Genomic DNA, 466,454 nt, shown 5'->3' on the forward strand with positions numbered 1-466,454 from the left:
TCCTGTTTCCCCAAACAAGAAAAAACAGACACAGCCTGCTCAAACTGTGCCGTCAATGCCCGTGAGCCAAAGACCGCGAGGAACACACAAGTTGGGTTCATTACTCGTGGCAACAAGGGAGAGTGCACACAATGTAAACTGTGAGGTGTCTCAGTCAGAGGGCGTCGCTGAGGACTTGTTATCGGATGAATTTCTGTTAGGTGATTTTCAGGAGGCTTCAGGAAGCAGGGCTTTGCTTTGGATTGGATGCTGTGAGGAAGGAGGAGTAATTTTATAATTAGGTTTCCTAATGGATTTTGTCTAGAAAGCAGGAGAACGAAGTGAAGTGAAAAGCTGTGATTGGCAAGGAAGGAGCAGTCACTTGTGTTAGCCGGCAAAAGATGTTCGATCGCTTGTGTGGTTTGGACAATGTTTACGTTGTTGTCTTTATTCAGACATCATCACAGGGTGATCTTATTTGTGTCTGGATCCACCATGATCACAGAGTGGCCTTGCCTGACATTGACATGTGAGAACAAACACCAGGGCAGCTCCTAGCAATACAAAGCCTAACTGATAGTGTCTGTCCAATTTCCAGCTGTCAGGGGCTTCTTTTCTCTTTCTCAGCCATAACAGCCACATAAACTCGGAGGAGTGAACTGACGTCACAGAAAGTGGTGACTGTAGCGGGAGGAAGGCCCCTCTACCTGTTCTCAAGGCCTTGGCCACGGGTTTTCACCCCCTCTTCCCTATATTCTCCTCCTTCACACTAAGCCCAATCCCAACTTTACCCGCTCTTGTTATATCTTATCCGTATTCCCTCCATTAAAAAAATATTTTTTTTCCTAGCATAGTTTGACATCATTGTGCAATTTTCCTCCCAGTTATTCCATAAGATTAAAATTTTAAATTTTCTGAATCAGAAATCAATGTTGGCTACCCCGGGAAACATTAAAGAAATTACCGATGTTTAACGCCCACTCCTAAAGAGAAGATTCTGATTTAATTGTTCTGAGGTGAAACTTGAACATTGGGATTTTTTAAAAAGCTCTCTGGATGTCTCTAATAGGCAGCTAAATTTGAAAAGCTCTGTAGCCTAATTGCTGCTGTTAGCTAATTTCTTAGTCCATCCTCAGGGAAGATGTACTACAGCTGGTCTGGTCTTATATCTGAAACTCCTTTTCAAAGACACTCTCAGCCTTCTCTTCTCCAAGATAAATAATCTGAAACCCTTTTATCTTTCCTAAGAGTTCTTCCTTCTCATCCCCACCCACTGTTTTCATTGCTCTCCTTTGGAAGCTCTCCAGGTTCTGAACATCCCTGTCAAGTACTGGTGTCCAAAGCTCCCTCACGGCCCCTTTCCGCTGCCTGCCTGCTGGCTGCAAGTGCTGCTTGCTTCCACAGCTCTGTAGTGTCAACTGAACCCTTGGTTTCCACCAATGGAGAAATTCAGCAACAGAGAGAGATCTACCTACACGTCAGACTAACAGGCAAAAGAAGCCTAAAGGTCCTGCAGCCCGACTGTTGGACCAGGGTGGCCTTCCATAGAGTTCTGCTAGGTGGACAATGGAGAAGGAAAACTAAAGAAGGGGCATAAATGGAGAATGAGTTAGAGCAAAGTTCAGTGTGATGAAAAAAAATGTACCTGGGAAGCAGAACTCCAAACTTCTAGTCCTGGATATGACCCGAATCAGCCACATAATCTTGGGCAATCCATTTTGCCTTTCTAGGACTCTGTTTTTCATGCATAAAACAAGAGAGTAAGACTGGGTCATCCCCAGGCTTCACTTCAGCTCTGGGTCTTCCACAGCTGATCTCAGGCTTGGAAAGAAAGAGACTGCTGGTCTGATCATCCCTCTTGTAACTGCTCTGGCCACAGTTCTTTCTATCCAGCAACTCGAGTTATTCCAAGAGTTCTTATATTCCCAACAGCCAATGACTATAGCCCAGACTAGCACCTCTAGTCTGTAAGCTTCTTGAAGACAGTAGAGTACCATCTGCCCCCTGAATATAGATAAGAGCCTAGGAGTGCTTAGCTCACTTGGCAGATACTTTAAACATTTCCTCAATCTCCAGGAATCAGAGCTCCAAACAATAATGACCAGAATAATCGATATTCACTTTTCTTTTCTTTTTTTTTTTTTTTTTTTGAGACGAAATTTCGCTCTTTGTTGCCCAGGCTGGAGTGCAGTGGCATGATCTTGGCTCACTGCAACGTCTGCCTCCCGGGTTCAAATGATTCTCCTGTCTCAGCTTCCCAAGTAGCTGGCACCCACCACCATGCCTGACTAATTTTTGTATTTTGTGCTAAATTTTGTACTAAATTTTGTATTTTTAGTAGAGGTTTCACCATGTTGGCCAGGCTGGCCTCGAATTCCTGACCTCGTGATCCACTCACCTCGGCCTCCCAAAGTGTTGGGATTACAGGTGTGAGCCACCGCGCCTGGCTGATATCCACTTTTCATCAACAATCATACTTACCAAAACTTAGCACCACATAAAGTCATCCAGATTAGCAGTCATGGCATGTACTAGGAACCTTCACATACATTCTCTCATTTAGTCTGTATTGACAAGCCAGAAAGACTGGCATTATCCCTATTTTATAGGTAAGAAATTGAGCTTCACAGACAGGAAAATTAAACTGCCCAAGATTCCAAAGCTAAGAAGTGACACACTTAGGATTTGGATGTCTGTCTGCCCCAGCTCCTTCTGCTCCACTCAAACAGATTCACCTCACAGTTAATTCAACGTAAGCTTCGGGACCCCCTTGCATGGGTGCCTTCCAATCCCCTGTACCTAGTTTTGAATTCTTAATTTTTTGCCATTTTCCGTAAAGGGGACCCTCCGCAAATTGTCTAAGCTTCAAGACCTACAAAATCTAGATCCGCCCCTGAACTCAGCTTTCCATGTAAACAGCAACACTACCATCTTGTTTAGTAATTTCAGCGTGAGGGTATTTTTCAAACATGAATTCAAGAGGAATCCTTGCCGGCTTTCTGCTCTGGGAACCTATGCCGGTTCTTTAAAGAAATGGTAGAGTATGGCCGTGGGTCACTCACTATTCCGTCTTCCCACTTACTCTGTGCCCATGGTTCTCTTCTCCCATGCCGGGCTGTGGATTTCCCCTCTCCCTCACAACAGGCCTTCCTGAGTCCGGCTTTAGCCTGTAGCATGCCCTTCCATGCTGGTTTTCATAAATCACTTTATTCTGTACTCAGTCTTTGGTAATGACTCTGTTCTACCCCTCCTGCTGCTTCTTTTGGTTTGCACTTTGGACCGGAGCCTGCTGCTGCTTTGGGATTGAGCCTCAGCTGCTTTCTGTAGCCAAAAAAGCAGTGCTGTTGTTCACTTGGAGAGGAGTGACTTGAAAAGGGGGGAAGAAGGGGGATTGTTGTCTACTTCAATTTTTGTTAGGTAGGCTCTAATATCGAAATTCACATTTCATTCCAGCTTCTTCTATAACATCTCATATTTACCCATCAAAATATTCTAACACTATTTATTATCTACTATTCCTTCCCTGTATCTTGACCTTAGTTATCAGATCTCTCTTCTTTAGATTTTATATGTATAAAATTTCCCTCTTTTGTCCCCTCTTTGCAAACCAGAGAAGGTGTAGATACAACTTTGGAAAAACACAGTTTAGCAAAGAAATAGCTTGGGAACTGAGGCTTTCAGGTGAACTCAGCACACCATTTCCTTCTCGCTCGGTCCTGTCCACTTGTCATCTCCTAGAGCTTTAATACCTCCCACTACAACCATCTGGCAAATGAGAAAAACCTTTGCTTGGTCACAACTTATCATACAATGGTAACTTAATTCATAATATTAGAAAAACCAGGACAGAACTAGGCAATTTATACATAATGTTTCCAAAATACATTTTTTGTGCAGGCCATCTTTTAGAAATGTGTAGATACTATCCTAGTGGTAACAGAAGCATAGAAAAGTTGACGTTAGGATACCTGAAAATCTTAGGGCTATGTAATTGTAAGACAGGACTTAAGATGTGTATGTATTAATCCACAGAACCTACAGCAGTTAGAATATTACACATTTTCCAAACAAGAACTGCAAAACACACACACACAGAGCCAGCACGGATCCATGCCCTTGCGGAGTTGTAAACAAGTCTGAAGAGTCACCTGTCAATAGCAGCGATGGCAATACCATTATCTTGGAAAGAAATCATTGTTTCCTAGGTGACAAACTTGGGATCAGATACTTTAAAACTCTCAATTCTGCTTTCAGTTTCTTCTCTTGCCTCCTATGTTTTCATACCACGCATACCACCAATTTACAAAACCCCCAATGTATCCATCCCTAGGAACAAAACAGAAATTCTTGTGAGGCACAGGAAAGGACAAATTTCAATGATGAGGAAATCCTCACATTTCCATTTCTCGATGGAAATTACAGCAATTTTTGCTGACAGCTTCCAAAAGCACAGGCTGTAGAAGAAATATGTATAGAGAGGAAACAAATTCATAAAGATACTTAACCATCCACACTGTGAATACTATAAATTTTAAAATTCAAGATCTGATTCCTTCAGACAGAATTGTAATTTGAAGACTAAAAGAATGCTTTGTATAGATACAAAAAGGGATATGAACCATTTGGAGGGTGTTCAGAGGAGAAATCAGTAGAGTTAAGGAACCCGGAACACAGTTGACAAGATTTGGAGATTTCTATTTTCCTAAGAAGTAAATTTGTTCTACTGAATGCAGGATATTGGCCAAAGGGCAGTTACAAATACTTCAAACTGCAGCAGCTTATAAAATGTTAGCCCAAGTGTAAAAAGTTACTGCATTTCTTCTCATGAACATTAAAAAAGACATTACACTTACCTTTTTTGATCTAACTTGAATAGGAAAGTATGGATAGAGTGAATTTTACAGGTTAGCGCAAAACTAACTGCGGTCTTTGCCACTGACCACAATACTTTTGCACCAGCCTATATTAAGCCGAAGGAAGTTAGCTTATGCTCTCAGGCACTTCAGTCTTTGTATGATGCAGCACATTCTGCGTGAGTATAGCAGACAAACTCAGAGGTGGCCTCCCGCAATCCCTGCCTCCCCTGGTGTTCACTTCCTTCTGTGATCGTCTCTTGGCATGGGCAGGACCTGGGACTTGCTTCTCACCAATAGAATAGGGCAATGGTGGCAGGATGTATGTGATTATACATACATGTTTACATTACATAAGATTGTAACCTAGTCTTGCTAGCTTTGAGAAAGCAAGTAGCCATGTTGGGAAAGCGCAGGGGCCAAGGAACTAAAGGTGACCTCTGGCCAGTGGCCAAACAAAATCTAAGGCCTTTATTCCGACGACCCAAAAGGAACTAAAGGCTGCCAACAACCACATGAGCTCAGAAGTAGATTCTTCCTCAAACTTCAGATATGACACAGCCTTAACCACCACCGTGATGACAGCCTTGTGAGACCCTGAAGCAGGGTACCAGCAAAGTTGTGCCCTGACTCCTGACACAGCAATTGTGAGGCAATAAATGTGTGTTGCTTTAAGCTGCTAAGTCTCTAGTAATACTGTTATGCAGCAGTAGGTAACAAATACAGTAAATACTGAATGTATACACATTTGTAAAGCTGTGTTTGCACATTAGAGGTTTTGGAATGACTATATGTACACATGCACAGACATGCAAACCATTTAAGAAACTTAAATGTAGTCAACAGAGCAATAAAGAAACTTGGCATTCTTCACACCAATCAATTCAAGATGTAACAAAGATTTAATATAAAGCATAAAAGTTTTAAGCAAAATCATGGAGGTATTTTTATTACCTTGTGGGGAAGGTCATTCTACGCACGTCGGGAAAACCAGGAATTATAAAATCAAAGAGATTAAGTTTACATCATAAAACTTAACTTTTATAACAAAAAAACTATAAATAAGGTTAAAAGACTAATAATAACATGGTAAAAAATTTGCAACACAAGACAAAGAAATAATGTCCTCAATATACATAGCTCTTAAACATCAAGATTCAGTATAATGCAAAACTATACAGCCATTAAAAACAATACAAATCTATATCTATGGTCATGTACAAATGTTCTCAGGATTAAGTGAAAGAAGCAAGTTACAAAGCAGTACATAGAGTGTGATCTCATCTATGCAAAGGTGTACATAGTTGTATATAAGCATATGTAAATATGCACAGAGTTGTCTGAAAGTAAATCTTAACTGGTCATTTTGGGGTAGATTATTTTTTATTTATTTTTTTAAAAATGTGCATGCACTATTTGTTTTTTTAAGAAAGAAATATATTTTCCAAAAAAAGTTTTAGAAATGTTTGTGTACCTATGAAGCAAAAGTCCATTTATTTGGCAGAGAAGTTAATCAGACAGCAAAACCTCTAGTGAAGAAACACCACTGTGAAAGATAAAGGAAAGTAACTTCAAGGATGGAATCAACACCAATACGTGCGATCATTACTGAAGACATCATCTCAGGGAGAATGCTCCTGAGATATCTTCCAGCACTATTCATTTATGAGCTAAAGGGGAAAAAAGCAAGACTGGAGATGTTTTAAAATAACTTGGGGACAGAATGGGAGGCCATTTTGAATATGATACTAAAATGTATAAAAGGAAAGAATGGTCTGTTAAGTTCCATTATCAAATTAATGATCTTTGTCTTACTGGTGATAGACGCATTCACTGTAAGGATGGGAGTCATAAATATGAAAATACGTAAAATATTATATATAATCTTTAAAAACCATTATTTCTCATAATGCATTTAGAATTATGGTTCTCAACTCTGGCTGCAGAAAAACAAAAACCTGATGTTTAGGTCTAGAAAAGACAAATCTAGAGATACTCAGATTAATGGCCACCTAGAGCTGGGAGTAGAAACAGGGAGTGACTAAATAGACATGAAGTTTCTTTTTGGGTGATGGAAACATTCTGGTTTGTATGATGTGGTAAGGGCTGCACAAGTCTTTAAATTTACTAAAATCATATATTAAAATAAGTGGATTTTATGGTATATAGATTATACCTCCATAAAGCTGTTCAAAAAAACATTGATACTTGGGCTCCCTGTGAGATACTTGCAATTAGATTGGTCTAGGATGGGAGCGACAGGGATGGTTTGTTTTTGAGGCAGAGTCTCCCTCTGTCACCTAGGCTGGAGTGCAGTGGCGCGATCTCGGCTCACTGCAACCTCCGCCTCTACCGGGTTCAATTGATTCTCATGCCTCAGCCTCCCAAGTAGCTAGGATTACAGGCGTATGCCACCATACCTGGCTGAATTTTGTATTTTTAGTAGAGACGGGGTTTCGTCATGTTGGCCAGACTGGTCTTGAACTCCTGACCTCAAGCAATCCGCCCACCTAGGAACACCTCCAACTGTACAAATGGAATTCTAACTATGTTCATTGTGAACTCTGTCTTGCTGGGGTGATTACAGACATGTATAGTTCCACCTTTCAGAATTGTAGGTTAAAAGCTAAAAGGATATTTTGAATATACACTTAAGATGGATATGAAGTAAGTTGGAATTGTCCAGGTAAGTCCAAGGAAGAAAGTGAAGGGATTCAAAGTTATAGCACATAAGAAAAAAAAGACATTAAACCAGAGGAGCTAGGGATGAGAGGTGGAGAAGTAGAGATAATCGCTATCCTCAAATGTTGTAAAGCTGCCTAACAGAGATGCAACTCAACTAGTTTTTCATATTCTCAACCAGGATTGATGAGGCTACAGGAAGATAGATTTCAGGTCGATCTTCACAATAATCCTGCTCTAGGCGTTGTGTCAGATCCTGGAGATATATTCTACAGTGACTATATTCTAGTGGTCCTCAAACTTTGTGTTCGTCACAGTCACCTGCAGGGCTTGTTAAAACGCAGGTTGTTGGCCCCACTCCCAGAGTTTCTGTTTCAGGAGGTCTAGGGTAGGGCCTCATAATTTGCATTTCTAATGAATTCCCAGATGACGGTGATGCTGTCCATGCAGAAACCTCACTCTGAGGACCAGTGTCTAGTCTAAACGCTATTAGAGCTCCAAGAAAGGACATCTTATTCAGATTAGATGGAGAGGAACAACCTGAAGGACTTCTCAGAGGAATTTGGGGATGAGCTGAATTTTGAAGAATGAGAAGGTAGTAAGGAGAAAAGGTAGATGAGGTTATGGCAGTCCAAACACAGAGAACATTAGGGGAGCAATAATGTATAGGAAGGAATGAAGGCATGAAACAGCATTCCTTCAGGTTATCTGTTGCATGTTTACTCTATGCATTGTATTGTTCCAGTTGCTGTGTATGGAGGGATAAAGGAAACAAAACCTCTGCTCTCATGGAACTTTTACACAAATATGCCATATATGGCAAAGTCCCCTAATGGAATAGAACAGGCCATTGCAAGAGAGAACATGGGGGCCTCTGAAGAGATAACATTTAAGCTGACATCTTAAGAATGAGCGAGCTGAGACTGTTGAGAGATGCTGGTGAAAATAACCAGGAAACCATGAGCCTCCAGCCTAGCTGTCAACCACCCACCCACCAATACCCAAGAAGTAATGAAGAGAAAGGCCCTGTCTCAACCTAGGTCCAGAAGCACTATCAAGGTTCCCAAGACAACCTTGAAAGGGAAGGGAGACCTCCAAGGGAGTTCCAGGGAAAAAAAAAAAAAAAAAAAGCCTCTACAAAAAAGACCACTGCCTCAAGAAAACCTGAGGAAGGGAGCAGGCCACACTATCCGGCCACTGCGACCAGCTGAATGAGGAACTCAATCAAAATGAGCCACAGGAGGACCCAAAGAGTGAGGAGCCTCCGCCATCTCCAGCATCTCCCTGAGAACCCAGTAATTTCAGGGCAAGGCCAGAGACCCATGAGCTATCTGAGAAGTCTCCAGAGGTCTAACTCTAGAGAAATAGCCAACAGAGTCTAGAGTACGTTTAACATCATCCCACAGGGTACGCCCACGGTGATGAAAATAAGACTAATACAATGGACTCTGGTGACTTGGGGGGAAGGGTGAAAGGGGGTGAGAGAGAGAAGACTACACATTGAATGCAGTGTACACTTCTTAGGTAATGGGTGCACCAAAATCTCAGAAATCACCACTAAATAACTTACCCATGTAACCAAACACGACGTCCCCCAAAAACCTATTGAAATAACATTTAATAGGTTAAAAAAATACAAGTGGAAATGTTTAACAGACAGTTGATTAAACAGCTCAGAAACAACCCGTGGGCAAGTGATACTTTTATTCAAATGAATAAAAGTAATTGGGAGTGGACTGGGGCACCCATGTTATATAGAGAAGAGCCCCCAATTACACCATTTCAAGGAGGCTGATTAAAGAGCAGCTAAAAAGAAGAAAAATTAGGAAACGGTAGTGGCCAAGAATCCAATGGAGGGGTTTTTTAAAAGAAGTGGACAACAATGTCATACTGAAGAGAGGTCAAATACAAATGACTTCTAGCAATATGGAGTTCACTGACTTCAATAGGGAAACTTTCAGTGAAATGAGGGTAGAATCCAGATTACAACTGGCTGAGGAGTGATTGAAACCTAAATACAGAGAAGAGGTAAGGCTTGGCTACAAAGAAGAAAAAGAGAACAGGAAACAGAGACAGGTTTAAGGGAAAATATGTAGTTGAGCACTCCTATTTAATACAGAGCTTGAAATTATATGCTAAATGAGAGATACTGAAGATAAAGGGCTGATTGATAGAACAAGGTCTCTAAGGAGTTACAATGGGATAGGATTCACTGATGTGCTCATTCACCTATACTCTCATAGTGTTGACCAGAGGACAGACACCTCTTCTGGGACAGATGAGGATGATGATATAGATAACTAAGGAAGAAGCTTAGAAGCTCTCCTATTAGGTTCAATTTACCCGTTAGGAGGGTAGGCTTCTGCTGAGGCAGCAGAGGTGACAGGCTGAGTATTTGACAAGAGGTGAAAATCTGAAATAGTCTTTAAGAACGGAAGAGGTTGGACCGCCAGGGCTGCTAAACTGCTTCAAGAGCCTGCCTACTTGAGTCAATCTGTGGTGCTACCAACCAATGGTATATACTCAGTAGCATGCAGCAGCCCATGAAATCAAAGAAGTCAGATGGCCAAACTGATCCACGGATAAGGTTCTGCAGAGCCAGAGTGACAGGCCAGAGTCTATGCTAAATGGGGAAGCGGTAAAGCCAGAGTAAACTGACAGAGGGGGGGGGGAAAAGGTTGGTTAAGGAATTGGAGGCTTCTTGAGGTCAAAGAGTAAGTATACTGAGAGGAAGAGATTAAAGGAAAAGACATTAAAATCATAGAATAAATTAGGCTGTACATTTCAGAAAATAAATTTCTGATGAGTCCGAAGTGTGGACTTAAAATTGGTTTGCTAAATGGAGTAAAAAATGACTAGTGGAGATGGAGGTCCAGAAATTGTTAAGGTCATCCATGACTAATGAAATTGCCCACAATGATGGCAGCACCAGGGAAAGAGATGCCCATCATCGAAGTCCCCTCCATAAATGACGAGTAGTAACCAGAGATGAGTGAGGAGGATAGATGGTGCAGCTCAACAGCAGAAGCCTCAAAATAGAAGAACAATGGTGTAGCAATGGCAATCAAGAATACAGGGGCAACAGACCCTGTAATCCATCCATTTACTAGCAGTAAAGTGAGAAAATGAACACTCTCCACTTCAAATAGTCCTAAGGTAAGTATGGCTGAGGGAGAGTCAATTTCCAGTTAATGAAAAACCAGAAAAGCATATTTACAAAGGAATAGGGAATGAAAATCTCCATAATGCGAAGAACTGGCAAGGACAGCAGCAAAGGTAAAATGAATTGAGGAAAGTAGGTAACAATTTGAGGCCTGGTGACTGGATGGGCTTCTGTTTCAGATGGCAGCAATGCATTATAGGGATGAGAAGCAAAGTGAATCAAACCAGTCTCTCAATGTTTCAACTGAACTCTGAAACGAGATGTTTCTATGACAAAACCAGTCCTGGGAAGTGACCAAGACGAGATGAGTTTGAATTGTTATTCAAGGTTCCAAAGAGAACATCAGTGATTTGCTGTTTTGCGTTGTCAATGAAGTTTAGCCCCAATTAGAGAGGATGGTAGGGCTAGGTCAGAAAGACTAAAGCTGCCAGTGCCCAGGTGGCCTACTGGTCTCAACAGAGCAGCATAATTTGCAGAGGGAAGGGGCCCATAGATGACTGAACGTCTAGGCTAGGTTTGTCAAAATGTGTCTAACACTCTCACCTTACCTCCATGGAGTTCAGCATTGAATGGAATAGAGATGCCGACTTGCTAGCCCCAGGGCATAAGTGAAAGTGCTTGAAAATGCTGCAAAATTCAGACCCCAGCAGAGGGAAGTCTATAGGCGAGTTCCAATACATGTTAGTGACCAATACTTAGATTTTTCCAAGAGATAGTCAGTACAGACACTGTATGTTCTGTCCTCAGGAGTGCCGAATCAATTTTTCGCTCATTAAATGGGGATTTGGACTATACAGCCTCTATTGTCGTCTTTAAATTCTGTAACCTTTTTAGGAAGAAACATCCTTAGAAATCATCTATGTCTTACCCTGTCAAGGGGAGGGTTGTAACTTTTTTCTTTGTCACTAACTTGCATGTGGTAGGAAGCCAAGGTCCACAACAGATAAGCAACTAACCTAAGGGGCCAAACATAGAAGCTAAAACCCCAATTCTCTTATTCCTAAATCCAGTGTTCTTTACGGGACGTAATTCTAAGATTCTCATCGGGGCTTCTGCAAACCTTTTTTGAAACTAAAGGACATTCTGATTTCATCCTACGTCCCTGACAACTTCAAAAGGGCTCCTCAATACAAGGTGGGCCACGGAGCCATTTCTAAAGCTTCTTCCTGTGGTGCCTTTTCCCCCTCCCCACTGACAAGATACACAACCTAGCTCCAGAGATCAGGCTAGGGAAAAGCTTTGCCTAATAAAGAAATTTCATGGAACTTTAAGGAAATATTAAATCAAGTCTTTCTTCCTACCAAAGTAGAAATACACTTTACAGAACATACAAGTGAGAAGGGGTGAAGAGAGTGAAATTCCAAAATCACTCTAGTTTATTCACATAATATAGTATTTGATTCCATTCTTTTGTACTGTTCCCTACTTTTACAATGTGTACAATGTTTCACCATGTTCCAATTAATGGTTGAGCTTTAAATGAAAATATTCTGGATCTTCCATTTATTGGTATCAACCACAATAGCAAGACCCCCAAGAAATACTTGATCTAAACTGGGAGGGTCCAACACAATTTTTTTTTTTAATGGACTTGCCACCTTAAGAAACTTCAAGTGTATCTTTTTGTTGGCAAGAAAATTATTTCCCAAGAGGTAATCAGATTCCCCTCCCTGCCCCCGCTCTTTCAACCAACCCTCCTCCTAACATACACATACAGAGTTACACATTTCATGAAACTGAGGCCAAGTCCACTGCAAGCAGAGTCTTAACATTTTCAGAAATGATCCGTCCTTCATATCTGCATAAGCTGGGATCCTTGGCAATGGGGAAAAGGTGCCATTTGCTTCTCTGAAGTAACTTGGGGTCTGAATTGGTTGTGAGCTTTAAGAAGCCAAAGAGAAAGGGAAAGCATTTCCTTGTTTTCCCTATTAATGGTTTGTTGCAAAGGGATAAACTTCTCAAGAACCAAAAGTGAGGAAATGTGTTGGTCATCACTGGATTCTTGCTGGAAACAGAAGGCAGGTGAAATCTTCAGGAATCACTTCACACTCCAAAAACACTATTCTCAGCAATGATAATAGGCTAATCACACCACTGATCAAATTATTTTGGCTCAGTTCTTTATTTTATAGTTAGCAAATGAAATTAGAAACTGCTTTGGCACAGGTCAAAGGTGGCTCCCATATACTCACTAGTTTTCCTCAGGATTATCAATACTCATTATCAAAATGTACTTTTGCTTGGTTACCATTTAAAGTTGCCACCAATGTAAATGACAGGGGTTAGGGTGGGTATGGGTGTGGGGAACCTGAGCATACACACAATTTTTTAAATCTTTTAGATGTAATGCAATTAACCATATCTAATATTCTTTTAGAAAACACAAGAAACACAAAACATGCTCAAAGATCAAGAAATCGAGTTATACTTTTCATAAGGCACCACCAATTACCCTGATAAATTGTAAATAAATATGTAAGGGAATAATCAATAGGGAGTCTTGAGGTTTTACAAGACATTCCTGTTTAGACCACTTGGAGTACTGCAAAAGAAAAAACAAACAAGATACAGCTTTCATAACCCATCATATCCTTGCCCAGTGCACATCATTTGTTGCATAGTGGTGACTGGATATGATCCAGGCCAAGACAAGACCAAAATTCAAAAAATACATTAACAGCCATTCTTCCTCATACTACAGTAGGAGATACCACTTGGGACATTCATATCCAAAGAAGTAATGGTATGACTTAAAAAAAAAGGAGGAATTTCAAAAGGAGTACTTAAGGACCTGCTATAAAAGCAACCTTCTACACACATATGGAGCTAATTCACATGTGAAGCTTTATTAAATCTGGTTATATGTGGGACTTCAACAGCTCAATTTTTCCACAATTTCCACTTTTCAAATCCCATGCCAAACTGTCACTTTTTCCCTTAAAAAGTGGATAAACCCATCTTTTGAAAGACAGGTCTTCTCAGTTTTTCTGTTCATCCTCCTACTGTAAGTACTGGCTGATATTCACACACATGTACTACAGAATTAAAATACTGACAAGCAAGTAGTTTCTTGGCGTGCACGAATTGCATCCAGAACCCAAAAATTAAGAAATTCAAAAAGACATTTTGTGGGCACCTGCTAGCACAGAAGCGCAGAAGCAAAGCCCAGGCAGAACCATGCTAACCTTACAGCTCAGCCTGCACAGAAGCGCAGAAGCAAAGCCCAGGCAGAACCATGCTAACCTTACAGCTCAGCCTGCACAGAAGCGCAGAAGCAAAGCCCAGGCAGAACCATGCTAACCTTACAGCTCAGCCTGCACAGAAGCACAGAAGCAAAGCCCAGGCAGAACCATGCTAACCTTACAGCTTAGCCTCTGTCCTTTAAAAAAAGAGAGAGACAGACAGACACATGGGGTCTCGCTGTTGACCAGGCGGGACTCAAACTCACAGGTTGAAGCAATCTTCCCACTTCAGCCTCCTGACCACAGGTGCACTCTACTGCACCTGGCTGCCATGTTTTTTATTATTAAAGTACATTATGGGTAATCACAGGTTTAATGTTTGCCGTTTCCATTATTCAAGGTATGACATGCAATAATTTATAATTTTACTGAGGCACAAATTTGAATCATGCAGGCAAAGCTGGTGTGCAGCAGCTTAGTGAGGAAGTCATGCATCTACACATCAACATGGCTTTGCTGCAGTACCTATCAGGAAGCAAAATAAACATCTGTGGAAGAAAAATCTCCTGTCTTCTCCCCCAGCTAGAAAGCTAACTACTGGTGCTGTATTTGTACTTTTAAACTTGGGGATCTGCATAGTTCTAATGACTTAGCTTTTAAGAATACCACAGGCCTACCATATTTCCATTTTTCTTTCTATAACCTTTGCCAGAGTTAAAATACTAATGATGAAGAATTGCAACTTCAGTTGCAGTTTAGAGGAGATAAGGGTAGAAAGACATTTTAAATCATGTCTTAATACAAAATATTACAATACAGAAGGGAGCAAGTAAGTAATTTTCTCTAAGTGAAAATAATGCTTTGTATTAGAACACCAACATTTCTTTAAATAGATGAATCTTGTTTCATTAATTCCAAAACCGCAGATTTGTGTATTTTTTGTTTTGCCATTAATTTCTCCCTTCTGTTCTTCTCAGCCTTGGTCTAAACCTGTGGTCAAGTCATACCAAATCCTCCATGACTGTCAAGTAAATACAGAAAATCCCACAGTATCAACGAAAAGACATATTTAAGTTTCAAAACGTCAGAAGGTGACAGGAAGCTATTCATACTTTCTCAGCATCCTCATGACTCTCCACTGATAGTGGAATAGTTAATGGATGATTAGGAAGGAAAAATAAAAATTTTAAATGTATTCCAGGCATCTGTCACTTAAAATTACATTCAATTTTTAACCCACAAATATCTGAAGACTGTTACAAAGAAGATCAACAGGCAAAAAATATTGTGCTTTCTTGTATAACATCAACCAGAGGAAATTCTTAATTGATAATCGTTAGCTTGGCAAAACGAAAACTTATGAAATCAGTTAATTAGTTACCTTGCAATATCCATTGAAATCTTCGATCATACACAAACTTACTTCAGATGAGACCTCAAGACATATGCACAGCAACACTAACAAACCTCTGAACAAGTCAAAACACTCAAAATGTTATACAGTATTAAGAATGAATAAAAAGTAGGTAGTATGAACTTCAGAGAAAACATTTACAGAAATTGGATTTTATAAGAAAACATCTTTTTTTTTGTAAGATTCCTTTTGAGTTAAATCTCATACCCACTCAAACTGTAACTGGACAGTACATTTCACTTCTAGTTACTAGAAGACAGTTCTTTAAAAGAGACTGGGGCAAAAAGGGAAGAGGAAACTATAAGCTGTTGCTAGGTCCACCCCAATCCCCCCTTTAAAAGGAAAACTGATGAATTTAAGTCAAACCACAGATTTTTTTAAACCAAAATAAAGACACCAGACAGTGATGACAAAACACTATTTTTAGTCATTTTTTTTTTTGTCCTTTAAAAAAAAATTAGTCCCCTTCTAATAAGAGTTTACATACAGCTTACCTAATACCTTAAGAAGAACAGAGAACACAACAGGAGGGAAGAGGACACAGCACCATAGTTTCAAACATTCACACACAAAAGAAAAAAGAGCCAGCACAGACTAGAGTGAGACCAAGTTTCCCAACAGACAGGGACAAGTCCCAACACACAAAGGACATATAATTATCTATATGAACAAAAGCAAAATGGAAGATCTGGTCAGGCTGGGATGGAGGAGGGAGTGCTAACTCCTTGTACTACAAAGAAGGAATGGGATTTTTTTTTTTAAAGCAAAAAAGAAAAAGCAAGCCCCCAAATGGATTTTTGATGTTGAAACTCTGTCATATGCTGCTGGTAACAGTAAATATATATATTTATATATTCATATATGTATATTAAAAAAGGAAAAATAATCTATGTATAGAACAGTCAGTAGTCAGAGACATTTAGAAAAAAGTAAAAACAAGTCCTTTTTTTTTTTTAAAAATGGATTTACTAAAACAACTTCATCACCCAGAGGTACTACAACCCCACATCCTCTGATGAAGCCATGGTGTTATTCAACAGCATCTGCTGTGGGCCGTAGTTAGAAATCACCAGTGTTGGAAACAGCAGACATTGGGGTCAGGGCTGCAAGGCAAAAAGCTGTTATTTGCTGGTCTTGCTCATGGCCATGCCTGAAGCCTGGTGTCTGGAATACTTGTGAATGAAGTTTTCCCCGAAAAGCATGCATCACTGTGGCTCAGTAAGATAGTACGACTGGTCATCATCGTCATCTTCTTCTCTTTTTTTTTTTGGCAGAAGCCTGGATCCATGTACCTGCTCTTCCCTAAAATGTAGACCCAAGACAGCAAGACTTTTCAAAGCCAAAAAACGGCTCCTTGCCTTGTAGTAGGTTCTTCTCCTCAGAATCCAATCTAGTCAGATTTCTGATCTAGATGATATCCTCATCTTACAAAGATAAGGTGACCTGCCCCAGCTTGTGAGAGGTTCTCCTATTTGGGATGTTCTTCTAGCACAAACAAGCACAAATCGCTGAGGTCAATAGACTGTGATACCATTCCTTGACGTCTAACAGAAATAACTTTGGCCCTGTTACTCCTAGTTGTATCTTTAGGGCATTAAGTACCAGGTAACAGTGGAAGGAAAGTGGTACTCCAATCCCTCTCCAACTATCCCAATGAAGGAGATCCAAGCAATTAGCACCTTCAGTTGGTGCTGCTCCTAAGTTGTAAGCCTCTAACTACTATCAGCTGGACAAAAGCCACATCCTATATGCCCTGTTAGCACACCAATGTATTAATACTAACCAGCCACCCTAGAGCTCAATTAAGCATCTGGCCTTAATGCAGTAAACCACACTCAAAGGAGACATGAAATATTGGCTGTTGTACCAAAGAAGACACCCTCTGCATAGATATGTTGATAGAGAATGTAACCCACAGAGTCCATGCAAAGAGGAAGCCAGCACTAAGGGGACTTTCTCTGAAGGCCATTCATCTTTGGAAGCAACATTCCAAGTGGATATAAACCACTCTACTTGATGACTAAGGTCTCAATGTGGTCCATGTCCCCCCATGTCCCAAACTAACCAAGCATCTGCTAACTGGTCTCTTTAAGATCCTCCATTGGTAGTTTGTAGCTCATTATGAAGGAAGGAGGTGGTGCTGGACCTGGGCTAACTGGCCCCTGCTTCTTTGCACAGTTTATACAGATGTAATCTTCATTTTCAGCCATTTCTGGAGATACACCCACACAAACTTGATGAAACCACTCATCACAGCCACCATCACATTGTACCCAGTCTACCTGTAGGAAACAAGATTGGGGAATGTTTAGGTTACATAAACATTAAGCCTAGAATAAAAGCAAACCAAAGAGCTTTCTTGGCTTAAACAATAGCAAACAACTGGGATGTCTAGATAGGCAATGACTTCTTATGGGGTTATTTTTTAAAGAAAGAAGCTGAGAAGTTAATACCCCAAAATTATATTTCACCATAGTGTGTCCACAAAATTAGGCCTCTTAGGTACTCCATTACCTCATGAATACCTGGGGCTCCTTGTGAGGCAGAAACATGTTTGAGAAAAATTTGACAAAAAGGGAACTTCTAATAGAGCAGCCAAGTAGTTTTAGCTAATATTAACAATTTCTAGGCTCTAAGACAATGCAATTATCAATCAAGAAAGGAAGAGTACAACAATGTGAAGGCAATCCTGTGTATTAGCTTTATTTCAAAGAGATAAGCCAAAGTACTAAGAGCATTAAATACCTTTTTAGAAAAGCAGTCACATAGGCCACTTTTAAAACTAATATTTTTTATTCTTCTCTTCTTCCGTTACAAATACAACTCCCTATAAAAAGTTAGCAAATATCAGATGTCAAATCTTACAAATTAACCAATTATAACAGTCAAAGACACAGGTCAATAGATCACTCTGGGGTTTAAAATTAAAATCTGAAAAACTGATAGGTCAGTGGCAGGTGTCAAACTTTGACCCTTCTGACAATACTGTGATTACAGGAGGCTAGGAAGGGATTGTAGTTTGGTGACTTTAAGCCTTGGACTTAAGAGTTAACAATAAAGTGACTTTTGGCTTTTATATTTGAAGGCTGATTGTGGTAGTTTTTACAGCTAATGTCATGGCAGACAAGAACATTTAAGATGAAAAGAGCTACTCTTCCTCACCTCAATACCAAGGTTGGTCATTTCATTGGTAACGTTAAGAAGCCACTTAAAACCATGAGCTTTACCAGATATCAAAGTAAGGAATAGAAAGGGATCCAAGAAGTACCTCTATACAACTTAAGAGAAAGAACAGATGAAGGAGGTTTTGGCTAGGTAAATGAGTTTCATTCATAGCAACTGAGTAGTTTTCAAAATTAGTTTCCATGTCCTATAAAAAACTGTCAAAACCACAGTAGTCACGTCAGTAGTTTTAGGCTTGTAATAAGGGGTGGGAAAAATAATTTGTCAAAATGATATTCTACTTGTTTTGTTCCTATGCTAAAGTTCTAGATCTTAAGAGACAATATTGTGTTAACATCAAGATTACTCAACTCAGAAGCTCTGAGTTCCAGTGTGTATCATTTCAGGCAAGTCATTTAACCTGAGTGACTCAATTTCCTCATCTGAAAATGGAGATGACATTAATTACAAGATTACCGAGAGGATCCAATGAAATAATGTATGGCAAAACACCTAATTCACTGCCCAGGATACTGGAGGCACTTTCCAGTCATGGTCTCATGGCTCTACTCATTACCCTACACTACACAAAACGTTCTGCACCTTGATACAACTGTCGGCAGCACTGCTTTTCAAAGTGTGTAGACCACTGGCATCAGAATCATCTATTGTGTTTGTTTAAAATGTAGCTGGGACCCATCACCCTATGAACTCAGAATATCTGGGGAGTACAAGCCAGAAGCTTACATTTTTAATCAGCTCCCAAGTGATTCTCATATATTCTAAATCCGATCATTGCTGGCCCTCTGTGATATCACTTCCTGTAAATTCAGAGCAACTTAACAATACCTTCCTAAACTGATTTTTGTTCTGTAATTGATTGTTTAGCTTCTGAAGTCTGTGCAATAAAAAAACTCACCAAAATGTTCCTATTGTAGCAAACTAATCAGAGACCAAAAAAAAAAAAAAGGGGGAAATAATGGCATCTGTGCAAAATGTAAAAATTAAAGTACTGCAAGCAGTAAAAACACAAAATGCTAGCTGTAGAGTACGTGCACTCAGAGTGAGTGTTTTGGCTGTTTGGGACTGGTAAAGGGAACTGGATAGATAAACTGTGGTTCTCTGTGCTGCCCAGGTTTGAGATACCATGCTTTTTATAATGGTACCTGTGAACCAACAGTTACCTTCACCCTTACACCTCCAACCCTCTTTCTTAATCCAGTCTAGTCCCCATTCATGCTAATCCATTGGATAAGAATGTTATTAATGTATCAGTATTTGCTACAAAGAAAAGTGTCCCATGTCTTTTTAAATCTAGTGTTTGCACTATACTCACTGGCTTACAATTTCCCAAAATTCTCTTACAAATAAGACAATACTTTCCCTTTTGTGATTTTGACTAAAGGTCCCTTCCTAAGCCCAGATCTTCTACCATTTCAAAAGAGTATATAACCTTCCTTGAGATACTGGTACACAAATTCTAACCTAGACTACAGGTTATATAACAATTTAGCCTGATAATAGAACAAGCAAAAAATAGTCCTTCTCTTTACCAATATCTTTTTTATCATGTTCATCTACTAACAATCAACTCTGAGTTCTACTTTTGTGTGAAAGGCCCACAGCAACATAAAGCAAACTAAAGTTTGGGATGTCAACTGAATCCACAGATGATTTTGACACAGGGGCAACAGACTATGTAGTATCCTGAAAACTCAAGAACACAGAATTTGGATAACTGTATAAATTGTCATTTCCCCCCCTTTCATTATTTCTAGGAGATGTATTTAGTGAATCACAAAAATAATTACTAAACTTCACAGCTATGAACTGTTCAAATATTAAATGATAGGAGATTTTACATTACAGTACAAATAGGTTACTATGTTTAGATCTGGGGGAAATGTCTGTTTCAAAAAGAAATATATTAAAAAGAGGAAATATTAGTTTAATATTCATGTTTTGCTGTATGGTTTCATATTCACACTTAATAAAAAATATTTGGCATAGTATATTTTGTTCATTTCTTAGAGAATAGTACTGCACTGGGAAAAAAGAAAATCTGGTAATTTAGTGATATTCTTAGCTTACTAATTAAACTGAGCTTTTGTTATTTTGGCATTTAATATCTTTTGCACCCCAAGTTTCCTAGCAAAAGCTGGATTTGAAAAAGGAAAACAATTCACTAAGTGAACTACAACATATGTTCAGAATCCTTGTGTATATTTTCTTGGTGCTCTCAATATTCAGTGACCAATCCTCCCAATTTGCCAAGGAATGACAGATTTCTCAGCATGTGGGAATTTCAGTGCCAAAACTGGGAAAGTCCCAGGGAAACTGGGACAGTTAGTCACTCTAGCTCAACATCATGCGCGTGCACGCGTGTGTGTGTGTATTACACACATTTAGGTAACTTAACCTTTGCTTATCTGTGCTAAAAGGAGATATGAACTAGTAAAGCCGCTGGAAATGCAAATACTTTGATTGAGGCAACACCCCCATGAAAATCTTAAATCAGAGTGGCTAATAAATAGTAAAAATGAGAGTTCATAGTCTCTTAATTTACCACACAAAACTTCTCATGGAAGTAGGAATGGGTAAAGGAAAAGGCCAACAATAAGAGGGTTAAAAAAAGTGAAGAGAAAAAGACTATTTTCATAAGTAAAATTATTAAATATTTATTCTAATACAGAAGAAAAATACTACTTAAATTAGTAGCCTGAGAGAATTTGATATTTTTTCTAGTTAACTTGTTTTATCTTTGGTACCAATAAGACTGAATAAAGAGTTCAGAGACAAAAAGATTCTGAACTTCAAAATTAATTTTTTAAAAAGTTTTGTTAATATTAATTTTAGCTTGACATTAATTTAATAATCAAAGGAAAAATTATTTTTTCAAAATCTTTTACATTATTCTGGTATTGTCTTCCTTTTTCTAAAACATCTTGAAACTGAGGCTAGGCACATTTAACTAGCCTCATTTAATCTTTCTTTTAATTTTTAAAAGAGCATTTCTCAAAAAAAGAGGTGGGCATAGTGGTGTGTGCCTGTAGTCCCAGCTATTCAGGAAGCTGTGGCAGGAGGACTGCTGGAGCCCAGGAGATCAAGGCTGCAGTGAGCTATGACCACACCACTGCACTCCAGCCTGGGCAACAGAGTAGGACCCTGTCTCAAAAAAAAAAAAAAAAAAAAATTTAATCTGCATATTTTGGGGGAAAAGTCCCAGTAATTATTAGTTAGAGAAATAATAGTAATTACTGGTCAGAGAATTCACCTAAAAACAAGTGAACCCTGGAAGTTATTTTTTGCTGCATGGTATCTTAAAGAACAAACTGGGCTAAAAAGCATGATTTTTTCTTTCTTTCTTTTTTTTTTTTTTTTTTTTTTTACATCATCTTGCCAATCTTTTTCTTTTTGAGACAGGGTCTCCTGTGTAGCCCAGACTGAAGTGCAGTGGGGCACTCACAGGTGCGATCATAGCACATTAACTATAGCCTTGAACTCCTGGACTCAGGCAATCCTCCTGTCTCAACCTTCTGAGTAGCTGGGACTACCAGGATGGGCCACTGCAGCTGGCAAAGGCATTCTTTTCTTATTTTGCTCTAAAGATGTGTGCTGTATATTAATTGTTTTCTCAGAGAAACACTAAACACTGAGAAAGTTTTAACATTCTTTACAGAAATTTTTATAGAACTGTAACTTTTATTTAGCAAAATCAATGTCAGGAACAAACATGTAGAACCATAAAAACTGCAAAACAGCAGTAACAGGCAAAATATCTATAATCTGAAATAACTTCTGCTTAAAACGAAACACGTTATAGAAATAAAACACTATTTTATATAAACTAACAACATAGGGTGGGGCACACGTTGCTCACCTTTACGTATCGTAACAGTTCAAAATAGACATTTTCTCTGAGCACTCAGCCAAATCTCCTTTTGCTCCATCAAAATGTAGATGATAACTCTAGATTTTGTTTAAAGATTTTGTTTAAAAAATACCTATAATATTAGGAGCAAATCTCACAGTTCCTTCAAAAATAATGATCACATCTTAGCACTTACGTTGCATTTTTTGGTTAACAAGTGCTTTCATAGAGATTGTTTTGTCTTATCATCATAACCCTTTGAATAGGCAGGGCACCTGTTAATTTGACAATTTCATAGCAAATGAAAAAAAAAACGGCCTAAGTGTTTATATTGCTATAAGAAGACAACAGGAATAATGGATGAACTGAATCCTATTTAAATGCTGAGCAGAAGGGAGGGGAAAGATTAAGTGATAAGGAGAAAGAGTATAAAAATAAGACGAAAGGCTCATGATAGATGTAAACATTATAGAAAGAATGTCAGGAAAGTTTAAAAAGGAAACATCCTACCTTGCTGCTAGTCTTTAAACTACCATAAAATTAAGGAAGAAAAGGGAGAAGGTTCTGCCAATAATGAACTGCTACACTTTGATACCCAAAGAGAAAGTTAACTCTTCATCAGCCTCTTTAACAAACAAACTCAGATGGAAATAAATTCAAAATTAAAGATAAAAATAATATGCACATATATATTAAAATGCTTTAAAATGTTTATAATATAGGAAGATGCTTATAAAATGAACAGATGCAAGTCAGTAAACAGTCTGACAATGATATAAAACAAACGCCATAGAAAAAAATTGGAAGGAAACACTAAAATATTTATAGCTGTCTGCCTTGGAAGATTAGACTATAGGATATATATTTTACTATGCACATTCCAAAAAATGAATAGAATACCCCTAATACATCTCATTTAAATATGTGTCATTTAGTTTTGGAATGTGTTTTTGTACTTACATCTCAATTATTGATGGGGTAAGGTGTTAGTGGAGAGAACCTGGTCTGACAGCCAAGATCTAGGGTTCTACTTTTGGTTTTGCTACTAACTAGCTCTGTAACTTTGGTCACATAATTACCTTCCCTGAGTCCTGGTTGCATCATCTGTAAAATGAGCAGCCTGAACAAAGTAACCTGTTGGTGCCTTCAAGCTCTAAAAAGGTTTAAGTATTTCATTGAAAAAGTGAGGGCATAACCTATAGGGAACAGTGATGCAGTTTTATTTACTGTTTATATTTTCAAACTGAGGCACTATTAGAATTCTAAATATCAAATAGTATAATGAGCATAATAAAATTAAAACTACAGATTTATCAATATTCTTGATAAGAGCCGTAACAGGTGCCTCCAATCATTTAAACAACTGGAATTTTTCATAAAGTCTGACTATTACTCTCAGAAGTTCATACTGTCAACATTATATTTAAAGAACGGCCATAAGAGAATTACTATACTTAAAATTTAGGGTTGGAAATTTTAAAACAATGCTTTTTTTTTTTTTTTTTTGAGACAGAGTTTTGCTCTTGTGGCCCAGGCTGGAGCACAATGGAGCCATCCTGGCTTACTCCAACCTCTGCCTCCTGGGTTCAAGCGATTCCCCTGCCACAACCTCCCAAGTAGCTGAGATTACAGGTGTCCGCCACCACACCCTGCTCATTTTTTGTATTTTTAGTAGAGATGGGGTTTTACCATGTTGGCTAGGCTGGTCTCGAACTCCTCACCTCAGGTGATCCGCCCACCTCGGCCTCCCAAAGTGCTGGGATTACAGGCGTGAGCCACACCTTGCCTGGCCTAAAATAATGCATTTATAGGTTTGAATTATTTGTTGCAAAAGATTTGAAGAAAATCATATTCCATTTAGGAGGGTGCCCACAGCTCTGAGTGTAAGATATGGACTAAAAGTTTCAAGTCTTTGGAATACCATCTTAATGCAATTTGCCACAGCTCTTACAATACTGGCCCAGGATTTTTTTCAGGCCATTGTGACTATCCGACAAGGTATTTAGTTCTCTGAGTCACCTTATAGGGAAGGCACAAGATTATTCTGAAACTTGTTATGCCCACTGCATATGAAATGCACTGTTTGCCAGGGAATGTCACATAGCTTCTCTCTGCTCCTGTCTCATTATGTTCATTAAGTATATGATTTTTGAAATACAACACTTCTACTAGGCACACTAAGAGCCTCATTATTCAAAACAGTTTATAGAAATTGTACAAAAGACATTATGTTGGAAGTCCAAATCCTAGAACCAAAAACATACTACACATTGATATCAAACATGTGTCTCCACAACTGTTGCTCCTTGACCTCTCATGCTTGACTATAAACAGTTGGAACTCACCTTGTCCTTGCAGGGCCTTTGGCAGTTCTGTGCTGCGCACACAGCATTCTCATCATCAGACTCCTCTGCTCCTGACCAGTCATACTTTGAGGGGATGTCCAGCACCTTTTTCTCTCTTTTCTTTTCAGTGCTCTCTTTCACAAGTTCAACTTTGGCTGCAGCAGCCTTCTCCTTCTTTTTCTTTCTCTCTTCTTCTTTTGCTAGTTTCTTGGCCAGTTTATTCAGCTCCTTTGATTTGTCTGCACCTAATTTTAATTTCTTCTTTCTAGGTTTGTCCATTTTCTTTAACTCCTTGGACTTCTGTTTTCCTTCTCCAAAAAGTTGCTCTACCTTTTCTAGCTTCCGTTTCCGTTTCTTCTCTGAAGAGTCCTTTCCTTTCACTTTTAGTGGTTTCTCTTCCATGCTGTCATCCTTCAAAAATATAAATTTAGGAACAATTTTAAAGCAAGACAGTTAAAAAACAGTATTACTCTCTTATATGAGGTACCTAGAATAGACACATTCGGAGAGACAGAAAGTCGAACAGAGGTTACCAGAGGCTGAAGGGAAGAAGAAATGGAGATTTGTTTAGTGGGTATAGTTTCTGTTGGGGATAACTAAAAAATTCAGGAAATGAATAGTGGTGACAGTTGCGTAACACTGTCAATCTACTTAATGTAACTGAATTGTCTACCTAAAAAGGGTTAAAATGGTAAACTTTATGTTATGTACATTATGCTACAATAAAAAAGATTTATGGGCCAGGCACAGTGGTTCAGGCCTGTAATCCCAGCACTCTGGGAGGCCGAGGCGGGTGGATCACTTGAGGTCAGGAGTTCAAGACCAGCCTGACCAACATGACGAAACCCCGACTCTACTAAAAATACAAAAATTAGCTGGGCGTGGTGGTGCATGCCTGTAGTCCCAGCTACTTGGGAGGCTGAGGCAGGAGAATGGCTTGATCCCGGGAGGCGGAGGTTGCAGTGAGCCGCAATCAATCCACTGCACTCCAGCCTGAGCAACAGAGCAAGACTCCATCTCAAAAAAAAAAGGGGGGGGGGGGGATTTATGTTATTCTAAAGATATTCAAAAGACATTTTAAGAAGGTAAGTATACTATTCAATGAAGATAACAGTAGAAGATCACAAGTCCGAAATGAAATATTTAACTTATACTAGCTTACTAGGAGAAAAAGGGCATATAAAAAAAAAATCAGTGTTAGCATAATATATTAACAGTCTGTAGCATCTCTGTTAGAGATGAAAACATACACAAAAAGCAAACTGTACTAAATTATGTTAATAACTTTTGGGATCTTCATAATAATAAAAGTATTGGTAGTTATTTTTAAAAAGTCAGAAAAACATAAAATTGTATCCATGATCTCATTACACAGAATATATAGTGACTTTGCCAAGGGCTAGAAAACAGTTCATGTGACAAAGCAAAAAAAATTGTCATTTTTGTTTTCAGCTTTTTAATATTGTTGCTAGTATGTGCCAATGTAATAAACATTTTAAATTTTAATGGTAAAAGTGTATCTAGTAACAGAAAGAACAGGAGGAGGAATAAGAGAAAGAAATACTGAAGAAACATAACATAAACCTAATAATTCCCTTGAGAACTCATTTTTCTACAGATCTGACACTTGAAAATCTTTGACAGGAACCTAAGAATCAGCAGAATCCAAAAGAACACTGGATTATAAGTGCCTTAAGTCTATTACATCTTGAACAAGATATTTAACCTCTTAATACTTTGTGCTTCCTTATCAGTAAAAGAAAAAGGATTGGGTAAGATAATGAATGTGAAGAAAATGCTTTGCAGACTGGAAAACACTATCTAAATTAGGCTACCTAGATCTGACTTTCAAAACAAAAACAAACTATAGCATATGCTAAATATATCTGTATCAACTGTTGGTGACATGGCACCATTCCATTACATGGAAAGAAGGAAACTAATGAAAAGAATACTCATGAAAATGAATGAAAAGAAAAGAGTCAAATGGCAGACTTAGAATCCAGATCTCTTTATTTTTTACTGGATGTGTGACCTTAATTTTCCACCTCTCATACTTACTTTCTTCATATGCAGAATGGGTAAAATACTTGCCCTCTAGCTCCCCTACCCATTCCTCTTCAAGACAGTGGTGAGGACCAAATGAGCTCATGGATATGGTACCATCATCTCATCAAATGAGCTCATGGAACTGCTATGTAAGTGTGATATATGAATGTGGACCTTCTCTCCCCCCCAGGCTTCTACTACTTAACCATCCCTGTGCTTCTTTTCATAGTCACTATATATTTTCCCCTATCTCTGAGCCCTCCAATAATGGGAGTCTGGGCTACAGAGGTTGTTCTAAACGGGATGGTTATCAATCTTGCCCTTCCCCGCTTCTTTTTAGCAGAAATGGCCTTTTTTTTTCAACTTAGATACTACCTAAAAGCTTAAAAGAAAGCCATAAATCAAATCTCTGGTGTCCTACAAGAAGAAAGGAAAGGAAAGGGGAAAGGAGAAAGGGGAAGGAAAAAGGAAAGGAAAGAAGAAAAAAGAAAAAGAAAGGAAAGGAGAAAAGAAAGAAAAAGAAAAAGAGAAAGAGAGAGAAAGAAAGAGAAAGAGAGAAAGAAAGAAAGAGGGAGGAAGGAGGGAGGGAGGCAGGGAGGCAGGCAAGCCAGCAAGCCATAAAGCCCAATTTCTTTGGCTGAAGTGGGAAAGTAGACCAGCCAGATTACTGCCCTCAGCCACCCCTTTGCCAACATTTATGATACCTCTAAGGAACCTAGGCATTCTAGTTTTTAACCACTGTTTAAATAAGTATTAAATCCACACCTCCATGATATGCAAGAATCTGTCTTCAGAGGGTGGGTGTGTGGCCTGCAAAATCCGCCATATGTGTTGAGTCTCGTCCAGAGATACTTCCAGGAGATCTCCAACCATCATAAGTTCTTCCAGTTGTGCCTTAGCTCCAGGTGACAACTCCAGCACTGGAGGTTCCAAACTTCGGGGCACCAAAGGGCTCTTCCGAGGTTGTTTCCTTGGGGTGCTAGAACCTTTCCCAAAAAATACCATAAAACAAAGCAAAAAAAATTAAAACTATGGAAAAAACATGTTTTCAAAGCAAATATTGAGACTAGCCCCCCATCCCCCAATACTAACTTCAGATATCTGGATTCATTATATCAGTATGAAAATGTAAACAGAATTAGAAACAAATACAGACCAAAAAGATGAACAATTCCAAGGCCCACTCTAAAAAAAATGGTTTGGGGTTATTAATAAAAAACAGTTCTTCCAGCCGGGTGTGGCGGCTCACCCTTGTAATCCCAACACTTTGGGAGGCTGAGGCGGGTGGATCACCTGAGGTCAGGAGTTCGAAACCAGCCTGACCAACATAGTGAAACCCCATCTCTACTAAAAATACAAAAAATTAGCCAAGCGTGGTGGCGCATGCCTATAAATCCCAGCTACTCGGGAGGCTGAGGGTAGGACAATCTCTTGAACTAGGCAGGGGGAGGTTGCAGTGAGCCAAGATCACGCCATTGCACTCCAGCCTGGGCAACAAGACAGAAACTCCATCTCAAAAAAAAAAAAAAAAAGTGGTTCTTTATCCTGAACATTAATCTCTACTGAGTCTTTATCGTGTGGCAAGGGGAGCGAGCAACCAGAATCTCTCCATTTTAGAGTATACCAAAAGATTAAGCATTTAATAAAGCATTTGGCTGCCTTATATAAATAACTGGTTGTCTTTCTAATGAACAGACAATAATACACAGTTCCATAAAATCCTGAATTTTATTATAAAGAGATAAACACCCTCCATCTTCCAGAGTTGTGACCTAAAGTAATGTGACTTGTTTTTGCTGAGGGACAGAAAAATTAACATCACAGAGAAAATCACCCTCCAAGGAAAGGAAGAACTTTCTAACAATTAAAGTTACCCAAAACCAGAATAAATATGCTTAAAAAGCAGCAGTTCCACAACACCTGATAATGACCACATAGAGGGTGAAGGACTACCTATCCGGAATTTTCTAGAACTGAGGCATGGGACTAGATGGCCCCTCAAGTTCTTCTAATTAGGACTCTAAAACTCTATGTAAGTTTTCAGGTTGTGATGACAGAAAATGCAAACAGGGATTGGCTTTTCCAAAAGAAAACAGCATTTTCAGGTTCCATTAGTATTTCATGGCCAACCATTGTACTCCACTCGAAATGGAGTCACAGTCTTGATTAACATAATGCTTTTTCTCATTGGTTTTCTGCTTATGTTCCCCACAGTTTTTTAAAGGAGTAATACCTTGAGAACAACTCTTAGAAGCAGAAGAATAAGCATGCTCTGCACAAAATGAAGGTGCTGTCCACATGTGGGTCACCACCTCCTCGGATTTGATGGGAATCTCTTCATCACAAAAAAGATTGGGTTCAAGACTACTAGAGGACTTCACACTGGCTGTGTCCTGAAGAAGAAACAAAGAGAAGTATTCAGAATTAGAGTCATTTAACTTATTTTATGACAAGGCCCAAAATGGAGGCTTTCAGGTTAAAGCTTCTAATATACTAAAAATATGAGATTAAAATTAAATATCTGATGTTAAATAAGATAGAAAATGTCCATTGGGGAGAAAAACTGTAATTGTGGCAGGCCAGGTCTCCATGAGCAACCAGAACAGTTTCTACTAACACATTACTATAATTCTGATGAATGTGTAAGTTAAACAGTAAATAACTGGAGAAACTACTGCCTTCGTACAAGGGCTGAAATGTGAAAACAAACCCATTAAGATTTTCACCCGGGTTTTCTAAGACCCTAAAGCCTGATAAAGTTATGAAGGCATTCTTACACACACCTTGTACCAGGGCCCACTTAAGATAAGGAAATTTTTCCAAGTCTCTAGAGAAAGCTTTCCAGACCCTGGACCCTACCTGAAGATTAGATACAGTTTGAATGAAACATTCTGGCTTGTAGGTGCACCTCCTACACACAGACATAGAATTTAGAATGAATACAAGCGTTGAAAAAAACTTGTAACTTTTAGTTGGTCTGGTGAGTTACTCCATAACCAGCTGCAGAAATTAACTCCCTTCTTTCCCAGTCAGTCTGCATCTCCTTATTGGACTGAGAGAAAAAGCAGCCAGACCTCGTTCTGTCCAGGAATATAATGACTACAGATTCAAGACAAAAGAGAGTGTTAAGGTCAAAAACAATCCACGGAGATAATAAACCTACAAAAAAATTACTATTGCTCTCTAGATTCCTCCTCTCTGGGCAGGGCATCTCTGAAAAAAAGGCAGCAGCCCCAGTCAGGGACTTATAGATAAAACCCCCAGCTCCCTGGGACAGAGCACCTGGGGGAAGGGGCGGCTGTGGGCGCAGCTTCAGCAGACTTAAATGTCCCTGCCTGACGGCTCTGAAGAGAGCAGCGGATCTCCCAGCACAGCATTCGAGCTCTGATAAGCAACAGAATGCCTCCTCAAGTGGGTCCCTGGCCCCCGTGCATCCTGACGGGGAGACACCTCCCAGCAGGGGTCAACAGACACATCATACAAGAGAACTCTGGCTGGCATCTGGCCAGTGCCCCTCTGGGATGAAGCTTCCAGAGGAAGGAACAAGCAGCAATCTTTGCTGTTCTGCAGCCTCTGCTGGCGATACCCAGGCAAACAAGAGTCTGGAGTGGACCTCCACCAAACTCCAGCACACCTGCAGCAGAGGGGCCTGACTGTTTGAAGGAAAACTAACAAACAGAAAGGAGTAGTGTCAACATCAACAAAAAGGACGTCCACTCAGAGACTCCACCCAAAGGTCACCAACATCAAAGACCAAAGGTAGATAAATCCACGAAGATGGGGAGAAACCAGTACAAAAAGGCTGAACATTCCAAAAACCAGAATGCCTCTTCTCCTCCAGAGGATCAAATCTCCTCGCCAGCAAAGGAACAAAACTGGATGGTGAATGAGTTTGATGAATTGACAGAAGTAGGCTTCAGAAGGTGGGTAATAACAAACTCCTCTGAGCTAAAGGACCATGTTCTAACCCAATACAAGGAAGCTAAGAACCTTCAGGAAAGGTTAGAGGAATTGCTAACTAGAATAACCAGTTTAGAAAAGAACATAAATGAACTGATGGAGCTGAAAAACACAGCACGAGAACTTCGTGAAGCATACACAAGTATCAATAGCCGAATCAATCAAGCAGAAGAAAGGATATCAGAGATTGAAGATCAATTCAATAAAATAAAGTGAGAGGACAAGATTAGAGGAAAAAGAGTGAAAAGAAACGAAAAAAGCCTCCAATGCATATGGGACTACGTGAAAAGACCAAATCTACATTTGATTGGTGTACCTGTGTGATGGAAGAATGGAACCAACTTGAAAAACACTCTTCAGGATATTATCCAGGAGAACTTCCCCAACCTAGCAAGGCAGGCCAACATTCAAATTCAGGAAATACAGAGAACACCACAAAGATACTCCTTGAGAAGAGCAAACCCAAGACACATAACTGTCAGATTCACCAATGTTGAAATGAAGGAAAAAGTGTTAAGGGCAGCCAGAGAGAAAGGTCAAGTTACCCACAAAGGGAAGCCCATCAGACTAACAGCGGATCTCTCGCAGAAACTCTACAAGCCAAAAGAGAGTGGGGGCCAATATTCAACATTCTTAAAGAAAAGAATTTTCAACTCAGAATTTCATATCCAGCCAAACTAAGCTTCGTAAGTGAAGGAGAAATAAAACCCTTTCCAGACAAGCAAGTGCTGAGAGATTTTCTCACCACCAGACCTGCCTTACAAGAGCTCCTGAAGAAAGCACTAAACATGGAAAGGAACAATCGGTACCAGTCACTGGAAAAAACATACCAAATCGTAAAGACCATCGACGCTATGAAGAAACTGCATCAACTAACAGGCAAAATAACCAGCTAACATCATAATGACAGGATCAAATTCACACATAACAATATTAAATGTAAATGGGCTAAATGCCCCAATTAAAAGACAAAGACTAGCCAATTGGATAAAGAGTCAAGACCCACCAGTGTGCTGTATTCAGGAGACCCATCTTACTCACAAAGACGCACATAGGCTCAAAATAAAGGGATGGAGGAAGATCTACCAAGCAAATGGAAAACAAAAAAAAAGCAGGAGTTGCAATCCCAGTCTCTGATAAAACAGATTTTAAACCAACAAAGATCAGAGACAAGGCCATTACATAATGGTAAAGGGATCAATGCAACAAGAAGAGCTAACTATCCTAAATATATATGCACCCAATACAGGAGCACCCAGATTCATAAAGCAAGTTCTTAGAGACCTACAAAGAGACTCAGACTCCCACACAATAATAGTGGGAGACTTTAACACCCCACTGTCCATATTAGATCAATGAGATGGAAAATTAACAAGGATATCCAGGAACTGAACTCAGCTCTGCACCAAGCAGACCTAATAGACACCTACAGAACTCTCCACCCCAAATCAGCAGAATACACATTCTGCTCAGCACCACATCATACTTATTCTAAAATTGACCCCATAATTGGAAGTAAAACACCCCTCAGCAAATGCAAAAGAATGGAAATAATAACAAACAGTCTCTCAGACCACAGTGCAATCATATTAGAACTCAGGATTAAGAAACTCACTCAAAACCACACAACTACACGGAAACTTAACAACCTGCTCCTGAATGACTACTGGGTACATAAAGAAATGAAGGCAGAAATAAAGACATTCTTTGAAACCAATGAGAACAAAGACACAACATACCAGAATCTCTGGGACACATTTAAAGCAGTGTGTAGAGGGAAATTTATAGCACTAAATGCCCACAAGAGAAAGGAAAGATCTAAAATCGACATCCTAACATCACAATTAAAAGAACCAGAGAAGCAAGAGCAAACAAATTCAAAAGCTAGCAGAAGGCAAGAAATAACTAAGATCAGAGCAGAACTGAAGGAGATAGAGACATGAAAAACCCTTCAAAACATCAATGAATCCAGGAGCTGGTTTTTTGAAAAGATCAACAAAATAGATAGACCGCTAGGCAGACTAAAAAGGAGAAAAGAGAGAAGATTCAAATAGATGCAATAAAAAATGATAAAGGGGGTATCACCATCAATCCCACAGAAATACAAACTACCAGCAGACAATACTATAAACATCTCTACCCAAATAAACTAGAAAATCTAGAAGAAATGGATAAATTCCTGGACACATACAGCCTCCCACGACTAAACCAGGAAGAAGTTGAATCCCTGAATAGACCAATCAAGTTCTGAAACTGAGGCAGTAATTAATAGCATACCAACCAAAAAAAGTCCAGGACCAGACAGATTCATAGCCGAATTCTACCAGAGGTACAAAGAGGATCTGGTACCATTCCTTCTGAAACTATTCCAAACAACAGAAAAAGAGGGAATCCTCCCTAACTCATTTCATGAGGCCAGGATCATCCTGATAACAAAACCCGGCAGAGACACAACAAAAAAAGAGAATTTCAGGCTAATATCCCTGATGAACATCGATGCAAAAATCCTCAATAAAATACTGGCAAACTGAATCCAGCAGTACATCAAAAAGCTTATCCACCACGATCAAGTCAGCTTCGTCCCCAGGATGCAAGGCTGGTTCAACATACGTGAATCAATAAACGTAATCCATCACATAAACAGAACCAATGATAAAAACCACATGATTATTATCTCGATAGATGCAGAAAAGGCCTTCAACAAAATTCAACAGCCTGTCATGCTAAAAACTCTCAATAAACTAGGTATTGATGGAATGTATCTCAAAATAATAAGAGCTACTTACAAACCCACAGCCAATATCATACTGAATGGGTAAAAACTGGAAGCATTCCCTTTGAAAACCAGCACAAGACAAGGATGCCCTCTCTCACCACTCCTATTCAACACAGTGTTGGAAGTTCTGGCCAGGGCAATCAGACAGGAGAAAGAAATAAAGGGTATTCAAATAGGAACAGAGGAAGTCAAACTGTCCCTGTTTGCAGATGACTGTATATTTAGAAAACCCCATCATCTCAGCCCAAAATCTCCTTAAGCTGATAAGCAACTTCAGCAGTCTCAGCATATAAAATCAATGTGCAAAAATCACAAGCACTCCTATATGCCATTCACACACAAACAGAGAGCCAAATCATGAGTGAACTCCCATTCACAATTGCTACAAAAAGAATAAAATACCTAGGAATACAACTTACAAAGGATGTGAAGGACCTCTTCAAGGAGAACTACAAACCACTGCTCAACGAAATAAAAGAGGATACAAACAAATGGAAGAACATTCCATGCTCATGGGTAGGAAGAATCAATATCATGAAAATGGCCATACTGCCCAAAGTAATTTACAGATTCAATGCTATTCCCATCAAGCTACCACTGACTTTCTTCACAGAACTGGAAAAAACTACTTTGAATTTCATATGGAACCAAAAAAGAGCCCGCATTGCCAAGGCAATCCTAAAGAAATAGAACAAGGCTGGAGGCATCACACTACCTGACTTCAAACTATACTACAAGGCTACAGTAACAAAAACAGCATGGTACTGGTACCAAAACAGATATACAGACCAATAGAACAGAACAGAGGCCTCAGAAATAACACCATACATCTACAACCATCTGATCTTTGACAAACCTGACAAAAAGAAATGGGGAAAGGACTCCCTATTTAATAAATGGTGTTGGGAAAACTGGCTTAGCCATATGCAGAAAGCTGAAACTGGATCCCTTCCTTACACCTCACACAAAAATTAACTCAAGATGGATTAAAGACTTAAAGGTAAGACCTAAAACCACAAAAACCCTAGAAGAAAACCTAGGCAACACCATTCAGGACATGGGCATGGGCAAAGACTTCATGACTACAACAACAAAAGCAATGGCAAAAAAGGCAAAATAGACAAATGGGATCTAATTAAACTAAAGAGCTTCTGCACAGCAAAAGAAACTATCAGCAGAGTGAACAGGCAACCTACGGAATGGGAGAAAATTTTTGCCATCTATCCATCTGACAAAGGGCTAATATCCAGAATCTACAAAGAACTTAAACAAATTTACAAGAAAAAAACCACCCCATCAAAAAGTAGGCGAAGAATATGAACAGACACTTCTCAAAAGAAGACATTTATGCAGCCAACAAACATATGAAAAAATGCTCATCATCACTGTCGCTAGAGAATTGCAAATCAAAACCACAATGAGATACCATCTCACACCAGCTAAAATGGCAATCATTAAAAAGTCAGGAAACAACAGATGCTACAGAGGATGTGGAGAAACACGAATGCTTTTACACTGTTGGTGGGAGTGTCAATTAGTTCAACCATTGTGGAAGACTCTGGCAATTCCTCAAGAATCTAGAACTAGAATTACCATTTGACCCAGCAATCCCATTACTGGGTATATACCCAAAGGATTATAAATCATTCTACTATAGACACATGCACACATATGTTTACTGCAGTGCTGTTCACAACAGCAAAGACTTGGAACCAGCCCAAATGCCCACCAATGATAGAATAGATGAAGAAAATGCAGCACATATATACCATGGAATACTACGTAGCCATAAAAAAAGATGAGTTCGTGTCCTTTGCAGAGACATGGATGAAGCTGGAAACCATCATTCTCAGCAAACTAACACAAGAACAGGAAACCAAACACTGCATGTTCTCACTCATAAGTGGGAGTTGAACAACGAGAACATATGGACACAGGGAGGGGAACATCACACAGCAGGGCCTGTCCAGGGGTGCAGGCCTAGGGGAGGCATAGCATTAGGAGAAATACCTAATGTGGTTGATGGGTGCAGCAAACCACCATGGCACGTGTATACCTATGTAGCAAACCTGTACGTTCTGCACATGTACCCCAGAACTTAAAGTATAATACAAAAAAAATTATGGTTAAGTAATCTACCTTCTATAGTCTACAACCTATAATAACTCCTATACCAACAAGTTAAGGAGGGGAAGATAAATTTAGATGTGACAGCCTAAGGACACAAACCATTTAATCCTCTCTACAGGTTTTCAAACCTAGAATCTTACCAATTGCTCTTAATACAAGTATATGTCTGACTGACAATATATAGATTACAGTAAGTCTTCATGTAATGTCATTGGTAGGTTCTTAGAAACTGCCTTTAAGCAAAAGGAAGTATAGTAGCAGGTCTTTGAATAAAGTTGTTTTCATTTCATTATAACAGTGATGAGGGGGAAAAATAAGTTCAGCTTGCAGATCAGCTTGGTACTGCCCATTAATCTCATTGTTACACTTAAAGTCCTTGCAATGTTAAGTGAGCTCTGATTAGGTCTATGATTCTCCTTGAAATTAGTTTCCACAAGCTCACCTACATAGACACAATCCCAAAAGATGCAGGACAGACTTTGCTTCATTAAATATGTACCTCGTAAGTAATGATTTTCTGGATGGTAACTAAGATAAAATGACTGATTTTATTTTACTAAATAATTACCTACCCCTCCTCCTAAACCAAGAGGGGGCTCTTCCTCAAGCAAGAATACTAAGTTCAAAGTATTTTAAGTTATGAATTTATGGTCACAACAGAGGACATCACACAAAGGAAAAAACCACCAGGTCAAATGCAAATAAACCGGCAAATAAAATTTTCATTATACAATTATCGCTTGCTCTGTGGGAAAATGCTCAAGAGTATAGGCTTTTTTTTTTTTTTTTTTTTCATTCAAAGATATCAACATCAAAGTAAATTGGCAGGGGTATATAGCTCAGTGGTAGAGCATCTGACTGCAAAGTAAATTTGAACTTGAATTACCATAAGTCTTGCCACCATTCTTCTCAGCTGTCAAATACATTGCTAACACTAGAAAATCCATAATCTTATTTTTCTACCCTGCCAATACCCACTACCAAAGAGACAGTAAGCTAAGATTCTCATATAAATTCCTCCACAAAAAGACTACTCCATCCAACCATATGAAACTGCAGTTGTGATCCCTAGTCCTGAAAATCATCAATACTTGTGATGTTTTCATAGGTTACCAGTCTGCTTTCAAGCAAAGCCCATCATGTTAAGCAATTCTAGAAGAGTGGCTGATAGCTAATGTGCTAGAAAGCAACCACCAAAAATATCAAAGGCCTCTAACTAGGGTAAACGGGTGATTCCAGTATTCAAGGAAAAAGCTAATTATACTTGGCATGGGTTGCATTTCTTTTCAGCTGCTCTTAGTCACCCTATATACAACTTCGTAAACAAAGATAGTCATTAACTTCTGGATAACAACGTGCTTAAGAATGTACCGCTGTGTGTGGTATAAGCTAGTGTACCTTTCAGCAGACTGCCAATGAATTCTTCATAATGGGATTTAGCAGTACACTAAGATGATATTCAAGAACTGTACGCAACTGTAATGCCTCTTTTCTTAATAATGGCCCTCAATCAGCCCTTGAAAATCAGTGCAACAAAACTTGGCCATCTGTTCACAAAACTTTCAAAACTGAAAAATAATAATCTACCATATAATAAGATATTTTAATATAAAAAAAGATTATTTGAACAGTCTAATTCAAGTTTCAACTGTTTTCAAGTCTTTAAGTCACATAACTGAAAATTCCCATTTCTATCTTGAGAAAAAATATTTCCCAGCAGAGGAATCTACGAGCGTCTATGATGGATGGTTTTAATTTTATATCCTAGGAGTTTTAATGCTGATGAGATTAATGAGCAGTACCATGCTGATCTGCAAGCTGAAAAGACAAATAAAAGATAGTGAAGGGGTAGGAACAGAATCTCCCCTTGTTCTCTGGAAGCAGCCTTTTGTATCAGAGTAGGAATTCCCAGGTTACAAGAATAGATTCTAAACAAAGCAACTAAGAATCATATAAAACAAGTCAATGGATTGACTGTAATCTGGCAGGGTCTCTGCCTAATCACATTGTTATTACTAGGTTAAAAAGCAAAGGGCTTGCACCTGACAAAAAGGGCTAACGAAAAGCCAACTGGATCCAACACAAAACAAACTTGTCAAAACCTTCTCTTCACCACCAGTAACGTGTCATTACCAAAATAATCACATTGATGGTAAATAATTTGTTGTATCTGCAACTGGAACTCAGCAAATTCTAACCTGGGCCCAAGTATTATATTACCCATCTCCGAATGTGACATTCTATCTAGCACCATCCAGACGAGAAAGCAGAGCAAAAGACTCTAGCAATGGAAGTGTTTTTTTTTTTTTTTTTTTTTTGAGACAAGGTCTTGTGCTGCCCAGGCTGGAGGGCAGTGGTGCAATCATGGCTCACTGCAGCCTCGACCTCCTAGGCTCAAAGCAATCCTCCCACTTCAGCCTCCCAAGTAGCTGGGACTACAGGTGTGTGCTACCACACCCAACTAATTTTTGTATTTTTTGTAGAGATGGGGGTCTCAATATGTTGCACAGGCTGGTCTCAAACTCCTGGGCTCAAGTGATCCTTCCACCTCAGTCTCCCCTAAATTGTTAGGTTTACAGGCATGAGCCACCACACCAAGCCTAGAATGGAATTCTTAAAACTTAACTGTATACAGACTTTCACAACTCAAAGAAAAAAATCTGAAAAACTGAAATTGGCCAAGAAAGCTTTACATATTGTTTTTCTAGTTCCTCTAAGCCATAAGGGATTATAAGATGAGTAAAACAAATACAGATTTTTTAATTCTATTTTTTAAAAATTGTTTCAGGCCTGGCGTGGTGGCTCAGGCCTGTTATCCCAGCACTTTGGGAGGCCGAGGCAGGCAGGTCACTTCAGGTCAGGAGTTCAAGACCAGCCTGGCCAACATGACGAAACCCCATCTCTACTAAAAACACAAAAATTAGCCAGGCAGAGTGGCATGCACCTGTAATTCCAGCAACTTGGGAGGCTGAGGCACAAGAATTGCTTGAACCCAGAAGGCAGAGGTTGCACTGAACAGAGATCGCGCCATTGCATTCCAGCCTGGGTGACAGAGCGAGACTCCATCTCCAAAAAAAAAAAAAAAAATTGTTTCAGCAACCTGTAATGTTTTGAGTTTTGAAAAAATGCTACGACTAAAAACTCAGAACAGATAAATGATTAGTTTTCTCTTTCACTTTCAGGCCTCAAACATCACTGTTCAATAGCTTTTTTTTTTTTTAAACAAACCCAATGATCAGGTATGTACCCACACAGCTTGTCCATGTAACTACCTTCATGTCGTAGCCATATGTCTCTCGAATGTCTTCATCAGAGTCTGTTTCTTCATCATCATAGTCCATTGTTTGTCGAGGAGAAGATGACACACTGCTCACCACCCGGTTAAAAGCAGACTGCTGGAAACTAGGTAAGTGTCCCTAAACAACAAATAATTCCAAGATGAACAGCAAGACATGCTAAACAGACAGGGTAATTAATGTGTGCTTAAGATCACCAAAATGTAATGAATAAGCAAAGTGGCTAACAGAGTTCTTCAACAGTTAGTAGAAATCAAATTATTTGATTATGATGCCAAAGTCCACCTGAATGATATTACCAAGAATATTTCACTAAGTACGTATCCAAAAAAAGTGCTATAGTGTATGTTGAAGGAGAATGCAATGGATAATTGCTGACAAGTTACTGTTATTTTCCTAATCAATTGGTAAGACAGACTCAATTTACTATTTATACACTGACATATCCCATGAAATAGAAAAAGAATGTAAATCCTAAACTTGCCTGTAAGTCTGGATTGGCAGCTGCTTTTTGGAGTTCTGCACTGATGATCTTTTCAGTTTTTTCTCGAGCCGCCTGTTCCACCATACGCTGGCTCAACACAGATAGTTTGGCCAGGGCAGAGGATAGTTCATCTGTGGCTAGAGCCTGCCGCGCTCTATCTTGCCAACTCATAGCACGTTCTGTCAAACACTGCAGGGCCTCTCCTTCAGGCAACCGTACGGGCAACTTCTGAAGGGATACCAGGAGTGACAGAATAGTCTCTAGCCTGGGCCTTCGAGACCGCATACAAAGAGGGCAAAGGAATTTTACTTCTTTAGCTTGCCAGCTGGATCCTTTTTTTTGGGAACTTGATTTAGGAAGAGGAACACAGCTGTTATGGAACCAGTCTTTGCAGAGCTCACACTGTAGCATAAACCCACTGGCTGTCTTGCGGCAAATGCAAAATTTTACTTCTTCTATGCGGTCCACCATTGTCATCTTGGCTAGGTTGGCTGCTCTGAGAGAATGCATGGCTTCAATCTCTTTTTGCTCCCGTTCTTTGAAAACTGCCACCTGTACAAGACAAACATTTAATTGAAAAGAGTCACTGCAATATACCCCCCAAAATACCAAATCCTCAAGGCTGTGGGATCTTTCTCCCAAGTTATCAGTTATAAACAGTTTCCTAAAATGTGGGGCCCCTGGCGGTTTCCATGCAAACATTCCTCAAGTGTGAAATGGGCAAAGTGCTATCATATTTGATCATGTACATCAGTACAGTACTTTGGCCTCTTCTGTAGGGTGCGGTACAAAGATGGCATGCCTTGAAATCAAGCAACCTGGGTACAAAGCCTGGCTCTTGTACTTTTAGACTGTTAATATGGGGTACAAGTTTCAGAACGTCCGTTTTCTGAAAAATGAGAATACTACCAACCGTATTTTGCTGTTTTACGGATTAAATAAGATAACATATGAAAGTGCCTAACCTGGTACCTTGCACAAGGTAAACACTCTTAAAGTATTAGTTTCCTATCACCTCGTAATTCATTCCCTGGGGCAAGTCCTACACAAATTAATTTACTTCTCTCTGGAAAGCCTCTTCATGTATAAGTAGAATAACAAAACTTGACGATCAGTTGTAACAACAGAGTTTTATGAAACTCATTTTAACAAAGTAAATAAAGGCAAACAAATTTAATTATCAATACTGTCAGTGCATTTTCTTGTTAAACTACTGGCAGCTTTGAAACAATTTTGAAATAATTTCCAGTCCTACTTGTCTAGCAAGATTGACTTGTTAGGCAGGCTCTCTAATCAGAGAATATTTTCACTGGCTTCAAAACAGAATCATTTGTAGGCAGAAAGAGCTATATCACATGCAATTCCCTACTTTTATTGTCCAGATTCGTATTTATTTTCCATTTCCTCAGGCTCCTAGTAATCTTAACACATTCCTCCTATCCTCCAAAAAAGCATAATTCTCATCAACTACAAATATTTTAACACTCATTAAGAGATGGAAATCTGTAGCCTGGTATAATTCCTTTGAAAAACACAATAGTAATAAGAGTCATAAAATGCTTATATTAAATTCTAACCCAGTAATTACATTCCTAAGAGTCAAGTCTAGGAAATTTAAAAGAAGGAAAAGGTTATAAAAGAAGTTCATTTTATTACTTACAATAAGAAACTTAGTAACAGGCAAAATGCTCAAAATTAGAAAACTACAGCAGGTCCTCAAATAACATCTTTACGTTCAGTGTAGTTTCATTATAACACTGATGAGAAAAAAATCAATTCCTGGCCAATGCCACTGTCACTCACTAATTTACCAAAAACTGGATAATTATTTCGTTTTTATTACTCTTTCTTAAATGTAGGTTTAGCTCGAATTTTCTCAGTGTTTAATATCAGAAGTGTTTGGGGTCTTTATTTTAAAAGTCTGATGATGTTTTTGTGACCAGAAATATGCTGCAGGAACTTAACTCTTGTTTATATCAGTCTGTAGTAAAAGTGGGTTCATTATACATTGCTTCGCTTAAAGTTGCAGTGCAAGAAGCTATTGATAAAATTAAGTGAGGACTTACTGTACTCAGCAAACTATGGACAACTTGATGGAACAGCAGACAACTATTAAAACAACAATAAAGAACAGAGGTATGGAAAAGACAATTTTGGGAAAAGAGCAGAATACTAAACTTTTTGTATATCTTGATTATAAATATTTACTTTTAATGTGAAATATGTATAATCATAAAGCCAAAGTATATGAAAATAAAAAGTTAAAAACATAAAAACTGTGAGTCTGCTAATATCTCTACAGAGTTTTGTATTCACCAAGCAAACTCAAGATGCTAGGTAATTTCTTACCACCATGGCTGTATCTCTGGTTTCCTCCAATCCTTCCTCCAGATCACTCAGAGGCTCCAGGTCCAGATCCTTTTCTTTTTCTTTTTCTATTAGTTCTTTTACTTTTTTCCTCCTATTTTTGCCACTCCCATATACACCAATGTCGGTCCGGGGGCTCAGCACCTACAAAAATAAAACCACCATTATAAACTCTGGTTTTGAAAATAATCTTAAAAGTAAAAATAATAAAGGAACCATTTGTTGACTGTTCAACCATGTCCCACGCACTTTCTTAAGGACTTTATACACATGATCTAATTCATTCCTCACAACAACCCTATGTAGTAGGTATTAATATCTACATTTTATAAACAAGAGAAACTGAGGCTCAGGAAGGAAATAACTTGCCCAAGGACACAGGGTTAGCAATTAAGGAGTCCACTCTCAAACCTGAAAGGATCTCATTCCAAAGCCTTTGCTCTTAACTACTATGTTCAACTGCTCAAGATGAAAGGGATGATGAATATACAAATTTGTGCTTCGGAGAAATACGATCTTTCAATGATAGGCTGGACGTGGTGGCTCACACCTGTAATCCCAGCACTTTGGAAGACTGAGGCGGGCGCATCACTTGAGCTCAAAGGAGTTCAAGACCAGCCCAGGCAACATGATGAAATCCCATCTCCACCAAAAATACAAAAAATTAGCCAGGCATGGTGTAGCATGCCTGTAGTCCCAGACACTTGGGAGGATGAGGTGAAAGGATCACTTGAGCCCAGGAGGCGACAGCTGCAGTGGGCCGAGACTGCACCACTGCACTCCAGTCTGGGCGACAGGGCAAGACCCTGTCTCAAAAAAACAGAACAAAACGATTTCAATGACTAGAGTCCAATAACAAGCCAAGGCCGACTGCTTTTTCTAGGGACAGCACAAGATTAACTGGAAATGAATCTGCCCAAGGTTCCAGATTTCAAGTCAACATCTGATATTACCTAGTAAGAATCACTTGTATAATGGTAATCAGATAAACTGAAAATAACCCTCACCAATACTATTACTACTTAAATTATCAGCTGCTTATGAGAGTGTTGAAGTTCAAGTACCTGTAACAATGTATGGCTAGAATTCTTCTTAAGAAACGTCCGCCCAGTCCGTTCTCTCCATGCCCGTGCTGCTGCTACCTGTGATTCCACTTGCGGCAGTGCTTCAAGACGCACAGGAATAGGGCGTCCTTTCGCAGACAAGCTCTCAAGCTGCTCCAAATAAGCGTAATTGCTGCCACTCTGAAAAACCAAAGTAGATTCTCACAATTTGAGTTCTCTTATGGGGTTTGGCAATATACTGTTGAAAGACCTTACAAAGTTTAGTGTTAGTTCTTTTATTAAATATTATTCTTTGAATGTAATTCCATCTCTTGAATTAATATAACTTCCAATGTCCTATTTTTTAAAGTTTGTGTAAATTATTTTTTTAATGAACATGTCATCAATGATTTTATTTATTAATTGAGAGTACCAGTAGATATAACAACCAGTTCAAAGGACAATCTAAAGCACAGACATATATAAACACAGTTAGCAGGCCAGGCGTGGTGGCTCACACCTGTAATCTCAGCACTTTGGGAGGCTGAGGCAGGCAGATCACCTGAGGTCAGGAGCTCGAGACCAGCCTGGCCAACATGGTGAAACCCCACCTGGTAGAGAGACAGCCCTTTGAAATTACAGAGGAAACACATGATAGTTACCTATACTTATTGACTTAGTCCTTCAATTCTAAATAAAACAGCCAATTAAAGATTCTCAGACATTCGAAGACAACAACTACTGCCTGAGCCAGGTCAAAAACGCATCAAACATAGAAGCTGTCCAGATAAAAACAGAAATAATTCAAAAAAACAGAAAAGAAACAGGGGCAGCTAAGCAGGTCCCAGAAAAACTCAACAGAAAAGAAAGTAAAAGAGAAGACACCCAGGCCAGGCGCGGTGGCTCACGCCTGTAATCCCAGCACTTTGGAAGGCCAAGACAGGCGGATCACCTGAGGTGAGGACTTCAAGACCAGCCTGGCCAACATGGTGAAACTCCGGCTCTACCAAAAATACAAAAATTAGCTAGGCGTGCTGGCATGCGCCTGTAGTCCCAGCTACTTGGGAAGCTGAGGCAGGAGAATTGCTTGAACCCAGGAGGCAGAGGTTGCAGTGAGCCAAGATCACACCACTGCACTCCAGCCAGGGCGACAGAGCAAGACTCTGTCTCAAAAAAAAAGAACTTGACACCCAGAATACGTTCCGTTTGGGGGCAGCAGTGTAGTGGAAGTTGGTTTTCTTTTTGAGTACAGTTCTATAATTAAGAGTATTTATATACTTAACACTGTAAGTGCTGCTTAACGGTTTTTATGATTCGAGTACACTTTTATCTCTATCTAGCACTTATTTCATTCTGTTTTAAATTACAGATGTGTAAAATACGTCTCTCCAACTAGAAAATATGTATTTGGAAGACTCTACTTTTATACCCTATTTTGTACCATAAGTCCTATTTTTATACCCTTCCCTTACATGCCTGCTCCCAAACATCTAGAATAGTAGCAAGAGTACTGTGGTGCTCAGTAAATGTTAATTTCATTTTATTTTTCTGCCTCTAATTTTAAAAGTAATTTATGCACATGGAAAAAAATTTGAAGAATACAGTAGGTAACAAATTCCCTACTGCTTAAGAGTTAAATAACTAATTCCATCATCTTTCATAGCAAGGAGTCAATAAAAACAAGTAATATTTAAGTAGGTAATAATTATTCTAAATTATAAAATCAGACGAAAGAGTAAGTGAACTTTACTAGAATTATTTTATAGATGCTCCTCAACTTACGACAGGGTTATGTCCCGTCGTAAGGTGAAAATATTGTAATTTGAAAATGCATTTAATAAAATTAACATACGAAACACAGCTTAGCCTAGCCTACCTTAAAGGTGCTCAGAACACTTACATCGGCATGACTGACTGGGAGCTGTGGCTCAGTGCTGCTGCCCGGCATTGTGAGAGAATGTCATACCACATATTGCTAGCCTGGCACAAGTTCAAAATTCAAATTTCGAAACACAGTTTCTACTCAATGCATATCACTTTCGCACCATCATAAAGTCTAAAAATCACAAATCGATCTAAGTTAGGGATCGTTTGTATTATGATTATTCTATTCTAAAGAATTAATAGTTTAAAAGATTAATCCATGAAACAGGCATTACCTGATAGGTGGGATAATCCAAAAGTCTTCTTACCTGAATAGCTTCCACTTTAGCGGTCCATTCTCGAGCCTTTTGTAAGGCTTCTTTCAAGGACAACACATTGGGTAGAAAGGCTGGAATGTTCTTGGCTTCATTCACAATGCTTTCTAAACTTGCCACACTGTGCCTCGGTCTAAAAGAACAATAAAAACAGAGTAGGATGCATGAGAAATCAACATTTAAGTAACATTTCAGAATGTTTAGAGAACTTTCATTTACATGATTTCACTGAATTCTTACCACAATCCTATAAGGGAGGCAAAGCAGCTAGTATCTTTCTTTTCCATCTTACAGATAAGAAAACTTCACAGATAAGAAAAGGTATAAACATAAGTTTATAATAAAATAAAATATAAATTTTTATGGATAAGAAAACTTTAACTCAAAGAAAAGTTATTTTCCCCGGTCATTTAGTGTAATAAAGGACACATCTGAAATACTGATTCAGAATGAGGGTCAGATCCATGATCCTTTCACTATACTAGACTGCCTCTACTCTACTTGTCTACAGTACCTGAAATTGTCAGAGATGCACATTGGATAGCAATATAGAAAACAATAGACTAGAAATCCATTAATGTTGACAATGTACATTTAAACTACATTCATTAACATTAGTTACACAAAGATGAATAAAGCATAGACCTTATCCTCAATGAATCACAATAGAAGATAAGAATTATGCTTCTACTGGGAACTAAAACCAAATTACTATAAACTCACTGTTATGGGAGGCAGTGATTAATTCTGCCCAGGAGAGTTGAGAAAGGCTTTGAAGTAGGCCTTATATTAGTATGATTCTGTCCAAACGAAAAGTTAAAGAAGTTAAAGAAACCAGGAATATAATGAACAAAGGCATGGAGAAACACTTGAAAAGCATTCATGGTTCAGTTTGCGATTAGGGGGTGATGTGGAGGGTTGGAGGCAGGGGCTGGGTGGAAAAAGAGTGGGGCAGGAAAAAGGAATCTGGCAGGAAGAAAGATGCAGAGTCTGAGAGCCATGGACTTCATCATGTAAAGCAATGGGAAGGTACTGAGGCTGAAATCGTTCATCATCCATGAATCCTACTACGTGTTAGGCACTGTTCTAGGTCCTGGAAATTGCTCATGAGCAAAAATGACAGTCCTTGCCTCATGAAACCTTTCATTTATTTCTTTTTTGAGTCTCGGGGTCACCCAGGCTGAAGTGCAGTGGCGCAATCTCAGCTCACTGCAACCGCTGCCTCCTAGGTTCAAACGATTCTCATGCCTCAGTCTCCCGAGTAGCTGGGAGTACAGGCATGCGCCACCACGCCCGGCTAATTTTTTGTATTTTTAGTAGAGACGGGGTTTCACTGTGTTAGCCAGGATGGTCTCCATCTCCTGACCTCGTGATTCTCCTGCCTCAGCCTCCCAAAGTGCTGGGATTACAGGCGTGAGCCACTGTGCCCAGCCTCACGAAACTTTTTAATCTTATGAAGATTATTCATAAGGAGTTTATGATGCTCTGTGGTAAGTGTAATGATAAATGAAAGTAAAAGTGCTATTGGAATACATACTAGGAGAACCTAATTGACTTGGCAGGGAAAGAAGACTTCCCAAAAGTGATGTCTAAGCTTTCCCATCCTTTCTGAACAAGACTTAATCTGGAAAGCTGGGGCCAGGGGCAGGGTAGGGTTGGTAGAGGTACACCACAGGAGATGGGCTGAAAATAAGAGTGCTCCACAGGAGAATAAAATAAACATGCACAAAGATGCAGAGAAAGAACACAGATGTTTGAGGAACTGAGAGGAAAAATCACAATGTTTGGAACATAGAATACAAGAGGAAGAATAGCAAGAGATAAGACTAGATATATAATTAAGCAAGAGGCTAGATGACAGATGGCCTTATAAATCAGGTTAGGGAATTTGGACTTCATCCTGAGGGCAACAGAAAACTAGAGAAGGATTTAAGTAAGGGAGTGAAAGTTACACCTGTATTTTAACAAAGTACTAGTGGCAGTATAGAGAATGAATTAGAGAGGGGTAAGACCAGACATTCTAGGCAAGCTTGTCTTGTCTAGGCAAGCTACGACAGCAGCCTGAGTGGAATGAGAGAAAAAGAAGGAATAATCCTACAAGCAGTCCAAGTGAAAAGATTCTTTTCAAAACAGCAGAGAGAATGATATATCCAAAGTACTAAGACAAAATAATTGTCAACCAGTAATTTTACACCTATCGCAAAAAAGTCCTTCAAGAATGAGGGTAAAAGGCTGGGCACAGTGGCTCATGCCTGTAATCCCAGCACTTTGGGAGGCGGAGGCAGGCAGATTGCTTGAGGTCAGGAGCTCAAGACAAGGCTGGCCAACATGGCGAAACCCCATCTCTGCAAAAAATAAAAAAATTAGCTGGGCATGGTGGCATGCACCTATAATCCCAGCTACTCGGAAGCCTGAGGCACGAGAATTGCTTGAGCCTTGGGCAGTGGACGTTGCCATGAGCCAAAATGGCACCATTGCACACCCCAGCCTGGGCAACAAAGCAAATCTCCATCTCAAAAAAAGGCAGGGTGGGGTGAAAAAGAATGAGTATAACATAAATCCACATGCAGACTTAAAAAAAAAAAATGAAAGAAAGTGAGAAGCACTGGGGAAATATAATCAGCATGACTGAGTTTGAGGATAAAGAAGAAGGGAAGAGTCAAAGCTAACTACCAAAGTACCTGCTTGTTCAAATGAGTGAAAGATGGTATAATTTAAAGAATAAAGAAACAAAGGAGGAGGCTATGAGAAGACATTAATGAGTCCAATTTTGGATACAGGGACTTTCAGGTATCTGTGGGACATCCGCCTGGAATCTAACAGGCGGATGATATTTATGAAAGAAATCTATATTATAAATGAAGATTTAGGAGTTACTCAGTATAAAGAAGGCAAACAGAGCCAAGAAATTAAATGAAATTTCCAGAGAGACTGTACAGAGTGAGAAAAGAAAGGCATCTATGCCAGAATCTCAAGGAAAACCATTATTTTAGAGGTAGAGAGAAGGCCAAAGGCAAAGGAAGAATCTCAAGAAAATAATGGTAAGTAGTTAATAACCAATACTAAGAGATCAAGAAGATTAAGGCTGTGTTTCAGAAAGATAATTCTGACAGAAGTTAGAAGAGTCTAACTCCCACTATTTCCACCAACCACATAATCCTCTATTTCTTTACCAGTTTTACTTTTTTCATGACACTAATTATTTGAAATTCATTCATTTATTTCTCTCTCTCTCTCTACTAGAACGGTAGCTCCATGAAAGCAGAGATCTTTGAGTGTCTTGTTCACTACTGTCTACATAGCATTTAGAAATAGCACCTGGCATGTAGCAGGTTCTCCATCAATACTTACCAAACTCAAATATCAAGGTAAAATATAAGAGGACTACAACTAGGTCAGTGACAATGAATTTGAAAGAGAGATATGAAAGACATGTTGGAGACAGAGTCATCAGAACCTGGTGACTGATTAAATATCAGAGACTGGGAAAACAAAGTTTTTAACTATTATTACCACGAAATTTCATTTGGTGGCCTACTACCAGGTGCGCCACGTTTATCAAAATCATAGTTTTACATTCCAAAGTTATTTAGCTTTGTCCACTTAATATGTTCCCACCTCCTGGAACTGTCATTCGTCTGAAGACACTGAGTAATATGAACAGTTCCAACAGGAAAAGCTATGAATAAATTTTAGTATGTATTCTGCATGGCATCTGGATAGCAAAATATCCAGTGTACACAGAGGCTTCTCAGAGCTGTGCTAATTAAATCACCTAAATATTTTCTTACCAAAATGCATCCAAAGTAAGTGGCTGGCAAAGTAGTTAAGTACACAGAGGTATTGAAATGAAGTGGAAGATACTTTAAATTTCAGTTGTGTCACTCAGTAACTATGTGATCTCTCCAGGCACCCCAGTTTCCTCATCCTCACAATAGAAATTATATAAATATTAATCTTAGCTGCTAGAGAAATGCTTTCACAAGGACCACCGTTAATTATCAGCCAAATTTGCTGACATACAGTCAGATATAAACACTTTATTTAAATCTCATTAAGTCCAATGGGGTGCTGATGCTAATACAGCCACTCAACATTCTCCTCCTGCCTGATTCTCATCTCCCAATACTTTTCGACATGAATCCTCCACTCCAGGGAAACCCACTTATTTTCTGTCACCTGAACACGCCCTAAATATTCCTTAAACTCAGTTTCTGAAATTTCTCTTACCTCCCTTCCACTTCAATCCTACTCATTCCTCAAGGCTCTACCTAAGTTCTTATTTTTCTCTGAAGCTTCTCTACTGACCACCCAAGCTCACCATGATCTTCCCCCTCTGAATCCCTGTAATATTTTTCCTTACCTTTCGGTTAACATTAATAAGGTACTACAATGAGCTTTATACTTCTTACTTCCTAACTATAGTATCACTAAGCATAGGCTCTAAACAAAATACTACTGTGTATAACATGAAGTACCTAACAAAGTACTCTGCACAATAGTTTGCACATATTTGAAACGGTCTACATGTAGCCCCATTTGATAACTTAGCGACTGGCCAGGGAAGGCACAAAACATTTAATTAAATATTTAATGTCATCACAGAAAACCAGTTGTCGGAGCCAGACCCAGGAGAACCCACTCTCCACTCTCTAGCAACGCTACCCCATGCGTGGGTCCAGACACAATGAGGTGCTCTGAGGGTTGAAGAAGGCATGGCCTGTGGGCATTCCTGCCCAGCAAGAAACTCTCCAGCTTGTCTGTACCCACTGCCACTGACCTGCACCTCTCCGGGAGCTGCACCTCTCCAGGAGCTGCCTGCCAAAGCAGGGAGAGAGGAGAATCTCCCGGTTTCCTTCAGGCCCTGGATCATCAGGAAATACCTTTCCCACCTACACAACTTAACTAATGCTACTTATACATTAAAATCCTAAACGCAAAAAAAAAAAAAGTCATTTAATGAAATAAGCTTTTAAGTTCCTTCTTCCCACTCTACCTTCTGACTTAGTTGTTAAAGAGGCAACTGTCACCAAAATGTGTTCACCTTGCCTGTAGGCAGACCTTAGCCTTTTCTTCCCATCGTTCAGAGACTGTAAGGAGCTCCTGTAGTTCAGCCATTGCTTTCTCCACAGCATGGTGGGGTGCCAACCCTACCCCAGAGTCTATCAGCTTCTTCATGACATCCAAAGTGACTTGTTGCGGATCTGATAAGGTCAGTCTTACTTCGTCCAACCACCGAGCCTGTTGTAGCTCTTGCTTCAGTCGTGGTAATTCAGGGAGTTCCACATAGAGACTAGAGCCCATATCTATCAACATCTGGAGTTTGGAAGAATCTGGGGTTTCATCCATCATGGCCTCCTGAGCACGTTCATGAAACTCTTCCACATCATCTAGCAGATTCTGAAAAGGTCAAAAGAAATAAAAATCAGAAAAACAAATTTAAAACATACAAAAGAGTATGAAATAGACATAGTCAAGGCAAACTATCAATTCTAGACTCTTATAATCTCACCATCATAACACCAAATATTCAGATATGACAGTTAAATTAATAAATATGCTTTTGTGTAATTACTTCTAGCTATTCTCCTACTTTTAAAATATAGTTGATTCATTCAATAAATATTTAATGACTGCTGACTTAGATGCAGGCACTTTTCTAGGCACACAGTATTAAAGAAGACATAAAATAGTCCTTGTCTTCAGAGAACATACATTCTAATGCAGATGACCAGACAGTGAACATAGGAATAAAATGTTTCAGTTAGTGTCAAGCGCTCTGAAAATAAAATAGGGCAGCACAACAGAGAATGACCAGAGTGGGGAAGGGCATATTACTTAGTAATGTCATTGGTAGTCACAGAAGACAAACTGAAACTAAATTGAGGGTTGGGGAGGAACTACAAGAGGATCTGAAGGAAGAACGGTTCGGGCAGGGCAAATAATAATTGCAAACGCTTTTAAAGAAGAATGAGCTTGGTGTGTTGCTACAAGTGGATGATGATGGAGAAATGTTGTTAAAAAATAAGCAGAGGTCAGACTACACAGTATCTTCTAGGTTACAATGAGTTTGAATTTCATTCAAATGGCTTTGGGGAACCACTGGAGAATTTTTACCATAGGGAAGTGATGTGATTTGATTTAAAATTTAGATTATCATTCTGGCTACCAAACAAAAAATAAAATGTCAGACGAGCAAAAGAAGGGAAAGCAGCTGAAAGGCTGTTGGGAGTAATCCAAGGGGCACATTCCAGTGGTGTAGAGCATAGTTTAGGCAACGGAGAGGACAATAAACGGTTTGCTTTGGGATATATTTTGGAGGTAATAGCAGCCAGCACTTGTTTAAATATTGAACACGGGGTATAAGGGAAATAAAGAAATCAAGGAGTTTGATTCACTTGGTTCATTAAAAGGCGTGGTGGCTCATGTCTGTAATTCCAGCACTTTGGGAGGCCAAAGCAAGTGGATCGCTTGAGCTCAGGAGTTTTGAGACCAGCCTGGGCAAAATGGCAAAAACTCGTCTCTACAAAACATACAAAAATTAGCCAGGCGTGGTGGTGTGCACCTATAGTGCACCAGCAACTTGGGAGGCTGAGGTGGGAGGATTGCTTGAGACTGGGAAGCAGAAGTTACAGTGAGCCGAGACCATACCACTGTACTGCAGCCTGGATGACAGAGCCAGACGCTGTCTCAAAAAGAAAAGAAAAGAAAAGAAAAAAAGCCTTTAAGATGCCTTTTAGTCCACCAAATGGAAATCCAGAGTATGCAGCTGGACATACAAGTCTGCAGGGAAAAAAGGCATCCAGGGCTGGAGATGTGGGATTGAATCAACAGGATATAGGTGATATTTAATGTCACTGGGCAAATAAGGTATCAGAAGTGGGGGCACCTGAAGAAAGGGCCGAGACTCCTAATATACTCCAACACTTAGAAGTCAAGTCGAAGAGAAAACAAGCAGCAAGGAAGACGTAAGAGAAGAAGAACTGCCAATGAGCTAAGAAAAAACCCAGAAAGTGTGGTGTCACAGGGGCTTAAAGAACAGCATTCAAGAAAGAGTAGTCAACTATCAAAATGCTCTTATGAAATGGAGTAAGACAAGAACACAACTGACCATAGATTCTACAAGTTGATAACCTTGATAAAAACTATTTTAGGCCGGGTGCGGTGGCTCATGCCTGTAATCCCAGCACTTTGGGAGGCCGAGGCGCGTGGACCACTTGAGGTCAGGAGTTTGAAACCAGCCTGCTAACATGGCGAAAACCCACCTCTACTAAAACTATAAAAATTAGCTGGGCATAGTGGCCCATTCCTCCAATCCCAGCTACTCGGGAGGCTGAGGCAGGAGAATCGCTTGAACCCAGGAGGCAGAGGTTGCAGTAAGCCGAGATCTCGCCACTGCACTCCAGCCTGGGCGACAGAGCGAGACTCCCATCTCAAAAACAAAAACAAAAATAAAAAACACTATTTTAGACACCCTACCCACCCCTCAAACACAAAAACACCCCAAACTATCAAAAGATCATTAACTATGGAGATTAATATATTTGATACATACTTTTAAGATTTTACATATTCATTAAGCGATCATTAAGCTTTTTAAAAGCTCACGTATTATTAACACTGATACATGCAGATTATTTTAACTAACTTCTTGCATTTCAATTACATCTATGTTAAATGGGGGTTCTGAACTAAAATTAATATAGAAAAAAATAATTTCATACCAGCCTTAGTTACAGAATTTTAAATGGGGAATAATGGCTAAGAACAAAACCAAAAAACTGCCTACTAAAGAACCTCAAATAGCAGCATATATGTGAGAGAAAAAAAAAATCAGAGCAAAAAACTAGTTTAGATATACCATTCTGTGAAACCCAGAACAGTGGACCATGTCACAAAGGACATTACCCAAAAAAAGGATGTAATACTCCACCTTTACTTGCCGAGCTTGGCTGATGACACACGGAAGACTAAAAAGTTGTTGGACAAAGGCCTTCAATTCTTCCACTGTCAGTTTGGTCCGAGTCCTCCCACTATCTGGGCTCTGTCTGATGTGAAATAATATTGAGATATAAGTAAGAAAAATTCAGTCATTCTGATATCAAAAGGGCTCCTAGTCTCTTCAGAATTCAAACCTAAGCAATCCTAGAATCCCAGTGTTTGAAGGATAACACCACAATGGTGACCACTTCAAAACAGTTGAGTTATTCAGTTAATGACTCAAAGATTCAACTCTCCAAGTTACAGTTCCTTCGATCTACAAGTATTAAACATTTCAAACATTACATAAATTCCTCATAGTTGGAATATTAAGTTCATTGATAAAACTTAATCCTGTATCTCAAGAAGGTTAAAATGTGAAAGAGCCTTTAACCTGCCTTAGGTGACAATGAACCCTCTGAAAGTGCTTCAAAATTTTGTGTGCACATGATTTTTCTAAGAGGGTTCCTAAACTTTTACTAGTTTCTCCAAGTGGGGTCACTGACCCAATGACAAGTTAAGAGCTGCTGATCAATGTCTCTAAGAAAAGTTATCTAACAAAATGGTAAATAAAAAATTTACAAAGTAATTTAAAAACCCAATGTGAACTGCTAGAGAAAAGCCATTCAGACAGAAGAAATGTGTTGGAATTACTACAACACATTTAAATACCACAGAAAATTTAATACTTATGAATTCTATTATATCAAGGGTCCTCTGCATCCATCAAGGTTACCCTTTGCTGCCACCTGCCTTCAGCCTAGAGTTTCTATTTGTTCATTTACAAATATTTATTGCACAACTGTGTGCCAGGCATTGTTCTAAGCACAAGAAATATGGCAATGAAAAAAAAATCCCTGATATTCTAGTCTTGTGTACATTCTAGTAGGGGATGGGGGAGAAAAGACAGATAATTAATAAAATAAGTAGATTAGTGTATCAGAAGGTGATAAAGCTAGGAGAAAAACAAAGCATCAAAGAAGGGTAAGAGGACTGCAATTTTATAAAGGCTTGTCAGAAAAGCCCTTGCCAACAAAGTGACATTTGAAAACAAAGGCTTCAAAGAGGTAGGTAAGGGAACAAGCCACCTGGATACGGTGGGAAGAGAACTCCAAGCAGAGTAAAGAGAGCATGAAGTCCTAAGCAAAAATGTGCCTGCTATGTATGAAGAACAGCAAGAGAAAGAACACTGCAGGCTGGAGCAAGAAAGAAGGGAGAATAGTAGGAGATAAAACTGGAGCATTACTGGGGAAGCAAGAGACATGGCAACAAGAGGTCAAAGATAATGTACGGCTTCACAGGCCGGATAAAATTTTGGTTTTTACTCTGAAAGAAACAGGAAAACACTGGAGAATTAAACTCTTCTTAGGTTTACCTGTGTTTCTGCTTTTTGCTCAGAAGCAGCTGAGCCACAGAAGCACAGGTCTCAGCTTCTTTTACAGCATCCCTGAGTTTTCGAAAGAGATCATTCTCTGGGTATTTCCTATCCTCAGCATCTTCCAGCATTACTCGCAATTCAATCAAATCTGTAAAAATTTAAATAAAGAGCCATATACAATAACCATAGACACAAAAAGCCATTCTAAAATCTTCACCAACCTCACTCAAGTGAGTCCCCAACCTACTTGTAGAAATATAATAATTAGTAGAAACAAACAGCTGTGAAAATCTCACCAACACAATAAAAGCTAACAACCAGGTGCTCATTTATAATCCCTATAGACAGTTTCTCTCAGGTAAATAAATTTCTCTTTCCAAAGAAGCCTTCAGTGTCAGTCTTACTGGTAATAGTGGGTTCCCAACATACATAATAAATTTACTGCAAGTCAGATGTCCGGCCCATTTTATGTCAGCTTTTTCATTTCAAACAAGATTCTCAAATAGAAAATTAAGTCTATATTCAATCAACCCATTAATCTCAAATCTCATAGGAAGCCTAGGATTTTTCTTTTACGGAAGGAAAAAACATAAAACTAAAACAAAGCCTCTTTTAAAGTGACAATCAATTCAGTATATGCATACAAAAGAAGGAAATTTAACCTTTTTTGTGGTTGAAGTTAGCAGACAATGCTTCTGTAACACGACTGACCCAAGTGTCATAGGACTGTGCCCTGACTTTTACACCATATAGCAGAGAAGGGAGGTCTTCTAATGGGTAGCGATATCTACAAAAAAAAAAAAAAAAAAAAAAAAAAAAAGAAAACAGAAATAAAAACCTCAAAAACCAACAATAACTTAAAAATAAAGTTTTAAATATAACCAGCTTAAGGAAAATACAATGGCCAAGGGAATGGGATCTTAGTTCACATAAAGAGAAAATCAAACCAGCCCACACTTCTTAATTCAGGGAGACAAGGAACATGTGAAATCAACTGATAAACTAATTTCAGCTGCCAGGTTTAGGGCCAACTTTAAGGGACTGGTCTTCAAGCCTAGAAGTAGACAGTGAAGTTTAGAAGTCCAGAGTAAAGGAGTAAAGTAAGGGAATAAGTAAAAATAACATTAAAACTTGGTTTTAAAAAAAGGTAATGGAAGTTTTACAAAATACTTTTGGATACCTAAGACATTTCTTCTGCATGGGGCAGGGGCACAGATCAGTTGGATGGTAGAGACATACAAGCCGCTCAGGATTACAGGAACATGTGAGAGCAGAGAGAAAACATGTGGTTCTGCATGCTGAACACTGCCGCTCATCATCAGGAACAAGTTCAAACACTTCTTCTTCTGACATCAGGACACCCTGAAATATAATTTATTTCACTAGATCAAGTCTTTCTAGTCTTTAAAGCATCAAAAAACTTAAGTTACTACATTTTTTTCTATAGACAAATCTCTGACTTAAAGGTATAAACATGAAAGGTACAATGGCACAACATCAAAATACTTCCTAAAAGTAATCATTGCTAAATTTTTTTCAATGGGCAAGATTAAAGTTTGGTATCTAAGGATGCACATTTGAGTGACAAAACTATAAAGAAACATGGGCTGGGTGCAGTGGCTCATGGCTATCATCCCAGCACTTTAGGAAGCTGAGGCGGAAGGATTGTTTGAAGCCAGGGATTTGAGACCAGCCGGGGCAACAAAGTGAGCATCCCTACAAAAAAATTTTTAAACATTACCCAGGCATGGTGGTGCATGCCTGTAGTCCCAGCTACTCAGGAGGCTAAGGAGGGAAGATCATTTGAGGCCAGGCTGTAGTAAGCTATGATAGTACTGCTGCACTCCAACCCCAGCCGACATAGCAAGACCCTGTCTCTAAAAAAAAAGAATGCGATTACCACAAAAGTCAAGACAGTTTTTTGAGAGAAGGGAAGAAAATTGTAATTGGGAGGCATTTTGGGGGTGGCCGGCTATACACCAAAAGTTCCTCCCAATTACATCCTTGAGCAAAATAAATCAGTAATCTATTATCCAAAAGTAACACTGACATATACAAACATATGTAAGGACAAAGAAGTATAAAGTAAATTGTGCAAATTAAAATATAATATCAGCATGACATCAAAAAGAAAGTTAAGACAAATTCAGTATGCCAAGAACGTAAGAGCAGGCAGGGTGCAGTGGGTCACACCTATAATCCCAGCACTTTGGGAGGCCGAGGTAGGCAGATCACCTGAGATCAGGAGTTCAAGACCAGCCTGGCCAATATGGCAAAACTTCATCTCTACTAAAAATACAAAAGTTAGCCGGGCGTGGTGATGCATGCCTGTAGTCCCAGCTACTCAGGAGGCTGAGACAGGAGAATCACTTGAGCCCGGGGGGTGAAGGTTGCAATGAGCTGAGATCACGCCACTGCACTCCAGCCTGGGTGACAGAGCGAGACTCCATCTCAAAAAGAAAAAAAAAAAAAGAATGTAAGAGCATATGAAGTGCATTTTACCAAACACCTCCATTTATTATATAACTTTACAGTTTCTGCTTACTTGATTGAGCAAGTTACTTGTAAACCCAATTCTGCAATAAGAGCAAACTCTCTTCATGTAAACAAGGTGGGAACCTGATAATTTATTCACTGGCAGGCACAATTCTGGTCTTTCATCATACACTGTTTTTGATATCAGTTTAATCTAGATGTCTGCTGGCCATATTCTCTTATCTTTCCATTTTCTTATACTGGCATTTAGTATTTTCTTTAAAAATTATTTTAACGTAAAAACAGTTTCAAAATGCATTGCACGTATTTCTTAGTTTATAAGAATTTACTCAGCTTCAGAACAACTGGCAAAGCTGTTCTCAAGGGAATGCTCATGTGGCAACTGAGACACTTCTGGCTGCTTCAAGAAATTTTATACCATTTCCCAAAGTGTACTCCAAGGATCGGATCCTAAAAGACACTCTGGAAAAAATATATTTTTTTTGTTCCAGGTGCCGTGGCTCACACCTGTAATCCCACCACTTTGGGAGGCCGAGGTGGGTAGATCACCTGAGGTCAGGAGTTCAAGACCAGCTTGATGGTGAAACTTTGTCATTACTAAAAATACAAAAATTACTGGGTGTGGTGGCACATGCTTGTAACCCTAACTACTCAGGAGGCTGACGCAGAATTGCTTGAACCTGAGAGGTGGAGACTGCAGGTGAGCCAAGATCGTGCCACTGCACTCCAACTCGGGCAACAGAGTGAGACCCTGTCTCAAATAAATAAATAAAACAAAACAAAAAACTAGGTAACATATAACTATGAAGGAAACGAGGCCAGGTGTGGTGGCTCACGCCTGTAATCCCAGCACTTTGGGAGGCCGAGGAGGGCAGATAACCTGAGGTCAGGAGTTCGAGATTAGCCCGGCTAACATGGTGAAACCCTGTCTCCACTAAAAACACAAAAATTAGCTGGGCAAGGTGGTGAACGCCTGTAATCCCAGCTACCCGGGAGGCTAAGGCAGGAGATTCACTTGAACCCAGGGGGCAGAGGTTGCAGTAAGCTGAGATCGTGCAACTGCACTCCAACCTGGGTGGCAGAGTGAGATTCCATCTCAAAAAAATAAAAAGGAAACGTATGAGTCAAGATCACGCTAAGTTTTTACACGATGGTCCTGGCGCTTACTAAGATGAGGCAATTAGGAAAGAAAAGTGGTTTGTGAAGGGTGGAGAGGAAGGAGATTTTCTATTTCAGATGCTGAAACTGAGATGATAAAAATCTAAATAGAAATGTGCAATACACATGTTGGAAACACAGATTACAAATGAGTGGCTGGACACAGCCTCTTTCACAGTGATAGTAATTCCTGTGTGTAATGTAATAGGAGGAAACTATAAGAAGTGAGAACTGAAACCACAAGGTAATAGCTGAAAGACTTAAGACCCTTAGATGAGAATTCCAAGATAAACAGCACAAAATAACAACAATAAACAGTCAAAGGCTGAACCCTGCACCCATTGTTGGGGATATAAGGAGAAAGAACTAGAAATGATGGCCAAATACAATCAAAGAGACTAAAAAAACAGTAGAGCAAATGTTAGGTAAAGAAACAACAGCAGCAATATATAGTGCAATAAAGAGGTCATGGGGATAGAAGACACAGAAAGAAACCACTGGATTTTGGCCGGGCACGGCGGCTCACGCCTGTAATCCCAGCACTTTGGGAGGCCGAGGTGGACGGATCACGAGGTCAGGAGATCGAGACCATCCTGGCTAACAAGGCAAAACCCCATCTCTACTAAAAATACAAAAAATTAGCCGGGCGTGGTGGCAGGCGCCTGTAGTCCCAGCTACTCGGGAGGCTGAGGTAGGTAGGAGAATGGCGTGGACCCGCAGGGCGGAGCTTGCAGTGAGCCAAGATCGCGCCACTGCACTCCAGCCTGGGTGACAGAGCTAGACTCTGTCTCAAAAAAAAAAAAAAAAAAAAAAAAAAAGAAAAGAAACCATTGGATTTTGAAATACAGTGTGTCACTGGTGAACTTTGAGACTTTCAAAAGTATGATGGGAACAGAATGACAATGATAATGAAGGGATAAAGAGGACATGAGACTGCTGACCACGGGAAAACCACTGAAGATTCTTAGTAAAGGTAAAATGAAAACTTTTCTTAAAATAGGAAAGACAAGTTCATAATGCAAAGAAAGGGCAGGGATAAGTAACTGGAACAAGGGCATAGGTGGAAGGTATGTTTAAAGAAGGGTCTATAGAGAAATTTGATCAAAGTAGCACAAAGAAACATGGTAGAGGATCAGGAGATGGGACATTCAAATTATCAAAGCACAAGGGAAATAATGTCCCATTCAGGTTAAATCTGAAATACTGAGGACATAGCACAAAATCGTATTTCATGAGTCTCCACCAATGTACTTAAAATTTCAAAATTCAAAAGAAAGACTCTAGGCAATGAGAAAAAGAATCCCATTTTAAATAAATATATAATCAAAATAAGAATTTTAAGAATACAAGTATAGGCCGGGCACAGTGGTTCACACCTGTAATCCCAACACTTTAGGAGGCCAAGGTGGGTGGATCACTTGAGGTCAGGAGCTTGAGACCAGCCTAGCCAACATAGTAAAACCCCATCTCTACTAAAAATACAAAACTGGCTGGTCAAGGTGGCGCATGCCTGTAATCCCAGCTACTTGGTAGGCTAAGGCAGGAGAATCGCTGAACCTGGGAGGCGGAGGTTGCAGTGAGCCAAGATCGTGCCACTGCACTCCAGCCTGAGCAACACAGTGAGACTCTGTCTCAAAAACAACAAAAAGAGAACACAGGCCAGGTGTGGTGGCTCATGCCTGTAATCCCAACACTTTGGGAGGCCAAGGCAGGAGGACTGCTTGAAGCCAGGAGTTTGAGACCAGCCTAGGTAACAAAGCAAGGCTCCACCACTACGAAAAATTTAAAAATTTAGACAGACATGGTAACACACACCTGCAGTCCTAACTACTCCAGAGGCTGAGGTGGGAAGATTGTTTGAGCCCAGAAGTTTGAGGCTGCAGTGAGCTACGACTGTGCCACTGCACTCCAGCCTGGGCGACAGAGAGAGAACCCATCTTTCAAAAAGGTGGTACAGAGCAAGAAGGAAGGACCATATAAGGGCATGAAAAAACTTTTAGGGGTGATAGATATATTCATTATCTTGACTGCAGCAATGGTTTCATGGGTATATACAGAGTCAAAACTTATCAAATTGTACACATTAAACACATGTAGTTTATTACACATCAATTATGCTTCAACAAAGCTGTTTTAAAAACAGAGCAGAATATCAGGCAGAGAGGGAGGAGGGACATGATACAAAAACAGGAGGAAGCACGGTGTAAACCTAATGAAGCTAGCTAGCTATGTAGGAAATATTAGAACAGGCCAAGATGATGCTGAAGATACACATTTTCTCATATATTACCCAGTTCAATGTGATGATGCTTAGCTTATTCTAAGTATTCTAAATCCCAGCCTTGGGGTTAGTCCATCCTTCCTATTCATCAAATTACTTAAAGGGGAGGGAAAAAGATTAATTCAAACTGACAGTCTGTAATTTCCAGAAACATAACTTATTCAACAGAAAGCTCAGAAAAAAAAAATGATTTAAATTTTCTTGTTTAAACAATACTGTATGTAGAAGATTTAAAATGTAAATATATACCTAAGAAATTCTGATAGGACTTGTTTTAAAAACCTAGAGATGACAAGATTCCTAAAACGTTTTTAATCTGGAGAAATCAATATGTCAATTATAAAAATATAAAATCTTCTCCAAATCAGTGATCTTTATGCTCAACTCCTAGGGGATAAGGGATGAAAATTCTACCTATAGGTTTATTTAGCATATCCCATAAGCAGTATCAAACATAGAAAATGTGCTCAGCAAACTCACCATCTGTACAACAGACTCTCTTAATCGTGTTTCTTCTTCAGTCATGAGAGTCAATTCTTTGCAGACCATGGCAGCCAGCCCCACATCTAAGCATTCTGGATCTGCTGCCATCTTGAAAATTAGTTCCTCGTGTGAAAAGACACAGTGGCGCCTTAGGCGTCGGTAATGATTTACACATTGACGTCCAATGGGCAACTGAAAATGAGATTTCCAAATTAAATAACTCGCTTATAACATATCCCAGCACAGAACCACTACTTACCCTCCAGGTCCTCCCTTTTATTAGAAAGAAGACAGAATACCAAATCCATTTAAATATAAAGAGGCAATATTCTATTAACTGTAAATATTAACCCTGTAAGACCCAGCCAGAGTTTCAAAGGCTTTCCCACAGAAAATTCCCATAATCTGAGATGCTAAATTTCTGGCCTAAACTGCTAATTTTCTATTTATTGTATATCAAGAAGGAGTTCTTTGGTATATAACTGAGGCAGCAAACTCTTTTAGACCAGTTTAACATGAGCCTGCCCTTACAAGAAAAAGAAAAATATTGTAAAAATAAATAATTAAATAAGTTCAGGCCAAAAAGGGTTAAGTGGAAGTATTCAGCACTCAAATTTCCATAGAACAAAAAGAACAGATGTTATTAGAAGAAAAAAAAAAGAAAAAAATAGGAAAGGGGAAAAAGTAATACTTAAGCAATCCACATTGGCTGACATTTAGTTTTTTTTGCAAAAACCAAAACAAAGGACAATTTAGATTTTAGCATCTAGAAATTATTTTAAAAACAAGTCTGGCAGAAAGATAATTCAAAGTGAAATTATAAAATTATATACTTTATTTCCCTAACAGTGAAATAAATAACTGATCACTTTTCATAAATGAACAGTTACAGTCTTTAAAATAAATTTTGAAAATTTCCATAATTATCAAGCTACAAACCAAATTACAACAATAGCTATGCCCTACACGTATATACGCACTCCAACTTCAACTTCTTTCCTATGCTCAGGCAGAAGAACTTGGATAAAGGAGTTTTGTTTGGATTTGTAATATAAAAGAGAAAAAATAAGAAAATGGACCTTTAAGAGCCTTTTAGAATTCATCTACAGTTTGAGAAAGGCAGAAAGGAATCAGAGAAAGCAAAGAAAATTTGAGGCTATCTCTGAATTATGCAGTGTTTCCATACTCTTCAAAGAAAAAACTTTCCAAAGGAAAAAGTGTGTGTGTGTGTGTGTGTGTGTGTGTGTGTATATATATATATCTTATGATTAGCAATTATTTTGTCTATTAACAACACACAACTCTTTCATATCTTAAATACGTACTCTTTAAAAATTTCTCAGAGCCTCAACACAAAAACAAGCAAAAGAAAAAAATCATACTGTGGGATTTGCAGTTCTTAACTATTATAATATGTGAGGAAGCCACATAAAATAGAAGTGATTATCCATTGTAACTTATAAACATTAGTCCCATTAATTTATTCCACAGATAAAACTGCTATAACTTTTAATTTATATCACACCCTTCTTCTAAAGAGTGTCAAGGGCTTCCACACATATCCTCTAACTTGTCTGAGGTTATTAAGTGAATCTATCAGCATCTTTACATACCAGCTAAAAAACTTAGGCCCAATGAAATTTTAAAAGCTGCCCAAGGTCAAATACCAATAACAGAGAGAATGGGAACAGCAGAAACTATCTCCAGCTCCTATCTAAATCCTCCCATTTTCTACCCTACACCTAGCCAATTACCATGTATCATAAACACTCAATAAATGCTGATTGAATGTTTAGAAACAGAGCTCAAGCCCAAGGCAAAATCCTAAGCCTAGTCTTGTTCTTGCTAAATTATGCTGTTTCCAAAGCCTAATAAGAAAAAAGTTCAAAATTACTGGAGCAAGTAAGACTATTCATTGTATCATTTTACTCATTAGCAAAGGAAACAAAAACAATCTCTATATGGTTAATCATGGAATTTAATAAATTAAGGTGCCAGCAGAAAACATTAAAGGATTTCCCCCAAAATGTTAACAGAAGCAACAAAAACAGCACCAATACAAGAAAATAAAGTCAGTGTGTATCATAAATATACTGTATAGTCTTCTCCCAAGCAACATAACAGCCACTAAATACTTTTTGATTATCTACTTCATACAAAAGCAAAATAGCAATTACCTAGCATTATCATTTACATAAAAGTATAGCGCAGAGATCTCAATATTATACTCTTTTAAAATTAAAAAAAGGAACAGAAAAAACATAAAATGACAAGACTAGTAAAATCACCTAGTTGTCTATCAGAAAAAAAAAATTAAGGAATTTGTAAAAATCACAGAGCTACGTATTTGAAAATATGGTAGAATACTTGAAATTATCTGTATAAGCCTGATCACCTTAATAAGTCCCAAAATGCTCAGAGAAAGCAAAGGCTAAAAAAACTACAGGTTGGTGCAAAATTAGCTGTGGGTTTAAAACTGCAATTACTTTTGCACCAACCTTTATCTTCAATGGCAAAAGCCACTATTACTTTTGCACCAACCTGTGTCTTCCCTTAGAAAAGAAGGATTCAGAAAGAATCGACTGACCATTTATAAGTTCAAACAGTCTCTCTCTTCTGAGCATCTGACCAGAAGGGAGGGAGTCAAAATAAAGGAAAGAAGGAAAGCAAAGGAGAGAAGGAAAGGAAGAAAAGAAGGAAATGGGGGAAGGGGAAAGTGAAGGAATAGAATGGAAGTGAAGGAAGCAAGTTCAAACAGAATGAGGAAAATAATAAATGGGTAAGAAGAACTATAAAATCTTCAAAATAAAAAATGTGATGGAAATCTACTTAGCTTTCTAAACTACAATAGCCACTCCAGTCTCCACTAAAATACTGATGAACCCGACCCTGAGCCCAGCTAAGCAAATATGGCAACTAAGCTGCTTTATATTTATAGGGGGGTTAGTAGACGTACAACAGCCACTTGCTATAGAACAGACCCAGTCAGCAGTACAGAAGTTCACAGCTTCAGCAAAGTTGTAGCCCTGGTTAAATCCAGAGTGATAGGCACGAGGAAATGTCACAACAAACTCGCCAGCACACTGATTGGTCCTGTACACCTAAATGCAAATTGGGAACAGGGATACAAAAATAAAAAATAAAAATAACAAACAGAGGAAGACAGATTTTATTAGATAATTTCAGATGCATTTTCTAAAACTGAAAACAATAAAGCATTAAGTTACACATATCAGAAAATGATATCAGAAATAGCCAGAATTCTACCTTCTTAAAATAGTCACTGATAATAGATTATAATTCATGACAAGAATTAGCAGCCAAAAGAAATTCTCAAAGAAAAAAACATTACTCTCAACGAGCTACGAGTTTCTTAAACTGATACAATTTTTACAATTTAGAGAATTTGTTTTATTCTTGTATCGTAAATAGTGGCAAAGAATAGAATTTCCTACTACTTTTGGATAATTTTTTGGAACTAACTAAATTAACTCACATGGCATATGAGACATCCCCAATGAGATGTCCCCAAAATCAGTTTTCCTGAAATCTCACTTTGTTTTACAATAATACTGTATGTCTCTTGAAAAGTCTCAGATTCTGGTATAAATTTATTATTTAAAAACAAAGTAACATTATAAATGTTAAACTACTTTCTCTTTAAGGTTATGATGAATATTTGATTATCTATAGTAAACTTGTTAAATTTATACTTTATCAGGCATTAGCTTGAATTTGAGAAACATCTTCAAACTTAGGTTGAAAAGTGAAAAAGGTATTTGCAGTATATTTTTATTTCATTATCTCATGTATTAAAAGCTAAGAAATCTTTACATGAGAAAATAAGGATAAGCAAACTTATTAGTGATTAGTTATTAGGATAAGCATCCTTATTAGTTGTTAGTTATTAGGATAAGCATCCTTATTGGTTATTAGTTATTAGGATAAGCATCCTTATTAGTGATTAGTTATTAGGATAAGCATCCTTATTAGTGATTAGAGCCACCACTTAAAATACCTGTGCTTTGGTTAAATAGAGATAACAAAGAATATGAGATTTTTGTTCAAAGTAGGATGTAATATTTACTGAAAATAGAAGGTTATATGAATAGGTAGCTGTACATAAAGAATGATTCATACTTTAACACTCCCCTTCTTAATCAGATAAAAGTTGTTCCCTGCAGAGTACGAATTCTAATTTGGCTAAAAGATGATATGACTCATTTCTAGTTACAAAACAAAGCATATGTTGTGATTCTATCTAATCAAAAGCTAAAATAACTTTAAATTAAAAATACTGGCTGGGTGCAGTGGCTCACACCTGTAATCCCAACACTTTGGGAGGCCGAGTTGGGAAGACTGCTTGAGCTCAGGAGTTCGAGACCAACCTGGGCAACACAATAAGGCTTCGTCTCTACAAAAAATACAACAATTAGCCGGGGGTGGTGGTGTGCTCCTATAGTCCCAGCTACTCATTAGGCTGAGGCAGGAGAACTGCTTGAGCTGAGCAGGCTGAGGCTGCAATGAGCAATCATCGTGCCGCTGCACTCCAGCCTGGGCAACAGAGCAAGACCCTGTTTCAAAAAAAAAGAAAAAAGAAAAAACAAACAAACAAACAAACAACTGAAGGAAGACACCAAAAGACTCACAGGCACACCATGCTCCATTAGCACGTTGGGGTTCATGATGGTAACTAACTGATGCAGAAGATCAGGCTGGGATTCAAATAACTCGGGGGCCAGCTCTCTCATCACCTCCTCCAGTTGCTCTGCAGCATGAGATGGCACACCATACCATGTCTTTGGCTCCCCCCTAGCAAAAGAAGTAACTGTTTAGCTAGGCAGAACATGGTACCAATGAGGCTAGGGTATCTGATTCCAATCCACCAAATTATAATTAACTTGTCTTATTCCATGGTCAGATTATATGCCCTGAATTCTGGCAACCATCTTATAAACCTGTGCTGTTGTTCACAATAGGAGGTAAGTAAATAGTAGTATGTATAGGCAGATACAAACTTATCACCACAATTAAAAAAGCAACTCAGCACATGAACTCTGTAAGGCGGATCAGTGAAAACACCTTCAAACGGGAAAGACACTATATGAAAAGTAAGCACTGTCCCAAAGGATGCTGACACATGACCTTGATTCAGAGGTCCATGTGAATAATGGACATTTCAATTATCCCCACAATGATCAAAATAAGTCAGTGCTCTCTAGGATACTTCTAAATAGCTTCACTGAGTTCAATTTTACTACCCAAAGAAATAGGCCAAGGCTAGAAATTATTGAAACCTTAAATATACTTCTGTCTATAAACCTTAAAGATCAAAAACCTAGCATCATTAATCCACTAGACTTTAGTAGAGTTCATGCATGCTGTATTTTAGACTGTACATACCAGTGCAAGTAGTTGATGGAATAACTCCAGTGATCCTCAATGTGCCAGCAAAAAGAAGAGAAGCACATTCCCACATAGAGCCACGGCACTTTCATACCAGAGATGTCCACATTAATATGTGCAAGAACAGACTGTTCCAGGACAGGCATGTTATTCAAATTCCAACCAGAAAGTGCATATTCCTATAAGAGAAGAAAAAACTGTAAATGAAAGATCAGAAATGAAAAGTGCTCAATAGAAATGCCAAGGGAGTCTTCCCAGAAAATTTTTTTATAATATTTATAATAGTCTAGTGCATACAATCTGTGCTCTTTGCTATCCACTACATGTAACTCATATAACTAAACATTTAATCCTACCTTCTGTCTATGTTCTATTTAGATTTCCCTTTATTTCAGATACCTCTGGTTTACTCCAAAGCACATGAGCAATTCTTGTTATTCTCCAGCCAATCAGGAAAACAGTATGAGACCCATCTTAATACAACATCACTATTTCTATTTTATAGCCAGTAGCATAATTTCCTAAAATGTTTACTACTATATTGATAGAATGGTGCTAGATACTGTAAAGACAAAATACAATATACATAATCTTGAACTTGTGACAACAATGAAGACTGACATGATGCAGAAAGTCACCGCCATCACTCCTAACCATTATACAAACACACCTAGAAATACCGGATAAATTATAACAATAAGACTGACAGGATGCAGAAAGTCACCACCATCACTCCTAACCATTATACAAACACACCTAGAAATACCGGATAAATTATAACAATAAGACTGACAGGATGCAGAAAGTCACCACCATCACTCCTAACCATTATACAAACACACCTAGAAATACTGGATAAATTATAACAATAACCAAAAAAACTTCATAGGTGAACCCAAAAGAAAAGGGAATTCCCAGTTTCTGGAAACAGAGTGGAAGCAAGCCATAATGAAAAAGGAAGCTGTTGCAAGAGTTTTCACAGGGGCTTCTACTTGGATATTGGCACCGGAGAAGGACTTTCAAACATCCATCTCTGCAGCCATATGAGGCTATGACTTAAAGTGCTTATCATCCTTATGGAGAACAGTTCTCAAAATGGGATCCAGAGGATCCACTAAGTCAAACTATTTTCACAATAATTCTAAGACATTATTTGTCTTTTTCACTTACATTTTTGCAGGAGTACAGTGTGAGTTTTCCAGGGGAAAGATGGTATGTGCTATCATAACAGATTGAATGCAGAAGCAGATATGAGAATCTGCTATTAAAAAGTTGATAACTGAATGTGGATGTCAGGAACTGGCAGGGGTGGGGGTAGGGTCATTATTGTGCTTACTGTTTAGAAGTTTCTATAATACAAGTTAAAAATAAAAAACCCTCAAGGTAAGAAGTTAAAGAGCCAATGACAAAGCTAAAGAGAATTTGTGAACTAGAAGACATGTTTGAGGAGATTATCTATAAGGCAGCACAGAAATATATAAACTATCAAACTGTAATTAAGAGTCACAGAGAGGCGGGCTGGGCACGGTGGCTCACATCTGTAATCCCAGCACTTTGGGAGGGTGAGGTGGGTAGATGACCTGAGGTCAGGAGTTTGAGACCAGCCTGGCCAACATAGTGAAACCCTGTCTCTACTAAAAATACAAAAAATTAGCTGGGCATGGTGGCGGGCACCTGTAATCCCAGCTACTGGGGAGGCTGAGGCAGGAGAATCACTTGAACCCGGGAGGCAGAGATTGCAGTGAGCCGAGATCGCGGCATTGCACTCCAGTCTGGGCAACAAGAGCGATACTTCATCTCAAAAAAAAAAAAAAAAAAAAAAAAATAGAGAGAAGCTGGGCATGGTGGCTCATGCCTGTAATCTCAGCACTTTGGGAGGTCATGGCAGGCAGATGACTTCAGCCCAGGAATTTGAGACCAGCCTGGTCAACATGGCGGGACCCCATCTCTACAAAAAATACAAAAATTAGTCAGGCGTGGTGGCGTGCGCCTGTAGTTCCAGCTACTAGGGATGCTGAGGTGGGAGGATCCCGTGAGCCCGGGAGATTGAAGCTGTGAGCCGAGATCATGCCACTGCACTCCAGCCTGAAAGACAGAGTGAGACCCTGTCTCACTAAAAAAAAAAAAAAAAAAAGTCACAGAGGATGGAATAACAAAGTCCAACACAGGTTTAACTAAGAATTCCAATAAGAAATGACAGATCTATTCCTAAAGTTCAACAGGCTAACAAAAAAGGAAATAAAAGAATCTCAACAGGTTATTACTCAATATGTTTTGTGATTGGTTGGTCAGCTGGCTGGCTGAAAAATAGTGAATTTCATTGAAGAGACAAGGTCTACAAACAAAAAGAACACTGGGAGGCCGAAGCTGGTGGATTACTTGAGGTCAGGAGTTCGAAACCAGACTGGCCAACACCGTGAAATCCCATCACTAGTAAAAATACAAAAATCAGCCAAGCGTGGTGGTGCATGCCTGTGGCCCCAGATACTCAGGAGGCTGAGGCAGTGCTTGAACCCAGGAGGTGGAGGTTGCAGTGAGTCAAGATTGCATCACTGCACTCCAGCCTGGGCAACAGAGCGAGACTCCATCTCAAAAAAAAAAAAAAAGTTACAATACAAGGTAACATATATAAAATTCCAAATACATATAGAAGAGAAAATACAGTTCTTCAGAGGACAATAAAACAGTGATCATCATGGGTTTGGATTGTGATATGGTTTGGATTTGTGTCTCTACCCAAATCTCATGTTGAATTGGAATCCCCAATGTTGGAGGAGGGACCTGGTGGAAGGTGACCGGATCATGTGGGCAGATTTCCCCCTTGCTGTTCTCACAATAGTGAGTTCTCACGAGATCTGGTTGTTTAAAAGTGTGGGGCAACTCCCGCTTCTCTCTCTTCCTCCTGCTCTGGCCATGTAAGACGTGCCTGCTTAGCCTTCACCTTCTGCCATAATTGAAAGTTTCCCGAAGCCTCCTCAGCCATGCTACCTGTTCAGCCTGTGGAACCTGTACAGCCTCTCTTCTTTATAAATTACCCAGCCTCGAGTATTTATTTATAGCAGTACAAGAATGGACTAATAAAGATTGTTAGGAAAACTTCACAGCAAGGAAGAAATTGTGTTGAGCTTTGAAGGATAGATAAGATTTGAATAAACATTCTAGGAGGAAGAGCTACAAGAATGTAAAAGGTAAATTACAGAGAGAATATACTAGTCTAGCTGGTGAAAAGGCAGAATGGAAGAGTCATACGCAAAAACACAGGAAATAACATTAGAAAAAAAGATGAGATCTTTAATCTTAAGTTTTGGACTGAGAATCTGAGATTTATCCTATATTCAAAAGGGAAACATAAGTTTTGAAAAACGAAACAATATGATAAACATAGAATCAAATATTTCTAAACTTTTTTTTTTTTTTTTGAGACAGAGTCTCACTGTTGCCAAGGCTGGAATGTAGTGGCACAATCTCAGCTCACTGCAACCTCCACCTCCTGGGTTCAAGCGATTCTCCTGCCTCAGCCTCCCGAGTAGCTGGGATTACAGGCACCTGCCACCATGCCCGGCTAATTTTTGTGTTCTCAGTAGAGATGGGGTTTCACCATGTTGGCCAGGCTGGTCTCAAACTGCTGACCTCAAGTGATCTGCCCGCCCTGACCTCCCAAAGTGCTGAGATTACAAGCATGAGCCACCGTGCCCAGCCTATTTCTAAACTTTTAATTATGTAAAATTTCAAATGTAAACAAAAGTAGACAAAATTGCATAATAAATTCCCACTGACCCATCAATCTTTAAATGTTAAGTGAAAGCAATATATTAGAGAGACTGCAGAGAGCAGCAGTATGCACAAAGGAGTTAAACACAGCAGGCCTGAGACTGGTGTCCTTTGAAAGGCCTACTAAAAGTTTGGCCCATGGCTGGCATCTAGACACTTGAATGGTAACAATTCCCTACACTAATATAAAACTTCCCCTAAATGATAAGAGTGGCTCACAATGCCCCAGACTATTTGTACAATGTGGTTTATGCCGAACTCCTGCTTTCCTTCTAGGAGTTTGGAATTTTGGTATGTGATTCACAAAGGGTGCCCATGTCACTAGGCCCCAATAACAGCCTTCGGCACTGAGTATCTAATGAACACACATGTAAAGCACTAAACACTTTACACGTGTTGCCATAATTTGTTACTGGTGTGATTAAGCACACCCTATGTAACCCACTGAGAGAATACCCTGGGAAGCCTGTGCCTGGTTTACTCTAGACTTTGCCCATGCACTGTTTCCCTTTGCTGATTTTGTTTGAATTATTTCACTGTAATAAATCATAAGCATGAGTCCTCCCTGAATATCACTGAACCTGGGAATGGTCTTGGAGACAGCCAATACAAGATGATACTGTAGTCATACAACATCGATATACAACCACAGTATCATCTCAACATGTGATAAGGACCTAAGCAAGAATGGCTGTAGTGGGAATGCAAAGAGTCCTATCCTATAGAAAGCTTTAAAAATGAATTAACAAAATTTAGTCAATGACAATACGGAACAAGGAGGACAAGCAGAAAAAAATCTTTCCAACATTTCAAGTCCTATACTTACTTTTACTTCTCAGAAGCCCTGTTGGTAGAGCACACTATATTCATAAGACACAACTTCCGGCAGGCGCAGTGGCTCACACCTATAATCCTAACACTTTGGGAGGCCAAGGAGGGCAGATCACCTGAGGTTGGGAGTTCGAGACCAGCCTGACCAACATGGAGAAACCCCATCTCTACTAAAATACATAAGTAGCCGGGCGTGGTGGTGCGTGCCTGTAATCCCAGCTACTCGGGAGGCTGAGGCAGGAGAAACGCCTGAACCCGGGAGGCAGAGGTTGTGGTGAGCCGAGATCACACCATTGCACTCCAGCCTGGGCAACAAGAGCGAAACCCCATCTCAAAAAAAAAAAAAAAAAGATACCAGAGAGGTGTGTTACCAGATACCAAAAGGGTAACTCATATCACAGAAGCTCAACACAAATGTATAATTCCCAGTGAAAAGCTGGTAGTTATCTGCTATTTTACCAGAGTAACTTTCAGAGAGTAATAAATTTATATAAAGTATAAAAAGTTTGAAAATTTCATACACTTTGTCTAATTAGTCCCTAAAATCCTTTTGTCATAAATGGGTTCTCTCCTATCATCTTATAACAAAAACAGAGTCCTGAGTAAAACATTTTTGCTTAGAGAATAAACAGCAAATCTGCAACCCAGTCAACAAAAAAGGCTTCACTGCCTGTCTCTTAATACTTTGGTTGATGTCTTTAATGCCTGGGAATCAATGTTTCGATCTATTTAAAACTAAAAAGAGAAAAGTTTTAAACTTAGGACATTTAGCAAAATAATTCCAACAAGTTAATCCAAAAACAATTACTTAACTCAAAGAGTCACAGTTGGAAGACAAATAAAAGTTATACTAGGCCAGCTGTGCAAACACCTATGTTACATAAAAAATAATACAGGCCGCCAGCCAATACACCCTCCAACACCAATGATTCTCATCTCCTGAAATTCAGAACCTTGTATAACCTCCACCTACACCAAAGGGGACTGACCTATGTAACCAATAAGATATTGCAGATATTAAGAAGTCTGATTTTTTTTTTTTTTTTTGAGACAGGATCTCACTCTGCCACCCAGGCTGGAGTGCAGTGGCATGATCACAGGTCACTGCAGCTTCAACCTCCCCAGGCTCAAGTGATCCTCCCACCTCAGCCTCACAAGCAGCTCCAACTACAGGCGTGTGCCACCACACCCAGCTAATTTTTGTATTTATTGTAGAGACAGGGTTTCACCATGTTGCTCCCAGGATATTCTGGACCTCCTAGACTCAAAAGATCCACCTGCCTCAGCCTCCCAAAGTGCTAGGATTATGGGTGTGAGCCACTGCACCTGGCCAAAAAGTCTGACTTTTGAAGTTGGGTTATAAAAGACATTGCGACTCCATCTGGCTCTCAAAAGCCCTATGTAGAGGCCTACATAGTTAGAATCTGAGGCCTCCTGGCAACAACCTGTGAGTGAGCCATTTTGAAAGCAAATCCATTAGCCCCAGCCAAGCCTTGAAGAGACTGTATCCCATGGCAACCTCATGTGAGACTCCAAGCTAGAAGTATCATTAAAAAACTATCATTATCAGTCGGGCACAGTGGCTCACGCCTGTAATCCCAGCACTTTGGGAGGCCAAGGCGGGCAAATCATGAGGTCAGTAGTTCGAGACCAGCCTGGCCAACATGGTGAAACCCTGTCTCTACTAAAAATACAAAAAATTAGCTGGGCATGGTGGTGGGTGCCTGTAATCCCAGCTACTAGGGAGGCTGATGCAAAAGAATCACTTGAACCCGGGAGGCAGAGGTTGCAGTGAGCTGAGATCGTGCCACTGCACTCTAGCCCAGGCAACAGTGCGAGACTCCATCACAAAAAAAAAAAAAAAAAAAAAAAAACCATTAGCACAAATGCTTGACCCACAGAAACTATGAGATAATGAATATTTGTTATTCAGCCACTAAGGTTAAAAGTAATATGTTACTCAACAACAGAAAACATCAAAGAGCCAGGAACAAAACATGCATAGACCATCCATCTAATAATCACTATCAAGGTCAAAAGCTGCTCCTATCTAACAAACACACGGTTATAAGCCTGCATGTCTCCACATTCTTACATGAAGTTGGAGTAAAAGCAGAAATAGATAAATGAGTATGTTTTCATAAAATTCATACAAAATTCAATAATGGAGGCAGGATTACTATTTACATTCTTAATATTAGTTACTTAGGGTTGATACAAAATAATCTTTAAAAATTCTGTGATCTGTAAAACCTCAGAAAATGTAAATATCTGCTCAAGAACAATTTAAAAATTCAGAACAGAAAATTCAGAAAAAGGCAAAAGCTAAAAAATGAAGTCTCTCTCTAATAATGAGATCACTACCTTCCATTTGCCAATGGAAGGGTGTGAAGACATTCAGGCTGATACATTTCTTTATAGATACTTATACAAACAGGTTTAAAATTCAGTGACATTAAACATGTATACATTCCAACATTGAACTGTTCCTATAAAAACCATCCCCATATAATCTAGGTTCTCCATCCTGTTATAATCATTCTCTTTCTCCCTTGGTAAATCCCAAAGTCTATTCTCTAATCAATATTATCCTAACTTTGTTATCCTAACTTGTGGTCTACCATGACAAGAGGGAAAAAAAAAATCAGTAACATGAGGATAGAACCAAATAACACTAAAAACTAAATCACAAACACACAGCCAAAAAAACCAGAATAATTAGATTGTTATAACTAAAAATAGCTAACACCAAAAGGCCATAATAGAGAAATGGAGGCTGGGTGTGGTGGTTTACATCTCTAATCCCAGCACTTTGGGAGGCCAAGGTGAGCGAATCACGAGGTCAGGAGCTCGAGACCAGCTGGGCCAACATGGTGAAACCTCATCTCTGCTAAAAATACAAAAATTAGCTGGGTGTGGTAGTGGGCACCTGTAATCCCAGCTACTCAGGAGACTGGGGTAGGAGAACTGCTTGAACCTGGGAGGTGGAGGCTGCAGTGAACCAAGATGGTGCCACTGTACTCCAGCCGGGCAACAGGGCAAGACTCTGTCTCCAAAAAAAAAAAAAGAGAGAGAGAGAAATGGGGGGAAAAAAAGACATGGGACACAGAAAACAGCAAAATGGGAGACATAAATCAACCATAGCAATAATTACATTAAACGTAAACAGACTAAACAATCAAAAAGCAACTGTCAGCTTAGGAAAAAAAGCAAGATCCAATTATATGCTATCTACAAGAGACACACTTCAGATTCTGAGACACAAACAGCTTCAAAATAAAAGAATGGAAAAAGATACACCAAGCAAACAGTAACCATAATAAAGCTACAGGGGCTATACTTTTATTTATATATCCTCTGTACTATGCAACTTTATCATGTGCAACTCTTTTAACAGGAGATAAATTATTGCCAATTATAGGGGGAAAGAAAAAGTGTCAAGAATCAAAGTAAAGAGAAAAGAAATGAATTACCATCTCAATTCAGCTTTACAAATACAGGTCATCTCCTACGTGATAGAACTGTATGTATATGTTACACTTTAAACACATATTTGACAATCTACCCACTCAGGTGTTGAAGGAAACTTATTTCTGGACCTACCAATAAAATGTGTTTTTTTTTTCCTCTTGGAGACAGAGTCTTGCTCTGTCGCCCAGGCTGGAGTGCAGTGGCATGATCTCGGCTCACTGCAACCTCCGCCTCCCACGTTCAAGTGATTCTCCTGCCTCAGCCTCCAGAGTAGCTGGGATTACAGGCAAGCGCCACCACGCCCAGCTAATTTTTGTATTTTTTTAGTAGAGACAGGGTTTCACCATGTTGGCCAGCCTGGTCTCTAACTACTGACCTCAAGTGATTCACCTGCCTCGGCCTCCCAAAGGGCTCGAATTACAGGCATGGGCCACCGTGCCTGGCCTAAAATGTGATTTAAAAAAAAAAAAAAAAAAACCTGGGGAGGGGCGTTCCAAGATGGCCAAATAGGAACAGCTCCGGCCTACAGCTTCCAGCGTGCTCAACGCAGAAGACGGGTGATTTCTGCATTTCCAACTGAGATACCTGGATCATTCACTGGGACTGCTTGGACAGTGGGTGCAGCCCACAGAGGGCTAGCTGAAGCAGGGCGTGCATCACCTCACCCTGGAAGAACAAGGGGTCAGAGGATTTCCCTTTCCTAGCCAAGGGAAGCCATGACAGACTACCTGGAAAAACGAGGCACTCCCGCCCAAATACTGCAATTTTCCCAAGGTCTTAGCAACTGGCAGACAAGGTGATTCTCTCCCATGCCTGGCTCCGCAGGTCCCACACCCACAGAGCCTTGCTCACTGCTAGCGCAGCAGTCTGAGATCAATCTGCTGAGGCAGCAGCCTGGCTGGGGGAGGGGCGTCCACCATTGCTGAGGCTTGAGTAGGTAGAAAAAGCACCCTGGAAGCTCAAACTGGGTGGAGCCCACGGCAGCTCAACAAGGCCTACTGCCTCTAGACTCCACCTCTCTGGGCAGGGCATGGCTGAACAAAAGGCAGCAGACAACTTCTGCAGACTTAAACATCCCTGTCTGACAGCTCTGAAGAGAGCACGGCATTTCACCTCTGAGAATGGACAGACTGCCTCCTCGAGTAGGTCCCTGACCCTCATGTAGCCTAACTGGGAGACACCCCTAGTAGGGGCCAACAGACACTTCATATAGACAGCTGCCACTCTGGGACGAAGCTTCCACAGGAAGCATCAAGCAGCAATATTTGCTGTTCTGCAGCCTCCACTGGTGATACCCAGGCAAACAGGGTCTGGAATGGACCTCCAACAAACTCCAACAGATCTGCAGCTGAGGGTCCTGACTGTTAGAAGGAAAACTAACAAACAGAAAGGAATAGTATCAACATCAACAAAAAGGTCATCTATACCAAAACCCCATCTGTAGATCACCAACATCAAAGACCAAAGGTAGATAAAACCACAAAGATGGGGAGAAACCAGAGCAGAAAAGCTGAAAATTCTAAAAATCAGAGTGCCTCTTCTCCTCCAAAGGATGGCAGCTCCTTGCCAGCAATGGAACAAAGCTGGATGGAGAATGACTGATGAGTTGACAGAAGTAGGGTTCAGAAGGTCAGTAAAAACAAACTTCTCCGAGCTAAAGGAGGATGTTCAAACCCATCGCAAGGAAGCTAAAAACCTTGAAAAAAGATTAGACAAATCGCTAACTAGAATAAACAGTGTAGAGAAGACCTTAAATGACCTGATGGAGCTGAAAACCATGGGACGAGAACTTCATTACACATGCACAAGCTTCAATAGCCAATTTGATCAAGTGGAAGAAAGGGTATCAGTGATTGAAGATCAAATTAATGAAATAAAGTGAGAGGACAAGGTTAGAGAAAAAAGAGTAAGAAGAAACAAACAAAGCCTCCAATAAATATGGGACTATGTGAAAAGACCAAATCTACATTTGATTGGTGTACCTTAAAGTGATGGGGAGGATGAAACCCAGTTGGAAAACACTCTTCAGGATATTATCCAGGAGAACTTCCCCAACCTAGCAAGGCAGGCCAACATTCAAATTCAGGAAATACAGAGAACACCACAAAAATACTCCTTGAGAAGAGCAAACCCAAGACACATAATTGTCAGATTCACCAACGCTGAAATGAAGGAAAAAGTGTTAAGGGCAGCCAGAGAGAAAGGTCAAGTTACCCACAAAGGGAAGCCCATCAGACTAACAGCGGATCTCTCGGCAGAAACCCTACAAGCCAGAAGAGAGTGGGGGCCAATATTCAACATTCTTAAAGAAAAGAATTTTCAACTCAGAATTTCATAGCCAGCCAAACTAAGCCTCATAAGTGAAGGAGAAATAAAATCCTTTACAGACAAGCAAATGCTGAGAGATTTTGTCACCACCAGGCCTGCCTTACAAGAGCTCCTGAAGGAAGCACTAAACATGGAAGGGAACAACTGGTACCAGCCACTGCAGAAACAAGCCAAATTGAAAAGACCATCAATGCTATGAAGAAACTGCATCAATTCATGGGCAAAATAACCAGCAAACATCATAATGACAGGATCAAATTCACACATAGCAACATTAACCTTAAATGTAAATGGGCTAAATGCCCCAATTAAAAGACATAGACTGGCAAATTGGAAAAAGAGTCAAGACCCATCAGTGTGCCGTATTCAGGAGACCCATCTCACGTGCAAAGACGCACACAGGCTCAAAATAAAGGGACGGAGGAAGATCTACCAAACAAATAGAAAGCAAAAAAAAAAGCACGGGTTGCAATCCCAGTCTCTGATAAAACAGACTTTGAACCAACAAAGATCTAAAGAGACAAGGAAGGCCATTACATAATGGTAAAGGGATGAATTCAACAAGAAGAGCTAACTATCCTAAATATATATGCACCCAATACAGGAGCACCCAGATTCCTAAAGCAAGTCCTTAGAGACCCACAAAGAGACTTAGACTCCCACACAATGATAATGGGAAACTTTAACAACCCACTGTCAATATTAGATAGATCAATGAGACACAGGTTAACAAGGATATCCAGGACCTGAATTCAGCTCTGCAAAAAGCAGACCTAATAGACATCTACAGAACTCTCCACCCCAAAGCAACAGAATATACATTCTGCTCAGCACATTGCACTTATTCTAAAATTGACCACATAATTGGAAGTAAAGCACTCCTCAGCAAATGAAAAAGAACAGAAATCATAACAAACTGTCTCTCAGACCACAGTGCAATCAAATTAGAACTCAGGATTAAGAAACTCAAATCAAAACCGCACAACTACATGGAAACTTAACAACCTGCTCCTGAATGACTACTGGGTAAATAACGAAATGAAGGCAGAAATAAAGATGTTCTTTGAAACAAATGAGAACAAAAACACAACATACCAGAATCTCTGGGACACATTTAAAGCAGTGTGTAGAGGGAAATTTATAGCACTAAATGCCCACAAGAGAAAGCAGGAAAGATCTAAAATGGACATCCTAACATCACAATTAAAAGAACTAGAGAAGCAAGAGCAAGCAAATTCAAAAGCTAGCAGAAGGCAAGAAATAACTAAGATCAGAGCAGAACTGAAAGACAGAGAGACACAAAAAACCTTCAAAACATCAATTAAATCCAGGACCTGGTTTTTTGAAAAGATCAACAAAATTGATAGACCACGAGCAAGACTAATAAAAAAGAAAGGAGAGAAGAATCAAATAGATGCAATAAAAAATGATAAAGGGGATATCACCACCAATCCCACAGAAATACAAACTACCATCAGAGAATACTATAAACACCTCTACACAAATAAACTAGAAAATCTAGAAGAAATGGATAAATTCCTGGACACATACACTCTCCCAAGACTAAACCAGGAAGAAGTTGAATCTCTGAACAGACCAATAGCAGGCTCTGAAATTGAGGCAATAATAGCCTACCAAACAAAAAAAGTCCAGGACCAGATGGATTCACAGCCAAATTCTACCAGAGGTACAAAGAGGAGCTGGTACCATTCCTTCTGAAACTATTCCAAGCAATAGAAAAAGACGGAATCCTCCCTAACTCATTTTATGAGGCCAACATCATCCTGATACCAAAGCCTGGCAGAGACACAACAAAAAAAGAGAATTTTAGACCAATATCCCTGATGAACATCGATGTGAAAATCCCCAATAAAATATTGGCAAACCGAATCCAGCAGCACGTCAAAAAGCTTATTATTCACCACAATCGAGTTGGCTTCATCCCCGGGATGCAAGGCTAGTTCAACATACTCAAATCGATAAACGTAATCCATCACATAAACAGAACCAATGACAAAAACTACATGATTATCTCAATAGATGCAGAAAAGGCCTTTGACAAAATTCAACAACCTTCATGCTAAAAACTCTCAATAAACGAGGTATTGATGGAATGTATCTCAAAATAATAAGAGCTATTTATGACAAACCCACAGCCAATATCATACTGAATGGGCAAAAGCTGGAAGCATTCCCTTTGAAAACCAGCACAAGAGAAGGATGTCTTCTCTCACCACTCCTATTCAACATAGTGTTGGAAGTTCTGGCCAGGGCAATCAGGCAAGAGAAAGAAATAAAGGGTATTCAATTAGGAAAAGAGGAAGTCAAATTGTCCCTGTTTGCAGATGACATGACTGTATATTTAGAAAATCCCATCATCTCAGCCCAAAATCTCCTTAAGCTGATAAGCAACTTCAGCAAAGTCTCAGCATACAAAATCAATGTGCAAAAATCACAAGCATTCTTATATATCATTAACAGACAAACAGCCAAATCATGAGTGAACTCCCATTCACAATTGCTACAAAGAGAATAAAACACCTAGGAATCCAACTTACAAGAGATATGAAGGACCTCTTCAAGGAGAACTACAAACCACTGCTCAACGAAATAAAAGAGGACACAGCAAATGGAAGAATATTCCATGCTCATGGATAGGAAGAATCAATATAGTGAAAATGGCCATATTGCCCAAAGTAATTTATCCATTCAACGCCATCCCCATCAAGCTACCAATGGACTTTCTTCACAGAATTGGAAAAAACTACTTTAAAGTTCATATGGAACCAAAAAAGAGCCCGCATTGCCAAGATAATCCTAAGCAAAAAGAACAAAGCTGGAGGCATCACACTACCTGACTTTAAACTATACTACAAGGCTACAGTAACCAAAACAGCATGGTACTGGTACCAAAACAGAGACATAGACCAATGGAACAGAACAGAGCCCTCAGAAATAACACCACATATCCACAACCATCTCATCTTTGACAAACCTGACAAAAACAAGAAATGGGGAAAGGATTCCCTATTTAATAAACGGTCCTGGGAAAACTGGCTAGCCACATGTAGAAAGCTGAAACTGGATCCCTTCCTTACACCTTATACAAAAATTAATTCAAGATGGATTAAAGACTTAAATGTTAGACTTAAAACCATAAAAACCCTAGAAGAAAACCTAGGCAATACCATTCAGGACACAGGCATGGGCAAGGACTTCATGACTAAAACACCAAAAGCAATGGCAACAAAAGCCAAAATAGACAAATGGGATCTAATTAAACTGAAGAGCTTCTGTACAGCAAAAGAAACTACCATCAGAGTAAACAAGCAACCTACAGAAGGGGAGAAAATTTTTGCAATCTATCCATCTGACAAAGGGCTAATATCCAGAATCTACAAAGAACTCAAACAAATTTACAAGAAAAAAACAAACAACCCCATCAAAAAGTGGGCAAAGGATATGAACAGACACTTCTCAAAAGAAGACATTTATGCAGCCAACAGACACATGAAAAAATGCTCATCATCACTGGCCATCAGAGAAATGCAAATCAAAACCACAATGAGATACCATCTCACACCAGTTAGAATGGCGATCATTAAAAAGTCAGGAAACAGGTGCTGGAGAGGATGTGGAGAAATAGGAACACTGTTACACTGTTGGTGGGACTGTACACTAGTTCAACCATTGTGGAAGTCAGTGTGGCGATTCCTTAAGGATCTAGAAGTAGAAATACCATTTGACCCAGCCATCCCATTACTGGGTATATACCCAAAGGATTACAAATCATGCTACTGTAAAGACACGTTCACACGTATGTTTATTGCGGCAGTATTCACAATAGCAAAGACTTGGAACCAACCCAAATGTCCATCAATGATAGACTGGATTAAGAAAACGTGGCACATATACACCATGGAATATTGTGCAGCCAGAAAAAACGATGAGTTCATGTCCTTTGCAGGGACATGGATGAAGCTGGAAACCATCATTCTCAGCAAACTATCACAGGGATAGAAAACCAAAAACCACGTGTTCTCACTCATAGGTGAGAAGTGAACAATGAGATCACTTGAACACAGGGCGGGGAACATCACACACTGGGGCCTGTCAGGGGGTGGGGGGCTGGAGGAGGGATAGCATTAGGAGAAATACCTAATGTAAATGAGCTGATGGGTGCAGCAAATCAACATGGCACATGTATACCTATGTATGAAACCTGCATGTTGTGCACATGTACCCTAGAACTTAAAGTGTAATAAAATAAAAAATTAAAAAAAAAAAACCTTATGGTGTCAAACTCGTTATAGGGGGAAAAAACACGCATTCAGTGAGGTGAGTTGAAGAAAAGAAAAAAAAAATCAGCTTCTAGACTTTTTTTTTTTTTTTTGAGATACTGTTTCACCCTCGTTGCCCAGGCTGGAGTGCAATGGCGCAATCTCGGCTCACTGCAACCTCTGCCTCCTGGATTCAAGTGATTATCCTGCCTTAGCCTCCCAAGTAGCTAGGATTACAGGCATGTGCCACCACGCCCAGTTAATTTTTTATATTTAGTAGAGACGGGGTTTCACCATGTTGGTCAGGCTGGTCTCAAAATCCTGACTTCAGGTGATCCACTGGCCTCGGCCTCCCAAAGTGCTGGGATTACAGGTGTGAGCCCCCGCGCCCAGCCATCTTCTAGACTTTTTTTTTTTTTTTTTTGAGACGGAGTCTCGCTCTGTCACCCAGGCTGGAGTGCAGTGGCATGATCTCAGCTCACTGCAACCTCCGCTTCCCAGGTTCAAGCAATTCTCTGCCTCAGCCTCCTGAGTAGCTGGGATTACAGGCGCCCACCACCATACTCGGCTAATTTTTGTATTTTTAGTAGAGACGTGGTTTCACCATCTTGGCCAGGCTGGTCTTGAACTCCTGACCTCGTGATCCACCCACCTCGGCCTCACAAAGTGCTGGGATTACAGGCGTGAGCCACCACGCCCATCCTGGATTTTATAACAGAAAGAACTAGGCAAAAATATTAAACTGGAGTTAAAATTTTGAACTAATTAAATTAGCTTTTTTTTTTTTCCTTTTTTTTAAGAGACAGGTTTTTCTTCTGTCACTCCTGGCTTCAGGCAACCTTTCCACCTTGGCCTCTCAAAGTTCTGGGATTACAGGTGTGAGTCATTGCACTCAGCTTAAATTAGTTTTAAAATGCAGAGCTGGCCGGGCGCAGTGACTCACGCCTGTAATCCCAGCACTCTGGGAGGCCGAGACAGGGGATCACCTGAGGTCGGGAGTTCGAGACCAGCCTGACCAACATGGAGAAACCCCATCTCTACTAAAAATACAAAATTAGCTGGGCGTGGTGGTGCATGCCTGTAATCCCAGCTACTTGGGAGGTTGAGGCAGGGGAATCGCTTGAACCCGGGAGGTGGAGGTTGCAGTGAGCCAAGATCGTGCCACTACACTCTAGCAGGGGCGACAGGAACAAAACTCCTCTCAAAGGAAAAAAAAAATGCTGAGTTAATGGCCAGGCACAGTGGCTCACGCCTGTAATCCCAGCACTTTGGGAAGCCGAGGCAGGCAGATCACCTGAGGTCAGGAGTTCAAGACCATCCTGTCCAACATGGTGAAACCCTGTCTCTACAAAAATACAAAAATTAGCCGGGCATAATAGCGGGTGCCTGTAATACCAGCTACTCGGAAGGCTGAGGCAAGAGAATTGCTTGAACCCAGGAGGTGGAGGTTGCGGTGAGCTAAGCTCGCGCTCCAGCCTAGGTGACAGAGTGAGATTCCTTCTCAAAAAAAAAAAAAAAAAAAGAGTTAAATAATTTTTCAAAGTATTCTGAATTCTTCGTTTTCAAAACTGAAGATTATTTATACTGCCAAATCCTACGTATTTAATATTTTAAGTTAATGTGATCCCTTAAGATAGTTTTCAATGCAAAAGCTAAATCAGCTTGGGGGTAAGCAAAAGTTTGGATAAATCTGCACCTCTTCTTCTGGCAGAATCTTTCTCCGCCCATCCTTCACCGGAAATCCACTTCCAAAGTCTTTTGAGGAGATATCTGCTCCATATTCCACAATAACATCTTCTTCAATGCTGCTTACCAGCCGCCAAAATTCCTTTTCTACTAGTTCTGTGGGAACCATCTACACAGGGAAAAAAAAGATGACAAATTATTAAACCACTATAACTATAACCCATATAACATAATACACAGGATCAAGTAAACACAAACCCATGATGAGATTAAAAATCTTCTGATTCCCTAGAGCAGTAAAGACCGAGATCCTAGCTTTTTCCAATGAGAACAGGGAAAAGCTGAGACAACTCGGACGTTCAGAAAAACATAATGAACTGTGCTGCCCTTTTCCGAAAGAAACTGTTTCCCAAGTACGGACAAAGATGAACTAGGAAATCAAGGAGGAACAAGGAAATGTAAACAGCAAGATTAAATTTTTTTAATAGCTTCTATTTTATGCCTTTTATGATTTTAACACAAAATTTCATTTTCTTTTTGTTTTTAATTATACTTTAAGTTCTACATTGGGTATTTCTCCTAATGCTATCCCTCCCCTAGCCCCCTACTCCCGGACAGGCCCCGGTGTGTGATGTTCCCCTTCCTGTGTCCGTGTGTTCTCATTGTTCACCTCCCACTTATGAGTGAGAACGTGGGGTGTTTAGTTTTCTGCTCCTGTGTTAGTTTGCTGGAAATGATGGTTTCCAGCTTCATCCATGTCCCTGCAAAGGACATGAACTTATCCTTTTTTATGACTGCATAGTATTCCATGGTATATATGTGCCACATTTTCTTCATCCAGTCTATCATTGATGGGCATCTGGGTTGGTTTCAAGTCTTTAAAGCAACACTAGATTTTAATAACTATAGCAAATTTTTTTGACAGGGACTAAAAAAGCCTAAGATATCCTAGGAAAAGAAGCAAACCCCACAGTAAAAATAACTAAAGAAAAGCAGCAACTGCCCAATACTTTACGCTTTTCTGTAAAGGATTACTCATACAGGGCTAAAATAACAATTCAAGCATCAAAATAGACAGCTGGGCGTGGTGGCTCACATCTGTAATCCCAACACTTTGGGAGGCCAAGGCAGGCAGATCACTTGAGGTCAGGAGATCGAGACCAGCCTGGGCGACAGAGTGAAATCCCGTCTCTATTAAAAATACAAAAATTGGCTGGGCGCAGTGGTTCATGGCTATAATCCCAGAACTTTGGGAGGCCGAGGCGAGTGGATAACCTGAGGTCAGGAGTTCAAGACCAGCCTGACCAATATGGTGAAACCCCATCTCTACTAAAAACACAAAAATTAGCTGGGTATGGTGGCAGGCGCCTGCAGTCCCAGCTACTCGGGAGGCTGAGGCAGGAGAATTACTTGAACCTGGGAGGCAGAGGTTGCAGTGAGCCGAGATTGTGCCACTGCACTCCAGCCTGGGCGACAAAGCAAGACTCCGTCTCAAAAAAAAAAAAAAAAAAAAAAAAAAAGAGGAAACTGAAGGCTTTGTACTCAGGTAAATCTTTGTACCTCCCCGGACCGACCTAAAAGATAGCTTACTCACATGGACTGGCATATTAAAATAATCAGACTTAAAATTATCTGCCATCTCTCCAAAGCTCTGAAGTGTATACTCTCGTACAGCTTGTTCAAATCCAAAGGCTTCTCGAGGTTTGCTACATTCCTGGAAAGAAAAAATATGTAAGATTAACTTACTGAAACTAAACTGAAGAAAGCTTTAAGGCTCTTAGTTACTAAATTCTTTGATCATTTCCCTAGGTAAAGTAAATCCAGTCAACCCTAGACAACAAAACAAATATCAGCTACTTACAATACCGTATCAGGAAGTTATTTTCTAGAGCCTCAACTTCACTGTCACAGCCTTCCAATAGGAAGGTAGTACTAAGATGGCTTTAGATCCAGAGGTAGCATTAAGTTCTGGCACTAAGACAAGCATCTAAAGGACTACTGACTTGGAATCATGCCTAGGGATGCCTAACATTCTTGGCATACCCAGTGGTTTTGGCCATGGAGGAAACAAATGTTCATGGAGGAAGGAAAGGTAATGGATAAGGGGATAGCCACTGGATTGTGAGGATATCAGACTAAGAGAATAGTTTGTTCACACTGCCAATCACTATGACCAATGTCTTAACACAAATACTCACTTAGAGTAGAACTGCCTCTGAATCTTTCAACCTGGAGAATAGTAAATAAGTGATAATTCAAAGGCCATAAAAGACCTTTGAATGCATTTACATACACCCAGCTAACTCCTTCTCTTTAATGTCCTATCACAGCATTTTGTTAAAATAAGTAAACAGACAAGGCATTTCACGACAATGACAACACTGTAAGCTTTCACTAAGAAAAATTTAGCACAGTCAAGTAAAAATTGGGGCAAGCTAAAAGATACCATCAGGGCCCGGCACAGTGGCTCGTGTCTGTAATCCCAGCACTTTGGAAGGTCAAGGCAGGTGGACCACTTGAGTCCAGGAGTTTAGACCAGCCTGGCCAACATGGTAAACCTTGTCTCTACAAAAAATACAAAAATTAGCTGGGCGTGGTGGCATACATCTGTAGGGAGGCTGAGCTGGGAGTATCACCTGAGCCCAGAAGCCAGAGGCTGCAGTGAGCTGAGACCGCGCCACTGCACTGCAGACTGAGCGAGAGGCTGTAGACCGTCTCAAAAAAGTAAATAAATAAATACTAAATAAATAAAAGATACCGTCAGTTTATTTAATAGCATGAAATTGGATGCATAAATCCCAAGTTCTACAGCTTCATGTCTAGTTATACTTTAATTAATAGAGAAAAAACTATGTTTTTCTTCATTTTTATTGTTGCCCAGCAATATTTATTCTAAGTCAAGTCTCATTATCTGCAGCAATAAACAGAATGACCTAACCAACAGTTAGAAAAAGAATCTTTGAAAGGCAAGCTACCACAATACAATTGTTACATTTCCATTCAATATAGATATTTTAAGTCCTGGAAATTGGCCAGGCATGGTGGCTCAAGCCTGTAATCCCAGCACTCTGGGAAGCCGAGACAGGCAGATTACGAGGTCAAGAGACCGAGACTATCCTGGCCAACATGGTGAAACCATGGTCTCTACTAAAAATACAAAAATTAGCTGGGCGTGGTGGCTCGCGCCTGTAGTCCCAGCTACTTCGGAGGCTGAGGCAGGAGAATCACTTGAACCCGGGAGGTGGAGGTTGCAGTGAGCTGAGATCACACCATTGCATTCCAGCCTGGCGACAGAGTGAGACACCATCTCAAAAAAAAAAAAAAAAGTCCTGGAAATTTTAAACACTACATAATGAAGACAGAATGACAAAAGGAAACATATTTGGGAATATGTTTATATGTAGGTGTATATGCATGTATTATTATTTTTAGTTAAAAAAGGATCCATAGAGGTTAGACGTGTACCTCGGCGACACATTTAGGACACCTCCAGTCTCCTTTGGGCACATCAGGTAGTGGAGGAATTAGACAAAATGTATGATAGCTGTCATCACATCCATCACACAAAAGCAATTTATCTTCATTGTTTCCCCGACCACAAAACATACAAACATAGAGATCAACCTGTTAAAAAAAAAATAAATGAAAGTCTATTTTCTATAATAAATAATAAATTTTTACCAGGAACTCCTTAGCTGAAATAAACAAAATAATGCAACTGAAAAGTAAACATAACTTAAATCCTGAATGTCTATTTCAAGTAATTGTATTTAAACAGCTTTTCATAAAACTCCCTAAATTTCCTTCCAGAGTTTTTACAAGCAAGTTAATAGCAAGTTAATAAAGGTGTATCAAGTTGTTAGAATAAAGACTACAGGCCAGGCACAGTGGCTCACGCCTGTAATCCCAGCACTTTGGGAGCCACAGTGGGCAGATCACGAGGTCAGGAGATTGAGACCATCCTGGCTAACACAGTGAAACCCCGTCTCTACTAAAAATACAAAAAATTAGCCAGGCATGGTGGCAGGTGCCTGTAGTCCCAGCTACTCGGGAGGCTGAGGCAGGAGAATGGCATGAGCCCGAGAGGTGGAGCTTGCAGTGAGCCGAGATCGCACCACTGCACTCCAGCCTGGGCAACAGCAAGACTCCGTCTCAAAAAAAAAAGGAAAGACTACAAATCTAGGGCATTTGAAAATCAATTTACATGTATTTTTAAAAATACCATGTCCTTCTTCCCATATACAAATCCTCTTTGATAGAGAATGAATACTGAGACTGTCTATAATAGAACTCAACGACTTACACAGATTCATTTTCATGCTCTCACTTGGTTCCCCATAAGGTGTATGACTTACAGGAAGCAGCCTACGTATGTAGGACAGAGCCAGGTTAACAACATAAACAAAAGCTGTAACTTCACAGATGTGCCATCAAGTCTTCTAACCAAACGAGCTAACTAAACACATACCATGATATATCAGGATAGAAAGTGCAAAACTATAATAAAAATAAATCCTTTCCCTCCTGACAGACCCCAAAACACTTACAAAGTTAACAGAGAGAGTGCCTTTCCGTTGTCTCATTTGCATGTTAAATGCGTCTGACCTGTTGGTAACTTTTCGTCTTCGGGTGACCTCATCTTGAAATAAAAAGTTACACAATAATAGTAAAAACCAATGTTGAGAGCTTACTATGGACCAGACACTATTTAAAATTATTTAAATTAGTTAAAATCTTACAACTGTTTATCTAGAGGTAGATATACTATTTATTATCTCTCACTGAAGATGAAGAACCTGAGGTACAGCAAAGTTAGTAACTTGCTCAAAATCATACAGCAAGGCAAATTTAAGATTCTAATCCAGTCACGTAAGATCCAGAGAGCTTACCCATTAATGTTGTATGTGTATGCAGTACGTACTACATACAACCTGCAGGTATTACTTGGAGGAACTCCCAAATTAGGGACTAATTTCTAAGACTGTTGACAGCCAATACTATAATTACAAGAGTAACAAAAATAAAGTACTTAATTCTTAAAAAGGAAATATTATTATTACAATGTATTTAGTAAGTCTTATTACATGGGATGTTTTAAGAGAGATGGAACAATATTATTTAATCTTCTAGAGTTCAGTCCACTATCTGAATTGTATGACTTTACACATCTAAGTACACAGTAATTAGTCTTTGTGACTGTAGCATTTCATTAAGTTCTCATATAGTCAAAACATATCCAGCCTAATCTTTGTTAAACAGTTTTATAATTGACATGTTACATAGAGAGAACAGTGGAACTTGATCTTTGCATGAGCAGTCCTACTGACAAAAAACTTCCAAACGTGAAGCCGAGAGTAACAGACTTACTAAAGAAAACAGTTTATTCAAATGAACTGACATAATATATCAAGGGCAATTACTTTAAAAATTAAAATTATGGTTAGAATTTTAAAATTCTAAACTTCTCCCAGTGTATGTCGATACTAAGAGTTACAAGCTTTAGCTCACGAGGTAAGAACCATTAATTCCATCATTCTCTCATAAACCAGCCTTCAGAAACTGCAATAAATTTGTGTGTCATATATTACACAGAGAAGGAAAATCCTCTCTTCCAAAATCATAAAAATTCAACATAACATTGCTCTTCACACCTGAAATTTAAGAGATCTGGCATTAAAAAAGGCGATTTGCCTAGGAACCACATTGCGATTTTACAATTCTTAAGAAATTCCCAGCACAGACTGCAATTCAAGTATCATTTGAGTTTTTTTACAATCATATTCTACCTTATCTCTTTTCATGATCAAACAACAAATTTTACCTTCTTTATCTTTTGTTCCCATTGCCAAGCCCACAACCTTGGGCCCAGCCCCAAAAATCTGAAGTTTCTTCAGTTCCGTGTTTCTACTCACATCTCCAGATTCTGACTAAAAAATAAGCAAAATTCACATTAGCATAATCATGCTGATTCATGCATTAATTTTTTTACCCAAGGAAAGTTTCAGAATCCTCTTCAACACGGAAGAACAAATTATTGGATTTCTTTTCTGTAAATCCACTCACTGCCTCATTACCACAGTTGAAAACGGTCACCAAAACACCATTCAACACCCAGATTCCTTTCCACAAAATAAAACTCGTGTATGACTCATAAAAGCATAGTTCTCAAGCTGTCTAAAGACAGACACTGCTGGTTATCACACAATAGAAATCCCCACTTCTAACTTCCTACCGGACACCTGTATTTGATTAGAGGGCATCTCAGGACATGAACTGTGACTGTCCTAAGCCAATCACACTAACCTCATTTTTCTTTGTTGGTGATGACATTAAAAAATTGTACTGGAAGCCCCTGGGAAAGACTGCCATCTTCTAATAAAAGGCGAATGGCCAGACACAATGGCTCACACCTGTAATCCCAACACATTGGAAGGCCAAGGCAGGTGATCATTTGAGCTCAGGAGTTACAGACCAGCCTGGACAACACAGGGGAGACCCCATCTCTACAAAAAGTACAAAAATTAGCCAGGCATGGTGGTGTGCATCTGTAGTCCCAGCTACTTGGGAGGCTGAGGCTGGAGATCACTTGAGTTTGAGAGGTTGAGGCAGTGAGGCGAGATCACGCTGCTGCACTCCACCCTGGGTGACAGACAAGCGAGACCCTGAATCAATCCATCAATGGGAAAGCTTCTCCCAGCCTGGGCAACATAGTGACCCCCGTTTCTACCAAAAAAAAAAAAATTAGCTGGGCATGTTGGCACACACCTGAAGTCCTAGCTACCCAGGAGACTGAGGCAGGAAGATCACTTGAAGCCCTGGAGTTCAAGGCTGCAGCAAGCCATGATTGTCCTACCACACCCCAGCCTGGGTGACACAAAAAGACCCTGTCTTTAAAAAAAAAAAGAGGAAAGCATCTTAAAGAATAAGTCCTTCTGGAGGCTGGGCACGGTGGCTCATGCCTGTAATCCCAGCACTTTGGGAGGCCGAGGCGGGCGGATCACAAGGTCAGGAGTTCTAAACCAGCCCGCCCAATATGGTGAAACCCCGTCTCTACTAAAAATACAAAAATTAGCCAGGCATGGTGGCGCACGCCTATAGTCCCAGCTACTTGGGAGGCTGAAGCAGAAGAATTACTTGAACCCAGGAGGTGGAGGTTGCAGTGAGCTGAGATTGCACCACTGCACTCCAGCCTGGGCGACAGAGCAAGACTCAGTCTCAAAAAAAAAAAAAAAAAAAAAAAAAAAGCCCTTTTGCCCCAATTCCCTTCCTTCCTGCTAAAGGACTCCGTCTGGTGAAAACATGGTGCTAGACTCTGCAACAGCCATACTACAACTGGGAGGAAATTTATCACCCACACACCGAAGAAAGCAAGGCAGAAAGATGGAAAGAGCCTGGGCCCTTCACCAATCCTAGAGCTACTTACCTCTGAAAATCTTATGTAAAAATGTGTGCTTATGTGAAAAATTTGTTATTAATGTTTAAGCTACTAATACTTGTTTAATGTTTAAGTTCTAATACTTGAAAGTGAGAGCATCCTGACAGATTCTGGTATTCAATCTTGAATTAAGATTAACCATATTCTCTGAATATAGACTAATAGCCAAAATTTATTTTAAATGTGTAAATAAAGAATAAGCATGAAAATAACCCAGGATAAAATACAGACTACTTTATAAGTCTGTGGTTACATAACAAATGATGTATGCAATCTAGACTAATAAAAGATCATATAAGTACAAAACCTAAATGCCATTTCAATATTTATCTTTAAACTTTTGTAGACTGATTTGGTTACACTAACCAACTTCTACTGTTAGTCGAACAATAAATATAACACTACACATTCTTTACCATTATTAAAGCAGAGTATATAACAATAAAGCTGATATATGTTGAGTAAATAGTATATGCCATATCTAAGTACTTTAATCAATTAGTCCTTACAACAACCTTTTCAGAAAAGCAATAAAGGTCCAAAAAGTAGAATAAAACAGCATTCTTTGATCTAAAACTCAAAATAACAAAATTAAAAAGGACCTTCCACCTGAACATTTTAACTCTCTACTTAAAAAATAACAAAGGCCAGGCATGATGACTCACACTTGTAAATCCCAGCACTTTGGGAGGCTGAGGCGGGTGGATCACAAGGTCCGTAATTCAAGACCAGCCTGGACAATATGGTGAAACCCTGCTTCTACTAAAAATACAAAAATTAGCCACACATGGTGGCAGGTGCCTATAACCCCAGCTACTCACAAGGCTGAGGCAGGGAACTGCTTGAACCCGGAAGGCAGACATTGCAGTGAGCTGAGATCATGCCACTGCACTCCAGCCTGGGCGACAGAGCAAGACTCCATCTCAAAAAAATAAATAAATAATAAAAAATAAAAAAAAACAATAAAAAGACTACATATTAGATCTCTAGAACAAATTAAAGCAGTGATCACAGGAAATTTTACAGTCTTAAACACTTCAATAAAAACAAAAGAATAAAATTAAACTCCCAACTCAGAACACTAGGAAAAAACTAGAAGATAAACCAAAAGAACTGTGGTGCTGGATTAGAGCTGGATTAGAGTGTGAATGCAAAATATCAAGTCATCACTTTTTAAAAATTTATTTTCTAGCCCTGACCATTTAAAAGAGCCTAGAAGCAATGACATCCCAGTGGGAACAAGCACACCGTGTGCTCACATCATGGTTTCTAAATACCATTTCAAATACATAAATGAACCAGGATCCCTAGGAAAAACTTCAGACATAATAGCAGCCAGCACTTGTTTAAAGATTGGACATGGCATATAGGGAAATAAAGAAATCAAGGAGTTTGATTCATTTGATTCATTCAAAGGCTTTTACAGCTGGGCACAGTGGCTCATGCCTGTAATCGCAGCACTTTGGGAGGCTAAGGCAGGCAGATCACTCGAGCCCAGAGACCAACCTGGGCAACATGGCAAAACCCTGTCTCTACAAACATACAAAAATTAGCTGAGTGGTGGTATGTACTTATGGTCCCAGCTACCTGGGAGGCTGAGGTGGGAGGATGGCTTTAGCCCAGGAGGCAGAGGTTGCGATTAACCAAGACTGCGCCACTGCACTCCAGCCTGGGTGACAGAGCCACACACTGCCTCAAAAAAAAAAAAAGGGTGGGGGGGAGTGGGAGGGAAGGAGGAAGGGATGAAGGGAAGAAGGGAGGGAGGGAGAAGGGAGGCAAGGAGGGAGGGAGGGAGGAAAGGAGGGAGGGAGGAAACAAGGAAGGAAGGAAGAGGTGATAATACATTATCTTTCAGATGTATTGAATTTGGCATAACCATGCTGTAGCCAATAAGGAGTACACATGTATACATACACACACCCCTGATGAAAAGAAAAGGATAGATTTGGGCCGGGTGTGATGGCTCACACCTATAATCCCAGCACTTTGGGAGGCTGAGGCAGGCAGATCACTTCAGGCCAGTTTGAGACCAGCCTGGCCAAAATGGTGAAACCCTGTCTCTACTAAAAATATAAAAAATGAGCCAGGCATAGTGGCATGTGCCTGTAATCCCAGCTACTCAGGAGGCTGGGGAAGGAGAATCGTTTGAACCCGGGAGGCAGAGGTCACAGTGAGCCAAGATCATGCCACTGCACTCCAGCCTGGGAGTTACAGCAAGACTCTGTCTTAAAAAAAAAAGACAAGATTTGAGAGTTCTGAGCATTACAGGCAGTACTTGAAATCACATGCAGATGAGACAGCTAAGGAGAGTGAAGATAGAAAAGGACCAAAGATACAAAATAAAGGGAAGAGAAAAGAGATAACAAAGATGACTAAGGAGTGGTCAGAATATAAGGAGGAAAACCAGAAGAGAAAGGTATCACACAAATGAAAGAAAAATCAAGTTAATCTCAATTTCAAGGACAGGAGTCACCAACCACATTAAACATATACATGACCAGAGATCAATTAAGATATGAAATGAAAAGGAGAATCTCAGAATTTGACAATTAAAAACTCAGTGGTAACTTGGACAGTGCAGTTTCAATAAAATTACTTAGCTCAAAGTTAGATTATAGAGTATAAAAACTAAACAGATGTTGAGGAAACTGAGACAATAAAGACTATTTGTCAAGAAACTTCTGTGTGAAAAGAGGCAAGGATAAGGCATCATGTAAGAAGAGGGCTTTTATGTTTAAGATGATAGAGACTTAAATACATATTGGGAGGAATGGAATTCAACAGACAGAGTAGGTGGGAGAGAAAGATTTCTCAGTATGCTGAAATCACTAAAGATGCCAGAAGGGATGGAAGAGGAGGGATTATCCTTGAAGAGAAAGGTACACTTTGCCCACAGAGATAGACAAAGACTAAGTATGAATACCAGTAGTTTTGTGTACGGGGCAAGAAGCTGAAGTTCTACCAGAAAGCCTTTATTTTCTTTCTGAAATAGAAAACTAGGAATGAACGACAGACATTCAACAGAATAATTAAGTACAAATTAGGAGTTGAAAAAATTCTTAATTTCAAATCCTGAAATAGTTTATCAACCAATCTGAATACAGTGACAACTATCACAAAGGGTAAAAGCATTCCATGCAGCACCCCCCTCCATTTTTTTTTTTCTGGAGACGGAGTCTTGCTCTGTCGCCCAGACTGGACTGCAGTGGCGAGATCCTGGCTCTCTGTAAGCTCCGCCTTCCAGGTTCATGCCATTCTCCTGCCTTAGCCTCCCGAGTAGCTGGGACTACAGGTGCCCACCACCACGCCCGGCTAATTTTTTGTATTTTTAGTAGAGACGGGATTTCACCGTGTTAGCCAGGATGGTCTTGATCTCCTGAACTCGTGATCTGCCCACCTCAGCCTCCCAAAGTGCTAGGATTACAGGCGTGAGCCACCATGCCCGGCCTGTAGTCCCCATTTTTATAATAAAGAAAAGCATTAGGAATAGGCAAGACATCTTCATGGTTTCAAGGTGAACATCAAAAAAAATTTCATCACAAGCTGGTGATTGGTTAGATGGACAGGAGCAATTGGGGCAACTCTTCAAAGCAGAATCACCATGTCAAAGGGACTAGCAATCAGTGTTTACCCAAATCACTGTATACCCAAAGATGATCAGAACTTCTGAGACCAATCACACTAATAAAAATGACTTAATGACTAAACCAGAGTTTACTAATTCATAATGAGGTTATCACTTTCCAATGAATTTCCATGAAAGTCACATTCCTATCCAGGATACCTACCTTTCTACTTTCAAAAGGTACCTAAGAAGCTGAGTATTCAGAAAACATAAACTCAGAAAAAGAAAGGCAGAAATGGCATAACGGAGAGATAGTCCCTGATCTGTAGAAAAGCAAGATGAAGTATTAATAGTCTGCCTCTCCAGACCTCTCCTCTACACAACCCCAGATTCAGTGTCTCTTGTTAACAGCAGTTTTATCCTGCTTCTCTGACACCCACTTTTGATGCTAATCATTCCCATCTCTATACTACATTGTTTCCTTAAACGTTAAAATCAATGATTAGGATTCCGTGAAGGTGCTTTTCCTGTCTATCTATATGTTAACGTACATGGATTAAATCTTAGGAGTTCTAAGGGCACCTCACTTTCTCAGTCTCCAAACTTGTCTTTACTAAAAAACTTAAAAGACCACAGAGAAAAGGAAACAGGGGTTTGAAAGAGAAGCAAAGCTTGGGGAAAAAAAAGAAAAGAAAGAAACAAAAGGAAGAAATAAACAGGGGAAGGGGGGAATCAGACAAAAAATAAATTAGGGCATTTTTCTTCTGATGTATTAGGCTTTGAAATTATTTTAGGTTACATGAACACTACAGTAGTTAAACTGGAATGGCTCAGACACTAAGAAATTTATACTCTGGTTTTTAAAGGAATGGCAGGTGAAAAATAAAACCTATTCATCTCACTTCTGCTAACCATAAAAATAAAATGCACTAGAATTCACCAGCATGTCTATAAAATTGGCACTACAGTATCCGGGGTCACCCTCTTATTTGTCATCCCTGTCAAAAACTACTAAAAAATTAACAAAGAACTTTCTAAATCAAATTACGCCACATTTCACAATTTATTCTCCATTCATCTCAAAGGTAAATGAAAAATATGGCTCAAGGTTTAAAGAACAACAGTATATGAGTGGCCTCCCGTGACCAGGTAACTGTTCCACACAGTTCATGCATTTAAAACTCCCACGAGAAATGGCCCATGAGCCAGGCACAGCAGCGCATACCAACCAGCAATACTCAAGAGGCGGAGGCAAGAGGATCACTTGAGCCAAGGAGTTCAAGGCTAGCCTGGGCAACATCAGGAGACTACATCTTTATTTAAAAATTTAAAAAAGCCCAAGACATTGATACCTGAGTCTTCACACGTCTTGTTCTCTTCGGCAGAATGTTCATCCTTGTGCCTGGCTCTGGGGAAGTTTGGGTATCAGTGCTGAGAACCTCAGGCTCCACTTTTTCTTTAAGATCTAAATTAGGCATCTGCACACCCTAAAAGATCAGAGCACAGAAAGAGAGCAGGTTCACTGATAAGAAATCATGCTGGAGAATCAGTGTAAAAGTAATAAATTGCCAATGAATCCCTAAAACTAGACCGCAATTATTTCTCAAACTGACATACAGCTATCCCTACCAAAATCCTGGCAGGCTTTTTGTTGTTGTTAAAATTGAAAGCCGACCCTAAAATTTATTTGGAAATATAAGTTGTTTAGAAATTTTGAAAAAAAGAACAAAAAACTTACACTACTGAATATCAACATTTACCATAAAGCTACAGTACTCAAGACAATGTAGTACTGGTTTTAGGGTAGACATATAAATCAGTGCAACAAAAACAGAGTTCAGAAATAAACCCACACATTTATGGTCAACTGATCTCCAACAATGGTGGTGAGCTAAATCAGTGGGAAAAGGATAGCCTTTTAAACAAATGGCGCTGGTACTACTCAATATTCATATACCCCCTTCCCCACCAAAAAATAAACTTACATCTTCACCTCATACTATACACACAAAAAAAGCCTCAAAATGCATCACTGACCAAAATATAAAAGCCGAAATTGTAAAATTTCTACATTAAAGCAAAGAAGAAAATCTTTGTGACCTTGGAAAAGATTTCTTAAATATGACACCAAAAGCACAATCCATAGAAGGAAAAAAGAAATAAAAAAATGGTTCTTCAAAAAGTGACCAGTACAAAAATGAAAAGATAACAGACTAGGAGAAAATATCTGCAAATCATTTACCTGATAAAGGAGTTGTACACAAACTGTATAACAAATTCACAAGTATAAGACAAACAACCCAATTAAAAAAAGATCTGAACAGACACTTCACCAAGATATACAAATGTTTAATATGAATATGAAAATAGGCACATCACTAGTCATTAGAGAAATGCAAATTAAAACCACAATAAGGTATCACTATACAACTAACTAGAATGGCTATAATTAAAAAAACTGACAATACCAAGTGTTGACCAGGATGTGGAAAAACTAGAAGCCTCTACATTACTGGTGGGAAAGTAAAATGATTCAGCCATTTTGGAAAACAACTTGGCAGTCCTTAAAAATTTACACAGGCCGGGTGCGGTGGCTCACGCCTATAATCTCAGCACTTTGGGTGGCCAAGGTGGGTGGACCACTTGAAGTCAGGAGTTCAAGACCAGCCTGGCCAACATGATGAAACCCTGTCTCTACTAAAAATACAAAAATTAGCTGGGGGTGGTGGCATGCACCTGTAGTCTCAACTACTCTACTCAGGAGGCTGAGGTAGGAGAATCACTTGAAACCGGGAGGCGGAGGCTGCAGTGAGCCGAGTTCACGCCACTGCACTCCAGCCTGGGCGACACAGCAAGATTCCACCTCAAAAAAAAAAAAAATTTACACATAAACGGCCGGGCGCAGTGGCTCACACCTGTAATCCCAGCACTTTGGGAGGCCGAGGTGAGTGGATCACGAGGTCAGGAGATCGAGACCATCCTGGCTAACACGGTGAAACTCCGTCTCTACTAAAAATACAAAAAATTCTGTGGGCGTGGTGGTGGGCACCTGTAGTCCCAGCTACTCGGGAGGCTGAGGCAGGAGAATGGCGTGAGCCCAGGAGGCGGAGCTTGCAGCAAGCCGAGATCGCGCCACTGCACTCCAGCCTGGGCGACGGAGTCTCATCTCAAAAAAAAAAAAAAAAACAAACAAACAAATTTACACATAAACTTACTATATAACCCAGCAATTCCACTCCCAAGTACCTACCCAAGAGAAATGAAAACATATGTCCACTCAAAGACTTGTCTATGAATATTCATAGCATTATTCATAATAGCCATAAACTGGAAACAATCTAAAACTCCATCAACTGGTAAATGGATAAACAAAATGTGGTATATCCATTCAATGGAATATTATTCAGCCATAAAAATAAAGTACTGACACATGCTATAGCATGGCTGAACTTTTTTTTTTGAGACAGGGTCTCACTCTGTCACCCAGGCTGGAGTGCAGTGGCAGGATCTCAGCTTACTGCAACCTCCATCTCCCAGGCTGAAGCAATCATCCTACCACAGTCTCTGGAGTAGCTGGGACCACTGGCGCACACCACCATACCTGGCTAATTTTTTGTATTTTTAGTAGAGACAGGGTTTCACCATGATGCCCAGGCTGGTCTCAAACTTCTGGCCTCAAACGATCCACCCACCTCAGCCTCCCACAGTGCTGAGATTACAGGCATTAGCCACCGCATCCAGCCAACATGGCTGAACTCTGAAAACATTAGGCTAAGTGAAAAAAGCCAGACACAAAATCATATTGTATGATTACATCTAGGTGAAAGTTCTAGAAAAGACAAACTACAGAGCCAGAAAGCGGGTCAGGAATTGCCTGTGTGTGGGGGTGGTACAGGAACCAACTACAAATGAACAAGAGAATTTTGGGGGCTAGTGGAAGTGCTCTAAAACTGGATCACAGTGATCGCTGCATAAATGTAGAAATGTATTAAAGCTTACCAACGGTGCACCCACAAAGGGTGAATTCTATGGTATATAAATCATAACTAATAAAGCTGTTTTAGAAAAATTCATGAAACAAACAGGACTTTTTCAAAAAGTTTCAGTCATAAAGGTTTATTTTAAATAAATAAGAAAACATTCTTCATTTCCATTATTCTTTATCTTGTAAACCATCAAAAACAGCTATGATTTTTACACTATGATATACACTTTGCTTCCCCAAATTTTGGTGCCTGCTAACTTGGGTTAAACACAGTCTAAAGTTTGTACTTGGGCAAACTGGATTTATCAACTTTTTCTAAAAAGAATAATGCATCTCACCATAAGGCTCACACCAGACTGGAAAAGCTCATATGGGTAGAGAATTCTTTCATAATGTGACTTCAAAAGAGACCCAGTTCCTTTTCCTGGCAGATATCCCAAGCGACTACCCACTTTAGACCATTTCTTCTCTTTGGTGACCATTTCAAAACCTCCTTTGCTGGCAACAATCTGAAAAGAAAGTAAAAGTTGCTTAGAGAAAAAAGGCAAATTCAAGCATCTTGACTCTTAAGTCTTGTCTACTAAATAGAAAAATTATTCAGGGCTTAAATTTCAAATTTCCTTTCAATGAGTATCTAACCAAACTGACACTTGTCAACATTTAGAGTAAGAAATAGAAACAATGCTTTTCAGAGGTTTAAAATGTAATTAACATTATGCCTACCTTCAAACCAAGCATTCAAAAATATTTAATGAATACTCTGTACAGTACGCACTGTGAGAAAACTAAACACATGTACAGACAGACTACCTACTTAAGGAACTCACAATATGAAATAAGAATAAAAACAGATAAAAAATAGATATGAAAATAAATGTTATATAATACAAAATAAACATAAATCCTGAAATTAGAAATAACCAAGTAACTTACAGAACTTAACAAAAACGTCAATCAAACCATGAATACAGAGGACAGTTGTGAAAAACAGGCTATAATTTTTCAAAAGGGCAAGAGTTTTATATGGAAGATCATAAAGGAACACTGAAAAAGATTAGGTTGCAGTAGATTTACCGATACGGAGTACAGAATATATTAAGGTAGAAAACGATGAGATAAATTGGCTAACTTGGCTGAATGGTCACATCAAGCCAGGCACTCTACAGAATACATATTTCAAAGCTCCTTAACGTCCAGGAGCTGTTACTATACATCTCTTAGGCTCTAAAATACAGTCATGCACTGCATAACATTTTGGTCAAATATAGACCGCATATATGACAGTGCTCCCATAAGATTATAATACCATATTCTTACTGAACCTTTGTGTTTAGATACATACACAAATACTTACCATTGTGTTACACTGCCTACAGTATTCAGTAGAGTAACAGGCTGTACACCTTTAGGTCTAGGAGCAACAGGTTATACCACATAGCCTAGGTATGCAGTAGGCCATACCATCTGGGTTTGTATAAGTACATTCTATGTTTGCACAATAATGAAATCCTCATGTTTTTCAGAACATATCCCTGTCATTAAGTGACACGATTGTACAGGCAGTTTTCAATTTCACTGAGAATAAAGGGGACTGTGACACAGTGTTCAAACTCAGTTTCTCCTATTTGATTGAGTATATACTACTGTATCTTACTACATAAAAAAAAAGTTAAAGCCAGGCATAGTGGCTCACATCTGTAATTCTAACACTTTGGGAGGCCAAGGCAGGAGGATCACTTGAGCCCAGGAGTTTCAAACCATGCTGGACAATATAGTGAGGCCCCCATCTCTACAAAAAAATTTAAAAATTAGCTGGGCAGGTTGGGCAGGGTGGCTTATGCCTGTAATCCCAGGACTTTGGGAGGCAGAGCTGGGCAAATAGCCTGAGCTCAGGAGTTCAAGAGCAGCCTGCGCAACATAGTGAAACCCCATCTCTTCTAAAAAAATATACAAAGAATTAGCCAGACGTGGTGGTGCACACCTATAATCCCAGCTACTCAGGAGGCTGAGGCCCAAGAATCACTTGAACCCAGGAGGCAAAGGTTGCAGTTAGCTGAGATTGTGCCACTGCACTCCAGCCTGGACAGTAGAGTGAGACTCCATCTCCGAAAAAAAAAAATTAACCAGGCAGGTGGTGTACCTGTAGTTCCCAGCTACCTGGGAGGCCAAGGCAGGAGGATCAGTTGAACCCAGGAGATCAAGGCTGCAGCGAGCCATGATCACACCCCTGCACTCTGGCCTGGCTGATCCTGTCTCAAGTGACCCTGTCTCAAAAAAAAAAAAAAGTTAAAAGTTAAACATAAAATTACCATATGATGCTGCAATTTCACTTCTAGATATATACTCAAAGAACTGAAAGGAGGGACTCAAACAGATTCTTGCACACCAATGTTCACAGCAGCAATACTCTTGAGAGTCAAAACAGAACCCAAAAGTTTATCAACAGATAAATGAATAAACGAAATGTAGTATAATAAAATACAATGGAATATTATTCTGCCTTAGAAAGTTCTGATACATCCCAAACATGAATGAATTTTGAAAATATAAAATAAGCCAGAGACAAAATGATGACTACTGCATAATTCCATTTATATAAGCTACATAGAGTAAGCAAATTCATAGAGACAGAAAGCATAATAGAAGTTGCCAGGAGTGGTGGAAGGGAGAAGTCCTGGAACTATATAGTGGTGATAACTGTACAACACTGTAAATGTACTTAATGCCACTCAACTGTGTATTTTTAAATGTTGATGCTACATATACAATTTTTTAAAAAAAGATGAAAAGAAGACTCGAGCCAGACTGCCAGTATTCAAATTTCAGTTCTGTCACTTACTAGTTATATGACCTTGGCCAGGCGTCGTGGCTCACATCTGTAATCCCAGCACTTTGGAGGCTGAGGCAGGCGGATCACCTGAGGTCAGCAGTTCGAGACCAGCCTGGCCAACATGGTGAAACTCCGTCTCAACTAAAAATACCAAAAATTAGCCAAGCATGGTGGTGCACACCTATCATCCCAGCTACTAGGGAGGCTGAGGAAGGAGAATCGCTTGAACCCGGGAGGAGGAGGTTGCAGTGAGCCAGATTGCACCACTGAACTCCAGCCTGGGCAAGAGCGAGACCCTGTCTCAAGGAAAAAACAAACAGACAAAACACAGTTACATGACCCTGGCAAAGTTACATACCTTGCAATTCAATTTCCTCACCATCATCAAAATAGTAACAACGGTGCCTACACCTCGTTATGAGGCTACTGTGAGGACAAATAAAATAAAATATGAAAAGCACCAGGATAAAGTACTATACCAATGTTGCTATATTACAAATGTCTATGAGTGTGGACAAATGGAGGAGAGGGTACACATACTAAAAATAAGTGAAGGAAATGTTTTCAACTCTTGTGCTTTATGATGTTATTATAAACAAAGATGAACCTATGGCCGAAGTACAATTTTCCTCTAGTGAATGATCTAAAAGCTTGGTAGAAACACAAATTCATATGCACAAGAGTTGAACACATCTCTTTAGTTCTTCAGCTCCTCCTATCACACCCTCAAAGAAGCCCTCTCTGTTCAAACAATCAATCAGGGGAAAATCATACAGAGACAAAAATTATTTTTCAAAGTACAGAGAAAGACACAATGAAAATGGTTTAGATAGAGGGCTGTCTGGAAGCAACTGGATGGATTAGAGTGCCTTTCATTCAACAGGTAACTTTCAGTGCTTCTATACTGCCAGCTACTATTCTAGGTACCTGGGATACATTTATGAATAAAACAAAGATCTTTGTCACATTTTATGAATAAAACAAAGATCTTTGTCCTCATGGAGCTTACATTCTAGTGGAGGAAGACAGACAATAAACAATGAACATAATATATAAATTTTGAAGGGATAAATATTGTAGAAGAAATTAAAAAGCAGTCAAGGGGCCTCCAGGTAACAGGGTAAAGATAATCTGAAGTATTAAACGATTGCAAAAAGCCTTATTATAAAGATGAAATCTAAGCAAAGACTTGAAAGGAGTGAAGTAGTTAACTAGCAGATATAAAGGGAACAGACAAAGCAAAGGCTCCAAGTCAGAAGCATGTCTAGAGTGTTTGAGGAAAATAAGGAAGCCAGTGTGGCTAAAGCAAAGTGAACAAGCAGGGAGAAGTAAAAGAACTCAGGGAGGCAACAGAAGCCCTCTTATCTTTACTATCCAATACAATAATCACTCTGACATAATAATCTGCTTTGTATTCAAAGCATTTCAAGCTAAATTTCCATTAGTTATGATACACCTGCATGGATCCAGTCATGATGTCCCACCCAGTTCTGGTGATTAGTAGCAGCCAGGATACGGCCATGACAAAGGAATAAACTATCTCACAAAGAAAACAAAACCATTACTTTGGCTCCACGCATACAATACTCTAACAATCTAACCAAAAAACACACAAAACCTAATACCTGTTTTTCTTTGGCTGGCAGATTCAAAGATTATCATACATAATTTAAAAATACAAACCAGGCCAGGCATAGTGGCTCATGCCTGTAATCCCAGTACTTTGGGAGGCCGAGGCAGGTGGATCACCTGAGGTCGAGAGTTCGAAACCAGCCTGGCCAACATGGTGAAACCCTGTCTCTACTAAAAATACAAAAATTAGCAGGGCGTGGTGGCAGGCACCTGTAATCCCAGTTACTTGGGAGGCTGAGGCAGGAGAATCACTTGAACCCAGGAGGCGGGGATTGCAGGGAGCTGGTTTCATGCCACCTCATTCCAGCCTGGGCAACACAGCGAGACTCTGTCTCAAAAATAAATAAAAATTAAAAATAAAATACAAACCATTTACTCCAAATATTTGCCATGTACTATATCACAACACTGTCCCCAGAAATATCACTATGAACCATGCTCTATAAAAAGATACATGGCATGCACTTGAATTGAACACAATGAAGACAAGCCGTTTATCAAAACTTGACCAAAAAGTAGTATCGCTCAAGACCAAAACAGCTGGGAACAGAGACTTTTTTTTTTTTTAATTATACTTTAAGTTCTAGGGTAGTACATGTGCACAACGTGCAGGTTTGTTACATATGTATACGTGTGCCACGTTGGTGTGCTGCACACATTAACTAATCACTTACATTAGGTATATCTCCTAATGCTATCCCTCCCCACTACCCCCACCCTACGACAGGCCCCGGTGTGTGATGTTCACCTTCCTGTGTCCAAGTGTTCTCATTGTTCAATTCCCACCTATCAGTGAGAACATGCGGTGTTTGGTTTTCTGTTCTTGTGACAGTTTGCTGAGAATGATGGTTTCCAGCTTCATCCATGTCCCTGGAAAGGGCATGATCTCATCCTTTTTTATGGCTGCATAGTATTCCATGGTGCATATGTGCCACATTTTCTTAATCCAGTCTATCATTGATGGACATTTGGGTTGGTTCCAAGTCTTTGCTATTGTGAATAGTGCCACAATAAACATATGTGTGCATGTGTCTTTATAACAGCATGATTTATAATCCTTTGGGTATATACCCAGTAATGGGATGGCTGGGTCAAATGGTATTTCTAGTTCAAGATCCTTGAGGAATCACCACACTGTTTTCCACAATGGTTGAACTAGTTTATAGTCCCACTAACAGTGTAAAATTGTTCCTATTTCTCCACATCCTCTCCAGCACCTGTTGTTTCCTGACTTTTTAATGATCACCACTCTAACTGGAGTGAGATGGTATCTCATTGTGGTTTTGATTTGCATTTCTCTGATGGCCAGTGATGAGCATTTTTTCATGTGTCTGTTGGCTGCATAGATGTCTGCTTTTGAGAAGCGTCTGTTCATATCCTTTGCCCACTTTATGATGGGGTTGTTTTTTTCTCGTAAATTTGAGTTCTTTGTAGATTCTGGATATTAGCCCTTTGTCAGATGAGTAGACTGCAAAAATTTTCTCCCCTTCTGTAGGTTGCTTGTTTACTCTGATGGTAGTTTCTTTTGTTGTGCAGAAGTTCTTTAGTTTAATTAGATCCCATTTGTCTATTTTGGCTTTTGTTGCCATTGCTTTTGGTGTTTTAGACATGAAGTCCTTGCCCATGCCTATGTCCTGAATGGTACTGCCTAGGTTTTCTAGGGTTTTTATGGTTTTAGGTCTAACATTTAAGTCTTTAATCCATCTTCAATTAATTTTTGTATAAGTTGTAAGGAAGGGATCCAGTTTCAGCTTTCTACATATGGCTAGCCAGTTTTCCCAGCACCATTAAATAGGGAATCCTTTCCCCATTTCTTGTTTTTGTCAGGTTTGTCAAAGATCAGACGGTTGCAGATGTATGGTATTATTTCTGAAGGCTCTGTTCTGTTCCATTGGTCTCTATCTCTGTTTTGGTACCAGTACCATGCTGTTTTGGTTACTGTAGCCTTGTAGTATAGTTTGAAGTCAGGAAGCATGATGCCTCCAGCTTTGTTCTTTTGGCTTAGGATTGACTTGGCAATGTGGGCTCTTTTTTGGTTCCGTATGAACTTTAAAGTAGTTTTTTCCAATTCTGTGAAGAAAGTCATTGGTAGCTTGATGGGGATGGCACTGAATCTATAAACTACCTTGGGCAGTATGGCCATTTTCACGATAATGATTCTTCCTATCCATGAGCATGGAATATTCTTCCATTTGTTTGTGTCCTCTTTTATTTCATTGAGCAGTGGTTTGTAGTTCTCCTTGAAGAGGTCCTTCACATCCCTTGTAAGTTGGATTCCTAGGTATTTTATTCTGTTTGAAGCAATTGTGAATGGGAGTTCACTCATGATTTGGCTCTCTGTTATTGGTGTATAAGAATGCTTGTGATTTTTGCACATTGATTTTGTATCCTGAGACTTTGCTGAAGTTGCTTTTCAGCTTTAGGAGATTTTGGGCTGAGATGATGGGGTTTTCTAAATATACAGTCATGTCATCTGCAAACAGGGACAACTTGACTTCCTCTTTTCCTGATTGAATACCCTTTATTTCTTTTTCCTGCCTGACTGCCCTGGCCAGAACTTCCAACACTATGTTGAATAGGAGTGGTGAGAGAGGGCATCCCTGTATTGTACTAGTTTTCAAAGGGAATGCTTCCAGTTTTTGCCCATCCAGTATGATATTGGCTGTGGGTTTGTCATAAATAGCTCTTATTATTTTGACATACGTCCCATCAATACCTAATTTATTGAGAGTTTTTAGCATGAAGCATTGTTGAATTTTGTCAAAGGCCTTTTCTGCATCTATTGAGATAATTGTGTGGTTTTTGTCTTTGGTTCTGTTTATATGCTGGATTACGTTTATTGATTTGCGTATATTGAACCAGTCTTGCATCCCAGGGATGAAGCCCATTTGATCATGGTGGATAAGCTTTTTGATGTGCTGCTGGATTTGGTTTGCCAGTATTTTATTGAAGATTTTCGCATCGATGTTCATCAGGGATATTGGTCTAAAATTCTCTTTTTTTGTTGGGTCTCTGCCAGGCTTTGGTATCAGGATGATGCTGGCCTCATAAAATGAGTTAGGGAGAATTCCCTCTTGTTCTATTGACTGGAATAGTTTCAGAAAGAATGGTACCAGCTCCTCCTTGTACATCTGGTAGAATTTGGCTGTGAATCTATCTGGTCCTGGACTGTTTTTGGTTGGTAGGCTATTAATTATTGCCTCAATTTCAGAGCCTGTTATTGGTCTATTCAGGGATTCAACTTCTTCCTGGTTTAGTCTTGGGAGGGTGTATGTCTCCAGGAATTTATCCATTTCTTCTAGATTTTCTAGTTTATTTGCATAGAGGTGTTTATTCTCTGATGGTAGTTTGTATTTCTGTGGGATTGGTGGTGATATCCCCTTTATCATTTTTTATTGCGTCTATTTGATTCTTCTTTCCTTTTTTGTCTTGCTAGTGGTCTATCAATTTTGTTGATCTTTTCAAAAAACCAGCTCCTGGATTCATTGATTTTTTGAAGGGTTTTTTGTGTCTCTATCTCCTTCAGTTCTGCTCTGATTTTAGTTATTTCTTGCCTTCTGCTAGCTTTTGAATGTGTTTGTACTTCCTTCTCTAGTTCTTTTAATTGTGATGTTAGGGTGTCAATTTTAGATCTTTCCTGCTTTCTCTTGTGGGCATTTAGTGCTATAAATTTCCCTCTACACACTGCTTTGAATGTGTCCCAGACATTCTGGTATGTTGTGTTTTTGTTCTCATTGGTTTCAAAGAACATCTTTATTTCTGCCTTCATTTCGTTATGTACCCAGTAGTCATTCAGGAGCAGGTTGTTCAGTTTCCATGTAGTTGAGTGGTTTTGAGTGAGTTTGTTAATCCTGAGTTCTAGTTTGATTGCACTGTGGTCTGAGAGACAGTTTGTTATAATTTCTGGTCTTTTTCATTTGCTGAGGAGGGCTTTACTTCCAACTATGTGGTCAAATTTTGGAATAAGTGTGATGCAGTGCTGAGAAGAATGCATATTCTGTTGCTTTGGGGTGGAGAGTTCTGTAGATGTCTATTAGATCTGCTTGGTGCAGAGCTGATTTCAATTCCTGGATATCCTTGTTAACTTTCTGTCTCGTTGATCTGTCTAATATTGACAGTAGGGTGTTAAAGTCTCCCATTATCATTGTGTGGGAGTCTAAGTCTCTTTGTGGGTCTCTAAGGACTTGCTTTAGGAATCTGGGTGCTCCTGTATTGGGTGCATATATATTTAGGATAGTTAGCTCTTCTTGTTGCATTGATCCCTTTACCATTATGTAATGGCCTTGTCTCTGATCTTTGTTGGTTTAAAATCTGTTTTATCAGAGACTAGGATTGCAACCCCTGCCTTTTTTGTTTTCCATTTGCTTGGTAGATCTTCCTCCATCCCTTTATTTTGAGCCTGTGTGTGTCTCTGCATGTGAGATGGGTCTCCTGAATAAAGCACACTGGTGGATCTTGACTCTTTATCCAATTTGCCAGTCTGTGTCTTTTAACTGGAGCATTTAGCCCATTTACATTTAAGGTTAATACTGTTATGTGTGAATTTGATCCTGTCATTATGATGTTAGCTGATTATTTTGCTCGTTAGTTGATGCAGTTTCTTCCTGGCATCGATGGTCTTTACAGTTTGGCATGTTTTTGCAGTGGCTGGTACCAGTTGTTCCTTTACATGTTTAGTGCTTCCTTCAGGAGCTCTTGTAGGGCAGGCCTGGTGGTGACAAAATCTCTCAGCATTTGCTTGTCTGTAAAGGATTATATTTCTCCTTCACTTATGAAGCTTAGTTTGGCTGGATATGAAATTATGGGTTGAAAATTCTTTTTTTTTTAAGAATGTTGAACATTGGCCCCCACTCTCTGCTGGCTTGCAGAGTTTCTGCCGAGAGATCCGCTGTTAGTCTGATGGGCTTCCCTTTGTGGGTAACCCGATCTTTCTCTCTGGCTGCCCTTAACATTTTTTCCTTCATTTCAACTTTGGTGAATCTGACAATTATGTGTCTTGGAGTTGCTCTTCTCCAGGAGTATCTTTGTGGCGTTCTCTGTATTTCCTGAATTTGAATGTCGGCCTGCCTTGCTAGGTTGGGGAAGTTCTCCTGGATAATATCCTGCAGAGTGTTTTCCAGCTTGGTTCCATTCTCCCCATCACTTTCAGGTACACCAATCAGACACAGACTTGGTCTTTTCACATAGTCCCACATTTCTTGGAGGCTTTGTTTCTTTTTACTCTTTTTTCTCTAAAGTTCTCTTCTCACTTCATTTCATTAATTTGATCTTCAATCACTGATACCCTTTCTTCCAAATGATCAAATTGGCTACTGAAGCTTGTGCATTCATCACGTAGTTGTTCTCGTGCCATGGTTTTCAGCTCCATCAGGTCATTTAAAGACTTCTCTACACTGGTTATTCTATTTAGCCATTTGTCTAATCTTTTTACAAGGTTTTTAGCTTCTTTGCGATGGGTTCGAACTTCCTCCTTTAGCTCGGAGAAGTCTGATCGTCTGAAGCCTTCTTCTCTCAACTCATCAAAGTCATTCTCTGTCCAGCTTTGTTCCGTTGCTGGCGAGAAGCTGTGTTCCTTTGGCGGGGGAGAGGTGCTCTGCTCTGATTTTTCTAATTTTCAGTTTTTCTGCTCTGCTTTTTCCCCATCTTTGTGGTTTTATCTATCTTTGGTCTTTGATGATGGTGATGTACAAATGGGATTTTGGTGTGGATGTCCTTTCTGTTTGTTAGTTTTCCTTCTAACAGTCAGGACCCTCAGCTGCAGGTCTGTTGGAGTTTGCTGGAGGTCCACTCCAGACCCTGTTTGCCTGTGTATCAGCAGCGGAGGCTGTAGAACAGCGAATGTTGCCGAACAGCAAATATTGCTGCCTGATCCTTCCTCTGGAAGCTTTGTCTCAGAGGGATACCCGGCCATGTGGGTGTCAAGGCTGCCCCTACGAGGCGGTGCCTCCCAGTTAGGCTACTTGGGGGTCAGGGACCCACATAAGGAGGCAGTCTGCCCGTTCTCAGATCTCAAACTCCATGCTGGGAGAACCACTGCTCTCTTCAAGGCTGTCAGACAGGGACATTTAAGTCTGCAGAGGTTTCTACTACCTTTTGTTTGGCCATGCCCTGCCCCCAGAGGTGGAGTCTACAGAGGAAGGCAGGCCTCCTTGAGCTGCGGTGGGCTCCACCCAGTTCGAGCTTCTGGGCTGCTTTGTTTACCTACTCAAGCCTCAGCAATTGTGGGCACCCATCCCCCAGGCTCGCTGCCACCTTGTAGTTCCATCTCAGACTGCTGTGCTAGCAATGAGCGAGGCTCCGTGGGCGTGGGACCCTCCAAGCCAGGTGCAGGATATAATCTCCTGGTGTGCCGTTTGCTAAGACCATTGGAAAAGCACAGTGTTACGGTGGGAGTGACCCAATTTTCCAGGTGCCATCTGTCACAGCTTCCCTTGGCTAGGAACGGGAATTCCCTGACCCCTTGCACTTCCCAGGTGAGACGATGCCTCGCCCTGCTTTGGCACACGCTCGGTGGGCTGCAGCCACTGTCCTGCACCCACTGTCCAACAAGCCCCAGTGAGATGAACCTGGTACCTCAGTTGGAAATGCAGAAATCACCCGTCTTCTGCGTCGCTCACGCTGGGAGCTGTAGACCGGAGCTGTTCCTATTCGGCCATCTTGGGAACATCTAGAGACAGTTTTAACATACCTAAAGAACAGTCTTCTACTTAAAAGCTCCCTCTAAAAAAATCCACTAAAAAGACAGGAAAGAAACAAAAAGGCATCCTCTCAAGAGGTCAAATAGACCAAGAAAGGAACCAAATACAAATGTAGACAATATTTTGAAGATAGTGATAAGCCAAAACAATAACAAAAACAGACAAACAAAAATTACAAGTTTAAGTGCCTTACAACAGAGGAAAGCCAGAGAAGCTTTTGCAACATAGAACCTGGAAAGGCTTCAGAGGAGTCCCCTTCCTCCCTTTTCTAAAACAAGGAAAAAAAAAAAGTCTTAAGAAGTAGCAGCAGTACCTCTAAAATTAGGGGTGGCAATGCAGCAGAGAACAGGATTGTGAAAACCTGTATAGAAGCACTTAGACCTCTTCCAGGCAACTATCCCTCTCCAACCCCAGCAGAAAACTGGAGATTTACTCTCAGCAGAGTTTGAAGAGAAGGGATGTTGAACTAAAAAAGCTATAGGTAAGTAAACTAAAGGACCAGCCTAACATGTCTAACATCTAACTAATAAAGAGTCAAAAAGAAGAGAAAAAATAAGTACACAAAATTATCAAAGAATACAGGAAAAATTAGAAGAATTGAAAGAAATGAGTTATCAGATTAGAAAGGTTATTGAGAGCCATAAAAACAGTGAATGAAAATAAACACATACCAATGCATATCACCGTGAAATTTCAAAGCCCTGGGAATAAAGATAAGATCCTAAATCTTCAAGAAAAAAAAAGTCACAAAAAAACAAGAATTAATATAGCATCGTTCTTCTCACCAACAAGACAATGGAGTAAAGCTTTCAAAATACTGAAGTAAAATGATTTACAATCTAGACTTTTAAACCCTACCAAACTACTAATAAAGTTTAAGAGCAGAACATTTGTACACAAGCAAAAGGTCCTAAAAAATGTATATCCCATTAACCATCTTTCTCATGAAATTAGCAGAAGAAATGTTTCACCAAAATGAGAGTAAACCAAGTAAAAGGAAGACTTACAACAAGGAAAAGAGGCCAAGGAATTCCCAGAATGATGGCAGTAAAAGGAATTTCCAGACTGACAGGTGACCTTAAAAAAACACCCAGTCAAGATTTGAGAGTAAAAAAGAATCCAGGAAGAATGGCTCCAAGAAAATAAAGCTGATAGATTATTTGATGGGTAGAAGCATACTGAGAGATGTATACTTCTACTGGAAAGTTTGAAAATATATTTTTCACAGTAATAATTTTAGATTAATAAAAATTAATGTAACTACACTAGAAGGGGATGACGGACATAAAGTATGGGAGGATTTACACCCATTCTCTTACACCCATTCTCCATCTTTAACAGTAGGAAATCAGTATATGATATTTAAAACTGAGAAATGAAGAAACAGCAATATGAGCATATTACTTGGAAATATGAAGATCAAAATCAGAAACAGCTAAAAGAACTGAAAGTGATTAGTTCTGAGGAGTAGGAATGGGGGTGGAGATGAAGGGAGATGCTGATTTTCATTTTAAGCCCCCTTTTTTTTTTAAAGACAGGGTCTTACTCTGTTGCCCAGGTGGTGCAATCAGAGGTCACTGTAGCCCCAAACACCTGGACTCAAATGATCCTCCAGCTTCAGCTTCTCAAGTGGCTGTGACTACAGGCGCATGCCACCACACCTAGCTAATCTTTTTAAATTTTTTGTAGAGACGGGGTCTCCCTATGTCTAGACCAGGAAGTTTATCTAGAACTCCTGGGCTCAAATGATCCTCCTGCCTCGGCCTCCCAAACTGCTGGGATTACAAGTATGAGCCCACTATACCCAGCCAAAGCCTTGTGTTTTAAAAGTGTACTACTTTAATAAAAATAAAAATGTTTTAACAAGAAGGGCTAGACTGAATGCTTCTTGCTGAAGTGGTTATAAAAACTGTAATTATTCAGCCAGGCACGGTGGCTCACGCCTGTAATCCCAGCACTTTGGGAGGCCAAGGCGGGCGGATCACGAGGTCAGGAGATTGAGACCATCCTGGCTAACAGGGTGAAACCCCGTCTCTACTAAAAAATACAAAAAATTAGCCGGGCGTGGTGGTGGGCGCCTGTAGTCCCAGCTACGCGGGAGGCTGAGGCGGGAGAATGTCATGAACCCAGGAGGCGGAGCTTAGAGTGAGCCAAAATCGTGCTGCTGCACTCCAGCCTGGGTGACAGAGTGAGACTCCATCTCAAAAAAAAAAAAAAAAAACTAATTATTCATATAGAAGTCTATTAAATTACAGGCATTCCAAGTAATACTTTTTATTATCAAAAATAATAGGGAGAAAGATGAAGTGATTTAATCAAAACAGGAAACCATCATGCTGATGACTTAATGACTCAGAAGACTGAAAATTTGCTTCCCATCAAAAAGCAATGGGAATCATAGTATTTTCAAATCATATATAAAAAAAAAACTTAATAGATGCCAACAAACTGTCAGCCAAAAATAATCTTTTTTTTAAAAAAGGGCACACCTAACCTTAAAACATCTCAACTCTCAGTATTTTCTGCAGTTTTCAGCCCAAGCCTCTTGCTAGAATAAAATGTCATGTTAATGAAATAAATAGTCACCCAATGATAAAGGTCAGAATAAATTACCTTTGTGAAGAAGTATTGACTGGAAAGGAGATGAAACAACCCACTAGAGTGCTATAAAAATGTTATATATCTTGATCTGCGTGATGGCTACAAAACAGGTGTACACATATGAAAATTTATTGAACTGTACGCTTGAAATTTGTGCATTACACTGTAAGTTACACCTCAATGTAAAAGAAAAAAGTTAACGTGAGAAGCAGCAATCTCACAATGACATTTAGGGAACAAAGTATTATAAACTAAAATAACTACAAATCAAAGTTTGTCTGCCTTTTAGCTTTAAATCTCAGTTTTGCAAACATTCTCACAGGTTGGGGAAAGAGATGTCCATGAGGACTTAAAAAAACCCACAAAGACAAGATTCCAATAAACCGTCAGATAAGCACACTTAACCTTTAATCATAACATATTTTCAATAAGTTTTCTGAATATTTAAACAAAGTGTACTTTATTAGTAGTATGAACCTTAAAAGGAAATCAGCTTCTCAAGATGGAGTTAAACACTCTGGATGACCGTTATAAGGAGAATTGTGAACAACTAAGTATTCAGACTAGGTTACCTCTAAAAGCCCCTTCCCTATTTTGAAATCCTATGACTTTAGAAAACCAGAAAAGTGCAGCCGGGCACGGTGGCTTGCACCTGTAATCCCACCATTTTGGGAGGCCAAGATGGGAGATCACTTGAGATCAGGAGTTCGTGACTAGCTTGGCCAACATGACGAAACCCCGTCTCTACTAAAAATACAAACATTAGCCAGGCGTGGTGGTGTGCGCCTGTAGTCCCAGCTGCTTCTGAGGCTGAGTGAGGGGAATCGCTTGAACCCAGGAGGTGGGAGGTTGCAGTGAGCCGAGATCACGCCTCTAGCCTGGGTGATGGGGGAGACTCCGTCTCCAAAAAAAAAAAAAAAATGCAATTTAACTTACCATCAGATTAAACCTAAGGTTTACCTTTTAAATGGAAAATCACTGACAGAGAAAGTTTCAATAGATTACTACTCATACTATTAATACTTACTCTAGCAAATTCCTTAGGGTATTTATGAAAATAAAATAGAGATAAAGATTGGCCGGGCACAGTGGCTCACACCTGTAATCCCTACACTTTGGGAGGCCAAGGTGGGCAGATCATTTCAGGTCAGGAGTTCAAGGCCAGCCTGGCCAACATGGTAAAAACCCCATCTTTACTAAAAATATAAAAATTAGCTGGGTGTGGTGGCACACACCTTTAATCCCAGTCCCAGCTACTCAGAAGGCTGAGGCATGAGAATCGGTTGAACCTGGGAGATGGAGGTAGCAGTGAGCCAAGATTGTGCCACTGCACTCCAGTCTGGGCAAAAGAGTGAGACTCTGTCTAAAAAAAAAAAGTAGAAAGAGCTTCATTAAAGAGTACTACAACATATTGCTATTAATGATAAAATAATTTTTGAAAAAAAAATTTTTTTTTCAGACACAGTTTCACTCTTGTTGCCCAGGCTGGAGTGCAGTGGTACTATCTCAACTCACTGCAACCTCTGCCTCCCGGTTTCAAGTGATTTCCTACCTCAGCCTCCTGAGCAGATGGAATTACAGGTGCCCACCACCACACCTGGCTAATTTTTTGCATAATTAGTAGAGATAGGTTTTATTTTATTTTTTTTTTTTAGACGGAGTTGTGCCGCTCTTATTGCCCAGGCTGAAGTGCAATGGCGTGATCTCAGCTCACCACAACCTCCACCTCCCGGGTTCAAGCAATTCTCCTGCCTCGGCCTCCCAAGTAGCTGAGATTACAGGCATGTGCCACCACGTCCGGCTAATTTTGTATTTTTAGTAGAGACGAGGTTTCTCCATGTTGGTTGGGTTGGTCTCGAACTCCCGACCTCAAGTGATCCTCCTGCCTCAGCCTCCCAAAGTGCTGGGATTACAGGCATGAGCCACCGTGCCCGGCTGAGACAGGTTTTCATCATGTTGGCCAGGCTGGTCTCAAAAACTCCTGACCTCAGGTGATCCATCCGCCTCAGCCTTCCAAAGTGCTGGGATTACAGGCATGAGCCACAGTGCCGAGCCAATTTTTGAAATTTTTTTTGTATTTTATTCATACTACAGTCAAACACATTCAGAATCTTAAACAGCATCATACAGCAAAACTTAGTAGGTAAGTTTTGATTGAATAAAAATTTCAAAAAAGCATTCTTAAGATGAATTTTTATCCTAATAGTTCCCTATAAGAAGAAACCCACCACCCAAATTTAGCATAATTTGTTCTTTAGTACCATAGGTTTTCATATAACTATACTAGACAATTCTTGACACAGTGCTTACTTACTAACATCATTACCTGACTGATTAAAAAAAGTCTCAAGCTGTATTTTAGCGTAAGACCGTACTTCCCAAATTTTTTAGTAAGAGAATTTTGACCTGACACTAATTTTAAAATGTATCATAAAAGATAATTTAAATATGGTTACTCTGTTTTTTTGGAAACAGGGTCTTGCTCTGTCACTCAAGCTGGAATGCAGTGGTGTGATGACAGCTCACCGCAGTCTTGACCTCCTGGGCTCAAGCAATCCTCCTGCCTCAGCCTCTTGATTAGCTGGGACTCCAGGAGTCCACCACCATGCCAGGATTATTTATTTTTTAATTTTTTGTAGAGATGGAGTCTCACTATGTTGCCTAGCCTGGTCTCGAACTCCTAGGTTCAAGCAATCCTTCCACCTCAGCCTCCCAAAGTGCTGGGATTATAGGTATGAGCCACCACATGCCACGAATTATTCTCATGTTTTTCCTTACAAGTGAAATCTTCCTGGCCACGCATGGTGGCTCACGCCTGTAATCCCAACACTCTGGGAGGCTGAGGCGGGTGGATCATCTGAGGTCAGGAGTTCGAGTCCAGCCTAACCAACATGGAGAAACCCTGTCTCTACTAACAATACAAAATTAGCCAGGTGTGGTGGCAGGCACCTGTAATCCCAGGTATTTGGGAGGCCAAGGCAGGAGAATCACTTGAACCCGGGAGGCTGAGGCAGAAGAATCACTTGAACCCGGGAGGTGGAGGCTGCAGTGAGCCGAGATGGCACCACTGCACTCCAGCCTGGGCAACAAGGGCGTGACTCCATTTCAAAAAAAAAAAAAAGTGAAATCTTCTAAAAGTAACTGCAATTTAAATAAGAATAAATTTTTATTTCAAAATAGTATATAAATTATAAGATATGAAAGGCCACAAGAAGAAGTTGTTTTACAAAATTCCCAGATAATTAAGCAATAATAAATTTGTATTATTGTAGTAACAAAACATATTTTAGCCGGGCGCGGTGGCTCACGCCTGTAATCTATAATCCCAGCACTTTGGGAGATCAAGGTGAGCGGATCACGAGGTCAGAAGTTCGAGACCAGCCTGACTAAGATAGTGAAACCCCATCTCTACTAAAAAATACAAAATTAGCCTGGTGTGTTGGCACATGCCTGTAATCCCAGCTACTCGGGAGGCTGAGGAAGGAGAATTGCTTGACCCTGGGAGGCAGAGGTTGCAGTGAGCCAAGATCAGGCCATTGCACTCCAGCCTGGACACAAGAGCAAAACTCCATCTCAAAAAAAAGAGAAAAAAACATATCTCAAGGTTATTATAATCTCAGCTTGCAGGTCAGTTAGTTTTTTTTTTTCACATTAGGGAATATAATGTTAAAAAATTAACACAATTTCAGCAAAAACTTGTCTAAACTCTTCACCCTTAAGTTTCTGAGCTGTTTGGTCATCCTACTGAATAATGATGGCCTCAGTCAGCCATTAACACTACATACACGTATTAACAAAACTAATATATACCACACATAAGAATGCTGAGAAACATGAGTTTCTTTAATATGCCAAATTTTCTCTTTTTTTTTTTTGAGACAGGGTCTAACTCCTGTGGCCAAGGCTGAGGTGCAGTGGCGCAATCACAGCTCACTGCAGCCTTGACTTTCCGGACTCATGTGATCCTCCCACCTTAGCCTCCTGAGTGGTTGAGACTACAGGTGTGCACCACCATGCCCAGTTAGCTTTTCTGTATTTTTAGTAGACATAGGGTTTCACCATGTTGCCTGGGCTAGTCTCTAACTCCTAGGCTCAAGTGATCCTCCCACCTCAACCTCCTAAAGTGCTGGGATTACAGGCATGAGCCACCGTGCCTGGCCCAAATTTTCAATTAAGTAACAAAAAAAAAGATGACAAGCTCAACACAGAACATTGTACACTCAGCACAAGATAACATTAGCAGGCTAGAGTAATTTATTTTGCATATTGTATATCACAGAGCCTGATAAATATTAATATTTAGTAATTAAATATTGATCTCAACAAATATAAAATAAGTTTTAAAGATAACTTTGAGAACTGTCATTTCCATTTATTCAAATGTGCATTTCATTGTCCTTTTTTTTTTTGAGACCGAGTTTTGCTCTTGTTGCCCAGGCTGTAGTACAATGGCGCGATCTCAGCTCACCACAACCTCCGCCTCCTGGGTTCAAGCAATTCTCCTGCCTCAACCTCCCGAGTAGCTGGGATTACAGGCATGCGCCACCATACCCAGCTAGTGCATTTCATTGTCAAACAAATCCTCTATTGGAAGCAATGTTTCCTACCAAATCTATTTGATATTCCTAAATTCACAAGCCTGTGCTCTAATTTCTAAACCAGTATGAGCCTCACCTTGCTCAAAGCATACAGATCCAGGATTTTTCTCTCTACCACAGGGATCTTCAGAGTAGATCCTTGAAGTTCCCAAAATTTTGCTAGTTGATCCAAGAAATCCAATCTCACTCTGGTCATTGCCTAAGATTATTAAAATACAGAAGAACTAAGTTATGATTGAAATGAATAAGAATAACAGAGCAGGGGTCCCCAAACCCCAGGATGTGGACCAGTACCCATCAGCGGCCTGTTAGGAACCCAGCCACACAGCAGGAGGTGAGCAGCGGCAGTGGGCAACCAACCGGGCAAGCATTACCACAAACCCTATTGTGAACTGCGTGTGAGGGATTTAGGTTGTGAGCACCTTTTGAGAATCTAAGTAATGCTTGATGATCTGAGGTGGAACAGTTTCATCCCAAAACCATCCTCCATACCCCCATCCATCCATGGATAAACTGTCTTCCATGAAACCAGTCCTTGGTGCCAAAAAGGTTTGGGACAGCTGTAATAGAGGTACTCATTTCTCTAAAGAAATTCAAAGACTTTTTTTCATTATTGCTTATTTCAACCCTGTAAAACTAGCCAATAGTAAAACTAGCCAATAATAAAGAGGCAAAAGACTTCTAATAAACTATATTTATTCAGGCAAAAAAGTTACTCTGATTTATGTAAAAAGTTGTCATATTAGCAACCAAAACAATTTTTGTAAGTTGGTTTAACTCTATGCTGATCAGAAAATTCAGTAGATCGGATTCTCTTCAGTCTCTAACGTTCTGTCATTTCATCCATATGTAACATGCACACTTTAGGTGCATCAACTCTATACCTCACTGATACTAATATGCTTTGTCAAGTATCTAATTACAAGAGACTAAAAAGAAAAAATATGCATTGCGGCCAGGCGCGGTAGCTCACGCCTGTAATCCCAGCACTTTGGGAGGCCAAGGCGGGCAGATCACCTGAGGTCAGGAGTTCCAGACCAGCCTGGCCAACACGGCAAAACTCCGTCTCTACTAAAAATACAAAAATTAGCTGGGCATGGTCGCTGTAATCCCAGCCACTAGGGAGGCTAAGGCAGGAGAATCGCTTGAACCCGGGAGGTAGAGGTTGCAGTGAGCCGAGATCGCACCACTGCACTCCAGCCTGGGTGACAGAGCAAGACTCTCTGGAAAAAAAAAAAAAAAAAAAGTATGTATTAAACTCTCAGAAATGTTTTGGGGAGAAAAGAAAAAAAACTTCAGAATGACATAATAAACCTTTGCTATCAATAATTTTCCTTCTGTACTCTAAAAGTTTTCATATCACAATGAAGAACCTTCTGAAAACCCATAAACAGAAAAAACAGCAAAACGTACACTTCCATTTAGAAAATTTAAGATAAATTAGTAATACTTAAAGTAATTAAAAAATAATACTTAAAGTAATTAAAAAGTAATACTTAAAATCTTAATAAATCAGATTAACACTCCTGGCAAAGTTCCATTAAAACCAAAACCAAAACCAAACCAAAACAAAACAAACTCTGAAAACTAGGGTTTTAAAATAGGATTTAAAAATCCATTTTCCAAGAACCGAGGGAGAAAGAAATCTTCCAAGATTAACAAAAATTTTAGTAGAGTAAGAAACACTAGAGAAAGTAGAATTTAAGAATTCTAAGTCTCTGAAGCTAAGCATTGAACATTTCTCAGTTAAATGGAAAAACCATAACAACTTTGCACAGTTTTTAAAAAATCATACTCTTCCTCCAAACATCAAGTAACTATTCCATTCAATACCAATTAACACAAACTCTAGGCTGTGGTACATGAGCTTCTCAAAGTTCTCTACCTACAGCCCTAATATAAAGAATGAATCAGGAAGCAGAAATAGTGACAAAACACTTACCTCAAGTTCATTCAGGCGCTGGACTCTTGGAGTGAAACGAAAGCTTTTTACTTCACAGGCAAATGGAGGCTGCCAGTCCTAAATAGAAAGATTTTTTTAAAAAAACACAGTGGTATGTAAACAAGGAATGCATTAATTATTCCCTTAAAGGGGGGTTTTGCCACAAATCATGGTGCTAATAGACTAACTTACAAGTCTTCTTTATTATAGAGACAGAATGAGCAATTCTTTTCGATAAAATAATTTTAATACAGGTTGAGTATCCCTCATCTGAAATGCTTGGAACCAGAAGTGTTTTGGATTTCAGATTTTTCCATATTTTGGAATATCTGCATATACATAATGAGATATCTTGGAGAAAGAACCAAGCCTAAATACAAAATTCTTTTGTTTCATATAAAGTTATACATAGGCTAAGGTAATTTTATGCAATATTTTTAATAATCTGGTGCATAACGCTTGTGTATACTGGACCGTCAGAAAAGAAAGGTGTCAGTAGCTCAGCCACCAGTGTGGACAATTTGTGGTTGTCTGGCATCACCATCATTCCTGACTGTGAATTTACATGCTACCAATAAACAATCATTTCCTTACACTTATTTCCACTTAAGTAGTTAACAGAAAAAATATACCATACCATTAATACAATGAAAAAAATAATCTGTTCAAGCTGGGTGCAGTAGCTCATACCTGTAATCCCAGCACATTGGGAGACTGAGGCAGGAGGATCGCTTGAGCCCAGGAGCTTAAGACCAGCCCAGGCAACAGAGCGAGACCCTATCTCTATAAAAGAAAAAGAAAAAGAATAATTCAGATTTTGGATGATTTCGGATTTGGAATTTTTAAAGTAGGGATGGATGCTCAACCTGTATTGCTCAGAGAAGCAATCCTCTTCAAACCAGTCCCACCGTTTACCTCCCACAATTATGCTTTCCCAAGTTACTCAAGTGGAATTCAATGAGGTCATGTACCACAAAACAGTATCTAGTAAACATTCAGGTTTACCAAGATCAAAAAAAAAAAACTTGTGTTTAAACTAAAAAGGGTAAAATTTAAGATTAAAAAGAAACTTTTAAGAACTTATTTATTTAAACGATTTTTTTTATGTTATGTGTAATGTGACAGAGCACTTTATGTTACACAAATGTTTTGTTCAAAGCCCAGCTTCTGGGAACCCAAATATTCAAAAAACACGCAGAACAAGGACAATTTCCAGACTGTGATATAACTAAAATTAGATAGCATATTTCAAGTGGGGTCTAAATAACATAGTTTGATTTGGCCTAAATAACAGAATAACAGTAAACCTATTTTAAAACGTTGAGTAGTCAAAAAAAAAAAAAAGTCTTACCTTGGAAACTGAAGAAATCTGCCAAAACTAAAATTAAATTCTGATTGTAAACAAGATTTATTTTCAATAATGTGACATAAAGAGAAAGCATTATTTCAGCATTTTTTTAAGTAAAAAAACTTTTTTTAATCAAAGTAACCGTGAATAGAATTTCTAATTAATAAATTCAAGAGTAGATAAAAATATGACTTAGGAAAACCTTCAATGCTTAAGATTTGTTAATATTAGGTAATTATGATAGAAAAAAGGGTTAAATGGAAGTTTTTGGAGGATGGCAATGCGTATCATCATAGCAATTATTTGTTAATCCTCTGCTTGAAATGAGTAGTCTATAACCTTAAACAAAGTCATTCAACATAGTGAGAGCATTACGTCTGTTTCAGAATCAGAAAAACTGATCTAGGTTCAAAATACACTTTGCCACTTGCCCAAGATCACACATTTGGTGTTTTAACTTATCCAGATTAGCCTCATCTGTAAAAGGCGGACTTTATTTACCTGTCAGGGCTTCAAAGATTAAAGCAAACAATCTATAGGTGTTAAATTAGTTCCTCCTCGCTGTCATTTAAGTTTTTAATACGCTGCGGTGCCTATCTCTGTGGTAGTCAGTGGTGACGGCAGATGCTTTTTAAAAAGCAACACTGGTTAACAGTGCTTAATATTTTATCATTACTAATACTAGACAAAACATAAAGCAAAATGCCTTTAACAAGCAACGACTAAAGCAATGGTTCGAAAACCTCAACTTACATGAGAATCATCTGAGACTAGTTGCTAGAAAAGCAGATTCCAGAACTTCCACAACAAGACTAGAGATCTGCATTTAAACAAGCATCCAGTTGACCCTGGTGCAAGTGGTCCAGCAACATCATTTAAAAAGCACTGGTCTAATGAGTAAAGAAAAACACCTTTGACCTTGAGTAATCACTCAACCTCTTGGGGCATTAATCCCCTCCACACAAGGGATAGTATCTGTTTTCCTTACCTCAAAGGTGAGATTATAATTAACCTTATAGGCAAACCTAGTTATCTGCAATAACTGTGATTCTAAAATCGTTGATCTTGAGTTCCCTACGTCAAGAGATTTCAACATTTCCTTCCACCTCCACTATAAACCAATTTTTCCTAAACCTCTAAATTTTAGAATTATTGCTGCTCCTTCTCTTTCCCCGCTAAGACTTTTTCACTGCGGCAATAATTAGTCTGGAGTTCTTGTCTAGTAATACCATCCGGTGAGACTAGAGCTCAGATAACCTTTTCAGAAACCCTAGCCCTGAGATGAGGCCTGCAAATATTTGATCCAACCAGGTCTTGAATAAAGAGATAGCCGACTATCAAACCATAATGAGGATACGTGAGGGAAGAATACGTCACGTCATAATACTGTACTTTAAACACCATATCGGCTAACGAAAGGCTTTAGGCCCACGGCTGAGAGAAAAGTATCAGTTCCCAAGTTCTAGGCGGAAGAGGCCCAAGAGACACCACTTTCTCGCTTTCAGACGTGTCTACATAAGACCACAAAAGAAACCGAGGCAAAAACATCCAGAAACAGGCTCCAGTTGTCTCAAAAGAGAGTACATATGAAACGAGACAAGGATCAGAAAAGTAAAGCTAAACCCAGTGTACGGACTCCCCCATTCTTCCTTCTCCCCCTCTCTCTTCACAGACTGAGGTACCTTGGGCGGCCGAATTTTGCAGATGCCGGTTTTCTCCGCCAAAGGCCGGATGCGGCCGATAAAGCTGAGCGGATCTGTGAACTCCTCCCAACTCGGCTCAAAGACGGGGCACTCTGGCGGTGGCACGAACTCCGCCGCGTAGCCCCCCGGCCCCACGCCCGCCATTGCAACGGCCGGGGGGGGGGGGGGGTCCCCGTGGGGAACCGGTGGAGAAAAGCTGGCTGAAGCCCACTAAGCCCGTTCAAGTCCCCTGACAGAGGCCGAAGCGCATCTTCGCGGACAAGAACCGTTCAACACAGAAACCCCAGAATCGCTTCCTCCTCCCGTTTGTTATTGTTTCTTGCAAGGCTTTTCCACTGAGGTTCAGGACTTTTCCGGAAGTTACCGTGCTGTCAAATCCCTCCGCCCCCTGCAGGAAACGGAATCCTTCCGCAGCTGCACGACGCCTGTGTGTCTGGCCTTTCCTTCTTCTTCTCTTCCCCGGCAGCACAGTGTGGCTGTTTGTCTCCTTGCCCGCCAAAGTTCTGCCCAGTCCAACGACTCCACGCAGCTCGCCCTTGGTAAGGGGTCGGGGAGGGGCACAAGCTCTTCTTTACTAGAGGTACGGATTGAGGGAAGCCGACGGGGCGAGGCGGGGCGAGGCGCAACGAGGCGGGGCGAGGCGCGACGCGACGTGACGCTTTCTTCCGGCGCGGAGGAATGTGTAATGCCCCAGAGGGCAGAGGTTGTGCTTCCGGTGAGGAGGGTCCCTTTCCCTTTTGTGTATCAGTGCACTCGAAAACACGCCGGGCTTAATCTTAAGCACCGCGCCTCACCGCCCGTGCTTCGTAATTTGTTTTAACCTACCCTGCTGCGTTTATAGCAAGTAGCCTTTCCAGCATTTCTCTTTTTTTAGCCCTTTGAATGCAGATATTTTACAGTAATCTCACTCTGCCACTTTATACCCGCCTCTTCTCCATCAAAACAAGTGCAGGTCTAACCCATCCCCTAAATCCTGCCAGCTGGCTTTAGCCACCATCCATGAATTGCTTTTCCTTTTACACAGGACGCAGCAGCTCTCCTGAATTACCAGCCAGTATCGTCTAGCTACCTGCAGGACATCTCACTTTGATAACTCAAAGTACTTTAATTGTTCACTGTTTCTTCAGTGTTCCTGGTTTCCATTAATGACTTCATCTATTCAGTTGCCTGAGCAAAAAAAAAAAAAAAAAAAAAAAATCAAGAAATAATCCTAATTCTTTCTGCTCTCACTTCCCATGTATAATCGTGTGTCTCTCCATCCCCGTTACCAGTATCCTAATTTAAATACTCTTACTGACAACAGCTGATTTCTCCTCTCAAATCCCTCTCCATCCACACGTTGGATTGCTTTGTCTAAAATCCAGAATTCATCTTGTCACTTTTCATCTCCAAACTCAACAACTCCAAACATCTTTTTTAATTGCTGATTTGCTGCTTTGCTCTCCAGCTTCATCTCTCCTGCTTCTCCATATGATCTACAGAAGTTTTTGTGGTGACTTTAGTACACCATGATTTTTCTCACCTCTGAGTAACAAATCAGGGGACTTTGAATAACGCAGATTGCCCTCCATAATGTGAGTAGGCCTTATCCAATCAACTGAAGGCCTGAATAGAACAAAAGACTGACCTTCCATGAGCAAGAAGGAATTTTGCCAGTAGATGGCTCTCAGACTTGAACTGTAGCATCACCTTTTCCCTGGCCTCCAGCCTGCCAACCCACCCTGCAGATTTTGGACTTGGAAGCTCTATAATCAAGTGAGTCAAGTCCTTAAAATAAATATCTTTATAAACACACACACACACACACACACACATCTTATTGGTTCTGTTTCTCTGGAGAACCGTGAATACATCTAGGGTTGGAGGGTTCAAGATGGCCTCACTTACGTGTCTGGCAGTTGGTGCTGGCTATTGGCTGGGAAGTCTTAGTTCTCCACATGGCTTCTCATCTTCTGGTAGATGGAGCTTTTCCACTGCATGGTGGTCTTAGCATTCTAAGAAGATGAGAGTGGAAGCAAAGACCTAAAGCCTAGACTCCAAAATGTACAAGATCACTCCATCATATTCTGTTGGTCAAAGCAAGTCATAAGACCATCCCAGATTCAAGAAGTGGGAAAATTCCAATTTTTTATGAGAAGAGTGACAATGTCACATTACAAAGGGGTGTAGACACAGGACGCTGTGATTCATAATAATTCCATACAATTATTATAATGATTTATGTCCAGGTGCAGTGGCTCACGCCTGTAATCCCAGCACTTTTTGAGGCCAAGGCGGGCAGATCACCTGAGGTCAGGAGTTTGAGACCAGCCTGGCCAACATGGTGAAATCCTGTCTCTATTAAAAATGTACAACAATTAGCCCAGGCGTGGTGGCAGGCGCCTGTAATCCCAGCTATCCAGGAGGCTGAGGCAGGAGAATTGCTTGAACCCAGGAGGTGGAAGTTGTAGTAAGCCGAGATCGTGCCACTGTACTCCAGCCTAGGCAAGAAGAGTGAGACTCTGTCTCCAAAAAAAAAAAAATTTACAACAAAGTCTTTGATTTTTACCACTTAAATCTGGAAAACTATATTATTCGGAAAAAGAAATAATGGAATTCCGAATAAAACAAGCCACTGATAATTCATTTTATTAAACATTCAATTAAATGTAATGGTTTTGCTTTCAAATTAACAGAGCGTGAGAACCTGATAGAACCTCAGTATAAGCACAAATCCTTAAAAGCTTTGATTGGTCCTATTTATTTCCTGTTATTTTCTTCAGATTATACTTACCTATTTTATTTTAAACTGTCTCTCTAGTAGAATAGAAAATGTATAATGATTCTCAATCATTTTTATTTGCCACAGTACTTCTGAGAAATCTGTAGTGGTTGCTTACAACAGCAGGAAGTCTGTAAGAGAAGACAGTGAATAGAAGGGCAGCAAATATTAACATCTCTGGTGCGAACAGAAGAAACTTCTGTAGTTACAACCACCTCACATTCTGATGCTTCCCTCAGGGGGGGCACATGAACCCCACTCCCACCTCTCATGCTTACCCCTTTGAAAATCACTGTTGTAAAAATCCAAATTGTGTTTCATCAGCTTCTATGAGGGCATTCTGCACACACAATGTTAAACTGAGTCAATAGTATTTGGGTTTCTGGTCAGAACAGTGGAGTATAACTGTAGTTTAAAAGGATCATTTGCATTACTTAAACAATCCTTGACAGTAACTTTTCAGAAAAAAAAAAATTAGAGTATTATTTATCTGAAATTTATTATCCTGAGTGTTAAAATAGACTAAAATGAATACTTAGATCTGATAATCATTTGGCTAGACCGTGGTCCCTGGATTTTTAAAAAATGCAATAAAACCTCACAAAATCAGATTAATTAGGGTTAGTTTCAGAGAGGGAAAAGTCAAAATTACTGAATTCTTAAACAAATGTCATTTTAATTCAAGAATAATTTCCACCAGTGATTCTCAAACTGTTTTGGTGTCAGGACGCCTTTACTCTTAAAAATTATTGAGGCCAGGCACGGTGGCTCATACCTGTAATCCCAGCACTTTGGGAGGCCGAGGCGGGCAGATCACTTGAGGTTAGGAGTTCGAGACCAGCCTGGCCAACATGGAGAAACCGCATCTCTACTAAAAAATACAAAACTTAGCCGGGCGTAGTGGTGGGCACCTGTAATCCCAGCTACTTAGGAGGCTGAGGCAGGAGAATCGCTTGAACCTGGGTGGCGGAGGTTGCAGTGAGCCAAGATGGTGCCACTGTACTCCAGCCTGGGCAACAGAGTAAGACTCTGTCTCACAAAAAAAAAAATTATTGAGAACCCCCAAAGTTCTTGTTTATATGCATAATACATATTGATGTTTACTATATTAGAAATTAAACCTAAGATGTTTAAAATATTTTATTCATTTCAATATAAAACTTTTATATTTAAATACATTTTAAAAATAATAACTATATTTTCCAAAACAAAAAAATCTGGTGAGAAGAGTGGCATTGGTTTACATTTTTTGTACTTTTTTTTTTAACATTTGGCTTAGCAGGATCGAGCTGGATTATCATATCTGTTTCTCCAACCCGTTACAATATGTTCTTTTGGTTGGAATATATGAAGAAAAACCAGCACCACACAAATATGTAGTTGGGAAAGGAAGAGCATTTTATTTATTTTTTAATTTTTATTTTCTTAGACACAGGGTGTCACTCCGTTGCCCAGTTGGAGTGCAGTGGCACAACCCCAGCTTACTCCAACTCTTGGGCTCAGGCAATCCTCCTGCCTCAGCCTCCCAAGTAGCTAGGACCACAGGTGTGCATCGTTATGCCCAGCTAATTAAAAAAAATTTTTTTGTAGACATGGGATCTTGCTATGTTGCCCAGACTGATCTCAAACTCCTGGGCTCAGGGATCCTCCCACCTCGGCCCCCCAAAGTGCTGCGATTACAGGCATGAGCCACCATACGTAGTGCAGAGAAGCATTTTAATAACCTTCTCAGATGACTGTAATTTCTTAAAGGCTAACAATTTGGAATCTAAAACTTTATCAGTTAACTTTTTTACACTGTTACATTAAAATGGTAGTCAATCTTGTCCTTTTTTTTTTTTTGAGACAGAGTCTCGCCCTTCCCCCAGGCTGGAGTGCAATGGTGCGATCTCAGCTCATTGCAACCTCTGCCTCCTGGGTTCAAGCAATTCTCCTGCCTCAGCCTCCTGAGTAGCTGCGATTACAGGCACCCACCACCACACTCAGCTAATTTTTGTATTTTTAGTAGAGACGGAGTTTTGCCATTTTGGCCAGGCTGGTCTCGAATTCCTGGCCTCAGGTGATCCACCTGCCTCGGCCTCCCAATGTGCTAGGATTACAGGCGTGAGCCACTGCGTCCAGCCAATCTTGTCCTTGAATGGACTTTTTTACCCAGTCATGCTTTTGTAACATCATGCATTGGTCATTTAGAAAATACTGGTTCACTGAGTTATACGGCTTTTCCTAATGTTGACATGTATTATTATATAATATCAAAAAAATTTACAAAAATATCACCATCAATTTATCAGGCAATTGGGAAGTTGTCAAACTCATGATGACAGAAACAAGTTTTCCAAAATTATAATTTTCACTTGAAAGCTCAAATTTTATTATTGCCAACAAATACCATTAGTTGTTTTCATTGAAGAGATTGACTCACTTTGTTCATTTTCAAGAAAAGATCTGCCGTATCTAAGTCTGAACAACCATAGTTTGTCTGTTAGTCCTTCTGGTGTTCTGTGAAAAAAGTGGCTAGTTGAGCTGGTATTATTTCCTCGAGAAAACCCTCTGTATGCAACTGAGTGCGTTATGTGTTCTTCTTACTTCATCGCACAGACAAAAGACATATTTAAAGGTCCAGATTTATCACAGTTAATAATTTTTACTCCTTTATGAAGGGCATTCTTAAATGACACTGGCTTTCCCCAGTGAAATCTATGTAATGAAGGCAAAGACTCCAAGTATGGTTTGGTGTCACTACCATGATTCATGCTGAGGGACCAGCGTTTTACCCACTGTTGCTTTTGTACCATCCATGCAAATGTCAAAGTGAACATGGCAAATAGCATCTTAGTATTACCACGGTCAATGCTGCTCTTGTTTAGGCCCTTTCTCTCATACGAATTTCCACTGTGGCATTCCAATGACCTTCAAGCATTGTTCTTGTTTGATCCTTTGCCACCAGTGTGATTTTTAAAAATTATCTATTTGATGTTGTGTGATTGCGAGAGAGTGATGAATTGGAGAATGACTCTTTGGCATTGTAATGAATGATGATGCATTAATTTAGATATAGAATGGAAGAAAAGCAATCTAATGGGGGGAGGCAGCACACCTGTAGGGAGGAGGATTATACATGCATTCAACATTTATTCCACATCTCTATGTGCCAGGCACTCTTCCAGATGCTGGATATATGACAGTGAACAACAAAAAAAGACAAAGTATCGGCTCTCATACAGCTCACTAGTAGAAAGGGAAGACAAAAGAATAAGCACAAGCTAATAAATATATACTATTTTAGTGATGATAAGATTTTTTTAAAGTGGAGAAAGTAAGGGGGCTTGGGTGATCATCAAAGGGCTCACAGATTGGTGACATTTGTTTTTTGTTCTTAGTTTTCTGAGGCACGGTTTCATTCTGTCTCACTTAGGTTGGAGTGCAATGGCATTATCTTGGCTCACTGTAACCTCAAACTTCTGGGCTGAAGCGATCCTCCTCCCTCAGCCTCCTGAGTAGCTAGGACTACAGGTGTGTGCCACCACGTCTGGGTAATTTTGTTTTATTTTTCTATTTTCTATAGAGAGAGGGTCTGGCTGTATTTCCCAGGTTGGTTTCAAACTACTAAGCTCAAGCAATCCTATTGCCTTGGCCTCCCGAAGTGCTGGAATTACAGGCATGAGCCACTGCACCCAGCCAGATTGGTGACATTTGAATAGAGGCTACTTTATAAAAATAAAAGGACAAATTGCTAAATGAATATCCAATCAGGAGGGATTACAGCTAGCCTTCCATATATGTGGGTTCCTCATTTAGAGAGTCCGTATCTACGAACCCAACCAACTACAGAAAATATTTGGAAAAAAAAACAATAAAAATAATAATAAATAATAAAAATAATACAGATTAAAAAACAGTACAGGCCGAGTGTGCTGGCTCACGCCTGTAATCCCAGAACTCTGGGAGGCCGAGGTGGGTAGATTGCTTGAGGTCAGGAGTTCGACACCAGAGTGGCCAACATGGCGAAGCCCCATCTCTACTAAAAATACAAAAATTGGCTGGGCGTCGTGGTGCATGCCTGTAGTCCCAGCCACTTGGGAGGCTAAGGCAAGAGAATCGCTTGAACTCAGAAGGCAGAGGTTGCAGTGGGCTGAGATCACACTACTGCACTCCAGCCTGGGCGACAGAGTGAGACTCTGTCTCAAAATAAATAAATAAATAAAAAATATAAAACAATACAGTAAATCAAGTGCAGTGGCATGCATCTGTAATCCCAGCTATTCAGGAGGTTGAGTCAGGAGGATTGCTTGAGCCCAGGGGTTTGAGTCCAGTCTGAGCAACACAGCAAGACCTTGTCTCTAAAAAATAAAAAATAAAAGAAAATAAATACATTTTGAAATTTAAAAAAGTCAATACACTGGCCAGGCGAGGTGGCTCACGCCTATAATCCCAGCACTTTGGGAGGCCAAGGCGGGCAGATCACCTGAGGTCAGGAGTTCGAGACCAGCCTGGCCAACATGGTGAAACCCCATCTCTACTAAAAATACAAAAATTAGCCAGGTGTGGTGGTGGGTGCCTGTAATCCCAGCTACTTGGGAGGCTGAGCCCAGAGAATCGCTTGAACCTGGGAGGCGGAGGTGGCAGTGAGCTGAGATTATGCCACTGCACTCCAGCCTGCGGGACAGAGCAAGACTCCCTCTTGAAAAAATAAATAAATAAAAAAGGAAAAGGAAGAAAAACAACTGTTTAAATTGTATTAGGTATTATAAGTAATCTATAGATGTTTTGAAGTATACGGGAGGGTGTGCATAGGTCATATGCAAATAATATGCCATTTATGTAAGGGACTTGAGCATCTATGCCTTTTGGTACCCAGGAATTGCCTGGCACCAATCCCTAGCAGATACTGAGCAAGGGACAACTGTATTTCCAATTAGGGAGATAAGTCAAGATTTTACAAAAGTGGTAGTATTTGAGTTGGCTCTCGTAAGAATTTTGAGTGAAGATGCACTGAAAGGGCCAATCCAGATAAAAGGAAGAGTGTGAACTGAAGCTGGAAAGTGCGTCCTGTGTTCAGGAGATGACCACATCAATTTCTTCTAATAGAGACAAATGGGGTCAGATAGCTGCAGTCTTTGAATGCCATACTACTGTCTGAACTTCATTCTCTAGTCTGTGGGGAGTCATCAAAGTTTATAAGCAGGAGTGTGACAGACCCGGAATTGAATTTTTTGGAGACAGAGTCTCGCTCTGTCACCCAGGCTGGAGTGCAACAGCGTGATCTCAGCTCACTGCAACCTCCACTTCCTGAGTTCAAGCAATTCGCCTGCCTCAGCCTCCTGAGTAGCTGGGATTACAGGCATGTGCCACATGTAACCACACCCAGCTAATTTTTGTATTTTTACTAGAGATGGGGCTCATGCCTGTAATCCCACCACTTTGGGAGGCTGAGGCGGGTGGATCACGAGGTCAGGAGTTCAAGACCAGCCTGGACAAAAATCACCTTTTATAGAATGGATTGGAGGCAAGAACACCCAGTTAGAAGCCTATGGTAATAGACCAAGTGAAAGGTAATAAGACACATAGTGGAAATAAATAGGAAGATATATATGAAGACAGGCTCACCATGACTTGATTTTTTAAAAATTGCAGGGGCTAAAAGAAAGGAAATAGACAAAAGATACCGAGCCGAGATGTTTGGGAAGATATTAATGTAATTAACAGAGAAAATCACAAGGGAGAAAAAAGCAGGTTTGGGAGTACAGGCATAACTTGGAGATATTGCAGGTTCAGTTCCAGACCACCATAATAAAGTGAATATCACCATAAAGCAAATTGCTCGAAATTTTCGGTTTCCTGGTACATAAAAAAAGCTATGTGTTTACACGATACTGTAGTCTAGTGCATTATTTCTAGTTTGCATTATTTCTTTAAAAAAATTTACATGCCTTAATTTAAAATGCTTTTTTTTTTTGAGACAGAGTCTTGCTCTGTCACCCAGGCTGGAGTGCAGTGGCGCGATCTCAGCTCACTGCAGCCTCTGCCTCCTGGGTTCAAGTGATTCTCCTGCCTCAGCCTCCCGAGCAGCTGGGACTACAGGCGCCCGCCACCACGCCCGGCTAATTTTTTGTATTTTTAGTAGAGATGGGGTTTCACTGTCTTAGCCAGGATGGTCTCCATCTCCTGACCTCGTGATCCGCCCGTCTCAGCCTCCTGCAGTGCTGGGATTACAGGCGTGAGCCACCGCGACTGGCCTTAAAATACTTTATTCTAAAAATGCTAATGATCGTCTAAGCCAAGTCATAATATTTTCACTGATGGAGGGTCTAGCCTTGATGTTGGGGGCTGCTGACTGATCATGGTGCTGATTGCTAAAGGCTGGGGTGGCTGTGGCAATTTCTTAAAATAAGACAACAATGAAGTTGTTTTCATTCTTCCTTTCATGATATTGATTGATTCTTCCTTTCATGAAAGATTTCTCTGTAGCATGCAATGCTGTTTGATAGCATTTTACCCATAGTAGAACTTCTTTCAAAGTTGAAGTCAATCCTCAAACCCTGCAACTGCTTTATCGACTAAGTTTATGGAATATTCTAAACCCTTTGTTGTCATTTTGGCAATGTTCACAGCATCTTCACCAGGAGTAGATTCCAGCTAAAGAAACCACTTTCTTTACTTATTCATAAGAAGCAACTCTTCATCCATAGTTTCATCATGAGATTGCAGCAATTCAGTCACATCTTCAGGTTCCACTTTTTTTTTTTTTTGAGACAGAATCTTGCTCTGTTGCCCAGGCTGGACTGCAGTGGCGCGATCTGGGCTCACTGCAACCTCTGCCTCCCGGGTTCAAGCGATTCTCCTGCCTCAGCCTCCCAAGGCTCCACTTCTAATTCTAGTTCTCTTGCTACTTCCACAGCATCTGCAGTTATTTCGTCCATGAAGTCTTGAACCCCCTCAAAGACATCCAAGAGGATTGGAATTAACTTCTTCCAAACTCCTGTTATTATTGATATTGACCTCCTCCCATAAGTCACAAATGTTCTTTTTAAAATTTTTTTATTAAATATATTTTTACTTTTTTTTTTTTGAGACACAGTCTTGCTCTGTCACTCAGGCTGGACTGCAGTGGCACAATCTCGGCTCACTGCAACCTTGGTCTCCCAGGCTCAAGCAATCCTCCCACCTCAGCCTCCCAAGTAGCCAGGTGCATGCCACCACTCCTGGCTAGTTTTTGTATTTTTTTATAGAGACAAGGTTTTCTATGTTGCCCAGGCTTGTCATGCACTCCTGAGCTTAAGTGATCCACCCACGTTGGCCTTCCAAAGTGCTGGGTTTACAGGTGTGAGACATCTCACCAAGCCAAGTCACAAATGATCTTAAGGACATCTAGAATGGTGGTGAGTCCTTTCCAGAAGGTTTTCGATTTACTTTGCCCAGATCCACCAGAGAAATCACTATGTCTGGCAGCTATAGCCTTATGAAATATTTTTTTTTTTTTGAGGCGGAGTTTCACTCTTGTTGCCCAAGCTGGAGTGCAATGGCACGATCTCAGTTCACTGAAACCTCCGCCTCCCAGGTTCAAGTGATTCTCCTGCCTCAGCCTCCTGAGTAGCTGGGATTACAGGCATGCGCCATCATGGCCAGCTAATTTTGTATTTCTAGTAGAAACGGGGGTTTCTCCATGTTGGCCAGGCTGGTCTCGATCTCCTGACCTGGTGATCCGCCCACCTCAGCCTCCCAAAGTGCTGGGATTACAGATGTGAGCCACCGTGCCCGGCCTGAAATATATTTCTTAATAAGACCTGAAAGTCAAAATGACTCCTTGATCCATGAGCTGCAGAATGTCTGTTGTGTTTGCAAGCATGAAAGCAACATTCATCTGTTTGCATACCTCCACCAGAGCTCTTGGGTGACCAGTTGCATTGTGAGTGAGAAGTAATATTTTGAAAGAAATCCTTTTTTTCCTGAGCAGTAGGACTTAAAATAAAACATACATAAAACGGTGAACTTAAAATACTCAGTTAACCATGCTATAAACATATATGCTGTCATCCAGGTTTTGTTGTTCCATTTATAGAGCACAGGCAGACTATATCTAACATAATTCTTAAGGGCTCTAGGATTTCAGGGATGTAAATGGGCACTGGCTTCAACTTAAAGTCACCAGTTGCATTAGCCCCTAACATGAGAGTCAGTCTGTTCTTAGAAGCTGTGAAGCCAGGTATTGACTTCTCTCTAGCTACAAAAGTACTACTTGGCATCTCCTTCCAATAAAAGGCTGGTTCATATATATCAAAAGTCTGTAGTTTAGTTTAGCCACCTTAATCAATTACCTTAGTTAGCTCTTCTGAATAACTTGCTGCGGCATCTACATCAGCACTTGCTGCTTCCACCTTGCACTTTTAAGTAACGGAAATAGCTCCTTTCCTTAAACCTCACGAACCAGCCTCCGCTATCTTCCACCTTTTCTTCTGCAGCTTCCTCACCTGTCTCAGCCTTCATTTTATTGAAGAGTTAGGACTTTGCTCCAGATTAGGCTTTGGCTTCAGGGAATGCTGTGGCTGGTTTGATCTTCTATCCAGACCACTCAAACTTTCTCTATATCAGCAATGTCTGTTTCACTTTCTTATCATTTTTGTGTTTACTGGAGTAGCACTTTTAATTTCCTTCAAAAACTTTTCCTTTGCATGCACAACTTGGCTAACTTTGGTGCAAGAAGACTGGCTTTCATCCTGTCTTGGCTTTCAACATGCCTTTTTCACTGAGCTTAATCATTTTCAGCTTTTTATTTAAAGTAAGAGATGTGTGACTCTTCCTTTCACTTGAACCCCCACTGTAGGATTGTTAATTGGTCTAATTTCAATATTGTTGTATCACAGGAATAAGGAGGCAAGAAGAGAGGGAGAAAGGCAGGGAGACTGCTGGTCTGTGGAGCAGTTAAAACATCCACAACATTTATGAATTAAGTTTGCCATCTTATATGGGCATGGTTCATGGTGCCCCTAAACAATTATAATAGTAATATAAAGGATAACAGATCAGCATAACATATACAATAATTATGAAAAAGTTTGAAATATTGTGAAAATTACCAAATGTGGTGCAGAGACACATAGTAAGCCTGTGCTGTAGGAAAAATGGCGCAGATAGATTTGGTTCCATGCAGAGTTGCCACAAACCTTACATTTGTAAAAACAGTTACCTGGGAAGCGCAATAAAGGAAAGTGCGAGCCTGTAGCAGATGCACGTTCCATTTAGACATCCTTAGGACTCACACCAGCGAAGGGCCCCAGCTTTTCCATACCAGTAGCTGTAATTCTGAGACGAAAGTGCTTTTCCCCCACCTTTACACCTTGCTTTCTGGAAAGATAAGACCATAATGGATTTTGAACTTGCTTTTATCATTAAAGCCCAGTGTCTTACATTTCTCCGGAAAAGGAAGCAGTGTTTGCTATGGAACAAATAGTAGAATTTTAATACATAGTCCCCTGACCGTAGAAACTGAACCTCAGGTCCTATCCTGGCTCTAGGCCACCCGGTCATGGAAGAAGAAACTTTTCTTAGAATCTTTATCTCTTGAGACAAGCTTGGAAATTACAACATATATGTACCATGAACGCGAAGTACCTGAGCTCAAAGCAGTTGAGCAATCTTAAGTGGGGGTGCCCGAAAGTGGTGCGTTCTGACCCCAAACGTCACACTACCCGTCCCTGGAGGAGCGGGTTGCAGCCCAGCTGCGTCGCCCCGCGCAGAGCTCCAGGCAGAAGAAAACTACATTTCCCAGAGACCTCTGCGCGGTCGGGAGCACCGCGAGGAGGGGCGAGATGGGGGCGGGCCTCTGTGTGAAGGCCCTTCCCATTGGTGCGCATTCCAAAGGGCCATGTAAACTTCTTCGCGATTGCACGGATTCAGGGACGCTCAGTGGCGCCGCGCCGCTCCTTGGTTTGACTTTTGTTTTTCAGTTGCGTTCCCTGACTCGGAGTCTTAGTGTGTCGTGAGTATAGAGTTTCGGGTTTGGGGTGAAGGGGTTAGGTAAGAAGCCTTGGGAAGAAAATCTGGTTAGGGAGAAGTAACTGCGGAAGCAGTGCGGAGGAGAGGACGTGAGCCTGAATGTGGTGTCCGTGGAGGGGCTGGGGACCGGAGGAGGAAAGCTCCAATGTGCAAAGGGAGAGACCTCAGGAGTGCTGGAGCGTTGGGACCTGGAGCAGTGAGGCGGTCGAGAATGGGATGAAGTGGGAAAAGGAGTACGGGATTCGGGCGCCCTGGAGATGCGTTCCGGTGTACTCTAACCCCACGCTGGTCTAGCTCTCAGTTTCCTCATTTGTGAAATAAGGGATAGTGAAAATACTGAACGGTTGTTGGGATAATAAATTGTACAGATTTGTCACGTGGCTAAAAGAAAAAAATTCAAAGTGCTACACAAATGTTAATTGTTAGTAGACAAGCTATAAGAATATATCTAAGCAAGGGTATTGGAGATAGGTGCAGAGACCCTAGCTGAAACCCGTTAATTTACCTATAAACAAAGGCATTGTTCCTTTGGAAGAGGCAATGAAGAGTAAGACGCGATTTCTGTCTGTAGGGAGCGCACGCTAGCATGGGAGAAACGATAGCAATAAAGCACTCTAATATGTTGACTTGTAGATAATTTCAAAGGCAGTTCTTTTGCACTTAGATCATTTTTGCTAAATCATTTTGGATGGGGAGACTCAGGAAAGAGAAAAAGGAGGTGGTATTTAAGATGAGTTTTCATGTACAGACTAGATTTTGTTAAGTGAAATTATGAGGGTTGTGGAGGGAGTTGTGTTCCAGCTAGAGGGAAGCTCATGAACAAAGGTATGGAGGCAGGAAAGTTATCTGGAAACGGTACATTTAGGAGAGTAGAGAGAAATAAGGCAGGAAAGTTAGGTTTGGCCCTTATGTAGAAAGCCATGAATTCTAGGCTAACAAATTGGATTTAATGCTTTAGGCTATGAGGTGCTACTGATGTATTTTATTAAAGAAAATGGTCCAGGAGACGCAAGGAGTAGGTAGAACCGTTAAGGTGTTGTAATGGTGTGGGTAAGAAGTATTGAGACTCTGAATTAACATGGTCATTGTGGAGATAAAATATACAAGATATTCATATGGTTAGACAGGAGGTTCAGAAGAATGAGTGATCAAATGATGAATTTAAGTTGCCAACTCCCGGTTGCTTGGAAACGCTGAATTAGTAACTAAAATAGGAAAGTCAGAAGGGGCATGTTTGGATAAAAAGATGATGTGTTAGGTTTAGGAAATGTTAGCTTTGAGATGCTAAAAAAATACCTAACTTGAGTGATTTCTTTTTTAAGTTAAACGTTTCAAGTGCCAGTGGGACTATGGGTGAAAATGTCCACTACATTTTTGTTAATTCAAATCAAGAGGTTGAAAGAGATGTCGTTTATTTATTCAACATGTAATTGTTACTTACTGTATGCCATGTAGTGTTTTAGATGACAGAGTTAATAATAAAAACAGGAGGAATAATGATGTTCCCAAAGAAATGGTTAGAGGAAATGATAAAGAAACTTGAAGACAGAACCTCTGAGCCAAGGGAGTAAAATTGTCAATAATAATAATAGTCCACATTTACTGAGTGCTTATATATGTGTCAAACACTGTCCCTCGGCCTTATATCCGTACACCAACCTATGACATAGAAGTAACTGAAATTTAGAGAGGATAACTTGCCTGAGGTACACAGCTAATAAGAGGCAGGGCTTTGACTCAAACCCAAGTCTGATATCAGAGCCCACATTCTCAACTACAAAGCAATATTTATTTTTATTATTATTTTTTCCAGGTAAGGTCTCACTCTGTCACCTAGGCTGGAGAGCAGTGGGGCAATCTCAGCTCAGTGCAGCCTCTGCCTCCCAAGCTCAAGCAATCCTCTGCCTCAGCCTCCTGAATAGCTGGGACTACAGGCACGTGCCACCACTCCCAGCTAATTCTGTAATTTTTGTAGAGACAGGGTTTCACCATGTTGCCCAGGCTGGTCTCAAACTCCTGACCTCCAGCAGTCCATTCACCTTGGCCTCCCAAAGTGCTGGCATTACAGGCATGAGCCACTGTGCCCAGCCTATTTTAATTGTTTTTTGAGACAGGGTCTTGCGCTGTTGTCCAGGCTAGAGTGCAGTGGCACGATCACTGCTCGCTGCAGCCTTGAACCCTCAGGCTGAAGTGATCCTCGCACCAAGCAGGTGGGACTACATTGCCACTGTGCCCAGCTAATTTTTAAAATTTTGGTAAAGACAGGGTCTTGCCATGGCCTGGCCATGCCAAGGTCCGGTCCCAAAGTGATATATTTTTAAAGGGTAGTTGGCACTACCAGGCACAGTGGCTCACGCCTGTAATCCCAACACTGGCAGGCAGAGGTGGGTGGATCATCTGAGGTCAGGAGTTCGAGACCAGCCTGGCCAACATGGCGAAACCCTGTCTTTACTAAAAATACAAAAAAAATTAGCCACAGTGGCAGGTGCCTGTAATCCCAGCCACTGGGGAGGCTGAGGCAGGAGAATCACTTGAACCCAGGAGGTGGAGGTTGCAGTGAGCCAAGATCGTGCCACTGCACTCCAGCCTGGGCTGAACAGAGTGAGACTCTGTCTCAAAAAATAAATAAATAAATAGGTAGTTGGCACTATCTAATTAAGAATACAAGTGAAGGAGTAACTATTGGATGGAGGAGGATAGAAACAGAAAAGAGCAATTGAATTTATTAATTTGGATGTCTGCTGACCAATAAGAGCTTGGTTAGATGTCATAGTAGAAGCCCGAGGCCTGGCTCAGTGGCTCATGCCTGTAATCTCAGCACTTTGGAAGGCCAAGGGAGGAGGATTGTTTGAGTCCGGGAGTTCAAGGCCAGCCTGGGCAACATAGCAAGGCCCCGTCTTGCAGCCAGAGAGGTGAGTGTAGACAACTTTTCGTAGACATGTGCAACAGTGAGGACAGTCACTATGAAGGAGAAGAGGGATTGCAGGTTGTTAGAAGGGTCTTTCAAAGCTTCAAATTACTTTTTTTTTTTTTTTTTTGAGACGGAGTTTCGCTCTTGTTGCCCAGGCTGGAGTGTAATGGCGCGATCTTGGCTCACCACAACCTCCGCCTCCCAGGTTCAAGCAATTCTCCTGCCTCAGTCTCCTGAGTAGGTGGGATTATAGGGATGCACCACCATGCCCAGCTAACTTTGTATTTTTAGTAGAGATGGGGTTTCTCCAGGTTGGTCAGGCTGGTCTTGAATTCCTGACCTCAGGTGATCCGCCTTCCTCGGCCTCCCAAAGTGCTGGGATTACAGGCAGGAGCCACTGTGCCCAGCCGCTTCAAATTACTCTTAAATGGCTTTGAAACAGTGAAATTTAACTTTAAGTTGTCACCCATATCCGTACAATGGAATTTTATTCAGCCACAAAAAGGAATGAAGTACTGATACATGGTACCACATAGGTGAACCTTGAAAACATTATGCTAAGTGAAACAAGACAGTCACAAAAGACCATATACTATGTGATTCCATTTATAGGAAAGTCCAGAATAGGGAAATCTGTAGAGACAGTAGGTTAGTGGTTGCTTAGGACTGGGAGACAGGGATAATAGCTGAAGGACACAGGGTTTTTTTCTTGAAGTGACGAAACTTCTAGAATGGACTGTGCTGATAGGTACACGTATCTGTGAATATACTAAAAATCATTGAATTTACACTTTGAATGAGTTTAATGGTGTACACAAATTACATTCCATAAAGCTGCTTTTTTAAAAAAATGTTACCCATAATCCTTCCATGCCAATCCAATAACTTTATTTTCTAGGTTATTTGGACAAGAGGCACATTGACCCAATTTGGAGACGTATTTTGGAAGGAGGTGAGTTTGGAGGAGGAGAGTAGTCTTTTAAAGGAGAGAATTAGAAGAAAGATGGCGTATTTGAAGGGTTGGCTGTAGAAGAAAACAAATGGGATGAGAGAAGCAGAAACAGATTTTTAAATCTAGATTGAATAGACTGGCCAGCAGAAGAAAAGGATGTTTAACAGTCTTTCAAATTCATATTGAGAGTTGTATATATATACATATACACTTAGTATGAGCCAGGCACTGTTTATGTTACTAGGGATACAGCAGTGAACATAATAGATAAAAACCCGCTGCCTTTAGTGAGTTTGCATATTCCAGTGTGGAGAGACAGACATTAAATATTAGATGGTTATAAGTGTTCAACTTTTTTTTTTTTTTTTTTTTAAGAGAGGGTCTCACTCTGTCACCCCAGCTGGACTGCAATGGCGTGATCATGGCTCACTGCAGCCTTGATCCCCCGGTGCAGGCGATCCTCCTACCTCGGCCTCCTGTTTAACTAGGACTACAGACATGTGCCACCACATCTGGCTAATTTTTTGTAGAGACAGGGTTTTGCCATGTTGCCCAGGCTGGTCTCAAACTCCTGGACTCAAGCAGTCTATCCGCCTTGGCCTCCCAAAGTGCTGAGATTACAGGCGTGAGCCACTTCAACTAGCCAAGGTTGTAAGTGTTAATGGAGAAAAGTAAAACAGAGAAGAGGGATGAGGTTGGTAGAGTGGTCAGGGAAGACTTCATCAAGAAAGTGACATTTTAGCCCTGAAGGAGGAGAGGGAGTAAGCCACATAGATAAATGGGGAAAGAACATCATAGCAAAGAGAACTGTAGGTACGGGGACTCTGAAGTAGAAGTGTGCCTGGCACGTTTGAAGAACAGCCAAGAGGCCGGTGTTTTTACCGCAGTGAACAAGGATAAGAGTAGTAGGTGAGGTCACAGAAGTAATGAGGTTGGCCAGATCATACAGGACCTTGTCGGCAATTTTAAAGACCTTGACCCTCTGAGTAAGATGAAAAGTCATTGGAGGCTTTTGGGCAGAGGAGTTTTGTGTTTTGACACATATATATTAATGTGTTGAGAATACATTATAAGGGATGAGGTTGAAAATGGAACAGGGGGACCAGGCGTGGTGACTCATGCCTGTAATCCCAGCACTTTGGGAGGCCAAGGCAGGTGGATCACCTGAGGTCAGGAGTTCAAGACCAGCCTGGCCAACATGGTGAAACCCCGTCTCTACTAAAAATACAAAAATTAGCCAGGCTTGGTGGTATGTGCCTGTCTTCCCAGCCACTCGGGAGGCTGAGACAGGAGAATCACTTGAATCCTGGAGGCAGAGGTTGCAGTGAGCCGAGATTGCGCCATCGCACTCCAGCTTGGATGACACAGCAAGACTTTGTCTCACACACACAAAAGTGGAACGAGGAGACCAGTTAAGAGACCGTTGTCGTCATCTGGGCAACAGATAGCAGTGGGTTGGAAGCCAAGCGCAGTGACTCATGCCTATAATCCTATTACTTGTGTGGCTGAGGGGAGAGGATTGAGTGAAGCCAGGAGTTTGAGACAAGCCTAGGCAGCAAAGCAAGACCCTGTATCTAAAACAACAAAAGCAAAAACAGTGGACTGGACCAGGGCAATGAGGGCATAGGTGATAAGTAGTTGTCAGATTCTAGATATTTGGATGAGCTAGCCAGTAGGATTTGCTAATGGGTCGTGTGTGGCATGTAAGACAAAGAGAGGAGTAAAATTTCTTAAACCAAGTTTGTCTGTTTGTCATAAACAACTGGCAGCATAGAATTAGTATTTATTGGAATGTAGAATTCTGAGAGAAGAGCAGGTTTTTGTGGTGGGAGGTATGTATCAGGAGCTCAGTTTTATATTTGGCGAGCTTGGGAGACCTGCTGGACATCCCCATGGAGAGACGGGGTAGGCAGTTAGATGTGTGAGTCTAGAGTGGAGGGCAGAGTAAGGACTGAGGCATCAATTTGAAAACTACTAATGTGCACATGCTATTTAAAACTGTGAGACTTCAGGAGATCACCAAGGCAATGAGTAATGACCAGTAAGAAAAGGGGACAACCAGGAAGAGGTGTCCTGGAAGCCAAACAAAGAAAGCTTTGACGGAGTCAGGGAGAGAGGCACTGTGGGGTTCTGAGCAGGAAAATGGTATATGGAAGTAACAGTGGTGATTATCTCTTTTCATACTTTTACACAAAATTCTTTCCCAAAGGACTGAAGATTTTTTTTTTTTTTTTTTTTTTTGAGACGGAGTCTCGCTCTGTTGCCCAGGCTGGAGTGCAATGGCGCAATCTCGGCTCACTGCGACCTCCACCTCCCAGGTTCACGCCACTCTCCTGCCTCAGCCTCCCGAGTAGCTGGGACTACGGGTGCCTGCCACGACACCCGGCTAATTTTTTGCATTTTTAGTAGAGATGGGGTTTCACCGTGTTAGCCAGGATGGTCTCAATCTCCTGACCTTGTGATACACCCACCTCGGCCTCCCAAAGTGCTGGGATTACAGGCATGAGCCACCGCACCCGGCCACAGGACTGAAGATTTTAAATAGATTATACCAGGTAGAAGGACATAACAGAACATCATCTGACTTGCTCAGAATCAGAGTGGATTGACAGCGAATGCTTGATAAGAAAGTTTTCACCAAAGCAATAAAAAAATCAGCCTCTCTCCCTCTCTCCTTCTGTCTCTGTCAATCATATAACATGGTATGGCATTCCCTTTCCAGCCATGAGGTTTATCTTCATGAAAATTTCTATAATAAGGTTGCTTAAAGTACAGGAGCTCAAGATCTTGGGTTATCAATTGAGATGGAGATTATGAAGAGCCTTTTAAAGTTTATAAGTAATTTTTTTTCTTTTGCTTAAGATAATAGAGAAAGTACGCGAAATAAAGATAGCATCAGTGGCTTTATATTCATTTTAAATTTGATATAGTGGGTACTCTGCCTTAATTTCTATTTACTACTTCTGCTTTTGGAGAGGGGAGTGGGGGCAGGGGAAGTCAATATGTTGGTGAGGCTGGCCTTGAACTCCTGGGCTCAAGGGATCCTCCCTCCTCAGCCTCCTGAGTAGCAGGGACTATAGGTACGGGCCACTGCACCTCGCTCTATGTACTGTTTCTTGCTTATTAGAGACTTTTCTGCATCTTCTCCTCCTATCCTATAACTTCAAGGAAAAGATTGTAGATTTGTTTTTGTGTTGTTGCAGATAACAAGGAGACTTTTCTACTTTGTGTGCTTATCCATTTAAATATTCAATGCCATTCTGATTTTTATTTGAAAATAATTATGAGGAGTACCTTTTGAAAATTCAAAAGGCATGAATTTCAGGATTTGGAGATACTTTAAAGAATACTACATTTTAGGCCGGGCGTGGTGGCTCACGCCTGTAATCCCAGCACTTTGGGAGGCCGAGGCAGGTGGATCACAAGGTCAGGAGTTCGAGACCAGCCTGGCCAATATGGTGAAACCCTGTCTCTACTAAAAATAACAAAAATTCGCCAGGCGTAGTGGTGCACACCTGTAGTCCCAGCTACTTGGAAGGCTGAGGCAGGAGAATCGCTTGAACCCAGAAGGCAGAGGTTGCAGTGAGCCGAGATCACACCACTGCACTCCAGCTCCAGCCTGGGCAACAGAGTGAGACACTGTCTCAAAAAAAAAAAAAAGAAAAAAAAAACTACATTTTAAAACATCAGATTCTTTCCAAGAAGCAAATATGATGATGTTGAAGAGGGAACCAGTCTAATCCTGTACTGTTTTTATTTTTCTATTCGTGGCCCGTAATTATGAATTTTTGTGTATTTGATAGGTGTGAAAAAGACAGCATGAACTTTACCCCAACACACACCCCTGTCTGCAGAAAGTAAGACATTTGCTTATTTTCAAGTTGTTAAGAAATCGAGACTTGTATAGCCTTAGTCTAAGCATAGGAACTGGAAAGGTATTGGAAACATATTTCCTAAAGTTTTTTTTCTTTGAGACAGAGTTTCACTCTGTGCCCAGGATGGGGTGCAGTGGTGCAATCATTGCTCATTGCAGCCTTGACCTCCTGCACTCAAGCAATCCTCCCACCTCAGCCTCCCAGAGTGCTGTGATTACAGGCATAAGCCACTGTGCCCAGCCTGAGACATCCCCTTTAGAAAATATGAAATGTTGGCCGGGCACGGTGGCTCACTCCTGTAATCCCAGCACTTTGGGAGGCTGAGGTGGGCAGGTCACAAGGTCAGGCGTTTGAGACCAGCCTGGCCAACATGGTGAAACTCCGTCTCTACTAAAAAAAAAAAAAAAAATTAACTGGGCATGGTGGTGTGCACCTGTAATCTCAGCTACTTGGGAGGCGGAGGCAGGAGAATTGCTTGAACCCAGTTGGTGGAGGTTGCAGTGAGCTCAGATCACGCCACTGCACTCCAGCCTGGGCAACAGAGCAAGACTCCATCTCAAAAAAAAAAAAAAAGAAATGTTAAGTAAACTAGTATTTCTCTCACAAGTTTTTAATCACTGGGAAAATGTTTAAGTTTTTCTTCATGCTAGTTGACAGATTTTAATATCTCTGCATGCTTATTTATTACAAGTGAGCACATATATTAACTATAACTCAGAGCTTCTGGTATAGTTTCTCCACTGTACTATTTTGTTATGTTATAAATTGCAGACAACCAAATTGGATTTATTTTCACAGGAGGGTTTCTCTTCTTCTGTACTATTTTTGTTTTTTTTTTGTTTTTTGAGATGGAGTTTTGCTCTTGTTGCCCAGGCTGGAGTGCAATGGCATGATCTTGGCTCACCGCAACGTCTGCCTCCCAGATTCAAGTGATTCTCCTGCCTCAGCCTCCCGAGTAGCTGGGATTACACACGCGTGCCACCAGGCCCGGCTGATTTTTGTATTTTCGGTAGAGACTAGGTTTTGCTGTGTTGGCCAGGTTGGTCTTGAACTCCTGACCTCAAGTAATCTGCCCACCTTGGCCTCCCAAAGTGGTGGGATTACAGGCTAATTTTTGTATTTTTGGTAGAAACTAGGTTCCGCTATGTTGGCCAGGCTGGTCTGGAGTGGCGTGATCTCGGCACTTGAACCTGCCTCCTGCGTTCAAGCAATTATTCTGCCTCAGCCTCCAGAGTAGCTGGGATTACACACGCGTGCCACCAGGCCCGGCTAATTTTTGTATTTTTGGTAGAGACTAGGTTTCACTATGTTGGCCAGGCTGGTCTTGAACTCCTGACCTCAACTAATTTGCCCGCCTTGGCCTCCCAAAGTGGTCGGATTACAGGCATGAGCCACTGCACCCGGCCTGCAATATGTCTTATGGTACTACATTTTCTAATTGTTACTACATGGTCTCCCTTAGTTTATATTCTGTTTTTTTAAATTATCTTTTTCGTCTCTAATGGATTTTATTTTTACTTTAGAGACAAGGTGTTGCTATGTTGCCCAGGCTGGACTGGAACTCCTAGGCTCAAGCGATCCTCCCACCTCAGCCCCCTGAGTAGCTGGGACTGCTCAGCTACTCAGCTGTGCCACCATTCCTGGCTCTAACATGTATTTTGAATCCAGCTTTAAACCATTAGTACTTGGAAGATAATTAATAAAATTATTTACTATCCTGTAATATCAAACTTTCAATTTGTTTTTTTTTTTTGAGATAGAGTCTCGCTCTGTCGCCAGGCTGGAGTGCAATGGCATGATCTCGACTCACTGCAACCTCTGCCTCCCAGGTTCAAGCGATTCTCCTGCCTCAGCCTCCCGAGTAGCTGGAACTACAGGCGTGCACTGCCACACCCATCTCATTTTTTATTTTTGTATTTTGGTAGAGACGGGGTTTCACCATGTTGCCCAGGCTGGTCTCGAACTCCTGAGCTCAGGCAATCTGCCTGCTTTGGCCTCCCAAAGTGCTAGGATTACAGGTGTGAGCCACCACGCCCGGCCAAGATTTTTTTTTTTTTAAATAAAGACAGGGTTTCACTATATTGCCCAGGCTGGTCTTGAACCCCTGAGCTCAAGTGATTCTCCCACCTTGGCCTCCAAAAGTGCTGGGATTACAGGCATGAGCCACTATGCCTGTCCAAACTTCCAAATTTATGAGCACCTTAATTATAAGCACTTTGGGAACACAAAACCCCCTTTTATTTAGGAAGTTATAACTCATAAACTTTCGCAGAGTGTGATGAATATATCATTTCTAATTTCACGTAGGCGAACAGTTGTCTCCAAACGTGGTGTTGCCGTCAGTGGTCCCACCAAGAGGAGGGGAATGGCAGATTCACTGGAGTCAACCCCCTTGCCTTCCCCCGAAGATCGTCTGGCCAAACTCCATCCTTCTAAGGAGCTCCTGGAATATTATCAAAAGAAGATGGCTGAGTGTGAGGCAGAAAATGAGGACTTGCTGAAGAAACTGGAACTCTACAAAGAAGCTTGTGAAGGACAGGTAAAGAAACGATGCTGCTGCTTTAGAACTCTGATGGAGTCTTCATAAATTAGAGATGCCCTACAAGTGCCAGTTTATATCAGAAGCAGATGTTTTATAAAAATACTCCTTTTTTATTCCCCAGCCCAGCTATTGCCCCTTCAGGCCCTCCTTGGATCATAACCCCCAAAACTGCCCTTCCTCTCAAATCTTAAATTCTGACATCTCCATATCTCTTATACCTAGTTCTTTCATCTCCTTGTACCTGAGTAGTCCTTAACTTCTTTGTTACCTCCATAGCTTCCTGACTTTTCAGTTTTCTGAGTGCTGTATATAGCTCTGATATCAAGTCCTTCAAACCTAAACCCCATGATGCTTTACTTGAGTAGTAACTGCAGTGCCTGCAAATGACCCCTTGCTCAATTATTCTTCTGCTCCACCTGCATAGCAAAAACTGAGCTGTGGCATCATCCAGTTCTCTGCCACGTGTTCTCCTATAGCAGGATTTCTTAACCTCGGCATTATTGACATTTTGGCCTGGATGATTCTTTGTTGTGAGGGGTTGTCCTGTGCGTGATGGGATGTTTAGCAGGATCCCTGGCCTCTACCCGCTGGATGCCAGTAACACAACACCCCCAGCTGTGACAATCAAGAATCTCTCCAGACATTGCCAGATGTTTCTGGAATGGGTGTATGGATGTGCAGAGTCACTCCTGATTGAGAACACTGTTGTAGAAAGGTCACAAATCAGTACAGAATGAATCGATGGTAAACAAATTCAGCTGTACCCTCAACCATTATACAGCAGTCTTCTCACCTATCCTTACTGGCTTTCCTCTCCTTCCACATCTGTGCCATACCCTCACCTCTAGCCTGCAACCCCTTCTTAGCCCTCCTCTCTCAACATCTTTTCTGCCATCTGCACACCGTTACTCCATCCGTATCTATCTCCTTCTTCCTTCCTTTGTTTTTTCTCTGGTTGCTTTTCTTTTTTTTTTTGAGACGGAGTCTCGCTCTGTCGCCCAGGCTGGAGTGCAGTGGCGCGATCTCAGCTCACCACAAGCTCCGCCTCCCGGGTTCATGCCATTCTCCTGCCTCAGCCTCCCGAGTAGCTGGGACTGCAGGCGCCCGCAACCATGCCTGGCTAATTTTTTGTACTTTTAGTAGAGACGGGGTTTCACCGTGTTAGCCAGGATGGTCTCAATCTCCTGACCTCGTGATCTGCCCACCTCGGCCTCCCAAAGTGCTGGGATTACAGGAGTGAGCAACCGTGCCCGGCCTGTTTTTTTGTTTTTTTGAGACAGCGTCTTACTCTGTCGCCCAGGCTGGAGTGCAGTGGCGCGATCTCAGCTCACTGCAAGCTCCGCCTCCCGGGTTCACGCCATTCTCCTGCCTCAGCCTCCCGAGTAGCTGGGACTACTGGTGCCTGCCACCATGCCCAGCTAATTTTTTTGTATTTTTTTAGTAGAGACAGGGTTTCACCGTGTTAGCCAGGATGGTCTCGATCGCCTGACCTCGTGATCCACCCGCCTCGGCCTCCTAAAGTGCTGGGATTTCAGGCATGAGCCACTGCGCCCGGCCTCTCTAGCTACTCTTTTTATATAAATGGCTCTTTCTTTTCCCAGTCACACTTCCAGAATCTTTTGACTTTCCCATTCACTGAATGGGATTTTTTTTTTTTTTTTTTTGAGACGGAGTCTCGCTCTGTCGCCCAGGCTGGAGTGCAGTGACGCAACCTCAGCTCACTGCAAGCTCTGCCTCCTGGGTTCAAGCAATTCTCCTGCCTCAGCCTCCCGAGTAGCTGGGATTACAGGTGCACGCCACCACACCTGGCTAATTTTTTGTATTTTAGTAGAGGCAGGGTTTCACTGTGTTGCCCAGGCTGGTCTCAAACACCTGAGTTCAGGCAACCTGCCTGCCTCGGCCTTCCAAAGTGCTGGGATTACAGGCGTGAGCCACCGCGCCCAGCTGGGAAATGTCTTGACTGCAGTTTCATCTCGGTCCTTGCCATGCCACTAAAACCGTGCCGTCTGCGGTCTCCAAATACCTGTTTACCAAACTTTTCTCTTTTTGCCCTTTGCAGTGTCTGTCACTTTTGACCTCTCTTTTTCTAAAATTTTCTTCCTTTCTTGATTTCCTTTTTTTTTTTTTTGAGACGGAGTCTCACCCTGTCTGCCAGGCTGGAGTGCAATGGCACAATCTCGGCTCACTGCAACCCCTGTCTCCCGGGTTCAAACGATTCTCCTACCTCAGCCTCCCAAATAGCTGGGATTATAGGTGCCCACCACCACACCTAACTAATTTTTGTATTTTTAGTAGAGGTGGGTTTTCACCATGTTGGCCAAGCTCATCTCAAACTCCTGACCTTGTGATCCGCTTGCCTTGGCCTCCTGAAGTGCTGGGATTACAGGCGTGAGCCTGGCCTCCTTTCTTGATTTCTGTGTCATTTTTCTTTCACAATTTCTATCTAACCTCTCTGATCAGCTCATCTCAGTGTCCATTAACAACTCTCTTTCCTTACTCTTAAATTTCAGAGTTCTTCCAGATTCTACTATAAATGACCTTGTTTTATCCTTGTATTACACTTCTGCATACGGGATGATGACTGTTAAATAACTAACCCTGACTCACTTTTCTCCTGAGGCTCCTTTCTCTACCCTCCCTTCCCCACCCGCACATGTACTGCCACCATTTCGCCTTCCTCCGTTTCTCATGCCTTAACTTTTTCTTTATTCTTTGTCTTGGCAAATGGCATCATTGCCTACGGTTCTTCCAGTCCCCCTAAACCGAATCATTTGGCAAGTCCTGTTGATTCTGCTTCCTAAATATTACTTAATCCATTCCCACACCCACCTCACTTTGGCCACGATGCTCACACAGACCCTTGAGTTGCGTCTAAACTGTGACGGTGTCCTCCTTGCCAGTACCTGCCTCTGGCCTCTTACATCCCCAGTTGGCCTCACACTTTTCACTCTAGCAGTACTGAAATATTTGTACTTGTCCAAATTTAATAGGCTTTTGTTTTTTGGAGGTTTACTTGTCATTTTTATCACATTATGTATGTATACAATGAATTACAGGGTAATTCATTCCATTTGGGCTCCTGGATAGCTTCAGGATGGGAGCTGGTTGCCAGATGGCAGTGATGCAGCATCTCTGAATACATTTACTGGGACACAGTGTGAGCCACCGTGCCCAGCCTAATTGTTTTTGTAGATTCTACAAAAAAAGTGTTTCCAACCTTTTGAGTTCCACTGTGGACTTGTATGCTCTCCCTTTCTCTGAATCAGTTGTTAATATTTATTAACATAATTATTAACATAATATTATGTTAATATAATCAACATAATATTATGTTAATATAATCAACATAATATTATGTTAATATAATCAACATAATATTATGTTAATATAATCAACATAATATTATGTTAATATAATCAACATAATATGTTGATATTATTAACATAATTAACATAATAATATGTTAATATTAACATAATTATTAACATAATAATATGTTGATATTATTAACATAATTATTAACATAATATGTTAATATTAACATAATTATTAACATAATAATATGTTGATATTATTAACATAATAATATGTTAATAAAAATGTAATAAATATTTTTATCACATTATGTATGTATCTATAGACCTCTGGGTTTTTTGTTTTTTGTTTTTTGAGTTAGGGTCTTGCCCTGTTGCCCAGGCTGGAGTGCAGTGGTGCGATCATAGCTCACTGCAGCCTCAACGTCCTGGACTCAAGCAATCCGCCTGCCTCAGCCTCCCAAGTAGCTGGGACTACAGGCATGTATCACCATGCCCAGCTAATTTTTTATTTTTTATTTTATTTTGAGATGAAGTCTTGCTCTTGTCACCCAGGCTGGAGTGCAGTGGCACAATCTCGGCTCACTACAACCTCCGCCTCCCAGGTTCAAGCAATTCTCCTGCCTCAGCCTCCTGAGTAGCTGGGATTATAGGCGCCCACCACCATGCCCGGCTAATTTTTGTACTTTTAGTAGGGACTGGATTTCACCATGTTGGCCAGGGTGGTCTTGAACGCCTGACCACAGATGACCCATCTGGCTCGGCCTCCCAAGGTGCTGAGATTACAGGTGTGAGCCACTGCACCCTGCCCAATTTTTTATTTTTTGTAAAGACAGAATCTCGCTCTGTTGTCTAGGATGGTCTTGAACTCCTGGGCTCAAGCCATCCTCCCACTTTAACCTCCCAAAGTGTTGGGATTACGGGCGTGAGTCACTGTGCCCAGCCTTTATGAAATTATTTTTAATGACCTTGCCCAATTTTAAGTGTTCAGTTGAGTAGTGTTAAGTGTTTATGTGTGTGTGTGTGTGTGAGTCTGTGGGTGTGTGGGGGTGTGTGTGTGTGTGTGTGTGTGTGTGTGTGTGTATATATATATATATATATATATATATATATATATATATTTCTTTTTTTTTTTTTTGGAGGCAGTCTGGCTCTTTCACCCAGGCTAGAGTGCAGTGGTGCCATCTCAGCTCCCTGCAACCTCCGCTTCCTGGGTTTAAGCAATTGTCCTGCCTCAGCCTCCCAAGTAGCTGGGATTATAGGGTGCGCCACCACACTCAGCTGATTTTTGTTTTTTTGGTAGAGATGGGGTTTTGCCATGTTGGTCAGGCTGGTCTTGAACTCGTGGCCTCAAGTGATCTGCCACGCCTGGCGTGTTAAGTATATTCACATTGTTGTGTGACTGATCTCTAGAACGTTTTCATTTTACAAAACCAAAACTCCATCCCATTAAACAGATCATTTCTCCCCACACTCCCTGTAACCACTATTTTACTTGCTATTTCTATGAATTAGAAATAGAGCAGGATTTGTCAGGCATGGTGGCTCGTGCCTGTAATCCCAGCACTTTGGGAGGCCGAGGCCGGCGGATCACCTGGGGTCAGGAGTTCGAGGCCGGCGGATCACCTGGGGTCAGGAGTTCGAGACCAGCCTGACCAACATGGCAAAACCTGTCTCTATTAAAAATACAAAAATTAGCTAGGCGTGGTGGCACATACCTGTAGTCCCAGCTACTTAGGAGGCTGAGGCAGAAGAATCGCCAAGGAGGTGGAGGTTGCAGTGAGCTGAGATCACACCACTGCATTCCAGCCTGGACGACAGAGCAAGGCTCTGTCTCAAAAAAAAAAAAAAAATAGAGCAGGATTTATTTAGAATAGAGTGGAATCATACTGTAGTTTTTCTTTTTGTAACTGACTTATTTCACTTAGCATAATGTCCTCAAGTTTCGTCTGTGTTGTAGCATGTGATGAGATTGTCTTCCTTTCTGACAACATCAGGCTCTCTCATGGTTCTTATTTACAGTTCTCTTTTCTTGGAGTACCAACTGTCTGCTTCTCTCTCTACCCATCTTCTGTTCATCTGTCAAGTGTCAGCTCTTGGGTGGTAGCGCTTTGATTTCCCAAACAGATCTCAGAATGTTTATTCCTGCCACGCTTTCCCCCACACCATTTCACCATGCATGCTTTCATGAAGTAATTATTTTATTTTAATCATTTGCCTCTCTCCCCATGAAATTCCGTAGCTCTGTAGACAGGAATCGTATCTTTTCATCTTTGTTTTCCTGCATGTCATAATAATGCTTATGATATAGGAAACATTACTAAAAAAGTGTGGATAGGCTAGGTGTGGTGGCTCACGCCTGTAATCCCAGCACTTTGGGAGGCCAAGGTGGGTGGATTGCCTGAGCTCAGGAGTTCAAGCCAGCCTGGCCAAAATGGTGAAACCCCGTCTCTACTAAAATTAGCTGGGCGTGGTGCACACCTGTAATCCCAGCTACTCAGGAGGCTGAGACAGAAGAATCACTTGAACCTGGGAGGTGGAGGTTGCAGTGAGCTAAGATCATGCCACCGCATTCCAGCCTGGGCGACAGAGTGAGACTCTGTCTCAAAAAAAAAAAGTGTGGATAGAATAGGTGAGTCGTACAGCATTCTGGATTCTATAGTCTGTAAAAGGAAGATGTGAGAGCTTTGATGTTAAATGCAAACTTCACACTCATCCTGTAGCTGTTAAACTCCAGTCAAGGCTGGGCATGGTGGCTCGTGCCTATAATCCCAGTACTTTGGGAGACTGAGGCGGGTGGATCACTTGAGGTCAGGAGTTTGAGACTAGCCTGCCCAACATGGCGAAACCCCATCTCTACTAAAAATACAAAAATTAGCCGGGCATGGTGGCATGCACCTGTAATCTCAGCTACTCGGGAGGCTGAGGCACAAGAATCACCTAGAAGGTGGAGGTTGCAGTGAGCTGAGATCGTGCCACTGCACTACAGCCTGGGCAACAGAGCAAGACTTGGTCTCAATAAATAAAAAAACAAACAAACTCCAGTCTATACATGCCTATTGCTGTCATTTGAATTCTGTATTGGCAAAATTATTTACTTTGGAATATTTCTACATGAGTAGACTCCTCCCTATCCAGTGAGAGATACTCCATTGAAACCCAGTGTCTTTCAACTATCTTATTGTGGTTTTTTTGCAGCATAAACTTGAATGTGATTTGCAGCAGAGGGAGGAAGAGATTGCTGAATTGCAGAAAGCTCTAAGTGATATGCAGGTCTGCCTCTTCCAGGAACGGGAACATGTTTTACGCCTCTACTCAGAAAATGACCGACTGAGAATCAGGTACCAAATAGGAGAAGGGAAATGTTGGAGTTTAACTTTAAATTACATTCATTCATTCATTCATTCATTCATTCATTGATTTAGAGGCAGTATCACTCTATTGCCCAGGCTGGAGTACAGTGGCGCTCTCTTGGCTCACTGCAGCCTCCACCTCCTGGTTCCAGCGATTCTCATGCCTCAGCCTCTCGAGTAGCTGGGAACACAGGTGTGCACTACAAGGCCTAGCTCATTTTTGTATTTTTAGTGGAGATGGGGTTTTGCCCTGTCAGCCACGCTGGTCTCGAACTCTTGGCCTCAAGTGATCCGCCCACCTCAGCCTCCCGAAGTGTTGGGATTACAAGCGTGAACCACCATGCCCAGCCCTTTAAATTACTTTTAAAAAGATACATTTCTCCACATTAATTCTCTTAGGTTGTATTCTCTAGGAAGTGGACTCTGAGATGGAGATTTGCCTTCACGGTAGTTACTGGAGAAGCTCTCTGGAATAATAGCTATGAGCAGATTTGGGCAGAGGTAGAATATGAACGGATACTGTGGTAACAGAAGCCTTAACCAACCCCCATAGGGAGCACTAAGGATAGGGTGGTCTTTCGGCAGCAAAGGACTGAGAATTTTGTGTCCCCACATTGACCAGTCATAGGATGCAGGTAGTCCCCAGGGAGGGTATGTAAACTTGGGAGAAGAAGCCCCCTTCAGCCAAGTGTCATTTTTCAGAGAAAAACTGAGCTCCTGGGAGATATGGTCACAAGAAGGAGTCATAGCAGTACACTACATGTTCCATTACAGTGCTCTTCTGTGTGTGTGTGCTGGGAGTGAGAGGGTAAAATACACATAGCAGCACACTCCATGTTCCATTACAGTGCACTTCTGTGTGTGTGTGCTGGGAGTGAGAGGGTAAACACACATAGCAGCACCCTCCATGCTCCATTACAGTGCTCTTCTGTGTGTGTGTGCTGGGAGTGAGAGGGTAAAACACACATAGCAGCACCCTCCATGCTCCATTACAGTGCTCTTCTGTGTGTGTGTGCTGGGAGTGAGAGGGTAAAATACACATAGCAGCACACTCCATGTTCCATTACAGTGCACTTCTGTGTGTGTGTGCTGGGAGTGAGAGGGTAAAATACACATAGCAGCACACTCCATGTTCCATTACAGTGCACTTCTGTGTGTGTGTGCTGGGAGTGAGAGGGTAAAATACACATAGCAGCACACTCCATGTTCCATTACAGTGCACTTCTGTGTGTGTGTGCTGGGAGTGAGAGGGTAAAATACACATAGCAGCACACTCCATGTTCCATTACAGTGCACTTCTGTGTGTGTGTGCTGGGAGTGAGAGGGTAAAATACACATAGCAGCACACTCCATGTTCCATTACAGTGCACTTCTGTGTGTGTGTGCTGGGAGTGAGAGGGTAAACACACATAGCAGCACCCTCCATGCTCCATTACAGTGCACTTCTGTGTGTGTGTGCTGGGAGTGAGAGGGTAAACACACATAGCAGCACCCTCCATGTTCCATTACAGTGCACTTCTGTGTGTGTGTGCTGGGAGTGAGAGGGTAAATACACACATAGCAGCACCCTCCATGTTCCATTACAGTGCACTTCTGTGTGTGTGTGCTGGGAGTGAGAGGGTAAATACACACATAGCAGCACCCTCCATGTTCCATTACAGTGCTCTTCTGTGTGTGTGTGCTGGGAGTGAGAGGGTAAAACACACATAGCAGCACCCTCCATGCTCCATTACAGTGCACTTCTGTGTGTGTGTGCTGGGAGTGAGAGGGTAAAATACACATAGCAGCACACTCCATGCTCCATTACAGTGCACTTCTGTGTGTGTGTGCTGGGAGTGAGAGGGTAAAATACACATAGCAGCACCCTCCATGCTCCATTACAGTGCTCTTCTGTGTGTGTGTGCTGGGAGTGAGAGGGTAAAATACACATAGCAGCACACTCCATGTTCCATTACAGTGCACTTCTGTGTGTGTGTGCTGGGAGTGAGAGGGTAAAATACACATAGCAGCACACTCCATGTTCCATTACAGTGCACTTCTGTGTGTGTGTGCTGGGAGTGAGAGGGTAAACACACATAGCAGCACCCTCCATGCTCCATTACAGTGCACTTCTGTGTGTGTGTGCTGGGAGTGAGAGGGTAAACACACATAGCAGCACCCTCCATGCTCCATTACAGTGCACTTCTGTGTGTGTGTGCTGGGAGTGAGAGGGTAAACACACATAGCAGCACCCTCCATGTTCCATTACAGTGCTCTTCTGTGTGTGTGTGCTGGGAGTGAGAGGGTAAAACACACATAGCAGCACCCTCCATGCTCCATTACAGTGCACTTCTGTGTGTGTGTGCTGGGAGTGAGAGGGTAAAATACACATAGCAGCACACTCCATGCTCCATTACAGTGCACTTCTGTGTGTGTGTGCTGGGAGTGAGAGGGTAAACACACATAGCAGCACCCTCCATGCTCCATTACAGTGCTCTTCTGTGTGTGTGTGCTGGGAGTGAGAGGGTAAAATACACATAGCAGCACACTCCATGCTCCATTACAGTGCTCTTCTGTGTGTGTGTGCTGGGAGTGAGAGGGTAAATACACACATAGCAGCACACTCCATGTTCCATTACAGTGCGCTTCTGTGTGTGTGTGCTGGGAGTGAGAGGGTAAATACACACATAGCAGCACACTCCATGTTCCATTACAGTGCACTTCTGTGTGTGTGTGCTGGGAGTGAGAGGGTAAAATACACATAGCAGCACCCTCCATGTTCCATTACAGTGCTCTTCTGTGTGTGTGTGCTGGGAGTGAGAGGGTAAACACACATAGCAGCACCCTCCATGTTCCATTACAGTGCTCTTCTGTGTGTGTGTGCTGGGAGTGAGAGGGTAAAACACACATAGCAGCACCCTCCATGCTCCATTACAGTGCACTTCTGTGTGTGTGTGCTGGGAGTGAGAGGGTAAAATACACATAGCAGCACACTCCATGCTCCATTACAGTGCACTTCTGTGTGTGTGTGCTGGGAGTGAGAGGGTAAACACACATAGCAGCACCCTCCATGCTCCATTACAGTGCTCTTCTGTGTGTGTGTGCTGGGAGTGAGAGGGTAAAATACACATAGCAGCACACTCCATGCTCCATTACAGTGCTCTTCTGTGTGTGTGTGCTGGGAGTGAGAGGGTAAATACACACATAGCAGCACACTCCATGTTCCATTACAGTGCGCTTCTGTGTGTGTGTGCTGGGAGTGAGAGGGTAAATACACACATAGCAGCACACTCCATGTTCCATTACAGTGCACTTCTGTGTGTGTGTGCTGGGAGTGAGAGGGTAAAATACACATAGCAGCACCCTCCATGTTCCATTACAGTGCTCTTCTGTGTGTGTGTGCTGGGAGTGAGAGGGTAAACACACATAGCAGCACCCTCCATGCTCCATTACAGTGCTCTTCTGTGTGTGTGTGCTGGGAGTGAGAGGGTAAAATACACATAGCAGCACACTCCATGCTCCATTACAGTGCTCTTCTGTGTGTGTGTGCTGGGAGTGAGAGGGTAAATACACACATAGCAGCACACTCCATGCTCCATTACAGTGCTCTTCTGTGTGTGTGTGCTGGGAGTGAGAGGGTAAAACACACATAGCAAAAAGTTCACCATTTTAGCCATCTGAAGTGTACGGTTCAGTGGCATTAAGTATATTCACGTTGTTGCACAACTGTCAACATCATTGAACTCCAGAACATTTTCATATTCCTAAACTGAAATTGTATACTCATTCAACAGTAACTCCCACATCCCCGTTACCCCAGTTCCTGGAACACACTATGCTACTTTTCGTCTCCATGAATTTGACGATTTTAGGTGCCTCACGTAAGTGGAATCATACAGTATTTGTTATGCTTATTTCACTCAGCGTAATGTCTTCAAGGTTCATCCATGTTGTAGCATGTGTCAGAATTTTCTTCCTTTTTAAGACTGAACAATATTCCATTATATGTGTGTACCACATTGTGTTTATCCATTCATCCACCAGTGGAGCTCAGCTCACTGTAACCTCCGCCTTCCAAACTGAAGCTGTCCACCCACCTCAGCCTCTTGAGTAACTGGGACTACAGGTGTGTGCCAACATGTCTGGCTAATTTTTTTTGTAATTTCTGTAGAGACAGGGTTCTGCCATGTGGCCCAGGCTGGTCTCCAACTTCCAAGCTCAAGTGATCTGTCTGCCTCAGCCTCCCAGAGTGCTGGGATTACAGGTGTGTGCTACTGTGCCCGGCTGAGACCTTACTTTTAATTCTTTTGTGTATATACCCAGCAGTAGATCACATTGTAATTCTGTTTTTATTTTTTTGAGTAACTGCCATACTATTTTCCATAGTGTTTATACCATTTTATATTCCCACCAGCAGTGCACAAGGGTTTCAGTTTCTCCACATCCTTGACAATACCTGTTATTTTCTTTTTTTTTTCTTTTAAGCCTTTTTTTTTTTTTTTTTTTTTTTTGAGACAGGGTCTCACTCTGTCACCCAGGCTGGAGTGCAGTGGCATGATCTTGCCTCACTGCAGCCTTTACCTACCTCCTAGGCTCAGGTGATCCTTGCACTTCAGCCTCCAAGTAGCTGTGACTACATGCATGTGCTGCCATGCCCAGCTAATTTTTATATATATATATATTTTTTTTTTTTGTGGAGACAAGGTTTCACCATGTTTCCCAGGCTGGTCTCAAACTCCTGAGCTCAAGCAATCCTCCTGCCTCAGCCTCCCAAAGTGCTGGGATTACAGGCATGAGCCACCATGCCTGGCCAACACTTGTTATTTTCTGGGTGTTTTTTGTGTTTTTTGTGTTTTTTTTTGTTTTGTTTTTTTTTTTTTTTTTTTGAGACAGGGTCTTGCTCAGTCACCCAGGCTGGAGTGCAGCGGCATGATCACAGCTCACTGCAGCCTCAACCTCCCAGGCTCAGATGATCCCCCCAACCTCAGCCTCCCAGTTAGTTGGGACCATGGGTGCGCACCACTGTGCTTGGCTAATTTTTGTATCTTTTGAAGAGATGGGGTTTCCCCGTTTTGCCCAGGCTGGTCTCACACTCCTGGGCTCAAGCGATTTGCCCACCTTGGCTTCCCGAAGTGTTAGGATTACAGGCGTGAGCCACTGTGCCCAGCCTTATTTTCTGTTTATTTGATAGTAACCGTCTTAATGGGTGTGAGGGAGTCTCATTGTGGTTTTGATTTGCATTTTTAAATGTTGAGCATCTTTCTTGTGCCATTTATATATCTTCTTTGGAGAAATGTCTATTCAAATATTTTGCCCATTTTAATAATTGGGTTGTTTTTGTTGTTGAGTTGAAGTTCTTTTTTGTTGTTGAGACAGGGTCTTGCTCTGTCGCCCAGGCAGTGGCGTGATCACGGCTCACTGCAACCTTTGTCTGCTGGGCTCAAGCTGTCCTCCCATGTCAGCCTCCTGAGTAGCTGGGACTACAGGCATGTGCCACTACACCTGGCTAATTTTTGTATTTTTGGTAGAGTCAGAGTTTCGCGATGTTGCCCAGGCTGGTCTCAAACTCCTGAGCTCAAGTGATCCTCACCTCACCCTCCCAAAGTGCTGGGATTATAGATGTGAGCCACCGTGCCTGGCTATAGAAGTTCATTATATATTCTGGATATTAAACCTTTGTTAGATATACAGATGCATGCAAATATTTTCTCCTGTTCCATAGATTGCCTTTTTATTTTCTCCTCTTTTTTTTTTTTTTAGGGGCAGGGTATCACTCTGTCGGCCAGGGTGATCCTCCTGCCTTAGCCTCTGGAGTAGCTGGGATTATAGGCATGCACCACTATGCCTGGCTAATTTATTTTCTTTTTTTCATTTTTTTGTAGAAACAGGGCAGATCTCACTATATTCCTTAGGCTGGTCTTGAACTTCTGACCTCAAGTGATCCTCCTGCTTCAGCCTCCCAAAGTGCTAGGATTACAGGAATGAACCACTATGCCGAGCCAGGAGTTTTTAATTTTTATGAAGTTCAATTTATGTATTTTTTTATTTTGTTGCTTCTGCTTTTGGTATCACATTCAAGAAATCATTGCCAGATTCATTGTCAGGAAACTTTTCTCCTATGTTTTCTTCTGAAAGTTTTATTATTTTAGCTCTTACGTCTAGGTCTTTGATCCATTTTTAGTTAATTTTTGTATACAGCATTAGGTAAGGTTCCAACTTCATTATTTTGCATGTGGATGTCCAGTTTTCTCAACATCATTTGTTGAGAAGACTTAGCCACATGGTTTCTTTCTTTTTTTTTTTTTTTTTAATTTTTATTTTGAGACAGGGTCTCCCTCTGTCACCCAGGCTGGAATGTAGTGGCACGATCTCGGCTCACTGCAACCTCCACCTCCCAGGCTCAGGTGATCCTCCTGCCTCATCCTTCCAAGTAGCTGGGACTACAGGCACGAGCCAACACACCTGACTAATTTTTGTATTTTTTGTAGAGACAGGGTTTTTCCATATTGCCCAGGCTGATCTCGAAGTCCTGAGCTCAAGCAATCTGCCCTCCTCAGCCTCCCAAAGTGCTGGGATGTCAAGCGTGAGCCACCGCACCCAGCCTCGCCACGTGGGTTTTTGGTGTCCCACGGTCAAGTGCTCCGTTTTTAGCAGGATCTACTAGCATGGCAGAAGCTGGTTTTCAAATGTTGTCATTCTCAGCTGTAGACAGCATGGTCTCGCTCCAGATTCTCAGAGGGTCTGTTAGGATTCTTGTCGTGGTGCTTGCCGTAAACTCCACCTGGTACCTTGTGCCACCACAGACACCATAGGATCCGCCAAATGATGTCCCAAGCAGCAGAGCATCCTTTCAACTCTGGGCCACACCGAAAGCTCGCCTTCCATGTCAGTTGATACATAGGTCAGAGCAGTATTCCAAAATGCGGAGTATGTTGTCTCCAGAACCTGAAGTCTCCTTTCGGGCATTGTGCTTCCTTCTTGGTGGTAGCATGTACCAGGTGAAATAATTTGATCTTTACATCGGAGGGAATATCCTGGGATACCTGGATCACAGCCTTAAAAACTTCACTCATGTGCTTCGTAAGGTTCATCTGCAACCCTCCCGAGCACACGTATCTTACCACGTGCACTTGCTGTTTCTTGTTCATGCCGTCTGATTTAACGCGATATCATCAGTAGTGAGCTACTGGCCATCTGTGGAGTAGCCAGATCCAGATTCTTTTTTTTGTTTTTGTTTGTTTGTTTGTTTGTTTTTGAGATGGCGTCTCAGTCTGTCACCCAGGCTGGAGTGCAGTGGCGTGATCGCAGCTCACTGCAACCTCCGCCTCCCAGATTGAAGTGATTCTCCTGCCTCAGCCTCCCGAGTAGCTGGGACTACAGCGCACGCTATCACGCCCAGCTAATTTTTGTACTTTTTAGTAGAGATGGGGTTTCACCATTTTGGACAGGCTGGTCTCGAACTCCCGACCTCGTGGTCCACCCGCCTCGGCCTCCCAAAGTGCTGGGATTACAGGTGTGAGCTACCGCGCCCAGCCCAGATTCTTTTATACTGTATTGACAGAAAGTAAAAGCGTTAACATGGCCCTGGGAAAGACTATAAAAGCACACTGCTGTCCATGTCACATGATGTGAACTGCCTCTGGTCTTTTGAGGGGTAGGAAAGAATCCATTTGCCTAATTAGTGGCCACTTACCATGTGCCTGAGACTAAGTAATTCTCTTCTAGCAAAGGTGCTACATCTGGCACAATGACTGAAATTGGGACCTACTGGGTAGTAGTCTACTCTTATCTTCCAGAATCCATCTGGTTTTGTATGGGTCATACTGAGGAATGAAATGAGGCTTTCATAAGGACCTCCACCTCTGCATTCTTTAGGTCTTTATTGATCGTCTTGACTGGGTAGGGAGGGGCAGTTTCTGAGGCTTTCACTTAGCTTGCCCCAGAAGCCAAGAAGCTAATTTGGAGGTACTGTCCCCCACCTAGTATGTCCATTTTAAGCATTTGGGAACTGAAGAAATGCCCATTGATTTGGTGGATCCAGTAGACCTGCTGTGAGTTGGACGTGGGCCACAATTCCATTTATTCCATGGTCCCCACGTGCCCCAGTGCCATGATGATGCTTCACGTTATCTGGTGTCGGTGTCAGCTTAGACCCTGTATCCAGCAGTCCTTAAAATGCCCAGGTCTTTCCTCTTCCCCAGTATACAGTTACTTGAATAAATGGCTATAGACCCTTTGGAGGATGTGGGGAATCATTACCATGAATATCTACTCTGTGGTGTCGCAGGGTCTTACCTTCTAGGAGTTCCAGCCTCTTCTTTAGGTAATTGTCTCTAGGACTTAAAACTGACTTGGGGCTGGTAATCCCAGCACTTTGGGGTGGCTGAGGCGGGCAGATCACGAGGTCAGGAGTTCAAGACCAGCCTGGCCAACATGGTGAAACCCCATCTCTACTAAAAATACAAAAATTAGCTGGGCATTGTGGCATGCGCCTGTAGTCCCAGCTACTCGGGAGGCTGAAGCAGGAGAATTGCTTGAACCCAGGAGGCGGAGGTTGCGGTGAGCTGAGATCATGCCATTGCACTCCAGCCTGGGCGACAGAGCGAGACTCTGCCTCGGAAAGAAAAAAAAAAACGGACTCGGGCCTGAAAAACGAGTCAGAGATTGTGATTTTGTTTGGGGTGCAGCCCTCAGCCTCTTTTCCATCTTTGACTTATCTTTTATTGTTTGAGCTATACTCTGTTGACTACCCATCTACCTTGCTGCTAGAAACGCCACGTTCTGTAAACCATCTCCATATCAAGTCGCTCTGAAATCCCTTTTTATGTTGTTTTTTTTAATTAATTAATTTTTTTTTTTTTTTTTGAGACAGAGTCTTGCTCTGTCGCCCAGGCCAGAGTGCGGTGGTGCAATCTTGGCTCACTGCAAACTCCACCTCCCGGGTTCAAGTGATTCTTGTGCTTCAGCCTCCTGAGTAGCTGGGATTACAGGTGCACGCCACCACGCCCAGATAAATTTTGCATTTTTAGTAGAGACCAAGGTTTCACCATGTTGGCCAGGCTGGTCTCGAACTCCTGACCTCAGGTGATCCGCCTGCCTCAGCCCAAAGTGCCGGGATTACAGGCATGAAACACCACACCCGGCCCGAAATCCCTTTTTAGCGTTTGCTTCCTTGGCCCAGTCCAGACCTAAGCTATCTTAGGTTGAGTTCTCTGGGAAACAGACTGTACAGTGGAGATTTGCTTGCAGGAATTTTATTGGGAAGTGAGGGAACTTAAACTGGGATTCAGTTGCAGCAGGCCTCGTCCAACACGATAGGGATCTCTGAAGCTGGGATGGCTCTTCAGAGATATCCTGAACTGAGCAAGGGGATTGGATTTTTGTGTTTCCTCATTGACCAGGCACTGGATATGGGCTGTCCCTGAGGAATGAGAGGCAGAAACTTGGGTGAGGCAGTTCCCTTGTCTGGGGATTCAACTACAAGCTATCAGCAGGCAGCATTCCTGGCAGTTGGCAGAATGAGCCCATCAGCCCCGAAGAGCAAGATCTGAGCAGTAACCCTCAGCAGCCACTACCATTCCCTTTTAGAATTAGCTAAGAAGTGGCCGGGCGCAGTGGCTCCCGCCTGTAATCCCAGCACTTTGGGAGGCCGAGGCAGGCAGATCACGAGGTCAGGAGATCAGGACCTTCCTGGCTAACACAGTGAAACCCTGTCTCTACTAAAAATACAAAAATTAGCCGGGCATAGTGGCGGGCGCCTGTAGTCCCAGGTGCTCGGGAGGCTGAGGCAGGAGAATGGCGTGAACCCGGCAGGCGGAGGTTGCAGTGAGCCAAGACCGCACCATTGCACTCCAGCCTGGACAACAGAGCGAGACTCTGTCTCAAAAAAAAAAAAAAAAAAAAAAAAAAGAATTAGCTAAGAAGTGCCCTGGCCCCTTTTCTCTGAATGGAAATACCTGATGTTTTACGAAGTAGAGCTGAAGTCTAGATACAAACTATTCAATTTTAATTTGAGGTTACTGTTTTAATTTGGGGTTACAATTGTTTTAAAAAAAAAATAGAAGGGAGATCCTTTAAACAGAAAAAGGTTACTTACTTGGGACATTTAATAATATGTGCTTGCTTTCCATGAGAATTGCAGGGAGCTAGAAGACAAGAAAAAGATTCAGAATCTCTTGGCTCTTGTGGGAACAGATGCTGGAGAAGTGACCTATTTTTGTAAGGAGCCTCCTCACAAAGTAAGTAATCTTTGGTGTAGCATGGTGAGTGTGGCTTTACAAGTCACAGGCTAAGGCCCATCATCAGAAGAACTTTAGTATCCGCTGGAGAAGGCAGATGGAGAATTAGCCATCACAGTGCCTTGTTTGCCTGAGTTTTTAAAGCATTTTTCTTCGAAAACCTTGGGAAGTAGCATTATTTACCCCATTTCAATGTTTAGAAACCTGAAGCACAGAGGGGTGGCTGTTTTAGCTGAGACAGAGAGGAAAGCAGGAGCAGACTATGTGTGGGAGCAAGTTTTGATGCTTAAGTTTCTTTTTAAATCTTTGTTTATACTGATTACAAATGTAATCCATGGTCTTTATTAAAAACAAACACAGAGTATAGTAATCTATCATATAAAAGTGGCAGGTTCTCATAATCCTATACCCCAGAGATAATCCATTAGTAATAGTTTGGTGTATATACTTCCATCTCTTTCTTCATTCCTATAGAAATAGTTATGTGTCTGTGTATACTATTTCTATTTTTTCACTTCTATAAACAGTTCCTGAGCATTTTTATACATATCTGTATACGTATACTTCTGTTTTCTAAAGGTCCTTGGCCAAGAGCTACTTTTTTTTTTTTTTTGAGACAAAGTCTCATTCTGTTACATAGGTTGGAGTGCAATGCGCAATCTCGGCTCACTGCAACCTCCGCTCTGGGGCTCAAGCACTCCTCCCACCTCAGCCTCCCAAGCAGCTGGGACTACAGGTGTACACCACCACGCCCAGCTAATTTTTGTATTTTTTGCAGAGATGGGGTTTCACCATGTTGCCCAGGCTGGTCTCGAACTCCTGAGCTCAAGCAGTCCGCCCACCTTGGCCTGTCAAAGTGCTGGGATTACAGGCATGAGCCACCACACCCACCAAAGAGCTGCTTTTAAAAAAACAATAAAAATTTTAAAAAAATTTTAGAGCTGAGGTCTTGGTATGTTGCCTAGGCTGGACTCACACTTCTGGGCTTAAGCACCATCCTTCCACTGTAGCCAGCCTTCCAAGTAGCTGGAACTACAGGGGTGCACCACTGTGCCCCAAGCTGTTTTTGTTTTTGTTTTTAATCATATATTACTAAATAGCCCTGCAATTTTGTTTATTTATTTATATTTATTTATTTATTTTTCAAGATGGAGTTTCGCTCTTGTACACCAGGCTGGAGTGTAATGGTGCAATCTCGGCTCACCACAACCTCCGCCTCCCAGGTTCAAGTGATTCTCCTGCCTCAGCCTCCTGAGTAGCTGGGATTACAGGCATGTGCCACCACGCCTGGCTAATTTTGTATTTTTTATAGAGATGGGGTTTCTCCATGTTGGTTAGGCTGGTCTTGAACTCCCGACCTCAGGTGATCCGCCCACCTTGGCCTCCCAAAGTGCTGAGATTATAGGCATGAGCCACCGCACCTGGCCTTATTTTTATTTTTTTAGAAACAAAGTCTCATTTTGTTGCCCAGGTTGGAGTGCAGTGGAGTGATCATAACTCACTGCAGCCTTAAGCTCCTAAGCTTAAGCAATCCTCCCACCTTAGCCTCCTGAGTAGCGGGGACCACAGGCACATGCCACCACACCTGGCCTACCTTTTTAAGTTTATATTGTCAACACAGGGTTTTATCCAGTTTGCTACTTTGCCTGTGTGGTCTGTCATGTGCATGACATCCTTATATGATCATATCAGTTTTGACTAATTTAACTTCTAGTGTTCAATCTGCAGAACTAAGGCTGAAAAGTAAAATATTACGTTTATAGGAAGGCTACTTCAATACCAGTTTTTGCTTCTTCAGGTCACCATTCTCCAAAAGACTATCCAGGCTGTAGGTGAATGTGAGCAGAGTGAATCTTCAGCTTTCAAAGCAGGTAACAACCATATAACCTATTAGAAATTCTCATCAATGCAGAATTGAAAATCACAGTGCAGGCTGGGCGCGGTGGCTCACGCCTGTAATCCCAGCACTTTGGGAGGCTGAGGTTGGTGGATCACCTGAGGTCAGGAGTTCGAGACCAGCCTGGCCAACATGGCAAAACCCCATCTCTACATAAAATACAAAAAACTAGCCGGGTGTGGTGGCAGGCGCCTGTAATCCTAGCTATTTGGGAGGCTGAGGCAGGAGGATTTCTTGAACCTGGGAGGCGGAGGTTGCAGTGAGCTGAGATCGTGCCATTGCGTGACAGAGCAAGACTATCTCCAAAAAAAAAAAAAAAAAAACAGAACACACAATTGGAAATGTTTTCCTACTGTACAGTGATAATTGATGTTCATAATGATGCCTTTGGTGGTCTAATGTCTTAATGAGCTTCTTGAATCATCCAAGGAATTAAATTTTGCTCAGTTCTTTTTTTTTTTTTTTTTTCTTTTGAGATAGAGTTTTGCTCCTGTTGCCCAGGCTGGAGTGCAATGGCGCGATCTTGGCTCATTGCTGCCTCTGCCTCCCAGATTCAAGCGATTCTCCTACCTCAACCTCCTGAGTAGCTAGGACGACAGGCATATGCCACCACACCTGGCTAATTTATTGTATTGTATTTTACTTTGTGTAGGAAGGGGTTCTCACTATGTCACTCAGGCTGGTTTTGAACTCCTGGCTTCAAGTGATTGTCCTGCTTTGGCCTCCCAAAGCACTGAGATTACAGGCATGAGCCACAACACCTGGCCTTATTCTGATCGAATAGGATTTACTAAGAAAATAGACACAACTATTTTAGTGGTTGATTCTAAGGAAAATTTAGTGGTTGATTCTGCCAGAAGATGAATATGATTATTTAGGTGACATCCTGCAGAGTTCCCTTATAGAGATTCCTATTTGAAAAGTTAAGCACTATGATTATGATGTTTCCCTTTGTCTTCCGAATCCCTTCATTAGTGAGAACCCCTTCATTACCCTTACAGGTAAATGAATCTGAACTCCTCTGCGTGGGAAATACTGATATTTCAATAGCACACAGAAAAGCTGAGTAAAATCTTCTTGATGGATTTTGTTTTCTATTTTAGATCCTAAAATAAGCAAAAGAAGACCATCGAGAGAGAGAAAAGAAAGTTCTGAGCATTACCAAAGAGACATACAGACACTCATCCTACAGGTAAAGAATGTATTTTGGCAGACCAAGATGGCTTTTATCCACAGGTGCAGCTCTATGTCACATACCCTCAGTGTCATGTGATAAGTATCTCCTTGCACACAGGTTACATCTAAGCATCATGTGGTTAAGAAAATTGAGATTGTTCCTAATTTCTAAGAGCTTATATTTTGAAACCATCCTTTTCTATTTGAACATTCTTAAGGTGCTACTCTGAACCTTCAATTCAATATACTAAGCCCCATCCACCAAAACCATTACAAGGTAAGAATTCACTGGCCTAGGGATATGCAGAGATTGCAGAGGGAAGCTTGTCTATGCTGATAGATCAACATTTGATGGTATATTCATTTATTTAGTGCTTAGGTTCCAAAGTCTAGGAAAGTAATGAACTGTTCTCTTACCTCCTGGTTATGTGTCATTTGGAACCATGATTTTTCATCTAGTTGCACTAAAGTTTCTGTCCTTACTGTGTTAAATCTCTGTTGATTTAAATGACAGTTTCTACCTTTGGCCAGTATCTCCATGTGGAGTCATGACAACCAGACACAGAGAAGGAAATTACATTATATTCATTTTGCTCTGCTTTTTGAAACCAAAAACTAAGAAAAGAGTCATTTTGCTTCTGTGCAGGAAGGGTGTCTTAAAGGGAGACAGTCAAGGGAGATAGTGAAAAGGCAAAAATCACAGGGTGAGAAAACTGGATTTTGTAGCTTTGTTTGTGTGTTGTAGATGCTGGGTTTCGTTTGGACAAAGAATCTACTCTTGTATAGCCTAACCCCATTTATAAGACATTAAGAGGAACTGGGCTGGGCATAGTAATGCCTGTAATCCCAGCATTTTGGGAGGCCAAGGCGAGTTGATTGCTGGAGCCCAAAAGTTCGAGACCAGCCTGGACAACATAGTGAGACCCCATCTCTACAAAAATTAAAAATGAAATTAGCTGGGTGTGGTGGTACACACCTGTAGTCCTGGAGGCTGAGGCAGGGAGGACTGCTTGAGCCCAGGGGGTTGAGGCTGCAGTGAGCTATGATCACGCCCACTGCACTCCAGCCTGGGGGACAGAGCAAGACCTTGTCTTGAAATGAACAAGAGGATTAGGATTGAGATGTTTTTGTTTGTGTTTGTTTTTTAATTTTTCTGGAGAAAGGCTCACTTTTCCTAGAGGTATGAAGTAAGTGGAAGTAGGGCTGGATTCCTCACCCCTTTTTGGCCTGTCTAGGTGGAAGCACTGCAGGCTCAGCTGGGAGAGCAGACCAAACTTTCTCGAGAACAAATTGAAGGGCTCATCGAGGACAGACGGATTCACCTTGAGGAAATACAAGTTCAGCACCAGAGAAATCAGAACAAAATCAAAGAGCTAACCAAAAAGTGAGTGTCTAAGAAAGCTGTACCTAACGGGTATTGTATTTTTCTGAGTGACTTAAAAGTTAACATTTTGTACTTGAACAACAGCGGGTCATAGAACTAAAGGGAGCCTTGAAAAGACTGTCTTCCTCAGAAACCCCCGCCTCTACGTAGGTGAGTACCTCGCTTTTCCAGGCGTGCTGTTGAAGAGCTGATGAGTATTTCACGTGCTCCTTTTAATCCATTTTGGTGTTTTAGCTTGCTTCTGGTGGCTAAGAAGTGTTCTTAGGCCGGGTGCAGTGGCTCACGCCTGTAATCGCTCCTGCCTGGGTGACAGAGTGAGACCCTGTCTCAAAAAAAAAAAAAAAGTGTTCTTTTATCCACTGATATACTATCTGACTCAATGTAGTAAGACCCTTTTCTTTTGTTTGCCCCTTCATGAATATGGAAAACATGAGTTTACATATCTAAAAAAAACTGCACACTCAGTATTTTAATCAGAACTCTGCCGGTGCTTTTATCTAGAGACATGTTATCATTTTTGGCTTCTATGAAATTTTTGTCCCAAGAAAGGCAGGATTATATTTTTTTCTAACAGATTGAGTTGGTGTAGTGTATTCTTGGTTATCAAAATACTCATATAGCTTTGGGATTTTGAATTGGTAAATATCTATGATGTGTGAAACAGCATGATACATACTGTACGATCTCAAGCCCATAAAATTGGATGTTGTGTCTACACACACGCAGGACGTAGAACGTCCTGTAAACTTTACAGTTTACAAACTGTAAAGTGCTTCTGATTGTGGATGACTTTGTTCTTTGCTTCTTGTGTGTTTTAGTTTCCTATAATGCACATACTTTAAAAAAAAAAGGTTATTTTTAAAATCTGAAAAAATAAAAACAAAAAATGGCAAACTCTGTCCTCATTGTTTTTGTTCCTAACCTGCTTACCTTTCTTTACCTGTCTGCAGTCTGACTTCATCCCCACCATTTTACTAAACATGCCCTTTCTGGGGTTCTGGGGTCACCATTGACCTCTTAACTTTTCTTTCTTTTTTTTTTTTTTTTGGAGACTAAGTCTCACTCTGTCGCCCAGGCTGGAGTGCAGTGGCGTGATCCCGGTTCCCTGCAACCGCTGCCTCCCAGGTTCAAGCGATTCTCCTGCCTCAGCCTTCCAAGTAGCTGTGATTACAGGCATGTGCCACCACACCCAGCTAATTTTGTATATTTAGTAGAGACGGGGTGTCACTGTGTTAGCCAGGCTGATCTAGAACTCCCAATCTCTGGTGGTCCACCCGCCTCAGCCTCCCAAAGTGCTGGGATTACAGGCATGAGCCACCACGCCTGGCCTACCTCTTAACTTCTGAGACCAGTTATATCTCTTCAGTTCAGTCCTTATTATACTTAGTATCTTCCTGCATGTTTGGCATCACTGATCAGCCCCTCCTTGTAATTCATTTCCCTTGATTTCTGCAGCACCTGTCTTTCTTGGTTCTTCTACCTATCTAACCCCTTCACCCTTTTGCCTGGTTCCAGTGGCCAGACCTATGCCATAAGGACATCCTCAGTTGAATGTGTTTGAGCATGTCAGATTTACCATTACTGAAACCACGCTGTTGTTTCTCCCAACAAATGCTCCCATCCCCGTCTCAAACCTACTTTTCTGTTTTTCATCTAGTTTCATGGTATCACATGTATTCCGTTTCCAAATGCTCCCATCCCCGTCTCAAGCCTACTTCTTTCTGTGTTTCATCTAGTTTCATGGTATCACATGTATTCCGTTTCCAAATGCTCCCATCCCCGTCTCAAGCCTACTTCTTTCTGTTTTTCATCTAGTTTCATGGTATCACATGTATTCCATTTCCAAATGCTCCCATCCCCGTCTCAAGCCTACTTCTTTCTGTGTTTCATCTAGTTTCATGGTATCACATGTATTCCGTTTCCAAATGCTCCCATCCCCGTCTCAAGCCTACTTCTTTCTGTGTTTCATCTAGTTTCATGGTATCTCATGTATTCCGTTTCCAAATGCTCCCATCCCCGTCTCAAGCCTACTTCTTTCTGTGTTTCATCTAGTTTCATGGTATCACATGTATTCCGTTTCCCAAGCTTGAAACCACAGGATCATCTTCAACTCTTAACTTTCTTATTCCTTAATTCCAAACCCTATGAATTATAAGCCTAAAAACCCCCTCAAGTCCATTCTCTGCTCTCTGATATAGGCAGTTCTACATGGAGCACAACATACACAAAAGCAAAGCTGTTTTTGATACTACAGAACTTGTGTTAACTTGTCAGAACTCCACAACTTAGTACTTCCTTGTCTTATTCCTAGGAATGGTCCATACTTATGCAGGCTATGTGTAAATATCCCTGTAGTCCTTCTAATCATATAACCCGAAGTTAGCACTCAGGAAAATATCTCCTGTCTGATTGTTTTGTTTCATTTTTTCCAGTAAAGACAGGGTCTTACCCTGTTGCCCAGGCTGGAGTGCAGTGGTGTGATCATAGCTTACTGCAGCCTTGAACTCCTGGGCGCAAGCAATCCTCCTGCCTCAGCCTTCCAAGTCGCTAGGATTACAGGTGCATACCACCAAACCTGGTTTATTTTTATTATTTTTTGTAGAGATGGGGTCTTGCTATATTGCCCAGGCTAGTCTCAAACTCCTGGTTTCAAGCAATCCTCTCACCTCAGCCTCCTGAAGCACTGAGATTACAGACATGAGCCACTGTGCCCAGCCTTGCACTCTCATTCTTAGTACATTAATTCAAACTCTATTCCTTTGTTTAAATTGTTCCTATTGCTGATCCTTTGTCTTTTTTTTTTTTTTTTTTTTGAGACAGAGTCTCGCTGTGTCGTCCAGGCTGGAGTGCAGTGGCACAATCTCGGCTCACTGCAAGCTCCGCCTCCCGGGTTCATGCCATTCTCCTGCCTCAGCCTCCTGAGTAGCTGGGACTACAGGCGCCCACCACCACGCCCGGCTAATTTTTTTTTTTTAATTGTATTTTTAGTAGAGACAAGGTTTCACCGTGTTAGCCAGGATGGTCTCGATCTGACCTCGTGATCTGCCCGCCTCGGCCTCCCAAAGTGCTGGGATTTCCTTCTTAGTAGAGACAGGGTTTCACCATGTTGGCCAAGCTGGTCTCGATCCTGACCTCAGGTAACCTGCCCACCTCAGCCTCCCAAAGTGTTGGGATTACAGGCGGGAGCCATCGCGCCCGGTCTGCTATGTTTCTTTTAACATAGTATAATGTGTTTGCATTTGGCCAGTATTTCTCCACCTTCATTTTTATTTTTAGTATTTTTGCACTTAAGTATAGCATCTTGACATTTCAATGGGTTTTGTTTTTAAGGAACAGATATTTTAATATTGTCATAGTAATTTGTAATTTTATATCTGTTTTCCAGAATACCAGTAACCTTCCTTGTTTAGCGTTATCTGCATATCTGAGCACATGATCGGTTCCTTCCATTAGATGGATCTTCCTAAGAAGGGCATGAAATCCAGGGCCGTTAATGACTGCCCTTTGGGTATCACTTTCAAGCTACTTGTATTTTAACAAGCCTATAGTTTCCCAGTTTGAGATTGAGAAGATAATGTAAGACAGAATAAAATAACTCATTGAAAGTGAGAGAGACCCTTGTGGTAATTGAATCAATCTCTCTCTACATACACATGCACACATACCTGACTGTATATATTCACCTTGTGACATTTACTCTACTGTGTGCTTGGCACTCTGCTGTCATTTCCTCTTATCTGTGCACTCTGTTACTCATGAAAATAAGTGGATCTCACATTATTTGTTTGGTAGAAAAATACAGTGATTGCTTCATGGTATTTAATACTCTTGCAAGCAGCCAGATCATTCAGTATAGCATTTTTCTGGGTGGTAATGTTAAACTGATGAGTTGCTAACTTCCAGGGATATTGTTTTTTAAAGATAGAGACGTTGTCTATTCCTAAATTTCAGGAAATAGTCACCATGAATCTGTTAACTGCCTGTGTATGTCCAGTAGTTAGTATTATCCTTGACAATCTCATGGCATTGGGGCAAAAATAATAAATAAGGTATATGCTTTCACTCAGGCTGGGAAAAAGTGCATGTTGACAGTTAAAATATGACAGATGAGCAAGTGTTGAATTATAAGACAAGGGAACATTAACCTGGGATGGAGTTTCAGAGAATGGAGGAATTAAAATAGGCTAAAGTTGTTGGAAATGACTTCATACAGGAAGTTGATTTTTAAAAAAGTAGGCCAGGTGCAGTGGTTCACACTTGTAATCCCAGTATTTTGGGAGGCTGGGGCGAGAGGAGTGTATGAGCCCAGGAGTTCCAGACCAGACAAGCCTAAGGAACATAGCAAGACCCCATCTCCACACACACACAAATTTTTAATGAGCTGGCAAACACCCTGGGAGGTGGTCCCAGCTGCTTAGGAGGCTGAGACAGAAGGATTGCTTGAGCCCAGAAGGTCAGGGCTGCTGTGAGCTGTGATCGTGCCTCTGCACTCCAACCTACGTGACAGAGCAAGACCCTGTCTTAAAAAAAAAAAAAAAAAAAAGTTCTTTTTAAAATAAACAAAGGATAAGATTTTGATATAGGCAGTTCTACATGGAGCACAGCATACACAAAAGCAAAGCTGTTTTTGATACTATAGAATTTGTATTAACTTGTCAGAACACCGTGATTTAGTTCTTCCTTGTCTTATTCCTAGGAATGGTCCATAGTTAACGCAGGCTATGTGTAAATATCCCTGTAGTCCTTCTAATCATATAATCTGAAGTTCGCACTCAGGAAAGTACCTGTAAAGACCAGTCTATGAACCAGTGAGCATGGGTAGATACATTATACTTTACCCAGTAAAACATGTAAGATTGCCAGTGATCAGATTTTTAAACCTGCTAATATTTTACAAAATTTATATATCACACCATTTTAAAAGAACCACTCTCTTCCATTTTGGAATAATCCTTGCTTTCAGGTGTGCTGTGTGCGCATCCTCATGTCTGCATTTATACTTTCTTTCCTAGTCTTCACCACACCCAAGAACTGCTCTATGAGAGCACCAAAGATTTTCTGCAACTCAGATCTGAAAACCAAAATAAAGAGAAGTCATGGATGCTTGAAAAAGATAATTTGATGTCAAAGATTAAGCAATATAGGGTGCAGTGTAAGAAGAAAGAAGATAAAATTGGAAAAGTGTTGCCCGTTATGCATGAGAGTCACCATGCTCAAAGTGAATATATTAAGGTAATGTCCTTATGTCGTAACGAAGTTGTTTATTTTTCTGGGAGAGTTGAAGGAATTCCAAAGAACCTACAATTTGTAATGTAAGATCCATTCAGTCCAGGAAGCTCTGGTAGCAGCTGCCTCAAGAACTAGGTTTCAAAGAGCAGCTGATCGTTGTAGTATTTGGGGATTCAAAATATTAGACTTGTTGATTCATTCATTCATTCATTCAACAAATATTTATTGTACTCCTGGCCGGGCACAGTGGTTCACGCCTGTAATCCCAGCACTTTGGGAGGCCTAGGTGGGCAAATCGTGAGGTCAGGAGTTCAAGACCAGCCTGGCCAACATGGTGAAACCCCGTCTCTACTAAAAATACAAAAAAAAAAAAAAAATTAGCTGAGCATGATGGTGGGTGCCTGTAATCCCAGCTACTTGGGAGGCTGAGGCAGGAGAATTGCTTGAACCCGGGAGGCAGAAGTTGCAGTCAGCCGAGACTGTGCCACTGCACTCCAGCCCCGATGACAGTGCGAGACTGTGTCTCAAAACAAACACAAAAAAACATAAATATTTATTGCACTCGTACTATGGGTTAGGCCCTAGAGTTACAGTAATCTAAACAAGGTCTTCCCTCATGGTGTTTACATTTTAATGGGTGAGAAAAAACAGAAACATTAGCAAATAACTAAGAAAATTATAGATTAGGCCAGACGCGATGGCTCACACCTGTAATCCCAGCACTTTGGGAGGCCAAGGCGGGTGGATCACCTGAGGTCAGGAGTTCGAGACCAGCCTGACCAACATGGTGAAACCCCGTCTCTACTGAAAATATAAAAATTGGTGGGGCGTGGTGGTGGGCACCTGTAATCCCAGTTACTCGGGAGGCTGAGGCAGGAGAATCACCTGAACCCGGGAGGCAGAGGTTGCAGTGAGCTGAGATCATGCGATTGTACTCCAGCCTGGGCGACAGAGTGGGACTCCATCTCAAAAAAAAAAAAGGACTTTGGGAGGCAGAGGTGGGTGGATCACGAGGTCAGGAGTTCGAGAGCAGCCTTGCCAGCACAGCGGAACCCTGTCTCTACCAAAAATATAAAAAAATAGCCAGGCGTGGTGGCGGACACCTGTAATCCCAGCTACTTGAGAGGCTGAGGCAGGAGAATTGCTTGAACCTGGGAGGCAGAGGTTGCAGTGAGCCGAGATCGCGCCACTGCACTCCAGCCCAGTGACAGAGCAAGGACTCCGTCTCAGAAAAAAAAAAAGAAAAAATTATAGATTATAAAATGCGGTATTAAGGGAATAAAAGAATTACATGAAAATTATATGTAGTTGCTGGAAGTCCATTGTATTAATAGAAGGAATGCACAGGGACACTCTCTTATATCTAGTGTTTCTGCTGAGACCTGAAAAATGGGACTAAGCTTGCCATACAGACCTTGAGGAAGAACATTCCTGGCAGAGGGAAGAGCAAGTTTATAGGCCCTGGAGTATGTTCAAGGAAATGGAAGGCTGTCATCATGGTTGTAGAGGAATAAATAAGGAGGAAGTGGTATGCTCTTTAAGAAGCCAGCATTGGCAGCAGCCAGTTGTGGAGGGCCTTGTGCATCATCGTATGGAGTGTGAACTTAGCTCTCAATAGTGTTATGTATTTGAAGGGTTGTGTGAAATAAGTAACATGATCTGATTTGGGTTTTTAAAAGATCATTTTAACTGCTCAATAGGGCATGTATAATAAGCGTTGTTGTTAATATTTCTTCCTTTTTAAAGAAGAACTTTAGAAATGTAGCCCAAAACATATATTGTAATGTCTTCCTTGGGACAGCTTCTGAGCTCCGTTATCTGAGTCTTCCCAGAGCCAAAAATATTTGTTTTAATTTTTACTGTGTACACTTTAGAAAAAGGGCTTAAGAGACTGGTCTAGAAGTAGATTTTCAGATGTTCCTCAAAGTTCCTTGTCATCTGGTTCCTTAACTCATTTTGTACCTCTGGAAATCCCTTCTTTTCTTTCTTTCTTTGCCTAAAAGCTACTTGAATTACCTGAATTGTAGAACTGAGTGTTAATGTTTTTTGTCCCTTTGACTTGTAGTCCCTAAAAGATAAGTTAGTACAAGAGAAAAAGCTGTCCAATATGTACCAAGAGCAGTGCATTTCCTTAGAAGAAGAACTTGCCCGAATTCGTGAGGAAGAGGGAATGAGGAGAGAGATCTTCAAGGTACGAAATTATCTGCCACTTGTAATGGAATAGGAAGTGCAGATGGCTGGGGAAGACGCTTCCCTCACCTTCGTAAATGCCTTCCCATTCCCCATATTTAGGATCGCACTAACAAGATGGGGAAGCGTTTACAGATAATGACAAAACGCTATGAGGCATTGGAGCGTCGACGTATCCTGGAAGTAGAAGGCTTTAAGACAGATATTAAAGTTCTCCGACAGAAACTGAAAGACTTGGAGCAAATGTTGTATAAGGTAATTGCTGGTCCTGAATTGCCACGAGGGAGAGAAGAGGTGTAAGTGAGGGAACATGGTCACGAGGGCCCCTGAAAAGAAGGATGTGCTGTTTCCCTGCTGGTAAACACTAACAGATCACCATCTTCAAGCCTCCCTGAAAATTAGTTCAAGAACATGCTAGAGGGAAAATAAAAAGACCCTGAAATCATTGAACGACTGCATCATTCATACTTCGATGTAAGCTAAACAGATTGTCATCCCTCCTAATTCAAGAAGTAGATTAAAGAATCGTGTCTGTCTTACAGTTGGGGAGGGTGAGTAATTGAGTGATAGAGTACTTTTTTCCAGCAGACACAGTTCTTTAGAATACAAGTCGCCTCAAGAGTCTTCTTAATGAGATTTAGCCAGTTAGCCTGTGTTCCAGACAAGGTTAGTTGCAGAAAAGAGGAGACGCCTGCTTTCATTCTGTGACAAACTTACCAGTAGTGTTGCGCTTTCATTCTGTGACAAACTTACCAGTAGTGTCGCTTATCCTGGCCTCTCTTACTCCTCTTTCATGGTGCATTGATCTCTACCTCAAGCCTCCTTTATTGCATGGGAAGGATTTTCATGAGATTTCTGCCTTAATTCTACATTTTCCTTCTTTAGTTAGCCACTGAACAAAGGATGGAATTTATCCTATGTACTCAAAATCTCACAAAAAGGAGCTAGCATAGCTGTGTCTTTTTGACTGATATCGCTCCCCTGGCATATGCCATCATCATTTCTTTTTTTTTTTTTTTTTCAAACCCCTAGGCAACAGTTAATGCCCGGGCAAACCAGGATCTTGCCCTTCTGTGTGAGGTCCGTGACAGCAATAGACGGGCACATAAGATACAAGGAGAACTGAAGAATCTTAAGTCGAAAGTGTTTGGTCTGGAGAATGAACTTAGACTCTGTTAATGTCTACTTTTGGAAATGGCCCCCATTTAGAAGAGGTGTGCTTCTTGAAACCTGAGGACAAGGTCATCTGCTGCCAGAAAATGTAAACCTGAGTTGACTAGAGTGGTGGTATTCATTATTGTAAAGACAGCTTGAAGAATCGGGGACCACTAGGAAAGCTTTTCTTGCATACTCAGCTTGCTTTATCATTTTTGCTGTCCTTTTAACACTTGCGAGGAGTAGGGGCCTGGTCCTGAATGACTTGGAGGCTTTCATTATTTATCCTGTCTGTATTGACCGGTTTTTGTTTTTTCAGAAGGCAGTGATGATGAAAACTTAGGAAGAAGGTATTTTGCAATAAGCTTGGCTGAGTGTCCATGGGAAGAATACTTTCCCTAAAGAGAGAGAAGCACTCACAGAGGCTGCCTTTCTCCTGAGCTCGGGGAGAAGGCAGCACATCACAACCTGTCACATTGAAATAGGCGCTCATTCTGCTATTTCACCTTCCGTCCTGAGCAGAGCCTGAATTACGTTTTTGGGCAATTTCATGGTGTTTCACCAGAGGGCGCTAGAGACTCAAACGAAATGTCCATCTGGAAAGATTCGGGAGACACTTTGCCGAGGGGATGAAGCTGAGATGATGCTTGTATGGAAAGTTTGATATTTTTATCAGTCACATGGCTTTTGAAAAATGATGTATATATTTTAAATTAACTATTTTCAATAAAATATTTCACTCAAAAGATTTTCTTTGAGTTTTCTGTAACTTCTTCTCAATACTATATTTATGCTTCGTTAATGACTCACGCAGCTCAGTTTACGTTCTTGTCCCATGGCCTCTGCAGTTTTGTGCAAGTGTACAAGGTTTTTTGGGGGGTTTTTGAGACAGTTTCACTCTCGTCACCCAGGCTGGAGTGCAGTGGCGTGATCTCGGTCCACTGCAGCCTCCGCCTCCCGGGTTGAAGTGATTCTCCTGCCTCAGCCTCCCAAGTAGCTGTAATTACAGGCGCTCACCACCATGCTCGGCTAATTTTTGTATTTATTTTATTTTATTTTATTTTAGTAGAGTCAGGGTTTCACCATGTTGGCCAGGCTGGTCTTGAACTCCTGACCTCAGGTGATCCACCCGCCTCGGCCTCCCAGAGTGCTGGGATAACAGGTGTGAGCCACCACACCCAGCCCACAAGTTTTTTTAAATTACTCCTTTGAAATCATCTAGTGTTGGAGATAACAAAGCTAGTACGAAGGGGATGACACTAAAACTTCATCCGTTTTTAGGCAAATTGCATTTGGGACAAAATAGTTGTTTCCATACCCAGAAAGCCTCTTGATAGTAAGTTGGTCTTTGCTTAAGATAGCATCATTCTGATTTACCCAGGACAAAGGAGAGAACCCAGGTTTTCATATTTAAAATGGTTAACAATGTGTAAAGGAAGGTGGTGATTGTACTGCACGCAGAAGCTGTTACCTTTCTTGAGAAAGTCTGTGATCAGCCAGGTATGGTGGCTCATGCCTGTAATCCCAGCACTTTGGTAGGCCGAGGTGGGTGGATCACGAGGTCACGAGATTGAGACCAGCTTGACCAACATGGTGAAACCCCATCTCTACTAGAAATAGAAAAATTAGCTGGGCGTGGTGGCACGCACCTGTAATCCCAGCTACTCGGGAGGCTGAGGCAGGAGAATTGCTTGAACCTGGGAAGCAGAGGTTGCAGTGAGCCGAGATCACGCCACTGCACTCCAGCCTGGTGATGGAGTGAGACTCCGTCTCAAAAAAAAAGAAAAAGCCTGTGATAGCAGATCAGTTTTTTTCATTGATCAGTTGGGACAAAAATTCTTAAGAGTGCCCTGCTCCCAGGCCTCAGAGAGATTTACAGAAGTGCATGATTCTTCCTTCTGTCCTAATACTTAGGGAATTGGCTTTTCCTGACTATTACTTTTGTTGTTGCTGGCAAAACAAAAAGGCTTATTAAATCAGAGAATTTTGGAGTAAGAAGCAACCTTAAATATCATATAATCCAACTTACTTACAAATGACTCTGAGACCTACTACCATTGACTTCAGCAATCAGTTGATAATGTTTCTAACATCCTGGTCTCAATTCCAATAACATTCATCTTTATATTAACCACCCACTGGTGTGGCCACTCTTCAAACCTCACAATTGGTTAAAACTCTGTCACCAAGAAGCAGCATAAAATAGTGGAAAGGGTACAGGCTTTGGAGAATCACAGATCTGGATTCAATCACACCTCTTACTAAAATTCTCCAGGCTCTAGTCTCTTCGCTTGTAAAAGAGACAAAAAGCTACCTGTTTCAGCAGAGTGACTGTGAGGATTAAGAAAGAGAAAATCTAGTATCCAGAGTATATAAAGAGCTCTTACAACTAAATTAAAAAAACACACACCCAATTCAAAAATGGGCCAGGGATCTGCATAGACATCTCTCCAAAAAAGTCGCACAAATGGCCAATAAGTACGTGGAAAGATGCTCAGCATCATTAAGGAAATGGAAACTAATGCGATACCGCTTCACGCTCACTAGGATGGCTGTCGTCAAAAAGTCAGCAACAACTGGATAAGGATGTGGAGAAACTAGAGGCCTCATAGATTGCTGACGAGAATGTCAAACGGTGCTTCCCCTTCAAAAAACAGTCTGGCAGTTCCTCGAAAAGTTTAGAGTTACCATATCACCCAGCAATTCCACTCCATAAGTATATACCCAAGATAAATAAAAATATACACCCCCACAAAATCTTCTGCATAGATGTTCATAGCAGTATTATTAATAATAGACCAAAAGTGGAAACCATCCAAATGTCCGTGAGCTGGTGAATGGATAGACAGGATACGGTATATCCATATGATGGAACATTAGCAGCCATGGAAAGGAATGATGTAGTGATACATGCTACTACAAGGGGGAACCTTGCAACGTTTTGCTAAGAAGGCAGAAACAGAAGGCCACATATTGTACGATTCCCATACACATGAAACGTCCAGAATAGGCAAATCCATATGGAAAGCAGATGACTGGTTGCCAAGGGCTGAGAAGGGGGGAATAAGGAGTGACTGCTAATGGGTACAAGGTTTCTTTTGCCAAACTGTGAATGTACTTTAAAAACCACTGAATTGAATGCTTTAAAAAGGTGAATTTTATGGTATGTGGGTTATATATCAATTTTTTTTTTTTTGAGACATGGTCTCACTGTCACCCAGTCTGGACTGCAGTGGCGCAACCTTGGCTTACTGCAGCCTCAACCTCCCAGGCTTAAGCGATCCTCCAACCTCAGCCCCCTGAGTAGCTGGGACTACAGGCATGTGCCACCATGCACAGCTAACTTTTGTATTTTTTTGTAAAGACAGGGATTTGCCATGTTGCCCAAGCTGGTCTTGAACTCCCAGGCTCAAGCAGTCCTCCTGCCCCGGCCTCCCAAAGTGCTGGGATTACAGGCGCGAGCCACTGCACCCAGCCTATATCAATTTAAAAAAAAAAAAAACCTCCATGAAATGACTTAGTCTGGTGCCTAGCATATGGTAGGTATTCAGTTACAATGAGCTGTTATCTGTATTTTGGCTTCAATTGACTTACCAATTGCTCACCATTGCCAATCAGATTCCATGATGTATTTAATACCATTCATTTCTTCATGCAGCAATTTATTTCTTTTGCTATTTGTTTTGTTTTGTTTTTTAAGAAACAAGTCTCTCGCTCTGTTGCTCAGGCTAGAAGTCAGTGGTGCAATCAAAACCCACTGCCACTTTGAACTCCTGGGCTCAAGCAATTCTCCCCCTTCAGCTTCCCAAGTAGCTAGGACTACAGGGGCATGCCGCTACACCCAGTTAATTTAAAAAAAAAAAAATTGTACAGATAGAGTCTCACTATGTTCCAAGGCTGGTGTCGAGCTTCTAGCCTCAAGCAATCCTCCTGCCTCATCCTACCAAAACACTGGGATTACAAGCATCCCACTGCACCTGGCCCCTTAAGTGCTTTTTTTTTTTTTTTTGAGGCGGAGTCTCGCCCTATCACCCAGGCTGGAGTACAGTGGCGTGATCTCGGCTCACTGCAAGCTCCACCTCCCAGGTTCATGCCATTCTCCTGCCTCAGCCTCCCAAGTAGCTGGAACTACAGGCACCCGCCACCAGGCCCGGCTAATTTTTTTTTTTTTTTTTGTATTTTTAGTAGAGACAGGGTTTCACTGTGTTAGCCAGGATGGTCTCGATCTCCTGACCTCGTGATCCCCCCGCCTCAGCCTCCCAAAGTGCTGGGATTACAGGCATGAGCCACTGCGCCGGCCTCCTTAAGTGCTTTTTATGTTCTAGAAATTATGCTAGATCTTAAGTTTACAGAGAACACTAAAACACTTGTGCTCCAAAGGCTGGTGGGGAAGATAAACATAGAAAAAACTCAGTAATGAAGTGCAGTTCTATGGGTGTACAGGATAGACATGTGAACTGATCCTCAAAAGTGAATTTGGAGACAGACAAGAAGTGGGACCTTGTAGACAGAGGGACAACATGTATGAAGGCAAGGAAGAACAGAATATTTGGGGAAATGCAAGTACAGGAGACAGTTATGTAATACACAACATAAATGGCATGAAATTTCACTTAATACAATTATGCAAACCTGTTAAATATTCCAAGACCCTTTGAATCAATTGAAAATGTTTGGGTTTACTTAAAACTGGAGAAAAACAAATATTTTGTGTTATGAAGTCATGCATGAAAAATAATTTGAAATGCAAACTCATTTCTTAAAAATTAGGGGCAAGGGGGCCAGGTGTAGTGGCTCACACCAGTAATCTAGTAATCTCAGCACTTTGGGAGGCCGAGGTTTGCTAGAGCCCAGGAGTTCCACACCAGCCTGGGCAACATGGCAAAAACCCAGCTACAAAAAATACAAAAGTTAGCTGGGCGTGGTGGTGCACACCTGTAATCCCAGCTACTTGGGAGGCTGAGGCAGGAGGATCACTCGAACCTGGGAGATTGAGGCTGCAGTGAGCCGTGTTTGCACCTGTGCTACAAAGCAAGACCCTGTCTCAAAAAAAGTGTGTGTGTGTGGGGGGGGGGGAGTAAAAACTACCATGAAATAATAAATATATGAAATATTTATTTCCTGGTAAATCTTTGTACTTGAGATCAAGCTAAGGCACAATCACTTAATACTAGGATTTATTGCAGTATCTGCAGGAACAAATCAAAGCATAGTGCCAAAGATCTTTGAAAAGCGCCATCATTGTCATTTCCTTTGCATTTTAAACTTTCTTTTAACCATATATATGAGTAACTTGGTAATAAATCACCTTTTTATCCATGAAACTTATGTGATTTTTCACAAAATAAAATAGCCTCTGGCTATGTTATTTTTGGTCCAGTCTTATGACTCTCGCTGCCTCTCCACCCACACCATGTTAGTTGGGCTACTAAGACTTACTGTAATATTTGCAACACAGCAGATTGCACTATCATCACTCACTGCATCTAGGAACAGAAGGAAGAAGATGGCTGCTGTCCTCATCCAGAAGAGAAACTCAGGGCCTAAGCTAAAGGGAGACATTGAGAATAAAGAGGAAGGGACAGAATCATTTAGGAGTAGAATGGTCATCCTATCTTTGTGATGGATGAGATGTGAGAGTTAGGGAAGAGTTAAGGAGGTGGGGAGATCGCTTGAGCCCAGGAGTTTGAGACCAACCTGGCTAACATAGTGAGACCCCGTCTCAACAACAACAAAATTAGGCAGGCACAGTGGCTCACACCTGTAGTCCTAGCTACTCAGGAGGCTAAGGAGGCAAGATTGCTTGAGTCCAGGACTTTGAGGCTGCAGTGAGTTATGACAGTGCCACTGTACTTCAGCCTGGGCAACAGGGTGAGACCGTATCTCAAAGGAAAAAAAAAAGGATAATTCTCTAACTTCAGAGTTTCTGGCTTGAGGTACCACGTGTCCAGTGACACCGTTAAGTGAGCTTCAATGTATAGGAGAAGCAGCCTGTTTCTAGTAAATTTGGGAATAGAGATCTGGAAGATAAGTTAGTATTAAAGACTTGGAATTATTAACATATAAAAGGTAATTGGATGTGGATGAGATCCGAGATGAAAAGCATACAGAAAAAGAAGAGAAGAGGGTCAAAGAGGGGAAACCTTTTTTTTTGTTTGTTTGTTTTTGAGACGGATCTCGCTCTGTCGCCCGGGCTGGAGTGCAGTGGCGTGATCTCGGCTCACTGCAAGCTCCACCTCCTGGGTTCACGCCATTCTCCTGCCTCAGCCTCCCGAGTAGCTGGGACTACAGGCGCCCGCCACCGCGCCCGGCTAATTTTGTTGTATTTTTAGTAGAGGCAGGGTTTCACCATGTTAGCCAGGATAGTCTCGATCTCCCGACCTCGTGATCCACCCGCCTCAGCCTCCCAAAGTGCTGGGATTACAGGCGTGAGCCACCGCGCCCGGCCAAAGAGGGGAAACCTTAACAGTAAGAGAAGGGGTAGCCAGTAAGAAAGGAATGGTCTGAATAACAAGAACATAGTGTTCTGGAAACTCAGGGAATGAGAACTTCAAGAAGCCAGTGGTTGGGAGCATTGTCAAACGCTCTAGAAGAACCATGTAAATTAGAATTGAGGTTTGGGGATTTAGCAGCAGGTGAGTTTAAAGCAACTTCAGTGAAATAGAGATGGAAGTTGGCTTATATTAGGTTGAGGGATGAGGCCAGAAGGAAAATGGGAAATAGCTTCAAAGTTGATAAAGCCAAGGAGAGGAGTTTCGATAGTTTTAGGCTGGGGAAGACTTAACCATATTCACAGACTGAAAGGGAAAGGCCAGAGGAAGGAACTGAAGATGGAAGAGTGAGAGGTGTTTCTAAGTAAGATGCTGGGGGAATGAGCGCTGGTACTGACGGGTGCAGTAAAAGCAGATGAGTTGGTATAATAACTCTAAAGGGGCAAGTACCCTGTTTTCACAGAGGAAATAAAGTTAAACCCTCCACTGAAAGTGAGATAGGGTATAGATGTGATGGGGAGCTTGAGGAGAAAGTGAATGTTGGAAAGATTGGAGGGAGCTGACAAGAGACAAGTGATAGACTCATTAGGAGTAGCTCTTGATGGACGATTTATTGAGTTGAACTGCCTGCCAGGGAGAAAATGCCTAGAATCGCAGCAAGTCATAGTCTGCTTCATCTGCCCTTCTAACTTCCTAAGTAGGTAAGGGCACAGAGCCAAAAAAGATCTAGAATAGGCAGACCAGCAGAAAAAAAGGCAGGTGAAGAGATAGAGCTGGAAGGAGGGTTTGGCTGCAAAGTGAAGGGAGGCCTTGCAAAGAAAACATTTTGAAAGGGGGCTTTAAATCTCTACGTGAAAACATTGCTTTATCGGCTTAAGCTGTGAAATATTCCACTCCTGGACTACTTGGTAGCTTATTTTCAAGTTAGCCATACAAAAAGCAACTGTGAACACAACCTAGACTTCTGGAGATTAATTACTTAATTGCCTCACATTTATGATGACATCACAGTGCACCCGTGTTCTTGTGTGTAGGAAATCCCTCATTTTGGAGATGATGCCCTTCTTGGGGGAAACTACTAGATGAGAATATTCACATCGTAAGTGAATGCAGGTGCCTATGTGGGAGACTGTGGATCAGATTGTCACTGAGAAACCACCATCCTTGCCAGAACAGCCTTCTGGGAGCTCAACCTCCAAGTGGCAGCTATGATTTCTTTTGTTTGCAGATATTAGCTCTCTTTCTCTTTGCCTCTTCAGCTGCATGACCTCTTTTTTTCAAACTGAGCCAGCCAGTCTATTTTTTAAAAAATTAAGACTGGCACAGTGGCTTACGCCTGTAATTCCAGCATTTTGGGAGGTCACGGCAGGAGGATCATTTGAGGCCAGGAGTTTGAGACCAGCCTAGGAACATAGTGGGACTCCATCTCTACAAAACATAGAAAAAATTAGCTGGGTGTGGTGGTGCACGCCTATAGCCCCAGCTACTTGGGAGGCTGAGGCTGGGGGATCGCTTGAGCCCAGGAGGTCGAGGCTACAGTGAGCTATGATCAGGCTACTGCACTCTAGCCAGGGCTACAGAGTGAAACCCCATCTCTAAAAAAATAAAAAATAAAATATACAAATAATAAATAAATTGTGTTGTGTTGACACATGAACAGAATAGACTCATATCTACATATATGTCATATATGTATGTCATTATAATAGATGCATCTTGAGTTGCTGCCAAATATGGTTTTTTTTCAGTTTGGACAAATATTTATTCTCCTCGATGATTCAGCTCATCTTTCTATTTTTTAGATAATTGTACATTCGCATGCAGTTCTAAGAAATAATACAGTGATTTTATGCACATTTTGCCCAGTTTATCTCCAATCATTGACTCACTGCTTTTTGACTAGTCTGCAGCTAGTGAGTCCTGGTAATTCTGGATTGGACCACAATGTTTGTGATTAGCCTTGTGTTGACTTGTGACATTTTCCTTCCCTTTTGGCTCACAACAGCATTTAACAACAGCAGTGCGATTTTAAATGAACAATTTCAATATTGCTTGTGTTGACTCTTCCAGAGCCTCTTAATTGGCAAGCTTGCCTTGGCATTTGGGAAGGATAATTAAATATTAAGTAGAGGGATCCCAAATAGGAATGAGCCTAAGTAGTATTGTCATGCACATTTTGGTGAGATTTCATTTGGCCCAAAGCTCAGTAATCAGTGCAGATTGAACTGGTGTGCCTGGGTTTTTCTTTTTACTTAGAGAGGCGGTTCCTTACCCTAGCCTTATCTCTTGTGTCACTCCCTAGGCTGGGCCAGCACCTGATAAGCTTCTGTGGAAAATAGCTGTGTTCTCGGTGTGCAAACAGGTTCTCTTGCTTGTTTCTGTCAAAGCAATGAACTCCTTCCCCCCAAAAAATGACCTTAGGAAACTCTTCTTTCTCTACGTATTCTCTGCTCATTTCCTGAAGCCTGACTACTTTGTCCTCATCTTTGAGATTCAGTATTTCTTCCCCCCACCACTTTTATTTCTTTATTTATTTTAAAATTTTACATAGAGATGGAGTCTCACTATATTGACCAGGCTGGTCTCAAACTCTTGGCCTCAAGTGATTTTCCTGCTTCAGCCTCCCAAAGTGCCAGGATTACAGGTGTGAGGCATGGCACCAGGCTAGATTCTATATTTCACCTTGAGTCAGTCGGACTAAGCCGCCCTCTAACTCCCCTCACCCCTCTCCTATCGGGGTGCTTCCCACCCAGTCTCCTGCCCTTGCCTCCTAAGCGCTGATCATGAGCCTGCTGCCTGCCCACGCATGCACTGGCACTGCCTCTGGCTCTCCCTGCTTCCTAGGTCTCTGTCCTAGTCTGACTTCTGCACCTGGTGCACTTGCCTGCTCCTGGTCACTGATTCTGCTTCTGCTTGTCCCACCAGTGTTAGTGTTTCCAGGAGTTCTGACTCGGGCTCTCTTCACAAGACACCCACATCCTCTCCTGAGGTGTTGGCATTCCTCTCTGTGATGCCACCTATGACTCTCCCCTATGGTGAGAATGCTGGGGGTTTCCTTTTCTACAGGTCTTTAAAGGCTGCAGAAATCTCCCTCGAGAATACTATGGCATTTAAGGGAAAACCTTCCTGAAAGCAATGTATTCAGCCTAGAAAGCTGAGATAACACGGTGATCTGAAAATGTGGAGCAAAGGACATCTGACCTAGATTAAAAAAATAATTCAGAGACTGATGTGAAGTCTCTGAGGTCACTTTGTAAATTCACTGAAGGAAAATTCAGAGTGTGAAATGTCTCCTATAAACACCTGGATAACACATGGGATAACACAATGCAAGGCTTTACCATGCACATCTCCCACTGGCCTGCTCTGACAGCCCCCTTTTGAGGGTAAGATGCCTGGCTGAAGAGCAGAATCCTCATAAAGGCAGAAGAATATTTGTTATGTATTTAATTTTAGATATAGGGTCTCACTCCGTCACCCAGGCTAGAATGCAGTGCAGATCACTGCTCATTGCAGACTCCACCTTCTGGGCTCAAGCAGTCATCCCATCTCAGCCTCCTAAAGTGTTGGGATTACAGGCATAAGCTCAGTGCCCTGGAGCTTCTAAAAGATTCTTCTGCCTTGGTGGGGTGCAGTGGCTCATGCCTGTAATCCTAGCACTTTGGGAAGCTGATGTGGGAGAATTGCTTGAGCCCAGGAGTTTGAAACCAGCTTGGGCAACATAGCCCATCTCAACAAAAAATTAAAGTTAAAAAATTTAGCCAAGGGCTGGGCACGGTGTCTCACATCTATAATTCCAGCACTTTGGGAGGTGGGCAGATCACTTGAGGCCAGAAGTTTGAGACCAACCTGGCCAACATGGCGAAACCCCGTTTCTACTAAAAATACAAAAATTAGCCAGGTGTGGTGACGCACACCTGTAGTCCCAGCTACTCGGGAGGCTGAGGCACGAGAATTGCTTGAACCCGGAAGGCAGAGGTTGCAGTGAGCCAAGATTGCGCCACTGCACTCCAGCCTGGGTGACAGAGCAGGACCTGTCTCGAAAAAAAAAGAAAAAAAGAAAAAAGCCAGGCATGGTGGTACATGCTTGCAGTCCCAGCCACTCAAGAGGCTGAGGCGGGAATGAGCCATAGATTGTGCCACTGCACTCCAGCCTGGATGACAGATTAAAAAAACACATAACAAAACAAAACAAATACACGTCTTGACCACCCTCTACCACCCCACACACCGTGTAGGTGGCAAATATATGAGAGAATAGGAAAAAAAAAAAACCCAGAAAACCTCACCTCATGACTATGCAGTTTCACCAACTGTCCTTGTCCCAAATCACTAACCTGGGTTCATCTTCTTTCTTTATAGCTTAGCCAGTGAGGATGTTCTGTTTCAATCAGTTCTTGCAAACTGACTTTATTTTATTTTTTATTTTCTGTAGAAATGGGGTCTTGCTATGTTGCCCAGGCTGGTCTGAAACACCCGGGGTCAGCCTCCCAAAGTGCTGGGATTACAGGCGTGAGGCACCGTGCCCGGCCACCAAACTGACTTTAAATCACACTCCTTCACTCGGAGTTTTTACCTAGGAATGAGATGGGAGCCTCCACTACTGCGGAGAGGGTCAGAAGTCATTTTTGTTCTCACCCTAACCCCTTCCCAGTCTTGCCCCAGCTCCGCGTTAAAGGGGTTTGCCGCCCGCAGGGGGCGCTGCGGTGCAGAGGCGACGCTGCCCTTTCCTCTCCAGGGCCGAGCGGGGGGTTTGCCGCCCGCAGGGGGCGCTGCGGTGCAGAGGCGACGTTGCCCTTTCCTCTCCGGGGCCGAGCGGGGGGTTTGCCGCCCGCAGGGGGCGCTGCGGTGCAGAGGCGACGTTGCCCTTTCCTCTCCGGGGCCGAGCGGGGGGTTTGCCGCCCGCAGGGGGCGCTGCGGTGCAGAGGCGACGTTGCCCTTTCCTCTCCGGGGCCGAGCGGGGGGTTTGCCGCCCGCAGGGGGCGCTGCGGTGCAGAGGCGACGTTGCCCTTTCCTCTCCGGGGCCGAGCGGGGGGCTTGCCGCCCGCAGGGGGCGCTGCGGTGCAGAGGCGACGTTGCCCTTTCCTCTCCGGGGCCGAGCGGGGGGTTTGCCGCCCGCAGGGGGCGCTGCGGTGCAGAGGCGACGCTGCTCTTTCCTCTCCAGGGCCGAGTTAAATTCCAGAGAACCACATACAGTGGGGATTTTTGTTTTCTCTCTTCCATCCCCAGTCCGGGTGGCGGCAGAGCTCAAAGAGGAGTCTGTTCTGGGGAAAAGACGGCGTCTGCCTCTCTCTCGAACCAGCCCTGATCAACTCCCAAGCAGCCGGTCCTTAGATAACACGGCTGAGAAACCTGAAACCAGCGGCTCTGCCCGTCATCAGCGCCAGCATCCCCGTCTGGAAACCGAGACGCTCTGCGGAGACGCCACAGTGACTGAGTGTTAAGTGGAAGGGCTGGCGTTCTCGCGGCAGAGTTCACAGGCCTGGACCTAGGAACTGAGACAGAAGTTTTTCAGGGAGTCTGTCTGGGGCTTGAGCACTTGCGCTGTTCTGGGGCACTCTGCGCACGTACCGGCTTTGGGACCATTGTTCTTCCCAAGCCAAGCCGTGAGCTAGGTTAATACGGCCGTGCGCTCCACTCGGCCGGGCTGCCTGCAGCGCTCCCCGCTGTGGATTCAACCGTGTTCAAGGCAAGGGAAGAACATCCACGCCCCCTTTCTCTTTTCTTTTTCTTTTTCTTTTTGAGACGGAGTCTCGCTCTGTCGCCCAGGCTGGAGCGCAGTGGCGCCATCTCCGCTCACTGCAAACTCCGCCTCCCGGGTTCAGGCCATTCTCCTGCCTCAGCCTCCGGAGTAGCTGGGACTACAGGCCCCGGCTAATTTTTTGTATCTTTAGTAGAGACGGGGTTTCACCGTGTTAGCCAGGATGGTCTCGATCTCCTGACCTCGTGATCCGCCCGCCTCGGCCTCCCAAAGCGCTGGGATTACAGGCGTGAGCCACGGCGCCCGGCATGACCATTTCTGTTTTCTTAGGGGAAGCCTCCTTAAATGAGTGGGCTTTCAAGTTGACAGAACCTCATGTGAATGGGGAGTAAGGACATTCTCGATTACTACAGAGTATTTATTAAATGGCTTCTGGGCTGAAGCCTATAGAAGGAGTACAGATTATCAAATGCAGAAAAGATGTGGTCGTTTAGAAGCCCTATTAGGGGTTGGAGAAACTGTGAAGTCAGGAGTGAAGGGTGCATATGAGTTTTTTTCTTCAGGATGAAAGAGAGAGAATAGCGGTAGGAAATCCAGCTTCACTCAGAGTCCTAGGGACCTATGCCCTGTTCTGAAAATGCTGAGACACACATCTGTGTATGCTCAAATACACATCTGTGTGTGCTCAAACTTGTAGGGACCAAGCCTGTGGGATGTGTCCTTGGGAGAAGAGAAGTTAGCACTAAGACTTCACTCAGAGGGATGACACTACCCTGGCACCATGGTGAGCCACACAGCTTCCAGACATCAAACATGTGCCATGACTTGGGAGTGGGGAAGAAGCTACTCAGAGCTGTGGGTCATTATGCCTTAGCTTCAGCTACACATCCTCTCACTAGCATCTGTAGCAGAAGACTGCAGAGTGCAGACAGAAGAGTGCCTTTCTAGAGAAGGGTGAGAGAATGTCTTTCTAGTGGGGTTTAGTGGTCAGACAGACAGGAGGTAGAGCTTTGGGGAGGCTCGTGTAGATGGCCTCAGCACCAACTAATGAGCAACCAAGAGCACTGTTCACACTATCTCCCTCTGGGTTTGCCAGCAACAAAGAAAACCTGAGTGGTAGGAAATAATTGGTATTTCTCAGCTGAAAAGCCTGAACAAGTCAAAGATAATTTTTTTGACCTGGATGATTGTCTCTTGACTTGCTGGGGAATCCTTCTCCCTGAAGGAGGAAGGCAGAAAGAGACGTTGGAATAATTTGGAGGCATTCATAATGCAGATTGGAAGAGGAAGCAAGGCCTAGCAATAGATGCCAAACTTAGAACTTCAAAGCACATAGTTCTGGTTTGGGTCACCTCTCACCGTCTGCTGAGGACTATATCAGCAACTCACTTGCTTGGGAGTGAGATGAAGTATGTGAATTGCCCTGGGATTTTTCCCAGCTGATGAGCTTTGTTTTGACCCTCAGCATAACGTCTACGCCCTTTCTTCATCTTTTCTTTAACTCCTTTCATCTGATTCCTTTGACACTTTACCATGCAATCTTGAACATGTTCTTCTATAGGGATGCTTCTATAGGGATATTCATCTGTTTCCCAGTCTAGTTTGTAAAATTACGTACGACCACAGATGGAGAAACTGAGGCTTGAGATCTTGCCAGAGCTCATACCATTCTTTCCATCAGCCAAACAGAAGAGCCCAGCTTTCTGGAAAAGCAAGAGAAGTGGCTAATAAGAAGCATTCAGTGGGGGGCATCCATCCTTTTCTGGGATTGGCCTCCATAGTAGCAAACCATGCAGAAAGATTTGTAAAAGATGGACTCATGGAAGGAGGGCTAGGAAAAAGGATCTCTTCTGTAAAGAGCACAGCAGGCAGCATTGGTGACGGAGTTGGGGGGAGGGGGGAGGGGATGAGAAGAATTATCATGTGGCTGAGTGAGTTATGGATGTGCTGAAGGTGAGCTCAGAGTTTCCAGAGTGAATATACTTCTGCAGGGGAACTTCCAGGGGAGGAACATGTGCAAAGGAAAAAAAGCCCTGGATCTGAAGTTAGAAAGCCTGAGTTTGAGTCCTAAGAGATGGGTCATGTAGATGACCTTGAGCAAGTTATTTAACATCTCCGAGCCCATTTCTTTATCTATGAAATGGAATCAGTGAAAGGACAGTTTCCAGGATACGTGATTTGCATGAGTTGAAAGAGATAAAACAAATAAATGCTTGCCAAAATGACCCCGGCACTTGGAGAGCATGTCTTTGTGGATATTTCCAGCACTGTTCTTTTCTCTCAAAGAATGGAACACAGTCTGCCCAACAAACACACAGGTATATATAGACAGGGATAAGATAGATACAGATATAGATATAGATATAGATATAGATATAGATATAGATATAGATATAGATATAGATAGATACAGATATGGATATAGATATGGAAGGTCAGACTGGAGAAGGAAGAAGTCTCTGGGTACAATGGAAAGAGGACCAGCGGCTAAAGATCTGGTTCCGGTTCTGATTCTATCACTTATTGGTCATGTGAAGAAACTGAGGCTTGCAAAGCTTATTTGTAAATAGAGGAGGCTACCTCCCCTGTTGTTCTCATATGGTTGTGAGAAACAAAACACATGGAATATAGATGTAAAAATGCTCTCTAAGCTCAAAGTTGCTACCTTATAATGTAGGTGTCAGGTTTTAGGAAAAAGGATGGGTGGCACAGGGGTCACTGGAGTTACTTAGTATATTTTGACATCCCTATAGAGTAGAATAAGACTTGGTCTGCATACAACAGACCATACCTATAGGTCACTAAACTCTTCCCTTCTGAATTCTCCACAATCCAGAATTTTCTGGTCCCTGTGCTAACCTTGGCCCATTTTAGAAAACTTTGGTCAACCTCTCTTACAATGCCTCTGTAATTTGGGAGAAGAAACTTTATGATTTGACCTGCTCTGCCTCTGATATTCTGGCCAAGCAAAGACCGGGCCCTTCTACCATTATTGCAGGTGTATGGTGGAAAATATTTTTCCTTTTGGGTGCAATTTGTACAATGTGACCCTGGGCTATTCTGGGTCAGGTGCTGTAGCTGAAGTGGGAGGGTGAAAGGACAGTGAAAACCATCAGAAGAACTGGTGAGTAGCCAGGCAAATTGACACTGACAATGAATGGACATTTGTGACAATATATTATGCCACCATGATACCTCAATCCACATACTTAGTTCTGGAGCTCAGCTATTTGGGAAATTTGGGTCTCAAAATTCAGATCTTCCCCTGCTGTGACATCACCAGGAGTCAAAAAGGGATGTGGAGAAAGCGGGGTCTGAATGTGAGGGATATCTCAGTGCCAAGGCGTCACCCACAGAAGAGAAGGGAACAGAAGAGGGAGAGAGGAGAGCCACAAGAATGTCCTGGCCTCTTTTCTCTTCGACTCCTGGCACCTCTCACCATAAGCTGGAAAAGTAATGATCTTCTCAAGTTATAAAAACAAAGTAGAAATAAGAGGAGGATAAAAAATCAAGAGGTACAGGGTGATCTCCTTCTTCTTCTTAATCTCTTTGGACCATAAATTTGGCCTTTAAACTGTCAGATTTCTTTTCCTGTGGACTATCTTTTTTCCTCAACTAAACAGCATGCTTCTTGTTTTAGATCTCTCCCAGTTCCTACATAATAGATGCTTCAAGCATTTGGTTGACCGAAGTGATTGCATGAGCTTTCTCAGTCTTGAGGAGAGAATTGTGGCAAGGCTGCCACCTGTTTCCATGACAAAGTGTTAAAAGTGACTCAACCTAAAATCCAGTTGGGTTGCCCTTAGTAAGAGAGGGACTCTATTTACAGGGCCCGGTCACTTCCCACTTGACTCAGCCGAGCTTGCACAGGCCGTGCACACACTGGCTGCTCCTATCTTGGACTTGTGGAAAGAAAGAAGAACATGAGAAGTACAGGAATCTGTGGCTTTGGAACTTCACAGAGACCTTTCCCAGGGGCTACAATTAGAGAATTGTCCTTTGGATTCACCCTTTTTGCTAAAGAACTGCAGTGAAAGTTCTGGAAGATGTTTGCTCAAAGTGCTACCCCCATCCTCAAACCTTCCTAAGTGCTAAGTGGACATTGTACCACCCACTGGAAATGCAGCTCCCATTTTTGAAGCCTTACAGTGAGGTTGGGAAAACAAGACTCACACACTCCAAGTAAGTTCCAACATATCAGATGGTGAGACAGATGGCAAGTTCTACTAAAGCTCCAGAAAGGAAGGAGTTGCTTAGGACTTGGCTGGTCCAAGAAAGCTTTATAGAATCTGAAATGGACCTTGGATAAAGGGTACAAGTTGACCAACTAGAAAAGAAAATGTGTTGGAGGGTAGTGAATAAACTCGTTTTAGCTGGAGCAGGTTTCATGTGGTCACATAAAGTTGGAAAAGGTTCTGGAAGGCCCTGAATTCTGGATTTACAGTGTGTATCTTAATCAATAAGCATTGGAAGCCATTAAATATTTTTGAGCAGGTGTGTGACTACATACGGGATTTTTTTTTTTTTTTTTTTTTTTTTGAGACAAGGTCTTGCTCTGTCACCCAGGCTGGAGTGCAGTGGCATGATTGTGGCTCACTACAACCTTACACTCCTCCCACCTCAGCCTCCCGAGTAAGTTAGGACTACAGGTGTGTGTCACCATGCCTGGCTTTTTATGAAGACCATCTGGTGGTAGTGGACAGGATGCGATGGGAAGCTTGGAGTTGGGGAGGCTAATTAGGAAAAGTCCTGTAGAAACTATTGAATATCCAACTGAGGTGAGAACAGAGAGAAGGGAAACATAGTTCTCAATTCTGTGAGAACCTCTGTCTTGGAACAGTACTTGTGTGATATTCATTTGATTTTAAAATGTCCAGGAACACTTTGATCCTTCACTTTTCCCATAGTCTCCTGACCATTTTTCCCAGAAGAGATAATGGAAAAGAAAACTGCAGTATAACTTGCTGAGTGACCTGGGGCAGTTATTCTGCCCCTTGATACTTTATCTAATTTAAATCAGATAATAATGCTTTACCTGCCTGAAGGCAGAGGACTGGAATACTGATTTTTTTTTTTTTGAGACAGGGTCTTGCTGTGTTGCCCAGGCTGGAGTGCACTGACGCAATCACGGCTCACTGCAGCCTTGACCTCCAGAGATCAAGAGATCCTCTTGCCTCAGCCTCTCAAAGTGCTGGGACGACAGCCGTGAGCCACTGTGCCTGGCTTATCTTGCTGATCTTTTCAACTCTAAGAGTGAATACTTTTCTTTTCTTTTTAAAATTCTTTTTCGGAACCCTCAAACACCTACTCTCTTCAAACAGCCATTCCAGCCCAGTCTGGGGAAAACTGCTTGCTGGGGTTCACCGTGGGGGCTGTACGACTTCCCCAGCGCCTCTCGGAGATGTGGTTCAGGCTGGGAAGAAAGGTCTTCAAATCTCAACTGGAAAACGAAGCTATGTCTGCGTTAAGCGTCCAGTGGCTCCCGTGATATTTCACGCCTACTGGTTTCGTCAAGCAGGGAGTCGGGTCGTTGCTGTTGGCGACGAAAGGCTCTGAGGCTAAAGCCTTGGGCGTCGCCCAAACCAGCCTCTACTTCGCTTCTGCCTAAAACCACACCGTTAGGCGCCTGGGTGGTGACTCGGTTTCCCTCGGTCACCCAGAGTCCGCATCATCACTCGCCCCCTCCTCATCCCACCCGTTCCCAGTCGGGGGAGGCACCAGGCACCAGTTCTCTGGCCCCACCTCTCGCTCCCCTAGGGAAGCCGAATGGCCTCTTCGCGTCCCTGGCTTCTCGGGGGCGGAGCCCACCTGTGCCCGGGGCGGGGGCGGGGGCGGGGCCGGGGGCGGGCCAGGTTCCGCGAGCAGGAGAGCCCAGAGCCCGGAGCCCGGTCCGGGGCTGGCGGGGGCGCGGGCGGAGGCAGGCGGGCGGGCGCCGGGGAAGCCTCCTTCTGGGCAGCGAGTGAGGGCGGGCGCGCAGGGAGGGAGGGCGGCAGCGAGCCTGCGACGGGAGAGGCGTGGGGAGGAGAGCCCGGCGCGGAACACACGCGCGGAGGAGGAGCCGGGCTCGGCTCCCGGAGAGACCTGCTGGGCGCCCGCGCAGCCCGGAGACCCCTCGCGCCCGGAGCATGAGCCCGAGCCCCGCCGGAGAGCGGCCGGGAGAGACGGCCTCGGCGCAGCCCTGAGACGCTGGGCCGGGACGCGGGGCGCCCTGGGCGCGGGGCCCGGCCGGGGGGCGGCGGCTCGGGGGGTTGGAGCCCGCGCTGGCGGCGGCCGCCTCGGCGCAGCGCCATGGGGAGCCCCCGGGCCGCGCGGCCCCCGCTGCTCCTGCGCCCGGTGAAGCTGCTGCGGAGGCGCTTCCGGCTGCTGCTGGCGCTCGCCGTGGTGTCTGTGGGGCTCTGGACTCTGTATCTGGAACTGGTGGCGTCGGCCCAGGTCGGCGGGAACCCCCTGAACCGGAGTAAGTAGCACCCAGGGGAGGCGAAGGGCGCGGGGGTGGGCGGCGGCGGCGGCTCCTGCGTTGGGGGGACCCGCCTCTCATCCCATCCTCAGACCCGATTTCCCACCCATTTCTCCCTCAGGTGCCCGGCGTCGCCCCGCGCGTACTCGGGGAGAGCTGCGGGCGGGGGAAGCCGCGGGGCCGAGCGCAGAATTCCCGAGCCCGGGCCTGCCCGCCGGCCACGTGGGTCCGGGGCACCCTGGGGGCTCCTCGCGTCTCCCCTCGGAGAGCGACCCGGAGAGAGGCTCCCCGCCCGTCCCGCCGAGACGCTGGCGGAGACCGGGCCCCTCCAGCCGCTCCGGGCTTGCGGTTCCCGGGGAGGAGGTCCGTGGGGTCCACGCGCGAGCTAGGGATTCGGGTGCGGGATGCCCTCGGCCGTCCACACCCAGGCGCGCGCTCCAGTCCGCGCAGCCCAAACTTTGCCCACCGCCTTCTGTTTGGCTCACTCCGTTTCCTCTCCTGCTGCATCTTCTAGGGGGGTTCTTTTTTACCATACCTCGGAGAGTCCCGTCTCTTCCCCGCTTCCCATACGTCGCTCCTCTCCCAGCCTCCGTCCTCGGCTCTTTGAATCTCCCACCTCCTCGCTGCGCCCTCTTTCTCCTGTTCGGGCCGCCCCTTCTGCCACTTTTCTGAACCCTGAGCAAATCTACCAAACTCCCCAGTTTAAGGAGATGATGGACAGCACAGTGGACCGGGCAGCAGGTAGATTCCTACTTCTGTTTTTAACTTAGCCAAAGCCACTTAATATTTCCGTGCCTCAGTTTCCTCCTAGGAAAACAGGAGAGCGTGGTCTCTTTGCCTTTTTACATCAATAGGTATGGCTGTGCGAGGTGGTTTTCAACGTACTGTGGATGGGCCTAACAAAGTAAAACTGACAGTGACAGGGGCCGTAAAAGATCCTGTAATAGTTGGGAAAAGAAATGGAGAAACTCCCGTTACTACCAGGTGCCCAACGCAAGCCCGGGGAGCCGAGGTTCAAAGTTCTGGCACGTGGCCTCCCATGCCTTCACTTTCCTCCCGCTTTGGGGAAACTCGGACAGAGTGGCTGAGCAAGCAGCTGAGAAGATACTCTGACTCTGACCTGTCGTCGTGTCAGCTTCTCTACCCAGAGTTGGGTGTGGTGCTGTGCCTTCTCTTGTGGCCAAAGAGAGAGAATTACTAGGGACAGTCGCTGAGCTGGTTCAGGTTGGAAATGTATATTTATGGCCTAACCTTTCTGTGGTGATGGAAATCATTCCGGCTGTGAGTTAGAGGAGACTGGCTCTGCCACTAACTAGCGGGGGAATCAAGGGAAAAACGACAGCTTCTCAGGTGAAAATGAGGCCTTTGGTCCAAATGATCTCCAAGGTGTCTTTCAGTCTGGATACGAAGACTGATCTGCACGCAAGCGTTTCCAGGGCCAGAGAGCTCAGCACATCACCAGGAAGCCATAGCTTCCACCCCGGGGCCACGACTCCAAGCAGCAGAGCCCCTTCCTCTGATGACCAAAATCTGCCGCCCATAGTGAATTCTTCCCTCCTCTGGGCCTTGTTCTTCCTTCTGAAAGACAGAGAGTGAATCTATTCTCCCCCGCCATGGCCACTCAGGCCCAAATGGATGAGCTCCTTTGGAGTGTGTGTGGGTGGGGGCCTGGGAGGCGACACCTCCTCCCAGTGTAGCCATCATTTTGTTTAGCCAGTGGGATCTTGTGCACAAATTAAAAACAGAGAGAAAGGCAGTTGCTTTGTGACCTTGGAATCAGTAACCTCCCTTTCTCCCTCTCCTCACTTTTCTTTTACCTCCGGTGTGTTTTCTCCCCAAACCTGGATCTAGTTTGCCACAGTCATAATCTGACACTCTGGCCCTCGACCTCTGCCTCTGTCTCCCGTGGGCCGCCTCATTCCGAGCCATCAATTCTTGAGTCTGTTGGGTTCCCCTCCCAGAAGAATCTTAACTCTCTGACTGGGTTTCCTTATTTTTTATTTTCTTTTCCAAACCAATTATCCAGAAAACTCTTCCCAGCCTCTATGCCAGAATTGACTTCGTTTCCTTACTCATGGTTTTTAACAGGAGGCTAAGCTCACACACTGATGCACCTTGTTTCCTCTCTCCTCTTAGAACCCTGAAATTCATCTATTGTGCAGGGTGTCTTTTTGTCCTGCGCTGTCCCGTTATATTCTACTCTCGATTTCCCTGTGGAATAAGATTTAGACTGGAGCTGTGGTTTCTGCCTCCTTGTCTCCCATCCTTTTTTGTTGTTAAGAAGCCCAGACATCTTGCATCAAAGTTCCCTCTTTTCCTATAGGTTTCATTCTCAGCTCAGAGCTATTCCTCTGGAGGGAGAGCCAGGGAGGAGGCATTAGGAAAGGAGAGGTGGGAAGGGGGTTGCTAGCATTCCCACCTCCACACTCTTGGATACCAACAGGAACCAGGGTAGTAAAACTGCACCTCCCAGGCCTGTACCTCTGGCCTCAACCACAGCAACCAGAACCAGCTTGTTGGCTCTGCTTTCCAGCAAGCCACCCTGCCTCCCCTCTCTAGCAATCCCTGCCAACTCACTCCACCACCCACCAGCTCCCTGTCATCTGGAAGGCCAGCCCCCATTACCAGGAACCTTTCATTTGCCTGTCCCTGTGTTGGATCTGGTGCTGGAAGAAGAGTATGGAGAGATGGCAGTCACAAACTCCAGGGTTACCAGTAATGACAGGGGAGCATATTTCCTTCTTTATCTTCGTGAAATAACCCAGTAGTTTAAGATGTGGATGATGTGCAATTTGGTTCCATATGCAGAAGGAGATACAACCACAACTGGAGTGGCTTCAGAGAAAAACAACCAAAATCCTTAACAAATAGAAAATTGACAAAAGAATTAGGACTGTTCACGCATTCATTTACACAAATATTTACTTAGCGCATACCTCGAGCCAGGCATTGTGCCAGGCCGTGTAGGTGTGATGACCAGGATGTGGTTTCTAGCATCTACAGCTTCATTTAGGAGGAAAGCTAAGGTGCCTATATCAAAATGGTTGTAATATAAAGCAGTCATTAAGTTTTGCAAACATAGGACGCATATGTTTCTGTGACACCTCTTGAAATGGGGGCACAGCTCTCCCAACTAATATTTCATGGAAATGGTGACATTTTGGGACGTTTTGAAGAGTTGGTAAGATTTTGGTGGATACAGAAAGGCTATTCGAGACAGAAAGAGTTACGTCAACAAAGACCAAGAGTCGGGGAAAGTTTATGTTTGAGAATACTGAGCAGCTGAGTTTGGTGAAACAGAGGGTATAAGAAGAATAGAGGATGATGCTGTATGTGGAAGGCTGAATAAAGACCTTAAAGAGTGGCATTTATTCAGTAGCTAGCAGAAAGCAGTTGAAAGTTTTAGAATACGGCAGCATTGTAGAATGGGACGGGTAAGGGTAACAATACTTTTGGTGTGGCATGGTGGTTCTGGAACAGGGTCCTGACGAGTCCCCTTGTTGAGCCCAACATTAACTCTTTAGCTGCTGGGTCGTGAAGCTGTCCTGGGGAGGGGTCCGGGTGGCAGTGGGACACTCAGAGGGCCTGGGGCAGCCACTGTACTAACACATGCTTAAGGATTTCAGTGTTTTAATAAGTGGTACGGCTATCCTGGTGTGTACTGGCTGAAAAGCAGCCCTGGGAACAAATTGTTATTGGAAGTTAAAGATTCTCCAATTAGGCAGGTTTTCACAAGTTATATACCCATTTGTTCATATTGGATCAGCAAAGATTCTATCTGAAGGCAGAGTTCTGGACTAGAGGCCGGGGGTGGTGGCTCACACCTGTAATCCCAGCACTTTGGGAGGCCGAGGCGGGCAGATCATTTGAGGTCAGGAGTTCGAGACCAGCCTGGCCAACATGGCAAAACCCCATCTCTACTAAAAAAGATTAAAAAAATACCCAGGCATGGTGGCGCACACCTGTAATCCCAGATACTGGGGAGGCTGAGGCAGGAGAATTGCTTAACTCAGGAGGCAGAGGTTGCAGTGAGCTGAGATTGCACCACTGTACTCCAGCCTGAGTGACAGAGCGAGACTCTACTTAAAAAAAAAAAATGGTTTCTAGAGATGAAATATCTCAGAGCCAAGGGATGACATTTGGGCGCAAATCCAAGACAGAAGGATGGCATGTGCTGGCTCCTTTTAGATCTCCCATTTAAGTGCCAGGATTACTTGCTGGATCCCAAAGTATTCTGAAGCTCAGGAAGCCGTTGGCTTTCGCTGCCTTACCTCTATCTGTACCACATCTCTCTGGTTGGCCTTTGTGACTTCTGGCTGACTCGAGTGGGCTGAGGGAGGCACACCCGCGGTGTGAGGCAGTGACTGCAGCTCTGGCCACCACAGCCGTTCTGATTTGGAAAGGATACAAACCCTCCAGTGAGAGAGGTAATGCAGGGCACAGCAGTAATCTGAGATGCAGGCAGGGAGAGAGGGAGAAGCAAATGAGACAGATGTGTGGGCAGAGGAGGGATAGTGTGGCATGGAGTTGAAACCCAGTGAAGCAGCAAGCACAACCGCCTCGTGTGCTCCTGTGGGCAGGGACTGTGTCTCATGCAGCTCTGGTGGGTGTGTGCCTCTCTGTCCCAGGGAACCTCCTTTTCACGTGGTTTACCTCTCGTGTAGCTCCTTTTCACGTGTCCGGTTTATCGCTCTTTATGCTGATATTCCAGTCACCAGGCTACTATGTGTGTCTTCTAATCAACTTTCAATTCTGGGCACATACTAGGCGCTCAGATAAGTACCTTCTCGTTATGAATGTGTCAGCTCTGAATTTCCAAGCACCTGATATTTTCCACTGGCAGATACTGTGTTTATCAGGGACTGATCCAAGAATAGAACCTAGGAATTCTTGTTCCCTGTACCATAATACATATACACAACAATAGCCTTTGAATACAAATACAGAAGATAAGCGATAAGACATCAATGGTTTTTTTTTTTTTAATCATAAGCGTATTTTCTTTGGGCATTGCCTATACGAGGAATGCAGTTTTTGACAATAGGTGACCTTACCCATATTTAGAGTCTCTCCTTTCCCTGGTCTCTCAGTCCCTGTGCTGATGTGGCCGGCGAACCTCAGCAACACATCTGCCATCTTTACCCTGCCTACTACCCAGGGACCCTCAAGTTGAGGTCCCATTCCCCTGCTTGATGGTGCTGGGGCTGCCTGCCACTCCCTGTCCTGGGAGTTGAGGTCCCATTCCCCTGCTTGATGGTGCTGGGGTTGCCTGCCACTCCCTGTCCTGGGAGTTGAGGTCCCATTCCCCTGCTTGATGGTGCTGGGGCTGCCTGCCACTCCCTGTCCTGGGGGTTGAGGTCCCATTCCCCTGCTTGATGGTCCTGGGGCTGCCTGCCACACTCCCTGTTCTGGGAGTTGAGGTCCCATTCCCCTGCTTGATGGTGATGGGGTTTCCTGCCACTCCCTGTCCTGGGAGTTGAGGTCCCATTCCCCTGCTTGATGGTGCTGGGGTTGCCTGCCACTCCCTGTCCTGGGAGTTGAGGTCCCATTCCCCTGCTTGATGGTGCTGGGGCTGCCTGCCACTCCCTGTCCTGGGAGTTGTTCAGACGCTGTGCATGGTTATAACTGCTTTGTAGCACAAGGTCTTCTGAAAGTGCTTCCGTGCTGGCTTCTGGAGAGGCTGGTAAGTACGCTGCAGTAATTTTCCAGGCCATGGAGCCTGGGCTTGCCCTCTAGTGCTGAGCTTTGTGGAGCAGAGCAGAGCAGCCGACATAGCAGAGTTTGCTTTGGAAGGGGTCCTAGAGGCTGTTCTTGGAGTTGGCCGCTCGCTGTCTAGTTCTCCTCTGCAGCGTTCCACCAGTCTCAAAAACTACGCTTTTATTTTCCACAAGCACTTTTCGTTATATGTAAAGATTATGTGGTCTCAACTAGGCCAACCAGACATTTGGAGTTTTCAGACAATTCTTTGACCTTGTGATTCACATAATTAATAGATTTATATGTTAACCACTATACAAAAATGCGAGTGGAAGAGGTGAGAATAGTCGGATAGTGGCTCTAAAGGGCACTGGGCTGCATGTGTTGTATATTCTGAGCAAAGTGTGACAGATCTTTAAATTTTTGCAGACTCAAGTTAACAAGTGCTACTTTGAATTTAGAAGTATCCATTGGATGAGCAAAAATGAATATTCTTTGTATTCTTGTAATATTTTAGTATATAATTTATTTTTATGTTCAATATGTTCTTTATTTCATAACTACAAAAGGCCTGATACTGACCAACTTTTAAGAAAATAAACATGCAAATCGTCCCTGTGGTTCCTCTTTTTTTTCAAGTATATGTACGGAAAGCTTGATGAGCAGTTTTCACAAACTGAAAATACCTGTGTTGGGAGCACCACGATGAAGACACAGAGTATTACCAGTACCCCAGTACCCCGGTGGGGGCGGTGCTATGAATCACTACCATCAGCATAGATTAGTTTAGCATATTTTAATATTTTATATAAATGGAATAATACAGATTGTGGTTCTTTTTTTATTAGCAATTTTTTAAATTAAATTAATGAAAGTATTTTTTGAGACTGAGTCTTACTCTGTCTCTCAAGCCAGAGTGCAGTGGTGTGATCTTAGCTTATGCAGCCTTGAACTCCTGGGCTCAGTGACAGGAGTGAGCCACTGTGCTCGGCCTCATTTTAAAATGATATTCTTTATGATGATAAAAATAATGCAGCCAGGTGTGGTGGCTCACACCTGTAATCCCAGCACTTTGGGAGGCCAAGGTGGGCAGATCACTTGAGGTCAGGAGTTCGAGACCAGCCCGGCCAACATGATGAAAGCCCATCTCTACTACAACTACAAAAAGTAGCTGGGTGTGGTGGTGTGTGCCTGTAGTCCCAGCTACTCGGGAGGCTGAGGCACAAGAGTCGCTTGAACCTGGGAAGCAGAGGCTGCAGTGAGCCAAGATGGCGCCACTGCACTCCAGCCTGGGTGACAGCAAGACTGTGTCTTAAATAAATAAATAAACAAAATAAAATAGGGATAAAAATAATCCATGCTTATTATACTAGACAACAGCTGTGTATCTGGACCACATTAACCCTGCGAAAGCACTTTTTTGCCTTTAGGCACCACAGCATCACTAACAAAATAACCTAAGGCCAAGGAAGACCAGGGGCCTCAAGACTGCAGGATACATAGTAGCCTCTGGAATTCTCCAGTAGCACCCTGCCAGGGTGGAGTTGAGAACTGTTGCTCATTCCTGTATGAGAACGCTCTAAACATGTTTCTTCTGGTCTTGGTCTTAGAAACAGCTGTGCTTCTCTTGAGCGGTTTGTTTTAATTTCTATTGGTCACGTAAGTTGCATAATCACTCAGATTTCTCTCGTCGTGTTGGTTACTAGGAAGCTTTAGGGTTCAGTTTTTTCTTCACCTGGAGAAAAGTGTAAAGGATTTTATGATCTGTATTTTTCTACTAATTTTATGACTGTACCTTTATTTTATCTCCCCACTCCCACAACTAACTACTTCCAGTTTATGTCATCTTATCTTATATGGTCATTGTAAACTACTTTAGTTTTTCCTGGACCAAATCAAGGCATAAAATAAATCAACAAAAGTGCTATGGTATACATACAAATATGAAGAAGAAATGAACAATCACCTAAAATGTCACCACTCTGACCTAGACATTGTTGAAAAAATGAAGTGTAATAAGCAGTGATAAGCAGATGTTGGATTCCAGGATGCCTTAGACAAAAAGTCTGGATTTAAAAACTTAAAAAGCCAAAAAAGTATTGCCCTGACCTTTTTGGGGGTCTTTATTTAGGTACTGAAAAGTTGAATCACATCCACAAATAAATTATTACGTCTTTCCATATAAGAAGACTACCAAAAGCTTAGAATTTACTGACAGATATTGGGGACTGAGCCACTTTTGTTGAAAACAGTGACACCATACAAGGCAAATTCAATAAAATTGGAGGCATCCTTGACACTACCGAGAGAACAGCCGAGAGACTGGCCAGGAAGGCCAGAAACCTGGTGTGTCATGTGGGCACCCATCCCTGCAAAGGTCTCACACCAGCTCCTCACACCAGCAAGGACACCTCAACATGAAGATCTATGGCTGCTGCCAGCCTGTGGCTTTTGGATGCATAAAGTCACAAACTAATTTAGAGACCTAGCCCCTGTATTAGCAGCTGAGAATCCCTGCCCAGGGAATAGACTTCATGTGTCTCTTCCACCCATTTCTTCTTTGAAATTGTGTTCTCGTGGTGCCTAGCAGAGGCTATGTGTGTGTCTCACTCTGCACAGCTCACATTCTGCTTTGTGGCCACACGACCCAGGAAGAGGGCCCACAAATGGACGAGAATAGAGAGAGGTGGGAGTGGAAATAGAGAAACCACATTCCAGGCCGACCAAAGACTTTATGTATAAATGCTCAGGAAATTGAACGTTGTGTATTCTGCAGTTTTTATTTATTTTGTAAACCTTGAGTGGCTGCAGAAGTGATTCATTCTAAACTTAAAGCAGAATGTTTATGGAGCATTTACTTTTTGTGGCAGACTCTGAGTGGACTGAAAAGCATTGATAATTCCTGGAAAAACTGTGGAGTCTGAAGGCAGGGCAAGGTTCCAGTTCAAGCGCCATGACTCACCAATCGTGAGACCTTGTAGGAAGGTACTTATTCCTTTGTAAGTCTCGGGAGCCTTGTCTGGGTAGTGGAGCTATAATGCTGTTCCCGTAGAACTTTCCTTATGACTAAATGAGGTTTAGTGAGCCGAGCACATATTAGGATCTCAATGAATATTGGTTCCCATCTCCTCCCTCTCAGTCTGATAGGAATTAGAGAATGGCTGGGCAGGAGGGGACAAATAGACACATTCCTCAACTGGCCCTTTTTCCAGTGCTTCTTAAACTTCTCAGCCCATGACACAGCTGTGTCCAGTACCCCAGCATTACTGTGCCATCCATATCCAGCACTTGCCACCAAATACACATTCTTCAATCACTTTTTTCCTCCATGATGTTCAGCAATGCCTGCATCTTTCCATCCCAGGCAAAGATTTATATTAGGGGTGGGGGCCAGGTTAGGAGTCAAGGATTTTGCGGAGAACGAGAGCTGTCTGGGGGGCTGTACCAGGACACAGAAGCACAGCAACTGGGAAGCGATAGCCTCTCACTCTGCTGCATACCCCTGTGTACACACTGGGATTTCTGGGACTAAAAGGCAGGAACACCTGGCAGTTATCTCATTATTTATTTATTTTTAAAAAATTTTGTTTTTAGAGATGGGGTCTCACTATGTTGCTCAGGCTGGTCCTGAACTCTTAGGCTCAAGGGATCCTCCCACCTCAGCCTTCCAAAGTGCTGAGATTACAGGCATGAGCCACCGCGCATGGCCAGTTAATGTACACCGTGCATGGCCAGTGTACATCCTAGCTTTGTAACTAATTTGCCTGGTTTCCTGTCTACAGGAAATCAGTTTACCTGTAACTAATTTCCTGTCCTTTTGAGGGCTTCAGTTCCATAATCTTTGGAGTGAGATGCTTCCTTGCAGGAGTAGATTTGGAAGTTGCGCACGTCACTAAGGGGTGAAAGGGACAGTCGGAAGGGAATATCTTTGACATCTGGCCCTGGTCTTTCAAGGCTCAGTCGCCTGAACCGAGAGGTGGCAGCTCTCCCAATAGTTCTGACTGCTTTCGCCTCCAAGGTCATCTCTGACAACATGGTCTCCGTACAAGCAGTTGCCTAAAAGATTAAAGGCCTCCCTGCTGAGATCTTCTTACAAATCCTCTGATCCACTGCTTTCCACCCTGCCTGCCAAGCCCAGGTTCAAACGAATGTGTGCAGTGTGTGCTCACGCACACCTCCCTCACCAGCCAGCTGGTCCCGACTGCTCACCAGCACCTCTTAGCAAAGGTGGGCAGGAGGATGAGGACGTGGAGGATTCCCTCATGGACCAGGCACACAGCGCAATACGTACTCTCTGTCCCGGGTCTCCTTTCTTCCCATTTCAGCTGAGTAGAGGGCCTGGGAAAGGGCAGTGGAGATGGGCAGCACGTCCCAGGTGAATGACTTCCGATAGCAGAAGGCAGGGGACGTTGCACAGGCACAGAAAATGGGTAGAGAAATGAGGGAACGAAATGGAGGGAGAGACCGCTACCCCATTTTTTCATTTTAGTGACTGTTTTGTTTTGTTTTGTTTTGAGATGGAGTCTCGCTCTGTCACCCAGGCTGAAGTGCAGTGGCACGATCTCGGCTCACTCTAACCTACGTCCCCCAGGTTCAAGACATTCTCCTGCCTCAATCTCCCGAGTAGCTGGGATTACAGGCATGTGTCACCATGCCCAGCTAATTTTTGTATTTTTAGGTTTCGCCATGTTGGTCAGGCTGGTCTCGAACTCCTGACCTCAGGTGATGCGCCCGCCTCAGCCTCCCAAAGTGCTGGGATTACAGGCGTGAGCCACCGTGCCCAGTGTAGTGACTGTATTTTTCATATCTGTAAGTTTTATTTTGTTCTATTTCAAATTTGTTGGGTTTTTAAACACTACATTGTGGCTGGGCGCGGTGGCTCACACCTGTAATCACAGCACTTTGGGAGGCTGAGGCAGGCAGAGTTCGAGGTCAGGAGTTTGAGATCAGCCAGGCCAACATGGCAAAACCCTGTCTACTAAAAATACAAAAATTAGCTGGACGTGGTGGCACATGCCTGTAATCCAAGCTACTCGGGAGGCTGAGGCTGGAGAATCGCTTGAACCCAGGAGGCGGAGGTTTCAGGGAGCTGATTTTGTGCCACTGCACTCCAACGTGGGTGACAGAGTGAGACTCTGTCTCAATAAATAAATAAATAAATAAATAAATAAATAAATAAATAGGCTGGGCACGGTGGCTCATGCCTGAAATCCTGGCACTTTGGGAGGCCGAGGTGGGTGGATCACCTGAGGTCATGAGTTCAAGACCAGCCTGGCCAACATGGTGAAACCCCGTCTCTACTAAAAATACAAAAATTAGCTGGGCATGAGATTACATGCCTGTAATCTCAGCTACTTGGGAGGCTGAGGCAGGAGAATTGCTTGAACCTGGGAGGCAGAGGTTGCAGTGAGCCAAGATTATGCCATTGCACTACTGCCTGGGCAACAGAGCAAGACTCTGTCTCAAAATAATAATAAAAAATAAATAAATAAATAAATATAAATAAACTACATCATTCTTCTGCATTTAAAAAATTTAAAACAAATTTATTTAATTATCTAAAATTGTTGGTTGCAAGAGGCTGCCAATATGTTAGCATCTGCTTACTGCTCTGATTTTTACATCTTCAAATTTGGCTGCTGGAGATTCTCTTACCTTGTGGAGGGCTTTACTATGTAAATAAAACAGCAGTTTGTCATACTTCATCTAGCATTTTTAATATTTTGCTGTGGGTATTTTCCAAAAGGAAGTCCTCTGGCTTGAATTTCTAATACCTCCTCCAGCGACAGCAGGCTGTTGTTATTCGGGTGTGTGTGTCTAAGCAAAGGTGAATATTTCCATTTGAGGAATATAGCATAAGCTAAGTGGAAAGTCTGGGGAATACAAACTTTTGTAGGGAACACAAGTTCTGTAGTGCAGAGGCTTGAAGGAGATGAAGATGAAATGGTAGTTGCAACCTCATTGTGGACTCTCCTGAGGGCCAGGTTGCTGAGTTTGGACTTGGTAGGGAGCAACATACATTTATTTTATTGATTAACTGATGTTTTTTATTTTTAGAGACAGTGTCTCAGTCTGTTGCCCAGCCTGGAGTTTGGTGGCATGATCATGGCTCGCTGCAGTCTCAAACTCTTGGACTCAAACAATCACCCCACCTCAGCCTCCCAAGTAGGCAAGACTGCAGGTGCATGCCACCATGCCTGCTTATTTTATTTTATTTATTTTTTGAGACGGAGTCTCGCTCTTTCGCCCAGGCTGGTGCATCTTGGCTCACTGCAAGCTCCGCCTCCCGGGTTCACGCCATTCTCCTGCCTCAGCCTCCCGAGTAGCTGGAACTACAGGTGCCCGCCACCACGCCTGGCTAATTTTTTGTATTTTTAGTAGAGGCGGGGTCTCACAGTGTTAGCCAGGATGGTCTCGATCTCCTGACCTCATGATCCGCTGGCCTTGGCCTCGCAAAGTGCTGGGATTACAGGCGTGAGCCACCGCGCCCGACCTATGCCTGCTAATTTTAAAATTTTCTTTGTAGAGACAGAGTCTCACTATGTTGCCTAGGCTGGTTCAAACTCTTGGACTCAAGCAATATTTTTGCGTCTATCTCCAAAACTGCTGGGATTACAGGCACAAGCCACTGTGACTGTGTCTAGCCAACATAAATTGTTTAAAGCAGGAGTTTGATATGGAGGGAGTGTTTTCTTTTTTTCATCCACTGATTTGTACTTTAATTGTTCAAACACTTTTTTTTTTTTTTTTTTTTGGATACAGAATCTTGCTTTTTCACCCAGGCTGGAGTCTAGTGGTTCACTGCAGCCTCGACTTCTTCAGCTTAAGCAATCCTCCTGCCTTGGCCTCCCTAGTAGCTAAGACCACAGGCATACACCACCATGCCTAGCTAATTTTTAAACTTTTTGTAAAGATGGGCCTCAGTATGTTGTCCAGACTGGTCTTGAACACCTGGGCTCAAGCAATCCTCTTTCCTCAGCCTCCCAAAGTGCTGAGATTACAGGCGTGAGCCACCCCACTGCCTTTAAATACTTACCAACCCCTTCTACATCCCAGGAACTTGTGACTGTAGGTTGATTAGGCTGTTGGAAGTTTGCAGGATGGCTAGGATGTAGTGAGGTGGTTACTGCAGTGACCGAGAGGGTGGGTGGTGAGCGCCTAGCCGGAAGGAGTGGCAGATGAAAGCTGAGACATGTCAAGGCAGGAAGTGACAGAGTTTGGCAGTAGGGTTGATGGAGAAGGTGATGGAATACCAAAGTTGTGGGTTTCATACGTGGGTCTCTGGCTGTACTCTGCCACAATCATTTAATTAAGGGTTGTCTTGTGCATCCAGCATCTCAGAAATGGTCTCCTGAGAAAAAAATGCCTTCATTTGTCCTTGTACTTTCCTCTCTGGAGCTTGAGTACCATGGTGGTCCTACAGAAGAATGCAAAGGGTGGGGAGGCAGACATTCATTCAGCAGGTGTTTACTGAGCACTTGTTATATGCCAGGCTATGCTCTGGGTGTTAGGGAGATCATGGGGAACAAGAAGTTGGAAGAGTTTGCCATCACAGAGCATACATTTCTGGTGAGGAAGAGACAGAGGATAATCGCGTAAACAAACAGATCGGGATTTGAGATGGTGATGCTATTTGGGAAGAAAAAGAAGCAATAATCGCACAAAGGGACTAGCTTGGAGGATGAGGGGGCTCTCCCAGAAGTGACAGTCCTAAGACAGATAACTCAGGGCTGGAGGACATGACACCAAAAGGGTGTCAGGATTACAAAGACCTCAGGAATTTGGAGAATGGGAGCTGGGTAGAAGAGGAAAAAAATGTAGAACAGAGTCATTGCTGGTTTTCAGGATAAGCGTCTCCTTCCTAATCCATTGTCCTGAAAACAACGTCCTCCTTCACCTCACTGGCAGGAATAGAGTCAGCCTCAGACTTGGAGTTTTCTACCAGGAGTGCTTGAGAAAGAGGTACTGGCTAAAGACTGTCTGGGCTGGGCAGAAAATGATCGTGGCTTTCTTCTTCATCACAAACCCAGATCCCAAAACCAGTATGGGGGGATGGGGGATGTCCTATTGAAAGCCAGACTGGAACTAACCCCGTCCCCTCCCTCACAACACTTTTTCCGCACGTCCATTAGTACACTTATCAACCTTAGCATTGGATCAGAGTTATTTTTGTCTGTTTGTCTTCCCCCATGAGATTGTAAATTTCTAGATACTGGACCTGGGCATTTCCCCCTCTTTGTGGAGAGATTTTTAACCTTTTGTGGATCACATACATCCGTAAGAATCTGATGAAGAGGCCAGGCACGGTGGCTCATGCCTGCAATCCAGCACTTTGGGAGACTAAGGTAGGAGGATGGCTTGAGCCCAGGAGTTTGAGACCAGCATGGGCAACATAGCGAGACCCTGTCTCTACATAAAATTTAAAAATTAGCCCAGGCCAAGCATGGTGGCACACACCTGTAATCTCAGCATTTTGGGAGGCTGAGATGGGTGGATCACTTGAGTCCAGGAGTTCAAGATCAGCTTGGGCAACATCGTGAAACCCTGTCTACAAAAAATATAAGAATTAGCTGGAAGTGGTGGCACTACTATAGTCCCAGCTACTCGGGAGGCTCAAGATCACTTGAGCCTGGGAGGCAGAGGTTGCAGTGAGCCAAGATTGACCACTGCACTCCAGCCTGGGTGACAGAGGGAGACCTTGTCTCAAAAAAAAAAAAAAAAAAAAGCCAAGTGTGGTGGTGCATGCCTGTGGTCCCAACTACTCAGGAGGCTAAGGTGGGAGGATCACTTGAGCCCAGGAGTTTGAGGCTGCAATGAGCTATGATCTCACCGCTGTACTCCAGCCTGGGTGACAGAGTGAGATCCTATCTAAAAAGAAAGAAAAGAAGAGAAGAGAGAAAAGAAAAAAGGAATCTGGTGAAGAAACGGTTACACTTTCCCCAGAAGTTTGCTCGTCTCCTGTATATTTTGCATACTATTTTGGGAGGAGGTACACAGTCCCCTGACCCCTATACATGGATCCCTAGTTAAGAACTCTGCCTGAAGCTTTACCCAGTGCCTGGTATGTTCTTGGAGTCTGATGACTTGGGAATATTCTCCTTATTAAATCTCCTTGCTCTAGTTGCAGGGGACAGATGTTAGGTGGGAGAAAGAGAGCCAGGAAGAACCCTGCTGCTGGGAGATGCAGAAGAGTGTTTAAATCATCCATCTGGAAGCAGCCATCCAGAGAGCAGTAGCTTCACCCTCACTTCCTGTCCCGGCAGAACCGGAGGTGGGGTCTCCTCCCTGGGCTTGGTCTTCCCTTGGGCTCTGCCGCGCCTCCTCTTCGCCCTGTGCCTGCTGTTTTCCAGTCTCATGACATCCCTCTGCTTGTCTTTCAAAACTCTGCTTATCCTTCTCTCTCATCTCTTCCCTGAAGCCTTCCTCAATTATTTTAGAACCAGCTGACTTCGTTCTTTCTGGAACTTGTGTTGCACCTAAGTTTTCTGAAACTTACAATTGATCACTGACTTTCTTTCATTCCTACTTCATCTGGGTTGGTCTTGCGTGTCCCAGCTAGGTTGCTAGAGAAGCCAAAGATGGCTCCAGAGTATCTGGTTAGGACAGTTTGCTTCACTCTCCCCACAGCATTGATGGAATGCTTGGAAGAGGCAGGCAGTTCCCTTAGAATCGGGTCGGCGCAGGCTTCGCTGTGCCCGTGTTTCCTCCGTATGGACATGGCCATCCTTGCTGCCTTAACTTCTGGCATTGCTGTTGTGCCCTCCAGGCCATCTGCTGCTGTCTTTGGTCCTCCATTTCTTCCTTCCTTTACCATGGCATAGTGGTGAGAAGCTTTGAAGTCAGACTACGTGACTTTGATCCCCGGCTCTTGTCCTTAGTCAGCTGCGCCTCAGTGAGCATATTATTGAGCCTCAATATGTCCCAGTTTCTTCTCTGTAAAATGGGACTATTAATGGTACCTGTCTCATTGTGTTTTTGTTGTGACAATTAAGTGAAATAATACAGATAAAGTACTTAGAACAGTTTCTAATACATAGTGTTTGATAAATGTTAGCTGATGGCTGGACACAGTGGCTCACATCTGTAATCGCAGTGCTTTTAGAGGTTAGAGGCTGAGGTAAGAGAATCCCTTGAGGCCGGAAGTTTAAGACCAGCCTGGGCAACATAGCAAGACCCCCATCTCTACCAAACAATAAAATAAAATAAAGAAAAATTAGCTGGGCATGGTGGTGTGCACCTGTAATGCTAGTTATTAATACTTGGGAGGCTGAGGCAGGTGGATCGCTTGAGCATAGGAGTTGGAGGCTGTAGTGAGCTGTGATCACGCCACTGCACCCCAGCCTGGGTGACAGAGCAAGGCCCTGCCTCATAAATAAATAAATGCTTATCTGAGCGCCTAGTATGTGCCCAGAATTGAATGTTGATTTGAAGATACATGCAGTAGATGTTAGGCGCCATTGTTTATTATAACTTAATCAGCTTTTCAATACCCTCTGTCCCTGTTTTGATTGGTTTTAGCATGCTGACTTTCACATATCAAAGAATCCTAGGACAGGGTGGACCCCAGGGGTGCAGACATGGAAGAAAACCAAAAGCAAAGCAGAAGTCCAGAGATTTTAAATTCTGAAATGGATTATATCTGCATTTCTTCTTCTAGGCCCATGGCAGACATCTCCAATAGAACATGAAATTCTTTTACCGAGCTCAGCTGCAGCCTCAGAATTTTCTCAACATTTCTCACCAGGCAGTCACTACAAATTGACTTGAGCTGCCCCTTAAAAAGGTTATCTATTTACCCAGCCTCCTGATTTTACCAGTGAAGAATTGAAAGCCTGGAGAGCTTTAATCAACCTGCCCATATAGCAGTTTATAGGACTCCTGGTGCCTAGACTATTGTTTACAACACACCATGCCACTCACCCTCTGCCTTCGCTCATTCCCTTTTTGTTTGCTGAGGATGCCTCCTTTTAACATCTGAGTTTCACGAGGTCAGGGAAGATCCTTTCTTTTTCTAACTGCCCTAACAATCTGGTAGTATATTGTGCCTGCATATAGACCAACCTCAAGTCTATTGATCTATTTTTTTCTTACCAGTGAACTAGCTGAAGTTATTGCCACTCAGTTGGGGGTGGATCATGCATGTTCCCAACTCAGCTGCCTTTAGGGGTGATCCATGCACTGACACCCTGCATTGACATTGATATTGGAGAGTAACCTGCAAAGAAGTTATTGTTGATGTTGAATTGAATTTTCACATTGCACGAGAAAGGCCAAGGCTCGACATTCTTCATCCAACAGGTTCCTTTGTTGCACACTCCCGTCCTGAGAAACGGAACCCATTCCAGTGTACAGCTTCTTAAATAAAAGGCAAATGGAGTCATGATTTCCTCTCTCACTTTCTTGAATCGAGAAGGGATGGGAAATAATGAATAGATGAAGTTGATTTTAGATCAGAAGAATCCTGGAACACATGAATGATGAAGCCCTTTGGTAGACAGATTCATGATGTATTTAAAACATTGCTGTCTTATCCGTTATTCTTCTCTCTGTGTAGAAATATACAAGTTGATGAGGGCAGATATTTTCATAATCCTAGTTCTGTTTAGCAAATGGAAGTCCATTACTGGCAGTGTGAGGGTAAAAAGTGAAATGGGTAACAGATTAAAGAAAAGTGGCAGAGAGGTAGCAACAAATAGGTTCAGAACATGTTTGGAAGATTATAGAGGGGGCACAATGGTTCAGAATGCCTGCAATCCTGGCACTTTCAGAGGCTGCTGTGGGCATATTGCTTGCACCTAGGAGTTTTAGAGCAGCCTGGGCAACATGGCAAGACCCCATCTCTACAAAAAATTTAAAAGTTAGCCAGGCATGGTGGCCCAACCCTGTAGTCCCAGCTACTTGGGAGGCTGAGGTGGGAGGATCGCATGAGCCCAGGAGATCAAGGCTGCAGTGAGCTGTGTTCGCACTACTGCACTCCAGCCTGGGTGGCAGAGTGACACTCTGTCTTTAAAAAAAAAAAAAAAAAAAAAATTAGAGGAGGTAAAAAAAAAAAAAATATTCAAGCCTGATTTAGCTTGTTGAATGAGAATTCAATTTTGCTTTGATGCATGAAAATTGAAAAAATATTTGCATAAAGAAAATTCTCCAGTAGTAAAGCTTTAATTAGGTTGCTTAGGAAATACCACCTGTCTGTTTTAGGGAAGTATTTATTGATTGAAGCAAGAGCTATCAAATTGGAAGTCAACATTTACCATTTTGAGAAAAAGAAATGGGCAAAAACTACCCAAGGTACTTGTTAATACAAAAAAGAATAGGGAAGTTCAGTTTCTGGGATATAGAAATTGGTTGTGATATTTTCAGTGATGATTCTTCTAGCAGCTTTTTCAACAGGAAAAAAAATCCTTAAGAAAGGGTTTTTCTATCTTTTTCTGATCCTTTGTATCTCTAAGAAGGTTGGGAAAGTTCCAGGGTGGTGAACACTTTCTCCAGCCGGCAGGGTTTTCACGAACCAATCTTGGGAAGGAAGGGGTGGAAGGGCAGGCAAACAACAGTACCCTGTTTTTACATAGAACCTTTCTCCTGGGAAGTCACAGCTGTGGTTACCTTCAGGATCAGAGGTTGCTACTGCTCTTCTCCCTGAAGGAAGTTTGGTCCTTTTCCACCCATCTGGGAAGGTGTCCTTATGGACAATGGAAGTGGAAAATGACACCCACCTAGCGTGATGAATCCTGGAGTTCGCTGGGAAGACAGAGGTTACAGCCTCCTTTATAGAGAGGGGAAACTAAGGCAAGAGGAAGCTGGCACAGACAAACCTATTAAGTCCTGAAGGAATCAAGGCTTCTGACTCAGCTCCAGGTAGGGGATGTAGCAGAGTTCAGAAGCTCAGCAGGCCACAGGAGACAGCCTAGAGTCTCTCTGCAGTGACCTGACTCTTGGTGAAGGTATTTTGTTTCATGGCTGTGGCTTTTTTTTTATTATTATTTAAATGAAGCAGGGTCTCACCATGTTGCCCAGGTTGGTGTCAAACTCCTGGGCTCAAGCCATCATCCGACCTCAGCCGCCAGAGTAGCTGGGTTACAAGCACGTGCCACCGTGTTCAGTGATGGCTGTGGCTTTGATGGTGTCACTGCCCCACTCTGCCCAGATCCCTTCCCTGAACTGTTGTTCTTGGACTGCCAAACTGGGTAGGGGCAGTAGGACTTTGAATCTGGTCATCAGCAGTAAAAGGGGATATACTTAGGGGACCTTTGGTCACCTAACAGCCAAGAAGAGAAACAAAGTGAAGTCAGGGAAATATGGGGGACAGGATCTTACTTCTAAGGACTCTCGATAAGGGGGAAGTTGAGCAACTGTGTCAGGTGCAGATAAAAAGTCTGGAAGAATGATACCTGGGAAGAAACCAGCACGTTTGGCCAAGGAACAGGGAGAGTTACTGGTGAATTGTGTTAACTGAGACGTGCCGCAGCAGGAGGACGGCAGAAGCCACGTTGTAGAATCATAGAGTATTTAGGCTGGAGGGGAACACCGTGTCCAACTGAGGCCTTTAGTGGTCGGGTGATTTCTCTCTCGTTTTTGCTCATGTAAGTGCAGTGGATCCTGGAGTTTGTTACCAGGATGGGGAGTTCTATTCAGAACTGACCAATTAAAAAAAAACCAACCAGGATGGGGAGTTCTTTTTTTTTTTTTTTTGAGATGGAGTCTCGCTCTGTCGCCCAGGCTGGAGTGCAGTGGCGCCATCTCGGCTCACTGCAAGCTCCACCTCCCGGGTTCACGCCATTCTCCTGCCTCAGCCTCCGGAGTAGCTGGGACTACAGGCGCTCGCCACCACCCCCTGGATAATTTTTTTGTATTTTTAGTAGAGACAAGGTTTCACTGCGTTAGCCAGGATGGTCTCGATCTCCTGACCTCGTGATCCGCCCGCCTCGGCCTCCCAAAGTGCTGAGATTACAGGCGTGAGCCACCGCGCCCGGCCAGGATGGGGAGTTCTATTCAGAACTGACCAATTAAAAAGGAAAAAACATAAGTCCTTTTTCTCTTAAGCATATGGTTAGGGTAAGAATACTCTTGTGGGATTCAGGCTGTGTGGGGTCCAGTCTTGGTTCTGTGGGAACTGGCTCTGTGACTTTGAGCAGGTCAGCTCTGCCCCCGGACGTCAGTTTCCTTTTCCGTAAACACGGAAGGCTTGACGGTGTGGTTCCTGAGGTCCCTCTGACCCTGACATTACGGAAGGCTTGACGGCCTGGTTCCTGAGGTCCCCCTGACTGACATTATTCCCAAAGAAAATGCATTGGCCTTAGCACTGGGGATTCTGAGTTGGCCGTGGCTGGAGAAAGACTATGATAAGGAGCCCTGGGGAGATGCCTGGGTTCCTATTGGTGACCTCGCCTTCTCGTTCAAGCAGGACGGGGAGTGGGACCCAGGCCCAGCCTTATCTCCGGGACCGCGGCTGTCCTCACCCCTCCTCCTGTCACCTGAGAATAAAAGGGTGGGCTCCATAGGCGGGGGCTGTGAGGAGGGGTGCAATTGCATGGGTCATGGACGATGGTCCTTAGACATCTCTGGGGAGCCTTTGGCGGGAGAGGCGCAGGGACTTGGGGGCACTTCCCCAGGCCCTGGTGACCGTGGTCATCTTTGTCACAGCCTCCTCCTCTGCCCTTGCAGGCCAAGGACTGGACCAGTCCCTCTCAGCCTTGCCTCTATCTCTCCCTGCCTGCTCGGCAGCCAACACAGAAACACTGCTGTGTGCTTAGCCCAGGGGTGGGAGGGATTTCTGCCCAGGGATTGGCCATGGAATTGGCTGCTTATTTTGGCAGCTCCCACCACAAAGACCATCAGACGCTGAGGGAAGGCGAGGTGGGAGTTAGTGAGTCATGGCCATGCCTCAGGGAGGGAGGGAGCTTTCACCAGAGGTGCCCCTGGAGGAAGCAGACTTCCCCTCCAAAGAAGAGGGGTGGGACTCTGGATGCTTCCTCCCAGGGTCACTGGCTTAGGTCAACTAAGGGGATGAGCATCCCCGTGGCGTTCTGTGTAATGGGAATAATGGCCCTGACCTCACAGTGCCGTGGCAGCAAGTTGAAAAGCTAGCACATCAAGCTCTCAGTGAAGGGTTGCTTTCCTTTCCTTGGTGTGCCTTAGGATATGACGGGGTAGGCACCATGGGTGCAGACATGGAGGAAAACCAGAAGCAAATCAGGAGTCCAGCTGCCCACATCCAGTCACTCTTGATTCTCGTGGTTTCTCCAGTGCCCAGCTGAGGCTGGCCATGGTGGGAAAGTGGGACTTTGCTCTGTGCTGCCTTCTCCTAACCCTGTGTTGTCCTGAGGCCAGGCAGACAGGCCCCAGTCATTACCTCACCGCAGGGCCCCTGTCTGCCAGAGTGCATGGTGGAGCTGCCTGGGTGGAGAGCGGAGCTAATTTTAGACCTGGAGACTCTTTGCCAACAGCTGTGGCTGGGCCCAGGCAGCTGGGCTGGATGGCTGGGGGGAGTCTCAGCCGCCCTGCAGGGAGCCCTGGACACAGCGCTCCAGGTCTGCTCTTGGGGGCATATTCCTGCCTCAGCCTCAGCTGTGGGGAAGCCTGGATGAGGGTCCCTCTGCACAGAGGGTGCTTCCTTCCTCCCTCTTGCATCAAGATATTTCTGTCCTCCATCTCCTCTTTCTAGGTGGCTTTGTAGACCAGAAAACATTGATACGGCATCTTAGATGGTAGGTCAGTGGGCCTCTGAAATGGGGCAGGTAGGGGCAACAGGAAGAAAAGGGTGTCCCCAAATCGTTCTGGGTTTATAGGCTAAATCCAGCCTCCCACTCAACCCCGAGCCAATAATCTAATTGAGTGCTTCTCAACCTCCTTCCTGTTAGTACACAGAGAAAATGACAGGAAAAGATACTTGTAACACACATAGGGGTATAAAGAGGTTTGTGGTTGGATGTTGCCAGCCCTCAGATTCTGCTGCTCCAAGCACTGAGGGCTGATACTTTGGGACACGTTACCATTTGGAGCCTACTAGCAGCCACAGCACACCAGTGGGGAAGCTCTGATATCGTCCGTCAGTGGCTTGCCACAGTCCATGTATGCCAAGTCCAAGCTTCAGGAAACATCTCCTTGGCTAATCATAGACCTGTGCTGGAAGGGAACCCAGAGAGCATTGAATCTGTGCTCTCCTTTTACAGATGAGGAAACTGAGGCTGAAAGAGGCTTGTCCAAGGTTAAAAAGCTAGTAAGTCAAAATCCCAGTTTTAAGTTCTGTTAGGACAGTCATCCCTTCATTTATCCAACATTTATTGAGTTCCAATAAAGATCAATATTTGGAGGATACAATGATGAAAAAAGTTGTGGGGATTCGTCTGTATTTGGTAAAGAGAAAACCAAGGAAACCATTCAGGAAGGTCGTTATTTCCGGTGAGAGAGATGGGGATGTGATTGGAGAGAGGCACAGAGGGCTTCAAAACGTGTCTGTTTCTTAAGCATATGCAGCCAGGCACCGTGGCACACACCTATAGTTCCGGCTACTCAGGAGGCTAAGGTGAGAGGTTCACTTGAGCCCAGGGGTTTGAGGCTGAAGTGATGTATGATAGAGCCTGTGAATTGCAACCACATTCCAGCCTGGGCAACATAGTGAGACCCCATTTCAGAAGGAAAGAAAGTGTACACAGGTGTTATTCTTCTTTTCTCTCTTTTTTTCTGGAGACAGGATCTCACTCTGTCACCCAGGCTGGAGTGCAGTGGCATGATCATGGCTCACTGCAGCCTTAACCCCCTGGGTTCAAGTGATTCTTCCACTTCAGCCTCCTGAGTAGCTGGCACTACAGGTGGATGTCACCTCATCCAGCTAATTTTTTTTTTCCCTTTGGAGAGACAGGGTCTTACCGTGTTGCCCAGGCTGGTCTTGAACTCCTGGGTTCAAGCACTCCTACCACCTCAGTCTCCCAAAGTGCTGGGATTATGGACATAAGCCAGGATGCACGGTTGTAGGTGTTATTCTTTAAACCATCCTATATATTCCTTTAGATGCATATTTCTTTTAAATAGCAATTGATAAATATAGAAAGAAAAGTGAGACAGCTAGAGAAAAGTGGCCTGTGGAGTTAGGTAAGGAGAAAGACAAGTAGCTTTGCTGTTACAAGGCAGGGTGGTAAGAACCATGGCAAAGCTATTATAGTAACAGCCCAGCTTGGCTGGACACAGTGGCTCATACCTGTAATCCCATAACTTTGGGAGGCCAAGGCAGATGAATCATTTGAGCTCAGGAGTTTGACACCAGCCTGAGCAACATGGTGAAACCCCCTCTCTACCAAAAATACAAAAAATTCACTGGGTGTAGTGGTGTGTGCCTGTGGTCCCAGCTACTCAGGAGGCTGAGGTAGGAGGATCGTTTGAGCCCGGGAGGCAGAGGTTGCAGAGAGCTGAGGTCATGCCACTGCACTCCAGCCTGGGCAACATAGTGAGACCCTGTCCCCCACAATAAATAGTAGCCCAGTTATGTGCACGTGGCACATGTGATCTCATTTAATCCTCACAACGGACACTTTCTATTGTTTCCATTTTACAGGTGAGAAAATTGAAGTTCAGAGGTACTTACCTTGTTCAGAGTTTCATGGTGAATCTTCTTTGCAGTCAGATTCAAGTGCTCACATCTTAGCCATGACACTGCAATGGTGGAGGGGCGAGTTGACTTGCACAGTGAGCTGGCCTTGGGGTGGGATAGGGGAGAAAAAGGCAGGAAAGTTACTAAATCTCTCTAATTTGTTTCCCAGTTCATAAAGTGGAACTAACTTTACTTGCTGCTCCTTCTTGTCCAAATAATTTGAATATGAAAGCACTATATCAGCATAAAAGCTGACATTTATGAGGAACTAATCCCGTACCAGCGACTTTTCAGGTGACACCTTCTCTAATCGTTCCTTGACCCCATCAGGAGCACACGATCCCTGTTTCACAGGCAGACTGCCTCCCTGCTCTTAGCATCCTCCAGTTACACATCTCTTTCCGCCCTGCCTTCCCCGAGGTGCTGGCTTTCACTTGTCAGTGACGGTCATTCTGAGGCTGAGATGTAAGAGATACGAAGTACCTGTCCTTACCCCACCCCTAATGCAAGCAATGCCATCCTGTTGGCACGTGCCACGGTTATCTCTGGGGCCATCACCCTTTGCTGAGAAGGCTGAGGCTTTGAAATCCTTGAGCTTTCACAGTGGTTCTCGGCCTGGCTGCACACTGGAGTACCTGAGGAGCTTTAAGGACTCTAGCTTTAAGAATTATTCGTGTAAGACCTCACCCCAAGTCAATCAGTTAGATTTGAGAGGAGGAGTAGCCCAGCATCATTCTCCAGGTGACTCTGAAGGGCAGTCAAGGTAGAGAGCCTCAGGTGTACACTTTCTCTCCAGATGAGCTGAGCTGAGAAATAAAGGGTCATGAAGAGATGAGAGAACACAGCTAAGCAATGACCTGGATGCCGCCTGGCCCCAGGCTGGCCCAAGGATTAGGCAGGACAAGTCAGGAAATGGGAAAAGAAACAGAGAAGGAAGGAGACAATGAAGTCTACAGGAAAGAGGAGAAAAATTAAAAAAAAAAAAAAACCACTCGTTTTGGTTTGGAGGATGCTAAATTCCTCCCAGTAATGGTCCCAGACCTTTCCAGTGGTATGTATGGTGTGAATTCCGGTGTGTTCTGAACTCAGGTCCATCCTGTGGTGTATGTGGGCTTCAGGAGATACAAGGAAGTGTGAACGCTGTCCAACTGGTATTCCAAGAGCTATGGTGTTCTCGCATAGACAAAATATACACGTCACACATAACACATCCCTTTGGCATGTTCTCCCCAGCACCCAGAAGCACCCTCATGAGAAGTGAATTCTGGCATAGAGGAGGAAGACGTGGTGTTGGAGGTGGGATTTGAACTGGGGTGTATGATGCAGAGGACTTAGATGATGAGGGAGGATGAAGACAGAGGAAACAAGCACGGATGTGCCAGGGACAGGACAAGCCTGGCCTGATGTGAGAGGAGGCTGCTACATCCCCAGCAAGCGTGGGCACTGAGAAGAAAGATGTACTTACAGTCCAAGGGCAGCAAAGTTGAGAGAAAAGGAGGGAGAAACCAGCTATGGGAAATGGATCAGGCTCAGTAGATATGTGAATGGTAGATTAATCACTTGACCACACAAATACATTTTCTATCTCTACTTGGAGTCTGATTCTATGACATTAGGAACCAGCAAACTGGGACCCCCATGGTGGGGTGGTGTTTACAGATGTTCCACTAGGAGCAAGAGATGTGAAGAAACCAAGACCCAGAAATATGTGAATGACCTCAGGGTCGATAGACCCAAGGCTTCGGCTGGCGACTGAGAATGACAACAATGATTCTCAACCTCAGCTACGAATGGGATTGCCTAGGAAGCTTAAAAAATAACTGAGGCGATACAAGCATATGATTTATCGACACTCACGGAACTGTTCGTGTAAAATGGATACATTTTATTATATATAAATTATACTTTAAAAAGTTGATTTTTAAACCTAGTCAACTTCTGGTCTACCATGTAAGGAGCTCAGAATCTCTGCCCTTCTGTCCTAACCACAAGTAAAGAGCTGAACAGACTGGGAAATCGACAATTCTTAGATTCCTCAGAGAAGGGAGGTGAGAAGGAAAACTGCTGTCCCCAAAACTGGGGAGACAGGTAGGCAGATGCAGAGAATCACAACTTACCAAAGCAGAAATCCATGAGCAGAAACCTCTGCAGAAACCAGTGTCTAGGCAGGAAAACCTAAACTGTAATTGATGAATTACTGGAGGCTCAGTGTGAACAAGTCTGAGAATTAAAAATTCCAGGGGACTCAGTCCCAAGCTTGTGTGAGTTTTACCTCTAGGAGCCTACCAAGTCCTCCCTGTACATTTTGGAGAAAAATCCCCTTCTACTTCCAGCAGGGGGAGGGAAAAAGAAAGCATTCTGAAATACACCAAAATATTCTTTTTTTTTTTTTTTTTTTTTTGAGACGGAGTCTCACTTTGCCACCCAGGCTAGAGTGCAGTGGCGTGATCTTGGCTCACTGCAACCTCCACCCCTCAAGTTTAAGTGATTCTCCCACCTCAGCCTCCTGAGTACTTGGGATTACAGGTGCCTGCCACTGCACCCGGCTAATTTTTGTCTTTTTAGTAGAGATGGGGTTTCACCATCTTGGCCAGGCTGGTCTTGAACTCCTGACCTCATGATCCACCCGCCTCGGCCTCCCAAGTGCTGGGATTACAGGTGTGAGCCACCAAGCCCGGCCTATTCTGTTTTTCTTAACAAGGCCTGCCCTCAGGGGAAACTATTTTACGAGCCTGACTTGCTGTCCTAACCTACCTAGGGGAGGGGAAATACCCAACACCAGCCCCTTCTGGTCATCCTGTCCCATCTAGAGTGGGGAGAAGTCTGATGTAGATCACAGTCCAGAGGCAGAAGCTCATTGAAAGACTGAGATAAAACTATAGAATGCATCTGCTCCTGGACACCTAACCACGATATCACTAAAGGCCCTTTTCATAATTTGTTTTACTCAGCACATCACTTTCAACAAAAAGTTACGAGGCATACTAAAAGGGAAAAAACACATTTTGAAGAGACTGGACAATTAGAACCAGAGTAGGTATGGAAGAAGTGTTAGAGAGGCCAGACATTTTTTTAAACTATGATGATTAATATATTAAAATTTTTAATGAAAAAAGTAGACAACATGCAAGAACAGATGGCTAATGTAAGCAGAAAGATGGGAATTCTAAGAATGAATCAAAAGAAACCCTAGAGATCAAAACCCCTCTAACAGAAATGAAGAATGTCTTCAATGGACTCATTAGTAGATGGGACACAGCTACGAAAAGGATCTCTGAGCTTTAGGATATGACGACATAAACTTTCAAAACTGAAAAGCACAGAGAAAAAAGACAAAAACATAACAGAATATCCAAGAACTGTGGGACAATTACAAAAGGTGAAATATACATAATGGAATATCAGAAGGAAAAGAGAGAAACAGAAGCAATATTTGAAACGATAGCAACTGACAGTTTTCCCCAAATTAATGATAAACACCAAACCACAGATCCAAGAAGCTCAGAAATCATCAAGCAGGATAAACACCAAAATAAAACAATAAACACAATACCTAGCCAGACCATATTCAAACTAAGGAAAGTCAAAGATTTAAAAAAAGTCTTGCCGTGTGTGGTAGCTTACACCTGTAATCTTAGCACTTTGGGAGGCTGAGGCGGGCAGATCACTTGAGGCCAGGAGTTCGAGACCAGCCTGGCCAACATGGTGAAACCTGGTTTCTACTAAAAATACAAAAACTAGCCCGGTGTAGTGGCGCATGCCTGTAGTCCCAGCTACTTGGGAGGCTGAGGCAGGAGAATCACTTGAACCTAGGAGGCAGAGGTTGCAGTGAGCCGAGATCGTGCCACTGCACTCCAGCCTGGGCAACAGAGCGAGACTCTATCTTGAAAAAAAAAAAAAGAAAGAAAAGAAGAAGAAGACCAAGAAGAACAGCCTGGGAAACATAGTAAAACCTTGTCTCTACCAAAAAAAAATTTTAAAATTAGCCAGGCATGGTGACATGCGCCCAGCTACTTTGGGAGGCTGAGGTGGGAGGATCACTAGAGCCCAGGAGGCTGAGGCTGCAGTGAGCTGTGGTTACACCATTGCACTCCAGCTTGGGCAACAGAGCAAGGCCCTGTCTCCAAAACAAACAAAAAACCCAAAACTTGTAAGTAGCCAGATAGGGGGAAAACACCTATCAAGAAGCAAAGATAAGAATTAACATCTGACTTCTCAGAAACCGGGTATGGGCCAGTATGGTGACTCACGTATGTAATCCTAGCACTTTGAGATGCAAACAAGAAGTGAGTCAAGTGAAATATTTAAACAGCTGAGAAGAAGAAAAAAAAAAAAAACCCCATCAACCTAGAATTCTGAACCCTGTGAAATGATTCTTCAAAAGTGAAGCAGAAATACTTTCTCAGACAAACAAAAATTGAGGGAATTTGTTGCCAGTAGACCTGCCTTGCAAGAAATGTTAAAAGTAGTTCTTTAAAGAGAAAGAAAATGATACGTCAGAAACTTGGATCTACATAAAGAAAAGAAGAATGTTGTAGAATGAATAACTGAAGGTAAAATAAAAATTGTAATTCTTCATTGATCTAACAGATAGGTTTATTCAAAATTATAACAATGTATTCAATTATGTATGCTCATATATACTGATGTATGCTTATATATAAGTGAAATGAATTGCAGCATTAATGCAAGAGATGAATAGGCAGAATTAGGAATATTTTGTTATTGTAAAGTACTTGCACTACCTGTGGAGTGGTATAGTGTTGTGTGAAAGTGGATGTCCCAGCCTGGGCAACATAGCAAGACCCCATCTCTACAAAAAAATTTAAAAATTAAATTTTTAAAATTTTTTTAACAATGGCACATGCATGTAGCTCCAGCTACTTGGGAGGCAGAGGTGGGAGGACTGCTTGAGCCCAGGAGCCCAAGGTTGCAGTGAGCTATGATTGCACCTCTTCACTCCTGCCTAGGGAACAGAGTGAAACCCTGTGAAAAAGAAAAGAAAGAAAAGAAAAAAGAAAGCAGATGTGGTTTACTTGTATGTTGTAAACTCTAGGGCTCCACTGGAAAAAAAAAAAAGTATAACTGATATGCTAACAAAGGAGAGAAATAATGGAATCATTAAAATGCTCGCTTAAAACCACGGAAGACTGCAGCTATAAAAAAGAATGGGTTCATGTCCTTTGCAGGGACATGGATGAAGCTGGAAACCGTCATTTTCAGCAAACTAACACAGGAACAGAAAACCAAATACCACGTTCTCACTCATAAGTGGGAGTTGAACAATGAGAACACATGGACACAGGGAGGGGAACATCATACACTGGGGCCTGTCAGGGGTTGGGGTGGGGGGGCAAGGGGAGGGAGAGCATTAGGACAAATACCTAATGTATGCAGGGCTTAAAATCTAGATGATGGGTTGATAAGGGAAGCAAACCACCATGGCACATGTATACCTGTGGAACAAATCTGCATGTTCTGCACATGTATCCCAGAACTTAAAAAAAAAAAAAAACCCACAAAATACAGAAAAAGAAAGGAAGACAAAAATAGAAAGAGAGCGTAAGGGCAATACATAGACAATAGTAATAAATATGATAGATATTATTAACCCAGGTATTTTAATAATCATTTTAACTGTGAATGGTCGAAATAAACCAATTAAAAGATGGAGATTGTCAGAGTGCATCTAAAAACAAAACCCAACTGTATATTTTCCACAAGATAACCACTTTAAATAGAAAGACTCATATAGATTAAACGTAAAGGAATGGAGGAAAATATACCATGCTAACACTAATAAAAAGAAAGCGGAAGAATAGATGAATCCACTGTTAGAGTTGAAGACTTCAACATCTCTCTAGAAATTGACAGATGCAGCAGCCGGAAAATTGGTAAAGACATAATTGAACTTAACAGCACCATCCGTCAACTGGATATAATTGACATCTATGAACTGCTTCATCCAGCAATAGCAGATTACTAATTCTTCTCAAGCTCACATGGAACATTTACCAAGATTGACCATATTCGGGGTGGTAAAACACACCTTAACAAATACAAAAGAATAGAGTTATACAATGTCTGATCTCAGACCACGATGGAATTAAACTAAAAATCAATAACAGAAAGATAACTGGAAAGTCCTCAAATATATGGATATTTAAAAATGTGCTTTCGAATAACACTTATGTCAAAGAAGAAATCTCAAGAGAAATGTAAAAATCTTGAACTAAATGAAAATATAACCTAAAATTTGTGGGATGCAGTGATAGCAGTGCTTAGAGGGAAATTTATAACACTGAATGCTTATATTAGAAGAGAAGAAAGATCTAACATCAATGACCTAAGCTTCTACCTTAGAAAACTAGGAAAAAAGAGCAAATTAAATTTCAAAAACAGAAGAAATAATGAAAATTGGAACAGAAATCAATGAAATTGAAAATAGGAAATCAGTACAGAAAGTTAATAAGACCAAAAGCTGTTTCTTTAAAAAGATCAGTAAGATTGATAAGCCTCTAAGCCATGCTAACTAAGAAAAAAAAACAAATTACTAATGTCACAAGTGAAAGAGGAGACATCACTACAGATCTCATGGACATTAAAAGTATAATAAAAGAATATTATGGGCTGGGTATGGTGACTCACATATGTAATCCTAGCACTTTGGGAGGCAGAAGTGGGCAGATCACTTTAAGCTCAGTAGTTCAAGACCAGCCTGGGCAAAACCCCATCTCTGCAAAAAATACAAAAATTATCTGGGCATAGTGGCTTGTGCCTATAGTCCCAGCTACTCAGGAGGCTGAGGCTGGAGGATCATTTGAGCTGGGAAGTGGTGGTTGCAGTGAGCTGAGATCATGCCCTGCACTCCAGCCTGGGTGACAGAGCGAGACACTGTCTCAAAAAAAAAAAAAAATTACGGACAACTCTACACCCCAAAATTTGACAACCTAGATGAAATGGACCAATTCTTTGAAAGACACAATCTGCCAAAACTCACACAAGAAGAAATAAACCATCTGAATAGTCATATCTACTAAGGAATTTGAAGAAGTAATTAATAACCTTTCAAAACAGAAAGCCCCAGGCCCAGATGGGTCTGCAGATGATTTCTACTAAACATGTAAGGAGGAAATTATGCCATTTCTCTACAATCTCTTCTAGAAGATAGAAGCAGAGGGAATACTACCTAACTAATTCTATGAGGCCAGCATTACCTTAATACCAGACCCAGACAAAGACCTTACAAGAAAGAAAATTACAGATTAATATCTCTTATGAACATAGATGCAAAAATCCTCAACAAAATATTAGCAAATTGAATCCAACATGTGTAAAAAGATTATACATCATGGCCATTTTTTCTAGGTATGCAAGGGTGGTTCAACACTTAAAAATCAATTAATGTAATTAATCACATAGGCAAAAAAAGAAAAATTACATGATCATATCAATAGATACAGAAAAGATATTTGACAAAACCTGACACCTATTCATGATACAAATTCTTTTTTTTTTTTTTTAAGACAGTCTTGCTTTGTTGCCCAGGCTGGAGTGCAGTGGTGCAATCTTGGCTCACTGCAGCCTCAACCTTCTGGGCTCAAACAATCCTTGCTCTTTAGCCTTCTGAGTAGCTGAGATTACAGGCGTGCACCATCATGCCCAGCTAATTTTTGTATTTTTGTAGAGACGGGGTTTTGCCATGTTGCCCAGGCTAGTCTTGAACTCCTGAGCTCAAGCAATCTGCCTGCCTCGGCCTCCCAAAGTGCTGGGATTATAGGCATGAACCACCACACCCAGCCTGATTTGTGATACAAATTCTTAATAAACTAGGAATAGAGGGGAACTTCCTCAACTTGATAAGCAGTATCTACAACCTACAACTAACATTATACTTAATAGTAAGAAACTCAAAGCTTTCCCATTGAAATCAGGAACAAGGCAATAGGCCGGGTGCGGTGGCTTACGCCTGTAATCCCAGCACTTTGGGAGGCCGAGGTGGGCAGATCACGAGGTCAGGAGTTCAAGACCAGTCTGGCCAACATAGTGAAACCTCGTCTCTACTAAAAATACAAAAAAAAATTAGCCAGGTGTGGTGGTGGGTGCCTGTAGTTCCAGCTACTCGGGAGGCTGAGGCAGGAAAATTGTGTGAACCCAGGAGGCGGAGGTTGCAGTGAGCGGAGATCATGGCACTGCACTCCAGTTTGGGCACCAGAACGAGACCGTCTCAAAAAAAAAAAAGAACAAGGCAAGAAAGCCACCTCTCACTGCTCCTTTTCAACATTATACTGGAAGTCCTATCTAATGCAATAAGACAAGAAAAGGAAAAAAAGGTATACAGGTTGAGAAGGAAGAAATAAAACTGTTCACAGATGTCATGATATTCTATATAAAAAATCTGAAAGAACTGACAAGAAAACTGGAACTAATAAGCAAGTATAGAAGGGTTGCAGGATACAGGGATACAGATGTCAATTGCTTTCTGATATACCAGCAATGAACAAGTGGAATTTGAAATTAAAAACTCATTAATATTCACATTAGCATCCCCCCAAAATGGAATATTTAGGTATAAGTCTAACAAAATATTTGCAAGATCTAGATGAGGAAAACTACAAAACTCTCATGAAAGAAATCAAAGAACTAATTAAGTAAAGAGATATTCTATGTTCATGAACAGGAAGAATCGATATTGTCAAAACATTTGTTCTTCCCAACTTGATCTACAGACTCAATGCAATCCCAATCAAAACCCCAGCAAGTTATTTTGTGAATATTGGCAAACTGATTCTAAAATTTATATGGAGAGGCAAAAGACCCAGAAAGTCAAGTCAGTGTTGGAGGCAAAGAACAAAGTCAGAAGACTGACACTACCTGAATTCAAGAGAGTACGGAGCTACAGTAATGAAGACACTGTTATATTGGCAAAAGAATGGATAAGTAGATCAATGGAATGGAATTGAGAGTCCAGAAATAGACCCATATAAATTATATTCAACTGGTCTTTGATAGAAAAGCAAAGACATGCAATGTGGTAAAGATAGTCTTGTCAACAAGTGGTGCACATATGCAAAAAAAAAAAAAACCTAGACATAGTTCTTACACCCTTTACAAAAATCAACTCAAAGACCTATATGTAAAATTTGAAACTGTAAAACTTCTAGACAACCACATAGGAGAAAACCTAGGTGATCTTGGGTATGCCAGTGACTTTAGATTTTTAGACAACACCAAAGTCAGAATCCATGAGAAACAATTGATAAGCTAGACTTCCTTAAATGTAAAATCTGTTCTGCAAAAGACAATGTCAAAAAGAACAAGAAGACAGTCTACACAATGGGAGAAAACATTTGCAAAAGACATATTTGATAAAGGATTGTAATCCAAAACATACAAAGACAATAAGAAAACAACCCCATTAATGGGCAAAGCACCTGAACAGACAGTACCAAAGAAGATATAAACATAGCAAGTAAACACATGGAAAGCTGTTTAAGATCATATGTCATTAGGGAAATGAAAATTAAAACAACAATAAGATATCACTACACACCTATTAGAATGGCCAAAATCCAAAATATTGACAACCTCAAATGCTGACAAGGACATGGAGCAACAGGAACTCTCATTCATTGCTGGTGGGAATGCAAAATGGTACAGCCACTTTGGAATTCAGTTTGGCAGTTTCTTTCAAAACTCAACATACTCTTACTTATTCCTTATTGTAAGGAACTAAGACCTTCTGTACAGTGTTGAAATATAATGGTTTTTTTTTTTTTTTTGGTTTTTCACGAGAAGGATATAATTCACCATTTTATCTAGCAAGATTTTGAAAACAATGAGAGCATCTCATCTCAGCCACTTTCCTTAGCAGTTCCTGCTTTTATTCATTTGCTTTTTATGTTGCCTCAGACACAGTTTTTATTTCATTAAAACATGAATTGTGCAGATTTGGAGGCAGTTTAAAAAAAATGAAAAGTAACAATAGATAGAGGTAGGGGGTGAGTTTTATTAATATCCTGGAAATTGATCACCCAATCAGCAGTAGAGTCCGTGTTGGAAAGGCAGTCCACACTTCTCCATAGTTCACTCAGCGTGAGGTTCCCTCAATGAAGTTCTCATTTTTAATGACATAGGTCATCATTAGAAAAAGGCCTGGTTGGCCAGGCACAGTGGCTCATGCTTGTAATCCCAGCACTTTGGGAGGTCGAGGCAGGAGGATCCCTTGAGCCCAGGAGTTTGAGACCAGCCTGGGCAACATGGTGAAACCCCATCTCTACAAAAAATACAAAAATTAGCTGGGTGTGGTGGTGTGCGCCTGTTGTCCCAGCTACTCGGGAGGCTGAGGTGGGGAGGTGGGAGGATTGCTTGAGCCCGGAAGGTCAAGGCTGCCGTGAGCCATGATCGTGCTACTGTACTCCAGCCTGGGCAGCAGACAGAGTGAGACCTTGTATAATACCTTGAAAGAAAAAAAAAAAAAAGCAAGAAACAAAGGAAAAGGTCTCATTGTCCGTTCTTAAATGTAAAGACTCTTAGCTTCATCAGTCAGCGTTCACATTGCATCTGGGGTCCCAAACAGCCAACCCCTTACATTAAACTAAATTCTGCTTAACCAGCTCTCACACTGAACTTAGAAGCCAAGAGTTCAGGAGTATGAGCGCTGGAGTCTCCCTCCCTCTTCCTCCATTTTCTACCATCCCATAGTAGTCATGCAGGATTGGGTGGGACCATAGCTTAAGGTGTTGAGGCCAGCACCCAGGTATAACTTGTATGGCTTCGGAGAATTTCCTGAGCATATGGTTTTCCCCATCTCAGAGACCCGTGTAGTACTGGACGCTGGGACATTGGAACAGGAGTGTAGGAGAAGACCCACAGATTGTCCCCTTGTCACCAGCCCTATCAATCAATGCACACCAAAAACTGGAGCACCAGGCTCCTGAGGCAGTGATGGGGGGAGTAAACTGGAAAGGCTGACTGGGGCCTAATGTGTGCGGGGGGGAGTCTTTATTCTTATGTATTCTTTGATAACAGAATCATTAATGAGAGCATTGTCCGGATTTAGTCTCAGGTTTCACTCGTTAGGTTGAAAATGTGAAAAGCCTCTACCCCTTTAGCTACAAGTGAGGAAACCTGGGTATAAAAAGGAGGCCTGGAGTTCTTGTTCTGGCTCTGCATAGCGTAAGCACAGTGCCGGCATTTTACTATTAAATAATAAGAATGTGTGGACCACTTTCTGTGTTCCTGGCACAATGGATGCACTTTGTATGTGGCAGCTCATTTCAATCTCAGAGCTTCCTTCTCTTTTACAGATTAAATAAACAGAAGCTCAGAAAGGTTAAATAACTTGTCTCAAGTTACACAGTCACACTGTAACAGCCAGGATTTGAAACCAGGTCTATCTGACTTCAGAACCCATGCTCCTAGTCACCTCAGGTCTGCCCCCTAAAAGGGTTTGCTTTAGGGGTTCAGTTTCCTGGGGAGGGGTTTCCAGTTGCTCTCTTTGAGGTTTCTCATTTCCTCCTGAATTCTTGGGTCGTTCTTTTTCCCCTTAGTCCCCCTAACTTTCTTTGTAAACCTTAGTTCAGCTGATCAATGTACCCTCCGCCAAACGTACCGTAAGAAACAAAAGGGTCATCTAGACCTCAGGCATGCAATAGGTGAGGTAAAATTACCTCTAAGGTTGCCTCCTATTTTCAGCACTTGGAAGTACCTGCTGTGTTTCTAGGCCTATGCTTGGGGCTGTTGTGTACAGCTATGCAGGTTGTTCACTGCAGAGATGCTCCCTTCTTAGGGGGTGAATGCGGACCAGACTCTAGCATGAGCTTCACTTGCCAAACTGCGTGCCTGAGGGGAAGGCACAAAGACACTGGATGGGTTAATGGTAGCCCTGACTCTGCTGGGCTCAGGGGTAAGTCTGGCCCTTGGGTAGCTTTCTTATCTTTATTTAGAAAAGTATCCCCATGAAATAATGGAAGCCGGGTCTGCAGCTCTGCTGTGTTGCAGGTAGTGTGAGGAGTGCAGCAGGTGCTCAGCTACCAAGAATTACAAGAAGATCAATGTTCATGAATGATATACATTTGAAAAGTTTACATGTATTAAACTTTATTGACAGTATATATTTGTGTTTATATGTGCACATCTATAAATATAAAAGCAGATTCACATCATTCTCCTCCCTTGTATTCCAATACACTTTCTTGAGGGGTACATAAAAGGTTGGAATTTGTTAGCTCCTTCAGAGTTGCAGAGAACCCTAAATATGCCCATATATGTGTCATGCCATGTCCCCTGTCCAGGATCATGGCAGAAAAAGATCCAGAGCTGTGGAATTCGCGAACAAATGGTAGCAATGTAGTCCCTTGTCCATCTCTAGCTCTCACTTTTCTTTTCTGGTATCCAGCAGCCTTGGTCCCTGGGCTCCCTGGATGTCTTCATTTACTCTTAAAAAAAAAATTGAGCTGGATTTCATGTAACATTAACTTTTAAAGGGTACAATTCAGCGGTGGCACATGCATGTAGTCCCAGCACTTTGGGAGGCCGAGGTGGGCAGATCACTTGAGGTCAGGAGTTCAAGACCAGCCTGGCCAACATGGTGAAACCCCGTATCTACTAAAAATACAAAAATTGTCCAGGCGTGGTGGCACACACCTGTGATCCCAGCTACCTGGCAGGCTGAGGCAGGAGAATTGCTTGAACCTGGGAGGCGGAGGTTGCAGTGAGCCAATATTGCACTCTGCACTCCAGCCTGGGTGACAGAACAAGACTCCATCTCAAAAAAAATAAAAAAATAAAGTGTACAATTCAGCGGCATTTAGTACATATACAATGTTGTACCACCGTCACCTCTGTCTAGTTCCCAAATATTTCCGTCACCCCTAAAGGAGACTCTGCCCATGCGCGTTAAGCAGTCACTCCTTCCCCTTCCTCAGACCCTGGCAACCTCTATTCTGCCTTCTGCGTCTGTGGATTTACCCAGTCTTGTGTGTGGCTTCTTTCACTTAGCATGACGTTTTCAAAATTCATCCATGTGTAGCATGTTAGTACTTCATTCGTTTATTCTATTTATTTAGAGACAGGGTCTTGCTCTGCCGCCCAGGCTGGAGTGCAGTACAGATCACGGCTCACTGCAGCCTCCAATTCCTGGGCTCAAGGGATCCTCCCACTCAGCTTCCTTCACTTTCAATTTTTTGTAGAGACGGGTTCTTGCTGTGTTTCTCAGGCTGGTCTCAAACGCCTGGCCTCAAGCGATCCTTCCACCTCAGCCGCTGAGAGTACTGGGATTACAGGCGTGGGCCATCGCTCCTGGCTTTCATTTATTATTATTATTTTTTTAATTATTTTTTTGAGACGGAGTTTCGCTCTTGTTGCCCAGGCTGGAGTGCAATGCCGCGATCTCGGCTCACTGCAACCTCCGCCTCCCGGGTTCAAGCGATTCTCCTGCCTCAGCCTCCTGAGTAGCTGGGATTACAGGCACGTGCCACCATGCCTGGTTAATTTTGTATTTTTAGTAGAGACGGGGTTTCTCCATGTTGGTCAGGCTGTTCTCACTCAGGTGAACCGCCCGCCTCGGCCTCCCAAAGTGCTGGGATTACAGGCGTGAGCCACTGCACCTGGCCCCTTCATTTATTTTTAAGGCTGAATCATATTCCATTGTATGGATATGCCACGTTTTGTTCACCCATTCATCTGTCAATGGACATTTGGGTTGCTTTCACCTTTGGCAATTGTGAATAATGCTGCTATAAACACTGGTGTACAAATATTTGTTTGAATATCTGTTTTCATTTCTTTTGGGTATAGACCCAGGAGCGGAATTCCTGGGTCCCGTGGTAACTCTGTTTAACTTTCTGGAGAACCGGCTTTGTTCATTGTTGTTGAGCACCGAGCCAGGTGGTCACTTTTCCTCATGCTTGACCTCCCGCTCTTTGTGTCTAAGTCAGGAGGTAGTCATTTTGTTTGTCTTGTTTTCAGCACCAGCATTCCCAGGCCCTGCATCCCTGGGCTGTTTTTGTTGCTCTCCTGTTCAGTAGCACAGCCACTCTAGAAAGTGTTTTGATTCTTTACCCTAACCACTTCCTAGCCTGTTTACAGCCACTGGATTCCTAAAGTCTCCTCCTGGGTATGACACACACTCGATTTCTCAGTCTCTTCTGATGCCTCCCCACCCACAGCTTCCAAACCCACCCCTGATTTCCCATTCAGTGACTAAACAATAAACAAACCTTCCTCTACTTCTCCAGTTTTATACACACACGCCCCTTCACTGCCCTGTCGGTTGCGAAGTTCTTCATGCTGTCTCCTGGGCTTACTAGTACCTTGGCAGTGCCCCACAGTTGCCCCTGAAGAGAGATTGTTTTTCTGTCTTTCCATTCGATGCTGTTTCTGATTGCGTATCATGAAGCCAGCCTTGTCACTGGCTCTTCCTGCCGCTGAGAGGTGATTTTGAATGAGATGCTATCCCTCCCCAGCTACCTCTCCACCATGTCCGCCCAAGTCCAGTTGTCACCCAGAGCCCAGACACTTCAGAAGCAGCTCACTGAGAGGCCACTGTGTGCTGGCTTTGGATGCTCCAAACCCTCTACCATGCACTAGAATGATGCCCTCTGGACCACGGTTAATTTAAATAACTCCATCTGTGGCCCCATCTCTAGTTGACTTCCTGTTTTTGTTTTGTTCTGATTCCTGTGTGTTGTCCACACCCACATTGCTAGTTTTTTACTAGCTTTAGGAGACAAGGATCCCTGTGTGTATAAGATAATGGTCTTGGGGCAGGAGGAACAGGCATCATAGAAGGAAGAAAAGTTCCAGATTGGAATGACAAGCTGAGAAAAAGCAGTATGTGGGGCGACGCTAGCTGGTGGAAGACCTGGAAGACGAAGGTGGAGGAATTTACCTTTGATAAAGCAGCGTTTATAACTTTGTCTTTTTGGATGTTCCCGCGTCTGTCTTTAAGAGGTTCCTTCAAGCACGCTGGACAGCCAGGGGCTTTCACCGTGGGTCAGAGAGCACCATTCTCGTGCATGGTACAGGGCTGGGAGCGTCCAAAGCCAGCAGACTGTGGCCTCACAGTTTCCATTGCCCTACCCTGGAAAGAATCTTCATGATGGTGTCAGCTGGACAGTAGAATTGGGAAATCCAATGATGAATGGCAAGTTGGTGGATCTGGGGACAGGATAATGGAGCTTTGGCATACAGAGAGGACACAAAATCTGGTGGGGTATTCTAGAGCAGGGCCCAGAGCCCTTCATAATGTATAATTTGAGATGAGAGTTTTGGGGGAGGATAGAGGGGCATTTAGGGATTGGTGCTGTCCCTTCAGGAAGTTTGAGCTGGTGAGCAGGTGGAATCATGGAAATTGCCTACCTGGCTGTGGTCACTCTTACCTTTGTGTATTTAATTTAGGGCAGTCAAAAACTTAAGATCCATGCAGGTAGCTTCAGTCAAAGAAGCAGATATAAGTGTGAACACATACTCTGTGTGAGGTATGAGGACTGTGGTGCAAGGGGAGAGCCCGTGCTCTCACTATCTAGAACAGTCCTAGCCCGTGGAGCCCGTGCTCTCACTATCTAGAACAGTCCTAGCCCGTGGAGCCCGTGCTCTCACTATCTAGAACAGTCCTAGCCCGTGGAGCCCGTGCTCTCACTATCTAGAACACTCCTAGCCCGTGGAGCCCGTGCTCTCACTATCTACTAGCCCGTGGAGCCCGTGCTCTCACTATCTAGAACACTCCTAGCCCGTGGAGCCCGTGCTCTCACTATCTAGAACACTCCTAGCCCGTGGAGCCCGTGCTCTCACTATCTAGAACACTCCTAGCCCGTGGAGCCCGTGCTCTCACTATCTACTAGCCCGTGGAGCCCGTGCTCTCACTATCTAGAACAGTCCTAGCCCGTGGTAGGCACTCAAACAAAACAATATTTGTTAAGTGAATGAATAAAGGAGTGGTCACTTTATTGGCTCCAGCGCTTACTTTCCATTTGGTTATAGGCCCTGTTTTGCCCATTTGCCCTACTTTTCAAGAGAAACAAGAAATTGAGGGTTTTATGTGAAATTTCCCAAGTTTTAAATGTTGGCTCAAATTTTTCTAAAATACAGTGAGCTAAAGTCAGGAGGCAGCTGTTTTATTTTTCTTGTTTTCAGCACCAGCATTTCCCAGCCCTGCCTCCCTGGGCTGCTCTTGCCGAGGCTTGCTGGCCATTCTCTTGTTGCTCTCTTGTTCGATAGCACAGCATCCTCTAACGTTAGGATTTTGCAACTTCTAACTTAAGGCTTTCACCTCCAGCAGATGCACAAACTTTTAGGAGAAGCAGCTTTTTTTTTTACGTTTAATTTTTTTAAGAGTTGGGGTCTTGCTCTGTCACCCAGGCTGGAGTACAGTGGAGCAATCATACCGCACTGCAGCCCCAAACTCCTGGGCTCAAGCGATCCTCCCGCCTTGGCCTCCCAAAGTGTTGAGATTACAGGCATGAGCCACGCCCAGCCAGAAGCAACTCTTTAAAATCTTATCTTTCACTTATCAACCTGGATAAAGGTTCTGAAAGCAAGTTTCAACAGGAGGTTCATGGGAGGATCACATCTAAGGTTCTGATGCCTTAAATTGTGGTTGTGGCTTGGTTTCTCTAATGGCTTTCTGCTGAGCCTAGTCCTGCATGTAACAGGGCTCCAGTGGCAGGTGGTGGGAGCCAGGATAACTGAGCTGGGCAGAATGATGCAGTGGGCAGAACCTTGGCTTTCTAGTATGGACATTCGGCTGGTACACACCTTCCGGTCATTCCACTTATGCTGAAATACTGAAATATTTCTGTATTGGGAGGTAAATAGCTACTGCCCTGAATCCCGTGGGTGCCCCAACCCGGGACCCACCAGGCCTTCATACTATCCAGCAATGAATGGGGTCATGCCTGGCTACAGTGTGTCTCTAGGACCGTGCTTCAAGGCCAGGGCTGGCATCCATTCTCAGTGCTCAATGCCCGTATTATGGTGCTGTAAGCATTTTGAACTCACCCCTGGATAAATCTGAATTTGAATCCTGGCTCCACTGCTTTTTTTTTTTTTTTTTTTTGACACAGGGTCTCACTTTGTCACCCAGGCTGGAGTGCAGTGGCAAGATCTTGGCTCACTACAACCCCCACCTCCCAGGTTCAAGCGATTCTCCTGCCTCAGCCTCAGCCTCCTGCGTAGCTGGGATTACAGGCTCACCCAGCCACTCCCGGCTAATTTTTGTACTTTTTGGTAGAGACAGGGTTTCACCATATAGGCCAGGCTGGTCTCGAACTCCCAACCTCAGGTGATCCACCCCCCTCAGCCTCCCAAAGTGCTGGGATTATAGGCGTGAGCCATTGCGCTGGCCCCACTTTTTACTTGGCTAAGTATTTACTGACAAATTACTTAATCAATGTCTCTCAGCTTATTTCCTTCTTCCATAAAAGAGGGTCTTTCCTCCATAAAAAGGAATACTACTACTAAAACTAATCTATTTGCAGGGTTGTTGTGAAATGTAAGTGTGTAACTGAGATAAGGCTACTGTTATTATTCTACACTCTAAACAGGAAAACAGCATCCTTTGTACCTTATCTTTATACAAAGGCTTGGAGAAATAGGGATCAGATTAGCCAGGTGTGGTGGCGCACACCTGTTGTCCCAGCTACTCGGGAGGCTGAGGAGGGAAGATCACTTGAGCCCAGGAGTTCGAGGCTGCAGTGAACTATGTTTGCACCACTGCACTCCAGCCTGGGCAATAGAGTGAGACTCTGTCTCAAAATAAGAAAAAGGAAAAAGAAATAGGGGTCAGAGAACTAGAGGCTGAGGATTGCACAGTGACATGACCCACTGGGTCCCAAAAGTCGGTGGTGCCCAGTTGGCCACTCAACTAGGGAGATTGTTAAATACAGATGCCCCTACATTTAGAATGAGAAATTCTAATTCAGGAGGTCTGGGTAGAGTCCAGGAATCATTGTTTTTACCAAGTGCCCTGTGATGATCCTGATTAAGAGCTGAATCTGGGAACCATGCTGTTCTCTTGTCGGTCATCTCTGCCTGTGTTTCTTCACACAGAACCGGTGCAGGCGGTACTGTACTTACGGCAGGTGCTCAGTCCACCAGGGTGACTTGATGGATTCACGTGAATCCATGAGTGGGCCTGGGCCAGCTGAGGCAGGGCCTTCCCCTCGCCCTTTATTGCTGCCTCTGTCACAGACTTCATTCCGTCTCCTAGGTGGGATCTAGGCCTCTCCTAAGGCTGAGAGCACAGGACAGGGGAGAACAAGCCTGAGCCTCTTGCTGGGCTTCAGGATAAACCAGACACACAGAATGAGGATTGAGTTGCCTTCCCAGGAGGTGGAGATCTGAGCTAGGCAGATTAACTTGTTTATGAGGGTGTTCTCCATTGCATTCCCCCCGGGCATGGACCCAGTTGGCTGACCTTGTGTGGACCACCTGTTGACAGGGCTTCCTGTGTCCCAGCGTCCTGCAGCCCTCGGCATCAGGTGCTCTGACTTGGAGCAACTGTCGTAGTTAAGCGCCTCTTCTGCCTGGCAGCTGCGCTCATTGCCTCCTAATTATACGCTCTGGGGCCTCCCTTGAAGGTAAAATATTATATCACAGCTTTAGGGGTCTGCTTCCAGTGTTGCATTGGTTCCAAATGATGAGGACAGGCAAGAGGTGTAGGGACACAGGGCTGAGAGACATGTTAAGAGACGGATACAAAGGGATTGGAAAGAGAAAGGAGAAACAGGCGGGTGAAAGATGAAATGTTAAGAGAAAGACTGAGGAAGAGGGAGGCCAAGAAAGACATGAAGCAAGGGAAGTTAAAATCTGGAAGGCAGTGAGTGGTGTTCTTAGCACAGATTTGCAGAGGGTAGCGACCCTTGCTATTATTTCAGGAGGAGTGACACGTGAGCACTTTTTCCTTTTTGTTTAAACAAGTTCTTTTATTTTATTTTGTCTTTTTGAGAGGGTGTCTTGCTCTGCCACCCAAGCTGGAGTGCAGTAGTGTGATCATAGCTCACTGCAGCCTTAATTCCTGGGCTCAAGCAATCCTACCACCTCAGCCTCCAGAGTAGCTGGGACTACAGGCGTGAGCCACTACCCTGGCTAATTTTTTTATTTTTATTTTTTGTAGAGATAGGTTCTTGTTGTGTTGTCCAGGCTGGTCTCGAACTCCAAGGCTTAAGCTATTCTCCTGTCTTGGCTTCCCGAAGTGCTGGGATTACAGGTGTGAGCCACTGTGCCCTCCTAAACAAGTTCTTGAGTAGGAACTAGCAGCTAGACAAGATGCAGTGACTCAACAGAGGCAATAATAGGAAGTTTTGGGTTTGCAGCTGCTGGCTGATGTTTTCTACCCTGTTTCCCAGCAAGGAAATCCTGGGGATTGTGAGCGTGTGCGCAGTGACTCACATGACCACAGCCTCCCTGGTTTACAGTCCCAGCCCTGCATACCTGTTCTCTCACCGACACACCTATCCGCTCAGTGACCACACCTCACAATCTCAACTCTGCCCCAGCCACCAAGCCATGGCTGCCACTCACACAGCCTCTTTTTCACTCTGTTGACAGCCACCTCCCTCCTCAAAGCCCATGTTTCCTGGGAGCTGTGACTTCTCTGCCATCAGCTGTCAAATCCTCCGCAGGCTCTTGCATAAAGCATTTTTCCTGTCTGCATCTCAGATTTCTGACCTGTAAAATGAACCTCAGGCTCACTGCTCACGCCTCTTTGCTGTGTGGAGCAGTGAATTAATGTCTTTAAGGAACTTGTTGCTTGTTGGATGAAAGATGCCAAAGTCAGCTTTGCTCCTCCACCCCCACCTGCACTCCTAACAGCCAAGCCCTCCTTTCTTACTGTTTACCATACAGATAAGCTCGTGATGACTAGAGCAAGTCATTTAAGGTCTGTGAACCTGGGTGGACCTCAGTTCCCCAATCCACTGATCTCTGAACAGCTGCCTCCCATTCACCTGGCAGCATTTGACACTGTTGACCACCTACTGCCTTCTTCTTAAAAGTGTAAAAGTGGCCGGGCATGGTGGCTCACGCCTGTAACCCCAGCATTTTGGGTGGCTGAGGTGGGTGGATTGCCTGAGGTCAGGATTTCGAGACCAGCCTGACCAACATGGTGAAACCCCGTCTCTACCAAAAATACAAGAATTAGCTGGGTGTGGTGGCACGCGCCTGTAGTCCCAGCTACTTGGGAAGCTGAGGCAGGAGAATCACTTGAACCTCGGAGACAGAGGTTACAGTGAGCCGAGATCATGCCAAGGCACTCCAGCCTGGGAGACAGAGTGAGACTCTGTCTCAATTAAAAAAAAAAAAGTGTTAAAGTAACACATGCTCATTGCTTAAAAAGAAAGAAAAGTGAAGGCTGAGGCAGGAGGATCACTTCAGCCTGGGAAGTCGAGGCTGCAGTGAGCTGAGATTGCATTACTGCACTCCAGCCTGGGCAACAGCGAGACCCTGTCTATAAAAAAAAAACAAAAACAAAAACACAATTTTTCAAAAAAAAAAAAAAGAAAATGAAATCCAATACTATACACCAGAATTTAAGTAAAATATAAAGACCACTAGTCCTCTCACCTCTATACAATCATGAAACGTGTCTCAAATCCAGCCTCCTCTCTCCACCCCGCAGCCGCCCCCCCGCCCCCGAACTCTTTTTTTCTGAGATGGCGTCTCACTCTGTTGCCCAGGCTGGAGTGCAGTGGTGTGATCTCAGCTCACTGCAACCTCCGCCTCCCGGGCCCAAGCCATCCTTCCACTTCAGCCCCCAAATAGCTGGGACTGTAAGCACGGGCTACCATGGCTGGCTAATTTTTAGCCCGGGAATTTGAGTCTGCAGTGAGCTTTAAATTGCACCCCTGCACTCCAGCCTGAGCAACAGAGTGAGATTCTGTCAAAAAAACAAACAAACAAAAAAACCCCACATACTGTTATTAATTATCATCACCATGTTGTCAAATCTTCTCTTTCTGAACCCTTCTGCCCTTAATTCCCTTAACCCTTCTGTCTCTTAACCCTTCTGCCCTCCCCCACAAAAACCCTTGTGTGAAAATGTAGTCTTAAAAAGAATTCATCACAGGTTTTTTTTTTTTTGAGATGGAGTTTCGCTCTTGTTGCCCAGGATGGAGTGCAGTGGCGCGATCTCGGCTCACTGCAACCTCCGCCTCTTGGGTTCAAGCGATCCTCCTGCCTCAGCCTCCCGAGTAGCTGGGATTACAGGTGCACACCACCACGCCTGGCTAATGTTTTCTGTATTTTTAGTAGAGACAGGGTTTCACCATATTGGCCAACATGGTCTCAATCTCCTGACCTTGTGATCTGCCTGCCTTGGCCTCCCAACGTGCTGGGAGTACAGGCGTGAACCACCACGCCTGGCCTCACCAGAGGTTTTAACAGATGTTCTATACTATGTAATGAGTGAATTAATTAGTTATTTGGTAGCTCTGTTTTGAGACAACTTGGGGCTTCCCTCTCCTCCTAGAATTAACTAACAGCTGGTGAAAGAGCAGAGGGACAGTGACCACCAGGCCAACCTCGCCCAGAGAACTGACAGCAGCATCAGCGGCTCTTACAGCAGCCCCCTTTCCTCTGTTCCCACTGCAGCCTCCAACCCTGGACTCCCTAAGCCCAGAGGGGAAAGGAAGGGCCGTCTGCCCAGCCATTTGAACCCTGATCCATCTTGGATTGGAGAATTGCTTTGGAGAAACCTGAAATCAAGAATTGGCGCTTGCTGAGATTTGCCTGGGGGAACATTTGCCCCATCCTTGAGTTTGGCTTTTGCATTTTCTGGCCTTTCTCATGCTTTCCTGTCCATTTTCAGAATGTTCCCACTGCATGAAGTATTGTCTCCCTGCCACACTTCATTGTCATGGGGGAGAGTGTCCTGAAGACCCTTGTTTCATGTTGCTGGGGCCCAGGATTGCTGTCTGCAGAGAGATAGGGGTCTGAATAGGTCTACCTCTCAAATTATCCTGCTTCTGGGGTTGATAGGAGTTGGGGGAGGAGACTGAGGAGCTGGAGACAAAGCTCTGTGGAACCCACCAAGGATTTTAAACCCTCTCCCATGAAGAGCCCTAGATCAGTGACAAGTGGGAGAGTTGCCATTTGCAACTCCATCCATCTATTTTTGTCTTCTTTCATTTGCATAGATCTGAGCCAGGTAAGCATCAGCTGATACTCTTCTTATAAATCAGATTGTAACCCGATTTGTCTGTCTCATTTTTTTACCCTCTAATACAGCACAGGTACAGTATGCCTATAGGTATGTCCCTGAAACATTCTATGCAGTTCAGATTTTTTTTTTTTAGGAACTATTTTAAATTCATTAGGCAGGCTTTATTATTTCAGGCATCCATGATGGATCTGCTAGCAACAGGAAAATCGTTCTTCATTTGTGTGTGTTTATTATCAAATCATAGAGTGTAACACTTACAATGGTCCTTAAATATCATCATTTTATAACTAAGAAAACCAAGGATCAGGAGGTCACTGGGATCACAAAGCCAGTGAAAGAACAAGGACCAAAACCTTGGTCTCCTGACTTCTAGCCCACTGCTCTTTCAATCACAGGGACAATGAAATACAGAGAAGTTTAAAACTGTTATCTTCCTATATTTTCATTTCCATCTCTTTTTTCTACTTAAAAACATTTTATTTCTATTTTTTAAAATTCAAAGGTATATAATATTAAAAGGTGCTTTCACAGAAGTAAGCACCATAAAAAATTCAATATGCCTTCTAAGTGTTTTCTATGCCTCTGTGATGCCTGTACACATACACATAGAGGCTCCTATACTTACAAGTGCATTTTTATTTATTTTTTATTTTATTTATTTTTTTTGAGACAGAGTCTCACTCTGTCACCCAGGCTGGAGTGCAGTGGCGCGGTCTCGGCTCACTGCAAGCTCCGCCTCCCGGGTTCACGCCATTCTCCTGCCTCAGCCTCCCGAGTAGCTGGGACTACAGACACATACCACCACGCCCGGCTAATTTTTTGTATCTTTAGTAGAGACGGGGTTTCACCGTGTTAGCCAGGATGGTCTCGATCTCCTGACCTCGTGATCCGCCCGCCTCGGCCTCCCGAAGTGCTGGGATTACAGGCGTGAGCCACCGTGCCCGGCCAAGTGCATTTTTAAATGAATTTTTAATTTTAGAATAGTTTTTCATTTACCCAACATTGCAAAGGTAGTCTGGAGAGCTCTCACTTTGCTCACACCCAGTTTCCTCTATTATTGGCATCTTGCATTAAGCCCCGGTACATTTGTCATGATTAATGAACCAATATCGGATGTTATTATTAACTCAAGTTCATACTGTATCCTGAATTCCTTTCAGATATCCCTTTTCTGTTCCTAGACCTCTGTAGTCATTGGGTCTCCCTAAGTTCCTACTGGCCATGACAGATTTAAGCGTTTTTTTGATAGTGTCACTTTTGTGATATATATGGCAACCTTTTTTCACATAACTATATGTTTTGAACACCTTTCTGGGTTAGTGTGTGTGGCCTTCCACACCCTTTTAACTCACCACAGTGTTCTGTTGAGTGGCTTTACCCCATCATTTTACACTGCCCTTGGCACAGAGCCCCCGTCTGGAAGTGTCACTGGGCCTGGGTGCTGTCTGGTGGATTAGACAGACGCTTCCACTGTCTTGGAATTTGGACACTGTGGGAACAGAGAACATGGATGTAAATGACCTGACAGAGCTCAGAGAAAAGGAGCCACGTGGCCTGGGGCACTGCTGTTGTGGCGACCCTTCACCCCACGCCCTCCACCCTACATCCCTCACCCCACACCCTACGCCCTGCGAGTGGCTCTGTGTTTACATACAAGAGTTTACATCTGTGGTGGAAGCACTTTCTCACAAAAGGGTAGGGCTTATTCTAGGAGGCCCTACCAAAGAAAAGCACTAGGTAGCAGCATTCCAGCTGTAGGGCCCGTGACTGTGGCATGCGGAACATTCCTGCCCCTGGAAATCCAGTAGTAGCTTGGTGGACGTCTGTCCCTGGAAATCCAGTAGTAGCTTGGTGGACACCTGCCCCTGGAAATCCAGTAGTACCTTGGTGGACACCTGCCCCTGGAAATCCAGTAGTAGCTTGGTGGACACCTGCCCCTGGAAATCCAGTAGTAGCTTGGTGGACACCTGCCCCTGGAAATCCAGTAGTAGCTTGGTGGACACCTGTCAGGAGTGCTTGAGTAGAGCGTTGATACTAACCTGTGAAAGAAATTTCTCATGATCATCCATTGTAACTGGAAGAGATCTGAAAAATGACTCGGCCCAAGGTCCCACAGCCAGTGGAGACAGAATGTCTTCTCTTACTGTCTTTTCCGCTGGCCCTGCCAGCCCAGACCTGTCCCTAGGGGGACATCCAATTCATATTCGTTAATGAAGAGAAAGCTTCCAGATCCTTCAAGGTGTCTCTGTTACCTCAGAAGGTCCAGTGCATATTTTGAAACAACTTACTTTTGTTTTTTTTAGACAGGGTCTTGCTCCATCACCCAGGCCACCCAAGCTGGAGTTCAGTGATGCAATCATGGCTTACTGCAGCTTCGAACTCCCAGGCTTGAGCAATCTTCCCACCTCAGGCTCTTGAGTGCCTGGGACTACAGGTGTGTGCCACCATGCCTGGCTAATTTTTAAAAATTTGTTATAGAGATAGGGTCTTACTACATTGCCCAGGCTGGTCTCAAACTCATGGTCTCAAGCAATAAAACAGCTTTTTAATGTTTAAATTATACCCGAGGTTTGGTTCTCTGCAGATGTCCCCCAGAATTGGGCACAGCCTCCGATCGGCCTTATTCCTCTCACTTAATATTTGTCACTATTCCAAACCCCATGTTCAACACTTCACCCATTACCTTTTCCCTCTGACCTCTGATTTGCACAGGCCCTTCCAGCAGAGCTCCAGGCTGTTCTTGCCCAAGCAGAGATTACAAACATACTACTTTGAGGACTGACCCTCCCAGACTTACCACTTCAGCCGAAGTAAGGGAGAACTAGACAACTCTCTTTGTCTCATGCTACAAAGTGCCCCAGGAGGCCTTTCATACACAATTATTTTTCAGTAAGGAGCCAGGGAACCAGGGTCTTTTCCTCTCATGCACCTTGTGAGGTTGGCAGGACAGCGTGTGACTCATGCCTGGACAGAGGCGCATACCTTTAACAGCCTTGCTGGGGAGGTGCCCCACTTAGGAGTGGTGGAGATACACTCTACTGGTTTTTCCTACCCAGCAGGTGTCTAAGACAGACACACTCAGACAACACTGCTTTCCCCATCACTGCCTGTCATCCAACACTTCAAAGATGATGGACAACGTGTCTGAAGCTGATGGGGCGGAGGACCCCTGCACACCTGCACCTACTAACCTACTGCTGTACCTTCGCCCCACCCCCAGCCCCCTTTGAGAGCTCAGATCCCGCCTAGGAGGGGATGGATGGGCTTGTTAACAGCTGACAAGTGCTCTGCAAAATGCAGCTGTTTAATCATAAATGAACATTAGAAGGTGGCCTGGAGCCACTGTGCTTTAGGAAACTCATGCGCGTGGAGAGGACAGGAGGAAAGGAGATTTCCAGGGCAGGAGAAACTTGGGAAGCAACACTGAATGGGAAGAGAGGGAGGCTTTCTAGGGGATTTAAATGATACTGAAACCCGGATACGGAATAGGAGAAAAAATACCAACTTGCTCTCAGGGTGTCTTTACTCTCCCCAGTGCAGATTTCATTGACCTAAATCAGGTCTCTGCTCCTATTTGCTGGTACCTAGTTCAAGAGAGTCTTATAAATACACAAAGCCGGAAATGCCTGGGTAGGGGGGTGGCAAGAGCATGCGGTTCCACTCCAGGACAGGATCTGACTCAAATCACACTTCCCTCCTGGATTCCAGACTGTCAGGAGGGATGCCTCCGAGGTGGTGTTTGGAAGGAGGTGCTGAGAGCGGAGCTGGGTTATTCTAAGCGTGGCCCAGGGAAGATCTTGCCAGACTTGTTAATGTGTGACCCCACCCAGTGCCATGCTCAGCAAGGCAGAGAAGTGTGCTGTGGGTGGTGGGAGCAAGAAAGAGAGGAGGCCAGGACATCTCTATTCCACACATACCCTGTTTCATCCCTTGCTGCATTTCACTAAAATTATCCACTCGCCCCTACGAGACCTGCTGTGTCCTCCTTGAGTCCTTGTTTGGCATACCTTTGTTCCCTTCCATGGCCGAGTGAGTTCAGTCCACATTCATTGAACTGAAAGCTCACAGGTCTTGGAGCCTGGAGAAATAATCGGAACCATTCCCTTTCGTCTCCAGGCAAGATGAGCGATGGACCCAGGTTGCCTAACCTAGTTAGCTGCATGACACTCCAGAGCATCCAGCTCAAAGCAGGCATTGACAGGGATGGGGCACCCAGAGAAATGGCGCTGGTGCTGCTGTAGGGGTAAGATGTAGCAGCAAGGGGCGGGCAAGAGGGCTCCAGATGATTTCTGCCATGCTGAGCTAGCTGCCTGCTGGCTTTGTAAGCAGTGGAATAAGAAGACTATTGTGTCAACTCTTTGAGGGGGTGTGGCCTTCCTTGGGGTGAGAAAGCACAATGGGAAGGGCTAGCAGCTCCCCCGATCCTCTTCCTACTGTGACCTGAGAGACACTCCATGGGGGGGTTGGACGCTGGGGGGCTGGTCAGGGGAGTTGGCTGGGCTGGGAGGGAAACGGGCCCTTTCAAGAGCAAGTCAGACTCTGGTGAGCTGTTTACCCGCCTCATGCCCAAGGGTGCAATGTGAGTCATTTAATTTAATTGGTTTAATAAGTAAACGGTCTGGGTACAAAGAGGAGGGGGTTGGGTATGAGAGGGAGGGGCGGGGCAAACCCTGCAGAGCTGCTTTGGAAAGAAACCTGTTGCCAGCCCTCTAGGGATGGTCACAATTAAACAGGGAGTGGAGATGCTTTGGGAAGTAGGGAGAAGGGAGAGCCCCAGATGTTGAAGTGGAAAGAGGAGTAGAGGCTATAAGTCGGCCAGCCTCAGATTCTCAGTGCCCATCTGAGTATTCGATTCACTGGTGCTGGTATATCCACAGGGCTGTGCAACCATTGCCACTACCTAATTCCAGAGCATTTTCCTCACCCTAGAAAGGAACCTCACCCATTATCAGTCACTCCCAATTCTCCCCACCTCCAGCACTGGAACCACGACTCTCCTTTTGGTCTCTATGGATTTGCCTATTCTTTTTTTTTTTTTTTTTTTTTTTTTTTTTTTTTTTTTTTTTTGAGACAGGGTCTTACTCTGGTGCCCAGGCTGGAGTGCAGTGGCAGCTCACTGCAATTTCTGCCTGCCAAGCTCAAGGTATTCTCCCACCTCTGCCTCCTGAGCAGCTGAACTACAGGCGTGTGCCACCACGCTCGGCTAATTTTTGTTTTTTGTTTTTTTTGGTACCTTCCACCATCCACCTTCCACCTTCCGCCTTCTGCCTTCCGCCTTCCACCTTCGACCTTCTTCCACCTTCGACCTTCCACCTTCCACCTTCCGCCTTCTGCCTTCCACCTTCCACCTTCCTTCCACCTTCCACCTTCCACCTTCAACCTTCCGCCTTCCGCCTTCCACCTTCTGTCTTCCACCTTCCTTCCACCTTCCACCTTCCACCTTCTTCCACCTTCCACCTTCCACCTTCTTCCACCTTCCACCTTCTTCCACCTTCTTCCACCTTCCACCTTCCACCTTCCACCTTCTTCCACCTTCCACCTTCCACCTTCTACCTTCCTTCCACCTTCCACCTTCCGCCTTCGACCTTCTTCCACCTTCCACCTTCCGCCTTCCACCTTCGACCTTCTTCCACCTTCGACCTTCCACCTTCCACCTTCTTCCACCTTCGAGCTTCCACCTTCCGCCTTCCGCCTTCCACCTTCTGTCTTCCACCTTCCTTCCACCTTCCGCCTTCCACCTTCCTTCCACCTTCCACCTTCCACCTTCTTCCACCTTCCACCTTCCACCTTCTTCCACCTTCCACCTTCCACCTTCTTCCACCTTCTTCCACCTTCCACCTTCCACCTTCTTCCACCTTCCACCTTCCACCTTCTTCCACCTTCCACCTTCCACCTTCTTCCACCTTCCACCTTCCGCCTTCGACCTTCTTCCACCTTCCACCTTCCACCTTCTTCCACCTTTGACCTTCCACCTTCCACCTTCCGCCTTCCGCATTCCGCCTTCCATCTTCCTTCCACCTTCCACCTTCCGCCTTCCACCTTCTACCTTCTGCCTTCCACCTTCGACCTTCTTCCACCTTCAACCTTCCACCTTCGACCTTCCACCTTCCACCTTCCACCTTCTTCCACCTTCGAGCTTCCACCTTCCACCTTCCACCTTCCGCCTTCCGCCTTCCACCTTCCGCCTTCCGCCTTCCACCTTCCGCCTTCCACCTTCCACCTTCCACCTTCCACCTTCTTCCACCTTCCACCTTCCACCTTCTTCCACCTTCTTCCACCTTCTTCCACCTTCCACCTTCCACCTTCTTCCACCTTCCACCTTCTTCCACCTTCCACCTTCCACCTTCCTTCCACCTTCCACCTTCCGCCTTCGACCTTCTTCCACCTTCCACCTTCCACCTTCTTCCACCTTTGACCTTCCACCTTCCGCCTTCCGCCTTCCGCCTTCCATCTTCCTTCCACCTTCCACCTTCCACCTTCCGCCCACCTTCCACCTTCCGCCTTCCACCTTCTACCTTCTGCCTTCCACCTTCGACCTTCTTCCACCTTCAACCTTCCACCTTCGACCTTCCACCTTCCACCTTCCACCTTCTTCCACCTTCGAGCTTCCACCTTCCACCTTCCACCTTCCGCCTTCCACCTTCCGCCTTCCACCTTCCACCTTCCACCTTCTTCCACCTTCCACCTTCCACCTTCGATCTTCCTTCCACCTTCCGCCTTCCACCTTCCACCTTCCACCTTCTTCCACCTTTGACCTTCCACCTTCCACCTTCCGCCTTCCGCCTTCTGCCTTCCTTCCACCTTCCGCCTTCCACCTTCTTCCACCTTCCACCTTCCGCCTTCTGCCTTCCACCTTCCGCCTTCCACCTTCCTTCCACCTTCCACCTTCCACATTCCACCTTCTACCTTCCGCCTTCCGCTTTCCACCTTCTGCCTTCCACCTTCCACCTTCCACCTTCTTCCACCTTCCACCTTCCACTTTCCACCTTCCACCTTCGATCTTCCTTCCACCTTCCACCTTCCGCCTTCCACCTTCCACCTTCCACCTTCTTCCACCTTCCACCTTCCACCTTCTTCCACCTTTGACCTTTCACCTTCCACCTTCCGCCTTCCACCTTCTGCCTTCCTTCCACCTTCCGCCTTCCACCTTCCACCTTCGACCTTCCACCTTCCACCTTCCACCTTCCACCTTCTTCCACCTTCCACCTTCCACCTTCCACCTTCCACTACCGTTCTTGGATTTTGCCAACAAAGAACAAAGAATTGAGGGCAAATCTGTAGAGTAAAGTGAAAGCAAATTTATTAAAAAAGTAAAGGAGTAAAACAATGACTATTCCACAAGCAGAGCAGCCCTGAAGGCTGCTGGTTGCCCATTTTATGCTTATTTCTTGATTAGATGCTAAACGGTGTGGGTTATTCGTGCCTCTCATTTTTAGGCCATATAGGGTTAACTTCCTGATGTCGCTGTGATGTTTGTAAACTGTCATGGTGCTGGCGGGAGCATAGCAGCGAGGACAACCAGAGGTCACTTTTATCACCATCTTGGTTTTGGTGGGTTTTAGCCGGCTTCTTTCCTGCAGTCTGTTTTATCAGCAAGGTCTTTATGACCTGTATCTTATGCCTCCTATCTTATACCTCCTATCTCATTCTGTGATTAAGAATGGCTTAACTTACTGGGAATGCAGTCCAGCAGGTCTTAGCCTTATTTTAGCCAGCCTCTATTCAAGGTGGAGTTGCTCCAGCACCTCTGACAATAGCTCACTACGGCCTCAAACATTTTTGTATAGACGCGGTCTCCCTATGTTGCCCAGGCTGATCCCTAACTCCTGGCCTCAAGCAGTCCTCTGACCTCAGTTTCCCAAAGCATGCGGATTACAGGCGTGAGCCACTGTGCCCAGTCCATTTCTTTTTATTGCTAAGTTATATTCTGTTGTGTGGATAGACCACATTTTGCTTCTCCATTCATAGTTGATGATGGACATTTGCATTGTTTCCGCTTTTTGGCTATTAGGAATAATGCTGCGCTGAGGCTTTCATTTCTGTTGGGTGTATACCTGGGAATAGAACTGCTGGGTCAAATAGTAACTCCATGTTTTGAGGGACTGTCAGATTTTTCCAAATCGGCTACACCATTTTACATTCTCACCAGCCATGTATGAGGGTTCCAATTTCTCTATGTTCTTGCCAACACTTGTTATTGTCCGTTTTTGTTTTTTTTTTTTTTTTTGAGACGGAGTCTCGCTCTGTCCCCCAGGCTGGAGTGCAGTGGCGCGATCTTGGCTCACTGCAAGCTCCACCTCCCGGGTTCACGCCATTCTCCTGCCTCAGCCTCCCAAGTAGCTGGGACTACAGGTGCCCGCCACCACGCCTGGCTAATTTTTTGTATTTTTAGTAGAGGCGGGGTTTCACCGTGTTAGCCAGGATGGTCTCGATCTACTGACCTCGTGATCTGCCCGCCTCGGCCTCCCAAAGTGCTGGGATTACAGGCATGAGCCACCACGCCCAGCCTATTTTTTTTAAATAAAAGACTAATAAATTCTATTAGTATGAGAGCAAGGAGGAAGGCATGGAAGGTTGTTGCACTGTCAACATTAGTTATGGTGGGGAGGCAGAGAAGGAGAAGAGATGCTTTTTTTTCTTATTTATGTCTGATCACTGGTTGTGGTGAATACTTGGGATTTCTAGGAAACAAAAAAGGGTCCATGTATAAGAAGAGTTTAGAATTGAATCAGAATAGTGGTTAAGAACACAAATTCTGGGCTGGGCGTGGTGGCTTACACCTGTAATCCCAGCACTTTGGAAGGCCAAGGCGGGCAGATCACCTGAGGTCAGGAGCTCGAGACCAGCCTGGCCAACATGGTGAAACCTCGTCTCCACTAAAAATACAAAAATTAGCCAGGCTTGGTGGTGGGAGCCTGTAATCCCAGCTACTCGAGAGGCTGAGGCAAGAGAATCGCTTGAACCTGGGAGGTGGAGTCGAGATCGCACCACTGCACTTGAGCCTGGGTGACAGAGCAAGGCTCTGTCTCAAAAAGAAAAGAAAGAAAGAACACAAATTCTGGAACCAAAGACCTTGAGTTCCTGGCTCCACAACTTACTAGCCATGTGGCAAGTTACTTAACCTCTCTGAAGTTCAATTTCCTCATCTGTGAAAGGAAGGCAATAATAGTACCTACCTCAAAGGGGTTTTTTTGTTGTTGTCGTTGTTGTTGTTTTTTGAGACAGTCTCACTCTGTTGCCAGGCTGGAGTGCAGTGGCGCAATCTTGGCTTACTGCAACCTCCACCTCCCTGGGTTCAAGCGGTTCTCCTGCCTCAGCCTCCCGAGTACTGAGTAGCTGGGGCTACAGGCGGGCACCACCACACCCAGCTAATTTTTTTTTTCGTATTTTAGTAGAGACGGGGTTTCACCATGTTAGCCAGGGTGGTCTCAATCTCCTGACCTCGTGATCCACCTGCCTCAGCCTCCCAAAGTGCTGGGATTTTAGGCGTGAGCCACCGCACCCAGCCTCAAAGGGTTTTTATGACAATTAAAAGGGATAAATTTGTAAGATGTTTAAGACACTGCCTGGCATATTGTAAATGCTAAATGTGTTAGCTCTTATTGTTTTTATCATCTCGTATTTATCGAATATTTACCGTATGCCACTCTCATTTGATCCTCATAACCCCGTTTGGGAAATACTACTAATATAGCTGTTTCACAGAGATGAAAACCAAGGCTTAGAGATTAAGCTAGATGTCTTAGCGCCTGACTCTGAAGTTCTTCCCCTACTGCCTATAGGGATACTATTGTCAGTAACATTGTTTGTTGAACAAGTACCTATGTGCTGGGCATAATGAAAAAAGTAGACAAAAATCCTGCTTTCAGCCGGGCACAGTGGCTCATGCCTGTAATCCCAGCACTTTGGGAGGCTGAGACTGGTGGATCACGAGGTCAGGAGATCGAGACCATCCTGGCTAACGTGGTGAAACCCCATCTCTACTAAAAACACACACACACACAAAAATTAGCCAGGCGTGGTGGCGGGTGCCTGTAGTCCCAGCTACTCGGGAGGCTAAGGCAGGAGAATGGCATGAACCCGGGAGGCAGAGCTTGCAGTGAGCCGAGATAGTGCCACTGCACTCCAGCCTGGGCGACAGAGCGAGACTCCGTCTCAAAAAAAAAAAAAAAAATCCTGCTTTCATGGAACATACATTCAAAGTATATGTGTGGGGAGAAGATAGATTTTATACACATGCACACATAATATGTCAAGTGGTAATAAATGCTATTGAGAAAAATAATACAGAGTTAGAAAGAGAGTGATAGGCTGGAGGTAGCGTGTTATTATAGATAGGATGATCAGGAAAGGCTTCTGATATTTGAGCAGAGATCTGAGTAAAAAGGGCAAGAAACCTTCGCAGGGAAGTGTGTTTTAGGTAGAGGACATGCAAAGGCCCGGGGTACAGCATGCCTGGCATATTGGAAGGACAGCAAGGAGATCAGGGTAGCTGGAATGAAATGGTGGTAAAGAGATAGGAGACAAGGTCGGAGATTTAATCTGCAAGGCCTTACTCGTTGAGCAACCATATAATTGATTGTTTAAATTGGAATATTTTTGAGAGTGAAAGCAGGTACCATTAATAATTGTCAGGGTAACAAGTGTAAACTGGGTCTTTCCCCAATAAACGTTACTCATTGGCCATCAGAAGGATCTTGGATTGTATTTGAGTGATTTGGGAAGTCACTGGAAGGTTCCAAGCAAGGACTGGCATGGCCTGACTTACATTTTGGTGGAGTTCCTCTGGCTACTAGACCATAGGTGCAGGGGTGGATACAAGGGGACTGGAAGAGCGATGATGTCTAGGACTGGAGTGGTGGAGACGGAGGAGGGAGAAGTCATCAGATTTTGGATGGCTTTTGAAAGTATGGCTGATGAGACTTGCTGAGGGATTGGATATGGGGAGAGGAATCAATGAGGGATTGGATATGGGGAGAGGAATCAAGTAGTTTGAAGATTTTTGACCTGGGTGGTTGGAAGGCTGGAGTTGTCATTTACAGGATGGAGAGGTGCAGGTTTGGGAGGAAAAATCAAGAGTTAGGTTAAGTTTCAGATGCCTTTGGTATCCAAGTGAGAGAGTGAGTAAGAAAATTCACTGTATAAGCGGGGAGTTCAGGCTAAGGCTAGGGAAGTCATCAATGTACAGATGGTGTCCCAAAAAACCTGCTGAGATCAGCAAGGCAGCAGTGTTGATGGCAAAGACAAATATCGGGGACTGACCCTAAGGTAAGCAATCCAGTGTTTAAAGGTTAAAGGAAAAATGAGGAGCATTTAGCAAAAGGATAAGGAGTAGCCCATGGGAGAAGATCAGGGATTACAGGGGAATCATAACCTTCTGCTTGACACACTTCTGTACTCTGTGATTTAGGGGGAGGGAGGTAAACATATGTTACTTGTATTTTAGAAACAAAGCTTCTGGGTTCCAGTCAGGGACCCAAGACAGGTGTCTTGTGGGAGGCGAGGGGGTTGGAGGTGGCCCTGTAAAATCTAGGTCTCTTTAGGGACAGTGATGTTATTTCCGTTTTATTTTATTTCAGTGATTTATTTACATTCCCAGACCCAGCAATTCCACCTTCCCCAAAATGCCTATTCATGACCTACTTCCCCATGATGTCTTCCCTGACCACCAGGATCCTCCTCTCTGGATTCCAGGAGACTTTGCTCAGTGCTCAGTTATGTACTTGTCATGTTATCAAACCCATCCTTCCTGCATGAAGCAGGGCTGTGCCATGGGGAAAGCATAGGAGAGGCAGGCTGGGTGTGAACTCCAGTCCAGCCATGCATTAGCGGCCGTGGCAGGACCATCAGCCATGACTTATCAATTCCTCACCAGTGGGGCTCCACAATACTGGCTTCACAGGATTGGAATGAGAATTAACCAGGCAGTAGTGGGAAGAGTGAGGTCTTTGAAACCAAACAGAATTAGTTTGAATCCCAGTTTAGCTACTTTTAAGATCTGGGGCAAATCATGTAAACTCTTTAAACCTCAGTTTTATCGTTAGGAAAATGGGGAGAATAGTACCTTACAGGGCTGTTGTGCATTGGAAATTAATTCATTCATTTACCTAATTCATCTTTCCAGCTGAATTATGAGGGTAGAGGGGTGAAACAACTGGGCTTTAAGATATTAAGGAACTTGCCAAAGGTCACAAGCTAAAAAGTGGCAGGGTGGGAATTCAGTTCCAGATCTTTCTGCTCTGAAAGTGGTTCTTACCCATCTTCAATCATCCACTCAGAGCCAAACAAGGCAGCTATGCGCAGTTGTCTCTTGGTATCCACGACGGATTGATTCCAGAATTCCCCATGGATACCAAAATCCGAGGATACTCAGGTCCCTTATATAAAATATGGTGCAGTATTTGCATATAACCTACATACATCCTTCCATATGATTTTTTTAAGACTCTGGGTCTCACTCTGTTCCCCAGGCTGGAGTGCAGTGGTGATCATAGCTCACTGCAGACTCCAACTCAGGGACTCAAGCAGTCCTCCCTCCTCAGCCTCTAGGACCACAGGCGTGTGCCACCATGCCCGGCTAATTGTTGTTGTTGTAAAGATGGGGTCTGTTGTGTTGCTCAGCCTGGTCTCCAACTCCTGGGCTCTAAGCTATCCTCCCACCTCAGCCTCTCAGAGTACTAGAATTACAGGCATGAGGCACTGTGCCCAGCCCCTCCCATATACTTTAAATCATCTGTAGATTACTTCTAATACTTAATACAATGCAATAGCATTTGCAGTTACATAGCATTGTAAATAGTTGTCATGCTGTGTATTTTTAACTTGTATTTTCTATTATCGTATTTTTTATTTTTATTTTTCTGAATATTTTCAATCGCTATTGGTTGAATCCACGGATATGAAACCTGCGGGACCTGTGTATACCAAGGACTGACGATATACATAATAGATGCTCAGAAAATCTAGCTTGTTGTCTGCCCACGTGGCTTCTTCTTTAAAGTCTCTTTTAAAGCTTCCTTCCCACTGTAAGCCATTTCGTGCAACCATCAGAATTCTAATAAACTGATCCAAGAAGCCAATTCAAAATAAATGTCAGACTGTGCAGTCTTTGTGAGAAGCCTGTATCTGTTTTTACATGCTGGTGAACTCCAGGGAAACCTAGCTCAGTGCCTCAGCCCACTCAAGGGAATATTTGCATCTTACCCTACAAATTGCCTACAACAGGCTCTTTGAAAGATGGAAAACATATTCCCCTAAGACCTGGGAAGGCTAAACAGTTAATAGCTTCTCAAGGGTTTTATGTATTACTAGGATACCGGCAGCTATCACAGGTCATTAAATATCAAAGTTTATGCTCAAGAAGCCAAAAGAAAAACAATCCAGCTTCTCTGTGCCTCAGTTGTCTTCACAAATACCCCAACTAGGAGAATGTTCCAGAAACCATTTAAGCATCATGCAGGTAAAATGAGAGTCGCACAGATCTGAAGGGTTCAAATGTTCACCGCTGGCAGAACGCGGCTCAGTGGCAATAAGGCTCCCTCCCCTTTCATCCTGGAGCTTTCTCCTAGTATTGGCTCCTTCCCCAAAGCGTCTCTCTTTTCCTTTCTGCTTTTTTTTTTTTTTTTCCGGTAAGGATCAGAGTCATCCATCCCATCCCAAGCAGTTTTTATCAGCTCATCTTCTGAGATATCCTTGATTTTCTCTTTGATTCCCACCAGACCTTGTTGATGTGTTGGTTCACTGAGGCTCTTTCAGCCGAATCAGGGACACAAATTTAGGTTGAGCGACTGCTGTTTCTTAGCAACTTAGCAACTGCAGTCTCATCAGCAAAAGGTGAGTAGAGGTGAGCTCCTCACTCAGCCCTCAACAGCGCTCGCCATAACCCTTGGGTTGTTTCCATGGAAAGTACTCTCTCATTGGCCGGGTTAGTCCCTTTCATATTCTCAGCTTTCTACCCTCTTGTTATGTCCTCTGTGTAGGGGAATTTCAACATATATTTGACCTAGCATTGGTTCTATTGCTGTCTCCACTTCATACTTCACTGTTTATGGTTCGGGCCAGCTGTCATGTCCCTCCAGCATGGAGTTAGACCTGGATCGACGCGCTGGCTCAGGGAAAAGGGAGTGGTGGGAGAAATTGCTGGGGGTTAGGGGCAAGACAGGACATGGGATAGAGGGTTTTGGAGTAAACTTTTATCCTCTAAAGCTATCCATGCGTCTTAGCAACATCTCTGTTGACCCAGCTATACATGGGTTAGATAGAGTTGTATAGAGCAGTTCCCTCTGGTCCTTTGACCCGTGATTTTAGCAAATGTGTGAGGCTGAGGACTATAGAGATCTTTGAAACTGATAACAGTGTCAAACAATGTAACTGGCCTGGTTTTCCAGGAGAGATGAACTATTTCAGACATTCTATTGCCATAGCCAGACCACATATCCTGATTTTGAGTTCAGAAAATATGGTTATTAACACATCAAATAACCAGTTGATTTAGTAAGGTCCTCACTTTTCTATTATCATACTTTTCCCTGTAGACATAGAGCTGTATGGGATGTAAAAATCCTGCTCAGTAGTTTAATTGGCCATCATAACGGCCGATGTCTCATTGCATTGCTGAAAGGTAAGAGTAGATCAGTAGAAATTATCTTATGGGATTGTGACTAATAGTATCTGAACTAAAGTAGGTATTTTGACAATTTTCCTGAGGCAGGAGAATCTCTTGAACCTGGGAGGCGGAGGTTGCACTGAGCCGAGATCGTGCCACTGCGCTCCAGCCTGGGTGACAGAGCGAGACTCCGTCTCAAATAGATATATACATATATGAATTGGAGTGTTGCTTTCAAAGGCTCTGACTGTTTTATCTCAACTTTCCAAGAAATACTTGCACATTGTCTGCCTGCATGGGAACTCACTTTTCCCTGGGAACTCACTTTTCCAGGGGATATTCTGAATAGTCAGCTCTTCCATCCTGTAAAGTTTCTTAAGTATTGTAAAACTAACTCCATATGTTTGTATCTTTGATACCTTCAGCTGCATTTTAGGTGCCTTTGCATTAAAAACGTAATGACTCTCGGAGAAGTCACACCCCCGGTTCAGGAAGAACAGTCAGTTATTCAGAGTTAAGCTGTTTTCACAGGGAAGATTCAGAACATCGCCCTCTCCCCACCCCTGAGTCTAATGGCGTTAGAAGGATGTGCGGTCCTTCTGCCAGCAGGACTCTCGTCATCACCCTCCTGATGTAGCCCACCCTCCACCACCACGGGACACCTGGGGATTTGAATCCTGGGGTCACTTAGACCCTCTTTCCCAGGAATTTAAATCCTAAGTCACTTAGACTGTCCTGGGAATTTGAATCCTAAGCAGAGACACACTGAGGTGTCTGGAGCCGGGTCACTGGGTGGCTGTTGAGATCTAATCACTGCCGTGGTTCCTGGCCTTTCCGGGGCCCAGTCGTGTGGTTCTGTCTTTGATTCTGTGAGCTACTCTGTGGTCTTTCCCAGAATTACTCTTGGCCTGAATTAGGAAGGAAGAGAGGGCGGAGAGGCAGGCCATGATGGTAACTGGAAGAAACTACAGTGAAGGACCGTTCTTACCCGCCTCTGTTTTTAGTTCCTGGGCCGTCACTGAGTGACATGGTCCTGCCACACAATCCCGGTATGCGGCTTGCTCACCACGGGGTTCAGAACATCCAAAATGCCACGTTCAGTGGGACGATTCCACTGACACGTTGATGTTGCCGCAGCGTCCGATTGCACTAATTCTACGTGCTCGCTCTAAGTTCCTGTACCGGCCTCACTGAGGACAGGCAACCAACAGTTCGCAGACCTCTATCGGCACTGAGCTGGAGCTTCCATGGGAGCAGGTAACTTAGCCTCTCTCTGAAGCTGGGATGTGTTGGAACTGCTGATTTCCACACAGGCTAGTGGACTAGGACCTCCCTGTCCCTGGGGAGAGCCCTACTCCAGGCCCGCTCAGAAGTTCTTTTTTTTTTTTTAACTTATTGGCTGGGATTGCCCCAACCTGACTCTACTCACCTGCCACCCCTCCTCTTTCCACCCAAGGCTTCCCAGACTTTCTGCTTTCTCCATCAAACATGAGCTTTGCCACCAAAGAAGAGAGCAGCCTGGCCTCCCTTGGCCTGCAGCACCTGCTCCTTGTGTGCAGTTTAAAAAAATGTGCCTTCCAAGAGCATGGCAAGCAAGGGCTCTGAGAGATATTTGCACACTCTTGTTCACAGCAGCATTTTCCACAGTAGCAAGAGGTGGAAACAGCCCAAGTGTCTAAGACAGACGAATGGATAACCAAAATGTGGTCTGTCCATACAATAGGATATTCAGCCTTAAAAAAGGAAGGAAATTCTGACACATGCCACAACATGGGTGAACCTTGAGAACACGTGAAGTGAGAAAAGCCAGACACAAAAGGAAAAATATTGTATGATTCCACTTCTGTGAGGTCAAATTCTGTGAGTAGTCAAATTCATAGAGACAGAAAGTAGAGTGGTGGTTGCCAGGCCCTGGGGGGAAGGGAAAGTGGCAGTTCGTGTTTAATGGGTACGGAGTTTCAGTTCGGCATGATGGGGAGGTTCCAGAGGTGGATGGTGGTGAACAACAGTTTGAATGTTCTTAATGCCATTAAGTGTACACTTTAAAATGGTTGACATGGGCCAGGCGTGGTGGCTCACGTCTGTCATCTCAGCAGTTTGAGAGGCCACGAAGGGAGGATCACTTGAGCCTAGGAGTTCAAGACCAGCCTGGGCAACAGAGAGACCCCTGTCTGTACCAAAAAAGAAAAAAAAAATTAGCCAGGCATGGTGGCACACGCCTGTGGTCCCAGCTACCTGGGAGCTGAGGTGGGATGATCGCTTGAACCTGGGAGGTCAAGGCTGCAGTGAGCCGAGATTGCACCACTGTACTCTGCACTCCAGCTGGGTGACAGAGGGAGACTCTGTTTAAAAAAAAAAAAAAAAAAAAAAAGGTTAAAGTGGTAACTTTTATGTTATAGGTATTTTACTAAATACACACTCCCCCTAAAAATTAAATTTAAAAAAGAGAGAAAGCATTCCCTAAAGAAAGCACTTCCTTCGAGGCACCTTTGGACTGTGCCTTTGACATCTGTGCCATTGTGAGTGTCCACAGGGTGCTGGGGCAGTCTTCAGCTGGTTGTTAATTTATCAATGTCAGGGCCAGTGTCTGTCACTTCACTCAGTCCCTAGCCCAGAATCGTGACCAGCAGATGCCTAATCGGTTCTAGCATGATAAATATGCCAGGCCTCTCACTAAACCCTCCTTGTCCTTCCTTCATTCATTCATTCACTCCACATGCATCAAATGCCTGATTTCTATAGTGAGAATATAAAATCAGGCCCAGGCAATTTAATCCTTTTCTGAAGCGTGGATGTGTTGAAACTACTAACTTTAACTCATTTATACAGCGAGAATCTAATAACAAACAAGACCTGGTTTCTGCCTGCATTGTGCTCATTTTCAGCCCTTTCCTAGATTAGGCTCAGCCAGCGTCCTCCCCGGAATACTCTACCTGCAGCTCACTTAACTCCAGCAGCTATGGCTAAGTACTGAGCTGTGGTGCACGAAGTCTTGGGCCAAGAATCAAAGGCCTAGGCTCTAGTCCGGTCCCTAGCACAGGCTTCCCTTTGACATTAAACAAATTAATTAACTTTTCTGCAGGTCTCTATGTCTCCATCGGCAAAATGGAAATGATTTTTGGCATTGGGATAAAAATAAGAATAAACTAAGAATGTGAATCAACTCCGATAGAAAACATCAGATATAGGCCGGGCGCAGTGGCTCATGCCTGTAATCCCAGCACTTTGGGAGGCTGAGACAGGCGGCTCACGAGGTCAGGAGTTCGAGACCAGCCTGGCCAAATAGTGAAACCCCGTCTCTACTAAAAACACAAAAAATTAGCTGAGTGTGGTGGCAGGCGCCTGTAATCCCAGCTCCTCGGGAGACTGAGGCAGGAGAATTGCTTGAATCCAGGAGGGGGAGGTTGCAGTGAGCCAAGATCATGCCATTGCACTCTAGCCCAGGCGACGGTGAGAGACTCCATCTCAAAAACAAAAACAAAAAAACACACATCGGATAGACTGATCCGTGGTGGGATGGTTGACTAAACCATACAACCCATTCCTCCACCCCGATATGGTCTAACCTGAAGTTCCATTAAAATGATGTTTCATGGGGAGCAGGAAAGCAGATCCCCATATTCCTTTCTTGAAGAACAAAGTTACTGTCATACATGCCTTCTCCGTCCTATTTATCACTACCAAGGACAGGTTACAACAACCTCAGTTTGACTTTGGCAAGTTATAATCATCAGACCTCGCAGATCTAGCAGCTGGCAGCCCTCCAGATCAGATAATGTACCTTATTTGTTTTCAAGCTTGATGCAGAAAAGAGAAAGGGCTTAATAAGATCCTTAAAAGAGTGTGTTTTTCCAAAAGGAGCCGTCAGGTGGGGAGAGGGCAGGGTGGCCGTGGCTCCTGGCTGCTGGTCCCAAACCCAGTCCCTGTGTGGGCCTGGAAAACTTTTTTGGCCTCAGGGCCATACCTCTTTCTGCTTTCCTTGGATTCCATTGCTTTTGCATTCAACAAACAAAAGGGTCTGTGTGAGATACTTGTTAAGACATGTTAAAAAAAAAAAAAAAGAAAAAAGAAAAGAAAACAAACGAGTTAAATCTCAGCTCCATTATCTAGATGTTGTAGTTCTTGGGCAGATATGCACTCTCCTTACCAGTCAGGACCTCAGTTTTCTCATCTGTAAAATGGGAATAATAATACCTACCGTAAGGATTGTTAGGAAGATTAAATGAGACCATTTATGTCAAGTGCTTAGCGTGATGACTGGCCTGCGCAAACGCACATTCGTTAGCTGTTGTGTTTGTCCTCTGTTAAATGCATGTGGTGGGTTAAACTTGTTGTGTTAAACCTGCCACTATCTTCTGTTGAACTTGTTGGTGGGTTAAGTGGGTTAATGTACAGAGGAGGGCTTTGTAAACAGTGTTGTTTCCCACCCAGGTCCCTTTTGACATCTTACTGTAGTCAGCGTACAAGTCTAGCCTCTTCATAAATAACACAATTTTATTTATTTATTTATTTATTTATTTATTTATTGTTGTTGAGACGGAGTCTCGCTCTGTCGCCCGGGCTGGAGTGCAGTGGTGTGATCTCGGCTCACTGCAATCTCCACCTCCTGGGTTCAAGCAGTTCTCCTGCCTCAGCCTCCCGAATAGCTGGGATTACAGGTAAGCACCACCACACCCCACTAATTTTTGTATTTTTAGCAGAGATGGGGTTTCACCATGTTGGTCAGGCTGGTCTCGAACTCCTGACCTCAGGTCATCCGCCTGCCTCGACCTCCCAAAGTGCTGGGATGACAGGCGTGAGCCACTGCGCTCGGCCAATAACACAATTGTCATCAAGTATTTCCCATGTCTCTCCTCCTGTCTCCGTTGCTGGTGAGGTGATGCTCTCTTTTCTCCTTTCCAAAGCCACACTCCTGACTGTATTCTTCTCTCCCACTCTTTTTCCAATCTTCAGTTTTTTCATTCTGGTTCCTTCTCTTTGTTTCTGTAAGTCGTGTGTCCCTGAAGGCCCTCCAACTATGGAAACCGCCTCCCTCCTCAAGTCAGGGCGGAGTCACTTCCGCCAAGCTGGGAAGAGTTCCTGCTCCCTCCTTCCACCTGGAAAGGAATAGGAGGAAGAGCACAGGCTTTTGACCAGCTACGGGGCTCCTGTCCCACTGTGGCCCTAAACCGTTCAGAGCATCCATGGGCAATGGTAAACATTGAGGTGAGTTCTGGAGATGTTTCTGCTGAAACTACTCCATTGCCATCTTACAGAGTCAGGGTTTTCCTGTAGCTCTGTTGCTTTTCCTGGACTCTTTAGGACACTGAAGACCAGTTTTCCAATCCCGGAAAACGTGTGCAGAACATTCTGCCTGAGGTTCCTGCGGCCTGAGAAATGGAAACTTATTGAGCAATGTCATGTCATCAGCATCCAGTTAGCCCTGATGTCTAATGAGTGTCTGCTTGTTTGCATAATGCAGAACTGGCCTGTGTGTGCCCTGCATGTGGGCATGGGTATGTGTGCCAGAGCGCATCCTCAAGTCCATGGATGTCCGTCCTAACTGCACCTAGGGAAGGGTGGAGCTGAATGTCTCCATTGGTGCTTTTCTATGTATCACAGCGGGTAGCAGAGGACTAAGTACAGCACACAACAGGTGCTCAGTAAATGCCTGCTGATGGTTGGTTCACTGACTCATTTGCTCATTCTTTCTCAGCCTGCTGATCGCTTACTCCTGACCACCACTAAACTTCCTCTTTGAAAGACTCCAGGGAGGAAAAGGATTGCCCCACATCTTCCGTCTGCATGCAGAAACTTATCCTGTCCCAGGCCAGAAAGAAGATAGGAAAAGACAAGCCTAGCGGGTTCAGAAAAGTCAGTACTGACCTGAGGGATCCTGGAAGCACCTCTGTGGCCCTTCGCTAGGTCCATGGGCTCCGGCCAGTCTTAGAGGTCCCGGAGCCTATTACGTCTAGATTTTCCTAAATCACCCCATTGTATCAAGGGTCTTAAGTCAAAATTCCCCTTCACAGGACTGTGTTTGTCGCTGTAATTGTCACAACACTTACTACTAAATGGGCCCTTAAATGTTATAGGTGTTTGTTTGTTTGTTTGTTTGTAATGATGATGATGATAATGATGATATCTTAGAGGTGACCCCATGGCCTGGCTAAACCTTCTGTGGCCTCTTCTGATCAAATTCGTGGCTTGGAAAATGGATATTTACTGAGCTGGGCTGGGTCCAGACAGACTCCATATTCCCAGAGCAGCGACAGCAGAATAGAAAGGGCGTCTGCCCCCTCTTCTTACCTCCTCTCCTTATCTGCCCCCTTGGTTTTAGACTTTGTGTTTTTGTTTTTTGTTTGTTTGTTTTTGTGATAGAGTCTCCCTCTGTCACCCAGGCTGGAGTGCAGTTGTACACTTGTGGCTCATTGCAGCCTCTACCTCCTAGGTTCAATCCTCCCGAGTAGCTGGGAACACAGGTGCGCACCACCACGCCCAGCTAGTTTTTTGTTTTGTTTTGTTTTGTTTTTTTTAAAGAAACGAGGTTTCACCATGTTGTCCAGGCTGGTCTCGAACTCTTGAACTCGAGCAATCCTTCACCCTCCACCTGCTAAAGTGCTGGGATTACAGGCGTGAGCCACCACACCCGGCTGGTTTTATGCTTTAATGTGGATGTTTGGGCCAAGCAGGGATGTTTGGGTGAGGAGGAAGCACTGTCAGCAGGGCAGAAGTTCCCAGGCAAACACCTGGCATGGGCTCAGATGCCCTCTCTTGGGCCCCCTTAGGGGGCACCCAGTGGGGCAGTAGGTACAGTCCCTTGTGCCTGTAGCTCGCAAACCTCAGCCTGCCTGCAGCCACAGCCGTTTCAGTAGCTCAGGTGCTAGCTTGGCAGGAAGCTGGGGGAAAGGACAGCTGGTTGTTCTTCAGGTGCCTGCCCTGGCCGTGAGCATCAGCAGGCTCAGGGTAGCGTCGGGGAAGAGACTTATCATGGCCCCACCCATATCCATCTGCTCATCTAGAGGAACGGGTAGGCCTTAGGATTCCACCTTTCTGCGGCTCCTCACTTGCCCCCCCACCATGCACACCTGTGCTGGGAGGGAGCATGAGATGGGGCCAGGGGCAGTGTCTGCTTGCAGACACACAGCTGGGTGGCTTACGTTGAGAAGGAAGAGCTTGGGAGCCAGGAAGAGGGGAGCAGGCTCACACTCAAATGCTCTCATGTCCAATTCTCCAGCTGTTTGGGACCGTGGGACAATAGAGTTGGGTCTCCACACTCTTCCTTGCATTTTGGGGGCTTACATGGAGAGATGTTAGTCAAATGAGAGATAATAAGGAAATGGTCTGGGGGTGTGTGTGTGTGTGTGAAGTGTGGGTGGGTGGGTGAGTAGGAGGTCATTGGAGAGGGGATAGGGGAACAGGGGTAGCTGGTGACTCAGTGGGTACCTGACACCGGGTGATAAGATGGCAATAGTGGAGGCAGACACAAATTCTCAAGCACGTTCAATGTAGAGTAGTGGAATTTGGTACACAGGTTTTTGTCCTGGGTTCAAATACTGGCTCGGTCACCTACTGCCTATGTGACTTTTGGCAAGAATTTTAACCTCTAAGCCTTCTTTTCCGGCTTATTCTATTAATTTTTAATTTTTAAATGTTTTTTAGAGACGGGGTCTCATCATATGGCCCAGGCTGGAGTTCAGTGGCAATTCACAGGTGCAGTCATGACACACTACAGCCCGAACCCCTGGGCTCAAGCCATCCTCCCACCTCAGCCTCCTGAGTAGCTGAGATTACAGGTGTGAGCCACTGCACCCAGCTGGTTTATTATATTAAATAAAACACCCGATGTTTCACTTAATATACATATAACAGGCATATGTATGTGTATATAAATGCCTAACACGTAAGTGTTAACCGTTACTGTTGTATTACTAATAATTTTTCTCGCATCAAGTTCCCTGGCGCATCGTGTACTAGAAAGGATAGGTTTAGCCACACAGCCTGGCTCTGCCATTGGAGCATTGGGTTTGCCTTAGGGACTCCCTCCCAGGTGGCAGGCCCCTGGCTTCACCCCTGACTCTCTGTGCCACTTCAGGTTTCTGGCGGGGTTCAGGCCCTGCTGGCTTCTAGCCTTAGCAGCTTTGTCCTGCTGAGGATGTGTGACTGGTCCCACATGCTCTCCAAGGACAGAGCCACAGCCCCTGCTTTTCCATCCCAGGACTCAGTGCTGGTTCCTGGCATTTGTGGAACTGCGCCCTGGATGTCATGGCCTCATGTTCATTCCCTTGACAACCTCCTGCTCTCTAGTGGGAGAAGGGCTCTGTTTCCGTTCAGCTCCTCTGGATTTCATCACCTTTTCTCATTCCAGTTTGAGTGTCTGGTGACAGTTCTGTCTACAGACCCCGGGGCTTCTTAGCCAATCATGTACGTTCACCCTGGATCCTCAGGTCCTTTGCATGTGGTGGTGTACATGGAACCAGCCCTCCCAGGCCTCTCCTTCTCCCTCGCTTTCCTAGGGCCCTGGTAGGGCCCGTCCTTCCCCTCTTGCATACCCTTGCCCAGGGACAAGCCCTTTCTAATGGAGCCCTGCCCCAAAAGAGCTTCAGAAAGACCTTTCCGCATCTCCCCCTGTAGGTGTCACCCCCACACCCACTGCTTCCACTTCTTTCTCGGGCTTACTCTCAGCCCCACCTCTCCTGTTGGCATTCATGAGTTGCCTCCAGGCTCCCTACTGATGGAGGGAGCTTGCTTTTGGTTGGGGTCGGGGTTAACCCTTTAGCTCCCTGTCTACCCCCTTGTGATGGACTTGCGCCATCCGCTGGGTTGAGCAGTCTCCACCCAGTTACATCTGTAGGCGGGCAACGTTCGTTTCCACACGAGCAAGCAGTAAGATGTGGAGTGATGGGTGAGGTGAATCTAACTCATTTGGGGCCGACGATACTACTCCCAGCGTAGATCAGCAGATGATTGGAACAGATTCTGGAGATATATATCGGGCTCCCTTGCCATTTACCATGAAGTGATGTGTGTGCACGTGGCACATTATCTGCAATTTTACTCAGTGAAATAAAACTCTTAGCATAGTGCCTTGTATATGATAAGCACTCGGTAAAGGTGAGCTGCTATGAATATTGCCATTATTACAACTACTTAGGAGCAAAAGCAATACATCCTGCCGTGTACCTTCGGTAAAGGTGAGCTGCTATGAATATTGCCATTATTACAACTACTTAGGAGCAAAAGCAATACATCCTGCCGTGTACCTTCGGTAAAGGTGAGCTGCTATGAATATTGCCATTATTACAACTACTTAGGAGCAAAAGCAATACATCCTGCCGTGTACCTTCGGTAAAGGTGAGCTGCTATGAATATTGCCATTATTACAACTACTTAGGAGCAAAAGCAATACATCCTGCCGTGTACCTTCGGTAAAGGTGAGCTGCTATGAATATTGCCATTATTACAACTACTTAGGAGCAAAAACAATACATCCTGCCGTGTACCTTCGGTAAAGGTGAGCTGCTATGAATATTGCCATTATTACAACTACTTAGGAGCAAAAGCAATACATCCTGCCGTGTACCTTGTAAAATGCCCTGTTGGGCATTGGCAGAAGTTTGAGCGTTGCTATGTCTTAGGCTGATTTAGGGAAGATTTTCCTGTCGTGAGCCATGGCCCTGGCGTGTGATGGGTCAGCTAGTTAGTCCTGGGCCTTTATTAACAGGGTTTAGGATTTATACTTACGTGAGAACTTAGTCTGAATTTTTTGTCTGCTAAGTTGAAAGTGCTTTGAAGGGTTTTAGCCCTGGAGTGGAGTTGGGAGGCTCAGGCCTGCAGTCCCAGCACAGAATCTGTAACACCAATGCCAGCCTGGGCAGCGAGAGACTTCCTTTCTCTTGGGTATGAATCACACCAGGCGTCAGGAGAAATAATTGTGAGTTCCAGATCTGCAGCATCATGACTAATGCAAATAACAAGCTGCCATGTGTTAAGGGCTTATTATGTTCTGGGTAATAAATCCTTGACACGGATTATCCCGTTCACTGTGTGGCCTTGAGCGGATGACTTTGCCTTTCTGTTTCTGTTTCTTCATCTCTAAAATGGAGAAGACAACACTTAACAGGGAGGTTGAGAAGAGCTAATGAAATAACATATGCGAGAGTCTTAGAAAAAAGCACAAGGGGATATATGCATGCCTTATTTTTACCAATGAGGAAGATGGTAATCTTCAGGCCTTTGAAGAGTCTGCATTGCACAGAGGAGGGATGTTGGCAAAGCTCCGGCTGATGGTGAATTTGATAGCCCAGCTTTGTGAGGGCAGAATATGAGGCCCACGGTGGTGCTTTATCTGTCACCTGAGATTGGGGTGTCTGTCTCCTGGCACAAATGTGACACCTGTTGTAGCAGAAACAGGCCCTGGCAGCTGGTGCTCTGGGAGAAGAGGTCTGGCTAGGAGCAGGAGGAGTTCGCTTACCAGAGGGTAAGCGACAAATGTCAGTAGTTAAATCAGCACATTTTTCAGCTCCACATTCCCCCAGGGGGGCTAAGCAATGCCTGGTTATTCACTGGCAGGATTAACACAGAGGCAAGGATACAGGAAGAGGAAATATCCCAATGCACAGCACAGCGCCTGACACCTGAGACGCACTTGGTGAATATTTATGGGGGATGCGGGAGGGTGGGGGGCAAAGAGCAACACTGTGAAACAAAGAGGGGGTGTTACCTATTGCCATACTGCCACTGCTGGCCCACTGCTGGCCCACTGCTTACTACTCTGGTCAATAACATGGAGAAGGCTGAGCACGGTGGCTCACATCTGTAATCCCAGCACTTTGGGAGGCTGAAGTGGGAGAATCACTTGATCCCAGGAGTTCAAGACCAACCTGGACAACATAGAAAGACCCCATCTCTAAAATTTTTTTTTTTAATTAACCAACTATGGTGGCATGCACCTGTAGTCCTAGCTACTCAGGAGGCTAAGGTGGGAGGATTTCTTGAGCTTAGGAGGTCAAGGCTTCAGTAAGCTATGATTGTACCACTGCATTCCAGCCTGGGGGATCCTGTCTCTTAAAAAAAGAAAAATAAGAAAAGAAGCATAGAGGGAAAAGAGTCAGAGAGATACTGAGTATTTTTTAAAGGAGTTGAAACTCATATCTTCCGACTCCCAAATCCAAAACCTCAAACTTGGAAATTTTTAGGAAGAAAACATTTATTGGGTACTAAGACCCCACGCTAGGTCTGGCCCACATAATTTAATCTTCACAGCAGTCCCTGTGGGGCAGGTGTTTTTATTTCCACCATTCAGATGAAGAAACCAGGGCCAAAGAAGTTAAATTGTTCAAGCAGTCACAGTTTATAATTGGTAGATATACAATTAGATCTTTATTTTTTATTATTTTTCTTTAAAAAAAAAAGGGAGGGTCTTGTTATGTTGCCCATATGTTGCTAGTCTCAAACTCCTGGGCTCAAGTGATCCTGCTGCCTTGGCCTCCCAAAGTCCTGGGATTCCAGGCATGAGCCACCACGCCAGGCCACAATTAGATCTTTCTGACTCAGAAGGCTTGCTTGTCTTCCTACTCTATCATGAGGACTGCAAAGGAATTTTCCTACTCCTTAAATCCATGAGGGTTGGGCTGTTGACTAGCCCAAGTTTTAGGTATCTCACAGCCACCTAGACTCACCTGTTACCCAGGGGCAAGACCTGACTGGGTTTAACTTCACTGAATTTCCTACCTGTAATCCACTCACCTCCCTAAATGGATTTGTCTTTTGTCACTGAGAGAGCTGCCTCTTACCTTCTGTTAAAGAGAAATAGAACTGCACACTAGTTACAGGTCGTGAAGATGGATTTTATCAAGTACTGCTGCAACATGGGAGAGAGGCTTCAGGACAGGACTGAGCTCAACTCTGAATACAGCAGCAATGACTGCTGATTTATAGCCAGCCAGCAGAGTTAAGGGGTCAGTGGTTGGAAAACGACTGAGACATCAAGAATGGAGGGATTCTTGCTGAACTGGCCTAATGGGACTCTTGCTAAAGGCAAGGGTGGGAGATGAGAAGCTTGGTCAGATGTTAGGGGGCGGGGGGTTCTACTAAACTGACCTAGAAGAATTCTTGCTGAAAACTGGACTAGGTAGGCCCAGGACAGGGCCCAAGGATGAGGTCTTGTAAAAAAGAGTGCTCAGAGGAGCATCTAAGGTTTGGTCAAGGAGAGAGTCCTTGTCACTTCCCAGCAGATGCCAGGACAAGGGCAGCTGAAGACCCACAATGCTAGTTCATTGTGAGGGTTAGTCATCTCCCCTTGGTGTGACTCCCAACAGTCAAGGACTTTGGCTGAGCTGAAGACCGTCTTCGAGAAGGAATGTGCACCTGAGACGCACTGTAACTCCCACTGATGGGGCAGGCAGCATTTCGTGGGTATTTCCCCACAAGCTTCTCTTGAGTAAGAAGTTTTTAGTCATAAGAATGAAGATGACCCAGTCATTCAGATGCAGGAGCAAGGCAGGGCCCATCCTCCTCCTCCCCACAGTGTAACTCATGTGTCACCCAGGCACGCCTGAACCCACAACTGCTAGCCAGCAGATCCTCAGGGCTGGGAAGGGATGAGCTCTTGCTTTAGATCATGTGTTTGGGTTGGGATTAGCAGATGAACAAGCAGTTTTCCCCTGAGCTCATCCAGAAATGGAGGGTATAGTCTGGGAGCATTCTTTCTCTTTCTCCCTCACTCCTCATATTTTCACATCACTTCAGTGGCCCCAGCATCCTGCTTCCCCAGAACACACCCCTGCCCTGAACTCGCCAGACCTCTTCCTGCCAGCTGGGCCAGCCTGGAAACAGGAGAGACCTTGATGGCAGAGGGATAAAGCTGCAGAAGTCCCTGCAACCATAACACGAGTGGAGGGTGAACATCTGCAGAAACCCAGAGACAGATCCCCTGCTGAGGCCTCTGCGCCGGCACTCCTCAAAGTCTATGCCAGAAAGTGACTACAGGAGAAATGTGGGCAGAATGAGAAAACCTGGGCCTGTGAGACAGGGGAGCTCTCTGTTCTGATCCTGCCTGCGGAACAACCAGCTCTGTGACTTCAGACTCGGAGCGCTCTTTCCCTATCTGTGAAATGGGGTCATGGAGCTGGCCTCTCAGGAGGTTCTTAGAAGGTTCAGATGAAATCACGCCTGTGGGACACTCAGTAAGCCGAAAGGGCCCACACAAAGCATAATCATGTAAGAAAAGCACTCTCACCCCACACCTGCATTTCAGCGTGCAGCCCCTGATCCCACCCCTCCCCAGGCCTGTTACAGAAACACTCGTGCATAGCGTGGGTGGCCACCTTCGGTGAAGCCCATATTCGTGGGTGGTGCTCTGTGTTCTGTGTCTGCGTGGCTGTCTGTGTCTCTGCTGGTGCTCACGTAGGGGTTCCTCTGTGACACTTCTGCCTACTGTCGACTCTTGGCTCCCAGGGGTCGGGGACTGTCAGGCTAATTCCGTCTAAGCAGTGCCCAGCGCAGCATCCTGGGGACATCGTGGTGAAGCTGTTGAGGGAAAGGGGAGCTCAGTGGAAATCCGTGGCACACTGGGGTCCTAGTCTTAGCCTTGCCACTACTTGCTAAGTGAGCCTTGATCAGCCATTTGACCAGTGTGGGTCCCATTTTCCTCACTTGAAGGGAGGATGAGGTGATCTCAAAAGCCTCTTTCGCTTCCAGTGGTCTACGGTTCTGGTTTGTGACTAACAGTGGTTTGGTTCCACTTATCCAAAGCCCAGCAATCTCCTCTGAGATGGGAGTCCCAGCCCTCGGGAGTGTCAGCAGTGGCCGGCCGCCGGACTGATTCTCCCCGGCCCTCACCCTGGTGCAGCCCCTTGCCTCCTGACTTGTGAATGCGCGTGCACCCCCCAGTTTCCTGTTCCCTCCCTCCCTCTCGCCATGGTTTGGCTTTTTGCCTTCCCAGGTGCGTGTAAGCCAACCTGGTCCAGAGCCTTCAGGGTACAGACAGCGTCAGCCACACGCAGCCTCCCGGTGACTCCAGTAATAGCAGGGCCTCTGATCTTGTATCTCCAGTGGTTTATACCTTTGTTTGACAGACATCACATCCCAGGCCCACTCTTTCCTGCCTCTCTCAGCTCCGGCTCTATCCAGCAACCCAGTGATCAGTGGTAGGGGGTCCCCACCCATTAGTAAGCCTCTGCTGTTCCCCGGGCTCAGGGCACAGAAACTGAGCAGGAAGGGAAGAGTGTACCGCCTGTCACGACCATCTCTCCACGGCAGCTCTCGGGATAAATTGGCCTCCAGAGGCAGCCGGGGGAGAACGAGCTGGTAGTGGGAGGCCCGTGGTCCAGGCTCACCTGGACTGGCTCCTTCTCTGGTTTCTGGAAGGCGGTGACTGCTGATGGGATGTAAGCTCATCTCCTCTCTCTGCCCTGTGGGCCTTGGCCAGTCTGCAGCTATCTCCTGCCCCCAGCCCAGCCCTCTTCCCACCCACCCTCTGAAGAGAGGTGAGAAGGGAAGACGGTTCCCTCCATTAACCTCCCAAATCTTTTAGGTGTATGAGGTTTCCAGGTTACGCTGACCTGAGGGCTCCTCTCTTCCCCTTCCACAGGGTACGGCAGCTGGAGAGAACTGGCCAAGGCTCTGGCCAGCAGGAACATTCCAGCTGTGGATCCACACCTCCAGTTCTACCATCCCCAGAGGCTGAGCCTCGAGGTAGGTGACCAGCCAGTCCATTGTCCCTGCTGATGCCTTAACAAAGGTCCGCAGGTGCTCTGCCCAGTTGCCTTAAGGGTAACCTCTGCTACTCTGGGAGGAGAGGCAGAGGATAAACAGCCCCCAGAGTCCTAGTCTGGCCTCAGGACCTCCTAGCTGAGCCTTAGAGATGTCCATCCAGCCTCCTCAAAGCCAGTAAAAGGAAACTTTTACTGGGGCTGCCACTGGGCCTGGTTTTCTGGTGTCTGCCCTCGTTCCCTAGTTCAGTTTGCCCGTGCCGGAACCACTCCGGGCCTGCGACCTCCATCACCAGTGGCATGTGGTGCCTCTCACTAGGGTGAGGGCTGGGCTGTGCTGTGCTTGCTGCTGAGATCAGAGGTGACGAGGTGGATGGACACCCCTCCCTGCCCGTAGCTGGGAGTACAGACTTGTGGTGGAGCATTTGCCTGCAGTGCTTCTTGAACCAATGGTCCCTAAGGAGGCAGATTAGAGAAACTGGGGTCTAATTCATTCAGGAGCCCCAAGGCTGAGCCTAGAACAGACATGGATTCCAGAGCTGGACCAGAGCCAAACTGAACCTGTGGACCTGCACAATAGGGAGGGTTTGGTGGTGTCCCTGAGGGGCTCCCACTTGTTGGAACCCAAATCTATACAGCTGGGGGATAAGGAGGAAGAGGGAGCCGAGGTCCCTGCCCTCAAGAGGTCCTGACCTAAAGAGGGTAAACTGCTTTCCCATATGGGGAGGACAGAAAATTCAGAAAAGTGAAGGAACCCGAGGAGCAGGCGCTGATGAAACTATGGAGATGTATTCCCAGGACATGGTGTGAATGACAGACGGCAGCGTGCTCCGAGCCGACGCCTCCTGGGAGCAGGCACTGTGCCTCCTGTCCTGCCCGTAGCTTCTCATCCTAATATTCCTACCAACTTCGTTCTTCATTCTTCCCCTAGGACCACGACATTGACCAAGGGGTGAGCAGTAACAGCAGCTACTTGAAGTGGAACAAGCCTGTCCCCTGGCTCTCAGAGGTGAGGGACTTTCTATTGTACCTGCCCTTTGAGAGAGCTAAAAAATAATGTTTACAGATAATTCCAGAGATCACAGAAAACTTTCTACTAGGGACCTTCTACCGTACCTACTCTTTGAGAGAGCTAAAAAATAATGTTTATGGATAATTCCAGAGATCACAGAAAACTTTCTACTAGTGAATTAAAAAAATTTTTAAATTATTTATTCAGTTAGTTTTTTGTTGTTGTTGTTTTTAGAGAAGGGGTCTCACTATGTCGGCCAGGCTAGTCTCAAACTTCTGGGCTCAAGCGATCCTCCAGCTTCAGCCTCCTGACTAGCTGGGATTACAGGTGGGCATTACTACACCTAGTTTAGTGATTTCATGAAAATTTTTCACTCCACGCGTTCCAGGTTGATTCAATTTCTCTCTTTAGAGAAGGAACAATCACATTTGCCAAAGGCCTACTGTGTGGCAGGCTTTGTGGATCATGTCATCTCAGCTTTGCGACCCTGTGGAATAGTATCATTATCCTCATTTTATAGGTGGAAAAACAAGGCTCAGGAAAGCTACAAGACTTTCATGGCCATGCCAATCCCCAGTCTTAAAGATAAGCATCCCAAACTGTCTTTCTTGGGCCACTATCTTAAATCCCATAAGATATTCCAGGAAGAAAAGAGTCCATTGTTAAATAAGCTTTTAAAACTATAATATACTACCTTGCCTTCCTGGAAATGTACATTAGCATATGAAAGAGTATGAGAAGTTCTGCAGCCATCTGTTTAACTTGGTTTAGCTCAGCATGTCTCAAACTGAATTGCTTTTTTCCATGAAATGCCTATTATACTCTATGAAACTAGTGCTCGAGGATCCATAGAAATGCTGTAACGAACATGCACTGGGAAACTCTGCTTTAGAAAACTTACAGGAAGCAGTTAAATGAATAAAAGTTATCAGAACCATCATAATATCTTTCATTTTTACAGGCTTTGATAGATTGTGTGTCATCTTTTGGTTTTTTATTTTTTAGAGACAGGGTCTTGCTTTGTTTCCCAGGCTGGAGTACAGTGACACAATCATAGTTCACTGTATCTTTAACTTCTGAGTAGCTAGGACTACAGGGATGTACCACCGTTGCCTGGCTAATTTTTAAAATTAATTTTTATAGAGACAGGGTCTCACTATATTGCCCAGGCTGACCTCAAACTCCTGGCCTCAAGCGATCCTCCTGCCTTGGCCTCCCAAAGTGCTGAGATTACAGGCATGAACCACCATACTTGGCCCCAGATTCTTTTTCTTTTGGTGAAGAAACTGAGGCTCAAGGAAGTTAATTAACATACACAAGATTACCTTGAGTAAATAAATCGTTATGTCAAGATTTCCGAGTAGCACGGTGCTTTGGGGATGAAAATTTTAAATTTGAGTTTCCTATTTTACAACTTGTTTAGAACCCAGCGTCTTTAGTCTCGAGGCCCTGCGGACACAGATTACTTTTCTTGGCTGGGTGGTACGGGCTAGCTCATTGTCTTCATCCATACCTATCATAGGTGGAGCTCTTCAGCCTGGGTGGTTTTATTTGGAATCCACCCACTTGCTCTGGGGCAGGAGTGAAGGAGGCAGTATTGTACTGAATGTGACGTTAGTTATCCACACTGTGAAACTACCTCCTTTTAAAGCCCTGGGAGAGGATGGATTACAATGCTGGCACACCTGCACTAGATGACATCACCAGGTAATTATGCCCCGCCCTACCTGGAGATAGTACTTTGAAAAGAACTTGCTTTACAGATCATTTGGTCTGGTGATCCAGCCTTCTCTCCTTTAAGGATAGCATGGATCCTTTTTCTTAATAAACCAATTATTTTGAAAGCTTATAGCGCCATAACATTCTACATTTATTAATAATTAATTTATCCACTTGTTTTTGCCAATCAAGGCCATATGTATAAACATATAATGAAACAAAAACAGTGAACAAATAGTAAACAGTGATCAAAATTGGGCTGGGCTTGGTGGCTCAAGCCTGGAATCCTAGAACTTTGGGAAGCCGAGGTGGGAGGATTGCTTGAGCCCAGGAGTTCCAGACCAGCCTGGGCAACATGGTGAGACCTTGTCTCTACAAATAATAAAAAAAAAATAGCTAGCCGTGGTGATGCACGCCTGTGGTCCCAGCTACTTGGGGGGCTGAGGCGGGAGGATTGCTTGAGTGTAGGCAGTTAAGGCTTCAGTGAGCCGAGATTGTGCCACTGCACTCCAGCCTGAGTGACAGAGTTGAGAACCCCATCTCAAAAAAAAAAAAAAAAAAAAAGAAATATTGGCTATTTTAGTAAGTGTGTATGGCCTTTTGGTGGTAAATGACTGATTTCCATTTTTAAATACTAAAAATAGCTTACAAAATATTCATTACAGTCTTCATGGATGTTCAGGGGTTCACTGATCCAATCCTCTTATTTTATCAATGAGGAGAATAAGGAAGGAAGGTCCTGGAGAGGCCAAACCACACGCAGTCACACAGCTGCATTATGGTGCCAGCTGGCATCCAGCCCAGCCTTGCAGTCTCGCCACATTCTGGGGACTTCTGTTCCCATCCCCTTGCCTGTCCTTGGCCAGCAGGAAGTTCCCAGGTTAATAATACACATCGTTTATTGAGCATCTACTACTGTCCGGGAGCTGTCAGGTTGTTCTGTTATCCCTCTTCCAGATAATGGCTCAGAGAGGTCAGCTCAGGGTCACAGAGTTAGTGCAGGGCCCTGCTAAAGGTGAGCAAGGGCAGGAGATGAGAAAGATGACGATGGCCTCCTCTTTCACTGTTTCCCTGCCCCGAGCTTTGGCTGGCAGCCCAGGGTCTCTGAGGCCAGAAGTCACTCCGGAGACTCAGCAGCCTCAGACGTTTTACTTGGTGCACCAGAGGCTGACTGATCAGATTGGATGGCTAGGGGCCTGGGCTTCATGGAGTGACTGTTTCAAAACTTGTTCACACCAACACTGATCACAAGACGCTCATTAACAAACCCCAGTGCCAATCTGTTCATGTGTTGGTAAATACACTGCTCCATTCACCAAAATGCTATGTCTGCCAGCCAGGCCACTCCCCAAACCCAAGATAGTTACAAGAAAGAAATTTGGTGAGTACAAAGTCAGATCAAAGCAAGTGAGATCAGAGTTCTCGTGGGTTGTTCACACAGGCTTTGAGAAGGCAGTGTCTCTCTTTTGTGGACAGAGCTGTGACACAGACTCCTTCCTGTTCTCAGCCTTTCCTTTAAAAAAAAAAAAAAAAAGAAAGAAACAGCTTTATTGAACTGTAATTCACATACCATACACTTCACCCATACACTTCGTTTAAAGTGTACAATTCAAGGCTGGGTGTGGTGGCTCACACCTGTAATGCTAGCACTTTGGGAGGCCAAGATGAGAGGATCGCTTGAGGCCAGAAGTTTGAGACCACCCTGGACAGCATAGGGAGACCCCATTTCCACTAAATAGAAAAATGAGCCAGCTGTAGTGCCGTGTACCTGTAGTTACAGCTACTTGGGCAGCTAAGGAAAAAGGATTGCTTGAGGCCAGGAGTTTGAGGCTGCAGAGAACCATGATTGTGCCACTGCACTCCAGCCTGGGCAGCGGAGTGAGACCCTGACCTTAAAAATAAAATAAAATAAAATAGATCGAGTACCTCGAAACTCTGAACAGGACATAGGAGTTCCTGGTGTGTAGGAACCGGTGACCTGATCACCCTGCTGTGTTCCTCCGGGGGAGGCCCCACTGCCGCATGAGTTAGAACTGAACCACTAGCCAGGTACCCTTGGTCTTGCGAGTTTGACTCTGGTTGAGTAGCAGAGGGTATAGCGGAAGCAGAGGGCCAGTCAGCACTCATGTCCTGCGATGGGCTTCCGAGTGCTCCTGGAGGAGGCTGACGGTGCCTGCCTTCGTGCGCCTCTGAACCTCGTACCTCTGCCAGAGCCCCTGGCGCAGGTGACACCCTTTTGTTTACATGTCTGCCTCCTTTGAGGACCAACCTCTCTTTCATCTTTAAGGGGTACAGTGCAGACACTCAGTGCTAATAGAATGGAGGAAGATACTGTTCTGGGCTTAGCTCCTCCAAGCGTTTGTTCATTTAAATAATTAGGATGTGCAGGGAACACAGGGGAGGGAGCTGTTCCCTCTGCCTGGGGACGTCATAGAAGGCCTCGGAGAGAACTATTTGAGAAGAGCTTTGAAGGATGAGCAGGAGTTTGCCACGTAAGGAAGAAATGAATGGGCCTTCTAATCAGGAAATTGCATTTGTAAAAGCATGGAGAAGGGAAACAGCATGACGATTTTGGCAAAGACAGGGTTTTGATGTGGGTGGAGCAAAGGTGTATGGCAGGGAGTGGTGTGAGGTGAGGCTGGAAAAGGTAGGTCAGACTCCGTGTGCTGGGTGAGGCTCTGTTCTGAAGCCTTCTGGGAAGCTTCAGAGGTTTTTTTTCTTCTTTTTTTCTTTTCTTTTTTTTTGAGACGGAGTCTCGCTCTGTCGCCCAGGATGGAGTGCAGTGGTCGGATCTCGGCTCACTGCAACCTCCGCCTTCCGGGTTCACACCATTCTCCTGCCTCAGCCTCCCGAGCAGCTGGGACTACAGGCACCCACCACCGCGCCCAGCTAATTTTTTGTATTTTTAGTAGAGATGGGGTTTCACCATGTTAGCCAGGATGGTCTCGATCTCCTGACCTCGTGATCCGCCCGCCTCAGCCTCCCAAAGTGCTGGGATTACAGGCGTGAGCCACCGTGCCCGGCAGCTTCGGAGGTTTTAAGCAGCAGAGTGACTTGGTCAGATCCGAGCTTTAGAACGAGAGTTCTGGAAGCGGTGAGGACTCCGTGTGGGGGAGAAGCTGAGATCCAGTTGGAGGCTCTGCTGCGGCCCAGTGAGGGCCCGGCAGGGCCGGTGGATATTCCTGTGTGACCCACACCCCTGCACGATGCCCTCCCCTCTCCCAAGGGTTACTTGCTGTGTGTCCTTGGGGAGTCAGTTTACCTCTCTGAGCTTCAATGTCCTCACCCTTAAAATGAGAGGGTTCCAACAGATATCTTCTCCAGCACTTCTGACTTTGGAAGTTTCAAAACCACCATTGGCCATAGACATGCTCTGGTGCTTGGAGTGACCAGTGCCCCTCCCTGGGCCTTAGTCACTGCTGGACAATGGAGCGAGTGGGCAGAGGGCAGGGCTGGTGTGCTGGAGTCCCACGTCCCTGCCAGATACAAAGTCTCCAAGACTCAGAGGGACACAAATCCTTGGGGGACGGGGTGGTTCTCATCCCAGGCCCAGGGAGGAAGAGGGTGCCTTCTGGCCCCTCAGAGACCCCCACCTACAGCCTGAGAGTGGGGTGAAGCATGGTTTGAGGGCTAGCCTAGTGCTGCACAAGGGCCTGGGCTTAGCCAGGTAGCTCCTCTTCCCACACTGCCAGCCTCTCTGCCTGGGGCTGCCTGCATCATCTGATGATCCCTTTGCTCAGGCAAGAAAGGCCCTGAGGGTGAGGCAGGAGTGGCCAGCCAGTGCCTCCCTCGGCCCTCCTCTCCCTGCCCAGTCCCCCCCCTCACCCCCCCCCACCCCCCCCCACCCCCCGGCCTCTGGCCTCCAGGCTGAACACAACAGGCTTCTCTGGTGGCATGCCCTCCCCCACTGCCCTCCCTCCTGGGATCTGTATCTCCTAGGGAGGGGGCAGAAAGAAGCCTTTGGAGGAGACAGCTGAGTCTTATAAACTGAACTTGAGGATTTTCCCCCAAAGTAGCACAATGTCCCCATTCTTTCCTTCCTTGAAGCCTTAACCCGCCACCCACCTACCCAGCCTACTTTCCCTCTCCCATCCGTTCCAGTCTCCCACTTCTGTTTCTGTGAGTAACGGCTGCTTCCCAAGGCCCACATTCCTGGCATTGACCAGGCCAGTGTGCCCCATTAGCGCCACACTCTGCTGCAGGGCAGGGAGAGACAGGTTCTCCTGCGTCTTTCTGGATCCAGCATTGAGGCAGTGTTCCCCAGAGGCTGCGCCCACCCCACCAGCCACACCTGGGACCTCGGGCACTCCTGTTGAGGAGTTATTCCCTGCCCCCTCCTCTCCCTGCCTGCCCATCCTCCCTCCTACAGATCTCTTGTAGAACTTGTGCCACTTCTTCTTATCTGGGTGTCCCCTCAGAGCTCCTAAGGGCAGCCCAGATTTTGCTATCTCGTGGGCATGGCGGGGAGGCCAGGGCAGGCTGCTGGTAGGGAGTCACCAGGCCCCACCTCCCACAACCTGGACAGAAGCCCTGGGGGAGGGGAGGACATGGGGTGATCCGAGGCCCACTGTCAGGATGATTGGCACAAAGTCCCCACACTTCCCCTCTCCTCTCAAATTTCCAGCCCTGCCACCCACTCAGAGTGCTGGCTCCTGCCTTCCCCCTTTCTGGGGAAGGGAGCCCTCTGCTCAGGGCCTCCAAGCCCAGTCCTGCAGAGGAGAAAGGGGTTCCAACCCAACTGGCACTGCCCCGAGGCTGTCCCAGGAGCAGCTTGCTCAGAATGAGTCTAGGAGGCCTCAGAGAGCTGTGGGAGACCAAGATGCTGGGAAGCCCAGATGGGCCCCAGCTCACTCCTGCAGTGCCTCCCAGCTGCTTCCCAAGGGGAGCCAGAAGCATGGAGACCACTGGGTAGATAAGGTTTCACCGGCAGACAGCTGTGGCGCTTTCCTCTCCTCAGGATCAGGGATGGGGAGGGGAGGAGAGCAAGTCTTTCCTGAAACCCCAGCCGGCTCCTCCTAGTTCCCTGTCCTCTCAGCTATTCTGTCACAACCATTGTCCCCGTTGCCTGGGGAATGAACACCAGCCCCCTTCCTGCATGGGAGGTCCAGGGAGAGTATGTGTGTGTGTGTGCATGGCCAGAGCAGACCTTGTCCCCAAGGCCAGGCCATGGGGTGAACATCAGCACCAGGTTCCTGAAAGAAGTGCTGGGTGCTGGGCTGGGAATGGGATAGAGTGGGCCGGACCCGCACAGTGAGAGGAGCACCGGCCCCTTTCTGCCCAGCCTCCCGGAGCTGAGGAGCTGGGATGGGCATGGGGTGGTCACGCTCCCGGAGCTGAGGAGCTGGGGCAGGCATGGGGTGCTCATCCTCCTGGAGCTGAGGAGCTGGGGCGGGCATGGGGTGCTCATCTTCCCGGAGCTGAGGAGCTGGGGCGGGCATGGGGTGCTCATCTTCCTGGAGCTGAGGAGCTGGGACGGGCATGGGGTGCTCATCCTCCTGGAACTGAGGAGCTGGGACGGGCATGGGGTGCTCATCCTCCTGGAACTGAGGAGCTGGGATGGGCATGGGGTGCTCATCCTCCTGGAGCTGAGGAGCTGGGGCGGGCATGGGGTGCTCATCTTCCCGGAGCTGAGGAGCTGGGGCGGGCATGGGGTGCTCATCTTCCTGGAGCTGAGGAGCTGGGACGGGCATGGGGTGCTCATCCTCCTGGAACTGAGGAGCTGGGATGGGCATGGGGTGCTCATCCTCCCAGAGCTGAGGAGCTGGGGCAGGCATGGGGTGCTCATCTTCCCGGAGCTGAGGAGCTGGGATGGGCATGGGGTGCTCATCTTCCCGGAGCTGAGGAGCTGGGGCGGGCATGGGGTGCTCATCTTCCTGGAGCTGAGGAGCTGGGACGGGCATGGGGTGCTCATCCTCCTGGAGCTGAGGATCTGGGGCGGGTGTGGGATGCTCATCCTCCTGGAGCTGAGGAGCTGGGGCGGGCATGGGGTGCTCATCTTCCCGGAGCTGAGGAGCTGGGGCGGGCATGGGGTGCTCATCTTCCCAGAGCTGAGGAGCTGGGGCGGGCATGGGGTGCTCATCTTCCTGGAGCTGAGGAGCTGGGACGGGCATGGGGTGCTCATCCTCCTGGAGCTGAGGATCTGGGGCGGGTGTGGGATGCTCATCCTCCTGGAGCTGAGGCTCTGGGGAGGGCATGGGGTGCTCATCCTCCTGGAGCTGAGGGTCTGGGGCGGGCATGGGATGCTCATCCCCCTGGAGCTGAGGATCTGGGGCGGGCATGGGGTGCTCACGCTCACTCACCACTGGCGTCTCCGCCCTGCAGTTCCGGGGCCGTGCCAACCTGCATGTGTTTGAAGACTGGTGTGGCAGCTCTATCCAGCAGCTCAGGAGGAACCTGCATTTCCCACTGTACCCCCATGTGAGTGCCTGAGGGCTGCCTTGCCCACCTCCCTCCACACCTGCCTCCTCTGCCCACTTCTGTCTCTCATCTTTCCTTACATCTTTTCTGGTCCATATTTTCTCCTTTATCTCTTGAGCTCTCTTTTTGTCTGCCCATAATAGTTCCCTTGTTTCCTTCCTAGGGATCCTTTCAATTTCATCCCCTGCATCATTTCAGTTTCAGGCTCTCTGGCTCACAATATAGTGTACCCAGGGCCACCATGTACAGTTGTGCTGGTTGTGCACTGTACAAGGTCTCCTGGACAAAGAGGCAAATGGGAACTGAAATTGAGCCTGCACTCCACTCACAAAGCCACAGCCCTGGTCCCTCCTGTCATAGTCCCCTCCTGGTCTTCCCGCCAATCCTGGCGGGAAGTTTCCTTTTCCCTCTTCTGGGTAACTGTTTCCTTCCCCTTTCTTGGCATAGATTCGCACAACCCTGAGGAAGCTTGCTGTGTCCCCCAAATGGACCAACTATGGCCTCCGCATCTTTGGCTACCTGCACCCCTTTACTGATGGTGAGGCCAGCCCCAAAACCCCATCCTTCTTCCTGCTCTAGAGTTCTGCATCGGACCCAAAGAACATAAGATAAGGTTATAGGTAGACTGGACTAACTTCCTGTTAGTCCACCCTCAGGAAGAGAGGGGAAATTGAGTCATATTGCGGTCTTGTCCAACTCCCACAGGCTGCTGCTTTGCTCCCTGGTTTGCAGCCTGGAACCAGCTCATCTCTCCATATAAGTCTTCTCCATCTTCACACTGTCTCCCAGGATGTAGAAACCCCCACTTTACAGAGAGGGAAGCCACAGCATCAAGCACTGAAGGGAATTTAATCGCTAAGACACTCACAAAAGCCTCCAGCTTTTATGCTGATGCCCTCCTTGCCCTCATCTGGAAACTCTCCCCGCTGCCCAGGGAAAATCCAGTTTGCCATTGCTGCAGATGACAACGCGGAGTTCTGGCTGAGCCTCGATGACCAGGTCTCAGGCCTCCAGCTGCTGGCCAGTGTGGGCAAGGTAAGGCCAGCTCAACCCCGGTCCCTCCCATCTGCTCCTGGAGCCTGTTCATTGAGTCCTCCAGCAGCTGCTCATTACTGTTAGCATCTCTGGTGTGACAGCGGGGAAGAAGGGGTGGAAAAGAAGTCTCCTCCCTCACCCCTACCCCTCTACAAAGGGATAAACTGAGGATGGGGAGGAGTGAGGAGTGGGGAGGAGCGAGGTGTGGGGAGGAGCGAGGTGTGGGGAGGAGTGAGGAATGGGGAGGAGCGAGGTGTGGGGAGGAGCGAGGAGTGGGGAGGAGTGAGGAGTGGGGAGGTGAGAGGAGTGGGGAGGTAAGAGGAATGGGGAGGAGCGAGGAGTGGGGAGGAGCGAGGAGTGGGGAGGTGAGGAGTGGGGAGGAGCGAGGAGTGGGGAGGTGAGAGGAGTGGGGAGGTGCGAGGAGTGGGGAGGTGAGGAGTGGGGAGGTGCGAGGAGTGGGGAGGTGAGAGGAGTGGGGAGGTGCGAGGAGTGGGGAGGTGAGAGGAGTGGGGAGATGAGAGGAGTGGGGAGGTGAGAGGAGTGGGGAAGAGTGAGGAATGGGGAGGAGTGAGGAGTAGGGAGGAGTGAAGAGTGGGGAGGAGTTGGGAGTTAGGGTGGGGAGTTGTGGGAAAGTGGGGAGTGAGAAGGAGGGAAAAGCGGGAAGGAGTCGGGAAGAGGGAAGAGGAGGGGGGAATGAGAAAGAGGGAGCAGTGAGAAGTGGGCAGGGGGTGTGAGAGGAGGGAGGGGGGTGTGGGAGGAGGGGAGTGGGGAGGTGGGGAGAGGAGTAAGGAGTGGGGAGGTGGGAGGAGTGGGGCAGAGAGTGCGGACAGGGAGGAGTGGGGAGCGAGTCTGAGGCTGGGGAAGGACCACAGCGATTCGGCTTGGGACACCCAGCGCAGCATCTCTGGGGCCCTCTGGCCTTGGCCGGGTGCTGACTCGCGCTGCAGGTCATCCGGCTGCTCCGGGCTCCTGGCAAGGCGGGCTGCCTCCTGCGTGGGCAACGCTCACTCCTTCACTCCCTTCTGTTTTCTCTCCTACCTCTCTCACCTTCATTCCGCCCGTCTTCCTCCCTTTTTCTCTCACTTCTTGGTTCTCCTTCCTGGTCTCGCACTCACCGCCTCGCGTGCTTCCTGTTTTCTCTGTTCCTCCCTCCTCTTCTCTCTTCCACACCTCTAGACTGGAAAGGAGTGGACCGCCCCGGGAGAGTTTGGGAAATTTCGGAGCCAAATTTCCAAGCCGGTGAGGTGAGTGAGGGTCAGGACAGGCGCTGTGGGCGCCTCGGTGCCTCGGTGGAGCCCGGCTGCGCCCCTGTCCGCCAGCCCAGCTGCCGACTCCAGAGCTTCCGTGTGTCCGGCACCCACACGCTCCCGGCAACCGGGTCTTTGGCTCAGAAGCCGCGAGCCCATCCGTCCTCGTTTCACAGATGGGGAAACTGAGGCCCAGAAGGCCGTGACTTATTGCAGGTCACGCAGCTCTTTAGTGACACGCGGGACTGGAAAATAGGTCTCCTTCCTCCCAGTCCTTGCCCTCCCCCGTTTCTCCACACCCACAACAGCCTGGACCCCGGACCGAGGTCCCCCTCGGTCGTCTGGGGACACGAGTCCCTTTCCCTTGCGGGGAGGGAGCGTAGCGCGGCCTCAGAGCGCCCCCTGGTGGCCCACGCGCGCTCACGCAGGCGGGAAGAGCGGGCGTTGCTGGGCGTTGCTGGACGTTGCTGGAAACGCTGGGAAGGACGGGCGTGGGGGTGAGGAGAGGTGGGGTGCAGACACAGCTAGATGGAAGGAATACGTTCTGATGCTCGACAGCACAGTAGGGTGACTGTAGTAACAACAATGGATTGTGTATTTTCAAACAACTAGAGAAAAAGATTTGGAATATTCCCAAAACATAGAATGCCAAGTGCTCCAGGTGGGTGAAGGGATCCTAAATCCCCTAGCTTGATCCTCACTCATCCTACGCATGCAACAGAAGGCCGTGTGCACCCCATAAATATGCACAAGGGTTACGTATCAATAAAAATAAATTTTAAAATTTTAAGGAGACAATCTTGCTTGCAAAGAGCACTCGCGTGCCAGCTGCCGTGGTGGGTACGCCGTGTGCAGCTCCGCAGAGCAGCTGGTGCGTGGTCCCTGGGGCAAGTCGGCCGGCGGAATCCCACCTCCACCCCTCATCACTCTGGCAGACTACCCAAGCCTTCTGTGCCTCTGTGTTCTCCTCTACGAACAAGGATTACATGAGGTCACATATTGAAAGCATTTAGAACAGTGTCTGCCACAGTCTCTGAGCTCTAACGGCTTCTGTTACTGTTCTTTGGGTTCTTCCGATCATCCTGTGGAGGAGGTACTCTGATTATGCCCATCTCACCAAGAGAAAACAGCTCACACTGTTAGCAAGTGATAGAGTGGGGGCTCGAACCTAGGCAGTTAACTCCTGGCATTCTAAGAGCAAGGAGAAGGGATGAGGGAGTGTAAGGTGCTGGAAGGGGGTGGGACAGAGCCGCGACCCCAGGGCCCATGGAGATGGCGCTCTGCTTCCCTGCCCTCTCTCCCGCCAGCCTGTCAGCCTCCCACAGGTACTACTTCGAGGTGCTGCACAAGCAGAATGAGGAGGGCACCGACCACGTGGAAGTTGCAGTGAGTTTCCTGCTGCTCCCGCCTCTCCCAGCTCAGTTCCTGGCACTCATCTCCCCTTGTCCCTTGACCCCTGTTGGAAATCCAGCTACCTCCCACCTTCTGCATCTACCCTCTCTCTCCTCTTCCAGTGGCGACGGAACGACCCTGGAGCCAAGTTCACCATCATTGACTCCCTCTCCCTGTCCCTCTTCACAAGTGAGTAGGCTCTGGCCCTGCCCTGGAGATGGAGGCCAGGTGGGGACAGCCTACCCTGGGGGATTTGGCAGGGGAGGAGGGGAGGAGGGGAGGAAGGAAGCTCGAGATGCTTGGGACACGGGTATGAAGGGGTCCAGAACAAGAGTGGGACCTTATGACCAGGAGTCCTTAACTCCCCAGGGTCAGTGACCCCTTTGAGAACCTGCTAGAAGCTCTCTGAGCCCTTGCCTCAGAAAAATGCCCTTGTCTACCCACCCACACACAACATTTTGAATACAACTTCAAGGGAGTCCAGAGACTGTGAGCTCACACCAGATCTAAAAACTCTGAGGCTGGGTGCGGTGGCTCATACCTGTAATCCCAGCACTTTGGGAGGCCGAGGTAGGAGGATTGCTTGAGCCCAGGAGTTCGAGACCAGCCCAGGCCACATAGCGACACCTCATCTCTACAAAAAATTAAAAAATTAACTGGGTGTGGTGGCGCATGCCTGTAGTCACAGCTACTGGGAAGGATCGCTTGAGCCCAGGAGTTCGAAGCTGAAGCTACAGTGAGCTGTAATTGGGTCACTGTGCTCCAGCCTGGGCAACAGAGCAAGACGCTGCCTCAAAAGCAAAACAAAACAACACAAAAAAACCCTCTGAGCGAGTCCAATCCCCTATTTTCCAGATGAGGTAACCACGGTTCTTGCAAAGCCATGGCCAGGGCAGAGGAAACCTGTTCACCTGCCTTCAGTGCACAGGAAGCGACCTCTTTCTTCAATGGCATTTTCCATTTCATATCATTTCCTCAGTGAGACTCCCATCCTCAGGCCCCGTTGAAAAACATGCCATCCATAGGCCTCCGTGGCAGGTGTAGACAGATGCATGAACCCGGGAGACAGAGAGCAAAGAAGCAGCCAGCCCCCCACCCCCCTTCTCTGTGGCTGCTTTAACCTGGATGCTGAAACTAGATCACCTGGCTTCAAACTCAGCTTGGCCACCCGTCTGTTGTATGATGTTGGGCAAATGACTTAGATTCTCTATGCCAAAGTTCCTTATCTGTAAACTGGGAATGATCGTAGTACAGAAGGCATGTGGTGCTTTTGGAGATTAGAAGGGTTCATATTTGGGATATTCTTAGAGCAGGGCCTGGCTTATTATTAAGTGCTCTGTAAGCGTTCAATAAATTAGGCGTACTTAATGCCACATTTCTAGCAGTCCGCAGTAACACATTTTGAGAAAGAGGTGTCTTTTTCCGAGTACGCAACACAGTCGTGTGGGTCAGCCGTGGGGCTGGCAGAGGGGGCCGAAGGCAGATGAATCGTGAAGCCACCGCTGTGGCGGGGGCCAGAGGGAGTGTGGCTGCGCACATCCTACACCGTCGCCGCTGGAGTCAGGAGCCCCTTCTGCGTCTCTTCCCTCCCCTTCAAGGGCAGTGGGCTGCTGCGCTCCAGGCCACACAGCCTCCTGCTTTCTTTCCTCCCTGCGCCCAGATGAGACGTTCCTACAGATGGATGAGGTGGGCCACATCCCACAGACAGCAGCCAGCCACGTGGACTCCTCCAACGCTCTTCCCAGGGATGAGCAGCCGCCCGCTGACATGCTTCGGCCTGACCCCCGGGACACCCTCTATCGAGGTAAGGCCTCGGCCAGCGCTTGGCGTCCTTTCTGGGGACACTGCACTGCCAGGTCCACTGCTGATGGTGGAGAAGGCTTGAGAGACCTGCCAAGTATCCCAATCACCGTAGAACTTTTTATCGTCCTTGTAACATAGAACATGCATACAGAAAAGAGAGCATGTAAATAAGTATAAAATATTTACGTGTAATTTTACAATTCTGCATATCATTACAGAGTGAACGTTTGTGGAACCACCACCCACAACAAGAAATAGAGTTAGAACCCGGAAGTCCCCCACACATCCCTTCCCAATCTCACACGTCCCCGCCTCTTACTGCATTCCAACTCTTGTCATCCAAGGAGAGAAATACGTGGACACCACAGTGTTAGAGTCTTAATGCATGATTCCTCTTGGGAGTGTTTACATTTTAAAAGACGGCCAAGATGGCCAGGCATGGTGGCTCATTCCTGTCATCCTGGCACTTTGGGATGCTGAGGTGGGAGGATCGCTTGAGCCCAGGAGGTTGAGGCTGCAGTGAGCTGTGATTGAACCACTGCACTCCAGCCTGGGTGACAGAGTGAGATCCTGTCAAAAAAAACAAACAAACAAAAAAAACAACAAAGTTTCTTTACTCCTCACCCCTCTCAAAAAAATGACAACTGACGCTAAGGGGATGTTCAGCCCATGGTAGGAAATCCAGTTATCGGTACTGTACGAGGGAGGGGACCTTCTGGCCTCTTAGAAGTTTCTAGACCTTATTGAGGCTATCCCTGCACAGTGACTCTAAGATCAAACGGTGCCTTGTACCTGGGGCTGTGTGCTGAGTCCTCTGCTGCCAGGGTGCTCCTCAAATGGCCCTGCTCCAGGTGCGTGGGGCAGCCTCCAGCTGGCAGCCTCAGCCACAGACGTCGGCAGAACACAGCTGCCGCTTGCGAATACAGAAAGGGCCCTGCTCAGGGCAGAGGACTTCAGCCCCAGTTTCGTGCTCACCCTCACCCTCACTCCTCCTCCTCCACTGTCCTCAGTGCCTCTGATCCCCAAGTCGCATCTCCGCCACGTCCTGCCTGACTGTCCCTACAAACCCAGCTATCTGGTGGATGGGCTTCCTCTGCAGCGCTACCAGGGACTCCGGTTTGTAAGTCTTGGGCCTGGGTCATGGAGAGCAGGGCTGGCAGAGGGATTGCTGCCTGTGACTGGGATGGGAGGTGGTGAGGCTGACTTTCCCATCTTCCCAACATCCCATCCCAGCAGACAGGACGTCCTCACAGGTCCCTGGGCTGGGAAGAACTTGCACTCCCAGATGGACCGCCCTGAATAGACTGTCCAGCAGAGCCTGCACGTGGGTGCTCTGCCTCAGGGCCCCCCAACACACACCAACTCAGCCCAGCCCCGTGATGATATCAGGTGGCCTGGCTGAGGCTTCTTAAGCTCCCTGCTCCAAGGGCCACACAACCCTACCCTGCCTGGTCAGTCCCGCCAGCTAGTGAGCCAGCAGGACTTACTAAACCCAGAGACCAGGCACTGGGGGAAAAAGAGCTATGGAGGGGAAGTTAGCTTTAAAGAACCCAGAACCCATGCGGAAGCCAGACAGGCAGCGTGGCCACTCTCCTGTGCATCCAGATCTAGAGATGATTATAAGGAAGAGCTGGAGGGCAGAAGAAAGAGGTCAGGAGGCATCACCAGGTCAGAGAATGGCTGGGGTGTAATTGAGAAGTTCTTTGGTGGTGGTGACCACGAGCTATGTTTAAGGGGGCAAAGGAAGCAGTGAAGTAAATAGGAAGAGGGGTTGTTCTAGGGCTGTGGGAGGTTGCAGGTAAAGGTTCAGAGGTTTCAGGAGAGGATCAGGTGGCAGAGGGAGGAAGGAGTGGTTTTGGCTGAAGCTGAGGGACGGGAGCTGGTTCAGGAGGGGAGATGTGGACCAGGGGCTTGACTCAGGGTTGCATTTGGTCCATAGGGCCTGGGATCACTAGCATAACAAGGGGAATGAGAGCCCCATCTGCATCACCACGTTTCATTCGGCGCTCAGAGCAACCCTTCTCTCCCTGCCAAGGGCGGGTCCCTAGCAGCCCTATGTGATCCCAGCCAGGGGCAGGCTTAACCCTGGCTGGCTGATTTCTTACCAAGATCTCACTCTCTTACTCCTGCTGCTGATTTTTCCACTTCCAGGTTCATCTGTCTTTTGTTTACCCCAATGACTATACCCGCCTGAGCCACATGGAGACCCACAATAAATGTTTCTACCAGGAAAACGCCTACTACCAAGACCGGTGAGAGACACTGAGTGGGGCAGGAAGGTGACCTTGCAGAGGGCTCTGCGGGAGCCAGGAGAGCTGCCTGGACCAGGGTGATGGTGGCACCCCAGCCCAAAGTCTTTGCTCTTGCTCTTCCTGAGTACTACACACACACACACACACACACACACACACACACACACACACACCCGCTCACCAGCCTCCTTCCTCCACTCTAGTCTGGGGCAAAACGTCAGACTCCTGCTGAGACTTCCAGCAGAGCCAGGGCTGAGCCCGCCATGCACCGGGTGCCAATGCACACCTCCCTTCCTCCTGCAGGTTCAGCTTTCAGGAGTACATCAAGATTGACCAGCCTGAGAAGCAGGGGCTGGAGCAGCCAGGTACAGAGTGACAGCTGAGGCTTCCAGGTCAGGCTGAGAGGGGCGACCATGGTCTGTTTCCAGGGGATGTTCAGACCGTGCCAGCCCCGCCCCTGAGGAGCTCAAGATCCAAATCACGTGACCTCTCCCTTCACACCCAAGGGAGTGGAGAGCATGACTCCTGCCTTTTCCATATCCAGGCACATGTGGAAAATGACACTATTTTTAGCAGCATGCTGGGGTCAGCTGGAGGAGAGTGAGAGCCCGGGGGAGGTTACTTGGACTGCTGGAGGGGCTTGCTGTCCCTGGCGCACCATTTGGGAGGTTCTGGTTTAGAGAAGCACTGTCTTCTGGGGCCTTTCTTGGGGGATTAGGGCGTGGCTGGGACCATCTGCTGGGTCCCTCAGGTGCTATGCACCTGCCGGGCATGTGATGCCGTTTATCTCACTCAGTCTTCACAAACCCATGAGAGATGCAGTATTATTCCCTTTATGCAGATGAAGAAACTGGGGTTAATTGAGGTTGAGTACCTTGCCCAGGGTCACACAGTAAGCGATAGAACCTGGATTCAACCCCAGTCTGGAGCCCCATGGTGCGTCACACGTATGATCATCCTCTGTCTTGTATGTCTTGTTTGGAAAGGGTTGGAAACTCTTGACATGAGGAATGGTTGTTATTAATAGCAGGTTTTGAGGAAAACCTTCTAGAAGAGTCCCAGTATGGGGAAGTGGCAGAGGAGACCCCTGCCTCCAACAACCAGAATGCCAGGATGCTTGAGGGAAGACAGACACCTGCCTCCACCCTGGAGCAAGATGCCACTGACTACCGCCTCCGAAGCCTGCGGAAACTCCTGGCTCAGCCCCGGGAGGGCCTGCTGGCCCCCTTCTCCAAGCGGAACTCCACAGCGTCCTTCCCAGGGAGGACCAGCCACATTCCAGTGCAGCAGCCAGAGAAGAGGAAGCAAAAACCCAGCCCTGAGCCCAGCCAAGATTCACCTCATTCCGACAAGTGGCCTCCTGGGCACCCTGTGAAGAACCTGCCTCAGATGAGGGGGCCCAGGCCCAGGCCCGCTGGTGACAGCCCCAGGAAGACTCAGTGGCTGAACCAGGTGGAGTCGTACATCGCAGAGCAGAGACGGGGTGACAGGATGCGGCCTCAGGCCCCTGGAAGGGGCTGGCATGGGGAGGAGGAAGTGGTGGCGGCCGCAGGCCAGGAAGGACAAGTGGAGGGAGAGGAAGAGGGGGAAGAAGAGGAGGAGGAAGAGGATATGAGTGAGGTGTTCGAGTACGTACCTGTGTTTGACCCGGTAGTAAACTGGGACCAGACCTTCAGTGCCCGGAATCTCGACTTCCAAGCCCTGAGGACTGACTGGATCGATCTGAGCTGTAACACATCTGGCAACCTGCTGCTTCCAGAGCAGGAAGCTCTGGAGGTCACGCGAGTCTTCTTGAAGAAGCTCAACCAGAGGAGCCGGGGGTAAGGTAAAGGGCTCTCCTGGGGCCAGGGACTGGGGCACGTGGCAGCCAGCTGGCCTGGAAGGCAGGGGCCTAAGGGCTGGTAGTGGGTTCCCCCAGCCGCGGAAATAGCTGGAACTTTGCCCCCGACTCAGGCTCCTGGGAAGGACAAGTGCCCGGGGCCCCTGTCCCTGGAGAGGATCTTGACCAGGCAGGTGTTTGTCCCGCCATTAGGCAAGGTTCTGAAATCCCTGGGTGCCTGGCCCAGTACGTGTGTTGAGGACTGGAAGGACTCAGTAGATGAGGTCCCCTCCTCCGAGGAAAGAGCTAGTAAATAGACAAACAGGCAAAACAGAGGCTAGAAAAATACAAATTAAGACCCTGCATGTGGGCTGGAAGGGTTAGGGCGTGATGCATGACTGGAGTTCTTTGTGTTTTCATTCATCCATTCATTCAACCAGTCAACATTTTTTACGATAAAATTTATATAACATTAAAATCACCATTTTAAGGTGTACCTTTCAGTGGTTTTAAAAGTATATTTACAGGCTGGGCGCGGTGGCTCACGCCTGTAATCCCAGCACTTTGGGAGGCCGAGGCGGGCGGATCACGAGGTCAGGAGATCGAGACCATCCTGGCTAACACGGTGAAACCCCGTCTCTACTAAAAATACAAAAAATTAGCCAGGCATAGTGGCGGGCGCCTGTAGTCCCAGCTACTCGGGAGGCTGAGGCAGGAGAATGGCGTGAACCCGGGAGGCGGAGCTTGCAGTGAGCTGAGATTGCGCCACTGCACTCCAGCCTGGGCGACAGAGCAAGACTCCGTCTCAAAAAAAAAAAAAAAAAAAAAAAAAAAAGTATATTTACAGTGTTGTGCAAGCATCACCATTGTCAAATTCCAGAACGTTTTCATCATCTTTGAAACAAATTATACTGGCCAGACGCAGTGGCTCACGCCTCTAATCCCAACACTTTGGGAGACCGGGGTAGGTGGATCACTTGAGGTCAGGAGTTTGAGACCAGCTTGACCAACACAGTGAAACCCCATCTCTAATAAAAATACAAAAATTAGCAGGGCTTGATGGCATGCACCTGTATCCCCAGCTACTTGGGAGGCTGAAGCAGGAGAATCACTTGAACCCGGGAGGTGGAGGTTGTAGTGAGCAGAGGTCGCACCATTGCACTCCAGCCTGGGCGACAGAGTGAGACTCTGTCTCAAAAAAAAAGAAAAAGAAAGAAAAAAAAAAAGAAACCGTATGTGTTAGTGGTTACTTCCCATTCCTCCTCCTACCCCCAGTAGTGTCTGGCAATAACTACTTTCCTTTCTAGCTCTGTGGATTTTCCTATTCCGGACATCTTATGCAAATGGAACCATGTAATGTGTGGCCTTTATATCGGGCTTTTTGCAGAATATTCACTTAGCACAAGTTTCATTCGTGTTGTAGAATCTATTAAACACTTCATTCCTCGATATTGCTGAGTAATATTCTATTGTGTGGATATACCACATTTTTCCATTCATCCGTTGAAGGACATGTGGGTTGTTTCTACTTTTTGACTATTACAAATAAAATGCTGCAATGAACATTCATGCACAAGCTTTTATGTGAACATACTTTCAGTTGTCTTGGGTATATATCTAGGAGTAGAACTTCTGGGTCATATGGTAACTCTGTTTAGCATGTTGAGGAGCTGCCACTCTGCTTTTTAAATCAACTGCATCATTTCACATTCCCATCAGCAGGGTATGAAGATTCCAATTTTTCTACATCCTTATCAACACTTGTTACTTTTCATTTCATTGTGTTTTATTTATTTTTATTTTTATTTATTTTTTTTTTTGAGACGGAGTCTCGCTCTGTCGCCCAGGCTGGAGTGCAGTGGCGCGATCTCGACTCATGCAAGCTCCGCCTCCCGGGTTCACGCCATTCTCCTGCCTCAGCCTCCTGAGTAGCTGGAACTACAGGTGCCCACCACCACACCTGGCTAATTTTTTATATTTTTAGTAGAGACAGGGTTTCACCATATTAGCCAGGCTGGTCTTGATCTCCTGACCTTGTGATCCACCTGCCTTGGCCTCCCAAAATGCTGGGATTACAGGTGTGAGCCACTGCACCTGGCATTGTGTTTTGTTTTAAATAGCCATCCTGGTGAGTGTGAAATGGTATCACACTGTGGTTTTGATTTTTATTTCTCTAGTGACTAATGATTTTGAGCCAACCAATTGACATCTGTCTTATAACTCATTTTGTCTTATGGAATGTTGATTCGACCGTTTTTATTGAGGGTCAGTTTCTCAGGGAACCTCTTCAGTGTGACCCCTCTTATTCAGCTCATGTACTTAGAATCTTGGAGCTGTAAAAGACCTTCAGGATCATCACAGCTCAACAGGTACATTTTCAAAGAGGGAGGCAGCGAACCCTAGAGAGATTGCGAATCTTGCCTGAGGCCCTATAGCCAGCCAGTGGCAAAGCTAGGACAAAAACCAGGGTCTCCCAACAACTAGCTTTGCAGGCTTCTCACACACCGTGCTACCCTCCCAGTGTGGAAAGGAACCACTCAGCCTCCCCACACTTTCTGCCATAGGAGGTACCAGCTACAGCGCATTGTGAACGTGGAAAAGCGTCAGGACCAGCTACGTGGGGGTCGCTACCTCCTGGAGCTTGAACTGTTGGAACAAGGCCAGCGCGTGGTGCGGCTCTCGGAGTATGTGTCTGCACGAGGCTGGCAGGGCATCGATCCAGCTGGTGGGGAGGAGGTCGAGGCCCGGAACCTGCAAGGCCTGGTCTGGGACCCACACAACCGTAGGAGACAGGTCCTGAATACCCGGGCCCAAGAGCCCAAGCTGTGCTGGCCTCAGGGTTTCTCCTGGAGTCACCGAGCCGTGGTCCACTTCGTCGTGCCTGGTGAGCCTCAAGCTGAGCCTCGGCATTCTCAGGGGCGGGGTCCTCACACTGTCAGGAGCACCCACATCTGCTTGCACTGATTTGATCCCATAAGCACTTCTGAGAAAGACCACCTTATAGTTGAGGAAACTGAGGCTCACAAAAGGAAAGTCACTGGTTTAAGGTTATGTGGCTAGTAAATGTTGCCGCTAAAAACAAACACTGCCTCATAGGCCAGTGCTCTTTCTTTCGTACTAGGTTTCAGGATTGGGTGTGATAACTGGGGTTGCTAACACTGGGGATGATCATTGGTCTGGGGAAGTAAGACGGGCAGCGTACTTAATGAAGTGATGAGCAGGGTTTTATATGAGAAGGAGGAACACACAACAGGCAGAAGTGTAACAACAGAGGTAGGATGATGGGGATAGGACGACGATACTAAGAGGGACAGATAACAGGGTTTCACTAGTAGAGCGTGGCAGGGCTACTGACAATGAGCCCCAGCCAAGGCCTTCTCGTGGGTCCCCTGCCTGGGAGGAGGGAACGTGGGGAGCAGGATGCAGAGGCCCCCTTAACTGGTGAGCACTCCCTCTGCCTCATGTCTCTGTGCTGCACTGCTAATGGTTTTGCAGAGTTGCACTGTCCCCTCAGCCGAGGTCCGATGGGCACTCCTGACTCACCTGGGAGCTGGGGGTGGAGGCGCTCATCCGCTCATCTTTGCCTTGTCTGTGTTTCCTTCTCCTGCCTGACCCCCTGGGGTAGTGAAGAACCAGGCACGCTGGGTACAGCAATTCATCAAAGACATGGAAAACCTGTTCCAGGTCACCGGTGACCCACACTTCAACATCGTCATCACTGACTATAGCAGTGAGGACATGGATGTTGAGATGGCACTGAAGAGGTCCAAGCTGCGGAGGTGAGGGGGACCACCAGCCAGGGGGTGGCATGGGCCACGTCCATCCTAAAGTCCTAGGGCTGCTGGGTCCAGGGTAGAGCCAGGAGTCCTGCCCAGCCTTCCTGATTCCTAGTCTCCAACTTTTCCCAGAGGGCTCACCTGCCCATAATCCCATCCCAGGAGCACACATCATCTCTCTTCTATGCCTGCCAACTTCCTCCAGGGGACCACCGCAGCTGAGTCCTGATACGCAGCCCTCTCTCCCCTTCCTGCAGCTACCAGTACGTGAAGCTAAGTGGAAACTTTGAACGCTCAGCTGGACTTCAGGCTGGCATAGACCTCGTGAAGGTAAAGGGCCTGGATGGGGCCTGCGAGATGGAATTCAAGGCTGGTTAAGAGGTAGAGAGACATTTGGGGTAAATGAGGTGGTGAGCCCCTCAGGGAGGACGGGAATGAGGACACAGGAGGTCCTCTCTGCTGTGCTGCAGGCCAGTGCTAGGGTGGGACCAGCAAATCACAGTGGAGCATTTGCCCAGTTGTCCAGGGTCCTTGGAGCCTATAAAGAGTGGGGAGGAGTCAGAATTCACTCTGATGGTTAAGACCTGTGCTCCAATGTTCAGCACTGTGGAACTCTGCCCAGCAGCTGGTTTTGTGGGAGTTTGTGAATCACTCCAATAGGGAAGACTCCGAGGCTTCTCCTAGACGGCGACCTGACCTCCTAGCTCTGGTCTGCAGGGTCTGCTGACCCTGCCCACATCTGTCCCCAGGACCCGCACAGCATCATCTTCCTCTGTGACCTCCACATCCACTTCCCAGCTGGAGTCATCGATGCCATTCGGAAGCACTGTGTGGAGGGAAAGATGGCCTTTGCCCCCATGGTGATGAGGCTGCATTGTGGGGCCACCCCCCAGTGGCCTGAGGGTGAGCCCTGCTCAGACTGGGGAGGGAGGAAAGACTTCTCTGATCTTGGCTCTTAACTCCAGAGCTGGGAACAGTCATATCTATGAGCGTCAGCATCCTCCTCCCCTGCCCCACCCTGCCCTCCTGTGGCCTTCACTCCCCGGAAAACTCACCAGACAAGGTCCCCTTGGGCTGAGCTGACAGCCACAGCAGCAGGTGCAGCAGTGCACACCTCCTGCGCCGTCTTCTCCTTGATTCATTCATCACACACTTACTAAGCACTGCTGTGTGCCAGATGCTCTGCCCTGTGGGGATTCAAAGATGGGAAAGGTAGCCTCCCTGCCTGTGGAAAGGGAAACGGACATGTAAACTGACACACAGCTGTGTCTTCTGTGGCTGCCGCTGTCCGATCCATTTGTAGGGTTGTTATCAGCCCATGGGCACAGCCTGGTAGCACTGCTGAGCCCTGAACCTTAGTTAGGGGTCTTTCCTCCAAAACAGGCAAAGTACTTGTTCAGCTAAGACAGTTTTCAGCCTCCCTCAACCCCAGCCTCTGACTTTCAGAAGAGCCTCTAGGCACACAGCCTGGAAGCCTCCTTCCTTCCTCCTCCTGGCCTCTGGCTCATCTCACCCGAAGCTCCTGTCTGTCCACAGGCTACTGGGAGGTGAATGGGTTCGGGCTGCTTGGCATCTACAAGTCTGACCTGGACAGGATTGGGGGCATGAACACCAAGGAGTTCCGAGACCGCTGGGGCGGGGAAGACTGGGAGCTGCTGGACAGGTGACTGGGAAGAGGAGGGCATCCACGAGGCCTGGGAATTCCATGGCGCTCCAGGCAGGGAGCCAGGCTACAGCAGCCTAGCTGTCCCCCTCGGCCGCAGAGTCCCAAAGCACAGTAAAGAGCACTGGACTCGGAGGACGCCCTCAAATCACCGGCCTCGCTGGGACTCAGTTTCTCTATTAGAGGGGTGTGACTCGCCCTCTGTCTGTGTCACAGGGTTGGTGTGAAAATTAACATGCCTGGTACACCGTGTACCAGGTACACCAAGCTGTGTAGACATAAACCATGATGTTCTCAGCACCAAGCAGGGCACCGTGGGAGAGACTGCATCCTCCCCAGCCCGAGGGTAGTGCGCCTCCCGTCAGCTGCCGAGCGGGGAGCCCAGAGTTGTGGGAATGGATAAGTAGACCTGGCAAAGGTCAGGAAAGACTTTGGGGCCAGCAGAAGAGACAGTGTAGACCACTGAAGGGCAAGAGGACATCCAGGAGGTGCCGGGTCATGAGACACCAAGGGACCTGGGGGTTTGGAGCAGGAGGAAAGGGTCAATGAGATGAAAAGCCTCAGAGAAGAACACAGTACAAGCTGCTGCCTTGGCAGGTGGACAAGGAGAGCAAGATTGGGCAGGGACACCAGGCCATGGGTGGTGAGGAGGCGGAGGCTGTTCCGTGTGAGGTTCCTCTTTCAAGAAATGTGCTGCCAAGAGAAGGGGCAGAGAGAGGATGGTGCCTTGAGATCTGAGCCTATGGTGAGGGAGCAAAGGAGAGGGGAGGGTACCCTTCAGAAGGGCATAAGCGCTGTAACAGCGTCCACAGGAGGTGGACAGGGCAAGGTCAGGAGCACTGGGGGCGGGACCTCGACACGAAGACACGCTCACTTCTTCCCGAGAGGCAGGACAAAATGCATCCACCAGTCACTGGGTCCCTATACATGGCCGGCCATCCACATCCGTTACCTCGTTTATTTCTCCCCAGACCTCAGTGAGGTCGGCATCATGATCTCCATTTTCCAGATGAGAAGACTGAGTCTTGAAGAGAAGTTAATAACTTGCCCCAAATCTCACTCACTTAAGCGTTAGAGGCTTGAAAACTAGGTCTATTGGTGTTTTTTCCCGTTGAGGGAAGAAAGAAAAGGAAGGTGACACACTAAGAGAATTCGAGTGAAAAGGGGGAAGGTAAAGGAACGTAGATAACTGGGAGCTCATAAAAAGGGTCTGAGATCAAAGGAGCCCCCAGGGCAGCTGGAAGCCTTGATTTGGGAAGCCGGGTCCAGCAGTCACCTCCACCTTGATCTCTGTGCTGGGCTTTTGCTGCCATGCACGGCTCCTGTACAGCCCTGAACCTCCTGCCTCCTCGGAGGCTCAGGCATCCAGTTCGGCCACTCTCAGCCCTGCCAGAAGTGCAGCCTCCCTGTGAGAGGGACACCCTGCAGGCTGCACATGCACAAAAGGCCTGGGGAGGGCCTAGGCGCCAGGTGTCTCAGTGCAGCAGCCCTGCCTTCCTCCGTCTATGACGTGTGCCCTGGAGGCTGGGCGCCAGTTATGGGGCACTCAGAGTGTGCCAGGAGCCGTGCTGAGCCCTCAGCATCCATCCTTCTCGTCTTCCCCACCTCTGATGTGTATATAGTATGTCTACTCTAATATTAGATAGATAGAATTCTATATCACACATTATCCTCTCATTACACGTATGTGATAATCGTCCTCCTAGAGATGAGCAGACAGGCTCTGAAAGAAGGCGTGACATACCCAGTCATGCAGCTGGGATCCAAACCCAGGCTGCCTGGCTTCAAAGCCCACAGCCGTCCACTGCACCTGCCTTCCCTGCCCCGTGGGGAGCGAACAGAGGGTCTGTGGTCGATGGGGAGGGGCCCCCCAGCTGCCTTCTGTGCTTCTGTTGGCTCATCTGTGTTTCTCCTCCTCCAGGATACTCCAAGCGGGCCTGGACGTGGAGCGTCTCTCCCTCAGGAATTTCTTCCATCATTTCCATTCCAAGCGAGGCATGTGGAGCCGTCGCCAGATGAAGACGCTGTAGCCGGAGGGTGTCCGCGGGGCCCAGCACTCCCCGCTCTGGACTAGCAGTGGCTCCCCAGGGCCCTGCTACTGTTCAGGGATGGGGAGTGGGGTGACGGCTGGACCCCAAGAGGCCTCGAAGCTGACGGCCCACTCCACCTGGAGCTGTCCCCTCACAGAGGCAGGTTCCGGGGCTCCTGTCTCTGCCTCCTGGGCCTTCAGAAGGGAGGACTTTGAGAGAGAGGCCAGGAGGGACCACTTGCTCAGTCGAGAACGGGAAGAGCTCCTGAGAAGGACGGGTCAGGAAGGAGAGATCTGACTGAGCGACACCATCCTCATCCATGAAGGTGCACGCCCACATCCCCCAAGCGCTCCTCACGCCAAGCGCTGACCACCAGACCCTCTTCTAGTGGACATATTTTATTGGGGGGCGGGGATTTTAAAAACAGAAAACCGAAACTGCTGTCCAGAGCGGGGGTGAGGTTGTGCACTGAGGGACTGTCCCCACGTGCAGGCCTCCCGCCCACTCCTATGTCCCTTGGGCGTTGTCCCTGGCCGCGGGACTGGTCCCACGTGGGGCAGGTCTCTGCTCCACCCCAGGCTCGTGCCTTCCAGAGACACACATCTCCCAGTAGCCACCAAACAGCTGGCCACTGATTAGGGCATTAACTTCCTCCGGATGGCTCACGTCAGACCAGAAGCACAGAACGGGCTGTTTCTGGTGCTTGGGCATTGGGAGGTGGGGAGCTGGCGGGCAGGGGGCTTGCCACTCCCTGGCACTGGACATTGAGGCCTGCAGAACAGGCAGGGTGATGAAGGCAGGGGAGAGAAGCCCTTTCCCTTACCGGCGTGCCTGTGGGTAAGGCCTCCCGAGAGGACATGGAGAAGAGGTAAAGAGGATGTGGACATATCTGTCAATTTCCTTAGGCAAGAAGCGGGTGGGGGCTGGACAGAAAGGGACGAAAAGGGAAGTGGAAGCTGTGAGCCTCACAGTCCAGCTCCACTGCAGACCTGCCCTTCTGCAGGGAGAGCCCTGGCCACCCGGCCTTGAGTGGAAGAAGAGGAAAGGGTGTACGGGGGCAAAACCCTGGACAGGGAGCAGGATAAGAAGGGGGCGGGATGAGAGGTTTGGGGAGGTGAGGACATTGCCCTGAGATATCCCCTGGAGGCAGGGAGAGGAGTGGGGGCAGGAGGAACTGAAGAGGGGGGCAGTTTCAGGGAAAATAGCCCTTAGCCTTTTTAGTCGATGCCACCCTTTCTGTCACCTGGAGACCTTGTACTTCTCTTGCACTAATAACCCCGGTGCTTTTGTGGCTGGGGGTTTTTCTGTTGCTGCTGCTGCCTCCACCACTGCTGTGAATTCACCCATGGTGCATTGGACACTGGATCTTGAACTCCAGAGTCTGTTTAGGGAGGTGAGCACAGGGCTGGGGGAGGTGCGGCGGGGCCCAGAAGACCAGGCCACTGAGCCCGCGCTCCAGGCTGTGACGGTCCAAACCACGGCACTGGAGCTGCAGGGTCTGCCTAGTGGGCTCTGCATTCCCCGAGAGCACGAGTTTGGCACATGGGAGAATGGAGCCCGTGGAGAACCTTCTGGGGGGTCGGGGAGAATCCCTGCCTCCCTTTAAGGAATCATGAAGGACAGAGACTTTTGAGATTGTGGCTTAGGAAGGCCATACCTGCTCCCTGGGCTGTGGCTTTTTCTGGTCCCTGCTGAGGCCGACTGGCCCCTGGAGAAGGATGGTGGGGCATAGGCTAGGGCTGCAGTTGGCCAGTGGGGCTGCCAGTTTCTTTCTGGGACCACTCTCGTCCTCGGGCATTGCACTGGAAGGCTGGAACCAGCCCAAACTGCCCACCTGCTTCACTTCCAATGACTAGGAGCCAGCCCAGCCTCCTGCCCTGCCCACACCCCTGCGCCCTGGGCCAGTGCCTTGCGTTTGATGTTACCTCCACACCATCTGCCTTAAGAGGAAGGGCCGGGCAAGGCCCCTACTCCCTAGAGAAATGTCTTGGGTAGGAGAGGGTGTGGGATGGTGGGAGGGGAAGCATTAAATACAGCAACTTCTTAGAAAAAAAAAAAGGTGCTTGTCTTTTCCTGTTGCTCTTCACGGATGTAAAGGATTGGGCTGAGGGGCCCAGGTGGGCGTGCCAAGGACCCTCCCACACCACCCTCCACCCTTACCACAAGTGTGATGCCTGCTGTGTGTGAGATGGCCTTCTCTGCACTGCGGTTTACTCAGGAAGAAGACAACATTGTTCCTGTCTGAGCAGCTCACCGTGTAATAGACTAGGCATTTTCTGTTCAGCAGATTAATGGAGGTTGGTGGTTTTAGCCGAGGAAAGCTATGGATACGCTGGGTGGAGAAGGCTAGATATAGGGCCAGAACGGTTTGGTGAGCAGTGGAGAGAAGCCAACGAGTGGCTGCTTCTAAACTGGCAGACCTTCTAAAAATCATTTCTGTTTCTGAGTTGGCAATGCTTTGCTAATGCTTTACAGATTTACCTTCCTCGTTATATTTGGCCCAGGCAAAGATCAAAATGAGTTTGCAGTCCTTAAACACATGCCTAAGGGAAGCTGAGACTGAAAGCCAGAATAGCTTACAGCAGGTTCGTGGAGAAGATTGTGCATATGTGCATCCACCTGCAATGGACTAATCTACAGTTCATGGGGCAGATGACGATAAGCGCAAGACATCTGGGCCAGGAACATTGGCTCCGAGCAGAACCCACAGAGGAGGAAGTAATTTAAAAGCCTTCCCACCCTCCAGGTCTGGGGTTTGCTCTCTTGAGCCCTCTCCAAGGCACAGATGGAGACCAGCCTGGATGCCTGAGCCTGCAGGACTAGACAAGTAAGTGGACTCAAGAGTGGATTTGAAGAAACCTTTATAGATATAGATTCCATTTTACAAGAAGGGAAAATTGAGGCCTGGAGCAGAAGGAAGCAGTGGGGTAGAGTCAGAACCAGCATCCTTAAGCCGGGCAGACTTGGCCTTAGACAGACATGCCTTACTTAGGTCCAGCAGATGCTACCAGGAAGGTATGGCTGGCAGTACCTGCGTCTGAGCTCAGGACTTCAGACCAAGATGGAAGTCCCTTAGACCAATAACATAAAAATCACTTTTTAACTCAGGTGCTGTGGGTAGGGAGCAAGGGCAGCTATACTGTCCTTTCAGAAGCTCTCCTGGGCTGTGGAAAGTGCCCACGAGCCTGGCAGATCACGGAGGAAGGAGGCAGAAGTTCCAGGCCCAGAACCTGTTGAGGAAGCAGAGAAGAGGCAATGAGGATGGCAGGCCAGATCAATGCCCCTCAACCTTCAGCATGCCCAGGATGCACCTGGCCACGTTACTCATGCACGTGCCTGTAGCACGTGCTCGAGCAGAGCCTGAGATTCTGCATTTCCAGCAAGTTCCTGGGTGGTTTGTGGATGCTGCTGACCCATGGACCACAGTCAGTAGCAAGAGCTGCTAGACAATGGCAGGGAGAAATTCCCCATCTCCACCTTTCCTCTTGCCGGAGGGGCAGAGTCAACCACTAATGGCATCGCCTCCACCCTGTCCCAGACCGTGGGAAAACCTGAGCCTGAGAGCAGAGAGCCATTAACACAGCAGTGGGGCTTTGTGCAAGCCTCGCTGAGGCCAGGCTCTTGCAGATCCTCTCCTTGCTCTCGGAGCTACAGGCCTTCCCCCTTTGTTTGGCAAGGGATCTGTTTCTTGCCCCAAAGCCCCAGAGGAGAGAGAAGGGCCACCTGGGGAGTCCCTGGAGCTGGGGTTCCTCCATCCTCCCTCACCTGGGTCCCAGGCTGCATTCAGAGAGGATTCCTTGAGGCCCTGGCAGCCAGGAACCCTGTTTTATGTGCCCCGAAGGCTGTAATGAAAACATTGATGACCACAGTGAAGAAGACCAAGATGGTGGCTGCGTTGTTGAGCTGGTTGAGTCGCCACTGCTTTTCTACCTCATTCAGGTTCAGCCGTGCTGCAGGGAAGTGGAGTGGGGGGAAAGGGTCAGAGACGGGGCCACAGCACGGAGCTGCCCCCACAACACCCACCAGAGTTTGGAGAGAGGGGCCCTTCAGAAACCCATGTGGCAGAAATCAAGGGAGGTGGTCGTCATCGGGCTGAGATGCCTCTGCCCTCGCCAACCAGTACAATGGGGCACCCTAGTGTGCTTCATCCCACCAGGATTTGGGAACTTAAGCTGGGTCCTGTAAGCGTGGGGACGAGTGCTCATGGAGAAGCGGTGAGCGAGTGAGTGAGTTAGCAGTTAGCGAGGTGCTGGCGCAGTCATTCAGCAGGTACTGCGGAGGGTCTGCTCCATGGGATACCAGGAGACAGGACAGGGCGCCTGCCCTCGCGGGGTGGAAGTTGGTCTTTGGGCCTCTGTTAGCGGAGGGCTCACTGCAGGTCAGCGTGTGGTTGCAAAGCTGCCTGTGCCAATGCAGGGTGGCCCAGGGGACACGTGGGGCCTTTCTGCCAGCCACGGGTGCCGAGGCAGAAGGTCTGACTGCAGGCTGGGCTCCTCACCAATGACCACGAGCAGGACACCGATGACCACCTGCAGGAGCAGAGAGAGGCTGATGAGGGTGACCAGGGTGGTGTAGTAGTGAGAGGATGGTCCCTGCTCCAGCACCGCCTTCAGCCGCATGGCGTTGGACATGAACAGGGCCACGTCCAGCATGCTCTCCGCCACGCTCTTCTTGGTGGCGTAATGGTTCAGGTTGATGGGCTGGCTCCTGGGGTCGGAGCTTCCAGGCTGTAGGGGAGAAAGCACAGACTTACCAAGGGGAGCTCTGGAAGGGAAGCAGTTGAGAGGTGGGAGAGAGGAGAGAGGTTTTAAAGCTCTTTCCAATCCAGATGGGAAGCTCAGGGCAAATGACACCCTTAGTTTCATGGCCTGATAAAATGAAGGGTTGGACGAGAAAACCCATAAGGACCTCTGCACTCTGAAATGACATTCTGTTGCAGTTGATACTTCCTGGAGAGTCACCCCTTCCCTCACACCTTCACACATCTGGCTGGAGAAAGCCGGGAGGGTTCTCTGCTGCTGGTAAAATGCACCTTCCTCACCCTATTCACTATTTTACCTGGGCCAGGCCTCAGCTTTGGGCTGTGTTCTTTTCCTCTGAGAGGAAAGCACCTGAGAAGACAATAAAAAGAGCTTGGAGGCTTGGGTGAAATAGAGAAAGGCACCTCCTCTCGCATAATGCTGTGGCCCCCAAGGCAGGGTGCACAGCTCAGCAGCTGATCATCGGCTGGATTTCCAACCCTCAGGAGCACTGGAGCTGCCGCCCTGCTCAGGCACACACGCTGTCAGACACAGGCTCTCAGCATACACATGCATGCATGCATGAGTGTATACACACAGTAATGCATACTAGTTAAACACTCACATCATTTTAATTATTACTTTTGGCTAGGATTTATTGAAGCATAATTTACTAAAGCTTCTCCAGAAGCCACTAACTCCAAAAGACAGAATCACAATACAGGGCATATGCTGTGGGCCTCTGGGTTGGGCCAAGAATTTCAGACTGGGCGCCATGACCAAGGGCAATCTGCAGTCACTCAAGAGTACTTGGAAGATTGATTTAGCAGTGGTGCTTGGAACAGACTGGGCCAGGAAGGGCTAGAAGCAGGGAGAGTCATTTAAAAGTTATAGTATTGATTTAGGATCAGGGTGAAAAGGAACTGAAGTGGAGCAAGGTGAGACAGGAAGGAATGGAGGACTCTGAAGGATGCTACGGCCTGGAGGTAGGGAAGATGACCCAGCAGATCACCATGACAGGACAGATACCTGCAGAGTGGGGAGAGACGGATGGATTGAAGGATGCTATGGCCTGGAGGTAGGGAAGATGACCCAGCAGATCACCACGACAGGACAGATACCTGCTGCGTGGGGACAGATGGATGGATAGATGGATGCGTGCCTATATATGCACAGTGATGCATACCAGTTAAACACTCGTAATTTGTTTTTAATTTTTTTGGCTAGGATTTATTGAAGCATAATTTACATTTGATTTTGTTTTGAAGTATAAAATAAAGCTTCATGGATGAAGGGATGGATGGATGGATGGAGAGATTGGTGGGTGGATGGATGGATGCGTGGATGATTGGATAGGCAGGTCTCAGAGGGTCTGGAATGTTCCTTGTACTTCGTGCAGCCCCAGCAAGTCACTTCACTTCTCTGTACCTCAGGGATTTACACAGAGGACAGTTGATTTACACATAGGCTAACTGATTTACCTATCTATCAGAACCTTTGGATTCTATGAGCCCTTAGGATACCCCGAAATGAGGCTGGGTGCAGTGGCTCATGCCCGTAACTCCAGCACTTTGAGAGGCCAAGGCAGGGGGATCATTTGAGGTCAGGAGTTTGAGACTAGCCTGGCCAACATGGCAAAATCCCGTCTCTACTAAAAATACAAAAAAATCAGCTGGGTATGGTGTCACACGCCTGTAATCCCAGCTACTCAGGAGGCTGAGGCAGGAGAATCACTTGAACCAGGAGGCAGAGGTTGCAGTGAGCAGAGATCGCACCATTGCACTCTAGCCTGGGTGGCAGAGTAAGACTCTTGTCTCAAAACAAAAACAAAAACAAAACTCTGAAATGCAGTAGTCTCCAGACTTTCTTGATAGTGTAATCTCAGCATTAAAAACTGTTTTGGCCATGCATCCTCAATATATGTACATTCTTCCATTATCAACTATACATATTTTTATTGGACTAATTATATATATAGTAAAATATGCAAAAGTAGAAACATTTGAAAGGATTACATAAAATTCAATATAAATAGAAGTTTAATTTTCTTATCCTAAAATATGGTCTTGGGCACTCGTCTTTGGAGATCCAGCTCTAATCCACATGCCTGGCTACAGATTGGACCAATCCTCTCCTAGGCCAACAGAAGGGAGCCTCTCTTCCCCAGTCCTTCTCCTAACGTTTGCCTTCAAAACTCAGCCCCACGTCTCCACCCTGCTCTTCTCACTTCCTTTCCAAGCTCCTGGCCCTTTGCTCTGTTTGCCAGGAGGGTGCACACACACAGACACATTCAAGAGGCACAGGGTGGTCATGGGTGCTAACAGCACCTGCTCTGATGGAATCCACCCTGGCAGCCTGTGCCCCGCAGGCTGCCCCTCTCTGACTCTGTGGACCAGTCATTGGAGGATCAAACATATAGGAGTGGCTCTTTCACTCTGACCACACTCCAGGCCATCAGCTTTCTACACGGGGCAGTTCCCTGCACCTGGGTTGTTCATTATTGAGATTCCGAGTGTCCTCAACTTCTGGACGGGGCAGGACTCACAGAGGGTAATCAGGAGTGTGCACTTTGGCCAGTGGAGCAATTTAAACACTTTCTCTGGGAGAGTAGAATGGAGACCAGCGGGTAGCATTCATTCAATAGATTGACTGTACATGCCAGGCGGTGCTTGGGGCTGTGAGGACACCCCCCCCCCCCCGCCCCCCGGGTAAGCACTGGGCCACAGGCTGCTCACAACAGGCCCTGGCAAACTCCTTTTGACAGCCACCAAAATCAGGCTGGGGCCCAGGGCCCACAGAAATAAGAAAAAAGGCCATAGGCACGAAAGGAATGGAGTGCTCACTATCTCTCCCATCTTCCTTCGTGTTTGATTTTGCTGGGGCCGGGGTTTCAGCTGGTGCTGGGGGCAGCCAGTGAGGTTGGAGGAGGTAGGGATGGAGGGTAAATGAGGACCTGCATGGACTTGGGAGGCCACACACGGCGTTCAGGGCCTTTGGAAATCCAGTTCAAGCAAGGCTGGCTTGTCTAGGGCCAGCTGGCATGGTTGGTTAGGGCCAGGGATCCCAGGGCCAACACTTCACAAAGGCCCATGGTCGCCGTCAGCCCCAAGGCTGCAACCTGTGGTCTTAGCCCATTTGGTGAAGGTTTGTCCTCGGTCTCCAAGAGCACTCATTAGGCAAGAGAGTCTCACCCCCTGCACCCAAATTCAAAGTGTCTCTGCCCAGGTTCAACTGTGCCCCCTGGCCTCCCTGCCCCATGGCTGTGCCACCCCTCCTGTCTCTTCCCCATCCTCCAGTTTGTGCAGTAGCAGCAAGCTTTGCCCTTTCTCCTCCTTCCTGGTCTAGCTCAGAGGGAGACAGACCCCCTTCCCCCCAAATGTATCGTTAACAGTGGACAAAACCTTAAACCCAAACCTCTAGTGGCATGTGTTGAGCACTGACCAAATAGTGGGGGAAGGGGTGGCAGGGGGTGGCAGGGGTGAGTACACGGGCAGCACGGAGGTCTTCCCAACCTCTATGGAAGGTATTGCCATTTGTAAGTTTTAACAGAGCTGGTTGGCTTTTGTTGTTACATTAATCTGAGAGCCATTGCTTCACAGAGGACGTGAGGCTCGCAGTGTGCTTAGGGGGTGCGCCTCATCCTTTCCTCGCTAAATGCGGGGCCGACTCGGGCCTGCCTTTCACTGCGGGTGCTGGGCGGGATCAGGGTGTCCCCGCCTGCTCCAGAGTGTCCACACGGTGGCGCGCGCGGTCCAGAGACGTGACTTGGGCGCCGCGGCTGCCGGGGGGCGTTTCCACCCCGAGGAACCCACGCGCAGGACGGGATTAATGGGAAACCTGGACCCCTCCGAGGCCCAGGACGGGAGCCTCGCCCGCAAGTCTGGATGGGCCGAACTAAAACCCACCAAACGCGTGCGTCAAGCCAGAGTTCGAGAATCAACCGAAGCTGAAATGGAGCCAGCGTGGGGTGGGGGGACCCAGAAGGGAGGGGCCTCCAGCACAACCTGCAGCCGAGGGGACGGCGGGCAGAAGGGCCGGCAGTGAGGCCCTGGCGAAGGTGCCTGGAAAGGGGTCCTCTCATTGCAGCATCTTTAAAAGCAGGGACCGGGCTTTTCTAATCCTCGTGGGCCAGTTTAGGTGCAGCCCTGCTCTGCGGCAGAGGGATGGATGGAATGACCTGAGGGCCCTCCCTTCTAGCGGGAGGAGAGGATCAGATAAAGTCCTAAATCCTGCAGGGGGTCATCCTTTTCGCCCACAGCCCAGGGACTGGGAGCAACTCCACAGGGGTCAGGGTGACAGAGGAGTGGGGAGCGCAGCAGGGTGGCCCCCGCTCCCGCTCAGAGGAGCTGGCCCTTTAAGGCCAGGCCCAGGCGGGTCGGGAACAGAGACCCGGGAATGTGGGCTGGACTGGGGAGCAGAGCCACCCAGCATGAGTCATTCCCGTTTCGCCGGACTCTTCGCCGCTGGCTCTCGCTTGCCGCCCTCCCCTGGCCCTGGCCCTGGCCTCTGCGCCCTCCCTGCAGAGCTGGTCCGGGTGGGCTGGCGGCCTCCACCCGCCACAAGCGCACAGGGCTCTGCCCACTCCCCGCCCCTTTTCTGCTGATCCTCGAGGAGCAGGGGACCGGTGGGCTAGGACTGCTGGTTGCTGGGCCCAGCTCTGCCTCTGGGCTTGGAACTTTGGTGCTGAGTTTCCACATCTATAAAACTGGAGGAAAATCCCATCTCTGGAGGGCAGAGGCCATGGACAGCAGAACGACACTTTGCTCCTTCACAGAAGGAAGGACAGAATCCAAGCGGTTCCCATTTTCCCAGGCTGAGATCCCTCTCTCAATGAGGCTGGCTCTCGGTATCTTCCTCAGGTCTCATTCTGCCCCGCCCCACTTGCCCCTCCCCTGCCACTCAAGGGCGGCAGGACACTGACCCAAGACTCATAGCTTTGGGCTCCCAGAGTCCCTGTTCAAGGCGCGGTTGCCTGTGGGAAAGGCTGCCCATCAAAATCTGGCCAACCAATGACACCTGGACAGACGGGGAGTTTGGGGCGGCATGAAGCTGGAGCGCGGCCAGTGCAGGGAAGGTGGGAGTAGATCCAGAGTTTGATCTGGACGCCCTTGGGCATCTGGGCAACAAGAGGACGTGGGTTTGATGATTGGCATGGGATGAGGCAGGGGGGTGGGGGACACCAGAGACCCAGCGGTTTGCCCCATTCCTGGGCCTGCCTGGCAGACGTGGGTTTGGTGATTGGCATGGGATGAGGCAGGGGGGTGGGGGACACCACAGACCCAGCGGTTTGCCCCATTCCTGGGCCTGCCCGGCACAGTCATTACCCTCCCTCTTCCGCGCCCTCCTCTCTCGTTCCAGCTCAGACTTCCCTGTCACCTAGGCCTCTTGCCAAGTCCCAGCTCCTAAGGCTGGTGCGATTCCATCCCTTGAAGTCAAGGATTGCTTCATTGTTCTGCCAGACAGCCCTTTATCCCTTAATCCTTGTTGGCCTATATTTTTGTTTATTTACAGGACTTAGGTTGGATAGGAAAGGAATGCCTTTTTTAACAGAAAAGTAAACATGTTTTTCATTGTTTATCGACTTTATGGTCAGTGGGGACCATAAGCTCCAACAGATCATTCTGCTCTTTCTTGGAAACAAGATTACAGGGCTGTTCTCCCAGAGGGCCATGGAGGTTGGGTAAACCCCAGAGTGGTAAGTAACTGCCCTACCAAAAAGCCATGGAGCCCGCAGATCAGTGTGTTTAGGCCCTGGGGCCTGTGGCAGGCAGTGTGTGTCCCAAGGGAAGTATAGGCATGGTGAGGGGAGTTGTAGCAGCCCAGAGGGCATCACCAAAGGCACCTTGACCACATTCCAGCCCTGCTTTAATGAGTGAGCAATCCGGGCCGGGAGCACTGGACGCCTTTTCTTATCATCTGCGAGGTCGAAGGGACTGGAACACAGGCTTCCTTGGGTCCTTCCTAGCACGGAGTAATCTAGGGATGGGAAAGCCGGCTCTGAGCGGAGAATCCCGGGGGCTGAGGACATCGCTGAGAGGCCGCTGCAGGGCATGGGTGACCTTCCCATGAGTCGTTCCTGCCAGCCCTGAGAACACCCACGTGGGAGCTTCCTGTGTGCCAGCGCACAGTCAGGGCTACACACTAGCAGGCCCAGAGGAACAGGGGCCTGTCACCCTGCTGGTGGCCTCAAAATGACCGACTGCCCGGGAAAGCCAGGCCTCCCTTGAGAAGGGGACAGTGGCGACCTAGGCTTTTGGAAAGCTGATTTCTCACAAAGGGAAAGGGTGGGTCCCAGCCTGGGAAGAGTGATTCGTTCAAAGGAAGGGGCTTAGGTGAGCTTTTAATTCGGTATCAGTCCTCTTGTCAGAATTCACTTGGGAAGGGTGCCTGGGCCTGTCACACTGTGTGCACACACAGTGGGCTCTCAGCACACTGGAACGATGGTGGTTCCCACTTACAGAGGACATACCTTGTGGCTGGCACAGGGTTAAACACAGGACATGAGTCACCTTATGTAGTCCTCACAACAGTTCTGCGAAGTAGATGAGGGCATCATCATCACAGTTGAGAAAATGGAGGCTCAGAGAGACTAAGTAACTTGCCCAAGATCACACAGCACAGAGTTTTTAATCCCAATCCTCTATGTGCCAGAGCCTGTAATTTTTTTTTTTTTTTTTTTTTTTGAGATGGAGTTTCACTTTTGTTGCCCAGGCTGGAGTGCAGTGGCACAATCTCAGCTCACTGCAACCTCCCACTCCAGGGTTCAAGCAATTCTCCTGCCTCAGCCTCCCGAGTAGCTGGGATTACAGGTGTGTGCCACCACACCCAGCTAATTTTTTTTTTTTTTTTTTTTGAGACAGAGTCTCGCTCTGTCGCCTAGGCTGGAGTGCAGTGGCGCAATCTCAGCTCACTGCAAGCTCCGCCTCCCGGGTTCACGCCATTCTCCTGCCTCAGCCTCCCGAGTAGCTGGGACTACAGGCGCCCGCCACCACACCCAGCTAATTTTTCTTATTTTTAGTAGAGACGGGGTTTCACCATGTTGCCCAGGCTCATCTCGAACTCATGACCTCAGGTGATTCACCTGCCTCAGCCTCCCAAAGTACTGGGATTATAGGCGTGAGCCACCACACCAGGCCCAGAGCCTGTAATTTTCACCCTTACTCTACTGTGCCCAAGAAGTGGAAGACATACTCCCTACTCCAAGGAGTTTAAGATTGAAAGATAAACACGTGCAGTCTGGCTGGGTGTGGTGCCGCATGCCTATTGCCATCCCAGCTATTTAGGAGGCTGAGACAGGAGAATTGCTTGAACCTCAGAGGCGGAGGTTGCAGTGGGACAAGATTGCACCACTGCACTCCAGCCTGGGCAACAGAGCAAGAGTCCATCTAAAACAAAAAAAACAGAAAAACAAAAAACAAACAAACAAAAAAACAGATAAAAAACAAAAACATATGCAGCCTAAGATGAAAGAAGACTAGTCCCATAGGGTACACATGCACACTTACTAAGAGGAGGCATAACCTCTACCTGAGTGAAACTTGTCTGAGGCTTTCCTGAATCTGCAGTGGGGCTGTGTCCCTGAGCCCCTGCACTGCTGCCTCAGAAGGGGCACTAGACCCAAAGACCCAAAGGCAAAAGGCTTGGGTTCAAACTGGTAAGAAGGGACCTGGGTGACTGGAAGAATAGGGTTGAGAGAAGGAATTTTATCTGTACCTTTTGAATTTTGAAACATGTGAATGAACTATCTTAAAAAATAAATTTGGCCGGGCAAGGTGGCTCATGCCTGTAATCCCAGCAGTTTGGGAGGCGGATCATGAGGTCAAGAGTTCGAGACCAGCCTGGCCAACATGATGAAACCCCGTCTCTACTAAAAATACAAAATTAGCAGGGTGTGGTGGTGCATGCTTATAATCCCAGCAACTTGGGAAGCTGAGGCAGGAGAATCGCTTGAACCTGGGAAGGCAGAGGTTGCAGTGAGCCGAGATGGTGCCACTGCACTCCAGCCTGGGCAACAAGAGCAAAACTCTGTCTCTAAAATAAATAAATAAATAGGCCAGGCGTGGAGGGAGGTTGCAGTGAGCTGATATTGTGCCACTGTACTCCAGCCAGGGTGACAGAGCGAGACTCCATCTCAAAAAAAATAATAATAATAACAATAATAAATTTGTAACAAAAGCAAATATGCACTCTGCTATGGTCTGAATGTGCCCCCTAAAGTTTATGGGTTGGAAACTTAATCCCTGCTGTAATAGTGTTGAGAAGTGGGAACTTTAAGAGGCAATTGGGTCACGAGGGCTCTGCCCTCATTTATGCCATTATCATGGCAGTGGGTCAGGTTATCTCAGGATTAAAAAAAAAAAAAAGGTGAGCTTGGCTCCCTTCCTCTCTCTTGGGCTTGCAAGCTCTCTGGCCCTGCCACCTTCTACCAGGGAAGGATGTGGCATGAAGGCCCTCACCAGATGCCAGTGCAATGTTCTTGGACTTGCCAGTCTCCAGAACCATGAGCCAAATACACTTCTATTGTTTATAAATCACCCAGTCTCAGTTATTCTGTTATAGCAACACAAAACAGACCAAGACATACCCCCAGAAGGCCAGTGGTTAAGATAAACATGTTAAAACAAAAGTGAATTTATGACTTCATCTCACCCAGACCCTAGCTGGTCCTCCTCTGAAGTGGGAATAATATCTGCCCTGTCTAGCACAAAGTGCTGTTAGAAAGATCAATAGGATCATGTGGGTGAATGTGCTTTGAAAGCTGTGAAGTATTAAACAAATATGAGATGAGAGGGAAATCTATCCCACAGAGGATTATACTCCCACGTGTGGGCCTAGAGGCATTTCAAATACTGTGTTGTGACTCAGGGCCCGTCCCAGCCCCAGTTTTGAAGTAGGCACCATTTATGGTCCTAACAACTTCCATGGTGTTTGAAATGCCTCCTGTACCCATTGGGCAGCCTCTCTCCTCGCTCCTGCTGGCTCTCGCCTTCGAGCCGCCTGCAGGAAGGGAAACACTCACACAAGCCCACCTGCATTGGGTCTCCAGGGTCATTGTTACTCAAGCGTAGTCCTCTCTCCTGGGGCCCCCACCCACCTCTCTAGCCTGGTCCCCAGCTCCTCCTCCCACCCCTGAAGAGCGAACCCTGTGCCCTGTGCCAGGCTCTGTGATGCTCAGACGTGCAGGGCCACACCAGATTACTCACTGTTCCCTGAACACACCCCACCCTTCCCAGCTGCTCCTGCTCTGCTCCAGGACTACAGGCCTTTCTTTCTTCACCATGCTCCCCCCAGGGAGAGCCTCCCCTCCTTTCTAGACCCTGTCCCCAAATGCACTCCACCAAGGCCCTGTTTGAAAGAAGGTCGCCTGCTCCCTGGCCTGTGCTGGCCTTGGGCGTTGTTGAGTCCTCCTGAGACGGCTCCTTCTGCTGCCCACTTTAGCACACGGACCCCATCTTCCACAGGCCTGAGTCTCCATGGAGCCTAGCTCAGCACCTTGCCCACATGAGGTACACAATGAATGATGATCGCATTGAATTTTTATGAGACAGCTTTTTCAAAAAAGGCAAAAGTAAGGCTCTTTAAGGGTGGGGCTTCAGGCACAGTGGCTTCTGGGTGGGGGAGAGGAGTTTGGGGAGTGAATCTTTGCTCTTAAACACCCCCACTGCAGGGAGAGCCCTTTTTCCCCTAGATCCTGCCTTTTCTCAGCAGTCCTGAGGGAGCCTCAGGGAATGAATGACTGGGGCTGGAAGCTGCAGCTGGTCTTCAGGCCAAAAGCTGTAAAAGCCCAGACCCCTGAGGCCTTCTGTCTGGGGCAGGCCGCATGCAGGCTCCTGACTGCAGCCAAGAGCAGTGATCTCGCCCTTAAAAATCAACAGTCTCTAATCCACGTCGGGGTGGGGTTTCTTTTGCGTGTTATTCCAGCAATAATACGTAACTGGTCCAGAAACCGCCTCTGAGCCCTGGGCACAGTCTCACTGAGAGTTCCAGCCCTTGCCCCGAGCTGCAAACTGGGGCCTAAAGCTGCAGCACCGAGAGGCCACGTGGGGCGAGGCCTCCCCGGAAGGCCTGCGGCGCCGCCGTTGTCCACCAGGGGGCGCCAGGAAACGGCGCGGCGAGGCCCCAGCTCAACCCGCCCGCGCGGGCACACCCGGGCTTTGACCCCTTTGTGATCGAGGACACGGACGGGTTTCTCTCCAACAAAAGGGGGCCATAAATTACAAACGGAAGCAGAGTGTGTAGGGAAGAACAGGAAAGCACGTGCGTTGAAACCGGAACTCGGGCCTGCTTGCTTGCTTATTTATTTTAGTTATTACTGTTTTCTTGGGGCAGGCCCTTGCTCTGTCGCCCAGGCTGCGGGGTGGTGGCCCCGTCATAGCTCACTGCAGCCTCAACCTCGGGGCTCAAGCGACCCTCCTGCTTCAGTCTCCCAAAGTGCCGGGGCTGCAGGCGCGAGCCGCCACCCCGGCCTCCGTGCTCTTTCTCAGGGAGCATTTTCCACCTCCCCTGCAAGAGGCCGTTTTGCCAGTGGCTTTCAGAAAAGACTGTTGTCATCTCGGGGTTCAGAGTTAATCGTGGATTTACCTACCACACAGAAATTTCCAAAGAATCGATCTGCTCCCTCTCAATATCCACCCTAAACAAGAGCACTTTCCCAATCAGCGCCTTGTCCTGGGGCTTCCAGACCCATCTGGCCTTTTGCTCTTTGCTCTATGCCCACTTGAGCTGTGAGGTTCTCAGAGACATTCCCCAAAGCCCTCCCAGCCGATCTCTGCTGACTTCAATCCTACTCATCCCTCAGGGGCTAACAAAATTGTTAAAATTTAAACAGTAATAATTAAATAATGATATTGCTGTATGTCAGGCATGACTCCACAAAGCAGGTATTAATACAGATGGTCCCCAGCTTTCGCACCATCGTAAGTGATACACTTTACAAACTGTCCTTCGAGTAGCCATACAACCACTCTCTTTTTCACTTTCAGTACATTATTCAATAAATTACACAAGATATTCAATAGTCTCTTATAAAGTAGGCTTTGTGTTAGATGATGTTGCCCAGCAGTAGGCTGGTGTAAGTGGGCTGAGCACGCTGAAGTTAAGCTAGGCTAAACTATGAAGTTCAGTAGGCTAAGTGTATTAAATGCATTTTGACTTACAATATTTTCAACTTACTATGGGTTTATCAGAATGTAGCTCTATCATAAGTTGAGAAGCAACACTAGTCTCATATATATATATACATATATATATATAAATATTTTGGCACGATCTTGGCTCACTGCAACCTCCACCTCCTGGATTCAAGCAATTCTCCTGCCTCAGCCTCCCAAGTAACTGGGATGTAGTCCCATTCTACAAGTGAAGAAGTTGAGGCTCAAAGAGGTCAAATGCCCAAAGTCACCAGATACTGAGGGATGGCCCCAGTGTCTAAATCCTAAGCCTGCGTTTTTCTCCTATATGCCAGTGGTTCTCCATGTGTGCTCCTTGAAGTAGCAGCAGCAACATCACCTGAAAACTCACTAGAAATGAAAAATTTTTAAATTTTTGTAGAGATGGGGTCTCACCATGTCGGCCAGGCTAAGTCTCAAACTCCTGAGTTCAAGCGATTCTCCCACCTCAGCCTCCCAAACTGTTGGGATTACAGGCGTGAGCCACTGCACCAGGCCCCGAGATCACCCTTTTATTTTTATTTTTTTTTAAGACAGGATCTCCCTCTGTCACCCTAAGGGAGGAGACCATCCCTCACATTGTCTTATGCCCAATTTCTGCCTCCAAATAAAGAAGAAGTAAAAACTAAAAGGCAGAAATGAAATCCACGAGCAGACAGCCCGGCCCCATACCCTGGGCCTGGTAGTTAAAGATCGACCCCTGACGTAATCAGTTATTTGTATAAGAAAAGCACTGTGAAGATCCCTGTCCTGTTCTGTTCCGTTCTAATTACCGGTGCATGCAGCCCCCGGTCACGTACCCCCTGATTACTCAATCAATCATGACCCTCTCACGCGGACCCCCTTAAAAGTTGTGAGCCCTTAAAAGGGACAGGAATTGCTCACTCGGGGAGCTCGGTTGTTGGAGATGTGAATCTTGCCAAAGCTCCTGGCCGAATAAAGCCCTTCTTTCTTTAACTCGGTGCCTGAGGGGTGTTGTCTGCGGCTTGCCCTGCTACAACCCAGGCTGGAGTGCAGTGGTGCAATCATGGCTCACTGTAGCTTCAAACTCCTGGGCTCAAGGGATCCTCTTGCCATAGCCTCCTGGGTAGCTGGGACTACAAGTGCACACCACTACACTACATTTTTAAAACGTTTTTTGTAGGAATGTGGTCTCGCTATGTTGCCCAGGCTGGTTTTGAACTCCTGGCCTCAAGGGATCCTCTCATCTTGCACCCTCAAAGTGCTGGGATTACAAGCATGAACCACTACACCCGGCCGAGAGCACCCATTTTTTAAGTATTAGAGCTGGCCTTTGAACCCAGCCAGGCTCTGGATTCTGTGTCCTTAACTGCTACAGCCCTGGAAGCATAGGCTGTGTAAGTCCCTCAACAATGGGGACCAGTCTAAAATATTTATAGGTAGCATATCTAGATCATTCCAGAGAGGAGTGAATGGATCCAAACTGTCTTTTGAACCAGCAGCCAGAGGCCCCAGCAGCTCCTGTCTTCCCAGCCCAGTGCTGCCAGCTGCTGCTGCTCATGAGTCTGTAAGGGTCTAGTGCTTTTATTCCCAGATCCTTTTCATGTCCTCACTCAGAAGCACTGAGAGCCTCTCGTTTTTGCTGAACCTTAGATTTTGTGATGGAGCCTAAATCCAGACAGGAAACCTAAACACGGGTAAGTGGAAAGGACTTTCAGAACAATTAATCATGAAGCAAAATGTCAACATTCCACATAAGGGTGTATATGAGTTTTGTATGTCCCCACTAGATTATACATTTCCAAAAGGTAAGAGTTATTTCCTCGGGATTTCAGGCAATTAGAATAAGAAGCAATGAGAGCTGAGCCTGCAGTCTCTGGCTATCGTCCAGGTGAGACCTCATGAAGTAGATCAGATCTGACAGTGAGATGGGAGAAAGGGAAGGTGGTGAATTTCCCACCCCACCCAGCCCTGCAGACAGCCTGCCAAGATTCCTACTGAGTTCAATGCAACAAACCTGTTTCCAGCTCCTAGCACGAGCTAGGCATCTAGGATACAACGAAGATCCCTGCCTTCCCGAAGCCCCTGTGAAAGAAAACTAGACTCTTGAGACCCCCAAATTCACCATGATGAAGAGAAAGTTAAGCTTGGACATGGAGTCACACAAAACAAAACAAAAACAAAACAAAACAAACAAAACAAAACAAAACAACTGCCTTCCTTGTGTTCCCAAACGGCAGTCATTTCACATGCTTACTTTATCTTACATAAAATGCGGATTCACCGAGCCCAGGACAAATACATAATTGATCCGCCCCCACTCCCTCTTGTCACATGTAAAATGTAGATTCATCGAGCACTATCAGAGCCTCACAAGAATGTGCCCCGAGCCTCACTGCCTACCCAACCTCCTTTTAAAAAAGCTTCCCCTCTTGCTTTGCTCTTTCCCTTTAAATATTGAAATTCCCAAAATCCTCTTTGGAAAAAGCATAGGTCACAGATCCTATGGTGTTTCTTTTCTCTGAGTTCACCCTCAACCTTGGCAAAACAAATCTCTCCTCAATGGAGATCTGTCTCAGTCACGTTTCGGTTTACATCCTATTCTCCTAATCCCCTAAAATGACAAAGCTTAGCAGAGAATAAGAGAATAAGCACTGGGCTGGGAAGACAGGAGCTGCTGGGGCCTCTGGCTGCTGGTTCAAAAGACGGTTTGGATCCATTCACTCCTCTCTGGAATGATCTAGATATGCTACCTATAAATATTTTAGACTGGTCCCCATTGTTGAGGGACTTACACAGCCTATGCTTCCAGGGCTGTAGCAGTTAAGGACACAGAATCCAGAGCCTGTATAAAGTGTATAAAGGGGGAAGCCAGGAGATAGAGAGCTTATCCATCCCTCCCCAGTGGAAAAGCTTCATGGGAACAAGGGGGCGCCTCACCTGGAGTGCTGAATGAATGAAGGAGTGAATGAATGATGCATTTGTCAGCAGTGCATGGTGGCTCACACCTGTAATCCCAGCACTTTGGGAGGCCGAGGCAGGTGGATCACTTGAGGTCAGGAGTTTGAGATGAGCCTGGGCAAAATGGTGAAACCCCATCTCTACTAAAAATACAAAAATTAGCCAGATGTGGTGGTGCACGCCTATAATTCCAGCTACTCGGGAGGCTGAGGCAGGAGAATCACTTGAACCTGGAGGCAAAGGTTGCAGGGAGACAAGATCACACCACTGCACTCCAGCCTGCATGACAGAGAGAGACCCTGTCTCAAAAAAAAAAAAATATATATATATATATATCCATTTGTCATTCACTGCATTCAGAAGAGACTTCAAAGGCAGGACCAGGGTGAGCTGAACTCCATGAACCTCTTCTGTGGCACCTTCTGGGGGTGCCTGCCAATGGCTATAGTATACAAACACCTCGACTGCGCTGCTGACTCCCCTCCATATGCCACGGCAGCCACAATGTGTTTTCTGTGTGTGTGTGTCTGTGTGTATGCGTGTGTGTCTGTGTGTATGCATGTGTGTCTGTGTGTGCATGAGTGTCTGTGTGAATGTGTCTATGCATGTGTCTGTGTGTCTGTGTGTGTGTCTGTATGTTTGTGTGTGTGTGCCTGTGTGTCTGTGTGTATTCATGTGTGTTTGTGTGTATGTGTGTGTCCATGTCTCTGTGCATATGTCTGTGTGAATGTGTGTGTTCATGTCTTGTGTATGTGTCTGTGTGTGTCTGTGTCTGTGTGTGCGTGTCTCTGTGCCTCTGTGTGTGTGTGCATGTGTCTCTGTGTGTCTGTGTCTGTGTGTGCGTGTCTCTGTGCCTCTGTGTGTGTGTGCATGTGTCTCTGTGTGTGTGTGTGTGTCTGTGTGTGTGTCTGTCTCTGTGTGCGTGTGTGTGTCTATTGTCCCTGAGCTCAGCAGTATCCTGGGTCCTGGCCATAGACCTGTAGATGAGACAGGCTACAGACAAGGCAGGGATACTGGTGCATTATCCGGAGGGAGCTCGGGGGGCCCAGGAGGTCAAGATAGAGAAGTCCCTGAGCACTGAGTCTGGGGATCAAAGCCGCTCCTGATTGGTGGGCCAGCCTGAATCTGCTGCGCCTGCCAGCTTCAGCCAATCCAAGGAGGCCTGGGCCTGGAACCAGCCTGCCTGGATTGCCTGGCCCTAGGACTCATGCCTTTTCCCTGCCAGCAAAGCAGGTCCAGCCTGGATCCTCATACCGGGGCTCTCCTGTCCTTCCTCAGGATTCGAAATGGGGCCAGTCACACATTCTCCCAGCCCTGACACCTGAACCTGAGCAGCAGCTCTGTGAAGGGGGCCAGGGTCTGCTCTGGGGAGAAGGTAAGCAGGGGAGGGCCGGCAAGTGGGTGCAGGGATCTGATCCCACTGCTGACCATCCAACTCACGCAGCTTCGGTGCTTCCCAGCTCACTCGTCTGTAGAAAGAGGAGACACCCCTTCCTCCTCGTGGTGAGAAGCTAGTATCTGGTGAAATAGGTGAGCTGCTGCCAAACTCAGCAAAACCCTCAGCAAAAGTCAATGTAAGTCCCAGGCGATGTCTAACTCAGCCCCAAGGTGTCCTGAGAACCAGATTCTCCGCGGACGCTGAACACACAAAAAGCCCAGCCCTGGAGGGATTCCAATCCACAGCCTCTCCCTGGCTCCCTGCACTGACCCCATGTGCGGCCAGGCTCCCTGTGCATCCCCCTTCACTTCTCACAGAGGCCCTGTGAGGGGAAACAGGCTCCAGAGAGGACAGAACTTACCCAAAGTCACACGGCTAGGAGATCAGAGGCAAGATTTGAACCCGGGTCTGTCCTCACCACTGTGTTCCTCCTCCCGCAGCTCTTAGGCCAGAGTCCTGGGGAATCCTTTCCTCCAGTGCCTAACACAGAATTTGGCTGGGAGCGTGTGCTCAGGAGTGAATGAATGAATGGACGCAGGCAGGCAGGCATGCTAGTGTGAATGAATGAATGGACGCAGGCAGGCAGGCATGCTAGAGTGAATGAATGAATGGACGCAGGCAGGCAGGCATGCTAGAGTGAATGAATGAATGGGCGCAGGCAGGCAGGCATGCTAGAGTGAATGAATGAATGGACGCAGGCAGGCATGCTAGAGTGAATGAATGAATGGACGCAGGCAGGCAGGCATGCTAGTGTGAATGAATGAATGGGCACAGGCAGGCAGGCATGCTAGAGTGAATGAATGAATGGACGCAGGCAGGCAGGCATGCTAGAGTGAATGAATGAATGGACGCAGGCAGGCAGGCATGCTAGAGTGAATGAATGAATGGGCGCAGGCAGGCAGGCATGCTAGAGTGAATGAATGAATGGGCGCAGGCAGGCAGGCATGCTAGAGTGAATGAATGAATGGACGCAGGCAGGCATGCTAGAGTGAATGAATGAATGGACGCAGGCAGGCATGCTAGAGTGAATGAATGAATGGACGCAGGCAGGCAGGCATGCTAGAGTGAATGAATGAATGGACGCAGGCAGGCAGGCATGCTGGTGTGAATGAATGAATGGGCGCAGGCAGGCAGGCATGCTGGTGTGAATGAATGAATGGGCGCAGGCAGGCAGGCATGCTAGAGTGAATGAATGAATGGACGCAGGCAGGCAGGCATGCTAGAGTGAATGAATGAATGGGCGCAGGCAGGCAGGCATGCTAGAGTGAATGAATGAATGGGCGCAGGCAGGCAGGCATGCTAGAGTGAATGAATGAATGGGCGCAGGCAGGCAGGCATGCTAGAGTGAATGAATGAATGGGCGCAGGCAGGCAGGCATGCTAGTGTGAATGAATGAATGGGCGCAGGCAGGCAGGCATGCTAGTGTGAATGAATGAATGGGTGCAGGCAGGCAGGCATGCTAGAGTGAATGAATGAATGGGTGCAGGCAGGCAGGCATGCTAGTGTGAATGAATGAATGGGCGCAGGCAGGCAGGCATGCTAGTCCTGCCTTTAGCGCTGGCCCAGATTCAGGCTAGAAGTGCCCTTTCCACAGCTCAGGGCGATGCCCCAGGGCAGCCAGGCAAGTGTCAGGTCCCTGCTGTGCCTTCACCCTCTTTCTAAAAATACTAACGAGCGAGAGACCTCCAAGGCCACCAAACAGATATCCAGTTGTTCTCTGGGGTCAGTCCTTCACAGCCTGAGGCTGCCACCTGGCACCTGCCGCCTCTGGGCCTCCCGCCTGACAGCTGACCCCTGTCATCGCTGTGACTGTTCACTGTAAGGCAAAGTCCAGTTTGGCAGAGGTGGGGACTCCTGAGCAGCCAGGTCCAGCTTGGCCCAGCCTTGCCCATGCTGAATTGTGGGATACCAGGACAGCTTGGGGGTCTCCAACCCTGAGCCCAACCAAAGCAAACCCTTCTTTTTTGCTGGGGCTCTATTTCCACAGCCATGAAATGGAGGCGGTCAACCCCTGCAAAGCCTCGAAGTGTGAGTGGCAGCCTGGCTTGAGGACGCGGACACTTAGAACCAGGACAGCGGAGTCGAGACCTGGCCCTGCCCCTTCATAGCTGCATGGCTTGGGAGCTCTCTCAGTCACCTACTAAAAATGGGGATCGTAAGATTACAGAACAGTGATAGCATTAACCTATTTTTAAGGATCTATATTTATATACTTAGATCAATCTGATAGGGTGCAGACTAAAATATTAAGCATCGTCTTGAGGCGATAGGATATCAGATATTATTTTCTTTTTTTGCTTTATCTGTATTTTCTAATTTTTCTTCAATGAACATTTGGAGTAAAAAAAAAACCCAAAATGTTAAAGCAACAACCAGATAATTAGTACTTAAGTATTTGTCCTGACTTACAGGACAGTTTGAGAATGATGTTTATGAAAGTGGTTTACAAACTGTAAAGTTCTTTGCAAATGTAAATGGTCCTTATCATTTTCTCCAAGGGCATTTTGGAACTACAGGGATGGGGAGAGAATCGTTTCCTGGCCAGGTGCGGTGGCTCACACCTTTAATCCCAGCACTTAGGGAGGCTGAGGTGGGCAAATCACTTGAGCCCAGAAGTTCCAGCCAGCCTGGGAAACATAACGAGACCCTGTCTCCATGAAAAACTTTTTTGGCTGGACACGGTGGCTCACGCCTGTAATCCCAGCACTATGGGAGGCTGAGCTGGGTTGATCACCTGAGGTCAGGAGTTTGAGACCAGCCTGGCCAACATAGTGAAACCCTATCTCTACTAAAAATTAAAAAATTAGCCGAGCATGGTGGCACCCGCCTGTAATCCCAGCACTTTGGGAGGCGGAGGCAGGTGGATCATCTGAGATGAGGAGTTTGAGATCAGCCTGGCCAACATAGTGAAACCCCATATCTACTAAAAATACAAAATTTAGCCGGGTGTGGTGGCGGGTGCCTGTAATCCCAGCTGCTCAGGAGGCTAAGGCAGGAGAATCACTTGAACCCGGGAGGTGGAGGTTGCAGTGAGCCGAGATTGCGCCACTGCACTTCAGACTGGGGGATGGAGTGAGACGTCTCTCAAAACAAAAACAAAAACAAAAATTTAATTAAAAATAAAAGCAGGCTAGGGGCGCGCTCACACCCGTAATCCCAGCACTTTGGGAGGTGGAGGCGGGTGGATCAGGAGTTCGAGACCAGCCTGGCCAATATGGTGAAACCCCGTCTCTACTAAAAATAAAAGAAAATTAGCTGGGCGTGGTGGCGGGCCCCTGTAGTCCCACCTACTTGGGAGGCTGAGGCAGGAGAATCACTTGAACCGGGGAGGCGGAGGTTGAAGTGGGCTGAGATCGCGCCACTGCGCTCCAGCCTGGGAGACAGAGCGAGACTCCGTCTCAATAAACACATAAATAAAAGCAAATCCTTCTTTTCGCTAAGGCTGCATTTCCACCGCCATGAAATGGAGGCTGTCTCTGCAGTGACCTTCACCTGCCGCCAGCGGTTCTCTCCCCGCCATTCACTGGGCTCTGGGGGCTCTGGGCTTCCCTGCTGCAAGCTCTTAACCCTTAGCGTGAGCAGATGGTAGAACTGCCCATGCCAAGAGGGGTCCATACCAACTTCCGGAATAAACGAGGCCAAAGGGAAAGAGTAGGTTCGCCGGGGACAATCCCACACCAGGAAGCCCCACGATTCAACAGCACCACCCAGGATTTCAGTGTCAGTCCTATCCTCATCAGGCAGGCAACGGTTGGAGGAAGGGAACGGTTGGAGGGAAGGGAAGGGAACGGTTGGAGGGAAGGGAAGGGAACGGTTGGAGGGAAGGGAAGGGAACGGTTGGAGGGAAGGGAGGCTGAGCACAGGCACGGTCACGCTGTGTTGCACCCTGGCCTGCTCTGCGGATGAGTCAGCAGCATCGATTAAGCACCCACTGTGTGCAATGTCCTGAACTCTGTGCTGAGATGATAGCTCTGTTTGCTTTCCAGCCAATCAGCAAATATTTATTGAGCATCTGTCTATTTGGGGCAAGTCAGAGTACAGAGGGCATGGCTTAGAAAGGAATAGCTCAGACGGAGTTTGTGATTAATTACGGGAATGGGTGCCAAGTGAGAGATACAAAGGGTGGAAGAGCAGGAGCGCCTCCATCCAGGGGCGTGGAGGAGGCTCTGTGGATCTCAGGGCCATCTCAGCTGGCTCCAGACAGACAAGAAGACTCCTTCAGTGTTCTTCTGGTAATCACAGAAGCTCTGCGCTGGGAACCAGTACCCTAACAGAGGAGACTGGTAAAAGGTTTCCAGATGAGCATTAATGTAACCCACAGTAATTTGCATGGCCCAGTAAAAAGGAACATATGGGGCCCCTCGTTCAAGTTGATTAAGGGTGAGCCTCAGGAATGAAGTCTAAAACAGGAAAAAAGAAAAAAAGACTCGGAATTTCAAGATGGCAAAAGCAGAGAATTAGACCAAATGCAGGACCCTTCTCAGCACAGGGCCCTCCTGAGCAGATCCTGGGAAGCTGGCCCAGCCTACCTGGAAGAGCAGGAGATAAGAACTTGGGATTTCTGGTGACCAGGAGGATCACAGGCCTTGGGAAAGCCAGTGGCTGCTTCATTATTTCCATCCCGGGTCAAGTTCGGCCTCCAGAAGGTGAGATGGCCCAGCCAGATCTGGCTCTGTCCTTAGCCCTTCCCTCTGGTGGCCTGCCACTCTCAGATGATGGTGTCAACAAGACCAGAGGCTGCTGGCTCTTTTCTCAAAAGCCAGGACCAGGGAACAGCGCAAAATACAAAGGCCAACGCCTTCACTGGAGGAAGGGGTGGGAGCTGCTTCTCCCTGGGCAGCGCACGCCCACTCAAAGGCATCCAACCTCAAAGTGCATAAGCTCCCATCCGCCCACAGGGCATGCGTTTCGGCCCTATGTCCAACCTTCCCGTTTTACAAATCAGGACACAGAACCATCGGGGCAAGGGACCTCTCCAAGGCAACAGAACTGGGCAGTGCTGAAACTGGGACAAAGGCTTCTGTGACTCCCACCAGGGTCCTTTCCCCAACAGCCAGGTGCCTTTCTGTGCCCTCTGACTGGATCGTAGGGATCCAGGTGTGGGGATCCCTCTGCAGTGACCTTCACCTTCGGGGCCCTGCTCCCATGAGAATCACTGTTGCCCACGGGGGACGCCATTCACTGGGCTCTGGTATTGTGGAATGGAGTTGAAGTTTGGATGGAAGAGCTCACTGTCCCCTCTGCAGGCCTTTAACCCTTAGTGTGAGCAGATGGTAGAACCCCTGCCAGTGCCAAGAGGGGTTCATACCAATATCTGGGATAAACAAGGCCAAAGGGAAAGCGTAGGCTCCCCAAGCACAGTTTCTTTTCTTGCTACTAAACACCTGTGGGAGGAGGAGGCTCAGCCCTTCCTGTGGAGCATCTCTGCCAGGGTTCAATAGTATTGGACTAGAGTCCTGATCTGGGTCAACAAAAAGACTAGGGGACCAGGAGGCAAGAGTCAGCTCACCAGGACGGGCTGCAAACGGGGAGGTCTGCATCCAGGGTGAAGCTGCCCCTCCACAGGAAGCAGGCCCAGGAACCCCTGGCAATGCAGACAGGCTGAACCCACAGCACAGCCCCCATGGCGGGAGCAACTCCCGGTCAAGCGGCGGCAGGAAGTGCCCCAAAGGTGTCCACTTTTATTGTGCAGGACAGAATGTCTGCACATGCACCATCTTACAGAATTTGCACAGCTGCCTAAGGACAGAAGCTGAGGCTGCATTGTAAGGACACGCAAAGGGAGCCCCAGAGGACTGAAGTCCCTTTCTTAGGGCTCCTCAGGCTCTCTGACCAGTGAAGTTCTACAGCTGGGAGGGGAGCTGGGCTTTCCTAGTCTTGGCCCGATGCTTGTGGTCTGGCCTCTGACCACTCTCCATCTCACCCTGCCCAGCGCTGAGCCATTCTTCCCTGCCCCGGGGCCTCTGTGCAGGTGGGGGGTGGGGGTGGCCAGGGACCCTGCGCCTCACAGGCAGGTCACCAGGATCTGTAGAGCAGATTGAACACCCCATCCCCCGTGTTTGAAATGCCCTCTGGGCCCTTCCTCGCCGTCCACCCAGGAAGCTCTTCCTTCCATTAAGCTGGTTATTTCCACCACAGGGCCTTGGTGACACCTCTCACCTGATCACTATCCGTTCTCTCACTGGACGGTGAACTCCTTCAGGGTAGGAGCCGTAGTATGAGGCTGGCACTTACTGATAACTAGTAGTTGTTTTATCCATGAAGGGAGGGGACGACCTACACAGGCCTACACTTTAGGCATGACACGACAGCCAACATAGTCCCCAGACCAGTGTATCATCCTTCCACTATGTAAACACAGATAGGTTTCCCCTTGAAAAAAATTCCCACTATGTGAAAAGCCAAATCAATTTACAAGACAGCAAAATGGCGGAAGGAAGGGAAGGGACGGAAGGGACGGAAGGGACGGAAGGGACGGAGGGGACGGAAGGGACGGAGGGGACGGAAGGGACAGAAGGGAGGGAAGGGAGGAGGAGACATCTTGCAAATGGACTCCCCGCAGACTCCTTCAAATAGTCCCCTTTGTGAATCTCTTTCTAATCTTAGAATGAGGAAAACCTTTATAACTATGACATCAAATCCGGAAGCCATAAAGGATTAATACATTTGACTGCATAAAATTAAAATTATTTGAATGCAAAATAATAATAGCATATACACTTATAGCGCTCATTTCATGTCAAACCCTGCACAGAACACTTTATATATCTGAAGTCGTGTCATTCTCATAACAATCCCTGGGATAAGTACTGTCCTTATCTAAGGGACTCTGAGGTTAAGTAACTAAACTATGGTCATTCAGCCAGTAAGTTACAGACAAAACCCAGTAGCCTGCCTTCAGAGTGTGTGCTCCAGCCATTTCCTCGACCACCACACACCACACAAAATCAGGAGACAAAGAGAAACGGGGGGAACACTGCTGCACAGAGCACAAAGGACTGATTATCCTGAAGTCTGTGGAGGCCTTAAAAATGAGCCAACAGAAAAACTGAGTACAAACAAGCAAGCCCCTGAAGAAACATCACAAATCTGTGTAATAGATATGATAGCCTACATGATTGGCGAAGACTTAAGAGACTGATAATACTCAGTGTTGGTGAAGACATGGCTAAGCAAGCACTTTCACGTCCTTGGTAGAAATGTAAATTACTACCAAACGTACCAGAATTGTTACAATCATTTTTTTTTGGAGGACAATCTGACAATTATCTATTAAAATTTAAAATAGTCTTACCTAGTAAGTCCACTTCTAGGAGTCTCCCACAGAATAAGTCTCCCACAGAAAATGCTCCCCAAAGCTCAAAAAGACAAGCTATTCCATGCATCATTATTGATAATGTCAAAAACTGGGAATGAGCCAAATTGTAATCAAGGGTGTGTGGGCTAAATAAGCTGGCCTACAACCACACAATTAAATACTACATGTGTCTTTGAAAAGAGAGAGGTGTTCTTGTTCAATCAGTAAAAAACAATGGACAAAATGAAACAAAACAAAAAGAATGAGGTAGATCCCTATGATTAGATACAGAAGATATCTAAAATGTATTTAGTGGGGAGCAAGTCAGTAAGAACATGATATGATTCTATATTGGTAAAAATGAAACAAAGTATTCAGAGGATCTACTTTATATTTCAATGCATTAGAATAAGCACAGGAAACAGATATGGGAGGAATTTCTATCACACTAAAGACTTTCCCTTTCTTTCTAAGTTATGTATTTTCCCAATTGTAGGTTGTTTTCTCATGGGAGTTTGGTTTCAGTAAAAACCAGAGAACCTGCTAGACAAATTCTAGAAGAGCTCTAACACTTCCACTTCTAATTTTTCACACCTAAGACATCATCCTGTTACAATCAGGAAAAATATAATAAAGATGAAATTAAATATGCGATAAATAGCAAAAAACACCTTCCCTGTTTCTTTCTTTCTTCTACAAGCATGTGCTGGGTATGCCTCCTGAGTCCTAGGCACTGATGTCTCAGGCTGGGCATGCAGAGACGAATCCATATGGCTCCTGCTCTCAAGAAACTTCTGGAAGGGGGGAAACAGTTGGTAAATTTAGGGGGGGATTGTCTCCTGGACTCAGTTTTCCTCCGTGGGGTGAGGCAGATGGGCTGCTGTGGCAGCCGTCTCAGAGAGGGCGGGGTCTCCCTGTCAGGACCCAAGGGGTCCTAGGGTACAGGTGGAAGGCAGAGGTGGAGCGGTGTGGGGCAGCGGATCAGGGAGGGGCTGATGAGGCACTTAGGCTTTGTCCTGAGGGCAGCAGGGAGCAGTAGGAAGGTTATCCGCAGCCAGTGGCATCCTTAGAGCAGCGTCTTATTTTTTATTTTCGTTATTTTCTGTAGAGACGGTGTCTTGCTATATTGCACAGGCTGGTCTGGAATCCTGGTCCCAAACAAGTGGTCCTCCTGCCTCAGCCTCCCAATGTGCTGTAGCAGCATTTTAGCAGGACCATGATGGAAGCGGCTCGAAGGATGGGCTGGAGCGGAGAGCCACGCGCGGGAGCCCTGCTGGAGGTCTGCAGCACAGCATTGGCAGTGGGTATAAAAATGGGACTGCCCCAAGAGAGGGTGAGGAAACAGAACTGGCAGGACTGGGTGAGCGATTGGATGCTGAGGGTGGGGAAAGGGAGGGGTGGAAGACGACACCCTGTGCCTCTGGCTGGGTGGCAACTTTGTGCCTTCATAGTCTAAAAACGCACCCTCAGCGTTGCAGCCCCAATAGGACTCAGTTGATGAACAACTTTCCAGGAACGTGGCTCTTGTGTGAAAGGGGCACCTGCGGGAACCTGCACAGATGCAGCTGCCTGGTGGGATTACAGCAGTCCGCCCAGCCACTGCCCAGGGCGCCTGGAAGCCTGTCAAGGGCATAGTCCTTTGTGGCTGATGCTTACAGCTGATCAGAACCCAGGACACTAGCACTTACTATCAAGGTTATAGGGAGGCTGATGCTTACAGCTGATCAGAACCCAGGACACTAGCACTTACTATCAAGGTTATAGGGAGGCTGATGCTTACAGCTGATCAGAACCCAGGACACTAGCACTTACTATCAAGGTTACTGGGAGGCTGATGCTTACAGCTGATCAGAACCCAGGACACTAGCACTTACTATCAAGGTTATAGGGAGGCTGATGCTTACAGCTGATCAGAACCCAGGACACTAGCACTTACTATCAAGGTTACTGGGAGGCTGATGCTTACAGCTGATCAGAACCCAGGACACTAGCACTTACTATCAAGGTTATAGGGAGGCTGATGCTTACAGCTGATCAGAATCCAGGACACTAGCACTCACTATCAAGGTTATAGGGAGGTGGCAGAGAAAAGAAGTTCAGCGAGAGTGGTGCCTCTTTTCAAAATGGTATGACAGTCCCTAGGTTCTCTGGCTCCTGTTTCTGGATTCAGTGCTGTGAGGGCCTCTCACCATCATGTGGTCTGTGTGAACCAACCATCAGGGCAGTTTAGGTACTGCAGGGTGTTGGGGCCCCAGTCCTTAGCAGGGTTCAAGCAGCGGGTGCCATGCCTAGATCTTACAATTCCCGGCAGCATCTCCCTTCACCTCCTGCTTGCTGAGAGCACTTTGGTGGGCAGAAATAGCCCTGTCACTCATGCCCAGCTGCACACACGTCAACAACCTGGGGCTGTGCGCTCTCCTGATGCAAGGTCCTTTCTGCTAGTCATGACTACTAAGACCTGCTGCCCAGGACTGAGTGCTGATTCACCTACTAGGTTGGTCAGAGGGTTGGGGGCAACTCTGATTGCAGAAGCTCTCTGGATGGGCAGTGCTAGCGGAGTTCCATAGAGCTGGTCTTAAAAGCAGGGGCCTTTTGGCTGAGCTCCGAGTCCCTGGAGGGACAGTGTCTGCTGTGAACAGATGTCACGGAGGGAGCAGTGCAGTGTCACCAGTCTGGCTTCTCGCCCCAGGTCCCTTGGGCACGTCTTATCTTATCGTGCAGCTGGGCTGGGGGTGCTGCCAGACTTTGTGGGAGCTGGCTGCAAGGGCCAAGGGTGTTTCTTTAGAGATATTTCTCAGGTTCTGGGCCTCATTAGAACAGGAAAGCCTTCTGAAAGAGTGACGTGGCCGGCGGCAGGTATGGTGTGTGACTTAACTAGTCAATTTTGAGCAAACAGAGGCCCCCAGGCGTTTTTCCCGGGTCACTCCCTTTGCCCCTCCTGCTCTGCTCATCCTTCCAACTGCTCCTTTAGCCTGAAGGCCTGGAGCCCCAGCCGCCAGGCTGTAGCCAAACGCATATCTTGTTTGCATTCTCGGTGAACTTACCATTAATCTGTGACAGATGAAAAATAGGAACTTTGAAGCCAGAATGGGGTCAAGTCTGGCTTTACTGCCTGCTGCTAGGTGACCTTGAACAAGCTAAGTTGTCTGAGCCATAGTGTCCCCAAGTGCAAAATGGGATAAAAGATAGTCCCTACCTCACTGGGCTGCTGCGACAACAGTAGGGCACACATAAAACAGTTAGGTGTCTCCTAGATAACATGAGGGAGTCATCGTCATTGCCGGAGGGATTCAGAGTGGACCCGTCACGGTACATTCTTGTGAATATCCAACAAACAGGTGTTGAACAAATGGAGAAAGATATTAGACACAGATTACGAAGAAACAGAATAACTAGCTTCTCTGGCCAGGAGCGGTGGCTCACTCCTGTAATCCCAGCACTTTGGGAAGTCGAGGCTGGCGGATCACTTGAGGTTAGGAGTTCAAGACCAGCCTGGCCAACGTGGTGAAACCCCGTCTTTACTGAAAATACAAAATTAGCCGGGCGAGGTGGCGCATGCCTGTAATCCCAGCTACTTGGGAGGCTGAGGCAGGAGAATCGCTTGAACCCAGGAGGTGGAGGTTGCAGTGAGCCAAGATTGTGCCATTGCCCTCCAGCCTGGGCACCAAAAGAAAAACTCCATCTCAAAATTTAAAAAAAAATCAATTACAAATTATTTGGTTAGTTGTAAGAAGCAGAACATACTAAGGAATGTAGTCCAAGTCCAAGCTCTGTTCAGGGATAAATACTGTCATTATAAAAATTAGTGAAAATAAGCCAACTGAAATTCATCTCAGAAAAGTTATGAAAAGACAATAAAACACACCTTAGGAAAACAGCAAGGAAGAACAAAATTAAGATAATTACAGAAATTTGTGAGTTACAAGGCTATCAGTAGATTGAGTAAATGAAACTATGGAATGGATTTTTTTAAAGAAAAGTAAAATAAATCCTTTCCCTAAAAATGCAATCAAGAAAAAAACAGGGAAAAAAAATGAACAGACAAAAGTAGAGTGGATACAGATGTTATAAATATAGTAGGAAAGAAGATTTTTTAATGGAAAAAATCCAGAAATCTATGTTAAATATAGGAACCATTCTCAATTTATTAGGTTCACTGCAATACTAACTGGGTGTAATGACTACATTGTTCATTTGGTAAAGTATTAAAGCACAATTACTAAGAACTCTTAGGGGAAGAAAAGAATAAGAAGGCAAGAATTTCCCTGCAATACATCAACATTTACTACTCAGTCAACTTTGAAACAGATCTGAAAACCTAGCGATTGTTAAAGAAGCATCACAGGCAGGGCGCAGTGGCTCATGCCTGTGATGAAGCTCCCAGCTTCATCAGAAATTTGTGAGTTACAAGGATATCAGTAGATGAAGCTCCCATCTTCATCACAGCTTCCCAGCACTGTGGGACGCTGAGGTAGGAGGATCACTTAAGCCCAGGAGGTTGAGACTAGCCTGGGCAACAGGGCAAAACCCTGTCTCTACAAAAAATAAAATTAGCCAGGCGTGGTGGTGCAGGCCTGTAGTTCCAGCTACTCAAGAGGCTGAGGTGGGAGGAGCGCTTGAGCCCAGGAGGTTGAGGCTGCAGTGAACCGTGAGTGTGCCACTGCCTCCAGCCTGGATGACAGAGTGAGACCCTGTCTCAAAAAGGAGGAGGAGGAGCAGAAGGAGGAGGAGGAAGAGGATGAGGAGAAGGAGGAAGAGGAGGAGGAAGTGGAAGAATAAGAGGAAGAAAGAAAAGAAGAAGAAGAAGCAGCAGCAGCAACAGCAGCAGCATCACCAACTTATCAGGGAAGGGGGCAAATTATTTATCAAATAAATTACAAATAGCTTAAATAAAAGTAAAAAAGAAATGATAGAGGGAAACTTCCTCAACTTGATAAAGAATATCTACAAAAAACCTGTGGCTAACATCACACTTAATGGTAAAAAACTAAGAGCTTTTCCACGAAGACAGGGAACAAGGCAAGACATCCCCTCTCACCACTCCCTTTCAACATCATACTGGAACTCCAGGCTAACGCAATAAGATGAGAAAAAAATGTATACAGATTGGGAAGAAAGAAACAAGATTGCCTTTGTTCACAGATGACAAGATTGTCTATGTAGAAAATTGAAAATAATAAAGAAAATCGAAAATAATAAAGAAAATCCCTGGAACTAATAAGCAAGTATTACAAGGTTGCAGGATACAAGGTTAATATAAAAAAGTCCATTGTTTTCCTATAGATCATCAATGAATAAGTGGAATCTGAAATTAAATACACAATGCCATTACATTAGTCCTCAAAAAATCAACTACTCATGTACTCCATAAATATGTACAGATATTATGTATCAATAAAAATGAACTACTTACATATAAATCTAACAAAATAATTACAAGATCTATGTGAGGAAAACTACAAAACTCTGATGAAAGAAACCAAAGAACTGGGCCAGGTGCTGTGGCTCATGACTGTAATTCCAACACTTTGGGAGGCGAAGGTGGGTGAATCACTTGAGTCCGGGAGTTCACAACCACCCTGGGCAATATAGCAAGATCCCATCTCAATTTTTTTTAAAAAACAAAAACAAAACAAAAAAAAGGAAGAAAAGGAAGAAACAAAACAACTGAATAAATAGAGAGCTATTCTATGTTCATGAATAGAAAGACTCAATATTTGTCAAGACATCGGTTCTTCCTAACTTGATCTATAGATTCAATGCAATCCCAATCAAAATCCCAGCAAGTTATTTTGTAGATATCAACAAACCGATTCTAAAGTTTACATAGAGAGGCAAAAGATGTAGAATAGCCAACTCAATATTAAAGGAAAAAAATAAAGTCAGAGGACTGACACCACCCGACTTCAAGACTTATTTAATACAAAGCTACAGTAATCAACACAGTGTGATATTATCAAAAGGATAGACAAGTAGATCAATGGAACAGAATATAGAGTCCAGAAATAGACCCACATAAATAGAGTCAACTGATCTTTGACAAAGGAGCACAGATAATACAATGTAGCAAAGATACTCTTTTCAACTAATTGTGCTGTAATAACTGGACATCCACATGCAAAAAGAAAAAAAAAAGAATCTAGACACAGACCTACACGCTTCGCAAAAGTTAACTCAAAATGGATCATAGATCTGCATGTAAAACACAAAACTATAAAACTCCTGGACAGTAGCATAGGAGGAAATCTAGATGATGTAACGTAACATAGGATAGGATGACACAGGATTTCCATCCTAGGTTATTGTTATGTCATAACAATATGACTTTTTATATACAACACTAAATGCAAAATTCATGAAAGAAATAATTGATAAACTGGACTTTATTAAATTAAATGCCTCTGCTCTGTAAAAGACAATGTGAAGAGAATCAGAAGATAAGCCACAGACTGGGAGTAAATATTTGCAAAAAATATTGGCCAGGCGTGGTGGCTCACGACTGTAATCCCAGCACTTTGGGAGGCCAAGGCGGGTGGATCACCTGAGGTTGGAAGTTCAAGACCAGTCTGGCCAACTAAAAATACAAAATTAGCCGGGCGTGTTGGTGCATGCCTGTAATCCCAGTTACTCGGGAGGCTGAGGCAGGAGAATGGCTTGAACCCGGGAGGCGGAGGTTGCGGTGAGCCAAGATCATGCCATTGCACTCCAGCCTGGGCAACAAGAGTTAAACTCCGTCTTAGGGGGAAAAAAAAAACACTTTTGATAAAGGACAGTTATTTAAAATATGTAAATTCTTAGACTTTTAAAATTCAACAATCAGAATATGAACCTGATTTGAAAAAATAGGCCAAAGACGTCTTCACAGACACCTCATCAATGAAGACATAAAATGGCAAGTAAGTATATAAAAAGATGTCCACATGATACGTCATCAGGAAAGTGCATATTAAAACAACAATTTGATGAGAATGGCCAAAATCCAGAACACTGACAATACCAAATGCTGCAAGGATGTGGAACAACATCCTTGTTCATTGCTGGTGGGAATGCAAAATGGTACAGCCACTTTGGAACACAGTTCGGCAATTTCTTTCAAAATTCAACATACTCTTCCATACGATCCAGCAACCACGCTCCTTGGGATTTTCCCAAAAGAACTCAAAACTTACGTTCACACAAAAATCTGCACATGGATGTTTACGGAAGCTTTATATATAACTGCCAAAACTTGGAAGCTACCAAAATGAAAATACTCTGTATGAGGGTATGATGGTGGAAATACATCATTATGCATTTGTCCAAAACTGTAGAACATACAACAGCAGGAGTGAACTCTGTGTAAACGATAGATGTTGCGTGATAATGATGTGTCAACGCAGCTTCATTAGCTGCAACAAATGGACCCCTCTGCTGGGGGATGTTGATAATGGGGGCGGCTGTGCGTATGTAGGGACAGGAGGCATATGGGGAGTTTCTGTACCTTCCTCCCAATTTCGCTATGAATTTCGCTGTGAATTTTACTCTAAAAAAATAAAGTTTAAAAAGAAAGAAACAAACAAACAATAAAACCAAAGACAAGATAGTGACTCAATGGAGAAGAATTTTCCAAATATAAAAAAGTGGCAAGCTGAGTGCGGTGGCTCACACCTATAATCCCAGCACTTTGGGAGGTTGAAGCAGGGGCATCCCTGGAGGCCAGGAGTTGGAGACCAGCCTGGGGGACATGGCAAAATCCTGTCTCTACCAAAAATACAAAAAATTAGCCGGGCGTGGCGGCGTGTGCCTGTAGTCCCAGCTACAGGAGGCTGAGGTGGGAGGATCACTTGAGCCCAGGAAGTCGAGGTTGCAGTGAGCCATTATTGCACCATCCCACTCCAGCCTGGACGATGAGAGTGAGACCCTGTCTCAAAAAAAAAACAAAAAAAAATGGCAGAATTCACAGTCGAAAAGATAAATAAACATAAAAAAGTTAAGCTTCTGTCACATGAAAAACTTGTTAAAATTAAAAGTCACGTCATAACTATTACAAATTTATACCCTAAACCAAATAACACACCTATTAAGTACAATTATGATCCCAGTTTTCTAAAATAAAACAAAATGCCTTAATCTACAAAGGGGAAAAATGGAAGGCGAAACACTACGTGGTTGGTAGTTGTAGGCTGTGGGTTTCCGGGTGATGGCTGGTTCCACCATCTGTGTGACCTTGTGCAAGTCAGTTCCCCCTTCTGTGCCTCAGTCTCCCCATGTGTAGCATGAAAATGATAATGGCACCTTCCTGACAGGGTTGCTATGAGCACTACCTGGGTTACTGCGTGTAAAGTACTTGTAAGAGTGTGCGGCACTCAATAAATCTCAGTGTTGCTATTATTATACGTTTTCTTACAGATGGGCTTTTGAGATTTCCACTGTTTACCCAGGATACTAAGGGTTGTACTAAGAACATGGTGACACAGGAGAACATAGTCTGACATGGACAGACTTAAAGATTATAAGGAACAAACAAGTGAAAATAGGTCAGACAAATCAAAGAGTAAGGGCAGCACATATTATTCATGTTACATAAAACCAAGGAGCTGTTCCTTGTATATGATGAATTGAAGAAGTCTCGAAGACATTGCGTCTTGAGGCAAAGTAGGGCCAAGTGAAATTTCCACTTCTCTTGCCATTGGCCAAGAACATTTCATGGAGGAGATAGAATCTCAGAAGCTGAAGAAGAGGCGAATGTATTAGTGGGAGTTACCATTAACAATGAACACCAAGAAGTGTCGCAGGAGCCTGCACCTCGGCAGTGCAGCCAACTCTGCACTGAAGGTGTGGAGGGTCTGGGGCATTGTTGCTTTTGGGGAATGCTGGGCTATTACAGGCCAGAGGGCCCAGAGGCCTTTGCCTTGTTGAAGCCCTCTAGTATAATGCTGGACCCTTCTGGTTTAAAGGAACATTTATTATCACTAGTAAGATTTTTCTTTGTAGCTCTGGGCTAATTTATGTAGGTAGGAGGTCCCCTGCGGAGAAAGCTTGGTCTCTCGTATATAAACACAAGCATCTGCAGATAAGTTTCCTGTAAGGAAATGAGCTTGTTAACGGGTGGGAAAGGGAAGAACTGCTCACTCACACAATCGTGTATAATGTGTGTGTATGCGTGTGTGTCTGTGTATAGATATGTACAGACAGCACTTTGCCAACACCCTGTTTCTGGTATGCGCAAGGATGTTTCCATACTTGGCTGCTTCACAGGTGTTTTCACTGACCTCCCCCTGGGCACCGAGGGGGTAAGTGCGGATCTACGTTCAGCAGGTAGCTGTGTCCACAGCTCCATTCCGCCCCCACCCTCCTCCTTGCCCTCCCTCTGCCCAGAGGGAGGAAACTGGCAGTGAATTCCAGAGAGGACTGGAGAGGGCTGCCCGAGCTTGCCCATCTTACCAGACAGGGCTATGTCTAAGGTGTGAGTGCTGTGGACCTGGCCATAGGCCACTTTCGAAGGAGCTCACCCGTGACTCAGCTTGGGCTGTGAGAAATGAGGAGAAAGGGGGGGAGACATTTAAAACATGGTCATCAATTCAATCTAATTAGAGTCATTTGAGGTCCACCTAATAGACACCAAACTGTTAACAGCAATTATCTTTGGCCGATAGAATTAAGGAAAATTTTAATCCTGTTTAATATTATTTTCTACAATATTTTAATTTTAACTTTTTTTTTGAGACAGGATCTTTCTTTGTCATCCAGGCTGCAGTTCAGTGGCACAATCACGGCTCACTGGAGCCCCGACTTCCTGGGCTCTAGCGATCCTCCCACCTCAGCTTCCCAAGTACCTGGGACCACAGATGTGCACCACCACACCCGGCTAGTTTTCATATTTTTGGTAAGGACGGGGTTTCACCATGTTGGCCAGGCTGGTCTCGAACTCCTGGGCTCAAGTGATCCACCTGCCTCGGCCTCCCAAAGTGCTGGGATTACAGGCGTGAGTCACTGCGCCCAGCCTACAATGCTTGTATTTTTGTTACAAGGATGTATTTCTTGTACCAGCCGAAAAAGAGAGAAATATTGAAATAAATAAAGCACAAATTTGGAAAGTATTCCAGGCCGGGTGAGGTGGATCATGGCTGTAATCCCAGCACTTTGGGAGGCCGAGGCGGATGGATCACCTGAGGTCAGGAGTTCGAGACCAGCTTGGCCAACATGGAGAAACCTTGTCTCTACTAAAAATACCAAAAAACTAGCCAGGTGTGGTGGCAGGCGCCTGTAATCCCAGCTACTTGCGGGGCTGAGGCAGGAGAATTTCTTGAACGCGGGAGGCGGAGGTTGCAGTGAGCCGAGATTGCGCCGTCGCACTACAAGACAGAGACTTCATCTCAAAAAAAGTATTCCTCCCCCCGCCCCAGTTAATTTGTCAGTGGATAAGAAATGAGAATGACGAAGCTAAATCTTAGACATTTGAGGGGGTCATAGCCCCCAAGAAAAGGGTGAGTGTCCTAGCTACAGCACAAGCCATCACACGTTGAGCAGCGTGTAAGACCTCACAACATGATCTCTGCAACATCCTACAAGGGGGTATTATCCCCCCATTTACTGGTGAGAAAACAACTCAGAGAGGTTAAGAGACTTATCAGGATGCCACCCATGTTCGTGGCTTCATTGGAATTTGAACCCTGACTTGCCTCAGTAGAGTTGGGAGATTAGGACCACTCAGTCCCAGCAAGTCTGGAAGTGCGGAGGCCCTCCCAGCCCCACGACTGCGCTTGGCCTACTGCCTCTCCTCCTCAGCTTGGTTGGACCTGCACCCCAGCACGCCCGGGGGGCTCACATTCCTCCCCGAGATGCCGCCACTGATTCACCATGGTGCCAGTGTCCCATTGCCCGTCTCGGGCACAGGAGTAGCCGTGCACTCAGGATACCTCTGATGCCAAGGTTTGAGCAGCTCTGGCCCAGCCCGCCTCCTTCTGCCCAGCTGCCAGGGCCCCGATACTCAGCCCTCCCCTGCCTGGTTTCTGAGTCTGAGGAATGTGCCCAGAAGCAAATTGGCGCTGAGATTCACATTTACTCCTTTACTCCTTCCGAACGCCTGAGCCACTGGGGGGTCTTGGCTACTTCCAAGCTTCAATTCCTCGGGGCTGAATTTCTCAGTGATCTTGGGAGGTCCTTGCAGCTGAGTCCTTCTGGGAGACATGCAATGAAGGTGGTCAAGGCTATGAGGGGAAAAGGTGGTCAAGATAACGAGGGAAATGGAGCTAGAGGCTTTACAAAATGGGTGGGGGCCAGGTGCGGTGGCTTAGGCCTGTAATCCTAACACTTTGGGAGGCCGAGGTGGCAGAATGCCTGAGCTCAGGAGTTAGAGACCAGCCTGTGCAACATGGTGAAACCCCATCTCTACTAAAATACAAAAAAAGTTAGCCGGGCATGGGTGATGCACACCTGTAGTCCCAGCTACTCAGGAGGCTGAGGCGGGAGAATCACTTGAACCTGGGAGGCGGAGGTTGCAGTGAGCTGAGATCGAGCCACTGCACTCCAGCCTGGCAACAGAGGGAGACTCCATCTCAAAAAATAAATAAATAATAAAATTAAATTAAAAAGGGTGGAGTGGAGAAACAGTTTGAAATTAGACGGATGGCAAGGCGGGTGGCAGAATTTTTTTGGGGTGTGTGTGTGTGTGTGTGTGTGTGTGTGTGTGTGTGTGTGTGTGTTTTGAGACAGTCTCCCTCTGCTGCCCAGGCTGGAGTGCATGGTGTCATCATAGCTCACGGCAACCTTGACCTCCCGAGCTCAGGCAATCCTCCCACCTCGGCCTCCAAAAGTGCTGGGATTACAAGCATGAGCCACCATGCCTGGCCCAGAATTGTTGTAAGTTTCTTTTTTTCTATTTGTTAGGGTTGTTCTAGTATTTATGTAATTTAAAAAAATCAATCTTGAGTTTTCAAAGGGTGAAAACAAGATATGTAGAAATCTATCTGAACTCTCAATAGTTAAAACACTCCCAATTCCTTTGGTAGGGAGATCTCTGTCCTTTGAAAACAGGTCCACCTTGACCAGAAGACTTACTATTTAGTTCTCACCTCCCTGTGATTTGCTCTCTCCTGCATTTGCAGAACTGGCAGAGCATTGTGAATGCTCAGAATTTGTGGAATAAATGCATGAACTGGGTTTGCATCCTCATTTAGAATGCATGTAACTAGGTAGCTGCTTTTTGTATTATTTACTATGAATTTAAAAATATATCTTTTTAAAAATTAACTTTAAAAAAATAAAACAGGCCGGGCGCAGTGGCTCACGCCTGTAATCCCAGCACTTTGGGAGGCTGAGGCGGGCGGATCAGGAAGTCAGGAGATCGAGACCATCCTGGCTAACACAGTGAAACCCCGTCTCTACTAAAAATACAAAAAAAATTAGCCAGGCGTGGTGGCGGGCGCCTGTAGTCCCAGCTACAGGGGAGGCTGAGGCAGGAGAATGGTGTGAACCTGGGAGGCGGAGCTTACAGTGAGCCAAGATCAGGCCACTGCACTCCAGCCTGGGCCACAGAAGCAAGACTCCGTCTCAAAAAAAAAAAAAAATAAATAAATAAAACAAATAGCCAGGTGCGGTGGCTCACGCCTGTAATCCCAGCACTTTGGGAGGCCAAGGCAGGTGGTTCACCTCAGGTCAGGAGTTTGAGACCAGCCTGGCCAACATGGCAAAACCCCATCTCTACTAAAAATACAAAAAAATTATCTGGGTGTGGTGGCGGGTGCCTGTAATCCCAGCTACTCGGGAGGCTGAGGCAGGAGAATCACTTGAACCTGGGAGGCGGAGGTTGCAGTGAACCAAGATCATGCCAAGGTGGCAGTGAGCCAAGATCAGCCTGAGCGATAGAGTGCGACTCTGTGTCAAAAAAATAAATAAATAAAATAAAATGATTTCCATGGGAATAAGAGAGTAGAGTCTGACCCAGTTTATTATCTGTCTGACTTGATACACACCATTTTAAGGTACTGACATCCCCAGATGAAGCCAGTAGCAATCCCTTAATTAAATAACTATTCAATTAAGAACAGCTGTGTCACTTCAGACGCAATGTCCCGTGTGGTGATGACTGAGGAACCCCATGCATAAGGTACGCTGGAGGCTTCCACACTCAATGGGGATGACACTGGAGAACTGCAGACTGAGCCATAATCCACACACCACACAATTCACCTATTTAAAGTGTACGGTTCAGTGGCTTTTAGTATTTACAGAGTTGTGCAAACATCATCACAATCCATTCTAGAACATTTTCATCATCCCCAAAAGAAACCCAGTGCCCATCCCTTCCTTATCCCCAGCCCCAGCCTAGGCAACTACTAATCTACTTTCTGTCTGTATCGATTTTGGATAGTTCCTGTCAGTGGGATCACATACTCTGTGGTCCTTTGTGTTGTTCATTTAGCATAATGTTTTCAAAGTTCATTCATGCTGTAGCATGTTTCAGTACTTCGTTTCTTTTTATCATTGAATAGATATTTCATTGGATATACATTTTGCTTATACATTCCTCAGCTGATAGGAATTTGAGTTGTTTCCACCTTTTCACTATTATAAATAATGCTGCTGTGCACATTGGTTCATTGTGTGAATGTATATACCTAGGAGTGGAGTTAATTGCTGGGTCATACCGTACCTCTGTGATTAGCTTTTTGAGGAACTGCCAGACTGCTTTCCAAAGTGGCTGCACCATTTTGCATTCCAGCCAGTAAAGTAGGAGATTCCAGTTTCTCCTCATCCTTACCAATACTTGCTATTACCTGCTTTTTTGAAAATAACAGTCCCCTAATGAGTGTAAAGTGCTGTCTCATTGTGGGTTTTCTTTTGCTTTATTTTTTGAGACAGGGTCTCACTCTGTTGCCCAGGCTGGAGTGCAGTGGTGCCATCATGGCTAACTGAAGCCTGGACCTCCTGAGCTCAAGTGATCCTCCCACCCCAACCTCTTGACTAGTTAGAGCTACAGGCACATGGCCACCATGCAAGCTAATTTTTAATTTTTTTTTTTGTAGAGATGAGATCTCACTATGTTGCCCAGGCTGGTCTTGAACTACTGGGCTCAAGCAATCCTTCTGCTTCCACCTCCAAAAGTGCTAGGATTTCAAGCATGAGCCACCACACTGGGCCTGTTTGCGGTTTTGAGTTTATATTTTCTTGCTGGCTAATGATGTTAAACATCTTTTCATGTGCTTATTGGCCATTTGTATATTTTCTTTGGAAAAATGTTTATTCAGCTCATTTGCCCTAAAATTTGATTATTTGTCTTTTTATTATAAAGTTGTAAGAGTGCTTTATATATTCTGTATACAAGTCCCTTATAAGATATATGATTTGTAAATATCTCTCCCATTATCTGGATTCTCTTTTCACTTCCTTGATGGTGCCATTTGAAACGCAACCTTTTTTAATATTCATGAAGCCCAATTTATTTTTCCTCTGTTACAGTGCTTTTGGTGTCATATCTAAGAAGGCTTTCCTGCATGACGGTTTACTTACATTTTGTTCTAAGAATTTTAGATTTTAGCTTTTACATTTAAGTCTATGATCCATTTTGAATTAATTTTTGCACATGGTATGAGGTAAGAGTCCAACTTTATTCTTTTCCATGTGGACATCCAGTTATCCCAGCACCATTTGTTGAAAAGACTATTCTTTTTCTTTTTTTTTTTGAGACGGAGTCTCAGCCTGTCACCCAGGCTGGAGTATAGTGGTGCAATCTTGGCTCAGTGCAACCTCTGCCTCCCAGGTTCAAGTGATCCTCCTGCCTCAACCCCCTGAGTAGCTGGGACTACAGGCACGCACCATCACACCTGGCTAATTTTTGTATTTTTAATAGAGACGGGGTTTTGCCATCTTGGCCAGTCTGGTTTCGAACTCCTGACCTCAAGTGATCTGCCTGCCTCAGCCTCCCAAAGTGCTGGGACTACAGGCATGAGTCACTGCGCCTGGCCAAAAAGACCATTCTTTCCCCCGCTGAGTCGTCATAGAATTGGTGTATATGTCTGTCCTTACGCCAGCATCACACTGACTTGATTACTGTAGCTTTGTAGTAAGTTTTCCTGTTGGGACGCGTGAGTCCTCCAGCCTTCTTTTTCAAGATCATTTGAGCTATTCTGGGTTCCTTGAAATTCCGCACAGTTCTAGGATCAGCTCTGCAAAGTCTGCTGGGGTTTTGATGGGAACCGCATTAAATCTGTAGACCAATTTGGGGAGTATCGCTATCTTAACAACAGTAAAGGGATTTTTTAAAGTATAAGCTGCGAGGACAAAATAGACTGGAAGAGGAAATAAGTAGAACGAGGAGTAGTAAATGAATGTCTTGGCCGAGCAATAGAGGCCACAGCCTGGCCGGGTGCGGTGGCTCACGCCTGTAATCCCAGCACTTTGGGAGGCTGAGGCGGGCGGATCACTTGAGGTCAGGAGTTCGAGACGAGCCTGGTCAACATGGTGAAACCCCGTCTCTACTAAAAATACAAAAATTAGCCGGGCGTGGTGGTGGGCACCTGTAATCCCAGCTACTCGGGAGGCTGAGGCACGAGAATCGCTTGAACCTGGGAGGCGGAGGCTGCAGTGAGCTGAGATGGCGCCACTGCTCTCCAGCCTGGGCGACAGAGCGAGACTCAGTCCCAACAACAACAACAATAGCAAAAAAAGCCACAGCCTGATGCTTGCAGGAAGGAACCAACAGGATACGAGGAATCCAGGAAGGCACTGGGTGTGGGGACACAAGTGCAAGGGAGGTAGGGACGAGGTACAGACCTGAGATGGAGGACGGGCTGAAAGTCTACTTACAGAGCAGTTCAACCCTCCGACTCCTTCACCACCCCTCAAAGCCTGTTGACAGATCCTCCCCAAGGCAAGTGACCAGAGGTTTGTTATTTTCCAGAGCAGTGCTCTTGCGGTGTGGTCCAGGAACTGGTTTAGGTCCACAAACTGTTAGTGGCCCCAGTAAGATAAGTACAGGAAGCAAGAATATGTGTTTAGGATTTTCACGGAAATTTGACGTTGCCTCAGCACTCAGTGTGTGATCAGTGGGTTCTCCTGGCTGAAGGATAGAGGCCAGTTTGGATGTCTGAACTCCCAGAGTGAGGCATGTGCCGTGTGAGATGCGGCCTACTCATGCCCAGCAGGACCACGTACATGTCCCTGACAGAATGGGAGTTTCAAAACTCCGCCTTCCCCACAGATAGTCTGCAAAGTGCTGCTCTAGAGGCTGGCAGGCTCGGCTGTGCATCATGGGGAGAGGGTTGAGGCAACTGCTGAAAATCTGCATTCAGAACACTGGGACACCCAGCTGTCCTCCCACTTTCATTCCTGAAAACTGGCAACTAGGCTTATACCCTTCCCCAACACCTATCCCCAGACAGAAGTCCAGATGATTCCTATCGGAAAAGACTACCTTGGGGCTGGGAATAGCGCATGTGCCTGTAGTCCCAGCTATTTGGGAGGCTGAGGCCGGAGGATCGCTTGAGCCCAGGAGTTCGAAGCTGCAGTGAGCTGTGATTGCACCACTGCGCTCCAGCCGGAGAGACAGAGCAAGACAAAAATAAAAAATAAAAGAGATGACATAATCTAGAGAGACAACATTAAGACACTGACATCTGGAGTCCACTCAGCAAAGAAGCTAACACCCACCCTACATTTCTGCATTGAAGCTCCCCAGCAAACAAGCCCTACCCATGCAGATAAAGCTTCACATAACCTGGAAGATGAGGGGTTTTGGGGTTTGTTTTTCGAATGGGTTCTATATTAATATGGTTCGGAACTCAAAAGATTCAAAAGGTACAATGAAAAGGTCCACTTTGTCCTTCACAACTTAGCTCTCCTTCCAGTAAGCTTTTTGGTGCCTCACTGTTTAATATACACAGAAAGCCTACATGAAAGATGGAGACCAAAATAAAGAAATAAGAGAAGAGACAGAGAGAATGTAGGGAGCAGAAGAAAAGTGCAAAAAAGGAAAAGAATAACATCTGCAGAGAAAAAAGAGAAGCTATTCCATCAATGTAATAAGAACTGTGTCTTATTTTAGTTTATTTATTATTTTTAAAAATTATTAATAGAGATGTTGCCCAGGCTTGTCTAGAACTCCTGGCCTCAAGCCATCTGCCTGCCTCAGCCTCCCAAAGTGCTGGGATTACAGGCATGAGCCACCTTGCCCAGCCAATATTCTATTTCAAAAAGGAATATTCGGAAACCAAAGAAAAGAGAACTCTTGGAAACTAAAAATATGAAATTAAAAATATAAAAATTAAAAATTCAACTTAAGATAGAGAAACGTTTATAAAATCTCATAGAAAGTAGAACAAAAAGATGATAGAGATAAAAAATTAGATACAAAAGACAAAACTAAAGGATCACATCAGAAGATCCAACATCCTAACACTGAGAGTTCAAGATGGGCTGAACAAAGAAAAGAGAAAGGCAAAAATTATTAAATAAACAATTCAGATGTTTTTTCTAGAGCAGAAAACATCAATTTTGGGGTCAAAAGGACTTACCAAGTGCCCTATATAATGAATGAGGAACAACTCACCCCAAGCCACATCATTGTCAGCTTTTGGAACTGGAGGTCAGAAGGAATCTAACAACTTCCAGACATGAGCTCCAGAGGACAGAGGAGTGAAATGGCACTCGATGTCACAGCAGCCACACTAGAAGCTACAATTCTATACTCAACCCACTAGCAATTGCGGGAAGACGGTTTAGGTAAGTTAGTCCACAAAAATTGTCCTTCCTTTGCTCACTTTCTTAGGGAGTTACTGGAAGGTGTGCGCCACCAAAATCAAGGAAGAAGACAAGGAACCCACAGGACTGTGGGCCGAGTTGCTTTGGCACTAAGCAGAACAGAGGGGAAAGGAAGAAAGAGTGGAGCAAAAGAAGGGAGGGAGAGAGGACGACGCTTTGAACTGGGTGCATGGAGAAAGCAGTCAGGAGACCAAGAGGTTCCTCCTGGCATTTGAATCCCCGGCCCCAACTCTTCCGGAGGCCCGGCTGCAATCCTGTCCTTTGGCTTTGTGAGACACCAGATACCCTTGTAATAAATTCCACTTCTTATTTAACTAGTTCACATTGCATTTCAGTCACTTGCAACCAAAAAATTTCTCCTGATATATTGCTACTCAAGGTATTAGAACCTGGGAGCTTGCTGGAAATGCAGAACCTCAGGCCTCCCCCAGATCTACTCAACCAGAATCTGCATTTTAGCAGGATTCCCAGGTGACTTACAGCCACATCAGAGTCTGAGAAGCACTGTCCTGATATATCCACCTTGCAAGGTAGGGTGGCGAGCATATTAGGGATAATAGGTAAAATATTTGACTACATAGTAGGTACTCTGTAAGGGATGATGATGATGATGATGATGATGATGACGACTGGAGTAGAAATACTTCGGAATTACAATCTCAGAAAGAGTTCCTGGGACCATGGCAAATGGTGGCTTTGCACCAAATTACAAAAGCAAGCACACAACCAAAAAGACAGAAAGCGCAATATCCCAAGAAACAGGTTCAGCTCTACTCCAGGAGCCTGTTGGGTTACTCAGCCCAGGTGTTGACATAGGAAAGCCATTAAGAAAACCCTTCTCAGGTGTGGCCATTGGCTGTGAGTGAGTGATTGACAGTCAGATCCGGTATGATGCTTGGCTGGGGGAATGCTGAGCTAATGCCACCTTTCTCAGTAGAGCAAGCATTCTGCCCCAGCACTCAGGAAGTAGGTCAGGAGGAGATATCCTGTGTGAGCAGCTCCAAATTGCTTTTTCAGGCAGAAACCTGTGGCCCACAGGACTGGGGGTGGAAGGGGAATGGGGATGAGAGGAGGCTGGGGGCCTGCTGCGGGGTGGAGATAGGAAATCACGTCCTCATTCTTGGCAGGAGCAAAGTTGCCTGTCACATAGTTTTCCTGGCTCCAGTCCTTTGGCCATCAGCCACCGTCTTTGTGCTGGGGGTTCCGTTGACTTTCCAGTGCAAGCCAATTTGATGGAAGCTGGGGCTTAAAAGGAAATGTGCGCTTGTAGGAGCTGGTGTTCCATCTGGGCCCTCGGTGTGCTGTGGATGGATGGAGGATGAGTATCCAAGGTCTGGATCTTCCCTAGGAGCTAGCGGTCATTGTTTTCGAATTGTCCACCAATTACGTGGCACTGTACTCAACCCTTAAGAGTCTTTACCAAGCACACCAGCCCTCCAAGAATTTATATGCTAGAGTCCCCAGTCCTTTAGACTATCTTTAGGAATCTTATCCTATTCAGCAACAACAAACTCTACCATCATCCAACGGCCGTCCTTGTGAAGGCTGACCATAGTAATCAACTCTGCAGCCACCACTACAGCAATAAAAGCCTAATGTTACCCTTGAATAATAGCGAACACTTAATAATGTGCTTATTACCGGCCTGGCACTTTTCTAAGTACATATTTTAATTCATCTACTTCTCACAGCAACTTCATGAGGTCAAATACAATTGCAGTCCTCATTTTACAGATGAGAAAGCTGAGACATAAATGAGACATTAAATGAGATTACACAACTAGCAAATGGCAGAACTGGGAGTCAAACCCAGGCAATCTGGCTCCAGAGCTCCTGCCCTTTAGCCGCTGTACCCAAGCCGTGACACAGGGACAGCCTGGTGGGCAAGGGTCAGCCACAGTCCTCCTGCTAGCTAATCCCATCTCAGCCCTCACTAGCTAGCTGGCTTCAGCTAAATATGAATAACTCAGCAATGTGGTGAGGTGCAAGAGCTGAGGTGTCAGAGGAAAAGATCTGGATTCTACGTCCTGATGCTGCCACCTGGAAAAGAAGGACACTGATGCTGACTGAATGCAGAGCACGTATCAGGTCCATGTTTAATCTTCCCAGCTAGCCTGTGTGACCTGAGGCAAGTCACTGTCCCTCTCTGGGTCTCTGTTTTCTAATGTGGAAAGTGGACCAGGTGCTTTCTGGGTTGTTGTTGTTTAATTCAATCTAGGCAACACTCGCTCACAGAAGAATTCATGCACATACACGGCGCCACGCTAGGGGCTGTACGCACGCACGGCGCCACGCGCTAGGGGCTGAACGCACACGCACGGCGCCACGCTAGGGGCTGAACGCACGCACGGCGCCACGCGCTAGGTGCTGAACGCGCACGCACGGCGCCACGCTAGGGGCTGTACGCGCACGCACGGCGCCACGCGCTAGGTGCTGAACGCACACGCACGGCGCCACGCGCTAGGGGCTGAACGCGCACGCACGGCGCCACGCTAGGGGCTGTACGCACGCACGGCGCCACGCGCTAGGTGCTGAACGCACACGCACGGCGCCACGCGCTAGGTGCTGAACGCACACGCACGGCGCCACGCTAGGTGCTGAAGGGGCCGCAAAGATGAGTAAAATGCAGAGCGGGCCTTCGCAAGGCTCACAGCCCAATTCTCTTTTCCATTTTGTAGTCCTTGTGAGCTGAGCAAGGCATTATCATCCTTTTATTTAAAACAATAGGGGAAACACCGGGCGCGGTGGCTCACGCCTGTAATCCCAGCACTTTGGGAGGCTGAGGCGGGTGGATCACGAGGTCAGGAGATCGAGACCATCCTGGTTAACATGGTGAAACCCCGTCTCTACTAAAAATACAAAAAAAATTAGCCGGGCGTGGTGGCGGGCGCCTGTAGTCCCAGCTACTCAGGAGGGTGAGGCAGGAGAATGGCGTGAACCCGGGAGGCGGAGCTTGCAGTGAGCTGAGATTGCACCACTGCACTCCAGCCTGGGCAACAGAGTGAGACTCTGCCTCAAAAAAAAAAAAAAAAATAGGGAAAACAACAACAGCAGCAATAGGGGACTTGTCCCAGCTACTGAGGAGGCTCAGGCAGGAGGATTGTTTGAGCCTAGGAGGTCTAGGCTGCAGTGAGTCATGATGGCACCACTGCACTCCAGCCTGGGCGACAGAGTGGCAAGACCCTGTCTTAAAAAAAAAAAAAAAAAAAGACGAAGGAGAGAAATAATGTTTGACCATGGAAGGTCACACATTTTTGTTGTAGCTAGAGCATGATCCAAGTCGATTCTGAGTCTGGGCCTCTTTCCACTCCCAGCTGTCCTACTAGCCTAATTCATCTGGCATCACTGGGGCCAAAAGCTACAAAGTCCATTTTGAGCTCTAACTTTGCAGAGTCATTTCCATCCTCCTGCCTTCCCCATCCTGACAAGTGCACATGCACACACACATTGCCAGACACCCAGCAGACACAGAATCAATGCTTTTGCGTGAGTGAAACAGCCCCTCTGGCAGCCCTCTTCACCTGCCCAGTCCCCAGTGCCCAGCACCCAGTGCTGAGCTGGTGAAGATCCCGTGGCCAGAGGCACACTTACCATATACATCATGACTCAGATCCCATTTGCTGACTTGGAACTGAAGCCTCTTGCCCCACCAAGCAATTACTGGAGAACAGGAAGTCTCAACGGAAAATGAGGTCAGCCTGGTGGCTGAGAGGAAAAGGGTCAGCGAGCACAGCCTTCTGCCCCCGTGGGTCCCCACAGCGGCCAGCCCAGGGCCCTGCATGCAGCAGATGCCCACCACAGCTTCACTGGTGGGTTAGCTGCTCTGAGCGACTCTGTTCAGCCCAGCCACAGGAGGGGGTTACCAGGCAGGGACTTAATATGTGGCTCTAGAGTCTGAAGGAGACAACTTCAACTCAACCTTGTTTAGCAGAACTGGGCTATGACAAGGACAACCACAGCACTGGAAATCTATTCTTTTTTTTTTTTTTTTTTTTTGAGACGGAGTTTCGCTCTTGTTGCCCAGGCTGGAGTGCAATGGTGCAATCTCGGCTCACTGCAACCTCTGCCCTCCAGGTTCCAGTGATTCTCCTGCCTCAGCCTCCCAAGTAGCTGGGATTACAGGCACCCACCACCATACCTGGCTAATTTTTTGTCTTTTTAGTAGAGACGGGGTTTCACCATGTTGGCCAGGCTGGTCTCAAACTCCTGACCTCAGGTGATCCACTTGCCTCAACCTCCCAAAATGCTGGGATTACAGGCATAAGCCACGGCACCTAGGCTGGACATCTATTCTTTAAAGAACTCTGTGTTACCAAATTCAGTTCTGCAATCTGTCCCAAGAACTTCCTTTTCTGTGCCCTAAGTTACGATAGAGGAAGAGGCACATCAACCCCAGGCCTGCCTGCCTTTCTTTCTTTCCTTCTTTTCTTTCCTCCTTTTCTTTCTTTTTCTTTCCCTCTTTCTTTCTTTCTTTTTCTTTCTTTCTTTCTTTCTCTCTCTCTCTTTCTTTCTTTCTTTCTCTCTCTCTTTCTTTCTCTTCCTTCCTTCCTTTCTTTCTCTCTCTCTCTCTTTCTTTCTTTTCTTCTTTCTTTCTTCCTTCTTTCTTTTTGTCTTGCTCTGTCACCCAGGCTGGAGTGCAGTGGCACGATCTTGGCTCATTACAACCACCACCTCCTGGGTTTACGCAATTCTCCTGCTTCAGCCTCCTGCATAGCTCAGATTGCAAGGGCACACCACCACACCCAGCTAATTTTTGTATTTTTAGTAGAGACAGGGTTTCACCATGTTGGCCAGGCTGGTCTCGAACTCCTGACCTCAAGTGATCTGCCTGCCTCAGCCTCCCAAAGTTGGGATTATAGGCATGAGCCACTGTGCCCGGCTCCCAGGGCTTTCTTGAAGTGGCATAAAAGTAAGAAAGGATTTTAGAAATCATTTAGTCTAAACTCCTCCTGGTTACACCTTTGGAAGCATTTCCCTGTAGATATTCTTCCCATACCCACCATACCTCTTTCTTGGCAATAAATAACCTGCTAGAAGTCAGAAGAGAGAAAAACTTCCATGAGTTTCCAGGAAGCGAGGCCATTATTACTTGTTGTAGGAGGTTGCCCCCCAATATCTATTTGACCTTCTTGCAGGATAGTAGAATATTTGACGGGATGCATGACCACTTAGCTAAAGTCAGCATTTCCCAATCCGTCTTGCAGCAGCAGGGCTGTATGACCAAGGTCTGGCTAATGAGAACTTAGCAAGAAGAATTGTGGCCCTAAAAGGAAGGCACCTGTCTTCTCTATCCCCTCCCTCCCTTTTTCCCAGGCTGGAATGTGGAGATTGTGGTGAGCATCTTCAATCATGTGTATAAGGTACATATCCCAGGAGCAGAGCAACAAGCTAGAAGGAGCTTGGGTCCCAAACACCGTGGAGCTACTGTATTATCCCTGGACTGTCTGCACGCAGACTATTACACACAGGCGAGAAATAAACTTCCATTTTGGTCTAAGCTGTTATTATTTGGCGTCTTGCGTCAGTGAAACCTGCATCCTAACACAACACTCTGTGGGGTGTCGGGGCAGTCGCAACCTCCCGTTCTCTGAGAAACCCCCAATTCCACACACCTAGGAGGTAGCCTGGTGACATTATATCCGGTCCAGGAATATCTGGCTCAGGCTGGGTAGAGTAGGGGCGGGAGTCCTGTCCAAGCAGGGCCAATCAGATTTTCCCTTCCATTAATCTGGAACTGAGATTCACTGTTGCTATTCAACCTCCACGGACTACATGAACCAAGATGCACCAGGAGAAGCAAAAATGAGAGGCCAGGCAGCCCCAGAAAAGCAGAGGGAAGGAGCTGTCTGGGTTGGTAGGGCTCGAGGTTCTGGCCCAGGCACTTGGATGACCTCCCTGATCTCCCTGTTGTGTGGTTCTTGGGAGAGATCCTGACACTTTATGATAAACTCCCTCTTTTGGTCTCAGATGCTTTAGGTTCCTTTCTGTCACCCGTAACCCAAAGTGCCTGAGTCTCTTCTGATCCTTGTAAAGATCTGTGTATCCTCAAAACCAGAGGACCCATGTGTCTGCAGCACACCCTTGGCACACCGGGTCCTCTCCGTCACTGCAATCATAGAAGGTCCTGAGGTGAACTAGGTAGATAGACAGATTGATCGCCTGATCGGCTGATTGGTGAATCAATCCATGGGTCTTCCAAGGGATGCTAAACAGGCCTCATGGAATCACAGAATCAGGGTGAAAGGGACAAAAGGCATCAGGCAAGGTGTGACCAGAAAGGCTTAGTGACATGTCCAAAGCGTGCAATTCAGTGGCAGAGTTTCAACTGGACCCCAGCCCAGCACTCCCAGGTTCACTCCTCCTCCCCTGCCATCCCTGGCTGGCCCAATCTGGGGGTGCTCTGACACACTAGGAATAGTTTCCCCATGCTAATGAGCAAAATCCCTGTGACAGCTATGTCAAATCAAGCATATCTGCGGCTCCTAAGAAAAATGAAAATGTATCCTTTTCTCCTTTTTCTGGGTCTTTCTCTATAATTCTAAATCTCATCACGCATTTTAAATAATAAATGGGCTGGGGGCGGTGGCTCATGCCTATAATCCCAGCACTTTTGTAGGCTGAGGCAGGTGGATCACCTGAGGTCAGGAGTTCAAGACTAGCCTAGCCAATATGGTGAAACCCCATCTCTACTAAAAGTACAAAAAATTAGCTGGGCATAGTGGCAGGCACCTGTAATCCCAGCTACTTGGGAGGCTGAGGCAGGAGAATTGCTTGAACTTAGGAGGCAGAGGTTGCAGTGAGCCAAGATTGCGACATTACACTCCAGACTAGGAGACAGAACGAGACTCTGTCTCAAAAATAAATAAATAGGCCGGGCGCGGTGGCTCACGCCTGTAATCCCAGCACTTTGGGAGGCTGAGGCGGGCAGATCACGAGGTCAGGAGATCAAGACCATCCTGGCTAATACGGTGAAACCCCGTCTCTACTAAAAATTCAAAAAATTAGCCGGGCGTGGTGGCGGGCGCCTGTAGTCCCAGCTACTCAGGAGGCTGAGGCAGGAGAATGGCGTGAACCCAGGAGATGGAGCTTGCAGTGAGCCGAGATCGCGCCACTGCACTCCAGCCCGGGTGACAGAGTGAGACTTTGTCTCAAAAAATAATAATAATAAATTAAATAAATAAATTAATTAATTAATTAAAAATGGCCTTTCTTCTCTGGAAGGAGCAATGATGGTACCTCCACCATGTGCCAGGCCCCACACTGGCATTTTCTTTCCAGGTGCTATTCATTTAAGCCCTTCCAGAAGCCACAGGCATGTGGGGTGGAGAAAGGCCAAGCAGCTTGTCCATAGCACGTGGCTAGTAAGAACAGTCTCTTACACGATGTCCTACTGCCTCCTAAAGAAGACCATCCTTAGCGATGGTTGCTGCCTTGACTTTCCAGCCTTCTCCACAGGCACCTGCTCAGCTTGGTTTGGGTCCATGGGTATTGGGAAGTTACTAATCCCACTGTGGTTTATACCTCATGACTTCTTGCATTCGGCTGAATATTCTAGACTGCATGAGGGAGAGGACTGTGTGTAGGTCCAGGGACTTGGTCTTGGGAGAACATAAGTCTGGGTCGTTGGGTGGTGGCAGAACAAAATGTTTGGAGATGGAATCTAGATGATCATCTGTGCGTGAGCTTCATGCCCAGGGGACATGGTGGGGTGGGGGTGGCGGTGTGCCTGTGTGCCCACGGGGGGCTCAGCAGATGGCACTCTTCCCTCACAGTCCTGCCGGGCCTGGCTCCCTCCCTCTGTCTTCTTCCCCTTGCATTCCCTACTTGCCTCTCTACATGTCTTCCTCCTCCATGCCTAGACGTTCTTTAGTACCTGTGCTCTAAGAGGATTCCTGCTTCCCTCTTATCCAGAGAAGTCACTTAGTTAGCTCATTTTTTTTTCCTCCAAAGAAGGGAACAAAGGCTTGACACCTCAGGGCTCGGCCTGCCTGTTTTTTGAGCTGTGTTTGCACCCAGAGCTGAGTGTCTGTCTAGCTCAGGTTCCCAGAGGCCTAGGGGCAAGACCATGTCTTCACACGTCGGGCAGCGTGCATTGTCAGCGCTCTATGAAAAACAAATAGCAGTTATGCAAAGACAAGGAAGCTGCTGGCTCATGGAGGCTGTGGTCCCGAGCTCAAAAGATGCAGGCTTGAGGTCTTAACTGCTTCCATTTAGCGCACAAGCCCACGTCCCTGACACCAGCCACAGGAGGATTCTGCACTCCCATGGTCTCTCTGAAGAGTCGGGAGAGCGGTTTGTGTGAATGTGTAAGGTAGGGGAGGACTCTCTGATTTCATTATGGATTATAGAAATAATAACCTACAGTCATCTTTCAGCTCTGATAAATGAGTGACTCTCAAAGGAGATATGCACGCCCCATTAGGAAGCTACATCCAAATCTCAGCAATCAGGGTGCTAAATGAGAACACCTTATATTTACCAAGAGGAGCATGATTTTTTTAAATGACTGACAGCTTTTCCAAAGGCTAGATCTCCTTCTCGTTCTTTTCTCTACTAAGAAACTCTGGCTCATGCCTGTAATCCCAGCACTTTGGGAGGCCGAGGCAGGTGGATCACCTGAGGTCAGGAGTTCAAGACCAGCCTGACCAACACAGAGAAATCCCGTCTCTACCAAAAATAAAAAATTAGCCGGGCGTAGTGGCGCATGCCTGTAATCCCAACTACTTGGGAGGCTGAGGCAGGAGAATTGCTTGAACCTGGGAGCCGGAGGTTGCAGTGAGCCGAGATCACACCATTGCACTCTAGCCCCGGGCGACAAGAGCGAAACTCCATCTTAAAAAAAAAGAAACTCTGCTCACCCTTCAAAGCCCAGCTCCACTGCCACAGCCCTTGGGAAGCCTTCCTCAGCTCCTATCGGCTAAATTTATCCCTCTTTCTCAGTTCTCCCAAAGCATTTGCTTCACTCCACTAGTACAGCACGTACCATGGGCTATTAGAGGGCTATGTGTGGGACTGTCATCCTGTGGGCTGCATGCATCCCAAGCACAGGAAATGTGCCTCACACGACTTCACATGCCCTTTTCAGGGTCATCTGACAAGCAAGGGAAAATCCTACAATTGGCAGAGCAGTTGTGTTGATGTAGGAAGTGTCTGAGAGGAAAGGGCTGAAAGGAAAAGTGAGGCACACTCTCGGAGAGCTAGAATATCATTCCAGGGGGTTTTAGCTAGGGTGAGGGGCTGCAGAAAGCAGTACTTGTAATGGGCCAGAGGTATAGTAGTTAGAGAAAGCTGATAAGAATTTGTTGCGGTAAAGGAAGTTCTCAGGAAGGTAAAGGACTGGTTCAAGGAAACTTCTGAGTATAAAAAAACCAGGACTGCATTGCCATTTCAACGGGTTGCCTGGACTAGATTTTGAAGCAAAGTCCTATAGTCAGGAAAACTCCAGGAGCTGACTTGGACTTCTCCAAGAACAGAGGCTGGAGGAGGAAAGAAGGAAGCAAAGGCCATGGTAATGACCTTACCATTGGGATAAACTGTGTCAAGCTGCACTGAGTAACCAGGTTGTGTCCTGTAAGTTACTAATCCCACCATGGTTTATACCTCATGACTTCTTGCATTCTGCTGAATATTCTAGACTGCCTGAGAGAGAGGACTGTGTGTAGGTCCAGGGGTTTGGTCTTGGGAGAACATAAGACTGGGTCGTTGGGTGGTGGCAGAACAAAATGTTTGGAGATGGAATCTAGACGATCATCTGTGCGTGAGCTTCATTACAGTGAAGAGTGGGACTGCTCTGGTCCCAGGGTAATGACGGTGACAGTGCTGCAGGTTGCAGGAAACCCACCCCATTCCCCCTCCAAATAGGAAAGAGGCCACGATGCCAAGAAAAGGGACTTCTTGACTACAAAATGGGCCTAGCTACCAACTTATAAATTAGAAGCAAGACTTCTGAGTGGTGTCAGGAAACTGCTAGTGTTCTCCTCTCTTGTACCTTTAAGATTTATCCAAAATGAGACACCTTTCTACACAATAGCATCTGATGTGACCTAAGTGTGGAGACAAGAATCCCTAGTTGAACCAATGAAGGATCAAAAGACGCTAAAAGCTTACCTTGGCATCTCAGGCACTTGGAAAGCTAGCATTGCCTCCAGTTCTTTAAAAAAAGTGTGCTCAGCCGGGCGCAGTGGCTCATGCCTGTAATCCCAGCACTTTGGGAGGCCAAGGTTGGCGGATCACCTGAGGTCAAGAGTTCAAGACCAGCCTGGCCAACATGGTGAAACCCCGTCTCTACTAAAAATACAAAAATTAGCCAGACGTGGTGGCGCACACCTGTAATCCCTGCTACTCGGGAGGCTGAGGCAGGAGAATCGCTGGAACCTGGGAGGCGGAGGTTGCAGTGAGCTGATCACTCCATTGCACTCCAGCCTGGGCGACAAAGCAAGACTCCATCTCAAAAACAAAAAAGTGTGTTCACCCCCTGTTCTTGCCCTAGGTCCCTAATCTAAGCGAAGTTGTTGTAGTAAAGCCTGGGATGCGCTAAGAGGACAACAGAGGAAAGACACTGGGGGAAGAGCCCACAGCAGTCAGAGCACGTCCTCCCCTCACGAAGCCTTCCCTAAAGCCCTGGCCGCGTGCTGAGAATCCTTCCTTCTAATCCTGCCCCTGCATATCCGTGGCCCAAGCATTCCTTCTGCCTCCAGACCTGCCTCCACAACAGCTGATGAGGCAAGTGTCCTGGCTGAAGCGCAGCAGTTCACATCCCCTTTCTTTCTGGCCTTGACATTAGAGGATGCCTGTGCAGCTCTGAAGCTCCTGGGGATAAAAGGCTCAGGCTGCTGTGCTTCTTCTCACAGGTCCCTGAGCTCCCCCAGGGCTTTCCTACACAGAAGGCCGGCTGGCTGAGCACTCCCAGCTGCAGCCCCGCTGGCGTCGCCGTGTTTTCTGTGCTCTGCGCTCACTCCCCAGGACGTTCTGGTTTCCTCATCTCAGCTCTCTTTGTTTAGCCACAGAGATTGGGCAACTTCTGTTGGGCAGCGAGGTCAGGGCCCTGCCTCCTAAGAAGGGGCCTCTCCCTCACAGGTCAGTCTGAAGTCACTTGTTCTCCAAGCCCTTGCTCACCCCAGGGCCCTGACACTCAAGTCCATCCAACACCAGGTGCCTCTTTCTCTGGGCACTTGGTGCCCAGGTAAAATTTTCAGATATTATTGCTGTTTTTAACATTATTCAGTGAATAACGTACTCTGGTGGTCTGAAAGGGATAAGGGGGGATTCTGATTTACGGATTTAATGTCAGACTGCATAAAAGCCTCCTCTCTCTCCTTCGGAAGTTTTCTAGGGTGCTAGGTGGCAGCAACCCTGTTCTGTCAATAGGACCATCTGAACCCGTAGGAGCTCCTTGCTGGACAATGCCAAAGTGCGGCTGCAGTATGTGGTTAAAAGTCCCGTGGAGAGTTGGTAATGAGGAGGTGGGGGTGAGGAGTTGGTAATGAGGAGGTGGGGGTGAGGAGTTGGTAATGAGGTGGGGGTGAGGAGTTGGTAATGAGGTGGGGGTGAGGAGTTGGTAATGAGGTGGGGGTGAGGAGTTGGTAATAAGGTGGGGGTGAGGAGTTGGTAATGAGGTGGGGGTGAGGGGGGAGTGTTGAGAAGGCAGTATGCCACTCTGGAACCCCAGAACAGCATTTTAGGACTCAGGGCCCAGAGGCGTTTTAGGACTATGGAAACTTACCACAGGAAGGGCTTTAGTAATCAGTTGTGCCTGATCTGTCTATTTTACAGAGGAAGAAACTGAGGCTCAGAGAGGCATATAACCTACCAGCAGGCTTTGGTTAGTGATCTGGGTTGACCCAGTGAAGGTCAGTCTGACAGCACTGTGGCCCAGGGCCCTCTCAGTCATGGCACCAGAGCCTCGGGCTCCAAGGAGACTGCAGTTTTGGATCAGGAGCCGAATTGCCTCTTATCGCAGAAGTTCTGTCTCCATCTGCAGGGAAAAGGAGGCTCTTGGCCTCCCAGGGTAGCAAAAGGCAAACACACTTGGTTACCGGGAGCCCTTGAGAAGGTGGCAAGAGTGGAGAAGAGCAAACACCCGACTCCCTCCATCTCTGGCTTTGGCTCTAGACTCAGATGGTTTAGAGCCAAGGCCTCCAATGGCCTCTCAGAGCTCTCAGAGAGCCCTGTTCAGGTGCAGAAAAACTGGTCTCGTGTATTCTCCATGGGTCCCCACAAACAACAGATTATCAGAAAGGTCAGGCTTCTTTCTGACAGGGGCAGCAAAACTAAATCCCAGAACTTCTAAAGGTCACGTGCCTTGTGGAGAAATAGTTGGGGAGTGAGGTGCCCGCAATTTCTTTTGAGGAGAGCAGTGGCTAGAAGGAATGGTCCAGGAGGGGGGCAGTTTATTGTCAGGACCATTGGATGGAGTCCAGCAAGTATTTATCAGGAGTTGATGGTGTGTGCAGCCCCAAGCTGGGCACTTGGGGTAGGGGATGGAGAGTATGTTTAGGACTTGGCCCCTGCTTACAAGGTGCTTGCTGGCAATATAAGATTCTCATATGTGATTCAAAAAAGAGAAAAGGCAGAAGCTATGTTAATGGCCAAAGAGAACATGCTTTAGAAGGAATGAGAAAAATCAGTGTGGGCTCCTCTAGTTCTGAAGAGCTTCATGGAGTGGGGCGATCTTTACACAGCCCCACACCCTGCAGTCAGTGTGTGAACTGAGGAGAGAGGTGGGAATGAGCATAGGAACTCACCCTTTCTAACCTCCTTTGTACACAGGCTGTGAGCTAGAATTAGAATGTAAAGAACGCTGTGTCCTCCAAGGGTGGCATATTGCCTGCGGAGTCCTCCTGGGCCCTTGCAGGATGTGGCCAAGATGCTTGGTGCTGCAGATAGTCTCCCGGAAGAGAGGGGCTTACACATTCTTGGTAAGCTGTGGCTGGGTTTAGAATGATTCCTTGGGAAAAGGGGTAGCAAAGTAACTTTGTCCTGAAGAAGCCCCAAGTATCCTGAGCCCAGCAGCCTTACATAAAGTAGTATTGCATAGTGACTACCATTTCAGGGTCTGGATTTAGACTTGGCTTTGAGTCCTATCTCTGCAGCTTTTAGTAACTGTGTGACATTGTCATTGACCTCTCTAAGCTTCAGTTTCCTCATCTATAAAGTGAAGATAATATTCCTTAATGGTCAGGGTTATAGTGAGGACTAAGTGAGGGAGGGCTCAGCTGCCAGCTTGGCATCCTCAGCCCATGGCAGCCGTGTCATGGCTTTGTGCTCCAGTTTGTTGCCAGGGCCTGGTGTTTCATGGTTCACTCTCTTGTCTGACTGTTTCCCAGATCAGGCAAGCCCTAAAGCGTCCTTTCATCCCTTTGGACACCTCCTAGTGACGGGAGAGCACAGGCAGTATGGGAGTGGGAAACTGGATGTCATAGCTGAGTGTCCATTCTATAGCTCGTGGGCATCATGCCATGGGCATCTCTTGACATAGTCAAGAGACCTGGATGGAAATGGGCCCCAAACTACTTCACTAGGAGCTTTGTTTTCCTAGACCACAGTTTCTTCATCTATAAAATAAACAGCTTAAATTAGACCAGCGATCCCCGCTTTGCGGGAAGGGGAGAGGGTCTCAGACAGTATGGGGTCCCTGAATCCAGATGCACAGCAAACATTGCCTAGAGAACAAATAGATGATGCGTCTCACACATAAAGCCTGTGCTGTTTGTCAAATGCACAGAGGTGCTGCTATAATTTTTAAGATACATGTAAAAAGTATTACTGAATGCATGGTAGCTTTTTCTCAGCATGCAGTTCTTCATTTGTAGATACTAAAAGTACAATTATGATTACTTGGAAGGATCCAAAAGTGGTTTTGAAGTTTGTTTGTTTGTTTGTTTGTTTGTTTTTGAGACAGAGTCTTACTCTGTCACCCAGGCTGGAGTGCAGTGGCGCAATCTTGGCTCACTGCAACCTCTGCCTCCTGGGTTGGAGTAATTCTCCTGCCTCAGCCTCCGGAGTAGCTGGGATTACAGGTGTGCGCCACAATGCCTGGCTAATTTTTGTATTTTTAGTAGAGACGGGGTTTTGCCATGTTGGCCAGGCTGGTCTTAAACTCCTGACCTCAGGTGATCCACCCACCTCGGCCTCCCAGAGTGCTGGGATTACAGGCATGAACCACTGCTCCCAGCTAAGGTTTTGAAGTCTTAAAGAGGTACTCAGGCTTGAAAAGTTTGGCTACCACTGGATGAGATGAAGGACTTACTCAGCCTCTCCTGGATGTGGCTCCTAATTCCAACCTAACAAACAAGCACTCCTGAGTCTCTAGCTTCACGTCCTTCTTGAAGAAATAGCAGCTACTAGAAGAGGTTCCCCTGTGGCAGTGAAGACAAACTAGAAGGAGAGACAAGTAAGAAAGAGTAGTGTACAACCAGGCATGGTGATTCACACCTGTAATCCCAGCACTTTAGGAGGCTGAGGCAGGAGGATTGCTTGAGCCCAGAAGTTCAAGACCAGCCTGGGCAACATAGAGAGATGCCATCTCTATAAAAAAATTTAAAAAAAAAATTAGCCAGGCATGATGGCACACACTTGTAGTCCCAGCTACTTGGGAGGCTGAAATGGGAGAATTGCTTGATCCTGAGAGTTTGAGGCTGTAGTGAGCTGTGATTGCACCACTGCACTCCACCCTAGGTGACAGGGTAAGACCCTGTCAAAAAGAAAAGAAAGAAAAAGAAAAAAAAAGAAAGAAAGAAAAGAAAAAGAAAAGAAAAAAAGAAAACAGAAAAGAAAAGAGAGAGAGCCTGGGCACAGTGGTTCACAACTGTAATCCCAGCACTTTGGGAGGCCGAGACGGGAGATGGGAGATCAAGAGATCAAGACCATCCTGGCCAACATGGTGAAACCCCATCTCTACTAAAAATACAAAAATTAGCTGGGCATAGTGGCGTGTGCCTGTAGTCCCAGCTACTCAGGAGACTGAGGCAGGAGAATCACTTGAACCCGGGAGGCAGAGGTTGCAGTGAGCCAAGATTGCGCCACTGCACTCCAGCCTGGTGACAGAGTGAGACTCCGTCTCAGAAAAAAAAAAAAAAAGAGAGAGAAAGAATAGTGTGGCCACGCACTGTGGCTCACACCTGTAATCCCAGCACTTTGGGAGGCCGAGGTGGGTGGATCACAAGGTCAGGAGTTCGTGACCAGCCTGGCCAAGATGGCGAAACACTGTCTCTACTAAAATTAGCCAGGCATGGTGGCAGGTGCCTGTAATCCCAGCTGCTCAGGAGGCTGAGGTAGAGAACTGCTTGAACCTGGGAGGCGGAGGCTGCAGTGAGCTGAGATCACGCCACTGTACTCCATCCTGGGTGACAGAGCAAGACTGTGTCGGGAAAAAAAAAAAAAAAAAGGCCAGGCGCAGTGGCTCATGCCTGTAATCCCAGCACTCTGGGAGGCCGAGGCGGGCGGATCATGAGGTCAGGAGATCGAGACCACGGTGAAACCCCGTCTCTACTAAAAAATACAAAAAATTAGCCGGGTGCGGTGGTGGGTGCCTGTAGTCCCAGCTACTCAGGAGGCTGAAGCAGGAGAATGGCATGAACCCGGGAAGCGGAGCTTGCTGTGAGCTGAGATCACGCCACTGCACTCCAGCCTGGGTGACAGAGTGAGACTCCGTCTCAAAAAAAAAAAAAAAAAAAAAAAAAGGAAAGAAAGAAAGAAAGGGGCTACCTAAAGAGAGGAAGACAACTTTTATAAGAAACTCTGGGAAATGCTCAGGACTCTATTTGTTTAAAGGCCCTTTTTAAGAAATGCTTGCCACTTCCTAGTATTTGTCATTGTTTCCTACTGCACACGTTTGCAGCATATGGGAAGTGGGAGGAGTTAGAATGTCCTCCAAATTCCCCTGACACCCAGTTCCCACCTTCATCCTCTAGAAAAATGTGTTGCTTTGTTTTGTTTAACTTTTCGGGTCACAGACCCTTTCAGAATCTGATAAAGGTGATGGACCCCCTACCTCACCCTAAATGCAGTCACACACGGATAGCTTTTCTTTTTTTTTTAATTTTAATTTTTTTCATGAATAACTTTTCACATAATTTCAGCAGGTTCATCGCCTCCTGAGTTCACATGGACCCCCTTGGGAATTTATGGACACCCCCGCCCAGGTTAGGAAAACCTGCTCTTGTGTGGGTTGCTTCAAACAAGTTTAAATTTGCCTTCTCCTAGTTGTCCATAGATCTAAGCTTTTTCTAAAAGTCCCATGGAACTTGTAATGAGACCTCTAAATGTCCCATATCCCAAAATGCTGTTGTAGGCTTCTTAGATTTTGGAAGACCAGATCAGCAAAAGACAGCATGCACTCAGGTGGAATATTGCAAAGGTAGACATCAGCTCAAGGCTAGCTTCTCTGGGCAGCTGGTGCAAGGTGAATGGAAGCAAGATAGGGGCTCAGGAACAGAGTCCATCTGAGAGCCAGCACTCCCTCCTGACAGTGACAGTTTTGTAAGTTTCTGTCCTAGGAGCTGTGGGCCTGCAGACCTGTGGTCCTTGAAGTGGAAAGCTGCTCCCATCTCTAGGAAGGATCTCCCAGCCTCTGTCCCCCTCCCCCACTGCTACCCGAGCAGCTCTCCCTTCACCTCAGGCCCTGTGTGACACACCTTTCCCCAGGGTTCCTGCCCCGGCAGCCTGCCCTGTCTGTTAGTGCTGTGAGTCTCTGAATGTACCAGCCAAAATCAGGGAAGGTTTCTTCCCACCCACTCAAAACTTCACTTTTCTCATCATCCAAACTCCGAATCTAAAAGCCTAGTTGTTATTTACCAACTTGCGTCCAAATCCACTCTTGGGCTTAGTTTGCAACCAGCATGTACCCTGGGATGAGTGAGAGGCGACAGGCTAGGAAGGGATCTGGGGTTTATTAGTGACAGACCAGGCTGCTAGGTTTGGCTGAGGTGCCACAATTTGCACCAGGCAAGGGAGGTGAATTCAAATACCAGGATGTTGGGCAATATTTCAAAGAGTGAGGCTGGGCATGGTGGCTCATGCCTGCAATCCCAGTACTCTGGGAGGCTGAGGCAGAAGGATCGCTTGAGCCCAGGAGTTCAAGACCAGACTGGGCAACACAGTGAGACCCTGTCTCTACAAAAAATTTTAAAAGTAGCTAGGTGTGGTTGTGCACACGCCTGTAGTCCCAGCTGCTCAGAAGGCAGAGGTAGGAGGATCGCTTGAGCTCAGGAGGTCAAGGCTGCAGTGAGCTGTGATCACACCACTGCATTCCAGCCTTGGTGACAGAGCGAGACTCTGTCTCAAAAACAAAAACAAAAACAAAAACAAAAAACAAAGAATGAAATTCATTGCTATTACAGCCCTTCCTCTACCCTCACCCTGAACTCTACGTCCCATCCTCTTACTCTACAACCTACTATGCAAATGACTCATTGTTCTCTACAATGTTACCCCACTGGGTTCAATCCTATCTGAGCTTTGTAGGACTCCAAACCTATGTGTAAAGGTATGAGCACTTCAAAGGAAGATTGGCAGGGAAGGCCAATCCTTCTGCTTATGTATTTTATTCTTTGATTTTAAAAATCAATTTATCCAATAGATATTTATGGAGCTCTAACTGGGTTAGGATACTAGTGTATGGGGATACAGAAAAATACAAAGATATACCAGGATACTGGAATACGGGAAAATGTATGAATGAATGAGATCTGGATTCACTTTCAAGGAGCTTGCCGTCTAGTAGAGGAAATGACATACAAATAAGCCACAACACATGGTATAAAAAATATATATGGCCGGGCACAGTGGCTCACACTTGTAATCCCAGCACTTTGGGAAGCAGAGGAGGTAGATGACCTGAGGTCAGCAGTTCAAGACCAGCCTGGCCAACATGGTGAAACCCTGTCTCTACTAAAAATACAAACAATTAGCCAGGCGTGGTGGCATGTGCCTGTAATCTCAGCAACTTGGGAGGCTGAGGCAGGAGAATTGCTTGAACCCAGGAGATGGAGGTTGCAGTGAGCCGAGATTGCGCCACTGCACTCCAACCTGGGAGACAGAGTGAGACTCCATCTCAAAAAAAAAAAAAAAGATGGCTGGGCGCGGTGGCTCACGCCTGTAATCCCAGCACTTTGGGAGGCCGAGGTGGGTGGATCACCTGAGGTAAGGAGTTCGAGACCAGCCTGGCCAACATGGTGAAACCCCGTCTTTACTAAAAATACAAATATCATCCTGGCATGGTCGTGAGCACCTATAATCCCGGCTACTTGGGAGGCTGAGTAATGAGAATTGCTTGAACCTGGGAGGTGGAGGTTGCAGTGATCGTGCCACTGCACTCCTGCCTGGGCAACAAGAGAGAGACTTCATCTCAAAAAAAAAAAAAAAAAAGATATATATATAGATATATAGATATATTTGCCCTAGCTTAGTAACTATCATTAGCAAGTGATATTTAAGCTGGACTCTGAAGGATGGGTAAGAGTTGGAGAGACAAAGATGAGGAAAAGGCATCTAGGTGGTAGGAATGGTATGCCAAGAGCCTTGGAAGCAGCAGGTGGACCTACATGCAGACTAGCAAATAGTTCTATTTGGCAAGAACATAGGGAGAGGGAGTAGACAGAGAGAAGGTCAGAAAGCCAAGGTGAAGTCGAGACCTTGCATTTCAGGCTGAAGAGTAGTTTGGGAATTTCAGGGGAATCACTGAAGGTTTTTGAGTAGAGTTCATGGTGATCATAGCTGTATCCTAGAAAAATTAATTTGGGAGTTCTCTGGAGGCTACGTTGAAGAAAAAGAAAGCATTGGGTAGGGGTATTAGAAGAGGGAACATCTACAGGAGCCTTTTCCAGCAAGCTACTTCTGGTCAACTAAGCCAAAAGGGACCTTGGCCTCCGTTCTCTATGGTCCTCACTGTCTGGACCTCTCATGGACGGTACAGAAAGACAATATAGTTGTTAGGGGCAGAGTCTACTATAAAGTACCTTCTCAGAGCTTGGTCCACCATGTGGAATAATTATATCCAGATTTGTTTTAAAGATTAAATGAGATAGAGTCTATCAAAACACTTATTAGCATAGAGGGAACGGATAAGCAATTTTTAATAAATGGTTGATAGGATAATCATTATCCTATGACTCATCTTGTAGATACGTGTGTCTAAAACTGGAATCACCTCCTTTATGGGTAGGAAGCCACAGCTTCTTGTACCAAGTAGATGATCAATGAATATGAAATAAACAGATATCATGATCGGTGAGGGATTAGGCTGTAAGAGTTTCATTAAATTTAGGAGAATCATTCCCTTTGAATGAGGACTGACATTTTTCTTGCCTGAAGTGTTCCCTGTTCTCAGAAGTACAATCACTATAACTTGGCAGATAGGATGGGATGAGTTTGTCCTTGAGACAGGACATCAAGCCCCAGTTCTGGGTAATGTTTTGACCTCACTGGTCCTGGCAAGCATTAATCTGAAGTCACTAGGCCTCTGGGCCTGTTCCTAATGGGCCTGTGTCCACCCAGTGATGAGGGATTCATAAGAAGCCCTCCTAATATCTGCTGGCTACATTCACGGGAACCTTGGTGTAGGCCTGAAAAAAGAGCTGCGTTAGTGAGGAGGTAGTGGGAGCTAAGAGTTAGTATACAGCAATATTTAGGCGCTGGACTCCTGGTTGCTTTTCCCAATTCTATTGCCCAGAACTAAGAAACTTTGGACATTCTCTTCTTCTCTCTACCGCAGGGCCTGATCATCAAGGCATCCCTGAATACTGACTGCCTCCTACCAGTGCCTGCTACCTACAAAGGCATTGATGCACTAAGTGCCACAGGGCCCTCCAGGACTTAAAAGAGTTTCACTCTAGCTGAACATAAAAGGTGAAACACAGAAGAAATATGGCACTGTAGTTAAGGGTATAAACAATGGAGTCAGGGTGCCTGGTTCAAATCCTGGCTTTCTCACTAGCTGACACGAGGCAGTCAACCTTTCTGCACCTTAGTTTCCTTATCTCTAAAGTAGGAATAATAATAATAATAGTATCTACCAAATGGGGTACTATTAAGAGTTAAATAAAATAACTTAGCTTGGTGCTGTAGCTTGCGCCTATAATCCCAGCACTTTGAGAGGTTGAGGCGGGAGGATTGCTTGAGCCCAGGAGTTCAAGACCAGCCCGGGCAGCATAGTGAGATCCTGTCTCTACAAAAATTAAAAGAGTACGCAGGTGTGGTAAGACATGCCTGCAGTTACAGCTACTCAAAAGGCTGAGACGGAAAGGTTGTCTGAGCCTAGGAGTTCGAGGTTGCAGTGAGCTATGATTGTACCACTGAACACCGGCCTGGGTGACAGAGCCAGACCCCATCTCAAAAAAAAATTCAATAGAATAATTTGTGTAAAGTGCTAAATACAGTAATGGCCCATAGCAAGCACCTAATAACTGTTAACTATTATTTTTGAATTAAATCATAGCATCCAACCTGAAAAGCAATATATGGCAATAAGGAATTTTCTAGGCCATGCCTTTAGAATTTTTATCATCCTTTTAGAATTGAAGCTTCTTGTTAGAAGATTCTGTCCTGTATTTTCATGGATGCCCCAACAGCCACCCTCCCTGCCTTGCAATCAAACAGGTGCTCAAATATTTTTTGAGAATATAATTAAGTACATTTCTACTTTCTAATTTCTAAATGAATGAAATAGAGAACTAGGAAACTTAGGACAGTAAGACTGATGTCAGCTGGGCAATCAGAGAAGGCTTCATGGAGGAGGTGAGACTGACGTAGCCCTTGACAAGTTCGATAGGATTTAGATGGATAAAGTGAAGCAAGGAAAATTCTAATTATTGGAGCCTCGAATGGGTTGGGTGTTCATGAGAGGCAGGGGCAGACTTCGTGGGTACAGCTGCAGCATACTGCACACACATTAAGGGTGGCACCTCTGTGCCCAGACCTGGGCTTAAGTGGAACCAGACTCGCCTGGGACAGACTTTGGGCGCAGTGACAGGAGCCCATCAGCTGCTCAAGAGACCCCTGCCAAAATCTCAACTGGAGCTGGGCACAGTGGCGCATGCCTGTAATCCCTGGGCACAGTGGTGCATGCCTGTAATCCCAGCTACTTGCGTGCCTGAGGCAGGAGAACCCGGGAAGTGGAGGTTGCAGTGAGCTGAAATTGGGCCACTGCACTCCAGCCTGAGCGATAGAGCGAGACTCCGTCTCAAAAAGAAAAAAAAAGTCTCAATCAGCTAGGCCAAGTCCTTCCTGTCCTGTCCCTGTCCCTGCCGCATCCTCCCCGCCCTGCCCCCGGCTCCTCTTTCACACCCTGTGCCAGACAGAAGGCCTGGGAGTGAAAAGACTGGCCATGGGGACAGAGAGCTGGATCCAAAGGTCAAGGCTGAGTTTGCCAGAGCCTGCAGGATCCCTGCACCGCTTTACTGGATCCCCAGGTTGAGCTGAGATGCTGCTCTGGGTGGAGAAGGGGCCATGAGCCTCTGGCAGGCCTCTGTGTCACACCTTTCCACCAGGGAAAACTGGGTGTGGATGTTTCCCCTTCGTATGTACTCTGAGATCTCTATGAGGAGTCTTCCTAGAGGGGAAGGGGGAAGCCTCCTCATAGAGATCTCAGAGTACATAGGAAGGAGCCAGGTCTTTCCGTTCTTCTGCGTCTCCTCACAGCGTCACCTACAAGGGTCTGGCACACAGTGGACACTCTTCCTGGCTTTTCTGGTACAGAGTGACCAACATAACAGTTAATAGCATTTCCTCATTTTACAGACAGGGAAAGCAAAAAACATAAGCATGGTAATGCATATATAATACGTGTCTATGGCAGAGGCATTCGAACCAGAATGACTCCATCTTGAATAGGGGCTGGTAAAATGAGGCTGAGACCTGCTAGGTGGCATTCCCAGGAGGTTAGGCATTCTTAGTCACAGGATGAGATAGGAGGTCAGCACAAGACACAGGTCACAAAGGCCCTGCTGATAAAGCAGGATGCAGTAAGGAAGCCTGCCAAAACCCACCAAAACCAAGATGGCAATGAAAGTGACCACTGGTTGTCCTCACTGCTCAGTATATGCCAATTATACATTAGCATGCTAAGAGACACTCCCACCAGCACCATGGCAGTTTACAAATGCCATGGCAACACCTGGAAATTATCCTATATGGTCTAAAAGAAGGAGGAGTCCTCAACTGGGGGAGGGGGAAAATCTCCATCTCCTTCCCAAAAAGCTCATGAATAACCCACCCCTTGTTTAGCATATGATCAAGAAATAACCATAAAAATAGCCAACCAGCAGCCCTCAGGGTTGCTTTGCCTATAGAGTAGCCATTCTCGTGTTTCTTTACTTGTCTAGCAAACTCGCTTTCACTTTACTTCATGGACTAGCCCAGAGTTCTTGTACAAGATCCGAAAAACCCTCTCTTGGGGTCTGGATCGGGACCCCTTTCTGGCAATGATACCCTCTTATTGTGGTAATTCATTTAATCCTCACAATGATCCTCTGAGGTAGGTGCCATTATTATCTTCATTTTACATGTGGGAAAACTGAAGCCGGAAGGATGAACAGCTTCCCAAGTTCACCGAAGGAGTAAGTGGTCCACAGGACTAGGAGCCTGGGATTTGCACCGAGGCAGTCTGGCTCTGTTCTCCATTGGCCACTGCGATGCCACCTGGGTGGAGGGAGCACAGGTCCAATGGCGGGGAGAGTACAGTACAACCCAGGATCCTGTCTTCCAGGTCTCTCCACGCAATTAACCTACTCAAAACTTCATGACAGTCCAGCAAGCTTGTCCAACCCACAGCCTGTGGGCCCCGTGCAGCCCAGGACGGCTTTGAACGCGGCCCAAAACAAATTCGTAAATTGTCTTAAAACATTATGAGTTCTTGGTTGGGCATGGTGGCTCACGCCTGTAATCCCAGCACTTTGGGAGGCCGAGGCAGGTGGATCACCTGAGGTCAGGAGTTTGAGACCAGCCTGACCAACATGGAGAAACCTCGTCTCTACTAAAAATGCAAAATTAACCAGGCCTGGTGGCGCATGCCTGTAATCCCAGCTACTCAGGAGACTGAGGCAGGAGAATCACTTGAACCTGGGAGGCAGAGGTTGTGGTGAGCCGAGATCGTGCCGTTGCACTCCAGCCTCGGCGACAAGAGCAAAACTCAAAAAAAAAAAAAAAATATATATATATATATATATATATATGAAGTTTCTTTGCGATTTTTTAAAAGTGTATCAGCCATTGTTAGTGTTGCTGTATTTTATGTGTGGGGCAAGACAATTCTTCCAATGTGGCCCAGGGAAACAAAACAATTGGACACCCTGGATGATGAAAAAGAGCACTCTTCAGCCCCTGCTGTCACCAAAGCCCCACCTCAGTTCTTGCCCTTAGGTAACGCCAAGATAGCAAAATGGAATTTTACCAAACCGCTCTTAGGTTCCTTCCCCAGGAGACCAGAAATGCCCTGGGGACTGCCTGCCTTTGAGGCAAATTTTTTTTCCTTTTTAAAGAAAGTGGTAAACATCTGAAAATAGAGTTTTTGAAAGAAAGTGACTCTTCAGTTGTAATTATAGCAGAGAGGGTCATTGCTTTCTATCAGCAAGAAAGCTGCTTCTATTTTTTTTTATTCTCTTTTTCTTGGTTTTTTGTTTTGTTTTGTTTTGTTTTGTTTTTTGAGACGGAGTCTCGCTGAGTTGCCCAGGCTGGAGTGCAGTGGTGTGATCTCGGCTCACTGCAAGCTCCATCTCCCGGGTTCAAGCGATTCTCCTGCCTCAGCCTCCCGAGTAGCTGGGACTGCAGGCTCCGGCCACCACGCCTGGCTAATTTTTTTTGTATTTTTAGCACAGACGGAGTTTCACCATGTTGACAGGCTGGTCTCGAACTCCTGGCCTCAGGTGATCTGCCCGCCTCGGCCCCCCAAAATGCTGGGATCACAGGCGTGAGCCACCGCTCCCCGCCGCTGCTTCTAAATACAGCCTGTATAATGCAAATCCCCAAAGAGGGCCAGCCTCTGGCCCCATTCAGCTTCCTCCCTCAGAGGCTGGGTGCGTGCGCCCTGGGCGGGGCGGCGGGCTCCCTCCGGAGAGGCCCCAGCCCGGCCTCGTGCCCCTCCCCAGCAGGCTTCCGGCCCTGCGCACAGACCCAAATGGCGCGGGAGGAGGAAGAAGGGGTCAGCTTCAAGCCTGACGTTCTAGGGGGGAGCCGCTTCTTAAGTACGTGCTAGGATCAAGGGTGCATTTGCAAACTTTTCAAAATGCCTTAGAGGAGGTAGGAGTCAAGCCCTTGGGATCTGGAGGGGAAGGAGGAGAGTCAGTTAAACCGCAGAAAGGTTGGTGGGGAGTGGGCTCAGTAATGGCCCCTGTCACAGCCTCGGGCCGGGACTCGCCAGCTCATTTTCTATTTCTAACTCAATGCCAGGCACTGAGCACTGTGCTCAACCTAGTAATTTGGAGACGGAGGTGGATATGCATATAACAGAACAGGATGCTCTCCGGACAAACGTTCTGAAGGAAAAGCAAACGGAAGATCCTCCCGCCTCTGCTGGGCAGTCTCTAATGACCCCTGGGGTATGTTCCAGACATGCGTGGGCATCTGCGAATTTACTCACCTGAGAGCTGCCTCTACCTTTTTTTGTTAAATTTTTATTTATTTATTTATTTATTTTGAGACGGAGTCTCCCTCTGTCACCAGGCGGGAGTGCAGTGGCGTGATCTCTGCTCAATGCAACCTCCGCCTCCCGGGCTCAAGCGATTCTGCTGCCTCAGCCTCCCGAGTAGCTGGGAGTACAGGCGCGCGCCACCACGCCCAGCTAATTTTTATATTTTTAGTACAGACGGGGTTTCACCATGTTGGCCAGGATGGTTTCTATCTCTTGACCTCGTGATCCGCCTGCCTCGGCCTCCAAAGTGCTGGGATTACAGGCGTGAGCCACCGCGCCTGGCCTGCCTCTACCTCTGATCCCTGGGATCAGAAATGAGAAATGCAAAGATTGTCCCTGTGTTATGTGTGTACTGTTTGTAATTGTAATTCACAATCCCCTTTCTTGCTCCTCACCCCATATTCAATTAAGAGAGAAAGGTGAAAAACACAAAGCACAAAATGTTTCCAGGAAACTATCTGAAACTCCTGGAAGGCTAGATTTAGGTATAAACAGAGTAGAACTCCAGATTTCTGCAATGCTCCTTAGGGGCTGAGCTTCCTGCATGCCCTTGACAATTAGAGGAGTTTTTTTTAATACTTCAAAATTATTCCAGAAAGGCATGCAGATGAGAAGATAACCAGGTTATGAGGAAGCCCAAGGTATTTGGTAAGGATGCTCAAGTTTTGGGGAAGGTCAGCTGAAATAGCAATTTGTGGGTGGACTATTAGCAGGGAGTTGACTGGAGAATTAATCAGACGTTGAAGGGACATGGGGGACCCGGGAGGATGAAGTCTGAACTCGGGCTCAGGATATGGAAAAAGATTGAGTAAAGCTGAGATTCCTGTGTGCTTAAAGTCCTAACCAGCCCCAGGGTGTCTGAGGCACGCTGGTAAGTAGAATCAGAGATTCCATTCAGCAAAAGCAGACAGGAAAACAAATCTCTTTTCTTTGTTTGTCCTGGTTGAAAACCAAACACGGTAGCCGTTTGATGAAATTCCAGTGTCAGGAGTGTTTGGGCAGGGAAGGGAGGGTAAAATTGCAGCTAGCCTCTGACCACAGGGAAATCAGCCTAACGGCTCCATTCAGGCCATTCTTCAGCCCTGCACTCTGGAATGTTCACAGGGTGTCTGTGCATCTCCCCTGATTCCAGCCCACAGGACACTTGCTCTCTCTTTCTTGTGACCCCAACATGTCAGCTGGCAAGACTCAACATTCCTGTCTGGGACTGAGCAGCTTGAACCACTTGTATGAGTCACAGGTAATTTTCAGCAGTGTGAGAAAACACTGAATGAAGAGAAGTACTAGGTCCTGAGGAGGCTTAGCTCTGGGGTAATGGAGATGGGGGTGGGGGTGGAGAGAGGGTTCTAAAGGTCAACTGCAATGTCCCCCAGTTTTCATGTATCTTCATCAACATAGACAAATCCCAGCGGATCTAAGCTTTTGAAAACTTGACCTTTTGTAAAAATGAGGAAACTGAAGTTATAGCCCTTTCTGGAGTGTGGAAGCTTTGGAAACATCGCACCACAGTGAAGCAAGCCGGGGAGGGTGCCAGCCCAAACCAGAACCAAGTGTGGGCATTTCATGCCATGAACACAAAAGGTTAGTGGGCCGGGTTGAGCTTGGGCAAGATCTCACAAGATCTTAGATCCAGTGTATTTTCTGTCAGTAGATTTCAATCAGAAAGGTCGTGAAATATACCTCAGCCTGGCATTGGGCTTGGGGCAAAGATCTAGGACTTTCTTTTCCAGGGAAGTTCTCTGAGAACTGAATCAATTCCTGCCCTCTAATCTATCTTGCATCCCTTCCTGAACCAACCTCCCTAAAACTGTGCCCCACTCCTCCATTAAAAAAAAACAAGGCCGGGCGCGGTGGCTCACACCTGTAATCCTAGCTCTTTGGGAGGCCGAGGTGGATGGATCACCTGAAGTCAGCAGTTCAAGACCAACTTGGCCAACATGGTGAAACCCTGTCTCTACTAAAAATACAAAAATTAGCCAGACATGGTGGCACGTGCCTGTAATCCCAGCTACCCGGGTTGCTGAGGCAGGCGAATCACTGGTTCCACCAGGAGGTGGACGCTGCAGTGAGCCGAGATGGTGCCACTGCATTCCAGCCTGGGCAACAGAAAGAGACTGTCTCCAAAAAAAAAAAATCATGTCATTTAAAAACTTCTGAGGCTGGGCCCAGTGGCCCATGCCCGTAATCCCAGCACTTTGGGAGGCTGAGGCAGGCAGATCACTTGAGGCCAGGAGTTCAAGACCAGCCTGGCCAACACGGCAAAATCCCGTCTCTACTAAAATACAAAAATTAGCTGAGCGTGGTGCCACATGCCTGTAGTCCCAGCTACTCAGGAGGCTGAGGCAGGAGAATCATTTGAACCCAGGAGGTGGAGGTTGCAGTGAGCCAAGACTGCCCCACTGCACTCTATCCTGGGTAACAGAGTGAGATTGTGTAAAAAAAACAAACCACTTTAGAGTTTTCCACTGTCTGCTAAATCAAGTACACATTCCTTTGCCTGGTTATTTAAAAATCCCCCATAATTCGGCCCCACCCCACCTATCCAGTTGTGCTTTCCCCCACACACACCGTCTGATCTGGTCAGAAAGGCCTTTGCACTGTCCCAGATAGCTTACTCATTCCTGCCTGTTTCATTCCCAGTTTTCTCCACATTCATTCCTGAATCTGAATTTATTCTTCTTTAACAAAACCAAAAGACCCTACCTTAGGATATTTGGCCAACTACTTCAGTTTGCATTTCTCCTTCTCCAAGTAATTACCAAGTCACGCCTTGATATATATACCTCCCCCAATAGACTATAAGCCACCATGAGTTCAGCACAACTTATGTAAGTTATAGTGCCTCACATAAGTTGTGCTCACTAAATAAATGTTGATTAGTTGCAGTTCTTTTTTTTTTTTTTTTTTTTTTTTTGCACTGTCTCCCGGGCTGGAGTACAATGGCACGATCTCGGCTCACTGCAACCTCCGCCTCCCAGGTTCACACGATTCTCCTGCCTCAGCCCCCCTAGTAGCTGGGATTACTGGCGCCCACCACCACAGCCGGCTAATTTTTTGTATTTTTAGTAGAGACGGAATTTCACCATGTTGGCCAGAATGGTCTTGAACTTCTGACCTCGTGATCCGCCTGCTTCGGCCTCCTAAAGTGCTGGGATTACAGGCATGGGCCACCGCGCCCGGCCTAGTTGCAGTTCTTTTTCTTCTGCAGTAAAGGCCAAACACACACAAAATCAGTCTCCTCCCAATCCTGACTTGCATCCTCTAAGTTTAGTAGCACAGAGAGAAAATGTAGAGAATGGTCGTACCCAAGATATTAAGGGGGGATGAGTTCAAGACAAAATAAAATGTTTGCCCAACGCTGACATTTTAAATGCTCATCTGAAAATTGGCACCTCCAGAATGTTGCCCTCTTCAGAGCATTCAGACCCAGGGCACCATAACATTAAATTCCTTTGTGTTTAAGACATTTCCTCTTAATTCTCTTTCTCTTTGAGGGAATGGTATAAGTACAAGAGGTTGGAAGAAACCATACACTTCTTTTTTAAAAAATAGAGACAGGAGCTGGTCATGTTGCCCAGGCCAGTCTAGAATTCTTGGTCTCAGGCTAATCCTTCCCCATCGGCCTGCCAAAGTGCTGGGATTACAGGTGTCAATCACTACACCCAGTCCCCATATACTTTTTTTTTTTTTTTTTGAGACGGAGTTTTGCTCTTGTTGCCTAGGCTGGAGTGCAATGGCATGATCTTGGCTCACTGCAACCTCCGCCTCCCCGGTTCAAGTGATCCTCCTGCCTCAGCCTCCTGAGTAGCTGGGATTACTGGCACGTGCCACCACATCCTAAATTTTGTATTTTTAGTAGAAACAGGGTTTCGCCATGTTGGCCAGGCTGGTCTTGAACTCCTGACCTCAGGTGATCTGCCTGCCTCGGCCTCCCAAAGTGCTAGGATTACAGGCATGAGCCACCAGGCCTGGCCCCTGTATACTTCTTTAAATGCAATAGAGCAGACATATAGACCAGTGGAATAGAATAGAGCCCCAAAATAAACCCTTGCCTATATGGTAAACTGATTTTCAGCAAGGCTTCCAAGACCACTCAATGGGGAAAGGATAATCTTTTCAGTAAATGGTGCTGGAAAAACTGGATAGTCCCACATACAAAAGAATGAAACTGGACCCTTACCTTATGCCATATACAGAAACTAACTCAAAATGAACCAAAGACCTAAACTTGAGAGTTAACACTGTAAAACTCTTACAAGAAAACACGGGGAAAAATCTTCATGACATTGGACTTCACAATGATTTCTAGAATATGACAGCAAAATTGCAGGCAACAAAAGAAAAAAACAGATAAATTAGATTTCATCAAAATACAGAACTTGCGCACCAAAGGACACTATTAAAAGAGTGAAAAGGGGCCGGGCGCGGCGGTTCACGCCTGTAATCCCAGCACTTCGGGAGGCCGAGGCGGGCAGATCATCTGAGGTCAGGAGTTCGAGACCAGCCTGGCCAACATGGTAAAACGCTGTCTCTAATAAAAACACAAAAAAATTAGCCGAGCATGGTGGCAGGTGCCTGTAATCCCAGCTACTCAGGAGGCTGAGGCAGGAGAATCGCTTGAGCCTGGGACGCAGAGGTTGCAGTGAGCCAAGAGTGTGCCACTGCACGCCAGCCCGGGCAACAGAGCGAGACTCTGTATAAAAATAAATAAATAAATAGGCCAGGCGTGGTGGCTTACGCCTGTAATCCTAGCACTTTGGGAGGCCGAGGCGGGTGGATTACCTTAGGTCGGGAGTTCGAGGCCAGCCTGACCAACATGGAGAAACCCCGTCTCTACTAAAAACACAAAATTAGCCAGGCGTGGTGGCACGTGCCTGTAATCCAAGCTACTCGGGAGGCTGAGGCAGAAGAATCACTTGAACCTGGGAGGCAGAGGTTGTGGTGAGCTGAGATCATGCCATTGCACTCCAGCCTGGGCAACAAGAGCAAAACTCCATCTCAAATAAATAAATAAATAAATAGATAAATAAATAAAAATTAAAAAATAAAAGAGTGAAAAGACAACCTACAGAATGGGAGAAAATATTTGTAAACCATATTTCTGTTAAGGAATTAATATCCAGAATAGATAAAGAACTCCTACAACTTAACAGCGAGAAAACCAAACAACTCAATTCAAAAAAGGAGAAGGAACTAGGGTAGACATTTCTCCAAAGAAGACACACAAATGGCCAACAAGCTTCATGAAAAAAGGCTCAATGTCACCAGTCATTAGACAAATACAAATCAAAACAAAATGAGATACAACTTCTTACCTGTTAGGATGACTATTTGAAAAAAATGAAAGAAGAAAGAAAAAAAAGCAAGTTTTGGTAAGGATACAGAGAAACTGAAATTCTCATGCATGACTGGTGAGAACGTAAATGATGCAGCCAGCAGCCACTGTGGAAAACAGCTTGGCAGTTCCTCAAAAAGTTAGAGAATTACCATATGACTTAGCAATTTCATTCCTAGGTGTGTACCCCAAAAAACTGAAAGAAAGGACTCAGATACCTATACACCAATGTTAATGGCAGCATGTTCACAACGGCGAAAAGAAACAAGCCAGTGTCCATCAGCAGATGAATGGATAACCAAATGCGATATATTCATACAATGGAATATTTTTCAGGCTAGAAAGGAAGGAAATTCTGGCCAGGCACAGTGGCTCACACCTGTAATCCCAGCACTTTGGGAGGCCCAGGCTGGCAGATCACAAGGTCAGGAGTTCAAGACCAGCCTGGCCAACATGGTAAAACCCCGTCTCTACTAAAAATACAAAAATTAGCCAGGCGTGGTGGTGCACTCCTGTAATCCTAGCTGCTCAGGAGGCTGAGGCAGGAGAATTGCTTGAATCTGGGAGGTGGGGGTTGCAGTGAGCCAAGATTGTGCCACTGCACTCCAGCCTGGGCGACAGAGCGAGACTTCATCTCAAAAAAAAGAAGGCTGGGCATGGTGGCTCAAGGTTGTAATCCCAGCACTTTGGGAGGCCGAGGCAGGCAGATCACGAGGTCAGGAGTTCACAACCAGCCTGGCCAACACGGTGAAACCCCCGTCTCTACTAAAAATACAAAAATTAGCTGGGCATGGTGGCAGGCACCTGAAATCCCAGCTACTCGGGAGGCTGAGGCAGGAGAATCGCTTGAACCCTAGAGGCAGAGGTTGCAGTGAGCCAAGATTGTACCACTGCACTCCAGCCTAGGCGACAGAGTGAGACTCCATCTCAAAAAAAAAAAAAAAGAAAAAGAAAAAGAAAAACCTTTACCCCAATTAATGTACCCCAAATGCCATTGGGTAGGGCCTTGCAGAAGGAATGCTAAGTGTGGGCTTTGACACAACCCAATTCCCTGTGGCAACCAGGTGTTGCTGGTTTAGGTTAGTGATTAGTGCTTACGGGTGGGGTAAAAGAAATACAGCCTTGGCTTATGAATACCTAGGCACAGAATGTCCCCACCTCGGCCCTATGGGGCAACTGTTCTCACAACCCTGTGAGTTCTTCCCAAGGAATCAGGGCCAAAGGATTAAGGACCTCAAAAAAAGGGAGTTCTCATTCCAGCTCCTTCAGCAGAGTCACTGTACCTTGAAGGACCAGCACCATTTGTGCTTCAGGGAAAACAACACTGGAAAACAACAAAGGCCTCTACCAGAAGGTGGGAGTGGGAACTCTCCCCTGCACCCCTATGCTTTAGGAGGAAGGTGCTGCCCACATGCTAAGCCAGTTGCAGGAGAGCACCTAGGCCTGCTGCATTCCACCTCCTGCAGAGACACCTGTGTGCTCCTGTGTTGTAGCTTGTTAAGGGAGTGTAGACTTGTCCTTCTTGTGTTGAGTAATTTTTCAGGGAGGCTGGAAGAACTAGAAGGTAAATTTCCTCTCTACTCCAGCCAGGGTTCCAGGAGCCAGGCCCATCGCTCCAATATATGCATACGTTGTGTTGTTATTTCCTATTAAATCCGATCTTTTCACCCACCACTGAGTATTACACTAGCACTGACATTTAGTTTTTTGTTTGTTTGTTTTGAGACGGAGTCTCGCTCTGTCACCCAGGCTGGAGTGCAGTGGCGCAATCTCGGCTCACTACAAGCTCCGCCTCCCAGGTTCACGCCATTCTCCTGCCTCAGCCTCCCAAATGGCTGGGACTACAGGCGCCCGCCACCACGCCTGGCTAATTTTTTGTATTTTTAGTAGAGACGGGGTTTCACCGTGTTAGCCATGATGGTCTTGATGTCCTGACCTCGTGATCCGCCCGCCTCGGCCTCCCAAAGTGCTGGGATTACAGGCGTGAGCCACCGCGCCCGGCCGACACTTAGTTTTAAATCCAGTTTAATATTTTATACACAGGTTCTTGTACTGGTTTCCACTTATTTTATGTAATTCTTGAATTCCCCCACAAAATTACAAACCTCTCGGGAACCATGCTCCACCCTGCTTTAGCACCTATGTTCCCTCCCACATCCAGTACACAGCGAACATTACATCAGTATCAATCGGTATATGGGAGGATGTAAATAACCTAGTGTATATCCATAGTAAGTAATACTCTGCAACTGTTAAAAATAATAAGGTGGATCTATATATTCTGACATGGAGAGATTTCCAATTCATATTATTTTGCCCCTGAAAATTAAAGCAATCAGGCACAGTACAAAACCCTCTATGTAGAAGGAAGTAAAAGAAACAAGGGCCTGGTCCATCCGTTTATTTCCTTCCTCCTACTACCCCTAGTCGCAGACATTTGTTACAATCTCGTGTGGCAGAACTCAGTAATTTCCTGTATTTTCCCTTTCAAAAAGAACTGTAGTTAATGTTAAATAAATGTCTAAGTCAGTTGCCATAGGACTTGCCACAATACTAGTCACACTTATATGGGGCTGTCATTGCTCATAGTGCTTTACATGAATTAACTCATTTAACCCTCACAATAGTCTTATAAGACACTGAGGCACAGAGAGGTGAAGTAACTTGCCCTAGGTCAGACAGCACAGCAAGGAGGTGGCAGACCCAGGATTCAAGCCTGGACAGTCTAGCTCAGGAGCCTGTGTCCTTAACCTCTATGTTGAAGGTGCTCTTCTTTTTTTCTATTTTGTGTATGCCTCAGTGATGGATGGCACTCAGAATGCTGTGTAAGAATGAACAGAAAAGAAAAAAAAGTCCCCATTGCCACCCTAACCTATGGCTCCGTTTATGGACTTGTAGGTTTGAGGTACCTATAAGGAGCTACTGATGCCTTCTGGAAACTATGTGTGGGCTGCTACTGAGAGAACATGACCATTTGCTATGACTGTGTTAGTCAAGTGATATACATAGATCTCCCCAGCAAGTGCCTCCTGAGGACGGGTTCCAGCCCCAACCCTAGATCATATCAAGTACAGCTCCAGCTATTAAGCTGGCTAATGATGGTCCAGGTGTAACAAATCCCACCTGATTGAAACCGGCAGGGGTAGACCCGCTAACTTTTATAGAAACATAGGTACAAAGTATAAGGTTCCTAGGATTCTGATTCTTGGCTCTTCAAAGGCCGAAGGAATGAAGATTGATGCCATCTAAAAGCAAATTAGGAGGCCTTGCCCAGGCCCAGGCCCCCGAATAGTGTATTGGAGATGACACGGTGTTTAGTGCTGTTTCAGGTTAAGTCAGCGTCCCTCCAATGTGCCAGACCTACTGTCACAGCAATATGTATCCCCAGTTCACACACGGAATGTTTGCTCTCTAGCAGCCAAATACACTGGAACTGGCAGTAATGATCTCACAAAAGCAGGAAAGCTGAGCAGTCAGTCACATGATTACCAAGGTATTGAGATGGAAGAACTGGGCATCACTTAATGAAAATATCTTGGCATCTTAGAATCAGAAGTTTCCAAACTTGGAGGCAGTTTAAGAACCATCATATCCAAAGTCCTTGTTTTACAAATGTGGCAACTGAAGCTTTAAAAAAAAGGTAGGCCTGCGGGCTCCTTGCCTGAGCAAAGTTAAAGTGTAGTTCTTTCAATACAATTCATTCAGACCTCCCTTTCAATGACAGCAGGGCCTTTAGTCCCAACTACAGTCATTAATTCATCCCTGGTACTTGACTTCTATTCCTCCTTTCTTCTTAATGGTCCTGTTTTTATTTTATTTTGTTTTATTTTTGAGACTGAGTCTTGCCCTGTCACCCAGGCTGGAGTGTAGTGGTGTGATATGGGCTCACTGCAACCTCAGCCTCTAGGGTTCAAGTGAGTCTCGTGCCTCAGCATCCCAAGTAGGGCTAATATCTGTATTTTTAGTAGAGACCCTGTCTCTTCACTATGTCGTCCAGGCTGGTCTTGTACTCCTGGCCTCAAGTGATCTACCCACCTCGGCCTCCCAAAGTGCTGGGATTACAGGTGTGAATCATTGTGCTAGGCCACATTTTTTTTTAATTGTTCTGTTTGTGTTGTGTTTACTCATACAGAAAAGGAGAATCATACCCCCATTCCACCACCCCACTCCAACCCCTCCACTGTGGCTCCAATGTTACAGACCACTCCTAACTTCAGTCCCGGAAGAATGGAAGGAAGGCTGCAACTTAAGAGACTGCGGTTAGAAGTGATCTTCATAAATTGTTTGCCTTGCCTGTGTCTAGAGTCCTTAAGGTATGGGTCCTCCAGGCGGTTTTCAGGCTGTTCTCTTATGTAACCATGTTTATGAGGTGAAATTATTTGACAATGTGCTTGTACTATTTTCAAATAATGAAAACCAGCCATTGCCCTATTAATGTCTCATCAGAACAAAAATTCTGCCTTCCGTGTGCAGACTGCTCACTGGTTTTCAAAACTACCGCTTCTCCCTTCTGGAACAGCCCTACCTTCCCACTTGGAAGGGGGAATGGGAAAGTGGCTGCACTGAGTTGCCCCTCCTGTCTCCCTTCCCTCCCCCAACCCAACCCCCTCCACCTCCTGCTTTGCAGATTCTCTAGGTTGATGTCTACCTTGATCTGCAGGTGGGTTCCAGTTGGAGAGTCTCTGGACAAAAGCAAAGCCTACTTTTCTCCCCAGGGTGAAAGGCGTGGGGAGAGGCCATGAGGATGGGAGGAGTGTGCTCCAAATCAAAATGCTTCTCCTGGAAGTCAGGAAAGAATTCCAGATCACTAGCTCTGATAAGACTCTTGTGCTAAAGAAACAGGCTAGGGCCGGGCGCGGTGGCTCACACTTGTAATCCCAGCCAGCACTCTGGGAGGCCGAGGCAGGCGGATCACAAGGTCAGGAGATGGAGACCATCCTGGCTAACAGGGTGAAACCCCGTCTCTACTAAAAAATACAAAAAATGAGCCGGGCGTGGTGGCGGGCGCCTGTAGTCCCATCTACTCGGGAGGCTGAGGGAGGAGAATTGCTTGAACCCGGGAGGTGGAGGTTGCAGTGAGCCGAGATGGCGCCACTGCACTCCAGCCTGGGCGACAGAGCGAGACTCCGTCTCAAAAAAAAAAAAAAAAAAGCAGGCTGTAAGGGAAGTCTCTTCTAACACTGCCCTGGAGCTAGGACATTTCCTAGACTGGCTCAGAAAAGACCTGTCTTTGAGGACAATGCCGCTTTAGGGTAGAATCTAGCGGAACACCACCTTTCGACATGGTCCCGGCATGGCCTCCCCTTGGGGCGTGGAAGGCGGGAAAGGGCCCGTATTTCGGTTTGACAGCCTGAGATGTGAATCCCGGTTGAGCCATTGACTAGCTGTGACCTTGAGCACATTCACTTTCCTGAACTTCAAGTTTTCTCATCTGTGAGTCGCGGTTAATAATACTTACACAGTGGCCCTAAAAAATCAGAGAGGAAAAAAAAGTCTATGCAAAATGCCTGCTTCGTACAAAGGGCCCAGAAGTGGTAGTTTGTTTGTTTGTTTTTGTTTTTGAGGCTGGAGCGCAATGGTGCGATCTCGGCTCACTGCACCCTCCGCCTCCCGAGTTCAAGCGATCCTCCTGCCTCAGCCTCCAGGGTAGCTGGGACTACAGGCGCCCGCCACCACGCCCGGCTAATTTTTGTATTTTTAGTAGAGACGGGGTTTCGCCATGCTGGCCAGGATGGTCTTGAACTCCTGACCTCAGGTCCCCCCGCCTCGGCCTGCCAAAGTGCTGGAATTACCGGCGTGAGCCACCGCGCCCGGCGCTATTATTATTAATAACTAAGGGAAGCCCAGGGAAAACTCAGCAGAAATCAAGGACTCTCGTGAGAAAAAAGGAACCGAAATAGCCCAGACTGGCGCTCCCCGGACTCTGCAGCGGGCGGCGCTGCCCACGGAGGGGGGCGGGCTGGGAGTGGGGGATCCGGGGGAGACGAAGGTGAAGGAGCTGCGGGGCTAGTTCTGAGCCGGGAAAAGGTGAGGGCGGCCCTGGGCCTCCCGCGGGGGAAGGAAGAGATGAAGCCACGTGACAGGGCCCAAAGCCGGGCCCCGAGCGCGCCGCAGACCGGATGCGGGAAGTGGGCTCGGGGCCCCGCTCCCCTGCCCGGCTCGCCCGCCCGCGTCAGCTGACCTGGCTTCCGCGGGCCCTGCGCCCTCGCGCTCCCGGGCCCCGGCCGCCCCCACGCCCCACGCCGCGCCCGCCGGCCCGGCCCTCCCTCCCCAGCTGGCCCGGCCGCCGCGGCCTCTTCCGCCCGGCGCCCGCGCATTCCTGCCATTCCCCCGAGTCGGCCCGCGGGCTACGGCCGCCTGCGGAGCGCAGGAACCTTCACCTCCCGAGGACAGGCGCCTTCCCCTCGGGACCCGGCTCCCCTGCTGCCTGCGCCGCTCTGTCCCCCTGCCGCTGCCCAAGCCTCCAGCAGGGGCCACCGAGGGCTCCAGGAGCACCCCAGGCCCGTTCTTCTGGCCCACAGCGCCCCTCCTGTGACCCTCAGCGACCCTCCTGTCCTGCCCTCCGGCGGCGCGGCTGTCTGGAGACTCTGCACCGTCGCGGCCTCGCAGCCTCGCAGCCCCGCGCCGGGTGGGGAGGGGAGGGTGGCGTTCCTGAGTCCGCGGAGGAAAGGGTCGCAGCTGCAGTCGCGCCAGCCCTCGGGCCTACATCCGCTCCGCCGCGACGCGGCTCACAAACTAGGGAGGGGAGAAGGGAAGAAAGACCCGATTCGGGAACACGGCTTTGTCCCTGGAACTGTACCTCATGTCCCCTCACTTAATCCTCCCAAGACCTGTGGGGCGTGTCGTCATTTTAGGGCTGGAGATGAGGAAACCGAGGCTCGGAGAGATGAAGCGTTGTACGGCCACCGAGCGGCTGCTTTGCAACGAAGCCAAAGCCAACGTTTTGTTCTTAGCGGCGGTCGTTTGAGCCACGCCTCACCGCAACGAGTCTGCCATCAGCCAAGAGGTCACATCTTTTCTGGAACTCGCTCCCCCCTCACATCATGGGAGCAGTCAGTCTACTCTTCCAGTAGAAACTGTTTTGCCACTTTTGGGGGGAATCTTGAGCTACCAGCTCATCGCTCAGGTCTTAGATGACACTTTCCTTGACCCCACCGGGTGCTCCAGCGCCTCTGCTTCCGGTTTTCATAGCCCTTATAATATCACCTATTGCAATTGCCCATTTCCTTGTCTGTCTCCCTCTGCAGATGGAGTGAAGGTACCTGAGCGCAGGAACCATGGTCTTCATTGCTGCCTCAGCATTAGCGGAAGTGCCACGGGCCGGCTCCCAGGGGGCCAGAGTTTCCCAGGAACACCATTGAGTACCACTGAACTAGAGTCTGCAAGTTAAAGTAAGGCAAGAAGGAAAACCGGAAACAACTGTAAAAACCTGACCTTTCGTCACCTTAATACTGGCCATCATTTATCGAGTGCTTATTATGTAACAGACATTGTTCTCAGTGTGTGAGTGCAGTGTTCCTCAAACCTAAATGTGGGCCTGAATCGCAGCGGATCTTGGTAAAATGCAGTTTCTCATTCAGTACCTCTGGGGTGCGGCCTGAGATTCTGCATTTCCAACAAGCTCCCAGGATACTTTGTATAGAAAGGCTTTGGTGTATTAACTAACTCGATCTTCTTAATAATCCTATGAAATACTACTGCTATTCCCATTTTACAGATGAGGAAACAGAGGTTAAGCATATATGAACTTACATCAAAATAAATAGACTGCAGGGCAAGGAGGGAGGGGAGAATAGTGTGGGCAGTGTACAGTGCAGAAACAAAGTTCTAGGCAGAGGAAAAAGGATTTACAGAAAGCCTGGCATACAGGGCAGGGGGACGGGGCCTGCACACGGGGCTGTTTCACCGTTAGACGTTATAAGCACAGTACTTGGGGCTATGGGCTTCCTGAAGGTCCCAAGTATTTGAGACCTGAAAAAAATTTATTGACACCTACATAGGAAAAGTGAACTTTTAAATTAATAATTCCAAAATTCAAATCACGAATTGTTTCAAAAATTTTACATGATAGAATTCATATTTAGTAAGCGATACGGGTATATTTTAATGCATTTGATTTTAAAAACGGGGTAGGGCCTACTAAGAACAGGCCAAGCCCTGGCCCCAGTGGGTTTGGATATAATCCTGAGGGCAGCTGGGAACCACTGAGAGAAGCAGGAGAATGTTCTCTGTGGCTACAGTGAGGAGAATGGATTGGAGGGAGGCCAGACTGGAGGCCCAGTGGCTAGAGACCAGATAGGCAGTTACAGTCTTCCAGACTGCGAGACAATCTCTCTTTAGTGCCAAGATTAGCATAAAATCATAGCATTATATAACCCAATTATTCTTTGATTCCTGCATCCCCAATCTGACTCAGCATTCTAAATTTACTTAAGATCTGGGGACAAGGGTTTTTGGCAAATCCTTGAAGGCAAATGATGTTACAGTCAATCAGTATATGCCTTGAGCCAGACAGACATGGGTACGGGCCTCAGTTCTGCTGCTTGCTAGCTATGTGACTTTGCACAAGTGATTTAACTTCTCTGGGCCTTGGATTCCTTACTGGTAACACGAGCATAATCGATTCCTCACAGAATTAAGTGAGAAAACTATGTATGTAGGACTTCTTATGGAGTGGGTACTTAGAAATAAATGGTAGCCGTTATCATTTATGTGCCTTTGTTCTGAAATCTGCTTAAGTTTTCTCTAGGAAGTAACAGAGGGTAGAATAAATTATTTAGTATTTTCATCAATCTTCTGAGATAAAAATTATTATCCTCATTTTGCAGATAAGGAAAAGGGCTCAGAGATTAGATCACAGCTCTGTGAAGTAGGGGCACAAAGTGGTCAACCTGGAAGAGCTGGACTTTATTTTGCTTGCACTTCTGTCCATGCACTCTCTCCAGCAGTTGACATTTGCCCTCTTTGATGGCTCCACGACCAATTTCCCTTAGTCATGGCATGAGTCAGCTGTGAGGGCTGATGGCACACCACCGAATACTCTGCTGTGGCGCCACTAGCCTCCATTTACCTTCTTCTCCAACGTTTTCCAGCCTCCCTCATACCTTGCCCCCCAGTTTTATAGCTTCTGGATTTTCCTTATTAAAGAGCTTGTTTCTGAGACTCAGAACCGCCCCCGACTGGGATGTCTTCCAGAGTACCTCCCTTTCAAGGGAGCAGATAAGTAGGTCACATCGGGATGGCGAGGGAGGAAGCTGACTTCTTATGGGAGGAGGAAAAATACTGCAGGTCACATGGAGAATGGAAAACAAAATAACAGGGTTTCTCTCTTTTCCTAATTCTCTCACACAATCTCACAGGGACAGCCCGCTGCCAGCCACTACTACTGTGACTAGCATTCTGGAAACAGCACAGGCAGTACTGATTTCTTGGACCTTGAGGACACTAGTGGCAACTTGAGGATAAGCCTTGTCTACCCTGTGCTCCCCTCCATCCTACCTGCCTCCTCTTCAGGCTACTCCATAGCCCCCAGGATATTTTTTTCTCCTACGCAGTGAAGCGAAATCTCAGCTTTTACAGGAGCGTCCACCTCTTGGACTGCCCCTTGAGGGCCTGAAAGCACAGAGCTCTGCAGGGAAGCTCTGTGGGGCAGGAGGGCACTGCCCGTGAGTGCCTGGAGCAGCCCAGGATCCCATTTACAGAGACTCCTTTGCAGCAACCGGGTTAGGTCATGGGCTTTGCAAGATTCCTGCTCCCCTTCCCAACCCTAGTGAAGGCAGTTCACAACAAGGAATGTGGGTGAGCATTAAATTACGTAGATCACCGTGAAAGCCAGAGAAAAAGAGGGACAGAGGAAGGGTGCGGCATTAAAGATCCAATGCTACCAACCCCACCCTGCCCCACTATCCCTTGGGACGGAGCCCTGTTTGAATCATAACACTGGGCGGTCACATTTCTAGGAAACTGCAGCTGAAGAGGAAAGGTCCTGGTTGTGTGAGTGAGGCTGTGTACAGATTAGGACTGAAAATGTGTATCCGGGCAGACAATTGGTCTCTGGACTCCACACCCGAGGCACAAGACAAGCACACAAAACAAAATGACCAAAGCCTGACCCCTCAAACCTGAGGGTAAACAAACCTGCTTCCCTGGACAAGGGTTGTGGAAACAGGGAGTTCACCTCTGGAGAGGCGCAGGGGTTTTCCATTCTCCTGGCGTGGAGCCTGGTCAACTTCTAGCTCAGAGACTCGCTGTTCCAGGATACTGGGAGCTCTTTCACAGAAGCTTGGAGGTGATGCTGCAGACTTTGGGCTGGCACTCTCTCCCACCTGACTTCCACATTGCCCCCTGCCCTCCCTACCCCTGTTCCCAAGGCCCTCAAACTGTTCAGGGGTGCCAGGCCCCTCTGTTCCTTCTCTTCCACCCCTGCAGAAGGCATATTCCCCCATCCCTCAGGTGTCTGTGCCCAGGTGCCCCGTGGGAAAGCCCACTCTTGCCTTCAGTAGCTCTCTTCCCTCTCCTGAGACGCAAGGCTGGGTGACAGGAGACAGACATTCATCTTCACCCGAGCCCTTCATTATGCTTAATCTTTCTAGTGGGGGTGGGCCTGTCAAACACGTCTCTTTCCTAGGTTGGAGTAATCCCAAAGCACCTCTCATCATAGTGGCTGTAAATCCCACAAGTATGTGGCATGCACATAGTAGCACTGACAGTGTGGTGGTGCCCTGCACTGACAGTGTGGTGGTGCCCCACACTGAAACAAGAAGTTTGGACTTGAGAGGCTTAGAACCTTTGTCTTCTTAGAAAGTGACTGGCAGCTCCTCCTCCCTGGCACCTGCTCCAACCTGGGCCCCTTGATCTGCTGACATCTCTGCGTGACTCTGGGTGCGTTGCTTACTCCAGGTCTAGTGCAGGTGCTACAGGACTACCTGGGAGAAAGGAGCCAGTCTTGAAGTCTCCATTTCTCCCATACATCAGTCACTTAACGGATTTAAGTAAGACCTTAGTATGCATCGGGATCACCAGGGGACTTGTGAAAATACAGATTGCAGAAACCCTCATCTCCAGGGTTTCTGATTTGGTGGGTCTAAGGATTTGCATTTCTAACAAGTGATGGGGTGCTGCTGTTCCAGGGACCACATTTGAAAACCACTGAGTTCGAGTATAGCAAAAAGAAAACCTAGGTTTCAGTCCTGCCCTGCCGCTTCCAGGCTCTGTGGTCTTGTCTTTGACCTTCCTGAGCTTCACTTCTGCATCCATTAATGGTGTAGTAATGACCACTGGGTAGTTGGGAGGATTCATTTGCATCATGTGTTTGAAAGACCCTTTCACGGTGCATGGCAAATTGGATACATCAATTAGTCAACAAATACATTTTTTTTTGGATGGAATTTCACTCTTGTCACCCAGGCTGGAGTGCAATGGTGTGATCCTCGGCTCACTGCAACCTCCGCCTCCTGAGTTCAAGCGATTCTCCAGCCTCAGCCTCCCAAGTAGCTGGGACTATATGCACCCGCCACCACACCTGGCTAATTTTTGTTTGTATTTTTAGTAGAGACAGGGTTTCACCATGTTGGCCAAGCTGGTCACAAACTCCTGACCTCAGATGATCCGCCTGCCTTGGCCTCCCAAAGTGTGGGGATTACAGGCGTGAGCCACTGCGCCCGGCCTAACAAACACATATTTATTGAGTAGTCTGTCTGTTGTTCATTAGATACCCAATGCCATGAAGATTCTAAGGCCCAGTTAAACATCACACGTCTCTGGACCTTGATTTTTTCCTCTTTAAAACAAGGGCTAGACCCGTTCATCGGGGATGAACTGACCGAATGAATGGTCGTGTTCATGAGTGTTCTTTGCTCTGCAGAGGCACCTGGGCTCTCAGATAGAGGTCCAGGAAAGGCCTGGACAAGGAATAAAACATTTGGCTGTCACCTGCAAATCTAAGCACCCCATACTCCCATCAGAGTTGGACTTCTGCACAGGACCTGGAAGGCCTATTAGTCTAATAAACCAAATTTGGCCTTCAGGGTCCATCATGATCTGATTCCAACCTACCATTACAATCCTATTTCTCACTTTTCTCTTCCTTTCACCTTAGAGTCTAAACAAATCTATCTACTCATCCTTCCCCAGATATGCCCTGTGTTTTCCTGCCTCCAGCTTTTTGTTCACACTGTTTTCGGCACTAGAATACTCTTGCACTAGTCAAAGTCCTATTCATCCTTTGCAGCTCATTCAATGACTATATTTTCAAAGAAGTCATCCACCTATCTATCTATCTATCTGTCTATCTATCTATCTATCTATCTATCTATCTATCTATCTCAAGTGATTTTATCTTTTTCTTTTTTTTTTTTCGAGACGGAGTCTCTGTCGCCCAGGCTGGACTGCAGTGGCGCGATCTCGGCTCACTGCAACCTCCGCCTCCCGGGTTCAAGTGATTCTCCTGCCTCAGCCTCCAGAGTAGCTGGGATTACAGGCATGCGCCACCACACTCGGCTAATTTTTGTATTTTTAGTAGAGACGGGGTTTTGCCATGTTGGCCAGACTGGTCTCAAACTCCTGACCTCAGGTGATCCGCCCACCTTGGCCTCCCAAAGTGTTGGGATTACAGATATGAGCCACCGCGCCCAGCTGGGATGTCACATTTCTAGTCTTGGAGCATATTCAGATACAAAAAATAAGAGTTGTCCTATGTAAAACTATTAAAAAGTGGAACAGCCACTTAAAAGGAGATGCCTACTTATACATAATAGTCATGTATAAACTGTTTATTTTTTATGGTAATCAGAAACAGTGAATATGTGTGTGTGTATATGTGTATATATATATATATATATATAGTAGCCCATGAAATCTACTCATTTGCATATAGGCACACCTGCTTCTCTAATTTTCTTTTTTAAACTACAAGTTTTTTTCTATTCTAAATATAATATATGGGTTAGTAGAAAATGTGCAAAGGAAATAAAAAGTGAAAAGAAAAGTAACAGATGAAAATAAATCATTCATAAACCCATAATCCAGAAATAACTAGTATTAACCTTTTGGTTTATTTTTTCCAATAGTTTTCCTACACATGTTTATTCTATATGATTTTTAAAGGAAATTGAGATGAAGTGTTTATGAGCTTGTGTATCTTACTTCTTTAACCTAACATATGATTAGCATTTTGATATTCCCTTAAGTATTCTTCCAAAACATAAAAAATTGTTCCATATTTATTTACAGATATATCAAACTTTAACCATTTCTTCATTATTGGACTCCCCATTTTTTGTTATGAATAATATTTCAATGAACATCTTTGCATATCTAAACACAACTTCGATCATTTTCTTAGGCTGTTTCTAGAAGTGAGATTAGTAGATTTTTTTTTTTTTTGGAGGCAAGGGATAGAGTCTCACTTTGTTCCCCAGGCTGGAGTGCAGTGGTGTGATCTCAGCTCACTGCAACCTCTGCCTCCCAGGTTCAAGCGATTCTCATGCCTCAGCCTCCTGAGTAGCTGGGATTACAGGCGCTCACCACCACACCTGGCTAATTTTTATATTTTTAGTAGAGACGGGGTTTCACTATGTTTCCCAGGCTGGCCTCAAAGTGAGCTCAGGTGATGTACCAGGTGATGTACCTGAGCTCAGGTGATGTACCGAAGTGCTAGGATTATAGGTGTAAGCCACTGCTCCTGGCAAGTCATTTTAAAATCTCTTGGCCAGGCGCGGTGGCTCACGCCTGTAATCCCATCACTTTGGGAAGCCAAGGCTAGGGGATCACGAGGTCAGGAGTCCGAGACCAGCCTGGCCAACATAGTGAAACCCTGTCTCTTCCAAAAATTACAAAAATTAGCCGGGCGTGGTGGCGGGTGCCTGTAGTCCCAGCTAATCAGGAGGCTGAGGCAGGAGAATTGCTTGAACCCGGGAGGCGGAGGTTGTGGTGAGCCGAGTTCGCGCCACTGCACTCCAGCCTGGGCAACACAGTGAGACTCAGTCTGTATAGGGATATCTTGACACATATTATAGTATCAAATGGTTTTCTGGAACTTCCATTTGAAAATACTTCTGGAGACTTCTGGTTTCTGATTCTGCATGTAAGGCACTTGGAATTAGCCACTCTATCCTAACGAGTAAAAAGCTGAAGAAACGGAAAAATCAACAACTCTTCTTGGATCCAAAAGAGTGGGAAAGACATAGGGCAAACCACTGCCCCTAACATCAGTGAGACAGACAGGTGCATACAGGGAGTCATGGCTTACTGGGGCAGACTCACAAGGGCAATTCTCCTCGGGAGTTAGTGCCAGCTAGGAAAACCTGAACTGTAGTCAACAAACTGCTTGGAGGCTCAGAATGGACAAGTCTGAGAGTTAAAAACTCCAGGGTGACCCAGTCATGGGGGTGGGCATTGGAGGAAATGCTTTTGTGAGTTTTACCTCTAGGAGCTGCCCAAGTTCTATAGTAAATGTCAGAGAAAAATCTCCTCATGCTTCTGGCAGGGGAAAGGGAGAAGGAAACATTTCAAAATAGGCCAGAGCATTCTGTTGGTTCTTCTTAACAAGGCCTGACCTCAGGAGAACTATTTAACCAGAGCCAAACTTTGCTGGGGTTTTATTAGAGCCCAGGTGACCTGGGGGAAGGGGAAGATCCGATTGCAGCGCACTCTAGCTGTCCTGACCCACCTAAGGTGTGGGTACTAGACGCATTTGTGATGTTCAGTCCAGAGGCATGGGCTCACTGAAAGACTGACACCCAACCATAGAGCTGTGGAACACTTCCCCTCCCCTCACATTTTACCACCACATACTAAGGCCTATTTATGGCAGTTCCTTTTGCCTTATACATACCTATCAAGAAAAAATTACAAGGCATACTAAAAGGCAAAAACCACAATTGGAAGAGAAGAGCAAGCATTAGAACTAGACATGGCAGGGATATTGGACTTTATCAGACCAAGGATTTAAAACAACTATGATGAATATGCTAGGGGTGCTAACGAATAAAGCAGATGGCACGCAAGAAGAGATGGGCAACGTAAGTGGAGAGACGGACACCCTAAGAGAGAACCAAAAAGAAACGCCAGAGGTCAAAACACTGACAGAAATGAAGAATGCCATTGATGGGCTCATTAGTAGACGGGTCATGGCTAAGGAAAGAATCTCTGAGCTTACGCATATCTCATAGAAGGCCCCTACATGGAAAAGCAAAGAGACAAAGGCTGAGAAAAATAGAACAGACTATTCAAGAACTGTGGGACAACTACAACAGGTATCATATATGTGTAATGGAAATAAATGAAGGAGGAGGCAGAAAGGAACAGAAAAAATATTTGAAACAATAATGACTGAGCATTTCTCTCAAATTAATGCTAGATGCCAAATTATAGATACAGGAAACTCAGGAAAAAATCAAGCAGGATAAATACCTAAAGAGCTACAAAAAAATCGAAGACAAAGAAAAAATCCTGAAAGAATACACAAGAAAAAAAAATCTTACCTATTGAAGAACAAAGATAAGAATTACATCTGATTTCTCCTCAGACACATGCGGAGAAGAAAGTGGAGTGAAATCTTCAAAGCATTGAAGGAAAAAAATCCACCAACCTGGAATTCTCTATCTTGCAAAATTATCCCTCTAAAGGGAAGGAGAAATAAAGACTTTCTCAGACAAACAAAACTAAGAGGATTTGTTGCTAGTAGCTCTGTCTTGCAAGAAATATTGAAAGAAGTTCTTTAGAAAGAAGGAAAATGAAGCTGGGCATGGTGGCTCATGTCTGTAATCCCAGCTCTTGGGGAGGCCAAGGCAGGCAGATCACTTGAGGCCAGGACTTCCAGAAAGAAGGAAAATGAAATAGGTCAGAAACTCAGATCTATGTAAAGAAAAGGGAACTATCAAAGAAAGAATCAATGAAGGTAAAAGAAAAACTTTTTTTCTTATTCTTTTTTAAAATTAACAAATGAAAAAATTCAGCCAGGCGTGGTGACTCATGCCTGTAATCCCAGCACTTTGGGAGGCTGAGGTGGGCAGATCACTTGAGGTCACAAGTTCAAGACCAGCCTGGCCAATATAGTGAAACCCCATGTCTACTAAAAATACAAAAATTAGCTGGGCGTGGTGGCAGGCGCCTGTAACCCAGCTACTTGGGAGGCTGAGGCAGGAGAATCGCTTGAACCCGGGAAGCGAAGGTTGCAGTGAGCCGAGATCACGCCATTGCACTGCAGCCTGGGCAACAAGAGCAAAACTCTGTCTCAAAAAAAAAAAAAGAAAAAGAAAAAGAAAAAAATTCATACATTTGTGATATACAAAGTAATATTTTGTTTCTTTTTTTTTTTTTTTTTTTTGAGATGGAGTCTTGCTCTGTCACCCAGGCTGGAGTGCAGTGGTGCGATCTTGGCTCACTGCAAGCTCCACATCCCAGGTTCACACCATTCTCCTGCCTCAGCCTCCCGAGTAGCTGGGACTACAGGCACCCGCCACCATGCCTGGCTAATGTTTTGTATTTTTAGTAGAGACGAGGTTTCACCTTGTTAGCCAGGATGGTCTTGATCTCTTGACCCGTGATCTGCCCGCCTCTGCCTCCCAAAGTGCTGGGATTACAGGCGTGAGCCATATTTTGTTTCTTATACTTAATTGATCTAACAGTTTGTTCAAAATGAACAAATCAAAATATCAACAATATATTTGATTATGTATACTTATGTATATGTTTTATGATGTATACACATATATATGTATACATATATGTGCGTAAAATGAATGCCAGCAATGATACGTGGAACAGGATGGAGGAATTAGGATTGTTTTGTTATCATAAGGTACTCACACGATCCATGAAATGGTATAGTGTTATTTGAAAGTGCACTTGGATTTGTTGTACTTGTAAACTGCAAACTCCAGGGCAATAACTAAAAAAAGTTAAAAAAAAGTACAACTGATACACTATGAATGGAGATAAAACAGGAACATATAAAATGCTCAGTTAAAACCACCAAAGGCAAAAAAAAAAGTGGAAGACAAAAATAGGAGCAAAGAATGAGGGTAACAAATAGAAAAACAGTAACAAATGTGGTAGATCCAACTATATCAGTAATCACTTTGAATGTCAATGGTCTAAGTGCATAATTGAAAGGCAGAAATTGTCAGGATGGACACAAAAAGAAGACTCAACTGTATGTTGTCTACAAGAAACTCACATTAACCATAAAGATACATATAGATCAGCTGAGTGTGGTATCTCACCCCTGTAACCCAGCACTTTAGGAGGCTGAAATGGGAAAATCACTTGAAGCCAGGAGTAAGACTAGCCTGGGCAATATAGTGAGACCCCATCTCTACAAAGAATAAGAAAATAGCTGGGTGTGGTGGTTTGTGCCTGTAGTCCTAGCTGCTTGGGAGGCTGAAGTGGGAGGATTGCTTGTGCCAAGGCATTTCAGGCTGCAGTGAGCCAAGATGGTGCCACTGCACTCCAGCCTGGGTGATGGGTGATAGAGTAAGACCTTGTATCAAACAAAAAAAGACACATACGGATTAAAAGTAAATGGATGGGGTCAGGCACGGTGGCTCACGCCTGTAATCCCACACTTTGGGAGGCCGAGGTGGGCAGATCACCTGTCAGGAGTTCGAGACCAGCCTGACCAACATGGAGAAACCCCGTCTCTACTAAAAATATAAAAATTAGCCGGGCATGGTGGCACATGCGTATAATCCCAGCTACTCCGGACCTTGAGGCAGGATAATTGCTTGAACCCGGGAGGCAGAGGTTGCGGTGAGCCGAGATCATGCCATTGCACTCCAGCTTAGGCAACAAGAGTGAAACTCCGTCTCAAAAAAAAAAAAAAAAAAGAATTATACACCACACCAACTGGGGTTTAGTCCAGGTATGCAGGACTGGTTCAACATTTGAAAATCAATTAATGCTAGGTGCAGTGGCTCACGCCTTTAACCCTAGCACTTTGGGAGGCCGAGGTGGGTGGATCACCTGAGGTTGGGAGTTCAAGACAAGCCTGACCAACATGGAGAAACCTGTCTCTACTAAAAATACAAAATTAGTCGGGCGTGGTGACACCCGCCTGTAATCTCAGCTGCTCGGGAGGCTGAGGCAGGGGAATCACTTGAACCTGGGAGGTGGAGGTTGCAGTGAACTGAGATCAACTATTGCACTCCAGCCTGGGCAACAAGATCCAAACTCCATTTCAAAAAAAAAAAAAGAGAATAAAATAAAAACAAAAGAAAATCAATTAATGTAATTAATCACACCAACTGACTAAAAAAGAAAAATCACATGATCATATTAATAGATGTAGAAAAAGTATTTGGCAAAATTCAACACCCATTCATGATAAAAACTCTCAGTACACTAGATAATTTCCTCAATTTGATAAAGAATATCTACAAAAAGCCTATAACTAACATCATACTTAATGATAAGAAAGTAGAAGCACTCCCACTAAGATTAGAAACAGGCAAGGATGTCTCCTGTCACCACTGCTTCATACATTGAATTTGCATTCAGTATGAACAAGTCTTAGCAGTTTCCCAGTCTTTGCTAGGAAGTCCTAGTAAATGCAATGTAGTTCCTTCAGAAAAAGGAAATGAAGGGACTACAGATTGGGAGTGAAGAAATAAAACTATCTCTGTTTGCAGATGACATGATTGTCTATGTAGAAAATCTAAATGAACTGACCAAAAATCTGCTGGAACTAATAAGCAATTATAGCAAGGTTGCAGGATACAAGGTTAATACATAAAATGCAATCACTTTCCTATGAAACAGCACTGAACAAGTAGAATCTGAAACTTAAAACACTACCATTTACATTAGCACCTAAAAAAGTGAAATGCCTATGTATAAATCTAACAAAATATGTACAATATCTATTATGAGGAAAACTACAAAACTGATTAAATAAATCAAGGAACTAAATAAATGAAGGGGACAAGCGCGGTGGCTCACGTCTGTAATCTCAGCACTTTGGGAGGCTGAGGCGGGTGGATCACTTGAGGTCAGGAGTTCGAGACCAGCCTGGTCAACATGGTGAAACCCTGTCACTACTAAAAATACAAAAATTAGCTGGGCATGGTGGCACGCACCTGTAATCCCAGCTACTCAGGAGGCTGAGGCAGGAGAATTGCTTCAACCTGGGAAGCGGAGTTTGCAGTGAGCTGAGATTGTGCCACTGTACTCCAGCCTGGGTGACAGAGCAAGACTCCATCTTAATAAATAAATAAATAAATTTATAAATAAATATAAAATAAATAGATAGATAGATATTCCATGTTTATGGATAAGAGGACTCACTATAGATTCAAACAATCCCAATCAAAATCAGTTGTGAATATCAACAAACTAATTGTATAGTTAGTTTATATAGAGAAGCAAAAGACCCGCAGGGCGTAGTGGCTCGCGCCTGTAATCCCAGCACTTCGGGAGGCTGAGGTGGGTGGATCATGAGGTCAAGAGATCGAGACCATCCTGGCCAACATGGTGAAACCCCATCTCTACTAAAAATACAAAAAATTAGCTGGGCGTGGTGGTGGGCACCTGTTGTCCCAGCTACTTGGGAAGCTGAGGCAGGAGAATCACTTGAACCCAGGAGGCGGAGGTTGCAGTGAGCCAAGATTACGTCACTGCACTCCAGCCTGGAGACAGAGTGAGACTCTGTCTAAAAATAAAATAAAATAAAATAAACCCAAAATAGGTGACAAAATACTGAAGGAAAAGAACAAAGTCAGAGGACTGACACTACCCGACTTGAAGAATTACTGTAAAGCGGCCAGGCATGGTGGCTCACACCTGTAATCCCAGCACTTTGGGAGGTAGGGTCTGGTGGATCACAAGTTCAGGAGTTCGAGACCAGCCTGGCCAAGATGGTGAAACCCCATCTCTACTAAAAATACAAAAATTAGCCAGATGTGGTGGCGGGCCCCTGTAATCCCAGCTACTCGGGAGGCTGAGGCAGGAGAATCGCTTGAACTTGGGAGGTGGAGGTTGCAGTGAGCCGAGATTGCGCCACTGCACTGTAGCCTGGGTGACAGAGCAAGACTCTGTCTCAAAAAAAAAAAAAAATTACTGTAAAGCTACAATAATTAAGACAATGTGTTTTGGACAAAGAATAGACAAATAGATCAATGGAACAGAATAATGAACCCAGAAATAGACCCAACTGATCTTTGATAAAGGAACAAAGACAATACGATGTAGCAGAGATAGTCTTTTCAACGAATGGTGCCAGAATAACCGGGCATCCACGTGTAAAAATATGAATCTAAGCACAGACCTTCCACCCTCTACAAGAATTAATTCAAAGTGGACTATAAACCTAAATGTAAAATGCGAAACTATAAAACTCATAAATGATAATATAGGAGAAAATCTAGATGACCTTGAATATGCTTACAACTTTTTGTATACAATACCAAAGGGTACAATCCATGAAAGAAATAATAAACTGGATTTTATTAACATTGAAAACTTCTACTCTGTGAAAGGCAATGTCAACAGAATAAGACAAGCCACAGACTGGGAGAAAATATCTGCAAAAGATGCATCTAATAAACAGTTGTTATCCAAAACAGACAAAGAATCTTAAAATTCAACAACAAGAAAATAAGGCCGGGCGCAGTGGCTCACACCTGTAATCCCAGCACTTTGGGAGGCTGAGGCGGGTGGATCACAAGGTCAGGAGTTTGAGACCAGCCTGGCCAACATAGTGAAACCCCGCCTCTATTAAAAATACAAAAATTAGCCGGGGCATGGTGGCGCATGCCTGTAGTCCCAGCTACTCAGGAGGCTGAGGCAGGAGGATCGCTTGAACCCGGGAAGCAGAGGTTGCGGTGAGCTGAGATCGGGCCACTGCACTCCAGCCTGGAAGACAGAGCGAGACTCCTTCTCAAAAAATAAATAAATAAATAAGTAACCCCACTAAATATGGGCAAAAAACCTGAACAGCCACCTCACTAAAGAAGATGCAAAGGTAGCAGATAAGCATATGAGAAGATTCTCCACATCTTATGTCACTAGGGAAATGCAAATTAAAACAAAAATGGGATATCACTGCACAGCTACTAGAATGGCCAACATCCAGAACACTGACAATACCAAATGCTGATGAGAATGTGGAACACCTATTCATTGCTGGTGGACATGCAAAACAGTATAGCCATTTTGGAAGACAGTTTGGCAGTTTCTTCCAAAACTCAACACACTCTTACCATATGATCCAGCAATTGCAATCCTTGGTATCTTCCCAAATGAATTCAGAATTTGTGTTTACACAAAAACCTACACAGGCTTTTTTTTTTTTTTTTTTTTTTTTTTTTGAGGCAGAGTCTCACTCTGTCACTCAGGCTGGAGTGCAGTGGTGCGATCTCAGCTGGCTGCAACCTCCGCCTCCCGGGTTCAAGCGATTCTCCTGCCTTAGCCTCCCGAGTAGCTGGGATTACAAGCACCTGCCACCATGCCTGGCTAATTTTTGTATTTTTAGTAGAAGTGGGGTTTCACCATGTTAGCGATAGCCAGGCTGGTCTCGAACTCCTAACCTCAAGTGATCCACTCACCTCGGCCTCCCAAAGTGCTGGGATTACAGGTGTGAGCCACTGCGCCCAGCTGAGTGGCTTTATACAGAATGATACGTAATGCCAAAACTTGGAAGCAACCAAGATGTCCTTCGGTAGGTGAATAAAATAAACAGTAGTACATCCAGACACTGGAATATTATTCAGTACTTAAAAGAAATGAGCTATCAAGCCATGAAAAGAGATGGAGGAAACTTCAGTGCCATTACTGAGTGAGAGAAGGCAATCTGAAAAGGCTACATATTGTATGATTCCAGCTATGTGACACTCTGGAAAAGGCAAAACAAAAAGTCAGTCATTGCTAGGGGTTCAGAGGGGAAGGAGCAATGAAGAGGCAGAATGCAGAGGATTTTTAGGGCAGTGAAACTTCTCTATTATGCTATGCTATGCTATGCTATGCTATGCTATGCTATGCTATGCTATGCTATGCTATGCTATGCTATGCTATGCTATGCTAATGCTATGCTATGCTATACTATACTATGCTATAGCGGTGGAAACATGTTATTACGCATAGAATGTTTAACACCAAGAGTGAACCCTCATGTAAACTGTAGACTTTGGGTCATAATGATGTGTCAATGTAAGGCTCATCGGTTGTAAAAAAACAATGTACCATTTTGGTGGAGGAAGTTGATAATGGGGAGTCTATGCATGTGGGGCAAGGGGCTATATGGGAGATCTCTGGCCTTCCTTCTCCATTTTGCCATGAACCTAAAACTGCTATTACATATATAGTTGCTATTCTCTCTATATATAACTGCTATTATATATTATATATAATATATATATAATATATAACTGCTTATATATATATATGTCTTTAAAAACAATAAAACAAACAAACAAACAAAAACACTCCCAGAGTACTTTGCCTATAGACCTTCTTCTATTCATAAGTGTTTTTACCTCCACTCCCATCTCATTCTATCTGTATCTCGCTCTACTTAACCTGAGCTATACTGAATTTGCATTCGGTTTGGACAAGTCTTAGTTCCTCTTTTGGCAGATCATCTTCACATTTCCATCAACATGCAGCACAGGTGGAAAAAAAGGGGCCAATAACTGGATCTGCCTGGGGAATCTGGAAGCCCAAGAGGAGCTGCATTTTGGGAAGGAGCCAGGCTAGGGGCTTAAACTCTGTACTTGGGGGTAGGGTTGCAACACTGGCTCGAAGGGGAAGAAAGGGATTATCCTCAACCTTTCACACATCCAGACTCTGGGAGATGCGCAGGCTTAGCTCCCTGGCAGGGCTACCAGTGAAGGCAGGGAGAAGGGCAGAGGCTTGGAGGCCACAGCCACAGGCCATAGAACAGAAGGAGCAGCTCCAGGCATCCAGCTGGTGGAGGCCACCTGCCCTGAGTGCTGTGCGCCACTCTTCACAGCCAGCTGTGCTGCTGCTACCCATCCCAGTCTCACAGGTCTTGACCTGGAGATACATTTGCAACATTGATTATAGAGGCTCAAGTTAATGTTATTTTAGATTAGAGTTTCCCAAACTTCAGTTGTGCCATGTTCAGGGTTTCAACGTCTCAGTGCAGTAGTAGGTGCGGGCACACACACCTGTGATCCATGTCACCCAGGGCTGCCGTACTTCTGAACAGGTCAGACAGAAACAGTTACTAAGACATTGAGGGTATGCCCAGGTCATGTGCAAGGACTGTATAAAGGTGTCAAAAAACTTCCTGCCACTTACTTGAGGCTCATCCTAAGCAATAAAAATGTTGGAATTGCCTGGACATGTGGCTCATGCCTGTAATCCCAACACTTTGGGAGGCCAAGACAGGAAGATCACTTGAGACCAGCAGTTAGAGACCAGCCTGGGCAATACAGTGAGACCCCAATCACTAAAAAAAGAAAAAAAAAATTAGCTGGGCATGGTAGTGCACATGTGTGGTCCCAGCTATTTAGGAGGCTGAGGCAGGAGGATAACTTGGGCCCAGGAGGTTAAGGCTGCAGTGAGCCAAGATTGCACCACTGCACTCCTGCCTGTGTGACACAGCAAGATCCTGTCTGTTAAAAAAAAAAAAAAAAAAAAAAGGAATCACAGGTCTGATAAGTTGTTATGCTTTCTTTCTTTTTTCTTTTCTTTTTTTTTTTTTTGAGACAGAGTCTCAAAAGTGCAGTGGCACGATCTCCGCTCACCACAACCTCTGCCTCCCAGGTTCAAGCAACTCTCCTGCCTCAGCCTCCTGAGTAGCTGGGACTACAGGCGTACACCACCACGCCTAGCTAATTTTTGTATTTTTAGTAGAGACAGGGTTTCACTATGTTGGCCAGGATGGTCTGCAACCCCTGACCTCGTGATCCGCCCACCTCAGACTCCCAAAGTGCTGGGGTTACAGGCGTGAGCCACCTAGCCCGGCCCTGTTATGCTCTTTCTAATGAATACTGAAACTATAAAGATGGCCAGCTATGGTGGCTCACACCTGTAATCCCAGCACTTTGGGAGGCCGAGGCTTGTGGATCATTTGAGGTCAGGAGTGCAAGACTAGCCTGGCCAATATGATGAAACCCTGTCTCTACTAAAAATATGAAAATTAGCCAAGTGTGGTGGTACATGCCTATAATCCCAGCTACTTGGGAAGCTGAGGCAGGAGAATCACTTGAACCCAGGAGGCGGAGGTTGCAGTGAGCTGAGATTTTGCCACTACACTCCACCCTAGGCGACAGAGTGAGACTCCATCTCAAAAAAAACTGTAAAAATAAACATTATAATAAAAAGCTGTCAGCCATTGATGTACCTTTACCACCCATTGGTGATAATTGTACCACATTTTGGGGAAACATTGTTTTAACTAAAGAGTGTTATTGTTTTGTTTTTAGAGATAGGGTCTGGCTCTGCCGCCCAGGCTGGAGTGCAATGGCATGATTGTAGCTCACTGCAACCTTGAACTCCTGGCTTCAAACAATCCTCCCACCTCAGCCTCCCGAGTAGTGGGGACTACAGGTGCATGCCACCATGCCTAGCTAATTACTTTTAAATTTTTAATAGAGATAGGGTCTTGCTATGTTGCCCAGGCTGATCTCTAGCTCTTGAGCTCAAGTGATCCTCCTGCCTCAGCCTCCAAAATGCTAGGATTACAGGCGTAGGCCACCGTGCCCAGCCAAAGGTGGACAATAAATTGTAGAAAATAATGGATAACCTTCTGAGCAAAGGAAAATGTAAGATACAAGAATTAAATAGCATATTAGAAGAGAGTGAATGACAAATGAAGAGAAAGGTACACTAACACCTCAGTTACCTGCTAGAGAGAGACATTCATCCAGCCTAGCCAGTCATTTCCTTCTCCTTCCTCCCACCACCTCTTTCCTTCTGAACCTCTGGTTCAGATGCAGAGTCCTTAGCCTGTAACTCTGGATCGTTCAACCCATCAGCACATAAGAAACTTGCTCTTCTGAGAATGAAAATAAGCAGCAACACAATTTCCTTAACAACCAAGGATCTTATAGAGGCAAGAACTAGAAGTAAGAAGAAAACACATACTAGGGACAGAAGACATGGACTGGAGGTCTTGGGCCAATTAGGTGACCTTATTCCTATCTCAGAGCCTCTCCAACTCATGGCTTCCTCAACTCATTCATTTAACAAATGTTTTCTAAAGCAATGACCGTGTACCAAGAGTTGCCTCATGCACTCGGGCTGCAGCAGTGAATAAAACAGGAGAGGCCCTGCCCTCAGAGATCTTGTGTCCTAGTGAGAGTGACAGGCAATACATACTAAATAAATAAGCAGTGTAACTTTAGGTGGTGAGCAGTGCTATGAAAGAAATTAAACAAATGATAAAGACAAATTGGGGAGGAGGCATCCTGTGAAGAGGTTGGTCAGGGGAGGGCTCCTGGGGGAAGTAACATTTGAGCTGAGACCTGAATGTACTAGGAAGGGCCAGCCAGGAGATAAGCCAGGGAAAGAAGGTTCCAGACAGAGGGACAAGCAAGCCTTGCGGTGGGACCGCTCTCGGGGCTGGCTGCCAATCCAGGAAAACAGCACTGGGTATGCAGTTGTACTAGGTGAATGGTTTTGACACAGCACACCAAGCAGTCCTACAGTTCCCTGGTGGTGTCTCAAGGGCGGAGGGGCCAAGGACAGAGACTCTGCCAGACTCACGCCACCCTGCCCAAAACACACACAGAGAACGAGAGAGAGAGAGAGAGAGAGAGACGCGTGCACATACTCTGCTTCAACAAAACAGCTCTTCTTTAATCCGAAGTGTATATTGGGTGGCTGCTTAAGATTTTGTTCGAGGACCAGGTTCAGGGATCAGAAATTCTTGATCTCAAAAGTCCTTTTCCACACTTTGTTTGATTCTCTGCAATGTTACACAGCCTCAGCAGTGGTCATAGAAGGGTTCGTTCTATTCTATCCATTGGCAAGGAGTCACAGAGTGCAGCTCCCAGCAATCTGGCTCTCCTCTCACCGTAACATCCCACCCTTTCCCCTCCAGCAGTGGACTGGAACCTCTGATGCCTTCCAAGCCCATCCCAGCTACAGAGGGACACACATCTCTGCCTCTTCCTAGGAGATTAGACTGATTTCCTTTCCTTGCACTGTCCAAATGAGACGCTTTCTGTCCTACACAGTAGAGCTTTGTGAAGACAGCCGAGAAACGGCTCAAGTTTTTTCCAACCTGTAAAATGCAAAGTTGGCCAGCTGCCTCTCTTCCTAGCCTCAAAACTCATATATTTCCTGTCTCCCCGGCAGCTCTAAGAGAAGTCTCTACTGTCCTGGGGTTTGGGGAAAGCACTGCTCAGAATGTGAAATCATTTTCTGGTAATACGGATCTAATTAGCTCTTTGACTGACAAGAGGAAGCAGAGGCCAAAAGGGAGTTAACCAATCTGTTTTTCAGATATTTCAAAACAAGTGAAGAACCAGATAGGGAAACAGAGAGAAAGAGAAAATAAAGAGACAAAGCCTAGGGAGCATTTGGAGAAGGGAGTGAGTAAGAAGAGAACGGGGAGGGAGAATATCAAGTGACTAAAGTATCAATCCTCTGTTCTTCCAGCTTCACCTCTACTCCCGGTCTCCCCTCTGCTCTCTTCCAGAGAGAACTTACTTGAAGGTCGATGTTTTCTCTTGCTGATTCCATCTCGCTGCCCTCAAGTCCCTTCACACGCACCGGGTGCCGGGAACAGACTGCGTGGGCTCCTCCAGGCTCCGCCGTCTGAGTCTCTGCTGCTTTCTTCGGGTGGGAGAGAGCACACAGCTGGCGGGACAGACCTGCCATTCATCCCTCTGATGTGGGATGCCCGTCTTGGCTGCAGCCTCTGGGGGAGGTGTGCACCTGCACACACGTGTGAGTGTATGTGTGTGCACATGTGTGTGCTCCAGGAGGTGGCACATGGCACACTGATAGGTGACCTTTTGAGTTGGTAGTGACAGCATCATTTTCACCAGTGGCTCCAGTGACCTTCCAGTCCCAGCGGAGCCATCTGAGGTCACCCAGCCTGCTTTGAGCTAGTAGCTTTATGACTGGCAAAGAAATCCTGCATGTTTATCAAGCAAATTGAAAAACAGCCTGAGGACAACGCTATCTGACTTCACCGCTGGGTCCAGTCCCCAGTCGCCACGGGTGGAGTGACCTCCAGCACAGTCTCAATACTGAGGCAGAGGGATTTCCGTTGTTCTTTGCTTTGTTCCCTATATCCCTAAAAGTTTTTAAAAAAATTGTAGTTTACCTAATAGGCTCCAAAGCATAGGCTTTGTTCTGCAAAGTGAGTGAACAATACGTTTTTACTGACGGATTGTTTGATTCCTTCAACTCCTCCCTTGATTAGCCATAGAGGGAGCAGGGAGTAGTTGTACCTTCGAAGCTTGTTTATGCAAACAGTGGTATTCTCCCTACTTTTAAAATAAAATTACCAGGAGGGAGTCTTTTTTTAGAAAGTTTTTTTTTTCCTCTCCTGTTTACCTTAGAGCCCAAAACTCTTCTGGCTTGTTCCTGAAGCAAGGTTTAGACACAAGCTTGTGCAGGTGTGGGTGTGGGTATGTCTGTAGACGTGCATGGCAGGGTGTTAACCTGTAATCCAATTCAGGGCTTGAAGAGGTGCGGGCAGGAGGAAGACAGGCAGAGTCAACACGTTTACCCTCACCACATTCAAATGTAAAAAAAAAAAAAGGCGATTTCTTCAGTTCTATGAAATGCCTTTATAAGTTCCCATCCCTCTGGACAGTGGTGCGAGGGAGGGTTGGATGATTGGATGGGGGCCATATTTTAGTCTAATCTATGAAGCATAGTTGGATTTAATCATTTAAATGGTAAACAGTCCACTTTAGACACAATGCTCAGTCTTTCGGATTTGCAGAAGATGGCACCTAGGTGCACAGGAGGGCGGGGTGGGGACGGTTCTTGCATCTATCCTGTGGCCTCTCCATCTCGGCTCCTTTCTGTTCTGGAGCTGCTGGGCCCACGGGCCCGCCCGAATTGCTGACTGCTGAGGAGACACAGGTCCTGCTCCTGGGTCTTCTGCTGGCCTTGGTGGCTGATGTCTGATATTAGGCCAGAGTCACTCATGGGTGATTCTCTTTCTGCCTTTGAGATCCAGTGTTCTCCCTTGCTGTCTGCGCTACCTTGGCTCGTGGCAATGTGGACCATCCTGAGACCTGGCTTTGACTTGTATGTGCCCCCATCCCACTGTATCCGCTCAGTGGCCCACATCTCTAAGATAAGCCCCTCGAAATTTTCCTGTGAGATGCTTGACCAGTGCTCCTGAGCCCCCTTAGGCACATGGGGACTGAGGGCTGCTGACGAAGGGCAGGGGAAAGGCAAGCTCAGCCCCACTTCCAGCAGAGTTTGCTCTGATGTGGCTGCTCCAACTGACACAGGGCAGTCTGCGAGGTGATCTCCTTCCACATTCCTGAATGGAAATGAGACCTGGAACCCACTCTTCTCAGCACTCCTTAAAAAGTCTACCAGTAATATCTATCACCCCACCGCTCATAATAATACCACTATGTATCAAGCACTATTCTAAGCACTTTTTTTTTTTTGAGATGGAGTCTCGCTCTGTTGCACAAGCTGGAGTGCAGTGGCGCCATCTCGGCTCACTGCAACTTCTGCCTCCTGGGTTCAAACGATTCTCCTGCCTCAGCCTCCCGAGTAGCTGAGATTACTTCTTCCCATAGTCCCCTTAATCTAGAATCAGAAAATGTACGCTTTGTCTTCTTTTTTTTTTTTTTTTTCCTGTTTGGCTGGGATGTATCTGATGTAGAACTCTATGACAACAATTCAAAGGGAAATGAAGAAATTTAGAAAATCCTCTCTCTCAAGAAAACCTGGTTGTCAAAAATATTGTCTTGGCTGGGCAGCATGGCTCATACCTGTGATCCCAGCACTTCGGGAGGCCAAAGCCGGAGGATCTCTTGAGCCCAGGAGTTCAAGACCAGCTTGAGCAACATAGTGAGATCCCATCTGTAGAAGAACTTTTTGGCTGGACATGGTGGCTCACACCTGTAATCCCAGCATTGTGGGAAGTAGAGGCAGGAGGTCACTTGAGCCCAGGGGTTCAAGACCAGCCTGGGAAACACAGTGAGATCCTGTCTCTACAAAAAAAAAATTTTTTTTTAATTTAGCTAGATGTGGCAGCTTGCAGCACCTGTAGTCCCAGGTACTTGGGAGGCTGAGGTGGGAGGATTGCTTGAGCCTGGGAGCTGAAGGCTGCAGTGAGCTATGATCATGACACTGTACTCCAGCCTGAGTTGACAAAGCAAGACCATGTCTTAAAAAAAAAAAAAAACTTTCTGGAAAACCTTATTTCGGATGCCAGAAGCAAAATATTAACTATTTATTTCTCTTTGCACTCCTGTTGTGAAAATCCTCATTATCTTTTAAATAATATGGATACATCTGGCTGAATAGAGGGAAACAGGAACAAAAAAATGCAAAAGAGAAAAGTACTCGAATATATTTCAAAAAATTTCCTATTAATAAGCACATTGGTTTGAAAAGGAAACAGCTGTAATTGGTTATAATAATGGTTTTGGTTTGGCAAGATCTTTCTGGATTTGGACCTTTCCCCATCTCATAAGCATCATTTGGAAGTAAACAGAAAAAAGGCTTTGGAAAATGGTTTATCTACCATATCACGCTGTAACCCTGGACCAGGGGTCAGCAAAGTTTTTCTTTTTCATTTTTCCCTTTTATAAAATTCAAATTGCTATATGAAGCTTTTTTAATTTTAATTTTAATTTTTTGAGACGGGGTCTCACTCTGTCACCCAGGCTGGTGTGCAGTGGCACAGTCTCTGCTCACTGCAATCTCTGCCTCCTGGGCTTAAGTGATCCTCCCACCTCAGGCCCCAACCCCCAGCCCAGTAGCTGGGATTACAGGCGCGTGCCACCATGCCTGGCTAATTTCTGTATTTTTTGTAGAGACGGGGGTTTCGCCATGTTGCCCAGGCTGGCCTCAAACTCCTGAGCTCAAGCGATCCGCTCACCTCGATCTCTCAAAGTGCTGGAATTACAGGCGTGGGTCACCATGCCCAGCCAGTAAACTTTTTCTGTAAGGGGCCAGAGAGCCAATATTTTTTAGCCTTTGTGTGTCATATGGTTTCTGCTGCGATGACTCACTTCTATAATAATGTGAAAGCAGTCATAGACAACATGTAAATGAACGAGTGTGGGAGTGTTCCAATAAAACTTTATTTACAAAAAGAGTCAGATATTCATAAAAACAGACCGGAGTTGGCTCCACAGGCTATAGTCTGCTGACCCCTGCTCTAGGATTTAATCAGAGTCTTTGAAGTCTAATTCCCACTTGAGAGGCAACTACTGAGTCTCTACCACGTGGATATTGGGTTAAACACTGCGGGGATATAAAAGCACCACATGCACGCCCTGGTGAGACAACTGATGGCAAGGGAAGCTGTAGTGAAGAGTGTTGCTGCCATTTGGCTGGTGCTGAAACTGCACCTACGTGGAGGTTATCACTGTGGGTGGAAATGGTTTCTATTGTTCTTTACTGCTAGGGTGATTTTTGTGGTGTAAAGCCAGAGGGACATTTTTAGGGAGACTGTCTCTTGGAAAGCATATTTTGGAATATCCTTGAACTTACAGATAAGTAGACACTCAGAGTGACTCAGAAACTACTCTGAGTCTAGTTTCATGGAATGAGGGGTCTACAATGAGACCCTAGGTATCTTGCTATGTAGAAGGAGCAAAGCATTGTTGTAGGGTACTGAAGAAGGCAACAGCAAGAAGATCCTTTAATTTTGAATTGTGGGAAAAGCTCTAGGGTGAAAGCCAGGTGGCCTGGATTCCTCTCTGTGTGCTGAGTCACTGTGTTTTTAGGCAAGTCACTTAACTTCTCTGGGGCTTACATTCTTGTTTGTGAATGTGAAGCTATCAAAAGAGTTGATTCCTAAGATCCCTCTAGCTCTTAAATTCTGTTTCTAATGTGTGTTTTGGCCAGGTGTCGTGGCTCACACCTGTAATCCAGCACCGAGGTAGGCAGATCACCTGAGGTCAGGAGTTTGAGACCAGCCTGGACAACATGGTGTAACCCCTCTCTACTAAAAATACAAAAATTAGCTGGGCCTGGTGGTGCATGCCGGTAATCCCAGCTATTTGGGAGGCTGAGGCACAAAAGAATGGCGTGAACCCAGGAGGTGGAGGTTGCAATGAGCCGAGACCACAACACTGCGCTCCAGCCTGGGTGACAGAGTGAGACTCTGTCTCAAAAAAAAAAAAAAAAAAAAAAAGTTTATATTAAATACTTCCTGTGTAACAATATAAAATCTCAGATACAGGTCTGAATTTCAGTGTGTAAAAGTTGAGGGCTAGAAATTATTGGCTTTTTAAAAAATTGAAGCAGAGCAAGAAGAATCTAATGCTTTTAGTTTAATTTTACCAATAAGACCTTCCCTGATGGAAAATTTATGTAATTAGAAAAATTTTAGGGAAAATTACCACTGTCTGTTGCCCCTGCTCATGGAGACTGAGTAGGGCATACCCACGTCAAACAAGATACAGAAGTGAGAATAAAAGCTGACTTCAAAACATTCTTACAAACTTGCTTATGCCCATTTACACATGAACTCAGCTGCTTTCAAATTCACTTCTCCAGGAATCCCAGGGCCAACAGGGATGGCAAAGGGAAGCTTTCTGAGGGCCTATGGAGGGAGCTGGTAGTGCAGTAAATGTTATTGAACATTTCCATCTTCACTCTTCAATATAGTAGCCATTAGCCACATTAGCCAATTGAGCACATGAAATTTGGTTGGCTGAGTAGGAATTTGAGTTTTAAATCTGATTTAGTTTCAATAAATTCACATATTTTGATTTTATTTATTTTTAAATTTATTTTAGAGACAGGGTCTTACTCTGTCACCCAGGCTGGAGTACAGTGGCACAATCATAGCTCACTGCAACCTCGAACTCCTGGGCTTAAGTAATCCACAACCTTAGCCTTCCCAAGTGCTGGGATTACAAGCATGAGCTACTGTGCCTGGCCTAAAATCACCCCCCACTTTTTTTTTTTTTTTTTTTTTGAGACAGAGTCTTACTCTGTCCCACAGGCTGGAGTGTGCTGGCGTGATCTCAGCTCACTGCAACCTCCACCTCACAGGTTCATGCAATTCTCATGCCTCAGCCTCCTGAGTAGCCAGGATTACAGGCGTGTACCACCATGCCCAGCTAATTTTTCTGTGTATTTTCAGTAGAGACGTGGCTTCACCATGTTGACCAGGCTGGTCTCGAACTCCTGACCTCAGGTGATCCGCCCACCTCGACCTCCCAAAGTGCTAGAATTACAGGCGTGAGCCACTGCGCCCAGCCTCTAAGTTCACATTTACGTGGTTACATTTAAGTAGCTAGTAGCCACCTTCTCGGCCAGTGGAGCTATCAACCAAAATTCCACATTTAGAATCCTGTCATTGTGTATGTGTCACTTCTATTTGGCTGCTCACGCCTTGATAGATGCTCACGGGGCCTGACTTCACACAAATAGGAAGTCAGGGCACACAGCTCTCGTGGGAATGCCCCACGAGGCCTGGGGATGCTCTTGGTGGTGGTGAGTAAAATTTCCCTTCACTCTTTCACATTCAGAGGAGGGGGATTTTAACTGTGACTCACTGTTCAATGAATGATTAAAAACAGAGCCTCCGGTTGGGCGCGGTGGCTCACACCTGTCATCCCAGCACTTTGGGAGGCTGAGGCGGGTGGATCACGAGGTCAGGAGTTCAAGACCAGCCTGGCCAAGATGGTGAGACCCCGTCTCTATTAAAAATACAAAAAAAGTAGCTGGGCATGGTGGCGCGCGCCTGTAGTCCCAGCTACTTGGGAGGCTGAGGCAGGAGAATCGCTTGAACCCGGGAGGGGGAGGTTGCAGTGAGCTGAGATCACACCACTGCACTCCAGCCTGGCGACAGAGCAAGACTCCGTCTCAGAAAAAAAAAAAAGGTGCCTGGCACTCTCTTGGTGGCTTAAGGGAGAGGAATAGATGATCTTTTCTTAGTGATAGGAGAGAGACAAAGATCAGTGGTTTGCAAACTTTTTAAAGATAAGAAATCCTTTTCTTAAACGTAATCTTATGTGGAAGTTAACATAAAGCAGATTAAAGTGAAGCTGTTTGAATGCTAGAGTCACATCCACTTCTGCCCTATCTGTCCCGCCACCTACCCCCCGCAACTGCCCCGTTCCATTTCTCGAGCTGCCCCTTAAGGCACCTCTTGGGAACCAATGGACTTCTGCTCAGGAGGCATATGGTAATAAGCCTCTAAGGGCTGGTGTGTGGGGGGGCTGGGCAACCCCAAGTCACACAAAATTGTGTGGAGGTTTCAAGTCTTGAAGTGATATTTAAAAAAGGAAAAAAAGGCCAGGAGCAGTGGCTCACACCTGTAATCCCAGCACTTTGGGAGGCCAAGGCGGTTGGATCACCTGAGGTTGGGAGTTCAAGACAAACCTGGCCAACGTGATGAAACCCCGCTCTACTAAAAAAAAAAAAATACAAAAAAAAAAATAATTAGCCATGCGCGGTGGCAGGCGCCTGTAATCCCAGCTACTTGGGAGGCTGAGGCAGGAGAATCTCTTGAACCCGGAAGGTGGAGGTTGCAGTGAGCCAAGATTGTGCCACTGCACTCCAGCCTGGGTGACAAGGGTGAAACTCCGTCAAAATAAAAGAAAGAAAGAAAGAAGGAAAGAAAGAAAGAAAGAAAGAAAGAAAGAAAGAAAGAAAGAAAGAAAGAAAGAAAGAAGGAAAGAAAGAGAAAAGAAAAGAAAAGAAAAGAAAAGAAAAGAAAAGGGAAAAGAAGGTTTACAAAGCACAGTCAAAATTATAGCCACTTATCCAGGCAGCAGACAGGATGCTGGCCCACAGGACCTTTTTAACTGACAAAGTGTTCCTCAGACACCCCACCTATGAAGCATTCTTGCCAAAAATATTGAAACTGAATATGCTCTAGATCTAATTTCCAGTTTATAGGAAACACAGGGAAGACAGGAACATATTACAGACACTCAGGGATGGATTAAGCCTGGGAAATTCTACAGTGCAAACAACCTGACCTGGTTTCTTCAACAAATAAATTAGAGGAAAAAAGAAAAGAAGGAACTCATAGATGAAAACTTAAGAGACAGGCCCGGGTGCAGCCGCTCACATCTATAATCCCGGCACTTCGGGAGGCTGAGGCGGGTGGATCACTTAAGTCCAGGAGTTCGAGACTAGCATAAGGAGATTCTCTCTCTACAAATGATTTTTTAAAAAAGTGAGCCTGGGCTGGGCATGGTGGCTCAAGCCTGTAATCCCAGCACTTTGGGAGGCTGAGGCGGATGGATCATCTGAGGTCAGGAGTTTGAGACCAGCCTGGCCAATGTGGTGAAACCCCATCTCCACTAAAAATACAAAAATTAGCCAGGCATATGGTGCATGCCTGTAATCCCAGCTATCCGGGATGCTGAGGCAGGAGAATTGCTTGAACCCAGGAGGTGGAGGTTGCAGTAAGCCAAGATCGTGCCATTGCACTCTGGCCTGGGTGACAAGAGCGAAACTCTGTGTCGAAAAATAAATTAGCCTGGTGTGGTGGCAAGCAGCTGTATGTAGTTCCAGCTACTCAGGAGGCTGAGTTGGGAGGACTGCTTGAGCCCAGGAATTCAAGGCTGCAGTAATCTGTGATCACACCACTGCACTCCAGCCTGGGTGACAGAGGGAGACTCATCTAAAAAAAAAAAAGACCTAAGAGACATATCAACCAAATACAGCGTATAGACTTTGTTTGGATTATGTTGCAAACAAACCAACTGAATAATAAAACCTATATTGGATAACCAGGGACATTTGAATACTGATTAGATATCTAATATTATTAAGGATATTTTGTTAACTTTAGGTGATATATGGTATTTTGGTTATTTTTATTTTTATTTTTTTTGAGATGGAGTCTCGCTCTGTCACCCAGGCTGGAGTGCAGGGCGCGATCTTGGCTCGCTGCAAGCTCCACCTCCCAGGTTCCAGTGATTCTCCTGCCTCAGCCTCCCGAGCAGCTGGGACTACAGGCGCCCGCCACCATGCCCGGCTAATTTTTTGTATTTTTAGTAGAGACGGGGTTTCACCGTGTTAGCCAGGATGGTCTCGATCTCCTGACGTCATGATCTGCCCGTCTTGGTCTCCCAAAGTGCTGGGATTACAGGCGTGAGCCACCGTGCCTAGTCAGCATTTTGGTTATGTTAATAAAAAGAGTCATTGTTTTTAAAGATATTTTAGATGGAACAATATGATGTATAGTATTTGCTTCAAAATAATCCACTGGTAGGGTGGTGAGTGGGAATACAAATGAAACTAGATTGCTTGTGTGTTGATAATTGTTGAAAATGGGTTTTGGGCACATGAAGATATATTACTCTCTCTGTTTTTGTGTATGTTGGAAAATTTCTACAGCTAAAGGCTTTTCTAAATGGCAGGGAAACCACAAAGTGTTCCTCAGACAGAGATGTCTGAATGTCACTGATGCACTGTGTCTTGAATTGCACAGGGGACTCCGGTCGGGGTGTGGGGAGGATGCAAGCTCGAAGGTGGCAGTGGAGAGTGGACAGAAGAGACAGCAGCCAAGTCTTTAAGACTGGATGGGGACATAGGAATGGAGTTCTGAGTAGAGGATGGAAGTCAGAGTTTAGAGTCTCAAGAAAACCACAACAAACCCTCCAATGGAAGTACCAGTTCAACTACCACTTCATTTTACAAATGAGAGGAGTAGTTCAGTGTCAAGGTGGGACTAGAGACTTACAAGACGAGTTTCCTGGCTATCCCTTTAAATCACACAGATGTATACATTTGAGAGTGTGTGTGTGTGTGTGAGAGAGAGAGAGAGAAACTAATACAGGAGTAGTTGCTTTCAGAGTACTTTATGCTTTCAGAGTACTTTGTACATATTTTATTTTATTGGATCTTCACAATGACCCAGTAGCAATTTACAGATGAGGAAACTAAAACCAAAGTGTCCTGTCCAGGATCACACAGCTGGTGATGGAGCCAGGACTCAGTTTGAGATTTCTTCCTTCCAATTCTTTCTTTTTTAACACAGACCCCCTCAATCCTCAATACATGCACAGCACATGTGCACACACGCACGCACACACACACACATCATTATTGCTACCTGTACGGTGGAGTTCAACATGTTGTTGATAATAACTCACCATCACCTAAGGAGACAGACCTAGTCTTAACTCCTGGTCCTACTATTTACTAGGGGTGTGTGTGTGTGTGTGTGTGTGTGTGTGTGGTTACATAGACTTTGTTTTTTAGAGCTGTTTTAGGTTCTCAGCAAAATCAATCAGAAAGTACAGAGAGTTCTCCTCTATCACCCCAACTCATGGCCTCCCCCACTGTCAACATCCCACACCAGAGTGGTACATTTGTTGCAATCATTGAACCTACATTGACACATCATTATCACCCAAAGTCCACAGTTTACATTAGAGTTCACTCTTGGCATGATACATTCTGGGGGTGTTGACTAGCTGTGTTTTTGAGCAACTTACTTTGCTTCCTTTCTCCCTGTGAAGATGGGATCGTAGTGCCTACTTTAGAAAGATCACTATGAGAACTAAATTAAATCAGATCATGCATATCAAGCAAATTACCTGCCTGGCACAGGGTAAAAGAACCCAGTAAATGGAGCTGATGTTAATATTCATGCAAATCCCCTCACTATGAGCCCAGCTGTGTAACTGCTGAATCTTCCCCTTGTTCTCTTTGATCTCAGCCCAGAACCTCTCGTTTGCACCTGGATGACTCGGCCAGAGATGATTTCTAGAAGTTCCTTAAAGATATTAGTCTGTGGGCTGGGCACGGTGGCTCACACCTGTAATCCCAGCACTTTGGGAGGCCGAGGCGGGTGGATCACCTGAGATCAGGAGTTTGAGACCAGCCTGACCAACATGGTGAAACCCCGTGTCTACTAAAAATACAAAAATTAGCTGGGCATGGTGGCGGGCGCCTGTCATCCCAGCTACTCAGGAGGCTGAGGTGAGAGAATCGCTTGAACCCAGGAGGCAGAGGTTGCAGTGAGCCGAGATTGTGCCATTGCACTCCAGCCTGGGCAACAAGAGCAAAACTCCATCTCAAGAAAAAAAAAACATGTATTAGCCTCTGAAGATTTACTGTGCTGCTGAGAGGAACTTAAAGTTTGGTTCTTGGGGAAAGAGCTGTTAGGTAAGCTGGGATGCAATAGACATAGGTTCACAGAATGAACCCTTATGGTGGGCTGTGGGACAAAAAAGTTTCCAATTTGGACCCCTCACCAAGAGAAACAGAAGGGGAAGAGAAAGTACAGGAGGGAAAAATCAAAGCGTGGGGGCGAGCTGCTGCTTTTAGCCATGGTGAAGGTGAAATCAGGAAACTTCAGTGGGGTTTGTCAAAGAAGACCTTCAATACATACTATGAACTATGGAATATGCAAAACGAGAACTATTTTGTGCATTTCTACCCCCTTCTCCTTCATACTGTTGACCTTCAGGTGCCTACACAGGGTAGCTGGGGGAAATTAAAAGGAGCAGAGCTTCCAGCATTTTTTCTTTTGTGAACAACCCTGGTAAAAAGATTTTGTGCCAACGGTTCTTGGTTTCTCCTCTGACAACCAGTTCCTTCCCCTGCTATTCTTACAGCATTCAGAGTCTGCACAACAGCACTGACATCCCTGCTTCATGTGCAACTGTGAGTACCCATCTGTAAGCCTTTGAGAACAGGGACTGTGGCTTCTACTTCTGAAACTCCCACAGCAGTGAGCCCCTGCAGATAAGCACATACTAACTGATACTGGGCTTCTGAGGGGGGGCCCCCTTCTGCATAGTGTAGTGCTAGGTCCCCAGATCAAGTCAGATGCCAACGAGATTCTTGTTAGAAAAGCTGTGGGTAACACAGACCCAAGAGAGTGGGGTGCAAAAATGGAAATGCAGTTTCCTGAACATTGTCATAATGTGACATCGATTGCTGTGTGATCTTACGTGAGTCATTTCCTTCCCATCTGTTACCTTGGTTTCACTCATCTGCAGAATGAGAACAGTTTTGTAAAGGCACATGCATATATTCATTTTTTTTCCTGATTAGAAAAGTAATATATATTTCTTGTAGAAAATATAGAATATACAGAAGAATGTGTGAGAAATAAAAGTTCCCACTTAAAACCACCCGGAGGCCAGACACAGTGGTTCGCGCCTGTAATCCCAGCACTTTAGGAAGTTGAGGTTCGAGGTGGGTGGATCACTTGAGTCCAGGAGTTCCAGACCAGCCTGGGCAACATGGCACAATCCTGTCTCTACAAAAAATATAAAAATTAGCCAGACGTGGTGGCACATGCCTAGTCCCAGCTACTTGGGAGGCAGAGTTGCAGTGAGCCAAGCTTGTGCCACTGCACTACAGCCTGGGCGACAGAGTGAACCCCCCACCCCCGCCCCAGAAAAACAAAAAAGGAAAAAGAAAACCATCCAGAGATTAAACATTGTTTACATTTCGGTTTACTGCTTTTTGTTTTTATTTATTTCTATTAAACATTTGATGTAGGCCGGGCGTGGTGGCTCACACCTATAATCCCAGCAATTTGGGAGGCTGAGGTGGGTGGATCATTTGAGGTCAGGAATTCGAGACCAGCCTGGCCAACATGGTGAAACCCTGCCTGTACTAAAAATACAAAAATTAGCCAGGCGTGATGGCGGGCGCCTGTAGTCCCAGCCACTCGGGAGGCTGAGACGGGAGAATCGCTTGAACCCAGGAAGTGGAGGTTGCAGTGAACCAAGATCACGCCACTGCACTCCAGCCACAGTGACAGAGCAAGACTCTCTAAAAATAAAAATAAAAATAAAAAATAGAAAATAGAAAAAATTGATGTAATTGGTTTATTGCTTTTTAATCTTTTCTGTGTGTGTGCCGTGTGTGTGTAATTTGCGGAGTCCAGTGCAAAATGAAAACCTAGGCCCCTTGTTCCCAAATTATGAGGAACTTCAAGAAGGCCACAGCAGAGCATTGAACCCACTCTGGAGTCCTGTTTGACTGCGTGGTCACGTGCCCATGAAGTGGGCTCTTTGTATTCCCTACTCAGAATAATAAGATCATTTATTGAGGGTTCTCTGTGTGTCAAGTATTTCATTTAATTAGTTATAATTTAATTCAGCTTCTTTGATATAAATACAATTCTTCCCCCTCCTCATTTTTGCAGATAAAACAACTGGGGATCAGAAAGTTTAAGTAGCTTGCCCAAGTTCATACAGCTAGTCAGGGCAGAGACAATATTCATACCTGAGTCTTTCTGGCTTCAGGTCTGTGCTTTTAACATTGCAGCACATTCCCTCTAATATTAACTTTTTTTTTTTTTTTTGAAACGGAGTCTCGCTCTGTTGCCCGGGCTGGAGTGCAGTGGCACGATCTCGACTCACTGCAAGCTCCGCCTCCCAGGTTCACGCCATTCTCCTGCCTCAGCCTCCCGAGTAGCTGGGACTACAGGCATGAGCCAGTGCGCCCGGCCCTCATATTAACTTTTATAAATTCATTTAAAAATTATTAATAAAGTTGAGATTATACTATACATAAAATCTTATATTGCATTTTTTTTCATTTTATATCACGATTGTTTTTTCTTCCTCTGTTATTAAACAGAGGAGAAAAACTGCGGCTATTTATGAGAAAGAGTGAAGTCTAAATGACAAAGCTCTGAGAAGAATTTCATTGCAAGATTAGATTAAATACAAAACATCAATGATCCAAAGCAGGAGCACGTGGTCAGTGGAGACTTGGCAAAGGCTAGGCTGCTGTATTTAACCCACAGCCCCCGACTGATAAATAGAATATAAACATCTCACTCTCCCTGCTCTGAACATCCTCCACATTAAAGAGGATACCTTTGCAGATCCCCGACAGTCAAGATTTCTGTCCAATTTACTTTTCACAAAAGTAAAAGTTTCATTGTAAAATGAAAGCAATGGGTCCTTTTTCAAGCATAAATAATATTATATGGAATATAAGTTTCAACCTCCTCCTTACACACACACACACACACACACACACACGCTCGAATACCCTTATGGGGGTGTGCAGCCCCGTCTTCCTTGGCAATCACTGAGTTATATGTAAAACAGAGCCAGTACTGAAGGTAATATTAAAAATGTTACTATGCACCACTGCAGACTTTGGGAAACTGACTTACTCTCTCTAAGTCTGAGGAGCCATGTGTGTAAAATAGAGCTCATAAGAGCTACCTCAACAGAATGAGGAAAGAACCTAATGGGTAGGCTTTTCCTGAAGCTGGGACTTCTAAGCCAAGAGTCAAGCTTAGGTTACTGCGCATTAGATTTTCTTTGTAGGCCTTAATTCCTCAACGAAAACTGCAACCATGGTTAGGGTCCCTGGGATCTGGGGCTGAGGAACTGGGGGAGAAGAGGAGTAAGGCCTATTCTTGTACCCATCTCCTTTTGTTTGTCACAGTTCTTATTTTCTAGGGAACTGTGGTTAAAAGGAAGACAGAGTACAGCTACCTTTTAGGGAGAGAAAAAAACCAAAACACAATCCTCAGCTTTCAAGGTGTATGAGGGAGAGAGCACCAAGGTAGTGATTTACCCCTGAAGTCAGCTGAGTCTTGGGGAATTTAAGCAGCTAAGGGACACAAGCTTCAGGCCACAGAAAGTGAGGACCACTGGGGCAGGAAAAAAAATCCCTCTTCGTTTGGTGTTAAGTTTCCACCTATCAAAATGCGTCTTTCTAGATGACTTGCTGCCCTTTGCTGGCAAGCTCTCCCAATGTTGTGCAAAGAGATTTAATAAGAAATAACAGGCTGGGCATGGTGGCTCAGGCCTGTCATCCCAGCATTTTGGGAGAACAAGGCAAAAGGATCACTTGAGCCCAGGAGTTTGAAACCAGCCTGGGCAACATAGCAAGACCCCGTCACTACAAAAAACAAATAAAAATAATTAGCTGAGCATGGTGGTAAATTATAGTGAGCTATGATTATGCCACTGCACTCTGGGTGACAGAGCCAGACCTTATCTCTAAAAAAAAAAAAAAAAAGGCCGGGAACGGCGGCTCACAGCACCCAGCACTTTCGGAGCACTTTGGGAGGCTGAGGCGGGCAGATCACCTGAGGTCGGGAGTTTAAGACCAGCCTGGCCAACATGGAGAAACCCTGTCTCTACTAAAAATACAAAAATTAGCCAGGCGTGGTGGCGCATGCCTGTAGTTCCAGCTACTCAGAAGGTTGAGATGGGAGAATCACTGGAACCCAGGAGGCGGAGGTTGTGGTGAGCTGAGATCAGGCCATTGCACTCCAGCCTGGGCAACAAAAGTGAAACTCTGTTTCAAAAAAAAAAAAAAAGAAAGAAAAAGAAAAAGAAAAAGAGGGCCGGGTGCGGTGGCTCATGCCTGTAATCCCAGTACTTTGGGAGGCCGAGGCAGGCGGATCATGAGGTCAAGAGTTTGAGACCAGCCTGGCCAACATGGTGAAACCCCGCCTCTACTAAGAATACAAAAATTAGCCAGATGTGGTGGTGCATGCTGTAATCCCAGCTACTGGAGAGGCTGAGGCAGGAGAATAGCATGAACCTGGGAGGCGGAGGTTGCAGTGAGCTGAGATCGTGCTATTGCACTCCAGCCTGGGCAACAGAGCAAGACTCCATCTCAAAAAAAAAAAAAAAAAAAAAAAAGAAAGAAAAAGAAAAAGAAATTAAAAAAAAACATGATTAGACTTTAGATACATACAGTGCCTGTCCGGTGTTCCCCCCAAATCTGTCTCCTGAGGCCCAGCAGGCACGTAACCCCAGGTCACTCACAGTGAATGAGGAAGGGATGGCGATGGGTGGGCCCCTGTGTTTGGAGGCTCTGACGCTGTTCTCTCATGCACTCTTCCCACTGTGCCCCAGCTGGGAGTTTTTTTCTCTTTCTGCTCTTTACTAGCACTCCTCTGGTGCCCTTTTCTCTCTCTCTTTTTGTACCTTCTTCAAGAGGCTGAGGTCAAGCCCTTTTCTCATTAAGACTAAGTAACCTGCGGACAGAACCTCTGTGTTCTCCAAATGTTTTCCTATAATGTCGTCACACATGGGTCACAGGACGACCCTGCGTACCCCTTTATTTCACAGACCAGGCTGCGCCAAGAGCCCATGGCCAAACACTAGCAAAGGACAGAGCCACGGCTTCCACGTGAGTCGTGGACATCGACTCTCCCTGTATTCTTTCCTCTGTTCCTTGCTGCCTTGCTCCCCCAGGCATACACACCTCCTATTCCAGGATACCCTTGCCCTTGGCCAAGCCTCCCTCTTCCTTCCTCGTCCATTCTGTTCCTCTCCTTCCATCAGCAGTTCTTCCTCTTTATGCTTTTCCATCACAGCATCTGGCCACGTCCTCCCCCATTTTCCACGTAAAGCTTCAGTTTTCTAACACTTTCGACTTGACTTTGAAAAGCTTGCAAGTGGGAAAGACCCTTATGCTTTTCTGCCTTGGAATTTTCCCCGCCCCCTTTACTGCTTGAGATGAACATCTACTTGAGAAACTGAGAATCCTTATCATCACAGTGGGTTACATTTTGGTTTTACTTCTCATTATGATTTTTGAATTATTAGTATAGTGTAAGTTCATTGCAGAATATTTGGAGAATAGAGAAGGGAAAAAATACCGTAAACAACGTCATAATCCCAACACCCCTGCACTTAGTCTATTTTAATAACGATGATGTTTTAAGAAGAAATTGACTCTCCACTTACTCCTATAATTACCACACTATTTTTGCACTTAAGAATGTCTTTTCAGCTCATGGTCCCTTTGCAAGACACTACTGTCCATTCATGAGCACAGGGCACCATTGACTGCTCAGCCTTGGTCTGTTAGAGAGTAACATAAATTCAGTTTCATTTAAGGAACTGGTCAGCTTATTTTAAACACTTCCATTGCCTTCTAGGTCAAAGAAGCCCTCTGTGAGAAGGGCATTTGGACCGGCTGATCTTTGGATAACAATAACTGTTACTTAGGGATAGAAGGAATATAGAAAATGAGTCTATATATATAGACTCTTGAACCCAGGATTTTGTCACCAGCCTGGGCAACATAGCAAGACCCTGTCTCTACAAAAAATAAAACAAAAAAAAAAAAACAAAAAAAACTTTTTTAAATTAAAAAAATTTGAAATAAAAAAATATGTAGACTCATTTTATATATTCCTTCTATCCCTAAGTAACCCCCTCCATGAACAGAGGATGTATTCTGTACTTGCCTAAATTGCAAGAAATGTTTGAATGGCTAGATCTGGAAAATGTTGTGTTGGGTTAAGCACAGTCCTGAGCTCAGGAGTCTAAGACCAACCTGGGCAACATGGCAAAACCTCGCCTCTACAAAAAATACAAAAATTAGCCAGGTGTGATAGTCCCAGCTACTTGGGAGGCTGAGGCAGGAGAATCACTTGAACCCAGGAGGCAGAGGTTGCAGTGAGCCAAGATCGTGCCATTGCACTCCAGCCTGGGCAACAAGAGTGAAACTCCGTCTCAAGAAAAAAAAAAAGGAAAAACATGAACAGCCCAGCAGAGAAATGGGCAAAGAATTTGAACAATACCATGCAGCAGAAAAAGAAACTCAATGACCAAATATGAAAAAAGGCTCCACTCACTAGCAACCAGGGACATACAATTTAAAAACAACACTAAGATACAATTTCACACCCATGGAACTGGCCAAAAGTAAAATGTTTGACAATAGCAAATGTTGGCAAAGAGGTATGAAAATGAGAACTCTCATGCACATCTGGCAGAAGTGTAAATGACAAGGTCATTTGTGAGAATAACTTGACAATATCTAGAAAACTTGAAAATGTCCATAGTCCGGCTGGGCGCGGTGGCTCACACCTGTAATCCCAGCACTTTGGGAGGCCGAGGTGAGCGGATCACAAGGTCAGGAGTTCAAGACCATCCTGCCGAACTTGGTGAAACCCCCATCTCTACTAAAAATACAAAAAAGTAGCAGGGCGTGGTGGCGGGCGTCTGTAGTCCCAGCTACTTGGGAGGCTGAGGCAGGAGAATGGCGTGAACCCAGGAGGCGGAGCTTGCAGTGAGCCGAGATTGTGCCACTGCAGCACAATTGTGTCACTCCAGCCTGGGTGACAGAGCGAGACTCCATCTCAAAAAAAAAATTAGCCAGGCGTGGTGGCACGTGACTGTAATCCCAGCTACTCAGGAGGCTGAGGCAGGAGAATCACTTGAACCCGGGAGGCGGAGGTTGCAGTGAGCCAAGATTGCGCCATTGCACTCCAGCCTGAGCAACAGGGTGAGACTCCATCCCAAAAAAAAAAAAATTGTAAATAGTTTGTTCATTTGTAGGAGAATAGATAAATAAATCACAGTATATTTCTAATGTGGAATTCTATATAACAGTTTAAATCAATGAACTAGATCTATATGATTCAGCATTGATAAGTCCTGAAAATTATTGACTAAAAATTGTACATTATAAAAGGATGATCCCATTAACAAATATTTTCTAAAATATGCAAATGAATACCATCTCTATTACAGTGTATTTGTAGTGAAAATATAAAATAGGGTCTAGATACACGTCACATTCATGTGGCTGCTTCTAGCGGGAGAGGGAAGCAGTTCTGGGACTGTGATAGTCATTAGGCCTCTTTAAGAGCCTTTCTGGCCAGGCGTGGTGGCTCACACCTGTAATCCCAGCACTTTGGGAGGCCGAGGCAGGTGGATCACAAGGTCAGGAGATAGAGACCATCCTGGCCAACATGGTGAAATCCTGTGTCTACTAAAATACAAAAAAAAATTAGCCAGACGTGGCGGTGTGTGCCTGTAATCCCAGCTAGTCGGGAGGCTGAGGCAGGGGAATCACTTGAACCCCGGAGGCGGAGGTTGCAGTAAGCCGAGGTCGCACCACTGCACTCCACCCTGGAGACAGAGCAAGGCTCCATCTCAAAAAAAAAAAAAAAAAAAAAGGAATCTTCTGGATTTCCTTCCAGTACATGGTAGGATTGTATGTCCTTACATTCTTTGAAGTTAGGCACAACCACATGACTTACCGTGGCCAATACATGTAAGTGGAAGTGTTACTTTTGGGTGGAAGATCTAAGAACGATATGCACAATTTACCGAGCTCTTCCCTTTGCTGTAGTGATCATCAATGTTTCAGATTCAGTGTTTCAGTCCACTTCATCCGCTGGGTCCTGGAGTGAAGACAGTGTATGATAGTTTCCAAATGACCCACAGTGAACATGAGGCATGACTGAGAAATGGATCTCTGCTTCCTTAAGCCACTAAAACTGTGGGAGTATATGTTTGTTACTGTAGCATAGCTAGCCCATCACATTGATACAGGGACTTCAACTTTATCTGTAATGTTTCATTCCTTCTTTTTGTTTTTAAGGTCTAGAGAACATATGACTAAGTGTTAACATTTGTTCATTTTGAATGGAGAGTGTTGAGTCTTATATTACCCTCATTCTTTTTCGTTTTTTGTGAACATTTTTTTAAAGTCCCCTGGAATTGGCCGGGCATGGTGGCTCATGCCTGTAATCCCAGCACTTTGAGAGGCTGAGGTGAGTGGATTGCCTGAGGTCAGGAGTTCGAGACCAGCCTGGCCAACATGGTGAAACCCTGTCTCTACTAAAAATACAAAAATTAGCCAGGTGTGGTGGCAGATGCCTGTAATCCCAGCTACTCGGGAGGCTGAGGCAGGAGAATTGCTTGAACTCGGGAGGCAGAGGTTGCAGTGAGTCCAGATGGCGCCACTGCACTCCAGCCTGGGCAACAGAGCGAGACTCTGTCTCAAACAAAAACAAAAACAAAAACAAAAACAAAACAAAACAAACAACAACAAAACACCAATTCTGATATGCATGTTCTTCATGTTAAGCCATCTCAAACCTCTTCAGAAAACAAAAGTGATAAAGTGTGAATCCTCTGTCACGTCATCTCCTTTTCAGGGCCTCCGCCCTGACTATGCTTCATTTCTCCTACAGCAAGGGGACCTCGGCTGCAGGGGAAACCTGCTCATCAGTCCTTAACACGGCCACTGCGCTACGTAAAAGCCTAGTGTGAGCAGGGTGAGCCTGTAACGTGGGATTGGTCCTGACCTCTCACGTTGGTATAATAAAGGAGGGCTCTCTGTGGAAAGAGAGCTTTGTGTCTACTTCGTATTTGTAAAACAGATGCTTCCATGACTTCCTTTTCTTCCCACACAGTATTTTATATTAAATATCTAAATGAGAAACACAGAGTCAAGATCGCTGAAATGGCTCAGCAATACACCTCACCTATAAATCAAAGCAAAGGAACGCTTCAGCAGTGAAAAACAGTCTGTCCCAAGAGACAGGATACTTCTCTTCTATTTGTGGGTATGCTATTGTCCTGCCATGTGACCTGGCCTCTGTAGGACTTCACGTCCTTTCTGTATAATATGACATTTCTCCTAACACTAACTTTCTATCAACACTTTCATTTTAAAAATTAGAAGTTATTATTTTCTTGTATTATTTTAAGTCCTCAAAATTAAAAAAAAAGAAAAATTACGAATTAAAAAAATAACTTGGCCGGGGGCAGTGGCTCACACCTGTAATCCCAGCACTTTGGGAGGCCGAGGCAGGCGGATAACCTGAGGTCAGGAGTTCAAGACCAGCCTGACCAACATGGAGAAAACCCGTCTCTACTAAAAATACAAAATTAGCTGGGTGTGGCGGTGTGTGCTTGTAATCCCAGCTACTTGGGAGGCTGAGACAGGAGAATTGCTTGAACACGGGAGGTGGAGGTTGCGATGAGCCAAGATTGCACCATTGCACTCCAGCCTGGGCAACAAGAGCAAAACTCCATCTCACAAATAAAATAAAATGAAATAACTTAAGAACCAAATAGAGTTGAAATATTACACATTAGTAAGTATGTGATCAAAGGCAGGCAGTTCCCCAGGCGTGTAGCAACAAGTGATACAGGAATGAAATCCTAGTCCCCAGGGTGGGACTAGGGTGATATGGGGGTAGAATGATTTCGGACATGGGATTTGTTTTTGTTTTTGTTTTTGTTTTAGCATTCCAAAAGCAGCTTTCTTTTATAACATAAAGAAATCAGAAGAAGGCTTTCAAGACAGTATGATCAACTAAGACGCTATTTCCCAAACTAGTGCTCTGAGGGACACTATCTTTAGAGTTCCTAAGTAGGTATACTTAATGCTCACATGTGGAAAATTATGTATGCTCTATCTCCCTCGGAGAATCATCATGCATGTTATCTTATGAAAGACTGAGAAATCCTACAGAAAAAAAAAACCCACCTATTTTAACTTTGTTTCATCCGGCGTTCACAAATGCATCTGTGCATGGATCACTTTTTTGCTCACTGCCATCACCACCTTCCACGTCAACACGGGGAGTGCTGCGCCAAGGCAGCGTCTTGGCCTGTGAATCACAAGCCACGGACTCTTTTGTGTGTTTCTGCCACAGCATTGCTGAGTAACCTGGTCAGCCCTCTGTTGGGGTCTTGATTTCTCCACCTGAAAAACGAGGACGATAACACTTGTCCACACTTAAGAGAGATGAGCTAGATAATGTCCATGAGGGCTTTGACCCTTTAAAGCAGGTTCTATAGAAACAATGTTATTATCTCAACCACACAAGCACGATGGGATAACAAGTCACATCATTAGATTCTATTATACACACCCGGACCCCGCAGAGGCACCACACTTAGCTTTCTGTCCTGGTCCCTGAGGGCTTTACATACATTTCATATGCTCCAGTAAGCAAACCCATTCCATGCTGGTTCCTGCTGCAAACAGACCAAAAAGGAAAGAAAGGAAATACAGAGAAGCAGACAAAGTGCAGAAATAGAGAATGCAGGAACAGCAATGGTTAACAGTGACTGAGTACTTACTAGGTGTTACCCACGTGCAAGGCAGTTGAAACACAGTGTTTAAATCATCCCATCTAGGGCTGGGTGCAGTGGCTTACGTCTGTGATTCCAGCACTTGGAAGGCCGAGGCAGGAGGATCATTTGAGCCCAGAAGTTTGAGACCAGCCTGAGCAACACAGTGAGACCCACATCTACACACACAGACACGCAACACACACACAGACACACACACACAAACTGACCCATCTAGCCCTCACCAAAATCCTAAGGAAGACACACTTATTATGACAATATTGGAGGTTAGAGAGTGTGGCTTGCCCAAGGACATACAGGTATTACCTGAACAAGCCTGCCTGATTCCAAAGCCTACATGACATTGTTTCCTAAGGTAGTACACATAAAATAATCTTAGGTGGTAAAAAAAAAATTATTTTAATAGTTTTGCATTTTAATGTATATTTGAAAAAACATCATATGTATTGCAAAGCCATGGTTCCATTAAAAAATATCATAGGTGAAGATAAGAAAATAAGAAAGTCTAATTAAGAAAATAATAGTACAACTGATATGTGGACACGTCAAAAATCATGAAGGTGGTGTGCTAGTGAATGAAGCTGGGGAATCATTGCAATACATCCTTCTACCTTCCAAAAACCTTCTACCTCCCAAAAAAGAGAAGGTAAGCCAAAGCCCAGTTAGATTCACCTTAACCAGGCTTTTTGTTTGTTTTATTTTGTTTTGTTTTGACTCTCACTCTGTCACCCAGGCTGGAGTGCAGTGGCGTGATCATAGCTCATTGCAGCCTTGAACTCCTGGGCTCAAGAGATCCTCCTGCCTCAGCCTCCTGAGTAGCTGGGATTACAGGCGTGTACCACCATGCCTGGCAGACTCACATCAACAAGCCTTTGAGCTTGTTTCTGACTCCTCTAGGCTCAAGTGCAAGAGAGGAAATGAAGTTGAGTGAAGGCTGAAGGTTGGCAACGGTTGCTATGTTTATCTGCGGTGGGGAGGTGGGGGCAGAGAGGCATGTCTGTGATTGTGAGATCTGATTCACAGAAAATCACAGACTGACAAGCACCATCTCCTACAGAGAAGGAAACAATATCTTTAAATTCTTGGCAACCCTCTCCCTGACCTTCCAACTGTGCACAGCTGCCTGGTTCATCTTTCAGCTCTGTAGAGAAGGGGAAGGTCTTAGTTAAGACTTCTTGGTTGCAAAAGCAACCCACTCAACTAGTTCAAGTCAAGCAGAAAAAAGAAAGAAGGGTTTTTGTAGATACTGGGTTTTGTACAGACCACCAAAAGATGGGAGCTGGAGTGGGAGTCAGGACCCATGACTGCTCTTTGTTTTTTGGGGTCTCTCATCTCTGCTTCTCTGAGGTTCTCCTTCATTCTCTCTTTCTGAGCTTCACCAGGCATGACCATCTGGCCCTAGCCTTACATCACTTCTTTTTTTTTTTTTTTTTTTTTTTTGAGACAGAGTCTTTCTCTGTCACCCAGTCTGGAGTGCAGTGGTGCGATCTTGGCTCACTGCAAGCTCCGCCTCCCGGGTTCACGCCATTCTCCTGCCTCAGCCTCCTGAGTAGCTGGGACTACAGGCACCCACCACCACGCCCGGCTAATTTTTGTATTTTTAGTAGAGATGGGGTTTCACTGTGTTAGCCAGGATGGTCTCGATCTCCTGACGTCGTGATCTGCCCGCCTCGGCCTCCCAAAGTGCTGGGATTACAGGTGTGAGCCACCATGCCCGGCCATCACTTCACAATTCTAGCCCCTACCGGACAAGGCCCAGTGCTTCCAGGCCTCAATTCTAAGCTGCCATTAGCAAGTCAGATTGGCCCAGCTAGAGTCAGGAGTTCACTGCTGCACAGTGCATTATAGCTAGGGTAGGTCACGGTGTAAGCAATTAACAGGTCCTTCTGAAATCCAGCATCCTCACACTCAATGGTTCCTATGATTTCTAATGGGCAAGAGCTGGGTCAACTTCCCTGATACTGTGGCCACTATAGTCCCAGCTTTCCTGCTCTTTCAGTACGGCAAGTTGTATTTTGACATTTGAAATAAAGCATTGGGTTTCCTGCATCAGTAACAATGCTTCTTTCATTCTACCAACTTTGGTCACCTTGAGTCTTGAAGACGATTGATACTTACAGGGCGATAAACATGTAATCATTTGGCATAGAGAAAAAGGGTTAAGAAGCTGTGCTATCAGGAATGGTTATAGAGTACCCACTGGCACCATGTAGGGGGGCTCTGGGAACAGCTGAAGTGATGATGTTGATTATGATGCTAAAGATGATGGTAACAGCAATAAAAGAATTGAGAAGGATGGGTCTCCTGAAAAAACATAAGAATACAGATAGAGAAAAGGAGCACAAATAATAGATCTCCACGTAGTGAAAATAATCTTGAGCTAAGGACTCAAAGACTTGGGTTCTAGACTTGTCTTTGTCCCTTAACTACGTGAGTTAAGATCATTCACGTAGTGATCTTAGACTAATCACTTGGCTAGTTGTGGTCCATATCTGTAAAAATCGAAATGACTTTCTAAGCCAGAAATTTCTGGGATCCTACGGTCTATAATTCTATGCCTGGAGGATAAAGTGGATCTTGGAATAAATGAGATGATTAAAGCCAGGCGAGGATTAGCAAGGTCTGGTTTCTTAGGAGATGAATCTTCAAGAGAGATTCAAAAGGTGTGAGGACAGCCTTTGGTGTGCAAACCCAAAAGTATCTGAGAAAATCTCATTCAAGCCAGTCGCAGTGGCTCAGGCCTGTAATCCCAGCACTTTGGGAGGCCGAGGTGGGTGGATCATGAGGTCAGGAGTTCGAGACCAGCCTGACCAACATGGTGAAACTATACTAAAAATACAAAAATTAGCCGGGCATGGTGGTGCGCACCTGTAATCCCAGCTACTCAGGAGGCTGAGGCAGGAAAACTGCTTGAACCCAGGAGGCGGAGGTTGCAGTGAGCCGAGATCGCACCACTGCACTCCAGCCTGGGCAACAGAGTGAGACTCAGTCTCAAAAAAAAAAAAAAAAGAAAGAAAATCTCATTCAATTTAAAAAGTATATTTTGCCAAGGTTAAGAATGCACCCATGACACAGTCTCACCCCAGGTGGTTAGGATACAGCTTGCTTTTATACATTTTAGGGAGATATGAGACCTCAATCAATACATGTATGATTTACATCGGTTTGATCTGGAAGGGTGGGACATCTCAAAACAGGGGGCTTCCAGGTTATAGGTAGATTTTAACATTTTCTGATTGGCAATTGGTTGAAGAGTTATTATCAATAGAAAGAAATGTCTAGGTTACAATAAGGGGTTGTGGAGACCAAGACTTTATCGTCCAAGCAGCAGGCTTCAGAGAGAATAGATTACAAATGTTTCTTTTTAGACTAACAAGACTTAAGATCTGTGTTAATGTTAATGCTGGTCAGCTTTTCCTGAATTCCAAAAGGGAAGAGCATATATGAGGAATGTCAGACCCTTGCTTCCCATCATGGCCTGAACTAGTTTTTCAGGTTAACTTTAGAATGCACTTGGCCAAGAGGAGGGATCCATTCAGATGGTTGGAGGGGGCCCTAGAATTTTATTTTTGATTTACTGGTGGAAGGGAAAAGGCAAGGTCTGGGATAGAAGAGAGGGCCCAAGATAATGGCTTGGGAGTATGCTGATCTAAAGGGGAAAAACTGAAAATGTAAGCAGAGAGTTAATTTGGGCCAAGTTTAAGCACTGCAACTTGGAAGCATAGATTCAAGTTGCCCTGAATGTATGCTCTGATTAGCAGCAGTTACAAGAAAGTTTTTAAAGGAAAAGAATAGACGAGTTCCTAAATTGTTTACCAAGAAATTACATTCAAATGACATAAAATATTCATTGGCTATACATTTTTCTTTGTATCAAAAATTCCAGGAACATGAAGACAATGGGTGAAGCAGCTAGTCTGAAAACTACAGGGAAGAAAAGAAAGAACAGGCCGGGCACAGTGGTTCATGCCTGTAATCCCAGCACTTTGGGAGGCCGAGGCTGGCGGATCACGAGGTCAGGAGATAGAGACCATCCTGGCTAACACGGTGAAACCCCGTCTCTACTAAAAAATAGAAAAAATTAGCCAAATGTGCTGGTGGGCGCCTGTAGTCCCAGCTACTCAGGAGGCTGAGGCAGGAGAATGGTGTGAATCTGGGAGGTGGAGCTTGCAGTGAGCCAGGATTGGGCCACTGCACTCCAGCCTGGGCGACAGAGCCAGACTCCATCTCAAAAAAAAAAGAAAGAAAGAAAAGAAAGAACAAAATGTCTTCAAATAATTGTCCCTGGGTATGGGTGGGGGCATGCATGTGATTGAAGCCCCATACTCATTTCTCTCTGGGCCAGATAAATTTTGCATACCTCACAAAGCTCTGACTGCTCTTAGCTATTTTTATTTTTCATTTCTCCCTTTCGATCAGAATTTTTCTCTTCTAAAAGTATTGATGATCAGCCGGCACAGTGGCTCATGCCCTGTAATCCCAGCACTTTGGGAGGCGGAGGCGGGTGGGACACCTGAGTCGGGAGATCGAGACGATCCTGGCTAAGATGGCGAAACCCTGTCTCTACTAAAAATAGAAAAAAGTAGCCGGGTGTGGTGGCATGCGCCTGTAGTCCCAGCTACTCGGGAGGCTGAGGCAGGAGAATCGCTTGAACCCGGGAGGCAGAAGTTGCGGTGAGCAGAGATGGTGCCATTGCTGTCCAGCCTGGGTAACAAGAACAAAACTCCACCTCAAAAAAAAAAAAAAAAGTATTGAGGATCAGCATTTTAGATGTCTGTCCCACATCACCATGAAGCACATCGAAGGGAAAGAAGAAACAGGTACTATGGCTCAAGAACATAGAGAAGTCTCAAGTCCAAACTGATAGGCAGCACAAAGGTGAGGGAGGAGAACAGGGAATTAGGGTAGCCAAGGGTTGGGGCAGAAGCAAAGGAATAGCAGGTGCAGCCAGTTCTCATAAGCAAGAGAACAGCAGGTGCAGCCAGTTCTAGGCAAGATTGTGCAGCGTGCAGGCCACATCTTCACTTCTGTGGTAACAAGACAGAAGTTTCCACTTCAGCTTCTGATTGACTGCAGGCCAAGCCTCCACTTCAGCCTCTGATTGGTCTGAGGCCAATCCTTCATAGGGTGTAACCAATTGGAGGCCTCTAAAGGGCACCTGGGGTGTTGCCAAGTTCTTTCAGCTTAATAAAAACCCTAATTGAGGAGTCTCTAGCTGCTTGCTCACACCTGCTTTTACTCTGTGAGTTGTACTTTTGCTTCTTCAATAAATCTGTGCCTTTGTTACTCCGTTCTTTTGTTGTTTTGCTTGTGCGTTTTGTTTAATTCTTTGTTTGAAACCCCAAGAACCTGGACAACTCACAGTCAAGACCTTCCGTCCGGTAACAAAGCAACAGACCTCAGTCATGTCATCTGCTTACAAAGGAGCCACGGTATGTTGAATCACTTCTTTTTTCTTTTTATTATTTATTTATTTATTTATTTATTTATTTATTTATTTATTTATTTATTTGAGACGGAGTTTCACTCTTGTTGCCCAGGCTGGAGTGCAATGGTGCGATCTCAGTTCACCGCAACCTCCACCTCTCGGATTCAATCAATTCTCCTGCCTCAGCCTCCCGAGTAGCTGGGATTACAGACAAGTGCCACCACACCCGGTGAGCTTTTTGTATTTTTAGTAGAGACGGGGTTTCACCGACCTCAGGTGATCCGCCCGCCTCGGCCTCCCAAAATGCTGGGATTACAGGTGTGAGCCACCGTGCCCACCCCTGCTGAATCATTTCTAAGCATCTAGCTATCATGATTAGTTTTTTTTGTTGTTGGCTTTTGTGAAAGGAAAATAAACCTCAGGACCCCAAAGTCACTAGTCCAAAGGGAAGACTCAAGCTGCGAACTGCATCCGGCAAACATGACCCCCGTTCTATTCCTAAATAAGATAGCTACAAAGAGAAAAAAAATCACATACATCCGTCACAATTTGCCCAAAGGGAAATTCCTTGTGGACAAAGGACAGCCGGAACTCAGTCATCCCTCTGCTCACGTGAGACAAAAGCAGGCATATCTAATTACTTCCTTTGTCCTATTGTCTCACTAAGCTAGACTAAGGCATAAGTGACTATTCCTGTAAAATGTGTATTCAGTGAAAGGCTAATCAGAAACTCAAAAGAATGCAACCCGCTGGGTGCGGTGGCTCACGCCTGTGATCTCAACACTTTGGGAGGCCGAGGCGGGTGGGATGACCTGAGATTAGGAGTTCGAGACCAGCCTGGCCAACATGGTGAAACCTTGTCTCTACTAGAAATACAAAAATTAGCTGGGTGTGGTGGCACACACCTGTAATCCCAGCTACTCAGGAGGCTGAGGCAAAAGAATCGCTTGAGCTCAGGAGGCTGAGGCAAAAGAATCGCTTGAGCTCAGGAGGCAGAGGTTGCAGTGAGCCGAGATCTCACCACTGCATTTCAGCCTGGGAGACAGAATGAGACTGTCTCAAAAAAATAAAAATAAAATAAAATAAAGAATGCAACTGTTTGTCTCTTCTCTACCTATGACCTGGAAGCCTGCTTTGAGTTGTCCTGACTTTCAGACCAAATCAATGTACATCTTACATATATTGATTGATGTCTCACATTTCCCTAAAATGTATAAAACCAGGCTATATCCCAAACACCTTGGGCACATGTGTCACAGGTGTGTCCTTAACCTTGGCAAAATAAACTTTCTAAATTGATTGAGACTTGTCTCAGGTACTTTTTGATTCACATTTTAGACACTTAGAAACATAAGACATAATCAATTTAAGAATTAAAAATATTACGCAATCGGCCAGGCATGGTGGCTCACGCCTGGAATCCCAGCACTTTGGGAGGCTAAGCGGGCGGATCACGAGGTCAGGAGATCGAGACCATCCTGGCTAACACGGTGAAATCCCGTCTCTACTAAAAATACAAAAAATTAGCCGGGCGTGGTGGCGGGCACCTGTAGTCTCAGCTACTTGGGAGGCTGAGGCAGGAGAATGGTGTGAACCTGGGATGTGGAGCTTGCAGTGAGCCGAGATCACGCCACTGCACTCCAGCCTGGATGACAGAGCAAGACTCAGTCTCAAAAAAAAAAAAAAAAAAAAAACAGATTACACAAATAAGGTCAATTATTATTCGAGACAGGATCTCACTCTGTTGCACTGGCTGAAGTACAGTGGTGCAATCAGAGCTCACTGCAGCCTCACCCACCCAGGCTCAAGCAATCCTCCCACCCCTGCCTCCTTAGTAGCTGAGACCACAGGCACATGCCACCATGCCTGGCTAATTGTTTTTTTCTTTTTTAGAGATGGGTCTTACTATGTTGCCCAGGCTGGTCTTGAACTCCTTGCCTCCCAAAGTGCTAAGATTACAGATGTAAATCATAGCAATTGGCCTTAACATAACATTATTTTAAGAGTTTAAATTCCTGAAAGCAATTTTGAAATTATTATACAAGTACCCTCCCCAATGTGTTCCTCAGTTGTCCTGGGTCCCAAGTACCCATATGGCACTCAGAATGGCTATAAAGGGCAGGGACCATCTGGGTCCTGAATTTACATACCAGGTATAGAGCTCAGGACAGGACCAAGATGTAAAGATGCCTAAAAAGGCCAACCCTTCCCAGCATGTCCCCAGGAGGCACAGCTGGGCCAGGGAGGACATATTGGGTTTGGCCCTGCCCTGCAGCTAGTGTCCTTGGTGCTATGGACATGCCAATGTCTTCAGGCCTCACCAAGGCCACCTGTCTAGACCCCAGAACCTAAAGGCTCAAAACCAAAGATGTTAGCTCACTGTAAAATGTGTGCAAGGATTGGGGGAAGCCCAGCAGCCAGCCCTCACCACTTTAGGTCACAGACAAATTCAGCAGGTATCAAAAATATCACAGAAGCAACAGGGTTTTTTTTGTTGTTTTTTGGGGTTTCTTTTTGAGACAGAGTCTCACTCTGTTGCCCAGGCTGGAGCCCAGTGGCACGATCTTGGCTTACTGCAATCTCCGCCTCTTGAGTTCAAGTAATTCTAGTGCCTCAGCCTCCTGAGTAGCTGGGATCACAGGTGTGTGCGACCACACCACACCCAGCTAATCAAGTAATCCATCCACCTCTGCCTCCCAAAGTGCTGGGGTTATAGGTGTGAGCCACCACACTCAGCTGAGGCAACAGTTTTATAATCTTAAAACATCTAGCAGAGACGGTATACATCTGTTTGACCAATAGACCACGTAAAAATGTTTGAACTATATTTAGTCTTCAAACTTTCTAATTTAATTTTAACAACAATTTAAAAACTAGTTTTATTTACCAAAGGTTACTAAAAATCGTGTGAACCTGAAAAGCATTTGGGCTTATTTACTTAGTTTATGAGTGCTCACTTATTTATAAGTCAACTTGGTATCATGTAGACAATATAAAAACACAGCATGTACACAGATACACATAAAAAATAGACACTGCTGGACATGGTGGCTGACGCCTGTAATCCCAGCACTTTGGGAGGACGAGACGGGCGGATCATCTGAGGTCGGGAGTTGAGACCAGCCTGACCAACATAGAGAAACCCCATCTCTATTAAAAATATAAAATTAGCCGAGCATGGTGGCACAGGCCTGTAATCCCAGCTACTTGGGAGGCTGAAGCAGGAGAATCGCTTGAACCTGGGAGGCGGAGGTTGTGATGAGCCGAGGTCGCACCACTGCACTCCAGCCTGGGCAACAAGAGCGAAACTCCATCTCAAAAAAAAAAAAAATAGACACAGACACAAATTAAGATTTTTATAGCTTTGGCTGTGTGCAATGGCTCACGCCTATAATCCCAACACCTTGGGAGACTAAGGCAGGTGGATCACTTGAGGTAAGGCGTTTGAGGCCAGCCTGGCCAACATGGCAAAAACCTGTCTCTTTTAAAGATACAAAAATTAGCCTGGCATGGTGGTGCGCACCTGTAGTCCCAGGTACTCAGGAGGCTGAGGCAGAAGAATCACTTGAGCCTGGGAGGCAGAGGTTGCAGTGAGCCAAAATCATGCCATTGTACTCCAGCCTGGGTGACAGACCGAGACTGTCTCAAAAAAAAAAAAAAAAGATTTTTACAGCTTTGAGTTTAAAATTTGTCATCAGACAGGTAAAACTCACTAGTTTAAAAGGACAGTTGGATTAAATTCTGTCTCTCTAAATGGAACAGATTAAAGTTTTCACAAGCCCTTATGGAGTTTCAGAGAAAACAGGGAAGCAAATTGCGTCTCAAAGGAGAGAGAATGTACGCATTTTCAAGAAGGAGTTTACATGTGTTAAAGGAAGATTAAAAGTGGATGTCAAGGTAATGCAAAATCATAGGAATTCACTAGAAAGTTGTGCAAGGAAATACATAGATGGGCCTAGAAAAAAATTCAGAAACTGAGGTAGGAGGCAGGACTCAACTCTGGAGGTGGGGCTTGGACACCAGACCAAACTGAAGACTAGCTCAAACAGGTCCAGGGAGGAAGCAGCTTTCCATAAGACACACCCACCAGTGTGCCATGTCAGTTTACCATCGCCATGGCAACACCCAGCCGTTACTGCCCCCTTTCATGGCAACAACCGGAGGACCCAGTAGTTACTCCCCTCATCTTAGAAAGTTCTACATAAACCACCCCTTAATTTGCATATAATTAAAAGTGGGTATAAAGATGAGAGCAGAACCACCTCTGAGCTGCTACTCTGCTACTCTGAGCTACTCTGGGGCAGCCCTGCTCCACAGCAGCAGCCCTTCTGCTGCTGCTGTACACGGCCACTTCAGTAAAAGTTGCTGAGTTCTTTCCTGGGCAAAGCTGGGAACCCTCCCGGGCTAAGCCCCGATTTTGGGGCTTGCCTGTCCCGAACCAAAACCTTTTCAAAGTAGCCAGCCAAATGCCAGAAAGTTGTATTTTGAAGACTAATCTAGTTGGATAGGTGGATTTTTAAATTTAGTTTTCCATTTCTTAACTGGATTACTGAGCTTAGGGTGGAGCCCATTAACAAATAGGGCCAAGAAAGTATTTGCTGTTCTCAGGGCCTAATAATTAAACACGTGAAAAGCAGGCACAGCTGGGAAGGTGATCTAGATCTTTAAAAATCAAGAATCCCACTTTTACTTTGAATCGCAGGTCCCCAAAAGAGGAAAGAATGCCATGGGTCCAGGGCCACACAATGTTTCCACAGTGCTCCTTGCAACATCAGCCCATTCTGTGGTCAGCCCATCCCCCACAGGAGGTCTTACCCCTTGTTGGAGAATGTTTTCATAACCTCCAAGCATTCGAACTTCACCTTTCTTATCTAAACACATAACGAAACAAGTAGCCCCCTGCAGTAATAACCATTCGCTGCATTTGCTGTCAGCTACTTCTAAAACTGCAGCTTTTGCCAGTCACTTGCCAGCCACTGCACACACAAAGGTCAAATTCTCTCTCAATACAAAGTAATCCTTTTGTACTCCAAAAGCCAGAGACCAGGAAACTCAATGCAAAAGAGAGCAGAGCTTTAGACCTGAGAAAAGTATGCCCACAATTCTCAGGACTCCACAAAAGAAAGAGAAGACCACAAAATAGAGCATGTGTGTGTGCGTGTGTGTGTGTGTGCATGTGTGTGCACACGTGTGCGTGCGTGTGTGCGTGTGTGGTTGCGTGTGTATGCGTCCGTGTGTGTGTCCGTGTCTGTGTGCGTATGTGCATGCGTGTGCGTGCATATTCATGCGCGTGCATGTGCGCGTGCGTGAGTGTGCGCTTGCGTGTGTGAGCGTGCATGTGTGTGCGTGTGCGTGTGTGGTGCCTTTTCCTGTGTTCCTCAAGAGGTCTCAGAAGTCTCTGCTAGAAGTCTCTAGATTTCTTCACGTGGTATCAAAGATGGCCAAAGAAAGGAGGAGCGGAAGTGGAAGGAAATGGAAGAACAAGGCCTAGCGGGGCTAATTTGGAAAGATTTTAAATTTTCTGAAAGACCAATGAAGTTTTACGTTTTTCTCAGCAAAATCATGCCAACAAGAAAGGAAGCAAATGGAGAGATTAAACTTTTTTTTTTCAAAAGGAGTTTCAGTTGACTGAAAAAGAATTCCCAGAAACGGGATCCCAGGGAGAAAAAGCAGAAAGGCCCTTTTTGTCAATAAAAATTATGCCCTGAATATCAGCTTTTAATTAAGCTGATTTCTAACCATAGAGCTCTTTAAAAAAATCTTTTCAAATCTTTTATCAGATTTCAGCCAGGACAAGTAGAAAGTAGGTCTCCCATTCTGTTTGGTTCTAAAATAGCTTTTTTTTTTTTTTCTGATCTATCAAAGGACCTCCGTTTTGGCTATTGTAATTTAGGGTCATCTGAAGTCCTGTGGGCCCATTTGTTCAAATGTCTGCAAGACAAAGCTCCGTAAGTGTTATACAGAATATCAGCCGATGTTTCCAAGGGAGGCTGCGTCGTTAGAGAGTCTTCAGACTTGAATAGGTTTGTTACCCATAATTTAGAGGCCTGAATCACTCACAGCCAAGTTCTGGGCTGTGTTTTGGGTCAAAATGTGCTGCTTGTGAGTGTGACTCCTTAGTGTGTCACTACTGAGTTGTGTCCACGTTTTTATGTGTCTCAGAAACATTGATCCCCAGAGGGTCACAAAGTCCTCACGAGTGCTAAGTGGCCAGCCTTTATGTGCACTTGTTGGCAGAGTGAGAGAGATTACGGATGTTCTCCTGAGAGAGGAAACCTTTTAAGGCACGAAAGTCCCAATACCCCCAGCAAGTCGCTAATTGTTTAGGGTGCCCTAACGGGCTGGAGGGAGCGAGTGCCTTTTATCTTTGGAGTGAAGAATCCACTCTCATATATTAGAAAAAGGGAATCTAAGAGAGGTTGGTCATGCATAAAAGTTTGATTTCCAAAATGAAAGGTCATGATGTAACAATGTCTTGGCCGAAAATGGAAGCAAACTGCTAACTCCAGACCTGTGAGTTGCCAGAAAAATATCCTGATCTCCTGACTTAAACAGGAAAGTCAGAGACAGAACCCTCATTCAGAGAGAGTCAAAGAGAAACCGCTCAAAGTCTAGACCTCCACCAAAGAAACGGGAGTCTGGATTCAGGAGAACTCACCCGCAACACCAATGAGACTTCTGAAGATGGAGAACGCAATGGGTTTGTGCTAGTACCAACCACTGCCTTCAGAGAAAAACAATGGGTGGTTGCTGTGGGGGATTCACTCTGAATCCTGCTGACTTACGCCAGCTATATCGACCTAAAGGAAAATACATTCTGAGTGGAGAGTTTACCTGGGCCAAGTTTGAGGACTGCAACCCAGAAGCATAGATTCAAGTTGCCCTGAATCTATCCTCCCAGTAGCAGCAGTTGTGTTTTTTTTTTAATCTAGTTATTTATTTATTGACTGGGTTATGAGACTGGCTAAGTTTTGTATTTTTGATAGAGATGGGGCTTTCACCATGTCACCCAGGCTGGTCTCAAACTCCTAGGCTCAAGTGGTCCACCCCCCTCAGCCTCCCAAAGTGCTGGGAATACAGGTGGGAGTCACTGCACCTGCCTACAAGTGGGTTTTTCTTTTTTCTTTTCTTTTTCTGGAACTTTATTTCTTCTAACAGGTACAAGTGGTAGTAGCCTTTTCCTTCTTTTAAAGGAAAAGAAAAAGGCAGTTCCTAAACTATTTACCAAGAATTTACATAAAAATAACCTAAGATATTGATTGGCTATACATTGTTATTTGTATCACACATCCCAGGAACATGAAGATAATGGGTGAGGCAGCTAGTCAGGAAACTATAGGGAAGAAAATAAAGAACAAAATCCCTTTAAACAATTGCATCCGGGGCATGGAGGTGGGGTTTGGGGGATATAGGTGGTTGTGGGGAGGGTGACTTAGAGACCCCTCTGAGCTATTTTTCTTTTTTCAAGTAGGAATAGAAGTGTGATGCTGGAGAAGGAAACCTGGACCAAAATGTGGTGTGGGTAACTTGTTTCTCTTTTCTGCGTCTCAACTTCCTCCAGCTCTATTTTTCAGAGAAGGAAGTTGCATGGGAAAGGAAATGGCAATCAGGTTTGTCTAGCTGAAGCAGTCTAAGCTGAAGTATAAAAAAAATTAAGGTGGGCTGGAGCGAGAGGAAGGCTGGGGAAAGCTGGTGAGGTATCTTGAAACCTGTGTTAAGGAATTTCCCTGGCTTAGAACAGGGCAATTGGTTTTTACCATTAAAATCCCTTTGGTTTTTACCATTAAAATTCCAAAGTTACAGCCCTCTCTTCCTCTTTGTAAATGTTGGTTAGCCACTACTGGACATTACCAATCCTCAGGGGAAACTAGTTGAGATTAGAAGAAACAATTGTAAAAAGCAAAGTAGAGGTTCCTCTTCAAAGACTTTCCTCCCCATCTAATTAGGAATAAATAGTAACTTCTCTTAGAAGCAAAATTTATTCAAAGACCTGTGTTAATATTCTTAAATATCTCTAGCCATAATAAAGAAATCAATGTACTTTATGTTCTTAGTTCCCACAATTTAGCCTAAATATTTGCCCTGCCATGCTTCTACTGGTCCAAGCAAGCATTAGGTCATAGCCTGTTCTTCTTCCTTATTTGAAGGTGTTTTTACCTTTCTCAGCATTCCACAAGTTACTTCCTCCTTCCTTTGTCCTCTTCTGCCTTTGCCTCTCTTAAAAAGTTCTAAGTTGCTAGCCAACTGGGACAAATACAGAATGTGAGGTCCTGTTCCAGCCAATGGAAACCGACACAGCAGTAGGGTGGACGCATCAGATTATAAATGACCCTGTCTCCTTTGTTCAGTGTACTCTCGTGGCAAAACTGCTGGCGAGTGTACCCTTTCTGCAGAAAGTGAAAATGGCCTTGCTGAGAAAATTAAATTTATGTTAAGTGCTATTTCTTTACAGCACCAGGGAACAAGCATTTCTAACACAACTTTACACACTGGTAGTAATAGCAGGTCTGCAAGGTTGACTCCAGCAGAGAAAGTCAGGAAGACAGTTAGTGCATGCAGCCAAAGAACTACAAACATAGGGAGGAGCCGGAATAGTCAATTTCAAAGAAAAGATCCTTCCAGTACACAGAATTACAATCTCTGAACACAACTCCCTGGCCTCAATTTTGATTTTAATTGACTGCATGGCTCAAGATAAAGGGCTGGTAAATTGAGACCTGAATTCTCCTTCAGCAACAACCAGGGAGAGCTGGAGGAATGGGTGGTAGTATACTGTAATCACCCATTTTTCAAATTAAGTCTTTAAGGCCCTAGTAAGCCAACTGAAAGGAATTCTTAGTTCCTCAGGCTAAAAGAGCACAGAAGTTGCTATGTGGGATGGGCACCTAGTGCCTCACGCCTATAATCCCAGCACTTTGGGAGGCTAAGGAGGGAGGATCACTTGAGGCCAGGAGTTTAAGACCAGCCTGGGCTGGTGAGACTGTCTCTACAAAAAATAAAAAAATTAGCCAGGCATGGTGGCACATGTCTGTAGTCCCAGATACTTGGGAGGCTGAGAAGGCAGGATTGCTTGAGCCTAGGAGTTCGAGGCTACAGTGAGCTATGATTGTACCACTGCACTTCAGCCTGGGTGACAGAGCAAGACCCTGTCTCAAATAAATAAATAAATAAATAAAATTAGCCAGGTGTGGTGACACATGTCTGTAGTCCTAGCTACGTGGGAGGCTCAGGCAGGAAGACTGCTGGAGCCCAGGAATTTGAGGCTGCAGTGAGCTCTGGTTATGGGACTGCACTCCAGCCTGGGTGACAGAGTGAGGCCCCATTTCGATAATTTAAACAATGATTTTTTAAAAAAATGTTGCTATGTGGGCTGGGAGTGGTGGCTCACACCTGTAATCCTAGCACTTTGGGAGGCCAAGGTGGGTGGATCACCTGAGGTCAAGAGTTCAAGACCAGCCTGACCAACATGGTGAAACTCCGTCTCTACTAAAAATATAAAAATTAGCTGGGCATGGAGGTGGGCGCCTGTAATCCCAGCTGCTCAGGAGGCTGAGGCAGAAGAATCACTTGAATCCAGGAGGCAGAGGCTGCAGTGAGCCGAGATCACGCTACTGCGCTCCAGCCTGGGTGACACAGTGAGACTCCGTCTCAAAAAAAAAAAAAAAAAAAAGTTGCTATGTGAAGGTAGAAGGAAAATAGGCAGAAGGTAATGAGTTCAGAGGACTTGCTTTTAATTGTATATTAAAGTGTAAGAACTCTCAAATATTCTGCATTCTTTTTGAATGACTTTAGTGTGCTTTTCCTCCTGTAGCTACGTTGAGACCAGAGTACCAGCTTTCCTTGCAGAGAGAGAAAGGGAGTGAGAAGGGGGAGAGAGAGACAATGATGAAAATGAGAAATGATGATGATTGTTTCCTCTGAGATAAAAACCTGAGCTCTCTGCTAAGGAAAGAAAACTCTCTCTCTAGGATTTTTTTCTTCACCCTTCATGTCTTATTCAGGAAGGAATAATAAAAGAAAGGAAGACAAAGAATGCTGACATTTACTGAGGTCCTTTTGTGAACTAGACACTTCCTCCTTCATGGTTTCTTTTAATCTCCACATTTTTATACATAAGGAAACTGGAGGGTCAGAGTATTTAAGTAACAAGTTCTCTCCATTATAAAAGGCAGAAGTGGGATTCATCTGTCAAGGCCTGGCTCTTTCCACACCAAAGGAAAATCAATCAGGCATCCTACAGGCCGTTAGCCACTAGAGGGGCCGGATGAGTTGGGTGGCTTAGAGCACTGTTCTCTAACTTGAGCACGAAGCAGAATCTCCTGGCCTTTTAAAACACAGAAGACCCCACCTCTGAGTTTCTGGTCCTGTAGGTCCGGAGTGGAACCAGACACTTTACATTTCTAAGAAGGTGTCAGTCCATCCAGAACCACACCTTGAGATTAACTACCTTAGAGCTAATAGTCTCCAGGAATGGAAAACGCACTTCCCAGTTCATGTCCTACTGGCAGTGGAGTCAGGGAACGTGACAGTGTCACTCTTGTATGGGAAGGCCAACAGATCCCCAAGTGCCCTTAGAATAGAGTTCCCCATGTTCTGAGAGTTGATAGAAACATGTGTTCTTGACTTCTGATTCCACTGCAAGATTTCACCCACAAAATATTTTCATTCTTGAATGTGCATGGTTACAATCAATCCTCGTTATTCCTGGATTTCATATTGGGAATTTGCTACTCTCTGAAATTTATTTGGAACCCCCAAATCCATCCTTGCAGTACCTTCAGTCGTTCACAGACATGTGCAGAGAAGTGAAAAGTTTGAGTCACTCAAACCAAGGTGATGCACATTCCTGCCGCAGTCAAACAAAGCCAGGCCCTGCCTTCTTGTTTTAGCTCTCCACGGTAATGCGGTGTCCTTCCTATTTGCAGTACATGTAATGTTATGTTTTGACATTTTTGTGCTTTTTTTGGTGATTTTGCTCTTTAAAAAATAGTCCCCAAGCATAGTGCTGAAGTGCTGTCTACTGTTCCTAAGTGCAAGAAAGCTGTAATATGCCTTACGGAGAAAATATGTGTGTTAAATGAGCTTCATTCAGGCGTGAGTGACAGTGCTGTTGGCCATAGATCTAATGTTAATGAATCAACAATATATAATAAGTATCTTTAAACACAAACACACATAATTGATTGGTTGATGAAAAATGTGATCAGAGGCCGGGCACAGTGGCTCACGCCTGTAATCCCAGCACTTTGGGAGGCTGAGGCAGGCAGATCACGAGGTCTGGAGATCGAGACCATCCTGGCTAACACGGTGAAACCCTGTCTCTACTAAAAATACAAAAATTAGCCGGGCTTGGTGGTGGGCACCTGTAGTCCCAGCTACTCGGGAGGCTGAGGCAGGAGAATGGCGTGAACCCGGGAGGCGGAGGTCGCAGTGAGCCGAGATCGCGCCACTGCACTGCAGCCTGGGCAACAGAGCGAGACTCCGTCTCAAAAAATAAAAATAAAAAAAAGAAAAATGTGATCGGAGGCTCACAGGAACCTCACCCTGTGTTGCCCCTAGGAGCAATGTTTCAGTATTCACAGTAACCTTATGGAAAATGAGAATCGGCTGTATATCGTAGGGAATCTGAAGGCTCAAGGCACATGGAAGAACCACAAAAATCAAGACAAGAAAAAAATGGAAAAAACCTGAAAATTGACTCAAAGGCTTGGCAAATGCAAACACATATATATAATATAAAAATTTTATTTTATTTTTTTACAGAATGGGGTCTCACTATGTCACATATCATGTTGTTTCTCTAGTTATTTGATATGCCAGAATACAGGAAATGGTTAGGGAAAAGAGTTGTTGCAACGTCTCCGCCTTCTCCTGTTATCCTTACAGACGACATTTTGTCTGTAAAAAGTGAATCTCATGCCCCCATCCTCATCAACTCTGTCCTTCAAGAACTGTCAGAAGCCTGTGTGGTAATAATGCCAGGCTTCTCACGTTCAGTGCCTGGGCCTGGAGGGAGGAAGGGTCGGGTCCTTGCAGCTGCTGTTTATCTCACTTCTGTTGTAACCAGAGAACAATGGGTCCTGCTAAGGGAGGGATGAGAATAATACTTCCATTGTTGGCACAGCAACTAAAGATGGGGCTCTGAACTTGGGGATCAGTTCCCGCTCCTCTCCTTGCATTCTGAGTATTCTCAGAAGCACGGCCACTTTTCAAAGATATACTGTTATGCTGGGAAGCCAGGGGAGGAATCTAGTATCCAATACAACCTTGAACCATGCACACACTAAGAATGCAAATAGTCGGGCGTGGTGGCACATCCTGTAATCCCAGCGCTTTGAGAGGCCGAGGTGGGAGGATCGCTTGAGGCCAAGAGTTCAAAACCAGCCTGAGTGACATAGTGAGACCCCCTTTCTCTACAAAAAATAAAATAAATTAGCCAGGTGTGGTGGTGCATGCCTGTAGTCCCAGCTACATGGGAGGCTGAGGCAGGAGGATCACTGGAGCCCAGGAGATCAAGGCTGCAAGTGAGCTATAATCATGCCTTTGCCCTCCAGCCTGGGCAATAGAACGAGACCAGGTCTCTAAAATAATAATAATAAGAAGAAGAATACAAATAAATGGCCTGGAACTCAGACCATACCTATTTGATAGAACGCCATCTTCACAGGTTTGGGTGGGGTAAACTCTTCGGAATCCTCCAGCCCACAGCGTAAGCGTAGCAGGACTAACACGTCTGGGAAGAGGTTCAGCTCACACAGATGGGATAGTGGCAGGACTCTCATTTAGTCACAGTAATTAAAGATGATTGTCAGTTAAGTATACGAAGATGCTCTAACCTTTTTTTTTTTAAGTTCTAGCTTGGAAAATGTGTGATTTTTATATATGTCATCACAGTCTTCATTCACTCTGTCACAGAATCAAGACCGATTCCGTGTGCTCTTGACGATTCTGTTACACTCCTGCAGGTACAGTTTCCTTCCTCTGGGACATGTGATGGCTCCGTGTAAAGGGGATGGGAGGGACTATTTTCTTACCATGAGGTTTACAGGTTTCCATTCCTGTGTTGTTTACAGGTTTCCATTCCTGTGTTATGTTCAGAGAATGCACTGTATTTGCATTTGAAATGTGCCTACTTTGACAGTTCCTAGCAATTGGTCAGTAGGAGGCTGGAGCTTGAAAAATGCGTAGGAGGAAGGTGAAATAGAATGGGATGGCTGCAAAGAGGAAGAGGGAGTGGGAATCCCAAGCAATTTTCAGTTTTGCTACCACTAAGATTCTTTTTTTGTTTGTTTGTTTTTTGTTTTTTGAGACGAAGTCTTGCTCTTGTCCCTAAGGCTGGAGTGCAATGGCATGATCTCGGCTCACTGGTTCAAGCGATTCTCCTGCCTCAGTCTCCCGAGTAGCTGGGATTGCCACCACACCCGGCTAATTGTTGTATTTTTAGTAGAGATGGGGTTTCACCATGTTGGCCAGGCTGGTCTCGAAATCCTGACCTCAGGTGATTCGCCCGCCTCGGCCTCCTAAAGTGCTGGGATTACAGGCATGAGCCACTTAAAAATGGTTAAGATGGTAAATGTTATGTGTTTTTTAATCTCAATTTTTAAAAACGCTTCATGAGGACAGACTTCAAAATTAAATTTTGGCAAGGGGACATTTTTAAGAGAGCCTTTCTCAAACTTGCTTATGGATATATAATTCTCCAAAAATGGTAATAAATCTGAGATCTTGCCCAGTTGTAAGCCTTGGAAAGAGAGATGGCAATTTTTCCCCAAAGTATGCAACCAGAGAAAGACACAGCCTTGAAGAACCATGAAAAAGAAGAAGAAGAACAAGCAGGAAGTTCTCAGGGGAAATAGTGCCAAGTGCAGGCGAGCCTGCCATAAGCGACAAGCGTTGATATGTGGTGTCTGAGGGGACAGGCACTTCTTGGGTCCTGCAGGGGTACTCTGAGTGAGGAAGAATGAGAAACAGCGTGGAGCAAGCCCTTGGGTTCACTCAGGGCTGCGAACTAACTGAAGGTAGTTGCATGCCATGGCCAAAATAAACTGGAAGGAAAAACCATTTGTTGTGACTTTGTTGTGAGTGTAATCACAATAGCAGGTGCTAAACAGGAAGAACCCAGAAAACAATTCTTGAAACCCCATTCAGCGCCTCTGGAGAAAAATGCCTCAAAGTGCTCCAAGACTAGAGTTTGGAAAGCAAAGACGGGCCAGGCACAGTGGCTGACACCTGAAATCCCAGCACTTTGGGAGGCTGAGGTGGATGAATCATTTGAGGTCAGGAGTTCAAGACCAGCCTGGCCAACATGGTGAAACCCCATCTCTACTAAAAATACAAAAAAATTAGCCAGGCGTGGTGGTGCATGCCTGTAATCCCAGCTACTTGGAAGGCTGAGGGAGGAGAATCGCTTGAACCTGGCGGGTGGAGGTTGCAGTGAGCTGAGATCATGCCACTGTACTCCAGCCTGGGAGACAGAGAGAGACTCCATCTCAAAAACAACAACAAAAACAAGAAAGCAAAGATGACAACGGGCGTGGATCAGTGTGTGGACTCTAGTAGCCTGGGACAGGAGCTGAAGACATGCTGTGATCATGGATCCAAGTCCCTCTTGCATCCTTGGCTGCCAGATGGTGATCTGGCCTCGGCCTTGGCTCACAACAGTGAAAGAGAAGCCAAACAGACAAACCAAGAGGAAAGCTAAACCTTGTAGGGGTTTGATTTCAGAGTAACCCCAGCCAACTGTCAACCTGAAACCACTTTCTCAAGGCATTATGACTACCAGGTGCCCAAGCTAGAAATGCCCTATGTAATGCACACATCACAATTACCTGTCCCGCTCATAAATCCACCTTGTTTCCTTTTCCAAAGGCCCTTAAACATTGCCTTAATACAATTAAGATGATACAGGTTGCCCTGGATGCTGCTGAAGAGGTCCCTTTGGAGTATTTTAAGTACTGTTTTCCTTCCTTACCTCCTTTTTTCCTTCCTTCCCTCCCTCTCTCCCTCCTTCCTTCTTTCGTTCCTTCCTTTCTTCTTTCTTCCTTCCTTTCTTCCTTCCCTCTCCTCCTTCTGTCCTTCCTTCCCTCCTTCCTTCCTTATTGTGGCAAAACATCCATATCAACATTTACCTTTAAAAAAAGGTTTTATTTTTGTTTTTGTTTTTTATTACAGATAGGGTCTTACTATGTTGCCCAGGCTGAACTCAAACTCCTGGGCTCAACCAATCCTCCTGCCTCAGCCTACTGAGTAGCTGGGATTACAGATGTATACCATAATGCCTGGACATTTTAACCATTTTTATTTTGTTTTGTTTTTTGTTTTTTGAGACAGAGTCTCGTTCTGTTGTCCAGGCTGGAGTGCAGTAGCAGGATCTCAACACACTGCAACCTCCACCTCCTGGGTTCAAGTGATTCTCCTGCCTCAGTCACCCAAGTAGCTAGGATTCCAGAGGCATGCGCCATCATGCCTGGCTAATTTTTGTATTTTCTGGCAGAGATAGGGTTTTATCATTTTGGCCAGGCTGGTCTCAAACTCCTGGCCTCAAGTGATATGCCCACTTCGGCCTCCCAAAGTGCTGGGATTACAGGCATGAGCCACCGCACCTGGCCCGTTTTAACCATTTTTAAGTATACAAGTTAGTGGCACTAAGTACATTCACAGTGTTATGCAGCCATTACCAATATCTCTGTCCAAAACTTTATCATGACCCTAAATAGAAACTCTGTACCCATTAAAGAGTCACCCCCAGCCCTGGTAACCTCTCATTTCCTTTCCCTATGAATTTGCCTATTCTACCTCAGATAAGTGGAACCATGCGATATTTGTCCTTTGTGAAATATCTTGCTGGCTTATTTCACTTAGCATAATGTTTTCAAGGTTTATTCATGTAGCATGTATCAAAGCTTCATTGCTTTTTAAGGCTGAATCATATTCTATTATAAATGTTTATCACATTTTGTTTATCCATTCACCTATTGATGGACATTTGGGTTGTTTTTAACTTTTGACTGCTGCTACACATTGTGGATGAAATGCTGCTATGAACATGGTGTATAGGTATCTGTTTCAGTCCCTGTTTTCGATTCTTTGGGGGTACATACCTAGGAGTAAAACTGCTGGATGAAATAGTAATTCTATGTTTAATCTTTTAAGGAACTGCAAAACAGCTTTCCATAGCAGCTGCACCATTTTACATTCTTACCAGCAATGCACAAGTGTTCTAGTTTCTATACATCTTTACCAGCTTTTGATTTTGTGTTGTGTTTTTTTTAAAAAAAAATAGCCGTCCTAATGATTATAAAGTGGTATTTCATTGTGTTTTAAATTTGCATTTCTCTATTGACTAGTGATGTTGAGCATCTTTTATGTGTTTGTTAGCCAGCTGTATATTTTCTTTATGGTAGACATTTTTATGTAGAAATAGCTGTTCATTACTCATTTTTGAATGAGGTTTTTTGTTTTCTGTGTGTGGGTTTTTTTTGTTTTGTTTTGTTTTGTTTTTTGCTGTTAAGTTGTAGGAGTTCTTTACATATTCTGGATATTATTTCCATTATTCCCTTATCAGGTATATGGCTTGCAAATATTTTCCCCCATTCTATGGGTTGCCTTTCCACTCTGTTGATAGCATACTTTGATGCATAAAGTTTCCAATTTTGATGAAGTCCAATTTATCTTTTTTTTTTTTTTTGAGATGGAGTCTCGCACTGTCACCCGGCTGGAGTGTAGTGCCACCATCTCGGCTCACTGCAACCTCCACCTCCCAGGTTCAAGCGATTCTTCTGCCTCAGCCTCCCGAGTAGCTGGGATTACAGGCACCCACCACCATGCCTGGCTAATTTTTTTGTATTTTTAGTAGAGACGGGGTTTCACTATGTTGGCCAGGCTGGTCTCGAACTCCTGACCTCGTGATCCACCCTCCTCGGCCTCCCAAAGTGCTGGTATTACAGGCGTGAGCCACCACGCCTGGCCCTGCTTTTTGTTTCCTTTCCTGTGCTTTTGGTGTCATATGCAAGAAATCATTACCAAACCCAATGTCATAAAAATGTTACGCTAATTCTTCCAAGAGTTTCTAAGAGTTGTAATGCTTACATTTACAGTTTTAGGTCTTTGATCTATTTTGGGCTAATTTTTGTAAATGCAGTAAGGTAAGAGTTCAACTTCATTCCCTTCTTGTAGGTATCCAGTTTCCCCAGCACCATTTGTTGAAGAGACTGTCCTTTCCTGGGTTAATTTCTTTTATATTTACATGTTTTTAGTTTCCTTGTTATGGAAGGAAAAGTGGTAATTACAAAAATTGTAAGCAGTGCATAAGCAACATATATTTAAATAAATATGAGAATTAAACTGGGCAACTACCACATAGAGCTAGGTTAATATTGCAAATCTAAGTTTTACCTCATTTATGATGCCCTACCTCCCCAGCCTAGAGTGATTCCTTTCTTTCATTCATCTCTTAGCATTCATTGTCTATAATGTTTCTTAAATTATTAAAAATTTTTAAACCATCAAAGTTATTAAAATTAACCTTTCACTCCAGCCACTGTTGAGGCAACCGACTTTTCTTTTTTTTCTTTCTTTCTTTCTTTTTTTTTTTTTTGAGATGGAGTCTCTTTCTGTTGCCCAGGTTGGAGTGCAGTGGCTCAATCTTGGCTCACTGCAACCTCTGCCTCCCAGGTTCAAGCAATTCTCCTGCCTCAGCCTCCTGAGTAGCTGGGACTACAGGCGCCCACCACCATGCCCGGCTAAGTTTTGTATTTTTAGTGGACACGGTTGCACCATGTTGGTCAGGCTGGTCTCGAACTCCTGACCTCAGGTGATCCACCCGCCTCGGCCTCCCAAAGTGCTGGGATTACAGGCATGAGCCACTGCACCTGGCTGGCCACCAACTTTTCTTTCTTTTTTTTTTTTTTTATTTAAGTTCTAGGGTACATGTGCACAATGTGCAGGTTTGTTACATATGTATACATGTGCCATGTTGGTGTGCTGCACCCATTAACTCATCATTTACATTAGGTATGTCTCCTAATGCTATCCCTCCCCCCTCCCCCCACCCCACAACAGGCCCTGGTGTGTGATGTTCCCCTTCCTGTGTCCAAGTGTTCTCATTGTTCAATTCCCACCTATGAGTGAGAACATGCGGTGTTTGGTTTTTTGTCCTTGTGAGAGTTTGCTGAGAATGATGGTTTCCAGCTTCATCCATGTCCCTACAAAGGACATGAACTCATCCTTTTTTATGGCTGCATAGTATTCCATGGTGTATATGTGCCACATTTTCTTAATCCAGTCTATCGTTGATGGACATTTCTTGAGCATAATTCTTGCGTTCTGTCCCAGAACTTGAAGACTGAGTTGGGGAATGCCTGTGAAACCCACCACTCACCCATGCAAGCATGTCCATGGGGCAAACCTTGACCAGTGGGGGCAGGAACCAGTCCTTCCTTACCTCAGGTGGATCATTCTGAGGTCATTCTGCATGGCTCCCCAGAAGGCCCCAGAGACATAGAGTGCCAGTTGCCCACAGTGAACAATTTGAGAAGATGCCTTTATGATGATTTTTCCTCCTTTCCTGTTTCATTCTTCCCAGTTCCATGAGATCACTCTCTTCCTCCCCCTCCCCACACCATCTTGGCTCACTGCAGCCTTGACCTCCCAGGCTCATGCAATCCTCCTGCCTCAGCCTTCCAAGTAGCTGGGACTACGGGCTCATGCCACCACGCCTGGCTAGTTGTGTTTTTTTTGAGATGGAGTCTCGCTCTGTCACCCAGGCTGGAGCGCAGTGGTGTGATCTCGGCTCACTGCAAGCTCTGCCTCCCGGGTTCATACCATTCTCCCACCTCAGGCCCCCCAGCAGCTGGGACTACAGGCGCCCGCCACCACACCCGGCTAATTTTTGTATTTTTAGTAGAGACGGGGTTTCACTGTGTTAGCCAGGATGGTCTCGATCTCCTGACCTTGTGATCTGCCCACCTCGGCCTCCCAAAGTGCTGGGATTACAGGCGTGAGCCACCGCACCCGGCCAACCTGGCTAGTTTTTGTATTTTTCGTAGAGATGGGGTTTCACCATGTTGGCCAGGCTCATCTTGAACATCTGGGTTGAAGCAATCTGCCCACCTTGGCCTCCCAAAATGTTAGGATTACAGGTGTGAGCTATCGTGCCCAGCCATCTCTTATATATATATTTTTTTAAGTCTAAAATAACAAATGATTTCCTGCAACCAGTGATATAAGACGAAGAGGAAAGCGGCCGTTGGGAATTGGAAAGGATTTGCTATGTGATTAAGACAGAAATACTTGATTTTTGTATTGCGCTAAGCAAAGGCAATAGCCTGAAAATAGCCACTCTTACTTGGGAGTCACTGTCAGTAAACTGGAAGCTATAATTTCTACTGTCTGTCAGTACAGTGCCTTCTTCACAAGAGATTGCTCTATGTGGAGAGTGGGGGGATAATCTTTCATATAGAACTGTGTCATACTCTTTCCTCTTGCCTTTAAAAAAATTTTTTTAAGTGTACAGTTCAGTGGTTTTTAGTGTGTTCACAAAGTCATGCAATCACCGCCACTATTTAATTCCTAAACATTTTGACCATTCCAAGCAGAAACCCATATTCATGAGGGTGGAGCTTCCCTGCCCTCTCCAGGGCACCATCCTCCCAGCACTTCAATGTGTTCACCAACCCAAAAGTTCTCTGAGCCCTGTCGTTTAGGGGTTTTATGGAGGTTTCATTACATGGGCATGGTTGATTAAATCGTTGGCCGTTGGTGGTTGGGAATTAGATCTCCAGGCCTTCTCCCCTCCCTGGAGGTTGGAGGTGGGAGGTGAGGGCGAAACCCTGTAATCAAGGGTTGGCAACTAGCTTCCACGGTGAAGCTATCAACACCACCTCCCACCAGCAAGAGGCATCTCGTTAGTATAAACTCAGGTACAGTTGAAAGAAGCTCATTGTGAACAACAAAAGACACTCCAATCCCCCATCACAAGAGTTTCAGGAGCTCTGTGCCAGGAAGCAGAAACAAAGACCAAATATATTTTCTTTTTTTCTTTTTTTTTTTTGAGACGGAGTCTTGCTCTCACTCTGTTGCCCAGGCTGGAGTGCAATGGCACGATCTCAGCTCACTGCAACCTCTGCCTCCAGGGTCCAAGCAATTCTCCTGCCTCAGCCTACTGAGTAGCTGGGATTACAGGCACGCACCACCACACCCAGCTAATTTTTGTACTTTTCGTAGAGATGGGGTTTCATCATATTGGTCAGGCTGGTCTCGAACTCCCGACCTCATGATCCACCTGCCTTGGCCTCCCAAAGTGCTGGGATTATAGGCGTGAGCCACCATGCCCGGCTTTTTTTTTTTTTTTTTTTTTTTTTTTTTTTAGCAAAGGGAAATTTTGATTTATCCCATCTTTTTTTGGTTATTTTATTTTATTTTCATTATGTTAATTTTTATCTTCTATATTTAAAAAATTATATATATATGGTTTTTTTGGGTTTTTTTTTGTTTTGTTTTTTTGAGATGGAATCTCACTCTGTGGCCCAGGCTGGAGTGCAGTGGAGCAATCTCAGCTCACCACAACCTCCGCTTCCTGGATTCAAGAGATTCTCCTGCCTCAGCCTCCTGAGTAGCTGGGATTACAGGTGTGCGCCACCACGCCCAGCTAATTTTTGTATTTTTAGAAGAGATGGGGTTTCACCATGTTGGGCAGGCTGGTCTCGAACTTCTGACCTCAGGTGATCTGCCTGTCTCAGCCTTCCAAAGTGCTGGGATTACAGGTGTAAGTCACCGCGCCCAGCCTAAAAAATTATGTATATATTAGTTATACATATTTTGGGGGTATCTGTGATATTTTAATACTTTATACAATGTGTAATGATCAACTCAGGGTAATTGGGCTAGCCATCACCTCAAACATACATCTTTTCTTTTCCTTTTTTGTTTTCTTTTGAGACAGGGTATCGCTCTGCCTCCCAGGCTGGAGTGCAGTGGCACAATCACAGCTCACTGCAGCCTCGACCTTCTCGGCTCAAGCAATCCTCCTACCTCAGCCTCCTGAGTAGCTGGGATTGCAGGCATTCATCACCACACCCAGGTAATTTTTTTATTATCTGTATAGACGGGGTCTTGCTATGTTGCCCAGGCTAGTCTCAAACTCCTAGCTACAAGTGATCCTCTCACCTCAGCCTACAAAAGTGCTGGAATTATAGGCATGAGCCACTGCGCCCAACTTCATTAATCTTTTCTTTATGTTGGAATATTACAAATGTCTCCTAGCTATTTTGAAATACACAATAAAGTATTATTAACTAGAATCCCCCTACTGTACTATTGCATTATTTCTTATTATACTACAATATTTTATTCCTTTGAATGAATAATATCCTACTGAGTAATACTCTGTTTTTTTGGGTATACCACATTCTGTTTATCCATGCCTTGGCTGATAGACATCTGGCTTGTTTCTGCCTTTTGGCAATTGTGAACAGTACTGCTGTGAACACTCGTGTACAAGTTGTTGTGTGGACATATGTTTTCATTGATTTTAAGTAAATACCTAAAAATGGAATTGTTGGATCAAATGGTTATTCCATGTTACTTTTTTTTTTTTTTTTGAGACAGAGTCTCACTCTGTCACCCAGGTTGGAGTGCAGTGGCATGATATCGGCTCACCGCAACCTCCACCTCCCGAGTTCAAGCGATTCTCCTGCCTCAGCCTCCCAAGTGGCTGGGACTACAGGCGCCCGCCACCATGCCCGGCTAATTTTTTGTATTTTTAGTAGAGACGGGGTTTCACCATGTTGGCCAGGCTGGTCTCGAACTCTCGAGCTCAGGCAATCCACCCGCCTCGGCCTCCCAAAGTGCTGGGATTACAGGTGTGAGCCACCATGCCTGGCCTCCTTGTTACTTTTTGAGGAACTGCCAAACTGTTCAACTATTTTTAAAAGTGCTTATATATATTTTTAACTTTCTAGATATACTATTTAGGTTCGTAAATCAAAAAGTGTCTGGGAAAGGTCTCAATCAATTTAGAAGTTTATTTTGCCAAGGTTAAGGAAATGCCCGGAGAAAATAACATGGAATCACAGAAACAGTCTATGGTCTATGTCTTTCTCCAAAGATGATTTTGAAGGCTTCAATATTTAAAAGGGAAAAGTGGGATGGAGAGGAAAGAGGAGGGTGTGGTGATCCATATGTTGCAAGGAAAAGGAGCAGGTAGGGGCACGGTCAATTATGTGTTCATCTGATACTCAGTAAATTGGCACCGTACGTAAGATAAGGTGAACATGCAGTAGCTACCTGTGGAGGTTGTTAGCTTTTTCTCTGTAACTCTCTGCTTAGGAACAAAAGGAAAGGCTGCTTCTTGCATGACTCAGCTTTCAGTTTTATTTTTTTTGCTTTCTGCAGAGTGAATTGGGGTGCTGAGTTTTCAATCTCCCAATTAACTTCATAAACTCCTTGAAGGAAGGAACAGTTTTCTACTTCCTAGCATCTGCCACAGTATCTACATTAAGGCCTACACCTAGTATTTGTATGTGAATGTGTAATTAAGACAATATGTCCTTTATCCTGGGAGTCAGTACAGAAAGTGTTACTGTCAGCTGGCTGGTGGACACGTACATATATATAGCTTTCTTTGTTTTCCTTACTTAACATGCTGGAGAAATTCAAGCAGCTGTGGGTGTGTGTATGTCACGGGGAATAGACACTATGGTGACGGTGGTTGGCGGGTGGTGGTGTAAGGGAGATGAGGATTAGGAAGAGTGGCTTACCTAATCCTCTGGTACAGTGTTCATCCAGAGTCCCAGAGTGGGAGAAGAATCCGTTTTTTGTTTTTTTTTGAGACAGAGTCTCTCTCTGTCTCCCAGGCTGGAGTGCAGTGGTGTGATCTCGGCTCACTGCAACCTCCGCCTCCCAGGTTCAAGTGATTCTCCTGCCTCGGCCTCCCGAGTAGCTGGGATTACAGGCGCATGCCACTACATCCAGCAATTTTTTTGTATTTTTAGTAGAGACGGGGTTTCACCATGTTGGTCAGGCTGGTCTCAAACTCCTGACTTTGTGATCCACCTGCCTCGGACTCCCAAAGTGCTGGGATAACAGGCGTGAACCACCACGCCCGGCCAAATCCGTTCTTATTCAAAATGACAGAGCCAACCTAAGCTACATTCACAGACCAGGAGGACCTTCCCTGTGCTCTTCAACTCCTCTCAATCTCTTCATGCTTAGAGAGCCTTACTCCAGAGGTTAGTCAGGACTTTCTCAGCTTTAAGTGCCAGAAAACTAACTTAAACTAATTTAAGCCTACCCCTGCTCCCCACCCCCCACCAAAAAAAAAAAAAAAAAAAGAAAAGCAGGAGAGGAATGTATTTGGCTCTCAGTATTAGAGCGCCTAAACTTCAGGCGGGGCAGGGGTGACGGTCATCAGATTGTGCCCTTGTGCTCAGTGTCCTCCTGACTCGAAGGGCTCTGTTTGATTCTGTCTTGGCTTTATTCTCAGAAAGGTTCTTGTCACCTGGCAGTGAGATGTTCCCTGGCAGCTCCCTTTCCTGTCATTACTTTGCCATAAACATGAGAAAGCAAGGCAACTAAGTTGTATTTACCAATCTGCTGGTAACAATAGTAACCTAACATCCAGCTAAAGCTGATCTCATCATGATGGAAACTCTGGAGACACCCTCAGAGTCGCCCACCACAACAGTGTGACTACTTTTCTCCACACAAATTCTTGTGAAAATGCTAGGCTCACCAACTTGCAACTCACGTTCAGATAGCAAGCACCGAAACCTGTCTGTTCTTATTGGCAACATTGGTGAAAATTACCTGTAGAATGCTTGGAAAATAATCGTGTTTCGGGACCTGTTCTTTGACACTGCCTGCTATTCCTTTCCTTCTCATATCTTTGCTTTGGTCCTGCTCTTCTGTCCTGCAAGGGGTCTAGTGCTGCTGGGCAGGCATTCCTGGAAGAGGACCTCAGGGTGCAGGAGGCTGAGCCAGGTGGTGCGCAGGGCATTGTGTAGGGCACACACGTGAGCTCTTTCTTCAGCTGACCCCAGCATTCCTGCTGGGCTCATGGTACTTACATAGCACTTAGTCTTTTCAATACTAAGAAATGGATCCCTACAATGATGATTGTGTTAGTCTGTTCTTGTGTTGCTATAAAGAAATACTTTAAGGCTGGGTGTAGTGGCTCACACCTGTAATCCCAGAACACTGGGAGGTTGAGGTGGGTGGATCACAAGGTCAGGAGTTTGAGACCAGCCTGGCCAACATGGTGAAACCCCATCTCTACTAAAAATAGAAAAATTAGCCAGGTGTGGTGGCGCATGCCTGTAATCCCAGCTACTCGGGAGGCTGAGGCAGGAGAATTGCTTGAACCCGGGAGGTGGAGGTTGCAGTGAGCCAAGATCGCGCCACTGCACTCCAGCCTGGGCAACAGAGCAAGACTCTATCTAAAAAAAAAAAGAAAAATACTTGAGGCTGGGCACGGTGGTTCACGCCTGTAATCCCAGCACGTTGGGAGGCTGAGGTGAGAGAATCACTTGAAACTGGGAGGTCAAGGCTATAGTGAGCTGTTATGGCACCTCTGCACTCCCGCCTGAGCAAGAGTGAGACCCTGTCTCAAAATTATAAATAAAATAAATAAAAAATAATAAAAAGAAATACCCAAGACTGGGTACTTTATAAAGAAAAGAGGTTTAACTGGCTCACGGTTCTGCAGGTTGTACACAAAGCATAGTGCCGGCATCATGTCACATGGCCAGAGTGAGAGCAAGAGAGAAAGCAGGGAAGTCCTAGACTTTTAAATAACCAGATCTCTCGTGAAGTAACGGGGTGAGAACTCACCACCAAGGGGATGGTTCTAAGTCATTAATGAAGGATCCACTTCCATGATCCAATCACCTCCCACCAGGCCCCACGCCCATCATTGGGAATCACATTTCAATATAAGATTTGGAGAGGGCAAACATCCGAACCATAATAAAACCAGTAATAAAAACTAGGATGCCTTCACAAGCTCAGCTCAATTCAAGGATGAGACTTGGAAGTTCTTTTCTTCTAATATTTAATAGAAATGGGATCTCACTATGATGCCCAAGCTGGTCTCAAACTCCTGGGCTCAAGTGAACCTCTCACCTTGACCTCCCAAAGTGCTGGGATTACAGGCATGAACGACTGCACCTGGCCTCTTTTTTTTTTTTTTTTTTTGAGATGGAGTCTTGCTCTGTTGCCCAGGCTGGAGTGCAGTGGCACGATCTCGGCTCACTGCAACCTCCACCTCCCGGGTTCAAGTGATCCTCCTGCCTCAGCCCCCCCAGTAGCTGGAATTACAGGCATGCGCCACCATGCCCAGCTAAGTTTTGTATTTTTAGTAGAGACGGGGTTTTACCATGTTGGCCAGGCTGGTCTCGAACTCCTGACCTCAGGTGATCCACCTGCCTCGGCCTCCCAAAGTTCTGGGATTACAGGCATGAGCCAACGCGCCCGGCCTTTTTTCCTTTTTTTTTTTTTTTTTTTTTAAATACAGGTTCTCTGTCTGTCATCCAGGCGGGAGTATGGTGGTGCAATCACCGTTCACTGCAGCCTCAACCTCCTGGGCTCACACAATGATCCTCCTACCTCAGCCTCCTGGGTAGCTAGGACTACAGGCACATGCTAGCCTTCCTGGATATTTTTTTGTTTACTATTTTTTGTAGAGACTGAGGCGGGTGGTCTCACTATGTTGCCCAAGCTGGTCTTGAACTCCTGGACTCAAGTGATCCTTCCACCTCAGCTTCCCAAAGTGCTATGATTACAGGCATTTAGCCATTGAGCCTGGAAAAGTGTGAAAGTTCTTTATCCTCTATGTCTTCTGGCCCTCTGTGGCTACTTCTCTATCATCGCCTAAAATTTTTTGAGCCAAGGATGGGAAAAGAAGTGGAGAGGACCGGAGTCTGGCTCACCTCACACAACTGTGTTCCTGCAAGAACTCTAAGGAGATCCAAACTTTTTTTTTTTTGGAGATGGAATCTCGTTCTGTTGCCCAGGCTGGAGTGCAGTGGCGCAATCTCTGCTCACTGCAAGCTCCGCCTCCCAGGTTCATGCCATTCTCCTGCCTCAGCCTCCCGAGTAGCTGGGACTACAGGCGCCCGCCACCACGCCCAGCTAATTTTTTGTATTTTTAGTAGAGACGGGTTCCACCATGTTATCCAGGATGGTCTGGATCTCCTGACCTCATGATCCGCAAGGTGATCCAAACTTCTAAATTTAAACCTGGTCAACATTATGACAACATATTTGTCAAGGTAGAAGAATATAAAATGTTAACAATGTGCTTGCTTAATGTATACATTTTAAATATCAAGTCTAGAGTTTCTTTCTTCGTCTGTGCCTTGGGTCTTGCAAATGTTAGAAGCAATTCTCCCTCTCTTTTTTTCCTCTTCTTGCCAACTCTGCTGAGGTCTGGTCTTAGCATTCTCATTAAAAGAAGGGAACCCAAAGCACTTACCTTGCCTTTTCCTGTCTTGAATTTGTATCAGCTATGCCTTCTATATAGGAGAATCACCGACAGACTCAAACTCTAGTGAGCAGAGACAGCTTGGGAAAGAGTATGATGTGATTAATGTACTTAAGTCTCATTTGGCAAAAGTTGTTGGGTGTTAAAAGGAAGAAAACAAGCATGTCAGAGTGGGTTAAGAATAGAAAGCTTCATCAGCAGCTGCAAGAAGCCCAGGCATGATAAGCAGGGGTATGCAACGTGAGTGAGCACTCGCCTCATGGAAAAAACAGCTCACAGCAGGAGCTCACAGAACTTCCATTGCCTTTCACTGACAACTTGCATTCATTGTCACACGACCCACCTGGGAGGGGAGATTTATTATGGTTTCTTGAAGATGAGGAAACTGAGGCACAAATAACTCAAGTATTTATGGTATGTTAATGATATTGCAATTTTTTTTTTTTTTTTGAGATGGAGTCTCTCTCTGTCGCCAGGTTGGACTGCAGTGGCGCCATCTCGGCTCACTGCAACCTCTGCCTCCTGCATTCAAGTGATTCTCCTGCCTCAGCCTCCTGAGTAGCTGGGACTACAGGCGTGTGCCACCACGCCCTGCTAATTTTTGTATTTTTAGTAGAGATGGGGTTTCACCATGTTGGCCAGGCTGGCCTTGATCTCCTGACCTTGTGATCCTCCCGCCTCAGCCTCCCAAAGTGCTGGGATTACAGGCATGAGCCACTGTGCCTGGCATCAATTTTTTTTTTGAGATAGGGTCTTGCTCTGTTGCCCAGGCTAGAGTGAGGTGGTGTAATCACAGCTCACTGCAGCCTCAACCTCCCAGGCTCAAGCCATCCCCCAACCTCAGTCTCCTAAGTAGCTGGCACCACAAGCATGTGCCACCGTGCCTGGCTAACTTTTAAATTATTTGTAGAGAGGGGGTCTTACTGTGTTGCTCAGACTGGTCTCAAACTCCTGGGCTCAAGTGATCCTCCTGACTTGGCCCCGCAAAGTGCTGGGATTAGAGGGGTGAGCCACCACACCCAGACATAGACCAATTTTTTTTTTTTGAGACGGAGTCTCACTCTGTCGCCCAGGCTGGAATGAAGTGGCTCACTGCAACCTCCGCCTCCCAGGTTCAAGTGATTCTCCTGCCTCAGCCTCCTGAGTAGCTGGGATTATAGGCGTGTACTACCAAGCCCGGCTAATTTTTTTTATTTGAGACGGAGTCTCACCCTGTTGCCCAGACTGAAGTGCAATGGTGTGATCTCGGCTCACTGCAACCTTCACCTCCTGGATTCAAGCAATTCTCCTGCCTTAGCCTCCCAAGTAGCTGGGATTACAGGAGCGTGCCACTGCACCTGGCTAAGTTTTTGTATCTTTAGTAGAGACAGGGTTTCACCATGTTGGCCAGGCTGGTCTCGAACTCCTGACCTCAGAAGATCCACCCGCCCTGGCTTCCCAAAGTGGTGGGATTACAGGCGTGAGCCACCGCACCCGGCCAGCTCAATTTTTTTTTTTTTAAGTCAAGTATCTTGCCCAAGGTCACAAAATAAGACGACTAAATCATAATGTTTGACCAGGAACAGTTACAGAATTTACAGGGCCCATTTACAGAATTTCCATTCACAAAAGGAAAATGTGGGACCCCTTGTTCAATTACTACGAGGAATTTGAAGACAGTGACAGCGGAGATGGGAACTCTGGCCCTGCATATGTCGCTTGCCCAGGAAGCCAGCCCTTTACATGGTACAGGTAAAGCCAGGCATAGACCTCAGGTCTCGTGGTTCCCAATCAGGTGTGTAAATGTCTCAAGCAGACAAGTGGTTCTCAAACACAGGGACACCAATGCCTGGGGTTCCTCTATTTCTCTATTGGTTAGACTTTTTGGGGTTGCTTTACTGTCATCACTCAAGTTTAAGAAACACTGGGGCATCTCTCTTCCTATCAAAGGTCAGTCCCTCCACACAGCGACAGAACCATGTTTTGTGGGGTCCTGAAACCTACATAACTCGAGGGGCCTCTTTAAGAAAAAGAATATAAAATTATGGCTGGGCTCAGTGGCTCATGCCAATCCCAACTCTTTGGGAGGCCGAGGCGGTTGGATCACGAGGTCAGGAGATCGAGACCATCCTGGCTAACACAGTGAAACCCCGTCTCTACTAAAAATACGAAAAATTAGCCAGGCGTGGTGGCCGGCACCTGTAGTCCCACCTAGTCAGGAGGCTGAGGCACGAGAATGGTGTGAACCCGGGAGGCGGAGCTTGCAGTGAGCCGAGATTGCGCCACTGTGCTCCAGCCTGGGCGACCATCTCAAAAAAAAGAAAAAAGAAAGAAAGAAAAAGAATATAAAATTATAAATAAAATGTAAGTGTTGACAGGCCCATGCAAGTGAGGAGCCCTAAGTCTTTGGCTTCATTGACTTTGTGATAAATCTTTCTCTTCCTGCACCTGTGTCCCTGATGTCATCTCCTGTCACCTTCTCAAGGACTTGGCTTCTTTGATTATCCCTTCCCTTTCCTGTGTCTTTAACTTCACTCCATCTACCACTATTTACATGCTTTTGTCCTCTTTGACTTCTCGTCTCTCTCCAGGAGCCTTCCTTGTCTCTGATCTCTTCAGAGGCAACCTTCTCGGGAGAGTTAAGTCTTCACACACTACTCCTTCGCCTTCCATTCCCCTTCCTCCTGTTCCTGCCGTGACTGAAGTGCGAGTCAGTCACTCTGCTCGCGGAGTTCAATTAACGAGAGTGAGGTCTGGTGGAAAGAAAGTGATTTATTTCCAAAGCTGGCTTAGGGGAAGAGGCACAGGCATCCTGCCTTTAAATGTGCACTTCTCTTTTGGAGCAGAAAGCAGGCACTTTTAAAAGTCAGGGGAGAGAGCAAGCAAGGCAGGGCCTTATCTACTGGGCAGCCGAGCTGGTGACTGCTGGCATCTTACTAGGCTGAAAACTCTCCAAGTGGGAGAGAGCAAGCAAGGCAGGGCCTTGTCTACTGGGCAGCCGAGCTGGTGACTGCTGGCATCTTACTAGGCTGAAAACTCTCCAAGTGGGAGAGAGCAGTGGGCGTGCTTTTTGACTGCTATCTCTCTAGCAGCCTCCTGGAGGGTGAGAGTTCCATTGTGGGCATACTTCGGTCGGCAAATGGACTGTTAACTCTCGAGGAGAGTTCAGTCTGGAAGCACAGTTAGAAGAACTTGCCCTGTAGGGAGTGTCTGGTGAAGGGGAAGTAAAAGGCTACATTTGCATTTCTTTTTTTTTTTTTTTTTTTTGAGACGGAGTCTTGCTGTCGCCCAGGCTGGAGTGCAGTGGTGCCATCTCGGCTCACTCTTAAGTTCCGCCTCCCGGGTTCACGCCGTTCTCCTGCCTCAGCCTCTTGAGTAGCTGGGACTACAGGCGCCCGCCACCACGCCCGGCTAATTTTTTTTTTTTTTGTATTTTTAGTAGAGACGGGGTTTCACCGTGGTCTCGATCTCCTGACCTCGTGATCCGCCCGCCTCGGCCTCCCAAAGTGCTGGGATTACAGGCCTGAGCCACATATTTGCATTTCTAAAAGACAAGTAGGAAATGAAGAACCAAGGAAGTGAGAAAAGAAGAGAGAGAGAAAAAAATAATTAAAATATCTCTTAGAAAAAACTGTGAATACTCGGTTACGCTACCTTGCTTCTGTTCCCATCCCTTTGCTGAAAAATGGATTTTGTCATGTTTCTCAACAATATATAGCTTGCTTGTTGCTTGAACCTATGAATCTCCACTCATTTCTACTACTGGACCTCTCAGCAACATTCGCCATAGCTGGGAACTCTCTTTTTCTTCAAGCTCCTTTCTCGGCTTCAATGACCCCACAACCTCCTTGTTTTACTCTTTAGGTCTCTGGTTGTTCCCTTTGTTCTCTTTTGCAGGGCCCTTGTGTTCTACACAAACTCTAATAGTGTGATAGATGAAGTAACTAAACCATACAGGACTCAGTCCTAGTGTATTAGTCCGTTTTCAGCCTGAGACTGGGTAATCTATAAACAAAAGAGGTTGAATTGACTCACAGTTCTGCATGGCTGAGGAGGCCTCAGGAAACTTACAATCATGGTGGAGGGCAAAGGGGAAGGAGAGACCTCTTCACAGGGTGGCAGGAAAGAGAGAGAGAGAGAGAGCACAGGGAAAACTGCCTCTTCTAAAACCATCAGATCTCCTGAGAACTCACACACTATCACAAAACAGCTTGGGGAAACGGTCCCGATGATCCAATCACCTCCCACCAGGTCCCTTCCTCCACACGTGGGGATTACAATTTGAGATTAGATTTGGGTGGGGACACAGAGCCAAACCATATCACCTAGAGCCCTGATCCCTTTTTTTTTTTTGAGATGGAGTCCGGCTCTATCACCCAGGCTGGAGTGCAGTGGGGCGATCTCTGCTCACTGAAACCTCCACCTCCCAGGTTGAAGCGATTCTCCAGCCTCAGCCTCCCAAGTAGCTGGGACTATAGGTGTGCGCCACTGCATACAGCTAATTTTTTTTTTTTTGGTATTTTTAGTAGAGATGGGGTTTCACCATGTTGGTCAGGCTGGTCTTGAACTCCTGACCTCAGGTGATCCGCCTGCCTCAGCCTCCCAAAGTGCTGGGATTACAGACCTGAGCCACTGGGCTGGGCCATAGCCCCTATCTCTTCTCTATTTATACACTCTTCCTAACCACTGAGGTGGTGATATTTGCATCAAGAACTTAAGGAGGTGAGAATATGTGGCCATCTGAGGTAAGAGCATTCCAGGCATGAAGGAGACAGCAAGGAGGCCAGTGTGGTGGAGTGAGTCAATGACAGGGAAAGAAGCTGGAGATGAGGTCACAGGTAGTGAGAATGGTGGACAGATCACGTGAAGCCTAAGTCGGCCATTGTAATGCCTTTGCCTTTGGTTTTTCCTCTGAGCAAGGTGAGATGCCAGTGCCGGGCTACGAGCAGAGGCTGCCATGGTTCTAGCTTACATCTTAGTAGGATCACTCTTATGTGCTAAATGTGAACGAACGGGTGAACGAACAGAGGAGTGGATGGAAGAGCATGGAAACAAGAAAGAAAATAGAGGGCCAGGCGCAGTGGCTCACACCTGTGATCCCAGCACTTTGGGAAGCCAAGGCGGGTGGATCACCTGAGGTCGGGAGTTCAAGACCAGCCTGGCCAACATGGAGAAACCCCGTCTCTACTAAAAGTACAAGATCAGCCGGTCGTGGTGGCAGATGCCTGTAATCCCAGCTACTTGGGAGGCTGAGGCAGGAGAATTGCTTGAACCCGGGAGGCAGAGGTTGCAGTGAACCGAGATTGTGCCATTGCACTCCTGTCTGGGCAACGAGAGTGAAATTCTGTCTCAAAACAAAAACGAAAACAAAAATAAAAACAAAAGTTATCCGGGCATGGTGGCACATGCCTGTAATCCCACCTACTGGGGAGGCTGAGGCAGGAGAACGGCTTGAACCCGGGAGGCGGAAGTTGCAGTGAGCTGAGATCGCACCACTGAACTCCAGCCTGTGACAGAGCGAGATTCCTCAAAAAAAAAAAAAAAAAAAGAAAGGAAGGAAGGAAAGAGAGAGAGAGAGAGAAAGAAAGAAAGGAAAGAAGGAGATAAAGAGAAAGAAATAGAGAAAAGAAAGAAAGAAAGAAAGAAGGAAAGAAGGAAAGAAAGAAAGAAAGAAGGAAAGAAAGAAGGAAAGAAGGAGATAAAGAGAAAGAGAAAGAGAAATAGAGAAAAGAAAGAAAGAAGGAAAGAAGGAAAGAAAGAAAGAAAGAAGGAAAGAAGGAGATAAAGAGAAAGAGAAAGAGAGAAATAGAGAAAAGAAAGAAAGAAGGAAAGAAGGAAAGAAAGAAAGAAAGAAAGAAAGAAAGAAAGAAAGAAAGAAAGAAAGAAAGAAAATAGGAAGACTCATGGAGAAGTATAACTCCAGGGTCTCTTCGTCACCACATTACAGACATGAAGACCATCTAAGGTGCCAGCGTTGCTTGCTGCAGCTGTCTCCTCAGGCTTGCAGGAGGGGCAGGGAAGACACTTGAGCTCAGGAGAGAAAAGAAGCAGCTGGCTGCTGGTGAGATGGGAGGAAGACCTGAGGCAGCTTCATTGTCACTAGAAACCTGACCCTTTTGGGTTTAGCCAGACAATGACCGCCTTGGCCGGGGAATGTTGGGGAAAACCTGCCAGGTTTTCAGTCTGCCTCTCAGCCTAGACAACCTCTAAAAGAGGAGTGTATCTCTTGAATTGGCAGAAATGAGACACAGCAGAGGGGAGAACTAACATTTCTCCTTAGCACACCATGCAGACTGTCAAAATGAGTTGCCGAATCTATTTTATTCTAACCGTGAGAAAGTAAGGCATCCATAAACAGAGGAGAAGTTATAATTGTGGGGTTTAGAATTTAAGGAGCTCCAAAATGGCTCCTCTAGATAAATTTATCTCTGCTAATCATTGTTTACCTTTGCTGTGTTCTTTTATTTTTTATTTTTTTAAGAATGAAATTAAATTTTTCCTTTTCATAAAAATAGTACATGTACATGGTTAAAAATTCCAGCAGTACAAAGGATATACAATGCTAAGTAAGTCTTTCAACAACATAATGTAAAGTCTTCCTAAATTCATCTGTGTCTTTAACCCTATTCCAGTAAAAATGCTATCAGAATATTTTAGGCAATGCTAAAGTAAACTGGGAAAAGTAAATGTGCAAAAACATGATGAAAATTCTGAAACAGAGAATAACAGAGGAAGATTTACCCTAGAAGGTGAAAATATAAAAGTATATAATTAAAAGCTTGGTAGTGGCACAGGCATAGACAGATTAATGGTACAAAGCAGTATGTAGAAATAGCCCAAATATACCTGGAAATGGAGTATTAAGACAAAGGTAGAATTTTAAGATTTGAGGGAAAAGATTACTAATAAATGGAGTTGAATCATTTACCTTAGTAACTAGAAAAAAATAAAATTGGATCCCTATCTCATTTCTTATACCAAACAAAGTTCAGATGAATCATATATTTAACATTTAAAAATAAAACCATAAAAGTACTGAAATAAAACATGGGAGAAATAAAAAAATAATTCTGGGTGATGTTATAAACTGAATTGGATTCCCCAAAATTCATGTTTGAAGCTCTAACCCCCAGTATCTCAGAATGTGACTGTATTTAGAGATAGGGTCTTCAAAAAGGTAATTAAGTTAAAATGAAGTTGTTAGGGTGGGCCCTAATCCAGTATGACTGGTGTCCTTAAGAGATCAGGACCCAGGCAAGCAGAGAGATAAGACTGTGTGAAGACACGTGCAGAAGGTACCTGGCAAGTCCCGGACAGAGGTCTCAGAAGAAACCAACCCTGCCTACACCTTGATCTTGGACTTTTAGTCTCCAGAACTGTGAGGAAATAAATCTCTGTGTTGTTTAAGCCACTCAGCCTGGGTTACTTTATTATGGAAGCCCTAGCAAACCAATATGGGGATTAAATCTTTCTAAGCAAGAGACAAGGTTCAGAAGCAGTGAAAGAAAAGATTGATAAATTTAACTGCATAAAAATGGAAAATTTCTTCATAAAAACAAAAACGAACTGCAACAACAATAAAAAGCTCCCCCCATCAATTAAAACACAATAATAAATTGGGAAAACATAATGACCCTCAAAGAGCTAATTTCCTTAGATTGCCAGATTCATTCATCCTCTCTCTCTCTCTTTCTTCCTTTCAAAGCTGGAATTTCAAATTTTTATACGATATCTCCTGAAGGTTTCATGTTGAAAACTAATTTGATTTTTAAACACACTGTACAAGCCAACACAGTCTGGGGCTCCTGGTTTGGGATCTCTGGTCTAGACCACCACCACAGGGGGCCTTCCCTTCAGCAGATCAGTCCAAAATGGCCTATGAGTCCTTTTTAAGATCTCACTGCCACTGAGTATACAGAATGAAGATTTCATTTTAGTCATCCAGAATTACACACACACACACAGGCATGCCCGATTATTCTCTCTCACATACAGTATAATTTGGAGCTGTATTATGGAAGGAAACCATTTCCCTATATGCAACATAATATGTGTTGATCCTTCCCCTGCCCAAACGGGAACAGTGCTTTAGGTTTTTTTGTGCAGGGCTATGTGAGTCACTTCCTTTCTCCTTGCCTTATATGGTAGCACCAGGCCCAGAGGCCTACCTGCAGAACCAGGAGCCTTCCCAGAGATGCCTGTTGATGGATGGCTACACTGAGAACCTGAAATAGCGTGCAAATAACTCTCTTCTCTGTACTTGAAGCCAAATCGCATTCCCAGGCAGACATATCCAGCGGGGAAAGAAGAAACAAGAAAATGAATGATCCACTTGCACAAGAATCTCTCCTATGAGCAAGTGTTAGGTGAGGGTGGGGATAAGATGCCTGTCTCGGGAGACAAGGCTGTACAAATTCATAATTTGAATTTTTATGGTTAATTTTATGGTTAATTTTATGGAATTTTATGGTTAATCTTGGATAGTGGGATTTGGGATAAATTTGCTTTTATAATATGTAATTGTATTTTCTGAATTTTCTACAGTGAACTCGTATTGCTTTTATGAACAGGAAAAAGAACAACAAATGCCATAAAAATCATGTAGTATATTAATCTTGTCTTCCTAACAAGACTATATAAGTTCCCTGACAGAGGGAGTCACTTGTGTGTGTATGTGGTATCCTTTCCCATACCTGCGGTGTTGGGCTCATGGCATCCACTTAATGAACGCTTGCTGTCAGTCATTGATTTGGAGTCTTCTCCAGAGCTAGTCCTGATGGAGGTCACCAGACAAGTCTTGCCTGGGTCAGAATGACCCTTGTGGAACTGACTGGAAAGCAGATCTGTGGGTTGGACAGGTTTCACCCTGTATTCATTTTGCCCCACAGGCACCAAGATGTGCAATGCTGTATTCCAGGACTCTGCACCAGCAGCCTGTCATTTGGTATTATTTTTGACTTCAGTTAGTGTTTGCTGGTTTACAACAGGGTTTCCACTCACAGGTTTAAAACTGATTGTGTTTATCATCTATCAGCTTGAATATTATTTCAACCAAGAAACCTCCCCTGATCTCCTTACCTAGAAGTAATCTTTTCTTCCTCTAAGTTTTATTATATGCTTTTTACCTCCACATCATCCATCACTTTCTAAATTTGTGTTATAGTTATTTATGCACACATTTCATCTCCCCTCCTAAACTCTGTGTTTCCTAAAATTTGGATCCATTCTTCCATGGCTTGCTTTGTCCTATAATAAGACAACAGCTACCATGGTTCAAGCAGTTACTTGTGTGCCAAGCCCTTTACACGGACAATCCTGCTTAGGCCTCACAACTACTTCCCATGAAGTATTTTCACCTTCATTTTACAAGTGATAAACCTGAAGTCCCGAAAGATTAATATAATATCTGGTATAATGTGACACAGCTACTGAGTGGTACAGCCTGGATTTGAATTCAAGTAGCCTGACTTGAGAGTCTCTGCTCTTAACCACTGGGCCATAGCACCCCTGAATAACGCTTTCTGCACATTGTCAGCAGTAAAGGTGCAGTGGACACCTGTTACGTGAATTCATTAATCAGTTCATTCATGATCCAAGGATGTTGGGCAGCTGTTAGACCATCGCAGTTTCAGATACCTCTTCTGACCTACACCTTAGGACGGCTAAGGCTCTAAAGGACTTAGGAATAAAATCAGGGTTAGATCCTTTCATATCCAAACCACTATCAAACTGAGTTCTTCCAAGACTAACATTAGGAACGTTAGAGTTAACCCAAGACACTGCTTCACAGTGCCATGCAGACCTAGCCGAGTCTGATAACTTCCTAAAAAGGAGACGTTACACATCTCAAAGAACTGAATTACATAACTCTTTGAACTGTGGTGTTTGTTGTGTGTGTCAGAGGGAGAGGGCAGCCATATCTACCTTGTAGGGTTATTGTGAGGTTTAATGAGATAATGTGAATTGCCCAGAACAGTGCTTGGTACATAGAAAGAACTTCACACGTTAACACTACCCTCCCCTCTAGCCTCATCCCTGCTTTGCAGCTAAGCTGAAAGAAGGCACAAAGCCAAGAGGAGAGATGAAAGATGACAGCTGGCAACACGAGAGATGTTAGTCAGATTCCACAAGGTTACGTGATTGTGAATCAGAGGTGTCAAGGTCCACTCCCAAGGTTCCAAAGAGCAGCTTCTAGTCTTGCAGGAAAAGTTATAGGCAGGAGAGGGATCAGTGAGAGGCCTAATGGAAGAAAAAGGAAGTATTTATTCCTAGCAGAGGGTGAAATTCATCCTTGGGATTCTTTTACTGTGATGAGTGACTATTTTGTTGTCCAGAATTGGATTGGTTTAAGGGCATTCAAAGATCTACAGATCTCACTGAGTTGTCTGCATTTTACTGAGGAATGGGAAGATTAATTGTGGGCACCTGCCAGTCTAGTCATCCCACTTAATGTAACCAGCCCCAGAAAATTCCTCCCTCATTCCAGAAACCACTAAGTCTCTTGACTCTGTGAAGTTTGCACATCTGTCTGGAAAAAGGCAGTTCAGGTCTCATTTTTCCCAAGCAGTAGAAAAAGCCAATCTCAGTAAAGCTAGAAGTTTGTCCTAAGAATCTGGAAGGTTACTTAAAAGATATTTCAATAACCTATGTCTTAGGTAAAGCTCCCCAGAAACAGACTCCTAGACAGAGATGTGCATGCAGGGCTCACTGGTTTGTTGTTCATGGGGAGTACAGAGTGACAACTCTTGGGAGTCAGGGAAGCAGAACTGGACAGAGGGAGAAGCTGAACTATAGTATCATTGCTATAGAGGCTTCAGCTGGGCTTATGGGGCACGGAGTGACAAAAGTGCTAAGTTACCTCCGATGAGGCAACGTGTGGGCCTTTGTATCCATTAGTGACCATTCATTTGATGGTGCCTGACCTCAGGGAAGGGGTGTAGCCTTGTGCAAGGCCCTTGCTGAGAGCCATTCCAAGAGATGGACTCAGCTATGAGGCACCAACAGCTACCAGTGCGAGGATCCGAGTATCCACCATAGCCTGCTGTGCAACTCTGAGTCATATTTAAAACTCAAAATCTGTGAGAAATGCTGGTTTGTTGGCTTATTTTTTATTTTTAGAGACAAGGTCTGTCTCTGTCACACAGGCTAGAGTGCAGCGGCACTTTAACCTTGAATTCCTAGGCTTAAAGAAGCCTACCACCTCAGCCTCACAAATAAGGATTGCTGGAGCCCGGGAGGTCAAGGCTACAGTGAGCTGTGATCATGCCACTGCACTCTAGACTGGGTGACAACAACAACAAAATACCCTTACTTGTCAAACCCTTGGAAGCCCTTGGAAGAAAAGATCAGAGCTTGTTAGGTCTTGGGGAAAAAAAAAAAGAAATAGACAAGCAATATCACCCATCCAGTGGTTCCCCTCTATGGCTGACCCCTTATATTCCCAAAGCATTTTTCTTGCATATATCACTTAGAATCTGTCTTATATTAAATAACTTTTTGTTTTATTTTTGTTTTTCAGAAATCCATTGCTTGCTAATGTTTGTTTGTTTGTTTTTGGAGCTGGTGTCTGGAGCTGGTTCTCCACCTGTTGTGAGTTCCTGGAAAGATCTCAAGACCTATCCCATTTTCCTCCTAGTGAAGGTTGATATTCATAATAGTTGACACTCAGTACAGCACAGACACCGACCAATTCAAACTGACAGAGGTCTTAAGCAATTTTCATGACAATATTGGTGTATAGAGCTGAATATTTGTTCTACACATAGAAGGCATCCAATAAAAAATTTTGAATTGAATTTTATTGGTTTAGTAGTCCTGGCTGTGGTATCTAATGGCCTTCTTTCAGAAGTCAGGCAGCTTTTAATTTTTTTGTCCAAATATGATCATAATGATTTCTTTTCCTCCTTGATTTAGATTCTGCAGGAGTCTGTGAGTAATTTCGAAGAACTTTGCAAAAAACAGGACACTCTGTACCTGCAACGCCCGATATACAGCCTCTAGTCACAAGTATAAGGTTGTTAGGTAAAATATGGCATGCTCAGTTAAATTTGAATTTCAGATAAAAAAGGATAATTTTATAGTATAAGTGTATTCCATGCAATATTTGGAGTGTACTTCAGCTACAGAATTATGTGTTGCTTATTTGTAACTGATAATTAACTGAGCATCCTGTACTTTATTTGTTAAATCTAATAACCCTACTCATGAGTATCTGAATTTAACTTAATTAAAATTTAATTTAAAATTTAGTTCCTCAGTCTACTAGCCACATTTTATGTGCTCAATAGCCACATGTGGCTAATAGTTACCATCTTGAACAGTACAAATATAGAACATTTCCATCATCACAGAACGTTCCGTTGGACATCACTTTTGCCAAGCAAAAGATAGCTTGTAAAAAACTATTTTACAGCTTTTAAAAAAAACTATGTTTGAGGCTGGGAAACTGCCAGGAAACCCTAGAAGGCCCCTTCTGACATAGCCAAGCCACAGTCTTCCTGTTCATCTGTTACTCTTACTGAATATGCAAGGTGTTTGATGAAAAGGTAGAAGGCATCTTTGTTCCAGAAAAACAAGTTGATATGAAAGAAGCAGCTTTGTGGATCTACATTTGTGAAGGCAGTTGTTCTACTTTCCTTCTGGACTACCAGAAAATAAGCTAGCTATCCATCCAAAGCAAGCAAAATTGTAAAAGCTCCTAAATGAAAAATGAGTGTATATCACTTACTAGTATTATTATACATAGATTTTCTTAAATTAATAATCAGAGAGCATCATCAACTAGAATATCTGCTTAAAGCCCAAGTCATTGATTAACTTGGTAAGCACAGCAGAAGTACTGCCTCTCTTAATTAGCCTTTTGGGAGAAACCATGTTTTGAATTGCTGCCTATAGCCCTGGGAATCTTTTAAGAGCAGGAGCCAATTAAGATCTAGAAGAGATATGTGCCAAAAGCTGATTTTTACATATGACTTGGCAAGTCTTAACAGAATCTGGCTGTCATACCAAATGGGACCAGCTAAAAGTGAATGAAACCTATATCAACATGAAATGCAGAAATCATAAAGAAAACAATTGATAGGCTTGACCCAAGATAGTAAAAAGTTGTACATCAAAGTTATAAAAAGTAGGCCAACTAGGAGTTCAAGTCCAGCCTGGGCAACATAGCCAGACTCCACCTCTAAAAAGAAAAAATAAGATATTAAAAGCAAAATAAAGGCAGAGAACTTAAATTTGAACATATTGTTATGTATGTGACATAGTACACATACAGTAAATAGCCACCGTATGAATAAATGCCTATGAAAGAATGTTTGACTTCAGGACTAATCTAAGAACTACAAATTAAAATATGACAGTGATATATCATTTTCACCTGTCAGCTTGGCAATAATGAAAAAAATTAATAGCCAGTGTTGGTAATGGTGAGGAGAAATGTGCCATATACACGTTGTTGATGGGAATGTAAAGCGGTATAAACTTTTTTTTTTTTTTTTTAATTGAGACGGAGTCTCGCTCTGTCCCCCAGGCTGGAGTGCAGTGGCGCAATCTCGGCTCACTGCAAGCTCCGCCTGCCGGGTTCAGGCCATTCTCCTGCCTCAGCCTCTCTGAGTAGCTGGGACTACAAGTGTCCGCCACCACACCTGGCTAATTTTTTGTATTTTTAGTAGAGACGGGGTTTCACCATGGTCTCGATCTCCTGACCTCGTGATCCGCCCGCCTCGGCCTCCCAAAGTGCTGGGATTACAAGCATGAGCCACCGTGCCCGGCCAGTATAAACTTTTTGATGGGCAAGTTGACAACATGTGAAAAACGTTTGTCCAAAACCTTTGACACAGCAATTTTATTTTGAGGTAGTTATTCCAAGAGAATACTTAGAAATGCCCAAAGCTTTGTGTACAATGGCAATGTAGATGATACAGGTATTAGTCTATTCTCACATTGCTATAAATAAATATTTGAGGTTGGATACTTTGTAAAGAAAAGAGGTTTAATTGGATCATGGTTCTGCAGTCTGTACAGGAAGTATAGTGGCATCTGCTTCCAGGGAGGCCTCAGAAAACTTATAATCATGGTGGAAGGCGAATTCAAAGCAGGCCTCTCTTACATGGTGGCAGCAGAAGGAAGAGAGAGAGTTGGGGGGAGGTGCCACACGCTTTTAAACAGCCAGACCTCGTGAGAACTCAATCACCAGAACAGCACCAAAGGGGGAAATCCGTCTCCCATTATCCAGTCACCTCCCACCAGGCCCCGCCTCCAACAATGGGGATTACAATTCAATATGAGATTTGGGTGGGGACACAAATCAATTCGATTTGAGATTTGGGCGGGGACACAAATCCAAATCATATCAACATGTACGTTTTGTGTGTTTGTTGGGTCAATCCGTGTAATAGTCTCTTGACCTTAGTGTTTGCTATAAGACACAGACATGAGATGCCCCTCCTATAGAATGATCCAAGCTGGAGATATGGAAGGAGTTCTGTCATTGGCCTCTGGCATTCTGGCTATATGGTTGGGATTCTAGAACTATCAGTAGCCATGTCTTCACTAGAATGTGGTCAACATGCAGAAGTAGAGAGCAGCTGGAGAGACGGAGAAAGAGAAAGCATACTGGTGTAATATGAGATGATCTATCCTGTTAACCTTAAGGCCAGTGTTTTTTCTTCCTTGCTATGGTTGGATTACGTGAGCCAATTAATTCTACCTCTTTTGCTAAACATAGCATGAATGTAGATGTCTACTTCTTATTAAGATGGAATAACAGTGATCAAATTTGCCTTCCCTTCAGAAATTACTAAACACTTAGACAAATTTTTTTTTGAGATGCAGTTTCGCTCTGTCGCCCAGGCTGGAGTGCAGTGGCGCGATCTCGGCTCAGTGCAACCTCCGCCTTCTGGGTTCATGCCATTCTCCTGCCTCAGCCTCCCAACTAGCTGGACTACAGGCGCCTGCCACCACGCCTGGCTAATTTTTTTGTATTTTTTTAGTAGAGATGGGGTCTCACCGTGTTAGCCAGGATGGACAAAATATTTTTTAAAAAGTAACTGTTTTCAACAAGTGGGACATTGGGCCACGAGGAACAATAATTTATGAGAGATGGGAAACAAAGGAGGTAAGCCCTCTGATTGCCCAGCTTACTGCTTGGAGAGAGTTTCCAGGTGGTGGCACAGAAAGGTGGAACCTCGGCAGAGCCTGGGAGAGCCTGAGGTGAGGAGATGGAGCTGAGAGTTCAGGGCGACCAAGACAGCTAGAGTGGACGGGGCAGAATACCAGATAGGAGAGAACTGTACACAGAGAGAAAAAAGACTCAGCAACAGCAAATCCACAGATCTTCAGAGGGCCCCCCGTGAGTATACAGCAGAGTACTTGGCAGGACATGAATGTGAGGATACTGCCCCAGGCTGGGGACAGAACCACCTGAAAGTATGGAGGCCCCAGTAGATAGAACTCACGTGGGGCCAGAAGTAGTGCCTGTTCCCACCAGGCATATTGGAAATCAATAATTCACAGGGCATGGGTTAAAGTATTCAGGAGGTCTTGCCTCAGTTCTGGACCAAGATTGTCCCTAGCCCAAAGGCTGCTCTGGTTCTGCCTAACAAATCTTAAAAGTAAGACCTTAAAGGATTAAACTGTTTCCAAATAACTGTGTCCCAGAATTAGCTCAAGAATATTTGTGGGACTATAAAAATATCCAGCCCCTAACAGGGTACATTCACTATGAATAATATTAAATAAAAATTACTGAGTGTACCCATAATGAGGAATGTAATTAATCAATCAAACTGACCTGGAACCTATGCAGATATTAGAATTAGCAGTCAAGAACATTAAAATAGTTATTATAACTCTATTCTATATGTTCAAAGAGCTAGGTTGGGCGTGGTGGCTCATGCCTGTAATCCCAGCACTTTGGGAGGCTGAGGCGGGTGGATCACCTGAGGTCGGGAGTTTGAGACCAGCCTGACCAACATGGAGAAACCCTGTCTCTACTAAAAATACAAAATTAGCCAGGCATGGTGGCGCATGCCTGTAATCCCAGCTACTTGGGAGGCTGAGGCAGAAGAATCGCTTGAATCCAGGAAGCAGAGGTTGCAGTGAGCCGAGATCACGCCATTGCACTCCAGCCTGGGCAACAAGAGTGAAACTCCGTCTCAAAAAAAATAAATAAATAAAGCTAGAGGAAAGATTAAATATATTAAGTAGAGACATGGAAGATATTAAAAGAACCAAATTTAACTTTTAGAAATGAAAACTACGGGGGGAGGGGGTAGGGATAGCATTAGGAGATATACCTAATGTAGATGACAAGTTAATGGGTGCAGCACGCCAACATGGCACACGTATACATATGCAACAAACCTGCACGTTGTGCACATGTACCCTAAAACTTAAAGTATAATAAAATATATATATATATAAATTAAAAAAATAAAAAAAAGAAATGAGAACTACAATGTCTGAGATGACGACTCTACTGGATGGGATAAATGACAGATTATCCATAATGTTTTAAAATTTATCCATGTTTTAGTATGTATCAGTACTTCATTCTTTTTTATGCCTGAAAAATATTCGATTGTATGGATACGCCACATTTTGTTTATCTATAATTGATGGACATTTGGGTTGGCTATTATGACTAATACTACTATGAACATTCATGTACAAGTTATTGTGTGGATATATGTTTTTATTTTTTGTGAGTATGTACCTTGGAGTGGAATTACTGGAACAAGCTAGAATTGTCAAATCGTATGGCAACTTTGTGTTGAACCTTTTTGTTGTTTGAGACAGGGTCTTGTTCTATTGTGCAGGCTGGAGTACAGCGGTGCAATGATGGCTCACTGAAGCTTTGACCTCCTGGGCTCAAGCCATCTTCCCACCCCAGCCTCCAAGTAGCTGGGACTACAGGTGTGCGGCACCACAACTGGCTAATTTTTAATTTTTGTTTTTTAGATATGGGGTCTCAGTAGGATGGTCTTGAACTCCTGGGCTCAAGGGATCTTCCTGCCACAGCCTCCCAAAGTGCTGAGATTACAGGCATAAGTAACTGCCCCCAACTTGTGTTGAAGCTTTTGAGGAAGTGCCAGACTGTTTTCCAAGTCAGTGGAACATATATCACCTTATATTCCCACCAACAGTAAATAAGGATTTCAATTTCTCCACATCCTCACCAATACTTATTACTATCTTTTTTTTTTTTTTTTTTTGAGATGAAATCTTGCTCTGTTGCCTAGGCTGGAGGGCAATGGCGCAATCTCGGCTCACTGCAACCTCCGCCTACCAGTTCAAGTGATTCTCCTGCCTCAGTCTCCCAAGTAGCTCCCACCACGCTTGGCTAATTTTTGTATTTTCAGTAGAGACGGGGTTTCACCATGTTGACCAGGCTGGTCTCAAACTCCTGACCTCAGGTGATCCATCCACCTCAGCCTCCCAAAGTGCTGGGATTACAGGCATGAGCCACTGTGCCTGGCCTATCTTTCTTTTTGATTATAGTCATCCTAGTTGATGTGATCAGTACATCATTATGGTTTTGACTATCATCAATCCAGTAGCATCTTTTCATGTGTTAATTGAACATTTGTGTGTATATATGTGTATATATATATAGTGTGTGTGTGCGTGTGTGTGTGTGTGTGTATAGGTTTTTTTAGAGACAGAGTCTCACTCTGTCACCCAGGTTGAAGTGCAGTGGCGCAATCAACCTTGAACTCCTGGGCTCAAGCAATCCTCCCACCTCAGCCTCTCGAGTAGCAGCCTAATAGTGACAAAGATTTACTCCTGTTTTCTTCTAAGTATTTTATAGTTGGACCTCTTACAATTAGGTCTATAGACCATTCCGAGTTAACTTTTGTGTATGGTGTGAGGTAGGTGTTCAGTTTCATTCTTTTGCCTGTGGCTATCTAATTGTCTCAGCACCATTTGTTGAAAAGACTATTCTTTCTCCCATTTAATTGGATTCTTTCTTGTCACCCTTCTTGAAATTTATTTTTTTTGAGATGGAGTCTCGCGCTGTTGCCCAGGCTGGAGTGCAGTGGTGCGATCTCAGCTCACTGCAAGCTACGCC

General features: G+C 45.0%; 4 protein-coding genes, 7 long non-coding RNA genes and 1 pseudogene across 23 annotated transcripts, besides 46 other annotated features; 5 read left to right on the forward strand and 7 right to left on the reverse strand.

Moving 5' to 3' along the window:
• KDM5A (lysine demethylase 5A) lies at positions 11,950–121,213 on the reverse strand. The gene is made up of 28 exons (NM_001042603.3): positions 120,820–121,213; positions 117,790–117,867; positions 115,924–116,046; positions 97,827–97,997; positions 94,856–94,990; positions 88,325–88,430; positions 87,051–87,142; positions 85,969–86,127; positions 84,098–84,217; positions 82,514–82,672; positions 66,134–66,315; positions 65,380–65,542; positions 63,712–63,831; positions 60,728–60,922; positions 55,493–55,674; positions 54,975–55,099; positions 54,310–54,460; positions 52,888–53,002; positions 49,999–50,354; positions 44,949–45,087; positions 42,778–42,957; positions 41,696–41,857; positions 39,347–39,898; positions 38,839–38,982; positions 28,934–29,093; positions 27,466–27,686; positions 24,652–25,062; positions 11,950–17,555 (listed from the first exon to the last, which is right to left on the reverse strand). The coding sequence occupies exons 1-28, from the start codon at positions 120,982–120,984 to the stop codon at positions 17,349–17,351; spliced, it is 5,073 nt and encodes a 1,690-aa protein (NP_001036068.1). The 5' UTR covers positions 120,985–121,213; the 3' UTR covers positions 11,950–17,348.
• Positions 38,602–39,801: an enhancer, noted in NCBI's record as "BRD4-independent group 4 enhancer chr12:415875-417074 (GRCh37/hg19 assembly coordinates)". NCBI's record gives its function as "activates an origin of replication core promoter dependent on BRD2, P300/CBP, MED14 and CDK7 cofactors, and independent of BRD4, by STARR-seq in HCT116 cells {active_cell/tissue: HCT116}" and the evidence as "EXISTENCE:reporter gene assay evidence [ECO:0000049][PMID:35650434]".
• CCDC77 (coiled-coil domain containing 77) lies at positions 121,240–174,535 on the forward strand. Of its 4 annotated transcripts, NM_032358.4 has the most exons (13): positions 133,537–133,577; positions 137,404–137,457; positions 141,261–141,314; positions 143,640–143,871; positions 150,387–150,529; positions 160,662–160,758; positions 162,557–162,629; positions 163,759–163,847; positions 165,067–165,215; positions 170,228–170,447; positions 172,510–172,635; positions 172,737–172,889; positions 173,667–174,535. In NM_032358.4, exons 3-13 carry the CDS (start codon positions 141,277–141,279, stop codon positions 173,811–173,813), a joined length of 1,467 nt encoding a protein of 488 aa, NP_115734.1. In that variant the 5' UTR covers positions 133,537–133,577; positions 137,404–137,457; positions 141,261–141,276; the 3' UTR covers positions 173,814–174,535. The 4 variants fall into 4 exon arrangements, with proteins under 4 accessions (NP_001123619.1, NP_001123620.1, NP_115734.1 ...); NM_001130147.2 differs by lacking the exons at positions 133,537–133,577; positions 141,261–141,314 and adding an exon at positions 121,240–121,379; NM_001130146.2 differs by lacking the exon at positions 141,261–141,314.
• Positions 121,376–121,670: an enhancer, noted in NCBI's record as "tiled region #4015; HepG2 Activating DNase unmatched - State 1:Tss, and K562 Activating DNase matched - State 1:Tss". NCBI's record gives its function as "activates a minimal TATA promoter and a strong SV40 promoter by Sharpr-MPRA in HepG2 and K562 cells {active_cell/tissue: HepG2 | K562}" and the evidence as "EXISTENCE:reporter gene assay evidence [ECO:0000049][PMID:27701403]".
• Positions 121,926–133,303, reverse strand: LOC105369594 (uncharacterized). Its single transcript, XR_007063149.1, has 4 exons — positions 133,211–133,303; positions 132,786–132,943; positions 123,614–123,732; positions 121,926–122,834 (listed from the first exon to the last, which is right to left on the reverse strand). It is a non-coding gene; the product is annotated as an uncharacterized LOC105369594 (long non-coding RNA).
• Positions 133,061–133,380: an enhancer, noted in NCBI's record as "active region_5778". NCBI's record gives its function as "activates an Ori minimal core promoter by ATAC-STARR-seq in GM12878 lymphoblastoid cells {active_cell/tissue: GM12878}" and the evidence as "EXISTENCE:reporter gene assay evidence [ECO:0000049][PMID:35858748]".
• Positions 133,795–134,347: an enhancer, noted in NCBI's record as "H3K27ac hESC enhancer chr12:511068-511620 (GRCh37/hg19 assembly coordinates)". NCBI's record gives its function as "activates a minimal SCP1, AML or CMV promoter by ChIP-STARR-seq in primed H9 embryonic stem cells {active_cell/tissue: H9 hESC(primed)}" and the evidence as "EXISTENCE:reporter gene assay evidence [ECO:0000049][PMID:30033119]".
• Positions 138,736–139,030: an enhancer, noted in NCBI's record as "tiled region #4380; HepG2 Activating non-DNase unmatched - State 14:Gen5', and K562 Activating DNase matched - State 5:Enh". NCBI's record gives its function as "activates a minimal TATA promoter and a strong SV40 promoter by Sharpr-MPRA in HepG2 and K562 cells {active_cell/tissue: HepG2 | K562}" and the evidence as "EXISTENCE:reporter gene assay evidence [ECO:0000049][PMID:27701403]".
• Positions 191,000–191,983: an enhancer, noted in NCBI's record as "H3K27ac-H3K4me1 hESC enhancer chr12:568273-569256 (GRCh37/hg19 assembly coordinates)". NCBI's record gives its function as "activates a minimal SCP1, AML or CMV promoter by ChIP-STARR-seq in primed H9 embryonic stem cells {active_cell/tissue: H9 hESC(primed)}" and the evidence as "EXISTENCE:reporter gene assay evidence [ECO:0000049][PMID:30033119]".
• B4GALNT3 (beta-1,4-N-acetyl-galactosaminyltransferase 3) lies at positions 191,832–295,402 on the forward strand. Its single transcript, NM_173593.4, has 20 exons — positions 191,832–192,438; positions 267,059–267,162; positions 268,111–268,188; positions 276,232–276,327; positions 276,775–276,865; positions 277,262–277,362; positions 278,539–278,606; positions 279,917–279,995; positions 280,124–280,190; positions 281,662–281,805; positions 282,815–282,924; positions 283,956–284,056; positions 284,360–284,421; positions 285,087–285,876; positions 288,440–288,759; positions 289,501–289,654; positions 289,909–289,981; positions 290,401–290,554; positions 291,188–291,314; positions 293,236–295,402. Exons 1-20 carry the CDS (start codon positions 192,270–192,272, stop codon positions 293,342–293,344), a joined length of 2,997 nt encoding a protein of 998 aa, NP_775864.3. The 5' UTR covers positions 191,832–192,269; the 3' UTR covers positions 293,345–295,402.
• Positions 203,632–209,518, forward strand: LOC124902853 (uncharacterized). Its single transcript, XR_007063151.1, has 2 exons — positions 203,632–207,406; positions 209,230–209,518. It is a non-coding gene; the product is annotated as an uncharacterized LOC124902853 (long non-coding RNA).
• Positions 233,453–234,168: an enhancer, noted in NCBI's record as "NANOG-H3K27ac-H3K4me1 hESC enhancer chr12:610726-611441 (GRCh37/hg19 assembly coordinates)". NCBI's record gives its function as "activates a minimal SCP1, AML or CMV promoter by ChIP-STARR-seq in naive H9 embryonic stem cells {active_cell/tissue: H9 hESC(naive)}" and the evidence as "EXISTENCE:reporter gene assay evidence [ECO:0000049][PMID:30033119]".
• LOC124902852 (uncharacterized) lies at positions 239,618–240,063 on the reverse strand. Its single transcript, XR_007063150.1, has 3 exons — positions 239,885–240,063; positions 239,741–239,848; positions 239,618–239,668 (listed from the first exon to the last, which is right to left on the reverse strand). It is a non-coding gene; the product is annotated as an uncharacterized LOC124902852 (long non-coding RNA).
• Positions 241,258–241,831: an enhancer, noted in NCBI's record as "H3K27ac-H3K4me1 hESC enhancer chr12:618531-619104 (GRCh37/hg19 assembly coordinates)". NCBI's record gives its function as "activates a minimal SCP1, AML or CMV promoter by ChIP-STARR-seq in naive H9 embryonic stem cells {active_cell/tissue: H9 hESC(naive)}" and the evidence as "EXISTENCE:reporter gene assay evidence [ECO:0000049][PMID:30033119]".
• Positions 242,675–243,321: an enhancer, noted in NCBI's record as "H3K27ac-H3K4me1 hESC enhancer chr12:619948-620594 (GRCh37/hg19 assembly coordinates)". NCBI's record gives its function as "activates a minimal SCP1, AML or CMV promoter by ChIP-STARR-seq in naive H9 embryonic stem cells {active_cell/tissue: H9 hESC(naive)}" and the evidence as "EXISTENCE:reporter gene assay evidence [ECO:0000049][PMID:30033119]".
• Positions 266,328–266,827: an enhancer, noted in NCBI's record as "H3K4me1 hESC enhancer chr12:643601-644100 (GRCh37/hg19 assembly coordinates)". NCBI's record gives its function as "activates a minimal SCP1, AML or CMV promoter by ChIP-STARR-seq in primed H9 embryonic stem cells {active_cell/tissue: H9 hESC(primed)}" and the evidence as "EXISTENCE:reporter gene assay evidence [ECO:0000049][PMID:30033119]".
• Positions 270,172–270,901: an enhancer, noted in NCBI's record as "H3K27ac-H3K4me1 hESC enhancer chr12:647445-648174 (GRCh37/hg19 assembly coordinates)". NCBI's record gives its function as "activates a minimal SCP1, AML or CMV promoter by ChIP-STARR-seq in naive H9 embryonic stem cells {active_cell/tissue: H9 hESC(naive)}" and the evidence as "EXISTENCE:reporter gene assay evidence [ECO:0000049][PMID:30033119]".
• Positions 270,902–271,631: an enhancer, noted in NCBI's record as "H3K27ac-H3K4me1 hESC enhancer chr12:648175-648904 (GRCh37/hg19 assembly coordinates)". NCBI's record gives its function as "activates a minimal SCP1, AML or CMV promoter by ChIP-STARR-seq in naive H9 embryonic stem cells {active_cell/tissue: H9 hESC(naive)}" and the evidence as "EXISTENCE:reporter gene assay evidence [ECO:0000049][PMID:30033119]".
• Positions 273,820–274,548: an enhancer, noted in NCBI's record as "H3K27ac-H3K4me1 hESC enhancer chr12:651093-651821 (GRCh37/hg19 assembly coordinates)". NCBI's record gives its function as "activates a minimal SCP1, AML or CMV promoter by ChIP-STARR-seq in naive H9 embryonic stem cells {active_cell/tissue: H9 hESC(naive)}" and the evidence as "EXISTENCE:reporter gene assay evidence [ECO:0000049][PMID:30033119]".
• Positions 274,549–275,277: an enhancer, noted in NCBI's record as "H3K27ac-H3K4me1 hESC enhancer chr12:651822-652550 (GRCh37/hg19 assembly coordinates)". NCBI's record gives its function as "activates a minimal SCP1, AML or CMV promoter by ChIP-STARR-seq in naive H9 embryonic stem cells {active_cell/tissue: H9 hESC(naive)}" and the evidence as "EXISTENCE:reporter gene assay evidence [ECO:0000049][PMID:30033119]".
• Positions 278,176–278,710: an enhancer, noted in NCBI's record as "H3K27ac-H3K4me1 hESC enhancer chr12:655449-655983 (GRCh37/hg19 assembly coordinates)". NCBI's record gives its function as "activates a minimal SCP1, AML or CMV promoter by ChIP-STARR-seq in primed H9 embryonic stem cells {active_cell/tissue: H9 hESC(primed)}" and the evidence as "EXISTENCE:reporter gene assay evidence [ECO:0000049][PMID:30033119]".
• Positions 294,642–295,143: an enhancer, noted in NCBI's record as "H3K4me1 hESC enhancer chr12:671915-672416 (GRCh37/hg19 assembly coordinates)". NCBI's record gives its function as "activates a minimal SCP1, AML or CMV promoter by ChIP-STARR-seq in primed H9 embryonic stem cells {active_cell/tissue: H9 hESC(primed)}" and the evidence as "EXISTENCE:reporter gene assay evidence [ECO:0000049][PMID:30033119]".
• A 786-nt stretch (positions 295,403–296,188) lies between the features above and the next one.
• On the reverse strand, positions 296,189–395,338 carry NINJ2 (ninjurin 2). 5 transcript variants are annotated; one of them, NM_001367996.1, is made up of 5 exons: positions 375,404–375,529; positions 373,253–373,383; positions 297,843–298,071; positions 297,110–297,294; positions 296,189–296,574 (listed from the first exon to the last, which is right to left on the reverse strand). In NM_001367996.1, the coding sequence occupies exons 3-4, from the start codon at positions 297,994–297,996 to the stop codon at positions 297,128–297,130; spliced, it is 321 nt and encodes a 106-aa protein (NP_001354925.1). In that variant the 5' UTR covers positions 297,997–298,071; positions 373,253–373,383; positions 375,404–375,529; the 3' UTR covers positions 296,189–296,574; positions 297,110–297,127. The 5 variants fall into 5 exon arrangements, 4 of the variants coding, with proteins under 4 accessions (NP_001354925.1, NP_057617.3, NP_001281275.1 ...); NR_160428.1 differs by lacking the exon at positions 373,253–373,383 and having other exon boundaries at positions 297,498–298,071; NM_016533.6 differs by lacking the exons at positions 373,253–373,383; positions 375,404–375,529 and adding an exon at positions 395,221–395,338.
• Positions 297,308–297,809: an enhancer, noted in NCBI's record as "H3K4me1 hESC enhancer chr12:674581-675082 (GRCh37/hg19 assembly coordinates)". NCBI's record gives its function as "activates a minimal SCP1, AML or CMV promoter by ChIP-STARR-seq in naive H9 embryonic stem cells {active_cell/tissue: H9 hESC(naive)}" and the evidence as "EXISTENCE:reporter gene assay evidence [ECO:0000049][PMID:30033119]".
• Positions 297,810–298,309: an enhancer, noted in NCBI's record as "H3K4me1 hESC enhancer chr12:675083-675582 (GRCh37/hg19 assembly coordinates)". NCBI's record gives its function as "activates a minimal SCP1, AML or CMV promoter by ChIP-STARR-seq in naive H9 embryonic stem cells {active_cell/tissue: H9 hESC(naive)}" and the evidence as "EXISTENCE:reporter gene assay evidence [ECO:0000049][PMID:30033119]".
• Positions 304,026–304,654: an enhancer, noted in NCBI's record as "H3K4me1 hESC enhancer chr12:681299-681927 (GRCh37/hg19 assembly coordinates)". NCBI's record gives its function as "activates a minimal SCP1, AML or CMV promoter by ChIP-STARR-seq in primed H9 embryonic stem cells {active_cell/tissue: H9 hESC(primed)}" and the evidence as "EXISTENCE:reporter gene assay evidence [ECO:0000049][PMID:30033119]".
• Positions 307,988–308,489: an enhancer, noted in NCBI's record as "H3K4me1 hESC enhancer chr12:685261-685762 (GRCh37/hg19 assembly coordinates)". NCBI's record gives its function as "activates a minimal SCP1, AML or CMV promoter by ChIP-STARR-seq in naive H9 embryonic stem cells {active_cell/tissue: H9 hESC(naive)}" and the evidence as "EXISTENCE:reporter gene assay evidence [ECO:0000049][PMID:30033119]".
• Positions 308,018–308,287: a silencer, noted in NCBI's record as "silent region_4101". NCBI's record gives its function as "represses an Ori minimal core promoter by ATAC-STARR-seq in GM12878 lymphoblastoid cells {active_cell/tissue: GM12878}" and the evidence as "EXISTENCE:reporter gene assay evidence [ECO:0000049][PMID:35858748]".
• Positions 315,536–315,830: a silencer, noted in NCBI's record as "tiled region #2537; K562 Repressive non-DNase unmatched - State 7:EnhWF". NCBI's record gives its function as "represses a minimal TATA promoter and a strong SV40 promoter by Sharpr-MPRA in K562 cells {active_cell/tissue: K562}" and the evidence as "EXISTENCE:reporter gene assay evidence [ECO:0000049][PMID:27701403]".
• On the reverse strand, positions 317,591–318,379 carry LOC105369595 (uncharacterized). The gene is made up of 2 exons (NR_134624.1): positions 318,141–318,379; positions 317,591–317,891 (listed from the first exon to the last, which is right to left on the reverse strand). It is a non-coding gene; the product is annotated as an uncharacterized LOC105369595 (long non-coding RNA).
• RNU7-103P (RNA, U7 small nuclear 103 pseudogene) lies at positions 321,426–321,481 on the reverse strand (annotated as a pseudogene).
• Positions 340,536–341,053: an enhancer, noted in NCBI's record as "H3K27ac-H3K4me1 hESC enhancer chr12:717809-718326 (GRCh37/hg19 assembly coordinates)". NCBI's record gives its function as "activates a minimal SCP1, AML or CMV promoter by ChIP-STARR-seq in naive H9 embryonic stem cells {active_cell/tissue: H9 hESC(naive)}" and the evidence as "EXISTENCE:reporter gene assay evidence [ECO:0000049][PMID:30033119]".
• Positions 341,054–341,570: an enhancer, noted in NCBI's record as "H3K27ac-H3K4me1 hESC enhancer chr12:718327-718843 (GRCh37/hg19 assembly coordinates)". NCBI's record gives its function as "activates a minimal SCP1, AML or CMV promoter by ChIP-STARR-seq in naive H9 embryonic stem cells {active_cell/tissue: H9 hESC(naive)}" and the evidence as "EXISTENCE:reporter gene assay evidence [ECO:0000049][PMID:30033119]".
• Positions 341,824–342,325: an enhancer, noted in NCBI's record as "H3K4me1 hESC enhancer chr12:719097-719598 (GRCh37/hg19 assembly coordinates)". NCBI's record gives its function as "activates a minimal SCP1, AML or CMV promoter by ChIP-STARR-seq in naive H9 embryonic stem cells {active_cell/tissue: H9 hESC(naive)}" and the evidence as "EXISTENCE:reporter gene assay evidence [ECO:0000049][PMID:30033119]".
• Positions 354,862–355,606: an enhancer, noted in NCBI's record as "H3K27ac-H3K4me1 hESC enhancer chr12:732135-732879 (GRCh37/hg19 assembly coordinates)". NCBI's record gives its function as "activates a minimal SCP1, AML or CMV promoter by ChIP-STARR-seq in naive and primed H9 embryonic stem cells {active_cell/tissue: H9 hESC(naive and primed)}" and the evidence as "EXISTENCE:reporter gene assay evidence [ECO:0000049][PMID:30033119]".
• Positions 355,607–356,350: an enhancer, noted in NCBI's record as "NANOG-H3K27ac-H3K4me1 hESC enhancer chr12:732880-733623 (GRCh37/hg19 assembly coordinates)". NCBI's record gives its function as "activates a minimal SCP1, AML or CMV promoter by ChIP-STARR-seq in naive H9 embryonic stem cells {active_cell/tissue: H9 hESC(naive)}" and the evidence as "EXISTENCE:reporter gene assay evidence [ECO:0000049][PMID:30033119]".
• Positions 362,570–362,649: a silencer, noted in NCBI's record as "silent region_4102". NCBI's record gives its function as "represses an Ori minimal core promoter by ATAC-STARR-seq in GM12878 lymphoblastoid cells {active_cell/tissue: GM12878}" and the evidence as "EXISTENCE:reporter gene assay evidence [ECO:0000049][PMID:35858748]".
• Positions 362,710–362,809: a silencer, noted in NCBI's record as "silent region_4103". NCBI's record gives its function as "represses an Ori minimal core promoter by ATAC-STARR-seq in GM12878 lymphoblastoid cells {active_cell/tissue: GM12878}" and the evidence as "EXISTENCE:reporter gene assay evidence [ECO:0000049][PMID:35858748]".
• Positions 362,784–377,771, forward strand: NINJ2-AS1 (NINJ2 antisense RNA 1). The gene is made up of 5 exons (NR_122124.1): positions 362,784–362,878; positions 364,107–364,140; positions 364,402–364,509; positions 372,737–372,917; positions 375,852–377,771. It is a non-coding gene; the product is annotated as an NINJ2 antisense RNA 1 (long non-coding RNA).
• Positions 371,313–371,492: an enhancer, noted in NCBI's record as "active region_5779". NCBI's record gives its function as "activates an Ori minimal core promoter by ATAC-STARR-seq in GM12878 lymphoblastoid cells {active_cell/tissue: GM12878}" and the evidence as "EXISTENCE:reporter gene assay evidence [ECO:0000049][PMID:35858748]".
• Positions 371,683–371,752: an enhancer, noted in NCBI's record as "active region_5780". NCBI's record gives its function as "activates an Ori minimal core promoter by ATAC-STARR-seq in GM12878 lymphoblastoid cells {active_cell/tissue: GM12878}" and the evidence as "EXISTENCE:reporter gene assay evidence [ECO:0000049][PMID:35858748]".
• Positions 371,793–371,842: an enhancer, noted in NCBI's record as "active region_5781". NCBI's record gives its function as "activates an Ori minimal core promoter by ATAC-STARR-seq in GM12878 lymphoblastoid cells {active_cell/tissue: GM12878}" and the evidence as "EXISTENCE:reporter gene assay evidence [ECO:0000049][PMID:35858748]".
• Positions 374,486–375,075: a silencer, noted in NCBI's record as "silent region_4104". NCBI's record gives its function as "represses an Ori minimal core promoter by ATAC-STARR-seq in GM12878 lymphoblastoid cells {active_cell/tissue: GM12878}" and the evidence as "EXISTENCE:reporter gene assay evidence [ECO:0000049][PMID:35858748]".
• Positions 375,166–375,215: a silencer, noted in NCBI's record as "silent region_4105". NCBI's record gives its function as "represses an Ori minimal core promoter by ATAC-STARR-seq in GM12878 lymphoblastoid cells {active_cell/tissue: GM12878}" and the evidence as "EXISTENCE:reporter gene assay evidence [ECO:0000049][PMID:35858748]".
• Positions 377,258–378,457: an enhancer, noted in NCBI's record as "MED14-independent group 3 enhancer chr12:754531-755730 (GRCh37/hg19 assembly coordinates)". NCBI's record gives its function as "activates an origin of replication core promoter dependent on BRD2, BRD4, P300/CBP and CDK7 cofactors, and independent of MED14, by STARR-seq in HCT116 cells {active_cell/tissue: HCT116}" and the evidence as "EXISTENCE:reporter gene assay evidence [ECO:0000049][PMID:35650434]".
• Positions 378,476–378,770: an enhancer, noted in NCBI's record as "tiled region #6322; HepG2 Activating non-DNase unmatched - State 1:Tss". NCBI's record gives its function as "activates a minimal TATA promoter and a strong SV40 promoter by Sharpr-MPRA in HepG2 cells {active_cell/tissue: HepG2}" and the evidence as "EXISTENCE:reporter gene assay evidence [ECO:0000049][PMID:27701403]".
• Positions 398,536–399,035: an enhancer, noted in NCBI's record as "H3K4me1 hESC enhancer chr12:775809-776308 (GRCh37/hg19 assembly coordinates)". NCBI's record gives its function as "activates a minimal SCP1, AML or CMV promoter by ChIP-STARR-seq in naive H9 embryonic stem cells {active_cell/tissue: H9 hESC(naive)}" and the evidence as "EXISTENCE:reporter gene assay evidence [ECO:0000049][PMID:30033119]".
• Positions 402,770–402,978: a silencer, noted in NCBI's record as "fragment chr12:780043-780251 (GRCh37/hg19 assembly coordinates)". NCBI's record gives its function as "represses an EF-1alpha promoter that drives an FKBP-Casp9 reporter gene in an ReSE screen in K562 erythroleukemia cells {active_cell/tissue: K562}" and the evidence as "EXISTENCE:reporter gene assay evidence [ECO:0000049][PMID:32094911]".
• Positions 404,485–448,505, reverse strand: LINC02455 (long intergenic non-protein coding RNA 2455). Its single transcript, NR_187480.1, has 4 exons — positions 448,397–448,505; positions 415,888–416,106; positions 413,645–413,788; positions 404,485–406,912 (listed from the first exon to the last, which is right to left on the reverse strand). It is a non-coding gene; the product is annotated as a long intergenic non-protein coding RNA 2455 (long non-coding RNA).
• Positions 405,360–405,459: an enhancer, noted in NCBI's record as "active region_5782". NCBI's record gives its function as "activates an Ori minimal core promoter by ATAC-STARR-seq in GM12878 lymphoblastoid cells {active_cell/tissue: GM12878}" and the evidence as "EXISTENCE:reporter gene assay evidence [ECO:0000049][PMID:35858748]".
• Positions 414,412–414,641: an enhancer, noted in NCBI's record as "active region_5783". NCBI's record gives its function as "activates an Ori minimal core promoter by ATAC-STARR-seq in GM12878 lymphoblastoid cells {active_cell/tissue: GM12878}" and the evidence as "EXISTENCE:reporter gene assay evidence [ECO:0000049][PMID:35858748]".
• Positions 417,218–417,337: an enhancer, noted in NCBI's record as "active region_5784". NCBI's record gives its function as "activates an Ori minimal core promoter by ATAC-STARR-seq in GM12878 lymphoblastoid cells {active_cell/tissue: GM12878}" and the evidence as "EXISTENCE:reporter gene assay evidence [ECO:0000049][PMID:35858748]".
• Positions 417,608–417,697: an enhancer, noted in NCBI's record as "active region_5785". NCBI's record gives its function as "activates an Ori minimal core promoter by ATAC-STARR-seq in GM12878 lymphoblastoid cells {active_cell/tissue: GM12878}" and the evidence as "EXISTENCE:reporter gene assay evidence [ECO:0000049][PMID:35858748]".
• Positions 421,319–421,368: an enhancer, noted in NCBI's record as "active region_5786". NCBI's record gives its function as "activates an Ori minimal core promoter by ATAC-STARR-seq in GM12878 lymphoblastoid cells {active_cell/tissue: GM12878}" and the evidence as "EXISTENCE:reporter gene assay evidence [ECO:0000049][PMID:35858748]".
• Positions 421,659–460,179, forward strand: LOC101929432 (uncharacterized). Of its 6 annotated transcripts, XR_007063153.1 has the most exons (4): positions 421,716–421,930; positions 442,868–443,005; positions 456,533–456,750; positions 459,903–460,179. It is a non-coding gene; the product is annotated as an uncharacterized LOC101929432 (long non-coding RNA). The 6 variants fall into 6 exon arrangements; XR_001748951.1 differs by lacking the exons at positions 442,868–443,005; positions 456,533–456,750; positions 459,903–460,179 and adding an exon at positions 434,842–435,255 and having other exon boundaries at positions 421,659–421,740; positions 421,845–421,930; XR_007063152.1 differs by lacking the exon at positions 456,533–456,750.
• Positions 448,388–448,807: a transcriptional cis regulatory region, noted in NCBI's record as "candidate enhancer chr12.51 targeted for multiplex CRISPR interference". NCBI's record gives its function as "positively regulates WNK1 gene expression with high confidence in K562 cells {active_cell/tissue: K562}" and the evidence as "EXISTENCE:mutant phenotype evidence [ECO:0000015][PMID:30612741]".
• Positions 448,599–448,768: a silencer, noted in NCBI's record as "fragment chr12:825872-826041 (GRCh37/hg19 assembly coordinates)". NCBI's record gives its function as "represses an EF-1alpha promoter that drives an FKBP-Casp9 reporter gene in an ReSE screen in K562 erythroleukemia cells {active_cell/tissue: K562}" and the evidence as "EXISTENCE:reporter gene assay evidence [ECO:0000049][PMID:32094911]".
• Positions 451,313–451,362: an enhancer, noted in NCBI's record as "active region_5787". NCBI's record gives its function as "activates an Ori minimal core promoter by ATAC-STARR-seq in GM12878 lymphoblastoid cells {active_cell/tissue: GM12878}" and the evidence as "EXISTENCE:reporter gene assay evidence [ECO:0000049][PMID:35858748]".
• Positions 460,180–466,454: the final 6,275 nt, after the last annotated feature.

Source organism: Homo sapiens, chromosome 12, assembly GCF_000001405.40.
Source record: "Homo sapiens chromosome 12, GRCh38.p14 Primary Assembly".
NCBI lineage: Eukaryota > Metazoa > Chordata > Mammalia > Primates > Hominidae > Homo > Homo sapiens.

Coding starts and splice junctions, on each gene's coding strand:
- NINJ2 (NM_016533.6), bottom strand. CDS start 395,253: ATGGAATCAGCAAGAGAAAACATCGACCTTCAA. Junction 298,072..395,220: donor GAGAAAACATCGACCTTCAA/GTAAGTTCTCTC, acceptor TCTCCCCTACAG/CCTGGAAGCTCCGACCCCAG. Junction 297,295..297,842: donor TGTCCTGCTCGTGGTCATTG/GTGAGGAGCCCA, acceptor ACTTCCCTGCAG/CACGGCTGAACCTGAATGAG.
- KDM5A (NM_001042603.3), bottom strand. CDS start 120,984: ATGGCGGGCGTGGGGCCGGGGGGCTACGCGGCGGAGTTCGTGCCACCG. Junction 45,088..49,998: donor AAGGTCTGCCTACAGGCAAG/GTGAACACATTT, acceptor TTGTTCTTTTAG/ACCGAGGCACAGTGTGGCAA. Junction 29,094..38,838: donor CATATGGCTACGACATGAAG/GTAGTTACATGG, acceptor TTTCTTCTTCAG/GACACAGCCAGTGTGAAGTC.
- CCDC77 (NM_032358.4), top strand. CDS start 141,277: ATGAACTTTACCCCAACACACACCCCTGTCTGCAGAAA. Junction 172,636..172,736: donor TGAGGAGAGAGATCTTCAAG/GTACGAAATTAT, acceptor CCCCATATTTAG/GATCGCACTAACAAGATGGG. Junction 172,890..173,666: donor TGGAGCAAATGTTGTATAAG/GTAATTGCTGGT, acceptor TCAAACCCCTAG/GCAACAGTTAATGCCCGGGC.
- B4GALNT3 (NM_173593.4), top strand. CDS start 192,270: ATGGGGAGCCCCCGGGCCGCGCGGCCCCCGCTGCTCCTGCGCCCGGTG. Junction 276,328..276,774: donor ATTTCCCACTGTACCCCCAT/GTGAGTGCCTGA, acceptor TTCTTGGCATAG/ATTCGCACAACCCTGAGGAA. Junction 289,655..289,908: donor AAGAGGTCCAAGCTGCGGAG/GTGAGGGGGACC, acceptor CCCTTCCTGCAG/CTACCAGTACGTGAAGCTAA.